The sequence below is a fragment of the Tympanuchus pallidicinctus genome, unplaced genomic scaffold, assembly GCF_026119805.1.
Source record: "Tympanuchus pallidicinctus isolate F22 unplaced genomic scaffold, pur_lepc_1.0 scaffold2, whole genome shotgun sequence".
NCBI classification, from domain to species: domain Eukaryota; kingdom Metazoa; phylum Chordata; class Aves; order Galliformes; family Phasianidae; genus Tympanuchus; species Tympanuchus pallidicinctus.
Genome location: NW_026294721.1, coordinates 8,416,910 through 8,993,625, shown reverse-complemented (window position 1 = coordinate 8,993,625; position 576,716 = coordinate 8,416,910). Strand labels below are relative to the sequence as shown.

The following is a 576,716-nucleotide window of genomic DNA, read 5'->3' as shown; positions in this document are numbered from 1 at the left end:
TCCTGGTCACCAGCACTGTACTTTCCTTTCTATACCTTCTGCCTGGAGAAGCAGTGCCTATGTCAGAGGGCACATGCAATGGAGAGGAGGTGGAATTTCTTACACTATAATCTGATGGCACCACACTGAAGGTTCCCAGCCTTGGTCTCCTCTGGCAGTGGATCAGTGGTGACTATCAAATAGCTGCAAAAAGTGGCAGTGGGGCAGATTTTGCTATGGATGCTCTTAACAACACTGTGGCCCCTGTGGCAGGAGTAGAAACTGAACAGGGCAGAGAACCCCCAAAGTGTTTGCTGCTCACCTAGTTCTTTTTATTCTCATTACTCTGCTCATCCCAAAGTAATTATAGTGCAATTCAGATCTGAAAATTAATATTGGGAAATTTCTTAAACCATATAGTCTCCTGGACAGCAACCTCTTCTCTGTTTCTGTTCAACATCAGAACTTGAGTCCATTGCAGCAGAAAGAGTAGAATTAAAATCACAGAATCATACAATATCCTGATTTGGAAGGTACCCATAAGGATCATGTAGTCTAACTCCTGCCTCCACGCAGGAATTTAGTCTGTAAGCAGCACATATTTTACTTTCTCCTTTCTGTATTTCAGAAACTCTTTCTTCAACTTGTATGGAGCTTGATGCAGCTCACACTGAAAATCTTGAATGTCTTTGAAATGTACTTAATTCTCACACTAAACAAGTGGTAGGTACTTTTGGAGAATATCTCTTTTCAGGATCTTGTCTGGATTATGGATTGTTCAGGATGCCTGGCAGCTATTTCTCTTCTCTTACTGAAATTGTGTATTTCCTGATCATACGACATTTCTCTTTGGTCCATGACAAAATGCAGAAAACATTTATGAAACTAAAAGAACTACGATTAAAATAAAATTTTGACTATGGTTCGGGAAATGATTGGAAATTTACTTCACTAGAAACACCTAAATTATTTTGAATTCATCCTAACTGTAACTTTTCCAGACTGGTAACCAGGAAACCAGCCCACCAACTTCAATATAAGTAATGCGTCACTGATGAATCCCTTGAGAGTGAGCTAGTCACCATAACAGCAAGAGACTTAGTGATTTCATATGTTTAGAGCCTACTTCTCTAGGCTACTTGTAACTGTATGTGTTGGACTCCAACCAGATTGTCCTTTCTGAACAGATCATCTTGATCTTTGATGATGTCTATCTTACATTTGTGCCCACTATACGCTATTATACACTCCCCAGGCTAAATATATTCACTGAGTTCCTGCAAAATCCTGCTCTTGTAAGAGAGAGAAGGAACTGGAAGCGTTGAATACCTCCTACCAAAGGGAAGATGCAGTTTAATGTATTGCTTCTCTTACTATACAAAAGGCAAAATTTTAAAGGGTTGTTTTAAAAATCTCAATTACATTCCCCAAATTTTATCTCTGTTTTCACAGTTTAGCTGCAACAGTAACACCAGTATTCTTTTTGTAAGGATACACTGCTCTTGAACATTCTTTCCTCCAACATTAGCACTGTTTTTGCTATTTACAGGGTCTTTTATTTTGGTTTAAATAAGATATTTCTTCTCACCGTCATAAAAATATTTTCACCTGTCTTCAGTTTGGATTTCTCTGTCCTTTCCACCCTGAAGATTTACATGCCAGTCCAACTGTATTGAAAATACTGAAATGTAAACAATTCTTGTGTCACTAGTGTCATTCTTCTTGAGAAACTCAGCAAGGAAAATGGAAGGCTTATTTTTCTCCTGGCAGCACTTCCATTTAAAAATCTCTGCTGTTCTTTTTTTTTGTCATTGTGGTGGTGCTTTTTCCTTTTCAGGTGGTTTTTTTGTTTGTTTGTTTGTTTGTTTGTTTTCAGAACAGCATTCTAGGATGCTGAAGAATAAAATAGTTCAGGGAGGAAAATAACAGTAAAGAAATACACTGTCCACAGACAGCTGGAGACTTTTTGGAGCCAGATATTTTGCAAGTTTTGAAATATTCAGCTAATGCCTTTGCCTCAATAGTGTCTCTCTGAGCTTGTATTGTGCTTAAAAAAAAAAAAACAACAAAATACATCTACTGTTAAACTGGAAATATCAGCTCACTGATATAAAATGGAGCCCGTTGACTTTTTGTCCTGTCTCTATACACTGCCAGTGGCTGCTCAGCAGAACTCCACATTGAATCTGAAGTAGGTCTGGAGGTGCTGCCATCACTGAGTTCAAATCAAACATCATCTAAGGAAAAAAAGTCTTGAGTTATTTCAGAGACTTAATTTTGACCTGCATATGCTGGATTTTCATGTTATAACTGCACATTGTATATATAATCTGTGACATTATTCATCGAACTATTGGCTCCAACAAACAGATAAAGGCTGCTCCAGAAGCAATTACTCCTATTTTATTATATTGGCTCGTGGTGTTGGTGAGATGGCAGTGGAAGTTGAACCTTCTCACCAGTGCTCCATTATATGTTGTTGCAGTGTGACAGTTGGCAGCAGAGGGGCAGTCTGACAAAATGGCGTCTGACATGGAAGTGCATATGGAGCAAAGATGTGCCATTCCGTTCTTCCATGTGGGAAAAAATTGCAGGCATTACCATTCATTGATGCTTGCTGAACGTTAATGGAAACCAAACAGTGGATGTGAGCACACTGAGGCAGTGAGCGGTGCAGAGAGTGGCAACAGTGACAGTGGGTCACTTCCACTGGTACAGATATTTACAAGTGTGGCATGTAGACTTTTGATCATCACTGGCAGAAATGCACAGCAAATGGTGGTGGCTATGCTGAAAAAGTTGTTTTGTAGCTGAGAATTTATCAGTAGTGTAATGTAGTATTTTTGTCTCTCAGTTAAACATGAACAACCTGCAGATCTTCGCTACTCCAAGTTACTTTGGATATGGGCAGAACCACACGTAAAATACATTAAAAAGTGACAAGAAGACTAGAGTTAAATTTTGAGCCCATTTGCATGATGGATGAAATTCCTGGTGATTTTCTTGAGCCAAGCTCTTACTCCGGAAGAAGCTGTGCAGGGAGCAGAGACAGCAAGTAGGCAAATCAGAGGCAATAAATGCCTCTCAGACACACAATATATTTTTCAACTGAAATGTAACTCAGAATTTTAAAAGTAACAGAGATCAAATTTTATGTGCAGGATTTAAATAAAAATCAGTACTAACAATCTAGCAGCCTAGTGCAGGTTAGTAGAAGTGCCTAAAATACGATACCTAAAGAATTATTGAAACAAAATAAAACAAAAGTCAACAAAATGAACTAATGACAACAACAACAATAAACAGCAATAATGATTACTTTCTTTTTCTTATTCAAAACTCTTGGCAGCTGAAGACCAAAGGAGAAATAAGAGAGCTGACATGCCGCAATAAAACTGAGTAGTGAAAAGAATCTTTATTTGGAGATTTTATTAAGTTTGAAGTACAAGGCATTGCACTTCAGCGAGCTGAGTTGTTGTGTTTCTTGGCTATTCATGAGAAGAACAAATTGACAGTGCTTTTACCTGTTATTTAGTTAATCATACAGTCTGACAAAGTACAAGATTTTCGTGGCTGGAAAAAAGAACACGACAAAAACCTGCTTGCTGTTGAGAATACTTGAATGCCTTGTGCTAGAGAAATCCAAAAACATCTGATATTTTATTTTCCTTCCATTTTCATAACTGTACCAATTATTTTGATCATCTGCCATTTAGAGAAAATGTTAATAACATACCGCTGCCCAACTCAGCAATCCAAATTTCATCCAACTGAAAAAGAGACAAAACTAACAGCTTTGTATTTTTATTTTTATGGTACTTATCTCCATCACTTCTTCTGAATTTTGATTTGTTGCAAAAGACTTAATCATATGATGACTTAAACACAGATGCTGAAGTGTGGCTTCCTTCTACCTGAAATCTGCATCTGAACGTTAGAGAGGTAGGCTTGTGTTAAGCTTAAAATGGGTCCTATCCGTGGAGATATAATTTTAAATCGGAGGGCACTTATTCTATACGTGTAGCCACATATCTGTAAACATCTGTCTGCTTTTTCAAGTGCAACTCAGATGGAAAACATGAAAAAAGAATCTCTCACGTTACTGGAATTTTAAGTCCTCACAAATCCCTAAGCTACCTTTCCCGCTAGGTCCAACCAGCTAAACAAAGATTTGGAGTCTACAGAATTTTAACACACGGCTTTCATATAATCTTCTCAGTGTCTATTCACATTAGAAAGCTCAATATGTTAATAGAGGAGATAGCTTTCATGCAAGAAAATTCCTTTAAGACACGGAACCAAGCATTTGCTTTTCCCTGCCACTGCCTGACACATTCCCTTCTTTTCCCTTTTTCCCACTGGAAGATGCATAAACGACTTGACAATAGAGAGTAGTTCTAGAATGCTCTGCAGTTCTGAAGGCTGGACTGGAAAAGTATTTCATTTTTTTAACCACTCAACAGGGAGTAACAAAGAATGATATTACTTCTAACAAGCACTCTATGTGGATTGCTTTTCAAATGAAATCATTTTTTCTCTATGCTAAAGGAAATTTTTTTCCCCACCAAATTCTATTGAGGTTTATAGCCACAAAATGTCATTGGGAATATGTAGTTAGACTCCAAAAAAGACCTGTCTCCTGAAGTTTGGTGATACCAGACCCACATGAAAAATTAGTTCTGTAACAAGCCATGGAAGAAACTTAGATGTGTATTAATAACTGGTACTATAATTTCTTACATTCATTGACATATCAGTTATGATTTGGCCTTGAGACCCACTAACATAATCTGGAAGAAGACACAGCCAGCCCAAGTACACACTCCCACGGCACACTCAGGAAAAGATATGAAAAAGAGATATTTGTGGTTCAGACAGAGCATTTGTATGAAGTCTGAGTATAAGCCTGGACAAGAAGTACAGTATAGTAGTATTGTGTCTGAAATGCAGCCTTGAATTTCTCAGGGAGCATTGAAGGAGCTCAGACCCAGCGTGGTCATTTCAGTCTGTGCTTTCTCAGTGTGTTAGATGGACATTCATTTGCTCCCAACTCATTTTAAATTCATTTAGTTCTCATTTGAAATCCATGCAACATCTTTTGGAGTCTTTTCATCAGTTTTAATCAGGTTTCATGAAGTCATGTCATGGTAAGTTCTTGTCTATGTTGGAGACTGTGTGGTGTTAAATGTCATCAGAGTACACACTATTCCTCTGTCTTGAATAAAGGCAATGTGAATGGATCAAACGTGGAGAAAAGCAAATAAAGTCACTTGGCATCTGTGGAAATGTAGGAATGCTACACAAGCAGGTAGTCCCACATGAAGGCTGTGCTGTATAACTTCCTGTCCAACGACCACTTCGTATCTGTCTATTTCATAGAATCGTAGTATCATTGTAGTTGCAAGGGATCCTTAAAGACCATCTAGTCCCACTCCCCTGCAATGAACAGCAACACCTACAGCTTGATCAGGTTGCTCAGATCCTTGAGTGTCTCCAGGCATGGGGCACCCACCATCTCTCTGAGCAATCTGTGATAGTACCTCATCAATCATATTGTAAAAGGTATCTTCTTTATATCTAATCTAAATCTCCCTTCTTTTAGTTGAATTCCGCATGGCACTGGTTAAAATAATTATTTTTTACATATGAACTCCTTTAATGCTCAGGAATACTTGGTTTTCTTTCTGTCCCAAAGAAAATGCTTGTGTTTGGCTCATATCTTGCATCAGCATTCCCTTCTTTTGACATGTTACAGATACAGCACTGAAGCAGCAGTAGCAATTATCGTGCTTCTGTGGTAAAACAGTGGTTACAGGAGCCAATACAAATACAAATTGCCAAACTAAAGCACACAGTAACTCAGCAATGCCCTTAATCTCTGAAATAGGTCAGCATCAAATTTAGGGAAGTACTCAAAAACCAGCTATGTACAAATCTAGAAGTCATTTTCTGGCTGCTGCCACAAACATATAGGCAAATATTTCTTGTAACATAGAGTCACATATCTGTATGACTTAGCAGTATGTCACTAGTTGTGTAAACTTCTCACCTTCTCTAAATCCTAGCTGTGCTCTTGGCCTCAAAGATACTGAGTAGCAATTCCTCACAGGAACAATGTAATTGCTATACCATCATGTAAAACTAATAGCAGGCAAAAAAATGCCACTGTATGGCAGATACTTAATGCAGAGCATGGCACTATTATGATCACTTTTTATTTCATTTCTCTTCATCTTAGAATTTGAAATATCCATGCAGGAAACTATGTAAAAAGGCTGGCAGAACTACTGATTATATTGACCTTATTTATGTGGAAGATGCTCTTGTCAGCTGGTTATTACTGTAGTTATCCTTGACTAGGACTTAATCATTCACAATATAAGAGTGACTTGTCACCTTTCCAGCCACTGTAAACAATGTGAGGGAAATACATGAGTTCAATCCAAGGGATTCAGCATAATTCTAATTTATCAAGCGAGTCAGGAGCTGCCAACATCCTAAATACAAGGGTATACCTGGGTCAGCAGATGTACAAATATTTCAGTGGCTGTCAGTGTGTTGCACTTTGTTGTTCATTTGTCAGTGGAGCCCTGCTCCTAGCAAAGCAGACTGAAAATTCAAGCACTGCAATATATCACAGCAAAGAACAAGACTGTCAGTTTTCTTCATCATTGAGAACATAAAGTGACAGAGAAGTTTTTGAAACAATTATGTTTTGATTAAATTTTGTCATATGGATGCACAGATTGGCTGGTCTGGCTTCTGAGGTTGCCATATCATCAGGGAGACTGTGAACAGTCTGGTGATGTTTGTTAATTGTGCTTGAGTGTGGATACACACATACAGAAAAACACACACAAACGTGTGCACACAAATAAAAATACACACACACACAAACAGCACACATAATGTGGAATGCGTATGTGTTGCTTATGCACAGAGTCTATAGACATATACACAAAATGCAGATTTAGCTTTCCTGCCTCTACAGTTTACCTTCTCTTATTCCTTTGTATTCTTTAAAAGCACAAAACCAAGACCTTTCCTATGTCTCTAGGAAATCACAAAAAAAATCTCTCAGAGGATTTTTTACAGGAAAAAAATTCAACCAAGAAGTTTTGATTCTGCTACACTTGCATCAAAACACCATTGTCTCCAAGAAAAGGATTTTTCTATGTGTACATTTACACTTAAGAGGCTGAAACCTACTGAAAAGGAATGGCATTTAAGAGGGATTTTTGAGTAAGAGAGTAACAAAGAACTTATCCCTAACAGCATTCGATTTAAGACCAATTTGCATTTTCAGGTGCTAATTTTGTGAATCATCTCACACTTCATTTCTGCATAACATAGCCATAGGCAGATGATAATTGTAATTACACTCTAGGAAAGAAATCTGTTCAAAACGTGGTCAAAATGCAGGAAATGCTTAAATCCTTTTATTGCTGGCCACTTAACTCAAGATGCACACAATTACCCTCAAATTTTCCAGGAACAGAGTCATCTAAAAACTTACCAGAGCTCTAAGAACAGGCTGGCACTTCACTTCTGGCTCTGTTACAAACTTCTTCCATATTTATAGCATCACAGAATTGTGGCTTAGTTTGGAAGGGACTCTAAAGATCATTGAGCTCCTACCCCCTGTCATGACCTGTCATTAGCACAGTACTTAGTCATTAGTACAGACTGCCCAGGGTCCCCTCCAAACTGGGCCTTGAATGCCTTCAGGGATGGAGCTTATTTCTCCAATGTCTTTTTACTGTCGTGAAATACTTTCGTCTCTTCGCATTTAGGACTTATCATGATTACCACGTAAGTTCAGCTACATTTGCTACCACAATACTGCCTGCTAAGAATGGCTTCGTAGTTGCATTTTGCCACTCATTTGCTATTCTCCCTGTCCCTGGTATTTTTACACGCTCTCATCTATATCTGTATTTGTTTTTCTGCTCATACTTTTTTTTTCCTTCTTGCAACCCATTCAGCAACTTTTCAATTCATGGCACCAAGTAAAGAACTGAAGTGCAGAAGTGAAAAATGATTCCAAAATTCTCTTGCACAGAAAAGGAAAAATGCATTGAAGTGTGTGAAGTTTTTCAAGGGAAAAATGGAGCAAAACAAGGCCCAAACAACTCTGCAATCATTTTTTTTTATTTTTTATTTTTTAATCTTATCATATTCCACTCTTGATGCAGGACAGCATTCATTGAAATGAAGCAACACAACAGAAGATTTTCTAGTGGCATTTCATCCTGACTAGAGGAAGGATGGAGCAGAAATTGAAGACAGCTTGTTGTTTCTGAAACTAATTGTAAAAATCCACCGTGTTACACACTTTGAGCTCTGCTGAAACATGTAAATTTCAGAGAGCTGACAAGAGCAAGAATTACTTTCTGAATTTCAGATGAACCTTCTGAGATTCAGCCCTTGTTAATAATCTCTTTATGTACCATCTGATTTTTCTTTCTTTTCTATACCTGTGAATGAATCAGAAGCCAATTTGTTTCATCCAAACCCCTCTGTTGCTGTAACCTGTAAGCTTTGTCCTGCCTTCTGTAGGTCTATGTTTCGGGGGCAAAGATGTGATTTTTAGGTTCCCACTGAGATTTGACAGGAATTCCACAGTTATATTGACTACTATAAAGACAAACATTTACATTCAAATCATACTTGCTATTACCAGGAACAGCTTGGAACCCTACTGAACTGGTATAAAACAGCTCCAAATGCTTGTTGAAAAACCTGGGACTATAAACAGATTGCATGCCCCTCCGCTCTCCAGCTCTAGCTTGTATAGTGGCAGCACTATGAACACTCATCTTTGGAAATGGAGAGCTGTAGAGAACAGATGACAGTAGTTCAAAGTGCCTTGAAACCTGCTCCAGCTGTCATTAAATGTCTCTGGCTCCCTGATAGCAACAATTTCAGCTGCAACAGAATACAGAGGCCATTTTGTCATGAGAGCTAAGAAACAACAAGCAAAAGAGTGCTTTGTAAGTCTGAAAAATTAGCATGTACCTCCTTCAGCTGCAGTCAGAGTGGCTCTCAGTACCAGCTGCAGCATGCAAGAGAGGCAAGGGAGAGCACAAATCTCACTCTAAATAACACAAGGCTTACTTGAATTTCCTATTAAACCATGCAGCTTAGGTAGATATAATTGTGGCAGGGTCAACACATATAACTGTTTCGTGAAAATCTCCTATAAAAGTTGATCCATTTTTCTTTTACATATGGACCTTGGGTGTTATTTCAACTCAACCTAACCCAGAGGATTTGTTAATCTGGTGAACTCTTCTTCCCTTCATATGCAGGATGTGAGACAACCTTTCTTGTTGTCAAGGATCTTAAAATCAACTTTTCGTAGGTGCATATTCAATGTCCACTGATATCAATAGAGATTTTGTCACAGTCTTTGTTAGGCACAGGATTTAATGGGGTGTTTATTTGCTGTATGATGTTTCAAAACTGACTTCTCATAAACACTTCTTTCACTCTCCTGCTGCTCAGTCATTTTCTCCTGTATGTCATCAGGCAAGGGTGGCCTGAAAAATCATCTGTTGCCTTTAGGTATAATAACATGACCTTTTCATAAATTGACATACTGAAAAAAAAAATAGCTTTCATTTGGCAGTAACTGTAGTTTGTGTTAATATTTGCTTTACACTCGTCTTCTGAAATAAGAATGATTTTGCCCTAAAAAGCTGCAGATGCAGGAGAACTTTGTTGTTGTCCACAGGAACTTCAGTTTTCTTTGCCATATATACTTGGAGAACAGAAAAACTTTAGTCTAGAAATTAATAACTACAATTTATTTGATATTTTATGATTTTTAAGATTGAACTTTCCAGTCCTCCTGGACATTTCTTATACAAGGCAACCAGCATGGCTTCACCAAAAGCAAGTTCTATCTGACCAATCTTCTAGACAGTATAGCTGCATCAGTGGACAAGGGAGAGGCCACTGCCATCTATCTGGACTTCAGAAAGGTCTTTGACATGGTGCCCCAAAATATCCTCCTCTTCCAATTGGAAAGTTATGGATTTGAAAGCGGACTGTTCAATGCACAAGGAACTGATTGTGAGATTTTACCTTGAGAGTAGTGCTCAATGGCTCAATGTCCAGATGGAGATTGGTGGCCACTCACAAGGGTCAGTACTGGAACTGGTGCTCTTTAATATCTTCATCTGTGACACTGACAGTCACACTGAATGTTCCCTCCACAAGCTTGCAGATGACACTGAGCTATGTGGTGCGGTCAACATCTGATCTAGCTGTAAATGTCCCTTGATGACCTTTAAAGGGTCTCTTCCAATTCAATTCTGAATCTATGATTTCTGCACTTTTTTCTTTGTTCTGTTCCAGCTGAGGAACCATTGTAACAAAACTTCAAAAATATTTATTAAGTGTAGAAAAGTATGATTCTTTTTGCTAAATTAAACAAAACAGAGATACATTTTTCCATCTATTTAAATCCAAACTTTTCACGTAATTAACAATTTATAATCAAGTGTGAGCCTCTGTTTACCTTTTAAGCATATATGCAACTCAATATCTTAATACAATGTAGAGGAGGGAAGAGTGCCTTTTTTTACATTCAGGTAAAGTCCTGAAAAATAAATTCATTCTTTAAAATATAAAGAGTATGGACAGTCAGTGCTAATTCATTCAAACAAGCCATCATTTGCAAAGGAGTTTAGGTTATTACAGGAAGGTAGCCCCGTCTACTTTTTAGTTATTCACAACCATTACGAGTTTCCTCAGTCTCCAGTCATCAAGGCTGTCTTTTTAAGAGCTGCAAGAGGAAAGCACGTTGATTTTTCTCTGAAGACACAAAGCTCTGACAGGCATGAAAAGAATTACTCCCCAAATGAATTTGAAACAGAAATGAACCGTTTTTAAAGTTTAAACCAGTGTGACAATCAGAAACCATTCTGTATTTAGGGAGACAGAAACATTTTTGTTTGAATCTTTTTAACCTAAGTTAATGCTGTTTGTTTTCATGAATATACTAAGCAAAACAGATTAAATCCATCAAAAGCTTCCCCTATGATGCTTAGAGGAGTTCTTCCAGCTGGGTGGGATTTGCGTTTCAAGTAATACAGTGGGATGCTGCCAGCTGATCTTCAGCTGAGTTCCAGTTTGCAGTGCCTTCAGTTTTCACCACTTTTCCTTTTGTTGCATAAGAAATCGCCGTTGCTGTTTTACATTTTATGTCAGGGAGAATGTGTTGATCTAAAAAATGGAAAATATTTTTAGTAATTTCTGAGCAGATTGTTTTGAAACAAGTTATGAAACTCATGTCCCAGTGTATTGGAACACAGGAGATTTTACTGTTGGAAGCTTTCATTTAGCAATATTTATTTTCTGTCTCAAAGATATCTCTTCTTTCCTCTTAGATCAAATGTGTGGTATGTTCACTCAACATGAGAAAAGGAAATTCCTTTCTGAGAAATGGAAATTCTTTTTTTTTTTCTATTTTATACTGTCATACACTTTGAGGACCATTTCAATTGAAATAACATCATTCACTTACAGTCAACTGCAGTTCCTGCCTCCCTGCTAATTTGAAAGATTTTGTTGTTATCAGTTCTTAATCTGGCCATTCAGAGCCTAGCCAAACTTGCTGTTCACTTTAACACAGAACAATTATAATAATAATAATTAATATTATATTGTAATTAAATGATGTCAAATTCCCTTTCAAAATCTGTTCAAACAAAACACTTCAAAGGTGGTATTTTTTATTAAGAATTGAAAGATAGCAAAGTATATTTGCATTTAATTTTGGAAAACAAATTATTTTGTGACTTTTTGCACTTCCTTCTTTCTTTTTCATAGAATCATAAAGCCATTAAGGTTGGAAAAGACAACTAAGATCATCAAGTCCAACCATCAACATGTCACCACCATGCTCACTAAATCCAGATGGACCCAGAAGTCCCTGCCAGCCTAACAATTGTGCCATTTTGTGATTTTATACCCAAAGGCCCTCCAAGGATTTCAAACATAGGGCCAACACTACAAACCTCAGTGATTTTGTCAGGATTAATACAGCTGGGAAATCAGTACACTCATTCACATACATGCAAAAAAAATAGGAATACGTTTGGAAACAAGTAGTTCTGTCTCATGGGAAATTCTAACATTACACTGATCCATGACCAAGGGTGAACTTGGATGAAAAATGCAAAAATCTGTAGACAGTGAAAGACCTCTGAAAACTTGAACTGCAGCCTGGGAAATACCAGAAACACTTGATTTGACACTAATCTATGCCCTTACAAGTAGCTGCCTCAGGTCAGAAAAGAAACTTGAAAAAATAGAGATAGAATTTGGTATATGATGAACATTTCCTTGTTGGTTTTATAAAACAGAACTTACTCATAAGAATTTGAAATATCAAATTATATTCCAAATGATCTTTGATTTTTGTAACAGAATAGATGAATAGTAAAACTATCATTTTTTCAGAAAGTGTAGTGCTAAGTTCTACAAAATCTTAATTACTGAGTGCTATGTTGTGGCTTGATATTGGTTATTTCTGTAAATTAGAATTTGGGATTTAGTTTAAAATATTTAAAAGTTTAAAACGCTCTGTCATATATGATGTCCCTGGTAAATTTTCCATCTTTTCTCTATAGAAGTTACTCCATAATGACTTGCATCACTGTGGTTTCCCCTAAAGATAGCTTCAGTCATATGTTGCTCTGTAAAGAGCATAGATTTGGATTAGGTGTAAGGAGGAAATTCTTTAGTGTGAGGCTGATGAGGCTCTGGAACAGGTTGCCCAGAGAAGCTATGGATGTCCCATCCCTAATACAGTTGAAGGCCAGGTTGGATAGGACCCTGAGCTGGCTTATCTATTGAAAGTTGTCCCAGGACAGGCAGGGTGGAACTGGGTTACCTTTAAGGTCACTTCCAACACAAACAATTCTATGATTCTATTATTTATTTAATAGAATTAAATAATTCGTTTAGTATTTTTAATTAATTTAAAGGGGAGAATAGGAACCAAAAGGACAGGCTACAGTATAAAGCACTGTACTGAGGTATAGTACCTCACTAACCTCCTTCCAAGAGCAGAAGACTCATAATACGTGTGTGAGGCCTGCTTTTGAGTCCAGCATTAGCACTCTTACACAGCCCATTTTGATTTCCTTGATGCACTCATAGGTGCTGCCAGATGTTGCTAAGGACTGATTCAGCCACAGAGACCCTCTCCCAGAGATTTTCAAATTCTTTCCTCTTCTGTACCATGGAAACATATTGCTGTTGTTTTAGACTATATATGAGTACCAATACTATCTTGGATTTTCTTGGAGGTAACTAAGACACATGAGGCACCCTAGAAAAACTTCTGTTTCTCTTCTGGAATATTATGTAAAATGTAGATATTTCCAATGGCATCTAACTGGATAGTGTGTTAGTGAGGTGACCGCATTATTTTTTATCCCATACCATCTGTCAGATGAAAGAAACAAAAATATTAACTTGAACTAAAATGTTTTTGGAGATAATTAACTTACAACAGGAACACCTAAACCTCTCAATGCACAGTTTTATTTCACTTGTAGTTTTCCACTGCTGCAATTATTTTCAGACCTATATGATCAATCACCCTATTTTACCTCACTTGAATAAGCAGCTGCTTGATACACACCATATGCTGTTTAACCTACATGCAGTACTGTTTTATTTAAAATTCCCTCTTGCTGATTTTTGTCACATCTTTTCATTAGGTGATTTGGTTTTAAATGGGTCCAGTTGTTACCTCCTTTAACACCAGCTTTTAACCATGTGACAGCTTCTTCCACCCCCTTCACTGTTTCTCTTTCTGTATGCCTTATATCTATGAAGCTCTTAATCTTGAGCATCATGGTTACACTTTGCAGACTTTTTCAAAAGGTTTCAGGAAATATTCATGTAATAGCATTGTTTTCTGTAGTGCTCTAGTAGAATATTAACTAATTTGTCTGGCAGTTACTTCATAGCCTCCAGGATTTCTCCCTGTTCAGGATGTTGGAGGGGGAGGGAGAATTTTACTACAGCCTATTTTGTCATAGAAAAATGTTTCTTTTTGCTACTCTTTAATTCCATTATTACCCATTTAATGGGAACTGCTGAGTCACGGCCTGAACCTCTGATTGATCACCTGAGACGAGCCGTGAGTGAGCCAGAGGAGCACAGGTGCAGGCAATTCACCTGAGCTGCTGGAAGGGGTGGAGCCAGGCTCCATCTCTCCTAGACCTATTTAAGAGCTGGCTACAAGTAGGAAGGATCTTTTCTGGAGATCTGCTCTGTTGGAGTTTTGTGAGTGAGCCCAGGATAGGGGTAAGTTTTCTATTTATTCTCTTTGTTATCATAGTCTGCTTTGCCTAACTCTCTTGTCTATTTTGTGATTATAACATCTTCATATCCTTTGATTATACACCCCTGAATTTCCTTCACTTGATTTTAATGGATTGGTTCTTCACTGTTCAGTCTTCCCACTCTGTAGATGATTTCATCTGTAGGCATCGTTATGGAAAGAATTTCCTAATCTTCTGTAAATACTTTAATGACAAAGTACTTTTAATGAGAAAACTCTGACTACATAATTAAAAACCAACTCTGGGTAACACATTTGTTCCAAGTATCTTAAGTTGTTTTGCATGTGACAATGAGCACCTAGATAGTGCAGTGATGGTGCCCTTTAGCTCCTAGGGGAAAATCTAGCAAGAAAAACATCTGAAAAGGGGTTTAGGGCAGATTGAAAGGTTGTGAAAGTCCCCAGGGCATTGCACTATCAGCCTACAGTATTCAAGTTGCCAGTGAAGTTGTGCTTTTGTACCAACAAGATAAAGCCCTTCCCAGAGTTCATCACTTTATTTTAATGTACAGTGACAAGAAATGATGTTTTCTCTTTAATGTGTACTGTCTGAGGAAGATATCAAATTTTGGCTTTTTGCTTTGGGGAAAACAGACTAATTGAAAAGAAGAAACTTCAAGGGAGTTTTTTTGTTTTTTTGTTTTTTTTTTGCCTTGGGCCAGAATGATCAGCTGCATTCTTGTCTGAAAGCAAAAATGCTTTTAGATGGTGGGCAGTGTGTGTGAAAATCTACAAGGATGATATTGTCCATATTCTACCTTTCTTTTGCACAGTTCAGCTATAGCTTGGTTTAAAAAAAAAAAAAATTGTACCAAGATATGCATCTTTGCAGTACGAGTGTCATTCCAGTTGTCTTATAAAATATTCTCATTTAGCCATTCATTTTCACAACTTTTCTGTGTATTATCACACAGCTTTTTATCACTGAAATATTTCTGTCTTTTTTATTCGTACTTTTTTTTCCATCCTCAAATCCAAGAGCTGAGTAGCTGGAGAAGCTGACAGAATTCATAAAAGTAGACAGATCACGGGATTGGTATTCATGGAAAATTCCTCTTTGTGGTAAAGGTGCGAAAAACATGAATGTTCCTTTAGTAAGGAAAATGTAAATATAAACACAGAGATTTGGTTGAAGGAACAAGAAAAGAGACAAAGAAATCAACGAATGAAAGAAAATTTGTCCCTGTTCATGGCATAGGAGTTGAACTAGATGACCTTTAAGGGTCCCTTCCAACTCAAATGATTCAGTGATTCTTAAAAACCCTAAGTCAAATCCTAAAAACTCTGCGTTTGCCAGTAAGAACGAAGTAGTGCTTCACTCCAGCACAGTCATTGTGGTGAGAGATAAAATGAGAGTATAATGCACAGTAATTTTAAATTATCAGAATTAATTAAAAATATCTCCAAGCTTCAGTACCTTGGCTGACACAAACCAGCAAGAGAAATCATGGTGTTTGCTTTCTCTATGTCTAATGTTGTAGAGCTTTTGCTTATCCTATCATTTACCAATGAAAATGTAACTGATTTTATTCCTAAGGCTTTGAGAAGTGAAAATTAGACTCTGTGTACTAAATTTAACTGAATGCAATATACAACAGTATAAATCAAATTTAATTGATGTGCTGTTCCATACAAGAAGTGACAAGATATTTCTTCAGCTGCAGAAAAGATAAAGTTTGATTGATGGCAGAAATTAATAATTAAAGAAAGTAGTTCACTGCTGCGGATACAATGAAGAGAGCTGTTTTCAAACTGGTTAGATCAGGTTAATAAATGGGAAAATGTTTCCATAATTATTGTTGGACAAAAAGCTATGAGATTAACAAACAAATTAGAAGGATCTTAAAGATGAACAGAGCCAAATTATCTCTTTTCTTTGCTCTTTCTGCATTCAAGGGAATATACAGAATGCCTCTATTGCTGGAGGACCACAGATAGCTCTGTTCCCATCTGCAGCAGCTGGATAGAGTGAATTACATCGAAGCTCACAACAAAGTGTAGCAAAGGGCAATGCAAGAAACACTTTTTGGATAGAGATCTGGAGATGTTAGGAACCCTGTTTTAAAGTTCGATCCCTGCCCATCTGCACCTCTGACAAGAAACAAGTCTTCTGGATGAATTTTTGCCCCTTCCTCCTTGATCCTGCCCAGAAAAAAAGCCTCCTGCACCTCCACAGGTTGTTAGTAGCATACATGGGAACAGAGGAGGGGAAGGAAAGGAAGAGGCTGAGGCAGAGATGTTTGATTGCCCCAGCAGGTGTAGGTGCTGAGGTCTGGTTTTCAATAATGCTTTAATATAGATTATTCATTGTTTGTTGTTCCTTTCTTGATGAACTTCAATAAAAATATGTCCCATAGGTGTCATTATCCATTTGTAGGATCAATGAAACACTTTCATTTGACAGCCAGAGGAGTAGTGAGTTGTGTTGTATGCAGTTTGCAAAATTTGTTTCCAATTATCATGACAAATCAGAGATTCAGCTCATTATTCACCTATTATGCATCTGTGTCTCAGCCAGACGATTTACATAGAATCACAGAATCATAGAATATCCCAACCTGGAAGAGACCCATTAAGGATCACTGATTCCTAGCTCCACACATGACCAGATCATACATTTGAGAGCATTGTCCAGGCAATTCTTGAATGCTGGCTGGGTTGGTGGCATGTCCATTGCCATGGGGAGCCAAACCACCCTCTGATGAAGAATCTTTACCTGATATCCAGTTTGAACCTCCTTTTTCATAGCTTCATTCCATTCCCTCCAGTTCTATCACTGATCACCAGAGAGAAGAGGTAAGTGCTTGCTCCTCCACTCACCTTGTGAGGAAACCATAGACCACAATGGGGCTTATGTTCCTGACTGATGCCTCACCTGCTGCTTCCTCCACACGCACCTATCAGGCTGACACTGACCCAGCTCAATGTGCCATGATGATATGAGGTGACCTTTACAATATCCAGAGCATCCTCCAGAGCTCAGGCTTTACAGTAACAATCCTTTCAATATCACCTCTTTGTGAACGTTTTCCAGGATAAATTATGTTAGAAATGAGAACATTATAAACTACTGGAAGTGCAGAGTAAGAGACATCTTCTGAATCAGGCCCAAATTTAGTGAAACATCATTTTACAGAACAAACGTTTTTGATGTTACTGGGCCACAAGCTTACAGGAAAGAGCACTCACTGCCAGGAATGGAATTTTCCGTGTTTCATCAGTGTGCAGTTCACATTGATGTTTTAAGCTAATACATTAGAGAACTCATTTAAGAACTTTTCATCATTTATAAACATCATAATGACTGAACTGAATATTTTCAACTCAGTGCACCTTTGATTTGAGACACGGTTGTGGAGATTAGTGAATAAATTCTCATTTGGCATTCTACAGTGCATGGACTTTATTTTCCCAGTAATCAATGGTCATTGTTTAATAAGCCATCATAATTAAAATGAAATTAATATCTGGATTGCAATTTTATTATTGCCAAAATACATTATTGCTATTTTGTGGGGCTTTTTTCATTTCAAAAAATGAAAAAAAAAAAAATTTAGATAGGGTGAAGGAAGAAGGAAGCAAGCAAAGGACCAGAACTGGAGACATGCTGGTTGTTGTGCCACATACAGTGGGGATGCAGCCACACCTACAAGGAGCATCTTAGCCCTGGGATATGATTCCTGCCTCTGAACCAAGCTGTGTTAAAAAGTGATAAGTGCAGGCAATTAATGCTTTCTGTTTTTCAGCTTGCATGAGAAAAATGTACAACCTGCCTAGGGAAGATCTGCTCCTTAGCAGAGAAGGTTCTGGACTGAAGACTTGCTGGTGGGCATGATGATAACATATTGCCTTCTCTGTCTTCCAGGATAAGAGTTAATAAGGCAGCTCCAAAAGCACACCTTCAGTCATGAGGCAAGCCGGAAAGGAAAATTAATTCTTGCTATGTTTCATTTGTTTTCTCCACATCAATTCTTATGTTTTCCTCATCTTCTCTCTATCTCTCATTCTTTGTCCTCATGTGTTCTTCTTTTATTTTATTCTCATCTTTGCTTTGCTCCTTTTCTCATCTCCTTGATCTTCCTTGTCTCTCACCTGCAGGAAGCACAATCATAAGTGTACAGCAGCTGGAGCACTGCACAGTCTGAGAAGGGGCAGCTGTGGTCCTATTGAGGGAAATCCCTGCATGCAAGCTCCAGGCCCTTGGTGAGAAGAAAAGAAGTTTTCTTCTCACAAGAAACAGCAGTGAGTCCTCTTAGAATCACAGACCAAATCTGACATGCCAATGTTAATTCTCAGGCACTCACCACTGACTGTTTCTATTCATGTTAATTCTGTGATGTTTTTCCACAGAAGTGTTGTTTCAGTTCCTTGAGAGGTGATACTGCACATCTCCTACCTATTTAAAATTATTTGTGTTCTGTAAAAGTGTTTACCTCATAATTTTGAGCATTGTCCACATTTCTCTTGTAAAGAGCCAGATTACGACAGCTTTATGGTGGGCACTCACTTCCTGAGCAATTCCACTGAGACCACTGGAACTACTAAAGAAGTAGGAGATCACCCAGTTTAGGAATATTCATTTTATTAAGCAATCTAAGTCAGTTATTTTGCACTTTAAGAGAATAGCAAGGGAACAGGAAGAAGCTGTGACAGGGGAGGTTCATGTTGGATGTTAGGAGGATCTTCAGAGGAGGACCATGCACTGGAAAAGGCTCCCCAGGGCAACAGACATGGTACCAACTTTGCTGGAGTTCTAGAAGTGTACAGGCAACATTCTCAGATTGTCTAATTCAGGACATTTATGAGTTTACAAGCAAGGTAGGAAGAAGTAGTAACTACTTTGGGACAACTGGCATTACAGGCAAGTGCTGATGTGCAGAGGTACTTCTTCAGTTCATCTGCATGTGTAGCAAAGGTATACTTCTGAAAAGCAGAGCTAAAGATCAAATCTCTTGGGGGTGTACAGTGTTGTTTTGTTTTGTTTACTCTTTTTTTCTACATGGTTTCTGTTTTTGATGGCAAATTCATAGCACCTCACATACTTTAACAGAAATATAACAGGTGGAGTGATTTAATTAGGTTCTATTCAGTCCAGGCTCCTGTACCACCCTCTGGTATCTCCAGAACTCCTCTAATCTCTATTAACAGGATCACTTGAGGTTCTATTTCAAACCACAGCACAGTATTAAGCAATGACCATTTGTGTAGCTGGAGCAAGTCTTCCACTACTCTCAAAATAAAGAAGGGACCTTGACCTCTCTTGCATTATTCCCAAACCAAAACTTCAATATGCTCTTCAACAATAAAGCTCCAGTTACACTGAACCTTCAATTTTGCAAGGATAATAGACAGTTTTAGTTGTGAATAATGGGGATATTATCTGGATTTTTTGGTTTTGTTTTCATCTTTATTCTATATTCTATTTAAGCCACTGATGTACAAAGAAGCTAAAATAGTGAGCAGGTTTGAAAACCTGAAGAAACATACTTGTAATGTCACAGAAACAATAAAGAGATTACAGTAACTTCAGTGACTAACAACTAAGCTGGCTGTATTTTAAATATGCTATTAAAAAAATATGAAAGAATGCCACAGGTGGAGATCCCAAGGTTTTTTTTTCCTGAACTCCTTTCAGCAGTGCTCAGATCATACCAAACACTCTGCTTCCTTCACTCTGACATACAAAGCCACGTACTTCCTACCTGTAGACAAAAGCCACGTGTAAGGGTACATTGCGTACAGTGACATGATGTCTGTACCACCCAGACAATTCCACATCTTCAGTGTGATTAATCATTTCATCTCAGTAATTCATTTATTGCTCTTTATTAGTGTCACTCATTTGCACAGCTCCTGCATGTACCCAGGCACTGGTAACACAAGGAGAAGAAAACTATTCCTTGAGATTAGAGCCTCATATGAGTTACAGTCTGAAGAGACAGGAAGTAGACTTAGGCTTTCACTGCAACTACCATTGTCTGGGATCATCACTGGATGAACATCATAGTCAACTAATGGTACCTTATCTTCTACTGATGTCTCATGGGTGGGAGGGTGTCTTCTCTTAAGAGATGACTGGACTATAAAGCAGGTGAGGAAGAACTGGGAGAATATACCTCATTGCAAGGCCTGCATCAGACAGGGTGGAAGAATATGATGTCATACCACTCTAACAAGGGAAGCCTTTCTCCTGCTCCTGACATGCAAGAACTCCTTGCCAGTTTTCCCATAGTTGGATCTTTCAATTGAGCCTTGTGACAGAAAGCTGAGAAAAGGGAAGGTATCTGTTGAAGTGTATCAGAACTGTTTAATTTGGAAAAGACCCCTGCAGCTCATCCAATCCAACCTCCTGCCCAAAGAAGGGCTCACAGTAAAGTTAGAACAAGGGTCTGGGACTTTCAAGTCTCTATAGGCTTTTATTCAAGCTCTCATCTGTTCTCACTGTAGTTTGTTTTGTTTTTCCCACTTATATCAGAACTTCCCCATTGCAACATATAACAATAGTGTACTTCTATGGAAAGCCTGAATCCCTTCTCTTACAGCCCTTTTTTGGGGGGGTGATGACAGTGACCATTTCCCCCTTAACCGCCACCAGCCTTCCCTTCTGCAGAATTGACAATCCCAGAAGCTACAGTCTCTGCCCTGTCTCTCTAAATCCTCTCAGGTTCCCTGAATTTCTCCACTTTGTCAATCTCTCTTGTACGGTAGGCCCAAAAATCTATTTTAGAAGCAACATCCCAAGCCCTAAGCAGAGGGAAATAAGTAATCCTTTCCCTTAACATGTAGCAATGGGGCAGTCTGGATAAGATAATCAAACCAGAGCTTACTGGGACATTGTGAACAATAAATGTGAAAAATGGTAATCTGATAACAGAGCTGCCATGTCTTCAGTAAGACACAAGTGAGACTTCAGATATTTATTTGCTTATTCAAGCCAAGCACCTAAAATTTGTGAAGTTGTCCCGTGCCCAAATAAGAAAAAATTCCAAGGCATTTCTGTTTTCTTCCATTTGTTCTTGTTTCCTTGGGACTTTGTTTTACTAAGGGAAAGTGTTGGTCTTTTTGCTTTCAATGAGCACCACATTGCTATGGAAACTGGAAATTCAATATTTTAGTGCTATAGCTTCAGGAAAAATCATGCCAGTTACAGTCAAGCCAGTTTCAATTTACATCATGTTTCCTTTAATTTATTGCTGTTCCTTGTTAACTATAGTTTTCATTTGCACTATTAATATCTTGCAGAAAGATCTGTTGGCATTTAATTCATCAAATGAAATGTGGGTTTCCTATAGCACAGCACAAGGTAAATGCTCACTGCAGTCATGGACATTGCTTTAGGACTCAGTTTGTATAGATATACACACCCATGTACATACAGAATTTCTAATTTTTCTAGCCTTGAGTTTTAGTTGCCCAATTAGAAATACTTCAGAATGAGCTCAGTGTGTTCTGAAAATCTTGCCTACCAGAAACTCTTAATCTGATACACATAAAGTTGTTTTGTTATTATTGAAGTCAAGTATGCTTTTTGACTGAAAATACTGTTACCCAGTCAGTCTCTCTGGATTGTCTGCAATACAACAAATGACAGGAAAAGCAGAGATTGCTCCTGCAATTAGCAGGTGTGGCTAACCTTAACCTATCTAATGAAGGTGTGCTTCTGTAAGTAATAACTGTAAATTAGATCATCTTCAAAATATTGACTGCTTGTTAACACTGTATTTACTTCTCTCCACTGCTACACTATCAGCTGTCACAGAGTTGTCAAACATCAATTTTCATAAGTATTTTAGAAAAAAAATCTGCATTCAAGGACACTCAATGCCAAAACATAGTTGCTATCTAGTCCACAAACATTTCAAGTGTATTAATGTGTTAAAAGGTTAATTATGCTCACTACCCCATTAGCAAATGTGCATTTCTGCTCTGCAGAACACTTACGTTATGCAAACTGCTGAAATCGCAGGTTTTGGTTATGTATTTCTGTTCCCTTTCTCAGCAAAGGCTTCACTGAAAGCAGCCAACACTTCAAGAAAGTCACTGCTGCATTGAAGAGGTGCAAGACTTCCTTGTACATAACATCGAGTCAACACGCTTCAAGTTTGAGGCTACAAGGAGTCAGCAGCAGTGATGAAGGTCCACTCCCTCCTGGATGCAGGTAGGAAGATATAAGTGCTCACTTCCTTTGGAGGGGACGTGCTGCTGTGTAAAGTCCTTGACTCTTTTTAAAGAGCCTGCATTCTCTGTTCATTAATATAAAATGCATACTGCTTGAATGAGGAAGAATAGAAGCAGCTTTCTATTACAAAAACAATTTCTGAGAAATATAATTTACTTTAAAAATAAGAAGTCTGATGGCAGTAAGTGTGAAATGGGATCAGTGTTCCAATGAATTATTTAAACTGAGAAAAAAAGTGCTCCATTGTGGAAGAACACTTATTTTAGTTCTCATAGATGTCAGTGAGTAGAGTTTAAGCTGAAAAGTAAGTTCAACTTGAGAAGTGATTGAACCCAAATAAGTTTCCTTGCCAGCAATGTCACATCTCAGCCCAGGGAACAGCACTGATCCCACCCACTGTGAATCAATCTGGAGAAACAATAGAACAGAATGCGTCAGGACAGCAGTGAAGTTGTACTCCTTCTAATAAGGCAAATGCTATTCACAGAAGACAAAAATGAGATTGCTGTTTTCCCATGTTCCTTGCTGCTACCTAGTAACTTAGAAAGGGTCACAATATTAGGAAGCCAGCTAATGTCAGTCTGAAACTCCTGCACTAGAAAAAGTTGCTTTACGTATTAGAAATCTGTGTAATGGGAAGCACATGGTAATACTCAAAGAAAGACTAATTAATCGTGAAATAAAATGGTTCATCAATATAATGCGCAAAGTGAAACACCCAAGGACATTTTAAATATTAAAAAGAAATCTATATACTGGTATCAAGGAAAAATGACTTCAATGTTTCTAACAGTATGTGCTCATGATGAGGTTACTGACAGCATTGGGAAGCTGGGGTCTTCCCTGCACTCCAGACTGCAGGTAATCTCTATTAAGAACCATCCTTCTGGAAAGGAGTTCCCAGATCACAAACTCATGCATTGTAACTTACAAATAACGCACAGCAAACAATTTTACATTAAGCGCAGTCAGAAGGGAGAGATCTGCAAGGACAGAAGAATTACAGGTCTCAGAACTACTGGAAGGAAACTAATCAGAAAATTGTTCTAAAAACACAGGTTGATGCAAAACATTTAGACTATGATAAATGTAGAGTTCAAATGAGCCTATGCTGTTTTGTTGCTATCCATCTGATAGTTTGCTGCACAAATCTCTAAGGTAATATGTAAACAGCATGAGTAGTTGTGCTCAGTGGCAGGTAATTCACTCTCAATTCACATTTAATCCTACCACTCTTGCTTATTTAAAATGAAAAATGGTTTCTTCCCCCCCAATCAAAAAATGTGTACTTGTATATAGAAATTGAAGGTCTAACAACCATGCACTCCTGCTTTAGCATAATAGCAAATCTCTTAAGTGTTACCTGAAGACTAAGGCCTAGAAAGTTTGTTAGTGGCATTTGTAGCCTTACTTTAAAACAAAGTTTTAGTTTCGAAATGAAAGAAAATGTTTCCTTTTTTAACTTTAAAGATGACTTTGCCTCAGTTGCTGTTCTCTACTGCAAAGGGTAACAATGATCGAGTAAGATGATTTGTCAGTATAGAACAAAATGCCATTGGAAAAACAGAAGGTCTGTTCTTTAATTTTGAACGTTTCTTTTCAAATGGAAACTAAGTCAGAGAGAGATATGCAAATTGATGTATATAGAAATTTAGATACAGTAGATATATCTACACCTGCAAGTAATCCTTGACATAAGCGTTCCTAGTGACTTCACTGGATTTCTGTTTAAGCTGTAGGATGTTACATATTCAGAGTAAACATACAGAACTCCTTTTAAGTATGTGATTTATAAGCACAAGACCTAACCTTACTGTTCTGCACAGCAGCATTTTAGGCCACAGAATTATTCTTTATTTAAAAAAAAAAAAAAAAAAAAGAATCGTTAGTTCTCTGCATACTTTATCATTAGTACTAATTCTAGTAGGATTGGCAGCAACTGCAGTGTAAAGTGTACTGGCAACTTCAGATCTTTTTGAGAAAGTCCATTTATCTGTCAGAAACCTAGAAACTACATAGCCATAAAAATATGATTATGTTCTCATGTAGCTGTTGTTGTAGAAATTGATGTCACCTCAAAAGTCTGTTGTCTGTCTACTAAAGTAGATAAAAGACCTCAAGTTTGGAGTCTGATGACACAATCTCCCTAGGACTCCAGTTGCAGCTTAACCTTAATGTGAATTTACAATACATCCATATTAAAATGCAAGTCTTACATAGAGAGGTAATATAACTACACTAGCTGATCTAATGAGGGATAAAGAAAGTCACTGATTTTGTACAAATTCTTTTGTGCATCTAAAACAAACTGGAAAGTTCAAAGCTGGATTCAGGTTAAGAACAAGAGTTCTGAATTTATTTGGCAGTGTTATTCAGTCTGACAACAAGAAAAGAAAAGTTATCTGTTTTCTTTGATCTCAAAAATTTCAGTTTATTCAGCATACAGCTTTCTAGAAAAAGCAGATGAGAATAGAAAATATTCTTCCATATTCAATATTTTCCTCAAGCTTCCTGCAAATTAACAGTAATTGTTGCTATAGGTCCATGAAATATTTTTAAATTTCATGTTGTTGACAGGAAATTAGATTTGAAGAAACTGAAGGTATTTTAGAAATAGCTGAGATCAGCACAATAATCCTTTCTGATCAAGTTTGTCATACAGAGTCACAAACACAAAGTTCTTTATCAAACACCAAAGTCTCAAAGAGAGGTATCTAACCTTGATGAAATGGTGGAGAATCCAGTGTACATCCAGTTAATTGCCTCAGTGATTATTTACCTTCACTATTAAAAGGTTTCCTATTTGTACTACCATATCATTGACTTACCATTAGCATCTCTAACCCATGCATTATGATCCATGCTCAGAAATAGTTGCCATTTTCTCCTCTCCCTTCTCACATCACATTGTGAATCACAGTTTCTAAAGTTACTGTTGGATCATTTTATGACATTCCCTGAAATTTCCTTTGCTGTCTCTACACTAACCAATGTTGTAGTTAGTGTGCTATTAACAGGAACAAATAATAACCTCATTATTATTGAAAGGGTTAGAGTGAGCATCATTTCATGTTCACCAGATGTGAAATCCATTGCACACTATGGATTTCATCTTAAAAACTCATCTCAGGAACTGAGATGAAGGTCTCTGATGAAGGTCTATCAGCTGAGGCAAGTACTTAATTAGGGTCCTCTTGCAAACATAAGGCTAAGTTGTGCTTGCAATCAGGTATAAAGAAAAGGATCCCAACCACAGCAATACCTTCACCAAAAATCAGTGACAGCTAAAGAAAATTAGCTCAGAGTCTTACCTAACATCTCTTTTTGACACATTTACAGGCCAGCATCTGCCATTCCTGTTAGCGCTGAATAATCTTTTTCACATAAAAATACTATATAAAATGGCCTTTTATATTATACTTATGTTTTACTCTAACGGAGTGAAGAGGTATCAGAATTAAAATTTGGAGGTTCTGGAAAATATTCTGCTATGTTCCATTTCTCCACAGAAAATGCCAAGATAATTATTTGAATAGCTCAGATGGCAAATCAGCCTTTATCAGCCTTTCCTTCAGCCCGTGATTAAAGCAATAAGCCTTCAATAAACTGCATTGAATGGGATATTAGCCTCATTTGATTTTGTAATTTTTATTGCAATTTTTATGTATTGCTACTGTTTTAAAACATTGCCTGGTTGTGTTTTTAATACTATAAATAAGGACAGGTAGTTTTCTTCCAACTTTAATGACCAGATCATAAATACTAGTTTTAAATGAAATGGAAATAATCCATGTTGCTCTGCTCACAGAGTGGCATGGAGCCAATCTCATCCACAATCCCAGCTGGTAGCACAAAGCTAAACATACAGACTGCTGAGCAAAGAGTAACCACAGCACATCAGTCCTGCAGAAGCATTAGGAATTGGTGGCACATTTGCTCAGAAAAAAATAAAGGTCTATGATTACAGTTGTTTTACTTATGCACTTAAATGTCTTCAGCTCTCAGAAACAAGAATTTGAAACCTTTTATATCCTAAATAGGATTCTGTTTCAGAAATTTAGATAAATCCTAAATTGTATAGATTTCTTTTTAAAATTTAAAGATCAGGAAGTCAAAATGGTCATTAAACTGACCTTATACATAAAGTAGGCCATTGTACTTCCAACACCAAACAGAGCTATATAAATACTTAACACACATAGAACATATTTTTGGAAATGAAATCAATCTTGAGCAAAAGACTTCAGTAACTGAGTTTATTTCTTCCATTCACAAGTATTTCATTGGTTAATTGAACAAAAAGAAAAATACTGCACTTTGCTTTTTTAAGACTTCAATATTTGACTACTGGATTGAAATCAGATTTTTCAGGAAGGCTTTTAAATGTTTGCTTTTTAAAAAAAAAAAAAAAAAAAAAAAAAACAAAAAAAAAAAAAAAACACAAAAAAAAAAAAAAAACACACCAGAAGCTGCAGTTCTCATAGGTATGAGGAAGATTCATAATCCTGCTAGATTACATTTTGTAACATCTCTGAGCTGAGATGTTAGTTTGCTTTTCATATGACTTAGTTCAGACTACAGATTTTTTATTTGAAGATTCTTTTCTCCATCTGTCTGAATAGAGTATTTCCCAGAATTTATATCAGTCCTCTAGTTCTTTCAGCAATTTTACAAAGTTACTTTCACGTGCGGGTACAAGGCCTGGAAGAGCTATTCTGCAGACAACAATGAAATCTCATTTCTTGTTTCTTCCTAATAATTTTTCTTTAAAAAACAAAAACCACTTCACTGACCCTAGAATCTCATAGGTGGCACATATCAAGGTTATCTACCATTAACCTTAAAGTATTTTCAGAATTGCTACTTCTAGAAGATGATCTTGCAACCTGAGCTTGTCCTTCTCAGTTTTGATGTTCCTAACCTTGCCAAAAATCATGATGCTCTGTTAAGTAAATCCATTTGCGCAATTTTTGGAGCCTATTCTTTTTTCTTTTTGTTATTTCTACTTCACATATTGAAAGGCACAGAGATTGCTGCTAGATTTGAGATGCTCAACAGTGAAATATTTCAAGTTGAGCTAAACATTTGTTCTAAAACCACAACTAAATAAAATAAATCCTTATCAAGGATTCTTCGTTCCTAGATGTCCTTTAATGTCCTTTTATTCCAGGAAAGCTCCTAAGTGTCCACTTGAAAATACACTCAAGATTTCTGTATGATTTTCTTTGACCATGTGCTATAGCATGTCTCTGCTAAGCCACCCATTCCCAGAGTGACTGTTCAACAAAAGCTTAAGGACAATATGTCAAAGCTGACAACCCTAGATTCTGTTTCAAAAAGAGCATTTTGAGGTAAGAATTACAAAAGTCTATCAGTAAAATGATCAAAACAGGACTCCAGAATGCCATGAAAAACTCAAAGGAAAGAAGAAGGCCCATGAAATGTGGAAAAAGGGTCTGACTACTTGGGAAGAATACAGGAATGTTGTCAGGGTCTGCAGGGATGCGACAAGGAAGGCTAAAGCCTGCCTAGAATTAAATCTGGCAAAGGGGATAAAGGATAATAAAAAAGGTTTTTTCAAGTACATTAACAGTAAAAGGAAGACTAGGGAGAATGTGGCTCCCCTGCTAAGTGATGGAGGTGTTCTGGTAACGGGGGATGCTGAGAAGGCGGAGATACTGAATGCCTTCTTTGCTTCTGTTTTCAGTGAAAAAGCTCCCCCTCGGGAATCTGAGACCCTGGAGGTTAGTGAGAGGATCTGGGGAATGGAAGACCTCCCTTCTGTCAGGGAAGAGGTGGTTCAGGAGCGCCTAGGCAACACCAATGTTCACAAATCCATGGGACCCGATGGGATTCATCCACGGGTGCTGAGGGAGCTGGCAGAGGTGATTGCTGAACTGCTTTCTGTCATCTTTGAGAAGTCTTGGAGGACGGGGGAGGTGCCTGAAGACTGGAAGATAGCCAATGTCATCCCGGTCTTCAAAAAAGGCAAGAAGGAAGACCCAGGCAATTATAGGCCAGTCAGCCTCACCTCTGTCCCTGGAAAGGTGATGGAACAGCTTGTATTGGATGTCATCTCCAGACAACTGGAAGAAGAGGAGGTTATCAGGAGTAGTCAGCACGGGTTCACAAGGGGGAGGTCGTGCTTGACCAACCTGGTAGCCTTCTATGATGTTGTCTCTGGCTGGGTGGATAGGGGGAGAGCAGTTGATGTAGTCTACCTTGATTTCAGCAAGGCATTTGATACTGTCTCCCACGACATCCTTATAATAAAGCTGAGGAAGTGTGGGATAGATGAGTGGACAGTGAGGTGGGTTAAGAACTGGCTGACTGGCAGAGCACAGAGGGTTGTTGTTGGTGGTGCAGAGTCCGGTTGGAGGCCTGTAAGCAGCGGTGTTCCTCAGGGGTCTGTGCTGGGTCCGGTCTTGTTCAACATCTTCATCAATGACCTTGATGAGGGGATAATGGCCACCCTCAGCAAGTTTGCTGATGATACGAAGTTGGGAGGATTGGCTGACACGCCTGAAGGCTGTGCTGCCATTCAGCAAGATCTGGACAGGCTGGAGAGCTGGGCAGAAAAAAACCAGATGAGGTTTAACAAAAGCAAGTGTAGAGTCTTGCATCTGGGGAGGAATAATTCCATGCACCAGTACAGGTTGGGGGATGAGCTGCTGGAGGGGAGCCCTGCGGAAAGGGACCTGGGTGTCCTGGTGGATGACAGGTTGGCCATGAGCCAGCAGTGTGCCCTTGTGGCCAAAAAGGCCAATGGCATCCTGGGGTGCATTAAAAAGAGCGTGTCCAGCAGGTCGAAGGAGGTGATCCTCCCCCTCTACTCTGCCCTGGTAAGACCTCATCTGGAGTACTGTGTCCAGTTCTGGGCACCCCAGTACAAAAAAGACAAGGATCTCTTGGAAAGAGTCCAGCGGAGGGCCACAAAGATGGTGAAGGGCCTGGAGCATCTCTCCTACGAGGAAAGGCTGAGTGATCTGGGTCTGTTCAGCCTTGAGAAAAGGAGACTGAGAGGGGACCTGATCCAGGTCTATAAATATCTAAGGTGTGGGGGGCAGAATGGTGAGGCCAGACTGTTTTCAGTGGTGAGTGGAGACAGGACAAGGGGAAACAGCTGGAAACTGCAGCATAGGAAGTTCTGCACAAATGTGCGCAAGAACTTCTTTACAGTGAGGTGACGGAGCACTGGAACAGGCTGCCCAGGGAGGTGGTGGAGTCTCCTTCTCTGGAGATATTCAAGACCTGCCTGGATGCCTACCTGTGCGACCTGCTGTAGGGAACCTGCTTTGGCAGGGGGGTTGGACTCGATGATCTCTGGAGGTCCCTTCCAACCCCTACGATTCTGTGATTCTGTGAAAATCCTTTCCAGGGACAAGACTTCAAATATCTCTTCATTGAATATCACTGGATTCCTGTTGACTTATTCAATTTTGAAAACACTACAAATAGTTGTTCTTCACAGTATTTTGGGCAGTCTACTTTTTATCCTAGGCTGAGTTTACTAACTATTCCCAATCTCTACTTCACTCTTCTTTAATCTGTAATATAACCAATTTCTCACTGAAGATAAACTCGCTACCTGTTATTTATCCAGATAGCTTACTGCTTTTCTCCCCTCCCCCCCCCCCCCCCCCCCAAACAAACCTCAGTATGGCTTTCTTGGAAAAATAAAGCATTCCTATTGATGCAGAAAGGTATGTCCTGAATAAAGATAGTATGATGCAGTTTTAAAGCCTGTGCTATGGAGTGCGATATTAGTCACTTGCCAAGATAATGGGTCCAATCCTCCACGATGCTACTTCAGCTGAACTTCTTCCTGTGCATATCCATTGTAACATCATTTGAAACTGAAGTCATACACCAGTGAATCAGGCTTGGAAGTTTTAAGAATACAAGAAACGGAGGTATGGTGGGAGGTTAATTTCCCTCCTACAGTATTTCAGGAAACTGGAAGCAAAAAAAGTTTGAGAACTGGAAGAAATATAATCTAACTCTCAACTCACCAGCTAAAGTATGAGTGCTATTGTTCAACAGGTGCTTATTAAAGAAGTCCCTAGTTTGTAGCATAGTGTTTTCTTCTCTCTTGTTTTGAATATTATTTATCATTGTCTGGATATTAAAATGTTGGAAAATCCACCAGTGAAACATGCAAAGACAACAAGGAGAAAGTGGAAAAATAATGTACTTCTGTTGAATATATTTTAAAATGCCTAGAACTAAAAAATTCAGACCTACATTTTACTGGATGTCTGCATGATAGAAAATAATTCATCTTCATCACTTAAACTGAAATGATAGCAATGTTATTTGAGGAGCTGGAATATAGTTCTGGAGTTGTATCCCATACTGTGGAGTGACAAATAAGATCTCATTTATTTCTGTTAATTAAGTTAGCTGTTGTTCTCATTTTCACTAATGCTGAATAAAACAATTATTTCAAAAAGTTACTATCTACTTACTTTTGCTTCTCGTTGGTTTTCTTTCTTAACACTACTCCTCACAATCAATCCTTCATATATGTCAATGTGACAGTAAATGCCTTACAGTAAAGTTAGCTATTTCTAACAAGTTGTCTGTTTATGCTAATCCATAAGGAACACAATGAACTAGTGAAGAGATTTGCTTGGTTTCCAAATACATCCAGTGATCAGAGGACTTTTATTCTTACGATTCAGGAGAAATGAGCTTTCTCCTGAAGTCTTAGTAGACCTGCTCAGTACTATTTAGGGAATTACACCTTCTCTACCTTTCCAGAACATTACACTCAATAATACTCTAAAGCAATGCTAATTTCCCTACTGCATTGTCAAGTTGCCCTGTCTTCGTAAGAAGAAACGCAATATGAAACCGGTATAAAAAAAGTGCATAATAGCTTGATTCCTGTATAATTGAGTTCCCCAAATTTACCTTCAGATGCTAAATCACATCTCTAATCTGCAAGAGCAAGGGGGGAAAAAAAAAAAAAAAAAAGAGAAATCAGTACTTAATGTTGAATTTAATCACTAATCTTAGTACATTAAATCATTATTCTATTACAACTCTTTGCTGGTCCAATATTCCCTGACACAGCCTTCCCCAAGGGTTTAGTTTCCCTGACACAAAAAGGATTCCAGATTCAAGATGCAATTTTGATCTTTATTATATTTCTGTGAGAAAATGCGACTGCAGCATCAATACCACAGCAAAAATGGTGAATTGCCAGCGATTTGCCTTACAGCAGGAGAGCAAACCCGCACCTTTGCTTATAACATCAGCAGTCAAATATATCATTGTTGTGCCTAATAGTATGTGCAGGGTCACCAACCACCAAACCAGGCTGCCCAGAGCCACATCCAGCCTGGCCTTGAATGCCTCCAGGGATGGGGCATCCACAACCTCCTTGGGCAACCTGGTCCAGTGTGTCACCACTTTATGAAAAAAAAGAAAACAAAAACAATCCTGCACTTCTGGTCAGTGCCTCTCATATTGTCTGCAGCCCTTTCTGGCAAGACTTCTACAGTTCCAGAGTCCATGTTTGGTTGTCCTCATCCTCTAGTTAAACTCCCATGAGGTCATTTAAGAACACCTCTGTAGGACAGAGTGCAAGCTACTGCATGAATCATAATCACAAGGTATTTGCATTCTGTCTGTAAGAAAAACCTAATATTCTACAGTTTATCATTCAAGGCACATCTTCTAAGCCAACATCCATGGAATTCTGAAAAGAAAGCTCAACAAGAAAGGAAGTGTACTTTAAGGGAAAGAATAATTAAGTGCACCATCAGGGCAGGCCTTTCAGAGAAGAAGTCTGCAAAGAGACAAAAAAAAAAAAATAAAAATAAAAATCTGCATTTGAAAAGCTCTATTACACTGGAGCAAGCACATTTAATGTTTTTTTTTGTTTTGTTTTGTTTGTTTTTTTCCTCTCTGTCAAACATGGGGTTTCATAGGAAAAGAATACCTGCAAAGCAAGCAAATTCCACAGAGCAGGCTATGCATCTTCAGTCATACATCACTCAATAAAATAAACAGATACATAGCTAGAAACCCAACTCTAGCCTCTATAGGCTTCTACAACACATTAGAAAGTGCAACAGTGACAGCAGAGTGTAGCAAGTGAGGATTTGCTCAAACACAGCAGCAAGCACAAAAAAAAATAAAGGAAAGAAGCTAGTTACCAGCAGAAGACCTCAGGTATGCAAAGATCTCCAGTAAGATACCCTTGCTTCCATTGTCAGCCCTTAAATGAGGGAGGTCTGGGAAGGGCTGGATTCTGGCTCCACCCCTTCTGGTCACTCAGGTGTATTGTATACACCTGAGCTCCCTTGGGTTGTCCCTGCTTTCTCACCAGGTGCTCAGTCACTGATTCAAGCTGTGACTTAGCATTTCCACTAAAGCTTCTTAAAGAATTGTTCTGAAATGACTACAAAAAGCTATTCTAAGACATACTTATTGATTTCCATCTCTGGTTCACCTGCATGGCTTTTTTTAAAAGAATATACCTTCATATAAGAAAATAAATAACAGGAATTACTAGAAATTGCTAGATCTTTTATTGCTATGAATTGTTCATATTTTTTAAATTAATACAAATTAAATTGCCAGCCTCTGATGATGTATGTTAGAAACTGAGGCAGATGCATGTATCCAGCTCCAGTGTCAACACATCTGTCACTGACAATAGTGATATGGGAAGAAGCATTTTTCTGACAAACTTTACCAGAACAATTATGATATTGCATAATTACCATATGTCATTATTTTTTCACTGAGATCCACACTAAAGAAGTCCTACACGAATTCTATTCATCTGAAATTGAGACTTCTGTCTATACTCTAGACTTCTGTCTATACTTCTGTCTATGAGAATGAGGGAAAGCCATGATGATTTCAGTGACTTCACTGGAACAGGTTGCCCAAGGAGGTTGTGGATGCTCCATCCCTGGAGGCATTCAAGACCAAGCTGGATGTGGCTCTGGGCAGCCTGGTCTGGTGGTTGGTACTCTGCTTGTGGCAGGGGGGGTTGAAACTAGATGGTCATTGTGGTCCTTTTCAACCCAGGTCATTCTATAATTCCATGATAATGGTCACAGCTGCTACTATAGCAGCTATACTATATAGCATAATATAATATTGTATGCTATATATAATATAGCATACTATATTTCCCGGGGAGTGTGGCAGGGACTTCACCTGTGCGAGGGGTGAGCAGGTGGACGAGCTTCTCAGCCTGGTGGTGAAGCTCAAGGATGAGCTGAAGAGACTTAGGACCATCAGGGAGTGTGAGCGGGAGATTGACTGGTGGAGTGACTCACTGGCTTGCCAGAGGGAAGGGACCCGAGAAAAAAAGACAGGTGGTGGTCCCCCTACCCTCTCACAGTCAGACAGACCTCACTGATGAGGAAGGTTGGAAAAAATCCCAACTCGGTGTCACAGGAGACACCCCCGCCTGCCTAGCCCACCTCCACAACTTCCTCTAAGTAACAGGTTCCAGATGCTGGAAGTTGAAGAGGAAGTGACTGGAGAGGTGATGCAGGATCAGCCTAGGAGAGAGCCCAGGGCGAGGAGGTCACCCCCATGCCTTGAGACTGCCTCTGATAGTAAAGAAAGAAGGATGGTCGTGGTGGGTGACTCCCTCCTCAGAGGAACAGAGGGCCCCGTATGCAGACCTGACCCGGGCTGTTGGGAAGTGTGCTGCCTTCCTGGAGCTTGGGTCAGGGATGTAACCAGGCAACTCCCAAAGCTGGTTAGGTCAACTGACTATTTTCCGCTACTCGTAGTTCAGGTGGGCAGTGATGAAATCACTCAGACAAGCCTACGCACAACGCTGAAAAAAGATTTCAGGGGTTTAGGGCATTTAGTCCATGGAGTGGGAGCTCAAGTGATCTTCTGCTCTATACCTTCAGGGCCAATGAGGGACTCTGAGCAGGAGAGAAAAGCACAAGCGATGAATAATTGGCTTGGAGGCTGGTGTCGAGCCAGAAACTTTGGGTTCTTTGATCATGGGACAGTTTACTCGGCCCCTGGCCTGCTGTCTGCCTGTGGAAGCCACCTATCTCAAAGGGGGCAGCGAATACTGGTGCAGAAACTAGCTGGGCTTATTGAAAGAGCTTTAAACTAGCTATGAAGGGGGAAGGGGACAAAACAGGCCTCTCAAGAGATGAGCCTAGGGGAAAGATGCTCAAGCAGGGGATGAGGCAGATGACTCATCTGAAATGTGTCTATACCAATGCACACAGCATGAGCAACAAGCAGGAAGAGGTGGAAATGTTTGCGAGTCAGGCTAATTATGACCTTGTTGCTATTTCCGAAACATGGTGGGACCACTCCCATGACTGGAGTGCTGTGATAGATGGTTACAAGCTCTTCAGAAGGGATAGACGAGGAAAGAAGGGTGGTGGTGTAGCCCTTTGTATTAAAGACTGTTTTGATGTAGAAGAGCTTGGGGTTGGGAATGATAGAGTGGAATGTCTATGGGTAAGGATCAGGAGGAAGGCCTGTAGGGGTGGCATCTTGGTGGGGGTCTGTTATAGACCGCCTAACAGGACGAAGAGTTGGATGAGGCATTCTATGAGCAGCTCGCAGAAGTCACACGATTGCCAGCACTTGTTCTGATGGGAGACTTCAACTTCCCTGATATATGTTGGAAATATAATATAGCACAGAGGAAGCAGTCCAGAAGGTTTCTAGACTGTGTGGAAGATTGCTTCCTTACACAACTGGTAGGAGAGCCTACCAGGGGCAGTGCCCTGCTGGACCTGGTCTTTGCTAACAGAGAAGGACTGCTGGGAGAAGTGAAGGTTGGGGACTGTCTTGGGCACAGTGACCACAGAATTGTAGAATTCTCCATTCTTGTGGATGTCAAAAGACTGGCCAGCAGAACTACCTTCTTGGACTTCCAGAGGGCAGACTTTGACCTGTTCAGAGAGCTTGTAGTGCGGGTCCCTTGGGAGTCACTTCTCAAGGGTAAAGGGGCCCAGGAAGCCTGGACGCTCGTCAAGACTGAAATCTTAAAGGTACAAGAACAGGCTGTCCCTGAGTACCGTAAGGCGAGCCACAGGGGAAGACGACCGGTGTGGATGAGCCGGGAATTACTGTTGAGACTCAAGGAGAAAAAGAGAGTCTACATCCTCTGGAAGAAGGGACAGGCTGCTCAGGGAGATTACAAAGAAGTAGCTAAGGTATGCAGGGATGAAGTTAGGAAGGCGAAAGCCAAACTTGAGCTCAGGTTGGCCTCTGCAGTAAAAGACAATAAAAAATCCTTTTATAAATATATCAACGGGAAAAGAAGAATCAAAGATAATTCTCATCCTATACTTGATGCAGCAGGGAATGTGGTCACTGAGGACAAGGAGAGGGCTGAGATCCTCAATGCCTTCTTTACATCTGCCTTTAACAGCCAGATCAGTTATCCTCTGGGCTTTTTATGCCCCTATCTAGAAGTCTGGAACGCTGCTCAGAATATGCCCCCAGCAATTCCAGTGGAGACAGTCAGAGAATTCCTCCTCCGTCTGGACTGTCACAAGTCCATGGGACCGGATGGGCTGCACCCTTGGGTGCTGAGGGAGCTGGTGGGGGTGATTGCTGAGCCCCTCACGGCCATCTATCAATGCTCCTGGTTAACTAGTGAGGTCCCAGAGGATTGGAGGATTGCTGAAGTGACTCCCATCTTCAAGAAAGGACATAAGGAGGATCAGGGGAACTATAGGCCTGTCAACCTGACCTCAGTACCAGGGAAGGTTATGGAGCAAATCATCTTGGATGAGATTGCACAGCATGTGCGCAGTGTGCAGGGGATCAGGCCCAGCCAGCACGGGTTCGTGAAAGGCAGGTCGTGCTTGACCAACCTCATCTCTTTCTACGACTGGGCGACCAGTCTGATAGATGAGGGAAGGGCTGTTGATGTATCTTCCTAGACTTCAGCAAAGCCTTTGACACAGTCCCTCACAGGCTGGGGAAACTGGCTGCCCATGGTCTGAACAGATATAAACTTCTTTGGGTAAGGAACTGGCTACAGGGCCGTGCCCATTGGGTCATGGTGAATGGAGTGAAGACCAGCTGGCGACCTGTTTCAAGTGGTGTCCCCCAGGGGTCGGTACTGGAGCCCATCTTGTTTAATATCTTTATTGATGACCTAGATGAGGGGATTGAGTGCACCCTCAGCAAGTTTGCAGATGACACCAAGCTGGGAGGTGGTGTTGATCTGCCTGAGGGTAGGGAGGCCCTTCAGAGGGATTTAGACAGGCTGAACCACTGGGCTGAGGTGAATGGGATGAGGGTCAACAAGGCCAAATGTCGGATTCTGCACTTTGGCCATAACAACCCCATGCAGCGTTATAGGCTTGGGGATGAGTGGCTGGATGAGTGTGAAGAAGAGAAAGACCTGGGGGTGTTGGTTGATGCTCAGCTGAACATGAGCCGACAGTGTGCTCAGGTGGCCAAGAGGGCCAACAGCATCCTGGCCTGCATTAGAAATAGTGTGGCCAGCAGGAGCAGGGAGGTGATCATCCCCCTCTACTCAGCACTGGTGAGGCCGCACCTCGAGTACTGTGTTCAGTTTTGGGCTCCTCACTACAAGAAAGACATTGAGGCCCTGGAATGTGTCCAGGGAAGGGCAACGAAACTGGTGAGAGGTCTGGAGCACAAGTCTTACGAGGAGCGGCTGAGGGAGCTGGGATTGTTCAGCCTGGAGAAGAGGAGGCTCAGGGGAGACCTCATTGCACTTTACAACTTCCTGAAGGGAGGTTGTGGTGAAGACGGATTTGGCCTCTTCTCCCACACAACGAGCAGAACATGGGGCAATGGCCGCAAGTTGTATCAGAGGAGATTTAGGTTGGACATAAGGAAGAACTTTTTCTCTCAGAGAGTGGTCAGGCACTGGAATGGCTGCCCAGGGAGGTGGTGGAGTTGCCGTCCCTGGCAGTGTTCAAGAGGCGTCTGGATGACATGCTGCGTGATATGGTTTAGTACTAGTGTTGGCAATGGTGATGAGGAGATGGTTGGACTGGATGATCTTATAGGTCGTTTCCAACCTTGTGATTCTATGATTCTATGATTCTATATCAACTCATGCTTCCCATTGAGATGTAATTCTCAGAAAGCATCTCAAACAGCAGATCACTGAATACTTAATTTGTTCAAAAAAATATATATATATTATATATCAGGAATGACATTCTTCCTGTTCCATGTCAGTTGAGCAGGTATAGCGGAACCAAGTATAGTTCTGTTTACTTCTAAAAGGCTTTTTTATCATCATACACAGCCTTGGTGTCAGTGTGGTGTTGTAACAAGATAACTGACAAGACCACATGCATCAATTTCCCTACCAACTATCTCTGCCCTCAGATGCCTTGTCATTTTACTTTATACAAACTGACTATCTGAGGCTGCAGTAGAAGACTTCTTCATGCTCCGTTGATGAATAATGAAGCCTTCTCCTCAACCGTCATGTATCATGCTTCACAGAAGCTTAATTAGCTCATCTGAGATAGCCTAGCAGAATTCAAAAGTTGTTGCCAACACTGAGCTTCTTCAACTGAGCTCCTCAAGGGACAACCCTTGGAGGTGAAGATGGGGACATTCATCTGTTACTATGGAGACAAGCAGAGTCAGCATTCACTCCTGTCCCATTGGTGCACAGTGACATTTCTGAGTCTCTATGGTAACAGTGGAGTTTCTGGCACATCTGACCTTCTCCAGGGTGAAAGAGCAGCCCTCCAGCACAGAGATGCAAGAACTGAGATGCACAGATTATTTCAGGTGACTATACATAGATTCCACAAAGACAAACATTTATAAGAGGCTCTTTTCACCCAAAACACAGTACTTCTGCCACTGAACAACATGGTGCAGTATGGAATAGAAAATGACAGCTGAGTTCCAGCAAAAGCTAAGATAGAAGTTACAGTTTAGGAAAATCAGACTGAGTTCACAAAAGTAAGCTACATATGTAAGAGACTACAGCCTTGCCTCTGTGCTTTCATGCTCTCTTACATCTGATGCTTTTGCACTGTGCTTTTTTTACAATGACTGCTCAGTGCTTAAGGAGCTGAGTTTGATTTGCAATGAGTGCTTAAAACAAGAATTTACTCCATTTTTTTCTCATACTGTAAGCTGTGACTCCTGAAACAACTGTAGCAGAACTCAAATATATTAAGGAATGTGTAAATCAGATAACTTTTAGCATCTTAAATCTGCTGTCATTAGAAGTAGTTGCCCAGGAAAAGTGGCTGAGTGTAATTGCAGCCAGGAATTACGGCTGGCTTACAGATTCATTCTGAAAGAATTGAGATGCCTCCTGCAATTACAGGTAATCATAAATTTCCAGGTGAATAAAAATGCTTCTGGGGAATGGGACAGAGATGGAAATTTTGTTTTATCATCTAGAATGTCTATTATTTGCATAACCTGGATAATCATAGAGCAACCTGAGCAAGTTGAAGTCCTAAAGCAATAGGTATGAGTTTTTACAGACTCTTTAGTTTTGTGGTAGAATCAGTGTGGAAACTGTGAAGAAGGCAACAGGTAATGGTCTTACATTTACAGTGACGGTTTCTGACCCTTTTAGCAACAGGACAGCACACTGAGTTAATGTCCTGTTGCTGTTTATTTTTGCTAATAGCTTTGTGCCTCTCCTTCAGAAAGATCCAGAGGTCCAGGCCTTTCTACCAACAATTTTAATGGGGATAGTCCATTATCTCCATTACTTTAAGTTAACATTTTTAGACATCTGTACAAAAGTGGCCAAAATGAATTCTTCAGTGTGACACAAAGAACTGGGCTCTAAGAACCCAGAAAAGGAAAATACTCAGAAGATCCACAAGGAACCTTTGAGTAGATGCTCAGTGTTTTCAGAAAGATGCTATGATTGCTCACAGAATATGGAAAAGGGCAGGACATCAGCAGCAAGCTATGTATCACTCAAGTGAAACAGTCAAGCAAATAACCAGGTCAGTACTTTCTTTAGAATTTGTTTCATTGGCTTTTCTTTGTGCGCTGAGAGCACAATCCTCCTCCAAGATGAGTTGGGTTTGAAGTGTTATCAAGCATTCATCAAAGGTTATGGGAAATGGTGCTGTCTGTATTTCCTTGGTTAAAAAATGTGTTTTCTTCTCTATGCTAAACAGTCACAGAACTGCCAGCATGATTGTTCAAGTGTTGTCAGATGGTTTATGGTCATCCAGTGGATAATAAAAACAAGGCCTGAAAGAAGGGAACTTTAAAAGAATTGAACCCTGGGGCTCTGTTTCTACTCCATGGCTGATGAAATTGCCCATTGACAAGCAGTAACCCACAGCAACCACAAAATTTATTGAAGAAACAAGTTAATAATTGCAGTGATACACTGTGCCTGTAGCTTTGGGACAGAGTAATGTGCTTTCTTGCTGTCCCTCTTGAACTAAACCATAGAAATCCATATATTGCATCTCTGTCTAGGATCTCACTCAAGCAGGTGGCTGCACACTCAACAAATGAAGCCGACCTCTGTTGTGAGATTGAGGGTGTGCCCTCCACAATCATCTGATTTCCATCTGAGATCGTGCAGGAAGTGCATTTCATAAATCAGATGGATGACGTGCTTATATACTCTTTGAACATTTCAGTGCCTCATGAGCAATTTCCAGTTCAAGACATATCACCTCATTCTTATCTAAGAAATACTAAAATGTCCTGGGGAAAAAAAAAAAAAAAAAAAGAGAGAGGTTTAGATTAGATATTAGGAGGAAGTTTTTCACACAGGGGGTGGTGAGGCAGTGGAACAGGTTTCCCAAGGAGGTTCTGGAGGCCCCATCTCTGGAGGCATTCAAGGCCAGGCTGGATGTGGCTCTGGGCAGCCAGGTCTGGTGGTTGGTGACCCTGCACATAGCATGGGGGTTGAAACTAGGTGATCATTGTGGTCCTTTTCAACCCAGGCCTTTCCACGATTCTATGAAATACTTCTTAATTACTTGCAACTTTCTGTGCTGCTATTAGTATCATCATGTCCCTAAATCTCTTCTAAGCATTGTAGGTTCTGAAACTCCTATTTTCACCATTTGCTTCAAGAAAAAGACGGTTTTTTTAGTCTGTCATTTAACTCAATTAACATCTCATTTTTCTTTGACAGCAAAACTTGTGCTATCATTATGGTTTTCCTGATCTACTCAGGAACTCAAAGCAGTTAATTTGCTTTTCCTCTTAGAAGTATTCCTCTTTGCAAAAGAGAATTCATTAGGCCTAAATTTGGAGCTTAATCACCCGCAGAGAGTGATTCAGCCCACTCACACCCAAACTGACCCTTCATAATACATTGTTCTCTCATTTGTCTATGGAGAGAATATAAAACAATCAGTCTTATGATGTAGGGTGTTTCAGTTAGGTGTGTAGATCTAAGTGAGAAGAACCATAGCCTCCTGTGGCAAGATCCCAATTCTAAGCTTTTGCTCATAATGACTGTTATTTTACTTTGCCTTCTGTGACAGTTAATTCAACTTTACTTTCTTTTTAAACAAATAGTGTGCTGATCAACATGCGGATTTGGAAATCTAGTATCACTTGTCCAACCTGAAACTATGGTTTGTATTTGTAGTTGCAGAGAATTAATAAAAGGGAGAAAATTCTAACATATAAACAAGTATGCACTGAACAAGTTTGCAACTGCGTGTACCCAGCATTCTGAAGACTACAATAGGTAAGTCAAGCTCCAGTAGCTGCAGAACACAACTGAAAGTCATGTGGAGAAGAAAAATGTAGAAGCAAGAGTTACAACTTGCCTCAATATCAAAGCCACGAGGACTCTTCTAGATACTGTTGATGTAATAAATATTTCTTGCCATTTCTCCTTTAAATCTTTCCAGCTCCTAGTATAATTTATTTAAAGTAGGAAAACCTTCTCTTTCTTACATTCTTCATGTTGTTCTACATCATCAGTCTTCTTCTATGCTGCCAACTATTCTCGTAGCCCATCACTGATTTACTGAGGAATAAATGTCCTGTGCTCAGGATTAAAAATTAGCAGGCATCCACAGTTTCACCAACAGATGAACAAAATGCAAAGGAATATTTTTTTTTTCCCCCAGGCTCTACAGTCTTATAAATCAATTCATTTCCTAGAGGCACTTTCATGACACCATATCTCGCCTCAAAAGTGTTGTCAGCGTGACGTCCTAAAATTACAAAATGGGAAGAAAAGTTCTACAGTCAATACATAAAGTCCAGTTACCTTGAGGAAAAGGATTCAAAGAGTTCATGTTTTGTGCTATGAGGCACATATGTGCAGACCAACACTTAGACTTCTAAATGAGCCTCTTCCTTGTGCACATATAAATATAAGATATATGTATGTATATTTGTCTATCTCTGGAATATCTATCAATTTACTGTATAACTAGGAGTATCACTGCAGATGCTCATGTATTTTAGCCAAATTCAGTGCATTTCAAGTGATACGTTAAACAATGCAGCGTTTATAATCTGATGTTTTGGGCGCTATTGCCTGTGGATAAAGAATTTTCAAGGTAATACAATGTCAAATTAGATAATCAGATACTCATAGCCTGGTAGCTAGCTATCAAATGCTGAAGTTCTAATTAAATTCTTTGTGGCTTACAGTATACTTATCAGCCAGTCTAATATGATTTGCTTCAATGTTTTCTTCAATAATTTAGCTCAGTCTTTGTAGATGTATTGTGCACATATCTGGAATGCTAATATTTGCTGTGTTGAAAACAATTCAGCTAAATACTGACAGTATTCCTTAAAGAGATTTGTTTTCTAAGGGAAGTAGAGACATTGAACAAATTACATACTTTGAAATGTATGTATTTTGAAATATAGCTAAAAGCAGTAAAACAAGTAGGAAATGTTAGTAAACTTCGTAACGGATACTTTCTTATTTTCATTTATAACTTAATGAAAAATTTGGAAGAAAATATTAACTGCTAAAATTTGAGAGGACATAAATATTCGTGAAACACTGAATAAGGAGTAGATCAGGCTAACTGATCATGAGTGACTATAAACATAGGATTAAAACTATTCCTAGGAATGACTTTTTATCAATAGTTCAGAAACTTTAAAATCCCAAGTTCTAAACTATTGGCAAAAATTCCTACAGAAAATTTCTAAGCATTTAGAAATTTAATAAATTGAATTTCTAAGAAAATGATCACTGGACAAACATAGACCATTCCAAAAGTAATGCCTTCTATTTATTTCCATGGAAATACAGATACAATAAAATATTTGATGGAAAAAATTCTCAGCTGCAAAATACTATTTTTCAACATAGTCATCATATTAGCTGTGCATTTTTTTTCAGCAATGAACAAGAGCCTGCATGCCACGCTCATAAAAAAACTATATAAATATCTGTCCAGATTATGGCTTGTCTTTCATATCACTGCTGAAACATTCCACCAACCCCTCGCTGTGCTCACATCCACTGTTTGGTCTCCATAAGCATTCCGAAAACATCAGTGAACGTCAATGGCTGCCATTTCTCCACATAGAGGAATCCAGTTCCACACTTTTGCTTCATATGCACTTCCTTGTCATACCACCATTCTGTCAGACCGCCCATTCTGTCTGCTGCCATCTGTCACATAGCAACAACATATAACAGAAAACTGATGGGAAGGTTCAACTTCTATTGCCATGCCACCAACATCTGCTCCTGATATCATGGGCCATAATAAAATAGGAGGCATTACTTTTGGAGCAGCCTTCATATCCCATTGGAAATTGCATCTATGTAGATTATCCAAACTTTCTTTTCTTGGACACATTTTTTGAGTTCCTTAAAACTATTCAATAGATTATAGAGGACCACAAGCAAGCACTGCTTTAGATCCAAATACTTATATGAACAGATTTTCTCTACAGCTGCAGCTGTCCCGCAGGTCCCAAATATAAGAGACTGTTAGGCACCAGAGCAGAACAAAAACAGCAGGAAAAAGAGAGCTTGCAGCATGAAATGCAATTAAATAAATTTGTAGTAGAAAGAGAAAGGATTTCATGTAGATGTACAAAAAGTCCCCTGCAGTTCCTGAAAAGGGCAAAAAAATAACTCAGTGATATGTATCATTAAATGTTGTGCTTCTATAATCAAAATTGCCCTAGAACTCTAAGTGGCTTTCCTGCAAGCAACACTAGAATATCTATTTCTACTTTTGGTATGGACGTATCTCCAAGCCTCCATGAAAGAGATTTCCTCTGCCAGAATGAATTGAATAAAAATATTTTGACTGTGAGATTGCTGCACTATAATTCTTATAATTCTTTCTTCTAGGCAACAGCAAAAGTTAAAAGCCTTTATTTTTAACAGAACAACAAATGAAAAGTCTAAGTCTTCGGCTGGAGTATGTTGATGTAGCCACATAAAATCAATTCAGCTAAGCCTACTTAAATGCGAATAAGATCTGTCTCTAAACCTAGACATCCAAGGACTTCAGATGATGCACACAGATTCAGCAAACTCCTATTGCAATGCTAATTCCCCGTGGGAAGTAGGAAAGGGTAGGAGAGAAACACTTCTCTCACTTCTGCTCACATCCCCACAGACCAGGGCAGCAGCACACACCTCAAAGCAGGCGGCCCCCATATTTGAACTGCAGACATGCAGCATTAATTCAGAAAACTTGGAAATTTGGTGATTTCTGTCTATCTTCTTGGATCCTGAAGTGTTAAGGGACTCAATCCTTTAACAAGCATGCCCAAGTTTTAGACCCTTCCTGGACTATGGAAAAGAGCTTCATTTTCTGTGGACGCCGTGGTAGGGTCCTCCAAGCTCTTCAAAACCTACAAGCCTTGTGCAAGGAAAGGCAGGGCTGGCAACTTCCCAACAGAGCCAGAGGGACCAGATAGTAAAATGAATTGGATTTCAGAGTACTGTGAGGAGGCTTAGGGAGTGTGGAAATGCAGAAATCATTGGGCCATCAAATTACGGAGTGTTGGGCATTCTCATAGCAAAGGTTGGTCTCAGTACAATGATGAGGATTTAGCACCTGTGTGTGATACCAGGCCTCATTAACTCTTCCTCCTATGAGGGGAGAAACTTGTTTTACAACAGGAAACCATTTTTGTTGTCACTTCTCTGGTGGAGGAGTGGCAGAACAAGTATTTCTCAAAATTGTTTCCATTATTTTTCTTTGAGGAAAACATTTCCTCTGTGATTTCTTCACATTTATCCCCTGCCAGCTTAATTTGGGGAGGCTACTGTAGTGGCTGCACCAGGGGCAGATGTAAAACTTTGCAAGGCAGAACAAAATGATAATCATTGCTTCAAGAGAAGAACTGCATTCAGTGACCCGAATGAATACTTCTTCACTGCCACACGACACAAAGACACAACACATTATTCAGAGATTTTCTTAAGAAAATAAAATAATTCCATGTGATAGTGTTTTCTTGTTTCATGGTGTTTAGTTGTTTATCACAGTGAATTCTCAGTAGCTTAGAGCATTTATGTTCATGCTGAGCCTGAACCTCAAATAAAGGGATTAGAAGCCCTCCAGTATGTGAAGGCTTTGCATCAACAGGACAAACACAAAGGATGAAGAAGCAGAATCATAAGGCAGAGCATAAACCATTTGCTTCCTCCAGAATGTGAGTGCTCACCAACCCACACCAAGGGTGTGCTCCTCACAACACTGAAAGCTGCTGCACAGCACAGACAACAGGAGGCATGGCCCCACAGCATTTCTTCAGCATTAGGTAAACACATCTACTTGCCAAATGTGCAAAAATATACGGCAAGTCCAGCACTCCTTTCAGTACCATCTTCAAAGTCAATGCTTCATTAGGATTGACTTATGAGTATTCATTTTGCTTAGCATTTTTGCAAGCAGCAAGCTCAGTGAATGTTAATTTTAAATGCATTTCGGGTCTGGAATATAAACTTAGGTGGCTCACTATTTAATAAGGGATGAAAACACTCAGTGGTCCTCTTAGAATAAGGATTGGCATGTTTTTCTCCATCCCAAGGCTAATTTTTATAAAACCTGTAGAAACTCAATTCCTTGAGATCTCTTGTCCTCTACAGTTAGTAATGACCAGCAAATTAAAAATCTATTAGCAGGCCCCAGAGGCAGATGGATGTCGTTCACCAATGTGACATCACTGAAGCTTCATTTCCTCGTGGCTTTGACAAAATTGCATCCTGAAGCCAAGGCACTGCACAGAGCTTGTTGCTGTACAAAAACCATACTAAACACCATGCATTATGGCAGTTTCCATGTTAACTCTCTGGAGGAGTGGTGAGGGTTTCAGGACACCAGGCCCAAGGTCACTAAAAAGAAAACCATGTCCAATTCATGCTGAAAATCAAGTCAGCATCCTCCTCTGTGGAAACGAGAAGCAAACAGACAAGAATCCAAGGGTGGGTCAAAGGCCTGCATAGTATCTGCTTGTCTCTGCCCCTACTGATATGAGTGTCAGACTATCCTTGGGCATTTTGGTCTACTCTGAGACCATTTAGCTACAGACAAAGAGAAAGAAGCTCATCTGTCTACAGAAATGCATTAGCAGTGCTTGATCTTCCAGGCTTAGCTTTAGGTAACATGCTAATGTTTGTTTGAATTACAGGCTCCTGTAAAGTCTCCAGTTATTGTTAGTGATCTGTGGATATTGTTCTGCAACTAATAACATAACTCACACTGAGACAACTTCTTTCTTGAAGCAATAGAAAACATTAGTTCAAAGTTTACTTCCTGTTCTTTTTCCATCGTGCCATTCTTCTCTTAGATTTGTCATGTAATGGACCTCCCCTCAACATATATCTATAGACTGTATAGATAGTATCTACATGTAGTTCGTACTATAAAACATATGCACTGCACTAAAGCTATTGATTATTAGGAATAGAGACCTCAATTTGGCATCACATTTCAGTCCAGCTTTTTGGCGATTTTGCAGAAATCATGAAAGAAAAAAATAACCTACATAGGAACAAAATGATACAAATCTACTTTGAAATGAGTTCTCCAATTTCAGTTCAGGTTGCTTTCTAGATGAAATTGCTATGCTTGTGTTTGTTTGTAATTTTGAATTGTGCAAGTCCAAATAAGCACACCAGCTAGAGAGTACACACATTTGATTTGTGTGCATTATGAAACACTACACATTTTGACCTACAGTGGAAGATGATATACGCTGGCCATGCCTTGTGTTTGAAAAGTTAAAGAACTCACACACAAAAAATTGTGTCTCAAAACTAAATTTTGCAAAATATGAAATCTGTTAAACTGCAAACAGTTAAATTCAGATTTAGAGTTAAGAGTGAAAATTATCAAAGCAATAGTTACAATACGGGCGCATTTTAGTTCCAAAGTAGTACAGACAAGAAACATTCCCTGTAGGTGGAAACTGTGGAAAAATTATAAATCCTCTTTCAAGGGATAGGAAGCCCTAAAATCTAAATACTGAAATCACTAAACATAAAATTATGTCAAACAGGTTTATGTTGCTGGGAAGCAGATAAATAAGTCATCGTTACACTTTTAAATACTGATAATGAAAAAAAATAGGAAAAGTTATAGAAGGCCAAACACTTCTGGAAACATTTCTTGATCCCAATCTTACATCCTAATATAAAGTGGCTTGCCATCCTTCTCATAGTTATGCTGGTTTATCAGGTGAAATTCCATTTGTGTTAGTACAGTTTTGCAATATGAATTAATTACAGACAAAAAATACCAATATTAGGATGGTATATATAATTAAAAGAATGTAGATGGATAAAATCAGCTGGAAGCAAGTTGGAAAATGATGTTCCTCCCAGAGCTCAGGAGCAGAGGGTTAATGGAATAGGTCAGGATGGCATCCTATTCATAGCCAGTTGTCTGGCAATTTCCCATCACAAGACTCAGCTTTCAGTTGCCATCACTAATTATTTAAGCTAAATGTTCCCCCCATATGAGTGTCCCTGAGGGGTGGATTAAAAGAGCAGGCAGAGAAAGAGGGGAGCAGTGTGAGCCCATATCACAAGGCATGAAGAAGGAGGGAGTCATCTTGTCCCAGCAGGCTCTGGTTCAGCCTGGGCAGGGCCAGGAGAAGCAGTGTGGTGGCCTAGGATATTGCCCACCTTCAGAAAGGGCACATTTTTGTGAAGTTCTTACTGTTAAGCAGTTTGTGCCAGGCTAGTACTTGACCTGGGGCAGTAATCATGAGTTTGGTGAGGGAGGGCATTGGAAGACAGCACACATCATTTTACTTTTATTTTCAGCAGTTTTTCTGCTGGCTCTGTTGCCATTAATCACTTAGATTTGATTCCACCTCCTATCAACTTAAAACTTCAAAATACGCCTAAAACTCCCTGGAAAGGCCTGAAAAAGGAATACGCTCACACAACAAAAATGTCTTAACATTGCTGGTGGCTCAGTGAGAAAAATGTAATGAAAGCCACTGACATGTTAAACTATCCATATTACTGCAGAACATGCACGCACACACCTGGAATTAAACTGCACTGAAAAAATTAGGAAGTTCCTAAGCAACCTTAATTTCCTCCTTAAGCATTGCTTTGTTGTCTTTCTCCGTGGGACCATAGGACTTAATCTTTTTGAAGTCAAGAACAGGGGTGCATCCAGTGCATAAACAGCTTTCTAGAATCTCATCACTGCCCAAGGGGTATCCTCGTGCTCACAGAGTTACAAATTATTAAATAAGTGCTACCAATCATAATTATTTAAGTTAGTGTGTTGTTTTCTATAGTATTGATTATATAATATTGACTGCCTTGTGAGTAATGGATAACTAAATCCTTACTGTACTTCTCTGAGTTTAGGTATATTTATTTCTCACCTTACAGAGAGGCACCGAGTACAAAAATTTCCTTGTTGGAAAGCTTCAGTTTACAGAAGCTATAAACCTTCCTGGAGAATATATATTGGCCAATTTTCTCCCTAGGTACTTATTAAAATTTAATTTACATTTGCATGGACTATCTGATTTACAGACCAAACTCACAGGAAGGCCTGATTTGGATAAGCTTCTTCTGACCCACTTTTCTCAACCCCAGCAGAGACAAGCCTAGGCATAAGCTCAACTCTTAACAGGGGTCCAGTATTACTTCCAGAAGCAAGATTTTTCCTATCAACATCAACATGATTTTCTCACTTAATTTAACAAAACATTACACATTTTTGTTAAATTATTTAGAAAAAATATATATGCTTTTTAAGTGCTATGCAAGTAGAATGATGTAAACAGAGCGAAAAAATCCAAACCTTGCAAGGGACAGACACAACAAGGATGAATTCCAGGATTTCATCTTGCCTCACAAAATAAGAGCAGGTTACCACAGTTTTAGAGTCACGCTGGGCGATTATGTTTTCTGATTATATGGCAGGAAGGAGTATGAGCCACAAGCAGTCTTAAATCTGAATAAACCAAAATAGTTGTATTTCCTTGTCATAAATAGATATTTCAAAGTCTGTATGCAGATCAAGGACAGCACTGAAGGATAGCAAATTTAAAATACGAAGTCTTAGAGAAGCCTATAATTCAGAAATTTGAAACTGAAGGCTTTAAATCAAATTTCAGCACCAGAACACAAAGACGATGCAGCACCTCAAACAGCCCATGATACTGCATGCCTTGCACTAGGAGCCATGTCACACACAGAAATAGTTCCCTTTCATACTTGTTACAGCTACCTACTCTGAGTAGAATGTCTGTTGGATTTCACTGTGGTTCATTGACGGGCTATTTACTGGTTCAGTTCTTTTAAATGAACCAACAATTTGGGGTACTCAAGAAGAAGGTAGTTCATTTCAAAGAGTTTTTAAAATGCTTTTTGGGAACTCTTCAGAAAGTCTTATGATCGGATCCCACAAAATGATTACCTACATTCAACTAGTCCCATCAGAGCATTTTTCATTTGGAACTTATTCTACAAGTTTCTCTTTTCTCACTAATAGCACTGCAAAGGATCATCTTGAGCTGTAGAAATGCTGTGCCCAAGCAGTGTGACAAGTAGACATATACTGGACATTCTTCCTGATGCTGAATTTTTCACATTGAATGCCACAGTATTTTGGCATTCATTTTTGTTTTTCAAAGTGAAAATAAATTTCAAGTCACCATGTTTTATCAAAACCATATGGCTCAACTCAGAGTTCTTTAGTTTGGCAAGATTTGTTTGTGGAAGCAAACGTGATATGAATAGCTGAATTGCCTCTGCAGTTTAAATTTGTTCTTAGAGATAGCCCTGGCCAATGAAAACAAACCATATTTGATTTAAAGTAATAATCACATGATTTATTTCCAGTTTATACAATAAGAAAAAAGTTAGATACAAGGAGCACAAAGAAAGAAAATTTGAGTGCAAATTAATACTGTCCAAAAGAGAGATGTTAAATATGCTGCTCAAACTACAGGCTTTGATTAAATCCTTCCAATACCTCTGTAGAAAATCCATTAAGACAAATGCTGACTCAGGACCAGTATATGAGATTTCTTATGAATTACAGGACACAAAACATACTTTAACATTCTTTCCTTAAGTAATTGAAGAAAAATAATAGTGAAAAGAAAAAGGAGAATCCCATTCTTAGAGATAATAAAAACACAAAATCGGGCAAGGTGCACCTTCTATCAACAACACTAAACATTCCAAACACCTTGCACACACTAAACACACTAAACACTCTGAATAGTAATCTTCAAACTATCAGTAGAGAAAAGCTGGCTCATATAAGTTCTACTTGCATGTGATATTCTCATATGTTACCAGAATTTATGCATAGGGGTAATCAAATTACCTACTAGAGTGGCTCAAAGGTGGAAGGAGCAGGGATGAGTTTGGTGCTGCTTGTGGTAGTTGAAAGACAATATGTTCACCTTGTGTTTAAAGCAGCAGTGGAGTTTGACCCAGTTGCTTCTCTAGGGTTAACACCTCTTGCACAGAGAGACATGACTGCACAGTGTATCAGGATGGATTCAGAAGTACCTTTCCATCAGCCATCTTCAGCCCTGGCTCCATTAGAAGGGAAAGTGCATCCAGCTCAGTGTTCAGAAACACACTGCTGAATTCCAAGTACAGATGCATGCCGAAGTTGCATCAAAATAAACTCCTCTTGAGATCTAAATTGCTAATTTAAATGCATCCACAGAACCCTGCTACCACATGCATACTCAGAGAAACATAAAAGACGGCATTTTATGTCAATTTTTCATATTGATAACAACTAGCAAATCCTTGTACTTTGGTTATTAAAGGTATTAGTTTTTTTCTTTTTTCATTTTTATCCTGGACAACACCTAGTCCTTCTGGGACTGATCACATAATATGCTAGCTGAAGAAGAGTGCAGATTCAGACAGCCAGATCTCTTTTCTGGGATGTAGCACTACACTGTAAAATTGGAGTAACGCCAACAACATCAATGGAGTAGCTCTGGAAATACATAATTTAAACTAAGATTAAAGGTAATTACCAGTAATAATATAAAAGCAAATTCATCTTTCACCAAAATACTTTGCCAAGCAACAATGCTTAGTTCCTCTGCATCATCTAATTGCACTGCAGTAAAGATGGCTTCCCCAGCATACATTTTTAGCAGTATTTGGAGTAGACTGAAACGGTAGTCAGAAAATTACTTGTCTCTGCATTCTCTTCATGTTTTGTTAGCTGAAGGTCTTGCTTTTTCTTCACCATTTCCAGCTAAAGAAGAACCCAGGTAGTAATTGCCACACATAGTTGAAGTTATGATCATAGGTGGTATAAATCTGAGATTAGATTGGAGAGTTACTTTGTAAAAAGCTCTCAGGAGAACCAAAGTGTCATGGTATTTCTTCCCTGGTACTTAGCGTAAAATAGACACATCCTGCTCATCATTTTTTCTGAAATTCAGGCTTTTTTAATGATACTTTATTATACTGGAAACCCAGAGAACTTTTTACCAAAGGAAAAACTCTCCTTGACTGGTAAAAATAAAATTGAAACATTAGTTTTTTTATTTTAGGAACGATATTTCTTCCACATGAAGAACTTCAAGAGAGTTCACTTAAAAACAGTGATTTTGTTTTTGTTTTTTTCTAATGACTCAGGTTTGCCTTTTTCTGAGCTCCAAGTGTATCTGATAATCATTTAGTTCTTTATATTGGAATTTCTATTTTTCTTCATATCTAACTACTTCTAAGCCATTTAACGTCTGCGTCATGACACAAGACTCTCAGTTATGTCTAATCTAGATATGTTGATGTCTTAGTATGTAGTGTGTGAATAAGCATGGATAATGTATGGGAAAAATAAGTTGTGTATATGCTATTTTTTAAAGAGCACTGGTAAAGACAGATAGCTACAAAGACATTCTTGTCTCTTGTTTAAATTTTGTCTGCCTCTGACAGCTTTGTCATTCGACTGTTTAAAGTGATTGTAGTAATCAAAAGATGAAAAACATCACTGCAGTGCTTTGGCATTAAAGTTTCCTAAGTTCTATTCCTTCCCTACTGGGAGTCTTGCTGGCTATATCTGCACTGCCATTACTGGCTGTACTTGAACCAGGTTTTAAAGGTTTTAAAGGCAGCGATAAGGGCTAGGTTCATCCATTTAGCTTGTAGCAAGCAGGTTGGCTTATGTTTGGATTTTCTTGGTGGAAAGTCTGTTGGCTCACTCTTAACCACAGCTAAAGCATGGAGGGAATTGTAGGTGGTAAAGCAGCAGTTCCTCATTTCTCCTCCTGCCAGCACCTTTCTCACACATAAGTTTTCAGGTAACGTAAGCACTTTGAAATTACATTTGAGAATGGCTTGCTCTGTTTCAAACCTCGTGTGCCTGAGTCTGAAGAAGAACTCATGTGCCTGAAAGCAGGCCTAATATAAGTTGCAGCCTCTTCTTGTCCTGTTTATATCCCTTGATCATAACAGTGACAACAGCACTACTGCTGCAGTAAAAATCAGGTAGAAGAGAAGGTCTTCAGCATAGAAACAACATTAAATTCAATGCTGCAATGCTGAGAAAAAGCCAAAGCAGTTTAAAAAGAACATTCTCCCTTTGTTTTCTGAAGGCCAGTTTTCATCAACTTTTCAAAGATAAGCCTCTCAGACAGCTTTGGATTCACAGCAGTCATCTAGACTTAGAACCTGGGTACACGAGTGACGCAGCCCTTAGCACAGCAGAGGGGAATGCCAGCTGTATTACAGTCAGTAATATAATAGTCAGTCTAATAGCATGTACCTTTATAAAAAGCAGTAGAAGGATATACTGTTTTAGTTAATTTCATGTGAGAAACACACTGTCACTTTCACTACTACCCTTTTCGTAGAACTGTTGTGCATGTTGTTTATCTCTTACCGTGGTCACTTCATCTAAGGCCTGGGTTCATTAAAGCCCGCCTTAAATTGTTTTTTAGGATTTATCAGTACACGTAATATGTTTGGAGTTTCCCTAATAAGGAGCATCTGGAGACGTTTATTACATCCCACTCTCAGCAAACTTTGGCAATCTTTAATAAATAAATACGTAATAAACATTTAAATGGTCTTCACTAAAACCCCAAGATTTATTTCCTTTACAAGCTGTTCTCCCTTTTATGCAATTTCCCTCACACAGTCCTGGCTCCTGGCTACTTCTGTTTTATGATGCACTTGCAGAACAGGCAATTCCCTCACAAGGGCAAAGCATCAAAGAACAAGTCTCTAAGTGTTTTATTATTTCATACTCTTGCTTCAACCTCCTTCAAAACCTGCCTTTAGTTTATTACATAAATGATTGGATTTTTCCTCATATATATTTACTACAGTGTTCTAGAACATTACATTTAAAATATATCCTTAAAGTGGTACAGAAGGAGTGTACATCAACAATAATATGATTGCAAATCTGCAGTGTATAGCTGGGGTCCGGGAGCTGTTAACCTTTATTATCCTTCCTTGTCTAATAGATTTCAGGAGCCCCCAGTTCTATTTGGTGAAACTTTGCTGGAATACCTTCCATCCTTTCTTTGTGATACTGACCCCTGCTCAGCAGTATGGGATCTTGGAGCTGCAGATCTGAAAAATATATATTTTTATTTGAAACTGTGAAACTAGAGTGAAGTACTTGTTTTATACTTTTGATTCATCTTTCACTTGTCTCTAACATCCTATTACTCCAGATGAATCAGCACATTTTTAATGCATTTTCTTAACTGATTGTCAAGCACAATGCTGTGGAGAAGCCCTAACAATCAGAAGAGAGAAGAGCTCTGGAGACTCAGATAAATGTTATTCTCCTTTTGAAGGCTTCTAAAAAATAAGAGAGCAGTAATGAGCTGACAGGGTGATGAAAAAAGGAAGAAGAGAAGAAAGTTGGCCTGTGCAGTATTTGTTGCCCACAGCTTGTTCTTATTATAATTCAGGTAACAGCTCAAGCAAGCACTCTTGTTCTAGCTTTATCCCGGCTAGCTTGGGGAGTAACAGCAACAAGGACAAGAACTCAATTAACAGCACTACAAAACAGAATATCTTGTTCAGTGATAGTGAACACTTCAGTGAAGATCTTGCTTACGTGGCCATAATTACTATACCAAAATAATACCTTGCCACTTCATGTACTGATTTGCGTCACTCCTTCCCTCGCTAATACCCATATGTGCTCCAAAAGAACTGACCACCATTTACCTCAAACTGACTCATTCATTCAGGAAAGCGATTTAAACACTTAGCAAATGCTCTCAAGCTATATTAGGTTTTTAATTTTCCTGGGGAAAACATGGGCTTTAATGGGTAACTGCTCCTTCAAAGTATGTTACTGGATACAAGATTATTTCTCCCCACAGATTTTAATTTATTTTATATCCTTAGTCTGTCAGTGCTGCTGATTCCCGATAACACATTGTGGAATAATTTAATATGAGGGCAAAACAAGTTATTTTGAACATCAGAAATGATATTGCATTTAAAAATAAAAAAATCAGCTGTGCCCAGGTTACCAGTCTGTGCTGTTCTGCTGTTTTGCCAAACCACTGTCTGTGCCCACCAGTGTGTATCCACCTTCTCTGACCACAGCCAGTATTAGAGGTGTGAAAATAATGGAGACTCTGCATATATATTCATGGCAGAAAATGGGAACGTTCTGACTTAAGGAAATGCAAACGTGTCACCATCACATCACATTTAAATTACAAATACTGTTTAAAAAAAAAAAAAGCAAAAAAGAAACCCTGCATCTTGAATCCTCATATACATCTGTACTTCCTAGAAGAAAGGCTCAGGACACATGACAGCCATGAAAATGTGCCTTGGGTATCCTATGTCAATGTGCAGTCTCCTTTTCTACAATACATGGTGAGGCCTGTTATTTTTTTTTCCCCTCAGTCTTCTACTGCTGATGCTGCTCTGCATGGCTCACATTGAGTGACTTTTTAACGTCATTCTGACTCCAGTTGGGAATGCTTGACAAAGAATACACCTCCTCCAACCCTTCCTTGGTGTTAGCATCTGACTTCTTAACTTTCTTCTTGTCTTTGCAGATCCCATAACAACCTCTCTGTTTGTGTAACAGAGAAACAAAGCTCATTGAAGTTGTTACCACAACGGCAGTACTGTTTTGAGGCTTTTTGCTCTGGTTCATACTGGGATTTGTACTTAGCAGTAGTGTCCTAGAAAGAAGAATCAAGGGTTTAAGGGCTTGTAAGAGCTGAAAACACAACCTGAGAGACCCACTTAGAGCCCATCCGCTTACACAGATACAAAAGGCTCCATGTTACTTTAGCCTATTTCTGTACTTATAAGCTGATTTTGCTCCAGAGAGCAAAACCTGCTAATGTTGTCTTGAACATAAGAGGGCTTTGTATATCTAAAACACATCTTTGATTGAAGGTTCTGAATGATTTGTGGTATTATGCTGAAATTAAAAGACCTCTGAATCCTGTCTGAGTGGGTGCGTGTAGTTGAAACTTAAATGTGTGGGTACAAACTTTCAGAAGATGACATCCTGCTACTCTCTTTCCATCTCCATTTACTCCTTGGAAAATGCTGGAAACCCTCTCTCAAGAGCCATCATCATATGCCAGTATACACCAGCTCACTGCACACACTGGATGCATCACCTGAAGAGATTTATCTGCAAACATATCTAAACTTCACATGGCTTTTAAGAGGAGAACGTATTTCATGAAGGAACAGAATATATTTTTTGAAAATATTCATATTTCACATGCTTTCTGGAAGTATCTTTTAGATTTGCAAGATCCAAGAAATTAAAGTTGCAGTTCTTTATTTTGTTAAAGAAAGGTGATAGGGCTAGTATTTTCAAATAGGAACCTATTTTCAAAGCATCAGAGAACGAAGAAATGGAAGTGAAAATACTATCCAGAAGCTGAATGCAGAGACTTCCTTGGCATGATATCCAGGGTTCATTTGGTCTGTCCTGTACTGTATGCGCTTTCTGACTTACAGTGATGTTTTGACTCCTGAGTAACTCCCTCTACTGGGGGAATTTGGATAGCACAGGTCCACCAGGTTCTTTCCATGACCTGCCTGCATAAAGGCTGTTTTGGAGGAAATGCATATATTATCAGGAAAATTTCCATACTCTTTGAAATACATACTTTTTTGTTTGAAATCCATTCTGTTCTCGCTGAAAGCATATAGTTTTTGAGCGTGTTTGATAATACAGACAGCAATTCTTTAACATGAACATGGCACTGTTTTCTTTTACTGTCTCTTGTACTCTCTTTCCAAGCTTGCCTATATATGGTTTTCCATCTGTTGATGGAAGAAAAACAACAAAAACCAACTTTAACAGAAGACAGAAATACAAAAATTTGAATGACTTTGTTAGGCTCCATAACAACAGTAGGAATGCAAAAATAGACTTGCTTTCCAGTGCTCTCAGTTGTTGCTGATACAAGAAACCAAGGCTTTACTTGGAAAACACAGCATCACTTAGCATTTCATAAAGCATTTTGCTTTTGTTGTGGCTGCGAGGCAGAAGTAATCACCGACCTCCCTCTCAGAAACTAACAGCTAGAGCCTGTGCTAAGTGTGCTCTTTACAGTACAGTAGAGTAAAGCTGGGAAATTGCCAAAAGCATGTGTAAATCAAGGAGGATTAGAAACAGGTGACTGCCAAGCAGCTCAGTCAGAAAGCCCTCATACGCAAACAAGTGGAAATTACTTGTCTTTAGAAAAAAAAAAAAAAGAAATAAAGAAAGAAAAAAACAGCCTCAAAGAGGCTTGAAGAGTAAATACTTCATGGATATATCACAAATCTTCAGAAATTGAAACATAAGGAAGAGAGGGCTGATAGGATGGTACAACCATCATTTTTTTCACTCCTACTGAATCTTCCAGAGCTGCTGGAGTAGGTCCAGAGGAGGACACAAAGAGAATCAGTGTACCTCTTCCAATGGAAAAGGCTGAAGGAGCTGGAGCTTTTCAGACTGGAGAAGGCTCCAAGGAGACCTCATTGTGACCTTCCCATATTTAAAGGAAGCTTACATACAGGAAAGAGACCAACTCCTTATATGGCAAATAGTGATAGGACAAGGGAAAATGGCTTTAAACCAGAAGAGGGAAGACTTAGGTTAGATCTCAGAAGGAAATCCTTTACTCAGAAGACAGTGAGGCACTAGCACAGGCTGCCCCAAGAAGTTGATGCTCCATCACTGAAGGCAATCAAGGCCACGCTGAGTTGAGTCCTGAGCAGCCTGATCTGGTATGGGACAACCAACCCACAGAACGGGGTTGAAACTAGAATATCTTTAAGGTCTCTTCCAACCTAATCCATTCTGTGATTATGACACCAAGACAAAAGCCTGATGCGGTTGCTGTCTTCTGCCAGCCTCCTTGCCACTCACTGGTAGAATTAAAATGCCAGAAATAAAGTGCATGCAAAAATAAGATACATAGTGGACAAAAGCCCCATACTGCTTTTAACTATCCCTGCAAAATATGCAGTTGTTAATTTCAAAGAATAATTGTGTCTGTCACTTGTGTCTGAACATCTGTTTTATGATCTCTAGAGAAAGTTGTGAATAATAAATTCAATGTCAGTAAAAACAGAGCAGTGTTGATCTCTTCTGCTCTTCAAGTCACACTGCTGTTATTTAAGGGCTTGAAATGTTTCTTTTCATGGCTAATTGATTGTGATCTATGTGACAAGTCTCCCAAAAGGAAAATATCACTGAGGGATCTTTTGCCTTATTAAAGGCAATGTCTCATCTTTAAAAGTTGGTTGCTCTCATCTTTGAGGTTGTTTTCACGAAGTTAAAGTGGAACCAGGCTGAAAACCCAGAAAGCCTATACCACAGAACCCAGGAGCAGAGAAGCCACATTGTCCTAATAAATTTGAGAAGAGGAAGTACCCACTCAATGGGGAATTTGGGTTATGCCATCATCACCGCATAAATAAGGGACAAGTTACACACGTGACTTCCACTGAGAGGTCCACGTGAAGGACTAAGCACACCGCATGGCTTCCAAGGAGGCCCTCAGAAAACCAGTTAGCAACTCCATTCACCAGTAGGCATCGCCATTACAAATTCGCTGGAGGAAAGAAAAATATCAGCCTGGTATGCTGTTACTTATCAGTACTTTCCACAGCATGTTTCTGCTTGTATCTGATGCATTTATGTAGTCTTCCTCCATATCTGCCTTGCTGGATTTCCGACTCCCCAGCAGTCAACCTATCAAAGCTGGATGGCTTTCTTTTTGTCCTCAGGATACCAAGGATAACAAGTTATTTAAAACTGCTTTGGTCTTCTCTGTTTCAAGATCTGGTTCTGGTCCTTGTCCCTGTGCCCCACATCTTCCCGTGGACTCGGCTCACTGCTGTGATTACAGTAACCTTGCAGCACTGCAGCGCTGATCACAGCAGCTGAGCGTGAGCTTGCCGGGAGGTAATGACTTCACAACGTGCACAGAAGTAAAAAAGGCAGCGAGGATTTTTTTTTTTAGAAATAACCGAGCGTCCTGTTTTTCATTAAATTTTAATGGGTTAAGAAGGTCATACACAAAACTCAGGACCAGGCACCAAGATTGTGTCTCAGAGAAAGACTACAAACTGAAAACACTATTGTATCTTTGCTTTTTCTTTCTTTCTTATCAGTTTCTGCAAGTTTCTTTCATTTGTTTTGATTTTTAATATTTTTTAACCTTTATTTTTGAATGAGGACTGAGTAGAATTTTATAAATAGTACATATTTTTGAACTTTTTTTTTTTTTTTTTTAAAGTGACTGCACATGACCTAAAATTCATAAGATTGGAACAGAAAACCAACATAAAAATAACTGGTTCATTTTAAATCACTTTTGGATTTAGTTGCAGGACAGATGTCACAAACTCTGATCTGTCACTCTAACTCACCAATCAGCTCAGGAACTATATATGTGAACACTGAAATACATTCAGTTTTGGAACTCTCAGTCCGAATCAAGCAGATCCTGAATCTTCCAAAGCACATTTCCCATTGATTTTCCTGGATTTGTCATCCTGCCAGAACCGAGACAAATTCAGTATGTCTACACAACCTGCCCAAAATCTGAGGTGGTGAAACAGATGTCACTTCTAAATATTTTGAGCATAAACTGAACTTTCCTATATCTCCATGCAACTTTCATTTGGGAGTTAATAACTATTTGAGATAAAATAGATGCAGAGAAAGTAACATATTGGATAGAGAGGCAGGGGTCTGTTAGTAAAACAGCACTTGCTAAATTGGAACCTGCAAGTGTATGAACTGTTAACAATTACAGCTGATACATAGGTTTTAAATACCTGTATATGTACCGGGTGTGTTTGATGCTGCTTCTCTGTTCTGTGCTACTGCAAGGAAGAAAACAAAACAATGAAGTTAATATGCAGAGCTCAGGACCAAGACAACCAAACAGATTTCTATTACTTCAGTGCAAACTAAAACCTACTCTGAAGCTCACTGTCCCTATGCAGTGTGACACTATTTATCAGAGTTTCCCAGCTGCAAAGAAACTGTCTTTTTGGTGACCCTCATAATGGATAGGCTAATGCACTTGTTTAAGTCTCTAACCTGCAGTGGCTTTGCTGAGCCTCATTGAGAGGTTTAATGATGTGAGAAAATAGAACCAGAGAGCTCCAACTGAAGGCTGAGATCTTAATAGCTATTTCTCTCTGAACATCTTCATGTCATGTTTGTATTTGCCAAATCAGGCATACAATTAACAAGTGCTGATGAAATAGACAGGGCAGAATTGTTGCTAAATTAAACATTTTGTTCGTTCTGCATCAAATGCTGAGCTCATTCTTGTATCTGTCCTGGTAATAAATAAATAAATAAATGAATAAATCTATTTGACACTTCAGCATCTTGATTCGATTCTCTTCTTATTTGTTTTTCAAAATCAAAATCCACTAATCACAGTCTAGGATTTTCCTCCACAGCATAACTTCTAACAAAGTAAAGAACATCTGAGAGGAGATTTAGACTACCCAGTCCTCATCCCAGCAGATATTTTTTCATCTTCTGTCCAGATAAATGTGGATAAAAGAAAAAACCTACCTGCTGTTAGTAGCACTTGTGCCCCCACCCAGCCTGCACATACAGGTGTGCTTGCACATCTTCAATATTGACTGCTGCTGCTGTACAGTTTGTGAGATCACAAGATCCAGACCAAAAGAGAAATAGCCACTGCAGCTTAATGAGGTGGTACTCAATTTTGCCTCAATTCCAAGTGATACTTTTTGCCTCAGAGTGCTTTGGTAGCCCCGCGATGGAAACTGGCACAATGCTCAGAGCTTATTTTATCATGTTTTACTGTCCTTTCCAATGTTTCATCCATATCCCTTTCTGCAATTCAAAAGCTTTCTAATTTAACAGCTGATATTTCCCTTAGATCTGAGCTTAGCTCTTGCCAGAAACCAACATGTAGCAGGGGAAAAGACCAGGTGGAAATTCACACACTGAAGCTCTTCTTCATGCTTGTGGTCCCATTTTATACTGCCTGAGCATGGACATGATCCTCATTACCTCCAACTTTAAACAACCCTAGTGCAAATAACTGATCAAGAAACAACAAAGCATTTTTTTGTTTTGTTTTTAATTATTCTTTATCCAACAGCTTGCTGTATTTATCATAAAAGTGTAATTTTATCTGGTATGTCATACATGCAAATGGTTTTAGAGCTCATGCCTTATGGTTTGGAAGTTAACACACACAGGGCTGCTTGTTTAGTCCTGAGGTGTTATTCACATCTCAGCGGGTCTCTAATAGATTTTCCACATCATTTAATGCCTTGCAAGATATAACATTGCATTGTGTCATTTTTCAAAAGCAATTAAGCCATAGTTATGATTTTAGGGAAGTCGCCTGCCAATTCATCAGAAAGCAATATGTTTCTTTTTCCTAACTCATGAAGACAACCGATCCAACTCTAAAGATTGAAATTCTTAGGATTAGAAGAAATGGTTGTAGAATGGCTGCTATATGCTATATACACAGGTGAAAACAGACCCTGTAGCTCTATATAAGCTATATGGCTCTGAAAAGAAGTTGTAGCAAGGCAAGCGTCGGCCTGATGTCCCAGGAAACTAGTGATCAGAAGTAATGGCTTTAAGTTGCCCCAGGGGAGGTTCAGGTTGCATATTTGGAAAAATTTTTTCTCCAAAAGAGTGGTAATGCATTGGAACAGACTGCCCAGGGAGGTGGTAGAGTCCCCATCCTTGGAGGTGCTCAAGAAACATGGAGATGTGGCACTGAGGAGTATGATCAATGGGCATGGTGAGGATGGGTTGACAGTTGGACTAGATGACGTTAGAGGTCTTTTACAATCTTAATGATTCTAAGAACCAAGTCTGATCCAAAAGTGGCCACAGACACACAAATGCAATTCCTGTCCCTCTCCCCTGCTGATGCACTCAGGCGAGCACTAACACTTCTCAGGGTTACCACAGATTCACCCAAATTAGACACCAAGTGGAGGATCTGAAGATCCTCAGCTACCCATGCAGATAAACCAGTATCTTGGGAGAAGCAGCAACTTGGAGCAGAGCGCATTCTATCAAGTTTTGCTAATACTGATGAGCTGGCAGCAAGGCAGCAGTCATAACAATCAGAGCAACAGGGAAGAGGAGGCTGTGTCCAGGCTCCAAAGTATGAGATCTAACCAGGAAATAAGATGAACATCAGGAGCTGTCTGGAAATCACTCCTTAAAGCCCTCCAAAAGCTTTCATGAAACATCTTTAGAAGGATACAAAACATCTTTAAAAGGATACACAAACTGTGCACATGCTGAGCCAACTTACTAATTTAAAGAGAGTAACTATCAGTCTCACAAGAGGTAAAATTTCATTTTAGGCCATTTTTAGTAGCTTATAATACTCTAATTCCTTTTAATCTTATGCTCTTTCATGCTTTCCTCTATGCCAAAGCTGAAATATTTTGTTAAAGTTGAATGGAAATCAGCTCACAATTTCAGATGCGAGTTTAAAACAGAAGCAATTTTACAAACCTAATTATACATATTTAGAAAAGGCTTAGAGGCTGGATAAAAATCATCCCTGCCCTGGAGCCTCACAAGCTTATGAAAATGTGGAGATCAACAAAGGGCAAAACCATCATGCTCATTTTGCACATTTCATTAGATCTAAAGAGCAAGCCAAATGTGTGATGAGGAGGAATAGGGCGAGGTAGGAGGTCTGGCTCATGGCCTTACCGCTATGTAAATTTGCAATGCAAATTTCTCACATGCAGTAAAGTTGCCATTATAGTTTGATCAAGAAATGGTTTGAAAATATATGAACTGAGCAGTTTATGTATAACTTCATTCTGCATTCTTATAATCATTTCCAAGTCCTGTCCAGAGAGCAAAAAAACCTTGTCACAGATACTTGCATTTGGTTCAGAAGGGCTATTCAAAGTGCTCCTGCTTCAAAGCAGGAAAGAATCTGCAACTGTGTGAACTACAAAGAAATTTCCTGATATATAGAGGATTTTGGCACTTAATACTTTTGTTTTTCTGTGTGCTGTGAGGCACAGTAGTGGTTACTGTAAGGAAAAGATAACAACATAGGATGGTTAGGCAATAGTTGATACTTTCTTTTCTATACTTCTGTCCAATTTTCAGAGCCATTGCCTACATCTGAAGCCTTTGCTAGGAATATATCTTGGTCCTTAATTATTAACATTAGTGATATGATCTTAAATGGCAAAAGAGATTCATCAGCAAATCTTATGCATCCCAACACCTTGAACCTACTTTTTTCCAACTAAATAAAATATCACCCTGACTGCTGTCAAGTGCGTTAGAAAAGGCAAGATAAATAGATCTGTCATCTTAAAGTTTCTTGTAATGATTTAGTAAGTCTTCATTAACTCTTTCAAATATATATTATTTCAAGCTGAATTCAATCCCATGTGCTAATGGCTACTCTTGTCTTACAAAGGACTAGCTATTTTCTATCTATAAAACCCAAAACAAATGGACTAAGTGGTATCTGATAATAAGCACTTACAATGAACAACCTGTGACCAGGTTTATTGATTGAAAAGGAAAATCTGTGTCTATTTCTCTATTTTAAATATAGACTAGGAAAAAAAAAAATCATTATGTTGGGGTCAGAGTGGTCTCGCTAGCAAATATCATCATGAACATTTGCTATTGCAATAGTGAAAGGCTAAAATCTTCCTTTAGTCAGCCTGTGAGCCAGGATATATTCAGAATGCAAATGTTGCACCTTGACAACAGCAGAGTATTTGACTGGTCTCTTGCAACCTACTCATGGCAACTTAAAAAATCAGCTCACAACAATTGTGTTACATGGACAGGAGGAATCCCTATAATCCTTATACTGCAACTCACTTCACAACACGTGATAAGAATTGGAGAACACTGCTCTATTATTTGACTTTCATCTACCAACAGGAGTAAAAGAAAAGTTTTCTGGGACCGGCACTATTTAACACTTTTGTTGGTGACACAGACAGTGAGACTGAGTGTACTCTCACACCAAGTTATGTATGCCATCCAGAAAAACCTTGACAGACTGTAGAGGTGGGCCTGTGCAAACCTCATGAAGTTAAATAAGGCCAAGTGCAAGGTCCTGTATCAACCCCTCTGTATCACTACACACAGAGATGAATGGATGGAGAGCAGCCATGTGGAGAAGGACTTGAGATACTGGTGGACACAAGCTGGTCATGTGCACACACAACCCAGAAAGCCAGCTGCATCCTGGGCTGCATCAAAAGAGGAATGGCAAGCAGGAGAAGGGAAGTGGTTCTCCCCTTCTATTTCACTCTTGTGAAACCCCACCTGGAGTACTGCATTCAGCTCTGTGACCCTCAGCATAAGAAGGATATGGAGTTATAGGAGCACCCTAGAGATGATTAGAGGGCTGGAACACCTCTCCTGTGAAGAAAGTCTGAGCGGGTATTGTTCAGCCTAGAGAAGAGAAGGCTCCAAGCAGACCTTATAGTAACCTTCCAAAACCTAAAAGGGGCCTGCAGGAAAAGCAGTGTTGAAGCATTTTTTATTAAAATAGTATTGAAGGCAAAAGCTAGAGCTAGGAATGAGGATAGATACTTACTGTGTACTACATAGTGTTTCTGTAACTATTTCATGCTGTAATAAATAGGATGTACCTTGTTATCAAATTAATGTTGAAGGAAGTGATCCTCCAGCTACATAAACTATTTGTCTTGAACTCTAGAGTACTTTAATTTTGAACATCAACAAAAGCACAATTTATGGCTTACAGCTACATAACTAAAAAACTCCAGAGTTTTTCCACAAGTTTTTCATTAGTGTACAAATCCCAAAATATTGCTGTAAATAATTTCAGTAAATCTGTCATTATCCAGGCCAAGCTAACTCTCCAGGTTTACTAGTAGGGATTTGTAAACAAAAAAAAAAGTCAAGCTCCTTACTGTCTTTCAAAGAGTAAGAGTTTTTGAAAACAGTACAGACTACTTCCAAATTACAACATCTTTACCATCACTTTTTTTTTCCTGAGTTGCAACAGGACACCTTTCCTTCAGAAGCCAAAAGTGCAGAACAACCACTCATATTTTCCACCAAATAATGTTTCAAACCCATCTACACAGTAATTCGCTTTTCTCTGAAAATATTTTTGTTAAAACAAGGGCACAGGTTAGAGGCACTGAACACTCGTAAGTCTGGAAATAAGACTTGTAGATGACATCTTCAGCCAATGAGTAGAAAGCCTCAATTCCTATCATAAATGTAATAACTATAGCAACATCATTCTGCAGTACTTCTATGTCAAAATCCATTTATCAAATTCCTCAATCACCGTAAAGCAATCAGCTAACAAGTTACCATAATAATAAAACAGAAAAACCTAGTGCGACTTTACAAAATGTATTAAATCTCATGTTACGTGGTCAGGCCCGCATAGCCTAGACTAGAGAAAGATTGGATTCCAAAATACATTTTCCCACTTCTCACTTCCCACCATTCACCTGAGTCTACAATGCTTTTTCAAGTCATTGTGAAACCCTGCCTGCAACCTGACAAAGGTTGTTTGCAACCATACTGCTCCAGAACAAATTTGCAATTGCTTACCACTCTACCCTTAAAATTTTCATAGCAATTGTACTTCTAGAAGAAAGCATTCAGCAACTCTGAGCACAGCATATCAACATTTAGTATGTGATATAATTCATCCAGTGCATACGGGGAAGCAACATGGGCAGCACCAACACTCCTTGGGAGAGAACATCAACAATTACATTTAACAAAAAACAGCCTCTAACCTAAGTCAGAGCTATTCAAAGATCCATAACATTTCTTTGAGAGATGAGAACTAAATTCATTAAAAACAAACAAACCAACAAACACCAGAAGATATGTCAGGTTTATAAACTAATACAATATTGCTCTCAGGTTGTCCTGTTTGATTACATACCTGTGAATAATTTCTCTTCTTGGCTGCTCTACCAGAGCTCAGCCTCTCACCCCCACACCTGCCAAATCCCAACTCTATTCCCAGAGTCTTAATTACCTCTTTTTTACTCTTGTCATCTAATTGATTGGTATAATTAAATTAAATTAGGAGCAGTTGTTTCTAATTTTTTTGTTAGCTTTGAGTTTGTTACTTCTTCATTGGATATCACAAAAGTACATGTGCTTGAAAACAATCCTTTCTGTATGAGATGCTTAATATAACCCATTAAATCTCCCTACGCAATATTTTTTTTACATTCTTAAATTGTACTGGTATATCACTAAACAGCTGTTACTACACGTTGGTAAAGCCAATTTCTGAACCAATTGATTAAGATAATAAATATATGTTAATATAATGTGTGACCAACTGCATTTTGTCTTGTCTAGACTTCTAACAGACAGTTCTGTTTGATTCTATCAATTTTAAATAAATAACACATTTGAACAATAGTAATGGAAAGGTTTAGCAAAGTAGGTGTCATACACTGAGTCAAAACTCATCAAAAGGAAGTTCTTACACGTTAGAAGACTTAGAAATCAGCTTCGTATGAGTCAATTTTACACTCAAAACAGGAGACACATATAATTTTTTTCCATCCATTTGTCTTAGTTATAGATCTTCCTTTCCCTTTTTAAAACTCAGAGTAAACATTTTGTACTGTAGGCTCCAAAAAAATAAAAATAATAAAAAAAATAATTAAAAAAAAATTCCAGAGCTCTGGAAAATTTTGCAACCTTTTTAGGAAGTGGTTAAACAGGTATACATAACATGAAATGTGCATTAGTGAATTTTTTTTAAGAAACAGCATTAATTTTTTCCTTGATGTAAGGTGTGTTGTACATCACGCACAATATGTTCACTACTAAATATTTACATCTTATTTTTTAACATGATTTTTCCTCTTGCCTCTTGGTAGCAGTCAGAATTTATAGAATGAATCAAAAGAGCCTAAGGTCTATGATATTTTTCTGGTTTCTGACAGTTTTTCTATCCATCTGGAATTGCAAATATTTTCTTGCTACCTACAGATTTTCACTGAGATTCTTTGTCATTTATAGGCTGGTACTTAAGATGAAGTCTTCCATATGTGAAGCATTTCATGTGGATGCACTCCTTTCTGTGAAGACTATAGTGACAATTACAGATTGTTGGTATGGAAATTAGAAGGAGAAATAAAATAAGCACATGAAAAATAAAAGGGATTAAATATAAACAGGGTTCAAAATTAACTGTCCCTTAAAAATCTGTCTTCAAGAAATATCTTGATGATTCATACTGCTGCGTAATACTAGGTCACTGCAACATTTTCACACTCACCTCTTCCATCCCTCCTCCTCATTCCTATTTCCCATATTTGCTTTATCTAACCTGTGATTGTATGTAAAAGCTGGCAATCACGTAGGAGTCACATTGAATTTGTACAGCACCTAGTTCAAGTCCTGTTCTTAGTGGTAAAGTTATCACTGGGTGTCATAAGATCACCCTCGAAATAGCACTCCAGGAAATCAGTTTTGTGGATTCCGGTCCCACAAAGACTTTACCAGTATTCATAGGACCACTGAAAAAGCACAAAGTAAAATAAGTACAAATGAGTCTTTGCAGGATCACAGATGCACACTGAAGGCTGACTATACTCTGTGCCACGTTTCAGAGGCAGAAGTCTTAGCATAGGGAACAGGTAAGATGAACATATGTTACTTAGCTAAGTGAATTTATGCTAAGTGAAGTAGCAACAGTGAAAATACTTCGAGAATGTGTGAAGGGAAGCATTAAATCTTTCTCATTACATTTTTTTCACCAAAGAATTTATTCTAGACAATGAAATCTGTTTAGAACTAAAGGCTCAAGCTATGCTGTGTTTCTCTAGGTTCAGCTGAGTGGGAAAAAAAATTAAAAATCACTATCAGATAGGCAGATTATTCTTGGATGTGGATGTAGGTAGAAAAATATGGGTAGCACTTAAGATTAGGCAAGGAGTAGGAGGAGATGTCTGCAGAGGAGAAAGCAGAATTTTGTATCTGAAAGTGTAAAGTTGAAAGACATTTGAAATACATCTGAAATACAATCAGAAATACCATCAGTAAAGAGAATGAAAAATTATGAGGCATACCTTGATCATTTCTGAATAGGGGTCAACTTCATTTTTTATCCCTCAATTTCCAAAATTGAGACTCTATTTTTTATTTATAATTTTGAAAGTTCCATTAACCCAAATAGATCATTCTGTTTTTCCCTCCTTCTTTTTCCTTTTTCTTTTTTCCTTTTCCTTTTTTCCCCCCTTTTTCTTTTTCTTACTCTTTTTCTTTTCCTTTTTCAAGCCTTTAAAATAAAAACAGTCAAAAAATCACAAAGTTGTTGAAGCAGGAATCACTATCATTAGCCCAGATGATTTTCAATAGCTCTCAGGATATGTGTGGTCCATATTTGCTTTCCTCCTCTATAAGAGAAGTTCCATAACTACATCTCTTGCCCAAGAGAAGTGAGAGGATCATCCTGGTTGTCTTTTGTTTTCTACAGGTGTTGTTTTTTCTTTATATTGATTTTGTATGATTTTTTTTTTTTGCTTTGTTTTTAAATGGAGCTGTTTCACCAGAAAGCCACTTGAAAGAAAACCATCAAAGTCTCTTTTCAACAAGTTATAAAATAACCTTTTCAAGGAGTTGGGAGACTTTAATTCAATCTCTTCCGATAATTCGGCCAAATGATATCTCTAAATATGGTACAGTGTGGTATGATTAAGTGAACATTCAGGTACAACTATAATATTAACAGAACTGGATAAATCAAAGGCAACCCCACAGGATAACTCACCACCATTTTTGCTTATGAGTACCCAAAGCAGAAACATGTCTAACCCTGCTGTGGGGAGTCAGATGGAGACAGCAGGGAGTGCGGGAGCGGGACACGGGCTGCCCAGAAGGAAGATACTGGCACATCATCTCCTCCCACCTCCTCTTCTGGCCAGGAGAACCTCTGACAGGGACTCATCTGTGCACTTGGCGCCATTGCTCTTCACTTGTCCAGCTCCTGCTGTTGCAGGAGCAACTTCCCTCCTCCTTTAGCTTCCATTGGTTTTTAGTATCTACTGAGGTTTTCTAGCTGGTCCTGAAGCTGACCAAGCCCTGAGCCAAGTACTAAAACTCCAAATCCTTCTCAAAGGGGGATGTCAGCAATATTTGTCTATAGCCAGACAAAGGAAGGGCAGGAAAAACAGAAGCTGTGGTAAGGCCTTTGAGAGAGATTAGCTTGGGAAAATGAGAGCAAAATTAAATAATTGTGTCTTCAAATTTCAATAAAATTGTATGTGTAGAAGAACAAAGGCCTTTTCATCCTGAGCATGTAATTCACATCATCAGTAAAAATCATACTTCTCATTCTGAAGGCAGTTAGTGGGATTCTGTTCTTGTGTACTGACAACCATCAGGCCAGACATTCAGCTGACCTAAGATACCAAGAAAAGATTTCCAAGTTTGGGATTAATCTCTAATTTAATCGAGCATCCTCCTGTCACTCCTTCAGATTCTTTCCAGAGAAGCCAGTCTTTTCCCAATGGTCCACTGCATTTCAGTTTGCAAAGCCAAAGGAATCACAAACATCTGTGCATTCACAACTTATTGCTCTATCTTCACCTTTGAAGAAATCATCACAGGCCACCTTCCATAGAAACTGCAGCATGAGATACTGTGCAGAGAAATGTAATGAATTAAGGCTTCTGTTTCCAACATTGTCAGGTCAATGATTTTTTAAGTGCAGCATTAAATTAATTTATAGTAACAAACAGCTGCATGCACTAACCTTTCCTCTGTATATTACATACGAGCAAAAAACCTGAAAAATAATTCATAAGATTTATTTGCAGCATTCATAATCATACTTGCTCGCAAATATGCCGTAAAATGATCCCTGGCTGGCAGTTTAATAGCTTTATCTCTGATTACTGTTCCCATAAAAACCTTGGGGAAAGAGAAGAGCCTGCATTTGGATGACAAAATCCCCAGCTATTGCAAAGACAACTGAAATTTTAAAACAATATAGATGTTTTTGTTGTTCCCTACAGTAGAAGGGTGACAGACTAAATAACAGTGCTAGCATAAATTCAGGGAAAGAGAGGCTGAGACAGAAATCGCTGGCTCTAGGCGCTAGCTTAGTCAAGTACTCATAGCAATCTTCATAGCAATTCTTATTTCAAAGTAAAAACAGCCCAAGTTAAAATAATTTTTGATACTTTTTCAGCTTTAATCTGTTTTTTTTCTCTTCGAGATATCAAAAGTGTTTGGCATCAGGTTTTCAAAACAGTTTTTTTACTCTCAGCACATTCTCCACTCTGCACAGACAGCGTAATCATGAGTAAAACACAACTCCTGTTGCACAGCTTTCCTTTTGTTCCAGAATCTCAACTTTGACCTCCACCCCTTCCTGAGCTGGCTGAGGGAACTCCCTCTTTCTTTCTCTGCAGGATCGTAGTCTTCTGCATGCCCAGACAGAAGGTAAGGATGCTCCCCATTCTGGGGCACAGCTCTATACTTCCAAGTGCACCCCCAGGACTCAATAGGAGGTCACAGTCCATGTTTACAGTAGGACAGCCATGCATCTGTTGCATGACCTCATCTTCATGGAGATATGAAAAGAGGTTGCTCAAGGGTTATGCTGAGTTATAGGATCAGGTTCTGGTTTGTGTTGTGCAAGATGAGAAATATTGCAGGATTTTGCAGAGTTAACTCAGACTTTTGCACTGCAGACACATACAGCTGTGGGGGAAAGAGAAGATAAATCCATGTAGCTGTTTTTATGGAGGAAAAAATGGAGGGAAAGGAAAGGAAAGGTGAAGGGAAAGGGAAAAAGGGAGGGGAAGGTGAAGAAAAAAGGAAAGGGAAAGGGAAAGGGAAAGGGAAAGGGAAAGGGAAAGGGAAAGGGAAAGGAAAAGGAAAAGGAAAAGGAAAAGGAAAAGGAAAAGGAAAAGGAAAAGGAAAAGGAAAAGGAAAAGCAAGGAGTTAAAAAGAAAAAGAAAAAATGTTTTAAAACTGCTACTTTACTGACTATCCTTTTTCCATTTTTAGTAATCATAAATTTAGCTAAGCAAAGAATTATTGTTAGCAAAGAATGAAGGAAAATGCCTTTCTGTTCCGAAACATAGGTAACCTAACACGGTGATGATGCTGCAGAGTTCCTTCTAAGAGATCATATGTATTCATCACTTCATCACCAAGCCAAAACACAAGTGTCTATGGTGTCCACAGTGTTAAAAATTTCTTTGAACCATGCATGGCTCAGTAAAATATCAATGATTATATTATTCTAACATCTACAAAAAGCAAGACTATTTCTGCAAATCATATTATTCCTCCATTTACAGTCAAAGGAGTGTCACTCGAGGAATAGCTGTTTGTCACTGGAATCTGCTTTGCTGGGAATCTAAAATGTTCTTACTGGTAAGGTTTGATCTACAGAGAGGAAATAATGATACTAGAAGTGCTCTGGGCATAAAAGAAAGATATGGGACTCATAAGTGATCACAGTAAAAGTGCTTGGAAAGAGAAATTTCTCCCATGGGAAATTCTAACATTTGAAATGGTTTTCAGTCTGAAATTGAGAGGAAAAAAAAAAAGTTATTTTCAAAAAGATGAAAATTGAAACAGAGAGAGTGAATCATAACCAGCAAACCCAGTTTTTATTTTAATGTGAAACAACAATGCTGATGGAATGAAATGAGCTATAAAGAATAATTTCCCGCTAGGCAAAGTTTTATAAAAAATGGACACTGTCTTATGAAGCTTTTCTGTTGCGGATGCAGTCCTTTCTGATTTTTTACTAAATGACATTTTCCAGCAGCAAAAATTTTCTATTCAATTTTGACCAAACCTGTTTTAGGGGATCACACTGAAGGTGTCAGCAATCCACCAGGAGCACACTGTAGGTGACAGCCTGATCTAAGAATTACAACGAGGAGGTCTGTGGAGAGATGTCATAGCTTTCAACAGGTGAGCTGAAATAGGCAGAAAACTGGGTGAACTGTAAAGCCTTTTGCAGGGTGGAAGCAGCTATCTCCAAAGATAATTGTATATGTGGACAATTTCTCTGAGTTGAAGCTGGGCTATTTAAGAGAAAGGCAGCTGGTATGTGAGTGAGGCGTTAGCCATAATGGGAAGTGGCCACGGTAGTTTTCTCTCCTAGGAAGTGCAGAGTAGATTAGTGGCTTTTTCCCTACCTACCCCAGACGTGTAGACTGGAAGAGGATGGGGGAGAGAGAGGAAAGGGATGTGCCATAAATCTGATGTCTCTGCTGACTTCTATTTTCCAGTAGATATGCGAGCATTACTTTGCCATCTTGCTTATGGAGGTGCTATGTAGGCCTTGTGGACCAAAATGAGGGGTGAGACAGAGCAATCAGTAGCCATCTGCCACCCTTTCTGTTTCTACCAGTTATGCATCCCAACTCAATCAAATGTTTCAGCAACCTGTTTTAAATACTAATCTTCTGTGCATTTTACATCTAATCCTCTGGCCCAACCCAGTCTCACTCAGTCCATGATTGTTCTGGAGAGATTTGCAGGGACTACTCTCAATAAAATGTTAAATGCAGCAAGCATGAGCTAATCTGCTGGCTTTATATAGGAAATAAAAGCTAATGAAGTCCAGTAGGAAGTAGCAGTTCAATTCAAAATGAAATATTTGTTGACACAAGTTAACTCCTCAAAGATAAAATGGAAAGGCCAGCAAGATTTTAGGGTTCATTATTGTTTAGTAAACAAGCAAATATATAAGCAGGTTCAGAAACAAACAAGCCACTCTTCTGTCACATTTGGTGAACACATGCATCCAGTTCAGTTTAATATTTCTGATAAGGATGCTGATGATAATATGCAGTTTGCTATACTTTGCACATCTTACATATCAGAGCTGTCTGTGATTATTTGGGAGAATCATAGATTCATTAAGGTTGGAAAAAACCTCTAACATCATCTAGTCCAAGTGTCAACCCATTCCTACCATGCCCACTAACCACATCCCTCAGTGCCACATCTCCACTTTTCTTGAACACTTGCAGGGATGGTGTCTCCACCACCTCCCTTAGCAGCCTGTTCCAATGCCTCAATCCTCTTTCAGAGAAGTAATTTTTCATAATATCCAACCTGAAATAGGTTATATTTCAATATAAGCTTAATAACTTTGGAGAAATTGTCTGAAATCAACAGTCAATTGTGACATGCATTCATTCAAGAAAATCAAATGATACATACAAAATAGAGAAAAAACTTCTTAGGCAGCATTCTAGTAGAGAGAGAACTGAAGGAGGTAACAATGGGTCACAAAGTGAATGCGAGTTAATGAGATTTTCTAAGTCTTTGAGAAATATCTACATAAACTCAGGAAGAGCAATCAGCAAGATGATTAATGCATCCATTTTTGAGCAATGTATCCAAAGATGTAGACTGAAAGGGAGAGAGTATCAAGAATGATAAGATGTTTGCAATAAAAAATATTTGAAGAAGAGTGGATATTTGTCATTTAAATATTTTTACAAATAAGAATTTTTACAATGTGCTTATCTGGGTAAATCACACTCATCTTACTTACCAAAGTATTGTGAATTACCAGCTTCCATTTGATGTTACTGCATTATTTTTAATCTGAATAGTTAGCTTGGAGTCCTGACTTAATGTGAGGGAAAGGTAATTTTAGTGGAAGGCTACTACTTCACAAAAAAATTAATTGAAAAAAGTATTTTTTGAAACAGGGACATGAAGGAACAAGTATTTCCTCCCTAATTTAAGAGATAAAATAGTACCACACTTGGTCCCAGATTACAGAGAAAAAGGAATAGGAAAACTAATTGCCTTGTTTTGAGTGTAGGGCAAGAATTTCAGCAGTTTTGTTTGTAACTTCTTACTGCAAGCTTCATGGCAGAAAATTTTTCTTTGATGCTAATATAACACTGATAGGCAAGCACTCTGACGGCACTCAATAAATTATTCTGATTTGTATTGAGCCAGACATCAGCCAATGCAGAGATAAGAAGCTTAACCAAGTCAACACTCATCTGACTTGCATCTTTTTTTTTCATTTTAGGGGAAAAATGATATTAAAAAATATATTCCATGGCTAAATGGACCTTATCTCACTGCCCTACAGCACTGTGTACAATTAACATTATTCTAGATGCCTGATAGTGAAATAGTCATCAGCAGTTCTAAAATTTGGGGCTATTTTTCTACATAATGAGAGCAGAACTAAAGCCATCATATATAGCATTTCCCCCAATGAATGACTGAAAAAATCAATGATTTCGAACCCGTTTATAGCCAACTTCAAATCTATTTTTGATGTTGATCCATCTTCTCAGGACAATAGCCTCTAACTAAGGGCATGCAAAGTTTGTCTGTGGACTTCTGGCTCATGTGTAACCTAAAAATACTGCTAAATGTTTCCATTTCATATCCACGTGTTAAATTGACAATTATCGTAGTGTCCTCTACCACCAAACTTTGGCAGCTTTATCAGATTTTCCCAACCAACACCAAAGACAGTCAGGCTGAAGAAGTGCTTGCACGCGTTAAACTTGCAGCAGAGAGACCAGATGGAAGCACCTGAGTAATTTGGCACTGTTAAGATTGACCTACATTATGAAGGGTTGAGACCACTCTTTTTTAAATGAGACATATGAGATGACAACGTGAGAGTCAAGGCACGAACAGGCATACATAACGTTTCACAGTTTGGAACATACTATAAGCAACTTCTTTTCAAAACCATAAAAAGGGTTTGATCTGTTATAAATTAGGAGCTGACAATTGTATTGACAGTATTTTCACAACAGATCTGCTTTGCAATTCTGTGCTGAGAACAAAGATGTAGCAGGAGAGAAATGAACTTGAATATAAACAGACTTCACGCATAAAACCCTCACAAAATTTTAATGAAGTAAAATTATTTTGTTTGCAATTTGTGCAGCACAATTACCTTCTGCATTTCCTATAACAGGCCTCCACAGTAAAATTTCCATGTCTTTAACTCACACATCAGTATTAACTCATTTGTCTAATGTTTAATGACTCGTGATTGTCCTGTACATTATATTACACGATAAATCTGGAATCTAAATCCCAGATCTTTTACAAGTTAGGGCAAGTTCTTTCACCTCCTGGTCCCCTCATCTATAAAGTCGGATAGAAATGATACTTCAGAGAGGCACTGAGGTACCAACTCATCAAGTGTTCAATGTTTTGTATAGAGTTCTCGGAGAAGCACGGCTAGACAATATTCATAGCAGTGTGAAATATCAGATATATTAACACAGTGAAGCAGAGCAATCAAGAGGTAAAATTTTTTAAAAAAGATCTTGAAAAATTTCTCTTGCCTGTCAGTTCCAAAATTCCATTGCATTACAGCATAAGGTTTTGGGCCCTGATAGCTTGCTCAGATAAATACAAAACTTGATTTTTAAAAAGACATAATGAGTGTTAATGCACCAGATTCTGTCAGATTAGTGTAACTTATTTATTTATTTATTTATTTATTATCATTTACGGAATTATTTGTATTGTCCTATGTTTCCTTCCACAGATCATTTTACCTTTTGGTCCACCATATGTCTAATGGCTAGCTCTGTCACTAATACACTGAAGAGCACAACTAAAAACTTTTTCTTCTCCATTCAAAACTCATTTGCCAAATCCCATTACAGCAATTACCAGCTTGTAATAATTTACTTTAATTAGGAGATTTTTGGAAAACACAAGGGAGAAAAGTCTTTATTTGGAGGGCTAGAAATTACACCAGTGTTAGATAGAACAACCTTTGCAGCAAATACAATTTTTCCTTTTGCTTTTACTATTCTAATATCTGGAATCAAAAGACTCCAGTATTGCCAAGCTTATACCTGAAAGAAACAATGCAAGTATGTCACTCTGAAGATAATGCCTCCTATTTATTTCTATGGAAACTACAACAGATACAAAGAGCACAATAACACTATTTGATAGAGAGAATTTTCGGCTACAAAATACTTCAGCTGCAAGGGAGATTAGATTAACTGGGAAAAGCTACAAGAACAGGTCTCCGAAGCTGTTCCTCAGCTGAGAATCTCTCTGTCCTGGCTATAGCATATTTAGTAGACTCATGGTAAGAGTAGGAGAGTAATTGCAAAAAAAATAGTGTATGCAATTAGAAACTGGCTCCTAAACATTTATGATGTCACTGTGGTCAAACGTCAGGGCAGTTTCTTTGGGTCTGGCTGAATGAATAATCAAGTGAATATCCCAAATGTATATTTAATGATAATGCATACATTCACTTGTGAATATGCATGAATCTCAAGCAAATTTTGATATTCCTTGGCTAATTTGTTTCCTAACGTAATACAAGCAGTGTTGCACAATGTATTGTAATGCACTGATCATGAAAGGCACTGATCATGGACTCTGAACAAATTATACTGATGAATGCTTATTTTAGGCTGAAATTAAGCAAGTGAATTTTTCTGTTTGATTTACTCCTTTTGAAAGATGTAGTATTTGCAGAAAATGACCAACAAGGAAAGATGTGAATAAATCTAAGTCCTTGAGTAGATTGCATCTAAACAAGAGTAAGTTCTTGATTCTCATCTGCAATTCCCCAAACAAGCACTTTGAAATATTGAAATATTGTAATGGTTATAACTATAAGGACAAGCAGAACTCATATCTGGCAATCTCCATGAAGGATATAACAATTGAGTAATAAAATGGAAATTAATCCGAGGCTACGAGATTTTTTACTTCATATCAAAAAGGAACTTGACCTGATTAAAAAGCACTTGAGATACTTTTGCATTAAAGAAATACTCACAATATTTCTGCATTTGAATTGTGCTGCTTAGCATTTTTCCTTCTGAAACAAGATAATCTTGTCTCCTTTTGGATGAAATCACGTCTTTTTCAGATTGTACTGGGAAAATTGGCAATGCTTATATAAGTGAGTTCCCGATAAAAAGTTATCTAATTTCCTGTATCTTCCAAATTAAGACAAGAACCTTAATTTTCATTGTCAATATATAATTCATAGCTATAATATGCTTCATCTTTTCTTCAATTAGCATGAACTTTTACAAACTGGAAATTAATAACACTGTTATACTTACTGAAAATTAAGATGACATAGAAGTTGATTTATTAATTGCCATTTCAGAAGGAGGGCACAGAAGCTATAGTGTTAAAAGATCAGTAATCTCGTACTAAATGGACAAAATTTGGTTTGAAAGCACTGACTAGCTTAGGTGGTGGTTTCCAAATGGAATAAATCAGCAAGTGTAGTTGCAAAGAGTAAAATCAAAAAATGATAGTGTGCTCACAGATTTAGATAAGAAGCATCAGCAGTATTTCCTATCACATCTATTTTGTGCCAGTTTGAGTCCACGATCAGTTTTGTTTTATTTCCCAGAATAAAATACATAATTCAAATTAATGTTTTTAATAGCATATCTCAATGAGAAAAGCAAAAACGTTCAGGAATGTTTATTTTTACATAAACTGTGTTTTTATTACTACGCTATAAAATGATGCATTGCCCTGATGGTCTACTGACCTACCAGAGACTCTTCAATAATATTCACTGCCTGACATACATTGAGTGAATTCTTCTTTCCAACAGTACACAGCAGAATTGAATTTGATAAGAATAAACCATTAAAAAATTACAAAGAAACCTCACTCAGCATTCTCATCTGTCTTGCTAGCTTTACTTTGACTTTTCCAAGCCTGTAAGCTTTTTGAAAGGGAACCTAAGTTTAGCTTAGGTCTGTAAAGTACTGAGAATAGAGCCAATGCTTTGGGGGAGGGGGAAAAAAAAAAAAGAAAAAAAAAAACGGATAAATAAATTTTTCAGAAAAAGCCCCAGGTCATTTGGGATAAACAAGATCCATCCCTACCACGTGAGCAAAATATAAATACCTATAATTTTCACTTTAGTATTATTGCTCCAGACTTAGAGACATTCAAATCCTATGCAATTTCAGCATGAAAAATAGATTTCACTGAATCCGTTGTACCATCGCATCTTTGTTCAGTCACTGCTGGGCTCAATGCCTGAGGATGCCTTCTGCTTGCTTACTCTGCAGTAGTTTCTTCATTTGTTGATACCAGAATGGTTTTCTTGCATTTGGCGTTTGTACCATCCCACTGATAGTGACATCAGTGCATAAGGCAACTTAAAGGAAGATATCATCTGGATGAACTCCCTATTGCTATTTGTGATAGATTCTTATTGCTCTCAGGTAGAATCAAAGACATCTCAATTGTACCAAAAATTACTGTAGTAGTAAATATTAGGAAGTTATCAAATTCAGAGCCTTATCCAGAAATTAAAATCTTTATTTCTTGTCCTAGCTTTAGCGAATATAGAGAAATTTAATTATTGCCCTATTGATGGAATCTTCCTGCTGGGAAGTTCCCACGCTGCTTTTTCTTTTTTTGTATGTGTGTGATCCTTTTCCTCTTAATCTGATATGGTGCATACGTAGGTCCAAAAGCTAACTATAGAGTTGCAGCACAAAAACCTCTAAAAACAGGGGTCTTTCATTTTTCAAATGAATAAAATATGTTCACATTGGGAGAGGGAAAACAGCACTTTACTGCAGGAATCAGGGAACCTAAACTGCTTCCAACTAACTGATGGCCTTGAATGATCACCGCTAATGCCAAGTCATTAGTTACACCGCATGCTGAGGTCAAAGAATATTTTTAGTTGGATTTCAATTGTACCACCAAGTTCACTGTACAAAATGAGAAACTCATCTTGTTAGGATTTTTTCATCTACAACATAGTGAAGCTGCCTGGTAAAATTTCTAATAATCTTGTGAAACTTCTTAGAGTCTGCATATTTTGGCAAGGAAACTTAAATGATATCTTGTTTCTCACACTGTGCTGAAAGAAGCTAGCAAGCACAAGACAGGACAGGTACAGACACGGTTCAAGATCCAGATTCTTGTTAAAGACATCATTACACACCAATTGTATGTTCATGATGTCAGAATTACATTGCCCATGTGAGCCGTGTCAGGCATCAACAGTGAAATCAGTAATCAGCTGTCAAGGAAGTGAAAGCCATTAAGAGATTAAATATTGAATGATTCAAAACTGCATATGTTAAGAGGCAACCAAAATCCAGTCTGTTGCTCTTCTATTTCAAATGAAGAAAATGGCTAATGAAAAAGACTCAGGGACAATGGACAACATCAAAGCAAAGACAGATGGCATTGTTATGTGGAAATATCTAGAAAGTTTTGTTGAAAATGAATACTGTATTAGCTTATGAATATCTATAAATGTTTTATGTATAGAATGAACAGGAAAACTAGATCTTTGCCAAATAGCCAACCATAACAAGAAAATTTTGCTTCCTTCAAGATAAATCACAGGAAGAAACCCACCATTACCAACAGCAATAACAAACAGAAGAACAACATCAAGGTGTAGGTCAGGAAAAAAAAAAGAAAGCAGTTATTGAGTCTTAAAAACTGATCATAGTTGTAAAGGTAGGGGCGTCATGCCATTTCACTGGAGTGAGAATGAAATACAAATGACAGGAAAAAATATCTTGGCTTGAACATTTGGCTTGGCAGTTTATTAAATCATCTGTCATCTTTGATTGTGCTATAAGAAGTGCTATAAGAAACCTAGTCAGTAGCAACTATCAACCCCGATACACTTGTGCTCTCAAAGCCATCAAATGGATGTCACTAGGTGAAAGAGAAGGCATGATGGCTATTCCTATGAAATGACATGTTAATGCTTCTTTGCAGTTGGTCACGCTACAGGTGCAGAGAAGAAACTGTTCTCAGGAACTTGAGTAAGGTAGACTATGTCCTTCCATTTACAAAACTGGAAAAATCATCAGTCATGCCTTGATAGACTGCTGTATTTCAGTGTGCTTAGACACAGTAACAGTCCTTGGAAAACCAACAGGCATCTGCCTAGTTAGAGAACTTGCTGAAAAGCTGTTTTTGAAGGGCAGCAACATGATGGAGGTCTGACTGGTTAATCACTTTCTGAAGCCAAGAGAAGTCAGGTGAAGTGTACAGCAAATAAAGACATACATATGGTCTGTATCAGATGAAAGCCGCTGAGGTAAATTATGAATGTTTCAGCAGCTTTATTGCAGAACTCCTGTTGTCCAGACAGTTTTATGAATACCGTTCACTAATTTCATGGCAGGGAGATGAGGGTTCCTCATTGCAGCAGACTAGTACAATAATTCACGTTTTCACCAAGTAAGGTTATATTTACCTCTTGCTTCTCCATAATTCGAGCAGCAATATTGTTTACACAGCAGCAAAGGAAGATTCACATTCATTTACCAGATGGTGTTTTCACCTTGCAAAAACCCAAAGTAAAATCAAAGGCTGAGGATCAGCCATCTTTACTGATGACTGTGCTTTGTTCACCGACACATACTGAACTGCACAACATGTTATAGGCTTATAAAACATTAAGCCTGTTGTGAACAGAGACAACACAGTAGCTACATCCTGCAACAACGCAGCATTCAGCCCAACACAATTGATGGTAGAGGCACATAGAATGCTGCAGAAGCCAGCATGGCTTTCGGGAAATTAGAGTACCTGCAAAGAAAAAATGATATGGCTTCAAGTAAAGCGAACTAGTACTATGCAAACATCATAATCATTCTTCACAGTCACTGTGAAAAATTTACCATTGCTGTATCAGTCATGCACATGCTCTTCTGTATGTTCTTACTGGAAGCAATTTGAACGCAAACTCCCTGAGGGTTTGAGGAATCAAAGTTGTTAATGCTTCAGTCTGGTCATCTGACACATGTGCTGGGCAAAAGATTTTTCGAGACTATTTTGTAAAACCAGTTAAATAAGATACAGATTCGAAAACCATGTTAGGGGACAAGTCTCAGTAAATGTGCCTTATCATGAAGAAAAGACTAAGATAATAGATTTTTCAACTATGTTTATTTACACTATGCTCTCTGCAGACAATTCAGGTTTCAAAATATTTAGTGAACAAATATTTTATGTGTTCCTTTGTTACTCACTAATATAATTTAATCCAAAATAATAACTTCAGATGTAAAGAAGAATTGATTTTCATGGTGTCAAAAATAGCTTCCCTTAATACTCTACTTATTCCCATAGGACTTTTTTTTTTTTTTTTTTTTTTTTAATACCAATATTCATTTTACACTATCTTTATTTTTGTTTGCCTACCACATGGCACAAAATTCATACCAATGACACATACAAACCAGAAATATACGTACAGCCCACACTGGCAAACTTCAAAAGCTGTGAGATAAAAAGAACATAGGAAAAGGATCTCTGAATCCTTTAATTTTACAACTTTTTCCTTAATTAGAAACAATGAAGAAAACTCGGTGTATTCCTATTATGAGAATATATGACACGAGACTGCCAGTTGCTTCCTTTCTGTCCCATGGGTGAAGGGAGTGGTGCACTTCCAAGCCTTTATAAAGATTATTTGACTTGAATAAGAATAAAGGATAAGCCACTGGTCAGTGCCTGGAAAGATTTGTAAATATAAGGAACAGTAAAATCATACAGGGAATTCCTGAAGAAAATCTAGCTCTCCAAAATGCAAACCTTGACTTCAGCCACGAGTTACCAATTGTGACTGCCATAGGAAGCAGAATGCGGAATAAAAGGTTTAACAGCTGGAAAAAAAAAAGGCAAAAATATCACTGAAAGATTGTAACAAATGGAAGGAAGAAAGCAGCATGATACTAAAAGTAGGGGAAAGTGGGTAGCTGAAGATGAGGAGAAGGCATTTGTTTCTAGTTGTCAATATTCATGTTTGCAAAGCTGAGCTAATGAAAGAGGAGTACCTACAACTGTGAGGCTGGAAAAATCCGAGAGCCCTGACACACACGGGATATTTGAAGGACAGTTAATTGCCATTTTCTCTAGTTTTTATGAGTAAGGCCTTGTTGGCAATTAAATTTACATCCCAATTAGGCAGAACAGAGCTTGCCTCTGCTGCCCGAGCACTCAGATGATGTACTGAATTTGCAATATTTCTCACACAGCCTTATAAAGCAAACCTGAGCTGAAATATTAGGCCCTGCTGCAAATATGCAAATCAGTAAATGAATCAGGCAACCAGAATTGGCTCCTCCAGCCCCAGTGAATAACCAGAGTTTAGTACTCTGAATATTTGATATTTTCAAGTATCTGATTAATGCGCTGGTTCAAAATCTTCTCAGCAAAACACTGAAGAATCTTGAAAAATAACAAGATATTTGTATTACAATGAAGCAGAAAAATAGAGAATATTAATTTTAAAGCACAGAATTATTACTTTTTTTTTTTTACTTTCTCTCACTTACAGCTTTTATCTATTAAGAGAAAATACCTACAGTAGCTCAGAGAAAAGTTCCTGTAACTGCACGAAGTTTACTGTAGAATAAATATGCAAATATTTGTTCAATAGCCTAGTAAAAGTTCCATTAAATTATTCATTCACTTAGAATTGAGAAAGAAGACAGCTCCCCAGAAGACCATAACAGTGCAAGAGAACAGAGTTTTCTCCAACATCAAAACCGTTGAAGTAGATTCTGAGCTGGTAATGAGCATCTAAAGTAAGGTCTGTGTAAAATTTTACATCATTTCTCCACATAAGGTCAATACCCACAATCACATTGGAATGCTATTTTAAAAAGGCTGTTCTTCCAGAGCTTGTACCACCTTTAAAATTATCCTGTATTCATGATTAAGAAGTGTAATTCACCACGCCACTTGACCCTCTTTACACATATCCAGGACAGTAATGCCAATCTCTATAACCAAGTGCACTACAATTATTGATAGTAGTTCAGTTTTAGTGTCTCCTCAAAACCCCCATGATATGCTGACCAAATTTTCTCAAAGCAATTTACCACCAAAGTACTGTTACATCAAAATTTTAAAAAGCAGTATATCAATTTAAATCAAAATGTGTTTTGAAAACAGTGGAGAAGGCTCTTTGACAGTGTTGAAATATCTTGTTTTGACACTCTCAGCATAAAAAACTAGGAGCAAGAGTTTGCTAAGCAGGAAGAGTGCTAAATGATCCTGTACAGTTTCAGAATCCTTATTTTGATCATTTCAAAGCTCTGTTTACAGCAGCTATTATTTACAACAGATTTCTGCAGTTGGAAAGTTAACTCACAGGAAATTAAAGCATTTTGATGTGGACGTTGAAAAACCATAATCTTAACCAGATGACACTAATCACCCAAGCATGCCTTCAGAAGATTTTGCAAGAAAACAGTGAATTGTTAGCTATGGTCCATCATTTTTGTATTCAGCTTTTTTGACAGAGTAGAATTAACTCCAACTTATATGCACTATCATCTTTAAGTTACAGGAATCTACACCCCTATAGTGGACTGTAGTGAATCATAGAATGGCCTGGGTTGAAATGGACCAGTGATCAACCAGTTTCAACCCCCTTGCTATGTGCAGGGTCACCAACTACCAGATCCAACAACTGTCCACAGCCACATCCTGCCTGGCCTTGGATGCCTTCAGGGATGGGGCATCCACAACCTCCTTGGACAACCTGTTCAAACATGCCACCCTCCTCTGCATGAAAAACTTAGTAGTGACCAACATCTTGTTGGATTTAGGGTGCCTGCTTGAATTCAGCAAGACATTTCAAGTCAGTTGAAATTCTGCCAATGTAGCCCTTATGTCTAGCTTCTTCTGAAAGCACAGGGTTTTGTTTGTTGTTTGGCTGGATTTTTATTTTTTTTTTATAGTGTTTTATATGTGTGTACATATATATTTCAAACAACAAGGAGAAAAAGTAAAGCCCTGAACTAAAAATTCAGGAAAGAAGGCAGGCATTTATATCAAGGCACAGAGCAGTTCTGTGCCTGGATTGCTCATATACCCAAATACCAACCAATAGTTTGGAGTGGATTTTTAATTCACGATGTGTCAAGGAATAAATTACAGATTGAGACAATTGATAGCGTGTAAGTAGATAAAGTAGATAATGGAATAATGGATGAGAGAAGGAAAAACAATTCTCCTGTGTTTACAGGCTAGACTGCTTTCTTTTAGTCATTTCAGTTTCTCTTGATTTGTTTCTATCTAAATTCTTCTTTATCCCTTCACCGATTCAGAACAGGCTGTACAATGTATGCCATGTGAGAAGTAAGACTTAAGGTCAGGCTTATGTTGTACATATAAATATGATCAAATAAGTTACACTATCAGATTAAATTTTTAATTAGCTACAAGTTCTACAGAAGAGCCATTTGCTCTTGGGGATACAACTGTTCAAATTGGAGTTCACAATAAACAATAGATATCAGGGCTATGGTTCAGAGTGGTGACAAGTTAGTCATGATTTGCAAACAAAAGCCAGGACAACAAATAAAAATACTTTCTACTAAAATTAAGGTTTGAAAGAACTACTCAAATTTTCTGATACTGATATTATGTCTGTGCACCTGAAATATTTGTTTGTGAGTTGTCTTGAAGATGTCAGAAGAGTTGCATACAACCATTTTCAAGAGACATAAAAGGAGCTGAGACAAATGTGCTATAGAGAGGTTTATTAATAAAAAGTCTTGTCAAAGGCAATTTCAAATGAAAACTGATTTAAAGCATTCAATTTGACTTAATCATTTCATCAGGAATGCCTAGGAATTCTTCTTCCCCCAGATCAACGAAATAGGGGCACAGCTCTTTGAGACCACAATTAACTTAGTTAGCAATATAATTGTCAAGTTTTCATTGCCTAAGTATGCTGTTAGCCAATTGCTGCCTTGAAGTTGGTGAGGGACAGAGACTCCATTTTAGTCAATACTGACTACATATCCATGGTCAAATTTATACTCTGTTTGCTGTTCTCAAAGAAGTAGACTTTCTGCATAAGAAGCCTAACTGACTAGAGAAAAGTCATGCTCTAGAAAATACCCTTTTAAGTTATTCATTTTTGGTTGTATATTGTTTGAATTGACTAATATGTCTGTCATTTCTGTATCAGCTGAAGAAACTCTTGTCACACTAGCAATTCTGGTTGGAAGGAGGCTCCAGTATCTTCTAAGCCAAATCAGGAGAAATCTACATACTTAGACAACTACTGAAAGGAATAACTTTAAATATTTCCTGATACATAGCTAGATTTTCTTGTTATTTACAATCCAGCTCATACAGAATTCAGGTATGATTTACACTCTTAAAGGGCATTAGAAGAAGTAGACAGTATCATTCCACAGAGTCATTCATTATTCCTAAATTAAACTAAAAAATTGTCTGCATGCTCTTGTTTGAAATGCTAAAGAAAAACTGAGATATCTCCAGGGAGCTGACTGAGGTAACATACATACATGGCCTGAGGGCGAGATCCTCAGAGTCAGCTGTCAAGATTTAGGCATCTACAGATCTTCTGCATGAAGCCTCTGAAATTCAGAACTTATTTTGTGGAATCTATTTGTTTTCATTCTGTGCAGCACAGAAGTCTGAAGACTTTTTTAATCAAGTCCAATAAACACTCTTTTCAACCAATTGTGATGCGTTTCTTTTGATGCCACCAAAAATAAATAACACTTATCCACTTCTGTCAGATTTAGTATAAGAAACAGCAAGGGAGGGATTTGTTTTTGCACTGACATGATAGAACACCCAACACAACAACACTTTATGTCAAGTGCCTATCAATTCTTTTTCACATTTCAAGAGGTAAGCAAATACATCTGCATCTTTTTTTGGAGTATATTCATCTTCACTGACATGTAAATAATCATGAACAAATAATTTCATTGTACCATTGTGATTGAAAGTGACATGAAATGCATGAAGCAGTAAATGCAAGTTAAGAACATTAGGTATGTGCACATTATTGAAATGTTTGGATATGTGATGAGAGAAAAGCATAAAGTAGCTAGTAATATTATCATTAATATGCTGACAACTAGTAATATTAGCACCTGAAGCATGTACTCCATTCTAGCCCAGAATCAGGCTCTTGTAATCCACGATAGCCTGAGATTTGGCTGTCTCTCAGCATATTTGATTGACTCTCTTTTCAATAAATTGTGCCTAGAACACAGGTGTCCTGTGTTGTGAGTAGATAATCAAACCTCTGTACTACTAATCACAAGTTAAAATATTCAGTCTATAGATGAAAGTGAGTTTTATGTAGTCAGACCCTCTACAGTGTATGTATACATTAAAAAACTGATGCACTTAACATATCTCCAAGTTATTTACTGACAGTCAGAAGTTATCAAGGAATCCAGGCAGTCATCCAAGAGAGATAGCCTTGATTGTTGCTTGGGATTTATCTTTTTCAGTTTTCTATGTTCCAGATAGTATGCATACAGTCAAGGTAGAATCTTTTCAAAGGTGATCTGAAAGGCAAATCATGTTATTTCTTTACTAAGAACAGGATTTACCAAGCTGAATGAGATGTCTGCATGGTTGATTGCCCACACATGGTTGTCTGTGAGATACCAAAGTCTACTCATAACACCTGCAGGTATGACTAAAAACTCTAAAAGATGTGTCCTTCTAGAAGAGCATCTGGGGAGCAGATAGAATCTCCTAGGACATCTAAAACAGCAACAGATCCCTATGCCAGAACAAATGAATTACACCACAGTTGTCTCCTCCTTCTTTGGGGATTTAATCAGAATCTGAGCTCAGAAAATTAATAGGCTGACCAAACAGGGGTGCCAATGTTAGAGTGAACTGTGTGGCTCTTCAGATATTGCACTGATCAGATCTCAATCAACTATCAACTATATCATATTTAGACAACCAGTTTATGTAGGTAAATGTACTCATGCAAATCTGGGACTCAATCCCACATTCAATACATTCAGTAATTTCTGAATACAAGTTAAATTTGCAACATGTTAATTTACTCTTCATTGTTTAAGCAAGAACAGAAAATACTCAAATTACTCTCACTAAAGTTAGTAAAATATATTTTACTTCATGTAGATACTATTTGAAATGGCAGGTTTCACAAGCAAGATCATTAAATATAAAACACAGAGGTGTTGGGAAAAAAGCTGGTGACTAATCTCATTGTTTCAGTGTCAGCTGCCACCCACTGCTATTTATGAGGTGAATAGAATAAACATCAGCTTAAATCTCTAGCCAGAACTCAGTTACCCAAATCTTTGTTTAGTTCTCCAAAGACTAACTTCTATGTCTTTCCAAATTAAGATTTTACAAAAATGGTTGGATTTAGAAATGGAAATTACTCAAGCCTGTTGTGTTAAGGCTTTAAAGAGTTTTGGTCCTGGTCCATCCTGAAGCATTAAGAAAAAGAAAAAAAAAAAAAAAAAAAGAGATTTATTGTTTTTCTAAATCTGCTAAATTCAAACTCCCTCAAACCCAGTTTTGATCCATTCAAGCAGTGGCTAATGTTCAGCAACACGAAAACAGTAAAGGTGGGGATTTGTCTCAATATTGACCTTCCTCTGCCAAGCAACTTAAAATAGGAAAGGACACACAACGGCTGCATTTCAGAGTCCCTGAACAACTAAAGCAATTGCCCACAACAACTTGCTGTGATTTCCCATGAGTAAATGTACAAGAGCAAATAAGATCAACTCAGTTATTCCATGATAAGCTGATCAAAGGTGTAAAAGATAGAATTATCATTAGAGATAAATAACCTTATATTCACTACTATGGAGAGCTCATCGGTCCTCAGCACAATGCAGACAGTCTGTTAACGATGATGAAGTCTAGTTTCAGACAGCAAAGACTGGAAATCATATTCCTCCTGTAATAATTTTCTCAGTCTTATCAAACTAGAAAAGTCTAGGTATCAAGCACACACTTCTACTACTTGTAAAAGAAATAATCAAGATGTCTGTCTCAGTGACAACATTACAGAAGGGAACCTTGAAAGGTAGTAGCCGTATAAAAAAAAGTCAGGAAGAAAGAAATAGCAGTTTGTGGAGCAAAGTTAAAAGAATTATTCTAATTCCAACAAGTAACAAAGTTCAAGCAGAGAAGGAGAAGGCCCACCTGGAGAGTGGTGAAGCACTCAAAGACATGATAGCGCCCACAGCCATGGGTCTAGACTAAGCCAGACAAAGCCACAGGGCTTTTGATCATAGAATTCTTAGAGTTGGAAGGGACCTTTAAAGATCATCTAGTCCAAATCCTCTGCAATAAACAGGGACATCCACAACTACATCAAGTTGACCAGGGCCTGAGCTAGTCTCACCTTGAAAGTGTCTAGGGACAGGGCATCAACCAGATCTCTGGGCAACCTATGCCAGTTTCTCACCACCCTCACTTTTTCCTTTTATCCAACCTAAATCTACCTTCTTTAACCTTGAAGCTGTTTCCCCCCCCCATCTATCACCACAGACCCTGCTGAAGAGTCTGTCACCTTCTTTCTTGCAGCTGCCCTTTAGATATTGAAAAAGCCAGTATCAGGTCACCTCAGACCTTCCTCTTTTCCAGGCTGAGCAGTCCCAGCTCTCTCAGCTGTCCTTGTAGAAGAGGCGTTTCATCCCTTGGATCATTTTTGTGCCCCTCCTCTGGATGTGTTCCAACAGGTCCATATCTCTTCTGTATTGAGGACAAATGCCCTCAGTACAGGAGAAATGTCTTAGGTCTCTCCCGTACTGAGGATCTACAGTTAACTTTACTGCATTTCATCTAATGCCATCTAATCTTATGTGGAGCAGGCTGTTGAAGTAGACACTTCCAGAAAACTTGTTCAGCCAACAATTCCATGATTCAAAAGATAGAGCGAGAGATGTACAAGAAAAATGCAAACAATTTGAAACAATTAATCCATAAAACACATCACTTTTGTCTAGAAAATGGGCCTCTCTAAAATGAACACAAATTTGTGTAACATTTCAGAGTTGTTGTAATCAGATGTGATAAGAATTCTCCTATAATCTTTTTGTAAAAACTCTGAAACAGGATTCTAGTTGTTGAAAACTTTAAGCTTTGACTTGAATTTTCTTTTGCTGTTGCTTATCTTTAAAAAAAAAAAAATCAGCAGAAGGAAATAGCAGTTGTGCAAGGTTATGCCTGGGCCCTTTACAAAATTTCGTATAACAACTTCACTATAAGAGTAACATCCTCTGGATTTCTTGAAGTCCTCTTGATAAAATTCGCAGTGCCTCAAAGAAAAACCACTACCATCCAACAGTAGGAAGAAGATTCACATGATAAAGATTTGCTTATAACAGTATAAATTCTTTTGTTTTCTTACTACTCACATTTTGTTTCCTTTTTTCTCCACTTGAAATGTAGTAGTAAAATAATAGAACAGGATTCAAGTGAATTCATGTAGAGCAGAAACAGCGAGCACTGAAAGCAAGCAGCTTCAGCAAACTGTATAGACTGAAAATTGTTCCTATAGCCTTCACAGTGAATCCTTTTCAATAACTTCCTCTATTCAAGGTCAATTCCTAAAATGACTTCGCAGGCCCATGGATAGACTGCACTTACAATATTATATGGTATTTGCAGTAGATAATATGTCTCATTCCACCTCTCAGTAAGAAATGTCCTCTTCAAGGGGACATTTCAAAGAAGTTCATCTGGTAGCTTCTAAGTCATGTTCATACCCTGTGCCTACTGTGTCACTTGAACAACATAAAATTCTTCCAATATTTACATTTCAAAATTTATTCTTTTGGTCACTTAAGACATGTCTACCTGGTTAATGAAGCACTGCCAAATAATCTGCAGTGTTGCAAAAGGGGCATAAAGAGGTGGACAAGATAATTACACTGTTTATCAAATGGCTTTTCAATCAAAGTCAGGGAGTCTTAATAAACCTTAAGCATAATGAAAATAAGGCCTTGGTGTACATGAAAAGTATTTTTAGACTCCATTTGCTAGTAGGAAGAAAATGCAAGTACACCATTGAAATAAGCTGAATTTAGATATTTACATAATTACATACAAATAAATGTATTTTCATGTATAAGCATCTATTCTGGTCTTCCAGTAACTTTACTACTGAGTCATGAAGGTAGAAGTATACTCAACATTGGTACTACATTATCAGCATGTTCAGAAATTGTGGATCCTATTATCATCTTCAAACTGAGTTTTATATCTCAAAGTTTCTCTGTATTTCTTTTGACTCATATCTGCGCAAATTTGTGACCAAACTACTGGAGTTGGTGACATACACAGACCTGGTCTGAACAAGCACTATGCATAACCAGTATAATGAAGGGAAAAAAATAAGTGGATTACAATAACATTCTCTTTAATATTAAGTCCTAATATCATAAATCATAATTGCTATTTTTAGATGTAATCCATTCATAAAACTCAAATACAAAATGATAAGTAGTTATTTGGACAACAACGTTTTATCAAGTTTTCTTTTTCTCCCTGCTTGCCACCACTCTCTATTTTATTTATTTTTTTAACTGTCATCACTGAATTAACATAACTTTCCCAAGGAACTGCAGCCTTGTGTGCTTGCTCACAAGTTACATCCATTAGAATCATAACATCACCAAGGAAAAGACTTTCATGATAACCCAGTCCAACCATTCATTTACCACTAATATTTCTCAATTTTTAGTAGCCCCACAAAAAGACAGACAAGACAGGAGCTGCCACAGTTGCACCAACACACCATGAGGTTTTTGGGTCACCTGCTCTAGTTAAATCACAGTGATGGGCAACACTGTGTTAGGAAAGGAAAAACTTTAGGTGAAGATAGTCAGATACTAGATTTTGGGGCACACGGAGAACTCCACTGTCTCTGCTATGCCACACATGGTGCAGCTGTAAAATATCTGTTGCTCATTGTAAATTTTACTAAATAAAAGTTCTACTCTACATAGAAATTCTCTTTACATTGGCAGAGATCTAAAAGATTCCTTAGACTGCAAGTATTCTGAGTGCAAATTGATGAAATCTATATTCCAGTAGTTTTCTAGTGTATCTATGGCACTGTATAAAGTGAAAGTAATGATACAGGACAAATGTAGTGATGAAACTGAAGACCTGACGTCCCCTAAGCTTAGGGAAACTTAAATAAGGAAAGTTTAGAATAGGATGGTGAATACGTAAAAACAGGATATCTGGGTTGCTAAAGTATCTAATAAGATATATAAACTGAATCCATCATAACCATATTACAGCATGAAAAGCTCCTGGAAGGTTCCTTTCCATGATACATGCCTGAGGATGAGTAATTAAGAGTGCATTCTATTTTGGAACTTGTATTGGACAACCATTTTGTTGTAGGATAACCATGAGTCACACAAACAGTTCTTCAGGGAGTCAAAAAGCAGATTAGTGATGCAAGGATATTTATCTTTGAAGTTGCATTTTAAAGAGGATGGTTGGGAACTGCTTAATTATCATCCACTAAGTGGCAGATTTTTTATAATCTGTTCATAATTTAGTTGGTCACGACAGTCTGAAATTCTATTGTGCTTTACATGGACAAATGTTAGAGAGCTTATGTCCCATAATGCAGGTGCAGTTGCAAATCTGTAATATTTGAAGTGAGGAGAAGTGCATTGTTCATAAAAATCAAAGAGAGCTGGAAAAAATCTTAAGTCATTTACTTGTTAATTGCATCACAGTTGCACAGAAGGAAGAATAAGGTAGATTCAGGTCATTACTGAAAGCTGCTTTTCTATTTTTCACTGGATTCCACTTTTTCCCTCCCAACACAATTTATTCCTTGCTTTTATAGGCATTGTCATTATATTCTTAATGTCCTAGGAAATTTCTAAGAGAAGTTAAACATCTTATTTTTTGCCCTGACTACTGTGAATAGTGAGAATGGGTACTACTCCTGCTCTTCTAGATATTTATTAGAAATTATCAGATATCAAGACTAAATACTTCAGCTAAGTCATAACACTGCCACAGCAGTAATAATGTTGATGAGGAAAAATTGTGATAAGGTCACAGCCTTCTGATTTATAGTGTTTCCATTAATTTCAGATTTATGAAGTATCTGGAAATCATCACTTGATGCTACTGATGCCATTACTTTATTAATTTAGAAACAATAAACCCAGGGATGAAAAGTCAGTAACCAATCTTTTGATACTATGAAAAAATTCCTAATGTGATTTCTGGATTGATATCAAGCAGGAGCAAACCTGTATCTCTTCTCAGTCTCTCTCCTGTAAAATTTTAAGTTTTCTCTCTGATTTTCTTAATTGCATTGTCATGAGAAAATAGTTGAGGACTGAGGCATTCAAACTATTCCATTTTCCAGCTTTACTTTCCAGAGTTGTCAGTTTGATTATAACAGCAGACAAATGTATGAATTTATATACATAAATTTCATATATATATTATATTTTTATATATAATATATATAAATATAAATAATAAATATATTTATATATATTTATATATATAATTTATAATATATAATAATTTCTCATACGTATCACATACGTATCACAGAGAGACATGAGGAAGAATTAAGGAATAAAATTATAAAAATAAAAAGGAATTTAGGTCCATGAACATTTTAAGACATGCATTGGTCAACACTGCCAAGTGCTCATCATTATGTTTCCTGGAGAGAACTCAGAGTTGTTGTTTTGTTTTTAATATTATCTGTAATATTAATCCAAATGATATCGCTGGCCTTACAGCTTTTTTCCTCCTGCCTGTAGAAAAGCACTGAAACTGAATCATCAAATTTCTGCTAAATCTCATCATAAAATCTTATATTTTAAAAAGATACAACAAAAATGCAACGTAACTTCAGAAATTCATATACATCCAACAACTTATGTTTACATATGCATTGGAAAATTCAAATAATATTTTTAGTAAACCAAACATTTCCAGTAGGCACACAATGGGATCTGATGATGTGCAACCAGAACAGAGTAATCTTGGTAAATAAAAAAGAATTCTAGATAATGTCATGACATTGTTATAAAATGAAGGTTAATATAGAAAAATGATTTTCCACATGTGAAATCAACCACTTCTTTTACAGACAGGACAGCAAAATCCAGATTCCAGTGAAAGAGAAAGGACTGTGAGAAGGGCATTCAGTGCACAGAGGACAGAGAAGAGCAGGGAGATGACAATAGGAATTATAGGCAGATGCCTTTCAGTAAGGCAGTGAAGGTAGAATATAAGCAGCCTTTGACACATAAATTGGATTGGCCCCAGGAGTTGGACTCAGAGATCCTTATGGATCCCTTCCAACTCAGGATATTCTATGGTTCTATGATTCTTTGGCATAATGAGGAAATTCGGTGATGGGGGGTGGAGAAGAATGGCACCAGAAGATGATTCATATTCACAGAGATGGGGCCAATTTGGAGCAATCATCAGGAAAAACAAAAACACAAAAGAGAGGTGAGATTGGACAGAAATGTTATAAAACCTCTGTGCTGTCTGCCTTGAAAGGTTAGCTTTGAAAACGCCTGCCACCAGAGAAATCAGAGGAAGATATAATACCTTTTGAAATGTTAGCTGGAGTATGGAAACCAATGAAAAACACCTGCAGGATGGCTAAATTGGCATAATTAACTGCTCCCTGTATTTTTTTCTTGGAAAAGCAACTTCATCTTCATTTCAAGTTGTAGTGAAGTAACACAGTAGTGTTCCACAGTTAAAAGAAACTCACTGCTGTGACAACTGATATATATTAGAAACTTTCCAACAATATCAACTCTGTGTCAGAATTGAAAATATCCTATTCTGTATCATCCCTATATGAACCATTACAGATCTTTTAATAACATAGGGATGTACTTTAGGAGGTCACAGGCAAAAGCAAGCATGAATTCAGTTATTACTATTTACTACATGCTGACTTCATAATGTGGATTGGTTACACAAAAGACAAAGCTGATCTTTGCTCGAAGATTATCTTTCATCTATGTGGCTTAGAAGCTGGACATGTTACAGGGTAGTGAAATAGCAGCATTCAGGGAGTTAATATTATGAACTCAGCCCATCCCTCTAACAATTTATTCAACTAGTGTCTGTGTTTCTCTGCATACCTATCCTGTTTCCCTTTCTTATTCTGAGATGAAAATAAATGCTAAAGAAAGGCTCAATTCCCAAGAGAGCTCATGCTGCTCTATGCCTCTTCATTGCATGAAACTTCTTTCCTAGGCATTTTATGTGTCCTGCGCCAATCATGTTCCTACCATACTTCAATATCACTTTCATACCTAAAAAGATCATTTACATATTCACATTTACATTTAAATAGTAATAGGAAACAGAAGAGTACAGACATATTAAGGTACAATAGGAAGAAAATGTTATAACTGACACCGAGCTACAGGGTTAAACACACAAGTTCATTCATCATATCAAGCACATCTCCCAGAAAAGGTCTGGATTGACCTGATGTTGAGTGATGGCTTGTGGAGGAGCTATGCACCAAATTCCCACTTACCTTTCTGACCTGTAGATATTTAATCCAGGTTTATACCCTTTGAAAGAAAAACATGGCAGGAATTGGCTCTATGAGCTGTCATGTGCTGCTCCACAAAGTATATGTCAGACTTTCTTACGTTAGGTCATACCAATTCAAGTTTTTGTTCCAGAAAGCCATAGTAGTTACATGAGCAGTAATGAGACAGTATACATCCAGATCTACTTCTGGCTGTACTTATTCAGCCACTAGAACACAATATCTGATTCTTTAACTAGGTCTGAACACATAGGCGTCCATTTACACAACTAGGACCTTGAATAGGGACTTTATATATACACAAAAATGCTCATTTTCCTTTCACTTCAAAAGTAGATTCAAAAGACATAATTCCAGGCTCTTCTTTCCAGTCTTCTTTAATCTGAAGAAATACAGTACAGTAATGCTAGAGTGAAGAGATGTAAAAAACACATAGCAAATATATCCAAACTTTTTCAGAGATTTTACACTGTAGTTTTTTTTTCCTATCTCTAGTTTATGAAATAAAAGAAAACTTTGTCTTATCCCATTTATGTTGCAGGAGAAAGATAATGACAGTTCCTTCTGTGTTCTGCTATGTATCCTTGCTTAAATAACTGATCATTAGCTGGACTTTCTTCCCCTCAAACAATCTATCAGATACGTGAAAAGTTCTCCTGTTTGGAATTGGCATCTATTACACGAAGCCTCTGTTTTGATAACCCTTTACTTTCTGTTAGACTCCCATTTTGCAATAGTTAATTAAAACCATAGCAGATCAAGTATACAGGAAAGTTAATAGTATTACAATGGATACAAGCCAACAAAGTCAAAGTACTGCAGAGTATAAACAGGATTGTAATTTGTAGGGTAGAGACTATAACCTTTCCATATTCCTCAGGCTGAAACTAGTGAATCCAGTGGACAGTAGTAGGAAACAAAAAAATGTAAAGAAGAACATTCCTTGAATAAATGCATACAGCATTTTGTTTGTTCAGATGTGAAAAAGCTGAGGCAGAGGTAGTATAGCTCTATTCAAGCAAAAACACCATCTAAGTCCATTACAGAAAAGTTGTGAAGAAAATAATACATTTAAATAGTTTCCTGATAGTTGGAAAGTTAGTGAAGATAGGCTCTGAGCACAATGCCTTGCAAGAGTGGGAAACAGAATCATTAATTCTATCTTTCAAAAGGAATAGGAATGAGATTATAAAGTTATCCTCTAAAATAGTAGCTTGCTTAGCTAGTTATTGGGTCATTTTACAGTTCTTGATACATTCATTTTTCCTCTGAATTAATACATTTTCTGGCAACCTAAATGTATTACTTTTAATGCACACACATACTAAAGTCATTAAAGAAATAAATGGAATACTAGCTGGGTGAATGCATTCCAACTTACCTTCGCACAACCACGTAACTCACCCATGGGCACAAAGAAGGGTGCGTATATAACAAAATCCCACAAGTTACTTCTCCCGTCTGTGTTATCACTGGAGGCATTTCTTACAAAATGAATAGTAAAGTCAGCTCCTAAGTAACAAAGGAGAAAGGATTTCTCCCCCTCACCAGGAGGTGTGACTATTAAGAGAATCTTAGCAGATAGCGATAAGTCAAGCCCTGAATGATACTATTCACCTGTTAACCAGCTCTCTCCCTGTTCAGCCAGTTCTTCCTGCAGACCTCAGAAATCTGACACCCAAAGCCTGCTGTCTAATTTACCAAATTTATCTGAAGGATGAGACAACTGAGGAAACACCTGTCAGCTTGAGGCAGTCTAGGTGGGAAGCAGGCTGTCCTTGGAGAGTCTATGAATGATGGTGGAGCTACGTTTGGAGAGGCAAATTCTTCTGGTGTGACAAGTAGTCACATGTGTGGTACGTGCTTATAACCAAGATGATAACAAAATGTAGTGAGAGTACTGTGATAGAGATGCTCTGAGCTAGATGTCAGAAAATTCAACCACGTCAACTGGATTAGAGCCAGCTGCTCCAAAGGCAAAACGCTGGTCACTGTTCTGTATATGGAAAAGGACTGTAGCCTAGCTCTTCTTTGTCTCAAGATCATCATCGAGGTTGTGACAGAGATAGTCAGAAGATGAGAGGAAGAGACCTGTTGCCTTTTAGCAACTGATGGATAGCCCTAACAGAAAGTCTGCCTCACTATTGCCATGACAAGTTGCAGTCCTCCTCTTGCCTTAGCTAAGTCTCATTTGCTTTGCTGCTCATGCAGAAGTAAATGGAGCACCACTTAGTTTGGCACACTTTCTCATACTCATCAGAAGCCACAGAGATGTTTAGCAAGTGAAAAAAAATACAAAAATCAGAAAATTTGCCCCATTGCTTGGGATTCTTCCAACATCTTAATGTAAGCATAAAACAGCCAAAAAAAAATCACTCCGTATCATGAAACACTGCATAACGACACATCACAACCTTGTGTTAATACTCCTGAATAGCACTGGCTAGTTGACAATGCATTCGTGTGACAGCTTCTAAGATCCCGTTCACAGAACCATGATCCAATGACTCCCTAATGTCTTTGTTGACAACTATTAGTACATCAATGCTGCCTAGGTGCACACTCCACACAGTGCAATCCCACATTTCTTTAGGCAAGTACACACTGAATTGAGATATGGTGTGCTGTCAGGCTGTTACACTTCAGCATCTGTTTCTTCTCAGAGGCTGAGTTAAAGCACCTTCTGTTTTGCTTTTACAAAATGCAGTTCTCACAATTCTGCTCTCCACCTCATGCACCTGGCTGGCTAGACTAACCAAGTTCCGAGTGTGCTCTGATCAGCTTTTTTTCCATCCTTAGAGATTCCTGTTTTACAACTTTAGCGCTTTCTCAGCATCTCAATCTCTTTCTTTGCTTTTATTTACTTTAAATGCAGCCTGCACAGCATGATCCAGTCAGGCCTGGCTACTGGCATTATTTCACAGGTCATGAAAAAGTTGACTCTAAGAAGCCCTTGCAACTCACAGTATGCCCTGTATACAACATTGCTGTTTTTCTCAGCTTTCTGAGGAAAGTATGCTGTCCCTTCTGATTTATGGCTGGTTTCTTAAAACAAAACAAAACAATTTCCCAAGTTTTCATGATAGTGCTTAGCACTCTCCTCCTGTTCAAGAAAAAAAAAATTAACATTTTTTGTGCCTCCTTTCTGAAAAGGAGGAATATTTACTTTCCTCAAGTAGGCGAACAGAAAGATCTCCCTCCAGTTACTAAATTTTATTAAGAACATAGGAGATCAGATTTGCAGATTCATTTACCCTTTTATTATATTCAGCTCACATTCACCTTCAATTCTAAAAGTTAATAGGGGAACGTTTACAGGAACACAGTGAGGTCTCTTTCTCAGGAGACACATCCAGTCTAAGTACACAGTTTCTGTCCCATGAGCAGAGATGAAAGACAAGATGAGTAGGCAATCAAGAAACAGGAAGGAAGGAGAGCATATCCAGAATATAAAATTGAGTTTCCCTACATTTTGCTTGATCAAACAAGACTTTCTTCCATTTCTTATAGACATATAATAAGAAATATGCTATAATTGAGAAGTGGTACCACCTATTCAGTGCTAACAATGCAGAGCATGTGTCTCTCAGAAGGCCCACACACAGGTGGAGATCAAACCTCTTCCCTTATTATACAGTAGTACACTTGTAGATCACTGTGTAAGATAGCAGAATGACTTGGGTATTATTTTGTTCCTTTAGCATCATTGATTTTAGATCCTTTTCTCATATGTGAACAACTATTCTTCCACCTCTAAGGCAATGATTAATTTATAACTTCAGTACTATACTATGTTCCACATTCATCTAATTGGCTTCGTCTTGTTTAGCTGTCTTCCCTCCACTTCTAATGTTGGCTGTTTGTAACACTGGAGGAGTCCTCCACAAAGTCGAATTGCCCACGCAGTTTATCTAGTCGTCTTCCGCTCTTACCAGTTGCTCCTTAATTATGATGGTTTGAGAGAACTAGAATTCAGTGTGATTATATGATATCTCCATTGCCTTAACTGTAGTCTTTGAACTATGCAGACACCATGAGTCATAGTACTGGCTCTCTGCCCACATCTTTTTCTGTGTTGACAATTTACAATTATAATACTTGTTGTGCATAAAATGCTATACCACTGTACCATACTACAGAGACGAGACAGTAAACTGAAGCAAACTCAAAGCAGACCATCACCATTCTCTTTCACCATAACACATTCATATTTATTGACTTCCTAACTCTGTTCAGCAAAGCATTAGAGAATCCAAGGGCTACACAATATTTTGCTGTTTATTTTTTTTCCCCAATTACTTAGCTACAAAATAAATACCTGCTTTACACAGAGCTGTAGATAAAAATCTTCAGACATCTAAAGTTATCCCTACAGTTCTTTACAATTTCTGTTGAGTTAAACAACTGATAAACTGAGAAATAAGTTCTTCCACACGATAACTTTTTAAGAAACCGAATGAAACTGCTCAGCATCCAGGATTAGGATACTCACATTTGTTTCATTTTGGACACAGAAAGGTTTCAGGGGGTAACTGAATTCCCTAATAGAAGAGGCAAGGATTAATAAGTTTTAGATTATCGTGGTCTAGATACAGTGGGAATGAACATGATAAAGCCTTATTAGCTTTCATGCATTTCCTTACTGAGCAGCCATAGACAGCTGAATACATGAAGTTATATAACTTCCTCCCAAAGCTTTTGTTTGAATCCCATTTCACTCACCACCTGCAGTACACTGTTATGGAAAGGTGCCTGGAAAGAGAATTATTGCCACACTCCAAGCTATTTGTACAGATTCAGTCTTTTATTACTTCACCTGTAGAGAGTCATACAACACACTGGTACTATCAAACATTTACAACAAATGAATGCTCGTTTCTCAGGGAAATTAGCCTAAAAAAGTAAGTTTAATTCTTACTACAGTCTTTTTTACTTATCCCTTCACAGATGATTTCCCAATTATCCACAACTTTATGACTTTACTATCCAGTCATTGATTCTCAGAAGCAGTAAAATTAGTTCTGATAACTTCTTTTCAATACCAGGTAAAGCATCATTGGGAACATCAATAATCACGCATAGAAAAAAAAAGTAAACTCACCCAGCTAGTGACAGGGCCTCAGGCTACAGAACACTCCTTCTCAGGCAGCAGCCTTCATCCAGGAAACACTCTCCCTTCAGAGGCTAGCCCTTAAATGAGCCCAGGGAGTTATGTGAATCACAGGTGAATTGCTTGCACCTGCGCTTCCTGGGTCAGCCACCCCCTTCACCAGGTGCTCAACCACCAGTTCAGGCTGTGACATAACAGTTCTGTTACACCAGTATAGCAATGCTTGGAGGTTTTCCTCCATTACGAGCAGAGGATTGTCTCTCCCAATGAATCTCACACCATTGTCCTGGTCACTATACATAGGCACTGATTAGCTACAATTCCTGTATTTTTGAGGAAAAATACCAATCAAGAAATGGCAAGTAACATCCAAAATTAAGTCTTAGTTATTCACTGTAAAATTCACTGTCAGACTTCAGAAATTTAAAGTCTTCATAGAAAAATGTGCATGGTACAATGACATTATAAAACCATTCATTTTGCAACATTATTAATACATTCTGGGATTTTGAAAAATGATTGTCATTAGCTATATTCTATGGCAGTATTTGTCACTGAACATTTTCTCTAGACAAAAAAAAAAAAAAAAAAAAAAAAAAGCCTTTGTTGCTCATTCTTACATTTATTTTCTGCAAGGAAATTCAAAATCTATTCTGGTGTGCCTTCACTCTTATTGAGAAGAACTAATGCCTCTTATTAATTGCTAATTACCTTCTACCTCTGGCTTCTCTACTCCAGGAGTAACTGCTCTTCAGAGGTGGGCTAATGCATTGCATTGAAACTTTGTTTTTTGTCTACTCATTCTGTAGTAAATACTACTGACACACACTTTGGTGCCAGCCACCATTGTTCCTGCTCCTTTCATTTCTCAAAAACCTGACTCTTCAGGAGAGAGAAGTCATCTAACCAGAAGAAAAATGCCTTTGACAACAAAATTTTAGGGCTCCTCCACCTCCATTCCATTATAATAGCTGAATTTTTTCTGAGCCAGATGAGTTCGCTGAAGCTCAGTGCCTGAAACCAACATAAATCTGAGATTTTTGTTCAGAAATCACAGTTACTTAAATGCTACTTGAAACTGTTTCTGCCGAAACCCAGCGCACCCTGAGGCACATCAATCTCTGTATGGCAACTGTCCAGTTGACTGCTTGTGTTAAAGCACGCATTGACTGTACAAGGGTTAATCCAGTAACATGCTATCCAGACTGAAAAGTGCTCTAGGGCAAAAAGCCCAGGTTTATGATGCCTGCCAGGTGGCCACCTGCATGTTTATTCACACCAGTACCACAATGGCAGGTTGGCATCACGCTACCGTTAGTAAAACAGTCCTAGATTAGGCATTAACTTTGTAATTCTGGAATTGCCTAGGGTTACAACCTCAGACAAGCACTCAAATCATAAGTGGGATTTAAGGGGAATGGCAGCTGTTAGCATGCTGTCCAAATTCCTTATCCTTCAGTACTACTAAAAAAAGACCTACAGCTAAAGGAAACCTGATGAGGATGGGCACTCTAAGAGAGACAAGGTAGAAAAAAACAAGACAAAATGATTTGAAAGTAAAAGAATGGAAATTTAGAGTGGATATAAGGAAGAAGCTTTTTATGATAAAGGTGGTAAAGCGCTGGAATGTGTTGTCCAGAGGTGGGAAGACAGTCAAGGCCAGGTTGGATAGGAATCTGAGCAGCCTGATCTAGCTGTATGTGTTCCTGTTCTTTGCAGGGCAGTTGGACTAGATGGCCTTTAAAGGTCCTTTCCAATTCAAATGATTCTATGAAATCATTTGAAGTGGGGAGTGCCTTGCCTTTGTGGTGGCACTCCCCACACTTGAGAGCCTGCAGTGGATGTACATTTGGGATATGAGAACACAATCACCAAAGCATCAAAGAGTTCCAGGTGCTCATGCCTGACTCTCTCTTCTAGGAAGTCATAGGTATTACTGTAGCTTTAGAATATAAGCCTGAAAGTATTGTTTTCCACGTTATCTTTTTTAAACCAGAGATAAGGCACATAAAATCTAATATGTGAGACAAATATATACACTAATATTAAAATCCCAGACAAATCATCACCCTCTGTTTTGTACTCTAAAAAATAAAATCCAGCAAATGGCTTTCCATATCTCTTTCTGCAGTAAGCGACCCTCTCTGAAAAATCAGGCTGCTGGAAAATATAAAATCAAGCAGCTGCATACTAAGTACCAACAGCTGCAGCCATTGGTAACACATGCTACTCACTTTATGTAAAGTTGCTTGGGAGGGAGATTTGTGAAACAGACAGGCTACAGATGGAAAAGGAAACATTTTCTTTCCTGGTGCTGTTTTTAAACTGCTTCTCTCACATCTTTTCATTGCTTCACTTCCTTTTTCATGTTAAACAACAGCAGAAATTCATATGATAATACTACTGGCATAAAACTTATAAAGATATTTTCTCAAGTCCTCCCTTTTATGGAAATTCCCCTCTTCTCAAAAAACAGTGATATACAGGAGTTTCAGCTTTGGAAACTTGCACGCACAGTCTGTGATAGCGATGGTGGTACCACCTACATGGGTTTGTTAGGGCCAACAGACAGAGTTCAGCTCTGGTTTGTGAGGAGGTCCTGCAGGAATGACCTGGAAAGGACAACGTCCAGTTACAGCCTAGGGCAGCTCAAGACAAGGATGAACAGGAGCTACCATTGGTGAAAGTGAACATAAAAGAAACAGGAGTTATTTCAGTGAGTTTTTCCTCAATGCAGTGATACCAAAGAAAACCATGGAAAATGTCCCACTATCATAAAGTTGTCAAGGCCCCACTGTTTTACTGTCTGTTAAAGAGCATCCCAATTAATAGTGATCATTGGAGGACTCTCAGAGGATGCTCCCCTTGCTCAGAATCACATACTATGGATATTTACACTGATATGGGGTTCTGAGCATTTGCCAGTATTTTCCAGTCTCAGGGTTCGAAGGAATGCCAAGCCTGTTTTAGTAAGTTTCCATAAATCAACTCGAAAATCAGAACAAAACAATATAACTCAAAAGGAATTATAAAGACACAGGCATGCAGCACTGAGAGAATATAAATCTGAAAATTTACATCAAGTTTGAAGTATTCTCTTGCCTTGGTAGCTCAGATAATAAGCTGAGAGTTTTCTCAGAGTACTCCCAGCTGATTATTTCTCAAGTGACTCAAATATAGTCTTTATAAAGGGATTCCACAGGAATTTTTTGTTATACTGTTGAAGACACCAGTTTTCCTTCCCAATTTGACAGCCATTACACTTGGCCATAGAGTAAGAAGATGTAAACAAATAAGATAACTTCACTGCATTGTTTGTCCAAACTACTCCCCAGGTGATGATGGTAAAATCCCTTGCCTAACCAGTCCTAACAAAACCACCTTTAAAATGGATGAAGTATTTTATCCTTGAACTTCTGAGAAGGATTAAGCTTGATAGTCAAATTTTAATATGAAGAAGCATAATGGCTTTATGCCAGCAATAGAGAGATTTCTGCTAATTAATATTTTTTTTCTAGTTTTCTGAACAGAGTATATACTTACTGAACAATGCCAGTCACATAATCACAGATGCAGAAGTAGAGAATTTGCATTAATATTTCCCATCCATGGAGTGATTCCTGAGAAGCTTTGATAACCTCAGCACTCCAGCCTAATTTATTGTAGTGGATCTTCCTTGGAACCGTTGCTCTGGTATGAAGTGAAAGAGGATACTTTATTTAAGGGTGAAGATCCATGATTAATTAATGTAAAAAGAAAATTGTGATGGTATGAATATTTAAAATATATCTGTAAAAGAACAAAAACTGGACATGTTTTCCTCAAAAGTTTCTCTCTCCCAATGGATAATGACATCTCTTTTACATTCTGGTATATAAAGGGACTTGATTTTAGCAGATCACAGCATATCATGGTACAATATTGTACATTCTGAGAATTCAAGGTTATTTAGAATTTACATTTCTAATGTACGCAACTTGGTAATGCATTAAGGAAAAGCCAGAGTACTATTTTCTTCAGAAGTTTTCCATCTATCTTCAGTGATACTGCTGCAAGGAAAATGTCTAGCATTCTGACATCTTTTCCAATTTTTCCAAATACTTCTTGTTGATTAATTCATCTTGTATAATCAAAAAATGTCATACTCCTTAGGTGCTTTGCCAGTGCTCTTCTTTATGAGTGCTGTATTTGCAACATTCTTCATTTTGATAAATGGTTCTTCACATAAATGTTCTTCAAGCACATAAAAGGGTTTGAAAAATCATCTTATTACGCAAATAGCAACTCTGACCACTGCTTCTGAGTCACAGAATCCTCAAATCATTAAGGTTGGAAAGACCACTAAGATCACTAAACCAACCAATAAAAAGTCCACTGAGAAGAAAGTACCCAATTACCCGGTTGGTGTGCCAGGTTTAAGAATACAGTGATGGGCATATGCATATTTAGTCTTCTGCCAATCAATGGATTAGAGCTACTCTGCTTTTATAGAACTGCAAAGCTGATCAAAACCCAGCCCTACCCTCTATTCATACACCAGCATTGTCACAGATCTAAACAAAGCTCTAGCTTGCTTCTACCATGCTGATCATTTCGGTCTTTTATGTTAACAAGCAGTAACCAGAGTTTGTTCTGCCCTTTTTCCTGAATCCCAAAGCTAAGTTTCTGGGCAAGGTAAGTTCCAGAGGATTTTTGTTTCAAGTTAAGAAGCGAAAATTACTATGCAAATAAACAGAATGGCAGGGACAAAACCTTCATAAATCAAGACAGACAGAATCTTGAGCTTCAGAATCATGTCAGGATGAGTTATTGCATTTATCTTACAGTGATGTCTGCTGAGTACTAACAGACAACAGTACAAGCCTGCTAAAAATGAGGCCATTAAAATGGACTCCTCCCAAAGTGCTGCTCTCCATGATCCCTCTTTCTGTCTCTCAAGTTTTGTAATGGTCACATTTATTAACTTAAGAGGATATAGAAATAAAATAACATTCAGCTATGAAAGCAACAATGAAAATAATGACATTGCTTGAAAATGCAATTTGTGGTAGAAGTGGCTCAGGTAAAATACAGTGATTCAGATATTCACTAATTCAAAGTTCAATGAATAAACAGAAGGTATTTCTACCACATTATTAGGGCTGCAGCAACACAGACATCAATCACGTCCTGTTTTCAGGATATTTTATCCTCCATCTATGTATAAAAGCAAAACATTTCATTGTGCTGCTGCAATCTTCTCCTGAAAGTTTTCATTACCAGGGGAACTGAAGAATCACATGTAACCCAAAGGTGACTTTAAACTCTTGTAGGAAAGGAAGTAGGAGCTGATGTTTTGAGAAGATATCGTAAAACGGAGATGATGGAGTGTCCTCCCTCCAGCCCAGTCCCTTCCCAGTCTGACAAAGAATTTATTCCTGAATCTGGAGACAAAAGACTAAATCTCTGCATCCAAGCTATAAAAATGAAAAGGTAAAAAATGTCTGACAAAGGTACATTAGACTTGCCTTCTTCCAGAAAGCATACTAACAGTGCCCAGCCAATCCATCCTCTGATCTGAGGCACACGAGCACTTTCTGCCTCCATCAAGCTCATTTTAGTCATCTGCACATTCTCTGTCTCCTCTTTCTTCCCAAATGCTGTGAAATTCAGTCTTTGTAAAATTCAGTCCAATTACAGTATATAAATACAAAGAGTGATATGAATTCTTCTTTTTAAAAAAACAACACCTTGAAATGTCAGCCACTCTTCAGTTGCTATGAGAATATCAAAACATCTTCCTCTAGTCCATTCTCATGGCCAAGATACTACATTTAACGAAACAGGCTGTTTGTTTCTTAAAACTCAGCAGCACTAAATACTTTTTTATCCATCTAATAAAGCTCTGACAATTGCTGAGTGATGTAGCTAAAGTGGAGAGAACATGGGCACACAGAAAAAGGAGCAAATAAAGGGAGGATGTCTTCTAAGCTATGATTCTTCCTCCTTAGGAGAGAGTGCTACTCATGAATATGATTCCCTATAAATTCCAGCTGTCACAGAACCATCAATGTCTTCATGCTGAATATGAATTTCCTGCTCCAGCACTCACTCAGCTCTATGTGCTGTTCCTGTCAATAAATGGCTGCATAAAACAGCTTCTTTAATACTTGTGAATTAAGTGCTACGTGTGGAGCAGCACTCCTACAGAGAAAATCTGAAATTCGTTACCTTAGCAACAAAAGCATGTTAATTTAATATGTATGTGTGTTTACTTTCACTTATTTCTTCAGAAGTTTCACAAGAATGAAAATATACAAGGAGATATTCTCAGTTTCTATGCCTGGGATTCCAAATTACATGAATAAAAATACATGAGCAGGTCACATTCCTATTCACTTCCAGCTCAACTCAGCAGAATCTTTTCAAAACGAGGCAACAAGAGATGCCATAAACCACAGCCAATTCAAATAGGTTTTGTCTTTCCGTGTGATTCACAGGATTGTTTCAGGTAAAGGAAGTTCTGTGCTGGACGAATCTGCCGTGATTTGTACTATTTGTTCAAAAAATGTGCTAAAATGCCACTTCCATCTGTTCAGTTTTCTAACATCTGTGAAACTAATTTAACAAAAAATTGTGCAAATCAACAATTTTCTTTTGGATTTGGTAAAGAATAAATTAATTATGTTAAGGGTTTTATTTCTTTTATACAACCTCGTGTCTGGTATGATGCTATGTTTTGGTTCTCAGAGAAAAACTCCAACCAACACCAACGCTTGCAGTTGCTGCTAAGCAGTGTTCAGAGCCAAGTCCATTCACAGAGAACGGCCCAAGGAGCTGGGGCATGGGGGAACAGGATGAGGACAGCTGACTTAAACTGGCCAAAGGGATATTCTATTCCATATGACACCATGAAGAAGGGAATTTTGAAGGGGCTAGGAATGCTTTCTTCTGCCACTTGGGGTGTCTAACTGAGTATGGGTCAGGGGGTAGCGAGCAATATCTTGTGCATCACTCGTTATATACATTCATATGTATTCACAACTATTCATAACTAAATGTATTCATAACTATTATCCTTTTCTAGTAAATAGTTTAATCTCAACACATGAGTTCTACTTTTTTTTCCCCAATCCTCTCCCCCATCAAATTGGAAGGGGGAGAGTGAACAACTGTGTGCTGCTCAGTCACTTGCCAGGTTAAGCCACAACACTTGGTAACCTGGAATATCTGATACAACTGAGAAATTTGATGATCATTTCAATGTCCATTTTTGGTTTTACTTTGGAAGGAGGATCTGAAAGGTCTCAGCATGGGTGACCAAGAGGAACATAGACTTTTGGCTTGAGCTACCAGGCAGAGAAAATGTGGGGCTCAGACAGAATATTTTTCTTATCAGTGTGTTTTCTTTCAGTGCATAGACAGCCAGCTAAAAACAGCAAGCTGTTCTAGCTCACTTAAACAGAGAAGACAATGAAAAATAAGCACCACTGCTTGGCAGCAGCATCTCAGTCCATGAATAACAGACCTGTGCTGTTCTTCAAGATCATGATCCGCCCCAGTGCATAGGCAGAGTCAGTCACAATCTACAAAAAGCACAGTATCCAGCACACAAATGCATACACTTGCTCTCATGAGGTTGAATGTTGTGGCAATGCCTCAAAAGATGGAATTTGTATTTTCTTTTCCAAAAAGAAATGTAGAAGGTAGCTGGATATTTATTGGTTGATTGGTGCTTGAGGAGGAAGAAGAGGAGTTGATTAAATACTATCAACTTTTTATAAAAGAAAGCAAATTCCTGCTCAACAGAGCATACAGAGCACAGCAGGGATGTACTTAAAGTTTCTTGTTCCACACTGCAGGAGGGAAAGTATTGTGAGCAGGAACAGAGGAGACTCAAATCTTAAACCCAAAATCTCAAGCAGGATCCTTTTTGTGGGAGCACAGCCCAAACTCACAGCTCCCCATGCATCCTCAGGCCTCATAAACTGTCCCAGAAAGCTGCACTGTCACTTTGATTGAGTGGAACAAATCTAGCAAAATCCAGAGCAAAGAAACAGCTTTTTCAGCTCCAACAAGAAACAATAGCATCAGCAAATCCATAATGCCCCACTGACTTTGCTTCTGCATGATACCAGTGCAGATGTTACAGTGAAAAACTGCAAGAAGAGCTCCACAAAACGCAGAATTTCAGGACTGCAGAATGCCATCCTGTTGAAACACATCTGTTCAGCTACAGAGACAAGTTGTGCTAGTTGCAGATTTATATAACTATCTTACAAAAGTATATTACAGTCTGCACTAGCACAAGTAGGAGGCTAAAAACAATCACACAACACACTAGCAGCACATTTCAACTCACATTAGAAAGAGTAAAGCAGAACAAGAAGTCGAGACTGCCAAGCAGAGTGCATTTGAAAAAGAGTTCTGCCATGAAGAGTTAAACAAGGCATGAGTTACATAGGCTTTTATTTATTTGAAGCAAAGATTAGAAAAGAAAATCAAAGTTTTAGGTTGAACCCCATATAAAAAATTCTATTAGGAAAATCAAAAAGCAAAATTTCGTATTACTTAGTGCGGATTAAAAATCAGTCAGAATCTATAAAAACGAGTAAAAATCTGACTTCAGTTCCCGTCATGGGACAAAGGTTTTAGCACTGTGCATTAGTATAACACTAATAGTAATGACAGTGGCATTGTAAGGGTGTTAAATTGCCAGCAAATTTATGACTCATGGAATCATAGAATCATATAATCACAGAATGACTTGAATTGGAAGGGACCATAAAGCCCATTCAGTTCCAACCCTTTGCCATGGGCTGGTTGCTCCCCACCAGATCAGGATGACCAGGGCCCCATCCAAACCAGCATTAAACACTGCCAGGAATGGGGTACGGTACTGAATGTGTTTTTTAGTAATCAGAATACTGTGATGAAAAATATTTAACACGGCGGAAGATGGAGGAGGGAGCAGAAGTTCTCCTGCTGCAGCCCAAATGATTAAATGGCATGCACAGGAAACATAAAGCAATCCAAAAAGAGATAAATGACATTTAATCCTCACATGTAAGGATTATTGAGGACTAAAATGATATCAAGAAGACCAAAGCAGCACTGACAAGAGCCAATGCACCATGTCTTCTCCGCTGACAGTGGTAATTAAAAGACACTATATGGTATAACTATATGTACACCTATAGATAACATACTCCTATATTAAGCTATTATTACCTTTCATGTAGCTTTGTTCATAATCAAGCAGTCAGCTCTAATCTCTTGTTACTGTATAAATCATTGGAATTATGAATCATTGGAAGTGGTGAAAAGTGTATGAAGGATCCTTTATAGAAGATATTAAAAAGTAACATCTGAGGAAATCAGTGAATATAAAAGTGAAGTGGTGTGTCATATGGTTCCAATTATTACAAAGGACACTTGTCTCCTAATAGCTTTTTGAAAAGTAAATGAAAAAGTTGTTAATGTGGAAAATTGAAAGAAATTTATTACAAAATCAGACTAATCCCATTCATTATTATTATCACTATTATATATACTTTTATTATTATTTAAAGTAGTTGAATTTATAGGGCAAAGAAGATATTGGGCTACTACTTGTGGATGAAGAGTGTCCCAGAGCTTCAGACATAACTATCATTTAGGACTGGAAAAAAAACCTTTAATTAAAAATTGTCCAGACAGATTTTCTTGTGCTTTTCTCTAAATAATCTGTCTGCTTGCAGAACAGGGTAGCAGAGTGACAGGTTTCCCCTGAAGTGATGTCTGCTCTTTTTGCTGATTTTCCTAAACTGTAATTGGGAAATGACATAAAAGTCTCTGACATAAGTGACGAAGAAAGTTAGTGAATATTCTACTGCATTTCTTAGTTAGCTGAATATAGTCTATTAAGGTCCTGGGCATGGTCCTTCATACTAGATTTTTATTCTCATCTATTTCCAGAACTGGAATAAACGTGCTGTTCCTGCACTGGACAGTACCATAGCCCTGAAAAATATTGCCCTACACAGTACAAAAGAACAGCTCAATTCCTCTGCAGCCCTACATACTGCAAAATAAGAAGGTAAGTTCACTAAGGAATTTTTCAGTCGTCACTTTTAAAGATAATGAAAGAATACAGATACTAGTTTATAGACTGTAATAACTTACATATTTCTTAGACTTCTTATTTCATGGCCAGATCATTTTTCCATTTATTTCAAAGTTTTTAAGAATGCATTCTCATTTTCTCACTAAAAAATGCAAGTTAAAATTAAGGGTAAAAATCATCTGGGTATTTTCAGATTTAAAATATGTATATATAGAGGGAGATAAATTGCAATTAGTTGCTAGGTGACAACATTTTTACCTGTTCTGTCAGAGTATTTGCAAAATGCTTTCAGCCAAGAACATGAATGTTTTAGGATCTCATCAACTTCGCATCAAGTGAATATATACAAAAAGAAAGAAAATCATGCATGAGAAGAAGCCAGTGCCGAAAACACCCACAAGAACAAGCTAATGATTTGGGAGGATGTATTAAATTTAGAAACGTAGATGAAAGATTATGAAATGAGATTAAATTGATTAGTATGTCATGCATATTGTGGGAGAATAAGCAAAAGAAAAGATAAAACACAGAGAGAACCATCACACCCACAGATTAAAGAGCCCTTATTGAGTGTGAGATGACAGCAGAAAGTACAGATTTCAGGTTTCACACACTTCTTAAATGTTCCGAAGTTAGATGCTGGCAATACAGCTGGTAAAATACAGAGCAGAGCTGTAGGAACTGCATTACCTGAAACAAAAAAGTTGCTGGAGGAACTCTGTGAAAGAGCACGGGGACCAAGCAATTAAAATTACTACATATACCTTGAATAAGTTCTTACTGAAGTAAGATGCAATGAAAAGTCAGCATATAAAACCAGATGTGCAGAATCAAATTTTCATGAAATTTTTACCTCTCCAGAAGGTTATTTAACTCTGTATGAGAGCAAAACTAAATAATTTTGACATGTAAAAGTATTTTTTTGCATCATGAGGACCAAAATTAAATATGAAAAGAATAATAAAATACTTTTAGCTTTGATTAATTATATACAAATTCAGTCCCTCAAAGATGTGTTTAATCTAGGTGTGAAAAATAATAATAATAAAAATAGTAATAAATTGAAATACAAGAGCATTTTTCATATGAAATGTAAAATATCAGAATTTATCTTCCAGACCTTAACCTCCATTTGTGATACTTCTACTGCATTCCTAAAATCTCCTGGCACAGAACCCAATGCTTGTGCAATCTTTTAGCATGGTGGGAACCAAATGGTACCCTGCCTTGCTGCTTGCAGAAGAGAAATAACTGATAAGGTGACAATTCCCAGTAATTTCAAATCTACAGATACATGAAATCATATATTGGACAATTACTCCTTTGAAATAATTTAGTACAATTAGTAGTATCTTTCACCTACCAGTATGAATTATGAACCTGTCAGTTACAGGAAAATGACTGGATTCTCTCAGGTCTCCAAAGGGAGCACAAATCAGACAAATGATAAAACACATCTAAAGTTTCATTTAAAATAGCTCAGTACATTTGTGCCAGATTGCTTTCTTAATTACCTTTGTTCTGTACAGAGCACCTTTCTTAGTCACTCTTTACTCCTATACATAAGAAGCCCCATATAATTATGTTGCTTTAAGATTGTACTATTTTGGATTAGGAAAGCTCTTCCTTTACTCTTAGTGATAATTATTCAAATCTATACAAAGTAATTGGCTACTTTTGGAGCTGACGTCCATTGTTATATCAAAAAAGTTTTTTGATTAGTTAAATGGTGATAATTTACAGAAATCACTGTGTGATGATCATCTTTTCTGATACCATGCTTTTAATTAGTTTGACTCCAGATGTGTGATGTCTGATAATTTCGTCCCTGTCTTTAAGCCTAAATCTTAATAAGGTCATAGAAATAAAATCAGGTTTCCTCTCCTGACAAGAAATCAGACCAGTTTATCTTCACTGTCACTTTCCTTCTGTGAAAATGGCTCCTACTGAAACTCCTTTTCTTTCTCTTTACCGAAGTGTAATTTGTTAACCCTGGAGCTCTCTCACTGCTCACAAAAGATTGTGTGTTTATATCTAGGCCTAAGTATAGGCTTAGGCTTTCTTACACCATAGTGACCTAGTCAAAATGGGACACTGACTCTGAGTGGTCATGCATTCACATCCTCTGGTAGCATCAGCAAAGAAGTGAAAGAATAAATAAGTTGATTCCTAGGTGTTGTCTGTCTTTGAAGATTATTGGTTTTGAGAAATCAGGGATGCTGTAAAGCCTGCCTGAAGAGCAGAAGCTGCATTGCTACTAACTACACAGCACTGTGCAGGTGGAAATCCTACTCCCTCTGAACTGCTTTTATAGGGGAAAAAAAAAGGAAACATGCTTGCAAAAAATAAAAAAAGACTGTTTTTACCACTTACATGACCTAAATTTAGAGAAGTAAGGAATGACAAACCATGATTCCAATTTTCCTAGGACTCATGAAAACTTGATTACTGTAAAATATTAAATATGCTTCCATCATGTGCTTCATTCAGGAGTAACATTCAGGAGTACAATTAAACCTCATTGAGTCACCATATGCCAGTTTCAGATTGAGTTGTGACTTCCGGGGACTGAAAAACAGTGGTAATTTATGGCTGAATAGTACTGGTTCATTTCAAAAGTAACAGAGCAAGTGCCACTATTTCTTAGGAACATATCTGCAACTCTTGCTTTATGGCTCCTTTAGAAGACAATATTTCTGCTTTGATAAGGAATGCTAACATAACAGCAGTGGGGCATTAAATGCTGATCTCTGAGGATTATGAAATCATAATGTTCAAAGAACTATGAAGTTCTTTCAACAAACTTTAACTGCTGAGCTAATCTATCCAGTGATTAATTCAAACTCAATCTGAGATGAGATGGAACCAGCAGGAACTGTTTGTTCCAACATCTGTGCTACTGTTCCAAGACTTCTAAACATCATAAATCATAAACAAATATGCACAGTAAACTCTCTTTATGTTTAAGAAATCATTTCAATTGTTTTTTTTTTTTGTTGTTTTTATGAAATGAGCACTCGATGCATCAGACTGGATCTGCCAAACTAATCTTCAATTAAAAAATATTTTCATTAATTATACAATCAACTATAAAATTAATGTATTGATTATCATTAAAGTTCAATGCAGCAGGGTTTCACTTCTTAAAGAGATAAGTGAATTTTATTGTCCTTAGGTGCTACCTATCTTCATGGTAATTTCTGAAATCTTAGGTACCTTAAACAGCTCATCAGTATATTTCCACATACAGAAATTATGGTGCCACCTGCACACTCTTTAAACACAAGTTTGTTGTGAACATTAGCATTTTACTACACTCAGGAATTTCATTTGAAATGTCCCTGGATTAACCTTTCACAAAATTATTGCAATTCTCTGAACTCCTTCCCATCTTGACATTTCTTTTTTTCTTACTGGCTTGAAAATTCCAATTCTTTGGAAAGAGCACTGTTGTTTCCAAACTGCCCTCAGGTCTGATCTTCTGCCATTAGCTTCTCTGTTCTACACTCAACCTGTAAATAAATTGCATTCTGCCAGCTGAAAAAGTTCCTATCTACAATCTCATGTTTTCAAAAGCAAAGTATGATGAGTAACTGCAGTATACATAACCAATGTTCCTTCCTTTCTGAAGCTGATTTCTTGTCTCTGAGCCACCTACCTCCCAGTTCACCCACCCCACCCCACTCCAGGTTTTTGCCTGCATGTGAAAGCTTGAATTTGAAGAAAGGAGCACCTGGACTCAAATAAGTAACCATTTCTTTCTGTTTCATGAAACTACCAAGCTACTCAACCTTAACTCAGAAGAGAGATCATTTAGCAGAAATCAAAATGAACAGTTTATCCAGTCACCAATAATCAAAGCCCCCTTCTATGAAAGACATCCTCCACATCCCCAAGCATAGAGGAACCAAGAGTAAGGGCATTCATTATGTTTCTAGTTGAATAGAAAGCCAAATCCCTCAAAAATACTCACTGGAATTGGCCCACAGTTTTCTTTTAGCCCAATTCCCAGATGAACAAAGTTAATTTTTTGCTGAGTTGCATGCTTCTGACAGAAACCATCAGTGGGTTCATAAAAAAAGCCCAAGAAATTACCAGGGAATAGCACTATGAGGTTTCCCCAGAGCATTTGGAAATGCAATTCAGGGACTGTATTCTTATTTTTCAATGATACTTTATTTTTTCATGAATGCATCTTTGAGTATTCTTATCTTTCAAGGTCCACATCATACTGCAGCAATGCAAGAATAGCAGTGTTTCAGCCTGACAACAACTTTCGTTCTTCTAAGTTCTAAAAATCCTATGTGATCATTTCAGTTGCTGCCCTACAGGTCTCACCCTGTGAGAAAAACAAACAGTTGTTCCGTACTCGCTCTCTCTGTGATATCTGTGGTTTCTCTCTTCACACTCCCTTTATCTAGAAACTGTTCTGTGCTTTTGATCATCTTCAACAACTGTCTCTGTATTCTATATTCGAGCAAGACAGAAAATACAATATTCAAAAGATGAATATACAGTGGATTGTAGAGTGACACATTGGTATTTTCTAATTTTTTTCACGGTAGCATTCCTATTAATTGTTTAATGCGCTGTCTTCCTTTTTCATCACTGCTGAACATTGAGTTGACATTTACTTGAACTATCCACAGTAATCCCAACATATTTTTTCTGAGTGATAATAGAAATTTACAGCCCATTTTTTTCTGTATTTTAGTTGATTCTCCCCATTCTCATTTCTCTCATTATTTGAAACAAATAAACATTGAATTTCCTCTGCAAGTGTGTCACAGGTCTTTCAGCAGGATTACATCCTCTTGCTATCCTGCATGTCCACCTGTTGTGTTTACTAGCCAAAAGAATTTAATTCCATCTGTAGATTCTTTCATTTCTCTCATCATTCTTATTCTAGATCTGTGATCTTTCATCCTAGCCTAAATGTTTTGTATGAGCTTCAAAATTACATTTGTATGCTTCTGAGCTTTTTTCCTACAATATCAGGATTTATAAGCGACAGAGAGGGTAATGTCAGAGATATAATAAACAAAAAGGAATATTTGGAAAGATCAGGAGTAAACAGAATTATCATGTGTGAGGCTTCTTATATTTGAGATTATACTTGAAAATGGTTTCAAGTGAAATGAATCTGATTTCTCTTCCCCCTTTTTAGCTGGTAACCTGAAGTAAGTCTACCAAAGTCAAAATTGTTGATCTCTGTGGGAACTGAAAGAAAAAAGTAGATTTATTTGTAGGAAATTCACTGCCACCACAGTTCCATCTCCATTACAAATTCTGACATTAAAGAGAAGGGGAAAGAACCAATGCAAATTGCTGCAGACAGAAATAGGTTCAGTCATTGGAGGCACTGGTGATAGGGAGACCAAAGACGACTACTATTACTGAACAAAAAATGTTCCCACCTACGTTTTCACTTGAGATTGGAAAAATATCCTCTTTTATTTGCAGTTCCAGGTACATTGTTCTGTATGTCGCAATATAACTGTGAAGGTAAAGGAGTTTTTCTTCTATTTCCCTGAGCTTTTTCACTTTAAGCAGCACATTGCTTATTCTGCTGAACTCCATTCCCTCTGTACATTCATTTTATAAAACGCTCTTTTTATAAACAGTGATATACCATGCCCCTCCTCCTCTGGATATCTGCTTCATTTAATACAGTATGCTTTAATGCTTAAGAAAGTGATGTACAAAGGGCAATGTCATTTTTTCTAATCCTTGCTAAGAAACACTTCATGGTTTTTTTTGTTTTCTCCTAATAGATATTTCAATAACATTGAATATCATAATCTGTGAGCATTTCATGAACTGTAATGAGTCTAGTATCAGCCTGGGAGATGCTGTAGACTTCAGACTGCTTCATCAACCATTCCTTTCAGGCTCATAACAAAGTGAACAAGACTGTGAAAAATCAGGTAATTAGATAACAGCATTTCAGTATTGTGCAGCGTGTCGTAAAAAGGAAAGAAAATCTATAACATTCAGCTCTTTGGTGTTCTGCACTGAAGTGCATAATAATTGCAACACACAAGACAGGTACTGTCATGTTCTCAATACACAACTTTGGAAGTGCTCTAGTCTTCACAAGTCGGAGCAGACATTCACACTGAAATCCATTAATTTAATCCATTAAATGCCATTAAAAATTCAGAGGACGCTGGACCATTCAGAATCTCAGCACTTACAGAAGTCTTGTAATAGGAAAACCTTCACAATTCACTGAAATCCTCATTTGTACCAGAAAAGCTCTCAACCACTAACACACCAAAGTTATTTAAAAATATTCTTTCACGGCCTATTTTTATGCTTTAAAAAGGATCTTAGGTCAAAAATGGTTGGCTGTAATGCAAGTGCAAGGTTAGCTATATACACCTGTGGACAAGTCACTTTAAATAACATCTTAACTCACTTGTCCCATATCTGAGCACTACTTTCCTGGACCTATTTTGATAAACTTATAGGTAAAGATCAGTTGTGGGTTGCCATCTCTACTTGTGAATGCAAGTCTTACTGTATAGATCACAGGTTTTGCAGAATTTTGGTGTTATATATTCCTTCTTAAAACAATCAAACAATCTTCCTTCTTATTGCTCTCAGCTTTTTAACTAACATTATCTGTGCAATTCTGGCACTTCTCTCTCCCCTCTTCCAAACTGCCCCATTCCCCCATATCCTCTCCTGCTAAAAAAAAGGCCCAGAGCATACCATTTCAGCCTGTATGTCCCATTTAAGACTAAAACAAATATTTTCATGTATAACTTCTCACTTTTACCCTTACGGAGCCATCTCTAACAGAGCCCTGCACTGCTGATGTCTCTGCATAGGAAAGGTGTGAAAGAAAGTAAGTTGTTCTAGAAATTACACAGTCTGATTAAAGTCAGCAGCCCATGTGTACTATGAACATTTATTAAAGAGCATGAAATTGAAAAAGGAACAATAGCTCTCACCTTTTATCTAAACATAGTGGCAATCTGAATACTTTCAGGTGACGGACTGGACCCTTTCAGTTATACGTTTTGTTGTAGGATTTTTATTGCATTTTTTTTTCCCCTCAGTTGGGATTGTGATAGAAAATGAGCATAAAATGTCACTGAATTAGCCCACAGATGGCTAATGCAGAGTACCTTCTTCCATGTTGTCCTTTAAAAAAATTGTAGCACCGCTCGTTTACATGATGCTGTGAATCAAGCTTGTACAAGCTAGCAGCATTTGCTTTGTGTTAGCCATCCTTCCTCAGTCTACAGCAACATTTGTTTCCCCTTATTAGGCAGCATCAGTTCCAGATCTTGACACTCCTCTAACAACTGTGCAGCTTGTTTTAAGCTAGAAAATCTAAACTCTAAGGAATATAATTTTTGGCTGAAGAGAAAAGTTACTCATCCAGGACAAAATTTCTGCTTCCATTACCTGTGAAAGCACTACACTGTACAGGAGAACCGTTAATTCAAATAACAATTCACTGTCAGTGCAAGTGACACAGGGGGAATAACAGTAGCCATCCATTTCATAAAAAATCATACTATCACAGAATCATAGAATGGTTTGGGTTGGAAAGAACCTTAAAGTCTATCTAGTTCCAATCCCTAGCCATGGGCAGGGACACCACCCAGGAGATCAGACTGCTCAAAACTCCATCCATCGAACCTGACCTTGAAAATTTCCAGGGATGGGGCAGCCACAGATTCTCTAAGCCATCTGTACCAGTTCCTCACCACCCTCATTGCAAGGAACCTGGGGAACCTGATTTAGTAGGGAGTTTGGACTAGATGATCTTCAGAGTTCCCTTACAACCCCTAAAATTCAGTGTGATTCAGTTATCTCTTGTTCTGTCACTACAATCCCTGATAAAGAGTCTCTCTCCATCTTTCCTGTAGCCCTCTTTAGGTACTGGAAGGCCTCAGTGAGTGGATCCATCTCTTCTCCAGACTGAAGAACCCCAACTCTGTGGGTCTGTCTTCATAGAAGGTCTGTTCCAAATACTGACTCTACCTGAGCAGTAGTATGGTCCAGATACACTAATGTATTATGAGGCTCACAAGGAAAGGATAATAGTTCTCATCAACATTAGTATACACAGTAATTACTCTCTTTAATATAGAATTATGATTTTTATTTAAAAATGGTCCCTGTCTATACATGTATTAAATCTCTGAAGCAGTAGTTAGTAAAGGGTGAACAGTATAGCTCAACTTTGAGGCTGGCCGTTTTTCTGCTCTATTGAAATATGACAAAGTAGAGAGATATGGAGAGTAAATGTGAAATGCTGTAGAAGGAGGAAAGAACTCTGACAACCTTACTGATTCCCTGTTTCTTCTCATCCTTTTGTTATCCAGTCCTGAACAGTCTAGTAAAAGGTGCTTAAAATTGCAGCAGGTTCCATAATACTGTAGATTTCTGAAGTTTACACTATAACTGCAAAACCAATTTGCTTCCCTCTCCCTACACCACCTGTTTTTCCCCCTCTTTATTCCTCAGGGCACAATTGCTAGCATGATGTCTTCAATATTCTGCAGTGCAGATATGAAGCTATTTCTAAGCGGGATATCTGGGGGTGTTAATGAACAATAAAGCAGTTTCATCACAAAGGTTGATCTCACATCTACCAAGTCCAGCAAAAAAAACAAAACGCAAAACTGTATTTAACAAGTCCCACAACCAGAATGGAGTATGTGGGGAAGGAAGAGTAGGGAGAAAGCTTGTGATGACGAAAGGGAAGATCAGAAGTAAAGATGAAGTTACTTGAAGGCACAGCATTGTGTTACGTTTTTCAGGACTATCATGGCAGGAGACAAAATGGATAAAAATTGGCTTCCCACAGATTTTGCTTTCAGAAGTTCAAATTAATCCACTTGCCCTTCAGCACAATCCTTGCCCTATTAACTCTGTCATACCTGTACAAAAATAAAAGTATCAGTTTTTCTGTGACCTGGATGTTACATAAATACTTAAGGGTCAACTCTACCTGTCAGATTTAGTGTAATGTTCCTCAAAGCCTTCCCACACCTGGACACAGGCAGTCTGTGAGGCTGTTTTCCTAGGGCTGAGTTATGAGTTCAGGACTGTGACGCATTTTCATACAATATATTTACAAAAATGAGGAATATCTTAGACCTGAGGTTATTTTGATGGAGGAATTTTCTACTTTCAAGAAGCATGTTTCATACTTAACACCAAAGGTCTATCTCCTGACAGCACTGTGGGTCTTTGGCTATTTATGGACTTTCTGAGTACAACTTAAATATTCTTGTTTATACTAAGTCTTGATCAGAAAAATGCTTATTGTTGAATAGCCCATTTGTACTCAACATCTGAATTGGAGATATTGGACAGCACTCTTCCACTCCTGCTCAGTCATCAAGAGCAGTCAACTTTGCAGTAAAGCAGGTAAGTCACCGTCCTCTGCACCTAACACATGGGGCAGTAACCATTTGACCCTTGAGCAGTAGGGACCAATTTTATCTCAGGTCATTACAGCTATTTTTCTGCAGTGACTGCACCTGTTAATAACTCTTCTTTGACAAACAATAATTAGTATGCTGAAGAGCTTGACAGGCACCTAGAGAACTAGTATTTCTCTTTTGTGTCTGATGGGGAGGACAGAGTGAGTGAGCTGAAATCTCCCAGACATGCTGGAGAGACAAAGGTGCAAAGAAGGAATTTTAAAAAGCACCAGGGAATTATAAAAGGCACAGCTGTGAAAGTGATCCAGTAGCCATCTCCAAAAAATGGCTCACGGATCCATCCAAATGAATGCTCTAACCAATATGACAGCAATGAAAGAAAAGGGTGTGTAGGGTCTTCTCTGAACAGACCTATTTCTCAGACAAAGAAAGGAGCAATGGTGTTTTAAAAGCACTGTATAAATGCACCTGCTTCTCTGTCTGCCTTCATCTACTGAAAAATCCATATGAGTTACATTAGCTTACCAGCCCATCTGGACCTCTTGGAGGAATGAAGCTCACATGACAACAATCCAGGGGATCTCTGTTATTGCAGAGAAGAGGTAGTTGCACTGGGCTTTCCATTTCTGAGCTGGTGTCGTTGTCACACTGCACTGCCAACCTCCTGCTCCCTCTTCACTGTTTTTGTGTGTGATTTTTTACTTTTGCAGTAGTCTGATGTGCAGACATGTTAGCAAGTTAATTTGTTTCCACGATTCATACAATTAAGAAATTCTGCAAGCTGATATTTTGATTTTTTTTTTATGCAGAGCTACAAAATAATATGTACATAAGAACAAGTAGTAAAAAAATTGATTCTAAATGCTACATCCTGTATTTGCAGCTCAGAAACCAATATCTGAGGCTGCTCTCAAAAGTCCTACAAACACTTACGTATGTATACAGCTTTATCCAGGTAGGCTATCATTTAGTGTGCACTCGCACCGGTGTTTGTATTCAGAGCAGGGGAAGGCAGTATACCTCCTTGTTGTCTCCATTCACTCTGCTTTGTTTGACATGGTTCTGGAGGTGATCTGTGCTCCTTCCAACTGTAACAAAACCTAATACAGCTATTAAGTCTATGGGAGGAGAGATTAGTCAGCCTCATCAGCCCTCCATGCCCACTCACGGTGAGAGTATGAACCTCAGACACAGATCTAAACCCCTGATCCCACCATCCTGTATCATCTGCTCATGGAAGTCCCTCTGCAGAACTGGCACCAGCAGCACATCTCTGCCTGTGCATGCAAACAATGATATCCATAACACCAACAAAGCCTCTGGACTGCAAAGCAAGAAATTCATCATTCCAGTTTTGAGTTTTGCTGGAACAAAGTTTTTCTGAGCATGAATGCTGATTGGCACCAATATTTGTCATGATGAAGACTAGATTTCAACTTCTGACCTTGATTTCTTGCTTCTCAGGCTATCAGCACAAATTCACAGGTCAGGAGGGAGAAAAACTGCACTTAAATACTTGCACTGTGTGCTCTGTTCCCTGTCACTTCACATTCTGCTTCCTATTTGTCAGACCTGCCCACTGCCCTGCTTTTTCTTTAGAACTGTTGTTACAACTAACCTTACAATACTGTAAAAGTATTGTTACAGGAATATTACGGGGATGAAAAAAAAATATGCATCTAAAAAGCAGCAGTATACACAAGAGTAAATGCCAGCATTAATTATGCAAAAATATTGATTTTTTAAATTTATTTTCTGTAGTCATGTTTTCATCCTTTACTGTTTGAGCAGTAGTTCTGAATTTTGAATTCCCGTAAGAGAGACATCCTAAGTTTTTTTTATGTAATTTTTAATGCCATAAACAATCTAATTACACACATTAGGGATATTCATGGCTAAAGATACAATTGAAAGCAATGTCATTAAGGTCTTTTCCTTTGTATAATCCTTTCTTAAATGAACCAAGTTGTAATTCTTTCTTATTCTTAATTTCTGGCTGGGTCATACAGACTAAGACACACAGGTAAGAATGAAAATGGCAGCCTATATCATCTTCCACATATTTTGTTGCAGAAGAGAATTGGTATTTCCTATTTTTTTGAGATCCATAACAAGTGGTCCACAATGTAGGTACTTTGCCAGCTTTTGCACCAAGTTGCCAGCTAGGTGTTTTGCCTCACTGTTCAGGGAAATTGTATACAGCTGAAGTATGAGGAAGGAAAAGTCTTGAAAAACATCATCCTCATTTACGTTAAGGTGAAATTAGCACCTTTAATGCAGAGCACTTAAGGTGTAAAACTCATTTTACCTTATGGAATTACACTGAAGTCAGTCCCTTAAAAGTCTGAGTCCTACTAAATGCTGAAGTGGCGATAAGAAGGCAAGAGTTAGCAAAGAACTAATGAACAGTAAAATAAAAAACATAAAATCCAGCCCTGGATCCTAGCTTTCATTAAAAAAAAAAAATAAAGTAAAAAAATTAGGATGAACAAAGTAATAGAAAATTATTACTAATTTAGTTTCCTCAAAATAGCACACCTACAAAGGCGCTTTAAGGACTGCAACATTTCAACTCTCTTTCCTTCTAGTTTGAGACAGGAATTCAGGTTCAGCTCTTCACACTATTTAAATCCCAATCCTGTTTGCCGAAGGCAACTCTTTGGACTTAGGTAGTTTTCACACCAATATTACAGAGCAGAAATTCATTTAATAGCCCAGGAGACCTTCAGTCATCTTTTTTTTTCCTCTCCAGTTTAACTACATGGGTAAGTGGACACTATAATCAAAAACCTGTGTCACAGTTTGCCTTTAAGCTATTTGAGATGGTGAATAACTGAAAAGTACTAGAGCACAGACTACCACCATAGAAGAACTAACCTGCCAGTAGTTCAGGCATAATTTCTTTAAAATATGGGCATTATGGAATAAATTGCTTGGGGCTCTCAGGCAGCAAGGCAGGCAAATATTATAAATCAGTTCCGAAGTGTAAATGGGGCATTTGGAAGTGGGAGTAATAGCAGAGTTTGATCACTTTTGTTAGATATGTCATTTAAGTCCATGATAAAGAAATGAGCTAATCTGAAAGAGCACAATAGCAACTGGGGTAGCAGAAGGAAAACCTGGGGATGGGAGAGAGGAAAAGAAAATAACAATCCTCCTCCCAGTGTCTGGCACCCAACTGTGAAACAATCCTGTTTAAATACTGCCAGCAGCCAGCTCTGCAGTCTCCAGATAAAGATAACTTGATTTTGCATGCTTCCTTGCTCAGTTCTCATCTTACTGGAAAGCTGAGCTAGAGGAGGAGGTTTAGGTTTGGTTAGTTTTGTTTGTGCATGTGATTTTCTTTTGTTGTTCAGGTTTTCTTTGTCAGGAAGATAGGGGTGTGTGGAGAGTTTGGTATATTTTCTATAAAGTTTGAAGTACTCTTGCACTTTCAGCTCTGTCATCGAATCTCTCAGGGCATGGTAAATTACCTTTCTGACTGCACAGATAGGCCATTTGGTCATAGTCAGATATACTTGTCATCTCAACAATTTGAAACCTCCTCAGATGAGTAATGAGTGGGTGTTATGGAGAAATCGGGCTTTTTACTGCATGTGGAGCTTGGTCCAAAGCTTCAGTAAGGAGCCACTCAGGAAAAGGCAATGGCACAGAAAGCAAATAAATTCTGAGAAACCATCTGAGACGCATTCAAATATTTGAGTGAGTTTAAAACTATAAGAGAAATGCAGGGACATAGAAAAGAAAGGACCACATTTTTTATGATAACATATGAACTTCTGTACAAAGTAACATATTTCCAAATCCTAGCTAAGCTCCTGCACCATTAGATTTTTTCTTCAATTGTGCCAAACTGTTTTTTTTTCTATCAGTATATTCTCTAGGCTATAAGCTGATTCCCTTTTGCCTATCCTTTCTAAAATAAGTAAAAATTACTTGACATTCTTTCTGTTCATTTAGCAACTTACACTACTGGCCCCCAAGCATTGCTTTGCAATATAGCAGGGGCATTTTTTTTTTCCAGACTTTCCAACTTGCTCTGGACTTTAAATGCCCCCGAAGTCTGTTTGTGTTGTTTGTTTGGAATTGTTCTTTTCAGAAAATAATGTGCTTTGGATATGCCAGTTTCAAAGTGAAAATCGGGGCCACTTTAAAAGTCAGACAAGCTATATTCAACTTAGTTTTTGATCACAATCAGAAAACAAGAGAAGACTCCAAGAAAGAATAGAGAAGCTCCAATGCTTTATTTATGACCCAATGGGTTATTCTTCTCAAACTTGCACAGCTCATTGCTGCCTGCACTAACTCCATCCCAGGCCTCTTTTCCAGCTTCTGTTTTTCAGCACCCAGACACTTTTTTCACGAGAAATGCAGCACTTGCACCTTAACTCACCATCTCTTTCTAGAGTCCACACTTGACATATTATCAAAGGAGAACTGAAATTAAAAGTGAAATTCTAAATTACCTTCTCTTCCTTTCACTCACATGCTCATATAATTATTATAGGACTGGAGGAGGAACAGGACTGCTAACACACAAGACTGTGGTGCCAGTAATCATGATAAACAGCCCCACAATGCAACTGTGGCATCTGAAATCCTTTCTGCTGCTTTCCACAGCTCTCCTTTCCTCATCCCCAGGGTGTGCAGCTAAGTGCTGGCTGCAGGCTGAAATGTAACTTTAAGAGATGGGTGTCACGATGCAAATTCATCTCACTGGGAATTAGAAGAATCCACTCCATTCAACTCTCAGATGTGAGGAATAAAATGGAGATAACTGAGTCTCACCCACAAGGACTACGCAGCCATGCAAAGGCATTTCTGGATAACAACTGAGTTATGCTGTAGTTGTATGAGAAAATAAGCAGTAACACCTCAAATGCTAAAGAAACAGATTACAAATCATTACAGTTATTTACTATGACAGCAGAGAAGACCTTGAAAGCAAGTATTTATGGGGAAGCAGCATGCTGGCAGGAGCATGCTGTTTAATTGACAATTCCACATTCAAGGAGGGATTTACTCAAGCCCTGAGTACAAGCAGAATTCAGACAGAAAGCATCTCTTTTTCCTTTCCCCTGAGATGAGGATGTGCACAGAGCAAGGTCCTTTCTTCCTGTGAGCCCATGCTTCTGCTCTGTCTGCACCATACAGAGCACTCAGGCTGTCTTGCTCCTTTCCCCATTTCATATTTGTCTGGATGAGGAGCTGTGAGATATGGTTTAGTAGCTTGTGGTAGCAATGGTAATGAGAAGACAGTTGGACTAAATGATCTTATAGGTCATTTCCAACCTTGTGATTTTATGATTCTATGATTTGTCCCTTATGTGCAGCAGATGTTGATACTGCCAACACAACTTCTTCCATCTTTATGTGCTAATAAGAAAGAGAGAGAGAGAAAAAGAAAGAGAGAGAGAGAGAGAGAAAGAAAGAAAGAGAGAAAAGCAAAATGAAGCCACTCACACTGAAGACGCAAGAGCAAGAGTTTGGGGTGATGGATTCCCAGTTGCACACTGGTGCTGAATTCAGGGACCAGAGCACATCCTGTTAACCAAGATCTTTTTGCAGAAAATCTTTTCAAAATATGAATTTTAAAGAAGAAAATAAGCCACCACAACTCTTCCCCCTGCCAGTTTATCAGTTCTAAAACCTTGAATTGAACATATTTTAACATATTAGAAATACACATCCAATCCAACACAAATCCCTTCTTCAAAGCAACATTTTCTTTCCTTATTTTTTTTTCCCCTATTTGTGGGAAGGGAAGTTGGGGGAATTAAGTTAAGTACAGAGTTCAGATTCTGAAGTATTTAAATCTTATGTTTGTATGCTGACAATGTTTTTCCCTTTGGATTATTGGCTAATAACTGCTCATGAGACTTCAGACCTTCCCTTCACTTTCAGACGGAGCCATATTTTAATTCCTCTCCATTTGAAAATGTTAGGCAAAACTTTTCTTCCCAGATTTCCCAAGGAAGTCATTGTAGGGCAATTGCCAAAGTAGTATTCATTATTCAGATCGTCCAGATGAGTCCATGCTCATAGCGAGGAGCAGTGAGCTTCATTAGGCAATGGAGTGTCTCTGAGCAATACCTGTCTTCCTGTCCCTGTCAGCACTGCACATGGAAAAACAAATTGCCAGAGATATTTGAGAAGCCATGGAGCACAAAAACAAGCTGAGTAAAATCGCAATTTTTGTCACAGTAGTTCCAGATGAAGAGAAATTATTTATATGTGCATGTTTTACATAAGCAAGTATGTATATGTTTATACACCTGATTTCTTTTTGAGAGGCCTCCGTGGAGCCAGGAGATGGATTCATTGATCATTATGGGTGCCTTCCAACTTAGGGTATTCTATGATTCTACATATCTACACTTTGTATGCACAAAGCACTTGCCAGCCCCTTAAATTATACCACTATGGAACAAGCAGAGGTCTACATTTTTGTGGAGAATTGTCAGCAAAACTGATTGTAAGTAATTAACAAAGCAGTCAGACTTCTACCAGCTTAGAGATTTTTACACTTGCAGTGAGGAGAATGAGTCTGTACAGGACACCAAAGAGCCTGGAACAAGGAAAGCAATTTGGATTTACAAAAGAAAGAATGGCATTTATGTGCACTGACAGAGATACAGCAGCCGCTAACATGCTCCTGGGCTCATGGCAGCTTGCTCTATTTGAACACCAGTGCATTTTAAGGTGAGAGCAAATTTAAACAGCATAACTTTACAGGCACAGCAGCTGAGCCTGATGCTATAATTTGCTTTGATTTGAAGCCACAGTGGGATGGAGTCCCCTAACTTACAACTGTTTTGGGAGGTGGGAACTTTTGATTTCAGTATTTTGGATACTGAAAAAGCAAAGTCTGCTGAAAGATGTCAGCTGATGAGCCTTCCCCAGATTAGATCATGATTGATTTTGTATTTGTTTTGTGATGGGAATGAAGAACTCAATTTAAACAGCAAGGTCCCTCTGGGAGAAGACATATGAACATAAACTAATAATAATAATGATAATTACATCCAGCTGGAATTCAAATTCCCTTCTGAACTCCATCAGCACTGCTCATTAAGTGATGTAGTTACAGCTTTTAACTTCTTCAGTTAGGCAGCAAATATCAGCGTTAGCTCAGGAGTATCTCGATATCATTACCTCTCGAGGACACCATTTTTCCCCACAACATTTCTGAAACGTGTAGTCGCGAGTAAAGATTTACAGCTTTTAATTTCAGATGTCCTCGTGGACTAATCTCCTTTAAAATACCTGATATATCTTACGCATAGCTAAACATCAGGAATGTAAAATAATCTTCACCAGCTAGTATTCTAATATTCTCACAGACCTTTTTAGTCACTGGAAGATATTTGAAAAAGAGAATTTCAAGCATACTTTTTCCCCTAATGCAGCAAGAAAAGCTGTGTGAAAGCAAATATGAGCTCTCAAGACAGAAGTGATTATAGTTACATATTAATTTGGTCTTCCTTTTTCTCCAAAGCCAATAACAGTGTTTCATTTCTGTAAGTACACAGCAAGCATACGAGCACACTGTGGAAAAGCTTCAGCTTTCCTGGCAAAAGAAATAGATACTGCTAGTATCAACCCATGCTCAGGAAGATGACCAGATGAGCAGTCTTCCAAAGCATCCCATTGCTATTTTTCCAGCTAGCCTTGTTATGAAGAGAACAAGCATGCAGGATAGAACTGGGACATAATCTATGCAACAGCTTTCTTAGATGTCATTTAAGCTTTGACTGAACAGAAAGAATGAAGATGGTAAACAGTTTTCAGAACAGTTTTTTTCGGTGTTAAGATTATCATTTTCCTATTATTTTTATTATTATCATTGGTTGTTCCAATTAATTTAGGTAATTGCAATTCAGTTAAAATGAATTATTCGATTCTGAGGAATATAAAATAACATTTAAAAAAAAAAATCATGGCACTGTTGGCTGCAGTCCAGCACAGTTGGGTCTTTGTGTTCTGGTGAGGAAAAATAGTGCTATGGTATTAAATTCTACAGAATTGAAATCTGTAATGAAAATTCTATGAACAATGCACCTTTGTTTGGACAGAAATTTAAAAAAATTAAAAGGAAAATCACAGATAATTTTCTCTTCACATCTTTGTCATAATGTTAAGCAGAAAAAAAATGTTATTATCTTCAAACATTTTATATAGCTTCTTGTTTTCTTCAAAAAATGAAATCTCCAGCCCTGGAGTCATTTTGCTTAAAATAATGAAATCCTCGGATTTGTGAAATATTTTAAAGTGGCTAAATCTTCCAGCAATACACAAACATACTATATTAACAACAGATATTTTAGACATTTAGGTCAAGTATTAATATATGCCATAACATTAAGTTTCTGAGGCTGCAAGAGCAGGCAGACAAAAATCCAGGACATGGAAACCTTCAGAGAGACCTGAGTTACCCTTGACACAAACCTTTTCACTCGGTATACATTCATTTTTTGCTACAAACGTTTATACTGCAAGCTATCATACAGATAGAAACAGCATGATGGCTGGCCCAAAGTGGCCAGGACTGGCAGATACAGTCCTTGCACTTTGTTAAGACATATTGGATGAAAGAAGAGAAATACAGTGACACTGAGCAGAGTTTTGAATGGTGAGCTTGTAGCTTGAATAAGGAGTCTGAATAAGCTGCTACAGAAAAAGAGTGCAAATGCAACTCCTCTGAAAGTACCTGAAAGCCCCAAATCCCACAGCATCATTTCTTATCGCATTTGTCTTATAATCAGTAATTGCTCTTATGTATGGAAACAGTACCTCAAGACTTGTACTGTAGTGACTTTAACCTCCCATTCTGAACACAAAAAAGGGAAAACATGAGGTTTTTAATCCCTCCATATAACCTTTTTTCTTCATTATCATAGAAAAATCCACAGAAATAATTTAAAAGCCAAGTAAATTCTTTGCAGTAAGAAATACTGCTTAAGAAAGAGAAGTTAGCAAAGTTTCCTACAGATGCTCATAGTTCCTGTAATCAAGAAACCTTCCCACGTACTACAGGACATCTAATCTAGAAGGAGGAAACAGGAACCAGTGGCTAAATTGGAACCAGACTCAAATTCAGATGAGACATCAGGCAAACATTTGTAGCAGTAACTTTGTATTCTGCCTTCAGTCCAAGACAAGATGACTTTCTTAAGGATATCTCAGAAAAACACAAGTTAATGATTGAACAAGGGGTATATTATGAAAAAAATTAATGTCAAAATAAGATGATGTAAAGATCCCTTCTGATCTTCTGGTCTATTATTTGTAACATCAAACATATCAAATTAATATTGAATAGTCAATGCCATCCATTTTGGAGGAAGGTGATCTCATTTCCATGGCAACATGTATGCAAACCAATAGATGTTCACCAATTCTTTCTTGGACTCTGTATATCTGTCCCCTGAATACTGTAAATATGACCTTTTCATTTAGTTCCAAAATTTTAGGAACTACATAATATATACATAAGCCAATCAAATCTTCTGTTTGTATGAAAAGTAAGAAGACCTGTGTATTTTTGCTTTTTTCTTGGGATCATTCTTTTCTCTTTTGTGATTCATAGATTTCAGCAGATGCAGCAAAAAGTTACATAAAAAGCTTTTTAGGGTAATTATGTCTTCAGCTGGAAGTTTTGACATTTGTGATCTCTCTCTTTGATTGCTACTATTAATATCTCTTTAGCAGATATGATTTGCCCACTGCCGAGAGTTAACTAATTGGTAGAAAAAGCTATTCAGAGTTGCACAAGTTTTTGCTTCTTTATTTCAGTTTAACTGATAAAATTGTTCAGGATCGTTGCTTATTAACAAAACTTCATTTCTTATTAACAGAATACTCAACAGACACAACTATGACTAGAAAAAGACTGGCATTTTTTTGGTCATACTTTTAGGTAGTATTTAAGTGTTTGTTTCTAGTGTACAGTTCTTTACATTAATGCAGTGCCTACAGCTTCAGAGAATTTTACCATCCTATTGCTTTAGCAGTGGAAGAGGTACAAAGTAACTGTCCTAACACAATAGGACTGGTGATATGAAGAGATAGAATGGAGAATAAGAATACATAAGCACCTGAACTGATAGACAGCAAACTGATAGAGGCCATTGCATCCAGCTACACATTAAGAACGGTAGCGTTATAAACCTAAAATCCACAGTTTCACAGACAATCTACTGAGATAATTGTTTGGCAGTGCCATATACTTTTTACTATTTAGGATTCTTGGGTTGAATCAAGGTACTTGCCCAGCATTATATAGTAAGTCCTCAGCTGAACTGAAACACTTGCCAACACATCATCCTGCTTCAAATAATGGCCTATGCTACCTGTGATCCAAAACTCTTTTTTCACCAGTTTTCTATATCCAACCTACAATCCTGTGTCAATTACCTTTTCCAAATTTGTAAAGCACTGCCTTCCTCAAAAAAAACCTTCACTTCAGTGGGTTATTTCAATGAAAAACAGCATTGTAGGAAACTTTCTTTAAGAGTCCAAAATTATAGAATTGTCAACACTTGATATGAAGCAGCTTCATTTCTTTCTTTTTTGTTGTTGTTGCTTTGTTTTCTTTTTTTGAGAATAAATTCAACTCCTATTTGTCCCTTTCATACAAAAGTTAAGTTGCCCCTGTTATGGCATTCAGTGAGTATAGCAGATGAGTACTGCTTTTGACTAAATGCAATCCATATGGTACAGTTTACTTTCACATGCTGTACTCTTTATGTTTCAAATATACCACATGATGGTTAGAACATCTGATTAGCATAAACAAGCAGCCTTCTTCCTCTGCCCTTCCTAGAAAAACAGCCTCTATGAAAATATCCTTCCTTGAGTGCATCACTCTTCTCTAAAACTCTGCACCTACTCTATTGTTTTGAACTGTTCATCCTCCACTTAAAAACAAAAAGTACTTGAGGGAAGAAAACCACTGGATTGTGACTCATCCAAGAACAAAGTCCTAAATACTCATAAATATGTTAGCATGCATTTAAATCACAAGCAGAACTGGTATAGCATGTAAACTAGTTAGATGTGACATGGCATATCCTTTTGCTAGCACAGCATTTTATTACTTTTTTTATAGTTGATATGTCAGCTTCTTAATAAAAGCTATGCACCGTGGATATGGTTATTTATTTATACATTCAGGAAAAATACAGATTTCAAGTCCAGGTTCATCATTTTATATTATTTTTAAATAGCAACTCTTTTTTTTCTTTAATCTCCAGAACTTTTGGGCTTTTAATCATGACCATCCTCCCTTACTCCTCTCATTCCCAAAACTAGGAAAAAATAAAAAGTGGAAATAGAAAAAGAGGTATTCCAGTAGGGGAAAAGAGGCATTAGTGTACAACTCCTACAATTAAAGAGGGATCTAACTTCTACTAACATCAGAACAAAACAGGCCTCCATTAGCAAACGTATCAGATTCTGCCCAACTGGACCCTGAACTGAATCCCCTCCAGAGCATTGTGAAGCACCTTGGCCTGAGGCTGCCAGATTCAGCAGAGCTGCATGCAGTGAGCAGCAGAGCACCACCTAAATTATGAGCTGCACCAGAGGTTCGGTAGTGTCCTGACTTCAGGTTCAGAAGTATATATCCTATGAAGAAAGGCTGAGTGAACTGGGTCTGTTCAGCCTTGAGAAAAGAAGACTGAGAGGGGACCTGATCCAGCTCTATAAATATCTAAGGTGTGGGGGGCAGAATGGCGAGGCCAGACTGTTTTCAGTGGTGAGTGGAGACAGGACAAGGGGAAACGGCTGGAAACTGCAGCATAGGAAGTTCTGCACAAACATGCGCAAGAACTTCTTTACAGTGAGGTGACGGAGCACTGGAACAGGCTGCCCAGGGAGGTGGTGGAGTCTCCTTCTCTGGAGATGTTCAAGACCTGCCTAGATGCCTACCTGTGCGACCTGCTGTAGGGAACCTGCTTTGGCAGGGGGGTTGGACTCGATGATCTCTGGAGGTCCCTTCCAACCCCTACAATTCTGTTATTCTGTGTGATTCTGATGGCTGTTTACAGTCACAACAGATAGCATCTCCGATATAAACAACCTCATCAGCAGGAAGTTAAAGAAACACAAACTCAGGGTAATTCAGGTCAGAAAAGGACTGAATGCAAGACTAGGTTAAAATGCAAATCCTCCAGGAAGTTTTCAACAAGTTCAGAGTAACACATCTCTCACCTGCAGAAGATTGAGCACAGTTCTTTAAGGACCCACTGTCACCTTCTCACCACACCAGCAAGGAAACCTCTGCCCTTATTTTTTTAACTGCTGCCTTGGTGCTGTTTAACAATGCTTTCACTTCAGCAGGAGAGCAATCACTCTCATTAGATGTCAGAGCGAGACAGCAGAGCACTTTACTTTGGAGTACAGCATGCAGAATGATGATTAGAGCCCCGGAGATGGGCAGAGCACTCAAGAAGTTAAAGGCTACTCCCTCTGGAAATTAAGCAACTGACAGACGTTAGAATATTATCAAGCATATACAAGAGCTCAGGCCCTTCTTGCAAAGTTCATTGCTCTATGCAAAATCAGCTAATTCAAGGTGGAATTGAAAGGCATGTTTGCATGCTGCAATATAGGTTACTCCAGCTTATCTCACATAAGTGCTAGACTGGAAAAGAAGGTGCCAATGATGACCTTCCAAGAATACTGGTCAATTAATCTTAACAGTAGAGTCTTTTAAATGTCAACAAAATCCCATCCACAGGGACATGCCAAAAATATTTTGGACTTCTGCATGAGCTAACTCTGCTTTGCAGGCACTGCCTTCTTCCAGAGCAACAGAGAAGTTCTGCCATCATCCCTTGTGAAACAAGCAATTATTAATCAAGTGTGAAATTTTATTGACAACAGCCCGTGACGAGAATGAAGCTCTTGCACTGTGCTTAAACCATGAGAGACAATTAAGTTGTCTGGTTTGGTCTCCTGTATATTTAGTGAGCCTAAAGAAAAATGAGCTGCAAGTCATGAAAGGCGAAACAAATTCTGTTGGCTGCAGTAGCAACTGTTTCTTTGGATGTGAGCAGGAAAGAAGTAGCATGTTTAGACAGACTTCCCATTTTGGGGGAAACAAACTGATTAGGAAAAAAATGGGATAAAAAAAGCCCTGAAGAGTAAGTAGTAGGACCTTCTAATTTTAAAGGAGTTGGACTAGATGACCTTCATAGGCCTTTTCCAATTCAAATGATTCTATGATCCCCAGTCCCGAAGGGTAGGCCTTTGACTCAGCAGAGGACAAGAGGAGACAGCAACAAAAGTGATTAGAGAACACATCCTGCAATACCACCTCTCATATTTTTCTCCTACTAGTAAATACTCTGTAACCTGGGGAAAAGCATGCATCTTATCTCTCTTTTAATGCAGGCACTGACAAGGAAGTCAACAACCACAACAAGACCATGGCCAATTGTATAACACTAATACACTCCCACCAAAATTGCTTCCCCAAGAATCTACCACTTTTCATGTGCAGTTACAGCATGAACTTGTGTTTGAAGCACAGTGTCTTCAGCCACAAAGCAGAAAACAAGCTAGTCGTGTTTGCACACTTCATTCTGCATGACTACTCCTATGAAAACAGACATTATTGTTGAAAGCACAACACCAAGAAATTACAATCAGTGTAACTATGGAAGATGCCTTGGATGAGAAGATGATATCTCAAGATCAACAAAGTAGTTTAATACATTTGTCATATTTATTATTCGAGAGTTTTTTGATAACTATTTGTATTGCAAGTAGTTACAGTATTGTCTTCTTAAGTCTTGTTTTCAACAATGTAATTTTTCATATTCTTACAATCTCACTCAGGTTAAATTAAATATATATCTAGCTAAACAAAATCTAGTTAAACAATCTCTTTGTGTCAAGGAAATAATATAAAACCACTAAAAATTCGTTCTAATCTCTCCTTTACTGCCATTTACCAGGGTACAAAGTAAAACAACTTGGGGTTGAATTGGTCCTTACATGGAACTTCACTACTATGTAAAAGACAGGAGAAGGAAGACCTAGTTCTGCACATACCTTTTCCTCATACAATACTCTCAGCCTGCTCAGCCTACTCTTTAAAGGTGAGGAAAACTTGATTTTGTTTTTAACCCCTTTACGTTTTCCCTTTCATTACCATATAGGAAAACCTTTCCCCTTCCTCAGAAAAATTGAGCCTTATCTGATTCCATCAAACACTCCCTCCTCAGCTCATTTATTATTAACAGTTCCCAATTATAACATGAAATAGTTTTCACTTACACACAACGCTAAGTAAAACCTCTTCCTCCACACAGACTAAATCTAATCAACATACATATGGAGACAAACAGCAGTTCTGGGCCCGATAGCAATCAGTGACTGCTAGGAATAGGTGACAGGTGGTGAAGGATTTGGCACAGCTGACTCCAGCCTGGTTTCCTGGAAGGTATGCAAGAGCACTGCAATCTGGCAGTGTAGTGCCTAGTAAGCTCCATTTAACAGAAAGCTGGAGCTGTATCACCACCTCTTCCAATGCTCTCCCCTCAGGTGAAATACACTTGGTTGAGATGATTTCCCTACTCCACTCTGTTATGGAGTTAACAGGGTATTTAGTAAATCCATATTTTCCACAGAGGAAAAATATATATAAATTAAGGAAGGAAGGAGTGAAAAAGAAAACAAAATCTTATCTCTCAAGCAGCTAGAGAGCTTTCTAGTCAGGAGTATCTGCTGAAGTTTTGTCCTCAACATAAAAAAGATCTAAAGTGATTTCTACTTCTTAGAAACCTGTCAATGTGGATACAGCAAAGTAATTTTTTTTTTTCCACAATGTATTTCTGTGTAAATTATAGCAAGTATTTTATCACAGAGCTAAACATGGTGTATTGTAATCCAAAGTACTGAAGAGATAAAACACAGTACTGTGCTACATGAAGTACAAAAACAGTATTACATCCCAGTGTAGTCAAATAAGTAAAACAACTATCTAGCATGGAATTTACTAGTTCCCTATTCTCATTAAAAATAATTAGGCATGTTAACTTGATTTAAAGATTTTTTTTCCATCAAAGAGAATAGAAATAATTGAGAATTACTGCCTTTGATAATTTGATGTTGTCATTCATAACTGAGAATTAGGTAATCTTAAAAGAAATAAGATTTCATTTGCCATACTATATATAATCCTAGCCACTGATGTTAAAGAAAGATTAACTGAAATAAGCACAAGTCAGATAAAAAGATACTGAGATGCTCAGAATATCCATGAGCTAATTTCTGAGAGAAATGAGCAAGGTTTGTTTATCCTTGCAAACCTATGGCTGCAAGACCCTGACTACAAATACATCAATAACGTAAAGATCAGGAAAGAAAGAAAGTTCTTTAAGCTTAAGGATACTGATGATGGCAGAAAAAGATGAGCCTAAAATTGATTGTGAATAAGTGTGAACTAGAAATGAAAAAAAAAAAAAGGTTCCTTAACTATCATTAATACCTTTGTGGTCTTTCTAAAGAGATCCTCCCTGACATCTCTGTGAGTGAGGGTCCCTCGTTGTCTCAAGAGGCATTAAAAACTGGACCCTAGGATGCCAGATGTTTGCCCTTTGGAATCTGCCAATGTTAATTTATGGATTTAGGAAGACTAAAGCTCAATCTTGGCTTAGAGATCTTGAGCTAAATGTCCAAATCAAAAAGTAATGAGGAAATGGTTGGACTCTGGCAATATTTCTCCTTCACAGCAAGCAAGAACAGCAGGGCCTCTCCAGGCACAGGCAGTAGAAAGCAGTTGGTTCTGAGAAACCATGAGTCAGCAGTGAAGCCCTTATCTTAAGGTATAACTTTAACTCTTCCTTTAATACATGCCTCTAAGCCAACAGCAAGAACAGTCTAGACATTATTCTCTGTCCTGTTTAGTAACCATATGAATGTATTGACTCTTTGATTATTTTCACCTAATTCCTGAGGTTCTTTGACAAAGCACTTAAACTGCTTAGTTTAGGTGATCTGTACGAAGCTATGGTGACAGCATCTGACCAGCCTTTGAGATCACTGCATGATTGTAAGACTGTTTAGTAAGCAAGATTTAATCTTACCAGAAGACTCCTTTGTTTGTTACACACATTTTCAAAGAAAGGCAGGAAATTCTTTTTTTCCCTAAGTAATAAATACATTTTTAGGAGGTAACAGAAATATTGAGGTTGAAGCTTACGCAGATTGAAAAATGGAGACATAAATTTGGAAAACTCACCAAATATATCATTTTTAAATTAAAGAAAATATGAATAGCAGTCCATGAAACTTAATTTTGGAATTTTTAAAAGCCTTTGAGTGTTTAAAGGGAGCTTATAAACATGATTGAGACTGATTTTTCACACGGTCTGATTGTGATAGAACAGGAATGATTCAATGGGAATGATAGAACGGGAACGGATTCAACCTAAAAGAGTAGGGATTTAGGCTGCATGTTGGGAAGAAATTCTTTACTCAGAGGGATGTGAGGCCCTTGCAAAGGATGCCCAGAGAAGTGTGGATGCTTCATCCACAGAGGTGCACGAGGCCAGGTGGGAAGAGGCCCTGGGCATACTGAGCTGGTGGGTGGCAACCAGCCACATTCACACAGACCTCAAATCACCCCCCAGGTTAGGCAATGAATATGACTTGATAAATCTAAACAGTTGCAATGTTCACCTCTCCTGCATGCAGTTTACTCTTCTACAAAGCAGCATTATTTCAAAACAAGAGTGTTCTAATATCTATCCCACTGTATTTTCATTTATCAGAAAGTTTTTGCCATACTTAAGTAATGTCATACTTTCTTTTCCTCGCTGCTGAAATATGCTGCCTTGGCTTTACAATGTCAGCAGATGTTGTAGAGAACATGAAGACATGTGAGGCCAGTACTCCAATCCTGCTGTCCAAACAGGTGGACACAAGATAAGGCAGCCAAGAGAGCAAGCACAGACACCTAGGACAAGAATCTCCAGTTGTGGATGCAAAAAACTTCAGTTTTATATTTATGAAATATTATGATTGCTGTCACTGAAATTTAGATTTCTCCTAAAGAACACAAGCAACTGAATGGCTCTATAAACTTCTTTTTTTCTAGTTGCTCAACTGCTCTACCTGCAAAGTAGTATTTTAATAATACTTTCTGTTAGCCAAGTTGTATCCTAAAGTTCCCTAAGAACCAAGTCATCAACTTTCTGCTGGCTGGCTGGCTTAAATTCAAGCACATAGGTGACCTAATTGCATAAATCTAATCTAGAGGTCTGAAATGACAGGACTGACATATAATGCATCCAACCAAAGAAGGAATAAGAGACAGATAGTTTCAAATCATTTGTAATGGCATTTCATAGAATCCTTAGAGTCGGAAGGGATCATTAAAGGTCATGTAGTCCAACTCCTCTACAATGAACAGGGACATGCAGAGCTAGATCAGGTTGCCCAGGGCACGATCCAACCTTACCTCAAAAGTCTCCAGGATGAGGCATCAACCACATCTCTGGGCAACCTGTGCCAGTGCCTTACCACCCTCACTGTAAAAGTATATACAACCCAAATCTACCCTCTTTAAGATGGAAGCCATTTCCCCTTGTTCTATCACCACAGACCCCACCACAGCTAAAGAGTCTGTCCCCTTCTTTCCTGTAGCTCCCCTTCAGGTACTGAAAGGCTGCTATCAGGCCATCTTGGAGCCTTCTCTTCTCAAGGTTGAACATTCCCAGCTCTTTAAGCCTGTCCTTGTAGGATAGGCTTTTCACCCCTCAGAAAATTTCAGTGGCCCTTCTCTGGATGTGCTCCAACAGGTCCATGTCCCTCCTGTACTGAGGGCTCCAGATCTGAACACAGTACTCCAGGTTAGGCCTCACCAACATAGAGTAGAGGGGCAGGAGCACATCTCTCACTCACCCTGTTATGCAGCCTTTTAATGCAGCCCAGGATACAGTCAGCTTTCTGGGCTGCAGGGGCACATCATGTTCAGCTTCCCATTGACCTGTACCCCCCAGGTGATTTTTGTTCGATTGAGCTGCTCTCAATCCTTTCATCTCCCAGCTTGTATTGGTAGTGAGGGCTGCCTCAACCAAGCTGCAAGATCTTGCACTCGGATTTGTTGAACCTCATGAGGTTTACCTGCGCCCACTGCTCAAGCCTGTCTAGGTATCTGTGAATGGCATCTCATCCATCTGGTGTGTTGGCAGCACCCCACAGCTTGGTGTCATCAGCAAACTTGCTGAGGATGCACTCAACCCCACTGTCCATGTCAGTGATATATAAGATATAAGAAGTATTGATCCCAACAGTGACCCCTGTAAGGTCAGTTTGAACGAAGGCATATGTTTTGACTCATTACATAATATTAGAGCAAAAATTCTGACAACTATCTTTACTAGTCCAAAAACTTTATGAGGACACTGGGAGTAGGGAGAGGCAATTCTGTTTTAGAACTGAAGAGAACATCTCTAAAAGGAATCCAAAACAGTGCCCGAAGGAAGCAGATACACTGCTGATTGAAACTGTATTCAAGTAGAATTGTTGCAAAGAGTGAAACAGTTAAATCATTTAAATACCTAAACCAATGATAATACAGCAAATAAAGAAGAAAATTCTGGTGCTAGTGTGGTTAATAGATCAAAGTAAAGTCATTTCTGAGGATGAAGTCTCCAATTAGCTATTTTGGTTCACACCATTATATTTTCTGATACTAACAGTTGATTGGACCTGTGGGACATGTAGTACCGACTGTAAACTTCATGCCAACAGTCTTTTTAATATGAATGTATTTTCTAAATGGTGAAGCAGAACAGAATGAGCTGTCTTTGCTACTCAAGAGTTTAAGAAGTAGAATCACAAAAGCTTTTGTTGGATGTTGAGACTCTACTTTGGAAACCACTACGTAATCACTGTGCTCCACAGCAGTCTACTCTCTGAAGGAAAACCTGTCAGTTAATTCATTTTAAATCTAAATATTGTTGTGGTAAGTTTTATCATTGAGTTCCCATGCCAAACTGCAAATTGAGATGTTGTAAGTAATCCATTACAACTCATTGCAATTATCAGAGCTTAACAGGAACTCTTTCCTAGAGGTCAGTGTTGATTGCTACTACTTTATTTCCTAAATTATATTTCTTTATTAATTGATGTATTAATCGATATTTAACTTGTATAGAGTATTAAACTAAGAACTAAAATTACCCCCGTCTTCTCTAGATCTTTTTCCAGTACTGATATACGGCTAGTATTCTGCCTGTCTTTTGAAGCTTATTTAAGAGATCAAAGTTTACTAAACAAAATTATTTGGCTGCTTATTTAAAAACTCTTGCATCCAAGTTTAGATTGCTTTTTAAAATGATTGAGTTTAGTAGTCATTTTCCATTTCAGCAGTAATTAAGAATGTACCATCAAATATTTTTTGAAATACACTGGACAGAAACAGAAATATTTATCAATTACAGCTGTATGTCTGTAGTGTTATTTGCCTATCTACTTTTACTACTTCTAGCTAAAATCAGTTTGTGTTTTAATATATACATTTCTAGCAGTATTTTTGCCCCAGGATTCCCACTTGCTTCCTTAATTTTCTGTGGTCTCCAGTACCTCTTGCATTCCCCAGTTTTGACACCTGAGATCTGCTGCATCTTGCACCTACAACTGGAGAAGCATGATAGTACAGGTGATTTCCCAGATCTGTTTGGCTTAGCATTACGGAGCACCTCTGATAAACAGCTGTACCACGAGAATCAAAAGTATTTAAGAACCCTTGATTCAAGAACAACAAGCATGTCAAGAAGATCAGAGGTGAACAGAGAATATTCTAGCATTTCAGTTTACTGTGGAAGCAATTGAGTGATGAAACAAGCTGCCCAGAGAGGTTGTGAAGTCTCCCTCCTTGGAGGACTTCAAATGTTTCCTGGGCTTGATCTGGAGCATCCCGCTCTGTGTGGTTCTGCTTAAGCAGGGATTGGACCAGATGACCAATAGAGGTCTCTGTCAACCTCAGTCTGTGCTGCTCTGAACTCAGAATATGTGGCACCACAGATTTTGTTCCCAAAGCAGAGAGGTGCTGACATGCAGTATTTTCCTCTTTCTCAACAGAAGCATAGAAAGAATATTGAACCAGTGTTAGAATTAACCCCTTAACTTCACCTTGAAGCTAAGGGATGACTCTATTTCATCAACTTCTTTCCACACTCACAACCTTACACGACTCAGCTGAAGGATATAAATATTTTTAATTAATTTTTTCTATAAAGGGAGTTGATATCACAAAAATCAGAACAAGCCAGTCATGCAACTGCAGAGATTGAAGTGTCAGATTGATAGGTCGATAAATAATCAAGGAAATTCTATTAAAAAAATCTTCCTTTACATATTTATCAAGTAGTATTGTTACTGCTTGATCCATGGAGAATGTAGTCAATTGAACAGTTGCTACTGCTACATAAAAATACTTAAATCTTTCTCACTGTGGTGGTAGTGAAATGGTTATAAATTGATAACTTTCTGAGCATAACACATTTTCTTGGAAACTCAGTGCTTTTTTTTCTGACTTTTTTTCATTTTGAAGTCATATAAAACCAACAATAAGGGAGAAGTTCAGATCAGAATCTACAATAATGCCCATATTTGAAATATCATAAGTTTCAAGCCCTACAGGAGGAAGAAAGACTCAATAATAAATGATGGGGAAAGTGTACAAAAGAAAAAAGCCAAACAACTAGTGCATATCTTGTAGTAACAGACTGTACACCCTAAGGAAGATATGAATGTCCTTTGCCTTTTATCCAGACATTCTTGTATTCCAAACTCTTTTTAACTGATAAGATGGACTCAATTTTTCTGTCTTATAAACAAGCTGAAGAAACAACAAAGTTTTCAAATTCCTTTACAGTGAGCTTGTTTCGGTTACAAAAGAAATACGAGGTACACATATTCCAGTGATGCTGCCAAAGCTGCTTTCCCAGGAGATATTTAACTAACAGTGGACAAAGAAAATCAAGGGTGTAGAGAAGCGTCTAAAGATAACCATTTCAGACAGGCAAAATTCAGGAATGTGTTAATGGTGTCCAAAAAAGTGTCCACTATTTTGTAGATATGAAGTGTTTATGTCCACATATTCACATTTTTTTAATTTAGTGCCAATAATTTAATTACTTTTTTGAATATCTTCATGTTTGTTTTGCCAAGGACAGATGAATGGATGTGAGGTGATGAAAATCACAGCAGCAATGTGCACACCAAACACCAGAGGTGACCATTGGTAAGGTGTCTCTGGTGCACTGTTGATCTTGTTTTGAGTAAATGTGTTCCAGCTACAGGCAAGTCACAGTGACAATTTTACTGGCCATCTCTGGCCTGAGGCTTACAGTATGAGCCGGGGACAGAAAACTGCCCACCCCAAATGTCAAAAAATAGAAATAAATACATATATAAAAAATAAAACAGTATTAAAGCTTGATCCATGCAGGAAAAAAAATAAAAAATGAAATGTGTTCAAGAAGTAAATTTATTTGAAGAGGAAAATGGTGGCTCTCATTGAATAGTCGATAGATCAGATGTCCTCTGCTGAAGATGTCTATTGCATATCTTAGACACAAATGTTTTTACCAGTTAGAAGTTAAGAAGCTTATAAGAAATGGGCACTGCAGAGAACTGTCTGTGCAGGCTACAGCTTGGATTTCTTATGAGAGAGAACCAATATTGAATGAACAGTGTTAAAGAGGTGCCTTTTTTTTTTCTTGCAACAGTTGGAGTATTAAATTCCTTTAAAAGCCATTTTTGTTCTCTGTAGAACTACAAGCCAGGGTTGGTCCCTGAAGCTATTTGTGCATCACCCCCGCTGCAGGAGGATTAAACTATTTCTCAGTGCACTGAGCCGATTCATTTTGTTTAGCCAGTGCAGCTTCTTTCTGGGCCGGGTAGAATTACAGATTTACGATTTTCATTACCTAAGGCTAAAACTGTTAACGAGGTTTAAGTTGGCTGTGGGGGGTTGAGGGAAAGCTCAGCTCCGCTTGCATAGCTTGACTCAAACAGCCCTTCAGAGTAGTCACTGGCTATTTCATTTGCTCAATATCAATACTTCCTTCCCAATTCAGATACTGAAGTGCAACTAGGGGCTTTTTCTTACAGCTGCATGTTCTTGCCCAGGTTAGACTGGCTGTTTTCCCTAACAGTCAGTTCTAAATCCAGATTTAAAAGGAATGCATGTCATCTGAAACCAGACATCCTGAAAGCCCCAACCTTACTACTGCCATATCCTCAAGGGTTTTCTAACTTCAGAATTTCTCCAGCATATAAAGTTGAGACTCAGTACTCAGAAAAAATTCATTTTATTGCTCTTTAGACATGGTTTAGTGAGCATGGTGGTGATGGGTTAATAGTTGGACTAAAATGATCTTAGAGGTATTTTCCAGCCTTCGTGCTTCTATGGTCCTGCTCATACCTATCACCTGTAGGAGACAGTCGTAAATCCACCATGGAACTCAGTCCAGCAGGCACTCTCACATCCACTACCCACTAATGTCTTTCTCAACTGCTGTGATGAGAGCTCTTTTATTTGAGTTAGCTGAGAAGAAGGTAGGAATCCCTTTCACACGGTTATTAAACGCTCCCCTGAGCAATGAGGCATCCCTCTCTGGGCTCCGAGCTGAGCTCCATGTGAAGCATTCAGCATTTTTCCTGCTGAAGTTGTGCCACTGTGGGAAAATAACTCAGAGCTGCAGCAGAAAGTGTTAGAGGAGCTGGCATATGTGCTAAAGGCATCTCTCTGGACCTGCAGGGAGCTTGTCCTTCCAGCTCTGCACATCACAGCAGCAGCCCCCCATGGACAAGCTGATGCAGTAATGGAGCTCCTCTGGGCTTCAGATGTCACAAAATGGCAGAGAAACTGGAACAGCTTCTTTTGAGCAGAAGATAAATGTGTGCACACAAGGAGGAGGCATTCTTCACAACTGGAGAAGAAAAAGCTCTGAGCCAGCTGCCTCCCTCCCGCCCTTCCCCCCTCCCCCTCTCCATGTGCAACCTGCACACAGCAGTGAGTTACAGATGTTCAATTTTTAGTTATGCTGCTTCCTAGGAAGGAAAAAGTTACTTTTCCCACATAAATGACCAGAACTGCTCCATTCACATGCCAGTTACATAGTAGAATGTAACTGCTGGATTGCTGATGCTGCTACAGAAAGATGAACTCCTGTATGAAGAAAGGACATTGAACAGTTATTTGCCAGATATTTTCCACAGTGCATTGTATTTAATATATTTAATTAAACAGAATTAATTCAATTTAATTAAAAGAACTACCCTCTTTCCAGCTTTTTAGCATGCACCACAGAACTGAATAATATACAAAATATTTTGGCGTTACCTACCATGCCTGCTCAAATAGAACAAAGATGGCAATAATTCTTCATTTTATACCACACTGACCCATTTTCACTTTCACAAGAAATATGACATACCTGAGTGCCAGGGAAGGATCCAGCTTCTGCTGCTCAATATGATAGACAGCACAAACTTGGTATTCTACAAGGTTCTACAAGCTACAAGGTTCTTTGGAAGCCACAGTTCAGCACATCCAGTACTGGAGGGAATCTAAAACCACTTAGGAAGTTGATTAAAAGAGCTCAAAGAAATAGTGCACTACAGACATGGGGGCAACACTAGAAATAACAGAGGTGACACAGAACATCTGGGACTGCAGGTTTCCTTTATTTATCAATATTCACCTTTAAACTCATGTAAGGAAAATGAGCATCTTGCAGACTTCAAGCAAAAGATTTCTGCGTGCTGTTATTGTTTTAATCATTGTTTTTGTCACCTTCTCAGAGAACATAGAGGAAAAAAAAAAAAACACTGAAAAACTCTGGCTTGAGGTTCATTTTTCATATATTACTGAGCCTCAAAAATGTTTGTTGTGTAAGTTAGCTGTGCAACAAATGTGCTCTTGGGCAAGACAACTGGCAGAAATGCTATGAGGTGAGGTGAATTTTGCTTCAAAGGAACAGCCCAGTTGTGATCAGTAAAAAATATGGTTAGATTTGACAGCATGAAAGATACAGTATTGAGTTTCCCTTAGAAAAAAATGCATTTTAATAACACAGGGAAAAAAAAAAAAAGAAAAAAAAAAGGAAAAAAAAAAAAAAAGGAAGGAAAAAAGCCCTACGCTGAGGCACTTTGCTATGACACAGAAATAGGTGTTTTACAGTGAGTAGTACATTTAAAAACTCCATGAATTTAAGCCTTCCATACCCAAAGCATGACACTGTGCTAAGTTCTGCTGAGTCTATCATGGAAAGAAAATTTATCCAGGTTTATTAAAGTAGGATGTCACCTGAGTTACACAGCGTAGGAGGAGGAGGAGGCTGACTGAGGCTGCTACTCCCAATGTAAACCATGTCAGAGTGACTAGCACCAACCACTTCCCATGGCTTTTTAATCATGTGTTTTTCTCTCAGAGAAAATAAATTCAGTGAAATGTAATTTTTATTCAAAGAATAGGCTTGTGTTGCTTGTAGATGCTCATCGCTGGGTTAATTTACAAACTCCTGTTGGGTTACAATTTGAAATGAGCATTTAATGACATATATGCTCTCATCCAGAAAAAAAAACAGCAGTTTAATTGCTGTATTGCTGACATTATCATTTTCCATAAGTATTCCAAGTATGTCAAGAATGCTGTCAAGGCAGTAGACGCATGTAATTCATGCAACAGTAGAAGATTAAAAATGGCAAAGGCTGATAAAAAAAAGATTTAGTCCTTGAACATTCAACTTCAGTTCAAACAGTCCCATTGAAATTGTAGAATCCCAGAATCAGAGAATGGTTTGGGTTGGAAGGCACCTAAACCATTCCATAGAATCACTGCAAACATGTTTCTTGGCTGCAGAAGGGTTTGGTTGAGGCCTTAAATGGAAATCTGGTATAAAACACTTGCTGTCATATCCATATACATGCAGCTGCCAACAGTTACACACCTGAGCTGTGAAACAAGACACAGAGCTGACATATAGCACAAGCTTCTAATCTATCTGGAAGAGCTGTGTTACAGAGGTAATTGAGCTACTGGTGGTGTGTGTTGAAGTGTTAAAAATATTATAATTATTAATAGATTCACTTTCTGGTGAAAGATAGAATGATAACACAGGATGTATCGACCAGAGCAAGAGGAAAAATCCCCAATTTGTGATTTGATTTTCAGTCTCTAAATTTTCATAATGCAGAGGTCTTGCCAAATTTTAACAAATATAAGCTAAAAAGCAAATCATTTACATTTCATCAGTTTTACCAAAGAAAAATAAGGACATTTTATCTCCTTATTATGGATATAGCTCTGAAGTATATAATATAGAAATTCTGTATATTTAATTAAGATTTAGATGTATGGAATAGATTGAAAATATTTAAAAGGTTCAAATTGAGCTAAAATTGGGCAAGAGAGAACAAAACAAATACAATATAGCAGAGCCAGAATGAAAATGGTAATCCAGAAAGAAAGAAAGAATACAGTGGCAGTCATCCCTGAATACCTGGCAAATAGTATCTCTTGGAAATTTACACCCTGGGAATGTTTGGGCAGAAGGGATAAAGGCTGCTGGGTTCTGTGAGGTGCTTTGTTTCAGAAGAGCATAAAGAGACAAGTGGAAGAAAATGAAAAGTGGGAAAGAAGGACAGGTACTACTGGTGGAGATTGAATAGAGTCAGTGCAAAGGCCAGGAAGGTTAACTATGAAGCTTTACTTTGATCTAAAGCAAAGAAATACTTACCACTGGATTTGGCCAAATGCAATTTTTTTTTATTCCTTACTTTTATCCAACTGATGCTAGGCATTGCTTAATATGAAGCTTTACAAACAGCATTTCTGGTTCCTTGTCATTCAAAAATGCATTTATGACTGTAATCCAGAGCTCCTTATTCTACTTTTTTTTTTTTTTTTTTTTTTTTTTTTAATTTGAATAGGGTTTCAAGCCACTGCTGATGTCATTTTCAGGAATGGATCTCTTTTGCTAGTTAAATTCAGACCCTCAATCAACATTTCATGCAGTCTTGATTTCTGTCTTTCATATTCACATTATTACAAAAATCTTGGAGGAGTGACTTCTTCAACCTGCAGGTGATCAGAGGAAGTCTGTACTGATCAGCGTGTGCTACAGTCATGTTGGGAAGAGATATCTTCTGACATCCTATGTAAAATGTTTCTGTCATTTAATTCTTGCTGCTTAATTCCTCTGTCAATTCACATAAAAAACATGGAAAGAACACTAACAAAAGTAATATGCTTTGCGTTAAGACAGATGTCTTACCTCTGTAATCTCTAGAGAAATTCCTCTTAAACTACGTATAATTGCAAGGAAGTTCAGAGATAACAGTCAGGCAAGTAAAGTCAAACAGGCACCATGTTGCACTTTTCATATTCAACACAACTGTACAGGTTGCATTCCCCTAAATTCATCACCTTCCACCTCAGGAAGGGAGAATGACATAATAGCACCTTGCTTAGCTCACTTCTCTAGGGGACAGCAGGAGCTCACTAATGTCCATTCACATCATGTTCAGCATGACAACTTCTTCAGCCCATGCTGGGAAAGTGCCATGGAACCACAGCTGTAATTCAGTCAGTTTGCAAAGATTGTTATAAACCTCGTCCTAAAACAGTGATAATGCTAACTGACAATCATATCCCTCCCATCAGGTGTTCGTGTACCTCCTGTTGTACGTGGTACAAGGGAATCCATGGCCCATCTCTCTGCACCTGAGCTTGGGAATGATCTGCAGAGAGGGATGCTTTGATCAGCCCTTCATGTCTGAAAAAAAACAGTAATGAGTCAAGGAGTGAAGATAAATGTACAGAGATGCGTTCCTTTTTTTTTTCCTAAAATGAAAGTTGGTAAGGGAAAGCTGTGAAGATGAAGCAATACTTGGCACTCATACAGAAAATTCACCTTCTCCTGGCAGAATTTGTTACCTGAAACCTGCAGGTTTACTTGGAAATGTGGCATCAACCCATGATTGCATCCAAACAGCAAAGCAGAGTGCTCCAATCAGCTCAAACTATGAATCTGCTCTTGTTTCTATCTACAGCATGGAAACAAAGGGTCTCACACACTACCAGCATGAGATAACTTCTTCACCACAGTAAAACAGAAGTCAACATCTCCCTAAGAAAATTTCACAGTGCTCTCAGCCTATTTCTCTACTGGATATTTTAAATTTCATTTTTACTTCATATTCCCAACTTCACTGCTCAACCACAAGCTAGAGGTCTGAATGACAGGAATTTAAGCTTAAAATCCCATATATCTGTCTAATTTCTGCCAATCGTTATGCAAATCAGGGTTATTTGTTCTAGCATCACTAGGAGAAAGAAACATGCACCTTCTGCACACTAACTGCACTTCTGCCAAAGCCCTTAAATCCAGCTCTCCGAAGGAAAGGATTTTATTAATTACAACACACAGTTTGTAATTTTGACATCTCCACTGGAACAATGCTCCTGGTTTCTGAGCTACCATCAAGTCATCAATTTGCTCATGAACCATTGCCCTGTCTGCATCTGCTCCTTCAACAGTCTGTGCCTTTGTGCTCCAACTGAAATCTCCTACTGCTGTACAGGCACTGAGTCATAATGATGATTTCCTCTCTTAACTCATCTCTATCTGCCGCTGTTAAATGAACAGAATGTAAATGACAAAACATGTTCACTCACTGAAACTGTGGAAAAACAGCACTTTTGCAGCATCTCATTGCCTTTTTCATTTAAGACAGTCATACAGCCCCTAACAACCATGTAATCATAGTCACATAGGATCATTTGAGTTGAAGGGACACTTAAAGGCCATCTAGCCCAACTCCCCTGCAATGAACAGGGAAACCTACAGCTCCATCAGATGTTCGTGCAGCCTGACCTTGAGTGCCTCCAAGGTCAGAGTATCCTCCACCACTCTAGGCAACATGTTCCAGCCATGACTACAGCCAGTCTGCAACTACCATAAAACGAGCTGCTTCGATTGAAGGAGGACAGTCTCATACGAAGCCTTGAACAACTATAATTTAGGCCAGAATATCTGTATCTGAAGCTCAGACCCTCACAGCTTTTTCTTCTTTCTTCCTCTCGTCACATTAACCATTTTAGTGGAAAGATCACCAGCACAATAAGTTATGTAATACAAAAAGTTTGAGCAAAGAAATAAGCACCATATGATATATCCTTAGCTCTGGGGAGCAGAGCAGCTGCATCACACAATATGGATGAATAGTCCCTTGACGCCAATGAAAAGAATGAAATTATCCCACACTGATGGAAATTTAAACATTTAAACTGGAATATATTTGCAAACATCAGAGACAGATTTCCACTGACAAAATGTTAAATTTATAAAGTATAATTGGCTTTTAACCTTTCCGTGTGCAATAAAGCCATAACGTATTTTTATTAGCTGCTGTTTCTGTTTGTTGTTGTTGTTTGTTTCTGTTTTTTTAGGGATTTTAATGCCATCTGCATTACTGTGACAATGTTTAGTGTAGAAAATACCAACATTTCAGGGATAAACATATCTGGACAATAATTAATTCCCTTTATGAATAGCTGTATGTGAGAAAAATCAGGCTTCTTCACACCTCAAATCATGCTTTGCCCCTTCAGAAAATTTTGTACCCTGTGATATAAAATCATCTCAGGCTTCACTTTAAAGCTCCACAGCATTTGCATGCTTCAATTCCAGAAGTTTCCAAATAAAGATTCAAGAAAGAGCAAAATGCTAGATAGAGAATACCCTCCCAGGATTTGGTTTTTGAGCTCGTGTCTGTTTTTCCTGCGTAGGATCTTACAGTCTGTAATGCTGGCCTGGAGCCAAAAACTGGCAAACTTGACTTTAAACCCAGCAGCTCCTGCACAATAGGTGCTGTTAGTGCACTAGGAGTCAAATCAAAGTAGCACTGAGCACACTCAGTGAGAGAGATTTGGGCATGTCCGTTCAAGAGGCCGATGCAAAAATATGGCCTGAGTGTGCTGGTTAATCCACTCTGTTGTCCTTCGTGATGTCCTTCAGCTCTTTCTTTCACAAGCTAAGCTGCCCCCTGTGACCCCATACACTTACAGGCATCCTTTCATCTCAGTGCTATAACATGGTAGCCCAGTAACACAACATTTGTATTGCCAGTAATACAACATATGTATTGCTGTTGGCCACAGGGTTTGTACTGATTTCTCCAGACCTCAGGATTGAGGCTTGTCATGCTTGCTTTGTCTGAGTGTTTCTGGATCTGCCTGGAGCTTTGCTTTAATTCAGTTCAACAATTTTTCTTCCAGCCAGGTGGCTACGTATAATTTGTTTTAGTTTTGCTTATCTTTTAGGACACTAGTTTTTATAGGGAGAGTAGTAACAAGTAGCTATTCTGTGTAGGCTGGGCTATTTCTGACTGCAAGACAATGTTATGATAGAGAGAAGTAGAGGCCTGACACCTGCGTAGGGACTACATCAGGACCTGCAGAGGAGTGTGGGCATGGGATGACAGAAGGTGGCCCAATGCTACAGATGTCTCGTCTGCAATGAGCTAAAGAAGTGCAGAACTGGAGCCAGACCAAACCTATTTTAAGAGTAACAGACATCAAAGAAATAGTATCTAGCATACCTAAAAGGCACCGCATATAGGAAGATCAGATAAAACATGGAGCTGCAAACAAAGGCCAGAGTGTACAAGCACAGGAGGAAACACAAAAATCGCCCTAAATGGATCTCCAAACAAGAAAGAGCCATTCACATGACATCCTGGTTCTCCCACCAAGGGATTCATGGCACAGATGTTTCATTGCTGCCCTAATGGGACGCCAGGCTGAGGCCAGTGGCCTTAGGATTCTGCACAGCTGTGGAAGGGTGGCCCAAGCCCAGGGGAAGGGGAGCTGCTAGAAAGTGTGTGCTTCACAATGCTAACTGTTCTGTAGTCACTAAGACTTTTTCTGTTCAGTTGTGTTCATTTTCTTTTTCTTTTCTTTTCTTTTCTTTTCTTTTCTTTTCTTTTCTTTTCTTTTCTTTTCTTTTCTTTTCTTTTCTTTTCTTTTCTTTTTCTTTTTCTTTTTCTTTTTTCTTTTTTGGTGGGGTAGTGGTTAAACTTGGACTGATACTCATTTCTGGATGAGACTGCTAAGACATTAACTATACCGGACAGAAGAAAGTTGGTGTTTCCTTTCTGCCCACAAGATGAGTGTACAGCAGCAGTGTTCCCATTCTCTTTCCCTAGATTCACACACTGGCTGATAGAAGATTCAAGTTTGTTTCAAGCATGCCAACAAGTGCTTCGTTTCTCAGTGAAGTTTTTATACTCATATCTGCATTTAGACAATCAGCACAAACCAAACATTTAAGATACACGTTCCATTTCCTGTAGTATCCCTGCAGTGGTGCTGCCTGAAAATAATTACTGCAGCATCTTTCTACCAGCTCCTCTATAGCTTTTTGCACAATGCAGAAGAAAAGCAGTCAGGATACAGTACAGTTATTCTGCCTTCTCAAAGGTCTGTGTCTAATAAACTAGATTTCATAAAGCTGAAAAAGGCAAAAGCAAGGCAATTGTTGCTAGTTGGATGTGCCAGTAATCATATTTCAACTAATAACTCAGAAACTAGAACAGCTTAATTGAGAAAGAAAAGAAGCAACTCAGCAAATGGACTTCAGCTGATTTTAAAATTAAATAAACCTCACCATCCAATTTAAATGTTTTCAGTCAGCACTTTAATAGACCTATCCAAGGCACAAGTACCCATAAATATCTCAAAAAGTAAATAAAATTCATTGTCTTTAAAACAACCCCTCTATGACTGTACACACAAGTGTAGACACTGAAGGGCCAATTTTTTTGTAGATTTTTTAGACTGAATGTAAGAAAAAAATTTTTTATGATAAGGATGTGAGGCACTGGAACAGGTTGGTCAGAGGGGTGGATGCCATGCCCTTGGAAACATTCAAGGTCAGGCTGGACAGGACTCCATGCACCTGATGGAGCTGTAGGTGCCCCTGATAATTGCAGGAGATTTGGACTTTAAAGATTCCACCTACCTCAAAGGAGTCTTTGATTGTATTTTATGATTCTATGAATTTGGTAGATTTAATGTAGTTGTGTCAGTCTGGATGTCAACTGCAAGAACTCTTACTTGACAGAAACATGAACTTAAAAATGAAGTAACACTGCCATCCCTGTAAATGGAGGAAAACCTTTCTGCCACTGCAAGCAAAACCAACAAACAAACCTCCTGCTGAGAACAAACCTGTTTTCTTGCTAATATGCTGCTCCTGCCTAGCTGTATGCAGAGAGTTTCTGTGTCATTAGCTAACACAAATCCAGGTTCAAAGAGATCTTTGAAATGACAAATCTAAAATGACAGGAGATGGAAAAACAAACTGTGTACTCAGCAAGGTAGAACTCTCTTTAGTGACGAGTGTAACTGGAATACACAATAGGGCAGAAATATTAGCTTTAAGGTCCATTGTACAAACAACATTTAACAAGTAGTTAGAAGTTAATGAATGATATGTGTAGGGATAGCTCAAATGGTGCTAAATTCTGAAAATACTCCTCATGCAGGGACAATAAAGCCTTTGACTTCTAACTATAAAGCCCTAACCTTGTCTGAATTGTCATACCTATTTTGCTGCTAATAGTGTAGTGAAAATTTACTTCAGTATCAGGCTTCTCTCATTGATTTTGTTTGGACATCTTGTATAAACATGCAGCACTAAATTAGAAAATGGAGGACCACGGCATAGAAGTACATAGAAGTACAGCCAAAGGGAATGGCAGGAATAATGTTTAAGAGAGTAGGAGTAAACACTCAGATTAGACTAGACAAGAACAGGAATAAGGAAAACTTATTTATGTAAGGCCAGCAGAGAAACTGACAAAATATTAAATGGGAGCCATTTGTTGCAGTGTCTTGTACTCTGAGCTTATGTCCAGACAGAGACCTCCCTACACTCTGTCCCAAGTTGCTCAGCTCCAGCACTCTCACAGAACATTGTATTTGCAAAAGAGATCTGTTGGGAGCTCTTAGACTGGGTCTGATCTTGCATGCAATTTTCCTAAAACTTAATAGGTTCAGCTGAGATATGAAATGAACAAAGTTCAATGCAGAGGTAAAAAGAATTCTCAAGGGCTCAAGGAAAGCATCTAAGCCCCAAGTCTGTAGGCACTGAAATAAGTATGTCTTGTCATCAGCTATGTATTATATGAGGTCTGGAGACTTTCTGTGGGTCTGCTTTGAAAACCTCTTATTGCAAATCAGATATTCTGTGGCACGTTAATTGGGGGGTTGAGTCCCAGCTGTCAGAAATGTCAGCATCTTGGCTCTTACAGAAGGACCTCAGCAAGTGTTTTGAGGGTTTCAGTGACATATGAACATGGGCTTCAGTGTCTAACATGGCAATATGCTACCATGGTCCCTTTGTCTATCCAGCTCTAGAAGCTTAAACACTGTGAATCTGAGCATTGAGCTTGAGTCTGCATCTTCTGTTCCTCCAGTTATGAGTGCTTTCTGATCTCTCTTTTGTGTAGACTCCAAGGACTAACGTCAGTTATTACGTTCTCTGTTTTGGTACTTTAAACTTGAAACTAGAGAACAAGTAGTTACCAAGGGCATGAAATGTAAGGGCACACAGTATACATCTGAGACCTGGGAGCCAACATCAGAATCAAGCAGTTTAGCAGCAAAAGCATTCAATTTCTCCTTGAAATCTCCTGGTAAAACATCCAAAAGAGGCAAATTCTATGCCTGCATTAAAAGAAGTTTCATGGCAATTGGGATTCAAAGACAAAGTAATCTGACTTCAAACAACAGTAACTAAAAGCAGAACAATAAAAGATAGTGATCAACATTACACAAATTTATGAAAACTATTTGTACTTTTTCTCCCTTGTTAGGGAGAACATAAACAACAGCAAACAGTGAATTCTGAGTGTTTCCATTTATGTTTTCTGACAATACAGGATCTAAAGAACATTCAATTACAATGTGCAGCAATGCATTAATGCCAAAGAGCTCTTTGTCATGAGACATCATGAAGATCAAATATAGAGCTGGTTTGGCATTTTCTAGAGGAACCATCAGAGAGTTGCTGCTTGTTGAAAACCAAAATAGAACTTCTGAAACCAGTTCTAACAGAATTAGTTTCCCAAGTCCAGGCTGGAAATCCTGATGAAGAACAAGGAAAGAAAAACCATTTTTCATCTGCTGTCCTAACAAATGAGCTTGCTGCACAAGGTGCTTTGTTGACGTGTTCTGCCTATTCAAAATTTCTGCCACTGAGAAGATGAATATCTTTTCTTCTCCTCTTAAGAGCAGCCTACAAAATGGGCTGTGAACTTTTATGGTGTGATCAAGCAGGTAACCAGACAGTTATAGAAAATAGCTACTGAAAGAGGCAGCAACAGAGGTGAGGAAGGAGAAAGGATTAAAGCCACAACTTTGCATGCAAGTTACAAAGCACTATGAGCTTTCCTCATCAAAAAATGTTCAGAATTTTTTTCAGTAAAATTTTGGGGGGATACTGACAGGGTTCTTTTAGCTCAAATTTAGAACAAATTAGCTATCATTGTTTCTCCTAGGGCTGTGAAATCTTGCACATGCATTAACTCACCTGCATGAACTTTTCTGCTCTCAGACATAAAACCCTTAATGCTCGAGAGACACAAATTCCAGAAGCAGTTCTGCTTGTTATGTATAATGAGGAATTCTAGATTCCCCCATGCTTTCCCCACAGGGGTGCAAATTGTATTGAATATTGTAGGAACAGCTGGATTTCATTTTATAAACAGACAAATTAGGCATGCACAACAAAAAGGCGAATGGCATCTCTCAAATTTTGCTTTTGGGTTTTTGTTGTTGTTGTTGTTGTTTTGTTTATGGCATTATCTCTAAATACTTTTTTTTTTTTTTTTAATTTCTTGCTAGCCATGACGAGGCTCTGCCTCACCTACATAAAATTCATAACATTTCATTGAAATATTGAGTGCTTCACAATACTCCCTGGGCAATCTTCCAGAATTATGTTGACTTCCTGAGGAATGATGAAAAGATCTGACTGCACAGTTGTCTAACAGCACTTTCCTTTGATGTACTTAGAAGTGTCATGCGTTAAAAGAGTAAACAACCCAATAATTGCTAGATAGAACTGAAGTAGGTCTGGAAGTTCCATTATGTCATGAAAATTGTGACAAGAGACGTAAAAAAATTACTTTAGCTCAATCATCTTCAGTCTGGCTTAAAAAAGTGAAAACTAGAAATCATTGCTCCAGATGTCAGAGCTTGGATGACTCTGATGCTTTGGGCTAAATGGATGAACGTGGGTGTGAAAACTACTCTTTAAACAACATGTTTTCCAGGTAGGCAGCTCAACAGTTCTTTAGGTAATCACTTGTGCTTTTATCTAAGGCAGTTGCTATTAGTGCTCTGAAATCATATTTTCACTCCCTGCAACAAAAGCATACATAAAAACAAGAGTCCTTACTAACCCAGGATCAAATTCTGGCATTTGATAAAACAAGTGCGAATTTCTGCAGAATGAAAAGTTCATCTGTGTTCTTTATTTTCAGCATCGAATTGGCTTTTCAGAAGTACACAAAGAATAGATTTTTTATAGTAAGATACTGTAGGAAGGCCCAAACCAGTGCTGTAAGCAGGTTCTGCAAGGTTTTTCTATCAAATGTGTATTAATAATCTCTACTATGTTGGACTTTCCAGACATAAAGGAGATAATTATTTTCTCCTTTAGAAAAGTACATATTTGCCACAGGATTGATTCTTAGTCTTGAAACAGTAAGAAGGTATAGGCAAGTCAGTTCTTCCTTCATTCTCCCAGCAACTCTTATCAAAGCCATTGAAAGCAAGTAGCTTGGAAGTGAGCTGAAGGTGTCTTTCACATGCCAAAATGCCAAAAGCATGTCTACAGGAAAAAGAAAAGAAAAGAAAACAAAACAAAAAAACAAATAGGGAATCTTACTATAGCACAGAATTTGCTAGACTATATCCTGCCATTAGGAGTGGGAATGGTAGTTCTGGTGCATTTTTCCTAAAGTGTTTTATACCATCCACCCACTAGGTGGTAAAGATAGATAATTCCAAATGCATCAATTTGACCATGTTCCTCAAAAAATTCACAAGTAAAAAGGCAGGACCAATCTATACAAGCCATTTTACAAAATAGACCACCAAATGTGCTACATGCCCTGATATTGGCCGTTGTCATACTTTACGTGGATATAAAGTAAAAGAAAGATGTGTAGAGATAAAATGCTAAAATGCTTTTGTATCTGTCTATAAGAAATCACCAAAATCGGTGAAACATATGAGAAAGTAGAAAAATACTGTAAAAAAAAATAGACAAGTCTGCAGTCTGATTCACTGTGATACTTTGATACTCTAATAAAAGCATAAAATGGGATTGGGAGATGCTGTGGAGTTGTTGAAAACACCTAATTTTTGTTTGATCCTATCAGAATGAGGGACCAAGCAAACAAATGTATCTCAACTAGTGATAAGGTAAATGATAAACTCTCAGTGCCAGATATTTGATATTGATATAATAGATGCAATAACAATAGAACCTGCAGGCATTATAGCAAATGTTTGTGAAAATCCAGATAAAGTTGCAATACTGATACATGTTGGCATTAAATGACTGGTTTCAGAATATGAAAGTTAAGGGCAGTATGTTGCCCAGTGATCATTTCAACTGCTGTTAATATTGGAAAAAGAATCATATACAGCCCCAGTTTGAGTGGGTACAACACATGCTGAAGACACTAGATAGTACTTGATAGAGACCTATGGAAAAAATAACTAATCCCCACAACTTACAAAGCACCACAGATGGCTCACTGAATTTCAATAGCACTGGAGTGCCTGATTCCATTACATTCTCTTGAAATCCACAGAACACAATCTAATGGTGTTACAATACAACACATTCCCAAATTATATCAAATTGTAATTCAAACATGGCTGGCTGCACCAATACATACTAATAGAGCAAAGCACTCATACCCCTAATCCTCCCTGACGCTGCTGGCTTACATTTTTCTCTCTAGTGTCTCATTATGCATGTTCTCACTACCCTTATAAATTTTCATTGATGTCTCTTCTCTCTTACTTGAAATGAAAACATCTGGATTAAAGCAACTAAATTCACCCTGTCAGTTTTGCATGCATTCAATGGTTTTTAAAACAGAGCTCTCAGACTCTCTGTATTTTCAAACTTCCTCTCTGAAGATTTTCAAATCTTCATCATTAAGAACATCCAAACTCCCAGTGGATGGTTTGACTTTCCTGTCTTGTTCCTTAGAATGATTTGTACTTGAATGTAAATATAGTCTATCTGGTTTTTTATCTGTTAGCAAGCTACAGATTCACAAATAAATAGAGCTACATGGCTACATAGCCTACATTTTTTATTAACAACAAATTGAACTGAAATGATCCTCAATCTTAGCAAGCTGTTCTTGCTAGCTCTGACCCACGTAGGTATTACTTGCCACTCCTGTGCTCAGCCTCTTGCACTAGAAACATTAGTGGGTCTTAGCCTAGGATGGAAAACTTTGTCCAACTACAGGACCAGTTCCACCACAGTTTATTATTACTATTTTTTCTTTTTTTACACAAGGGTCTATATTTCTTTTTGTCTACATCTCTCTTTAGTGTGTTGACACCAAAACCGTATTTTGAATTTTCTTTCTGCAACATTCTCCTCAGCAAGGCATCTACAAGGCACTACCAGAACAAACAAGCTGTGTCACAAACAATTAGATGGAAATTATCTCAGAATAGCTAACAAATGTGGGCACTACTTCTAGAATAAAAGCTTAATGGAAAGAAAACAGAGGAAAATTACATTTTAACCTCAGAGAAGATTGAAATGATCCTTCACAACAAAGAGGAAAACAATGCATGCCAAGTATCCTTATCAAAAAAGACATTACCTTTCTCCTCCAATGTCACCCTGCAGAGGAAAGTCTATGTGCTGAAGTGAGCAGGTCAGCTGAAACCTAATTAATTAGATGATTTCCAAAGGTTTTTGACAGAAAAATTCTGGCACAGACTATCAAGGCCCAGATGCACTTCTGACTGTCTGGGGAAGGGACAGTTACGTTCTCTTTCCATCACATCTCAACAGCTGTCTATATTTTGCATTCTCAAAGCAGCACAAATTACTTAGGGCTCCTCTATATTCCTGAAGCATACAACGTAAAGGCATTGATCAGAGTGGAGCTGCAGGAAATTTAGCCAGCTTGTACAATGAACAGGTACTCATGCTGGCAAGAGATGCAGCAAATAAATGCTTCTTTCCAGTAGTACAAGGCCAACTTTATGAGGTCACAGAATCACAGAGTGGCCAGGATTGGAAGGGACCTCAAGGATCATGAAGCTACAACCCCCCTGCCACGTGCAGGGCCACCAACCTCCATGTTTAATGCTAGACCAGGCTGCCCAGGGCCCTATCCAACCTGGCCTTGAACACCTCCAAGGACAGGGCATCCTCAATCTCTCTGGGCAGCTGTTCCAGTACCTCACCACTCTCTGGGTAGAGAATTTCCCCCTGATGTCCGACCTAAATCTCCCCTCCCTCAACTTAAAACCATTTCCCTTCGTCCTACACATATCAACCCTTTCAAAGAGTTGATTCCCCTCTCCTCTGTAGGCTCCCTTCAGGTATTGAAAGGCTGCAATGAGGTCGCCCCGCAGCCTTCTTTTCTCCAGGCTGAACAAGCCCAGCTCCCCCAGCCTGTCCTCACAGGGAGGTGCTCCAGTCCCCTGATCATCCTAATGGCTCTCCTCTGGACCCTCTCCAACAGCTCCCTGTCTTTTTTGTACTGCGGGCTCCACACTTGGACACAGTATTAGATGGGGCCTCACAAGAGCAGAGTAGAGGGGGACAATCACCTCCCTGTCCCTGCTTGCCACCCCTCTTTTGATGGACCCCAGGATACCATTTGCCCTCTGAGCCACAAGAGCACACTGTTGGCTCATATTAAGTTTTTCATCTATCAGGACCCCCAGGTCCTTCTCCACAGGGCTGAAGGTCTTCTACATGTTTGGACTGTGAGATGTGCCTCGGCTATTGGTTCCCAGCAGTGGCACTCCTTGAAAACATATTTAATAAAATTGTAATTCAAGCAGAGAAGAGAAGGAAGGCTGTAATCAAAAGGACTTTAAGTACAGTATGTCACTAGTCCTTTCATCTAGAAACAAGTGCTACCCACCACTGACAACTGTAAGACTTCTAATATACATCGGTCTTTATTGTCTCTACAAATAAAAAAAATATTTTTCCTCAATTTTTCTATTTTTTTCCTTAGGCTTGGAAGGGTTTTTGGACCTTCCTTTTTTTTTTTTTTTTTTTTTTAAATGCAAAATGGAAAATGATATCCACCAAACTATCAAAAGTTCAGAAACTAGCTATGCCTAAGAATGTTTTTATTACATTCTTCATCTGTCAGCACAAATTTTAAGGACTCCAAAGATCCTAATATGGATTTTGTGAAGTTTGTGACTGCACCAGTCATAGCCTCTAGCTGAAATACTGACATTTATGTAAACCAGAATTACACAACTGAATGGAAGATTTCTGTTCAGGCCAGACCTGTCAGCAGAACTGCAAGAGCAACACTAATGAGCCCATATTATTTCTTCTGCCATTTATTCTCTGTTAGCACTTCTTATGATGGTATCATGCAAAATCTCTGCAAAGTCCTTTCTTCCCTCCCCACACCCCTCCCAGCTCAGACCAGAACTGTGGCAATGTTTCTCTTTGCAAGTCAGCTCTTTGTATAAAATATAGGAGAGCAGGATCTGAGCCAATAATGGCTTCAAATCCTGGGAGAAGTCTGTGTAGACACCTTGTTTAGACTTTCTATAGGTCTGAGCACTGACATTGGAATAAGCAGAGGAAACAAAGACCCCATTACCTCCTGCTGGGTTTATCCTGGGATCAGTAGTAGACAGAGCACCACCAAAGGCATTGGCTTTGTCACAAATTTCTCATCTAAAGAAAAATAAGAAAAGCTGCAGCATCAAAAGTTCAGTAGACTGCTTGGCCAAGGCAAGGTAAATAGAAGAACAACGCCAGAAAAAATAGTCTGCATTCCAGGTTATTGTTGGTGAAGGATCAAAAAGTATTAGAGAAAAGAAACAGAAAAGAATCGAATGTTTTGTTTCATCTCCAGCTTTCTAGCTTCAGCTATGTGAAAGTAGACAGCTACATGAAATGCTACAGGGTCTCTTTGCACATAACTCTTTTACCAGTGCCTTCCAGGAATAACTGTTTTTCAAGCCTCTGATAATTTTAAGCATATATATATATGCTTATATATGCTTATATATATATATATATATATATATATATATATATACTATTTCTCTCAGCTCCAGCATAAATTGATCTGTTAAAAGGCAGATTTCCAGCACTTACTCACCATGGGCCAGTGGACCCTGTCCAAACAACAGAGAAGGAGACATCATTCTCAAACAATGTTTATTAAAGGGCTGTTTTATTCTAGATGCTGAGCTACCCACCACAGTGTGTTACTGCTGACAGCGAGGGGTCGATAGCATGAACTGCAGACACAAGCTGCCACACGCAAGTGGCAGACATGAAAGGAAAGCATATTCCCTAGAGATCACAAAATCATTGAATAGCCCAAGTTGGAAGGGACCCATGAAGATCACTGAGTCCAACTCCTGACAAAACTTCAGTGCTGAACTTCAGTAGCTTGTGCCCCAGTAGAACATGCCAAATGACATGATTCATTATCCTCCCCAGGCCTGCATTCAGCTCCTGCGTTTCTTATCTTCACTGTTGATACGCATCAGGTGGCAGCTGGAGAAAAGAGGCCAACTTCCAAGTGCTGTTAACCTTCTCTGTGCTACTGTATGTGTCAATTGCACAAGCATTTGCACACATATGAAAATTGCCTTTCACATTCACCAAAACTTTGCAAATCCAGTTCCACATGAGCAGTTTTGAAAAATCAAAGTTCTTTTAACAAACTAGGAAATATTTTCCTAAGTTCAAATATTTAGTTTTATATTTAAGTTACTACGCATTATCTTAATTTTCAGGTTGTTTTCATTTGGCAAATAGTGATTTTTTTAAAAAGGTTAATAAATGGTGTTCCTAATAATTTCAAAACTTCTTAGAAATATCTCTATTAACATCATGAAACCAGTATCATCTTATTCCATGTTTGGTTTCAGCTGATTATTGCCAGAAAAAAAAAAAAAAAAAAAGAGCAGAAACATCCTGATTAAGTCTTGCTATAAAATGTCAGGGAAGTAGTGTCTGCAGGGATGAGAAGCAATTAAATGTTCAAGTAAAACAATCAAATGTAGGAAAATGTGCTCTGAAAGTCAAAAGTCATAAGGTCAGCAGAGAAAATCATGCAAAAAAGAACAGATGTGAATAGAAGTTAGCAAGAAATAAAGTCTTTAGGGCCTCTGAGGTGTGAAGAGCTGATTAGTCTCCTTTGTGAAGAGAATAAATGGAGAATAACATAGAAGAGAAATACAATTGCCAGGATGAAGATCAGAGAGATGTGAAGCTGACAAATAGAAAAGAGATGCAGAGACCAAAAACAGAAAAAAATTAAAATGCCACAGTAATGTATTTTGCTCTTATTTCCGTGTAAGAAAAATAAAGTTGGCTGCTATAGCTGCCATAAGACAGAATGATGCTTCCTAGGAGTAGTTCAAATGTCTCCACAACAGTTTTTAAGGTTGCTGCCATCAAACTGTCAAATGCTGATATTTTTAGCAAGTTCATAATTTCACGTTTTCAGGCTAGCAAAGATATTTCACTTTTTTTTTTTATTTTTTACTTTGCTTATACAGGAAGAAGTAGATAATGTATGGTTGATAAATTCAGGCTGATGGGGTCCCTTTACTAGCTGAGAGATTCACTTCCACGTTCAGGTCTCTGCATATGGAGCACTGTATCAATAGCTACCAATTCAGGGCCAAAAGAAAACAAAATGTATAGATTTTAAATTAAAAAAACCCTTCATTTTCAGACACCTACCTCCAGTACAATAGGGGATACATATCATTCATACTGAGATAAAGTTTAACTTTTTGTGAAAGGAAAGCTGTAGATGAATCACATGTATCAAATATGAGTTAAATCAAATCCAGTCTGAAATTGTTGCTATTATCTATTAAGCAGATGAGGGAAGTAAGAAATTAAAATAAGCTCTTAAAATATTGATAAGCCTGGAGTTGCTGGGACAGATTCTTTGCTTTTCCTTTAATTTTATATGACATTTTCTAACATACCACTGGCTCTGTTTGTTTAGAAATATATTCAGGTCTTATAAAGACTTTTGAAAAGGCATAATGAGTTCTGTGATTTGCATAAAGAAAATTGTATTTAGAAATGTCTGTTCCACTTTTTTAAAGCAATAGAAAAGAGTTTCTACTCAGTTGCATTTCTTCTTTCCATTCTCTGTGAAGGATAAAGGGTTCCCTTTGATCACTCCAAATCAACCTTCAGTCAACTTTGTTCACTTTACATTCTGATGCCTCAGTTACATTTATTCTCTCCCATAGCAACATTAGTTTTCATTTCCTTAATACTGACATCTGCTAAAAAATTTGGAGATCTGTAACTGCTGCAGTTAATGGGAAGTGCACACCTCATTCTTTTCCTCCAGCCTGAATCAATCTGGAGAGATAGCAGAAGCACCTCTGGTATTAAGTCTTCCTTCACAATAAGACCTATTTGAATTATACTACTATACATTCCAGCAAGATAGCTCCCTCTAATCTTTTTGCACAGTACGTATATGCAGGAAAATAAGCTGTTTTTCTTTTCCATCTGAATGTTAGTCTAGTGAAATATGAGTATTTTATTATAAAAAAACCCCACACATTGATTACCCTCAAACAAGGCCACAAAATACAAGTGGGCATGGGAGGCTAGCTGGGGTGGGCAGTGGCATTCACACCAAGATTCTCATTAAGGTTTCTCCTCATCTAATTGACTACAAATTAACAGGTTCCTCCTGTGAGCAGCAAGGCTGCTTTCTGGCTAAGAGGCAGAACAAGCCAGATAACGCAAAGGGCAGCCCAGTTCAATTGGCTGATCCGTGCAAGCATGCATGAGGCAAGGACTGCAGCTTTTTGAGTTGCACAATTCCTGCATGCTCCAGGCTAAAAGCAGGGGAAATTGGCCCTTTCTGACAACACTAAGCAGATCTGGCAAGTGGATGGAGGAAGGACAGTCATATTGACCTCAATCTCCATGGGAAGAATGGGAAAAAAAACTTTCCCCACCTTCAGTTGTTACTCTGACACCTGTGGTTCAATGTAAGATTTCATTACAAGAGAGATGTGATCAGTCTTTTCCTTTCTTTACAGTGAATTTTCAAAGCAGGATTATGATGGTTTTTTATACTAAGGTCTTTAACACGTCTGGAACAGCATCTGTAGAATAATGAACATAACAGCTAAGTGATTAAAGGTTCTTCAATTATCTTCACTTCATGATGCCCAAGTACTCTCTATGACACTGTCCAGAAGGTCATGCATAACTTGGCAGAAATAATTTTATCTTTTGTCAAGATTCTACTATTGTCAAGAAATGACAAGCAGAATTTCTTCAATTTTTCTTTTTTTTTTTTCTTTTTTTCTTTTTTTGCTGTGACAAGGGAGACTTTTTTAATGTATTCATTGTAGCTGTGCTCCTACCTTCACGTTCTTACGTGTCCATTCTTCCATTTAAATTGCTTTGTATTTTACGTGTAGATACAAGTGAGGTGTAAATCTCTAAAATCACAGGAGAGATCTTGCTCACAAAGGTGGCAGTAAATTACCACTTAAAGCTCCACACCAAACATAAGTCAACAAACATCATAACAATCTGCATGGTCTTTCTGAGGTACTGCTATTAGCACTGACCTTGTAACAAGCTGGAATGCATGCCAAGTGATAACTCTTCTGAGTGACTGTCAGGGCATAGCAACGTGGCTTTTTGCAATTCTAAACAGACATATGGGGGTAAAAAAGAAAAGACTTGGCATTAGAAGCCCTCTTGAGAAGCACTTGCATTTCTAAACTGCATTAGACTCAATATGAAGACAATACAACTTTGAGCAGAAGAATATTTTTCTGCACAGAAAAGAAGGAAGTAACACCATTCAACTGCAGTCTCTCAGAAATAATCATAGTGCATATTGGCTGCACAAAGAAAAGAGCTCAGCAGGGAACATCTGTCCTCAACAAAACACTACAAGTGTCTTGCATATGTCTTTACTGGCCCTTTGATAGACTTCAGACATCTTCCTTATTAATGTAGTATCTGAGTGCATGTGCTCTCAGGCACTCCACTCTTGCTATTGAATAGTTATAATATTTAAATCTCCTCTCAATTTTTATATTTTCATATTGTTACTTTACCCTACCATGAGATTCCTATATCAGAGAAATCTTAAGAGCTCATTAAACCCATTACAGTGGAATTCTGAAGATGAGAAGAAAGCACATGTGATATTAAATGTATACATATTTTCTTAAAAGCATTAATTCAAGAAACCTTTCTCTAGAGTTACTTTACCTTCTGATTTTCCTGGTTACTCTTGCCAGAATATGATGTAGGGAAGTGGTTCTCTATGCATGACTGAGTTCTACAGGGTCTATTCTATTGCTGGCAGCTGCTGTCTTCTCATGAGTACATCCTCATTTTCTTGTTCTCATACTGAGGAAATGACAAGGTCTAGCAGTCTAGTAGTAGTACGAAGGATTCCTCCATCCTGCTATGCTCAAATAATGGAAGCTTGTGCCTGACAGTTCTGTAAATCTGCCTCAGTGCTGGGCATCAGTTTATTGTATTTCAGTGTGTTTCATAGAAAAAAAAATCTCAATTTTGTTCCTTAATATCATTCCAGTGATGGAGAACCATCACTGTCATGAAGAGTGGGCTTTCCTTTGTTGCAAGAGAGAACTTGATTGCCCTGGTTTATGCTATGGCATTATGCTATGATACGTAATATAGTTTATATTGCAAATTATATTTTCCCACTTCTGTTTGACTGACAGATGGATTGATGAACACTGGACTTGCAAAGCACTTAAAAAATTACTTCCTCCTCCAAAAAAGTGCACGCTGCCAGTCTTCAGTTAATGGCAATAATTTTACATATAAAAATGTATTTTGATAAGCAAAAATTTCTTTGTGCCTGAGAGCTGAACAGGTTGCTGTTCTAGCTAAAAGTAAGCAGTTTTCTGCTGCTTTGTTTCCACACACACTTTTCTCCAAATCTAAATACTCTGCTGGGCACTTATTTTTTTAAGTACTTCTCCAAAATGTTTTGAACCAAATTTCTTCCTGATAAATTTTGTCTAAATCTCATTTTTACTGCCAGGATTGTATCACGTTTACATTTACCTAATTAAAATGAAGAGCAATACCAGCAATTTTGTTTATCTTCAAGAATTTGTGCCACTGAAAAGGAAGGAATTATGTCAAAATACTCTTTTTCTCCAAAAGAACCATAAGATATAATCACTGAAATGTTTCTGCTTTGGAAAAGCATAGTGCATTAAACTAAATGCTGGGTAGTACAAGTCCTATCAATTTTAGCCAAATACAATCACGTTCAGCCTGCTGAGACACGTGATCTTTTATTTGTATGTAAAATTTAAAAAATTCACTATAACAAACCTTGGTTACGTGTCTTTTCTCTGTCCGAGTGTCTGTGTGTGTACAACCTGCTAGTTGTCCAGGAAAGGAGAAAGGGAGGGCGAAGTCCTTGGGATGGCTTATGTATTCAAATCCTTAATTACAGATTTAGGTGCATTAAAAGGTTCTTCTAAATTTGGAAGCAACATCCCAAATGTCTGCATACAATAATTACATTCATCCTCAACCCACTACCAAAAAGGAGCAGCACCTCTTTACTCTTCCACTCCAGCTTTCCCTCAGGGGTGAAGTACTTCCAGAAGCTAAGTTTTTTTTATTTTTAGAGCTAGGGATACTGCCTCCATCTTCCCTCCTTCCCTGTTCAAAAATTTCTCCAGTATCTAAACCTGGCATGCTATCTGCTGAGAGCTCTCTGAACTTATTTTTCGTTTTCTTACCACCTTTTATTCCTTTGATCCAGGTAGTAACCGTTGTTCTGTTCTTTGCTGTCTTCAGTGGGCTGTGCTTCCTCTCCTTCTTTTACCATCCAGATAATGCCCCAAGTATCTTTCCCCTCTCTACTTCACAACATGGTCTTCCCCGTTTTGATCTTCCTTTATGTTAGCACACCAGGTCCCTCTTGTCAGCAAGGTTTCTATATTTCAGACACACAGACACACCAAAGAGCATCTGACTTAAAATGTCATCCATAATCATGTTTTCCACTTCAAGCATTTTACGAATTCTTCCAAAATTTGGTGCACCACATTCTGCTCTCAGTTTGCTAACATAAATCTTATTTTCATCCTGGCAGTAATTCCAGATTTACAGTGGTATAAAAAAACATATTTTTGCAGTAAAACTTCATTTGTTAGACATTCTCTTTTATTTAAGCAGTGATATGGCAGAACAAAACCTCTGAATGGAAAATAATGCAGGGATTTATGTATTTACGATAATGTTTAAGAACCTTAGCAAATATCATGAATCCTTTTTTGCATGAGAAAAATAAGTTTAAAAAAAAAAAAAAGCTGTTCAAGAAGATCTATAGCACAACTTATTCCTGCAAAAGCCAATTCCATGTCTTTGCCACACCAGCTCTCCCTCACACTGATTGATTTAAAATTCATACTTACATACCAGAGAGAGTTTTTAGTGTTTCAGCTCTTCTATCATGATTCAGGCCGTTTTCCTATGAAACTGAAACTATTGCCAAGTTACTGTGGCACCAGTAACACTACATCTGCAGCACTGTAGAACCCTGATCAGGTAGGGAAATTTCAGAACAGACTTAAAATGAGTACTGTTGTTCTATATTGATTATCTGAACAACAACAACAACAACAACAAAAAAGCCTGTGGTGCAGGCAAATATTCAAAATCCTTCCACACCATAAGTTTCCATGGTAGTTGTGAATCACGAGTGCCCAAATTCAGTCTTACAAAATTCAAGAAGACAGTAGATACATTTTCAGAGAAGACTCCTGGAGAAGCCAAAGTGGGAGGACAAAGTTAGTGATCTGATGGGACAGTCTGATTTCACAGGTTCTGCTTTGTGTGTGAATGCTGAGTCTCCACTGAGAAGCTAGATTTTTCTTCTCAATCCATGTGAATATTTCTAAGGACCAGAATGGCACTTCTTGCATCTACTTGTCCTAGGTGATGTCCGTCTCTGTTTCTGACACTGCTGCACAGGGATCTCCATACATTAGAGAGCCCACAGAGCAAATGAGTACAACAACCTCTCAATGTAAATATGAACCTACACAAAACTTGTTTAAACCCTTTCTGACACAGATATAAATCAAATGAAAGGGAAAAGAGGTGTTATTCAGACTAGAACAAAGCTGGCTGCATTTGTACTTGAAAAAATTGTGCAGGAGACTATGAGGTGTTGATCAGTCAAGAGATAGTGCAGTCCATAGTGGCAGCTCTTAGTCTTGACTTCTCTGTATCACCAATAAGTGCTCAGCCAAATACTCTTATATTTGGATTTATTCAATCCATGTCACTTAAGCCTGCTTTGATGAATACTTAAAAAAAAGCAGTACAAGAAGCAAACTGTTTTTAAGCTCTCAATAGTGGCTCTGCAAAATATTTGGTATTCTTTCTGGAGTCTGAGCTCTTAACTCATGTCTGTACATTGTCATCTCACTTGGGAAACAAAATACAAGTTTCCAAGTTCCTGTGGCTTAAGAAGATAAGTGGAAAATGCACAGCCTAAAGGCTTCCACATCAGAAAATCAAATATAAAAATCTCAGAGGTGATCTGGTTTAAAATCGCGTGATTTGTAATCTGCTCTTGTACATCTCTGGCTTCTCTTTAGACTTATAAAGAGACTGGATTTAATTGCTTATTGTAAGCATAAGGCTGCAAACACTTCTCCCATACAGATTATTAGCAGGGGTCTAGCCCCAGTTCTGTTAGTCCTAACATTTTTCTGGTCTTTCAGCTATTGGCCATCACGCAGTAAAACCAGCCTGTATGGTACCTTTAGGGTTGTTTCTTTAACATCTCCTTATTACCCGTCACTTTTACACTCTGTTGGTGGAATGTGATCTAGCCAGCAACAATCACTGATGAAAAATAGCACTGCAAATAAAACACCTAAATAGGATGTTTTATACTTATTCCCGATCTCAGTGACTGCTTGAGGTTTGAAAAACAGAGATCATAAATTTAATGCAAATGAAGTTACCTCATTCTCTCTCCATTGCTGCACAATCAAATAAAGTAGCAAAGGAAATGAGTGCAATTCCTTGAACTTGTTTGCCTATGCACCAAGTTCTGAATGCATATCGTGTGAGGCAGTAATTACCTTCCTAACTGATTTACTTCTTCTACTGGGGCTGGAGCTTCTGAGCCACTCTAATTTGGCAGGAATCCCATATATTTATCTATTATGAGATGCATAATATCCTGAACTATTCCACGCACTCATAGCTTAATTTGGAGAAAAACCATGAACACATCCGGGGTTAGACCATGGGCTTACACTTTTAGAAACAGAAATGCTACAGAAACCACAGTGAAAGACCTCTCAATAAAACACAAGAAATTTAAAACAGATGCTTTTTCTAGAAGGATTTGGTGTGAAAGACAATGTGAAAGCAACAAAGGTGGAAGAACACTGCTTTTGCTTTTGTACAAATCCCAAACAGCGATCCAAGAGAGTGAATAGACTTTGGATTTCCCCACACTCAGGCCCTTAAAGCTTGAAAGGCTTTAAGGTGGGTATTTCCAAGTCAGACAATGAGGTATCTGTCTGAAGATGACTGCAGTGATGAGCCCTGTAGTCAGAGCAGGGCTGGCAGCAGAGAATAAGAAGCAAAAGTCACTGAGGCGCTGCTGCCCACTGCGTGATGAGATTCTCCCAAAGGCCATATAATGCTAAAAGAGCACAGTCAGGCCAGAAACATAATGTCCCCAAGTTTCACTGTGATAGTGATACTTTGATAGCATGGGCTGACAATTTTTCCAGATCTGTTCTGAGAAAGAAGAATTTACCTTTAAATAAAGGCAGCCATACTACCTTTGTCATGACTTCATGGAGTAGTTCAGCCATGTCTCCTTTATTCATCATAATTCTAATGGCGCTGGATGACTTTTGGTATACTAATGTCTTATTCATTGTTGTCTTTTTTTGCTTAAACTGAGATGTCTAGAAAGGAGAGAGAAACAAAATCAGATTTCAAATCTTACTGATACATGAAAGATTACTAACCAATGAAATATTAGATGATCACATGAATACTTTAAATTTAACTTATCACTTTGTAATTTACTTAGTCATTTTTCTCCCATTACAGATGGCCTTGAAAATTACATTAAGAAATTACCCTGCTCTTTCATTTTTTATTTCTAATTAGAAACGTGTACTAGCTGCTAAATTGCTAACCTGATATGAATGAAAATGTTATGGCAAAGCATCGTAAGCTAAAGTTCCGTAATATCAGTGAAAATACCTTTGGGGAATGGAAGTGAAGAGTTCGAAGTAGAGCCATGGCCATGAGGTTTTCAGAACACAGTCAAAAGAAGAATTGCTTCAACACTGGTCTATCATGTGTCATTTCTACAGAGAAATAATGAAGCAAAAGGTAGTACAGAGCAGAATTCTATCTTACTATTTATTTACTTTGCTTTGTGTACATGATATAAAAATGTCTTCTTTTCTGTGTCTTTTGTACCTTCCATATAATATTGTTGTTTCTTTAACAATTTAGTGCAGCTTAAGATGTTTCAAAATAACAAGCATTTCCCTGGTAAGATTGTGATTTTTCACTCAGTAAGACAAATCTCCATTTTGCAATGGCTGTTTAATTATAGTGGATGGTAACTGATCAACAACTACATTTATGAGCAGTGAACAAAAATGTTTACATTGATTTATTACTGTGTGTTCTGTCACTGCCACTGATGAATGTAAATAACTCTGATAAAAATACAGTATTCAGTGGATGGGAGGAATTTCACTGGAGCATAGGAAAAATTGCTGTATGCCAGTGATTTTTGTTTCGAAAAAAAAACCAAAACAAAACATAGCAGATGAGTACGTGGTGCTCACCTAACAATATTTTGTTAGCACTGATGATTAATTTCACATGGATCAGAAGACTGGGGATGATTCTTCTTACTATGCCTACTTCGTAGAATCATAGAATGGTTTGGGTTGGAAGGGACCTTTAAGATCATCTAGTTCCATCCCCCTGATATAGGTAGGAACACTTCCCTCTAGACCAGGTTGCTCAAAGCCCCATCCAGCCTGCCTTGAATGCTTCCAAGATTGGGGCATCCTCAACCCCTTTTGGCAATCTGCTCCAGTTCTCACCACCCTCACAGTAAAAATTTCTTCCTAATATCTATCAGCTTCACTTCAATAGACATCAGTTCACTTTTGGCTATGTTTGGTTGGTGACCTGAATTAACCCAAGGCATACCTTCTCTGGAGACTTAGCCCATGGTTGCAGCCTCAGTTTATCAGCACTTCATTATCTTGTAGCTCTGTAGGCAGGTAGAGCTGCCCACAGCTCAGAAGATCAGCTTCTTCCCAGCCCACGGCCATGAAGTTGGTGACACAAGGACTGCCTCAGCAGTGGACTGAGTCTTCCAAAAGACTGAGGGGGTTGCAGATCATCACTGGCCCTAGTGGACGTCAAATGACATCAATTGCATAACTGGAAATATTATGGTTTCCCCTAAAGCAAGAAATTTCTTTTCTCTGTATCTCAGCCCCAAGAATCCCAAACATGAAACAAATAATGGTTGTTTAAATGGTTGTTTAAAACAGAGTTTTAAAGGGTGTTATTTTTTTCCTTGCATTTCTACACTTCAGATGCAGAAAACGCTCTCCTCTGCAAGTTCATCCCATCTAGAACTACATTTATCCAGAAGGATTCTTGTGATATCCTCCAGTAGAATCAAACTGAACTGCTTTAAGTGGTTTGACAACAGCCTGTAAGAGAACATATAGAATTTAAACCCTTTTCTAGGAAATTGCTTTCTTTTTTCTAAGTAACAACGCTGAGCTGTTGTACACATAACCATAAGATTGTATTACACGTCCACAACCTTTTCTTATACTTCTGCCTCATCTCATCCCTTAGCATCATGTCCAACATCAGTTTACTAATTTCTTCATGGCCTGCTCAGCACACTTATAGATGTCAAGAGACATAATGTGAATTTATTAATGTGGCAGTGAAAGAGGATTCATATATATATGAATATATATATATGTTCTGATAACATATGCTAAAAATAAAGTACAAACAGAAACTCCAGTGTAGAATACAAGTGCAGTAAGGAAACACACTGTATTCATTATCCAAGTTACCATCACTGTCTGCATATCTAATGGTTCACACGGGTAAAAAAGCTATATATGGTAAATGTTGAATATATGTTTTCATCACTAATAATATGGACATCTGAAACAGGAATCAAATGGAATATGACCATTTATTTGCATGTTATCTTTCTTAATGCTGTTCTCTAAAATAAATTTTTATTTCTTAATGCATTAAAAAAGGCAGTCTAAATCTGTGCCTAGAATAGAAGATCCAAAGCAACCTCAGCTTCTCCTCCTCTGGTGACTTGCATTGTTCTCAGCTTCACATATGAGAGAGAGAGAGAGAGGTTCTTCAATGAGGGGAAGCAACTTCAAACTGCCACTTTCAGTAGTTTTCCACTTATACATTAGGGGATTTTCACTCTACCACTTCTCAGCCTTCCTGAAGATAAGCAAATCCTATCTATCAATAGAAGCCATGTTTTTTTTTCTAGCTTCTCAACCTTTATCATTATTTTTGTTCATACCCTTCCCAATCCAGGCTGCCCCAGGCAGAATACAGCAGTCCCATGAGGGCCCACTACAGCTCAAGGATTTCTTTATTTGTTCCACAATACTTTATCAAATCAAATGTTTGGTTTTTTTTCCCAGCATGCCAGCATTATTGATTCATGCCTTATATGTGGGCCATTCTCAGTAATGGATCCTTTTCCTAAGGACAATTTCACTAGCAGTTCCTATCTACATCTTTGACATCTTCAGCCACTTTTGCAGCTCTGTAGTTATTTTAGAAGTTCATAAATTTTCCTGCTTTCCAGAGAGGAAACACTAGAACAGCAATCAGTTTGGTGCTTGTGATGCAGAGATGCATATAAATGGTATAGGTATTATACAGAAAAAGTAGAATGGGAATTTATGCTATGGTTTCTCACAGATAACTCTTGAGGAATTCATTTTAAACTTCCACATTTCTGAATATCTGTTCTTGAAAGAATGAAAAAATAGACAAACAAAATATAAAAACCTTTGAGTTTTACAAACCCTGGAGTGGGTAAAGAATTCTGAATAAAATCTGATGTTTAGAAAAAATTAAATACAAATACAATTATTTACTACTCATTTACTCAGTATGATCTCATGTACGCTGTTAATAACAGCTATCAGTTGTAAAGCCCTAAGCTCTTCATTCAGTAAATAAGAGCTGTTTTTCTGAATCTCAGGGAAAAGATTTAAAGAAAAACAAACAGCTGGATTATTAAACATTAATTCAGATGCACTTACGAAAAAGAAACCACTTACCTCCTTTGTGGTTGTATTTACAATAAGCACCTTTATTATATTTTATCGTTAAGCTACCAGGAGATATGGAAATAAAATCTGCTTAATGGAAAATGAGGCTCCCATAAAGAAAAGGCTTATTTAAAGTTCATTATAACCATACAAAGCTATCTAAAACTCCCAGTTTCAGACAATGAAGTGAGGAGGGTCATCTTCAGAGAAAGCTCTGTTGCTAGGAAACTCAAGCCACTAAGTGCTACAATAGGTTGTAATGTACCCTTTTTGTCAAGAGAAGCCAAAGACAAATGTACTCACCAGAATGGGCAACACTTTAACCAGGTGTGCTTCATTTCACAGGAAAAAGGAAGAACATCGACTCTCCTCATTGAGAGTTGCGCACTTTCATTTTCTTGTTTTGCAGTATTACTTTTTTAGGTCATCCTGGTACATTAAGGACCCCTATAGATAGCTGGTTCCAGTGGGCAAAATAAATAAAGGCAGGGAATCGATGTCGAAGAGGCTGCAGTTCAAAAGATTTAAAAGGAAGAACAGAGCGTAGCAGTTAGCAAGGCGTGACTAAAATACTGAATCATAGAATCATTAAAGTTGAAAAAGACCACTAAGATCCTCTACTCCATCTATCAACCAATCATATAATCTAGTCCAGCCATCAACATATATTGCCTAGCTTGAAAACAGCTCAAACTGGAAGAGAACGCCCACTCTTTCATTGCTGTCAGAAAATATGTTTTGGGATTTCCATGTGGACAAAGAATGGATCAGCATTCAGACGTACACAAGCACTAACTCAGTGCAGTAGCCTATTTGCTTTTGTTGGCCTCAGAAATGTGATACTAAAACCCAACCACCTTCTTTTGATCAGCAACACCAGTAATAGAATTATGGAATCATATTCATATCATATCTTATTGGAAAAGACCTCCAATATCATCTAGTCCAACCATTGACCTATCTCCATCATGCTCACCAACCACGTTTATCTGAGCTACATCTCCGCAGCTCTTGAAAACCTACAGGGATGGTGACTCCACCACCTCTCTGGGCAGGCTGTTTCAATGCATCACCACTCTTTCTGAGAAGAAATTTTCCTCATCTCCAACCTGAACCTCCACTGGCACAACTTGAGGCCATTCTCTCTAGTCCTAACACTAGTTATCCAGGAAAAGAGACCAAACCCCACCTCACCACAACCTCCTTTCAAGGAATTGCAAAGAGCAATAAGGTCACTCCTGAGCCTCCTCTCCTCCTAAACAATCCCAGTACCCTCAGCCACTCCTCTTAAGACTTGTGCTCCAGGCCCCTCATCAGCTTTGTTGCCCTTCTCTAGACATGATCCAAAACTTAAAGTCTTTCTTGTAGTGAAGGGACCAAAACTTAACAGAATACTTGAGGTGCAGCCTCAAATTTCATTCATTCCAAGGAACAGTCCTAGGGCACCTCATAATGAACAAATTCCTACAGAAATTATTTTTAGGAAGGGAAATGAAAGTTCTGAAAGCAGTCTGTCCTTAACGTTAAAAAGGCTACAGAGACCTGTGGGCAACTTTACTGTAAGATTACTGATATAGTTCCCACACAAACGAAAAGGAATTAAGAATTAATAGAACAAAGACATCTTTCTAGGGACAGGTTGTTCAAGAGTCTCTGTACCTCTGATTCTGATTCTAAATGACAAGAAGTGAAGGTATGATAAGGCTGGAGGGGTTGAGAAGGAGAAGCTGGAGCAAGGAGTCTGGGGTCTGTAAGGATATTAATTGAATATAAGAGCTGAAATTAAATGGAGTTGAAGTTTTATTCATTTGTAAAAGCTTCTGTCTCTGTAGTTAGTTTGGATTAACTGTCAGACTCTTCACTGGCATAAAAGACTGCAGTAGGTTGATAATGAGGCTTTATTACAGATCTTCATTTGGTTAAAAAAATAACTACCCTAGACTGCCTAGAATTGTGCCTAGTGTCAACCAGAGACCTTTTTTCAACAGCATTCACATTTCACTTAAACTTTGGGATTGCGTTTTTTTCCATCACTATTAATAGCGAGAAATATGAAGACATAAACCACACTAGTGTATGAAAACTAGGACAGCATTTTCTTAACACTGAGTACATAGAGGTCTTCTGAAGTCAAAAGCCTCACTAAGAGCTGTGAAATGAAAATTAGTGGAATGAATATTCATTTGTGCCTACTGTCCTTTTGTCCTTCCTCTTATATTCTGTTCCCTCTTCCTTGTGTTTCTTTCCAGCTTCTTTAAGAAGGTTTGCATGTTTATTACCTTGTATTTCTTGCCTTTTCCTCACTATGTTGAGAACTGGGAAGCCACATACCAAAATTTTGGATTTGCCCAAATGGCTATCCAACTGGAAGGAAACAAGAGAAACAATCCACACATTGACAGCTACATGGTTCTGCAGTCTAGGCAGGCAGGAATTATAAATAATCAGCATGCACAGTGGGTTAATAAATGTGTGCTGTTTGATAAGTATGTGATGAGTGGCATCCTTACAAAATGGCCATTATCAAACTGTAATACTTTATACAGGCTAAAGTGCTCAAAATTAATGAGGCATTTGTTCTCAGGGAAGAATCTTGCTAAGAAAATGTTTTTGTTTTTGTTTTTAAAACACAATGAATCATGTGGATTAATTAATACCAAATGACCTCATTTTTGCAAGGATGTGCTATGCTTTCATTCTGAATTCTGCTCCTTTACAGAGGGGCTTAATAACTATGGAACAGATCAAAAACTATGCCACATCAAACAACAGATCTGCTTTGACAGCAACAGAAAATCATGTACTGCTGTACAAACTGTAGTTTGTAGCTAAAGTGAAAGAACCTTAAATTTCTTAAGGAAAGAGTCTTATAATAAAAGGTTTAGACTGGATGCAGGACTTGACTTTGTCTTGACAACTAAGCTGTCTGAATTGCTATGTTCTGTAGAAGCACAGGAGCCAGTAGCTTCAGGCAAAGAACAAGATACTTGCTGTCAGCAGCTCCCCTCTGTAAGGGGAGGTCTGCATCAGAGGCATAACCAGAATGCAGCCCTGAAACAGAGTAGGGACGAGAGATGAAATGAAATGGAAAGAAAGATGGAGAAGATACCTTGAAACAGAAGATCTGCAGACACATATTCTCAATTTGTTTTGAACTCTAATACCTCTCTAGAAGCCAGTAAATGAAGATATAAACACCATACAACTACCAGATGGGTAATTCACTTGCTGAGCTAAAACATATTATTAGCTCTGTTCAATTCCTAGAAGAAAGCAGTAAAGTGGTTACTGATTCATTGTGCAAGCTAATGGCTTTGAAAGGCCCCTATCAGTTAATGTTGAGTCAATCTCCAATGAAACCATAAAAGGAAGGCCTATCAAGAAGCACTTTCCCAGAACACAGTGGCAAACTCTTATCCAATTTCCCTCTTGCAAAATTAAGCAAAAAATATATATTCAGAGCTGGGATACAACAGTCTGCAGCCCTGATTCCATCAAAATAAATAGGTTCATGTTCCTTGCTTCAAAGCTATTCCTGGAATATTTTCTGTAACACCATCATTCTTTGCTCCTTCAGAATGATAACTGCCAATTCTCTGGTGAGTGCATAAGCCAGTACTCTCTTTCCCTGTAATAACCACCAGATTTTGCAAGACAATAAATTCCTGAACAATTATCTGAGTGGACATTTGCTGCATCTCTTCCTATGTTATGCAGCCAGAAATATCCTCCCCTGGGCAGGTGCCATGCCATTGATTACTCCTAAGGGATGGCAAATTAAGGGGTTTGACTGACATCCCAATATGACCCCAGAGGTCTGGGGTCTCGCTTTGCTTCTGTGTTTGCCCACCCATCACTGGTAGTCAGCTGTGTGTCCAGTGGCTGATGTCTAACCTTGAATTTGCACTCAGCCTCAGAGGCTTCACCAATCAAGCACACACCAAATTACATTTGACTGTGCAAGAGTGAGAAACACATGCACACTAATTCCAGTCACACTGCAGGATTGAAAAAATACTTGAGACACGTGATGAAGTTTGCTTCCTTATGTACATCCCAGTAACTCTGTCTCTCACTGTCACTCACAGCTTGGTTCATTTGCATCTTAAATATAATTATACTCAGAGCAAGATCATAGTGCATGAATTCATTCCATATTTACCTTTCGGTCTCCCATCAGTTCACGCACCAGAGGCAGTTTCAAAAGTGAACGGCGCTTTAACACCTCCACGTCAGGTTTCTTCTCACCCTGTAGTAACTCTGTAGGGACTTGGGGTTTTGTCAGGATGAGCTTCTTTGTTAAACATCTCAGCATAGCTGTAATTATGAAACCATTTACTTAGAACAATTTTTGACACACACACTCTACTTTATAGATGCCTTGAAGATAATTGCTTAATTTCTTTAAAAGTAAATATGAAATGGAAAGAGACTGGACTGCTACAGTGGTCATCTTTCACTTAATGAAAAGAGATACAGATGTGTTTTAGAAGTAAATGTACTATAAAGATTTAATTAGTATGGCCACTTAGGCTGATTGAAAAATGAATGAATATTGGTCACTTCAATGTGGGCAACAGTGGCTTTCCTCTTGAAAAATAATTATGTTTTTCTGTCCAGCTGCATCAGAGTAGGTAGGAGAGTTTAGATTGCTTTGTTTGGTCAAAAGATGACAATTGGAGGTAGATCTGTCCATTTAATTTGGGCTCCTTTTAAATAGAAAAACCTCATCTTGAAATAAAGCCAAATTTAAATTCAATATTCAAATTGGTATCTGAATATTTTCCTTCACTTTTTAGTGGCCAAAACTATTTGCTAGGTTGAATCTGAACTGGAAAAGCAGCTTACATCTCCCTCTGCAGCTCAGTTTTTAATTGTTTTGTAGCAGTAGAACATTCAATGTCATTCTTGATAGTGAATATTATACATGCTTGAGTGGGTAAGGTTGGACCAAATGACCTCCAGAGGTCCCTTCCAACTTCAACCGTTCTATGAGTCTGTGATTCTGCCTCTATTAGGAGCATAAATAAATAATTGAAAATTCATTATGTTCACAACCAACCATCTTCAACAGTTATACAACCACACTACATTTTGCTACGAAAAACAAAAGCTACTATTCTACAGGGATATGGCATCAAATGGACAGCCTGTCCTGACATATCAGAAAGCAATAATGGTTCAAGTGGTTGGGAGAAAAGTTATTACTTGTGCTTGCCATTCTGTTGCCAGCATTTTTCCATACTTGTTTTCATTCCAAGCATGGAAAGGCATCACTTTTTCTATACCCAGAAAAAATGCTAAACAAGACAATGTCCTCCTTCAAGAGCTTATAAAATAGATGAGACATTGCTATATTCTTTCCTATTTGTCAGCACTGGGACTGAAGGTTTTCAGGTTGAAATTGAGGTCTTTTGGCTCTATAATAGCTACAAAGAGAGAGATAATAGCTAGGAAACTGCATAAATGAAAACTCTGAATCAGGGATTGGACACACTGTCATCCTGCTGTCCCAGTGCTATGTTAATGACCATCTGATGCAGCATTTCACAGCTTAGTTCCTTGTTTTGAATGGGGTTAAAGCTGAACTAGTCAGTTTAAATGGAAAATTATAAATAAGTTCGAAAGATTCTCTAAGGCCAACGTACCTGAAAACACCAGGAAAGATTTTAAGCTGCTTCAAGGAGAATGTGAACTTTGTAGGGTTGTTTGTATAATGTCTATGATAGTTATCTTACATTCATAGTCTGACTTCCCAAACCAAGACCCATTTGAAATGTCACTAAGGATCTGAAATGTCTCAGTTTAATAACAAGAGAAAACGAGCACTGAGAGGTCACCAGAGGTACACAGCTGTGGCAGTGTGCTGACCTCCAGAATATGTTACTTGAAATCATCAGATAAGTTTTCATCACTTCAGAACTGAACACTCTGCTAGCGTGGATATAAACAAAGGAAGCATGATAAAAAAAAGTGTTTACTGAGCAAAAGCTGAACATCAGCCTGTTTGAGGAAAGATGACAGTTTATTCTTCCCACTGGGAGTTGCTAAATGCATCAAATATTCATCCATATAGCTCTGTGCAGTAGTGGAGGCAATGCTGCACCTCCAAGTAGCATCCTAAAACTTACTGATTTTAAACGGCAGAGCTCAGGTCTTGCACTATGCAACCCAGTGCAGTATAAAGCCTGGTCTAGGAGGTACAAGTGAAAAGAAAGATGTGGATAAAAAGAAAAGGAAAAAAGAAAGAAAAAAATCTGATCTCTCCAGGACTGAATGTCATTATCTAACTAGAGCTCCTGCAAAGGGAGATACAGCACTGGAGGCAGAGTTCTGGCCTGGATTGGAAGCCCAAGATAAGCATATAGATGGGTTTTTAACACACTTTTCATGATTCAAGTCTTCCAACCAACTGCCCATAATCACCAAAAATCTCAGCATAAAACTCTTGGCCAATACATCTGATAAGCTCAGAAACTGTAATTTTCTCAAGATAGGATGAAGATGACAGAATATGCCAAACAGATGTTGAAGCTGGCAAGTGTCTTGTGGGGAGAAAAATGAGAATGATAATTAAAATAGTATCACAATACACATGTACCTATACCAAATGAAACTTTCAGGAGTTGCTTTAATTGTGGAATATCCCAGGTTTTTGTGCTTCTTTTTGCCATCTTCAAATACCCTGTTTAAAGCAAAGTAATACTTTCCTTTATAGATATGCATCAGACAATTAAGGTTATTATCTTTCATGTTTCAGTATCACACACTAAAGAAAAAATAAAGTATTTATAAAGTGCTTCAAAATTTGCCTGTGAAGGTACAGAAATCCTAATTTATGGAGTTCTGGGGTATCTGTGCCCTGCCTGAACTGATCATGATGATATAGATGAAACACAACTGGAAAGCATTTTATGTCTTCTCAGGTTAGAATTTGTTTAAAATGCAGGGTTTTTTCATCAAGTGCTAACATAAGAAATAAAATCGATTTTCTTTTATATTAGTATGATAGAACAAACTGAAATCACTGCCTGTAAAAACATGACTAGACTGCAAAGCTGCTGACTGGGCATTACCTATTGAAGGCGTACAGCTTGTAAGACTTAGAGTAACATTCATCTTCTATCTTCACACAGGCTCATTAAGCTATTAGGATGCTCACATGCCATAGGGTATCAAGCAGCAAAATTCTTTCTGAAGAAGGATTGTAGCTGTTCTCAGTCGTTGGTCAGGTATGAAATCACTAACATCCATTTTAAACAAAAGATTAAACAACACAACTTTGAACAAATATATCTGAGTTTGTACAGGAGAGGATGACTTGCTGATGGCAACTTTACCCTGTTGTACATCAGATAATCAACAATTCTGCATATCTCACTCACTTACTGCATCTCTTTCTGCATATAAGCTACTCCTGACCAACTGGAACGATCTTCATATGATACAGTGCTATTACTCAATTCTGTGAAAATTATAGCTCAATATTTCCAGACAATATTTCCAGACAATAACAAAATAAAGGTACTGAAATACCTGCTGAAAAAATTTCTTATAGATACATACAGTAGCTTATGTAATAGTCACGTTTGAGTTACCAAAGAGTTTTATTACTGATAGTCAACACTGAATATGTGATTTTGTCACTTGCTCACTGTCTACAGTGTAAGAGAATATCAGCATTATGGACCTAATATTCTGTTCCTCATCAGAAGGAAGGTCTCCTCAACATAAAGGAAACTGGAATTGTGTAATCTTTTTTGAAGATCACTGTCCCTGTTCAAGAAACTCATAGATGTGGCACTGAGGGACATGATTAGTGGCATGATGATGATGGACTGATAGTTGCATTAGTTAGTGGTCTTTCTCAATCTTAATGATTCTATATGAATATAGTTTTAATTTTCACTCCTGACTTTACAAATACTTATTAGTGTTAGTAATATTAACATTTTTTCATAAGCAGACAGAGTTGTAGCTCAATGCACCAACTGTTCTGATAATGAAACATTTTTAAAAATTGGCATTCAAATACTTTTTTTATCTGTTAGTTTGTGTAAGATAGCAGTTTGAAGCTCACCTTTGCAAGGGACATCAAAGTCTGGCTCAAGTTGGTGGTCAGATCTTAGTGCTGTGGGTGTCCAGGATGTTCAGAAATACAGCCCCTATATATTCAGCTCAATGAACAGGCAAATGGAGTGGAATCAGCATAGTGTCAAGCGGGCATCAGATACAAGGTGAGATCTCAGGCACTTGTATCTTCCCAGTGTATTTTTTGTGCTTTCCAGCTGATGGTCAAACAACAAAACAGCTGTTTGGATGAAGGTGTCTTTGCAAGAGCTGTGCTTGTGCAGTTCTCTAGCAGTGTGTCAGCAGGGATTATCATAGAAACATAGAATTGTTTGAGTTGGAAGGGACTTTCAGTGGTGATCTAGTGTAACTCCCCTGCAATAAACAGGGACACTTAGAGCTTGATCCAGTGCTCAGTCTAGTCCAGCCTGACCTTGAATATCTCCATGGGCAGTGCATCCACCACCACTCTGAGCAACCTATCTCAGTACTTCACCACTCTTTGTGTCCTAAACATCTTTCTCATATCTAAATCCTCTCTCTTTTAGTCTCAAAACAATTCCCAAGAGACCCTGCTAACACATCTGTCCCCTTCTTTCACTCAGCCTGTCCTCATAGGATATGTGTTCCATCCCTTGGATCTAGATTATACCTGTGGATGATACAATCCTAGAGAAGCTGTATTAGAAAGAAATACAATCTTTATCCATCAATCCATCATTTGAAGATTCAAAACTAGTTTTAGCTGGCTACTCTTACAGCATCTGTGAATGGATGCATCACAGCAATGACATAAAGCAGGTAATCAAAAATGTCATGACCTTCTCAGAAGGCAGTGTACATACAAATCTACAGTCACTTTAGTCTTAACATCCTGAGAAAAAAGAACTGCACCTTACGAAAATCTGTCAGATATTCCTATATAAGCAGCCCTATTAACTGACATGCCTAAATGCTCATCGCTGATTTAGCCTGAGAGCTGTAAGGCAATACTTAATGAACAACATCTAGAAGAGGGGAACTGTTCACACTTGCTTATGTTGCTCAAAAGCCCACAGGTGTAAAGGATGATTCTAACAGCTTTGTAAATTAAACAGCAGCTGTGATTTGATTGAACTCAAGCAATCAACCACTAAAGCTGTTTATCAGAATAACAAAACAACAACTATAATCTTTGATTGGTGACAAAGTAATACTTCACAAATTCAGCATATCCACAAAGCCAGGATCACGGGTGCATTCTCCCTATCCTAAGTTGAACGTGCAGTGTGCATATATGCTATCTTATGCTGGAGAACAACTGATCTGTCTGTATCAATCCTGAAGATCCCCTCCTGTTTCCCAAATGAGGTTTTCAGTTCAGTCAAAAGAACATTTTGAAAAGACAATCCTCCTCTACTCATTACAGTGGCATCTACAGAAATGGAAAACAAGATGGGAAAACCGGTTGCCCTGGTAAACACTCCACACCTTGTGCAGCTCATAGCAGTACTTAGAATATGGCATCACTCTCTCTTATAAAATGTGCTCATTTTGATTATTAACTTCCTCATTTTACAGCATGATTCACTGTTTTGTTCACATTTGAACTAACATGAGATAAAGTCCCCTATTTTCTGTACAAGATAAATGCCTGTTTTTTCTTCCACTTGCTCCTAGGTGACTCCATTGGTAGCTGAGACGCTCCTGATTTTTGCCTCAGTATATTAAAAAAAACAAAACAAAACACAAAGTCACACAGAATAAGAAGCATAATTTCCTCAATGTTGTTAAGATTTATGAATTCCTTGGTTCTCTGAATATTTCTACTTGGCTTTTATCCATTATTGCATTATATCTGCAACAATATTATCTTTGCAGGAAGAAAAACAGAAAGGAAGTCAGGAATATTTTTGGCCATTCATGCGAAGCTTTAATAATTTTCTCTAATTTTTGCTCAGTGTCACCATTAAGAGTGTAGTTTCCTGGGTGTAAGTTTTTTTCCAGAAAACAAAGCTATACTTTAGTACAATATGAGATTACAATTTATTTTCTGCTGTAAGTCAGGGCACATAAAATATTAAAAACATTTTTCCAATCTAAGCACTGAGGTCTTGTTAATCTTCTGCAGTTTTAGAGTGATTTTAAAAGGTCACAGTCTTCTTTGTAAACTTTATAATACAGTGCACTGGCATCTTTCCATCATCCAACAGAATGCAGCTCTCTCTGAAGTCGAGTGGAGTAACACCTATTTCTAAAGAGCTTTAGGGTTTCTTCCCCATGAGTGTTGCTGTTTTTATCACTCTCATTTGGGATGTTTGGGATCTCATTTTATTTCCTGCCTGATTTTAATGGAACAGTAAAGGAGGAGATACTGTCCATGCAGAATATCTCTCTACTAATAAAGAGAAAGCATTTGTCATTTTGGTTACTTTTTATGCCTTGTTATTTCTGTGCCGAGGGAGTAATACCAATCTTTCCATATGGCCAAAGTAGCTCCTTAAAAGAGATTTCTGAAGAAGAGAGCTTTGTCTTTCTCACTGGGATTATATTGCATTTTAGATTTGTTTTCTCTTCTGGTTTCATTCCAAGAACTTTTAAAGTCAGAGAAAAAAAAAAAAAATACGTGCACCTAACACATCCTCCATTCTAATATAAAGGTATTTAAAACAACAAACAATGCATTCAAGTAAAATGAAACTGTGAATGACAAGAGCATATGCCACAAATTAAGGCCTAATAGGTGAATTATTATGTTATTTAAATGCTGCACTGTCCGCCAGGGCTTTAGCACCTTTGTAGTGTGTGCACAACACCTAAGAGTAGCTCTAAAACCCTGCAAATATTACATCAGCTTCAGTGGGAGAAGCAAGTAGACTTCTGGCCACACGATAAACAGGGCTATGCAGCTTGCTAGACCACACACATTTGGGTAAAGAGGAAGGAAGACTGTTTCCTTGCCTTCATGACAGCTTCTGATCTGCAGGAAAACTATTCACAGCTCCTGCAGTGATAGGATCCCATGTGTTAGATGGGGCATCAAAAGAAGCTTAGTCAGCAGGGCAAGAGAGGTGATTTGCTCTGCTTTGCTCTTATGAGGGCTCACTTGCAGTACTGCATTCAGATCTGGAGCTGCCATTATAAGGATATGGAGCTCCTGGATTGGGTCCAGAGGAAATCATGAGGATGATCAGAGCACTTCTCCTGTGAAGTCTGAGAGTTGGGGTTGTTCAACCTGGAGAAGAGAAGGCTCTGAGGAGACCTTATAGTAGCCTTTCAGAACCTAACAATCTACAGGAAAGATGGAGAGGGACACATCATCAGGGAGTGCAGTGATAGAACAAGGGGCAATGGTTTAAAGACAATTGAGGGTAGATTTAGATTAGATATCAGAAAGAAATCCCTCATGATGAAGGTGGGGAGGCACTTAACACAGAGAAGCTGTGGATGTCCTATTCCTAGAAATGTTCAAGGCCAGGCTGGATGGACTAGTGGAAGGTGTCTGTGCCCATGGAGGGATCCAGATGGTCTTTAAGGACATTTTCAACCCATACTATTCTATGATTTTGTGTCCGGTGGTCTTACTGATGTTCTGGGACTCCTCTTTTCCAGGCCTTCCATAAAAAGGGAAAGATGGTCACTGCTACAGAAAATTAGAACTGATGTGTTAGATAAGAGATGAGAAACAGACACAACCCTGCTACCTCAGCCTAACAGTGGTCCAACTATCATCAGCATTCAGGTACGTGCAGTTGAGATGTGTTCTTGAGAGGTCTCTTACTACTGCTTAGCTCAGTATAAGCAATGAATTCTGAACACCATGTTAGAAACGCTGTGAGGAAACTACCAGGCTGGCAAACACATGGCAATCAATGAGAAATGAGTTTGCATGCCAGGCTTATGTAAATGTCTACAAAACATGTTTTCTGTGAAAACATCAATTAATTTTGGGGTACACTTTTCTGAAATGGCAGAAGGAATTGCAGAGGCTGCATTTCATCAACAAAACTTTTGCTTATCCTTTCTAATCAGCAGATAAGAGAGGGGCAATGAGCCACATGAAAAGATATATATATTTGGGGATTATATACTCTTATAGTTAACTGTTTTGCTTATTGAATGAAATACTCTGAAACTCTGAGGGAGTTGGGCTTGTTCAGCCTGGAGAAGAGAAGGCTGCGGGGTGACCTCATTGCAGCCTATCAATACCTGAAGGGAACCTACACCCAGGAGGGGAGTAAACTCTTCAAAAGGGCTGACAACAGCAGGACTAGGGGAAATGGATCCAAGTTGAAGGAGGGAAGATTTAGGTTGGATGTTAGGGGGAAGTTCTTCACAAGGAGAGTAGTTAGGCCCTGGAACGGGCTGCCCAGGGAGGTTGTGGATGCCCCGTCCTTGGACGTGTTCAAGGCCAGGTTGGACGGGGTCCTGGGCAACCTGATCTGAATGTGTATGTTTGGTGGCCCTGCTAGGCAGGGGGGTTGGAACTACATGATCCTTGAGGTCCCTTCCAACCCCGGTGATTCTGTGATTCTGTGATTCTGTGATTCTGTGATTCTGGATCAGTGCATGAAAGCAGGAATGAGGGAATTAGCATAGCTATTCCCTGACATTTTGCTTACTGCAAATTCTTAGTGCCACAGAAGGTAATGGCATTTTAAAGACTTCAACTGCAAATCTGAAAGAAAAGGCTATGCAGCAGCTTCCAGAAACAGCTGAATGAGATGTTTTGTGGGTGATGTGTGAATTCTGTCCCTCTGGATCTGTTGATTAATCTGAAAGATAAACTGCAGAACAGAATGAATCCTACAGAATAAGTTCCCGAAGAGCCTAATCAAAGCTTATCGAGGTGGCTATGAAAGACTGCTGTTTCCTTTAGCAGCCTTGCCATGTGGCACTAATTTCTTCTGTAGGCTTGTTTCTATGTTTGTCTGCTACAAACATTCTAGCTATTCTAGGACTGAAAAATGGGGTAAGTTCATATTCAGAGAAAGTAAATTGTGAACTTATTATAATATGGCTCCATAAGTACTTAATTTTAGTATTAAGAATTATTTTCCCTATCATTGAGGAATGTGGAAATATTTCTGATAACTAAAAATTGTAGTAAGAAAATCAGAGAACATTTATTAGCTGCTTCTGGGTAAGACAATATTCAGCAAATTGTTTTGTATTTATATCAAGGCCAATTACATGTTCATGTACTATCCATATACACAAAATGAATTCCTGCTTACTCTGACCTACTTTCCTTCTTTACATAATTATTTGACCTGTATCTAGCATTTCAGTTTGTCCAGTATGACTCATACTAAATTTCCATGGTTAGAGCAATTTCAGATGTTTCTGTTGACAGTTCTGGCCTTCCAATTCACACATACCCATTTTAAGACTTTCTTGCTGCAGCTGAAAAATAAAGGATTTACTGCACCATGTGATTATGAACCCAAATAAAAATATACTACATGGTATTCCTTGTGAAAAGGGCACAGTAGAGATAATATAAATTTAATGATAAAGAATGAGAAGGCGTTGGAATCTGATATTGAATAGCTTTTCTCTGATAAATACCTGTGGCAGTGGAAAGTCATTTTCAGTGTTACAGGCTGTAGAGTTTCACAAGTTCCTGTGTTAACATACAGTCAGAAAAAGAAAAAAAGAAAAAAAGAAAAAAAAAAAAAATGTGCCTTCTAGAATATTAGTGTTTATCCCTGCAAGAAATATGTGCCCAAATGCCAACAAAAGTTTTCTCAGCTGATAGAAAAAGCACACTTACATTTCTATTCCAGTGTTACTGGCTAGGTAAGGGATGAAAGTTTGATCCATTCTTTTTCTATGGCAAAAACAACATTTGCATCACTATGTAAGTCCAATGGCCAATAGATCAGAGAACAATTGTACATTTAGAAATAGCCTCTGTTAACTATTTGACTTCAGCACCATTCTCCATCCAGTTGGTTATTTCTGTGTTACCTGCAACATCATAATTCATTTGATCAGATCTTATTTTTCTTATTATTATAATAATATTGGAAAATAATACTGAACATTTCCACTGCTTGGAGGAAAGCTTTGTGTAATACTGAAGATACCTACCAAGAACCTTGACATGATGTCCCATGGAGAACAGACTCTCTTCCCTAAGCCCCACAGTGCAACATGTACTGAAAAAGGATTTTCCAGACCATGGGGAAGGATGCTGAGTGTTGTTCATGCACCTTTCCTCCTCAGCCTACCACACAGACACTGTTGACTGCATCCCATTGCACGCTTGGGTGAAAGGGAAGATTACTCATGTTCACACCCACTTTGAAGTAATGAAAACATGAAAGAAGAAGGGAATTAGACACTTGGAAGCAAATTCTGTTAAGAAAATAGAAGCACCACATTTAATGAAATTGTATCATCATTGGAACTCTCAGAAAAGACATGAGGAGTCAGAGACTGTGCACTACTGCAGACTGCTGGAAGCAGTGAATGACAGTGAACAACATGCAAGAAGAAATCTTATGTCAGCTCAATCAGGAATAAAAAGCTATGTACAGAGGCCATATGCAAATACATTTTAATCTGGCTGTTCTTTATCTAGAAGCAAAGCAGTGAGGAAGCTTATCTACAAAATGAGAAAAAAATAGTAATAATAAAAAAGCCAACCAGAAAAATTGTCTTCTCTTTCATTTTGGTGTGAAAGCCTTCTCCTAGAGAAAAGAGTCCACAGAATGGAGTGTGTCTATTTTAAGTACCTGCAGTGTTAAGGTTTGAAACTTGTGACATTTGAAAAGAAAAAAAAAAGAAAGAAGGAAAAATTTCACTGGTTTGGAAAAGCATATTACATCTATCTATGCATTATTCATTATCAAGTGCTTGCCTTTCTTTGTGCTGCAGTGGTTTTAAGTGGGATGCTAATCCCATGCCTATTGCTACTATTTGTCAGCAAAATCAAAGGTCACCAGATGAGAAGAACAAATTAAATATCCTGAGTTGTCCAGGCAGAAGTAGAGGCTTTGGCAAAGGCAGGACCTCGTTATCCCAGGAAGGTCTGGTACACTGGGTCCCGTCTGCGCTCTGGGCCCACAGCCATATTTCAGTTTCCCAAATGAACAGACACCTCGTGGATGCCCCATCCCTGGAGACATTCAGGGTCAGACTGAACAGGTCTCTGAGCAAACTGTTTGAGCTGTAAGTGTCCCCCTTCACTGCAGAGAAGCTTGACTAGATAATTTTTAAGGTTCCCTTCCAACTCAAACAATTCTATGATTCTAACTATATAAAACCAAAAAATTACTCAGCTCTGCGAAAAGCTCCTCCTTCTGGAATGCCCCAGTCATGCACCTACTTTCCACAGCAGAACAAAATCCTTCTCACCACCTGCATAATTTTATCATGACATCAAGGTTTGGTGCCTGTTCAAACCATTGTGCAAGAGGTCAGGCTGTCCTCAAGGATCTAGATGAGCCAACTGCAGCTGCCACTTCACTTCTGTCATCCTTCATGTCTTAATTCTTCCTCTCATCTACATTCTTCTTCCAGAAGAAAATGCAGAAAGTTCTCTACAGGAAGAGATCTCAAGGGATAGGATTGAGTGCAAGAAAACTGCTCCACTTGTAGCTTCCTGAGCAGACAAGTTACTGAGGCAAAAACAGTTTTCATTACAGTTTTGCTAACCACCCCTGTAAAGTGCATTGCACTCAAAAGCACTGGATAAAATATAGGTGCCATTGCTACTATTTTCTGTTAGCTGTCTCAAGGTGAGTATAAATGTGGCCCTAAATTTGTCAGGCACAACTTTATACCCTCAATATACCTTCAGTTGATGATACCTAATTTTTATACCTATACCTAATCTTTAGCGATCCCACCCTATGAGAGAACTTATATGAAGGTAGGAATTAAGATAAGAAGAAAGAATAGCGCAGAGAGATATGTAACACATCACTGGCATAGACACAGATATGCATAAGAAAGAACTTGGTGCCTCTTATGAAGAGTGAAATGAATGAAACTCATACAGTTTTAACCCTACCAGCTGTAACATATCTTTTAAACAGAATGTGTTAGCATGAAGGAGTGGAATCTTTATGAGTCTCATCACTTTTTTATGGGGGTGGCTGACTGCAAGACACTGCTACTCTACAACAGTGAAGTCTGAACACCTCTTCACAGTTACTAAAGAAAAAATGCATTGCATTCAAGTACGATTTTACCACATTATACTTCAATATCTAGATATAACATGATATACTGAAATACAGCCTGTGGGCAGATATCTATCTTCAGCAAGTAGATAGCCAGGCCCAACGGATTATCTCCTCCTAGACATTTGTATAATCTCCTACTGTACGATGCTTCATTGCACACTTCAGCAGGTAAATAGTAAGGAAAGAAGGAAGACTGATTATTCTAATTAGTAGACAGCCACTGTAGTGCCAAACCTTAAGACTTCTATCAGGATATCCAATATGGGAAAGAATTGGTCAGAATCTATGGCAAACAGAAAGAACAAAGCTTTGAATAATGGAGCAGCAGTGATGTTCTCTGCTGCATGGAAAATTGAATGGGAGTATTCAGAACTGCTGATCCACTTACAGTGCTTTGGTAGCCATGGCCATAGGGTAAGCCTCTTCCCTACTACATTTCTACACATTAACTACATGATCTCAAGACATGTAACCATGAAGAACAGTACCAACCACCAATGCTTTGTGACAGTATCACTGCTTGTCTCCTTATCTACATCTACCATACCTCTGCCATTGTGTTCTGATCACAGTTTACTAATTAAGGCCAGTTCACTCCCTCCCTAAGTATGTACATACTCAAAGAGCTGTGTTCTAAAGCATCCATCTTACTTATCCATACTCTGGATCTTGCTTACCAGTATTTCTACTTGGCAGCTGTGTGTACATTTTCAAAATTAGTAGAAAAGACCAATAGCTGAGACAGGTAAGTATCCTGGCAAGATTAAATAGGAAGAGTTTAGAACAGAGATGACATTGCCACAGGCTTAAAATTTTACTATGTTTTAAATATAATACAAAGAACAATCTGCTATTAAATCTAAGACAAAATCTTGGATCTTGTTATACTTTTCCCTGCAAGATTAAAGAATCACCTACAATTGGACTGCTTCTTACAAGAGTCCATCCAGACACTAATTAAGGCTTGAACCTTCTCCTGGATAAACTGAGAAGAGTGAACTTCTGGATCCCTTCACAGTCATCTGCTGTGAACCAGTATAATGTGAAACTGGAGAAGAAGATGAGTAAATGTGATTGCTGAAAATCATTGATCAGAGATTTCTAAGGAAACAAGAGCTGCTCCTTAACATCATATTTTCCTAATCTAGTGTAATATAGTCCCAGATCACTGACATGGCCTTAGCTGTGTAGATCTTCTTTGCCCCATTCCCACTAACGCTGGCTTTGGCTGTAACTCATTTCCAAACACAGACTGACAAGCCCCACTCTGTTTTTTTCATAAACTGCTGACACATCACTATAGCAAAGCATTCCTTGCTTGTGATAAATGAGTGATAAAATCCTACAGGAGATGTCAGGCATATTAATATACAGAAGCATCTGCAGTATTGGAAAAAATGTCAAAGGACTGTCAGTCTGTGCCACGCCTGCACATAGAATGCCTTGTATGAAAGGAGCATCACCTTGGTTGCTTAGCAGTCACAGAACCATGTATCACACCATTTCTTCAAGTTTCTATGTAAAGCACACCTATATGGACAATACGTGTCAGTGTGCCATATATCACTGATTCATCTCCCACTAACGTCAAAAGAAAGAGTGCTTTAGGCTTGGCAGATCTCATAAAAGTATTAGCATTTGTGCACTTTGACCTGGATTCACATTCACTTGAATTCATATTAACAGAAACCAAAATTACACTGTGTAGTTCTGACAAAACTAAACAAAAATCTAGAACGTGAATCTCTTTGAGAAACTGAAAATGATACCAAATGTAAAGGAAGGCAGATGATTGTATGTACCTGAAAGCAGAATTCCCAGCCTTCCTAATATTGCTAAAATATTGCTAAGAATTTAAAGAAAGCTTTTCTTTTACTAGTATTTCCATTTCTTTCAAAACATTTCAGCAAAAAATAGATGAACTATTTTTTTTAACTGATTTTGCTTTATTTTAAAAGGATAACTAAATTTATAAAACACAAAAATAGAGGAATTTGTTCTCACGTATTCATTGGAAAATACTGTTTGCCAAGTAGTCAGGATTCCTGCTACTCATGTCTAGAGTGCATCTAATACACCAGGCCCTGTTTCTTGACTGTATTACTAAGTGCTGCTATAGAACAAGCAATAAATAACAGCTGTAGCTCACTTTGCATATCTCCATATGTTTTCATTTTACTCCTTTAACTATATAAATCATAGCTTTATGATGCTATGCAGAGGATTAACTGGAAAATTAAATTCCCACTCCGAGCACTCAAACACTCCTACATTTTCTTTTGATGCCAAAGCCCTATTTGGAAATTGATGTGATCTCATTACGATTCCATAAATTTTAGATTTTTACTGCAGTTAAGTGAGTCAGTGCTTTCTCCTATTTAGTGCCATTTGTGACATTTCACATAATTTTGTACAGTATTTGCTCTCCAGCAATAAACCTACAGGAGGGAGAGGTAATGTTTCCGTTGTATGTGAATTCTGTATCTCCCTTAGAGGGAAACTTGGTTAAGCATCTGCTGGATATCATAGCTGAAACTGTAGTGATCAGTGTCAGAATCAGAACAAACATATGAAGCTGTCACACCTCAGAAACAGGGAAAGGGCTTTTAAAGCAAAATAAAGTGGAGCTTCTAATTGAGTTTCCCTGTACATAACACCATCTTATTTTCCCCAGTAAAACAATTAGCAGGGCAGCAGTGTCAGCTCTCTGAAAATAATTTCCAGAATCAACCGTCATTCTCTGCCCTAAACCTTTCCCTTTTGACTTGAGTTGTGTGAAACTATTCAATGTGGCCTAATTCAAACCAGGAATAAGACAAAATTACCATGGCATGGCCATTTTATTTTCTGAAAAATGTTATTTCCAGAATGAAGTTTCTGGGCTCTCAGGAGAAAGTGTAAAACCTCCAAGTTCAAGAATGACAAATCATAACTTTACTTTAGTTAAGTCCTTCCCTCTGACTGTCATTAGTCTGCTTGTTTGTTCTGAGCATTTGAGATAATCCAACTAACATTGTGTTGTATCTTGAAGTTTGCATTATCCTGGCAGGCTTCTCTGTTACAGTGTTTGCTTTGAGGACAATTTATTGCGGCTGAAAGTCCTGGAATGAAATGTCTATCTATTAATGTCAAGGAGCAAGTTGCCATAAAGAACTTCATACTGAAGAAGAAATATTGGTTGCACATGTAAAAAAAAAAAATAAAGCAGTATTTAGAAAGAAAAGTAGTTTTGGTTGAGATCAAATGTCCATGTGGCCCAGCATGCTGTCTCCACAGCAGCTAAAAGCAAAATTTGGTACAAGGATGCTTTCCCCTCACTTACCAGCTTCCAGCTATATTCAGTTCAAGGGATTCCTGGGCTGTATGTGCTTTTCTGTATATTTCATAGAATCAGAGAATCATTTAAGTTGGAAGTCCTCTTTTAAGAGAGACCATCCAATCCAACTCCCCTACAATGAGCAAGGACAGCTCAATCAGGTGCTCAGAGTCCTGTCCAGCCTGACCTTGAACACATCCACAGACAGGGCAACCACCATCCCTCTGAGAAGCCTGTGCCAGCGCTTCACTATCTTCTAGACTCAGTCAAGTTCTCTTTCATGAAATCGTCCAGTATTGCCCTGAGTCCATGGCAAATTCAAGCCCAAACTTCTGCTAAAGCAGCCACATCGTGGTCAATCATGTTCAAAGTTCTTCAGCCAGCCCTGGGAAGAAATGCTTCCTTCTGTCTGATTGGAGTACAGTTCCCATAATTTTTGTTCAGTCTCCCTGCTTCCTTTGCATGGAGAGACAGAGAACAGTCCCCATCTAACTTCTCCAAATCTTCTGTGATCTTATGGCTTTCACCCCTACCCTGTTCTTTTATAGTGAGAAGATTCCCAAATTATACCATTATTTTTCATACAGGACCCATTTCATGCCTTTGACTCTTGCTTGCCTTCTCTGAATTCTATCATGCCAAACTCTGACCTTCCCATTGAGTGCCAATGTTAGTTTGGAGCCCATTATGTGAAGTTCACACAACTTTTTTCTATGTTCATCAATTTATCTGCACTAATTCCATCTGACATTCTCTGACTGAATGACTTATCTGTTCTTTCTGCTGTTCCTCACTCAGCTAGCACTTCAATATTCACGATCATGAATAACTTAGTACCTCTGCAAACTTTGTGCCAGTATTGTTCTTGACCTTTTGGAGGTGATAATACCTCAGTAGCATTATGGTGAGAATGCAGAAACAATGGCATTTTTTCTGTCTGTGAATTTTAACATCACGAACCTTAAAGGCAAATCACAAAATTTCTCCTAGGAATTCCATGCACTGGATTTCTTTGCCTGCTGCCACCATATTGGCAAACATGCTGTTAAGAAAATGTCATGTTGCATAAAGAAGAGAGTTGTGTATAAGGTGTGAAAAAGAAAACTGAAAGGATTGGGGTGGTTATGTACACAGAAGACAAGAGTGAAAAAATGTAATGGTCTTCTGGCACGTTAAAGACTGCAACAAAGAGAAAATAGCAAAATGTTACTCAAGTCCACCGAGGATAGGATGGGTAGTAATGAGCCTAAATTGCTGCAGAGGAGAAAATGCTTTATCATTCAGGATAATTAAACACTGGAAGAGGCTGCCTGGAAAACTGTGGATTTTACATCACTGGAGGTTTTTAAAAAAAATCAGACAAGCATCTGCTAGGAAAAATGCATTTTTCATCTCAGCTTGGGACTGTGGATAGAATGGGTTTAAACAAACAGGCTTCCTAGTGATGAAATACAACAAAAGTGTTCAAATTTCCCTGGTTAACAGAAGGACTTAGGCTCTCTGTAAACATGATCTGGTTCTCAGAGCTGCTGAACTCCTTCAGCTCTCAATAGCTCATAAATAATGAAGGTATTCCCATCCTTTGCCATCCTAAACTTTTCTTTGCTGTCTCTAGGTCTACCTAGACTTGATTCTACCATCAGCTACACAGGAATTAATTACTCTCTTTTACTTAACTGGAGCCAAGGTTTAGACTCAATACCCCCTGTGGGTCCCTTCATCCAGTTTGGGATGTTCTATGATTTTATTCTTTGAAACAAGGAACTCATTTTACCTGTGAGAGGACAACAAAAGCATTTCAACCTTTGCCTGATACAGTGCTTGGGGTTAGGAAAGAAAGAAGTATTTTTCCACAGTGTCATTTCTGAGAGAGGACGAGGTTGCAGTGAGTTTTTGTCTCTTCCATTGTTTTGGAGAGGTATTTTTGTTATGTTTTTATCCTGTCTGAAATGTAGAGTATAAAGTTCCTTAAGAAGAGAAAGCAGCCTTTTTCTTATTAATTTTTACTGTCTGTGGTGTGGGAAAGCAGACAGCAAGGATATATCTGCTTTTGCTGGCAAATCACATAAATAATGCTAAACGGAAAATATGCTGATTGCACTGAACGCTAACTAAACAAGAACTGAAAACCTCTGTGCCACCCAAGCACTTATTAGTACAAAGACAGTAAAACACAATTTCTTCTGCACTGAATATCCCAGAGAAATGCAGACACTCAACGTGGATATTTGTATGTTTATGCAATAATGATGAGTAAAAATTCACCTATAAATTTCAGACATTGCCATAAACAAAATGCAGCATAGTGTCTCCGCAGGGCACATGGGGCACCAGAAGACACAGCGAGTTCTGCTCAGAGATTAGAATTCAATTTAAAGAAGAAAACATCTAAATGTAATTGCTACTTTTGAACACCTGCAGTTTCAGAGATGGAGGGAAATTTTTTAGATGAGGGGTTGAGATGAGGAAATAAATAAATAAATAAATAGAAGAAGTGCAATCAGAAACAGAGCTAAATCAGTTGAAGCTGGAACAATGCTGCAGGAGTCACTGACGCTTTGACAACTCACAAAAGCCAAGATGCTGGTCTAGAATATTCTCTGAACATGAAGCCCCTTTTTTATTGTGCTGACTCCCATTATCAATGCAGAAATTGCTCCTACAGTCAGAAAACTTATTTGCTCTGAAACAGACGTGCTTCAGTCAGCTTTGGGAATCAGGCAAGTTCATGCCCTATAACTCTGAAATCCAGCAGGCTGCTCTTGATCCAGGAATATATATATTTTTTTTTTTCTGAAGCTGTCTTCATTGAGTATTAAAATTAAAACTTCTGACAGGTGTGTATGAGAGTTTGTGACAGCCCTCTGCATCAGTGAGAAAATTTGATGGTCCTATTGCTGTGATATAACTAAAGCATGTGAAATGAAACGTAACTTCCAGTTCATCTGCAGGCAGAATAGGAAAGGACTAAGCTCATACTGTAAACAAATGTGCTGTGGACACAGAAATTAAAGCCTGCCTTTTGGAAAGAATGGGTTAATCTTTAAGTTGACTTCAAGCATTAAACAGAAATGCTGTCTTGATATTTTTTCCTCTTTGCTGAGACTAGAAGCTGTAAATATAACAGAAGGCAGGGTCCCTGACAAGATTTCAATCTTGTATAAACAAAATACATTCAGATTTCTAAAAAGCATTTTGCAGCCTGATTTGAAAATTTTGGCACTATCTAAAAATTAATGTTGTCTTTATCAAACAGATTGAAAGCATTCAAATTATGGTTAATGGAGCCACCAGCACTTAAGGATGTTTGCAGGAAAGAGACAAAAAAATAAATCCTGGCCATGCTGTTACTCATTGTAACAGCATGGAAAATCAGTAATAAGTAATAAGAAAGTGGCAGGGTTTATTATACACCAAGCCAAAGCAATTAACATTATAAACAATTACTTCATTACTGACGCAAAAATGGTTTAGCTTTTAACAATGAAGAAAGAAAGATGTTCCTACCTACCCTGAAAACTAGAAATGACATCCGTGAAATCCATTACTAACTTCCTGAGAAAGGCAGATTATCAAGCTTACTTCAGTGTAATCATACCTGAAGCAGAGTACACGCTTTAGGTAATCTACATCCTTGGCTTACAATTGCCAGTGATAGAAAATCTATCAAACACTTCATAATTTGCTCTACTAATTGTTTTAATTTGTTTTAGTAAAAAACTAATACATATTCATTCAAATACAGCAATAGTTCTTTTATCTAGACTAAATGGAATTAGGTTCAGACCTCCAAGTTTCAGGTTTGGCAGCATTATTTGCCTACTTGACATAGGTTTCCTGGCTACAACTAATGGTGCTTCAGCAGAAGTGATAGAATAAGTAGAAAGCAGTGCACATCAGCCAGCATGATTCTCAGAAAAAGAGTCCTTTCCACTCTTACTGCCTTTTGGAAGACGAAATGGAATGGGGATTCTACACTATGGAGCTATGACAAGTTTTCTAGAGAGGTGAGAGTGGCGTTACAGAAAACATCCACCACTGTGCTTTCCTCTGATGCAGAAGAACTAAAGGAATGAGAGTCAAAATATATGTTCACTCTGTAGAGTAGCGTGTGCCAAAACAGTGTAAGCTTCTTAACTGCTTAAATTATATGAATACTTCATCTGAAAGCATTGTGTAAGCCACAAAAAAACAAAATCTATATACTCATCTCAGAAAAAACATGCTTTGCCATAAGCCATCCTTTTTAGGCAAGGAAATAACAAATAACTGACAATTAAATACATTAAGCATATAGCAATGCTCACTGGGAATTTACTTATTGAATCTCAAGTTGGCAAAAAGAATACCTGCATTACAGGTTAAAAAATCTAAGAGAAAGAGTAAACAGAATTACATTGTAAGTATTAACAGGAGTGAAGAATTTTATATTGCACATATGGATTTCCTAATTTGTTAACTCTGCCTAGTAGAACTGACAAAAATCATATTACTAACAGTGCCATCTCATGAAATTTCTGTGTTGCTTTGACCATTCTGCACTTGACAATTGCATTCAGTCTAACAACGAAAAGACTATTTATTTAAAACTCAAAATAACATTTTGACCTTCATCATACCAAGCTAAAAGAAAAAAATTACATATTTGTGAAGTATCGTATTTGCATATTTATTAATGGAAATACATAAGCACTCTGCATTTTTCTTTCCAAATTAGTTGAAAGCAACTATAACATATAATTTAAGCATTAAAGCACATTTCTGTGAAATATATTTAACTCTTAATGATAAAAAAACCTTTCATTGAGCACAGAACAGTCCTTGTTATCTAATGTGCTATTACTGTGACTTTTCTATTGAAATCTTTAAACATTCCCAAAGGTCAAAATCTTTGACATAAATCAAGAGCACATTTTTTTCATAACTTGATTAAAGACTGTTCTTTTCTGTGATATTCAGTAAAGCCTGCTGTCTACTACAGAATACAGTATAAAACCTTATGAAGAGTTGAAATGTATATACTGAGTGGCAAAACAGTCATAAAATAAATTGTAATGGTCATTCCATTTCTGGAACTGTGATGTATTTAGATTTGTACAGGTTGGTTTCTAAAGCTCAGATGAATTTAATAGATCCCATTTCTCCGAGTTGTAATTATTGGCATGCTGTTCTGGAATGGTAACGGTTTGGCTGAGACCGAATACAATAAATGAGAAAATGCAGGACGTACCAGGAAGGTAATTGCTCATAACAGGTTAATGGATTCACTTAATATTTCCATAAAGTCAACATCTCTTCAGTGCATACAAAGTGTCAGCAACCTATTTTTGCCACGCTGGATACAGGCTATGAAACTTGCTGTGGAAACAGGCTCAGCCTCGCTGCTGTATGAGCAGGGGATATTAACACATACACCTGCATCTCTCCTCAAGGGACTTTTAGATACTGAAAGGCAGAGGTGTTTCAACGGTAGGCAGCACAGTGTGCCGTGAAATACCTGCAATTGCCCATTCAATCAGTGGCTTGCGTTTCTATCTGACTATACTGAAATCTTTAGGATCTTTTTCACGTGTTGTTTCATAAATCTGCCAAATAGCCTTTTTAAAGAACGTCTGACAGAGACATAGCCCTGACAAGAAGCAAAATGATTGCAGGTTTGTTTCTGTCAAAGGATTGAAAATTGTATCCTTGAAGCATCACAGGAAAAGCAATACATTCACATATCTCATTTTCAACACAGTTGAATCCTCTTTAAATAGTCAATATGCTGTTTTAAAAGCTATCTTTATGACATTTTTACCTTCCTGAAGGAAACCTCCCTGCAGCTTCATGGTATCAGCATGTCTTTTGGTCCTCCCCTCTAAAATTCATGGAGGTCACTCCTGACAGAAGGGTTCTTATGGGTGGATTTGCTATGTTTGATTAAGAAACATCATTCTTAGAATAACAGAATCATTAAGGTTGGAAAAAAACACTAAGATCATCTGTCCAACTGTCAACTCATCCCCAGTATGCCCACTAACCACGTCCCTCAGTGCCACACCTACACATTTCTTGAACTCCTTCAAGGACAGTGACTCCACCACCTCCCTGGGCAGCCTGTTCCAATGCCTCACCACTCCTTCTAAGAAGAATTTTTTCCTAATATCCAAGCTGAAAATCCCATAGTGCTACTTCTCAAAAATATTGCTGATGCCTTTCCAAATTTTGGCATTTTCAAAACTGTGGCACACACAGAACAATTATCTTTAGGTGCTAACCATTCTGAAATAATGCCACTTTACTAACTACTGCTCTGAAGTAAACTGAAGAAAACACAGTCTGCAAGGAACTAAAAAGGTAATTTCTTGAGAATCAGATTTGTTTGATGGCCTTAAGCCAAACTCCTTATTTCACAACATCTTGGTGTGTTTCCTCACTCAACATTCATGCTGAAGTACAGGCATTGAAATTTGTTGTTTTCATATACAAGATTATTGCAATAAAGAGGCATTTATATAAACAGGTGGGGAAAGAAGCAGGAAAGCACTTAAATTAGTTGAATGCCAGCGTACAACAAATAGTTGCAAAAGGATGAGATCAATTTGAATCTATTAAAGCAATCTTATAATAAGAGTCTCTAAATCACATTATGTTTCCTCTCAGTTTGGAGTTATTCAGGACAATATGAGTCCTTTTGGAGGCGTTCATTCAAAGTTTTGCCTGGAGGCAGTGTTCAGACAAATAGAATGTAACCCTCCATATTCTGAGCATTCAACTAACAATACTTACAAGAAGCTTTGAGATTTTTAAACAGAGGAAATCTAAATTCATAACAAAGGCCAACTTTCTTTTATGCTGTCTTTGTGAGAATCAGGAAGTGAGTACCCCTGAGTTCTTACTCACCAGCCCTCAGGAAAAGAATTAACAGTCAGCCCAGTTTTGAAGATGAGGAAAAGAAAAAGGTGAGGCTTGGTTTATAATTCACTGATACCAGTGTAGAAGCAGTTTACTAGCAAGACAAGAGCTTGCACAGAACTAGGATGGCTCTTTGTCAATGCTGTTATACAAGTACACGTTCAGATGAAATATAATCACAGCAGAAACAACAAGACATTTAAGTCTGAATTTCTCTTCTCAAATTTCAGAAAAAAATATATCCTCAAATTAGCTGAGTGAAATTAGAAACAATTGATTTTGTAATACATGCAAACAATTATTTCTTCCTGAATCTGAAAAATCTGGATTCATTTGTTGCTACATGAAACTAATTCTTCCGTGTTACCATTCTTGTACTGTATTTTAAATTCTACCTGTGCCTGCTTGTGTTTTCTCTCTCGTTTCTTAGCTTTCTCTGGCTTAGATTCTTATTATTACTCTGAAAGGAGCTTGGATTTCAGGAAAGAGGGTATTTTCAGCTATACCCATCATCTAGCATAGTTAATACCCCAAATCCACAGCTGGAACAGTTCCAGCTGGCTAAGCAGTTAAAATTAAATAATGTATCCTACATTATTCTCTCATCACAGAAAAGCAAAACTGTGTGATACTCATGTAGGACAAGGCCAGTATTAATGTAATACAATTATTCATAGAACTCACAGTTTTTTTGTCCAGCTTATTTTGCAGCTTTTTATGGACACATTGTGCAGATTTTGTCACCCAGTTGATTAGAGATACTGCAGTATTTGCTATGACAAATCATTAAAGCTACAGTTTCTGATTTTTTCACTGGGGTTGATTGAACAGTGTAAAAAAACACACATTTCCTATCAGATTTGCACAGCTGTGGGACAATAACATATCTGAAAACTGGATGAAAAACAAACTCAGAATTAGTGTCGCCCTGGGAATTTCAAAAACATTGCCTATCATCTCAATTGGAGCACTTTCTTAGGAAAGCATTCTTCTCAAATGAACTAAAAGTATGAAAGTAGTTTCTACGAAACTACTTGCAAGACATGAACCATCACATGTCACTGTAAAATCTGTGACTGCAATTTAGGTTGAAGGGTTCTTTGATTGTAATTAAACTCCAGCTTCAAGACAGGGAAAGCAAATTGTGTTCTCCACATGGCATTTCATTTTCAGATGCTGTTCCTTTACCTTTTTCCTCTGGAGGCATGGCTTTGGAGTTCAAATTATCAAAAGTGAGCTATAATTTTGGATCTGATAGAAAAAAAACTATGGGTGACTCACAAACGCTATGCATCTGTTATCATAACCCTAAACACATGATTATCTGGTTGATTGAACTTGCAGTTTCCACGTGAAAAAGATGTAATTTCTCCTTTGAAGAACACTTTGGCTACAATAAATAATCACAGGTGTTCTTTTTCAGCTTATGACTATAATCACAGTAAACCAAAAGTGGCAGGTGTCTTTTAAGGAATAAAGATGATATAGGCTTAAGAGCTAAGACCCAACAATTTTGCAATAAGCTATAGAATAGATCCAATTTTTCAGCAAAGCACTGAGTGCTGCTCAAAGCCAGTAACGCTGTCTTAAAAATCAAGATGTAGAGATCCAGGCAACAATTCTAAGAAAAAGAACTGTTGACAAGGATGTGTGTTGACAAGGATGGCAGGTCTCTACTTTTGGAATTTTTAAAGAATCAGACTTGGGACTGATATCAGATAAAGTTTTCATAAATTATATGATGGAAAAGAAAGCATGCCAATGAAATTTCCTACTGACACAAAATTTGGACACTATAACGAAGAGTATAACATCACATGAGAAGAAGAATAACATGACCCCAAGCAAATCAAGTAAAGCAATGAAATCAGTCAAAATACCAATTTAATTTTACAGAGAAAGGGATCTTAATTTTATCAACAGTGACAAAAACATAAAATTTTCTGAGATGCAGACAAAATAAAAGCAAATGACAGTTTGAAACTGATTAGTATAAATGTTGTGAAAGCAAAAACTTTTTAACGGTCTAGTAATTATTACTGAAATAATTTAATAATTTTATGCTGTGAATTGGTTGCCATAGCTTCATACACATGCACTGATTAGTGTTTTTATCCAGTTTTATAACAAGAAATTGTAACTTAAGTATTCTTAAGCACACTTCTTATCTATTTTTAGACTGATTTCCCCTGGAAATAAGACGTATCTGCTCATATCATTTTAGTTGCTTCCCAAAGAAACTCCAGTAAATTTAATTATTTTTTCTATTCAGAAAGTATTAGTTGATACTTCAAAGATGATAATGTTCTTACTCACAATATACATGGATAGAAAAAGAGCAAAGCTTCTGCAAGTATGAAACCATGATCTCACTCTGCAAGGCAGAAAATCTGCAAAGCAGCTGATAAAAATTATCCATCTGTAGGAAAAGCTTCAGGTAGTACTTGCTACCAAAGCACCTAAGATACTAATACTGGAGAAACTATGCTGTAAGTACCCTATCTTCCTTCTTCAACCCTGCATGAAGATCCTAATGTACAACTCACCTAAAATCTGTATGGAAAGGAAAAGTGTTCTTACTAAATCTAGGCTTTTGAAGGAATCATTTAGAATTTAGAAGGAAACCATTTCCCCAGCACATGCTCTCAGTATTTTCTATTAGGCACTCAGCAACTGGAGTCTAGGACTGACCTTTCTCAGGGAAACACCACTGCTAGTAAGCTATAAAATCATTCTCATACTTATTTGCCATGGCCTAGTGAGCATTTCATTATTTTAAATGCAGTGGAAGTGCGACAGGAGGAATTTAGAACTGTGCCCTGTATTGGGGCCAGGACGGCTCTGCCAAGTGAACACTTTTGTTCTCACAAACTGCCTTTTCTATGTACTACAGCTTGAAGGAAACCTTCCAGCACAGTGAAAAATAGCTGTAGAAAAGTCACACATTACTCTGCACAGACTGCCAGTGACTCCAGCTGACTGGGCCATAGGTAAATGTTCCTATATTTGCTACTGCTAGCAATATATGCAGTATAGGTATTAGCCTCATAGGTAATGTCAGACTCTACTGGTCAACTATATAAGTTATGGAAATCACACTTTGCACCAGAAATTTTTGGCTGGTGAAAGAAGTAAACTTCTTAATTCTGTCTTGATACATTCCCTAAGGATTCATGGTTGTTATTTTTCATTCCTTGTTCAGTACAAGTGCAATGAATAGGCACCAGGCTGCCAAAAACCCTTCAACGCCTTCAGTAATTGAGTGTTATCTCTTAGGAACCTCGGTACCAGTCACCTTGGGATTATAACACCTATGCCACAACAAAGTAGCTGAACTTTAATTCCCTGGCTCATGTGTGTAAAGCCCCTGAGTCCATGATTAAATCAACCTGTTTTCAAATGCTCCAGAGCTGTGAAGCACGTGTTCTGTAACAGCAGCCAACCAAACTATGCAAAGCTTTAATCTTTGGTTAAAGCCTCTGCAATTCACTTTTTCCCTGTGGGGGACTGAATTGCTAGTAATCCTAATGAAACCTTTCCATCTCTACGTACCTATGTCAAACAATATTTCTTTCAATTTAAAAACAATTGCAGTTGTGACAAATTTGGCAAATCTAATGACCATCCTGTACGTACCTCCTAGATGCAAGCTAATTAATTATTTCCTTTTTTTCCTAATGAAATACATCTATTACAAAAAGATAATTCCAACAATGTGAACTTACTGATAGATTTTTCTGTACTTTGGATAGATTCACTATAAGGCATATTCTTGCAAAATAATACTATATACTTGGTTGTGTCTTTCTATTTCACAAGGATCTATACAAACTGATTTCTGATAAATCAGAAAGACAAAACTGGAACTTGAAATGTATGGAGAGTTAATCACCTGTAATTGTAATCCTCTTCTACAGTGAATGTTTCCATCTATCACCGAAACCATATCCATTTCTACAATTCTAAACAAGCCATTCTTTTAACAAAAAATGCATAAAATGAAGTGTTCAGGAACTGCTATATTTGAAACGTGAAATTAGAGGATTTTGCAGGTATAAACAAAACTTGGTTCTTGGTCTTTCCTTTAATAACTGATAGCAGCAATTCAGATTTCAATAAAGCCAAAAAGAATCTTTGCAAATGATGCAGACCTCTTCCCTAAACTGTTTGTGTTGGGATGCCTTTGTGTTTTCCTAATATAAGCTTCTAAAAGTTCTGCTTGTCTGCTCAAAAGCAAAACTTTAATGGTCTCAGAGATCCTCTGGCACATTCAATAGCTGAAATATGTTCCCATACTATGTTCTTCAGAAGACCTAATTTGTCCCTTTGTTTATTTTCAATAAGCAAAAATGAATAGCTTCTACTCCTTGTCTGCAGTTACAACCCATATGCAACATAACCAGAAAACAAACTATGGAGAGCAAGTATAGGAATTTCTTCTCCATATCTTGCTGAAATTCATAGAAAAGCTATAAAGTGAATTTTACTGACTATCTCAGACAAGGAATTTCACCAGTGTCTTTGGTGTTCTGGAACTGTTTTTGGCAAAAACCTAACATATGAAACAGTTCATTATTTCCTTTTATGAAAAAAAAAAAAAAAAAAAAGACTGTGTTTCCCTAATGTTATATTTACCTACACGGTAAATTTCTGATACAGAGGAATCTTCTAGAGGAAAAATAAAGAGTAGCAAGGGAGTTCAAGCAATTAATTGGCTTTATTAGCCTGGACATTGTTTGGCATCTTATTGTTTCTTTTATTGTTTACAGAGAATACACAGCATATGTTTCTGTGTACCTGCTTCTCCAGGGTCCCAAACTAATTGGACCAGTGTCTCACAAATTGCCTAATTGGCTCAACATTCCTATCCCTCTGATTTTAATCAGTGACACATGGTGCATATCAATAGCCTGCTTCATTATGCCTGAAGAAGATCCAGGCGACTGTTCATTTTCAATTAAATTGTATTTAAAAAGAAAAGCAACTTGACCTTTTAGAATACTGCATAATAGGTTTAAAAACTTAAGCTGCTTTTTTCTTCTTTTTTTTTTCCCTCCTTCCTGGAACAACTATCCAACAAAGAGAAATAAGCATCCCTTATTGCAGTATATCACCAAGGAACTGCCTTTGACGCAGCACTGCATGCATTAGCTACATTTTGTGACGATAATAACACCTGAAAAAAAAATCAATTGCAAAAGAGTTCTGTCTCTCCACAGCCTGAGCGCACCCTGTTAGCATTTACTGTACAAACAGACCTAGAAGATGCAAAGAGTAGACTCAATCGAATCACAACTGGGAGAGCTCCATACCAAAAAGTTCATCCTTTAAAAAGAAACACAGAGAGAGAAGAACTTATGAAAGGCTTTGCTAAAGGTAAAGAGCAGCTCAGTGACAGAGATAGTAACAGAACACGCATCTTTTAATTTCTACAATGACAATGAAATGGTCAACTACATTTATTTCTCCTTAACTCTGACTCAGATTGAAGTATCCTTTATTCTAAGACGCTGGTGGCATCCCTGAAAGGCTGTGAGACAGCCAACAAGATTTTATCATCAAAATAATTTTCCTGCACTTCAGATTTTAGGAGGTTGTTTTTTTTCTACCGTGGGTGGCAGCTGTTGTCAATGTAGCTCTGCATATGATACAAAAAGAAAACTGAATTAAAGAGCTGTACATTAGATAGTCAAAGACATCGGCACTGTGAAATACCTAGCTACTACATAAGATTTAAAAAGCATCCTGTTAAACAATGAATAGAAGACATGAGAAGTGTTTACTGTAAAACATCACTAGTCCTGCAAAGGTTGGAAACAAAAGAAAAATCGTGACCCTCCATTATGCACTGGCCATGTTGTTGAAAAGCTCTCTGCTTTTTTAAACTGTTGGGTTGTGCTGAACAACTGATTAACTAAAGCACACTTTTCTTTGTAACAATAAAAATCTTTAATTCATGTGCCCCAATGTTCAGGAATAATATTCTTCTTCAGTTTGAATGTCACAGTGGTTTGTATGAGTGAAAAGTGCCAAAGTGCCAGGAACAGTCCCACACATATTGTGCTTTTTCAACATTAAATGAGATGAAAGCAAGGCAAAAACAAACAACAATACAACTGAAAAAAAAGATAAAATTACTAACTAAGAACAATTGCCTTACTAAAGAGTGCATCACATCTTTCCAGATTGAGGTCAGCAGTGATTTCATTTTATTTAATTGACTACAGGAAACTTTCAGTGTCTCAATGCAACTATTCTCTTAAGTAGAATATTCAAAAGGTACCTATTTATCCTCATCTAGAAATTTATTTGGCAAAGACAAGAAGGCTACCAAAAAACTATACAATGTGGACTCTAGGGGACATTTATGGAGGATCCTCCAGGGCCCTGGACAAGGAAAAACCACTCTTCATTGCATGGATTGTCTCGGATAAAGTTGCCTTTGTGAATTCTGCCACCTCCCACTCTTCTTTCAACTCTAGAAACACAGACCTCCAAACACCAGTCGATATAGTCAAGTTGGTTTCTCCAAGCTTAGGTGAGAAATATTTGTGGACAGTTTTGCTAGATTGATAAAGGCATCAGGACCCCAGGAGCAACAAGACAAGCTATTCTGTGCTGACATTCACAGGTACCCTCTTCTAAGCAACTAATCAGACATTCAAAATCCATAGCAGCCAGCTGATTCAGGCTACATTCGGACTGGACAGAAGATGCAGTTTTTATCTGAAACTAATAAGGCATTCCAAAGACTGGTCAGATAATATAATGAATTTGTTGTCACTAAAAGTCTAGAAACAAAATGTGGTATCTTTCTAAAAGCTGTGCTCTTTGTCTCAAGAAAAGTGAGGCTGGGATTAGAGAGTTCTGTTCTCTGGTCTTGCTTACAGAAGAGGTCAGGTGAGACTATCTTAAAGGCTAGAAGAGACCATTGAGTCAATAAATACTTCCATGATTAGCCAGAAAAAAAGGTTGATGCTATTAAAGCAAAAGAATAAAAGGAATGAAAGAAGTTCATTTTGTTGCATTGCAAAGAATAGAACCATTTTCATAAGGTTCCTTACTGCCTTTTACCTCAAAAATGTTAATTTTGCTTCAGTTCCTCTTAGACAAGATAAAACTAAAAGCAATAAGACTTACTCTCCCTTGCAAAACAAAATACTATGCTCTGGGTATGAAAACACTTTAAAACACAAAACAAAGAAACTGAAATTTGAGACACCTGACACAAATGCTCCTTCTTTCCTTAAAAACACTGGAAGGATGTACAGCAACTTTTAAAGAGAAGCTAAAGACAGCTTTTGCAGGCCTATCAGAATTACTGTGTGAAGAGCATAGCTGTCTGAAAACAGCACTCAGAACTGTCTTTCACTAGAGGACCTCCTCGAGCCTTTGTACAGAAACAAGATAAAAGGGCAGCAGATCAGTAGCATTCGTTCTCTGAAACGTTTTCATTTCCAGATAGCCTAAAATGTTAGCTTAGAATCTAAAAATTTAGCTTTTATAAATATGCTTTTCTAACTTTTAATATGATTTCAACTTTTCTTGAATATTGTTACTGACAAATTAATAACACAGATCAGAGAGTTGGTCCTAAGAAGCCTTCCTGTTCTTCTCTATCACTTTAGGAATTTGGCTGTCTTCAAACTCAAGAGACACCCAGACTCAACAAATTACTTTCATTTTAATGTTTAACTTCTTGAGTAATGTATGGGACTTCAATATATAAGTAACATTTTAAGTACTCACAGAAATGTTTAATTTTTAACTGTGATAAATGCTATTCTCACACTAAACTCTCAGACTGTGTAAATTAGTTGTTCCTATCGCTTTAAAGGTTAAATCCACTAGTCTCAAAACACAGATGACAGATTAACCTTCATTGAAAACAAAGTGGCAGATTCCATTTTCTTTCATAATACCCCGCAGTCATACCTCCTATTCATCTAAGAGCCACAGAAGGACTGTTCAGCTCTCTTATCTGCTTTGGGGATTTAAAACCTGCAGCACTTTCTTCTCTGGAGAGTCCTCTAACTAATAAGCCTAGAGAACTTTCTAGGAAAGATTTATCTGGCCAGCTAAGAGAGAATGAATCAGTAACCTATAATATTAAAGAGTCCTTTCTTATGTCTGGATTCTAATTAAGAAAAACATGCCCTCAGTCTCTGCTGAATACACTGAAAGTTCAAACTTTCTTAAGCAAGGGAAGAAAAATAAGACCTACCCTTTCCAGCTACGTACTCCAACCAGCATTAGCAAGAATCACACTCTCAAGTTCTCAGTATTTTCAGCTAAACACTCTCTGGGCAGATTGAAACAGGTGTAAACAAGGGGCAAAGAAACCTCCAGCAGCACCATTGCAGCACCAGATGGGCTGCAGTACTCACTGCTGCTTGTGTCACCTCCTGATTCTGGCTTCCATTTCAGAGTGCGATACAAAGGAAGGCAGACATCCATAGCAATCTCAGCCAAGGATGGAGAAGCAGCACTTCTTTAAAACTCATTGTAGCTCTCTAATTTCTGTGCTGCCATTTTCTCTTCTGAAAGAGGATGATATATTCACAGAATTGGGCAGACTAGCTGGTCACCACCTGCAAAACATAGCTTAAGGCATAAATCCACGTGCTGATCAATATGGCTTCAATCACTATTAAACACAGTCAGTTCCATTCTCCCCTCAGGCATCTGCTTGCAAACCAGATTTGCAGAGGATAGAGCATGCCAAATTTATTATAGAACAGTATTGCCCTCCTGTGGCCAAAGACTATTCTGAAGAAATGAATCTCATGAGATTTACTTCCCTTTTATTTATTTGCTTGCTTATTATGCACTACCTCAGATACACTGGCCAATCTTTCTGAAAAGAACTCAGAACTGGGAGACTTATCTCTGAACCACTACAAAATTTAGATTCAGAGCCGTGTTTGTTATGCTAGGGCACCACAGCTGAACAGACAAAGTAAGAAGTAGATACTATGTGAGGCCCTCTGGCTCTTTACATTTCTCCAAATGATGTCATTCATATCAGAAATAATTATTATCTTTGCTTATCGTCAGTGGGCATGTTTAACAGTCACACCTTTTCTTTCTGTGCACCATCAATTATTCCATCTCCTTCTACATTAGACTTGCTTTTTTATTGATCCAAAGTAGAAGCATATCCAGCCCTTTTCCAAATAAAGAGACAGCACCTTACCCCTTCTCTTCTCCAGAGACCTTCCAGGCCTTACCCAAAGTCCACGTAAGCAAAGGGGTTCTCTTCAATTTTAATGTCGTTGGATTAGGTCCTTAGTGACTACGAGTCAGATGTAATGTATGAGTTTGCAGACACACAAAACTGTGAATCAAAAACACTCTGAAATCCCTGTGATTAGGGATAGTATAGTTTAACAAACACAAATAGCACTTTTCACAAGTGAAAAAACTTGGACATAGGAATTGGACTTCTGAAGTGCTGGATCACAGCCATACAACTGGAGAGAAATTTGATGTGAGAAAAAACTTATTTATGCAAGTGACAGTATGAATGTAGAATAAAGCAGACTAAAATTTTCACCATGAAGTCCAAGCACTGATGAAAGTTAAGTTACAGTGTCTGTGAAGATAAATTGCATTTGATGTAGCCCATAACCTGATCTATTTTACTTGCCAACAGTCAGTTATTATGACTCAGCTTTTCTGTCCAGCTGTCAAGGCTGGAGAAATACAGATAAGCATCTCTATCCTTCTTTTACAACTGCCAGCAATGCTATGCAAAAATGATTTACCTTCTCTTACTCACAGATGGTCATTTTCTGACAATCTAATCACTGACAATCTCACTGCCACAACGAATTTAAAGAGAGTATTGCAAGTAATTATGGTGATTTAATTCTACACTTTAAAATATGACTGTTCATGCTTGACCCTCGTGGCTCTTCTATGACATGGAATAGAAATAATTCCATGTGATCAAATGCCGATATAGAAGAAACAATCTTATCACTACACCTAATTTTAAAAAGTACATGGCTCAGATTGATTTTCTAAAACTGATTTACGACATTTTTAGGGTATGATGATAAGGAACTTCAATAGACCAGAAAATTCTTTATGTTCTTTACAGAGAGAATGGCGAGGTGCTGGAACAAGCTGCCCAGAGAGGCTGTGGATGCCCTGTCCCTGGAGGTGTTCAAGGCCAGATTGGATGGGGCCCTGAGCAGCCTGGTCTAGTATTAAATGGGGAGGCTGGTGGCCCTGCATGTGGCAGGGGGGTTGGAGATTCATGATCCTTGAGGTTCCTTCCAACCCTGGCCATTCTCTGATTCTGTGAGAAACAACTCCAAAACATCAATTTACACGTGTTTCAGTATCTCCTCTCTCAGGATTTTTGTGTACTGCATTCAAGTTAGAAATCCACTTGCAAATAATCCACACAGCCAGAGAAAGTTGCTGAATATGTCTGTATTTAAAACAAAAAATGAAAATAAAAAATAAAAAAGGTTTTAAAACTTTTTTCTTGAAAACATACAATCAAAAACAGTATGAACAGGACATACTTACTCTGCCCTGGCTGTGAATTGCTTAACAATGCGCAACCTATAAAGATTTTCTTCTGATTAAAATAAAAAACGCTTTTCTTCTGGATAAGAATTGACTGCAAATTTTCCAGGCAGCTCAATATTTATTTCTGATCAATGAATTTTAATGATCACCTCAAGAGAAACAGTATATGCCCAGCATGATAGTCCAGATGGGTACAAAGTATATGATGGGAAGATAAGGTTTACATACCCAGCTGCGTACATAGAGACAGAGGGCAGAATAACAAATAACTCTTACTCTGCCAAAAAGATCTGAAAAGGATTTTTACGTATGCTTCCCATCCAAAAATATTTTGTGCAGACCAAGCATGCAGAACAGTAGCCTGGAAGGAAAACATCTGAAAAGATTTATCAAGGCCACATTGAACACTGCCCACTTATTCATTAATAAATGTTTTGTAGATATGTGCCACTGAGGACAACACTAGAGAAATTTGGTTTGTTAGCATTTGGTTTAATTGGGAAGATAACTAATGCATTTTGAATGAAGGTATAAAAACAACAGCATTTTTCCAGCTGCTGCAGTTTCAATCTGTTGCTGTGTTGCAGCAAGAATGGCCAGCAGCCACGTCTTTTTGTAAAATGTTCTGTATCACACGTGAAAATAGACAGACATTCATTCAGATTTTGTTCTGATAACCCTGAAGACTTCATCCATTTCCCTTTGTGCACATTCTTTCTAACATTAAGGCAATAAGGAAACAGCCATGTTTGGATCTTTTTACTCCTTCCCTAAGACAGCAGATTTTGGATTGTTCACTTTACATTTTGGTCTTTCCCATTATTTTAATTTTTTAACTTTGGATACTATCTAGGAAAAAAAAAAAAAAAAAAAAGGAATGGTTAAGTGGCCTGCATTTAGATTTCAATTTATTTCAATGTTTGGCTGGCAGATTTGTTAATTGAGAGCTCAGTGTTAGTTATTCCACATTTAACACTATGCAGAACAATTCTTTTTAATTAACCACTTTTCCATCAAAAATAATTCTCGCAACAGCACACTGATTTTTTTCTTTGTTGATAGCTCATCTTGCAGAAGCAACAGAATCCAACTGAAACAACAGGGTGCAACAGCAGGATGCCTCCAGCTTGTGCAGTTTTGCCTGCCTCTCTGCCTTCTTTTTGATCAAGTCTATAGCAAAGAGGCTCACTTCATCTCCCTCCTGTAGCTCACGCTCACCAGTTATCATGTACTTGTTAGCTTAGTACCTCTTAGTCTGTTCTGCAACCCCACCTGCACTCCTGCCAGCATTCTCCGCTTGGACTATGTATGTTTCAGACAAGGAACAAGTCTTTTTTTCTGTCTCAAAAGTTATTTTTTGGACTGCCATAGCACTATAACAAAATGAGGAGAACTGCTCTCAATCTTCGGATTAGTGCAATTTCATCTCCCTTTACAATTATTGTCCTGCTGAGTTCACTCTTCCTGAGAGAATGTTCAGCCACAGCTACTTGGATACTTTTCCTTTGAATGCCTCATAGACAATAATGATAACAAAACACTCTGAAATCAGTGTTTGGCTTGTGGAATCTTTCTAGCTGAACTGTGGTTTCTCCTTCCTTGCATTATCTGTCCTTGACAGCCATTGGGATTTGCTAAGATCTCAAACACAGCAGTGATGTAGATTTTTTAATTCTAGAATCCTTCCTTTGCGTCTTTAAGAGTAAGAGTACTTCTGTAGAAGATCCCATCTGTTTATTTGGCTCAGTTTTCTATAGCTCCCATAACCCCTCTTCCTCCTAAACAGCTGAAATCTCAGGAACAGTAATTAGAAAGAAAAACTACTCCTTTTACATTCTTGCAATGTTCATGCCAGTGCTTGTAACAGTATGAGATGCCAAGCCTGCTTTGAAGGCCACTCACTAAAAATTCAATCCCAATGTAACAGTAACTTGAAAATTACTGCTGCTCCACTTCAAGACAACAACTGTCTGAAAACAAATATGCTACAATACAAAATGTTTATCATATGGCTAAACAGATACAAAAAAGATGCTGAGCTACATCTGAATAACAGAACTATGACATATAACACTTTCTTCTGCATCTAGAAGAGTGTTGCCAGTTCAGATAAATTTTGAAAGGCATAGTTATTGCTTGCTAAAGTTCAAGAAGTACATAGGCAATGAAGGGGAAATAAAAGGAAAATAAAGGGATGAATATAGGCATTGTGCGATTATAGTTTAAAAGTAGTGATAAAAGAGAAAATAATGGAAGCTTCTGAATATGTCTAAACAAGGAAACGACACAGCTGAAATTATATGGGAACAGGAATTAAAAAGAGAAACAGAAAAGCAAGATATAGAAATGATTCGAGAAGGCACAACAGCCAAATATGAACACAAATATACATTTGCTCAATATTGAAGATCTCCTGTTGTTACACCTCAGTGTGAATACGCATTACAGGAGTAATCAGGGTTGTTGCCCTATTTTTTTTCTGCAGGGAAAAAAAGAGATTTGGTTAAACTGCAGAGCTTCTAAGGAATCCTTAACAAAGTTCCAGACAAAAAAAAAAAAAGACACTGTTGCTCTGACAGAAATCTGAATAAAGGAGCACATCTGTCAGGTTTGTTTCCACACTGCACTGCTGAATTCCCTAAAGGATCATTCAGGAGGAGCAGAGTTACAGTCAATTATTTGTTATAGCTTTATGAGAGAATAACACAGCACTTGGTATTCAAGGACATGACATTTGGCATTTTTCAGAGTCCTTTTGGTATTACACGTTCTGTTTCATTAAACTTTTCTTGCATTTTCTATTGAAGTAGACCAAAACATGAGTTGCAATGATGAGCTTCAACTCACAGAGCAGTTGCATTTCACTGGCAGGTGAGACACCTGCTAGCAGTTATTTTAATTGGGGTTTTTTGCACTCATTATTTATTTCCATACTAATAATTTAAAAGAATCACAGAATCACAACAACTAGAAAGACATCTGGAGACCTACGAAGTCCCTATTGTCCCATCAGCAGTTATCAAGAAAGAGCTTTTAATGCACTCACTGGGAAATGGATCAAAAGGAAATTTGGATCCACCAGATCAGCTAGACATTCCCTAAGCAGGAGCACTAAAACAGCTAGGAATTTCAACAAGTAGTTTATTTCTTCCCAAAATAAATCAAATTTTCTAGAAGAACAGAATTCATGACCTGGTTTTGATATACTCATCTTTAGTATCTATCCTGAACAGTTTAGCTAAGGAAGCAATTTCAGCAAGATAACTGCAAGAGAAAACTGTTAACATGTATGAGAATCAACCGCTCCACAGAGATGTTGTACAATATTACCCCAATACTTGCTTCTTTTTTCGCTCTAATTAAATTCATAAAATAAAGGATCCATTTTATGAGAATGCCCATTTAAAAATAAATTCCAACCTGGTTAGTTTTCTCTGATGTTCCATTAATTCACAGGAAGGATATAGGTGAGAAGTTACTGTAATAATACATTTCCCCAACTTACATTTTCTGCACGTTATGTGATTCATTTTCTTCACTTTGACATTGTTTAACTTCCCGCTTGAATGCACAGAATTAAATGCAATGAATAAAATAAAGAAGTCATTTCAGAAAAAAAGTTACAAAGTTTAATTCAATTTAAATGAGCTGTGAGGAAAAAAAAAAAAATAGCTTCATCCACACTACAACAGAGTGGTTTTCCTATGATTCGAAACTGGAACAAAGCAAGACTAAAGCTTCAAAGACTGAACAAGGACACCTTATCTGGGTTTGCCTTTACAGGGAGTTGAGAGACATCCGCACAGAGAATCACAGAGGCAGATGCTGTGATGAGGACTGTTCATCTAATGGTTTTTGCAGAGAGAAGGAAGGCTTACAACACTCTAAGAGTTAAGAGCTATGAGGTTCCAGGCCTTCTGTAGATTGAACACAATGTGTTTTTAATACCACCATGACTTCCTATCACTGTCAGCTACTGCAGACTCTTGACGGGAACATCAGAAGAATCCTGTTTCTGGTGGGCCAGCTGAAGGAGTCAAAATGTCTGGTTGACTCTGACCCTGGTCACAGATTTGCAAAACAGCAGACAGTGAAGAAACTAGGCTTAATCTCTTGTCAAACAGGATTGTGCCTTTGATGAGAGATTTCTGCTCAGTTAGTCCACAAACTTATCTATGACTGCTTTTCCCTGGAAAACACGAGCATATCTGCGCAAATGCACTTTAAGGTGAATTAGAATATAAGGAACTAGACACTTCCATGAGAATGCACAAGAAGCGAGCATCTGGCACAAAGAATATCTTGGGTCACTGACTGAGCAAAGACCACAGGGAAACTCCAAAGCCATCCTGATTTGAAAGGTCCCTGTGACTTCAAATTACTACCCCAAGAGTGATTTATCAGCAAGGATCTGGATCTTTCTATGGCAAGAAAGATTTTAAACTACTAGGATTTAATCCTGCATAAAAATGAAATACTGCACAGACAGGCAGAACCGGTAGGATCATAGCAGAGTTAAAGGTATGCTTGTGGTTCACTTCACAAGATCAGGCTGCAACTAACTGCTGTGCTATCTTCCACAGGGAGTTTTGGTTTGCAGTCCCTGTCAGAATGGGATAGATATTTTTATGACAATTTTACCCTTCCATCAAATTTCTTACTGTGCCTCCAACTGAATTTTGTATTAAAGACTACAGTTGGGGTTAGGTTTAAGGACAAGAGTAGGAACAAAGAGAATCAGGAAAATAGAACCCACTCTATTCTTCTAACCCTCAGAAACAAAGACAGAGAAAGGGTGTTAATAGAAGCTCATAATTACTTTAAAATCTAATAGAATCATAATTGATGTAACTTGGGCTTAAGGTAGAAAATTTCAACTTGTGAATTTAAGCTGATGGATGTTGCTCACCTCAGAAACTTATAAGGATGATGGAGCAGTGAAAATACTATTGTTGTTCAGAGTTTTCAGCTACAAAATAGCCTTCAGTCTACCTTAAGTGGTGATTTTTTGGAAAAGCAGCAAGAAACCTGGCTTAGAAGATAAAAAAGCCTTCTTCAATAAAAAATACAAAACAAATCTGGTCTGTTTCTGCAGCATTGTTACAGTTAGGTTAACATTTCTAAAAGGAGAGTCATAAAAATGTTTATTGCAAGCTGCAAAGGCTAATAAAATGAGGAATTTAGTAGGAAATTTGTTCCATAATACAGTGGTCAATCCTAAAACTGATGGCTGATGGACTTGTTTTCCCATCACTTCACTAACATACTTTATATTTTAAAACATCAGCATATCCTTCATTTTAGAAATGAGGCAAGTCTGTGAGACTTTTGCCTGCTTCTACAATTCAGTTTTACAGCAACAGCTTCTAAGTCCATATGACTGAGAGTCTCAGCACAAACTTAGGAAAATGTGGAAGAGAAAAAAAGATGCTTACATTGCTTATGGAGAAGAAAAAAAAAACACAAAAAACTGGAATCCAGTAAAAATTCTCCTCCTCAGAGTGCCATTTGCTCAGAAATCTCATTATAGTTTGGGCAGTCTATTTGTTTTCTGATTTATAATGCATGAAGATTTGGTGTTGACAGTAGTACAGCACTACACTTTGCTCTGCTCAAAGTCACACACAAGGTCTGAAGTAAATTCAAAGTAAATTAATGCAGTGAACCCTTGGCTCCAGCCAGGCTCTAGTACTGTGCTAAATAAAAACGCAATGCAGAGACGCCCAACCATGCCAAAGATCTCATACTACACAAGTTTTGCAGCATGCAAAGAAGGATTTAGCAGGAAGACCAAAGAAAGAAAAAGTTTATTCTGTCTTTCCCTCAGAAACACCCGCGCGGAGTATGCTCTGCATCTCAGTGCACATCCCCTGCTCTTCCATGATGGTGGCATTCAATTTTAGTAGATTTTTTAATTATTGGAGAGATATATACTGGCCCTGGATTAGTCATTTAACATTTTTCCCCAATATTACGTATTTTTGCTTAATACTGTCTGACAATATCCTCCAAAAACACCCCTGCTGCACCTCCTGGCTGTGTGGCATGAAGGGATGTGGGCACCAAGAAGCAATGGACTCTCCTGTCCAGGAGCTTTGTTCAGCACGCGCCATTGACCTCAGGGTTGTTCTCATAGTCCACCCCTTTCACTAACAACCCAATCTACTCATTACTACATTTCCTACGTTCTTCCTCCTCTCCACACCCTCACACTCTATAGGCTGTTCTGGGCAGGGCTGTCTTCTTTCTCCAGTGGAGAACAAAGTCCTTCTCCCTCATGGAGAATAGAATCCTAGAATCATTATGTTAGAAAAGACCTCCCAAAGACCATGCAGTCCAACCGTCAACCCATCCCCACCATGCCCACTGAGCCATGTCTCTCAGTGCCACACCTACACATTTCTTGAACACCTTCAAGTACGGTGACTCCACCGCCTCCGTGGGCAGCCTGTTCTAATTCTTGGCCACTCTTTCCAAGAAGAACTTTTTCCTAAGATCCAACCTGAATTTCCTCTAGCACAAACCAAGGCCAGTACCTCTTGTCCTTAATGCTAATTGACTGGGAGAAGAGTTCGACCCCCCCCCCCAATCACCACAACTTTCCTTTAGGAAGAGAATCATTTAGGTCACTCTTGAGCCTCCTCCTCTCCAGACTGAGCAGTCCTATTTCCATCAGCTTTCTGCATAAGACTTACACTCCAGATGCTTCACAATATTGTTGCCTTTCTCAATGTCTTTCTTATAGTGAGGGGCTGAAAACTGAACTCTTTACTCAAAATGCAGCCTCACCAGAGCTGAATAGAGATGGACAATCACCTCCTTGCTCTTGCTGCCTGTACTCTTTCTGATACAAACAAAACAGCACTGGCCTTCTTTGCCACCTGGGCACATTGCTGGCTCACATTTAGCAGGCTGTTAACTAACATCCCTAGGTCCTTTTCCAGCACACAGCTTCCGGTCACTCTACCCCAAGCCTGTAGCATTGCCTGTGGTTTTCGTAACCAAAATACAGTACTCGGCACTTGGTCTTGTCAAAGCACGTTCTGCTGGCCTCAGCCCAGCAATCCATCCCGTCCAGGTTGCTCTGCAGAGCATTCCAACCCTCAGACAGATCAACATTTCCAGCTTGGTGTCACCTGCAAACTTACTGAGGGTGCACTCAATCCCTATGCCCAGATCATCAATTACTGTTCTTGCTTTCTGCTCTTCCTCAACTGCTCTTTATTTTTCATACACTCTTGCGCAGGGTTCTAATATCAGAAACCTTAGTTGATTGAAGGGGCCGTGCCAGACCTGAAGAATTGCCTTTTCCCACACAGATAACTCAATTGAGGGTCACGCAGCACAGGGAGCAGCACACACTGGGCACAGGAGAGTGCTTTATATACGCATCCATAACTGTATTTCCACATTTTGCGAAGCAAACGCTCAGAAAAAAAAAAAATTAAAAGATGCCGCTCCACCCCAATTCCTCTCACGCCAACAACCCCTCCCTCGCGGAGGAGGGCGCAGGGGCCGCCCCTCAGCAGCCGCCCGCCCGGCATCTCGGGACTCGTAGTTCTCCGCCCGGAGCGACATGGCGGCGCCGCGGGCGGCTGTTATCGCCGCGTTCCTCCTCGCCGTCAGCGCTCGGGCCAGCAAGTATTCCCGAGAGGCCAACGAGGGGCTGGCTGACGCCAAGAGGCGGGAGGCCGGGGAGTTCCGGGTGGTGAGGCTGAATCAGGTCTGGGAGAAGGCGCAGCGGGTGAGTGGGGCAGCGCGGGAGGAGCTGCTGTAAGGCGGAGGAGGGCCGACCCACGCTTCGGCCCCTGGGCAGCCGGCCGAGGCGGTGCGTGGTCGGCAGCGGTTCGTGCACGGCCAAAGCACCGCGTTACCAGGCCCTAGCGCGGGGTTAAGCCTCCGATTAAGAGAGTTTTTGTCTGGGTTTTTAGGCCTGGTGCCTCTGCCGGGCACCTCACGGGCCGATCACACTGCCCTGCTCCATGGGGCTGCCAACCGTGATGCTGGGAGAGGACCCTCAGAATGTGCCCCGTTCCCCTCTTCTGCTGTATGCACTGGGTTAGGAGAAATGTATCTTCCCATAGTTATATCCAACAGTGAAACTTCGTGCTGAGGAAGCAGAAAGAGAGTGTGAAGCCCCTCTGGTACGAGGAAGGTCAGAGGCTGACTCCTGCACCCACTGCTTGAGTGCTTCAGCTCTGTTCAGTAGCAGCAGCCGCCATCATCCCTGCTTTGCTTATGGCAGGAACTCAACACTGTAGGATAAGAAACCCTCCATCGTGGTGGTTAGATTCTCTCTGGTGAGGGACACTAAGTGATGTAGTCTCATGCAGGTGAGCCAGCAAATGGGTATTGCCATTCTCAGATTACAGAATCAAAGTGGCTTAGATTGGAAGGGACCTTAAGGATCATCAAGCTTAAAGATAATCGAGCTCAACCTTACCCACATCATGGCTTCCAAGTCAGCCATCCAGCCAAGCCACAAATGCCTCCAGTGACAGGCTACTCACAACATTCTGCGCAACCTGTGCCAGTGGCTCACCTCCCTCTGAGTAAAGAATTTCTTCCTAACATCCTAACATCTTAAGTCTGCCCTTTTATTTTAGAGCCATTTGCCATTGTCCTGTCACTATTAGTGAATGTAAATTGTCGGTCTCCAGCTTGCTTCTAAGCTCCCTTCATGAACCAGACGGCAGCAATAAGGTGTCACCAGAGCCTTTTCTTCTCCAAGCTAAGCCCAGCTCGTTCACCCTATCTTCATAGGAGCCCACTGATAATCTTTATGTTTTTCCTGTCAACCCACTCCAATAGCTCTTCATTCTTCATGTGTCAGGGACCCCATGCCTGGACACAGTGTGCCATATGGATCAGAAGGGGGAAAATCACCTCTCGCCCTGCTGGCCACAGCTCATGTGATGCAGCCCAAGATGTAGTTGGCCTTTCAGGCTGCAGACTCACACACATATGATGGCCATAATTGTGACTGTTATCTTAAAATTCATTGTACTCTAAGCAAAAAAAAAAAAAGCAATTACAATGCAGCAGAACAACCTCTAGCCTGCTCTGCACACCATACTCGCGTCCAGAGTATTGTGAGAGCTCAGAGAGCTCAGTTCTTCCAGGCAAAAATAAGTTAATCCTGTGTAGGCATTATCCCATCTAAGCTACTGAATTGAAACTACGATATTCTTCCTTGAGCTACACTTGGAATTTGATAGGGTTTAGTTTTGTTGTTGTTATTGTTGTGATTTTTTTATTTTTTATTTTTTTTAAAAAAAAAAAGCACCCTGCCGTACCACTGTGGAGTTATATTCATTGCCCAGCATGTTAAAGAAAAAAAAAATGCTCCTCTGCTCAATGGGAGACAGGTGGAGGACAGGGCAGCAGCATACAAGCTAGCAGCTGAAGAAGAAACAGCACTAAGACTAGAATTAAACTAGTATAGTATTCTCTGTTTCCTCTTATCCTCCCCGCTGTTGCCCCCATCTCTTTCTTTTTTTCTTTAATCTGCGTCTTCTGGAATTCAACTTTGAAGCTTCACATCATCAAGATTAATTCTTGGCCAAGCAGGCTAACATAAAAAATGGAGATAAGCCTGTCAGGATAAGCTAAGTAACAGTAACTTTCATGTGTGTGAGGCAGATTTTAGAGAAGCAACATGTACTTGAGCTACACTTACTACCATGAGGCCAATAGTCACGTATAAAAGGAAGAACTGTACTCACCCAGCTGGTGAACAACTACACAACACCTCCTCCTCAGAAAGCAGCCTGGACCCAAGATGTTCTCTCCTTAATGGCTGGCCCTTATTTTAGCCCAGGGTTGCTCCATCCTGGATCTACCCCTTCTGGTCACATGGGGGCACAGGTGCAAACACTTTTTAGCACTGCCTAGACCAGCCACATGCCATCACCAGGTGCTCAATCACTAGTTCAAACCAGGACCTAACCAGGAACAAGGAATGTGCATCTTGACCTCAGTGTTTTGTTGTTTAATCATTAAATGTAGCCTTCCATCTCTGCTCTCAATTAGTCCAACAAAGACTGACATTGGTGTGAAGTGTCATCTGTTAACACTTATTTTACCTGATGTTATTCAAATTCCTGCATGAGATGATCTTGAAGGAAGCAGATCATAGCCTGTATGCTTTAAATTGCCCTACTGTCTTCGCTTTTATATTATGTAATTCGGACAGGCAAGGAGATTCCACCAGAACATTTCAAAGAATTTGCGTTGTCCAAAAGTTGCATACAAATTATAATGACAGTCAGAAAAATATTCTTGGACTTGAGAGAATTTTGAATAGAATCTTCCTTTTTCTCCTTAGAGAACAATGGACTTAATTTAATTACTTATTTCTCATTGAGAATTCAAAATGTTTGGTTAATGAAGATGCATCCCCAAGCTTTCCATTTAGATGATCTGATGTGATTCTCTGGTACTTTTAGAAAACCCAAAACTATGTGCTTATGAGGTTGTACTAACTGCAGTGTATGCCTAATGGAAATTGTACTGTGTCATCTTTTATACATTAGTGTGTCTCTGATGGCAGTTGCACATTTAAAAGGTTATATTGTCCTATTTTGCAGTATTTGTCTGAGTTACTGTTGTCTGAGTTACTGATGGTGACTTTTTTATCCTGGATTTGCTCAACCTGTAAACATATTATGGCATTAGAGTACAGAACTGCCAAGTAATGATGAGTCATTTCCTTCACAATTTATAGCAAACTTCCTCAGTCTTCCTCTCAGAACATCAAGACACAATTCTGCTAAGCAAAATAGTATTACTTGGTGCCACCACAGCACTGAAGCTCTGGCTGTCCAGGTCAGCCTTCTCCAGAAAAGTAAATAAGTAAATAAGGTTTTCATTATTTTAATGCACAAAATTCATAACTAAAGTGGTTTCTGCTAAGTGCTTAGCTTTCATCAAACAGTTCTCCAAAGGCAAATGCTAAAGAAGATTACAGAGAGGCTTTAGAACTAGAGGGATCAGAAGTTTTAATACATTCTATAAATTACTTATTTATCTGTGATTCCAAGTACTCTCAATTTTGGTAAATTATTTCACTAGGCTAAGTGCAAGACACAGAGAAAAACCTGGTTTAAAAATTGCAGTAATCAAGTAATCTTGTGTCACTGAATGTAATAGAAGGATTTACCTTGAAACCAGAAACAGAAACGTGCAGAGGTTCCTGAATTCCCTACAATTTAGTGCACTAACTCAGAATAATTACACTATTCCTAGTAATTTTCAAATAACCTGCTGATGCTCAGATGAATGGCTGAGTCTTTTCAGTACCATCAGTTTAAACATCAGTTTCTGATGTTTAAAAATTATACCGAGATCTGAATCTGTGTATGTTAAACATACTGAATTCTCACTGAAAATGCAAGTTTTTGTAATTTTATCTGATTTTAATGAAGAGGGGGAAAAAAATGGGAAAAAAAAAAGAAAAAACATCCGGTCAGTAAATTTGTGCTATAGAATGGATGAACCCAGCCAGTCTAGGGGTGGATCTGAACTCCCAGGAGCTGTTTGCTCAGCAGCCTCAAGTAGGACAAAAGAAAGCTCAGGCAAAACTTCACTGGAGGTCACACTGCTGGCACGTGTTTTGATTACCTCTCTACTCTGGGCTTTTCTTCTTGTTATAAACACACATGCAAGAAGTTCTTAAGCATAAGCATGATTTGCTTCATTTTCTTGTTTCAAAGAATAACTAAAGCATCTAGAATCTGGAAATTCAAATGTTTGGGCTCATCTTGCAGCAGTGCTGCTTAGCCAGCTGCATGTTAGCTATTGTCTTTGTTCTTGTTTTCTCTGTGTATTTCACAAAATTTCAAGCTGGCCCATTTAAATCCTTTTTTTTATTTGTGTCAACCTCAGTATTTTCTCTTTTTCTTCCATTATGTAGGAAAAGAATACTGCTAGGTTTTTATGTTTTTAATGCACATAAACCATGTTGAGTAGTGGAATCTTTGAAAACTGTGTACTTTGTTGCTAGTAAAAATTGCTGATAAATGGGTTGTGTGACCAGCAAGGCTGTGCTCAGCATCCTGGTAGTCTGCAAAACCATGCTGACAAAAGAAATTTACCAATTCACTAAGATTGTGTGGTTAGGTCCAAAAGAAAGCATACGTGCTGGCAAGGCACAACATTTGAGAAGTTTGGCCATTATTGCCTGTTGTGTGTTAGTAAAACTGAATGGAGTCACTTCCTTCTTCTGTTTTCATTTAGCTTCATCTCTCTGCTGTGAAACTAGCAGAATTGCACAGCGATCTGAAAATACAAGAAAAGGATGAGCTAAGCTGGAAAAAACTGAAGGCTGAAGGGCTGGATGAAGATGGAGAGAAAGAAGCCAAGCTTAGACGCAACTTAAATGGTAAGGTACATCTTTGCAAAAGAGATTGAAACTGCATGAAACATTTGTTTAGACACCTCTATGAGTGTTTGAACCATTTAGTAACAGATTGACTTTCAAGTCACTAAGACACTCTATGCAGGAGTTGTTTGGAGATCAGCAGGGATGTCAGGAGGCTAACAGCCTCCTTTGCTTCTGATATTTTCAAAAAAGATCATTAAACTCTTCATCTTAAACTGTTAACCTGCCCACTGTGAGCTGCAAAATCTAACTCTGAAAGTCAAGGATGCAGCAGCCAGCCTTGTGTACATTCATAGCAGATTCTAATGCATCTCTATCTTCTATTTCCCCTGCAGTCATTATGACTAAATACGGAATGAATGGAAAGAAGGACTCCCACCTAACTGATAGTAACTACATTAAAGATGGTACAGAAAGTGATACACTGGATGACCCAAGACTGGAAAAATTATGGAGCAAGGTGGGTAAAATTTCCAGGATTGCAGTGTAGTAAACCAGTGTTTCTTCTCTTCTGTGAGTCTCCAATCTTGGAGCCTGAATAGCTTTAAGCTATACTGATCTATTTTTTAAACACAGGACAAACTGCTGTGCTCTGTAGCACATATCGCTGTGCACTGTGGGCATTCCATGTGCATCCAAGTCAGTAGGTTTGGCAGCTTATCTTTGCTAAAGAAAACACACCACAGAGGCTAAGATCTTCTATCCATTAAGACAAATAGAATCTTTCCTCAAATGTCACTGAACACATGATTTTCTTTTGTTGTTTTTCATGTTCTTCTTGTTGTTCTTTCTGTGTTGGTTTGTTTTTAACTTTGCATTTAAAATAGAACTATCTCATGGAATATTTAGAAAGGAGAAAGAGGATGTTTGGGGAGATGTTAGAAAGACATTAAAGACATTCCCAACAATGTTTTCAAGTGAAACTTTCCAGAATTTGCATGAAAAATAAATAGAAAGTGTACTATCTGGGCAGCTAAAACTGGCAAAGTAGTAACCTTAAAAAATGAAGTAATTTGTTTTTTAGAAACAAGTAGTTGTATAAAGGAAAGAGTTCTTAGACAATCTAGTGCAATGGTAAATAAAGCAGAGAAAAGTTAGGCTGTGTTTTAAAGTGTTACTGTAATCAGATGCAGCTCTGGCAAAGGATACATTGTCATGTGCTTTAGGGACTAGTTAAGTTCATCACTCAAAGTATTCCCTAAGGCTGAATAGGTGTGAACAATTTTCAATTTTGGTCTTGCCATTGCAATTGGTGGGCAATTAGGGCTTCACTAGTTGCTGAATGTAGACCTATGAGGAACAAATCACTGCATGGCCAATAGAATCATAGAAATGCACAGTAGCGATACAGTCTTCACTTGCCAGTAGAGTATGTTTTCTTGAGTAAAGATTGTGCTTAATATTGGGCTACAGCTATCACACAGACAGTTCCCTTTAATTTGCCCTTGAATCTCTATGGCCCTTCCTTCTCTATCAAATTATTTTCCACAGAATAGAAAAGAGGTGTTCTTCATTGGGTAGTCTGTAGCGAGCCAACTTCAGTTTGATATGATTAAAGTGACCATGTTCCTGAATGCCTAGTTTACCCTCAAACTTATATCATGGGATTCAAAACAGAAGATCTTATGGAAGAGCTGGGCTTAATCATTTTCCTAATGTAGCAGGGAGAAGTTTCAGCAAGGGAATTCATGTAATAGCACTTGGCCTGGGAGTCATAATGAGCTCATGTTTCTTTCAGGCCAAGACCTCTGGGAAGTTCTCAGATGAGGAGCTGGATAAGCTTTGGAGAGAATTTAAACACCACAAAGAAAAGATTCGTGAATACAATATTCTGCTTGAGACCGTGAGCAGAACTGAAGGTGTCCAAACATTTTCCTGGTGTTTCTAGATCTCTGTCTATTGCCTCCATTGTTTCCAAGTCTCTTTGAAAATCCCTCAGTCTGACGTTCCTGCTAGAACAGCTTGCAGATGCTGACATTCCCAGATACTTGCTTGGTTTAATTCCACATTAGCTGCCAAAAAATCATGCCAGCTAATGAAAGTGTTGCCCTTTCGGTTTTCTAATTCTTGCTTGTGTTTCAAGCAGTGAAGATACCATCAGATTACTAACAATGGCTTATTGGAGTTTAATGGAAATTATGCTGCAAGCACAGATTTACTGCTGCAGATTGTGGTTCTAAAGTCTGCAAGACATGGTTGTGTCATCTCATCAGTGGAAGCCCAAGAGGATATGTATCTTGGGCACTGATCCTGAGGATCTGTATCCAGTTTGCTGTATTAATCCTAGTTAAAGTTTTGTTAGAATCAAACTGTTCTAAAGCTTGCAGGCAGCTTGATGTTTGCATTGCAAAGTCCAAGCTGAAGCTGCTGAAAGTTATTTCAACATTGGATCTCCTGACTAATTCATGAAGTGCCTGAGGGAGGGTGATAGGATTTACCAACCATCCCTATTCCATTTCCTTGAGGTAATGCTAACCAGGGAAATTAGAACATTCCCTTATTAAAATTTCAGCTGATCACCAGCAAGAGGTAAAAGGCATTTGTGTAACATCGCCCTCCAGAGCACTGAGGAGCATCAACCTGCAAAAGGAGTTACTGCTTTTTAGAGTATGATGTTAATGTTTTACTGATTATAAGAACGGATTATATTTTATCCATCCCAGATTTGAGGGATTTCTACGGCTTCTTACCTGGTAGGATTTGGCCCACAGTCAGCTTTTCTCTTTCAACAGATATTCACAAAAATGTAATCAACCCATCTGAAGAGAACCTGGTGAAAGAGGAAGTCTTGCACAACAAACACAGAGAACTTAAAGACAAGCTAAGAAGCATCAACCAGGGGTTTGAGCGTTTGCGTAAAGTCAGTCACCAAGGATATGATGCAACCAGTGGTACGATTCAGTGGTATTTTTTTCATGTTTATTTGGTATCAATTTTATTAAACAAAAGTCAGTGAGCAAGTTAATTCATTTAATCATAGTAAATTCATTTAATATGGGAAGGGATATTACACTTTCTGCAACAGAGGGCAGGTAAGTTAGGCAATGTGCAGGGCAAACAATGGCATTGATTAGTTTGGGGGATTTTTTTTTTTTTTTTTTTTTTTGCTTTTAAATCATCCTTTTAAATAAATGGTAATTGCTACAATACTATTGTTTCAAGTGAAGTACTTGGACTTTTCTCCCTTTTTATCTAAGTAGATCTATTATATAATATAACTATATATATATATATATAATATAATATATTGTTTGATGTATCTGCATGCTTATCTTGCATAAAAGCATTATGTCCAAATTTTCATTTGGTGATATGTGTTTGTTTAGAATTTGAAGAGCCAAGAGTGATTGATTTGTGGGACATGGCAAAATCAGCCAATTTCACTGAAAAAGAGCTAGAATCTTTTCGGGTAAGTACAATTCCAGCAAGATCTCCCATGGAAAGATATTTTCCCACATGTTACTCTTAGGGCAGCCAATTCTATATTGCTTTTCAGGCATCAGAAAAAAGAAGTCATGATTTGATGTTTCAAATATATACATATATGAAACTATTCATGCATTTTCCTAGGAGGAGCTGAAACACTTTGAAGCAAAAATTGAAAAACATCATCACTATCAGAAGCAATTGGAGATTTCACACGAGAAACTGAAACATATAGAGGGGACTGGAGATAAGGAGCATCTGAACAGAAACAGAGAGAAATATGCCATGCTAGAAGAAAAGACAAAAGAGCTTGGATATAAGGTCTGTATAAATCCAGTGTACATACCTGCTGAAAATTAGACTCATTAGTGGAGGGAATGTCAGTTACACAGTGCTAATTTTTTTCATGCAGGTAAACATCTTCTAGAAGAGGAGGCTAAGGCATATCTGTGCTTCATGTTTAATGCAGAATAGGCATGATTGGTTTTTACAGACCTAATCGTAAAATGCCCAAAAATGTCCTTGACTCAGCTCTTCCTAAGAGCTGCCACATGTACTAATAAAAAATCTGAATATGTTAGATTGATTCATTTATTCTTGTAGCATCATTTGTTGTCGTACTGAAATTTGTTTCCTTTTTCTGCTAGGTAAAGAAGCATTTGCAAGACTTATCCAGCAGAATCTCTCAAGGTCTTCAACACAATGAATTATAAACATCTGTTCTCCTTCATGGGGTCAATTTATGAACATAAAACAAATTACAGAGGGATTTTATGAACAGGGTTAACCAAGCAGTCCTTCTGAAATGCTAAGGATTGAAAGTTGTCCAGTAAGAAAACATTCTGTGGTCCACTTAGTTTTGTATATTTGCACTATCACAATAAATGATTACATTATACATCTGAATCAAGTAACAGCCTTTGAAATAAGTCACGTCACAAGGAAGTGTGAACTCTCAGAAGATTCCTGCTAGTAAAATTAATACTGATCTTATAGTTAGTCAAAGTATTCTGATCAATGAAAGCAAACACCTGAGGTGCAGGTTGTTAAAGTTAAGAGAAGTTTAATATTTCGTTGTTTGGTTTGATGCATTTTCTACTGAAGGTAATTAAAATGTTTGTACTTGCCGAGCATTGATTCAGAGCTGCACTGTATATGAACCTTTCATGTGAGAGGAGGAAGACGAATAAGGAAGGAATAAATATTGTGGTCAATTCACAAAACTTGCAGACTAACACATCTGAAGTTACTGAATGTGTGTACAATTGTGTCATTGGTAGTTGCTTGGTTTTGTTACACTTAGTCATTAAAAATTGAAACAAGATATCAATGAGGTGTTTTTTTCTTCACTTTTGTTGGAGGACAAATAACCAGATGGAATTTTTTTGAGCATATATGCTTATTGGAACTGAAGTTAACTCACACATATTTTTTTAATACAGAAGGTTAGTTTTGCACAAGAATGTGATTCTGTATTCTGAATAGAGAGAAGGCTTTCTAAAGCAGCTTGTCTCTGAGTATGTACTCCAGTAAAACATTCCATCAAAGTTTCTATTGCTTTCTTTTCAATACCAGAACTTCCTGTTGCACATCAGAACTTTGGCCACTTGGATTGAAACTTTCTATAACAATAATGATGACCCTTTATTTCTAAGGATTTTTTCTTATGAAACTGCCAGGAGCAAGACAAAGGCAAAGGTCCATCGTAGGTAAATCATTACAGCTGCTTGGTTGCAAAGCTCTGTCAATCTCACAGAGCTGTAGCATGCCAGTTTAGGAAACTGCCTTCAAGTCTTGCTTGCTATATCTGTTGTGTGAGAAGCAGTAAAGAGAGACAGTTTGTCAAAATCAGCCACTATGTACATTATTTATCCAGGTCCTGAGTCCATGGTGGGTTGAAAGTAATATGATTCTGCATATAGAGAGTACTTCATAACACGCAGGTGATTTTAATGAAAACAGTGGTAGAGTCCTACCGTGAGATTTTGAATGCCTTACATTGCAGCAGGAAGTAATTTTTTACTGGTTTTGTTTTAATGTAAGCTGTTATTTATACTTCAGAGAATCGTTGTTCATCATTAGAAACACAGACCACAGTGAGTGAGAGTAAATCAATAACAGTTCTTAAAAATAATATGATTTAGATGTCTCCAGGGAATTGAGAGAATATTGGTAGCTTTCTGATTCTGGGAGCACCACTTGTGTCTGCAGTGACATTGCCAGCGATGTTCCAGACCTAGACTTCAGCCTAAGCACCACAGTTGATTGCCTTTGGTTGCATAAGAGACTTGAGCATAGCCACATTCATGGTCCTAGATCTCCCTATAGCAGCTGTAGTGCCAAAGGTGGCATTCAGTAAGTTTTAGAGCAACCTCTGTTTTCAGCTCCAGGATTTCATTAAGAATGGTCTGAAGCAAAGTTAACTGATGTACTGTTCCATAGATAATAGAATTTGTAGAATTATTTCTACTGTAGCTAGAGGCAACTGAAAGTTCCAGTAAAAGTTCATCATAGAGATAGTTCGTGTCATTTGTGGTGCATGTCTCCTTTGGTTGGTAAGCTAAAAAAAAGTAAACCCAAAAATAGTGTGGCTGATTCTAGTTAAGAAAGAGAGATCTGTTTTTTTCTGTTAGCTGCATGCCATGCACAAGAGCATAGAGCACAAAGCTGGGTGTGTACCTGGAAAAGAATATGTTTTGTGAAGAATTCCTGAAATGCTGGATTCACAGAGCGCATCTAGGTTCAGAGCAACAATAGTAATGCTTGTCTCACAGTGCACAGTTGCTTCAACACAGCCTCAGCACTCACATAATCACAGGGTTGGAAGGGACTTCAAGGATCATGAATCTCCAGCCCCCCTGCCACAGGCAGGGCCACCAACCTCCATATTTAATGCTAGACCAGGCTGCTCAGGGCCCCATCCTATCTGGCCTTGAACACCTCCAGGGACAGAGCATCCACAACCTCTCTGGGCAGCCTGTTCCAGTACCTCACTATTCTTCTCTGTAAAGAATTTCCCCCTGACATCCAACCTAAACCACCCCTCCCTCAACCTAAAACCATTTCCCCTTGTCCTGCAGTTATCAACCGTTTCAAACAGTTTATTCCCCTTCTGTTTGTAGGCTCCCTTTAGGTACTGAAAGGCTGCAATGAGGTCACCCCCTTTTCTGCAGGCTGAACAAGCCCAGCTCCCTCAGCCTGTCCTCATAGAGGAGGTGCTCCAGTCCCCTGATCATCTTCGTGGCTCTTCTCTGGACCCTCTCCAACAGCTCCCTGTCTTTTTTGTACAAGGGGCTCCACACTTGGACACAGTACTCCAGATGGATCCTCACAAGAGCAGAGCAGGGGGGGACAATCACCTCCCTGTCCCTGCTGGCCACCCCTCTTTTGATGGAGCCCAGGATACCATTTGCCCTCCGAGCTGCAAGAGCACACTGCTGGCTCAGGTTAAGCTTTTCATCCATCAAGACCCCCAGGTCCTTCTGCACAGGGCTGCTCTCAACCAGTCTGTACGGATGCCTGGGATTCCTCCGGCCCAAGTGCAAAATTCTGCACTTTGCCATGTTGAACCTCATCAGGTTCACCCAGGCCCACCTTTCAAGCCTGTTGAGGTCCCTCTGAATGGCATCCCTTCCTTCAACTGTGTCAACCGCATTGCTCAGCTTGGTGTTGTCAGCAAATTTGCTGAGGGTGCACTCGAAGATGTTAAAGAGCACCGGTCCCAAGACAGACAGACCCCTGGGGGACACCGCTCATTACCAGGCTTCAACCTGGACACTGAGCCATTGATGACCACTCTCTGTCTGCGGCCTTTCAACCAGTTTCTTATCCATCAGGTGGTCCACTCATCAAATCTACATCCCTCCAATTTGGAGATAAGGATGTGGTAGGGGACCGTGTCAAAGGCCTCGCTCAAGTCCAGTTAAATGACATTGGTCGCCTTTCCCTTGTCCACCGATGCCATCACTCCATCATAGAAGGCCACCAGATTGGTCAAGCATGACCTTCCCCTGGTGAAGCCGTGCTGGCTGTCTCGGACCACAGGCCCATTCCTCATGTGATCAAGCATGTTATCTAGGATGATCTGTTCCATGATCTTCCTAGGCACAGAGCTGAGACTCACAGGCCTGTACTTGCCGGGGTCCTCCTTCTCCCTTTCTTGTAAATGGGAGTGATGTGACCCTTCCTCCAGTCATCCAGGACCTCACCTGACAGCCTTAAGCAGAGCTGAGGGTTGCACCAGATCTTTACCCAACACATCACAACAGTAATCAGGCTCAAACACTGGCCAAGCTCCAGCAGAGTGGCAACTACTTCAGTGTACAGAGACTGACAACATATATTTACATGTTGCAGTAATTTAAAATTAGGAACGTCACAGATCATTAGTAAAAAAGGCTGGAAGACTGGTTTTAGTGCAATCATTTACTTCAGTTGTTGAACAAGGCTGTTAATGAGTCATTAGGTACAAAGGTTGTTCATACAAACAGAGAAGAAAATGTTAAGCAGCATTGTTTGCTCCTCCTAAATTCAGCTTCCTCCTGAAAGCCTGAAACACTCCAGCAATTAGATGTTGCAGTAGCACAGAGAAAACATTAGGAATCACTTCCATTGCTGCCAAGGCTCTTTGCTGCTTTTTTTGAGATCTGGAGAGAGTGCACAGGCTGACATCTGATTACACTGCTTTGAAAGTCTATGCCTTTTACCCAGCAGTATTGGTACAAGTCATTTTATTGAGGTTTTAAGCCAGAGACATTTCATACAACCAAAATAACACAAGTGAGTGGGCTTTGAGATGTTGCTTTTAAAAATGGCCTGAATCATCCAACTCATGTAAAAAGCAACAAAAAATCAAAGCCGAGAAAAAGGATACTTGGATTTGTCTCTAGTTCATGTATACAGTCCTGTGCCTAGTGCAGGTTGAATTATGGAGGCCACAGATGAGACTGCAGGGAAATGCCGACTGAATAGGAAAGCAGTAACAGCTTTTCCAGGGTAGCTGAGGCTTCTCTTCCTTAATGGGTAATTTATCTGATTTATCTTGTAATTATTTAAATTATAGTTTTTCAAATCACTCTGGGAAAAAAAAAAAAGGAAATACAAAAATAGGAGCAGAAGAGGGAGGAAAAGAACTGTATTCATTAGAAGGGGGAAAAAAGATCAGAATGTTTTGTGCTTTATACAGTCTGTCAAACTCTTCCCTACAAAAAGAACCTCAAATTTGTTAGTGATTTCATACGGCTTGGGGGGTTAGAAAATTAGAGGTAAATATACACAAGGCACAGCATAAACAAAAATAACCACATCTTTCTTAATGGAAACACCACGTCCTACGTACAGGTAGGGGAGCATCATTCTAGCCTGACACACACGGAACAACCACTGCACCAAATGGATTGCAGTACTGATATCACCTTCACCCCCTGCAGAAGCAGAAAGGGTATCTAAATTCATCATGTGGAGACCATTTATGTTTTGTGAGATGCATCTGAGGTGCCACCACTTCCCAGCCCCACCTCCTAGCAGCCATCCAGTTCCAGCACATGTGTACCACAGCACCAGAAACCAGGGCATCACAGTGGGAGCTGTGCTGCAGGGGACCTGCTGGGAAGCACAAGTGCAGTGTTCAGCTCAGAACTAACCCATACAGAGTTAACACACAGTTCTCAGTTTGCAGTATATTCATGATCCACAGACCTTCCGTCATCATTTGGAGCTTTGGAGATGTATTTAAATTGGGTTTTTCTTTTTCTTTTTCTAAAGGTGCACTTTTATGTACAAAAATCTACCAGTTGTACACAAGCAATTTTGAAATCATTTTTAAACAGAACTTTTCTTTCCACAGCACTTAATTAGAATAGAATGAATAAACTAAAAAGTCACAAAATAAGTCAGTAAATAGGCTGTTTCTCAAAACAAACCTATCATTGTAAAGCCAAACAGGGAGCAGGTCATCAACCTACAGCAAAAAAAAAAAGAGTGGATTTGTTATTATTATTACTATTACTAGTAGCAAGTCATAAAATAGAAGTGCAACTTTTATATCTGTCCAGTTGAGCCAAAATAAGTTCATAAACTTTCATCCAGAGAAAATACTTTGAGCCATAGTGTACAGTGACAATAGTCACACAAATGCTTTCAATATTGCTTACTGCATTCATAAATCCAAATCCTCGCATGTATTATCCTACACTCAACGAGCTCTCCTAAATTCAAAAAAACCTGTACACAGATATTAATGCTTCACATGGGGACATAAAAATGATGGGTACATTAATACAGCATGTAGCTGTTTTGTTCTGCCACTGATGTATTAACTTATCAGAAAGCTGCACACGTCTGCTTTAATAATAACATTATGCCAGCCTCAAAAGTTGCCTGTCAAGAATTGATCTACCATAATTTAAACCTGGTGGTTTTCAAAGGGCAAAGTGAGTGCTGAATTTCTTTGAAATAAGTCTCTGATTAAAATAAATGTCTAATATTTTGCCATTATAGTTTTCCATGCCACTTATTTTAAAAAGGGAGGGACACACCATTATTTTAAGAAACCTGCTGAAAACTGGAAACCCACTTATGCAACCCAGCAATTTGCAATGCTTGGCATCAGATCCATATCCAAATTAAAATCTCAGTTTCTAATTCAAGGTACATGAACCAAAACCACTAATTACCAGAGAATCATTAAGGTTGGAAAAGACCACTAAAATCACCTAGTCCAACCACCAAACTGCCTTTCAACGGGGAAAGAGTTCATTCTCCACCCTCAACCCCATATTCTGGGACTCCATTTACAATACTGAACATGAAGTATAGACACTAGACACATTAAACAATGTAAAGAGATTCCACATACCAGCTCACGGGGCCACTGGTGATCTCATATTTTGTTCTACTGTGAAGTTCAAAAAGCAAAATGGGAGAGAACAATGTAGAAAAACAGGCATCTCCAAAAGAAGAGGCTTCCATAGCAAGAGTTTAGGTGCTAAGAGTTACTGCTGATTTCAGTCCAACAGCAGGTTGCTGGCACCTCATTTTTGTTAAGAACTTTTCAGATTATAGTTTGGTCTTAGTCTGCACCAAGCTAATGCAGATTCTCACACAAAATAAAACACATTCCAACCAGACAAGTACATAAATATTGCCTGGAAGACTGAAGGAACCTACCCTTTTCCAAGCCCTTCTTCAAACAGCTAATAGCCAGAATCTCTACAGAATGTATTGACGATGTCTGCTTTAGTCTCAGTTTGCCAGCATTGCTTAACCCTTGCCATTACCAATCAATTGATTCAAAGGTTGTGCAAACTGACCTTCATTCCCCTGCAGAGACTGAGTTTGCAGAACTGCAGAGTCTTCATTTATGAGTTTCCAGAGATCTGCTTAGGGGTTGTTTTCCTTTTCATTTTATTGCCATCTCTATAAATAGCTATGCTGGAATTTTTGGAGTAGTTAAAAAATGTGTATTTATTTATTTATTTAATTTAAAGTAGTTCTGCAGTATATATCCAGGATTACAGAAGAAACATGAGTGAGCATTTTTAGCTACATGAATATAACAGGATTAAAACCGAGCTCTCTTTAGCTCCTTCAAACCAAGAAAAAGAGCAGCTCATCCTACTCAGCTTTGAGCACTTACCACTTTGCAGTGGAGACTGAGGGCAGGGGGTAGCTCAGGCTTTTTTCCCGCACTGGCAGCCTTTCTCCTTGGCCATCAAGTTTAATTTTATCTGCTTGCTTCCAGCTCTTCTGTGCTGTTCAGGGCAAACATCTTGTCCATATATGCAATGGGTTTCCTGTGAAAACCCAAACTGAAGATGTGGCTGCAAGCTGTAACTTGCATCTTGACAGCTCCCCAGTCAGGTAGAGGGTCTCAACACGTTAAATTTTGTCAGTGTGAAGGAGGGTTTGGCCAGAAATACACATGCTAGAAGATATATCTTGTGGCAACAAATCCCAAAGGCAGACCACGAGGGGCTTCAAATCTCATTAGTGCAGAAAATGCATTCTCAGCTATCACTGATGGTCTCTGGCATCAGGCACATACTTCAAAAAGCACAGAGAGAGCAAAACTTTAATAAAGCCACTTCATGGGCTTTCAGCAGCTCTCTTCCCTCTCTAGGAAATCTCCCAGCTATTCTAAACTGCACTGACACAGCTGAACCCAGGGTTGGGTACACCTTAGTGCCAAGCCAGGCTGCTGCTTCGTAGCAGGGCCCAGCAGAAGCCACCACTCACCCAACACACAGACCAACGCTTCATAAGCTTTTCAGCAAGGAGAAAAACCAGATACTGAGGCTAACTACTCTTCCCAGGGACCAAACCATTCAATTTGTTTTATATGGAGTTGCTCAGATTCATCCCATATCAATATCTGTCTCTGTTACTGCTGCAGGATCATTCAAAAGGCTGATGCAGGTCTACAGGACACACAGTACCACATGGGCAGCAGGTCAGCCTGGCATTTAACCACTCCTCTGCCTTTGCTCCATTTCTGCTAAGGAGGTTGTGGCAGATCTGTTTGAGAACACAGCAGCACCTTCAGCCTTTTCCAAGAAACCTCACATCCTCACTACTGCCACAAAGAGGAGACCAGCACTGGTTCAAACACCACATGTTACAGACCCAAATATTCTTCAGCTGCACCCTCCTCCTGACAGTACGCTCACCAGCAAAAAACTGCTGCTTTCCCTGGTGACACTTACCTACTTCTCTGTCAAACCCCCAGCATGACCATGATTTTTTCCTGTGCTTATGGATTTGTAGCCAGTGCTGCTAAGCATCTCTTGTAAGAGGACCAAGCGTGTGCAGCAGCAAATGGCACTGCACAGGGTCTATCCTGCAGCAGTAATAGAGACAGACATTGATATGGGATGAATCTGAGCAACTCCATATAAAACAAAACTCCGATATCCAAAGGCCAGGTTTCCTACTGAGTACAGCCTCCTGTGTTTTCTGTGTGCTGAGCTACCCTTACATTTCCAGCTCAGCCTACAGATGAGCGATATTTAACTTATACAATAGCAGGTGCTAGGATTTATTTTTTTAAGGAATTCACAGCAGTATAATGTAATGTAGAGATAAATTACTGTCATGCTAAATCTGCTTTCTGATCCCACCCCCCACCTCACATTCCTCAGATAAACTGACACTTATTATTTCAGTAAAACGGTGATGTTACATACGCCTCTGTGTATACAGTGAGATAATACATTTGAATTATTTCTAGATGCTCTGATGCAGAAAAAATGTATGAAAGCAAGTAAATTTCAAGTTAACTTTCCCTCACTCTGAAGTTTCTACTGAACTCAAAGCTCAGCTGGCAACTCTGCATTTTCCTAAGCCTGCCCACTGCATTATAAACGATTTACTGCATTATAATGCAGCATGGGAATTACAGATATTTTGCTGTCACTTACATGCCAGTCTCCCACAGATAGTCCACAGAAGAACTGTTTATGACCCGTATCCACCAGATCATCACTGACCTAAGCTTCAGCATGAGACTGCCTAAAGGCAGATGTCTTTCAAGGAAAGCATGAAGCTGAACGCACTGGGGGGGGGGGGGGAAATCTATATATATATTTTAAACGGCACTTATAGAATCATGGAATCATTAAGGTTGGAAAAGACCACTAAGATCATATAGTCCAACCACCAACACATCCCCACCAACCCATGCCCCTAATTCTACCCACCTACACTGAAAAAGGATATGTTTACATAGCTAGTCCTTACAAATTTCCATTTAATAACTTCTAAGTCTTCCATCTTTATTTCATATGGCTTCATTGCTGCACAGTGTTAAGTTAACATTTCCCTTTGAGCTCAATTGCAAAGCAATGTTTGTGTGACTGGCTGAGGATCTTCCCAGGGAAAACGAGATGCATGAATAAAACAACATCATCTGAAAAAAATGATGAATTATAATTGAAATCAGCAGCTAGAAATCTAAAAATCTGTATTCTTCTTGCAATAATTTTAGCAAAGGATGTATATGTTATCTCCAACAAACTGGAAAAGGTACTTAGTGGAGCGTGCATGTTTCAGCACTATTTAAACAACAATGTAATCACTCAATTTAAGTACAACTTTCCAAGCTACAATAATTAAAACTGTTTTGTTTACCTCTATGGCAGAGAAGATCAGAATTTTTTCCAAGCTATTTGCTATAAACAACTGATTTTTATGCACGTTTAGACACCTGCAGGCACAAAATGGCATTTCACCAGCGAAGTATCACAATGTGTCAAAACCCAGGCAACTATTTGCCTTGTTTGGTGAGTAAGCACCATCAAACCTTGGTCTTCCCTCCTGCAGCACTTTTTGACTTGGAGAAATTCCATTATCCAAATAAAAAATGTTCTGCAGCAGCTTACAAGCAACATCATAAAAAAACACTGGAGCAGTATTTACATTTGGCAGCAACCTATGGAGAAAGGCAATGGGAGTGAAGAGGCATCACACATTGCATGCAGATGTGCAAAACAGATGCATGGTGGAGAGCGTTCAACCCTGCTATGTATAGGCTGGTTCAGACCAAGTTGCTACGCCCCAGCACTTCACTTTCTTGCAGCCTGTTTTCTCATCCCTGACACATCTCCAAACTGGAACTTCTGGCACACTGAAGTACCTTGAGAACATCACCAGACCAACATCATTTTGTCCTTCTGGTAGTTAATACTCATTCTGCTCACTCACTGACAGAAGAACACAAAATTAAAGATGAACAAATCTCTTGTTTGTGCCAGTAAAAGTTACGAGTCATGTTTATGATCAAAAGCTTCGGAGATTTCTCATTTTTTAAAAAATTTTTTTGCAAAGAGCTCAGAGTCTTACAACAATCACAATCACTTACACAAGTGCTTATATATTAACTGCATTGCTAGAGTTGGAGGTGCTCAAGGACGGGTTGGATGAGTTCCTGGGAACCTGATCTGGTGGAGGCAGCCAGCCCACGGCACAGGGCTTGGAACTGGGTGATCTTTAAGCTCCCTCCCAACCCAAGCCACTCCATGATTCTATGACCATAGTTAACCCATGGAAGCTACATGGTAAGCACGAGTCTACTCAAAGGATTGTAGCTTGACTTTCCCTAGTTCGCCACTGGACATGGAAGGCACATTATTTACTTAGGAAAAAAGGTTTTGCATTTCTGTGAGTTCCTGCTGTTCTAATGAGAAAACTAATTTTTTCAACAGAAGCATCAAGCTTATACCTCCACAGGGGGGTGGCTGCAAGACACTGTAAAAATAGCAGGCTATCAGTTTTTAACAGATGCAACAGTAAGGCCTGACTTGCTGCTTCAGCCTTCTCAGCATTTTGCAACACAATTTCTTGCATGAGGAAACAAATTTTAAAAATAAGAGAAAGTCATCTTTCCTATTTAACTTATTCAAGCTAAGAACAAAAAGAGAAATAGATGCCCGAAGTTACTTCATTTGTGGAGATGTTTCTGTTAACATTAACAAGACTATAAATATAAATCTATATCCAGCCATCTAGCTAATCCTTGCTGGAGTTATTATGACATACATAAGTAAATAAATGCACACAGAGAACCACGTGCAGACTCATGCCCTCCGTTGAACCTGGAAAACATTTTTAATGTTATGACCCCTCCTGTAAGGCCAGTAGCACTCTGATGGCAGCATCACTGCATGAAGTCTCTGTCCATGCTGCGAAGTCCCAGCTGCAAGCAGTTTTGAGTAATGTATAGAAAGGCAGCCCTCTGCAGAGAATCTGGGTGGTTTGTTTTCCTTGTAAATATGTGGTTTTTTTTACAATAGAAATATTGCAGCTTCATTATCTATCATGATTCTGCAACACTTACAAGCATGGTCCTGTGTATGGTTTGCTAAAGGCTGAGTCCATGCAGATGGAAGGTTCACTACTGTGCAGATGAGAGATCAAGGCCAGTGGCTTGGGGACTGTGAATCAGAGCATTGCTCCATTCTTTTGTCACACATTCTAATGCCACAATAGGAAGAAAGAAACTGCATCAAGAAAACAGTTCTGCACTGGCACAGAGGCTATACAACAGCACAAGGAAATCCACTACTTACGTCTAAACTCCAGCCTTCTGAAATCCCAACTTTTTATTCATTATCAGAATACAGCTCTGAAACAGTGGCTAAGCAACAAATGGAACTGGAAAACACTGCATTTCAGTACATCAGGCTAGCAAGACTCATTTTAAATATGAAATATAAATAAACACATCACAGAAGTTTCATCCTACAAGCCCCGCAGTGGAGAACTTGTGATGGAACAACACTGGTTAGTCCTGGTGAGCACTGGGCCCTAGAAAACCTGGGCCCAAGGAGCTTCAAGTCCAGGGAAAAAGTTCGTGCTACTCCCTTTGTACCAACCATGTGCTTACAGAGTAGATCACTATGGCCTGTTTGTCAAATAGCAAGGAAATATTTTAAAATGAGAGTCTCATAAGAAATATTTATTTTTTCACTTCAGAAATAAGCTTGGGTAATAAATAATTTCTTCATACAGAAAATATGACAATGGCAGTTATCACCTCCCAAATGTTTTTTGTTTTTTGTTTTTAATTTGAGAGATGTCTGATATTTCCATTATGATTGAGGCTACAATCAGATAAATTTATAGGTCAAATTCTGCCTCACACAACATCTTGGAAGACATTTTGCTCTAACCCAGGACTGGTTTAATGCTACTTACATATATCAAAGAATTATTAAAAAAAAAAAAAGTGTTCATGTCAATGTGGATAATCCCATTTTTATGCTGGTACATCAGGCACAGCTTTGGAGGGATAAATAAAGAATTCAAATTTCAAATGTTTGTTTACCTCTATTTCTTTTGAATAACTTAATTTAATCTATTCTGTGTGAGAAACCTGGCATCTGATTTTGTCAGTATGTAATGTTAAATTCCAGGTGATAAGAATTGATAAAAATTACAGGTACACAGCAACTATGAAATCAAAGCCCATTGTGTCTAACACAGGGCTTTTAAGAACAGAAGCATCCAAAACATCACTACAAATTACTTAGCTTTTCAGACGTAATTAAATTAAACCATTTGTATGTGTGTGTGCTCTTGCCTGTATGCATCCCTACGACTGCAAAATGTAAAGCAGAGCAATTTTAGCCAAATATTGGTGAGGTATAAAACTTAATTACTCCTAGATACAGTTAAGTACGTCCTTCAATGAGCATATAAATTGAACAAAACCATGCCTGCAAATAATCAGGCACTGAGTTTTCTGGCTTTCGTAAGATTTCATTAATACATTAATGAAGGTTTTACATAATTTATACACTCAGACATATACATATATTTTATCTGTAATGTGTGCTTACATACAAACATACATATGCACGCGTGCAAACATGTGTACACATACCACGCACACTCACATCCCCTTATCTGCACCCATTCAAATTCTTTAAAGAAAATGCCACCATTTAAAAAGCACTGGAATTGGTTCCAGGTTCCTACATGACTTTAGACTGATAGAAAAAGGTAGTTTACATCTATTGCATATGAAAAAGAAAAGGAATTTACAACCAAAAAAAATTTTTTTAAAAAAGAAAGAATGCACCTCCTCCCCCCCCCACGTTACCAGCTTTCCAATTAGGAATCAAAATATTGGAATGAATCTGGTATAAATACAATATGCAATGGCAGCTTTGTATTTTTTTCAAATAAATTTCAATCTCTTGGAATTTAAATTAGTACCAATTTATGGCGAGCAAAAGTTCTTTCATAGATAAGTCACTGCTGAGCTCCTTTCTTCTTCTGCTCCAGCTCCTGCAAGCGTTCCTCCCGGCACTGCGCATGCTGCGTTCCCACTTTGTGTGCTGTCTCGGTGGCTGCAATGTCAATCTGTGCATATCTGGATGATCCACTCCCTGAAATGCCAAAGGAAATCATATCGTAGTCCATAGCCTTCATGCAATCTGAGGTAAAACAGACTCAGGTTGAAGCTATTGCTAGACTTCTCCCATAGATTTCCTAGGTGATCTTGGTCTGGTATTAAAATAAGCTCTATAAAGGAAGTAAGATGATAAGTACGACAAAAAACCTCACTAGCTTGGTTATCTAATTATTTTAGGTATCTGATTTTTTTCAAATAAGCACTTGAATCACTTGTATTTATGCTCCACATTTCAATCTCCACGCCTCTTTCTCCCAGTAGAAGACAAAACTGAACAGAACAACAATTTAGTCCGATATTAGAGAATAAGGTAGACGAAAGTTGCTCTATCTGTTCAGGAGCAGAGCAGTTCTGTATTGATATAGATACACCACTCTGGAAGAAGGGAGAACTTCAATATGAAAAAAATATAATACTTACAATCATTAGGAGCACCTCCAAAGTTACACAGCTTGAGCATGGATTGGTGTTACACAAACAGCAAAATTAATGACAGTTTACAGACACAAGGCTCGTCACTCTTAATGCCTTGGTTCACTGTCTTTAAAATGAATATAAAACATGACTTCCATATCTCAATGGAGACCCAAATTTAAGGTCTGGGAGAAGCTTAGAATTACTTACCTAAAGTTATATGGCACTGAACAACAGTAAATAATTAAAATAAAGGGAAAAATTGAAAGATATTTCAATAGCAAATGTGTTGAATTGAATGCCAAATCCCTGCTAAGAGTTTTCTGTAAGGGGGGATGAATCTGTAAGTGACTGTACATGGTAGCTATAATTCATACTTGTGGGCTAATTCTCCAAGACAAGCATTACAAGAAAAATATCCACAATATATATAGGGGTAGGTGAGGTGAGCGGGAGGGGGGGAGGATGTAATCAAGTGCTTCTGCTTTCCTGCAACCCTCATGGAAAGTAGACAGAAAACACCATGTTCTATTCTTACACATTTGCCATGTGGCTCTAGAGGCATTATTTTAATATTGTTAGAAGCAAGCCCGGTACACCTACACCCATGACCCTTCTGCTCAGTCCAAGCAAGAAAAGTTAAGCAAGTGTAGTCTTAATGCATGAATGAAAATCTTGAGAAAAATGAAAGAAATTACTATCCGTCAAACTTCAGAGACAAAATTCAGTTTAGGAGGAGTTCATATACAGTGCAACATTCTAGAGAACTTTGCTTGTTATGTCTTTTCCAAAAGAGTGGACATTTACAAGAATTAGTACAAAGGTACACAAGTACAAATTCCTCTGTTAGCCAGAGGCTGTGGGCAGATGAAATTAAGATATGGACAGAGAAATTAAGATTTTCCATACCACATATAGTTTGTGACGCTGTACCCACTGCTGTCTAAATAGTCCTGTAGGCTTTCTTACCTCTTATGCTTGTGCTGGCTTCTTGAAGTTCCAGTTCCATGTAATGAAGTTGTTTTTTGGAAGTAGGACTGACAGGAATATTAACGTAGGTGGCTGTCTCACTGTGGGGTCGATCTGATGTAGGGACATCAGCTGAATAACCTACAGCCCCTTCTAAAATAAGTAACACATTATTATAGACACTGTTCGCAATGACCAGTGAACCATTTCATAAAACACACCATTCTGTCAAATGTTCTGAAAGCAAACATTCAGCAATAAAAACTTAAGTCACCAAACAGCGCATTCTTCAGTCCTAAACAGGACATAAGGTTTCTACAGAAAATATCCTCAGAGAATGATCAAGTCAGGATCCATGCAGAAGGCCACAGACCATTGCTAGTGATCTCATGTTGTGACTAAAAGCAAACACTACACAGAAATTCGCTAGCAGACACAATGTATGCAACACTATTAACCTGAACTGGAGCTGAAAGCACCTGGGAGTAAAGCCTTACATGAAATTATCTGTCGTAAGAAGATGTGGACTACTATAGCATCCAGAAGAAAGCAACCAAAATCACTAGAAGTTTAGAAAGTCACAAAAACAGACTGAAGACAGCTTAATGCGTGGGGAAAACAAGCTTATGCAGATATTCCGATCAGAAATCACAGAATGGTTTGGGTTGAAAGGGACCTTCAAGATCACCTAGATCCAATCCCCCTGCTATAGGCAGGGACACTTCCCTCTAGACCAGGTTGCTCAAAGCCCCATCCAGCCTGTCTTGAGTGCTTCCAGGGTGGGGGCATCCACAGCCTCTCTGGGCAACCTGTTCCAGTGCCTCACTACCTTCACAGTTTCTTCCTAATTTCTTTCTAATATCTAGTCTAAATCCACCCTCTTCCAGTTTAAAGCCATTTCCCTCATCCTGTTTCTACATGCCATTATAAAAAGTCCTTCCCCAGCTGTCCTGTAGGTCCCCTTCAGGTATTGGAAGGGCGCTATAAGGTCCCTCTGGAGCCTTCTCCAGGCTGAAGAGCCCAACTCTCTCAGCCTGCCCCAGTAGGGAAGGTTCTTCAAGTGGGAATAGATCATCTAATAAAAGACTTAAATTTCAGGAAGAAAAGATAAATTAAATGTGGGAAAATCTTTCTAATAGTAAGGAGCAAAAGAACACCAAAGGAAATCTCACAAAACCTGAAGAATTTCATCATCTAGAAATTTCTGAAAAAGAGATAGACTAACATCAACCAGGAAACAGTTCTCTATAAAGTGATTCTGTCTTACAGAAGATTTTGTTATCTATTAGATGACTTAGCAAGACCTTCTCTAGCCAAATTTCAGTTATTCTAATTTTGCCAGAAGTTAAATACAGAGAGATCTTGGTGGCTTCATATGTCCATGTCTCTGTTGTACAACTGAGTCCAGAACTGGACATGGCAGACCAGATCTCACCAGTGCTAAGTAAAGAGGAAAGTTCATCTCCCTTGACAGACTGGCAATGCTTTAACTAATGCTGGCCATGATTCTGTCAAATTAATTTCCAGAGAAGACAGGTTTTCACTGCTGTTACTGCATGCATACTATCACTCATTTCATTATGGTTTTCTTGTGAAAGCCTGTTAAATTTACTTTAAAAAGCTATTTCTCATTTTCTTCCACATTTATCTTTGACAAGAAGCAATGTTTTTTTAAAACTTTTTGGCCAATGACTAAAGCCAGCTTTCTCCAGAACCAGAATAAAATAATCCCACAACCGTGTATTTATATATATCTGAGTAAACTGGTGGAAAAATAGTTGTCATAGGCAAACAGAAGATTCAGTGCCACAAGCATTGTCAGTCATCGCTTAAAGATGTTCTAAATTGAAGAAGAGATAAAAAGATGCTTATGTGTAGTTCATCGACTATTATGAAGGGACAAAATCACAAGGGATTTTCATTTGGAAAGTTCATCTCAAATGGAAACATAAAATCCAGTGTGAAATAAGGAAACACAACAGTTTTTAAGCACTAAGGACTAGAGAGATATCCCCTTAGAGCCTGCTGTTAAGATGGGATAGAAGAGTGCAGAGAAAAAATGGTATTTCTTTCAGTTTCTTCCTCTCCCTAAAGTTTTCCCATTAAACCCTTCCATAACCACACATAAAACTCAAACCAAAATTTTACTTTTCCAAATCACTGCTTTTCTTTTTTCTCCATTCAGGCACTGTTGGAGTGAGAACAGAAAGGCAGTAGGTGGTCAAGGCTTTTCAGAGTACGGAAGATAATGACTTCATCCAAGGATCCAAGGAGAAGCAGCTGTGAATAACCATAAAGGGAAACTTTCTCTTCTTTTTGGATGGCAGAGAGAGCCTGTACAAGTTGGGTAACATTAAGAGTTATCAGAAGCTACATTAAGATCCAGGATAATGTGGTCTCTCCAGACACAAGCTATTTAAGTCAAAGCAGACTACACTGTGGTCCAAGATTTTAAAAGCCTTGAAAGCTGACCAATTTTCTAACATATATTCGTTAAAAAAAAAAAAAAAAAAAAAGAGAAGAATAAACCACTACCATCAGAGGAAATATCTAACTGTACCAAATTACCATTCTCAGAAATAGGTGAATGATTCTGTCTAATGCATGTCACAGAAACTTGGCCTGACCATGCCGAAAGGATTTGGCAGAACAAGAGCATTGAAAATCTTCATCAGAAATAGCTGAATTCATAAACAGATTACAACCTTAAGGCTGATACGGAGTCATGAGTAGTCATGAAGAAAAATGTTTTTGAAGTCTTTCCATTCATCGTTAAAGTGAAGCAGCAGGATTATAAGTAAAATGTCCTCAAAGTTATTGAGGATATAAGCTAGCAAAATCCTCTATAAAACTAAGCAGCAGGAAAGCAAATCTTATGCCTGGTGATTATCTGAAGAACTAAAAAAAAAAAAAAAAAAAAAAAAAAGAAGAACACAAGGAGAAAGAAACATTAATTAGTAGATCTTTGTGCAAGAAAGAAAAAAAGAAAGCCCTGGCAAAACTCAAAATTTCTTCCTATACCTTGACATACAGAAAAATAAAATTCATATACAAAATTAAGCAAATTGGAATAAAAGTGAAGGAAAGTGAAAGAAAGTGAAGAAAAACTCGTTTTTCTTGTTTAGACTATGCTGTTTTAACAGAAACTTTGATTTCTTTGTAAACTTGGGTTTTCATTTTTTCTTTGCATAAAAATATCATTAAAAATGAAAAAATGGTTTATCTTTGTTTGCAGAAAAAGGTTTATTTGAATGGCACAAGGGAGTTAACATCTCACAATAAGAAATTAAGGCATGCAGAGTGCTATGGACAAAGATGATGCTTTCTGAGGTCCTTTCTGGATGGACTGAGGTAGAAAATCCTTATGAAAAGGTTCAGAATACAGGATTTGTGTGGGATTTGTGGTCATTATGGAGGGAGAATTTGGAAGAAAAAAAAAAGACCTGAATTAGCAGTTACAGTCTGGAGACATTGTGAAAGAACTGGCAGGGTATCATGTTTGAGGAGAAAGGGAGGAAAAGATAGAAACAAAATTGATAGTTCAATTAGTAGTGAGAAGGGTGAAACAGGAAATGAAATGGTACTTGAAAGAAATGGGGAGCTGGAAGAAAGACAAGGAAAGAAAAAGATAAGAATGACTGGGAAGGGGAGAGAAAACATATTTGAAAGTGATGTTTCAGTCTTACAGTGTTTGTTGCTCACAGAAAGAAAACACTACAAACTTTGCTTAGTATATATGTGTGTGTGTGTGTATGAGTGTGTATGAGTCTGAACACACTTGCAAAACTAACATCTGCAATGATCATCGCTCAAAAAAATCAACATTTAGAAGACATCACAGCATAAAAGAAAAAAAAATAAGCAGAAGTTAGCTTCCTCTGATGCAATTGGTTGCAAAGATCTTCAGAATCACTGAATCATAGAATTGCCCAGGTTGGAAAAGACCTTAAAGACCATCAAGCCCAACCACAACCTATCCATACTACCTTCATTCTAACAACTCTCCACTGAATCATGTCCCTGAGCATCCAAACGGTTTTTAAACACATTCAGGGGTGGTGACTTGGTTTACTCACCAGGCTCCTCAGAGCTAGTAGGAGTTCCAGGTTCTGCAGGTAGTGTCAGCACCTCATAACCAACTTTAGGACCTACAACAGAGGAACGCCATCAACAGTTTAGAATTCAGCAATTTGCACTATGTAAACAAAGCATCTGATTTTTCGGGTTTAGATTCGTGATCTGCTAATCTAAACAATCATACCAGGAAAAAAATCTCAGGAAGTAGCTAGTGTTGACTTTTTTGGTGGTGATGTCAATGTTTTTTAATGAGAGCGAGTAAATAAACATGGACATTTTTACATATATATACATACAAGGGCACTAAAGTCAACAGTGTGTTTTGCTATACATCAATGTGGGAGCAAAGCTGTCTTGAATGTATGAATCAGGGAGAAGTGGGTGGGTGATCTTGGGAGCATTTGGAAGACTCTTGTTAAAATTCCACCTCCAGCATGATGGATAACTTCTTGATTTCTGACAAAGCATTGTAGAAAGTGCTTAAACTGTCCCTTGCAAGGACGACTTCGCATTTCAAGTGCAAACCATCATCCTTGCAAGAAGCCAAGCTGTGCAACATCACTGGTGCTTCCAGAGCAATAAGATGAAAAAGATTCCCAGGTTCCACCATGATCACGGACTCCACTCAGTTTCACATAAGATAAGCTAAAACACTGTGCTCTTAATATGAATACATTGGTATTAATGTTGAATGACAAACACAAATTTATCTGCAGATGTTTTCTCCTTCATTATCATGAACTATCTTTAAGTGTGCTGTTTTTTCTCCCCATCGTCTCATTGCTAGGATTTCTCATGGCCTAAGGTGGGTTTTTTTGGTGGGTATCCTTTGTTAAAATGCTGGCAGTATTATACTGCTGTGAATAAGATTGCTGCCTATGCTCTGACACTTATCTCATCTGTCACTGTCTCTTCTAAACTTATCCCATCTGTCAATGTCTTTCTAACAAAACCCTGTGCATCAAAAAGCCCAAAGATATGTAAGTGTTACAAAAGGGAATCAAACCATATATTAACATTTCCTAAAGTTTAAAATATTTTAAGTCTAAATAAATTTGAACTTACATGCACACACATACTTCATAACCACTTATACCTACCAGCTTGGAGACTGTGCCCTCTCTGTAGTTTCAGAGACCCAGAAGCTGCCATGACAGAAGAAGCACCTGTTTCCAAAGAGAGAAAATCATATTAAATCTAAATATCTTCTGCTATTGTTAGATATCTGCTGTGCATCAGCAGCCTTAGTAAATGTTTCTGAAACATCAAGAAAAATTTCCATAAGTATTGTAAGTCTTTGGCACTTGCTCTTGTAAAATTTCATGCAGTTGCTAATTGCTCAACCTTCTAATTTGTCAAGATCTCTCTGCAAGAATTTAAAGCTGTCATTAAATTCTTATCAGGTGGATCCAAAACCTGCTAAAGAGAACTGTACTACACTTCAGTAGTCCACTGTCCAATGCTAAAGGATCTAGCTTCAGTGGGGTTTGAATCTGGGTCACAGCTGGTTCTTCTGAAATATTGTTCCAAGTGTTACAGCCAGAAAAGCCTTACCAAGGACATATCGGATGGCACAGTAACTTTTCTTTCCTCTGCTCTATTCAGATCAGCATGAAATTCTTGAAACAGCTTTAGATAAGGAAGTGTAAGGGAAGATGAGCTGGAAACTTGGAAACGTACAAACAGGTACACATGTAATGCAATTTGTCTACATCCATATATTCAACAGGCAAACTGAACAGCATTATACTCAACTTTTCATTATCATTAGCTGGCCACGAATTTCTTGTCTACTGTTCTTACAGTGGGCACCTTAATCAAAATGAATGGCATTTGCTTCCTGAGATGAATAATTTCATGGGACCTTCTTGTGCAAGTAATTGGTACTTAACAGAAATGAAGTAGGAGGCTCTGCTTATGAGCAACCCTGCCACTGGTGACAGGGCAGCTGTACAACGTGCTTCTGGGTGCTTGAGATTGTATAAAATTAACACTGTCTTCTAAACCAATGAATAGCTGAGCAGGTGAGACAATTCTTTGCAAATTGTTTTTAAAATAGCAACCAAAAATTAACATAATTCATATGTAACACAAAGACATTCTGTAAGATAAATAGCAATCTTAAGTACCTAAGAAATCTGCATGACCTGGGAACGAAAAAGGTACTTTCTTCACTTCTTCCCTGCACAGAGGATACACTTATAAAAAAAAATTTCTAATTCTAATAGTTTTCATGCTTGGAAAATTATTCCTACACTTTTACAAAATAAACAAAACACATCATTTCATTTGATAAGGATGATAGATTTAAAAAATAGCAAATATCTCAAGAATGCATAACTGAACTAAAACCTCTTATCTTGCAGGGGTTTTTTTGTAGTTAAAAGCATATCTAGTGTAATCCAAGGTTACAAGAATGACAATGTGCCACATCGAGAAAACTGTATTAAAAAAATGAGATCAGATTGTAGAACTTTTATGTACCCTGGTGAAATATTAAGCAACAAAAACCTTTTTATTACACTTCTGTCTTTAAAAAGACTGCTAATATAAATAAATGCAAGAACAGGACAAAGAAGTATGACATCCCAGACTAGGTCGTTCATTTATACTTCTCATCACCGAATATCCCCTTCCTGCATTATTAAGGACATCAGAACGTGCTTTATAAGATTGAAAGTCCCATCTTACTTTGAAAAGACAACTACAGCTTTATGCTAAATGTAGTTTCATCACAAACTGATTTTTTTTACTCCTCAAATTTGTTTGTAATTCAGTAGGAATTGTTCTTCAGGAAATGGGGATTTTGAAGAAATGTTTGTAGGATTTGTGAAAAGCACACAAGAGAGGGAAGTAAATGTAAAACCATAAAGATTCCAGTCCATTTAATGTCAAGTCAAAATCTTCCTCCATGGAGCTGCTTTAAAACAACCATGTTAATGCTTCAGGATTTGAAGTATTGCATTTTCCTCATCTTCAAATCAGGCAAATAACAAATATTTACATAGTCAAATCGCTCATGGAATTTTTGTGAAGCTTCTAAATGTATTATGTTAACACATATCAAGAGAGATTGACCTATTTTCTTCCTTCTTCTTCATGGTGCATATGCATTTCTTTATGCCCATTCTTCTAGAATAAGCACAGTTTTCAGTACATGTACCACAAGAACCAGCCATGGAAAAGAATACAAATGAGGAAACCTGGAACACATGTAATAAACCAAGCCCACGTAGGCAGGTTTTCAACTCTTGTCACCTACTCTTGCACAGTCTTTAAGAAGACACATGTAATATGCAAGCAAACACCTCTTACTGCCCAGCCTCCCTGCCTTTATAGAGTAGGTCACAGAATAGAAGTGTCATCAAGTCACCCTAAAACAGGAAAAAGGAACCTGCTGGATCTGCTCAGCCCAGAGGGTGAACCAGCAGCATATGATTTTGTGGCAATGACTTTTCGTCCTTAGTCAGGCCCCTGGAATTCAGATTATTCTCTAAGGCCATGGTTTGGTTTGCAGGTACAATTAACAATTCTGCCAAGCTTTTATTTTTCTTCTGCTATGGAATTATTTTAAGTGCACTTTTAAAATAAAGTACGATCAAGAAAGTGTGGCATGTTATGGCAGGGTTTTATTAGTCAGTTTCTGATAATAATAATGCTGTTCTCCTGCAATATTTAGCCCTGTGACCTACAGCTTATTGATGATGGACACTGTTGGGCACTCTTTACTGACTGAACAGCAGTATCACTGTAAACTTTGCCTTCATACATATGATGCACTGTTGACATGTATCCTTTAAAATTTTTTAATTAGATATTATTTCCAGCCCAAGCAGTGTGGGCCACATTCTTCCCAGACAGCACAGTCAAAAAGAAAAGTAGAAATTTAAGAACCTCAAAACGTAATGATATTCAACTATACTGCTTCCAACAGAGGATGTTTCATTACTTCTTGACTTAATTTCCCATTCAGCTCTTGATTTTTGTAATGGCAGAGCCTGCAGCACAGAAGCACAGACTGATCAGAGTTTCCAATACAGATGTTTCATCTGGATGTTAAAATGCCAAAGTATTTACAAATACTTTTTAGCTTGCCATTTGAACTAGGTATGTTCCTTTGAAGTTGCTTAGTTGATTGCTTAGCATATGTAACTAACAATAGAAAGATAACATTATCATCTACATTCTCTAGCAATAAACTGAAAAACATTCAAACAATTGATCCTGACTAACCCCATTTGTTGATACAGAACTGAAGCATTCAAAAGCAAAAATTGTTGAATAGAACAGGGGGCACACAGAGCAGTGAATGGGGCGAGTTTGCATTTGTATGTTGTATTTGAATGGAAAAGAAAAAAAACAATACAATCATTTCTGTGCTAAAAATACGAAGTATTTGTGACTGAGTGGATTGGTACAGGAGCGAACAACCCTAAGGTGTCAAGTCACTGTAGAATTATGCACATTAGTATGCATATCTTGCCACCAAGCCAGATTTTGAAAGTAATTACCTCAAATTAACATGCTTCTATGTTATCCGTGAATGTGGATTAAAACAGCATATAAGAGAAACATAGAGAAGTTTTAATGCTGCTCCTTTAGTCCAACAGAACTGATTGAATTACTGCTTGGCACCAAGGGACTGCTTGGTACAAGCCTAGAATTAAAGACAGTAAAAGCAAGGAATTGAAGGGCTACAACGTTTTTTTAAAGCTTTGTGATACCAAGTTTAGTTACACTTAAAATGTTCACGTATCTAAAAACAATACTCCCAAATGAAATATCTCAGGATAATAAAAAAGAAACAGACAAAACGTGGGTTTACTTTGCATTGTGAAGAACAGCACAGTATTGAAGAATGAAGCACAAATATATAATCATAGAATTACAATTAGCTAATGAGACTATCTGAGAGATGAAAACCCTACAAAGATGGCTAAAAATTTCAGTCACTGCCTTTAGATGCTTCATCTGTCTAAGGCATTGTATACTAAATACAAGTATTCTGTTTTTGCAGTGTGCAAAAACCCACCCAAACTTTTACCAGTGTAGTCTCTTCCCTTTCTTTTGATCCTAAAATCTGTTCTTTAGTTGCTTTTCCAGATTGTTTAATGATAGATATTAACAAAATAGCTAACTCCTTCACCTGCATGAATAGTATGAGATCAAGTTTTTGCCAAGTAATGCTTGCACCCACGCTTAATTTGCCACCGAAATTAGTGTAGAAATATACCCACTACACACAGCTATAGAACCCTCTGTATTTACACACATTTCCATTATAAGAATTTCTCTGGTTTCCTTGGGTTGGTTAGAGAACTAAAAACCTGTGTTATTAGAAGTAAGGAGAAAATCAGAGGTAATGATACAATTCGTGCTTCTATTTAGTCTTCTATAAATCAATAGAAATTCCACTGACGAGGAACAAGATCTGCTACATGCTTTTAGATTTACTCCTGCTAAGACAGACAAAGGAATAACTTATGACCTTTTTCAGAGACATCACCTGATTCTGGTATCTCACTGAATTTGCTCACACAAGCTGCAAGCAGCTACAATTCTTTCTGTACTTGCTAAGATTTTTAAAATTCATAAAGAATCCCAAACACGAAATGTTGTTCTGTTGGGAACAATGTACCTGGTATATTAAGTGAATCTACTGAATTATCAAGTGAACAGGCAAACAATATAAAGGCATTTAAGACACTATACAACATCCCTGTACAGACAACCCAAAGGAATGAGATGGGCACAGTACATAAAGCCAAACATACTTACAGACTTGTGAAGTATTATCTATGTAGTAAAATAATGATAATAAAGAAGCCAGACCACTCTGACTAAATGAAACAGCAAACTCCAGATGATCAACACCTTCCACTGATATGGAGATTTACAACGCAAAGACAGTCGGTGTGTTACCTTTGCCTAAATCTTTCAAGGCAAGATATTCAGCTTCCTTCCTTTACTGATGTATCTGTCAATTAGAATTTCTGCAGACAGGAGAGAAGCAGCTCCATGTTTTGTCTGGTAAGGATACGCTCCTGGGTTTTTGTGCTATTTAGAAAACATTGTATCTATACTGAAAATACAAATCAAGTTTGCCCTTGGTGTTCATATAGCCTAAAAAGAACACCTTGACTTTGGGGACCTAAACAGAAGAAGCACTGCACAGTTTGATAAAGAACCCGATAAATTCAAACTTCTTGATTATAAAGGGAAGGAAAAATTCAAACGCATTAATCTTTGCAACTAAAGACTCTAGAGATTACAGTCTACTTCATAAATGCCAGTCTCATGAATTGCAGCAGCAAAACCAACCACAAGCTTCTAAATTAGGGAAGTTCAGTTATTCTTCCTTGAATATAATGCTTTGTTCATCACCATTTGGGTCTTAAGCATCAGTAGGTACTAACAAAGTAAATAATTAAGTGGTTCCTACCTGGTAGAGCTGGTAAGACTCCTGGCTGTAATATTGCTGATCCCTTGGAAAAAAAAAAAAAAAAAAAAAAAAGAGAGAAAATTTTAGAATCTTTACAAGAAATAGAAACTGTACAAAGTATAGGAAGAATGACAGAGCAAAGCACTTCACCATCACAAAAGCTTAACACATGCTTTTCAAATCCAGAACACTGGCAGTGATTTTTCCAACCTGAAAGTGTTGTGAATATGCATGCACACCTTAGCAAATGCTAACTTCACTTTGACTGCTTTACAATTCCTGTAGCACATATCATAAGGCTTAGGACAATTGAACTGACTGCAAAAAGCAGAAAATTTGATATTCAGACAGAGATAATAACAAGCTGGAGTAACAGGATTAACATTATGAACTCAGGGTAGGAGGTGTGGGCAGACCAAAGCCTGGTGCATTTGTTTGGTTCCATAAAACCAACACATCCTAGCTTGCAGCCCAGTCTGACTTCAGGCTGACTACAAATCCCACCTGAGACATAGAGGTCTTTGTATCAAAGCTTTGTGTCATCTCAGCTACTTTACCATACTGGTATTGTGGCAGCTGAGGCACTTCAAAGCAGGCAGCTGCAAAGTAGCAGTGCCCAGTCACATCCAACAGTAAGCAGATTTCAGAATGTGTAGGCCAGGATTCTCCCAAAACATGCACTGTCATTCACAGATGGTCAGGAACAGTGACACTTTGATCACCTCCAGACAGCACCGAGGCCTTTCATGGGCTACAACGTCAGGATAGGCTGTAAGGTCAGCCTGCTCTGTGCTGCTGATCCCCATGCTGCCAAGGAGATCTCTTATTTCTGGGCTCTTGGCAAGAGCAAAAAATTCATCACCACAATCTATTCTTTTTTATTAATAAATGCATCTTCTGAACTTTGAAGTGAAAAAACACTATCTGGCTACCAGAACTGAGCCATAATGTTCAGTTACACTGAAGTAAAATTCCATTTTAAGCTAACACCTGACAGCAATTTTCTTTATTTAAATACACACACTGTGACCTCTGACCACTGTTTCCTATGCTTTCCTAAGAAGTGGAAGCTTTCGAGAAATACTCAAGATATACAGGCATCTCTATATAGGCACTGTGTTTACTTCCCCAAATTTCTTAATAGGAAACAAAATAGATTTTTGTATTATAAAGCTCAAGTAATACTAATTCCTACACAATATTTTCTTAGGGCAAACATATGGAGATGTAACATTAATTACATAATGCACTGCATAACCCAGAACAAGGTGACACTATGCAGCAAGATGGAAGGAAAAGAAATTCACAGAATTATCTGAAAAAAATGTGAGCACTGAACCAACCCAGACATAGCATGTTCTGTGAAATAATCTGTCAGGCTGCCTTCAAGTGGTGCTGCAGTTTCTTAATCAGAGATTATTTTCTTGATGGTATACTAATTATTTTCCCTTTGTTTACTACTTCACAATCTCTTTTGCTGAGATGCTTTCTAGATTTCAGAAATTATAAATGTAACATAGAAGAATAACTGTCAGTTAGCAACTGGATCCAGCTTCAGTTAAAGTAAGTGAAAAGACTGTTTTGGCTTTGATGAAACTTGCATGACATGCAAAACAATAAAAGATTGCAATGATTCTTTTTCAGACTATAAAATATGCATTGAAAAGAGCTTATTTGGACCATTTGGTGTATATTTTTTAAAGTACAGTTTTAAAATGTGTAACACACACCCTTGAACAGGGAGGTAACACACATCAGACAGGAGACCATCACACAGACATGGAAACTGATCTCTGTGTTTATGGAGATTTTTGCAAGCTGTATGCTTAACATGAGAGACACTGAATATGAGTAACTGCTCATATAGAAGGGGTGGGGTGGAGAGAAACAGAAAAAAGAAATCCCACAATGTTTTGTTTAAACACGTATTTGTTTAACATAGCAGATGTTATTTGTTTCTATAGTTACTGTATTCCACCACAGAAGATATGGGTTTCAGTGGGGGACAATGCATAATTACCTGTACAAGCAAAGTACAGAGAGCTTTGGAAACTCTTATTGGTATTATATTGTATATTTAAGCACACTTTTCCTTCTTCCAATAATTCATTAGGGAAATATATTAATATTATATTAATATAGATTATAAAATATCTCCCTGACTTCATGACTGTGGATATAAAGCAGAACATGCTGTCCCAAAGTTAATAGCTGCTAGCCCAGCTAATGGAATTGAAAGTGGCAGACTGCAGCATCAAAATGCATAACATTCAGATCTTACTAATGAGGAAGGATCTCATAACGTTCAGGTAACTTGTTTTTGCTTTTACAAAAAACAAACACAAAAAATCCTTTATTTTTAACTGACAGGTTTGGAGGGGTGGAACTGTATGCTACTGCAAGGGCTCAATCAAAAATTGTTTGAGGACGGGGAAAAAGTCTTCATCTTCCACCCTTCTCTCTCTAGAACTGGTGCAGCTTTGCTGCCATTCATGGACCGTGGTTGGTGCGTGAAATTAGACAGAAAGACAAAAAAATCTTTTTAAATTTTTTTTCCAAAAATGCATTGCAGACCAGAATATCCTAAACTATGGTAAAAGCAGGGCTAGAAATAACAGAGAGAAAACAGAAAGCCTGTAAGGAAGTTACAAGTTCTTTAAAACAGAAAGCATTTGCATTCTCTATCCATAGCCTCCAGACAGGAGTCCTCTTTCAACCTTAGATCTTAGAAGCAGCAGTGATGCACATAAACAAGTAATAAACTGAATAATTTTCACTATAATTGGTTTTCTTCTTAACTTCTAGCAAAGTTCTTTATTGCAGCATCAGCTACTATGTGCTGAACAGCACTGTTCCTCCTGTAAATCCAAATGGTAACTACTGGATTTATTTGCAAATTAAGTTCAGTTATTTTTTTCCTCTTCCCAGCATTGCACAGGTAAGAACCAGGAGGATTAAGAAGCCTTCCAGTGCTGAATGCTTCAGTTGCAGAAAATTTTTTTTTGCAATGTGCTGCTTAATTCAACTTAAAACCCATCAGCAGGGTCTTCCGACTTCTGCATGTGAGCACAGAATTCAAGCCTTCATTTTCTGTTTATTCTGCACAGAAATAACCAAAAATTGAATGTGTCACTAACTTAAGTACAGTTTCTTCAACAATTGAACTTATTTGATGGCTTGAAATCCTAGTCAGTCTTACAAAATCAATTCTAAATAGCCTTTCATTTAAAAGTACAGGTTAGGTGATTAAAGTATTAATCGATGAAAGCTGGAAGAAAAATCACAATTAATACTTTCAAAGCCATTCAAAGGAGATTAGATGATACCTGACAAAAGAAGTACAAAGGCAAGCAGAAGTTTGATGTAATTTCACACATCTAATATTGGGCAATGATAAAACATCATTGGAATTACAGCAAGATGTAAAGAGAAGAGCAAATAAATAGAAAAAACAAATATGATTACATATAAGTGAGTCAGAGATAATAACAAAATAAAATGAGCCTTTTGTTTTCAAGTGATTTTTCAGACTATGAAATTGTTGTTTTCATTTTCATTTCACTGAATTTATTTCATTATTTCTGCAACCATGAAGTCTCCTGCTCTGACACTTTATGAGAGACTTCACTAACTTACAGTGGCTGCTGCTGAGGCAACTCACTGGACAGAATGGGATCAGTGACTTTAAAGCTTTTTTAATTCTATATGCCTAAGACAAAACATGATTTTGTCTATAGGAGGAAGTTTTATATTTCTGTGGCATAATGTAAATACACAGTTTTCAAATGTAAAGTACAATACAGATCTCAAACTGCCATTATGGCAGAGAAAAAACATCAGCAGGTGACCTCACTCCTGTAATATGCTTTTGTTATGACTGGTATGATATTCAGACAGTAACTAATGATGTGTTTATTTAAATCACACAGATCTGCTGATACTTATAATTTAAGTCAAATATCTTTCAAATGTAGTTTACTGCTTTCTTATTATCTCTGACCCAAGAGCTGAGTGCTGAAATATGTGATGCATGGTTTGTTCAAACAACTTCACCACAACACCCACAGTAAGTGGATATGTACCACTTGTATATCACACATCATGAACTATGTGTGCAGGGCTATTTTAACTCTGACAGTGATCTGGCTGCTGTCAGATGACACTCATTTTTTAAGTTCTGCTTCCAAAACTCTTGGGTAGGGTTCAATGATAGATGTTAGGAAAAGCACTAGTTTTATACGCTGAATCATTATTCATAGATTAGTTTCACTGCCTTAAGCAGAACCTAAACTTTAGCATTTCTGTCTGTTTGCAAACAACCACCATGATACATAATTATTTTTACAATTAAAAAAAAAAAAAAAGGATATCTTTTTCCCTGATTTGTTACATTTTTTTCCTCTCTCTTTCCTTTTCATTTTTAATGGCTTTATTTTATTTCATTCACTTTAAATTCCATGAAATATATAGCTTACCATATCAGTCTTCATCTAAAGAAAATTACCATACACAAATTTTTTTTAGTAGCTCCATAATTCTGAACCTAGTAAGAGTCAGATGTACAGTCTCTTAGGTGTCATTTGCATTTGTCTAAGCAGATGCATGAAGCTTTGTCCCACTCTGGATTCTCAGAAAGACTTAACAAAGATGAGAGGGTCTAAGCTTCTTTCTCTGAAAGAGGAAACAGCCATAGTAGCAACTGTTGTCACCACACATATCAAAAAACATTTATAAATGGAGAGGATGTGTTGCAAAACTGTCCAGCTACTTAATTTTCAGTAAATCTTCTCTCTCCTTCAATTTTAAAGCCACTGTACAATGTCAAAGACATGCAAAACATCCATTTATTCAATTGAAGACCATCAAGATCATCATGACCTCTGAAAAACGAAAAAAGCAGACTTCTCCAACAATATATGAGCAAATATTCTCATGCCTGCTATACTCAGCTGATAGCTCTTCATCAGAATCCCTATTTATATGCAAAAAGAGGCAGCAGATTACACTTATGTAGTTTATGACTATAGCATCTTGGACCGTGTGCAGATTCACAAAGGAGCAAAGGATTCAATAGGAAATCCTGAAGGAAGACTTTGAAATTAGCATCACAAAAACACATTGCTTTTAGAAAACAGAAAAAAAAAACTTGAACATGCACAAAGTTTTGCAAAGCTCAGATACTTCCAGTTCCTAGTAAAAGTTAATGTATATTTATCATAAAGATGAAAGGCTATGACTTATTCTTGGAGCAAAGCCACAGAAAAGTTTAAAGTTGGAGTGCCCATGCTGTCACAGGGAAAAAAGTTCCAAGGAAAGGTCAATAAATACAGACACAAGGAGCAACCTTTAATGCAACGCTTTGATGGCCTGATTCACAATGCCCAGCAGTTGATCAAGTTTGAAACAAACAATACAAAAGTATTAAATTTCCATATTTCATAACAATTCCAAATGCAGCAGAAACCCCTGACCATGATATGCTTCAGGTGCAGTGCTCCAATTTCAGCCACAAACTTCTGGTTACTCAGCTTCATCTGTCACAAGCCAACTGCCAGCTAACAGAAAGATTGCTGGAGTCAGTTCAGAAACACCTCAGTTCGTTCAGCAAAACCCAAACATCAGCTTTTTTCTGAAGCGTGAAGCTGATGATTTTAGTGGCACTGGCAAGACAAGTGTCACACTAAAATACACCTCCTAAAACCCGCAAGTAATTGCAGCTCAACTAAGCTACGAGTTACAGGTGTTGTTTAAGCAAAGAGATGAGAAAGAATTTAAAGTATTGTTTTATTGTCCAGATCTGTGTGCTGTACTTTTTCTTATTTTGATAGAGGAACATCTCAGTGGGGACTTTGAACTACCATGCCCAAACTACCATAGACCAGAGGGAGTGGCATGAAACTGCAACAGAGGAGGTTCAGGGTGGATACTGGGAGAAGATTCTTCATGAGATGGTGGTAGGGCTCTGGAACAGATCCCCAGTGCAGTGGTCACAGCAGAAAATCTGCTGGAGTTCAAGCATCTGGACAATGCTCTCAGACATATGGTCTGATTTTGTGTTGCCTATGTGGAGCCAAGACTTGGACTTGCTGATTCTTATGGGCTCCTTCCAGCACAATCTATGATTCTATGCCAGTTACGTATGCTTTTGTTTTTCTTCTTGCCATGGGCTTCCTTTCAGACATGAGTAATTTGCCAGAGTATGACCAGTAACCTCACACTGGATCTCCAAATATGACAAAATTAAAAGATAATTGATCCTTCCATTCACTTCAATTTAGGTAGAGAAAGGAAAGATGGCTGGACTGAGCCTTCTGGCACAGCCACCACAAAAACCAAAGTACCTGGCCCTAGCTAACACCTTAAAAGGAAAGTCATTTACAGTTAGTAGCCAAACTCCAAAATTCAGATGATAGGAGTCTTGGTTGCAATACTAAAATGACCAATTTAATGCCCTACACTGATAATATATACACACGGGGGAGCTGACAGAGTGACAAGCAACATGATTTGTTCTTGTCTTTTGCTTTTCAGAAATGGACCCAAAATTGCTCTGTACCAAAGAGTTACACCAGGATAGTACAGAACTGGATATCCTGCAATTACACGGTCACACACCACTTTTTATGCTGGGACATCTGTCTCATTCATTGCCCTAGAGGAACATACACGTGGGCAAAATCAAGACAGCATGAGCAACTGTAAATCTGTCAATTCCTTAACAGTAAGGGGCTTCATTTTTCATCTTAAATAACTTCCTTTTTACATCACACACATATCTTGTTATGCACAAAAACGTTTGGGCAGATTGCTGAAGGAGACAGCTATGCAATACAATCCAATACGTATTAAATGTCTGGCATAAGGCACATCAGTACAGCTTGTGTCTGTTTCCAAGCACTACTACAAGTCAAGTTTGCATGCTTCTAGACTAGAACAAAAATAAAAAATAATAATCAAGAGCAGGAACAGCTGGCCCATGCCTGTAATATCTCACCCCTGTAGACAGCAAAGTCTGAAGGCACACAGCAGTGAACCAGCATGAACAGTCACAGCACTAGCATCAGCTAGACAGTTTGCAGTGCTCATGGTTACAGAGAAATTCCCCAAACCACAAAAACGTAAGAAACAACACAGTACCTCCCACAAACACGGATCTTGACTCTTTTGTCTTAAAATTTGTTTTAGCTATTTTCACAGGGTGTTTTTTTTCTCATGGTTCTTCAAAGAAAAAATTGGCATGATGGTTCCAGTTCAGACAAGATGAAGGAATATGTCTGCAAATTTGAGTATCCATCCTACTTAACCACAGGGGAAAATCAGAAGCACTGACTTGTATAGAAGTAGAAGCACTTAATTGTTCCATAGAGGTACTGCAAGGTACAGTGACAGGCCATAGAGAAAGACACTACAGCAGCAAGTCCTCAAGGTGGGTCAATAAAAGCCACTCCAATGAAGAGCCAGATGCAAATGATCATTAGCATTCATGAACAGAGGATCTCATTTAAGCAACTTGACAGACCTCACAGCATCAAGATCCTGGAGTATGAACAGAACACTTCTTGCTCCCAGCTCATAACAGAGGTCTTTCAGAGCAGGAGCTATGGATAGGCTAAGGGTTCCAGCCAGACAGAAGAAATAGCTAAGCCAGACACAGCAAATTGCCTCAGACACTAATTGTAGCTCACTGTGTTTGACAAACATGCCTTGAATTGATGCAGGAATTAGAAGGCAGGAAATAAAACCAATCCTTTACAAGAAATAAAAAGAGCATATGCAAATGTCAAAGGGTATACTTGTCAAACATGACAACTGGAGCATAGCATCTCCTGACTTCAGAGTACAGAACTTTGAACAAATACACTTAAGAACTGATGCTAGATACAGAATAAAATTCAATTAACATCAGCTTTCACTGTCTCATCTTTCAGCATCAAATAAAATCATTCTGACATTCAGGACATGTAAGGCTCCTTACACAATTGCCATTAAAATAAACTATTGAATATGTTCAAGTTCAGAAATGTCACTTCTTTTTCTCCAGTTATAATAGTTCTCTTAAGAGACATTCAGGTTTAAGATCCAGGGCAGATACGTCTCCTGATATAATGTTAAATTCATCATATCATATATTCCTAGGGCCAAATTGGTAGCCAGTTCCTCCAGGCAATAAAAATCACGTACACTGCCTTCCCTCCAACTGCAGTTCAGCTGTTGTGCTTTACAAAAGCAGATGATCTATTCTGAAATTTGATGAAAATGATTAATCTTTAAGCTTAGGACACCTGGGAGATCTCCTAACTCAAGATAGTGCTGTCGACGCTTTAAGGAGGCTTTCATTATAACATTCCATTCCCTTTTCCCTTTCTCAGAGCCTTGCTCAGTCAGTCTCATTAGTCAAGCCACCTCTCCTAAAAAATCCAGCTGCAATGATTAAACAAAAAAGTTCAAATAGGTATTTGCTCTGGCTGTTGAAGGCATGGCAATGCAACCCACAGCACTGATTTAACCATTCATGTTTTCACAGGTGAAGATGAGTGCTGTTATTCATAACACTGCTGAATAGTGAACACAGCAACTTCAGCCACGCAAAAAAAAAAAAAAAAAAAAAAAAACCAAACAATGTATTTTCCTTTCAAAAGAAGCAAAGACTTTATGAACAAATAGGTGTTTATGAGCAATAAAAATCAGCATTGATTATAGGGGGCTATATATTGGTATTCTCACAGAAAGACAGTAAAATTGCAACCACCTATGCCTACAGCTGTGTCTCAACATGAAAAGGAGGTTGTTTTAAAATCAGTTACCATAGCTCGGGTAAAAAGCTTTTCTGTTTACACCAAGCATGCCCTTTTAAATAGACTGACATTTCTGAAGTCCCATCTGTGTACAGTGGAAATGAAGGCATGCATGCAAACAGTTTTCACTTCCCTATGTGTTCCAGTTTATACTCCAGATATTCTAATTTCCAACAGAGGGTAGCATTACACTACTGCAAGAGCATTCCACCTTTAAAACACATTCAATTTCCCCACATCTGCTGGCCTGAGCTTCCTTGTAAAACAGATCCATGAAATTCCACCCTTTCTGTACAAATGAAATCCACTCAGGGCAGAGACTCAGATAAAACTACTGTACCACTGAAAATAAGGCTCAGATGGCGGTAAATTAAGTATGAGTAAGAACAGAGTTCACTCTGCAGATAATTAGCAGCATGCTGTCTGCATCCCATTCTTCTCACTCTGTATGTAAAAGAAACAGAAGAGGTAAAGGTTGGGCCAGATGCAGCACCTCACATGACCCCTTCCTTTTGTATTTTCAAGTTCACGAGATTAACAGTGCCACCACTGAGCACCTCGGTACCACAGAAATAGCTGTGCAGTTCTGAAGTCGTGACAAATGAGAAGTGTTTCCCTACACTTTCTTAGAAGAGCATATCCCAGAAATAACAGAATTCTGCTGCCCATAGCAAGATTTTAGAAGTCAATAGAAAAATACTGTTTAACAGGGAGAGATTGAATACTAATTTAAAGGACAGTCGTTAACAGAGAGACATGCACACACAAAGAGAGATATGCACACACAAAAGGATTCAGATGTTTGATTAGGAAAAGGGTGATTTATGTAAATTTACACCTGAAGAGACATGTAAGAAAAAAGTTCAGATAATTTATTGACACAGAACTATTTCTTCTCTGATGAGGAAATGAGATGAACCTAAATTCATGTGAGAAACATCTAACATATTTCACTGAAAAATAGTTCTTCTGCAACTGTACTGAAAAGTATTCTACATCAGCACAACTACACTGGTTAAACAGTTTTCAATTAGCAGAAAATTGATTCCACTTCTTATCAAAATTAAAGAAAGTTTTCCTTTTACACAAGTTTTCTCCTTGCAACAGGACGTTAAAACTAAGCCACCCACCTTGGAAAAAATCTGAAATTTTTGCAAATAAATAAAGGCAACTTGTGGATTCAACTACACCATCATAGTTGAAGTGACGAACAACGGATGAAATACAGAATATTCCAAAAGCTAGCAAAGGAAAATCTCAAACATTAATAACAAATTAAAAATCTAAAAATCAAATCTACAGATTCTCAAGGAGAAAGAGAGAGAGGAGTTTACATTAAGCTGTTATTACCATTTTGAAATATTTACCTAGCGACTGCTCTAAGAACATTCTGTTGCTACTACTTCCCTCAAAGAGTTCTGTTCAACACTGAGAGCTTAGCTTGTACTTGCTCTAAAAATACACTGGGGCCTGTTCTGCAGTCAAGGAACTATGCCAAGTTGCATTACATTAGCTATTTGATTCCCTCCTTCCAGCCCATTCCACATAAAGGCAGAAAGAAAAGAATCCTTGTGCATCCTGCTCCACACAGAGAGAACTAGTGTGGGCTTAATTATGGACCTATGAAGAACAAAGATCAAAGCCTTGAAATACCATCTTTGCATTCATTTTCCTTCTGTTTCAATTGCAATCCCATATTTACAGCTAAGATTAGTCAACTTTTCCCTGAAAAACAATTAACAAGATAAACAGTGATCATTATTAGAAAGAAATGGAGGGCACTAAAAAGATAAACAAGGGAAAGAAAACTCAGAATAGTAAGATTAAGACAAGCTCAGCCATCACTGAAATTATGGTTTGTCAAAGGTAATGAAACTATAATTAAGCATCACATCTTCAAAGCATACAGATATTTAACTACGCATGGAAGCTGCTCGCAAACCTTTCCCACATTGGAAAGCACTGCTATAAATTATTAGGTATAATTATTTCTGTAGCTTTCCAAAGCTTTCTATAGCAGTTATCTCCATAGCACGTGTGTTCTGCTTGACTTTGAGTCTCAAGGAATGAGTTGAATTTGCAAACTTCATCCAGTAGTTTTGCTAGTTCTACAGAGGACTCAGGCATTCAGTTACAAGCCTTGATACAGCCCACTTAACATTTCTCTGTCCTTGCAATAAGCCAGGTCTGGAAACGGCTTATAGTTCCTTAATATTTTCCAGTGTCAAATTTCTTGTACATTCAAAATTGCTTCCAATCAACATTGAATTAGCAGAGGATTCCAAAGAATCCAAACTGCTGCAAAGGATGTGGTAGGGGAGAGGGAACACAGCCAGAGCTCATGTCCCACTGATTCCCAGCTGTTGAAACAGTCATTTCAATTGACTGACAGCTGGCTGCTGCAGTTTGTACTGTGAATAGTCCGATATCCTCATGTGACAAGGCTTAGGAACACAAAGTCAATTTCAAAGCCCCTTTTACTTCTACCCTTTGGACTTGTGTGGGATTGTGATGCTGCAGCAAAGAGTTGCTCACAACTGGCTTCTTTCATCTATCCTGTTTTACAAAAGGGAAAGTGGAAATACGTAAAAGCTAAACCAAAGGGAAGCTTACATGCAGAGCAAAAGACAATCTTTGGTACAGCCCAGAATCTGTACATAACACTGGTATTCACTCACCCCATCCTGGCTATCATTTATCACAGAGATCACATTAATAGTCACTTGTTTGGATCTTAACATCCCCACACACCCTACAAAGCCTCAGTCTAACTTTTGCAGACAAAAAAAAAACAACAGTGTGCACTGTTACAGACATTGATGCAGCAAATATTGTTGAAGCACAGAGGATGAGAAAGGAATGGTAGCTCCACATAACATTTTCCCCACTCTTATGTCCATGAATTGGATTACTCCCTGAAGCAAGTCAGAGTTTTTCCAAGGGATCCTTCAACAGTCAGAATGCTATTACAACAGCAAGGATAGCCAGAATCCAGGAAGTCCCCCTTCCCACAATATCATTGAGGAAGGGTAGTGAAAATATTGCATGAAACTAGTAAAAAAAACTAGTAAAAATTAGGGGGAAAAGCTATTTTTTTTACACTGTAAAAAAGATTGGCTCAACTGCTCAGATGCAATAATTTTAACATTTTTTGTGCCATCTTGATTCTGACCCAGAATTCCTACACTTAGGTCTGAGTTTAACCAGCATCACAGAAATTCAACAGTATCTACTTGTTAAGATGGGTCAACTGACAAGCTGAAATACTCAACTGCAGCTCTTCAGAGAGCTTGAGCTGCTACAGAATTTCCCTGTGGCTATCTGCTCTTACACCTCACACAATGAAGAAGATTTGGAGTTTCACCTGTTCTCTATACAGGTAAAACTGCCTTTCACCTCAAATAACAACAAATAAAATTTTATTTATTTATTTAAAGAAACAAACAAAACAAGCACCCTTAGATTTGATGCAACAAGTCTCTCCATAGTAATTTAAGGGCACAATACAAGTGTTTGCAGATATTGAGAAGGCAAATTTCCTCAGAACACAGAAATTCTCTTTTTGATAAGCATGATGTCAGCTTTTATGTGCTTTTTTTTTCCTCCCTCAAGCTTTGCTTGAATTTCAGTGCTGCCCCCTGGACATTTCTTACTGCTAAAAAAATAGTTCAATTCCCTGATTAATCCCACGTTTATAAAAAACTAGTTTTCAACTGCCATATCTTCAGACTCTAAATCCACTGTGTGCAAAGGTTCCTTCATTAATAACTTCTTTTCGATTCTGTTGTTCTTGAAAGACATCAAAAAGACAGAAAAATTTTCTGCGAACTAGCATATCCATAGCATCAGCACTTTTCTGTCTTGAATTCACTGGGAGGTGGCCATTTGAAATTATAAAAGCTAGTGATAGGTTTCCCAGCAGTTTAAAAAAAAATTATATAGAAACTGCTCCATCTTAGCAGATTGATTTCTTCTTTAGTGACTCTTATTAATGAGTTCCTTACCTGTTCACAGTTCAAATAAAAGGCAAATGGCTTTCTAGCTCTCTCCCTGCTGCCTGGGAAACATCAAATTTAATAATATATTTAGTACTTGAATGGAATTCTCCACATTCAAATCACTGCAGACAAACTGATCAATCCTGACAATAGACTTGGAAAGTAAATACTATTCTAGTAGGTATTATGGAGATGCACTGATCAAAGTTGGTTGGACCCATAGTATTAAGACCATAACCCAAAATTACTAGACCAGTCTAAATCTCCAACTTCTTATCTCCCTCGCATGTGTTGGGATTCAACTTCAGTTAAAAGTGAGAGACTGCCCAAAATGCTGTCATCTGCATTTCATCATCACAAGCTCTTACCAGGAGTCTGCCTTAAACAAAGCAATACATAAATTGCAGGACAAATTCAATAGTCTATCTTGGAAACTTTGTTAAACATGCACTGGTTTTCTTTCCGTATCAGAATGGCTTACCCACACCGACAAGCCCTTCTGCTTAGTGGAAGTATTCATTCTGTTCTGAATATATAAATATGCTTCATCAATTCATTCTTCAAATGCATTTCAGTGAGATTTTTTTGTGGAACAGTTAATAGAGAATCTTATCTTCAGTAGGTTTGTTGACACAACTGCTATCTTGCTAATCAGTGTGAAAAACCACACTGGCTACCCATATGCTGTTATTTACTAAGACAATATTGGAAACTTTACTAAGACAACATTGGAAAACATTGCTTGATCTTTATCACTAGGTGTAAGGTTAAATTTAGAAACATATTAGAAACAATAAGAATTCATCAATAACACAATTTCTTCATATGACTGATACCTTATCACAGAGTCACAGAATTGTAGGGCCTGAAAGATCATCCTGTTCAACCCCATATGGATCCAATCAGACTACAAATCCATATGGGATGTTATCAAACTGCCTGATGGTATTTCCATAAATATCTTGAAGTATTAAGTGTATCAGGCACCTTGCATTACCAGAACTAGTTCTTCTCACATGCAATGCCATAGATTGTGGAAAAAATAAAGTTTGTGTCATTTAGTTGGAACACATTTCATCCTTTTAAATTCATACACTTCCAGTTTTAAGTGGCTCTGTGAAAAAGGGTTGGTAGGAAAGGTCCTACACCTACTGAGCATCTATTTTTCACTCTTTCCATCTACTCACAGTAAGCTGCTGTCAAACCTCCAGATATCCCACCCGAATGATTGCTATCCTGCTGACATTCACCAATTCTTTCCCCGTGCTGTGCAATTTCTGTGGTATCAGTAGATTTTATTCAAAGCAGAGTATTTTCTGCATAGCCTTCTTCAATCTGTGATCTTAAAAATAAAATATTAGTAAATGTTACCATCATATTGCAGAAATAATTGCCAAGTGATTTTTATTTTTTGTTTGTTTGTTTGTTTTTAAGTGACTTTGTTTACCATATTACAGAAGGAAATAAACTATTTAGGAGTCCAATCTCAGAGTCAGTCTGGGTTGGCGCTGTAGTTATATTTGCTTCCATCTGAGCTTCCACCTATTCCTAATCTTTTTGTGCCTGCCTCTGCAGGTAAATTCTACTTTCTCTCTTTTTGAAAATGAAAACAGAAAATGTTGTCTGCTGATATTTTATACGATTCTGTATTTGTTGTGTTGTTGTCTTTTCCAGAAGTAAGTGGATTTCTAATTTAAAAAAATAAAAAGGGAGGGAAGAGAGAGGAAAAAACCTTTCCCTTTTCATTTTGGCCACACTGCCAGCAGTCTGATGAGTCTCTTTACAACTGGATCAAAAAACAAAACAGAACAAACACAACAACCCTACATTCCAAAGGGAGTAATTTTTCCAGCTTTCATTGTTGGAAGCCACCTCCTTCTTTCTCTCCTGAAAAGCTATTGCTCCCGACAGAGGAATAAGTAGTGGCCAGCTGTAGTAATAACAAAAGCTGTCATCCAGCTTGATTCTATTTATAGTAGGAAGTAGCTTTTCCTATTTATTCATACCAATGGATGAAAGGTCAATAGTGTGGTTTATCAATGTCTTCACAGACTCTGACAGAAAAGCAATCCAGCAACGCTTCTGTTTGGTTCAAAAGAATGAGTTCTGCTGAGCTATGCTGTCTGCATTCAAAGCATGTAGGAAATATGCCATCTTGGCATTATTACCATTTCACTTACCAGTAGTTCTGTGGCAGGCACTTCCTTCCCCACTGCAGACGCACGGTATGTATTTCATTTAATGTCTGATCTCAAGAAGTGCCAAGAGCAGTATTATTATTTAGATCAGAGGTAAGTGGCAAAAATAATCTGCACAAATGTTGTAGGATGGGCATGTCTTCTATTTCACTGCAATAATTCAAATCCAAAGTCACTTCCATTAGGTGACCTCCTTAGACAAACATTTGGTCAACTGCATGAGCCCTTATCAGCAATAGCAAAGTAAAATGGAAGCTGGGTCTCTTCTTGTTTACATGGGAGTAAAGCTTATTGCCAATAAGCATTATAGCGTTGTACAAAATAACAGCAAGGAAAAAAAAAATTTGTCCTTTCTCTGTGAACTGCTGATAAGCTACATCTCTAAACAGTGCATAAGCGGACCCAAAAGCAGTTCAGTAAGAGGAAGGCAGTAACTTTAGGGCAGCCCTAGCTAAAACTATGAAAAGAAAAATAAAATAAGTCAGTTTCTGAGTCTGCCACTCCTCTTCCCTCTTTCATGCGCCTTTCCTCTGTCAGTTTAAACTGGAGAATATATTTTTGCTCCAAACTTTGGGTTGGATGGTGCTGGATGCATTTGTCAGCACAGACAAACAGCACCAAAAATGACTGCATTTCATTGTCAAGGACAGCAATGATCAGGGATATCTTCTATTTCAAAAAGCTGTTGTGGGGAATTCAGTGTCTTTAAAAATCTCTTCAAATCCATGCAAAGTTAAAAAAGAAAATACAACACTATCACAAAAGTTTTAAAGTTGTTTACAATAACTGTAAACGAAATTACACAAAATATAATATGAAATTATTAGCATGTACACTTCCTTCATTAAGCAGTGACACGTGATGGCAGGTGCACTTAACTGCAGGATTAACTTTCACAGTCAGGACTTAAATAATACATGGAATTAAACCTAAAAAGAAAGCACAAAGCAAGCTTTCTAGTTCATGCCAAAAGCTAAGAGCACCCAGAATCAGCAGTCGCCAGAACATAAGAGAGCCTCACAAACACATTGTTGCTGAGGTCAGTAATGCCAGCTCTCCTGACTTCCAGATTCTTATGAGGTGTGAACTGTTCCTTTTATAGTTTTGACAGCGTTAGTTGCCTAACTGCCCAGAGCTCTGTGATTAAAACAGAAGTACAAGCAGGAACAGAAACATAAAAGATTATAAATGCATCTTTCTTGGCCGAAGATTTACACAGCATGGAGCTTTTTTGTGAAGGTGACAGGAGGCATAAAATGTTACAGCATCACACATCAATATAGATCTATATTAAAAAAAAAAAAAAAAAAAAAAAAAAAAAAAAAAAAAAAGAAAACCTTTGAAAATAAATATGAATGGTGTGTGATTATTAGTAATCATGTTCCTCCACTCTAAGAGAAAGCAGGAAACACACTGCAAGATCAGCATAAGATGTTCAAACCTCGTGGAGAAAGAGGTAATGCCTGCAAGAGGAAAAGCAAAGCTAGTGGTATACAGCAACAGTGTGGTTGCTTAAGTATCTACTTTAATACTACTAGCTGATTAAAAGCCAAAGAAAAAAAAAAAAAAAAAAAAAAAGAGACCATTCTCAGTTACACAAATGTAACAAAGTAGCCTGCAGCTGCTGCATCTCACAGAACAGAAGTTTAGGCTTCACTGCTCTCAAAAGCAGCAGCATCTACAACGAAGACAGAAAATCCAAGTTCGAGTCTTCTGCAAAATTAGAAGGCTGACGTGGCATTCCCTACCCAGTCACAGGCAGCTCACAGACTTGGTTAGGTCAGTCCAGGCAAGAATGGAAAGCAGATCTAGCCTTCTCTGTGCATCATCTCCCCGGTCTACGTTGCACAACAGAAACAGAGATATTCATAGCTCTGGGTCTACTCACAGATCGCACTCAGCAAAGGTTGCATTTTATTAAAAAGCCCTGCAGGGACCTATGGTGCTGCCTAAGTGCCTGCTCAAGGATCACAGTACATACGTGCACATGCAAAGTGCAATGCAAAATAAAGCAGTTTCTACAGAACAGACTAAATGAGTTATATTTCCTATCAGGTAATCAAAGCAGCACCCCATGTAAGTAGCAATCCACATCCCCCCAGCACAGGTGTCAGATCTCCCTGTGCTGCATAGGGAGATCTTAGCCATTCAGAGCTGTAGATTCTGCTACCTAAAAAAGTCCCTAAGTTCTTCTACACATGGTGATAAGTTCTTCTACACATGCTGACCACAGCATTCCTGTGTTTCAGCTTTCTGCAGACACGCTGGGTGCTACAAAGTTTGAGGCGCAGTAGAAACATACAAACATCACAGAGGATTTTGGTAGATCTGCTCCTGATCTAAGACGACTGTCTCCAAGGAGAGTTTGGCATTTTTAAATGATCAACTAAAATATTCAGGTGGCTGAATACCAGTGCAGTTTGATAATAAGACATACATACAAATTGATGCTTTCCTTTTTCCTCTATCATGACAGATTAACTACTGAAACTGTAAACAAGTCTGTACATAAGAACTCCAACTAATGTAAATATGAGTTTACAGTAAGACAGAAATACATAAAAGAAATTTCTACTGAAAGGCACGTTTTGAGCTGTCAACAGCAATTTGAACACAACACTGAGCAGTAAGAAGAGACAGTCATAATCATCCCATATTAATTCAAATTGCAAGAAGGTGAAGGTCAGGGGACAAAAAAGAAAAGCAGTATTTGTCAGATGGAAAAGGACAAAACCAGTTGGAAAAGGATTTTATTTTTCAGACTTCTAAGAAAATTTACAAACAGTGGTGGTGTAAAAATAAAAAAAAAAAAAATAGACACCCTATAAAAAGTGTTGACAGTTTCTCAAACTACAGCATCAAATGAAGTTACAGAGCAACAAACAGTACAGTATAATGCTATTCCTCAAATTAATAGCAACTAAGTAGCTGAAAATTGAATAAGTCTAATAATAAATCTTGGTAGCTTACTTAGAAATCCCACAGCAATCCAACATTCTGAGCTTAAAATATTCTTAAAATACACACAGATTTCATCTGGGCATTAATCTATAGCACTGAAATCACCTAGGCAAAAATTGCATAGCAGAAGGCACGTCTTGCAAAGGTTATAAAGAGGGACATCACGTGCACACTACAGTCATATACAGCAGAAAGCAAAACACCCTGTATATTTGCTTATTAATCCCCAACGCATATTATGAAATACAATATAGAAATAAAAAAAGCAAAATTTAGTAGTTTCATTCATGCTTGTGCTATTCTTCATCCACAGTGAAACAGAAAGGCTTCCTTCTCCTTTTTTGTTTGAATCCCTCTGTTTTCATCATCAACTTTGCCACTCACACAGCAGGTGCTTCCTAATCTAAACAATCCCCATCACCAATGCTACCATCACTTCCACATGTGTGTTATCACCCTGCATCCTGCCTCCAGCTCTTCACATAGCTTCTCTCAGCTCCAAAACAAAGATGATATGCCCAAACCTAACCTTGATTTGCTATAGATTGCATCCAAGGTAGCAAACAAAGGCTTACCTGTTTTACTCATGCTGCAGGCTTCCTGCTATTCACTCACTTTAAATAGTAGGCATGTAAAAAAAACATCACCACAATTTAATTAACAGCTTAATTTGAAATTGCAAAGGCACTCCAAACACTGACCCAGTAAAGCCTTCTGAACATGAATTCCAGTCAGTGTGAAACCTGGCGTCTCATTAATTCATAAATGAACTTCCCTTGGCCCTAACCATATCTCAAATTAATTCTGATCAAAGCATGAGAAACAATTATTATTTTTAGTTACATCACGTAGATTTGTGCTTTCACTGTATTCAGCATGAGAAAAGCCAGACAAAGCATCCATTAAATACTGATAAAAGAACTTATTTTGACAGTTTAAGACAATATACCTAAAAGTTACATTTTCTTTCCAAAGTGAAAGCGAGTCCAATCATTCCTTTTAGTGAAAGTTCTTTCCCAAATACTTCCAGTCAAGTAGAAGAAAGGGAAAAGAAAGAAAAAACAAACAAGCATGCACATAATGTGAAAACACCATTAAAAAAATGGAGCCGGTAAGAATGTTCTATCAGTGTCTCTCTGTCACTAAATTTGCTTAAATAGCGACTATTCCTGACACTCTTACTAATTAATGTTAATAGGTAATTAGAATCAATGTGAAATCTATTGGCTCTTCACAAAAAAAAAAAAAAAAAAAAAAAAAAAAAAAAAAAAGATATTTTTATATGTATACACACAAATATATATAAAAATAAAAAGATCTGGCTGCGTATGTCATGGAAGTGAACAGGCAGTTAGAAGAGGAACAGCATAATTTTGCCTTTAAATGTTCTGATTAATAGAATCCTTACTTTCAGTTGCCTGTTTGCCACAGACTTCCAGGGTAAGTTTCAATAAATGCATATCTGAAGTGACAACTGAGGTCACCCAGAAACGTTTAGACCATGTGAGCTGACTCCATGCCAGCTAATTCTCCCCTGCTACAACAAAGCCATCTTGGGCTTGCTCTTCTCAGAGTAGAGACCTTCTAGGAATTGCTTTCACGCATTCTTTTCCACTTCTTTTTGACTGAGACAGCAGATACAAAAAGCCAGCAGCAGAAACTGTTTTCCTCAGCTCAAAAACAGCAGAAGCTGGAGGCTAAACCTCAGCCCTTGCATCCAGTCAAGCTTTCAAAATGAAACTGGGGGGCTTGCAAAGATGGCCTTGGAAGAACACTGTTCCTAACAATGAACGTAGACACAACCTTATCCTGCTACTCAAGCATATTCTTGCCTCCCAAATGACACAAATACAGGGCAATGTCCAAGGTCCTCTCACACTGCTGAGACAGATGCTACACAAGCACCTCAGGCACAAAGGATTTTCTTGTTTTCAGACATGAACACAGCCAATGATGCAAATGCATAACACACCATAAGAAGAAAACTGCCCCTCAAGGCTTTTTATTTCTTTTATAGCTTCCTATACACTCAAGTCCTTTTCATAGCAGTATTTATGTAATCCCACCAGCTGAATTAAAAAAAAAAAAAAAAAATACACAATTGAACCATAATATTTACTCCTTCATACAAAAATCTTTGCTGAATCCCCACTTCACACATTCCTAATTTGAGCTCACACTCTGACCTTACCATCATTTCAGCAGCTCTGACAGTTTTACCTTCATCTTATTTACCAAAAATAAAGTATTCTCCAGAATAGATAAAAACAAATATTTCCTCCATGCCTTGCAGAAAACTTGCTGCAATAAAAAGCCAAGAATTTAACAGGGTTCAGAAAGAACTCTAGAGAGGATAAAGACATAGTTACAGATATTGTCAAATGTGTTTAGAAAAGCGTATGAACCTCCATGTCTTCTGTGACTGGTGATCAAGGATAACTTTCCCTGTAAATGCACTGCCCAGTAGTAGATCAGTAATTGATTTTTGAATAGATCCCCTAAAGCATCTCTCAGTGGTCAGTTATAAATACAATAAGGTGATTTGTCTTGGACTGATATGCTGACCAGACTATCTTCTCTTTCCCTAGTAAGAAGCTTCACTAATCTGCCTTCTTCTTGTGCAATATATGCTCACAAATTACAACAATAAAGAAAAACATGAAGAAAAAAAAAAAATGCTACAGCCATTCCAAAGAGGAGCACATAGTACATAGCCTCAACCTTCTGTCTTTTGAAATACCAGCAGCAAGACAGGCCAGTGTTCTCCATACCAAGTTATTACCATTATGGGACAAATTCAGCCCTCTCATGTGCCTTTGTAATTTCTCTCTCTGTCACTGCAAGCTATCCACATACACTCAAAGAAAAAAATTGGTCAATTTAAAAGCAACAATTGATGGGCTATATTATTCAAGCGTTCTCTTGATCAGGCATAGATTTTGAGGAAATAATGTATGAAGCCTCTCAACTTGAGCATAAACAATACAAATATAATTACCTTAATTAAAATAATAAAGGCAATAACATGACTTGTAAGTTAAGCCATTTAAAATTAACCATGCTATATTAAGTAAGGCTTGTTAGCATCTGCTCAGCGTTAGGTATTTACCTTTAGTCCACCACAGATTGGACAAGCTGAAAAAAGAGCTCTTGTCATCCCAAGGTGGGGGCTACATGTGTCATAGGGGTCAGCTGAGGCTCCACTAGGTGGCGCTAACTCACTACTTTTGGAGTCTGACACCTGTCCTGGTGGTTTTGTATCTGACCACCTCGAAACAAAATCCACACACGCCTCATTGCTTGAGTCTTTGGTGCTTTCTGGGAGTAAGGATGACGGTCTCCCTCTGTCCTGGCTGTGCTCTGGTGCCCTCTGTGCTTCTAAGTGTGGAAGGAGCAGTTTTGGATCATTAGCACCATGAGGCAGGGCCTGGTCCTTGGGTAGCGTGGAATCTGCACTCTTGGGTTGCACGTCTTTAGCAGCTGCCTGTAACAAACTCCTGGGTATATCATAAATATGTCTGAGAGAGCTGGGAACCTGATACTCTGATCCCACACCTCTCTGAGGCTCACTGTGAGGACAAGTACATAAATTCTGATCCGAAGGAAAGTTCAATGGCAGGCTAAGCAATGATCCAAACTCATCGCCATGGCAGATGTCCAAGCTCCCAGCATAGGAAGAGAAGCTTCCAGAGTAAGAAGAGTGACTACCAGTAGCTATTCCACTGTCAGATGAGCTCTGACGGCCTATCTCTTGCAGTTGTCTGGACCGAAGGGGCTTTGGAGGCGGTTTGGTGGTGCCACGTGCCCCTTCTGGATGGATCTTTTCTTCTCCAAGATGAATGCCCTTTGCAGCTGCCAGTCCATGACTCTCTTGCGAAGTGCTGGCTGAAGATTGTTCAGGCCAAATTGTCAATCTGCTCCCAACACTAACATCTGAGTGGCTGGTATCTGAAGATGAGCTTGAAAGACTTCGATCATCTCCTAAAAAAAGGAAGAAAAGAGATCAGCCCATGTTTAAAACACAACACACAGACTGGAAGCAGGGCCAGTACACACAGAAAGAACCCTGATATTCCATCTGCTTTGTAGAGGGATCTTCTACTGGAACGCCATCATTCCTGCAATTATCCCTATCTCTGCTGGAAAAATAACGGGCAGATAATATTTTTAACACAACCCTACCACACTGTGTAATACACCGCATTCAGGACTACATTTTTAGAGTTCATGCAGCCAGCTCTCCTCTTTTTACATGTGTTTCACTACTGTACAGTTAACTAGCTTTATTTTAAATGCTTCAGTCTTATATCACAGGGAATCATCACAAGCTTTCAGAATAGCTGAGGGTGCTCTGAAAAAAAAAATAAAAAAAATTCACAAACTTGTTAATGTAATCCAGAAGCATATAAAAGATTTCAAAATTTCTATTGAAATTGAATGAACCAGAAGGTTGTGGTACTTTTTCTCAAGTCTTATCTGAATGACATCGAAATACACGTTAGAAACAGAAAAATAAAATCAAACTTGAGACTGTCCTGTTCTCTGCTGTCTTCTACACTGTATTTCTCCATAATATCCATACTAAAAGACAATAATACAACACAGACACAAACAAAAGTGAGAATGCTACTACATTTACATATCTATACAGAAAAAGATCTAATGTACAATCTGCAAGATTTTTTTCTTCAGAGTATTCGCAAATGACCTCCCAAACCTACAGAGACTCTTGGTATTACAATTTCTCACAAATCTTTAATTTTCCTGTGCAGAACTCAACAGAATATGAAAAGCTCACTTTGTGATTTCTCATTCAGCCACATAACTGATCACAGAGACTGGATTTAAAAAGCAAACAAAAAAAAACCTTAGGCATGCTTTTCTATCATATTACAATATTACATCAGTCTGGTAGCTCTATCTAACTAAGAGAGACTTCCACAAGGGTCAGTGGCATTTAGTCACAAACCACATTACTCAGCAGTGACTGAAGCAGCCAAGGACAAGAATACCCTAAATGAAACATGTTGACCATTATTTTATTTTATTTTTTTCCTCTAAAGCTCATCATCTTATAATTACGTATACACGGTTCATTGCTACAGCTTAGAAAATAAGGGAATGCCACCTATATTTAATTAAAGAAGTTACTTACCTCCGCTGCCCTGGCGACTTGTATGAGACAGCAAGCTCAAGCGCTTCTCTAATTGCAAAGCTTCATGAGCCAATCTTTCTTCTGAATATGCCGGATTTGTAGTTGGATCTGTAAAAGGAACATAAAATGAATAAATCAAAAAAGACATGGAAAGAATACATGAATAGAAATTTAAAAGCATTTTTATGTTAGATACTCTGTTTTTGCGTTATAAGAGAAGGAAAAAATCGATTGGAAAACGTCTGGGGCATCCTTCCATCAAATAGAGAATCCTGAAGAAATGCAACACAGTCACAATTTTAAGTGTCAGTGACTTTCAAAATTGTAACTAGAATTTGTGGAGCTTACCACAAGCCCTGAAAAGCACAGCATTAGAGGCAATAGCTATTGGAATAATTAACAGGTCTAGAAGAGTTTAAAGCTAATAAATGACCTGTAAAATGTGTCCTGACTTCACTGAACTCACTAGAAATTTCATCAAGACTACAATTGTTTCATCCTACAAATATAAAAATCATAATAAAGTTACAGTTATAATAAATAAACTATTTTATACCCTTATAACTGACCCAGATCAGCTATCAGCTAAAGATACTGCTTTCAAGTTTGACGTTTAGAGGGCTATTAAGTCCAGAAGTCAGAGATGAAGCATCACAAAAGGGCCTCTGTCTGCCTATTCAATACAAGATAAAATAGAAGTACAAAAACACTACTAAAATAGAATCATGGAATCACTAAAGTTGGAAAAGAGCTCTGAAGATCATCTACTCCAACTGTTGACCTGTCACCATGCCCACTAAACCGCATCACTCAGTGCCACGTCTACCCTCTTCTTGAATGCCTTCAGTGATGGCGACCCCACCACTTCCCTGGGCAGCATGTTCAAATGCATCACAACTCTTACTGAGAAGAAATTTTCCTACTATCTGGCCTGAACCTCACTTGAAGCAATTTAAAGCATTGTCCTCTTGTCCGAACACTAAATACCTTTGGAAAAGAAGTCAACCTTCTCTCACTACAATGTCCCTTTGGGTAGTTTAGACAGGAATAAGGTCTTCCCCAAGCCTCCTCTTCTCCAGTCTGAATAACCAGAGTACCTTCAGTCATTCCTCATAAGACCTGCGTTCCAGATCCCTCACAGCTTCATTGACCTTCTTTGGACACACTGCAGGGCCTCAGTGTCTCACTTGTAGGCAGGGGCTCAAAACTGAACACAGTGCTATATAGGAGATTTTCCTCATACATTTTAGTGAGTTTGCCCTTCCAGCTAAAACTGCTTCAACTGAAGGTACTTTCTTTTCCGAAAGAAAGATCAACAGATATACAGAAGATGGAATAATTTTCATCAGAAAAACAGTATGGTCTCTTATAAACAATTTTGTTTCCAGCTGGGCACAGCAACAAAACCAGATAACAAAAGAAACCATCATCACAAGAGAAAGCTCACAGATTTCAAGTGGCATTAATAGTTGTGTCACATTCAGCAATTACAGAGGATATTGTCTGCTGACTTGCTCATTATCAGAACCATAGAAAATCCAAGGTTGGAAAAGACCTCCAGCATCATGTTCCAACCATCCACCTACCACCAATATTTCCCCACTAACCATGTCCCTTAGTACAACATCTAAACATTTCATGAACATCTCTAGGGATGGTGACCACCTCCCAAGGCAGAAGTTTTAATAGGGTTTGTAATTATCTAGAGAAAGTAATTAATGACAGATAAAACAGATTAGTTTCCTCACAATTAAAGGCTTTGCATACCCAATCAAGTTGGTCAACTTGATCAACACAAAAAATATTTAATCCCTGAATTATTTAATAAGGAGGGAAAAATGAAAAAGGCTACACGTTGCTGTGGTTAAGTTAGTAAAACAAACTAAAAAAAAAAAAAAAAAAAAAAAAACCAAAACAGTTGAGATGAAAGAAAAATTTTCCTTTTTCAGCCCAAATAATCCCATTTTTTAAAGACTTTGTTTCGATGTTGGTAGTGCAGCATACAAAGCAAGCTCACAATCAAAGGAAACAGCTTTTCCAGGCAAGCTGAAGCTCTAAAGGAATCCCTACATTAATAACTATCAGAGCACCTAGCTGCCATATTTCTCCTCTTTGACTCCATTCCCCCTTTCTGAATGGTCCAGGATAGGTGGGAGTATATCACAGCAGTAGAAGTGACAATGCTGGATTTTCATCTGCACATAATGAAATTTTCCATCTTTAGCAATCTACAATCTGGATTAGACTAGCAGAACAAGCCAGGCATACACTCAGTCTTGCTATACCAGCATATGTTGGAAATGCTAACAGAGACAGGGCAACAATGCCTGTTCAAAAAGTGCCTATGACCTCTGTGTCTCCCAGCTCCAACAGTATTTGATATCAATGTCTGGCACCCTCTGAATCTAACTTTTAGAACAGAAAAGAGGCCTTTTCCTTCAGATTTCCATTCCTATTTCTCCTGCAATACACCCCATGTTAAATACAGACTAGTTCAAACCCGTGTAATTGCTTACTCAAACCCAGTGCTTCCATGTGGATCTCTGCCAAAGGTAGATACCAGATTTGGCCGCCGGCACCTATGCTGCAACTCAGACAGGTCTATGCAAGGATCACCTCGTTGGCAAACTGTTATAGACTGCTGCTTGGATCTATTTTCAGATGTCCTCTGCTCCAAATACTCTACTGTAAGTAGTTAAATATTCATATGTCCAAAAAGGTTCTCTGACACTTTGAAAAGAAAGTTGGCATAACAGACCAGTAAATGAGTCAAACCAAAACGGGACACCAATCCTTGCAACAACAGAACCACCAGTAGGAACAGTCCTTCCACTTTCCTCAGAAATTTGACTGTTGATGCATATAGATTTTTCACATATGCAACTGCCAGCTTTTTAATAACTATTATCCCTTTTGAAGAAGGAGAACATTATTTATAATTTTTAAAAAAGGTCTAGAAACTGAGCCTGTAAGAACAGCCTGGGGTAAACATGAGAGAAAATTGTAAAAGTAAATCATCAAATTCTGCATTTCAGATGTTTTTAGAAACAATCAGCTCATACAGAGCTACTGAAAGCAACAGGTTTCACCCAGCAATATGGAATCTCTAGGCACAATGTCTCTTCAATGGGTCTGATCATTCTTTGGTTAAATTTTTCTCCTTGATGTAGAAGTAGACAGGCTCATGAGATAGAAACTGCTACCTGAACATTGGCTTCACAGCTATGTGCTCTGACCCCTCTTTGCTCAGTCTTATGGAAAACAGCTTGGGTTTTTCACTACACACTAGGAGACTTCTAGAGAAGAAACTTCAAACCTACCAGGTGTATGTAAACTTAAAAGCCTTAGATGTTAATAACAACTGTTCATCAGCTTTACTGCAGAATTCTTATAAACAAGGATAACACCCATTCCCAAGAAGAAGCAGGTTCTCACAGAAGAATTTTTGGTTGTAGCCTATCCACTATTCTTGAGGAAGTTTTCCCCACAAGATCAGATCAAGGACCAAAGTCATTGGCAGTCACATTTTAGAGACCAGCCCTAACTGGAGGGCATGATCTATAACTCCTTTCATATCAGTCTATAAATAAGGTTTACAAAATGAAAGATACAAACAAGCTGTTTTCTTCTTTTGTCAACAGCTGTACCTCAAAGCCTCTAAATAACTGTGGAATAATTTGCCATGTTACTAACTCAGGAAGAGAGCAGCAATGTGATGGGTACCAAGACAGCTGTCCAAGGAAGTTCAGGCAGCTTCAGCCCACACAACATCCTGCCGCGCTTCCAAAAACTCTAAGAGCAATTTGGTACCTTTATTTCCCAAATTCAGGATAAATGCATCCTATAACATAATTTACTCCTGTGGAATCTAGGCAGTTAAATTCACTAGTCCTTCAGTTAAGAAAATGCTTTATCAACTGTATTTCTCAATGAGAAATAGATTCCATGCTATAAAGAAAAATCTTTAAGGCAATTACTGAAATTTTCCTGAACACTGTTTCAAGGCAAAGGAGAAGCTTTAAATCAAATTTGGCTGGACTAAAAACGTCCCTGATGGAGATTTTATTTTTACATTACGTTGGTGGCTATTCAATACAGCCACATCAGCTGCTCATCGTGGGAGATTTAGAACACTTTGGTAATACACAAATAAACTGTCACCATAATTTAAAGCTCCAAGGTTCCTGGGGAAGCACCTGTTGGGAAGAACGTACCATGTCAAGTTAAATCAGCAGCTACCCAAGATAATCTTGGTCATACGCATCTTTAAAATGCAATATTGTTTAATTACTTTGGTAAACAGAGTTAGATAAGTTATGCTCAACGCCTGTCCTTTCTTCCTTTGTAACTGTAGTCAAATTTGCAAATCAGGCCTGGACCCTCACCTTCATGCTAACATCTCCACACCTTGTAAGATGTCTGGAGGAATACAAAGGTGTCTCAAAGTTTGAGGAGGATCCACTTGGTACAGATACTGCTGAAGGCAGCCATAGAGCTGTCTTGCAGTGGTCGAAGGTGTATCAAGCTTCGACAAAAAAAAAGAGCATCAGATAAATCCTCAGCAAGCAGCACTGCACATTCTCCAGTCAGTCACAAAGCAGCCTGAAAAAGCTTCCAGGATTAAAAAAGAACATCAAGACTATTGACATTACACTTGGAGTCTTTCCAACCTGCAAGAACTAGGCTGCCTTAGTCAAATTAACAGGGTACAGATCTCCCATGTAACAAAAGATATCACTAATAAACTGTTTAGCTTTCACTGTGTTCATGTTTGGAATTCAAAATAAATCTCGGTATTGAAAAGAAGGAATTCAACACACACCTGATAAGCAAACATTTCTCAAATAATATGCATGCAAATTTAGCATAGATTACAAACCATGCAATAAGTGATTCAGTATTCTGTCAATATCTAGACTTCTGACAATACAAGAAAACAGAATTCTATGGTTTGTTTTCTAAATATCTTCTCAAGGATGGGAGGGAAAAAAAGACTAAGTGACCACAATTATTTTTCAACTAGAAGCTAGGAAAAATAAGCCATCAAAGGACCTCCTTTCACTCCTTTAGAGTCTTTATTAAAATATAACACTGCCTAAAAACATCTAAAGATATGTGCACTACCTTTGGATTCCCACTTAGCATCATGTCTTAACTTTAAGACCTGATTACATAGCCTTTAACAAACCAACTGTATTTTGGTACAGTTAAGCTAAATTAGCGGGCACCCAAAATAAATGTTCCACTGTGTGGTGGTGCTTAAAACAACTAATGCTCTTTTTCCTTGCCATTTTATTTTCATTTTATTTCGTATGTACCTATAATGGAATTATTTTTATCATGATAATACTGCCTATTAGTTGCATACCTGTATATTTGTGTACCATTTAACCATGTTGTTAAGTCAGGTGTCTGTACGTACAAAGCCACTGGCTTCATTCATTATCCTGTTGTAAAGATTAACTAAGCAAATGCTGACTGCTTAATTATATTTATTCTATGTGCATTGGAGCCCAAGAACACTGACTTTTTTCCACACCACACCAAGTCATTTTCTCCACGTTTTCCTTTCCTGGGACTACTTAGCAGTTATTCAAGTATATTTCTTGCTTAAGTTAGAAAGTTACAGTTAAAAGCAAGAAGTTAAATTCAAAAGGTAGCCTGCAGAGAGAAGGGCTCTCCCTATGAAAGCTTTTAACCAGAATATTGCATATATAAAGCACAATTAAGGCTGTGTAGCACTCCTCACTGCCATAAATAAAATCACTTTCAGATTATATATTTTTGAAGAATCCTCAATCTGGATATTTACACCTAGCTATCTGGGATATATGGGTGACTTCTTTAGCACATCAATTTCAAAATATTCTCTGAATTACAATACTCCTGCCAGATACAGCACGCAGCTGATAGAGACTTGAGCTTCTCAAGCAATATAGCATGTTCTGTGTAACATTACACTTGATAAGAAAAGTCAGTTTATGAATGAATCACTGGTATTGTATATGTGTATGTGCCTTAGACAGGTCTGCACAAGCTTCTGAATGGGACAATATATAAAGGAGAACACCAGAGCTGAACAGGTAGCTAAAATGCAAAAGCAAGTTTACATCTATGTGACATGGTCCTAAAAAGCTTTTTAAAAGAATGCATCATCTTACCAAAAAAAATCAAATTTCTTAAAAAATTACTTTCTATACATTTTTGCTAAACAGAGATTTGGGAAAAGTTTTAGAAATGCAGAAGAACACACATTCACTACCAAAGTTTTAAGTATCAGCAGTGTTGAGGGGGAGGAAAGGTTCATTGTGGGTTTTTTGTTTCTTTCTTTGCTTTTTGAATACTCTTCTTAACTTTATGCAAACACAGCTCGTGGTGCAAGGAGGATGAGGTGTTACTGCCTGCTCTGCTGTTCGGTTGCTTTGTTTACCTTAGTGTTGCAATTTCAGGAAAGAGGAGACAAACTGAGTCTTATATCTACTGTGTTTACCTTAATAAACTTCTTGCACTTTAAGATGTTTCACATCTAGACCTAATCTTTTCCACCATGTTTCCTTCCCAAATCGATTATCTTCATCTTATAGCAGCGATAAAACTCTGCCACACATCTGTTAACTAACACTTAAATTCAAAACATTTCGTACCAACCCTTCCTCATCCTTCACAATTCCTGGATTCTATTCCCATTATATCCCATTGCCAATTCCCAGATAACTTTCTATAGTTTCATTTCCACTCTCTTACCCTGTTTGACAGTCACTTCAACTCAACATTATATTTTTTTGATCTGCTGCAGTCAAAAGGCAGCAGGGCTCACTGTGATTCTGATTTGCTTTATTAACATTACAGTACATGCAATACTTACCATGAAACAGGAAAAGGAATTTAACCCTTGCACTCCAAGAAAAAAAGAGTCTAAAGCAAAGCTGAAACTGAGGCCTGACAAAGTATCTTTTGAGGTTAGCAAGGCTTTCCAAATGTTTGGGATGTATTCAAAATACCCAGTTAGTTTTCCTGGTTTCAACTAATTAAACTACCAAAAATATTTATTCAGACATGGATCTAAGTTGCACTGTAGAAGTTTAAAATTGCCATATTTTAGTACCATTAAACAAGAGAAGGCCAAAGATAGCAATATCACCAGAATGAGCCAGAGCAGCAGGGTGAAACTGGGTACATTCGGTGGATAAATCTGTACTGATAACATGTTTAGAATGGACACTTTGCTTTGCACTTTCTGCACCCTTGGTGTCTGCAAGCTGTTCTTAAAATCAGAGCAATAAGTGCTAGACATGGCAAGTTCCTACTTTGCTCAGTCACTCTGTAGTTCCCATATTAACCTGGTAGCACTGGACGCAAACCAAAAGGGCCTTTCGTCGGGGAGATGCCGCGGACGATACAGTCAAACAGAAAGCTGATCTGCTCTCCTTCAGCACAAGAGAGGAAGAAAACACCAGCCCCTGAAAGAAAGAACATACATGTGCTTGTCACCTGGATACATTAGAAATACATTTAGTTGAAGACATTTGCTATCAAATTAAAATACAGTGCAAGTCATGAAAAGAAATCGATGAAACATACTCTACAGAGGGGAAAAAAAAGAAGAGTTCAGCATATACACTGAGTCAGGAAAATATACAAATTCGATAGATAACTAATAATGTAAGCTAATTTTCTGCAACTCAGGCAACTAGAGCAATGGCAAAATGCAAGCCATATGCTTAACAGCTGTCTGTCTTTTATTCTCATTTACCGCTAGAATTTTGTAGACTCGATCTTAGCTATACAAGTATCATGGTTACTGAAAGTGTCTTCATTGAAATGACCCAGGTTAATTCTGCTTTTACCAAACTTTATCAAAGAACAGCCTTTTGTATCCCCTATAGAGGTCGGGGTTTGGTTATATTGTTTGATTATAATATAAATTTTCCCACTTATTTAAACAGCCTAGACTAAGCCCTATGTGCCTATTATTAAACAGAATGTAACACGACTCTACAGGCTGTCATCAGATCTTTACCCTTAGCTCTATTCTGATATTTTGCTTTCCATTCATTAAGAATAGCCCCCAGCAAAATTAGAATGAGAATCACTAAATAAACAAACAAGTTCTGAGCCACATGATATACAGCTATGGGAACAACACACAAAACTAAAAATGTTCCATGTAACATTTGATTTGAGAATTTTCACCCCAAGTTCTACTCGCAACAGAAAAGCAGCACAGTTGGCCTTTTCAATGAACTGAAGGCATCGGGCAAAATACCCCCCATCCCAAGTTAACAGTGAGATTACTATATAGAGCTTTTAAGAAATGCTGTCAGTTCACCAGAGCCAAGTACACTACAAAACCAGATCACCACGTCAATAGAGTTTTATATGTATCTTCCCCAAGAGCCCTTAGTCTGGACATAAATTTGACTTCTGCTCATTTCTCTAGCTTATTCTGAGTTGAATGGCTACTTTTGTCCATTTTAGTTAAAGCAGCAGCACCGATCTTGACCAGAATGCTTACACCCCTATCACATCCCATGCATACACAAGTCTTATCCAACAGGTTTTCTGCATTTCACTCAAGCAATGGATCTGCTTGACAAAGGGCTACTGGATTCAAACAAAGGGAGGATAGGGGGTGGGGTGATGTAGATCACACATTAAATTATTTTAGAAAATTAGATACAGCTGGCAAGTGGTAAACTGATCACTTCAAGAGAAAGCACATTCTGCTCCATGCTCTTTTGTCACTCTCAGTTTATGTAAAACTGAAGTCCCTGCCTGCTCTGTGTAAATCTGTTCCAGACTACACTGTTTGAACCAACTCCTAATTTGCTTTGTCAAACAATCAATTTTGTTCCTTTTCAGATCTAACTGATCAACAGTATCCCACATTTTCTCACAGCAAATACACATGCAATGGCTTCAGTACCAAAAACCATCTAGGAGATTACAACAGTAATCACACAATCTGACAGGTGTGAAAGTTTCAGGTACTGACTCATATACAGCCTTGTCACATTTCCCTCTCCAGGTCTCCAGGAGATGCCAGAGTCGGAGAACTGTATTAAAAGATGTTGGGTGCAAAATTTGCATTCAGAAGGTATTTGAAATTCAGCTCTCTCTTAGCTATTTTCTCCTTCCCCCATTCAGTACAGAATGGTTTCCCTGATGTTTAAAGGCTGTGACTCTTCTCCTGTGAATCGCACTGATGGCAAAGGACCTGCCTTTCTTGAGGAAGCAGGGCAGCACAAAGCTCTGCAGGGCTCTGAACATGACCTTCTCATTCCATGAACAATAAGCAATCAAGATATGGAAACAACAGAGAACATTCATATCTCAGGCACAGTGATGGACTGCAGCCTGATAATTCAGCAGAAGCTTGCGCACCTGTGTTACCATTCAGGAAAAGATACCTCCAACCTGCCTGTACCTAAGGGTTACACCTGGACCACTTGCTTCATTACTGTTGCAAAGAAATGGCTTACATAAATTTCTAAGAGGCTCTGCTAGCCTGTGACTTCAGTGGAAACAAAGAAGTAAACATTTCCTGAAATTTGTTTCCATGCAACTTGGCTAATTAACTCAAAGAATAATTTGAGTGAAAAATTATTCCACATTTAGAAATAAAAAATAAAAAAAATTAAAAAAAAACACAAACGTGAAAGCTTTTATATAACTTGTGAAAACAGCTTATGGACGTGTGCCCACGAGTACAAACCCAACATACATGTGTTCCCACCAAATATTTCTTTGTAGATTCTGTTATTCACACAATCACAACAAACACTGGTCAGCTTTATGGGAAATGTTTTCTTTCTTGTTTTGTTAGACAGAACTAGAAAGCAAAGGATGAAGGAAGTTTAGGAGTCCTTAAAAAATACAGCAGAAGAGATGAATAAGGTTCAACTGAGTTATGTTTTAAAAACATACATAAAAGCCAGCAATTGCATTTCTTTTCTGCTTTCTTGAGAAAGATGATGAATTCACAACTGGAAATTGCACATCTGAGTGCTGGAATAGATTTGGTGCACAGGCATTTGGTAGCCCAGGAGTACATGGTATACATCACTGTAATACCATGCAGCTGTTTACTAGACTGAAGAGCGCTCTCTCTCTTATTGGGGTAAGAGACTTGGTGAGAGATGTTGCTTGAACTCAGTATGAAAAGTTTCCAACAATGGCAGACCAGAAGGAATATATACTGTTTGTCCTTTTGAATGTACACATGCAGGTGATAGGAAGCAAAAAAACCAGGAGTCTATGGCAACTGAAGTTTCTCAGCTCTCCCATGTATCGAGAAACACACCCCTTAAGAAAAAAAGAAAGAGTAATATAATGCAGAAAAATATAGAGGGATTCATTCAAAATGCTTTCTAATTCTGGTCACCTGCAGCCAAAGAGAAGATTAATGCATAGTGAAAACCAGGTACACAAATGAGCAACTGCTGAGTTCTTACAGGGAAGACAAGATAGATGGGCTTGTTTAGCCTAGCAAAAGAAACCGAGTGCATGAATAAAGGTTCTGTAGGTAATTGAGGAGGTAAGCATCAGGGAGAGAGAGAGAGAGAGAAAAAAAACATTATGCTAAAGAACAATGCCAGAATAACAACCTTGGATATAAGAGCAAAAAGTTAGCTTGGAAACCTCATAAAAAGATTTTAAAGGATCGTACATGAAAGGATCTACAGGACTCAAGACCCTGTGCTAGCCTAATACACGTTTGGGTCCTTTTTAAAGGGCTAGAGTCACGACAGCATCAGCATTCAAACAGTGTTGAACTTTCAGAAATAGTTGACAGACACTCAGAAATCAGATTCTTTATTTCTGTATGGCTCACCAAAACTTCAAACACCACTTCAGTCAGTGGTATACCAAGGAAGGCAGAACATCTTCCTGAAAACTGATGCGTTTCCCTTGAAAGAAAACACATCTCATTTTTTCATCTTTATCACTTTGACATGTATTGCTGGGGAATACTCTTGATGACAGTAGTGTGGAAAACTACAGAATACACCATCAGTTAAAAGCAGCACCCAGAAATTAGGATAAGCTCAAAGGTAAGAGGGGATCCGAGGGAAGAACTTCAGCATAACAAGTAATTCAAATACTTCAAAGTCCCACAGCAAATCCATCGACTACAGCTTCCCATTCGTATCATTCATTTACATTTCATATCACATATTCTTTACACAACTGGCATCCTGGCCTATGAAGTAGACCATTTAGGTTTCATGCATTGAAGAAATAAGATGCAAGCAACAATTGATTGAAATTCTCAAAATATAGAAATTGCATCAAATCTAGAACAAGTCACACAGGATCTGCAACAACTTAACTAAGGAACCTAAACGGAAGGCTATTTATATAGCCCATTACTTTCTTTCTGCTGTCAACAAGCACTTCTCAGTAGGAAGCAAAGAAAGATTTGAAGTCCTGAAGGGTGAAGGGGTCTAGGAAAAGGTTTCCCACTCTCATAACAGCATGATGACCAGAAGAAACACACAGAGCAACACAGCTACCATGTCATCTTTTCTAGCGATGTTTCAGAGTGTCTTCTACAGCTAGGCAACTCAGAAAAAAGATTCCAGTTTCGGCTTTGTTTTTTGAATGCTTACCTAGGGACCGAGAACATCTGCACTCCCACTTCCCAGAATCAGTCAGCAGGAGCATATTTTGGCCTGTTCAGGAAACTACTTGGAAGCATCCCAAGGTATCTGGTCCTGGAGAGAAGACGGATCCAGGAGAACTGGCTCATTTTCAAGGATCACCTCCTGCAATTTCAAGCCAAGCAGAGGTGGCAGGAAAGCCTACACAGAACTCCATGGTCAAACATAAAGAGGGAGCACACAGGCAATAGAACTAGGGTGACCAAGATGATGCAGGAGAAATACAGTCACACTGTCCAAGCACACAGGAATGGGTTTAGGAAAGCCAGTCTCTAGCAGGAGTTGAATCTGGGGTGAAGAGCAACAAGAAGGGCTTCTGCAAGCATATCAGCAAAACAAGGAAAACTTCAGCCTGCTGCTGAACTGGGTGGTGGACCTGGTGTCAGAGGACATGCAGAAGGCTTATATACTCTAAGTCTTCTCCATTTGGGTCTTTACTGATAAGATCCAACTCCTCTGTCAGTAATTGCAGACCCTTCAAACTAGTGGGGAATGAGGAAGACTTTCCCTGGGTGGAGAGGAGTGGGTTGAGGTATATTTAGACAGGTGGCGAGGGAGTTGGTCAATGTCATTGCAAGGCCACTCTTGATGGGCCTTATTTTCCAGAAAAGGACTGAGAAAATTTAAATAAATAAATAAATAAAAATAAAAGTAACAAAAGCAAATAGATGCTCAAGAAGGACAAGGAAACAACAGGCCAGGGGAGGTGATAGCACAAATAATCCTAGAAAGCATTTCCAAACACACTAAGGACAGGATGATTACTGGGAATAATCAGCATGGAATTTACAAAAAGGAAACAATACCTAAACAAACTGATATTCTTCTCTAATAAAATGACTAGCTTGGTGAATGAAGCAATAGATGTCTTTTGTTTTAACTCCAGGAAGGCTTTCAACACCATCTCCTATAAAATATCTACTGACAAAGTGATCAAGTGCAGACTAAACAAGTGGATAATAAAGTGGACTGAAAACAGGCTAAACTGCCAGGCCGAAAAGATTATTATCAGCAGCACAAAGTCCAGCCAACTACTACTGGTGTATGGTGGAGCAAAATTTTGGGCCAATGATGTTTAACGTCCTCACTCATACGGATTGTGGTACTGAGTACACCTTCAGCAAGTTTGCAGAAAGTAGAAAACTGGGAGTAGCAGCTGATACACCAAACTGCAGGAAGAAGTTGCTCACAGAAGTTATGGAGTACTCATCCATAGAGATGTTCAAAACCTGAGTGTGATCCTAGGCAAACTGCAGCAGCAAACCTCGCTCTGAATAGGGGGCTTGAAGTAACTTCCAGAAGTTGTTTCCCAACTCAAACATTTTGCGATACTTAGGCACTGTTAGATCTAAACTTAGTTTCTTTCCAAACTCATTCATTACTTTCATACTGCAGCATAGAAGCTTCATAATCAGCGTTATAATGCTGCAGAGCAGACTGGCAGTGTATCATCAACACTTTAATAACACAGAACAGCTACAGCAATTTCTCTTTACTAAAACATCGATTTTTCCACAGAAAATCACAATGTTTTTATCTGTGTTATCAAACAGCTAAGGGAAAACTAACACAGTTAAAGAACCACAAATATTAATCTAAATAACTAGACAGTTTTCAAAACTCAAGGATTTCTGTGAACCGATGGTGCTTTACATGTTTGAAGCACAGAATATTCTTTCAGATCAGTTAAAAGTGAACATAAGTTTCTACTATATTAGTAATGCTTTAATATGTGTAATATATGTATTTTTTTTTTACAAATTCCAGTGAGAATAATAAGACATTCCCTAGATACTGTAATGAAAATGAAATGTACAAACAGAAGGTAATCAACATTCACATACAAGACACTGTACATATTGAATACTACATAAAACTAGCTTGTATTATTCACTGCTCTGCTTCTAGTTAAGAAAACATACATCTTTAACAACATAAAATAAGCAGTGCTTAGAACTGTAGGGTGATACAATAGTAATTGAATACATTCAGTTCCTATTACATATACAGATCACAACAAATACTACATAGTCAATAACAGAGATCTACCCTATTTCATAATACAACCAAGAAAGAGAAAAGATACTCACTAATTTAGGGCTGATCTAGATCCTATTAAAATGTACCTTCAATCTTTATGCCAGTATCTTAAAGCGCCTTATTGCTGAATTCTCAGAATTTAGGCAGCCTCAAAACACTATGCAGAAGTGCTTGACTTGCATTTCTGGATGCACGCAACTATCTGATAGCAAATGTAAGATGGACAAACACAAGACCTGGGTAAGCTGAACAAAGGAGGAGCACGTACTGCACCCCTCAAAGCAAGGTCTACAAGACTTCGTTGAAAGGTGTGGTAAAGACACATCCAAGCAGACAAGACCCATCTCTTGTTTTGATGGCTCAGCCACCAAATTTCTTGTTACTCTCCTCCTGCAATCCTCATGCAGGTTGCAAAAGGAGTATCAGTGATACTGACACCCTCAAGGAATCTTTGCAGGGAATAAAGTACTGAATACTAGAGACATCTCCTTATTTATCCCTCATCCCTGATGTGTTCAGAAATCCAGCCTTACCCTGTGCACACTTTGTGGCAATATGTGCTAAAAACCTCTGTCACTCAGTGCTGAACAGTCACTGAAAACAAGCATGAAAAAGAAAAGATCAACTGTTGTGGGGTTTTTGTTTAATTGTGTTTGCTTTTTTTTTTTGCTTTTTTTTTTTTTTTTAATGAGAACATACGACCTACCATCCATCCATCACTATTTTCTGCTACTCATTTCTGCTTGTGAATAGTTATTTCCTTCCATACACTAATGTATGTCAGCATAAAATACATACTTGAAATCTACAGATATTCCATTTGCAATCAACTATGTATTTCAAAAATCAAGCTATTAATTGAAGACCTTATTAGTAAAAAAAAAATTACTAATCTTCTTTCTTGAGGCAACCGCTTATAAATATAAATAGATATCATATAAATGATATCTATTACTCGAGTTATCAACCTGTTGCTAATATTAAAGATTAGCATTTCTATTTCAGCTGTCTATACTTCTTAAATACAAGTTTTCCACAATTAAATGATTTCAGATTTCATTACTTCAAGAACTGGTAGTTCTACACAAGCTTCCCAGAAAGCACAGCTGTTCTGAAAGCACAAAGTACACCACGCTTACAAGTTAGGAAAGTTTCTCTCTGAAAGCGTTCTAAAAGCATAGCCTAAGATTTCTATGTTCAGTTAAAAATCCAAAGAGTGGATCCAAATTATGTCTGCACAGAAATGCATGCATTTAAATACAGAAATACAATATTTTATAACAAGTTATCTAGCTGACATTCTGAACTATGGTACTAAGAAACAAGACTCTCCTGTTCTAGGCCTCACACAGCTTCTTAACCAAAATACAATAATCTTAACTAGAAGCATTTGTTTTCTTACAGACTATACCTATAACACACTCCTTCAGACAATGAAAACACCTCTCTGACCCCAACATCTAAATTAAGCAGTGAAGGACTTGAACTAGAATGTTCTGCAGTGCAATCCAGTGCCCTAGTTCAGAATTGAGGGTATGAATGTCAAGTTCATACTTACCACCACTTATAACTCAGCTCTGCTTTTCAACAGACAAACCAATAAACTATCATTATAAAACAGTCAAAACAATTGATTTTCTCTTCCTCTCAAAATTTCATTAGAATTCCAAAGGAATATTTTTTGGATTTCTGCCAACTTGGAAACCTTTTAGCTCAGGTAATTGAAGAAAACAATTATTTTCACATTTCAGCATGCAAATGTCACACAACTTGCTATCCAATTTGGCAGTAAACACATCCATTTCCACTCACAGACTGTCAATACAGCAAATTCTGCTACCGAAGTTAAAATTCAGTGCATTCAATTGATGTATATGATTGCATTTAACCATCTTTCCAGCTCTCATGTAGTTTTGAACGGAAAACATGACAAGCCATAAGCATAACATCAGTGCAAGAGATTCTGCCTTAGTAGCTAAAGAGTACCTTAGCTTCTAGGCTACAAAAACCAGCTTGAGCTTGCTTTCTTTCATTTTGACCTCATAAAACCTGTGGTCCTACAGCATGACAAATCTAAAAGTTCCTAAAAGTAGGAAGTCCTCTCTATTGGATTTAGCAGCATTTACACAGTGAGAGCCTTGGTTCTACTTCAGTATCAACTTCCTTCAGCAGACAACAGAAATAATCATAATTTAATAATCTGAACACTAAACCATTTTGCTTCATCTCTCACATGACAGGTCTTAATCTTCATTACTTTATTCTTGTTCTGAGTCCACAAGCAACCGAGTGAGCATCTTCTGGAGAGCCATATGGCAATGTTCAGATGTAGCTCCACATTTTTACTGATTGTGAGGGTTGAAGCAAGCAGAAATCTACTCAGCACAATAGAACAACTGATATGAAGCTGATTGTATGACAAAGCTGCATAGCTGTTTCCAGAACTTCCACATTGATTAAAAAAAAAAAAAAACAAACAAAAAAAACCCCACACAAACAGTTTCAAACAACTTTTAGAAGACAGGTTCTATTTGTACTTACAGAAGCCACACCTTGTACCCCCTTCAAAGATGAATCCATTTGGGACAGCTCCATATCGACGCAGATCTGAGAGTTTCCATTGCCCCATAACACTAGGAGGAAGGTCTTTTGCAAGGACGAGAATGTCATTGCAGAAATGCAGCGTAGCAGGCCCACTCTCTAGTTTAGTGCCAGGTGCTACAAAAACTTGAAATCTATGAACTATCAAATAAGGAAGAAAAAAAGCATTACTGTAGAAAGCACAAGTAATGTACCGTAACTTACGTAAGTCATTCTGCACAGCTGTGGTGTGTAGACTGACCCTACCCACATCACAAGGCTAGGATAGGGATTCTAGGTAGGGCCCAGATAGCCCCATGTGAGTAGCTAATGTTTCAAGTTATTAGGTTGTAATGCTACAACTTAATGCTACATTAATCCTTCCGAACTCTTACAGAACAAACCCCATATCAAATTAGTCAGTTATCCAGCCTCCTTCCATATTTGCCTAAACACAGGGAGTTCTTTCTGTGTCCTCCTCCAAATAGCCTTTGCCCAGCCTTTCTGAATTGCATGCACACAGACACAACACAGCCCAACAAGGCCAGAAGTCAAGGATCAAAGAAACGGGCAAGTTCTAACAAGAGGTCTGTCACTGACTGTTACAGCCTTTAATAATCTGCTTCACTGTCTTCCACACATTGCCTTCCCTAACAGTAAAATGAGGAAAATTACAATTTCCCACCTTTGTGACTCTTGTGAGCTGATGAGGCTAGATGCCCTGATATATAAATTGAATTGGAAATTAGTGATTCATTGGTAATGTACATTCTTTAGATGTCAGTTAAGTCTTTGTATTTCTCAGCCTAAACTCCAGAAGAGCTTGGGAAAAGGGAAGACATCTCTCTCATTAAAGTTTATGAAGTTCTTGCAACCAGATACACACACACACACAAATCTGTCCTGGCACAGAGAAGCATAAGGACTATCACATTTTCAGAGGGATTGATCTTCAAGGAAACATTTATCAGGAAACATGTAAATTTACATTTCTTGTTATCCATTTAATATCATTTAAACAGCTTTCTGCCTATGATATCTACACAGTAACTTCCAGGTACTCTCATTTCTTATAATTATTCTTCCCTACCTCTTGCCCTTGCTCCTTCAAGCATCATTAATTTCAACCAAGTCTGAACCTTGTTTCTTGTTTAAACAGTTGCTATATTAGTTACCATCTTAGCTGTAAGTCAGCTCCTGTGACGTACATTTACAAAGTTTCCTACGGCTTCAGCAGAATTAGCCACAAAGTCATTTGAGGGAGATGTGTAAGGAGCCAGAGATAGATCTTTAAGCAATCACAGCTCTACTTACAGTAGTACTGCTAGGATGCAAGTCAATAGACACAATGTTCCCTTCAATTCAATTACTTTACACAACGTAACAATAATGTAAAATATGAAGGAGATGACAAAACTACCCTGACGAATAACATTCAGTAAGAAATATTTCATATCATTTGGACAATTCTGCACAGTTAACTTCAGAGGTACTTTGACATCAATTAAACTATAAGAAGCAGAAATATCAGCATCCTTCCTGTCTCATAAATGGAAGAAAAAAAAAAAAAAAAAAAAAAAAAAAAAAAAAAGAACACTTTAAAACAAGAGGTTACAAGTTACCATAGCTGCCAAAACCTAAGAGTTGCAACTCAGATTCCAAAATATTGTTAGGAAACAGCACACAAAACCAAAACAGAGGCAAATTCAGGTATGGACATGAAGGTTTTGCCATATTTTCCTTTCCCGGTAATGTGTGTGTGTGACTTCTCCTAAAATTCTCCCCATGCATCTACTGTTCTGGCTGGGAGGGGGGAGGAATAAATAAAAGGCAAAAATGGAAACAAAATCATCAACAAAAAGATACTTAACTGAATACAACCATGAGCAAGAAATATTGCTAAGGTTTTGAATTTCCTTTAGGTAATCTTTTTCTCTTCACAGCTGCTAACTGACCTGCACTATGCTAATTTCCTCAGAATAAGCTGTGGACTTGAGCACACTGTTCTCACAAATGGCCTACACCTCATTCACTTAATTCCACTGCTTTCTCTAATTCTCTAATCATGAATGGTTTATGCCCTTGAGCTGCCCTGGGAATTACACTCACCTGACTTCCAAACCAGAAAGAAAACACCAGGAACCTCGGTGAACTCCTTCCACTCTATGGTCCTCACTTAACAGCATCAACTTGTTTCACTCTTTTTTTTTTTTTCCTTTCTGCTTCCCAGACTCTGAGGTCATTTGCCCACGGCCTATTTTCAGCACCCAGCCATGTTACTTCCAAGGCACACAAAGGCATCCCTACTAGTTTTTAAGAAAGAAACACCAAACAGTCACCAATTCCTGTTTATATAGTAGCCTCCTCTTTATTCTTTCTATCGACTCAGGCTAGATTCTATTGTTCCTTTACACTTCATTTCTTCACCTGCACACTGCCCTCATCTGTCTCTGATCCAGAGCTACCTTCATCTCATAGACTCTATCCCTATCTTATTCATAACTTTAATAAATTGGTCACTTCCTTTGAATTTCCTCCTACCACAATCATAACTCTCACATTCAGATGAAGACCAAACATTCTCTTTATCCCAGCACTAAATCAATGCAAGATCATGAAAATCAGACCAACTCTGTCAAATTCAAATTCTCTTCCAGCTGTCATACATTTGTCCTAATTTGTCCTAAAGGACAAATCTATGCTGTAGAGAGATCCTAATGCTAGTAAAGAAACAGAAGTGGAACACAAAACAGCCACACTGTCAGAGCGTACTCACTACTCCCTCTATATCTGCCAATGTTGTTCAGGGATCCCCTCTAACCTTTGCCCTTGTGCAAGGCTGATAGCTGCAAGGAATAAATCTGTGTCTCCATTCCTATACCGCTACATTTTATAGTGTAAAATTCTCAGGCCATCTTTGCACGTATATACTGAAAAGTAATGAGTCCATAGCTACAACAGATGGCAAAGCATATGTAACAAATGATTATGATAGCTAATGTGTCTTCCACACACCTACCCTCCTTCCCTAGTTATAACTAAGCAGACATAAAAGCTACGATGGATTTTCAACATTATCACTCCTTCTTCATTGCTATATACTTTGCTAAACAAGAAAAAAAAAAAAAAAATGTATGAGTAGATAGCTGGAAAGACTTTATCTACTGCTATTGAGAGATGTCTCTTCTTGAAAGGGACACCAGCAACAATGTGAATTATCAAGGGCAACACCTGGTATGCTTATACACAGCTCATACAATTGGGATTGAACAAGTCACCTTCTAACCTGGGAACTACTTCTCTTAATTCAGGCTCTCTCTGAATCCTGTCATCCAAATCCTCAAGTAAATTGCATTACCAGAGGAACTAAGATCACTTTGCTTCATAGCTACACACTTTCAGTGGTTAAGTCAAAAACAAAGTAGAGAACTTTCCTTGTTAGTGACCAATATCCAGGCAACACTGTAATCACAGCCTACCAGAAGGGCCAGCTGCTTTAAGACATAGGGGAAGAGTAGTCTTTTCACTCATATGAGTGAGCCTTTTCCCTAACTTACTTTTTAATTTGCATTTTAGTTATGGCTTTCTTTAATTTTTTTCCTGTCAAGGAAAAAAAAATAGGAAAAAAAGGGAGTATGAGAAGACAAAGGTTACCTTCCCCCAAACTGTAGCGGATTCGTATATCCCATGCATACATTGTTTCCTTGTTCTCAAATCCTAGCATCACGACTTGAGAAAGACAGATGATTGCAAGGGTGTGATTCAAGCCCTCATAGGAGAGCCCAGGATCCAAGCCACAGATGTCTTCTAAGGTCACGCTGCTTCTCTCCTTGTGCCCTTTCGCTCGTTCAGATTTATCCTTGTACACCAGCATGAGCAAACAGTCTAAAAGAAGCAAAACTGTCAGAGATGATGAGGCAGAACAGAACACAACACGTTTGTACCAAAGCAAAGAATTAAGAAAAGTGCTTCAGACTACTGCAGGGTCAGTCTGATCAAGCCAATACTAGAAAGCAGCCTCCTTCCCCCACTCAAGTAGGGGGAAGGAGGTAGGCTGCAGTCCGTGTTCAGAAAGCAGACATGTTTCAACAGTCATCTGTGGGATCAGAAATATGAAGGCAAGAAAAAAGTCTTCCCAATTACTTTGCAAAAACACAGTGATTTTTGGTATTGTCTCCCTAGTTTAGAAGGAACTGACTCATTAATTTTGAGCATTAGAAGCTGGAGTACGATAACTACCCACATTACAAGTCTAAGGACCTTAGAGGCTATTGTCATCTTTATTTCCATGAGAACATGCTGAACCACAAACGAAATTCTTACAGTAGTTCACAGATTACTCAACTACTAAATGGTGAGCAGACTGCCTGCACTGCCAGACATTGTGTCAGCTCAGGTTTCCTAGTGAAATGTTACACAGTAGCCATGCTCAATAATCATTATGTGCCACACCTCTATTTATTATTATTATTTTTAAACATGTCACCTTTTGTTTTTAGCCCCTTCCTGGGCATGTTTACTATAAAGTAAATAAGCAATGAAAGAATGTAACTCAAGCATCGCAGCGCTCTAGGAAAAGCATGTTTCAAACAAAAAACAAAGGGAGCATCCCTTTTCCATCTTTTGCATGTAATAACAAGAGCATTCATTTTCACCCACATTCCCTTCCTATTGCACAGCACTGGGTTGTAACCTGAATTAATGGTGCATAGCAAAGCTGCAACATCCGCAGCTGCAGCTGACCTGCGTGCCACCAGGAGGAAGCCCCTGTGCACTATGTCATGAATGTTGGGGTGTGGTGCTTCAGCCCTGGCAAGGTGCCCCGCAGCACTCAGCTGGGCAACAGCCCGGCAAAGCTCCAAAAAGGTGAAAAATGACTGAAAGACTCAATGCCTGCTAGCCAGTGCTCTACATGCCCTCCCAATTGTTTTCTTGCACCTGTTCGCAAAAACAGCTGCCACTATGACACTTTCTGCATTCTGCTGTGCAGTTGTGTATCTGAAGAAAGAACTGCTATGGCATACAGACCAAGTGAAGCAAATCTTGGGGGAGGGGAGTTTCTGGTAGATCTGACTAATTTTGACAGAATGAAAACAGCATTTTTGAGGAATAACATCATCAGTAGGTTTTCTTTTAGAACTTCCCTATCTTTCCCCTTTAATTTGGTTACAAATCCAGGCCAGTATTGGCATGTCTAGATGACAACTTTTACAATCTGGAGTTGCCTATTCGTGGAGAAAAGTTTAACAAATGCAGTAATTAAAATACCAACATTTAACTGTAACAACTGAGTACCAAAGAATTGGTCTAAAGAACAAGAAACATTTGCTCCCTCATCTAGAAAGGGCTCGGTAATGGGTTCAGAAGCACTGCAGATCCATGTTTGGACAATAAGCAACAATTTGCCCTGGAAATAAATACTTCTGGGGCCAAATGGTTTTCCCATCCAAAAAAAAAAGAAGAAAAAAAAAAAAAGGGAAACATGAAGCCTACTTCTCCCTCTCCAACGTTAAAACATCAACTCTTCATAACATTTTCTGTTCTCCCTTGCAAACCGTGGAACTGAAGTTTTTAATTCAAGATGACATCTTATTTTTAAATTGAAATGCTTTATGTCAAAACACAGAACAAAAATAACTACAGAGCTCACAATGGCAGCCTTTCACAGCCACCAATCACCCTGAAGAAGTAATTTCTAAAGCAAGCCTTTTAAACGGGAACTAAACTCTCGTGTTCGTTACGGGTCTCCTTTGATATCCTCTTTCTATTTCTGGCCGCCTGGCTCTCCGCCAGCTGAGCTCAGAAAGAAAATAAATATATATGTATATATGTATTTATTATTATTTATTTTAAAGAAGGAAAGAGCAACGACGGCTCGTGGAAACCTGCAGACGAAGGGTCTCCCCCTGCAGCTGCGCACCCGACGGGGCGCCCCGTAAAGAGCTTTTCTCCCTTTCCCCGTGCCCCGCACCCTCCGGCGGGCGGAGGAGAGGCCCCGCGGCCGCCGGTCTTCCTCCCTTCCCCCGCTCCCCTCGCTCCCAGGCACGGGGTCCCCTCCGCCCCGCTCCGTTCTTACCTGCGACAGGGGAGGGCTTGCGCAGCACCAGCCACCTACTCTTCCACTGCAACGAGAGGCAAAAGGACAGGGTTAGCCAGGGCCGGGCAGACAGGGCTCTATTCCCCTCGCGAGGAGGGGGCGTCGGTCGGAGACCCCCGGCCCGTGCCTGCCGCGTGGCCGAACCGAAAGGGCACAGGCTAGCTCGGACCTTTTTTCCATCTCTCAACTTGACGTGACCCTCCACCACCACGGAATCCGTCATCTTCAGTCATGATTCCGGACAGCTGCGCCCGGCTCGCTGCTCCCTCCCCGCGCTCTGGCCGAGGGGTCACTTTCAAAATAGCTTTAGTAGGTCCCCGCTGAGGCACAGCGAGTGCGGCGGGCGAGCGGCCAGCGCTGCCCAGCGCTGCCCGGCCCTCCCCGGCGCCCCCCGCCCCGCCGTGCAGGGGCCGGGCCGGCTCTGGCTGAGGGGTTCTTGGAAAGCCCCCCGCTGTTTCTGCAGTAGTGTATTTTATTGCTATGTAGAGTTTGTGCTTGCTTTTATTTTATCGCTTCTTCAGGGTTTAAGTACAGGCAGGTGCGAAGCGGAGCACCCACAGCCCGACGAGGGCCGCCTCCACCGATCTGCTCCGGCCGCGACCCCGGGAGGCGCCGAGCTTTGCGGGCAGCCCGGCTCCTCCAGCGCCCGGGGCCGGAGCGAAAGCCCGGAGCGGATCGTCGCTGCCCGGCGGCCGCGCAATGGTCTGACCTGGAAGCGTCTTAAAGCCCATCCGCCCCCATCCCCTGCCGTGGGCTGGGTGCCCCCCACCAGCTCAGGATGCCGAGAGTCCACCCAACCCGACCTCGAGCACCCCCAGGAATCGGCTGCCCACAGCTCTCTGGGCAGCCTGAGCCGTGCCCCGCTGCCCTCTGAATGAAGAATTTCTTCCTAAATTTCCCATCTTTAGTTTAAAGTCACCCTCTCTTGTCCTGTTGCTGTCAGATCATGTAAAAACTCCGTTTCCCTCCTGTTTATGAACTCCCTTCAAGTACTGGAAGACCACAGCAAGGTCTCCCTGGATCCTTGCCTTTTCCACTCCTCTTTCAAAGTGTGATTACCCCTTCCCTTGGCTCTCAGTCATACCCCACCTCTAAGAAAAACACTTTTTTTTTTTTCTTTTGCAATGCAACTGCCATGAGATAACAGCCCACTTACCCCTAACCGAAGCTGCTACAATTAATAGAATAAGATGTGTTAATTATGTCTTTAAATTCATTTCAATGAGAAATGGACTAATTAGAGTCCATTATTCTAAAAATACTCCTATTGCGTCTTATTTGATGCTAATTAGTCCTTCAGATTTTTTTTTTTTCCAACAGCAGCACAGCACATTTTTCTTTCAATAGCACAATAGAAGGGTTTTTTTAGATGTTTGCTTTTATTTCTTCTCTTTGAATCGGTCAGTTTGCATGGAATAACCTGTAATTTAATAAAACCATCCTTAAGTGTGTGTCGTAATGAATCGGGGATGTCATTGTTCAACTGGTTTTGCATTCTAATCCTATTTCAAGTTAAATGCTAGGGAAAAACATCAAGGAAACTTTCCTGGTAAATTTTAACACTATTTCATTTTAACATAGGCGATGAGCATTTAAATAGAGCCGGGCAGAATAGGGGAAACATTTCCACTGGGAAATGCTCAAGAGAAAGACTGGAAAGGTGCTGGAGTGGCCATATGGATGTGACCAGCCTTCTCAGAGGTGTGAGAGTGAAGGCATAAATCTTTTTAATAACCCTGGGTGTTTGCTTGCCATCCCAGTCTAGGACTGTGAATTTAATGTAGTGCTAGTCAACACAGCAGAGCACCAGATCATAACATCACCATCAAATCAGTGCAATGCCAAAAAAAAAAAAAAAAAAAAAAAAGAAAGAAAGAAAGGAAGAAAGAAACAAGCCACTTTGAAAGCCACAGATTCAGTGTAGTGAATTCACGTACGACAATTCAATGAAGATTTATCATTTAAGCTAGTAAGTGCAGGAAATAGAAGTGCAAGTGAAACAGTCTCTGTGCTTTTAAGAATTATAAGTTAGTGATTACACTAGCTTTGCTACATCTAGAAGCAGCATGCATTTTGAAAACAAGAGAGTTAAAAATCTCTTCACAAATTGTTTGAAACACCATTCTATCACCTTTCTTACTGAGCAGCCACCATCTTTATAGCAAGAGGAGATAGAGAATACATACAACACAAAACTACCATATTAAAAGCTTGAGTAGTGTGGATGGATATCAATTTAAAAGTGAAAACAAAAAGTCACAGAAGAGGCATAGATGTTCAAAACAGCATGAGCTTTGCGTTGGAATCTGTTCCAAATGAATCACTTCCAAAGAAAAGTAAATAGTTCCTTCAAGCTGATTTAGTACTTGTCCTTCATCAGTAGATACAGTTAGTCTTGTTAAACAGTCACATTCATTTCACAACGTTAAGCAAGCCAGACTCGTACTGCAAATGGCCAGAAAGGCAAACTCAGACAATAATAGTCTTCAGACAGTTTTGGAATCAGGAACTTGGGACTTTCTTCTTAGTGTTCACAGTATTTACAACTGAAAATCTTATCCAAACTTTGTGACTCTTTTTTTTCTCCACTCATACACATGTCTATGGGAAATTTTGCATGACACTTGTATGAAACTGGGAGCACCACCAGCTTTAAGTGATTCTTCTGCAGGGCATTTGAGGTACTTCTTGGCACAGAGAAGCATTGTTTCTTTTTCTACCAGCTCTCAACTTATAAAAAACCTGTACAAGCATTCAAAGGTATAGTTGTAACTATATACACAACACAGTAAGAGACAGAGGGTAAATGTTTTTATTTACTATAGAATCACAGAATTGCAGTTTATATCATTTTTCTAGATGAGCTCTCCAACCCTCTGATCATCTCAGTGCCCTCCTCTGGACCTACTGCAAGAGCTCCACGTTCTTCCTGTACTGGGGGCCCCAGGCCAGGACGCAGTACTCCAGATGGGGCCTCACAAGAGCTGAGTAGACAGGGACAATCACCTCCCTCTCCCTGCTGGCCACCCCTTTTTCAATGCAGCCCAGAACACAGCTGGCCTTCCAGGCTGGAAGCGCACACTGCTGGCTCACGTCCAGCTTCTCATCCACCAGGACCCCAAGTCCTTCTCTGCAGGGCTGCTCTCAACAGGTTCTTCTCCCAGTCTGTATAAACACCTGGGATTGCTCCGACCCAAGTCAGCACCCTGCACTTGGCCTTACTGAACCTCATTATTTTCACGTGGGCCCACTTCTCCAGCCTGTCCAGGTCCCTCTGGATGGCTTTCCTTCCCTCCAATGTATCGACTGCACCGCTCAACTTGGTGTCACCCGCAAACTTGCTGAGGGTGCACTTGATGCCATCGTCTGTGTCGTTGATGAAGATGTTGAAGAGCACCAGTCCCAAGACTGGCCCCTGAAGGACACCGCTTGTGAGCGGCCTCCACCCAGACACAGAACCATTGATCACAACCCTTTGGCTGCAACCAGCCAGCCAGTTCTTAATCGACCAAACAGTCCATCCTTCAAATCCACACCCATCCAATTTAGAGAGAAGGATGTGGTGAAGGACCATGTCATTCACCAGGACTAAGAAATCCATGAGGACACTGGCAGCATTATAAAACAAAACCCTCCTTTTTCTGTATTATCTGAACAGTTAAATAACTTGTTATTACAAAATCTAAGACATCTTCAAAACACTGCCAAATTTAAGAAAGGCTTGGACATTTTCTATCCAAGGTAAAACATTTGCACTGCTATTCTGTGAGAACAAGCAGAGGGTCTGCAACAAGCCCCACTGTGTTGAACAATATTATCTACCAACTTAAACCTTTTCTCAGCAATAAGCTTTGTGCTTTCAGGAGGTGTTGCGTTAGCTTTCGGAAAATTGCACACCAAATTCAGCAGAGCTCTGAAGCACATTTCTATTTTTATTGCAACATAAAAATATGCTTACATGTTTTGAATCAAACCCTAAATCCTCTGTTTTCTTCCCAGAAATAGTTTACTGTCGTTAGCTGGGGAGTCTATCTGCTGAACTTTCATGAAATTAGTTCTGAAGGACAGATAATTCTATTTTTGGCGTTCATCCTTTTTATTTTGTTAACATCTGAAAATACAAGGCCAACATTGTTACAGGTTGTTTTAGGGGGTGACAACTCCACCAGAAACTTTTAAATACTTATTTTCATGTAATCCACCGAAAGATAAACAGTTTTAGATGTCAGTACACTTAGTTTTGACATGTTAGCTTTATTAAGACAAATAAAGACAGTCTCACATGTTGAGCTATCCACAGCCCTAAAACTGCAGCTCAGAGTTACTGATATCAGAGGGATGAGGACTATTTTTAGTGATCTGGTTTGGAATTTCTAAGAATTACCACAATAATTTTCATACTAGCTTATAATAAAATATTTATGCCACTTTAATGAAACCAAAAGGCTCCTGGACCCTATTTGAAATGATATCATAGTTAAATGTTCAACTAGCTTTTCGAGGGGCTATCCTCTCATTAATCCAATTTACATAGTTTGTTACTCTTGTATATACTCCAGGCTTGTTGATTCTGGCACAGCCATCTCCCCAGCTGATGACTCCATAAAGGTAAGAGATTTCATTATTCTCACATGCCAGAGGTCCACCAGAATCTCCCTGTGTTAAAAGTGAGGAAAGATTATTTAACTTAATAGAAAATCATTGGAAAAACAGTTTAAATGTAAGTAGAAAGAGATTTTTTCCTGTTTTAAAGAGAAAATTATTTTCAGAGCAAAGTTGGAAGGAATTTTTTACCAATTTTTTCCGCAATTACGTGGAACTGTGTTGCCTTTATAAGATCTCAGTGATAAACGAAGTCCTGCACCTGAAATTAATTTACTTTGTCAGAACTTTCTTATGTCTGCACATCTCATCTCAGTGACTGTAACTTCAGTATCAATGCACAGCTGTTTCTCAGTCTATGCAGCTCTCTTCAAACCATTTGTCTTTGTTTTTTTTCCTTCTCCACTTTCTTCTTTCTCTTTGAATGTGTTTATGATCTCTATAGCAGTTCTAGCATATAGTATACATTATATTCTTTGCTTCACAGTGTCATTGCCAAGTATCAGCTACGTGCTGCCTGTTGCCAAAAATTATTCTAATAGAGCATAACCCCATCAAAATGAAGATAAAATCTGAAGGTTTATCTAAGAAATAACCTGAACCTTAGTTTCACACACATCTCATCTGTCACCACAGCAACTCCATCCCCTTTATTCAAGGGCCAGGGTGTGACATAACTCAAAAAGAGACAAAATATAGTAAGAATTTGAAGCTCTTCCATTAAGAATGGAAGTCATGAAACTTTTTCTAATGGACTGTTACCCTACACCGTTAAAATCCATGCATTGTAATAACCTCAAATATTTTCTCCTCCAAATCCACCACTATTCCCCACCTCCTATACAGCTACTCTTATTTCCTCTCACTGAGAGGCAGCAGCTTGATGGTTTGGCTTATCTGCCACCTGGCCTGCCATCACAGTACCATCTCACTCAGCCAGCAGCTCAGCCAGCTTCCCTATTTTGAGTAGCCCCTGGCTTTTATGAAGGTAAGAGAAACATAACACCCTGAAGGGTTGTTGTTGTTGGGTTGTTTGGTTTTTGCTTTTTTTTTTTTTTTTTTTTTTTCCTCCTTTGTAAAATTTAATAGACATTAACAAGTTAAAAAAATAACATAGGAACAAACAGTGCAGTCACATTCCATGCATATTTTTTTTTTTGAAACTTCCTTTTCTTTAGGATGACTGTAACGTCAAAAGCAAGCACTGTAACATTTCTTCTAATTATACACATTTATATTCTTTGTCTGGAGATGACTCATAACATTACCTGACAAGCATCAGATTTGCTGTCTAAGTAGCCAGCACAGAACATATTTTCACTGATTTCTGTTCCATAAATTTCAGGGCTTCTGCACTTCTCCTCAGGAATAATTGGAACCAGTGTTTCTTGCAGCACATCTGAGTAACCAGTTATATCTTTAAAAAATTCCCAGAGAGGAAAAAGATTAGTTTTTACAAAATGCAAATAGCTTAACATGGAAACTCAACACAAGATAGATACAACATATAAACAAACTTAACACATGTCATGTTATGGATCTCTTCGAAAGATAGCAATTGTTCTTCGTGCTCAGATCATTCCCTAATTCTTCAGTCAGAGTCCATGTCCACTAGAATAGCAGAAATTTCATGCCCAAGCATCAATTCTCTTCGGGTTTTCTCCTTTCCCAGGGACCTGGGAGTACTTTGTCAGCACTCTTGTGATTTCCTCTTTCCTGATGTGATTTTAAATCATAAATTTATTAAAGGCTGTATAACATCTTTTTGTCTTTTAATCACACAGTTAGATCAGTACAACCTTTGCTCATACTGAGTTTCTAACGAATATGAGGCGGCCAGGTCCCCGCCCATCCTTCACCTATCTGTATAAATCTCTGTTATCTCCTAACCAAGGCAGCATTGGCCATATCTCACAGTCCTGAAATTCCTTATCTCAAAGGATGAGACAAAGATGAAGCATTTCCTCCTTGCCTTTCTTAAACTGAACGTAGCCCAAAGCCCTTCCAGCCTTTTCCAATAGATACTCCAAAGGTTTCCTGCATGGTGAAGCTAAAGATTGCTTCCATCACTGACCACTAAACTGACTGTGGTCTTTAGTATCTACCTTGAGAAACCTGGAGTAGGAATCACTTAACAGTTCTTGGCACCTACAGCTAAGCTACTTGCTCCAGGCTCCACTCACTTCCCCTAATTTCTTGTTCGTGTGAACCACTCACTGAATTTCAGGGACTATAAAGAAGGCTTGGGAAGACTATTTCAGATGTAAATGATACACAAATGCAAAGGTAGGTAATCCAATCAGAAGTCCCTTGGAAAATATTTTACAAGACTACCAGCTGTGCAACATATCCTTGAGCATTTTGCTTAGCTTTCATCAGTGTTTTCCATAGATAGCACCTCTGCCGTTTCACTTACTCTCATGCTTGTGTCCCCATCCAGAAATCTGACATTTGAACTGATCGGGGAAAATGGTGTTGCTTTCTGGCAGGCAGATGGGCTGAACAAACTGGGACTTGACGGCACAACGTTGGCCATTCTTCTTCAGCTTAACCAAGGCTGCAGAATAGAAAATACAGTAGGAATAAAGTGTCTGTTCCCTTTTTTGATAGGATTGGCAGCAGTGGGTCTCAGATACAACTTTAATTATCCCCTAAGCCTCTCTTAATTAAGATATTTCAATCAAAGACAGACAGACTCATCTCAACAGCACCTGATTTCACATTAAATTGAATGCTGAAATATTCACCTACTCCTCTTGTGGGAATATTTATTTTTTGCTGCACTCACTGAGCAGATTTTTCTTCACTGCTTTTGTAGAGAAGGGTGAAGACAGAGAATACATGTCTCCTCCCACCCTAAAGTTAAATAACAGTGACATATCCACAACTTTCATCTGAAATAAGTGGGATGTGCAAGCATTTGCTGCTTCTGAAAGTTTGGCCACCTGCCTAATTCTACTTTGATTTTTTAAAAATTAATTACTGCAAGAGCTGATGTATTACATGCTCTTTGTTATCACTGAGTTCAGCAATATTCAAATTTTGGAAAACTAAGGACTAGAAAATTAGGCTATTTCAAAACCAAGCTTCTGAAAGCTGCTGAGAATTACACAGCCTACACAACTTTTTCTCTTCCCTCATGAGGCTGAAAACAGCATAAATAAGAAGCTGTGCAGCACTGTAAGTTCAACAGTGAAAGTGGATGCCAAAAGTAGCAGAAACTTTGCTTTTCCTGTAGCAAACCTTTCATGATGAGCCATAAGCTGAGGTTGTGTTTGGTGTAACAAGGGCAGTGCAGTGGGTTTGAGCACACCACTCAAAGAAAGTAGAGCTGAGGTACTGTGGCTATACCTATTAAAATTTCATACCACAGCTTTCAGAAGCTGCAGGTTTTCTGAACACAGCGGTGTGGAAAGCAAGAGATCCCATTGGATAATCTTATTTCTCTATGGACTACTACTTTTGGCTTTTGTGGAATACATAACAGTATCTCACAGACCAAGAAGCCCACAAAGATTGCTCCAATATTAAGCAGCTTGTCTTCCTCACCTTCCCCTTCTCCCTCACCAATTCTGCCTGTTTCTAAATCTCCCACACTTTCCATCAAACATTCATGCGGTGGCTTGTTTACTTATAAAATGCATTTTCAGCACCAAATAGATCTGCTGCTGCATCAGCAGAAGCCACTGGTAAGGCAGAATATGCCCACAAGACTTTCCCCCAAGTTTCCGCCTGCTTGTTTGTTTGCAGTGGGGCACATCTTAGGAACTCCATCTCCAGGTGACCCTGAATTTGGACACTGCACACGTGATGCATGCCAAATTTCAGAGTAATCCAGAAAGTTTGGAGATCCCGAAATGTAAACTGTGATTTACACCAGGATATTTCAGAGCAAAGCAATGCCCCACAGCAAGTTCATTTCTTGGTACACTCTGACAGAGTTCCCACCAATACAGAATCTAAATGCTTTTTGCTACACAGTGGAAAATATTCACCATCTGGGAGCAAAAAAGCCAGTACATTCCTGACCTAAGTTATCCCTGATGCCAGAACTATTAAATAGTTTCATAGACAAAGTGCTCACACAGCTTAATGCTCCAGGGAGATATGCCAACTTCCATAAAAGAAGATTGGAAAGTAAGAAGTAAGTTTCTCTCTGATTGTCGTTCTGAGTAATATTATAAGGTCAATCAGAAGGGTATTTAAATTTTGACTGATGAGATAGCTGATATTTAAATGTCTCTCCTCAGTGTAAAGAATGATTCTTAGAAACATTGATTTTTCAGAGCAGATAGGGCTATTATATTCATCTAGTCAGATGCTCCATACAATACAGACAATAAAATTTTACCAAGTAATTCCTGCATCAAGCCCACAGTTTCTGGTATGTTTGAAAAAAATGCATAATCACATGAAGACTTGAAGCGATGATGAATCTGCCATACATCAAGGTAAATTGCTCCAAAGGCTAATTACCATAATTATTTAAAATTTGCAATTTATTTCTTACCTGTATTTGTCTAGCTTTCAGATGCTCTTATTTCTCTGTTAGAGATAAGAACCCTCCGTTCTTAAAAGCTTCTCTTAATGTCTATTATTTTTCCCCTTAGAAAGCAGTTTTCAATACATCAGCTAAACTTGGAAGTCAGCTACGCAGGAAATAAAACTACAAGAAAAATACTCACCAATATCATGTTCAGTAGGGCTGAACACTGAATACTGAGGATATAAGATGTATTTCTCTATTTCAAATGTTTGTGTTACATCGGTCGTTCTATTAAAGAAGTGCTGACCAAGAACAACTTTAATAGAGGATTTTTGAGGACTGCAATACAAAAGAGAGAACAAACAATTCTGTATTTAGAAACACAAATGAAAACCAGTTTCCAATGGCCATGTGCACCATGAACTGTTAATAAATTTAGATCCCCACCATGCCCATTATTTACTCTCTCATAATGCCTTGTCTTTCTCCCAGTCTTCTACTGTGGGCTAAGAGAAAGCTGACTGAAGTTATAGTGAGTTCCATGTGCTGTGGGCCATTGTTAACCTAATTAAAGGCTGTTCCTTCTTGACAGAATCACCAAATCACTGGATCAAAAGAAACACTAAAGATCATCTAGTTCCAATCCCCAGCCATGGGCAGGGACATTTCCTACTAGATCAGGTTGCCCCAGGCTTCATCCGACCTGGCCTTGAATACCTCCAGAGATGGGACATTGGCAGCTTTGCTATGCAACCCATACCAGTGTCTCACAATCCTCATATTGAAGAATTTCTTTTGAATATCTAATCTTCTAGTTAGTGATAAGACCCCTTGTCTTATCACTACACTCCTAGAAAAAGAGTCCTTCTCCAGCTGTCCTGTAGGATGTTTTTATGTTCTGGAAGGACACTATGAGGTCTTTCTGGATCCAGACTCTTCTCCAGTGTAAACAATCCCAGTTCAGCTTGTCCTCACAAGAGAAGACAGAGTTGTGAAGAAAGGGAAACACAGGAATAATCAGGAAGAGTTTGGAAAGACAATAACTTTTCTAGCTTTGAAAGCAATAGAATTAAAATTTCATTCTTGCTTTAAAATCAACTTGATTTGCACTCACCTAAGTCCACAATCAGTTGAGCTACTAAGCGCCTTAACATACCTTAACATAGAAGAGCTCAGATGTTTAGTTATCCTGCGTAGGAGCAGAAAAACTTATCGTGCATCATGCACAGATCCAGAGTGGTCAGTACCATTACAAAGTTTCCCCAGCTGTGATCCTGTGCATCACTGGTGGCCATCAGAGTGAATTCTGCTCTGATACTGAGCATAAAGCAATAATAAACAGCAGTGCACTTGCTGGAGAGAGATTCTGACTAATTGAAGCACAGAGAATAGGCAGCTACCCTGCAACAATTTCTATGTGCATGGTTAACAGACCTTAAAGTTTTTTTGAAGCTGGAAAGCAAGAAAATATATGTATATATTCTTCAATCAATATGTAAGGCCATGATTCTCTCAACACCCTTGTGGAAATAAACTAGTCCCTTTGCAAATCAGATTTTGAGAACATGAAATAGAGTGGAAGCTCATTTCCCAGGATAGTATTTTTAAAAGATTTTAAAAGCACAAAATAGTTTCATTCTGACATACAGATGATTCATTGAGGAGAAGAAATAAAAAGGGAGAGGCTGCAGAATAGGAAAAGTTAACTACCAAGTTAGCTCCACAAGGATCTATTGTCGCCTAGTGGAAGGCAGTTGAAATTGTGGCTAACTTAGAAGTACTAAACATACAGAACAGTGCAAATTACAATGCAGTAATTATGGAAAATCTGTATGTAACAAACCACCAGCTGGAAGTGGGTGGAAATGTCCTGAATAGCTGCCAAAGTTAGTAGCTATTTCACAACATTTGAAAAACAAATGCGTTATGGCTCGAGCTCCAAATGCTTCAAGTACAGCATTCACAACAGTATTATTAGGTCTACAAGCTATCAGTGTATGCATTCTGGCACGAGGCTTTCTGTTTCTCTTGGCTCCTTTACTATGCAAAGGAACAATTTGTATGAAATGATGTAATATTTTTACCATCTACATGATCAAACTGAAATCAGAAAAAGCGTTCAGCATTTGTGGAAAATTAAATATTTAGAATAAAGTAAGGGCATCCTACTGACAATCATTTCCCTGGTGACCTGCAGCTGGAGGCAAAAAAAAAAAAAAAAAAGTTTTTTTAAAATCACCGCTTGATTCCTTCAGCCTTTTTGAACAAAAACATAGCAGTAAACAGTCATCTCTGTTACACCTCAAAGCAGGAATACGCTTGCAAAAAGGTAGCTGAGAAAAGACACACTTATGACTTCCTGCAGATACCTGCACATGCAAGCTCTCATTCCATGTCCTGACACCCAACACAACCTTACTCCTTTTGTTGGCCCATTTAGCATTTTTGAGTCTCCTTAAGTAAAACTGGGCTATGTGCTGTTTGTCAGTTCATGTGCTACACTCAGATTACCAGCAACTCCATTTGAAAAATTCATCATTTTGTATTCTCATCTTCCTTCTTGCTTGTTTCAGTTCAGGTTTGTTGCGACTCACGAGAATATGGTGCCAGAGAGGAGGGGACCTACTGTCACACTTATGGCTGTGAGTTTACCTGTTAGCAAAACAGTGTGCTGCTGACACAACCCAGCAAGTCTGAATAAGAGTTCCAGCACAGAAGCTCTCTCCAATATATATAGCTGCTGTCCAGGGATGAGATCCAGGCAAAGATGAAGATCCTCCAACAATCCTAGGTCTCACAAAACTTCTTTTTTTGTGCCTTCTCCCACATGGCCTTCTGGGAACTGCAAAAGTGTCAATATCTTCTGGAACTGCTGGCCTCCTTTCCCTGCTTGCTAAGATACAAAGGTAAATGGCATCAGACTGCAAATTATTGTTTCTAAGGAACACGTCATCATGTTTGGATTCTGGACTGATCTTAGCCATTCCAGCAGCAAGAACTAGTATGCTTGTGTTAGTGTCATCAATCAAATGCACTGGAACCATAAATGGAGAAGGACCACATGATTGATTTTTCAAGCCCTATTCTGAAGGTCAGCTTTAATATAAACAACAGTTTAATATTAATTTAGAGAAGGAACACTATCTTTAGTTTTCAGACTTGCATACTGTGTCATATGACTCCAGTCCTCTATTTGCTCACAGGGGGCCACTCATCTCCTGAGTCTGCTTCACAATTTGTTAAAAAGCATTATTTATTTCTGATGCCTTTCACGCTTCAGTAGAAATTCTGTTCATATTGGAATGACTGTAGTGGAAAGCAGTTGTACGACACTGCTGACATACAATATTGCACGACAAAAATCACCAGTCATATCACAACTCCAAAAAAAAAAAAGAAAAAAAAAAAAAAGAAAAATAAGCTTGCTGTCACTTGATTTACTGTGAACACTAAAACATTCAGTATTCTTGGGAACAGCAGAACATTCAAAATGATACAGTGAAAGCTTTTTCCTAGTGTCAATAAATCTTTCGTCATTAATTCATAGGATGGATTTTAAGAGTTCTTTAACATACCACAAGATGTAATGTTACAGTATTCCCAAGACAAACTGTTGTCCTTCATGATGTAACACCATGGTTTCTCATCTTCATCTGGATTTCTAATGAATTCAAGGGAGAATGAATTAAATGCATTAACCATGCTTTTATCCCAAGCTTCCCAGATGTTTTCTGTTTTTTCCTATTGCACTATGCAGAAGAGAAGACTGATAGGATTGTTAGGTTTGGAGCCATCTAAGAAAGCACTGAAGAAACTGCTAACATCTGAATGGACGAGTAACTTCTTAGTAGGGATCTTTATGCTTAAAGCTAGAAAAAAATGCAGCTCATTAGGACCTAAAATGCAGAAACATGACTAAATATCTGTAGAATTTTCCTACAAGTATTCAGATGCATGAGCATGTTCACTCGGTTTAAATACAGTGCTTCAACAGATACCAGCTGAGCTATTTTCAGTACTGAGTCCTATGGGAGAGATTCCTCTGTTAGATTGGTTTTTTTTAAGTGAGGAAATTCCACCACAGGTAGATTCATAGAAAATCCATACCAAGAATAGATAGCAAAAACTAATTTGAAGTACTCAAGTCCATATTCCCTGGAGACAGTCTGAGGAAATGATAGACTACTTCAAGAAAATATTACATTCCTCAAAAGGCAATATCAGAATCAATTTAGTCTTTTATTACTCTGATATTAGACTACTTTGGTGTTGATCCCATTAGGATTTCTCCACGGTACAGCAGAATTGCCTTTATTTGTGCTGCACAAGTAACCCAAAATTTGACCAGTTTAGTCCTCCGAGAGTACAAAACTTTGAAGACTCAGAAAGATCTTGAGTAGGCCAATAAAAATAGACAAGATAATTCAGGACTTTGGATAAACAGTAATTCTAATTTCAGCTGGATTTATCAAAAGTATTATCTGTTATTTTAAGATTCTTCAGTATATTTTTTTTTAAATCTGACTGCTATTCAAAAAAGATTAAAGCACTTTCAAATTTTCAGAACTGAAGAAGCAACACAGGTTGAGTCATATTCCACCAACAATGTTTCTAAATTAGACAATTTGAAGAAGAAGATATCTGAAAGATTATATGGTGCAGCAGAGATATCCCCAGAAATTATAACAAGCTGACAAAAAAGTGAAAAGCTTTTTTCTCAGCTTTACAGAACATTAACACATCAGCTCCTATATCATTTTATTATTTGCACTTGAAATCTGCAAGTGAATACTGTGCTTAAATGATGCAAATTGAAAGGATCAGGATTTATCAAAGCACAAAATACATGCCCAATAAATTGCCATGATGTACTGGGACACCATACATTTCATACTTAAATGTTTGAATCCATACCAAGCCTTTGAAAGCAAGCCAACTTAGATTTGGCGGGGGGAGGAGAGGGAATAGTAATAGTTTGTTTTTGATAGAGAAGAAGAGCTGCTTGAGCATTCATGCGTGCTTCTTGTCAACAAGCAACTTCACAGTAGTTCATGGAAAAGTACCTAAGATTCTCAGCTTTAGGATGGCCTCTTCTAGAAAAATTTATTCTATTTATGGATATTGTTTGACCTCATGAAGAACTCAGAGACAAGGGGAATACAAAGTGACAGGAGAAAGCCATAAAAAGTTTCATTAAAACTGAACACAAAACTTAAGCAGAAATGTAATTTATACATGTGATTTGATCAAAGTTGAAATGCCAACATTATATTTTGCAGCCATTTTTCTTTGAAAGAAATTTGACATCCCAGCTCAGCATTACTGAAACACAGCAGCTTTGATTTTTTTCACTTTTAAAAGATTTTCTTTTATATTAAAAATTCCATAATATATAATTTGAAGTAAATGCATTAAACAAATTAAGTGGTTAACATCGTTCTCCTTTTGGATAGTCATTTTTGAGCAATTTATGTATTTTTTTAAGGTCTCATTTAAAAAAAAAAAAAAACAAAAAAAAAAAAACAGGAAAAAAAGGATCAAGGTTTTCCAACGTTAGAGTGTACCTAAGCTTCTTGTCAGAACCAGATGTTAATCCATACAACCTACCAGATCTTGTCTTCTGGAAACTTTTACCCCGTGTCAGGACGCTAAGCCAGCCCAGATTTTCCAAGGCTGCTTTGATATTCCTACCCCTTCTCTCTTCCAAATCTGCTCCCACAATATAACCATCCACCCCTTGTTTTATAATCACAGGGCAAACTTCCTCACCTGCAGTAAGAGAAGGGCCCCAAGCCTAACTGTAGTGCTTTCTCAACGCTGTCCACATGAAGCTCCTGGTAGAGTAAGTCCGAATTCCATGGCAAGCAGCTATGTCCAGAAATGGTTGTCTTGGCCGTACCTCTGTACTCGGTGCCATTGCCACGATAGCAGTGATGATTAGGAACTGTAGAGGAGTCGATTTTGTGCTAATTAGCTGTTAAATACTAGTTTTGCAGCTGAGGTGATGAAAGGCAGTGGACCCAACCCTGTAGTGCATTTTACCTTTCAAAATAGTTTGTGTTTTTTTCAAATGAGGACTTTCAGCTTTAAAAACCAGTTAAAACTTCTAAAACAGCCTCATTTTGCATGTGCATAAAAAACTATTACACAGGCAGAGAATTAGACCTAACATTCTTGTTGCATATGGAGGATTTTAGTCAGCAATCTACAGCAAAGTCAATAATATGGCTGAGAATAATCTTGCCTAATTTTAGAAACACCTGAGCTCTTCAATGGAGACTCCCATTTTAGCCAATAAAGGGAGACAGGCATTGTTAGCATCAAATTAATCTAGCCCGTTTGGAATGACTTTTTCAAGGTGAAGATGAATCTTGACATGTGCTCTTGCCTATGTTGACTGAATCTCACTTGACAATCAAGTCAGCAAGCTCAGAAGGCTGCCTGTGTTGTAAATGAGTGAAAACAATCCTGTCCTGCCAATGAGTGCTTAAAAGGACTGATTTTGGAAAATACTTCTGTTTATGGCCTCGTACATATCCATATAGATATACTTACCTTACCCTTATGTATGTGTATATATACATAGAAACATATTGCAAATATCAGTTTTTCAAAAATGAAACAAGTAGGTTGAATTTTCATATTCAAACTCCATTTCTTTGTCACCTGAACACAGGATATTTCTTTAGATAGGTCTGACATACTCAGCTGCCAAGATCTATCAACAGTACATACCAGTGTTCTGGATGAAAAGCATATGGAGATGCATCTCTATACAAATAGCTATAGTGAGCAGAAAGTCTACACCTCAAAACATGGCTCAGAGTACTGCAAAGGAAATACAAAACCATCTAATGTACAAAGAGGATTAATCGTGACCAAGCCTTAGAGGGTTTCTTATCCAAGCCACGCTGGTATGACTTATTCTTGACATCTGCAAGACTGGTGGAATCTTCTGAACTTATAAACAAACTGAAATATATAGCATCAGTGTGTTGAAAAACACACTGTGAGGATAATCAATCACAGCACACAACGTGGACAACCATTATCAAATATCTGTTATTTTGACAGAACCTGGTGACACGTGAACCAGAGCGTACAAGCAGCACTGAAATGATGAACTGCAACAGGGAACTTCTGATCTCAATTATCCTTACAAGTCATCAGTACAGCAACAGCCCTCAAAACCACAAGCAAGCATATGGCATAAATATGGGAGCTGGGGGTCAAGAAGTTTGATGTAAGAATTTAATATGAGTTAGCAGAGAAATATGTAGTTTGCAAAATCGGCTTTCTATCTTGGCCTGGCAGACACACCAGAGATAGGGAGAGTTTCTTCTCCTCCCTACCACTCCTTAAATCAAAGAACTTTTATTTCAATAACTGAGAATATTACATTAAATCAGATAAATATTTTAACAACCATAATCTCCGATCTCATATAATAGATTCTGTTTTCCTTTTGCATTGCTAGCAATAGTAACCATTTCTTGGCAACCCTGCCATTTATTTTCTGGGCAAGATGCAAGTTAAGCTGCTCTGTTTGCCTGAAACTGTCATGAAAATGCCACTATCATGCTGCATACAAAATTCTTTCACTTATCTAGGGAAATGCCAGGTGCTGTTTTTATTTGTAGTGTATTCATTAGATTCAGAAATTATTTAGAGTTGCCTGCTTTTATGAGGATGAAACATGATTCTGTTTCACTGCAGAACTATGGCCATATACTGCAACACTGACGGTTTGGACATCTTGCAGATGGTGTTTACAAGCTGTGCTCAACCTCATCAGGCTAAAAATCCAATGGACCTCTGTTTTTGCATATCTGCCAGTCATCACAAAAGTTGCTAAAAGATTATAATTAGAAGAATTTGGCCCCTTTCTAAATCATCATCATTTTCTCCTCCAAGAAGTTTGCATTACATATTGCACTTGTTGCGAGGAACAGTATTATCTCTTAATCTGTTTTTTGTTTGTTTGTTTGTTTGTTTTGTTTTCTAAGAAGTATTTTTGGCACAAGAGTAAACTAACTTAATCTCACATCTTGTGAAGGAGCATCTGGGTTAACAGAGTTGTTTCCTCACTTTACTGGCTTGTATTACTACTGTGGCACCCTCATCACAGCTATTATAGAGAATCTTGTGAAGGATATAAGGCCAGCAAGAAATATATCCAAAATCTAATACATTTTTTTCTATAATTCAGGAAAAACAACACTCAAAAAATAATCTCAGGAGCTACAGCAGTCCTACAGATCTTTTTCTTCTTCTTTGTTTTTTTATCCTTTAACCATTGCAGCACTGAAAACTCTCCTTTTCCTCTCTCACAGGCAGTGTGTAGGTGGTCTGCTTCCAGCAATTCTTAATGGATTGCTCTGACTGGAAATTGTTCACTATGAATTCTTTATAGTTTCCTTAACTCCTCATAACTCTGAAACACATTATTTTTTTTATGTGGAAGTAAGGAACTGAGGGTATAACATACGTATTTTTTTATTCACTTCCCGTGGCACTGCCAATTAGCATTAGAGTAGAAATGGCCTGAAGCTTCAGATGAAACTTGCTTCAGTGAAAGCATGGATCTTACACTTTTCTGAAAATCATTGAAATTTGAAAAAAATTTCCAGTTGTGTTTTATTCTGAAAATCCAAGAGATGCAAATAACTCACTTAAAACATTCACATTGTGTTCTGATGGCGTATTTTATCAGCATGTCATGCCAATTCTTTTCTTTTAAATTTTAAAATGCAGTTTCAGGTCTTAAAATTAAAAGCAACATGAAATAGCATTTATTCAACAAGTTCTAATTGGTAACTTCCTGAAAACATTTTAGAAGGCCTTTTTGTGACAGAGCTTTAGGCTCTATATTTACATACCTGAACATTTCTATGTTTCTTTGGGAAGCCCTTCTGTAGAAAACAATGCAACTTACAGATGTTTTCCCCAAATATCTCATCAGAAATTTCCCTAATGTTTTTGAGATTCACCTGTATTGTCTTTTCAGATTTTGCCTATACTGTTACATTCTGTTAACATTCTTTTCTCTGATGGCCCTCATCCTTGAGCAGAATAGCTTCAAGTTTCATTTCATTCACTAATGCTTTTTTTATTTTTTATTCCTGACAAACCCATAAGGCTTTTATTAAATGCAACGTTAGATGAGTTTCTTTCTTTCTACTGCTCTGCATTAGCTTGTGACAGAAAGGGAAAGGGATAAGAAGACGAAGACAAAAGCCCCTCTCTCTGCTTGAACTTGCTCTTACAAGATGTCTTCCTCATTGTCTCAATTATCAGTTATCGAGATGGAAAAGCTTTTCAGAAAATTAGAACCAAAAATTAACCTTGGTGGAATTAAGAGACCATCTTACACCCAGAGCCTTCCTGGAGTATATGCCCACTTCTGTTTCAGTGCAAAATGTATGTTCTGCACAGGTCAGAACAAGCTCTTCAGCTCTCACTAGATAGCAGATTATTCACATGAGAGTTTATTGATATCTATTTGAAGCCTTCTAACGTGTCTATCACTTTATATTTCAGTTTCACATTTCATCTATTAGCAACGATGATAAATACAAATGAACAATGAAGTTTCATGTCTCTGCATGCATCTCAGACTCATTGGCTGCCTGCAGAAATCCCTGTCTTTCCTTGATCTCCCTAGGAGTTCCCATATCTCCTGTCCTGGGTAACTGCGACCTTCCAGGATAAATATAAACATGACACAAAGGCATCTTCAGAATCCATAGACATTGCTCTTACAGACTTCCTCACTACTTTGCATGGAAAAACCCTCAGCTGTTTTGAGAGCAGAAAGGCAGACATTGCCACATGAAGTGAAGCAAACACCATACTGGACCGTCCCTGGCTCATAGCAAACTGCTTCCCATTGCTGTGTAATCCCCCTCTCTGAAAGTGAGAATAGCAGCACCTACTCCTACTTTTGGATCTTGGTAATTAATGAATATAAACAGAAATATAAGGAAGTGATATTTCTACATAGCTATATTTCCATATAATTCTGTCATATATCTAGATCTCAATATTTCTATTTGGGCTTATGATTTAATACAATAGCAGATAATACATATAACAAATTTGTAACAAATAATTGGTTCATATTATGTGCTGCTTTCCCACCTCCAGCCTGACTGCACATACCACTGAAATATAACCCCGAAGAAACCATGGCTCGATTACAAAACATACTTAACATCTTTAAGCCAAAAACAATGAAAAAATATGAGAAAATTGGCAGCCCTTTGTAATGCATTAAATATAATAGAAAATCACCATGTAAAAAAGGAATGGTTTTAGGGCTGGAAAAACAGGGTGATTTATATGGCACAAAAGATCTTTTGAAGTTGCATCCTAACTTAAGGATTGCTCACATCACTTGCTGCTGCTGGACTTATGATTTAAAATATCTCTCTTTCAACAAATCTTTGTAATCTTGCATTTGCAAATACTCTAGATCAACTGAGGCAAAACTGAAGAGCTGATTTGTTTTTCTTTTATTAAACTTGATTTACAAATCTACCTTCTGAGTAAGCTGAGTCCTTTTAAATAGAGGTTTAAATTCAGAAATCTATAAACTCTGAAACAGAAAAAGAACCAGACTTTCTGGCCAGTCGGGGAGCAGTTGCTCATTAGAGAGGTAGTTATGAGAGGAGGATCTCTGCAGCACCTGAAGATCCAAGCATGGCCTGGTGAGAGAAAGTAGGCAATTGGAGAGGGAAATGCTGCAAAGGAGATTTCTTCAGTAACTTTTAGCTTCTGAGCTGTACCACAAGCCCACTGAATCTTCCCCTCAACAGCCTCCCTAATTGACAGTTATATAGCATAACACATTACTTGGATAAAAGGGTGTCAGTCCTCTCACATTTTCGAGAGGACATGCCCACTGTGAAACACAATTAACTGATACCACTGTGCTGTCCTCAGTAAATAAAAAATGAGATTAAAAGCACAATAACTCCTTAAATGAATCATCGTCCAATAACTAATGCCACTGTCAAGTCAGAGACCTTATAATGAAAGTAATTATCAGCTGCTAACGTTGATCATATTAGTTTATACTAAAGTTGAAAACAAAGATTTGTCATCTAAAAAGGCATCAATGCAGTCACAGAGAAGGTAACACAGACACTTCAGTGCCCACAAACATCTCGGGGGGAAAAAAATCACCCACTTTATTTCTTTTTAAAATGAAGATCTCCAACATATTCCTGTCTGATTGAAGAAATTTCTGTCTATTGTCTGATATTCACCTTACAATCATCATAACTGTTTTTCCTATACAGCGAAGCAGTATAGCAGTTTCTCCTCTCTAGCCCAGATTTGCTACGTCCAGTGCAAAGGACTAATCCACAACCTCCATGCAAATGGTGCTCCTTTATTTGCTTAATATTTTTCTCTATACCAGCCAAGCTTTTTATTAAAACTCCTGACTGTAAAGAAGCCTAGGACATCAGAGTAGCTTCTGTATCACAGTTCACATCTGCATCTCCATAAATGATGCCTTACAGTTACCATTTTCTGAAGCCACTTTCGTCTCTAATCTTCTGTTCACCATCTGCTATGTACCGTAGCGCAGTGAAACAGAGGAGAATTCTCAGTTGATGATACCATGCTCATGCACTTCATCATCTTTCAGTTCTTCCTACTATTTGCCATTTCACATCTTAGCCTACTAAACATAGTTTTTCTCCATTAAAATGTCTCTAGCTGCTTTTTCAAAATCTGATGAAAATCTAACTCACCTTTACTATTTCTATTATTTCTATTATATCAGTGCCCTAGGCTTCCTCTTCATTACCTTTGTCTTAGTAAATCTAGCACTAACTCTGTGCAATTTCTTGGGGGCCCATAATACTTTGCCACTGCAAACCACCTAGTCATCTCTCCAAACTACATCGAACAGTATCAAACAATAATGAAATAATTTATCTGCTATTCTACTTGCCTACAACTGTAGAGGAATAGTAACCTTATTTTTTTCTGTCCTAGTTTTATTACTAATCCCTCTGCTCCATACATGCAAACAGCAAACAACTCCAGCATCATGTGGAAAGCCCCCTCAGCCATTAGTATCAGAACTACTGATTCGACTTCAGTGGGCCATCAACTGATTGAATATTTGCTTACCCTTGTCAGCCAAATGAATTTATTATTATCATAGAATCATAGAATCATAGAATCACCAAGGTTGGAAAAGACCTAAAAGATCATCCAGTCCAACCGTTCACCTATTCCCAATAGCTCCTACTAAACCATGTCCCTCAACACAACATCCAGCCTTTCCTTGAACACCCCCAGGGTCGGTGATTCCACCACCTCCCTGGGCAGTCCATTCCATTATATTTCACCCTTTTATTTTTATCCTTCGAGATTATAGAAAATGAAAAATTAGACACTAATCTGAAAGCATTCTGGTAGACTGTAGAACACCACTGGTAAACAAAAAAGCAAAAACTTTTCATTATCACTATACTCTCAGAAGAAAAGATTTAAAACTTTTCCTCCCGCACCAAGAGCTACATTTCCTTTACAAATGTACCTTTTTTAGCAGAAATCTGCAAACGCACTATTTCAGTAAAATAACCACTAAGAGGGTGGGCTTTCTGTCTTTTCTTTTGACTCCTTTTATTGCCTCACTCCCCCAGTTACTCAAAGATGTGGCCGAGAGTTCTTCCTGTATATAATTATATACTCATATATCCTGTCATCTTTCTTCTCTAAAATTCTTCAACCTATTTTTGACATAAAACAACACATCTCCTTATATAACCATAAAACTTCCACAATTAGCATTGCAACTCATACTTTCTTTAAAGCTATGTTGTCTCTCTAATTCCATTACCCATAACCTACAAACCAAAAGAGAAAAAAGAACTGCAAAACATAAGGGTTTTTCATAAATACTCTTAAAAATTCCACATTTCGCTGTGCCCAAACTACTAGCAAAACACTATTGCTACCTAAACCTTAACCCAAAAAGCCTCAAATAAGGCTCTACAGATTTCCCAATTAAAAAAAATAAATAAATTAATTAAAAAATTAACAACAAAGTAACAAATAGTTGTGAATGCCTCATCCCTGAAGGTGCTCAAGGGCAGGTTGGATGGATCCTGGGGAAGCAGATCTGGTGGGTGACCACCAGCCCATGGCAGGGAGTTGGAACTGGATGATCTTTGAGACCCCTTCCAACCTAAGCCATTCTACAATTCTATTCAATGATTCTACTTTCAAACCTAGCATCTGGTGCAGCTCACGACCATGGTGACACAAATCTAAATGGGCTTTCCATGGCTCTGTTTTCTACTTCATCTTTTGTTTAAGCATGAGAAGCACAAAAATCAACCACAGCTCACCCATTACCCAGCTGCCTAAATTTTGTAAGTAGCTCCACAAGAACTGGAATTATCGCTAACTCCTAATACAACAAAAAACAGAAATAAACCCCAGCTAGCAAAAATATTGTATCACCCAACGAGTAAAGCAATTCTGCACCCAAGAAAAAATAGATAAAGGCTGAAAAACCACCTACATTTGTAGTGTGAAACCCCCCTTAATTACCCACATAGGATTCCAAGTTATTTCTCTGGTCAGTAATGGCACAACAAAGATATCCATAAGTGTTTTAGGAAAAGGCTTGGCAGCTAGTTAAAGAGAACAAAAATATGCCACTAACATGCTTGCCAATAAATCAAGAATAAACTTAAAAATGCAAATGAGACTCTCAATTTAACTAAAAGCCCACATCCAAAAACAATACCAAAGCACTAACTCCATGTTGAGGAGAATGAACTACTTTTACCCTAGAAATGAAGCAAAATATACATGTTTCCATTTATATTTCAGCTAAGGCCAGTAGTGTGAATACAATAGCAGGTTTTCAGTCATTGAAACAGAGTCACCAATCCCTTAAAACAAAACAAAACAAAACAAAAATCTCCTTCCCTCACCATCCAACTCTGACTAACATCTCAGGCTGGAAGGAGCTCTGCACAACCTGATGTAGCTGTGGTATGCCTATTCATTGCAGGGGAGTTGGACCAGGTGGCCTTTAAATGTCTCTTCCAAATCAAGTGATTCTATGATTCTATAAATGCAAAATATAAATGATTAACGTATCCTCTGGCCAAATAGCTGCACATAAGCTGTGTTCGCCTCTGTATTCAGGCAACATTTCTACTGCAGCTCCTTTCTGCTCAAAGAAACCTGGAATATCAAAGTGATTTTACAATTACATCATCACAACTGTTCATCATGAGTTGTTGACTCCAACAAAGCTAAACATTCCTGAAGTTAAACATTTCCCGCTCAAACATTCACAATTCCTTCTCCACTCTCCTCACCGGTTTGGACCACCAACAAAATATCACCCTCACGAGCCTCTGAGTTTTCACTTCTTATCACTGCCAAAGTGGCTGACTGAACCCTATCTGTTACCATTCCTGTACAATAAGATCACAACTGCTACACATGTTTGGATAATTAATTACGAAATTTCACTTAAAACTTGGATTCAGGCTCTCTCATCAAGAGCTCTGTGTCCAAAGTGAACACAACCACTTTCTTAATACAAAGAAAATTTTTTCCTGAAAATTTACAAGTGCGTTTTTTAGTGCAATTATTACAAATCAAGCTTAATTAAAAAAGGACACTTTCATAAATTAAAACAGCATCTGTGTGGGGAGGGACTTTTGGTGAAATATCTGATTTCCTTTCCTGAAATCATATGCATAAACTGCACTAGAGCATTTTTAAATGGCATGTCTTTCTTTAGTACTGAAGATTTGTTCTTTAAAGGCAGGAAAATACAGCATTATCACAAAAAATAGAAATCTATATTAGAACTTGTCTTTTGTATATAGATCTCCTTTGTTATACACATCTTCTGTGTTACATTTTTCACCTCCCATTTTGTTTTATTTTTCTTATTTTTTAGTCATCTCGTAATGTGCCAGCTTGTTCATACCTATAATGACTGTTTGCAAGGAAGTTATAAGACCAGTGAATAAAGTCTTTGAGCCCCAGCAAAGACCCCTTCATCTGGAAAAAGAAACAAATAATGGGCAGATAAAGAGGTACCTGCAAAATCATAGAAGTTACAATTAATCTTTGCTACTCACAGTACAAAGGGGATAGAAATAAAACTACCAGAGAGTAGGTTTTAAGCTAACAATAGAAAATACTGTTTTTCTTCATATCTATTAAAATTTTGGAACTTCTTCTCATGGCATGAAGTTCTACAGACTTCAGATAAATTCAATGGAAAACAAGCAAAGGCCTCATTGGGCCTTCCAGTACTCAAAGGGAGCTCATAAGCAAGAAGGGGACTGACTTTTTATATGGTCTAGTAGTGATAAGACAAGAGGGAATGGTTTTAAACTAGAAGTGGGGAGATTTACGTTAGATGTTAAGCATAAATTCTTTACTCAGAGAGTGATGGGGCACTGGCATAGGCTGTCCAGAGAGCTTATGGCTGTTCCATCCCCAGAAGTGCTTAATGCCAGGTTGGATGGGGCCCTGGGCAGCCTGTTCTGGTGGGGGACAACCAACCTATTGGGGTTGGAACAGGATGATTTTAAGCTCCCTTCCAATCTCAGCCATTCTGTGACTCTATGAATCTATTAACCAAGAATGTCCACCAGTTTGCTGAGAAAAATCCTCAGATGAGAAGTATTACTCAGTAATTCCCTGCTCCTTATACTTCTCAGTAATCTTCTACTTTGCCAGCGCTCAGGGCACAGCAGAACTTGTGATCTCATGAAGGATGACAATGCATTTATTTAGATTTGTGAGGTGTTAAGATAAATTTGCTGTTTTTCTATTAGAAATAGATGAAGATTGCCTGGTTATTCTTGTAGATGCTGAGAGCAAAAGGTGACAGAAAGACCCCCATCCACTTCACAGCCCAGTAACATTTTGGAATGCTTACTGTTTACTAAATCAATGGGTTTTTCTTTTATTTTTAAAGACATATTTGCATCACAATTTGGTTTTAAGGTTGCCTCTACAAATGAATAATTTAGAATAAGTACATTCTGGTGGCTTTCCAACTTTCTCTGGACCAAGCGCTATAATCAGAGGCTACTGAGATTAGAGTGTAAGAGTGTAAGCTCCCAACTCAGTTGAGGGAAACTAAAAACCAGCTGTGCTCACAGCATCAAATTGAAGGGTTGAAGAATTAAACTAACCTAACACATATTTAAAATTCATCTTCACATGCTGTGATATCACCAGCTCCCAGTGTTCTCACCAGCATGCCACTGCCCTGGTGTAATGGCAGTATCAGGTCAGCAGACTCCAGCGCTAACTTACTGGCTTTAACTTAGAATAGCTAAATCCTGGTTAAGAGGTTCTTTATTTTTTTAGATTTTATTTTTATACTTCTTTGCTAGCCCCTGAGACATAAACACAATCCCTCAGTTCCCGTTTTGTGTGTGGGTGTTAGGCAGCTGAACACAGATGGTTTGTAAGCATCTCAAAGCCATTTGTTTAGCAAACTAAATGCTTGCTTTATTATTTACAAGTAATCAAAGAGCACCTGCTTATTTCTTGTTCTGATCTATCCAGACAGAAACCAGTATTACATCCACAAGGCTGCCCTCTTGATGTTTATAATTGTGGCTGCGCTCAGTGGATGTTTATGCACAGCACTGCAGATATTTCAGTAGAAGAAGCTGATAACTAAACAGGAATGTGGAAAGTGTGAAGAAGAGCAGTGTGCAGTCCTCCCAGGATTTTAGACTGCGTATGCATGACACACATGCAGCTTCTTGCCCACATCTATGCAGCAGTAATGCCTGGAAAAAAATCTCAGTGGGGCAACAAAATGACAAAAGCACAGAGCTACAGTGAGGGACTTGCAAGAGTCACAAGCTCACTTCACATAATTAATCAAAAACCTGGTGAGTGAAAGCTCAGGACCAGTTCATGAATCATTCAATTTGCCAATTCATTCTTGCAATTTGTTGTTCCATCTGTACTGCCAGTCCCTCTGGTGTTTGTTTTTGTTTGTTTTTTTTCCAGTTGAATAGGTGGCTGCACCATTTTTCAACCTCCAGAACAGAGTGGAACATCAGATAGTACTTCGATATATCAGAGCACATTACATCCATTATATTCCTCTAGGTGCCCAGTGCAGCCACCAAGAGCCTTACCTTTGTTTTTGATGAGACCAGTCTTGGGATATATGTCCTGAGCAATCCATTGCTATGAGTTACGGGATCATGGGCTGGTATGACTGCAGGTCTGTTACAACCTTAACACCTTTGGCAATTGAAAAGTAGCCACTGATACAACTTGAAAATTTAGTGTGCATGGGAGTTTTGCAAAGAGCCACAATCTCAGAAGTGAGAAGAGTTAAATTTTCTTCATGGAAGTTGCACCAAAAACTACGAAGCATGAAGTAAGAAGCAACACAGAGCTAGCACACAGACAACTAAGGCAGGTTTCTCTGCCCTGACCCACCAGTAACATAAGGATTTTTTAGGTAAACTGTGTTGCACTAAATGTGCTATTAATTTGAAGTATGAAGTAACCCAAACAGAGAGTGTACATTTTATCTCTGTCTACATCTCACAAGAGCCCAGTGCTTCCAAATATAGCCAGATGCTAGATTTTGTCAAAGCACAAACTCCTATTTCATGAGTAGACAGCATGAGATTCCTGAACCCCTGGGGAAGCATTTACACTGGATAACAACACTGATACCCTGACCCTACAAAATGTACCCACGTACTACTTTTATGGACATGAGTAATTGAATTAAAATTTCTGTGTTTAATTTTCCAGAAGGTTGAGGACAGAAACAAGTACTTTTAGAATCAGGATACCAGTGAAGAAGAGCATGATATGATTTGCAGTGGATTAAACAGTTGTTTGTGAAGTTTTACATGACTCCCAGTTATTACAGGAAATGTCTGCAAAGGCAAAAAATCCCCAGCTTCACATGCAGCTGAAAACTCCTAATTCCCTTTCCACAGTATTTTGTTATACTTACCGATATTGCAGTACTTTCCTACAAAAGGTCCTTTGCAGTCACACACAGTTTTCCCACTGGAGGCAATCATTTTACATTCTCCACCATTCATGCAAGGATCATGAACACAACCTACAATCAGAAGCCAAAATCAAATAAGGATACAGACTTATCAAGAGAACCAATCCAATTTTAACTTAATTTAGTACATCTTCTTCCTGTACGTGCATCTAAGGGAAATTTTTTTTTTACTCATCTTAGACCTAGACCTCATATAAATTGAAGAAAAGGAAACCACTGATTTCTGCCTACTGAGGTCTGCCTCACTGCTTTCATTTTTATTGGATAATGTCAGCACAGCTTTTGAAAAATATTATTAATGAACAATAGGGAAAAGGAAGTGGTGATTATTATCACTGGTGGTGATGATGGCAACATTTGCATTTCTTTCTGTACAGAGGGTTCTGCCAGCTCCAAGTTTACCACTGAACTGCATTGAAATTTGTAATAACATATTTAGAAGGGAGCTCAGCCAAATACATAGGGTCTGCAACAAGAAAATATTCTTCACAAATCTCCTATCATGTCCATGGACTGCTATTGTCCTAGAAAGCCACCAACTCTCTCTATGTCTCAACTTCCACTTCTTTCAATTGGGAATAAAAGTGCATACCTTCTTCAAAAGGCTTTTATGAAGCTTACTCAGTACTGTAAGTCTGGAGAGATGGATCTGGTCAGCTGGACTCAATAACAGAATAGCCATGCTGGAGCATATAGAAATCTGAGGGAAACTTTTGCTTCCTACCATCTCTTCTTCCACAGGGAGATGTCATGGTGGCTTCATCAGATATATGACAACCCAGGGTGCATGCTCAGCTCTTCCTCACACCTCAAAACAAGGAGGAGGCTTCAAAACATGAGCTTTGCCCTGACTTGGAATGGATATGTTGAATCTAAAGTAATAGGGGCTCTGGGGTCAATGCAGGGCAAATGGGATCCTGGAGTCAGGTACAGTTAATGTGCTGGAAATTCAAGAGCAAGACAGGCTGGGAAAGAAATCCCAGAGAAAGCAGCCACTGGAAGAGATTGTGGGTGTTCAGGAAAGAGTAAATGAAGATGTACCTCTCAGGCACCTTACAGTTTTGGAAGAGAGCTTGTGACACCAGAAATTTCACCATTTCCACTGTATCATCTGTCGGTATTCCTACACGATGCAGATCAGGATTAAATCACTGTCAAGGACAGCACTAAGGCTTGTCATTAAATTCAGCTTACTATGTTTAATTGCTTCCTCAAGTAAGGATTGACAAACCGAAGTGATTTCCTGGGTCAGCATTACTGCTCACACACGGAAGGAGGTGACCCCATTGTGAAAAGTATACATGAACAAAGTATACAGCCTTGCTATGATAACACCACTCAGGTTTTATATTCTTACTACCATTTATCCCCACTCTACACGGGTCAAGAGCTGCAATACAAAATAATGCACTTACTTTTGTGTTCAACTCTCTGGCATTCCACCTGCCCATCCATGCAAATGCACTGCTCCACAGATCCTTGTTTGACTCTTGACCAGCTCACATCCACATCAAAGAACTCATAGAGACTGTCATCAAAACATTTCTCTAAAATGAGGTTTGAAAAATAACAGGCTTTCTGAGATTATTTCTTGCAGGGGATGGTGCCATGTATGCTACACTCCCTTTCTTCCTATCGAATAGATACATTTGTTGACAGCTAGTGGTTCTCCAACAAGCCATCCCGCAAGGTGTGAAGACACAAAGCCACCATAGCAGTAGCTACAAGGACCTAAAGGCAGAGGTGACTTTCTCCTAAAGCTCTGTGAACATGATAGCATCACTTCAGCACCCCTAAAAGTTCAGCCACCAAATGCAAAAAGATAAAAATCAGTGATATATCACTGTGTCTGTCTCATTTTACAGCATCAGTCACAGATGATGGGCTATGCTGGAGAGCTAATATTGAAAAGGGCATCTTTACTTATGCTGGGAGGCAGTCCAGAGCTGTAGGAAGAAGCCTCTGTTAAACAAAGGCAAGCACAATTGGATGTCTTGTTGCAAAAGCCTAATTTTTCTCTTGGCATGCACTAAACTGGGAGTGACAGCACCATAAAACTGGAGAAATAACCCAAGCAAAGCTCTCTGGCCCCTCCTCCACCTCTGGCACTGCATTCCCTGCAGGCAGAGGAGCTGCACAGGCATTAGGGTTGGCATCACAGAAGCTGAAATGGCCCCAGGTCTACATATGCAGAAAGGGTAAGGCGTCACCTGAAGTTTTGCTGCTTTTTCATGTCTCTCTGCCCTATTGGATGGTATTATTAGTCACTTCCAAGCATGTAAGTGATATTTAAATCTTAAAAACAGCAAAGGGAGGGGAGAAGGCTCTTTGTGTTTCCCATACCTTAATACCTCACTGGCTCAGAGCATGCTTGGATTTATAACTGTATAATCAAGTTATTTTCAGCTGTCCTGTTACTAATGGATGTCTGTCATAACCATTTGGAAGTCTGCCTACAGAAACAATCATGCATAACAGCACTGCCTTTTCATTAAGGAAACTTTAACGAGCTCTTCTTGCTGCCCGTATCTCTTGGAGTAACACTTGAGGAAGAAGATACTCACTCATCTGACAGTCTCTTCCCATGAATTCCTCGGGACAGGCACAGTGGTACGTCCTATGACCATGAGCGAGAAAACAGGTCCCTCCATTTTGGCAAGGGTTGTTTGCACAGTAATCTAAATGGACCACACAAGAAGCTGCTGTTAATGTCTGCCAGATAAACTATGCTTTGTTGCGCTGGGAGTTGGCTTGGTTACCTTAACCATTTTGGTTGATGCACAGTGGCTTTAATACTACCTCTTAATCTGAAATAGTGTTAATCCAGCCAATGTGTACTGGTTTTGTTTTGAGGTGCAAAACAATTACACTCTTCCAGCTTTTTAAAGCCATATAACAAATCACTGTTCTGGATGTTTTCCCAGATGATAGGGCAAGGAGAAATGGTTTCAAACTAAAAGGGAGGAGATTTTGACTGGATATAATGAAAGAGGTTTTATATTATAAGAATGGTGACGCACTGACTGACACAGGTTGCCCAGAGATGATGGATGCTCCATCCCTGGAGATGCTCAAGGTCAGGCTGGAGGGGCTCTGAGCACCTGATGGAGCTGTAGGTATCCCCGTTCATTGCAGGGGAGTTGAACCAGATGACCCTTAAGGGTCCCTTCCAACTCAAACGATTCTATGATTCTACTTTATGAACAACTCGTCCCAGGGCGGTGGGCTCAGGCCAACCCGAGGCTGTAGCGAAGAAGAAGATGGGCCGACATCCACTAGATGGAGCTGTGCCTTTGCACTGGGGAGGAAGGCGTAGCTCTGGCTCTGCCCGGATTACTGCCCTGCATGCTTTGCATTTCAACAGAAATAACCAGGATTATGTATTTCTCTTTCAAATTACACCAAGGACCATCCTCCACAGAGGAATTTGCTGTGGATTTTTTGGATTATGTCTAAAATGAACAGACAGCTGGAACAAAGGAAAAAGCTTTTGAAGCAAGGCACATCCAAATACATCAGGCCAAACGAGATTAAACCGAAGCAGAGCTATAGATCTATTTTTACGAGAATCTTCTAAATCATGGGAAAATAAGTTGGGAGAGTAAGTAAGTGATGTGCCAGGACAGCTCTCTCACGACACAATGGAAGCTTGACTTCCATCAAAGCAAGTTGTGGAAGCTTTGGTGGCTCCTGATTGCAGTGACAAAGTGTGTCTCCCCTGAAGTCAACCAGCATCTTGTTTTGACATTTTGTTTTGCACCTGCAGAAGACATGGCCCAATAACCTGCCTGCATTTCATCCTCCTTGCTACAGCTACTCAGACTCTGTGAGAGGTTACTCAATCCAGGTGCTCCTTCCACTGGAGTGGAGTCTAAGCATAAAAGGCAATGTGTGAAAACAAGCACACACGTACAGAGCTAAGAAAAGTATGAAAGTCAGTTCCTGAACTTGGCTACAGCAGTGGAAATGTGAAAGTTCCCCTACACAGATCAAAATATTTACTGTAGAACAGAGTGGTGTAATTGATGTGAAATACCAGCTTTGGGTGTATTCTCTGCTAGTTTCACTCCAGGATAACATCAAGGGAAAGCAAGTATAGGCAGTGATGATTCTACCGTTCGTGCTGTTTGGTAGTTATGAAATTTGTAGTGATGTAATGTTTCCTCAAAGGCAAATTCGGTATTTCCTGTACCAATCACATCAAAGCCATGACTTGCTCTCCATCTTCAGGTACAGCAGGGCTCTGTACAGAGACTACACCTCATTACACCCACGAAGAGTACTTCCAGCCCCTCCTATCTTTCCTGGTTGGAGATCCTCACTGCATCCCACTCACCCCTCTGGCCAGACTTTCCCTGGCTATTTCACATCCCTTCCCTCCTGTCCTGAAGTCCAGCTCAAACTTCTACCTCCAAGAGGTGCTTCCAAGCAGATGAACAACATCACTTTCCCTCTGAGGACTCCTATCCAATACTAAATACGTGTGTGTTCAATGGGGAGTCCAAGTCCTTGCCTGTTCAGCCAGAGTCTAAATCTCATGGGAAAAACAACTTGTTCTTGCTGGCAGCCACCCTGACATCAGCTTCACCTCTCGAAGGCTGCACAGGAGACTTGCCTCACCTCTCTAACCATATCTTCCCACAAAAACTTTTGGTTTCTGCCACCCACCTTTCCCAGGGGCTGCTCTTCCTCAAAGCCCCTCATGGGACAGAGCCTCTTCCTCATAACTGCGCAGTCCACGCGCCTCTACTTCTTCTTTTCATATCAGTTCAAGCACCTCTTAGGAAAAAGAAATCTCTTGGCTGGTTGTCACCTTCCAAAACTAGGCCACTCTGGGGTTCTGGCTATTTGTCTAAGATTTCCAGATATTCAGCAGTCTGGTCAGAGCAATAGTATTGACAGACTGCACAAGATCTGACAGTTCCAAACACAATGACACTGCACACTTATGCACGTATATTTGTATGTATACCTGAGCTGTGCATGCACAGCCTGGTTGGCCCCGTTCATGACTGTGTTCACCTCAGGCAGATCCTACACACGCTCTTCACAGGATTTCTTGGGCAGGAGAGGAAGATTCTCCAGAAACCTGAACAGATATCTCCTAAAGGCAAGATAAAACTCCTGCTAATTTTGGGGGGGCTGAACAAGCACTGCAGGGGTTGTTTCTGTGAGCTCTGGCTCTGTGCTGCACAGCACAAATATTTCCCTCCAGCAGAGCCTTTATACAAACGCTTCACTTCACCCTGGAGCCAAAGGTTTGGTGATTAAACTTTCTCTGGAAATTGGCAGAAGTATTTTTCTGGATCAATGCCACAAACACTTGCTTAACACGGACTTGTATGCAACTCTGGTGGTTTCAAGCAGACTTCCCACATGCATGGGGCAATCTAGATCTGGAGAGAATCCATGCTTCAGCCTTTGATCCTTCCCCATCCCAATTCACACACTTCTCACAAATCTCCAGTCAAGGAGTCAGATCTCCCTGGAATTTCATTTTTTACTGCTTTTTGTGTACTATAAAGCAGCTGAGATTTCCTCAAAGTTGTAATATCTTAGCTGGATTTTTTTCACGATAAAAATCGTGCATCTTCCACATTTAGAAAATCATCATTATTCAACTGGGCTGTTGCTCTCTTCCCAGCTATCTTCCCAGCATGTGAGCTTTCCTCCATTTTCTTGAAGTTCCCTTCAGCCATTTACCACTCCTTCCTTTTGACCTTACCATAAAACCTTTGCCTTTAACCTGACAATCTGCTAAATGTTTTTCAAGTCCAAATACAGCACTTGCTGCTTAAAAGAAATAAATCGAACTATGCTTACAAATATATCAACTTGTACAAAAACCTTAATGCTCCTGTACTTTCTTTGTAGCAGTTGTGTTCCCTTCCCTCTCCCTCATTCCCCTTTCTCTTTTCTTTCCTCTTTCACACATATAACTTTCTTTTCTGGAGAAGAACGAGAAATCAGGACAAGGTCTCTCCGGGATTATGGTACATTGACAGCCCTCAGCAAGAGGCAGGCTCTTGAGAGGGCTTTCTCTTGGCAAATCATCTTACCCAACCCTATGATGGATAACAGACAAAAATAATCTGGAGAGTCCCCAAAGCCTTGTCTCCAAAACGAGCAAGACAAGAAACTATCAGGACTGCAATGATGGGAAAGGAGAGGGACAGAGGTGACATGAGGAACCCCGGGGCAGCAGTGGGGAGGGGGAGGATGGAGGGATCCCCAGTAAATCCAGCCTCCACTGGGGAGCGCTCATCCTGGCCAAAATGACTGTCTTGGGTCCTGAAAGCGTGCAGCCTTTGTAAGACCTGGTCCTCTGCTTTCTGCACAGGAGGAGCAGCAGGTGATGCCAAGGTGCTCCACGTCACAACAGTAAAGAGTGTTTCTTGTAACTAACAAGAGTGAGGCAGGAATGCTCCTTTTAAATTCACAGCAGAATGTGAGTTACTGTTTCCAAGACTTTAAGCTCTGAGAGGGCACTCATGAATAAGCAAGTGAAGCCCTCATAACTTGACTCTTGCAAGCATGATCTATATTCAGTATTCACATCTGACATACTTGCATTACAAAGGCACATGTGCTGCTGCTTATTATGGGATTAGGTCATTTGTCTCTGATCTACTGTTAATCTGTTTTAAAACCAGGCTGGAAAATAATTTAAAGTTGTTCAGTTTAAAATGATGATGTTGCACACTGCTTAATTTTAGATTCTCAGGATGATTCAGCTTGCATTGGCTTTTCAAGTGCTCTGGTAGATTGTAATCAGTTTGGCAATGAGACTCCTGACGTGACAGAGAACTCTGCAAGGGAAAGGTAGAAAATGCCCTTTGTTTGAAAGTTAGAAGCGAACAAGTAAAGGTACCCAGCCTGATCCCACAGACTGAAGAAGACAGGTCACAACTGAAAGTAGTCTCAAAGAGAAAAGAGGAAGATGATCACCATTCAGATACAGATCCAAAATAGATACTGGGACATGAAGTTTGGTCAGTACATCAGATTTTTCAACGCTGGTCAATCATTGTGCAAATGAGGCCTAGATATCTATATGTTCCTTACAAAATGAATGAGTTAGATGTTTCAAAATGAGAACCCCCAGCCAATCAGCCCATGAAGGCTGAAGGTGGGGACAGCAAGGGCCAGCCATCAAGGCAATGCTGAGGGCAGCATGATCCCTACCAGAATACTTGGGACAGGGTACCTTCACCCACAGCATTGCTTAGAAGCAGCATATAGACAGTTTGCCACAGACCCTGGCTTCTCCATTTAGACAGACTTTCACAATGTGTGTAATCACAGCACTTGAGTGTGGTGACCCACATGAAGCTATTACAGTGCTAAGTAACCTTTTCATTGCCCCTCAGTACTCCTGCAATGAACCACCTGTCCTCTTGTATTCTCCAAAACATGCCCAAAATATGAAGAAGCTTGGTTGTCATAGAATCACTGAACCATTATAGGATCATTTGAATTGGAAGTGACCCCTAAAGATAATCTAGTCCAACTGTCCTGCCATGAACAGGAACACCTACAGCTAGATCAGGTTGCACAGAGCCCCGTCCAGCCTGACCTTGAATGTCTCCAGGAATGGAGCATCTGCCACATCTCTGGGCAACGTGTTCCAGTGCTTCACCATCCAAAGGAGAACTGCTCCTTACTGAGATCACTAGAAGGAAAATCTAAAAGCCATCTCCAAGCTGATGATCATCTCCGTGCTCAGCTCCAGCAGGAGCTCAGATTTCCATGTTTGCTCTGCCATAGTTTCTCTCATGGCTTCAGGTTAATCAAGAGTGAATTAAAGACTCTGTAGTATTCACAGCCCAATGCTATGGTTATGTAGACTCACAGGAAGCTCTTGGAAACATTTAATGTGAAGGCTTGTTCTGTGTTCACAAGTTAAAAGCCACAGGGAAGGCACAGACAATTACTACATGTGAAAAATGGGAAGCAGGCACACAGAGTGACTCAGCAGCGGCTCGCCTTACCTGAGTGCTCTGTGGACAGCCACGCACAGTACCCCCATTTCCTGTCCCGGTCATAGTTATGTGTTGTTGAACACCTGGAAAGAATGAAAAGTGTGGTTTAGCACAGCTTCAAAGAGCTCAGATATTGCATCAGGTGAATCAAGAGTCTCCATCACAATCACAGAGCATGAAGGCAGCCATGGGAAGTTCATTTACACCACTGTTGTGTGCAGCATATTGGAAATTTTTACTTAAGATAAAAATCCTGCAGAGAAAATGCTTATGAAGATTTACAGGATTACAGCTACCCTTAGAGGACCCTTGTGTCCTTGAGAATATTGCTTCAGTAGAGCTAGGTACCTTCTTTTTGTCCTCAGTCCAGGAAGGCCAAGTACATGGCTGCACTGAAACTACCATAGAACTACTAAGGCTGGAAAAGACCTCCAAGACCATCCAGTCCAACCATCCACCTACTACCAATATTTCCCCACTAAACCATGTCTCTTAGTACCACATCTAAGCATTTCTCAAACACCTACAGTGAGTCAACCACTCCCTAGGCAGACCGTTCCAGTGCTGGATCATTCTTTCAGAGAAGAATTTTTTCATAATATCCATTCTATATGTCTTTGACTCCATGTTATAAGGAAATTCGTTCTTGTTTTCCTTATTAGCATCTATTTCATTCAAACTCTCAACACCAGAGGAAAAAATGTATGTGCTTTTGTGGTTTTTTTGTTTTGTTTTTGTTAAAGACACTCTGCTTCATTTATCTTAAATCAAATGCAGACTGAGATGTGGAAGCAGGATCTGAGATCTCCAAATAATCCTCCAGGGGGGATGGTGGGAAGGGGAAGTCTGCTTTCTGTTTCTAAGATAAGAAAACAAAAGACAGAAATGAAAAACTAAACAAAAGCAAATAAATCATGCCTCCCATATTCATTACAAGAGACAAACAAAACAAGCCAAGCAGGACCCAACCCCTTTCTCATGCCTGCTGTTACATTCAATGATCTGCAGAGGCAGAAGACTACCCAAAGAGGGACCTTCTCCTTGCTTTCCGTGGAAACCGTATTTTATGCTCACTTCCTTTAAAGTATTTCTACTTTCCAGCTTGCCTGACAAGTTGAGGAAATAATTGACATGAGGATGGTTTCCAGAGGCACAGATAAAATCCTGCATCTCTTTTGAAACCTGCATGCCACAGGCACTTTGTGAATGTTACCAAAGCACCATCCAGATGGACTTTGACAACTGTGTGATCTGTGCACTTTCCTTGTCTTTATCCCTTTGTTCTCCCCAAGATTCATTACATTCCAAGGAGCATTAAGCTTATATTCCTTTCTTACAGAGGTAGATATAGGCTTCTGAAGGTCAGACAGGCAGTGGCTGAACAAAACCTTAACTCCACAGGTCTACATCTTGCCCCAGCATCCTATGCATCAAAACTTTGTTTCTAACCATACTTGGCACCAAGGGACACAGTTTTGGGATGTGGTTTAGTGATAGAACTCAGTAGGTCAGGTTGGCAGTTGGACTTGTGATCTTAAAGGTCTCTTCAAGACTAAATGATCATCTGATTCCATGATACTAAAATAAATATCAGCTATATTTGCTGTCACTACACAGGGAAATATGTGGCTACAGGGCATAGCAAGCAACAGGAGTTAGCTTTATTTAACATCAGATAACTTATTATGTGCAATTTCATCATGTATTGAACAGTTACGTTATCTTTCTACCACAGAACTTCCCAAGCTAGAACAAAATTTAATTGTAGAGCACATCTACCATTTTAACTGCTTTACATTAATCCTTCATTAGATTCTATGAGGCATTTTAAATGCTTTATTTTCTATGCAACATCTGAATAGGCTGTGCATAATAGGTTAGGTGACCTTAATCATAAAAGATTCATAAAAAAAACAGTACTGAATAGTGCAGTGCAGACTAAAGTGACATCCTTAAAGATGCAGTTTTCTCACAGACTTTAAAGTCCATGATGATCTGAGGGAGTTAAGGGAAATTTCCTTGTATTCTTTAGTGGGAAGCAAATCACATACTTTTAAAGGTCTGCAGCACATGTAGATTACAGTGACTCTCAGTAGCGTGTCAGTTGTGTTACTGTTGGCACAACAGGCTCAGACTTAACATTTCAGTAACAATGGAGAAGCAGCAGCAGTGCTTTCTGACTGACATAATTATTGATTTAGCAGAGAGGTGTAACACTGGGCAGCATGGGAGAGGCAAAAGGAAAGGTTCCACATACACTTAAAAGCAGAACTGAGTATTTGTCAAAATGAATTTAAGCAAACTCAGCAGGATAAAAATATATGAAAAATGATGCTCTCTAGACTCTGTCAGGCAGATAACCAAGTTCTAAGCAAATAGAGAACTAGATTTTTGCTTCCTCAATGCCTTTCCCCCCCCCCTCCCCCCCCCCCCCCCCCCCCCCACACACACACACTCCAGAGGTCCTGACTGCTTTTTCTGCTGGCTTCCCACAAGCCACTGGTCCTCTCATCCTCTCACACAGGGACTATGAATATATTAATCTCGCCCTGTGCTGCCAGGCTGCCTGCACATTTGTATCAACCTTTCATGTTTTCTGCCGTGTTCCTCTTATTCCCCTGAAGAAGCTCAACACATTCTCAAAGCTGCTTCACTATTCTTCAGTGTTCATTACATCCTCAGTTTCTCTGTCCCTGTGCTGTTTTGTCTTTTCTGGAAGTGAGAATGAAATTCAGCAAGAATTCAAGCTAAATTTTCCCTAACAGAAACTGTATATTTACACAACCTCTTTAGTACCTAGTAAGAGACTGCTAAATGGGCTTCATTAGTGAGAACAGATTATAAATAAAGGAAAATGCAATACAGAACTCTGTTAAAGGAAATTTGTTGCTAGAATACTGAAATTGTTTTGTCTTCTTTCCTGCGTTTTCAATAAATATTTATAAAGATACCACGTTGTTTGTTGCTCTCAGAGAAAGCAAGGAGAGATTTCTGCAGTTAGAACTCCGACTTGTGTTGAAATATTTATTGTTACAAGCCAAAGTCATGCCTGATCTTCTTAACATATTTAGCCCTTGGAATCAACACTGCATTTCATAAATGAAATGCTCTCCTTTGTGTTAAGATACAAGCTACCTTCCAGTGCTTTCTCAAGTAGGACAGTCTTTTTATTAAGCCAAATATGATGAGTTAAAATATGATACTTACATAGAATAGGTAGTATAAGAATGCATATAAGAAAACTAAAGCCAGTGGAAGCCAAAAAAAGTCCTGCTTTGAGTCATACCTTAAGGATTAAGAAGGACTCCTTAATACACAATCCAGCACTCTCTTAGGTCTGATAAGGCACAATACCTCCTCAGGTTAAGAAAAGCATTCAAAAACTAGCAAAACAGTGTGCTATTTTCTCCTAGTCTGGGTTCCTTGCATTTGTCCCTGGTCTCCCACAACCTCCATCCTTGTTCGCAGGCAGGTAGTTGAAGGAGGGGGATGAGCCTTCTCCTTGTCTGCTGTGTGTCCCTGTCAGCTGTCAGCAGCAGCCACATATGGGCTGGTTCCAGGTCACATAAACATGCCCAGAGTACATTTCCTAGTTGCCCTTCAGGTCTCTGTTCCCAGCATCTCCATGCCTAGAGTCACACGCTGGATTGCTTTTAGCTCATGAAAGAAGAGTAAATATTGGCTAGCAGGTCAGCCAGAGAGAAATGATTTGTCAAAACCAAACAGCTCCAGCCATTCTCCTCATCTTCATGCTTGTAAATGGCTTTTTAAAAAAATAGGAACTACAACTACATGTTCTCCAAGGTCACCTGCAAAGCATGTTCTAAACTTGGACCTCATACATACCCTGCCTTTCCATTTCTGTGGTCTAACTTGTTAATTACTGATGCTTCGTGTATTTGTTTTTAGCAAGACTCATCTTAAGAACTGCTTGAGAACAAGCGGTCCCAGAAGTCAAATTCTTTGTGGCTACAGTCCAGCAAAAACAGGTACCACACGAGAAAATGATTTTTGCTCCCTTTCTCAAGCAAAGATGTTCCCAAATTCTCCTTCTCTTGAAGATTTTATTTTCTGGATTGTACTGATGTAGTAGTCTCCTAACCCAAAGCTCTGTGCCTATTTGCAACAAAGAGTCATAGGAGCATTAAGATTAGAAAGGACCACTAAGATCATCTAGTCTAACTGTCAACCCAGCCCCACTGTGCCCACTAACCTTGTCCTCAGTTCCATATCTCCGTGTTTCTCAAACACCTTCAGGGACTGTGACTCCACCACCTCCCTGAGCAACCTGTTACAATTCATCACCGCTCTTTCTAAGAAGGAATTTTTCCTAGTATCTAACTTGAACCTTCCCAGCATAACTTTAGGCCTGTATCTCTCATTCTATCACAATTACCTGGGAGAAGAGGCTGACACCCACCACACCACAACCTCAAATCAGAGAAGATGTAGAGAGCAATAATGTCTCCCCTGAGCCTCCTCTTCTCTAGGCTGAACAATCCTAGTTTCCACATCTGCTCCCTGTAAGACTCATTCCTGACCCTTCCAGCTTTGTTGCCTTTCTCAGGGCCCACTCCAGGTCTTCAGTGTTTTCATGTAGAGTTTGACTGTTCACATTACACCAGCACATACACTTAAAAGAAATCAGAAAAAGGATACAGATCACAAAAAAAGTCAGAAAATACTACATAAAAACTCTGAGTTCTGTTTGGGCCAGCAAAATGCACTCTATAAAATATTATCTTCATCCTAAAAACATGTATGTACATTTCTTTAACAGATCTCATCTCTACATACATATTTTTCTCATTCCTGATAGCTACTTATTACCTGTTCTATTACCTTCAGCTTCTGTTAACATGCTTGTTACAAAGATACATCTGCAAAATTACTCTTGCATATTTGCTACTTACTAGAGCTCCCACATAACTACCCTTAACCCTAAAAGAATAACAAGTATTGATAACAACTTACATGTTTGAAAGAATAGCCTTCCTCCAAAATAAGGAACCTGGTCTCAAACACACTAATGGAATGAATTTCTACGCACAAGCAGGAGCACTACACCACATGAAAAGAATCTGATGAAAATCAGGATAAAATGAGGAGACATTGGGGGAAAAGCCAGCTTTCCTCAAAGATCAGCTTGTCCCTGCAGCAGTGCAAATACAGTCAACGCAAATCAACAGATTCTTTAAGAAGGTCATTGCTTACAGGTGGTGCTTATCTTCCCTTTTGCCTTCAGCAGTGGCTAACTCCTTGTTCTGGCTCATTCTGTACCAGCTGTTACCGATCTGAAGGCCAAGAAAAAAACATTTTTGTAGGTGCTAAGCTTTCTGTGGCCTTAGGTCCTGCGTGACTGGGTTCGTTCCCATCTGTGTGCTCTTTGATCCAAAGGCTGTGAGCATCAGCAGGGTAACGTAATTGCGCTCAGTAGATGTGAAATGATAAACCCATGTTAGTTATTACAAAAAAACTACAGACACTAAAGACAAAAACACTAAAAGCATATTTTCCTTTAAACACTGTCTGTGTTTATGAGAAATGTTAACTTACCATTTCTTTCGGGAAAATAGATTTGATAAACACGAGTGATAAAACCTTCCACCATACCGGAAAGGAAACGTGCATAAATTTCCATCCTCTGTAAACACTGCAATACAAGAATAAAAACTTCACCATGCAGCTGAACACCAGCCCAGAGGTGTGTGCATATACGTATTACGTTGCTATTATATTAAGTTGTAAGTCATCACAGAATCATGAAATGGCTTAGGTTGGAAGCATCTTCAAGGATCATCAAGTTCCAACTCCCCGGCTACAGATAGCTAACTTCAAATTTTTCAGCTATCCTTTGGTTTTTCTGTATCTTTACAACTTTATTATTTAAGAACAAGTCTAAAATCTCATATAATTACTAAATCAACAGAGAGTGATGGGCTCTGTGGTAAATAGAGCCTTTCAAGTATAAAATACGTTGCAATTTCTGGTACAGCAAATGGCAATTACATTCATTAATTGCAATTATCATTTCTAATTGTGTAGTATTGTAACAGCAGATTAAATTGATTTCTGATGTAGTATCCTTCCAGGCTACCTATCACTTTGTAACATCTGTTTAAAACAATTAAGGCACAAGGCAGTACAAGTTGAAATAGAAACAGCCAGGGGAAAGAGGATTTTAAAGGTTAGGAGATGACAGAGAATTTTGATCTTACCACCTTTCCCTTGGGATCAGTGGATAGAAATTGATGGGACAGGTATCTGAGAAGGGCAAGTGTTCTATTTGCCAAGTCAGTGATAACTGTAGTATAAGAAAGGGTAGTGGTAGTCTAGCAGAAAAAAATCCTTCAAGATGAATGTTGAGAATGAAAGAGACTGGAGACGGAAAAGACAACGAAAAACTGTCGGAGCTTATTTAACCACTAACTAAAATAAATCTGTTCTGAGAACCAGGAGGATAAATGGGAAACCAGCTGCTGGGATAGGTGAGGAACAGGGCATAGAGCCATGGTCAAATACTGCCTATTTCCAACATTTTGATGATGACATCACCCTCCTCATCCTGAGCCTACCCCTGCAGTCACAGCTGAGGCTCCTGCACAGCACTGTGATATCTGTTAACCCTGGCAAGCCCTGACACATCATCTCAAATCACTGCTGAGGCCAGTTATTAATACCATGAAAAACAACCCATCCCTGTGGTCCAAACTTTCCTAGCCAGCTACAATTATGGTCACTTTATTGGCCTTGGCTGTCCCTGTGTCTGCCAGTGCAAAACAATTACCCCAGTCTCTTTTTGAAGCCTAGTATTCATTGTCTGAGCTAACTGGGTGAATGTTCAGCTATTTACCTTCACTGTTTGATGGCTTCCTTTAGAAGTAGCTAGAACGTTGTGAAAATAATTCCATTGAGAAGACATATTTAATCCCAACGGTCATTAAAAACTGTTCTAAGCTACAAAGGCACAAGTAACAGCCCAATTCATACAAACCACAACAGCAAAAGCACAGGGCAATAAAGGCTTTAAAACTGGAAGTCTGCAATGTTTGCACGCAGCCAGGATGTCTGAAACTTCAGGTTTCAAAACAAATGCTACACAGCAAATTGTATGGAACTCAAATCCTCCTCAACAGAGATCAAGGGCAGTTGCAGGAATTGAACCCGTGCATTCAAAGAGCTGCTTATGTACCTTAAAGCATAGGGCAGACACAGCTCTGATGAAGAAGGGAGTTGCACATCACAGCCCCACCATTTCAGGAGGCAGGATAAGCCACACAAGCTCAGAAAAATGAAAATCTCATCAGCATTTTCTCATTAATCCCCACCTGAAGGAAAATTACCTGGGATGTCTGAGCTAATCCCAAATTCACATCTACACAGAAATTAATAGTCATAACCATTCCATAATCCTTATGCATGTTGAAACAAAGACAGGCTTACTGCTGGCTTGCACAGTGTGGATGCAGATAGGCAGATCATTCTTACTGTCATGAGAACTATTGGATTTGACTCTGTACCTTGTAGGTGAGTGAAGCCATGTTTTGGGTCTCCTCTTGGCCCAGATTTGTGGTGCTACGAAGAGAAAAGAAAGAATGTGGAATGAAGAAAGAAATTCACTCTGGGAAATCCTGTAGAGAAAAATGTGCCCTCAAACTGTATTTCTCTCAGTTCTTCCACACAGATCTCATTATTTGCATCCGATTTCAGCTGGGACACAATCTGATGAATGGCAGTAAATAAACACTGGATAGCAGAAGCTCTCTTTTAAACCAGGAGAATCTAGAACAATACCATAAAGGCTGAGGCTCTGCTCCATTATATCTTGCTACTGCCAAGAGACACATCTCCTATCTTCCTCTGTGAAATAAATGTATGCATTCTGGGGCCAGCTCACAGTTACAAATAATATCCTACGATTTGACTTTTTCTGCCATTTAGCTGTATCCCTCAGGGCATTAGCTAAGAAAGCAACCTCAACTTTTTTTGGGTTTACCAATCAGCAAGCAGAAAGCATCATTGCTCTTTAGAGCTAATCTAAAACCACAGGAAATAATAAAAAATGGGGAATACATATAAAGTGCTGCTGCCACCAAAGGTGCTGACAGCTGATCTATAGCAAAATAAAAATATCACAAAACAGTCAAGGAAGCAGCACATCATGAACATGGATGTGGATACAGAATGCAGTAAGCAAGGGATAAGGCAAAGCTGTTGCTAAGATATACTGAGAGAGCTTGATCATTTCTGAGGAAGAAACAATTTTTGCACTCAAACTCCGCACTACTTCTGTTTGCATTAGGCAGTCTGCAATGCCAAGGCTGAGATCTGTCATAGACATTGTGAATATCCCCTTCTGCCCCAACATAGAACGTTTAAGAAGATACTTCTGCAGTTTGCTCGAATAGTTGGGATCACAGCATCATCTGAGTACATCTGGGCTAGTTTTAATGTAGCTGATGAAGTAAAAATAACTATAAAGATACACAAGTGTGGGCCTGGGCTATCAGCTATGCAGAAGGGATGAGCTATCCTATAAACACTGCTTAGTCAGCACTGCTGTGGGCCTTGATCTAGCAAACCCCTCTGTGTTTGAAGCACTCCTTCTTTCCACCTGGTTGGTGGCATCACTCATCCAGCCCCGGGCAGCACTGCCCTGCCAGGCAGCACGTCGCTGATCTGCCACTCTGAGGCAGAGCAATCAGACTTACCTTCCTCATACAGTCACCGCTCAGAGCCAGAGCCAAGACGAGAGTGAAAGGAGCACAAGCTTTCATCTTCACTCCCCTCTCACTGAGGTTTTGCCTGGCGGAAGGAAACTTCCAGGGCTGGGCTGAAGCAGGAGGGTGAATAAGCAACGAGTTTTCTCAAAGGACTGCAATTTGTTTGACTGTAGGGTATTCTAGTTCTCTAAGTAAGCAGAGCTCTTATCATTGTTAATCATTAATGCCTTTGTGGGTAGATGGGAATGCCATGTAGCAAGATACACTGCCTAAACTGCATGGAGTTAAGAGTTTATCATGTGTCTGACCCTGGCTGCTGGTTGTCAGTGTCCTTTCTTCTTCTGTGGAACTCAGCAGATGGTAAGGGCTCCTCCAGAGCAGCTGATCCAATGGTGCTTGTAATCAGGAGCTGTCTAGCACCCAGACACTTTCCGTCTCTTTCCCCTCACGAGGATGGAATAATAATAACAAGGAGCTCCCAACAAGCCCTCTCAGAAAGCAACATTGTGTTGCAAAACATAGAACAGATCAATGCCAATATCAGGCATAGGAATTACTCATTAACGGATGGTTACCTGTCCAACCGTGACTTACAGCAACAGTCTTTTAGCAACAGATTGCAAGAATTAAAAAGAGGGAACACACACCAATGACAAAACACTTGCTGTACCGAAGACATCCCTTCTGCAGCTGCCTGAACAAGCCCATCTTAGTCTGTAAGTGAACGTAAGTAACTTGGCAGTGATAACTGCACAGGAGAACTAATGGAGAGATGCAGAAAGAATTGCTAAAACTGAAATTTCACCAGCAGAGTCTGTTTCAGCCCCACCTTGCCTCACAACCAAAATCCACAGGTTTGGCTGGTAGAACTGTGCTTGTGCTTGAGGCTCAAGCCAGCCATCACTGTCAGTCAGGGACCACACCTCTTCACACCCAAAATGCACAGAGCAGCAGCAGCAGACAGAATCCCATAGTCCTTGCTTAAGTTTTGTTCTACACTTTGAAGTTTCAAAGCTATGGGGGGAGTGGGAGTTTATGTTTTAACCTAGAAAGATTGGTGGTAAGGCCCTGGGCCTGAGTGGAGCTTCCCATCACCATTTTGCCAAGATGGTTTATAGTGCTAGAGGGAATTTCCACTGGATGTGCTATTACACTGCTATGTCTGTCATCAAAGTAAAAGCTCCTGTTAGCACAATTATGAGATGCAGATTTATGGACAAAACTTTCCTACTGACAGTAAGACTTCAAAGAGCAAAAACCAGGTGGATTTGGAATTGTCTCCCCACGCTCAAGCAAAGAACAAACAAGCGGAAAAAAATTGCCTTTACGCATTGTTTGTTGGCTGACGATTTGAAACAAATAAAGCTTTGGCATAGATTAATGGCATAGATGTGTCGTATTGTTCATCAGTTTACAAATAGGAAATAAGAGGTGCAGACAGACTGGGCTCCCTGGGGACACCTGGCAAAGCTAAAACATAAGTTTCTACTTCCTGCCCTCATGATTGATGTAGGTCATCACGCTTTAATCTAGCAACTCCTATACAATGCCTTGTAGACACAGCTTAGAATCTAGGCTCCTGAAATTGTGCAAAGAAAGAAATTTTTTAGAAAAGCCATTGGCTGCTGTTCCATCCAGTGTTGCCAAAAGCTCTGCAGAGGAGCAGGAACTGGACAGCTAGGGAGGAGGAAAATACTTCTTTAAATGCTGTTCAGATGCTTCCTTCCATATATTTCTAGAATAAAATCCTCCTCACCATCCATTTCTGGGACCAGAAGCACTGCATTTCACTGATGACCAAGGCAGCTTGTAGGAAAGCCTTTATATGTCCCTAAACTGAAGAAAGTGGAAAAGAAAGGATGTGTTCCCTGAATGTATGTCTGCTCCTGGCTGCCCTGTGTAGGCATCAAGCTACAAGCAATAGTCATGGAGTGTCTTTCTGGAAAGTCTCAATTCTAACATTTTGGCTGAAACTAATTCTGTAACTTAAGGAAAAGGAGGAAGCAATATCAGGAGCTACTTCAATTGCTAGGGCATAGCTGGCACAAAGCAGAAGGAGAAGACGTTAAAGGAAGCAATTGTAACAGGAGTTGCCAGAGAAGCATCCCTATGTAATGGGAATCACCCCTGAGTAAGATATGTATAGCAACCCAACAGTGACTCCAGGGTTCAGACAGATATGAATCACCCAAAACTCTAGCTACTACATGAACTACCTGCATTGGTTCAGCAGAGAGGTATCTGAGCAGGTCTTACAGTGATAGGGAAAAGGTAAGATTTGAGAATTTTTTAAAATCATGTTAAATGATTAGTCATCTTTGGGTTGCTTTCATAACCAGAAGAAAGTCTGCCTGCCTCTGTGAGGCTTTTCCTGGAATCTGAGAATCTACTCAGAAAAGTGGAGGTTTGGTTTTGGTACTGAATTCTCAGAAACCGCAGACGGCATTGGGCACTTGGGACTTCATGGGCATAAGGAATGAGGGAGGCTGCTGATATTTGCATCGTACCCTGTGAAGCTCTTGGTCACAGCACAAGAAACATGCGTGATGGACAGTTTGGGAACAGACTTGGGAAAAGAGCTTAGATCTCTCCAGTAAGCACAGCCTATTTTAGTCACTCACTAACATCAGTGCTGCAACTGTGGGTGCTCAGACATTTACAGGAATCAGTGTGTGTGACCTTGGGACTCAACTAACCAAAGATGGAGGCAGAGTACTGCATGACAACCCATGGGTCGGGCAGATGAGCCCATGCAGCTGCTCTCCTTTGCCTTCTCAAGTCCCTTCATCTGTGACTCATTATTTCCAGCATAGTGCTGGAAACTGTCTGTAAAGGGAAAAAACAGTCATATGTGGATAGAACAAATACCACAAGATCAACAAGTGAAGAGATGAAGATGTGGGAACAATCCTTATCACACTCAGGATGGAGTCCCTAACCTTAAATTTCAGACTTCTTCAAGTGCTTGTTTTGAGTGAGGCTCCATAAAACACTGAAGGCATACATATATATATATATACACTCACATATATATACACACATATATATACATACATACATACATAAATATATAAGAAATCTGAAAACAGGAAATTGTGGAAAGACCTGGCGTTGGGGTGCCATTGGCCAGCTCTGAAGTCCAAACCCTGTATTGCAGCCTATCCCACCAGCAAAACTGCAACTAGAGCCTGGCTCTTGTTTTACAAGAAAATCCCATTTTGCTTTTAAAGAATCATAGAATAGAATCATAGTATCACCAAGGTTGGAAAAGACCTAAAAGATCACCCAGTCCAACCGTTCACCTATTCCCAATAGCTCCCACTAAACCATGTCCCTCAACACAACATCCAGCCTTTTCTTGAACACCCCCAGGCTCGGTGACTCCACCACCTCCTGGGCAGTCTCAATTCTTAATTTTTTTGCACAAAATATTGAAAATTTCCTGGGAAGTACACATAATCTAAATGCATTCTGAGCCAGCTTCAGCTACCGCTGAAGTCAATTGAAGGTTTCAAAGTAGCACTAGGAAGTCTTTATTATGTTTGCAGGCTGTAATCCTAGTATATTAACGGCAAAAAGCCCTCTGTTTCAGCAGTTATTTTCCTTTTATAATAACATCATCATGGGAAAATGAAAAAGCAAATAAACACACAATAAATGAACAGAAAGAAACAGAAATATTTGCTGCAGGGGGTATATAACATACTGATTGTGCTGCCTCATATGTTTGCCTTTTCCTCACTTCCCACATTGCAATGGTTTTATCTTTCCAAATTTAACAATTATTAAAAACCCAAACTGAGCCCAGACTCTGAACTATTGATTAACAATGAAGTTATATTAACAGCAATCCTTAATCATTCGATATAAACAAAAAATAACAAAAAATAAATCGTCAACCTCCAACATTAAACAATAAAATTGTAACTTTCCTTATCAAGGCACATACTAGACATAAATGGAGAAAACAAGTTTAGACACATGCATACGCATTCCTACCTGTGTATCACAGGTAGGCTTTTGAGCAGGCTGGGGGAGGAATGTCCCATGACTGAACGTTTGGCAGTGTTTTCCAAGTTTCATTTCTTGATCAATGTTAACATTCCTGAGAAATCTACCGCACTGTTACCACAAAACAAGAAAAAATATACTCTCTTCTAACAAATGATCCCCTCATGTACTTTTGCAAACCTTTATACTTTTTCACATCATGTTTTCTTCTCACAAAGGCAGTTTCCTCTTCCCTTTTGAAGGCAATACATAGCAGCCAACTAACAGCAGTGTTGCCTCCTGAAAATATCTGATTTCTGATTAATTGGTGTTAACACTAAAAAGCCCCAGCCTACTGCCCTGGCTAACTAACTGGTGAACTAAGTGCCAGATATGGACATTGGCCCATGGATAAATGCCATCACCTTGCTGCAAACCTTGCTGTGGGAAAGGATTGCCTTCATCTCTGTGGCTTGAGATCATTCCCATCATCTGTTGTTGAGAGCATTTACCAAAATTTGGCTTCCTTCTTGGTGAATATCCTAATCACCAAAACAGAGGCTAATACTCCTGGGATCCAAGGCTGTTTTTTTTTTTGTTTTTTTTTTTTGTTTTTTTTTTTTTTGAGAGAGAATGTGGCTTAATAGCTGCCTTGAGACATGGAGTGACCTCAGCCTGATTTCTTACATCCCAAACCAGGGTCTTCACCACTGGGTAAGACGTGAGCCTCCATATCTTCCTCTCTTCTCTGGAGCAGTGCCTGGAGAAAAGCCACCGTGCTCCTTTGCTGAAGATGTGGAATGGAAGAAAGCTGAAACTGTTTTGCTTGCTTGCTTATTTCTGCAAGGAAAATAAAAGCCTGGGTTCAAATCAAGATGAACAGTGCCCCAGACTGATGAGTTATTTATATGGACCCTTTCCCTGAGAGCTTCAGAAATCTGAGGGCAAAAATCTACATGGTTTTGGCTTCCACAAGAACTGCAGCCCTGTTTCATCCTCAGCTGCACCAGACTTTGCTGGTAATATTTGTGGCCATGTAAAAACCTTAGCCACAGTGAAGCACAAACCATCCACCACTCTGCCAGAGCAGCTAGACTAGTAAAAGGACATCTGCAGAGATCTGGTTTCTGGGCAGCTGGGCTGCAATAAACATGGATTTGGAACTATTGTGCTGTAGCAGCTACTGCTGTGATTTAAAGACATGCCTTCATCCAAATGTTTACTCCTCCTCAGCCCTCTCACTTCCCACACTCCTCCAGCACCTCTCCTGGCTTCCCTCACCCAGAGCTCACAGTCCCCCTCCCCTCCCTTGCTCTCCCCTCCCCTCCCCTCCCTCGCTCTCCCCTCCCCTCCTTCCCTTCCCTTCCCTTCCCTTCCCTTCCCTTCCCTTCCCTTCCCTTCCCTTTCCTTCCCTTCCCTTCCCTCTCCTCTCCTCTCCTCTCCTCTCCTCTCCTCTCCTCTTCCCTCTCCTCTCCTCTCCTCTCCTCTCCTCTCTTCAGATGGAATCTATTCTCTGAATATGCATTTTTAGTTTCAATGCCTATCTGCCCTAATCCCCTACCACAAACATCTTTAAACATGTTGGCTGGTACTCCTCACACCTTGTCTTCTGCAGTGGTTGGGTCTGTCTTTTGGGTCTCTGCAGACCTTCATGTTGCCATCACGATACACAGACACATCTGCCTCTGGATTCTGGGGTTGTCTCCCTGTGGCTTTTCTGCCCACCATCTCACTCTCCTTGGTGTGGTTTCATTAAATGTCGCTAAATCCTCACATCTTGCTGCTTATCCAGTGCTTCCACCCCTTTATCATTGCTGCCTCTTGGAGGTCACCTCTTGCTCTTGGTGTGCTCCAGCAGTGCAGTCCTTTGACAAAATTTCCTGCGTTAGTCTCCTTTCCCCAGCCCAGTGCTTCACAGTCTTTCCACGTCGCCTGCTCTCAACAGGAGGAGGCAAAAGACCTTCACACAGAATGCAGCAGATAGCTTTCCTAGCAGCAGCAAGCACCCCAACGTGCCGCTAAACAGCATGTCAATGCAACTCTGAGAGCACAACCTTCTGTTTCACTTTTTCCTATTGGCACACCTGGACTTGCATTGGCTGTAGCCTCAGACAATATCCTACCTGCAATCTTTCTATTTTCAGCTGACTGTTCTGTGTGTGTTCTGATTTTGTAATGCCTCAAGCTCAGTAAAATCACATTTCAGCCATTGCTGTTGCATCTATATGCTAAAAGATCCCTGCCTTTATTTGCAGCTGTATTTAGCAAAGTTTCTTTCATGCATCCAGAAAATATTAGTTCTGATCTGAAAAAATGAAATCATATAAAGTAGCTAAATTTGAGCTGCAAAAACGAAACCAGGCAGTGATTTCATACTGCTAAGCACACAAATCTGTGAGTGATTTAAGGCTGTGCTACAAGCCACAATATGCAGAATCCTCATTTACACAGATAACATATGGATCCAGTTGCAAAAACTAACCAAGATTTTAGAAGAGACACTTTCAATAGTTCTATTCATGCTCCCAGATGTTGTGGCATATCTAAAATACTCTGCCTGCAACCAGTCTAGGATGTGTTTACATGAAGACACTGTTCCTCCTACTGCATGAATAAGAGCGGAAAGTAGGTACCTATTTTTCAGGGACTTTTTGATATAAACCTTTACTGATAACCCTGGCTGAAACAGCAGGTCCATACAGCGAGGCGTATGATTTTTTTTTAGCCATGTACTCACAGAAAACTGACAAGAAGAGGTGTAGAGGCACCCACTTTCCACTGATGCCAGCCCATTTAGGTAACTTCAGCAGAGGCTGATTTGCAATTGTTAGGCATGTACATTTTTAGCTGTGCTCAAATTCCTGCTCTTCCACCCACTTTCTTCATTAGCATATTAGACGCCCCCATGGCGTTCTTTTAAATGGTCTGTAAGTCAGGCATGTGTGAGGGGAGGTGGCTCCACTCCAGCAGCTGAATTCCTCCCTTTCACAGCAGGGGTGACACTAAGGGGTAAGGGACAGCCCCATGGGAAGATACCAGCCCCACAACCTGCCTTGACTTAGGGGTTATTTCCTATGGTTGGATGGAGAGCAGAGGCTATCCAGAGTGCTCTGCTCATTCTAATTGCAGCCCTAATAATAGGCTGTATGGAAGCCTACACATATATATATACACATACGCATGTATTTTCCATATTTTTTCCATGTATACATATCTATGGCAACAAGATGTCTTTCTTGTTCTATGCTCACTTGGTGCTTTGCAGGTAGCTCACGTGCCAAGAATCACCTTTTGTGTATGGTGACAAGGCAGAGCCACACGATGGAGGTGTCTTCTACTAAACCTGCACTTCTGCTCAGGGAGTATGGCTGTCACTCACTGCCACAGTTGCCCAGGGTCAGCAGGGCAACTCAGATGTTGTGGTGTCACCATAAGCATGCTCACTTTGGATTTATCAACCTGTATTTTCAACATGTTAATTGAGCACAGTGTTTGCCTAGGCTTTCCCTGGGGTTTTTATATCACAAATCCTGCGGCAAACCTCTAAGGGGCTTTCCCAGAAGGTATTTCTAATAATGATGTGGGTAGGTGTTGTTTCAGTCAAGCAGTCAGCTGCTTAGGACAGCAAAAAGTTGCCATTTCTTTCCCCATCTGACACGAAATCCCTTTTTTTCCTTCTTCCTCCCACTTCCTCTCTCTCCCACTATATCCCTCAGCTGAACTTTTCTTCTTACATGGAAACACAAGCCTTGGCTCTCAGCACCATGCCTCAGGGTGCATTTGGGAGAGTCTGTGCCATAATGCACCAAAGGTGGTGTGGTACACAGATGCCCTTCAGCAAGGCCTCTTGCTACATACAAAAGCCCCACTACTCACAAACTTCTCTTCTGCTGTAAGACCTTCCTCTGCCACCACCTTTCCACAGCTTCATCCTTTCACACACTGCTGCAGTTACTCATTGTCAGAGAGAGTGGTGAAGGCCAAAAGTGCTCAAACCCAACTTGCTTTGGTGGTAGAAAACCCAGCTGAGTTCCATCAGGAAGAGGCAGAAGGTCAGCAGAGGCAGAAGGTGCCCCTGGGCTTTATGGTACAGAAAACATGTACTGAGGGTACAGTAACTTTCTGTGTTTTCATGTTTCTACCCTCAGCATCTCTTGCAATAGAGATTCTGGTCCTGACAAAGCCTAACCAGCCCAAACATAAAGCAGGGAAATGTATGAAATGACAAAACTGGGGTCACTGCCAGCAAGCAGCCCTTTCTGCACTACACAAATCCCAACTTCAGAAAAAATGTGTATACTGCTCACTGCTAGCCCCAAGAATAGGTCTGGGCTAGGGATTGTACAGTGTGGTTAATGTCCCTGCTGCGTTTCCTCTTTTTTCCCTTCATTTCCCTGAAACTCTGTGCCACTCCTTGTAATTGCTGCAGAAGTGTAATTGCTGCTCTGTGTAATTTCTGCAGAAACAATCTGAGCTGTCATTGACTTACATTGTTCGCACATCAGGAGAAACTGGCAGATCATACTCACCCCACCATCAGAGACATGCTGCATATGTATCCACATCTGAGGCAGGCACTGAGGATCCCATTACAAGCAGTGGAGATCTAGAATCACAGAATCACAGAATCACAGAATTGTAGGGGTTGGAAGGGACCTCCAGAGATCATCCGGAGTCCAACCCCCAGAAGAATGAAATTTAAGTTACAAGCCACCCAGCCAAATATATGCATTAACTCTAGGGTAAAACAAATAATTTATTATGTCCAGGGACCTGAGCTCTATCAGATCATCTCTGTTAGGATTACTTTGAATTTAACTGGACTTTTGTTCACACTTTGCCCAGTGCTGTTAGTCACGCAGGTACCAGTGAGGAGCATCATGTCTTATGGCAACAAGAGCCCTGAAGCACTGCAGAGTTTTGAGCACCACAATAGAAAGTGGACATAAAACTATTCAAGAGCATCCAAAGGAGGTCCACAAAGATGAACAAGGGTCTGGAGGGCAAGGTGTATGTGGAGTGGCTGAGGGCCTGCAGTTTGTCAGGTCCAGAGTGGGAGGGGAGGCCTCATGGCATCTGCAGCTCCTCACAGGGAGTGGGAACACAGTGCTGAGCTCTGCTCTGTGTGACAGTGACAGGGCCTGAGGGAACAGCATGGAGCTGTGTCAGGGGAGGGCAGCTGGAGGTGAGGGAAAGGGTCTGCACCAGAGGGTGGTGGGCATGGAAAGGGCTGCCCAGGGCAGTGGGCACAGCCCTGAGCTGCTGGAGTTCAAGGAGTGTTTGGACACTGCTCTCAGACACAGAGTTTGCGTTTAGGTGATGCTGCATGGAGCCAGGAGCTGGACTCAGTGGATGGTTCTTGTGGGTTTCTTCCAGCTTGGACTCCACAGGCTATGGCAGATGTTAGCTACGTATCTGTGTAGAAAATGGCTGCAAAACTTCATATTTTTCTACCTGTGTCTTTGCAACAGGAACATAAACAGACAAAGTGCAATGGAAGAATCAGCATTTTGCAGGAGGCTGCAATGGTGTCAGTTTTGTGGTAGCCATTTTGGCCATTGAGCACTTTCCAAAGGGAAGACTGTCATAAGCATGCCTGTGCCTTCGCCTCCTCCCCAAGAGAGTTCAGCAGTGCCAAGTGTTGTGCTGGGTTTTCTAATAAACACACAGATTTTACTCAGCGCTCAAATTAACGAGGTCAAGATCAAAGATATGTGCCCACTGTCATCAATTCTCCTGGCTGTAAATAAGTTCCAGCTAACTGCTTTGCATACAGAGGGCTGATCTCAGCCAGGAATTGCTTCATCATAGTCATAGGACTGGCTCTGGAAATTCTAAAGTTGTGGAAGAGATGGAAGTTATGTGGATACTATGGACATTTGAGTTCATGTCGTTCATAGAATAGTATAGCTACTGAAAGATGTGCTTGTGCAAGTCTGTGAATAGAGGAGAATAGTAATTAAAGGGTAGTTTCCTCTTATAAAGTATTTTCATCTTCCCAGGAAATGCTCATATCATTAAGAGATACCCTGGTTCTCTCTCACAGGAATGGGGATAGACATTAGCTTCATTTCTGTGCCTCGATTTAAGATTACTCCACTCCAAGGCATTATCTTAAATTAGATGAATTTATAGATGGCCTTTCATTGCTTTTCAACCTACTCGAGATTTGAGGCTTGAAGTTGTATAATAACTAAGCCATATACTGTTTTGAGATCATGAGTAGAGAGGAGGGAAATCAAATAAAATCCAGGTCAGTGTGTCCTGGAAAAGCAGGCACCAAGTACTTAAGAATACCTGATGTGAACTATAGGCACTTAAGATGCTCTTGTTTCAACTCTGTGTGTATGTACAGGGGTAGAATTTGTCTTCATCACTGAAAACTGGTACAAGATTGTCATGGGGATAATGCAGTGTTGGCACAGACTTGGAAGAATTATGTTTCATCCCCATCAGTCATTATTTTCTACTGCTGGTACCCACATTTCTGTGCTGCCCCTTGCTCTGGCAGTGTTCAAAGCTCAAATGACAAGGGTGACAAATGAGATGGGAACCACTTAAGAATCATTACATCACTGATTCAAGTTAGTGTGCACTGACACTGACAGTTCCACTCTTGCTGCCTGGTAGATAGAGCATTCATTTATTTCAGCAGTGCCTGCTGCAGGATCAGAACAATTTAGTGTATCATTCCATGCAGAAACTGCAGACCTGGGCAGCCCTGGTTCTTGCAAAAGGGCAGCCAGAGGGGGACTAGTCTGTATATGGAAAACATACAGCTGCTCCTTTGCCTCAGGATTGCAATCCCTTCATGTTGCTAGAATAGAGCAAAAGGAATTAATTAAAGGCTAAAAATCTAACCCACTATTATTAAATTCCTAAAGATGAGCTATTTTTAAGGTACATAAATATTTGGCAGAAATTCTTAACAATTCTTTTTAAAGAAATTCTTTTATGTAAGCCAGGTTTAAGTAGACTTCTTTGCAAACTCTAATAAGATGCAGGCTGCTTTCAGGTTGTCTCATATTTTCATTAAAGCTCTGATATATGTAACTGCTAGGTCCAAATGTCAGGAGGTCCCAGCAGCTGAGCCCAGAGGACAAGGGCTTGCTCTACGGCCTTTCATCCTCTGTGCCACTACCTGGTCCAGCCATACTCCACCAAGGGGTGGATGGGGACAAAATGCAACTACTCTAAAATGCATCAGCATAAGTTTATAAATATAGAAATGGTCATAATGTAGATATTTTTCCCTGTGAGCAACTGGGGGAAAAAAATCTCATTTTTCACCTTCACATTGAAATTAGAAGTCAACAAAGCACTGTCAGGTTTAGAGTATAAATTATTTATTTACTAATACACAGTAAACATTTTAAATGAGTTTGACACACTTAAGACTCTACAAACATCATTGTGCGGTCAGGATTCCTCAATACTTTGGAAGTACAACGCATGAGAAATTAGTCCAATGTGCATTTTCATATTAGAAAGTCATTATATAGAAGTTTAAAGTCACAAACACAAATAAAACAAGAAATCAAATTCTGTACAAGATCATTTTTAGTCTGTACAACAGAATCATCACTTAAGATGAGAAAATACGAACAATTTTCTTATCTTCCATACAAGAAACTTAGAAAGCATGTTAGTTCACGTGTAACACATTGGATTTGTTAATATTTTGAGTAATGTAAACAGGCAAGATCTGCTTACACAAAGTCATTCAGTACTTCCTAGCAGGTTATAGAACCACAGAATCATTAAGTTGGAAAAGACCACTAAGGTCATCTAGTCCAACCATCAGCCCATCCCACCAGCCCACTAACACATGCCCCTCAGTGCCACAGATAATGGTCTTCTGAAAAAAGTCCAGAGGAACCTGGCTAAAAATAATGGTGAGTCTACAGAAAGGAAGTATTTTAGTAAGACTGATGAAAGTTTTTCCTGTGTTTTAATTGGCATTGATGCAGGGCTCACAAACCCATTGGTTATTCAGTACCCTGATGCCACACTGCTAATCTTCGGATGCTGCTCCAACAATGACAGAAGTATTTGGATGTAACACTCGTTTTTGCTGCAGGGCAAACACCCACACCATCCACAGAGCAGCCCTGTTGTCACACGGGCTTTCTACATTCCCACAGAGCTTGGAAATCTGCCCAGTGATGCAGAAAATAGAGCGATTTCTAAACCCAGCACAATGAGCTGCAGTGGGGATTGAGGAGTGGCTTGGGCTTGCAACGGTTTTGGCTTCTTGCACCTATTGAAATGGACCTGCCGTTGGGCTGGGGCTTTCTCAAGCTGAGCCTTTGGAAACCTTCCAAAATCTCTGAGCACTCTGGGTGTTTGCACTCCAGATGCTGCAGCACACTACCACACACGCATCTGGGCTCTCAGTCACAGAGTACCTCAGGAGAGATTATTTCAAAAGGCAATATTCACTACCAATGCCGTGTTGGAGTTGATATAAGCAGTAGCACCACAGCTGAGAAACAACTACAGCAATGATTTCAGTTTTGTGGTGAAAATCAAACTAATTCTAAAAAATAAAATCATAGAATCATAGAATATTTTGGGTTGGAAGGGGTCTCAAAGGTCGTGTAGTTCCAGATCCCTTGGCCAAGGGCAGGGTTGCCAACCACTGAATCACGCATGAGATGAGGCTGCCCAGGGCCCTGTCCAACCTGGCCTTGAACATATTTAGGGCTGTGGCAAACATAATTTCTCTGGGCAACCTGTGCCAGTACCTCACCACCCTCACAGCAAAAACCTTCCCCCAACATCTAATGTAAATCTCCCCTCTTTTAACTTAAAACCATTCCTCCTTGTTCTGTCACTGTCTACCAGTGATAAATAGGTTCACAAATATGTCTGTGCCAAAGAGACAAGGAAGCTACTGGCTGAGCCACTCCTTTTGGCTGTTTTCTGCTAAGAAAGTAAATTCTGGCATAAGAAGAGGAGGAATAAAACAATGCACATGGTAGCAAATGCAAGAAACGAGACCAAATCTTTCAGGCAGAGAAGTAGTGCAAGAAGAACCTGGCATCCCTGAAGGGTGTGAAATAGCGCCCAGTAGACTTTCAGGGCCATGAGAAAGTGCAGAGTGCAGTCAGGTACTGGCTCCTTCCCATGGAGCAGTAAATCTTTTGCAAAGTCCCTTTGCAAAGCCTGTTTATGTGCCTTCATAAAACAGCAGTTATTTGTCACGCAGTCCCCAAGAGAGAAATTGCACAGAGGTTTAGTTTGCATGTCTGTTATATCACAGATCTCTTGTCAAGGAGCACTGCTATTGTACTATAGTAATCCTGAGGTGGAAGTCCCTTTTCGAGTTTGCCTATATGTATATATTCTATTCTTCACAGAGCCTTTAAAACAATAAACAAGACGACTGTCGCTGTTGTGGAGCCTGTGAGGCTGAAACAACTTCAATTTGAAGCCCAGATGCCATGACAACAAGTGAAATATGAGAGAACTGGGATACCCAATAAAATTTAGAATGCTGCAGGATTTTCTAAGTGCATTTTGATATTGCTGAAGTTGGCCTTTTTTACACTTTGCAGTTCAAGAACTGATATAGGTCAGTGGATCTCCCACATCCACATGAAAGAATGGGAACATCAGATTTTTCATGTACGTGGGCTTAAGAGTAACTCTTCTCAAGTGTGTTTCAACAGGAAAAAACTGGGAGAGAAAAAAAAGGGGAAATAAAGCCTCATAAAAGTTGATTATCTTTAGGAAATAACTGGCAAGAGAACAGATTACACTATCTAGGAGAGCTTCAATTGGCCTACTTTTCTGATTGCGAGTAGATGTCATTAGTAGTGGAAATCACAGGATAACGAGGCAATATAAAATTATTAGATTTAGGTCATGTAGTAATTAATCCTGGCCAACATCCTTAGCAAAATCAAGGACAACACTAGCCAGAGACAGGCCACGTACATCCATTTTTGTTATCTCCACAACCTGAAGCAGCTGATTACTGCAGGCTCAGTTTTGCTTTTCTGACAGATATTGAAAAGGAGAGCTAATAAGTCCAAGCAATGAATCTCCATTACCTAGCTGAGAAGTCATTGTTTTAAATAATAGGTCAACAGCTGGCATAGCAGTGCAGTGCAGGGATGAAGGTTTTTCCCATGTTCCCTCGTTTATAGGACTTCCAGACATTGTGCCAATATTTTTCCGTATGTTAAAGAAAACTCCATTCTTCCACATCCTTCACTTTTCTTCAAGCAGCATTACTATTCCTTGCTGTCAAATTCCCTTTGAATCCTCAATACAATCAGACCGTTTGCTGCACTCAATGTAAAAACGCCTTTTTGTTTTCCTTTTTCCTCAGCTCAGCAGCTTTCAGAAAGAAAATAGTGACCAATTTTAAAGATCTGCCCTCAAAAGGTTGTGAAACGTGAAATAAATGTATGAATTTCTATGGGCAAACATACACTGTCCCCATGCTGTAATTTTGTGCCTTTATCTCAACTTAACCAACTAGTTCTAGCAGTTAAGTCTGCTCAAAGGCTGGATAACCAAGTGCCCTTGAGCTGTGCCCACCTGAGCTCTGTGTATGCAGCTGCCCACCTCAAGTGGAAGGGTTTCAAGCTCAAGAAGTCTGTTGGATCCCACATGCTTTGCCTATTTGGTAACCCCAGTAGATCTCTTTCAACTACTTGCCCTTGTAAAATTCCTACTTCCTCAATGCACCTTGGCAAGGTGTTTCACCAGTGTCATATTCAGGGGTGAAGAACCACCTCTTGGAGCTGAACCTGGTTTCTACCAGCAGAAGGCCTCTAGCTCTTGTCTTAAAAGAAAGTGAACAGCCTGTCCCTGTTCACCCTCCTCATGGCACTCGAGTGTTCTGCGACTCCCTTAGATCACCCCTCAGCTGTCTGTTTTTACAGCTGAATTCAGTATTGATCACCAATTGTCACTGAAGTAGGTACACAGATCATTTCGTCTAAAATACTGTCTGGAGATTAATGAAGTGTTAAATTAAAAGAGGTTAATTAGTGTGTCTGAGTTTCAAGTTTTTATCTGTATGAGATCAGGATTTGATTTTCCAAAAGACACAAAAAGTGCAAAATGTGTCACGTGTCACCAAGCCCTCTCTTGGCTTTCACTGCTTTCACATTGGTCTTGATTAGAGCAAAGCTCCTGATTTGCTGGAAGATACCTGTCTGTGCAAATAAGTGGCCTATATCTCAAGCAATTATTAGCAACACACTACTAAAACAATAAGAGGAAACAAACATGGGAAAAACATTTTAAAAATGCATCGTTATTTTAAGCATTTTCTCATAGTCACCATGCTACCACTGCTGTATTACAGTGTGTCCTGTAAGGATGATAAACAGTACGGTAGGATGCAACCTCCCATACCGACCAAAAGGAGCAATCAGTACAGTAGAGCAGCATTTCCCCTTTACCCTTTTATCCTCAGGTCTCACTAAGCCAACCTGCACTCTCTGCACTGTGGCTCTGCTGGCAGCTCAGCCCATCACACCATGGGATGGTTGCATCAGCTCCCAAGCCTGTTCACCCACTCCCACTCCAACTTTGGTTGCTGCCAGCTGTGTTTCCCTGGCACAGATACCTGGCCGCACTGGGAGCTGGGCTCGGGTAACCAGCTCGTTTCGTTCACTGCCACGACAAAGAACGTTCAGATACCATCGAGCACTGACAGCCTCACAATGCTATTGCGAATTCCCCAAGCATCCAACATTGTTACACCACCACGATTTTACCATGCTCTCAAGCTGGTTTTAATCTTGCAAGTTTTTAAAATAGCAGCTGTTCCCACAGCTCACATCATCCTTCAGCCAGCCACACACTGCATTGAGCCCAACATTAACAAGGGTTTCCCTCAACAATAAGCACAGAATCGCTTTTTGGGGAAAAAAGAATTGAGGCTTGAAAGCTAATGGGTGCTACGTCCATTTATATCACTGGAGTGTTTAGTTTATTTAAAGCTTTAAGCTTTAAGAATCATATTTACTGATGTAAAATTCTATGTAGCTCTTTCTTATATTACAAACAGATTTGAGTTTAAGGATCTGAGTAACAGTCTCCAGTATTCTTTGCTATTCAGAAATTTCACAATCCTTGGTAGATCTTAGCAAGAAGGGACAAAGAAAAATAATTTAATTAATTGTCACAGTAATGCTTCCTTGTGTGGCTCTGCAGCCCAGGAGCTATGGAATATGACTTTCTGAGTCCCAAAATAATTTCAAAGCAGTGAACCACCAGAAGATCTCAGTATATACACTCAATATTCTATCAGAGATGAACAAAGATCCAGCACTTTCCATGTACCCTCTTGCTTGTCCAAACTCATAACCTCTTCTCAAGAAAAAGAGGAAAAGAAGAATGTGGGAAAGCAACAAGCTCAGTAATATCTTTTCTTTCTCAGAACTGCCTGAGGCTAGAAGATGAACTGAAAGTATTACAGACAAGAAGAAGGAGTGGCAATTAATTGCCTACTGAATGAGCAGAAGAGAATCCACCTTCTCCCAAAGCCAAGTCACCAAGAGCACTGCTCAGTAGGGACCTGGATGGCCCTCTCACCACTGTGTGATCAGTGCACGCATTCAGTACATGTTCTCTGCCATGGGAACACTACCAGTGTTGGCTACAGGAGCACATGTTATTTATTCCCAGCACAGGAAATTCAGGCCTCTTTTTTCTTTCTTGTGTAACAGATGTCTTACAGCCAGATCCAGTCAGATAATCCACCAGACAAAATCATAGTCTCTTTACACCATTAGCTGATTTTACTTCTACTTCAAAAGTCTCTGAGCACAGGGAATCCTGTAGACCAGGAGAACATTAGAACATTAAAGTGAAATCATCTTAAATAAAAAGTTTGGGTAGGGGAATTTATAGTGAGTTTGTCTTTACTAAAGACAAGAAGAGTAGGGGCAAGAAATCATTATTTTAATTGTGCTGTGCAACAGAATCATCGCAGGGAAAATGATATATAAACAGTATGAGCACAAAAACAGATCGTTCAATACTTTCATTTAAATACTTTTTTCTCATTCTACAGGTTCTAACTCATATCAAAACAGACTGTCTGGTAGGCTCGTTGAAGGCAACGGGTACTGAAAAAGGCTTAAAACTTGCAGAAACATGTCCCCAAGGCATATCCCCAGTGCTGCTGGTGCCAGGCAAAAATACCAGAGCTCATAATTAAAAGCAGACATTTTAAACAAAAGTAGCTTTATACTGATTCTCAGTGCCCTTACTCTTCTCACTCTTGACAGCAATCAGAGATGGAAGGTCTGATGTCCTATAAACTCCAGTCCTCATCCTCCCTTGGCAGGATCTCAGTTCAGAGATGTAACCTTCCAAGCTGAGGTTCCCTTCAGAGTCATCGCAGGAGCGTGTTCCGGTGTCTTCCAGTTTGACCCCATCCACATCAATAATCCTGTTCACAGGCAGTTCTTTACCGAGGCTCTCCTTCACACCTGCAGGATTAATGCTTCTGCTGGCCTTTGCTTTGAGAGAAGTCTGCTCACCAGGGTTCCCTGAAGTCCCCTGTGAATCTTTTCTCTTTTTGTGGTTTGCACCTGATAGAAGAATTAGAAACAAAAAAACCACAAAACAGAAGAGTTACATATCTTCCAGGTTCGAACAATTTCTACACCGCAACCTACTCTGAGGTCCTAAAGGTAGATCAGCAGCTGAGATGCTCCTCTGCCCATCACAAGTTGTGAGCGCCCATCCCTAGAGGTGTCAAGGCCAGGTTGGGTGAGGCCCTGGTCAAACTGATCCAGTGCCTGACCCAGAGGTTGTCAATTTTGTCCATGGCCAGGAGGTTGGAACAGGATCATCTTTGAGGTCCTTTCCAACACAAGCCATTCTGTAATTCTGTCTATGAACATGGAGACCTCCCGAAGTATCAAGCAAGAAACTGAACAGATCTCAAAGGCATATGTAATGCCAATATAGATCTGACTTAATTTAGCATTATTTAGCACAATTCCATTTAAAAAATAACTACTTGGTGTAAATTTGTATGCACCTAGAACAAAACTCTCACACAAGCAAAACCAAACGTGAAGGACGAGGATACAGAAATTCTGGTGGGGCAGAAAGGGAAATGCTCCTTGTTTGAATTGACCTCTAACACCAGATTCCTGCTGAGATATCATTTTATTTGGCTAGACGCTAATCTTTCCCTAAGAGATTTAGGATGATTTGAGGTTTCAGTTTGCTGTGCTGAAATGCAGAGTATCAACTAGGAGGCAAAACGACAAAGCTGGCTTTAAAATCTTCTCTGCTTGATCTGTATGCTGTTTTTGCTAGAAAAATAATTAACTAATAATTATGAATATAATCATCTTTATTGAGGACTTTTTGATGTGGAGAAAGAGGAAGATGAAAAGGACAAAAAAGCAATTTCGTATCGTTTAATCAAATCACTGCAGGGCCTTTTCAAGGATTAAAACTTTTTATGTAATGAAAATAAGTTAAAAATTTAAGTAATACAATATTATGATAGTGCTTTAGCTAGTGCAGCCCCTTCCACCAATAATTCATATGTTCCACATCAGTAATGCTTGGTTTTTTTTCCACATCTAGAGGAATTATATCAAATTCCAAACAAATCAGCCAAGAAACAAATCAGCAGAGAGAAGGCAAAAAGCTTTCTCAGACCTGTTAGCCCAGCAATTACAGCTAACCTGTAATGGGACTGTATTAACATTTCATGTTTACTTCTCCATACAGCAAATTGAACATCAGGTTAACTCTAACTGCTGTTTGCATGGCTGTGGTGTAAAATGCTATTCTTGTACTCTTGAATGTTTGTCTTACAGAGCTGTAATGAATGGGGATCTGGATCTTTTTAATCGACTGCTCCGTGCCCTTTGAGGAAGTCTCTGACTCTCCTTTCATGTTGTTTAAGAAGGGATATTCATTTCTAAAAAGCTGTACTAATGATGAATCACAACAAACAGTTTGCACTGGGAGAGCATGAGTCATCTCAATCTTATTATTAAGAACACATCCTACAAAATGCAGTGCAGAGCAAGAACAGTGATGGTGTGGTAAGGTACCAAAGCTCTGCAGAACTCCAACTTCAGTACCAAACTGAAGGTTTCTGCAAAGGCCTGTTGGCATTCACAGGGCTCAGCAAACATCTCTGGAAACTCGTGCTGAGGAACACTACGGAAGGTGTGTTACTGTATTTCTTTGGCTGCTAGGCCTTTCTACGTCTGCAGATAAGGAACGCCAACAGAAGGCTTAGAACTGCAGTGCCAATGGAGCAACCAGGCTTTCAAGTTGCCTATTGGGAACAAAGCAAAAATGAGGCCACTGTTAGCTCTCGGGTTTCACAAGGCATAAGCTCATCTGATGAGGAATAAGCTTGTGTTAGGAGCAGCTTTTTCTACTAATGGCTTTATTAGGAGTAATCCTTTTGAAGAATCTAATAAATCACTACCAGACATGGGAGGGAAACACAGAGAGCTTCATCTGAAATACTGGTTCAGAAGAATGCAGAACTTACGAGGGATAATATTGTGAAGCTGATTTCTCTTTTCCTTGCAGGGTAGAAAAGACCTTGGCTCATCCATGCCAAGGAGGAAGGTGATTTCAGGAATAGTGCTACACTGGAAAAGTACTACCTTGCTTTTTTCCCCAATTTTTCAAAACAAAACATTTACAAAGGAAGCGAGGCCACTTAGCACAAGTAATAAAAGCTCGTCAGGATTTGCATGGCATCTTCCTGAATATGATTCGTCAGACACTTCACCTAACTCCAGAACGGACAGAACCCAGCTCTTACAGCTTTAGTTGTGCAGACCAATTTCCAATATGACTGCAACAGCAAAATCCCATCAGTTGGTAATCTTTGTTTCCACTGCTAAGTACTTGTGCATTTGAGCCTGGTAATATGTTCCACCTGGTTTAAAGCTGCTAAAGTGGAGACCTGCACACAGGCCTGCATTTTTCAAAAGGTAAATGATCAGGCAGCATCTTGGCTGATCTCCCAGTCTCCATTACCAATATTTCTCCTTTCCTGACATTTAATTTAAAGCTATTTTAACATTAAGGTTATGGAAAACCCGCCTCTGCCTCTGCGGATGTAGACAAAGGGAGTTTTTGTTCTTCTGCATAAAATAATCCTCATGATCTAAGTAAAATCTACACAAGATACTGGATGACATTGCCTTCCAAGTAGTTTAACACCAGTGGAGCATCTGGCCAAGTTCGAGGCAAAGATGAGATCACAAGAAAACTGGATATTTCAGCAACGCTGACCATCAGATGTCGATAATAGGATAAAATAACCATAACTCCAAAGGAGATGTTAGGATTTGATTCATCCACATCTTCCAATGGATGCAAATGCTGATAATATTTCTGTGCTGCAGTTATTAGGTCCATTTATATTCAAGGTGCTGTTCTAATTATGATTGACTTCTTATAGGACAATTTAGATCAGATCTGAAATTCAGCACGTCTCAGTGATCAATATTAGAACCAGTTCCACTCACATCATTTTTTAAATAAATACAAGCAGTTGTTTCACGTGAGTTCTGTGTACTTCGTATTTCAGTCCATACTTACTGAATTTCTTATATGATGGAATGTTAAATACTGTTCCAATCCCATTTCTATATAGACATCTATTCCATCTAGCTGCATCATTTCACTTCAAATTCTGGCTTTGCTAAAATACTATTTTTCTTGTCAAAATCTTTTACTGTATAGATGGCTCTTGGTTTTACTGTAAGATAAAAAGGATATTCTGCTCATTAATATTCCCAGGCATTCAACTTCTAACAGAGAGGATTGGATTTTCAACTAAATGTAATGAGCTCATTTAATGATTCTGCAGTGACTTAGAACAGATAAGAATCTGTTTGAAGTATTCCATAACACATATAGCTCTTGTGAAGAGAAATCACCAGTGTTTTCAGGAGCTACTATTGAAAGCATACCAACAAGCATAGCACCAACAAATGCTATTAGTCATTTTCAAATGACAGATCCAAATTCATAGACTGGTGCGTTCTGTAATTTGGGAGTCTGTGCAGATCTTGCTCTCATCACTCATCCAGTACAATTGCCCCAAGGCCATCACGTGCTAGCTCAGAGAGATCATTTTTTTCCATAAGACTCAATAAAGAGCTTTGTGGTGCTCATTTCAGCAGGTGTTCCCCTGGATGAAATATTTCAGTATGAGCATCCCTTTTCCTTAAGCTACGTGCACTCGGACAGTTTTGCTCTGGGAAATGGCACTCTCTCTTCTTCTTCTGAACTGCTGTGAAATGGAACTTCAAAATGCTAGGCTTCCCAGCTGTGTCTGGATTAGGAGCTACGAGATATGGTTTAGTGGCTTGTGATAACAGTGGCAATGGGAGGACGGTTGGACTAGATGATCTTGTAGGTCCTTTCCAACCTTGTGATTCTATGGATTCTTTTAAGTGGTGGAAAAATGATTTCCACACTGGTTGATGCACTGTTACCACTGTAAGCATGTTTCTTTCAAAGTTTGTCAAGTGATTTGTGATTCTGAGGGGAAGAGAATACTTTACATTCAGAGTTCCGCAGGTTAAATTCCCCTTCAAAAATTTCCTTCCTTTCATCTCTTAACTGCCATATCCCTGAGGAAAACAGGATCTAATATAAATGTTCCTAACTACAGCTTTTGCTTAATGTTTCCTAAGGAAATTTGACTTAATAAGCCGTATTTCATGATAAAACAACTGCATCATATGGTTGGTGCCTTGAAATCTGACTCTCAAACCATGATGGCATCAAGGTATAAAAATTAATTATCCTACAAGGTAACTGCATTCTGCATATTAGTCTTCCATTTGCTTGTGCACTGGAAAGTTCTGGAATACATTTGCAGCATTAACCCTAGAATCACAGGTTGGACAAAAATTCTTTCACTGCTCTCATCTCAAAAGAATTCGCAAGACCGTAGCAGAGGGCATTATTTGGAAAGAAAAAACTGAACACAACACAGAAAAAGGAGCTGGTGTGAATGCCACCACGCAGAGCGATGCATGTAATGAAGAGAACAAACAAGGCAGGCACACGGTGTTCGCTGATCTCACAACAGCAATGGTAGGCACCTCCACACATCACTCCAAGGCCAGGGGCAGCCTGAGGTGAAATAAATTGAAAAGCTCTGAATTTTGAACCAGACTGCCTTACAAGCCCTCAGTAACTCTGGGCAATTTGAACTTCCTGTTTTCCAAGCATGACATGATGAAACATCTCTGCAGCAGTCTACCAATATTCATCCCTCTTTGAGATCTTCCAGTATTTTGCTTTTCCATCAGTTCTTTTTACAAGTCAGTTTAATTGACTGCTGAGAGTAATATACTGGGAAATAATGGACTGAATAACATGAATCAGTCCATTTAATCTGCCATTTGCTATGTTATTTTTCTATTAAGAGATTCTAAGATGTGGTTCAGCAGGGCTACTAGTTTAACTTCAAGCAATAACTAAGTTCATTGCACTGTCCAAATGTAAGTCATGCTTTTGAATAGATCTGGTTTTAGCCTGTGTGCCTTTGGTTCAAAGAGAGGTTGCAATTTTTTATCCAATCAGCAAGATAATTTGCTAATTCCTTCTACAATGTGTATTGTGCTGCTTGGCTGAAATCAGCTTGCATTTCAAGTAATTATCCCTCAAGGCCTTCCTCACTTCCCCGTTGTCTACTCCTAGCATAATTCTCCTTCTCCTCTGCTTATTATTGATCTCTGTCATGCACTACATGTAATTCTCCCATTTAATCATGCTCTGATTAAAAGGAGATTAACAGATTCTGCCCTTAGCATTGCTGGATCCCTTCGAATACTTCTTTATATTGATTCAAAAATCCAATTACCTTCAATAAAATTACATATAGCCGTAAGGATGTAACTAACTGCTGGACAAGCACCTTTGTTAGAAATTATTAGTTACAATAATTGTAATTTTTTTCATTATAATCCCTTTCTTCTTATTTTTCCTTGTATGTTTTCACTTCTGTGCTTATCTTGATTTGCAGAGGAAACACTGCTGGATTTTCTCTAAAATATGCCACATGAATTAAGGAGTTATGTAAAATATCAGTTACATACACTATTACAGAACTTATTACAAAAATAAGCTTACTTTGCATTCTTCTGGAAAATATATGTGTGAGTTTTTAATCTTCTTAACTATCACCAAGCTGATTGCACTTAGGATTTATTACCCTTAAAGCCAAAAAGTTTAGCAGACAAAAAAAGTCCCAGAAATCCAGCTTCTATTATCCGATTCCTTCACTACAATGTCCTGCATCCTTTCTGTGAATAATGAAGAAGAGCAGTGGGGATTTTTTTTGACACTGGGAACAATAGCCAGCCCCAGGCTGAGTCCACCCAGCATTCTATTTCTGCATCCCCTTTCAAGGAGAAAAATCCTCGCGCTGGTAATAACCATCCTGCTTCTCAGAGCTCTTTCCAATAAGAAAGGAAGTGAGTTAAAGATGATACTGCTCATCTATTTCAGATGAGATTCTTCAGAATAAATTAAATACCTGTTTTATACATACAAGTATATGGCCTAAATTCATCCCTTATCTTACAGATCCACGCTATTTAAGTGTTACTGCAGAAAGCTCACCCTGTTTTTGCTCCTCCTGGCTGGCTCTTTATCTTCACATAGTCATAGAACACCCTGAGTTGGAAGAGACCCATTAGGATGACAGAGTCCAATTTCTGGCTCCACATGGGACTACTACCCAAAAACCTGACTATGTCTGAGAGCGTTGTCCAGATGCTTCTCAGTGACATTACCCAATGATGATACCCAACAACCCATTTTCTATCTATACAGAGATTTTTAAATACATTTTTATTCACTTGAATTGCTCCATCAATTCAAACCCACTCAAATAAATACCTTCCTACTCGGAAGGCAATTCTAACTGTAACTTCATCCCAAGCATTTTTCTCACCTGGATAGGGAACGTGCTTAACCATCGGGGAAAAACTGATAGATATGGAGGACAACATTTAAAGTACCTGCACTACACTAAGCAATTTTAAAAAATTAAACCCAGAGAGATTAAATCAGTAGTTTAACACTTTTGGAAACAAATGCATTACTCCAAGCCAATTGCACCCAACAATAATTATTTCTTCTGCAGCTAGATATCAGCAACATTTTTTGTATTTCAGTGTATTTCAGAAGTAATCTTCCTATCCAGAAAGCCCCACTTTTTGATGTGGGATATTTTCCAGAACTACTAGGCTCATTCAAAAGTAAAGAATACTTCTCTTGCTGAGTAACACAACTAGAATTAGGACAGTTCTTGTGCTGATCTGATAATATGTACTTCATAGCTAAATAATACTACAGTAATACTTGCTCTACTTATTTAGCATTAAGATGTGTTTGAAAAATTATTCTCAAAAGCCCTGAGCACTGCAACCCTAAGTTGTCTGTTTTCTGTCATTTACTTCGCCTTCTCGATCTTCAAATGAAGACTACTCAAGAGTTCTTCCTTACAGGGAAACATTCACCGCAACGGGCCTGGCTTTGCACCACCCCTGCGGGGTCACACAGTTGTCCCCAACCCAACACTTGTGCACAAGGGGCTGCTTTGCACACCCCAGCCCCTCCCCTGCAGATATAAACCTGACATGCACACTTTCAGTGCAAGCATGCATGCCGTATCAATTTGAAATGAAGCCACTTCAAATTACATGGTCACCGTTTTTCATTTCCTCCTACCATTTTAATGTAACAAACCAATCAAAACCACATTTTCCATTGAGAGGAAATTATGAATGGATAACCATTAAGGCACTTAAAAAAGCACCCATTATTAAAGATTTTGTCCTTTTAGAAATTGATTATTGACTGGAGATAGCTTCCAGCATTCTTTATTGTGATTGCTATACATCATTTAATAGTCTTTCCATGCAAACTCCATGAAATCACAAAAATAGAAAACTTTTTCATAAATTCAGGGTTTTTTTTGTAGATTACAGTTCCTGTAAAACAGTGAGAATAGTGTAAAATAGAGTTAGTGTGTGCACCAAGATGTAAGAGAGAAGAAAGGTGTTTTCCATAATCTAGTTTTTCTTATTCCTCAAAAAAAAAAAAAAAAAAAAAAAAAAGTTTGTCACAATACAGAGAAACTGAGATTTTAGTTTTGCAAAACTACTTCATTTGATTACTTAAAGGTCTCAGGTGACTATGACAGAAAAAATAAAACACAATCACCAGAGAAAGTAGAGTATATCGGGTGGAACACATGAAAATTCAAATCTGTAAAGGAAATCCTAAAATAATTCAATACGTAGGATATTTGTAATTTACTGTGGAAAAGCCTGCATGATTTTTAAAGGGAAAATGCAACAGGACATAAACTACTCCATTATATTTGACAGAGGCCCACATCTATGTGGGAACACAGTGACTTTTAGGAATAGGTCATTTCGTGCCCAGAACACAAGGAGGCCTAGGTAACAGCACCACAAGCTTCTCAGCAGTACTTATTGATTGATTGATTGATTGATTTTAATTAGGCTTCACAGTACTGTTACGTAGGACTCACCTCTGAGAATGAGAACCATTAAATCTCCAGTACCCATTCAACCCTTCATTTTTCACCCACGATTACCAAATAAAGAGGTTGCTATATTGGTCGCTCCAAAACAAATGAACTGAAATCACCAGTTCATTTCTTAAGGACAAGGGAAGAAATGCCTGAGTTTAAAATAAGAAAAGTAATGAATATAAAGTTTAGCCCAGGAACCCAAAGACAGAAGAGACTCTCCTTTCAGGAGTTCTTTCAAGACTCATTTAAAAGAAATCTTCTCTCTTAGCTGCCTTGTGATGCCAGTGTAAATGCTCAGGATTTAATATGTGACCTCTATCAGCACCTCAAGGCAGTACTTGCCTTTGATATTTAAATTATTAACAAATACCATGTTTGTCTTCTTTGTCTCATGGCAATTGCTAGTTCATATAAATTAATCTGGTTTTTGTTGTTGTTGTTGTTGTTGTTTTTTTATTTGAAGACAATTTCAATCATGATTCTTAATCCAGAACTAAGAGAACCGTTTTTAAATAATGAAGAAAATCAAAGCTTAAAACCAGTTTGCATAACTAGGTCTATAATTTATTACTCCTGAGAGAACAAAGATACAAAATACATGTGAAAGCTACACAAAGATTTCTACAAAGTAAAAAGTAGAAAGTGGGAAAAGAGAAGGCTACAGTTCAGTGGTTACACAGAAATGTATGGCATGCATTAAAATACTGTAAATTCATGAAGTTTTTTTTAAGTGCAAATGGGGTTTGTTTTACACAGTTCTCACTGAAAAATAATGCAAATTGATACCTATGTTGTACACTCATCACATTACCAGAAAGACACCAACACAAATCTATGCATATACACATCAATATGTCTGAAGTACATTTTCTGGTTTTGTATTTGTAGGCACTGTTTACAAGTCTGTTCAATACTCAGTTTCAGAAATTAATTGGTAGCGCTGATAGAACATTTCTCAAATACTACTAACAAAGGAATTCGTTGTTTCAAATATCAAGAGGATGAAATAATTTGCATTGCCATTGATAAGCATCCAACAATCAAAGAAGTATTTACAAATCAGCAACCGTACAGATAAAGAACAGTATCAAATACTCTGTGTAAAAAGATAAATAATTAAAATGTATATTCCCACATCACAAAGAAATGTGATCATACAAATTATGGCACCATATGTTTGTGAAACATCAAAAATAAATGTAGCACAGATATCTCTTCTTATATTTTACATCAAAATGTACAGTACAATGACTGTAAAATGTCAATGGCAAAACACCCACAGTCTTCAAACTCTCGTTTCTGGTAATAGCTGATATAACTGGAGTCCAAGTTTATAAAGAAATTTTGTATTTCAGCCTTGGGCTAATATTGCTCTGTGATATTGCTAGACCACAAAACTTGCATCCTAAAAAAAGTTACATAATTTCTTTAAAATAATCTAATAGAAAGAGCTATTTTGTTATGACTGTTCTGGGGAAAGTGTGATGGACATAAACCTACTTCCCTGGGTAGCAAAATACGAGTTAAAAAAAAAAGAGAAAGTTTTATTTCTGACTAAAAATATCTAATTCTGTTAGAGTTGATTTACCATTTAAGATTTATCTATTTCAGATTTTAATGAAATCCTGCAATTTCCAAAACGTAACCAGGGATCCTTCTAAAGCACATAAATTCCAAACTGTAATTATGCATCTCATAATGACAAATGGATCAGAAAATCTGGAATGCAATCGTGTAACAGTGTTACACAGCTCAAAATGCTGATAATCTGTTCTGCATCCCTTGGGTAAAGAACAACATAATTATAGCATACGGAGGTACTTCAAAGGTTTGTCTGCACGTGTCAATTGTGGCCACATGCCAATTCCAAACAAATGCACATTTTTAAAGGCAACAGGAAATACTACAGTTAAGACTAAGGCAAAGAAAATCTTTTTTGGAAAAAAAAAAAAAAAAAGAAAAAAAAATTAAGGTGCAGAGAGATTTTCTTTCTTGTTTTAATAGGTTCAAATACTGATCAGCAGTACCAAGGAAAAGTAGTTTTACATAAAACGAAAAACTATTAAAATCTAGAAATACCTGAATTGGATCTTTGAAATCCAGATTTTTCCTGATTACCTGCAGAAGGAGTTGGGGGTGGATAGTTGGCTTCCGTGGGTTTACTGACGTCTGACGGCTCTGGTGGCGGTGGTAGCAAAGTGCTGTTAGGGCTACTAATATCTCCTTCAGCAACAAGAGTCAAGTCTGCCACATTCTCATCGTCTATCATCTGTATGCCTTCAGCTTGTAATTCTCTTGACTGCCTTTTCCATATTGTTGCACTGTTCTCATGTGCGTGTGGAATCGGAGACAATGCAGTATTAAAAGGAACACTGAAACTCTTCTGACTGTGGAGTGCTGTCAAAGCAGCTTTATGTTTATTTTCTGAATAAGCCATTTTCTTAACTGAATTTTCATTGTAGTTTTGTATGGGCTCCTGTTTTCCACTTGCTGATGTACATCCATCTTTTTCATCATTTTTTGAAACTTGCCTGCTGAGGCCTTTAGGCCCTATTGGAGTGGATGAGGATGGTTCTGGTCCAGTGGGTGGTAAACGAAGAAAGTCAGGAAGAATAAGGTCTTCTTTCCTTAGCAGTCCACGTTGGTCATCTGCTCTGTTACTTTGAGCTTTGGATATGAGTTCAAAAAATTCTATTGGGGAAAAACCCAAAATTGACAAGTTTTTGTCAGAAAGTGCAATGCCATTAAAACGTAAATTTTCAGAACATTTATTTTCCATGAAGATCTTCAATTCTTTCAATGCTGCCTTGAAATAAGATCCTGTGTTAATTAGGAACTTTTTCAATTGCAGCAATGTTCACTAGCATCTCTATAATTAAGACCATCAGGATTGCTATTGTAAGAGTTTCGCAGTTTGTAACAGCTGCAATTCACTGAGCCTTGAACACATCTTCTATTTTTATTTCCTATTTTACATGTTTAATAAATCTGTACACATACAGGTTTTTTTGCTGGTTTTTTTTTTTTTTTTTTTTTTTTTTTTTTTTTTTTTCTTTCTAATTCTTTATACAAAACAAGGCTCTGTTCTTACTAACAATGGGTTCATGTTTTATGTTCTGGATGGTACTTTACCCATCTTAACTCAAAAATAGTCATGCCATTTGAAAGCTCAGATTCAGAATGTTGTAAACTTCTTTGTTATATTGAGTTTTTTCTCAGTTTAATAATATTTTATCACAGTTCAAATTCAGTTCATGGTGTAGTTTTAATCCAGGATGTTATCATCACAGAGCATGATCAGATGATGATTTAATTAATCTCATTGTACTCTGCAGTGCAATGAATTGGTAGCATATAGGTAGTCAATAACCATCAAAAGAGCTATTAATAAGAATGATGGGGCGAGGATTTTTATAGAGTTTTTAACACAATTACAAGTGATTTACTGATCATGTCTTTACTGATGCCCAATGCTTTAATGTTTTTATATATAAATAACATCCATAGTAAAACATCATTGTTCTAGAAAGCCTCAAAACTTGGCAACAAGAAACTTATATGTCATAAGCTGATAATCATAACACTCCTCAAAAAAGAAGCATTGCAACAATAGACAAACTCTTTGGTAGTAATTATATAAAAATATGTAACTCTTAATATATAGGGTCTCTGCATATCCTATTTTTTTTTTTTCAAGAAAAAAGCACTGAGATATAGAATATTAAAGATACTTAGAAATGCCATCTCCAACAGATGAATTAAAATCAACAGAAGCACTGTTCAAAGCAAGAGCCATTACAAAAGAAAAGCACAGATTATTAGTGTTAATCTAGCATAATACAAAGTCACACATTTGCACCGGTACGACCTTATTGATAATCTAATCCTATTTGGCAGGCTTTGAAATGTATGTATAAAAATGATTTTTTTTTAAAACATGCTTTGTCAAATGCCATATAATCTGAATGTAGCCAAGATGGAAGCTTCAAAATGCTTCTTATTGCCAAAGTTTTGCAAAATGGCAGTATGCGTATTAAAACATGCAACATTTCTGAAAAGTGTCATACAAAAACATTCCTTTCTTAAATTTCAAACTTCATAAGACAGGGTTTGGGTTGGTTTGTTTTTTTCTTTTCCATTTAAAAAAAAAAACAGTCTACAACATTGTGCAATATTTTCCAAACTTGGACAAATTTCACAAAATTCAAAATAAAATGTAAAAGCCTCGAATTCTGAAGTTTTCAAATTATGTTAATGTTTTACTCAGCCCTAGGAAGAAAAATGAAGATATTAAAATACTGAAAACAAATTAACAAAATAGTAAGCAACAGAAAATAATTTAAAATGCACTAATATTTTCTAATAACACTTATGCTAACAGACATCTATTTTACAGTAAAAGCATCAGTCACGTTTTTTTTCCATTCCAGTCAGTGGATATTTATTCACAGGTGAACATTCATTTGCTCTATAACTATGCATAACCAGGCTTTGGATATGCATATTAGTTAACATTAGCAGTAAATACTAACATATAGATTAAGTATATCCTCTGATGTATATATATTTTTTTGCTACCCTAGGGCAGAGGGTGGTATGTCAACATATCTACTGCTACACCATTTTTATTCCTTTCACTCCCATCAACATCCTTCTCTTAAGAATTCAGTTCCAATGCCTTCAATAACACTTTTACTTATTTCTGCTTGTAACTATCTTTTCAGAGCAGTTACTCAATGTCAGCTAAGCTTCTGCTCTTACTCCACAGCCATCATCAGATTGTACTGCCCTTACTGTAACTGACCTAAGCAAAACATTTCAAAAACTGCTACCTGAGTAAGTTAGGGTCCACACAATTGTGCAGAACACCTTTCACTTCTACAGAATCTTATGTAAAGATGCACAGAAAGACAAGTTTCTACATACCTTGCAAAATTGCAAGGGGCATCCAATGGGATATTCAGCTGCAACTGTGCAACCAATTTCTTTTCATTTTACTTGGAATTAGGCATCTTTCACTTTTGAAAATTCCACTCGGCACTTATGTCTATCTTTAGGTACTGCATAAACTATATCTGTTTTTTTATGTAGTCTTAAAATTTTACCTTCAGCTTCAAAAGCTTTATAATTCAAACAGTATCAAACAAAAATACAAAGCTCATGACAGATTTTCAAAATGCAGTATAAACACACAATACTTTTTCCTACACAGACATAAAATTCTAATTTTTCCAAGATTATTTATGCCATTACATAAGCTATATAAAATTCACATACCCTCTGCTTCATCCAAATTTATTTTCTGACATTTTTTTTTCCCAATCTTTGCAATAGATTCTTCTCTCTTTGACAGCCGGACTTCCCTAGCATTTTTTCCATTTTCGCCTTTCATTTTGATAGAATTAGACTTTCCTAGAGTTCTTCCCTCTCCCTGCATTAGAAGGAAAGTTAAGGTATACTACTTACATTTAGGCTATATCATTATGTTCACAATTCAGTCTAAGCAAACAAAAAGTTATTTTGAAAACACCACCACAATCAATGTCTTAGTTTAATCTTGATTACTGCAAAAACACATTTGCCTTAACACTGGCCAAAAACATATAAATCATATAACATTGTTTACTTTGAAAAAATCACATTACAGAAAGGACCTTTGAATTTCAGAGTGACTCAATAATTTTTAAGTACAGATAAACTTAGATGCCAAAATAAATAAATAATACAAATAGAGAAAGCTATTGGATTCATCATGAAGACAGAAGTTCTCACAGATAAATGCTATTGACAGTGGAAATATCCCAGATGAATTACAGCTATGCTCTATCTTGTTACACAATTTGGCTGATTCAAAATCATGGATAAATGCAACTTTCAGTATACAGTTCCAGAAGGAAACGAAAGATGAACTGAAGGACAAAAATCATTGCAGAAGACTTACAGTAGATACTTGATTTCTTGAAGTAGTTACAGTTGCACTCTGTTTTACGGATGCACCTTTTTGTTTATCTGTAAACACTAAACACAAACATTGCTTCTATAACTACAAATTAATAATTTCCCAAAGTAACAGTTAAGTGACAATGATGCACAAAACAGACTTTTTGCTTTAAAATTTCACAAAGGAGTACTCAGAAAATAGCTATCAGAGCTGATATCCCTGACACTTTCACTCTCAAAGCCTACAAGAACCTCCCTCTCATCTTCAATCTTTCCTTAAACTAGCAGTACTTTCAAAGTATAAGTACTCTGAAGTTTCATTTGCATTCTCCTAAATTTAGTGTTAATTTAGAGGAAATAGGTTTCAAATCTCAGTTTCAAATTCAGTCTCTAATTCACAAATTTAGAAAATCCAATTGCAACAAGTTTTTAAAAATCATCAAAAAGAAAAGACCACTGAAAGGTGACATTCAATATTCTCCAATTACTGCCCTTTGTCACTGTTAAATGCCACAAAATGAGCCAATTGCTAGGAATGATCCTATTAAAGCCTATGATTTCAGTTTTAATAATAGCTGGCAGCACATAGGATTACAATTTTATTTATAATCCCTGAATTAATTATCCTCGAGAGTATTTAGAATGATAATTTTTTTTTCAAAATGGCAATTGATTTTATATCCTAGAAAAATGACAAACCTGCTGTTCCTCAAAAATACCTTAAAATTTATTCATAGGTCTTCTTCAAAGAGGATCTCTGTGCTAAGTCAATTCAATTTAGCCACATGTAATTTCATTTCTAAAACTATATGTTCTACATCTGTGAAAATGTGTTCTAATGAAACTGCTTCTTTCCTCTCAAGGCCGCTTATATTAAGCTAGCATGTTAATTGTGCAAAAAAAAATTGTCAGCTGCTCTGAAGTTGATTAACATACATTTTTCAAATGCTTCTGTCCACAGAAATAACAAATCATATAATTATCTCCAAAACCAAAAGCTTTAGAACTGAGATATAGGCTCTGCTATTTCCTTATGCTGAGGAGGGGGCTTATCATAGCAGTACATACAGTTGATGCACAAACTGCATCTGTCTTACTCATACAAAATGATTATTTTTACTTAATTGGCAAATTCACAGAAGTTATTTGGCATTTTATTCTCATTAATAAGACTACGAATTATAGCCTTAAATGTGCATGTGGAACTACTCAAGTATTACTTGTGCAAAATTTCTTATGGCAATGGTAAAGAGCCTGGTATAAACAGGTTTATTTATACTTCAATGTTTAAAAACGGTGTTCCTTTTTTTCTTAAGAAAAAATACATGCTACATGTACATGTTACATATGTAAATCTAACCACATTTACCTCATCTTTGTGTCAACAGAAGAAACTAAGCAGGTACAGTTTATTGAATGACTTGACATCATAAATAAAAGCTTTATAGCACCTTACCTCTACCCTTTGTTGGCTCTTTTTCATCTAGAATAACCCGCTGACCATCCAGATTAGATATAGGGACACCAAGATCAAGTGGTTCCTGCTCACCATTCTAAAGTCAGATCACAGTTTGTATACAAAAGAGAAAAAGCTGTTTTCAGAGCAAATTTACACAGTTCGACTTTTTTAAAGAAAATGAGAAGTTTCTGTTTCACTGTAACTTCTATAAGTTCTCCTCCCACCTTCTAGAAATGTTTATTTCATTTCTGTTCAGTTACTTTGATTACAGTGAGTTTAACTCATTTACGGTGTTTGGGGAAAAGAAGACACAAAGAGACAAAATAATCCAATGTATGAGCACATACAAATAATCCAGGACCATTACTGTGTATGTTTAGACAACCATTTTGTAGAGGAAATATGAGATCATTTTCTATTCTAAATTAAACATATTTTTGTAATTTTATGATTTCATTAAATGAAATTATCTTTATACCAAAGTGTTCTACAGATATTTGGAAAACATGGAGTGGTTCAGCCACTCCAGAAATGCCACAAAATGTAATTTCATTTCCTGATATTTCATTGTAACAGAATGCTAGGAAATGCTAGGCCAGTTTTTAGTAGTAGACAAGTGAAGTTAGTCTGCTTTTGCAGAACTATTCTCCATGTGGATTTGAAACAGCTTCCATGATTGCCAAGGTAACGGGAATTCACAGGATAATAGCTTTAACTAATCTCAATCAAATTCCACTGGCTAACAAAGGGAAGAGTTGGGCTCTGGAAGAAAAGCTATGTTCAAGCTCTGCTATTTCAGATGCTAGATTTATTTTGAAGGAGAATATGAAAAGATGAAGACTAGAGTTTTGAGGTATCTGGTATTAAGCATAATGGTTATGACTATTCTTCATTTTCCATATCAGTACATAGTTCTAACTACAGATTTTAATGATGTCTAATTATTAGGACAGAAAAAAAAATTCAGGAACTATCACATACTCTTCTCCAGACAGAAAATATTATAGCTTGAATTACATCAAAAGATACTTACTAGTCTTGCCACAAGCTCATTAAGATTTAAACCATATTTTGCAACCACAGGCCTTAGGACCTCTGTTACTGGTTTGGTGGGCTTAGCCTTCAAACCAACTGACCGATTGATTGGAACTAGATCCAGCCTGAAACACACAATTGCCACAGTAGGTATGAATTATTCTAGTAAAGTGTTAAAAATATATAAAATTCAATAGACAGCAAAGTTGCACTAGTTTACAACTACTAACTGCATATGGTAAAACTCCACTAACACAAAAGCAATACAAATAAAATTTCCACTGTTTCAGCTGCCAAACCTGAATGCTAGCATGAAGTACCCTAATGGCATGGTGATCCTCAGACCAACTAAACACGTGCCATGGCCCTTCCCTCTGACATTGCTCCAGTCATTATGGTCCAGTAGTGCTTCAAAGTAACTTCATGCCCACGCTGCAGCATTGGATGGAAGAAAAACATCTCTTCCCACTGTCAGAGTAACTCACAACATACTATTCCAAGTACCTCACGTAGTCCATTACTTGAGATGGGCTTGGACAAATTTTGTTCTTGTTGCTGTTCACATCAGCTTCAGCTTGAGCAGTTAAGACATTTAGATCATAAAGTATTTAGATGTCTCTAACCTAGACACAGTCATCTAACTTCTGCTTTAACTTTAACATTAACTACATTAACTGCTGTTCCATTGCAAAGGTAACCAGCAATATACTTGAGTGCACTTACAAGTTGGGGCAAAAAATGCCAGAAAAAGTATTTTTGACTCTTACCGAAATAAAGTGCGTTTTTCTAAGCGCAGGTCCCGAGACTCCAGGATGCTGCTGTCTTGGTGCAATACAAGTGGCTACAGAGCACGGGTCAGGAGAAGAAGAAGAAAGAACAAATTAATTTTTAAATATGGAATATAAAACAGCTATTTCAAAAAAAGTTTAAAAAAGTTATCCAGAACACTCAGAAAATTACTAGCATAGGTTGCATGCATTCTAGTGGATATTAATTTAAAATAAGTTAAAAGATTAACGTATATTGTGAGACCACGATCAAACTTCAGCTTCACTGTCATCAGCAGGTGCTTGGGAATTTGGTGTTTTAAAACAAGCTAAGGTCCTTCAACTTAAACTATTATAAAGGATGATTTATTAGAAAATATGGGCAGTTAGCAGTCATTAGAAGATTTAAAAGAATAGGCACCTAACTATGTAGGCATATCACTCTTCATCACTGTTATCACCTAGATTGATCATAATAATAAACTTAAAATAATAAGCATTTCAGATCCACAGCTTCTCCTGAATTGCAGATCCTTCTGTTGGAATAAGAGACATCACCTCCATTCAAGGTGAACTGCTGCCTTGGAAATTTTCTTCAGTATTAAAATTTGTACCTTAATTCCAGAATGAATTCATCTTCATAATTTTTTTTTTTTTTTTTCCCCTTAATGGAGCTCAATCTGTATCACACATCTGTTTTAGTATGTGAATACTTCTACACTCCAACCCTTCCCCCTGGACAAACTACATGGCCTAGACATCTAAATTAACCTATTACTACAAGGAAACTATTACAAACTCTTTTGCTTTCTCTAATGTGGATACCACAACCAAAGTTACTCCAAATGCAGTTTCACTAAATTCTCCTACTACTAACTAAAATTGTCAATGTAAAGCTATAGGGAGAATCAGGAAATATGTATTACTATTGAGAGAACAGAGCTTCTTATGAATAACTATGAAAAAAGCAAGCACAAAAATATGCTGTACCTTATCACCTCCAACTAAAAAAAGGTCCACTGCAGCTATGTTAATGCCATGCTTCTCACAGAGTCCAGACAGCACCTCTTTGATAGAGAATCCAGATTTAACAGCCATTTTGCTGGATGAACCATCTGGAAGGTTTACGCAGCAGTACTTGGGGGATTTCTCTTTATCTGGTACAAATGCAGGCAGTCTGGAGGCTTCAGACTTGACAAGAACAAGAAAGAGAAGTCAATGCCCAATGGAAAAACGGGGAATATGTATAAGCTTTCAGATTCTCTATGAATTAAACCAACTCAAGTCCATACTTTTAAGTATGTTTTGAAATCCTCTGGAATATCGTAATATCAAATGAATATACATCATGAAAGAAAAAAACATCAGATGACAATGTCACAGCACAAACCTTAATTTGAGAACAGACAATGTTGTAGACTGTTGAGTGTGTAAAACAGATTACAGGATTCTGGTGTAGAGAACAGAAGAACAGAGAACAACTCTCAATCAAAGAAGTGTAATAACTAAACCAAACCTTATTTAGATTCCTAATAGTTAAGTTTCTATACACAAGAATCATCCACTGAGGTAATAATTACCATTGGCACATTATGAATCAACACTTAAGTGACAAGAACACCTACAAGCACCAGGTTCCTCAAAAAAAAAAAAATTTCCTTTTCCTCCACAATCATCTAAATGCTATATATACAAATGCAGCATATTTAAATATTTTTTAAAAATCACTTAATGGTCTTTTTTTTTTTTTTTTTTTTTTTAATTAAAAAGGGGAAGGAAGCACAACGTTACAGGTGAAGGGAAAAGGACATAGCATAAACCATTATCCTACAGTAACAGGAGAACAATAATAGTATCACATAATACCAGAAGTATATCTGAAAATTTAACAAAAAGCCCACTTATATATTTAAAAACACAGGATCACAGAATGGCCAGGGTTGGAAAGGACCTCAAGGATCATGAATTTCCAACTCCCCTGCCACATGCAGGGCCACCAACCTCCCCATTTAATGCTAGACCAGGCTGCCCAGGGCCCTATCCAATCTGGCCTTGAACAGCTCCAGGGACGGGGCATCCACAACCTCTCTGGGCAGCCTGTTCCAGCGCCTCACCACTCTCTCTGTAAAGAACTTTAAAAAAACACTACAGAAATACCATTTTCAGCATTCTCTTAGGCTATTCATTATGCTTTTCCTGTTTTTTTTCTTGCCTCTTCCCATCCAAATCTCAATAACTTTGCAACTTAATCAGCTGGAGTAGGAAAGAAAAAAAGGGGGTGTTGTTCACAGCAGATGGGTCTTTCTGGTTTTTAAACTAGTACTTCTCTGCAATAGAAATAAACATAACTTTGCCATGCGTAGGCAAAATTACAGTTGCTATAATCCAGTCCATATAGCAGTTTAGAATCTATTTATCATGGTTATCAAAAACCTTTTCAAAATCCTTTTTTTTTTTTTTTTAAATTATTTCTCCATCTCAACCTAGGAGAAATAAAATTAAAATTATAAAATTATGTTCTATTGTTAAATGTTGCATTTCATTCCTTTCACACAGTGAACGTAGAATTTGATGGTTAGAAAGCAGTGTCTTCACTGATTATTTCCATACATACTAACACAAAAAAGGTTTAAAATCAAATTCCCTACCTCTTTTCTCACATTAAAGGCGCAGAGTTAATCATGATGACAAGAAGAAAAACACACAACTTTAAGAATATAAAAATAAAAGAGGAACAACAGACACACTGGTATCAACACTGGTTAAACGGAGGAAAACTCTGCATCATTCAAGGATGCTTTCCCTAAGTATTACTTCAAGCAAATTACTTCACACATCTTAGAAAGTTAACAATTCGCTGTTTTCCCTGTTTCCCACTTTATTTTTAAGAGCCAGCCATTACCAAGTCAAGACTAGCTGTTGAAGACATGGAGCCTTGGGATTCCCGCCTGTATGATAATCCATTGGACTGAATAGAATCTGTTCATGGGAAGAATAAACAATCAGTAAAAATGTTTATTTTTATTACTTGTTACAATACTGAAAAATTGTTGTAGAACATTAGCTTCTGCTGTCAGAGAAATCGCTTTTTCACTACATGAAAAAAAAAGTATTCATACTATAAATGAAACAATATTTGGTCGAGTTATGTAACCCCTGAACAGCCTGATTTGTTTTTGTATTCATTTTTTTTTTTATTCCTGAGATATTTTTTAAAAGCCTATTATTCTTAAAACTTTAAAATTAGTTAACCTTCTCACATATTTTGAGGTGCTATAAATGCGTTTTTAGACTGTAGGCTTAGTGTCAGAAAAACTAAGATCTTGTGACAGTCTCTTTAAGAAGTCTATAATCTTAGGAAACACCTCTCATAACTTTTTGTATGTGAGTATAGTAAGAACACAACTATTCAAAATTATCTAATGGGACCAGAGCTTTACTAGAAAATAGACAAGAAGAATCCACAGACATCACATTCTCTAAATCTGCTACTTCAAAGAAATTTTGAGTTAATCCAGCACATTCAGCTCTCCCTCTGGAGGCCATGTACTGGTGCATTCAGAGTAGAAGTCTTCCCTAAACTCTTGGAAACAGTTTAGTAACAAAACAACAGATTACAATGGTTTTCACAGCTCTGACTCTTCTTCCTTAGTTTTTGTCAGGAAAGAACTAAACATGGAAAGTCATTTCCTAACAGGAAGCATGAGTAGGGTGTTCAGAAGCATATGTGCTTCTGTGGTAAAGAAAGAATGAATGCTAGGTCAATGTTGAAGGAATTTTTAAATATCTAGCTATAGCACTACTTGTATGTACAGCTCCTGAACTTCTCTGCAAAGAGCTGAAATTATCTTACTAAAAAAAATAGTAGCTCTCTGCTAGAAAAAGCAATCAGCAGCACAAAGAAGAGCAGAGTGTACTGTAAGGCAGACAACTGTCTCTTAGAAGTAAATAAGGTTAAATATTTTCATACTTTTATTTATTTTTATACCTGCTTTTTTATGAATTTCACAGTAATAGTAGCCACCCTTTGGCCTTCTGATTAAACAGCATCTTTTCCCTCTGTCACACCTACAGACGTGCTAAGTGAACTCAGTATGAGAATTACATCTACTGCTGAAACAACTATGCAACAATGTAAAACGTGAACACTCACCATTTTGATAATCACCATTTTCCTTTCTCTTCTGTGATTTTCCCAAACTCTTACTTCTTGACCATGAGAAAAATGTCCCCCTTTTTTTCTTCTCAGTATCCTCCTCTCCTGACTCTTCATTTAAGGATCTTCCTGACTTTGATTTACCACTTAGCTATCACCAAAAGACAATTAAATTATTGGCTGGAACACAACTATAAGCATGTCATCTAAAACAACCCTTCCTACATTTCTTCCTGATGGTCAGGTTAACCATCACCTCTACTGACTTAATAATTATGAAACAAAAAGAAGCAAACAGACAATGGGTATGAACTACTATGCAAGGCCTATTATTGACAGTAAGCCATTTAGAGCTCCTGTAAATATGAAAGAATTCTCCACAGCTTACCATTAACTGTGGAAAAGCCTTCAGCCCTATTTTTATAAGAAGGAATTTCCCTTTAAATACTTCAGAGATTTTTCCTGGACTAAGCTGAAACATGAACTGCACTTAAAAATAATGGCAATTTACTGCTTTATATTTACATGTACAATCAAACTATTTATTAGTGCTGAAGAATACAGGAATAATTGCTATTAAGCTAAAACTGTTTTTAACAAGCTACTACTCTTGTTAGATTATTAGACTACTCCTTAAAGCACTACTTTTAAAGGTTCCTCATAGAAATACATAAAAGCAGATGGGCTAACATGTAGAGCTTGACATGAAAAATGCTAAGTTATAATTTACCCATACAGTTATGTAATACTACGGTGGCATCATCTTGATGAAGAAGATAAACTCTAATGTTAGGAGATCAGTAAGAGAATGTGTCCAATTTTTAAGCAAATGCATCTGCTTTACACAGAATCATCTTTTGGTATAAGAAATTCAAAGCCCATCTTCCACAAAAATGAGCTAAGCTAGGTTAAGATTTCTCAATTTCTGATTGTGCTCTCAGCAAAAGCTAAAATATCTTAATTCCAATAATCTATCAAAATAAGTCTCTCAACTGACGTATGACAATAATCCCAAGTTTTTATTTGTAAATAGATTTATATAATAATATAGATTTCAAATTCTAATCAAGAATTCAACAGCTAAAAATCTGAATCAATGTTAAGGATTAAAACAAAGTGTTTTCGTGAATAGGTAAACATTCTGTAAATTTAATATTTGCCAGCATCATGAGGCAAACATTCTACTTGGTTTTTATGTATGGTCTTTCAACTTTTTAAAGAACTTGAAAAACAGTATTTAAGAGCATTTAGATTTCAGATAACAACAAAATCAAAAGTAACCTTTTTTGGTGTTGAGATATTGGACTTCTCTGAACTAATACTGTGTTTAGAAGTGGGGCTGCTGGGAACACGCTGCGGATCAGGAAGAGTCCGACCTTCAACTTCGGCTAGGATGCATTCTTGGTAAAGGGGGGATTTGAGAAAGCGAGTATAGCTATCAAACTTCATCAAGTTAAAAATCTGAAAGTGAAATACAACAGATAACAGTTAGGCAAGCTTAAATGGCACATGAAGAAAAGATGCTATTTCAGCCAACTTCCACAAAGCTCAGCACACGAACATAGCAGAAGGCACGATTTTGCTTATGCCTGGTTAAGTACATTGTCCCAAATTAAAAAGAAGTACAATTTGACACATTAAGTACAGGTTCAGACAGATGCCTATTTCCTGACAACACCAACCTCATATCTTATCTGACACTGTATTTATGTCTGCACAGTCTATGCAAAGAACACAACAAGTAGCTACTTGAAATATTTTCAAGAGATATTACATCAGTTCCATAAATTACTTAGTATTTGTTAAATTATACAAGTGCATTTTAAGGCAGCTGTGAATGAGAAAAGTGTTTATGGTCTAAGACTCAGAAAAATGATATATTGCAGTATAAAATAGTAATCAATTACAAAATTTACACGTTTACTATTGACACAGGAAGGAGCAAAGAGCTCTTTATAGGATCCTTAACATAATGTTTATAGGCCAATCGTAAGAAACAAAGTATCAGTGACTTTGGAGGATCCAAAAGTCAATGTAGCATAAATAAGACTTAGTAAAAGAACAGGTTACCTAAGATGGCTGTTCTGAGTACAATTAACACACACCTGTATACCAGGAGGAAATATCTGAGGCTAATTTAGCCAAAGCTAAATTTATGCAAGGAAAGGAAAAGTTTTTTTTAATCAACTGCTAAGCTATTTGGATTTTTTTACTCTATTTTTGCAAACCTACAGTTTTAAGTCAATTCATATTCTACCTCTGCATCTTCTCTCATGATTAAACTAACTACACATGATCTGAAAATCCAGTATGAATAGCTCTTTCAACATGACTGATTTCCTACAAGAGAAGAATGGTATGCTGGCTATGGCATTCCCAATAGTCTACAGAGAAGTCCAGCATTAAGCCACAATGGGCCTCACTGTAGGCAGAAAGCATTTTTCAGACTGAGAGACAACCTTCTCAACAAGCCTCAGCTCAAAGCTTTACTGTGAAACAGCAAGATAGAGCAGAAGGAATTTGATGCTGCAGTGTCACAGAAACCTAATGCAATCTGTATGCTGGCTTCCAACTTCTGTTCTCACCTTCCCTCATACATTTCCATTCTGTCTTAGTTGTTACCTGTTGTTTCATTGGACCCTCTAACCAATTGCTTTCACATGGAAAAAATACCACTGTAGGGTTAGTTTTAACAGTTTAATGTGCTTAATGTGTGAAACAGCTGAACACGAAGCCTAATGAGCCCTCAATGCAGTGTCAGTGACCCTTCCCAATTGACAAACTGCTCACAGAGGGAAACCTCTCTATGAAAAACACAACCCACAGTTGCACTGGTGAAATGCAAAAAGGCAGCATATCATCTTCAAGGCAAGGCTCAACAAATGGCATGGTACACACAACACACACAGCTGCAGAAACAGTGAGTTCTGTTGAACTCAAAGAATATTACTGCTGTATATTACACAAAATAAAGATAAGTAATTATAAGAATTAAAACACTTCAATCTCATGGACTCACAGATACACTGTTGATACAAGGTTATCAGGGAAAAATGGAAACAGCCTGCATACTCCATATAAGCAGATAAACATAGGATATTATTTTGCAATGCAGCTAAAATCTTGAACTTTAATAGTCTGAGTAATGACTGTATTAATTCATTTAGACCTGATCATCTGCCCTGTGCTATATTGCTATATCACATTACAGCACCAATTTCCCACACTTAGCATTATCATCATTTACACATATTAGTGATTTTTGTTTACACGTTAGTGATTTTTGCTTATTTGGAAACAGGTAGTAGATATTTCTTCTTGCAAAACTCTAAAGAGAATGTTCAGAACTCCACTACAATTCTACCAGTAACACTCTATTCCACAGCATCATGTAATGCTTGTCAGATCATACAAATCAACACCTTTACACTTTATGCTCAGGACTGGAATTCCAGAAGTCTTGTGATAACACAAATGCAGAGCATTCTCAATATTAATGTGGCATCACTATTGTGAGCTGAACATTGAAAGTCAGTGGGTGTGTTGCACAAATTAGTCATACATCCAAAACTCCGTTCTCAAAGTCATAGCAGCCACCAGGACCACAAAACTGACTTAGTGAAACCAAGATACAAAGTCAAGCTTGGCAGTCCATTACCCAGCACCTAGCTCAGCTGGGTAGCACATCTGTAACTTGTTTGGCACACCTAGCAGCAAGGCTGCTCAATTAAACTGAAGTTAATTCTCACTCTCTTTACGTTATCTGCCAGTGAGATGAACAGGTATGAGGGATGTGAAAACTACAGATGCACTGTCAATTTAGAGAAGCAGGACAAGTCCAGGCAAGATCCAGGCTGGGATCAGACCCACAGCTAGTAGCTTCATACTAGCATTTTCATCCACCTCCAACTTGAGGACACAGCATTTTCATTGGACAAGGAAAACCTGCATCAGCCCAGCCACAACACTCACAAGAACACCTTCTGTTCCACCCATAAAATGGGAAATGAAGAAGAGGTCCGCAAAGCCAAGATGAGGAGTGCACGATAAAGCGCCTGAGATCACGGCTGGCAATTCCCACAGAAGTCTCAGACCTTGGTAGGTGAATAAGGAGTGGCTGTACATTTCCTTATATGATAGAAGCTGCCAATGAAGCAATTACAACCTACCCTTCTATCTCCACTTTGCAGATGGAGGAACTCAATACACCCATCTGCTCTTAAATCCAAAAGCATGAAATCCAATGTTGCACTCAGAACAAGATTGTGATTTGCTCAATTTATCCAGTTAAAGCAACCTCCTTGATTCCTACATACCATGATCTCATGATTATTTCTAATGCTAAATTGTTAGGGTGGGGAGTTTGAATTACTTGGAGAAAAGAAAAGGAGAAACTCAAGTTCTGCAGAAAATGTAAAATATATCCTGTTGTTACATAACTGTTCTGAACATCAAGAATTATTTAAAATGCATCCACTTCAGAGGTCTTCAGTTTGAACATCAACATTTTAACAAGCTCTTTGACAGTTCTATTAAAGCAAAAGGGAATGACTCCTTCAGTAAAACAGAGCATATTTTACAAACCACTTTAACCAAAATTACATTCTGTTTCTGTACACAACTGTGCGCTACAGAAAAAGAATTAGCAACCAGATGCAAACACAATATGCAATGGTATTTCATCACATGGTACTACTTCCTTGTGCTAAATCTTCATTTCAATTATATTTTTCAGATCTAAATAATGGCAATTTCCTATATAATTGCATATGCACAGAAAAAATCAAGAAGCGTTCCTTTATGCAGCCTTTTACTATACTGCTAACAGAATGTCTATCATCTTGATCTCTTTTTTATAGGTATTAAGATATTCAGCATGAAAAAATAGTTTTAGACATTTCACAGCACTTCACATGAAAAGATAACAGACATAAGTGTACAAAAGTTATGCTTTCTGTGGTTACCTGAAGTTGCTGTTCCTTGAACATATCTGGATGTGGAGAATTGAGAATATCATCTGCCAGCTGTGCCTGGCTATCAATATTAACAGGGGTTGTAGCTTTGCTACACAAAAATTTACTGAAGATCTCCCGAGCTCTGTAAGAAAGCTGCAGAAAACAAATATTTTCCATATGAATTTTTATACAATTTTGCAAATGCTTCTTTATACAGCTGGTTTTTACACTGATATATTCTGTTCTAAAGAGAGCCATTCCACTTTCATAAAGTATATAAACATTTTTCATTTAGCAGCTTTTGTTAGCTTTATTCAGATAATTTTTTTCCTTTAAAATTACAAGTGCTCATCAAGTATTTCTTAAGCAGTAAAAGCTGCCAACAAAATAAAATTTAGACTCTGAAAATAACAAGAGTGCTATATTAAGAAGAATCTGCTATTTTAAGAAGAATATTAACTGCTATTTTAAGAACACGCTATCTGTTCTAAATGTTTCTAGAATTTCTAGAAGTCAGAAAAATGTATATATACATTTAATACTCACTGCTAAAAAACATTAATGCTCTAATTTTATCCTGTTTACTGTGAAACACATTCTGGAAATAATGAAAAAAAACACATTAATCTCAGCTTAGAAAAAAAACGTAAGACAGAAGAAAGTCTGAAGGGGGAAAAAAAATTGACGTCCAAGCAAACGCAAAGAGGTACTGGGAATCCATTTCCACAGTGTAAACACATTTTAGACACCTTATCTTGGCAAGTATAGACAATCCAGCTGAAGGAGTACAACAGAGGCTAATTTTCACTTGTCGTCACGTTAACTTTTTGTGCACTACTTTGCACTGGGTTAGCCAGTTTTCAATATCCAAAATACTTCAGCCCATTCTTACAGCTACCTCTGAACTCTACTGAAGCCTAAATACACCCAACATCTCAAAACTGGGACAGCACTCTTAGGAGACTGAGGCTCCAACACCATTTTAGTGAAATCACAATGCAAAGATCAAGCATAATTCTAATAATTTTAACGATATTGAAGAAGTATCAGTTTCTAGCAACTAACACCACGTACTGAAACACAGCACTGATTTACCTCTTTTTTATCATGTGCGGGTACATGATTAAAATATTCACAAGCCTGCCAAAATAAAATATTTTCTTCACTAAATTCCTTCCGAAGAAATTCCTAGGGGGAAAAATAAACAAATAATTAAGTGCATCATAAAAAAAAGAAGTTACCTGCAGTTTTGGACAATGCTAACAATTCAGTATAACAGTCCAGTTAGCTTTCAAAGCAAAAAATCAATGCACATCCAACATGTGCCTAGCACTTTTCCTCCCTCATTCCTTTCTAAATGTAGACAGTTGAGAATAAGACATCAAGTTACAATCAAGTTGTTTCCACATACAAAGATGAAGCCTGAAATTAAGTACCATCTACACTAGTGAATAAACTTTTGAGAACCATTTTAATATTTTAAAACAACTGCTTTAAAATACATTGTAAATCCCATGCCTTTAACTGCGGTTCTGACAGTATAATAGGACAGATAATTATCAAACTGTGTACATAATCAATTCTGTATTCATTACAACAACTTTGTGTATCACATGGTTGCTATATAAATCTTTCATCATTTATGTGGCCAGATGGGTTCTCCTTAGAAAAGACAGTCTTAGAAAGAAAGAAAAAAAAGTCTCCCACTACAACAAACCCTAATCAGTACATTTATGTTATAGCATCCAAAGGTCCAAATAAGGACTGGGATCCCATTCAATTCAAAAAATGTACAAACACGAGCTGTCCCTGATTCAAACCTGTATAGCTCAATTCTGTGTCAGCATATGTTTCTTGAGAGTATTTTACTTGGTAGGAAAAAAAAGGGTAAAAAAGCTTAAAAAATTAACTTGGTTGTCTGAAAATCACCCAGTTTGCTTATGCATTAAAGATTTAAGCATCAGTGCTCAAATGAAATTTTTAAGTTAGTCTTTTTAAGATTCAGGGCGTCCAACTGTGGGAAAACAACTGAGGCAGACCATAATACAAGGAATCTAAATCCACTAGCAGCTTATCAGTTTAAACCAGAAGGTCCTGTAATAGCTGATCTGAGACAAAGAAAAAAAAATTCCAGAGAGAGTAGTCAGGAGACTTTGCTGCATTTTACATGTAATTACAGATTGGACGAGAAACAAATGAGTGAGCAGGAACTACAACCCAGCTGCCTGCTTCCCCATTCACTGCCTTCACTACAGATCTTGCAGTGAATCTCCTGCTTGCTTTCTTTTTGGCTACATAACATTGGCACAGCTGGCTACAAAACAATTAGGAAGACTGAATGGTGCCACACTTGGACCAGTATGTAGCTGTCAAATGGCTGGGAAGCTGGAGACTTTGGTTTGAACCACTTGAGGAGGGAACCGCAATCAATTCTTTCACTTCCTCGAGGACTGCTCTCATCAACAGACTATTATGCAAAATGTGAGTATTTGCAAAACATGCAAAATCTCTCCTTAGCAGGTAATTCCTGCTCTGTGACAAAACTGTCCTCAGGAAAGGCATCTAAATGGACCAAGATTCTTACTATGCAATCATAAATTAAATGACTTTGAGGTTCTTGAGCACAGATATTTTTATCTTTTGGCTAGATATAGAGGTGATTCCCTCTTGTCCCGTGGTTTTTCTGAACTTGTGAACTTCCTCTTGAAGGAATGTTAATTTCGTTCAGCCACCATGACTCGCCTTCACGTCAGACTTCACGACAATGAGCTGACCAGTATGCAGGTTGCAGGTAAATAAACCTAAGTCATGGCCCTGGATCTCTCCTGAGGCTCAACAAAATCATGGTGTGCACAGTAAATGTCAGAATTCCCTAATTGTTCTTTAAATTGGTATTTCTTTGACACATACACTTTTGTAAAGTTAAAAAAAATAACTTATTTTTTGTATTTTTTTTATGTTTGAGATTGCCTTTTGATGAAATGAAATGCAATTTTAACCTTTTAATCTGAAAATGCCAGCTACATTCAAACTTTTATCTAAAGTTTTCAACAGTCACAACACTGAAAAAGACTTCAACAATTTCTTATGTTTACATAAATAAATCTACTGATGAAGCAATGAGAAACAATGACTGAGTTTTCACTACAACTACACCACTGTTCAGGCAGAACTGAATTTTTCTTTCCAAATAAAGAGAATCTCAGTATCTAAGCAGAAATGGTAACACTTTGGCTACTTTGCTGAGAAAAATGGAAAGATAGGGATTTTAATATCTAGAATGTATCATTTTGTTTTTATTTTCTGTGTTTCCTCAAATGGGTGTTTGCTGTTAATTTGTTTTCCAGGTTCCTTCACCATTTAAGATTCCTTCACCATTTGTGTGTCCAGTAAAGGAGCTATTGCAGATTCCAATAATATAAACTCTTATATCATAAGTTTCTTTACATTCTTTTTGTTAAAACTGGTTTGGACAGCACAAGAATTCCTTCTATAACATATCCAGAATTAACAACAGATCTCCAGTGCAATGATGCAAAACCTTATAGAGCTGGACTACCTCAAAGAGTTAAAATAAAGATGATACAATGCACAGCGTTGTAAATGCCCTGTGTAGATGCTGATGCTTTGCAAATACTCAACAGTACTCTCCTGCAAGCTGCAACTTTAACCACTGCTCTTAAGCTACCTAATTACTTCCTAAATTTTTCTAAAGAATTTTAGCAGGAAGCCAAGCCTCTGTATCACCAAAAAAAAAAAAAAAACCTTCTACATGGATTTCAACACTTCAGCAAGGCTTTCAACATTTCAGGCAAATGTGAAAACGTCACTAATTCTTTCATAACTAATAAAACTTGCCTTTTTCTTATAAAAAAGCTACAGACATAAGAATAAACAAATATCAATGTTATACACAATAGGAAATCTTACTAAAAAATCATATACAATGCAGAATATATCCTCAACTTTTACCTGAAGCTTTGCTACTCAGAAATGCAAGGAAATACATCTATTTTCAATGACAAATCAGTCTGAATTTTAAATATGTTTAGATGATAACTATGTAAGTCTCCTATTGCATGTCCTATGCAAGCACAGCATCATGAAAGTAAAAAGAACACGGAAAAATTACTGATATCAGGACGTTTGAAAAGCCTCATACTACCTTTCAAAGCTTACCGAAAAATACTTAACACCAACAGGATCCTGAAGAAGTCGCTCAAATGAAACTGCCCAGCTTGCAACTCTCCTTTCTCGAAGTCGTCGACAGCTCTGTACGCTGGGAAGACTCGCATTGCTGCTGAGGCTATTTTCACTGATGCAGTCTTTTAAATCAGCGCTATTCAGCTCTGTTACAAAACAAACAAAAACAAATTTGTCAGATTAATATTCACTTCTACACTCCTCTACAGCATGGTTTTCTTGATTTAATATGCCTCCTTCGCAAGCTCATAGCTAGGCAGTCTTCAAAATATTTCTCCCTATTTCCACGCTCCTAAGGAGCTAATGTTCCTGAGTTCATGGATGGTCATTCCTAATATTATCCAAGGAAGGCAGACATCTAAAAACCCATCATTTACCAGAAAGTGGACAAACGCCTATCTGATAACAGGACATAGCAACCCTTCCAACGCTTCTCAATCAGTGGCCAAGGACTCCGTGCTTCATGAAATTAAGACATTTCTGTTAAAAGGCTGAAAAATTAAGGCACAATTCCTCAACAATTAAGTTGAGGAAATTAATACCAGAGGAGACATCAAACCTCTACATAGACCTACATAGACTTCTGATCCTACATAGATCTACATAGACTTGTGATAACTTTATGTATTAAACCAAAACAATCTTTGACCCAGTAAACAGAATACACACAAAAAAACTGTTAGACAAGTGGCCACTTGCTCACACAGTGGAAAAGTGAAAGAGACAGCTCTTCGAAGTAAGAGAGAAAACTGGATACAACAGGATTTTATTCACAAGCTTGTCATTTTGTCATATTGCAGGTCCTTTTACAAACCACTGCTGCTTCCATCTTTCAGTTTACACGAGTGTAAAATCAGAACAGAAGTACTCAGAATTACTAACTTCATAGATGTGGGCTGAGTTTTGATTAATTCTGGAAACACAACTGAACAAAGTGTTGAACAATCCTGTCTGATATAAAATGGACCCTGCTCTGAGCAGAACATCGCGTTAGAGACACGTCAGACAAACTAATCTTGATGTGATGAAGGAATAAAAAAAAAAAAGTTGAAAAATAAGTAGTAATAGATACAGGAAAATAATATCCCCAAATAAAATAGATAATGTCCTCAATAATTCTATACCAAATGGAAAACAAATCTAAAGCTCACTATAAATTCAAGGGAACTGAATTCACAAGTGGTGAGAAATGGCCTATTCCTTACAGAGACGTTTTTACTGTAGTTTATTTTCCACAGTTAGACATTCAGATAAAATAAAAGGAGCGATTTCACTCAAATTACTATTTTATAAGATCTCTCAAGAGCTACTTTTCTGCTGTATATTCAAAATGACTTCACATTTCCAAACCCTATGTTAAGAAACACGGTCATTCATAAAGACAGTTAAAAAGACAGAATAAGTCCTGAATCTTCATTTTTAAATGTATTCTGTAGCTAACAAATATGTATTAAGATGTAAAATCTAACTACTATAATTTTCTGCAAGGAAAGTTTTTGTTTAAGAAAAATATAACAAAACGAATTAGATTAGAGGGAATGAAATGGATAAATTGATATAATCAACAAGGAAAATGTTTAAAAACAACAATAATAATATAAGATCCACCAAATAATGCTATGTTTCCTTATAACAAATATTTATTCACTTTTTCCCAAAAGACACATCAGAGAGCATAATTGAGCCAACTGTTGGCCTCATTAGAGAATACCTGTCACCACAGTGAAACTATTGTGAAAGAAGCTAATGTGAATCTGAAGAGAATTACGACTAAATTTATTACCTGGGGTATTTTGCTTTAACTCTGCAGGTGGATGTGTTTTATTTCACAGTCCGGGATATAAATAGACAGCCACTGCTGGAACAGTTTCAGATGTTACTAAGCCCAGATACCGCCCCCCTGCGAGAGGGTTCAATGCCCGGAGATCTCTAGTGATGAATGAGGAACATTTCCTAGGCACTCTCAGGTGAACTCAGAAAGGCAAACTCGTCCCACATACCAAAGTGCTTAAACCTACATGTCTGACATAGGGAAATTAGGGTGTAGCCACAAGAAGTGCTCAATGGCAAGCCATGGGGCCTCAGGACTAGGAGGGACTGCAAAATGGTAGGCCTGGCAGTCACCAGAAGGTCAGTTTCTCCCTCCTCCAAGGGCAGCTGTTCCAAAACCCTACGGCAGGGAAGACGACCAAATTGCAATTACTGTCTGGGTGTTTACACCCGTCCCTGACTGCTAACTACCTCTAATTGCTAGCAGCTGCTCACTCCACTGGGTCGGAGTTGTACTTGCTATAAACTCCACTGGCTTCTCATTCCTGACATGCTGCCGACTATGGAGATTCAATGCAAACAAACAAATCAAAGAAAGATGGCATTTTCAACACCTTTGTGAGCTACTAGCACAGGCCCTCCAAAGTGTTAAAGCAGTGTTAAGGGCTTTCTCATTCTTAGTAAGCTGTTTCTGTTCTGTTGGACTTGATCTAGCTAACTCGAGTTTTCCAGGAGGTACTATTAACCCTGACACCTTAAAAAGAAAACGCAGTCAGCTTGCTCTAAACATACATATATACAGATTTCTGCTGGAGTACCTGTTAGCACCAAAGCTATACAGAACAAGAAAATTTCTCAGAAAAAGGGCTGGTTATCCTTAACTACATATATCAGTGGCTGGAATATAAACCATCACAGCACAGTGCAAGCATCCTGGTGTATAACTTAGAATCAGAAGGAAAAAAAAAAAAAGGCAGTTGGGGAAAACATCACCAACTATAACACTGGTACGTAATCTATCCAGGAGTGTATAAACTGTACTCCAGTTTCTCTCCCCTTGCAGAGGAATGTTTCCTATGTAAGCCTTCAGCATCAGGTTTCCTGACTCACAGCTCCTCCATACCTAACTACACACAGCCCACCTCAGAATAGAGGAATAGTGACACTTTCTAACTGAGCCCTTTATTTCCCTTAGTGATCCAAAAGCCCCAATTCCTCAAACTCAAGCACTCTAACCACACAGCTGTGCAAAGCAGCCTGCTCCTCCTTGTAAGGTATTTTAAAAGGGAGGATTAGCTATTGGGAATATCAGGATGCCAAAGGAGGAGGGTGCTGTGAAAAACTTTACTCAGGAGTATGGAAGGCAGCACAGAGTTGAGAAAACTTCCCAAACACCTGCCTACCATATTTAAAAGAAGGCTACTTATTTAACAATCCTGAGCCCAGGGAGCCTAACTTTCTTTCTGTCCTATCTAAGAATGTCTGAATCAAGCAAGGAATAACCACTCTCTGTGCAAACTCAGTTTCATTTATTATCTTCATCAAACACAGAATAGAATTGAGAGGCTGCTTTCTAAAATCCACACAAAGACTATCTCTAACACCTTTTGTGTTTACACATGTTGTGGTTTTATTTAATTTACAACAAAAAAAGAAAAAGCATTATGTAAGAAAATGCACATACTTCATCAAGAAGATCTTCGAAGTATTCAGGATAAGATGGCTTTGAAAGTTTTGATCTAAGTAATATAAGCACTAAGAAAGAAAGCAACTGAAGATGTTTTTGTAAGCATTTGTTCATAAGATCCATGTATATTCTAACCTGCAAACATTTTTTTTTAATATATAGCTTGTATTGTAAGCAGCTCCACGTACTCCTTGTAATGATCTGAACACATACATTCACGCAATGAAAGTATTCCAGTTAACCACTAAGTACATTACCTGGATAAAGCTGATAGGAACCACAGTGGTGCCACTTAATCAAATACTTCAAGGCATTCAGTGCAAGCCATCTTTCTGAATCCATACCAAGTTCAACTGTAATGTCCCGGAACCCATTGGGTGCAAGTTGCTCTTAGTGCCCAGCACATTGTTCCTCTGCAGCTTTGGGATAAGTGAAGCTAACACATTCTCCCCAACAATTCCTGGTAGCTTTTTACACCATTCGAAACAAACTGATTCTTCATCCTCATGGCTTCAAGCAGAGGAAACCAATAGTATACTTAACACTAAGCACTATAAAATGCTGCATAAATAATTGAAAGAAAGGACCTTTTGCCACTGCTGCTAAAGGAACTTGAATTATTTACGCTACTGTGGAACACAGCTACAGCGTGCACTGCCATTGTGACTGAAAAATAAGTCATATACCTATTGGAGGAAATAATAGTTCTGTTTACATCATAAGCTGTAGTGGTTTGTTTTATTTTGGATTTTATGGCAGATTTTTTTTGTGCTACCTTCTTTAGTTAAGGAGGTAGCACAATAAGGAGGTTTAAAATACAGTTTTGCATTATTTATTATTCTACTCATCAGGAAACTTTCAAAAAATGCTTCAGAAACTCTTCCATGCTAAAATTCTTTCTAGTTGATGAATACTGAAAACAAAAATCAGCTGATAATAGAGCAGGTGGTATCTTAGTAAAAAGACGTGCCTGTAGTATCTGATATGCTTAGGTATGTGGAAATAATAGACTTCAGCATCATGGAACTGATCTCTGTAGGTAACAGCAGGTAGAAGAACTGACTTAGAGATTCCTAATAGAGCTATTAAGATACCACCTGCCTGTCTGGGAGAGGAGATGAATGATGAGGTACTCTTATTGTAAGTCCTTTGACCTTAAGGTTTGCCTTTGTAAAGTGCTGTATAGGTATCAATAGTGAAAACCAGAAGTTAGCTGCAGACTAACAACCATCTCTGAGATGACACAACTCTCAAAACATCAGCCGCAGCCTTCATCCGGCGTCACTACGCTCCTTCCCTACAGCAGTAGCAATGGACAGTTTCCAAGTAGGGAAGTAGGAGAAATGTGCTAATTACATGTGATAATATAAAATAGTTTCTGCTCTTCCAAAAGCATAGACGCTGTAATTGATCTACAGTGGTGATAAGGGTGCTGAATTGTCTGTAATTCATTAAGCAACTCACAGTTAAGAGCTGTGGCTTGTCAGCAGAAGCACCACAAATTCAAGGAACTGGACCTTTTAAATATTACGTATTTTCACAGCCCAGCGCTCAGCTTTGGCTAACGACAACATCCCAGCTTTGTACGAGCTGAGTTACCATATAAAATAAATTTTCCAAGAGGTAGATGGTTTCCAGTGCCTGTCTCTAATGTAATAAAATCCATGAGGCTTAATTGCCTTTGGAAAGAAAACATAAAGAGAGGTGTCATGCCTCCTGTTATACTAAAAGGGTGTATATAAATAATGATTAGTATTTTTTAAACATAACTTTCCCTTCCCAGCCTAAAGCTTGACAACAGTATTTATGCTATATGGATGTACAAACACTGTTAGTCTAGGAAGGGAAGCATGTGCTGCTACTCTCATGCTATGCAAGGTTACACAAGTAAAAAATCCTCTAATCTACATGCGCTCCAAAATGTGTAAATCTGTGCACCTATTAATGAATTTGTACCATTGGAGAAGATGGGAGAACTTTTCAGTGACATTCTCAACAAAACTGAAGGTTTGAAAATGTAATTCAGACATGAATCAGAGCATTTTACTCAACAAAATGGATTTGGATTTTATTTCATTTCAGTTTTTTCTGGATATATTCACTTTGGTTCTTATTTTTCTAAACTGTTTTCTTGGTATTTAAGCATTTACTCAGTATTATTTAGCATAGTTCAAATACTGCATTCTACATAAACTGTTGTCCCCCCTTCTTGAATATCATTTGAGAATGAAGAGCGAGTCCAAATTAAAACTTCAGACCCAGCTGAAAAAATAGAAAGCACCACAACTTAGCAGAAAAGTGTGTATAAATTACTATCTGTTCTTTCTTCTCTGCAGTCTACAGAGCCATTCAATTCCATTGCTTCACAAAATTGGATAGAATTAACTGGGAAAACGCAGGTACCTATGGAATCAGAATGAAATACAACCAGCCACACTGAAAGAACTGAAAATCTTTAGAACAAGTTTTCACCTGAAAACATAAAAGGGTTGAAACGACTATTAGATGAGTACTATTACAGCAACCTCCAAGCTTGGGTAGGCTAAAAAAAGATCAACTTTTTTGTCTCTTAGCACCCAGAATTTCATCCAAATACATGCAGAAACAAAAATGATGTGCTTTGTAATCCTTGATAACAAGAGGTAACATCTGGAGACAAAAAAACATTTGTCCCACAGAATCAACGGTTGTGTTTCACAAATAGCAGAATAGAGAGTTACTACTATCTGTTTCATTCTGTTGCCACTTTGCAGATAAGACAAACACATTACTGAGTCTATGTTCTCATCTGGACAGTACATCAGTAGACTTTGTCAACAGGAGAGGAAGAAAATACCTGACAAAGTCAGCCAGCCATTGAAAAACGGCTCTACCAAAAAGAGAAAAACAGTAATATTTCTTAACTGGAATTTTAGTTTTGCAAGAAATCAGAAAGTAAGACACAATGGAATTTTGTGAATATTACTGCTTCTTTTAAAATTACATTTGCATTTAATATAAAAAAATATCCCCACCATTCACAAAATCTCTTCATTTCTACAGAACTAATAACAGCAACAGTTTGTCACTTTTATATTTATGAAAATTGTCCTTTTAGCGATATCAAAGAATTCCAAACATAATCTACTGTATGCTAGTTTCCTTGCACAGTCAATTGAACCAACTCCTGCCAAGCAAAAAACACCACTTGTGCACTCTAAACTACGCATCTTGATTCCATGAAGAAGCATACTTAGACTGTTTCAATTAACTTCAAAGATTCAGAAAGATCATCTACTGTTTAACAAAGAGTGGCCATTCCTTTAAAGCACTGAAGTCATTTTAAAATCAAAACAAACAAGCTAAGGTGACGCAAAGAGGAGTTTACTTAGAAGTTCTCTAGAACTTTATGCTCTGATCTTAGAAATACAATATTACTTACCCTTTTCTCATAGTACATCATATTGCAAAGAAATTCAGCCTTAATGCATGCACCAGCACAGCTTACAATTTAGTAGCTAGAGCATCTCTCCAACAGGCTATGTAAGGGACAATAAAATATAAAGATTTTATCTAGCGTCCAATTACATGAAAGAATGCTCACTCTGTCTCTTTATCACTATGAATTAAGAGTCCTAATTATAATAAAAGTGTGCATATATACAGATATGTGCCACAAAGAAAAACTATTCAAATAAATCAGTGAAAGTATGCAACCATAACCTTGCAACATTTTCACTGGCACAGTTCCCAAAGCAGTCACAGAGCTCTGCACCACTTTGGAATCACATCTTGTAATTTATTGCCTTATTTACCACATGCTTTGTTGCTTAATATGGAAAACTTGTTTCATTTTCATTATAAAAGTAAAAACAAGCTTCAGCTTACCTCCATCAGAGACAGTTGCTGACTGTAATAAGAAAGAGAAAAATAAGCGTTACTTAAGTTTCATGATATGTATTATAAATCTCTGAGTTTCACGTATTGTGTGAAGAGTTATCATTCTATTAACAGTAGACAATGTGAGAGGATGGAAACCTAAAGATACCAGCTGTTACCTTCTCACAGACATTTCCTCCTCATCATGAAAATCACCCAGGCCTTTAAACCACTGGCCTGGAACTTGATTCCACAAATATTTACTTTATAACGTAAATTTCAACATCCTTTTTCAATGAATCAAGTCCATCAGTCAGTATATAGGAGAAAACAGATACCTTTCAAGTGTCCCGCAAAGATATCAAATGAAAACTTGACTGTGATACATGGAGATACGTGGGATGAAATTAAAATTTCATATACTTCGGCAATCGAAAGATTGAAAACTTGCCCTTCTGATGACTTGCAGAGAGCCAAAAGGATGTAAGAATGGTTCCAGTAAGTTCAGACTGAGGTAGAATTCCTCATCACCTCTAATAGTAATTTACACAAAATTTTCAAGGACAGTTAGACTTCTAGTGAAATGTTAAAGTGTTTGTCTACCCTAAACTTTCCAGCTTTGATCACAAATTATATCAATGCAGCAAACATTTGAAAAAACATATAGGTGAAGGCTTCCCAAACACATAGTCCAGAGCTTCACTTCAATACCCAGCCAAGTAACAGACAGGAAGGACAGTTGAAGGACACTGAAGTTTGTACTGATTTTCAATGGTTATTACAACTTATTACTTTAAATTAGAGAATCTTTCCTTGGTTATTTAGAGTGTCCTTGAGCCTTTAAATAACTTCCTAAATGATTACAAACCAACTCTCCTATTTTGTACTGCTGCTTAAAGAGCTAGGAAAGAATGCCCTATGTATCTGCAACATTTCCAAGACAGAAAACACGCAGAAGAAAAAAGCAGGCATATAAACACAGCTCAGGACAAAGGCCATCTATCCATAATCTGTCTGACTTTACCAATCCCAGAACAAACATTCCCTCCCCCCCTCAGAATACACAGAAACCCTCAGTAATCTTTAGAATAATCGTTTCTTCTCTGCTCTTTTATTCTGTATTTTGTGATGGAATTTCATACTGCTGCTGACAGCATCTAAAGAGCACTGCTGTAGCTCCATCATTCCCATAATCAGCAGAGGGTCTGATTTAGTTTTTAATACACGTATTCTGAAATTTTCAATGCGCAAACTGATCTGCAACTGGCATCACTGCTAGAGCGTCAGTTCAGATGAACACAAATGCATTTTAAAAAGACAGTTCTTGTTAAATTACACAGAAATGCTTCTGAATCTGTGAAGCATAATAACATTATAAAGGTATATCCAGATATCTAAAAAGCACTTATGCTTTGGGTACAGCCTTGCAAACATGTTATACATTCAGAAGCTGTAACTTAATTTATGTAGAAAATTTAACTTACATTACTGGATTCTATTATAAATATGACTGCCTCTATCCACATACTGTACAGAATATCTGATGAACAAAAAATTCCAATTTTTTTTCTTGAGCAATGAAGAAAAGGACAACTTAAGGTAAGGAGCAGTATCACTTTGCAGAAAAGACAGGGAAAAAAACCTTTCAAAATACATATGTTTTAAAAATGGTTATTTACTTTGGCAGCTTCCGTGAATGTAGATAAAAACATCAAGTATGATTCTTCCCCATGTTTGTGAAAGGTAAAGAGTAAAATTTATAGGGTTCTCATTATAGTAAATAGAATATTTACACTGCTTTTGGGAAAAAATGAGTGATTTAGCACAGAAACTCAAAAATTACTGGAATGGTGTCACTTAATTAAGTTCTATGGACAACTATGGAGATGAATGAATTTAACCTCGATCCATTTGGCCTAATTTAAGGCCCTGAGCCTTCTGCACACCACAGATTGGCTTTAGTGTTTTGAAATGTTTATTTTAAGTGTCATGAATCAATATCTTAAAATCTCTCTCAGTAGGGATTTATTAATACTCCAAAAAATTGCTCCTATAGGAATAAACAGAATTTCTTCCCTAAACATCAAGTACCTTTTTCTGTGCTAATAAGACAGTTTGTATTCCCTCTAGCCTTGATATACACCAAAAGCATAGCAGTTTTCTTAAGAAATATGCCTCTAGCATTATTCAGCAATTCTTAATCATTATCACTTTACATTTTTAGATCACAGAACAAGAATTATTATAAGAACGTTTCTTTATATTCACCTGTGTTTATGAAATTAATTCAGCTAATTTAACAAAAACAGGTTGAAAACTTCATACTTACTTTGGATACTTAGAAATCTTAATTTAAAACTGCATACTGTTCACATTTAGACAAAGCAGTTTCTCTTCTAAACTATTCAGCTGGAACTTGTCTAGATTTGTCCACAAGTGTAAGTTGCAAGACCAGATTTTTTTTTAAATACTATGATGATCTCATTTTAAAAATTCAGTATGTGATGGGGGTTGGTTTTCATTCTTCAGTGCTCGTGCTTAGCAGGCTCTTCAGGGCAAAATTTCGCCTACTATAGTATAGATATGAAGCTAATTTTCGGAAGAAACCTAACACTCACCTATTAAGAACTGCCTGTTAGAAAACACAGCTTCTAAAAAGCTACAAAACTATATGGTTCACGTACATGACCATTTCTGAAAGATGAGGAAAGACAAGATGTGTAAAAGGGACGTTAGGAAGGTTAAAAAGTCTTTCGTTCCAAATGACAGGACATACCTGCATACAATTTGTCAGTGTACATATGAACTATCACTCAGAGATAAAATCTGAATTGTAATCAACCCTCAAATCTCTCACAACCAGATAAGAACTGAAACTAGTTCTTCAAAGTGTCAGACTGGATGAGGAAAAAGCCCATGGTATATCCCAATGGTACGTGCCAGGAGTATAAATACCAAATTTTTTAAACTAAGTTTAGAAGAAATATAATATCTCTCAGTATCGCTCCTGCCAGAAGTTGTGCTTGCTCCTCCAGCTGGATGAGCTGCTCAGGTGTACAGACACCAAAGGAGGAGGATGTGAACTCTCCCCTAGACTTCAGGGCAAGGTCTTGATCCCTGTGATCCAGGTGAGGAGCTCTGTGCCAGGGCAACAAGCTGAGCAACAGCTTCCCGAGCAGATATCATGCACCACAGAAGATGCTTTATGTCTCTGAAGGTGGCAAATGTTTCAGCACATGCTAGATAGTATAAACTTCTGATTAAGAAAAAAGCATGTAAAATTTCTCTTTGTATCACCTCTATTTGGTAGGTGGAAAAATCAGGTTTTTAATGTCAGGTTCAGGATCTGCTTGCAATACATCTGAAGGAGGATAAGCTTACAATAATTAGCAGGGAGAAAACTACATGCTATCTCGCGCCCACAACAGGGAAGAAACGCAGAGAGGCCATAAAGGAGAAAGCAATTTTAAAGGCTGATGCAGCCTGTAGCTTTCGTGGTCTGCAGCCTGCCAGATGGGTGCATAATGCCAGTTTGATGGCATCTGTCCCTTGGCACAAACTCTCATCCAGGAAATCCACAGGGATCCAAGGAACATCCCCTTTTACATGGATCAGGTAATTAACTAATTACCGTCAAAGTCTGCCATAAAACCATGGTGCAGAAAAGCAAATCATATTTCTTCCATATCTCAGACACTACTTAGAAAAATAAACCTGTGTGCAAATATTCTGCAGGTAACTCATCGCCAGATGCCCTTTTTCACCTTCTCAAGATTTGTCACTCAAGTCAATAGTCATGCTCAAGTGCTCCAGGAGAACAAAGGGAACAATGAGGGTACTGGGAGGGGTGACACATCCTAGGAAATGCCAGGCCTTAACAATAAAATGGAGCAATATGAAATCATCTCCTTTAATAGAATGTGAGTGAGTGTCTTCCTCATGTATTTCAAACTATTCCTGAGACGCACAGGGATGAAATCTACAAGCAGAGCAAAAAAATACTGCTCTATTCTACTACAGCGATGACAAAATCAGACTGAACAGAAATATCTATTTCTTTCCTGAGTATCCAGAAATATTCAAAGAAAAGAGGATTAGAAGTGACCTCTCTCTGCCCTTCCTACAGCACTCCTATTTTCAATACAGGCAGTGGCATCTTGCAGCATTCAAAGAGTTCCCTGCCTGCTGCATTTGGAATCTGTGAGAGTTACTGATTACAGTACTACACTCACAATCTTTTCCGAAGCCCCCTCTAATTTAGCTTTTCAGCTTGGAATAACTTATCTATCTCCATCAAACTTCTAAACCTATTTTCTCATATGAGTTCAAAACACAAAATAAGTTTGAGAAACTCACTGTGCTCTTTAGGAGATGAAGCACTGAAGGTTTACAGACTCCGTAAGAGCAGCCAACTTTCAAACACTTTGTCACTTAGTTCTGGAGAGCCTATCACTCAGCCAGCTGCCTGCTTGCATCCAGGTTTGTTCAAACCCCTCATTAAATCACCCAAGGCAACTTCTCTTTCTGCCAAGTAAGGAATTACGAGATGGTTCCTAGATCTCAAATACTCCAGGACTTGCACTGCATATGCTTATTTTTATCCTCTTAAATGCACTATAGCATTAACACTGTGCAAATGCCGTGACCTCTGATGATCTCTGGGAGGGGAATCATGCCTCAAAATGTAGTTAATATTGTCCTAACGTTTGAAATCAAAAACAAAGCCATATTACTTACAGATTACTCATACATTTTCCATCCAGTAAATATCTCACATATATATCTTACCTAAACATTGTGTGATATCATTTTTATCCTCAGTTGAAAATTTTACTGCAATTAATGTAATGATATAGAATTTTATGAAAATGAAGCCCCTTCACAATGTCTTTTGAAGGAGAACTCTTACATAATTTGTCTCTTCAACTGTCTTTCATGAAAGAAGGGCATTTATAATAGCTAATACAAAAGTATTACAGATGTAAGAATTCTCAAGGAAAAAAAAATACTATTGCACATTTGGATCTACAGAAATGACATCTGAACAGTACATGATGTGACATTTGGAATTCCTTTAGGAAAAAAATATTCAACTTTTCTACCCCAAAAAAAGCTAATCTTATTACATATAAACACAGTGGCTTAAATGCCAAGCCATCCTTAAAATTATTTTGATAAAGATATAAACATATATACAGTTTTACCTACACATATAATATTGACATACTGGCACAGAAAGCACGCACAAAATACACTGCACAGAATTGAAAAGAATTGGCACAGATTATCAACTTATTGATCTTTTATCTTTAAACGTCCTGGGCACAGTTCATAAATACACCTCCAAATGCGACTGTTAGCTGGTACAGTAAGGTTTCCCTTTACTCTTCTATGACAATAAAATCAAATGTCTGCATTTAGGAAGGAATTTTAACTCCAGTACTTTAAAGTAACAAAGCTGTAAGGCAAAACAAAAAGCATGCTCGAGCTGATAACATTCTTCTCGGTTTTCTTGCCAATAACAATAGCTTCTTCTAATTTCTCACTGCAACGATGCCATGCCTTAGCTAAATATAATTCATATCACTTACCCGCTCTTCATAAGAAACAGCAGTTATTTTTCCTAACAGTACTCTTCCTAAATTCATCTTCACTTAATATGGAAAAAGCATTTCCTTAGCAAATCGGCTTTGCAAAGATTAAGCTAAAAAATCCAGCCCTATTCCATGCCTGTACATGCCAGTAAAGTTTAAAGGCATTTCGTATGAAGTTCTATTTTACTCCCTTTATGTTACCCATAGCAACAGGCCAATGCAGGAAGCTGTGGTTCGTCAGGGATTCAGATTAGATCTCAATTATCTCTCCTGAGAAACGCTAGATCGTTTTATATAAATCAAGACGATTGTATTTTAAAGCGCTTCCTATAAGTTGAACATGTGATGGTCCTGTGCTCAGTAAAACAGATTTCCAAAGCAGTTTCCAGCAAAACAATGGTTAATCGCCATAACATTAGTTATAGAAACATTTACATCGTAAACCCCTATTTTCAGAGGTTTACATCATGCAAGCCAGATTAAAGTAAGACCTTGAACAGTCTCTTCTGCTCAATTTTTCAGCAGTTAACACTGTAAATCGCAGGTAAAAATCCACAGCACAAGGAAACTTGGCAGACTCAGCTAAAGCTAGGTGCAGCCCCTTGTCCCTAAAGACAGAATCCTCCTTGCAGAAACCAACTGACACTCTCCCTTTCCTCTTTGCTACCCCAGCCTGTGCTCTCCTGATGTCAAGGCAGCTCTGTGCACAGCGCCCTAGGAACAGAGAGCAAAATCAGCTGCTTGTCATGCAAGAGGGAAGTGCTCCTCACTTGCCTGTGGTAGTAGTGGTTTCAAGAGACTGTATATGGAAAGAGCAGAATGTCATGAAGTTTGTTGCTGTTCTGAAGTAAATAGCGGTAGTACCTGGAGCACTGTTCGTTGCTTTTGAAGCAACCAGAATAGAAGTTTTGCTAAAAACAAAAGCCAGAATTACAAATTGAAAATAGCTAGTGAGCATTTTTACTGTTTTTATGCTTTGAGGATGTCCTGACATGATGGACTTACAAGCAGTACTTTAAGAAAGAGCGACCTGCTCCTTTTTCAAGCAGCACGTGGGATCCCCCACATCCTTCCAGTCCCAGTTCCCCTAATCTGTAGCTCGCTCCGAAAGTATTGCCGCCTATTTATTTCCCTGAAAATGGCAGAAGCTATAAAGAGCACAATAACACAATTGGATACAGCAAATTCTCAGCTAAAAAAAAACATTTTTTCTCAACACAGTCACCACCATTAGCTAGGAATTTTCACTGGTGATGATAAAGAGCCTGCATGCTGCACTCATAAAAGTCTGTTCCAGTGGAGCTGACAACTGCAGTCACTGCTGAAGTGCATCACCCACCACCTCACATCCACTGTCTGGTCTCCATAAATGCTCAGCAAGTGCCAGTGAGTATCAACAGGTGTCATTTTTTCTACATGGAAGAATTCAGCTCCACACCTTTCTCTCACATGCACTTCCACGTCAGACGTCATTTTGTCAGAGTGCCCCTCTGCTGCCATCTGTCACACAGCAACAACACATCGCTGTGAATATTGGTGGGAAAGTTCAATCTCTACTACCATCCCTTCAACACCCACCTCTGACGTCATGAGCCAATATCATAAAGTAGGAGGCATTACTTCTGGAGCAGCCTTAGTATAAATTAAATACGAAGATGGGAAATTTTACACTGAACTGATACAAAGAGAGGCAAAAAGATGTTTCAACAATTCAGCATGGGCATTCTTAGCTAACAGTGCAACTCAACCTTACAGACTTTATTCAGAGTGAGCAGGGAAGAAATTCAAGCTAATTACTGATGAAAATGGAGGAATCGTGATTTAACAGGATTCTTGAGACAATAATTTGGTGCCACGGACAAAGTTCATTTTATGAGTGATTATGAGTCTCAATAGGCATACTGCTGCATCTCAAAATGCTGTCTTCCACAAGTGTTTAACACCATGACAAAATGCAACAGAAACAAATGGGGAGGTTGATAGGAAGGAATACATTGTATTTTCATTGTCAGTACCTTCAACAACCAGATCGTACTGACATTACACATAGGCAGCGAGCACCTGCGCAGTAATCCTCACATGAGATACGTAAAAAGCACAGAGGGGTCAGAAAGGCCTGGAGAGCTGTCCTGCAAACATCCCCTTGGGGCATCACAGAACAGGATTTTAATTGACAGTGTTTAGTCCTACAGGAATCTCCTACAAAACCCAAAGGTCCCAACACGGTTTTGCCAGGTGTGGTTTTTACCCACAAAAACATTAGAATGATTGGGGGGAGAAGGAGGATCACACGTGAGGAATTAAATGCAGCATCAGGGTCAGCACTGCACCAGAACCCCATGGTGGCACAGGGCTGGGAGCACCATGTGTGGGCAATGCTCTGCACATCCTACGCTCCTGCACTTGGTGTTACAAAGCCAATAATCCCTCCATTTACAGACCTCTACAGTTGTTGATTTTATGTCCTGAACTGCGCGCCGCATGTCCACATTTTTCCATGCAGCGACTCTATTAGCGCTGAAGATAAACTCTGCCAATTAGATGACATCAGTTAATGATAATGGCAATGAAATGCTATGTGAATCTGAAAGCCCTGGAAAAAAAATATTCATTTCCCTCTGTATTTTCACAGATTATTTTTGTAGCTGCCAGATTGAAAACCAGGCAGACAACTCTGAGTTCAAAGGTCCAAAGCAGAAGGAATTCTAATTTGCAAAGCTATTAATGGAAAGTGTTAAATGATGGCACAACAGCCTTAAAAAACCTATTCAGATTTACCAAAGGTGACATTCATAAACCCACATCCATCTGTTTAGAAGCTAAACTGTGGGAAGGGGTAGCAGCCCCAGATATGGCTGATTTGTTCTTCTCTTCCACCCTTCCTCTACTTTCTGCTCTTATTTTCTTTTGTGCTCTTGTTTTCAGAGAAGAAAAGGCTCAAGAGAAAGACAGAATGGCAGGAAGCCTGGATAAGTTTTAACTTGTCAAAAGATGAATAGGATTTAATATATCCATTACTACTAAAAGAAAGAACACAGAAATACACAAAAAAATACAAGGCAACTAGAGAGAGGTAATTCTCTGGATGAACCCTTGGTAATGCAAATTCCTAAAGTATATCTAACATTGGCAGAATGATCCTCACAAATCTCAAATCTCAAGGTTTTTTTTCCCTTTTTTATTTTTTTGTCCCACGTTAAATAAAATAGCAACTACCTGTATGAAAAGCCCAGCAAAAGAATTGTTAACAGCACAACTTAGCTCACCGAAGTGAGTTTCTGAAAGCAGGAGAATTGCAACCTATCTACAAACTAAGCAAACTGTCCTGTAGAACAGATGTTTTTCTAATTCTCCAAAATTTCCATAATTTGTCCGGATGTATTTTTGCAGAGGATTTGTCAGCTACTCAGCAGTAAACAGACCGTGTAAGTGCTAATAATTAAAAGCGGGAAGATTCTCTTGTTTACAGGAATGTGGTTTCCTTCTATCAGTTTTAAAGATTAAAGTCTTTCATATTCCAGGATTATATTAAGAAAAAACATTTTCAAACTATTTGGAATGCATTCGTTTATAAATAACCGAAATAGAAGCAAGGCTTCCAATAATGCAATAAATTCAGCACAGACTGGATGCAAACGGCTGTTCCGAGTGCCCCCTGCTGTCCAATGCCATTCCGAGCCCAATGTACACACCTCAAGCTGCTAGGGAAGATCTGCCATCCCAAGATCTCCCGTAAAAATAAGGAGTTGGTTCTGCAAGTTGTATTTTACACTCTGAAATACAATTCTGCAGACTGACTGTAAACAGATAATAAAACACACTTTTTCACAGTCCTTTTTGAAACAAACATCACCATTTCTTTCCTTTCCTTCAACAGCAGCTTAAGACGTCTGTACTTCCTCCACTAATGCAAACATGCAGCAATAGCATGCATAACTTGGGCATCCTGTAGATTAGGCTGAATTTGAAGCCTAATAGTAAATTAAAGTTAAATCACATAATAAGGAGGATATGATTAAAAGACAGATCACTAAGACACATTAAGTTGCTTCTCAATTTCCTACTACTACAGACAGAGCCTTGAAGAGTCAATACATTTGGGGAAAACAACGCAAAACCAAATGGGGAAACAACTTATTTTTAATTAAACAGTTCATACACATCTTTGATATTCCATCTAGGACTGTAACTCACAGAATATGGTTTCTAAGCAATAAAAAGATAAAAACTGAGCTGGAGGGTCTACAACTCAAAAAATCTCTATTCGATATATACTTTTCATTTAGTTTAATAACTCACACCATCTGGATTCTGTTTTATTGGATAAAAATCCAGATGGAAAGAAATCAGTTTAGCTGCACACCTTCAAAACCCACCATAACGATGAGAAGGTAACAAAGCTCTCACACAACATTCTGACTTTCTGGAAACACATGTACAAGCATAGTGAAAATTAAACAACAGACTTATTAAAAACTTAATCAAAGAAATATCTGAATACACAGTATATTCACTCCACATGGTAAAAACAATATAATGTCACTTAAAACATGGCTATAAAAATGGTATATTCTTAATTTTATAATAGAGGCTATATAGGAAGTTAACTTAAATATTTATACTTACAAACTTTGTCTCTTTAAAAACTCATTGACTCCTTAGAAGCATAATTTATCATATTTCACTGCAAGATCTCTTAGCTCAGAAGGCTACTCATTAAACCATATTCCTGTTTTCTGTTCTCTTTAGATAAACAAAACTTTATACTTACAGACACTTGACTATCAGTAAAAGTTTTCTCCATGTATAAATAGTTTAATAGTTCATCGTTAAGAAACAGTCCCTTCAACTTTATTATTTAGCTCTTTCTGAACACATATTTACTTCTTCCAGAGTCCAGTCATAAACTGAGGCTTCTCTGTGTGTTGCCCTATCAACACCTCTCCCATTCTCCTCCTCCCCAGCACATTCTCCGCCCTCAGCACGAGTTCTGTATCTTCTCATCCAGAGGCACAGGCAGCTGTTAGCATGTTGTTTAGGCAGGTCCTATGGAACAAGAAAGCTTCTCAAAAGGCAACAGCGTGCTGAGGAGATTGCTAATGTAAAATGCGTTCGGAAAAGGCCTAGAGGATTCGGTCCCTAACATTTGCCCAAACTTGTTTAAGCACTGAGTAAATCTAATTTTCGTCTCCAAATTATCTTCAATTTTAATACATTCCCCTTTGATGAGTAAATTTTCCAAATGAACTGAATGAATCAATCCCTATTAAAAACACTCAAAATATCATCTAAAATTATTTTTTCTCTTAAAGAAGAACAGTTAAACTTGTAAGACGTGCAGCAATTTTCTTCCAGTTTCCAGCATGTAAGTGCATGTCTCTGTATGATTACAATCACATGCATGCACGTTTCGCAATCTATCTCACCCTACCCAAATGCTCCATGTTGCTCTGAGTAAGCAGGGCACTGCCACTTACACAGCTCTCTTTCTGAACAAAACACAGTCCTCATCCTCTTCAATACCACACCTACTCTCCAGACAAGCCAGCAATAACTGTGTGCTTTCAGAAAGAACTGCACACACTTTCTGGCCAACAAATCATGCTTAATACTATGCTTTTAGAGTACCCTGATCTAAACAGAAGTAGAAACTAGGATTTTTCTTTTTTTTTTTTTTTTGAGTTTCAAAAGAACAGATTAAATGTTTTGATACACTAATATTAAGTAAAGCTCAGCAGCTCATCTGGAAGGAGCTCCACAGGTGATTCCCTTTCTTTAAACTTCACTGGACTGATGAATCCACGAGGACAGTGGAAATTAGCCAAAATCCCAGCAGTTCAAGCAGTAAATGCAATCAGAATCAATTCACAGAAGGGTACAGTACTCTCATTTGCACTGTATCTATTCTGTGGCTATATTCTGGAAATACCAATTCAGTTCATTCCATAAGACTTTAACTCCTTCAATAACACTAACCAAACCTCAGAGACAAAAATCCTTCCTCATCCCCATTAGCATGTGACGTGACAGTGACACAGAAGGTGACAAAGTGCAGCAGAGGAAGGGCAGTAACACGAATCAAAGCAGTCACCTGGCTCCTTATTCCCTCCAGAAATTACATGAGCAATCCATTCTGCAGCAGGAAAGCTGTTAGAGCTCTCTCCCTCAGAAAGCAGATTCTGCAAAGAGTTGTAATACAGCAGTGTGTGCTCTCAGAGCCCACTGCAGTTACGCTGCACTGGCAAATGCTCCATCAGTGAGTCCTCCCCTTCACAAACAACAGGGCTGCACCACCTGAAAGGTGACACAGCTTTCTGTACCTCAAGAACAATCCACAATCCCGGACTTAAAGAAGCAATGTCCATTCCTGAAGATGGCAATCTAGAAATGGCCCCATCAGTTTCAAGCATGTGTTTACCAAATGCAATATTCAATTTCCAAGAGCAATATTCAATTTCCAAGAGCAGCCACAGATGGATGCACAGTGACAAGTAGCACAGACCGAGAGATATTTCTTGACTACATTCTCCCAGATTTCAGGTACTTTTAGTTCAGATTTCCTGAACCCAGTGTGGCTTGTCTCCTTTATAACACCCAGTAGGTCTCTTTCCAAATATTTGTCCATTTTCCCCCAAAGACATGCATATTTCTTGCATCCACAGCACTCAGTGGCAAGATGTTCCACAAACCTCCTTGCCTGCTGCATGAACAGTTCCTTGATTTGTTTTGCTCCTGGCTTCAGCTACCCACAATTAATGGTGCTGAAGAAGGCTGCAAGCAGTCAATCCCATTTGTTTCTTGTATACCACCCACAATTCTGTACTCATTACACCTTCCTGAAACATTTCCACTTCTAATACACTATAACATTTTGAAATAAAGAAACCAGAACACAATTTTTAAATTGGCAAAAAAGTGTGACCGTATCACAGTATTTACACCATAGAGCGTATGGCTCATATGTATGGAAAATGTGGTTCATTTTCCTCTGATACTTCCCCAGTAATTCACAACACTGGATTTTCTGGTTTATTGACTGTGTACAGAGCCGATATTTTCATAAACTGTCCCTTATAATGCAAAGACCACACTTCTGAAGCAGCTCAGAGACATAGATGCCATTTGATATATGAAGCTAGGGCGATTTTACCTCATTTGCATTGCTTTGCATTTATCTACATACATTTTCATCTGCCATTTTGTTGTTCAGGCATGCAGTCTTACAAACGCAGTCTGCTCACATCTTCAGAGACTGTTCTTGTCCTTATTAATTTGAGTAACTTCGCCTCACTGCTGACCTTCTTGGGAGGCGCCTTAAAAGATGTTCTTGAATCAACAAATGTAACATTAGAAACTGAAGCAAAGGTTATCCTTAAGCAACAAAGCATTCTGGATTTCAATAACAGATCTCAGTGCTGAAACCTATTTTTCTGCCTTAATGTCAAGGGGTTAAAATACCTCATAAATTAGAGCCAGGAGAGTAAACACACTCACAGAATCATACCGTCACCAAAGCTGGAAAAGACCTCCAAGATCATCCAGTTCAACCGTGCAATTACCACCAATATTTCCCTCACTAAACCACTGAAAAGAAAGCCAGGTACCAGAGGTGATGGCAAAAGACACCCCCAAGAACCTGCCCACCTACTGCTGATTGTTATGTTGCTACTCAGACAAACTGGAACCAAGCGGATGTAGCCAAAATAAGCTCTGATACCTTATGTGGTTGAGCTAAGGCAGTTACCTTAAATTGTTTATCCATGCTGAACCTCACAGTGAGTCCATTAGAGATATTGACAGCTTATGAATTCATCAGCATCCACTCCATAAAAAATCTTAAGAATGGTGGTACTGGCTACTGGCAAGACCTGCCATCAGAGGATGCAAGCAGAATACAAGCTCTAGTCTAGTCCCCAAAAGCACATACTGCCTATGATTCTGTGACAGAAATGAGCTGGGGAGCCAAGCCCAGAGGTAATAAAGCTCAGGCACTGCTTGAGTGGTACGGTCAGACAATTCATTCCTGCAGGAGAAATTTCTGCATGCAGTGCCAACTCTCTATCTACATTCTCTATGGAATCCATCCCAGACAACTCTGTTCATTTCTTGTCAGGCAGCAGGATGAGCACTGCTGCATGCACATCACAGTGCAAACACAGATGAGATTCAGCTCTCATCACACTCTCTGACTACTTGTTTTCTTATGTGCAATTCAAGACAAATTTCTCCCGGATTTGAAATAAAGAAATTAACTCAAAACTGTAGAAAAGAGAAAAACGTAGAATTACCCAAGTATGATCACTTTATCAACAGAAAACAAGTCTCAATGTTCTCAAGTGTCTGCAAAATCACAGTTTCACATTCTGGAATGTATTTAGAAATAAGCACCTTCAATTCACAAGAACCAAGAAGATACACACAGCTTGTGTTCATCTGTTGACAAAGCCACCTCAGTTAGATATTTCACAAATGTATAAAGTATGAAGAACATAAGAACTTTCCACGGTACATTTTATACACGTAAGAAAAACTTACAGCAAATGTTTCAAAATTACTATATAGTATAAAATGTCCTGAAAGGTTTAACATAAATGCCAGTGCACAGTATGTGAGGGGAAAAAAAACGTGTACTGCTAATATTATTTTGTCCTCCTTTGGGGAGTAGAAATGAGTGTAACTAACATACCTTATAAGAAGTGCTAAAGTCTGAAGCAGATGCTCCAGAGTATTCTGAAAAAGAGTCTGAAGTACTTAACAGAGCAGCCAGAGAATGAAACGTTAAAATTCATATTCTTGGAAATCTTTAACAAGCCCTGAGAATGATGTTAAAACAAATTCTAAAGGATAATACGCGCATCAGAATGAGATGACGGTAACCTAGAGCCATGCTGGCTATATCTGTAGCAGTCAAATAAAAAGTGCCTGAGCTCTTCTGTAGTTTCAAAGATAGCTGGTGCTTTCTACCATACCACCAAGCTCTCCCAGCCTCCTATCCATCAGGTGGATTGCATCCAAACTGCCTGTTGGGAAAAGCGATGCTAACCATGGGGGCAACATCTAAACCGTGACCAGAAATCATCTGAGAAAAACACACCAGCTGGCTCAGGACAAAGCGGCATAAATGACAACTTTGATGGCACAACAGGACAAGCGTTACACTCCATTGCCTATCTCTTGTTCTGGCCCTGTTCCATTTTACAGCACAGGAGTGCAGCCATTGAGCAGCACAGTTAGTAAGAAACTTCATCCAACAATGTAACAGCCAGAAGCCTGAACGTAGCAGAAGCCTGGAATTCCTGTGTGAAATGCTAAATGCTTTAAAAGCCTTAAAAAGCATCTCCATGACCACATATACTACAGTAATTCAAGGTAAAGAAATGAATTTCATCACAAAATGACACAATTGTGTCTAACTACATATGTTACAGTTCAGACAGAGGGTTTGGACTTCTACAGCAAGTGAGTGTAAAATCAATAAGCAGACAACTTCCACTTCAGCACTGTTTGAAAAGCTGACATCTAGTGGCACATTTCAAGAAACAGGTTCAAAGGGGTGCTAAAAATCCTCTAGAACCACCTGCCTCACTGTATTGACCACACTGCTTTTGATGGAGCCCAGGATACTATCCAATCTGCTATCTGCAGATTTTTTTCTTGCAGGCAGTTTTGTTCCACAACTGGCTTTCTATCTTCATGAAGGCAGACTGAGGACAAGAATGTCTCTCAGACAGTTACATCTTAGGTAAGAATTAGGACAAAATCCATACAAAATGCAATATTTCAAGTAATAGAGCGTGGAAGCCATAAATACCAGCAACATAGTAAGTTATCACATAATTGGTAAAACTTAAGACAAAGACAAACATTATTTTCAAATTTTAAATGCACAAATCTAAGCTGGGAATGAAGAGGCCTTGGTTTAAACCACATTATTATAGCAGACATAGTGGTGGTATTCAGGCCATGGCAATGATCTAAGATTGTTGGTGAGGAAAGCTTTGAAGAGAGTATTAATGCTTTTTATTAGATGGACTTACAGGGTGGGAAAAGTTTGGGGCCTGTTTAACTCTTCTTGTCTGATTTTTCCAGTACACTTGCTGGTCCAACACAAGCTATTATCTCCCTGTGCAAGCTTTGTCTGATTATTTACATCAGTTAAACAAAGACAGGTACCCACTTAAAAACTCATTATTAAGTCAAATGAGCGTTCAGGGTTTTTTGCCACCCACAGATGCCAAAACTAATACCCAGCAGAGGCATGTCATTCATTAGTATAAAATCCTCATACTGAGGAGATGTGTTGTGTGCTTTCAATTTGCAGATGAAATGCAAAAGAAGTTGCTTCACTGGAATTAACAAAACAGAAAAAGAATCAAGCATTATTATCTATAATAACAGCTAATAATACTGGATTATTAACGGTTATAATTAAGATAGAACATTCTAACAAAAATTCCTAACACTAACTATTAAAAGGAATGTATGATACATTCCAACTTTAAAAACATTGCTGAAATGTAGAAATTTGATACAATAAATGTTCTCTTTCATATAAGATTTAGCTTTAAGGATGCCAAAATGGGATGAAGTCAAGAAGAAAAGAAGAAACAGCTATCTTTTTTGTTCTAATATTTAGTTAAATAATTAATATTCTTTAATTTTAAAGCAACCTCTAAATTAAAAGATTGTTTAACAATATCCAAAAAGTAACAATATTCTTATTCATTTGCATAAGATGTGAGGTCTCACATTATTCTGCCCTATTTTTAACCACAGAGGAATACCAAAGGGAAACGTTTCAGAAGTTTTCAGGAAACTCAACAGCTTTGAGGTGTTCTCCTTGGCTACACAGAAACCCAAATTTGCTGACTTTGAGGGAACGCCATAAGGGTCCCCATTTTAACACATTTCAAAAAAAATTAAGATATGAATGCAACAGGTTACAGTTGAAGATGTTATGGAATCTGGTGCTAATATTGATGCTGGAAAAAAAAAAGATGATTCTGTTTGATGCAACTTTTTTAAAAGACAGTGTTCTACTTTCTGCAGTTTCACAGAATCATCTTTGATGTACTTGTAGGTCTACAAGCAGTGACACTGCCAGGACAGAATCCTGCAAGACAGAAAATGAAACCAATGGCACTTGCCTACGGGGTAGAAATAAGAAGATAGAATCATGTCCTCTCATTAAATAACTTTAACATATTCACTTAAGCTTATACCTATGAACCAGCAGTACTTGCTGCAGTACGGTTGGTGGAAATCACAGATTAGCATACTTGTGAACAGGTACTATTTCGTAACAACAAATGATTCACATGGAAAAATTAAAAACTACATACACAGTAGTAGGTATTTTCTTAATGGAAAAAGGTTTCTTGTAATTTAGTAAAGAAAAAGCTCTGAATACAACTTTGTGGTTGACACACTAATTTTCTGAATTCAGTTCTAACAGAAGATAATATTCAGCTTTGGTGAAAACAAGCACAATTTCCACAATTCTGAACTAAAAGTGCATTTTTTTGTGTTTCACAAGCCATTTTCCTTACCATACTCCTAGCACAATCATGGAATTATAGAATCACTCAGGTTGGAAAAAACCCTAAAGATCATTGAGTCCAACCACAACCTAACCATCCTACCCTAACAACCCTCCACTAAATCATGTCCCTGAGCACCACATCCAAACGATTTTTAAACACATCCAGGGATGGTGACTCAACCACCTCCCTGGGGAGCCGATTCCAGTGCTTAACAGCCCTTGCTGTAAAGAAATTTTTCCTGATATCCAACCTAAACTTACCCTGGTGCAACTTGAGGCCATTTCCCCTCATCCTGCCCCCTGTCACCAGTGAGAAGAGACCAGCCCTGCTCTCACTGCAATCACCTTTCCGGTATTTGAAGAGAGCAAATAATGTTATTCATTAAATTTGTACATTTATTCTATTTTAATCTCCCCAGATTTAGAATGATCTTGTATACAGATCTAACAGTAAAAACAATATCTACAGGTTAATCCTACATATCTGTATATTTTTTTAATGTGTGCACAGCTTCTACAGGTAAGGGGAAATGCTCAAGGAGGGCAGTGTATCATTACAGTTAGTTCTAACTTAATATGAATATTGTCTTTGTGCATACAGCCAATCATAATATAACTATTAGAAAGAAAAAGTGAAATATTCTCTTGGTTTGTGTTAAGCTTGGATAGTCGGGAAAAAAAAAAAAAAAAAAACAACTGCAAAGAAACCACGCCACCTTATGGCAGAAGACAGCAAAACTGACAGCTGGTATTTCACACACAGCTCCAAAGCCAAGAGGAGTTAAGTTCATCCTTTCAAATTAAGTACAAATGCAACGCTCTTCAGACACATAAGAAATGAACTGCGTTCGGTGTACACCCATAAAAGAAACAGCATGGAACCAATTGGAAAAGTAACCTGGATCTCAGCAGGAATCAAACCCACAAACTTAGAAAAGCAAATTCATTTTCAAATGCCACGTTTGGGTCAGTACCTTGTCCATTCTGCTGAAACGGCCAGAAAGAATACAACTGAGTAATCTGTGCAGTATGTTCATGAACGTTACTTCAGAGGTGGAGTCTCTAAGAATTTCCGGCTATTGTTATTTCCTCTCCCAGTGACTCTAAATAGATGGCCTGAAATAATCTAAACATGTACTGAGAGCATTGTTTTCTTCTACACCTAGCATAACCACGGTCAGGAATAATGCTGCAGCAGCAACTTTAAAGCAAGATGCAAAAATCAAAACATCTCAACGCTATTTTACTTTGACTTGTGAAATTTCTGCTATTATTCTCGAGGTTGGTATTTCTCCCAGTGGCAAGAACACATGAAAGCAAAGTTCTCCTGTGGCATGCAGAGACAAAATGAAGTTTCAAAGTAAAAAGAAGGAATTGACAGCCATCCAGACCCAAGCAGCTACATGTAATAAGGGCATTCATCTAAATGTATTTTTTAATACAGATTGTTTCTAGTTTTCCAATTTAAACCTTGGCCTAAGACGCTCAGCTGAAGTAACAGCTTCAGTTATTAGGACTCTGCATAGTACAGAGTCTTCTCAGTCCCTCCAGTTGGTGCTATTCCATTAATTTATACACACTGGTGAATCCCAACTGGGACACAAAGAGAGAAAAATGAGCTTTTTAGGCAAGTGACATCTTTCTGAAATTAACAGGCAGTAAGCACCAAGTACCTATTTTAATGAATATTTACACAATATAAAACTGCTCCTACCACAGAAATTAAATTATATCCTGGGTCTTTAAAACCCTTTCAGAATATGAAATATTATGAAAAATATGAAAAATAATATGAAATATTTACTCACATAAATCTCAAAGAAATCTGAATGTGGAAGAATGTGGTGTGAACCCTGTTTTTCCTATCTATCATACATGACTTACTGGAGCTCTCAGATATTCTGAGAAGGTTCTCTCTTACTGCGACCAGAAATTCTGTCAAAACTAGCAGCAAGCTTTTTAATTTAGAAAAGTCACCATTTTCTAATGAAGAAAGATATACCTAGACAGTTACCAAACAGCTTTATCCACAGGATCTTGCTCTGCTAATTAAAGAAAGCTTTGCAATAACCATATTAAATTTAGGAGCGTACAGAAATGAAGAAGTATTTTCTGTAATTGGTTTAATAAATAAATAAATAAATGAAAAGCAAGGCACTTAAAAGCTCTGGACAAGATAGAAATAGACCGCAATAGAAAAAGGGTACAATCTTTTCCTTTAAAACATCCGAAGGATAAGGAATGACAGATCTTACCTGCATTCCCTAAGAAGCTCCTTCCATATATTCTGTTCCCTAAAAGTCCAGTGCACCAAGCTCTCCACTCCTTTAGTTCAGACTTAGCGAAATGCCTTTCTTCCTACATTTTGCCACAACAGGAAGCTCAAAATATCTTTCTTTCCTCCTCCCATCACAAATGCTTTTTATACACCTCCTTCCCATTTAGAGGAATCTGCGTGCCATATTCCCTCCCATGCCAAAGAACAGTATAAGCTGTATTTCATGGTTCCTATGCCAATAGTTCTGCACATATCTGTGTTTCTGCACAACAGCAAGCCTTCCATAGAAGCATGATAAAGGAATAAGGGAACCCAAACCATGGATCGGGTTTTCAGGAAGAAGCACTCCGGAAGAGAAGATATCATGAAGCCATATTCTCTCAGCTTGAGGGAGACACACAGCAGAGCAGGAGCAGGTATTCGAATTCAGGCAGCTTTTCATTCTCTGCTTCCACCAAAATCAGTAAAGTTAGGCCACTGAGGCCCACACATCAGCTGATGTTATATACCAGATGTGAAATAGTGTTACTGTGTCACACTCAGAAAGACCCAAAATCACCATATCAATCACAGGCACCAAGGTGATTAGGTATTTCTTTTTCCTACTGCTGACACAAAAGGAGGAAAAACTTATTTTTGCCTTTTTCAAACAGGAATTTTTCCATACTCTTAAAGCTGCTTTCCATAGGGAGTCACCTAAAGATCCTGCTCTTCATACAAAACCCTCACAACAAATTTAATCCCCCAAAATGTTCTCAATGCAATGACTATCAGCTAAACGAAACAAAAAGAACGCAATGAACATGAGGGTTTTTTCCTCATTGTTAACATTAATGAATTAAAACCACTGTTTTACTCAATACGACCAGCAGTGATGGACAAAATAAAGTCAAAATTTCCTACAGAAGGAACAGCTACAGCTAACATCAATGCAAACTATTAAAGAAAACTCAGAAATTCAGGTTAATACCTGAAATCTGCATTTCCCTCACAAAAACGTCATATTGTCATTTATAACTTCATTACACTACAGGTATTGCTACTTTTCTTCATTTATCATCAAACTTAATCACTGCATACTCCCCCCAGGACCTATTTCTAAGTTTTAAGTGGAAGTCAATTACCTCCAGGTCATCCAGTGAACGAGTAATGCTGAATCGCTTCGATCTCCCAAATGATCTCCGAACAGAAGAACGCTGCGGAGGAGCCTGATTTAATCCCATCGGACGTCCAAATTTTGCACCCTAAGCAAAATAGAAAACACACATGATCCTTCTTTCATTTTAGTACTTTATTGATCACAGCAGCAGCATCTGAAATTTAAACAATCCTAATTTTGTCCCGCTTAGTGGGTACAGAATTCCAAGAAGACAAATTTGCAAACCACTAACAGGTTAACTAAAATCATTAAAATTATGGAAGTACTTTTCCAGACTCAGGTCAGATATGAATATTCAGCATTACATTACTGCAACAATATGAGTCAGGTTGCTACGGTGTACTCATGCTACCTGTAAGTATTAGTAAGTAGGCTACATGTAATTATTAGTAGATTTAGCTTAATTAAAGGCCAGATAGGCATAGCTCCTCATTGCTTAACTAGAAGGTTCTTACAATGACAAAGTATTTGTCTTCTCCATTGGAAATTAAAATCCTAGAAGCCACCTCACACAGCTTCTGTTGGAATCTTTCTCCACAATAAATACATATTTTTTATTTTACTCCATTTTAAATAGTTTCACTACTTTACCACTTTGGTAAAATCCAGCTTTTTTAAAAATCACACAATGCAAAGTGCAGGAAGTACATTAATCTTTTCTTCCAAGGAAAGAAATTACCTCACTCTGGTAACTAGAACTGTGGCTGCAACAATTAAATGTAATAGTTAGCAGTTTCCCCCCAGTCATTCTCTTTCTCCTTAAAAAGTCACCAAAAGTCAGTTAAATTGCAGTAACTCAGCTTGTACTTATCTAGTTTATGCCAAATGGAAAATTTAAGCCTCAACAGTCGGCACACAGTCAATGACTGGTGCTAAGCAGATGTACATAAACTCACTACATTATAAAAACTTGTGATTATGTGCCTGAAATTTTGGATTTTTTTCACAGTAACATTCAGTGCGGGAAAAAATCCTTCTGATGTTCGCTTTCTTTGAAAAATGAAAATAATGGAGTTTATTTCTGAGTAAATTTTCTTCGCAGTTTCATTTCAGCATCTTTCTTCGTCACAGTTAGCTTTAAAAATATTTGTTAGCACTTTTTAGAGCTGCTTATTGGAAGCTCTGCAGCATTAAAGTATATATTTTTTCTATTTGTTTCTTCCTTTGGGCTACTTTCTGTGCCTTCAGTCTTGAAACACGTTGGTATCCCTTCAATCCTGTGACAGAATATCTCTACATCACTGAGAGAACAATCACAAATTTCACACTTCCAGTCTCTCACCAACCACCACTCCATGAAGTAGCGAAGAACACTGAGAAATGTTACACCACTTCCTTAGTGCAAAAAACTCAGCAATCCAGCAGTAGGTGTCTGTTTAATTCTTCCTACAGAGTCAATACTATCCTTTAGCAACAGATCTCCAAGAGTCACCAATAGTCACAACAGGCAGCTTAAAAGCCCATAGAAATGTCAGACATAACACAGTATACAGAAATCTGAAGTATGCATCAGGATTCATCTCCAGCTTCTTTATTCAGTATGAGGAGCGATCTATTTTTATGTGAAACCTCTTTCCCTCCTCATTTCTGATTTTGTAAGGTATTTTATTGGCTGAGAAGAAATGGGGCAGCTTCTGCCAAGGAAAACTGGAAAGCTGGCAACTGGAGATTAGCTCCTAAGGATTTTAAGAGAACATTTAGAAGTGCAATATGAAGAGCTAAGATGGCTTTTGCTAACACAATCAACCAAATGTGAAGACAAGAAAGTTGCTAGCTGTAATTTGTCACAGACAGCACCTGCTGGCATGACGACAGCTCCTGCCTTTCTGAACTCTTCAGCATCATCTGCTCATCCAGGCTGGTACCACTGCAGTGGCCATGCCTAGCTCACATCAGCCACAGGCCTTCCTGCTTAAAGCGAAAGCTTACACCTAATGCAAGAATTTGTGTCAAACAGTGAATTCCACTCCATTCTGCAGCATCCATAGCATAGCGAAATACTGACATGGCTGCTCCTGTGTGAGGATGTTCCTGTTGAAGCAGCACAGATATATGTGCACGGCTCTCAGGCCTCCCCACTAGCCAAGTATGACCATTCTGCTTTGGGAATTTTTCACTTTTTAATCTGTAAATTACTGGTAAAACAATCAGGATATGAACACCTTACTAAATTTTAAGGCTAATGAGACTAATGCCATCAATAACATGAGCACAACTGGTATTTTGAAACTAGGGAATTTGTTACACAGTATGGATTCTACTTAAGGGACTCTCAAGTATTTCCCAATAAGAGATGCATCTCCTGGAGGACTGAATCTTTCAGGAAAGGAAACTGGTGAAAAGCAGCAAAGAAAAAAAAACTATTAATAGCAATCATATTAATTTTGAATAAAAAAATACATATTCACTTTTCTTTCTACTTCAAATTTAAAAAAAAAAAAAACAAACATAAACTGTCCAGCATATGACTAAATAGAAGAGATCACCACGTGCAGTGCTGGGACATTAAGGTATAAAATCTGAAAACACAGAAAAATAATCAGCAACAGTGACAATACAAATTGGAGGAATAGGAACAAACTGCCTGAAGACAAAGCTAATACTGAGAAGCAGATTCGAGATAACATTAATTCTCAGCAGATGACCCATTTTAGAAGGAAATGCAGCTTCCCCAGCTATGCTCAGAAAAATAACAGAGAAAAAGGGATAGTGGACAAAAACACTAGAGTACTGTGCAATAGTAGAAGACAGAATATTAATGCTCCATCAAAATTCTTCTTTATATTTCTTTACTCTTTTATACTAAACTCACTAAGCACTGACTGAATGCTAAGGATAAGAGCAGGGGAAAAAAAAAAAAGAGCTGAGAATAACACAGTGCTTAATGATTAGAAAATAGACAAATTCACTGAGTTAATGACTTCCTCAACCCATTTGGATGATAATTGCAATTAGAAAAATGTTTTCAACAGACAAAAATCTCTCCCTTACTCTGAAGAATCAAATTAATAATCTAGGAAATTAAGGAAGACGTTGCTAAAAAAAATAAAGACTACCGTTCACAGAATATTTAATTTCCTGGTAATGCATTTCAGACATCTCCCTTTTCATGCTTTCTTGACTCCTTTCTAGATATTCCGACTATGAAAATATAACTCCTTCTGCAGATATTTTTTTTAATTACCTTCCATATTTCCATACATATCTGCATTATAAAAAAATCATGTAGACCTATGTGCACAGCAGCAACATCTTGGCAAATGCATTTCATGGCACTCTGAAGAGCTGGAAATAAAAATATCAATGACTTGAAAGGAGAACAGACTTTGCAACTAGAATGTATTGGCCAACTCAGCTAAAGAAATTCACAGTATTTACTCAAAGGGAGACTGCTAACGCAGTGACTAAATAATGGAAATTTTGCAGGCTATTACCATAAAAAAATTATCATCATTCTAATAATGTTTGCTACAATCTTACAGCAAATATTAAAAAAGATTAAATGAAAAAAATCAAAAAATCAGAACAGTGTCTGTAGCTCTGACCCCTCCGTAGCTCATGAAATGAAATGAATGAAGCTCTGTAACATATGAAGGGATGTAAACCTTTTGCTAGGCAGATCCACAGCCAGCTGTGTCTGTGAAACTGATGTTGTGCCCTGCCAACTCTGGACTGTGAAGCAGAGGAGCTGTCAGAGTTGGAAGCACTGAAGAGATGCAACATGAAACCTTGGTTTTCAATGTGATACCATGATCTGAGAGGGAGCACACAGAAGCAAGCTGGCGAAACCTTATCAATGATTCAGAATGCAATGAAACCAAACACTTTCAGAAAACAGTTTCAATTAGCTTCAAGAAAATCCCAGCTACAGAATGACCTGTATCTCACTCTTACTGTACCAAACGCAATTAGAAAATATTCTAACTTTTTAACAAATTGTCATACAAACAACTTGAAATTTCCATTTCGTACTACATGGCCTTTGTGTCTCTCTACATATACTGCCTTCTCATCCAAATATCTGTATATAAATAAGAGAATCCTGCCTTGCAATACCTCAGTTTTAAAGCTAGGAGGAGCAGGAGGGAAGCAGCAGGAATGAACATCAGCAGCTCCTGGGTAGAAGCTGAAATGGGAGATTTGCGATAGCAAATCATAATTCAGTGCAACAGCACATGAGAGCTCAGAGCAGGAATCTCAAAAGTGGAAAAAAGGAGAAAATAAAACTGTGAAGGCTAATGCCAGCTTTATGAGATCTTGTCAATTTAATCATTTAAAGCACAACATGCTGTAATTTGTGACCTGGAGGAGAAACTAAAGGGACGGATCTTACGGGACAGAGATTTTGGATGTTAGTGGAAGAGCAGGAAGAGAGGAAGAGGTGTGCTATAAGAGGAGACAGCTTAAAATGTTACAAGAACAGCTACTCTAGAAAGTCTGATCATCAATCTATTTCTCAAGAAGGATGCTTTCAAATGCATTCAATGCATGTTTCACAGTGGAAGTTTATCTCACAAGACTCACATGTACGAGAGAGTAAAACCATTTTCAAAAATGTTTAAGTAAAAAAAAAATCATAACGTAATTGCATGTAATGAAAAGGTTTACAAGCCATAAGGCAGAAATATAGTCATTGCTAAGCAATCATTTAGATAGAAACAGTTTTCTCCTTCTGTTCAGGTGGAACAGGTAGGCTACCCACTGTCCTGACTGCTTAAGACAAGTGCCAGGAAATGGTTGTGCACATGCCCAAACAGCTTCATTAAATACCTTTGAAAAGCACATAACAAAGGGAGGACGCAGATACTCATTGATTTTACTGTGAAAGAAAAAGGGACACCACCATTACAAAGGCTTCAATTTAAGAAGCTCAGCTAATGCAGCATTTACTACATTCCGTGTGTCACAAAGCTGCATTATAGCCCCTATTAAATTATCTCATTTGGATCTGCCCAACTCCTATTTCCAGCTATTGAAGCTTTTCAAAACTCTCTGCTTTTAGATTTGACTCTTTGACTTTGTATGGTAAAGTGCATAATAAGCATTTTAGTGCAAAACCCAGATGCATAGAGATCACATAATTTGAAACTTCTGCAGATATTCAAAACACGCCAAGTTTACTCTCAGACATTAAGTAGCAGAAGGGTCAGGCTGAAGCAGGAGTTCATCTTTACGAAAACACGCAGTTTTAAGACTTCAGGAGGAGAGCTCCTAATTTAGACCCTTCTAAAAAGTGATGGGAAACACAGATGCCAAAGTAATCCCTTATAGTCGGTGCATAGCTATCAAATAAAACTGCAAGTCTTGTGGAATAACAGAACAAAGAAGCTGATAGAAATATTTTTTCTGTTATCAATATCAGTCTCAAATCCTGCTCTGTAGAGGCTTCACCTTCCTCTGTGGTCCTCTGTCATCCCCAAGCTGCCGTTTTCCTGACTGTGGGTGCTGTCAGCTGAGTGCCCCTATGCTGCAGAGATGCAGAGAATGCTGAGTGTGAGCCCCCTTCATCCATCGTCCCATCCTCCAGCATCAAACACAACTCCGCCTAAAAACTGACAGGGCAGAGTTACAGAATATATAAAGTGAGGGTCTCTGGGGCCTGAGAAGGCATTGAAAAATGGGGTTTTGAGCTCGGATCTCCCTCTAGTACCCTGAATGATATAAAAGAACCTGGGAGGAAAATGGCAATAGAGTTCACCATGGTCCAATCCTCTGGATCAAAGCAGAGAATCCTGAGGGCACAGGTAGGCATGCTCAGAGAATATCAACTCCATATAATGCGGGATAGAAAGAGTAACACCCTTCGGGCTGCCCTGCACTGCTGCCAGCAGGGGACAGGAGCTGAACTTCACAAAATCAGAGCAAGCAGAGACAGGCAAATTAAAAAAGGCCAAGAATCACTCAAGATTTACAGCTTTTCTACAAGCTGTAATAGCACAATGCCTATTTACTTATTTACTTAGTAACTATTTGCTTATTTATTTATTTATTTTGGCAGCACTGTGACAAAAGATTCAACTTGTATTACTCAACATCACTGGTCAATGGATTTAATCATTTTTAAGAACACCTCTTCAATAACCCGTTGATAATGATACATTTCACTACCCTGTAACCATTACGGCAGCACTGAGAAGAGCAATGAGGCCCATAATTTAATGAAGAGCCAGGTAAGATTTCATACATGATGAAGACACAAAAGGAACCATCTCATCACACTGGACATCCAAGTAAAGGAAATCTGCTTCTTGTCTCCTGTAGCAAGGACACCAGGCACAGTGCAATGATCATCCAAATTTCAGTACTATCCTAATCCCTACTCAAAGATGGAACTAAAGCAGACAAAATAGCAAGTACATTCTTTTTAGTACAGATAACAGTTTCTCACTTGAGTTGGGACTCTATCTGTAGGAGATTCCAAAGGAGCAGGAAGACCCAAGTATGCTAATGGACAACATAAAGGAAATTACAAGCACATGCATAACAACTGGCTCCACTTTATCATAAACAAAAGCAAGGATCATCAAGGAACTATAGACCAATGCACAGTAACCACCAAAAAGGCAAATGAGGAATCATCGGAAAAGGAAAAGAAATCAAGAAATTAACTTTACAAACACACAGCCATAAAAAAGTAGAAAAGGAAAGAAGACTACAATTACATAAAACTAGAAGAAACTAAGATGACTTCCATTTTAAAAATTGCAATTGGTGAAAGAGTTTTAAAGCAAAATTAAATGACTTGGAGAAAATAAATAGGGAATGAGATTGATTAGTGTTTCTCTGGACAACTACAACTAGATAGGAAATGAAACTATATGGAAAACACAACTATGTATGGTGTGCTTTCCACTCTGTGGAACATGTCAGGTGATATCAGCAAACCCAAAGGTAAAACTGACTATAAGAAACAACAGATTCAAGGAAAAGAAAAAAAGGTTCACAGAGATCATTAGGCACAATTAATAGGATATCAACTTCAATATTGCTCATCTCATTTCATATATATGATTGTTCTTACCGACTGATAGAAAACAAATATTAACCATCAATTAGGTGGAAAAGGTAAATAATAGATGAAGAGGTATTATACAATGTACAAATATTATACAATTTACAATAGAGATAAGAAAACGTACACCACAGTTACACAAAACCTTATCACTGAATCACTGAATTTTATGTTCTGGAAGGGACCACTGGGGATCATTTAGTCAGCCCCTTCTGCTAAAGCAGGTTCCCCACAACAGGTTGCACAGGAAAGCTTCAAGGTGGGTCTTGAATAACTCCAGAGAAGGAGACTCCACTGGGCAGATTATTCCAGTGTTCTGCCACCCTCACAATTCTTATTCATGTTTTATGGAACTTCCTGTGTTCCAGTTTGTGCCCATTGCCCCTTGTCCAGTTGCTGCACACCACTGAAAATGGCCTGGCCTCATCCTCTTCACTTCCACCCTTCAGATATTCATAAACAGTGATGAGACCTCCTCTCAGCCTTCTCTTCCTCAAGCTGAACAGACTTTCCTCATATGGGACACGCTCCAGGCCTCCCATCATACTTGTGGCCCTCCACTGGACTCTCCTGTCTTTTTTGAACCAAAGAGCCCAGAAGTGAACACAGTATTTCTCAGCAGGTCAGAGTAGAAGGAGAAGATCATCTCCGTTGGCCTGCTGGCCACACTCTTTTTAAGGCACCCCAGGATACCACTGGCCTTCTTAGCCACAAGGGCACAATGCTGGCTCATGGCCAACCTGTTGTCCTCCAGGGCACCCAAGTCCTTCTCTGCAGAGCTCATTTCTACCAGGACAGTCCCTAACCTGAAGACTGGTGTGAAATTTCAGTCGCCTATCTCCTAGAAAGAATTTAAACTATAAAAGGTTCATAAAAGGAGTACTGAAGTTATCAGGAGAATGAAATCTTTACTAGCCAGAACACTGAGAGACTATGCATTTCACATCAAACAAAATGAAGGCCAAAGGAGAACATGATTTCTGTGTATAAGCAAAAAAAAGTAAACCCTGAAGAGAGTCCTGTACTAACAGAGACACCAGCAGCAGAAGAAATGGGTAGAAGATGATCATGACTACAGTTCAGTCTGGAGAATAAAGAAAAGTTTCTAACATCAAAACAGCTTTGTCCTAAAACAATTTTCCTGCAGAAACTGGAGTGCAAACATTTTTTTCAAAGGTACATATGCTACGTGTATGGAAGGAATGATGACCACCTACAATAGTTAGAATTTGGCTGGGTGATGCAGAGTATCTTTCTGCAGTAGCATCTTTGCGAATTTATTGATGTCTTAATGGCTATTTTATTGATGGAATGAGTTTTGAAGCCTTTCCCTTGAAACTTAATTTCTTCATGTTTCTATTTAAACCCTTCAGGTGAGTTTTATGGATTCCATAGTTATTTTTGTTACTTTATTCTGTATTTTTTTCATAATTTTCAATTAATTCTGTGCTAATTATTTTTCTCCATCTATTTGCTCCTTGTTTCTCACGTTGCTGCCTTCTCCTGTGGCTTGGCAACTCAATACTAGCTCAGAAATATTTAGGCACCTTATTGCCCCTCCATTTGAAATGAGATTTCCACAAAATAAACACTGCTTTAAATATATTTATTCTCCAGAATTTATATGATTTCCTTTTCACAGAAAAGCAGTATTTCAGATTTTCACACATTTTTAAGGATCCTAAAGATGAACATTTTTAGAAGTCATTATTTTGAAAGATTATAAGGCATATGAAAAGTTGCATGAAATGACTAAACATTAATTGCTTTTCCTTTTCTCAAGCAAAATATCATATTCATATTTCACATGAATTTCGCTTTGCAGAGAAATTTGCATTAGCTCATCCTGAGTTCCAGCTTGGTGTTTGGGATTTCAGTTGTGTTCTCTTTAAGGTATAGCAGTACATCTCAAATCAGATGGAAGCCTGCAATTCCAAATGTTAACATTAAATTGTACTGTACAAGGATAGCAATCCAGCTGCCATTAATTCTGCTTTACAAACAGCTGGGACGGAACAATTTAAACTAGTGAGCAAACAGAACTGTAAAGGAAAGGGAAAAAAAAAAACATGTAATTATACAACAAAAAAACAAATATGGGAACCACACAGCTTTGCCAACATTGTCTCTGCATCTAAAATATCCGCCTTTCAGTTGGTTCACCACCCAGTTACCAACAATAAAAACTGCAGTTCTTGCATTTGAAGCAAATTAAAAATTTTCACCAAAAACAGAAATCCATTATTAACAAAGTATCTTTTTAAATACTACTTGCTTTGAAAATGAAGATCTGAAGTAGTTACAGTTAAACTTCTGATCAAAACATATATATATATGTAACCCAGAATACATACTAACAAGCAAATAGGCATTAGGAAACCCCACAGTGCCATTTATCTGTCTTCTGAATTTTTACAATATTTTCAGTAACTGAAATCATGAAGGTCACAAGGCAGCTGATAAATGCTTTGGTTTAAAAAAAGAATTGTAATACTGTTCAGCGAATACCATACATTGAGTTTATCTATTTTTAGCTCCCCTAAGATCTACACATGCTGTCCATTCACAAATTCACTCTCTTCTTGAGCACAAACTGCAGTGTAGTCAAGGTAAAAGTCTTGTAACAAATGCAAAGCAGAAGGTATCTAAAAAGCAATATTCAACATTTTAAAATGCTGCAGTAGATTTGCCATACTCACTTGGAACAGAACTCATACCCAAATACCAGTTATTAAGTTCTGGTTGTAAAGCCACCTGTGATCTGAAATGTTCTGTATTCCTCCACAACATTAAAACAAACTAGGTCAGCACCAAGGTTACTGTCCTTGTGGAAAGAAAACTCAGAGTCTATTCTGACTGTTATAAAGCTCTCCAGTAGAAAAACGACTATTTTCCTCTAAGACTTAATTTAAAACAGTGACAGTTGGATTTTTTGGCCAGGCCCTAGCCTGAAATCAGAGAGTAAGAGTTGAACAAAATCAAATGTATTAGATTAATTTTGTCTACAGGGAAAAGAATGCTTCCTTGTTCAGCAATTCCTCAAGTCCCTTGCCAATCCTAACATCCCCTGATGTTTTCATATTTCTAATGGTTCTTTGCTTTTTTGTAACCAAAATTATGTAAAAGGATCAGTAGGTGGGATGCTGAAGGTGGAAATAATGAGGCAATAGCAAAGGAGTAACAAACAAAAGAGCAGGAATTACTCTATTCCCACTGAAACCATCTGCTAGTCTCAAAGACCTCATTAAACCACACACCCCTATCCAGTATCAGTCTTGCAGCAATTCGGAAGCTTCTCACTACCAGAAATCTTTCTTAGTCATGCTGAGACTCATAGGCTCCCACTTCTTGTTTTCAACTAAGAGTCAAGGAGAGCTTGAAGTCTCATTAGATGCCTCAGCAGAAAGCTGTTCAAGTGAAACTTTTCAGGAACTCAGGAAACATGGAGTTCAGTGCAGGAAACATGGAGTTCAGTGCAGGAAACAACTGTAGGAGTGCACAAGACCAAATACACCTTTCAGTAAATCTAAGTCAGAAGAGGTAGAATAGAACCAGTATTTCCTGGAGGAACTCATATTTCTCCTCCTCCCCATATGATAAGGATCAAAAGACAAAAAACACAGCCATTGTGAATGTACACAAGTTCAAAAAGAGTAATTCTTCCAATAACTTTTTAAAGCAAAAGGAAAAAAAAAAAAAGCCCAAGCTATCCAATTTCACTTAGTCAAATTGGACAATTTTAATTACTTTCAACTTCTTGTACATACATTAAAATTAAAAATGCTTAGTGGCAATGCAAAGAAGAGTAATGTAAAAAACATGTGATTTTGCCAATTATTACAAAACTAATTTCAATTCTAATTCATGAAGTGGAAAAAAAAATCACTAAGGAGCTGCAACACTAAAGGGAAAACAAAGCTCAGAAAACAAGCCTAAGATGCCATATGTATTTCCTACCCACAAGAGGTACTTCCCACATGCAGTTCTGCAAGTGTAAAGTTGATACATGGAGCTTTCTCACATCTACACTTGTGCTCTGTACAATTCACAAATATTTTAAAGGTGCAGCTATAAAATCAGGAGTTTATGCCCTTCTCATTCCCACTAGCACTGTACAACAGAGCACATTTTGCTGCATTTCATGCCACGACCATTCCCCCGACATCCAACCTAAATCTCCCCTCTCTCAACTTAAAACCATTTCCCCTTGTCCTGCAGTTATCAACCCTTTCAAAGAGTTGATTCCCCTCCTGTTTGTAGGCTCCCTTTAGGTACTGAAAGGCTGCAATGAGGTCACCCCACAGCCTTCTTTTCTCCAGGCTGAACAAGCCCAGCTCCTTCAGCCTGTTTTTGTAGGGGAGGTGCTCCAGTCCCCTGATCATCTTCGTGGCTCTTCTCTGGACCCTCTCCAACAGTTCCTCGTCTTTCTTGTACGGCGGGCTCCACACTTGGACACAGTACTCCAGATGGGGCCTCACAAGAGCAGAGGGGGACAATCACCTCCCTGTCCCTGCTGGCCACCCCTTTTCTGATGCCATAGACAAGAAGAAAATAAAGAAGCAAATTAAGGGCTGCTCTGACAAATTAAATGTTAGAATCAGATTAGATTCAGCCACTAAGTTGTAAAAATATGGACAGAATTCCAGGTGGACAGCTTATATACTTTATTCCATGACTGGAAGGTGTCTGAGCATGCTATAAAAAAAAAATCAGTCCTTACCCCTTTAAAAGGTCAAAGAAAACCCAGGAGGTTCCTACAGCACAGCATCTAACCAACCCATCTCCACACTGTTATGGAAAGGGCATTGTTCTCTCCACACAAAGCAAGAAAGCAAGCCTGAATTTTTGAATATCACTCCATTGTGAAAGCAAATTAGTGCTCTAAAATACAGAACTAGGGGCTTTCCCTAGTTCCACAGTACCTACAGAAGAACAGAGGTAGGTTCACCCATGATATGACATCTCCTGACTATTCTCATCAAGGCATAAAATGAAAACACATCATTACCTCATCTGTATGAATTACTCTGAATAATACTAAGAGCTTGCAACTTATGCTTGCAAATGATTTCAAGACTTTCATGAGCATTCCTCATCTGTTTCAACAGCCTTCAATAGAACAGGGAAAAAAAAAATAGAACACAAAAAGGCTTCTATTGCCTTAATGAAGAGAATAAAGGCTAACGCCATGTAGGAACATTTAAAATGTCTCTTTTGCAAGCAAAATTACTATTAATCAGACAACAGTATACTTATTTTATTAGCAAATGCGCTTAAAAAGGAAGAGTAATTGTAATGTTTTATGTTGTAATATACATTGTGGTATATGTTGATGTGAGTGATACAGTAGGCGTATTACTACTATGTTCAAACACATACAGAACATCTTTTCTTTTAAAGTGCAAAATTTTCAATGTGATTCTTATTAATATACTCCATGAAATGCATTTCAAACATGAAACTGTTGGGTTTTAAACCTGTGAAAAAGTCCAAACTGTATTACAATTCATGGACAACGTTGCAGACACAAAGGTGTAGCTGAGACCTTCAAGGAATTTCAACAGCATCCCGTGACATCTGGAGCAGAAACTGGAGCTGGAGCTCTCCAGTTTCCTAAGGACCAGCATCCTCAGCTGACCTAAACCAGGAGCTTCATGGAACGAAGCCTCTTCTCTATCCAACAGCAAAGCTCTTGTCAAGCAGATCACAAACTGTGTGGTCCTCAGGGTAACAAACAGAATGGGACAATAGGTATTTTGCATCCTAGGCACCAAAATATCTATCCCTCAGTGTCACAACAACATAAAGATTTTGTCTACAAAGGTTCGAAACAGCCAATGAATGCATACAGCCATTCTCTTTATACAGTGAGAAACAGCTGGATATTTTAAACCAGGTGAACTTTTTTTCCCAGAAGTAGACTGGGATAGTGTGATGGAGACTTAAATCAATCATGAGGGAACAGTGCTCCTTGAAGATTCATTTGGAGCATGAGGCTTGATAGGTTTGATCTTTCTGTGGTTTTAAACATAATTCTTTGCCATTAATTCTTTTAGTTCAACACTAGTGATCTCCACTGTACTGGAATCCCAGTCATCAACAAAGACTCCCTGAGATGATTTCCCTCAACAGGAAAACACATACGTGACAAAGGGAGCAATATATACTGTTTACAATAATATTACTGTATACAATAATACTGGATACTCCTTCTATACTTTTAATTCTTTTTGCTTTGGTTTACAGAACCTCAGTGGTAACAAAAGGAGCAGATGAAGGAGTAATTTGGAATAAAATCTGAACCACAGCTTACTGACATTATATTAGATTTGTGACCTAATAATAGGCACTAAGATTAATAGCCATCCTTTAATGTAAGTTTAACACTGCTTCTATTGAGAGGTTTGCTGGAATTAACTTCCATGATAATAAAATTGTCTCATTTCATTACAGTTAACAGTTTATAACATGTTTTTGACTAATGATTAGATTACAAATGTATAAAAACAGATATCACTAAAATAATGACTTTTGCAGGCAAGCCTTCTAAAAAGAAGCAACCAGACTGGAGACCCAGACTGTTTCCATTCTTTTGCTGCTGGAGGTCAGAAAGAACTGCAGTTGCTAGAATGTCATGTCTCCTTTCATTGCCACTACAACATTTGGAAACAATGAAGACAAGAAGCAATGTGAGAAAGCTCTCACAGACAACACTTCCAGCAGAAGTGCAATTCCAGAGCTGCACTCAATTATACAGAATATGAAAAACCTCTGCAAAGGAGAAAGAGCCATAATATTTTCTTAATCTGAAATGCTGTAAACGCTAACACTACACACGTAAATTTTAACATGCAGGTATCATGGACTTCAAATAACATAGGTTGTTGGGTTGGGGTGATTTTGGGGGTTTTTGTAGGAGTCAATACCAAAACTTCCTTACCTTTTTATCTTCTTTAGACTTCCTAACGCTGTGCGGAAGGCCAAACTTGTTTTGCATGCAAAACATCTTCTTAGACCATTCATTCTTATGAGATTTTAACTGTGGCTGACCAAAGCTGCCATCAACTCTGTATCTGTCAGCTGGAATCTTACTCATTGGAGGGGGAAGAGTACCGCAGTTAACGCTTGACCAGCCATCCGTAGAATCAGTGTAAGACTCCTGGTCACTAGCATTTCCATGCTGCCACTCTTGTAAAACATGCACAGGCAACCACCTCTGACTGCCTGCGCCTGCAGTGCTCTTCTTCGATGGGGGCACTGAATTTCTAGAGGAAACCAGCGGAACTTCAATACGAGCAGAAGGACCTAAGTGCTTGTTTAGATTTTGGGACTTATCGTTCTGAATCACTTCTAAAGGAATGTTTCCTTCCTGTTCATGACAGAAGCCATTCCAATGTGCAGCAGACTGATTTTGTCCCCTTCCGACTGGATTTTCCCATATACTGCTAGGAATATGTTTACTTGGATTGCTCCCTAAATCAACCACCAGGACTCTATTATTTTTTTCCTCTTGATTAAAGTTTCCAATTCCACTGTCACTGTTGCTGCTTGTACTATTATTCTGATGAACATCAGCATCACCATCAAGAAAAGCCCTTGCACGCATTCCCTCAATCAGTTCCCCCATATCCCTATACAGGACAGAAATAAACTGAAGAACAGGCAAAGATGATGTTGGAAACTCTAGACAGCCATTTGTGTCTGGATCCGCTGTGCATTCCAATCCAAAACGTCTTGCTATGCCCTGGTGAATTTTATGATGAAATAATTCAGGATCCACCATAAAAACATGGCATGATGTCCTCAGAACCCCTTCGTCTTCCTGAGCCAAGCTTGCATCATCATTTGTTTGCATTGTAACTAGTCCAAAGAATCTTCTGTCATCCGGGCAAACAGCACTGAATGCCAGTTTCTCTGCAGGATATTCTGCCACCACACCTGATTTGTCACTACACAGCTGAATACAGTCATGCATTATCTTCATCATCACTAACGAATGAATTTTCTGCTCTGCCCGCAGACGTCTCATGCATCCACGAATAGCCTGCAGGCTCTCATTTTCCAAATTCGAGGTTGTTGAAGGAAGCTCAATAGAGCCTAGGTAACCTACAATCATGGCAACGTTCAAAATGCTTGCATCCAATCCAAAGTCTTCTGCACTCTCCAGTCCAACTCTAAAAACCAAATCATCATTCAGAACTTTGGATATTTCGTCCTTTGACAGTAGGTTTGGATTGCTTAGACTTTCACTTACAGTTTCAAATTTAATAGCAGCAGAATCTGAAAACGATCGCTGTTTTGGAGCAGAATTATCTGAGTTACCAGCACACAGATTAGGACTTTCAAAGATCATGTTGAAAATGCCACCAGACTGCATTTCTTCAACAACTTTCTCCGCTCTGTTTATACCTAGAGCTTTGGAGTCAGGTTTGGGCTTCAGCCATCCCTTTCCATCATAAAAGCCAACTTCTTCATCACTTGAACATGAATCTATATGACTAATCCCTTCAGCAATGACCATGTGGAGAACTCCAGAACATTTTCCTATAAGTTTCACCACATCTTCGTGAGATGCCTTTTTCACATTAATTTCATTAATGGCAAATATCTGATCTCCTGCTTTAAGTCCAACATAATCCGCAGGGCTTCCTTTCATAACACAACTAAGAATACAAGGAGCTTGTCCAGAAAGCGTAAACCCGTAACCTGCTCTTCCTCTAGCAATTTCCACACTCCTTATTCGAGGAGGTGCATGCATATTGAGTCGACGTTTGACTGTCTCCCCAGGTCTGTACATGTTGTTGTTAGTTTTTTTTTTCCTGAAACAGGAAAACTTCTAATTAGTCCGAGGTTGTGCCATGTTTCACAGTATCAGACCTTCATCTGACGAAGCTCTAAAGAAAGGAAAAAAAGACATTTTTATTCTCTTTTTTTTTTTAGTACCCAGCATTCCCCTTACTATTCAGAAATCTGTGGGTTATAACAAAAACTACTGCAAGAGAATTAACACAGCATTCAAAACCTTGAAAACAATGGGCATCACAGTTGACATTTTACAAACGATAAAGCAGTAGCAAATGCAAATAAAGTAGCTGTCCAAAATGACAAAGTAATTTAATGGCAAAGCTGAGAAGAGGATCTAACTCTCCTGCTATACAGCCCAGTGTTTTTATACTGTGTCACATCACATCTTCCCCGAGATCCCATCATTTTGCCCACTATTCAGTTAACTTCTGGTTTAGCACACCATTGTGATACCACAAGATTTCACAGTAAAATGAAAATTCTGCCCTTTCCCAGGCATCTTAAAATTGTTTCTGCCCAGGTACTGCCCACTCCTCCTCTATATTCAGTGTACAGAAACAAGCACCAAATGCACCCATCTAGAAGAGGTTCAATAAATATCCCCTAGAGATGCCTGACTGATTGTAGAGGCAACTTAAAATAAGCATCTCAGATTTCTACTTTTGCACACGCATTTCATTTACATACAGAGCAACACACAGACATTCAATCATGTATCAGAACTAAGAGATTCAAAATCAAAAAATGAACTCAAAAGTAACTTCTCAGAAAGCAAACACTATAAAAATTGCCTTTCAGTCACCCCAATATGCATACATTTTAGCTCAGATAAAAACTTCCAGAAAAAGAAGAAGGAGTTCTGCAACTTGCCAGTATTAGTCTAGTCAGGAATAGATTTATAAATAAGGTAAAGCAGCTTTACGTGAACAGCAGTGATAGTTTTCGTTGACTTTTGGTGGTGATGCTGAAGGCTCAGTGTCTTGTCCAAATTACACTTGGCTAAGTCCCACCATTTCAGAAAGGCTGCATCAAGAGGTTTGGTTGTACTTTGGACATTTAGGTTTGTTTGGTTTTATTTTTAAGCATAGGCACATTCATTTTTTTACTTTCTCTGCTGCAGTTCTTAATGTTTCTGCATGGTTTCTGCAAATTGTTATAATACACCAATTATCCAGTTTCAATGACCATGGTTCCTCTATAATTTAAGAAAATAGCTTTAAAAAGCAATGAAACTTCACGCTTAACCTTCAGACAGAAATCATAACATAAGAAATGCTTTGAAAACATTTCAGCAGACTCAAACATTAGGAGAGCCCTCTCAACTCACATCCAGCCTCGTGTCTTAAAAACAGGTTCACCTCTTCCTGCTGAGGCAAAACTTTGGACCTCAGAGACCACTGTGCATATAGCTGTCTGCACTTAGGTCTGGCACAGAGTGTAATCATTCAACACCAACGCACCTTTGCAAGAAATACTTCTGCAACAACAACAAAAATAACCAACGATGACAACAAATGCCCAGCCATAAATATATATTAGCTAGCAAGAAGCATGAATATAAACATGTTCTCATTTGTCTTTCAATGAAAATCTCTGTTCCTGATTGTCTGGAAAATACCCTCGTGTTTCCCTTGGGTACAGCACTGCACTGGGCTGCTACACTGGTTAACAGGAAGCACTGTAATTTCTGGCACCTAGACGTGTGTACTGGTCTGAAGAGGAAAGGAAAGAATTAAAAGAAAATTAGATTATAGATAATCTGATCAAAAATGTAATAAAAAGCAGGAGCTGCAATAAAAAATCAGTCCTGTAATACTAAAGCAACCGATTTTGTCTATCTTTCTAATAAATAAAAAAGTATTGTAAATATGACTGAAAAAAAGACAACGTAGTTAGTCCTGCACTTGCTATGTGAGGACTTCATTTAACTCTACTCACAAGTCGATCTGTCTGCCCTCCTAACCTGTGCCACCTACACATCAGGTTTTTATTCCAGATGATACATGCTGATAGGGAAGATCATTCCAAAATCTATGATCATTGTAAGAACAAAACAGCAGGCTGCTTTTACTATGTCACTTTTCTCTAACGATGATGTTCCAGAGCTGGGAACAACTACAAATTTAATTGTGTGATTTTGCATGTGTAAAGTTGAAAATTCAACATTAAAGGACTTTTCACTCCTAATGTATATAGATATCTGTATATACACATGCACACTAAAAGGCATTGATAGATTGTGTTACATAATTGGAAAAGCCATCATCTCCTTACCTCAGTAGCTGAACATTATTGTGCATTAAATATTTGTGCCTATCACATCCATAGAAATAGCAGCTCACCAAATTTATCTAGGAAACTTCAGGACAAATGTGGTTCTTCTGCAAGAACCCACAGCACTGAAATATGCTCTGCTACAACAATGGCATGACAGGCAAATGGAAAAATTACAGAACTAATGTTTTTCATAACCAGACTCTAAGAGAGATTATTAACAAAGGAGTTATAAAAACATACACATCTTACAGCCTGATTTCAAACCTAAATTACCTAATTATCTCATTGCCTAAGCTTTCTTTTTAGTTCTTCACAGACTTGAAACCTAGTGCTACAGAGGGATGGCATAAAAATGGCACAGACTGCCACAGTTTCAAAGCAATTATATCTGACTATTATTTTACTAGAATAACTTATAAAATGTGTAGCCTATACAGTGAAATAGAGTCATTTTCCTGGTCCTGACAGAAAGCTTTGCATATTTGCATGTTTACCAAAACACGAAATTGGTAGTGAATGACATAACCTGTGATAATCGTCATGAGTAACCAAAGATAAAATGGTCTGAGCTGTTAATTTTCAGTACAAACCAAACACTGAATCTTAACAAGCCTATCAGCAATACACTGCTGTAATTACTTCTCATAGTAATGGCCCTGAATTTTATTAATTTGATAGCATAGCTACATTCTGTGATTCAATCAAATACAGTAGGTTGGAAAAAACAATTTACAACATGACACAACACGTGGGTAGGCTTACTTTGACCTTCTTCTATTGCTAAGGACGATAAAGCCATCTTCTCAAAAAAGAAAAGCACGTCTGTACAATGGCAAAATACATTAGCAAATATCAGCCAGGAAGATATATGCAATTTAAATGAGAAATGGGCCAAAAAAACCCCACCAGAATAATACACACTAATGAAGTCTCAAGCAAACAACTCAGCTTTGTGAAGCACTGAATGTACAGAATTACTGCTATCATTTGAAAAACACTGAAAACAAAATTACTACGATCTGAGAAAGTCTAGCAAAGTTTGCACCACACCAACACAGAACAAAGAGAGTTTAGTAACTATAAAAGATTTCAAAGGACATTTCAGACAGAAACACCAACCCATACCAATAAAGAGTTGTTCACATATGTGAAATGACATAACCTGCCCATATACCTCATCTTTATCACACAAAACAAAAAGAAACTTTCTTTTAAAGCTTTCTGCCAGCATCACGCCAGTCTTCCATTTCAATCGTTTTCAAGGTAGAAAACACCAAAAATACCCATTACTGTTGAGTTATATTTTACCCCACAAATGCAGCATTTCTTTATGCCGTGTTTTCATATACCCACACCAGCTCTCATGTCATTTCTGAAACCCCTCTACCACAGAGAAAGCAGTACTTATTTTCAAAGCAGAGAGGCAGTTTGCTTCCTGCTCTTGTTAACTCATGGCAACAGAAAGTGCAAACAGAAAGAAGAGATACACTCCTAGGCTAGACTTTAACCTTAACAGAGGTTAAAGCAGCAACATGAGGGAATGTGTGGCAGTGACACAACACTGCTGACCATCAAACCATATAGGAAAGCCTTTGACAATGAGCTCAGCACCACGATACCCATGTTGATATGCTTTCTGTGGTCAGGGGTTTTGGAAAGGCAGAGAACTGGTTGGCTCCGTTCTGTTTTTCAGTGTGAAGGCTGCTGGAGGATAAACCATGGAAAGCAGAAACAGAGGAGAGAGACTACCCAAGTCCCAAAGTAATGCAAAAGACTCCTCAGCACCTTCCTCCACTCACTGCCACTCATTAGGGCAGAGCTGACTTTGACAAACGATGCCACCGCAAAGATCAAATGGAGTTATGCCATTTGAATGCCACTCACTATTAAAATGGGGTAGGTGCTTATAGACAAGTTACACAAGAAATGTAACAGGACGAGCTGTGGAAGACGGCTACCAGTTGTGCGGGAACTTGGGTGGGACGGTGTTTTGATAGAACAAAACCACCAGCGTTCCAGATTTGACCAAACACACCATTATGTCTCCTGTACAGACAGCAACTGCGGGGTGTACAAAATATTTCTCAGTAAGAGCAGCAGGGTACGAAATATTTGTTCGTAGAAACTCTCCGCAGTGTAGGGAGCATAAAGAACACAAAGCAACATTTGCTGCTCTGTTTGACAACATTCACGCGACCAAGGACAAAGTTTGCTAAAGCTGTTGTATAAACAGCCGCGTGTTTACAATCCAGACTCATTTATTTGTTGTATGGAAGGAGGCAAAAAGCTGCCGTCGGTAGCCGGGCTTCTTATTCTTAATTCTTTTCAACAAAACACGTTCCAGAAGCGGTGGGGAGCGCTGCGCTCCAGCCTGAGGCAGCTGCGCTGTGCCACAGAACGCCCGGCACAACTTCGCCTCAGGGCACTTCGCCTCCGGGCGGATCCCAGCGGGGCGCCGCTCGAGCCCCGTCCCGCCGCGCGCTCCAGGTGCTGCCCTCAGCCCCCGGCCGGGCCCCGCCGCCCGGCGGAGGCCGCTCGAAGACCCGAGCAACGGTCCCGGAGGGGCGGAGCAGCACCTGAGCCCGCAGCGACGGTTCGAAGCACAGCGAGCGGTAACGGGACGCTCCCGGTCCCCCTCCCCCTCCGCCGCGCCCCCCTCCTCCCCGCTCCGTTCACCGCCCCTCCGCCCGCCGCAGCCCCAGCGGGGTCCCGGGCGCCGAGGGGGAGGGGAGAGGCGGGCGGCGGAGGCGGCGGATCCCCCCGCCCAGAGCCACTCACCTCCGTCCCCCAGGACTCCGGCTACTCCGCAGAGGCACCGGCTCCCCCGGTCACCGAGGAGATGAGCGCCGGGCTCCGCCACACCGCGCGGCGGCCACTGGCTGCGTGGAGCTGTCACTCAGCGCACTCACCCGGCAGGGGTGGCGGTCGGGTTCCCGGACAGAGAAAGGGGAGAGACAATACCCAGCGACGAAGAACTACAACTCCCGGCGTGCTCCGCGCGAGGCCGGTTCCCTGCGGCCGTACGGAGCGGGCCGCGCGGGGCATGCCGGGAGTGGTAGTTCTTTCCCCTTCCCGAGCCGCCTCGCCTCCAGAGAAGGAGAGCAGCGCGCAGGCGCGGAGTGCCGGCGCCCTTTCGAATGGAGCTGAGGCGTTCAGTCCAGAATGGAGCGTCCAAAGTGCAGAACTGTGGATGGTTTTGTACGTTAGTTGTAATTTTCTACCCTGCGGGAAGCTGCGCCGTACAGACAGAACGTGGCACGAGTGACAAATTCTCAGAATAGGGGATTTAGTCATTTCCATGTCTATCTCTAAGCAAAGGAAGCCTAATATGTAACTGAACCTGTCAGTCAAAAGCTGAAAGACAGCATTAATCTTTCCTTCCTGTATTTTTCCCCAGTGTAGCACATATATATCCTACAGCTTGCTGCTGGCTTCTCTGTAAGAAAAACTTACTGTGGCTTGATGGTTTCTCTTCAGTATTTCCTCTAATTTTTATCTTGTCTAGAAAACTTTCACAGTATCTCCTGCCCCCACTCAAACATTCACTACATACTGCAGTGGAGGCTTTAGAGGTTAAAAATAAATAAATAAGTATTAAAAACAGGCCAAGAGAAAAACCTTACTAAAAAGATAAAGAAACCTGCTCTTCCACTCCTGCCTCCTTCATTGTGCTGTTATTTTCTTCTTAAGTCCATCCCAAGCTGATTTCTACCAACATAAAACATTTCAGAGCAATAGATTCCAGTTGTATTCCATCTCTCACCAGTTTTTATAAGAAAAGCTTCAAGGGGGAAAAATAATTGAATAAAATAAGCATTATTTCTTTTCCTCAACCTTACAGATGTTGTGGCAGATGAGTATAAAATTACAGATGACAAACCTGCTGCCAGACACACTATTTTCTATAAAAGTAATTACTTATCCTTTAAAGATGGTAAAAATTCAAAACGTTAAAAAGAAAAATGATTTTACACCTCAGATGAAGGTACAATACTCATTAAACTCTTTGCTCAAAATATTCTTTAGAGATGTTTGGATTTGCCCCAAAAATATGATATTTCATAGAATAGAACCATAGAATGACCAAAGTTGGAAAAGACCTCCAAGATCATCTAGTCCAACTGTCCACTAACCAGCAATATTTCACCACTAAACCACGTCCTTTAGTACAACATACAAACACATCTTGAACATCCAGGGATGCTGACTCACCCACCTCCCTGGCAGCTTGTTCTAGCGCATGACCACTCTTTCAGAGAAGTATTTCCTAATATCCAACCTGAACCTTTCCTGACACAACTTGATGCCATTCTGTCTAGTTGTATTGCTAGTTAAATGGGAGAAAATGCCGACCCCCCACCTTTCCACAACCTCTTTCTAGGGAGTTGAAGAGAGCAACAAAGTCTCCCCTGAGCCTTCTGTTCATCAGGCTGAACAATCCCAGATCCCTCAATCACTCCACATAAGACTTGTGTTCCAGACCCCCACAGCTTTGTTGCCCTTCTCCAGATACACTCCAGGGCCTTGTGCCTCTCTTGTAGAGGGAGGCCCAAAACTGAACAGGGTACTCGAGTACTCAACCTTAGTACATGAAGACAACCACCTCCCTTCTCTTGCTGGCAAAGCTGTTTCTGCTAAAAGTCAGGATACTATTGGCCTTTTGGCTACCTGGGCACACTGCTGGCTCCTGTTCAGCCGAGAGTCAACCAACAGTCCCAGGTCCATTTCCTCCATACAGTCCTCCAGCCACTCAGCTCCAAGCCTGTAATGTTGCTTGGGGTTGTTGAGGCCAAAGTGAAGGACCCAGCACTTGGTCTTGTTGAACTTCATCCTTGTCTAGATCCCACCAAAGGGCCTTCCTGCCCCCCAGGCAGATTGACACTTCCTAGCATCTTGGTGTTATCTGCAAACTGTCTGAGTGTGCACACAATCCCCTCATACAGGTCATTAATAAAGATATCAAACAGGCCAGGTCCCACTGCCTACCTCTGGAGAACATCATGATCAGTCACCAGCCGGATTTAACTCAATTCACCACCATTCTCCGGACTTAGACTTCCAGCCAGTTCTCACAGCCTGCTTGTAGTCAGAAACACTCAACTAACTCATGAACGAATACTGTGCTTTTCTTCAGCATGTGTGGAAACGATGACTATGCTGACAGCAACACAGGTGAAAAAAGTGACTAATGGCCCTTCAAAAATCCACACAAAGTTTCAGCTATAATTTCCTTACTGCTTTGAAGACTATACAGAAAGGAGTGTGAAACAAATAAGGATTTGTGTCTTTTGGGCTTTAAAAGCTTTAGCTCGCAAGCCTAAGTAGCTTACTGTTAAGTGAGACATCTCTATGTTAACTGATAGTGACTGTCACAATATCATGTGTCAGACTTGATTTGGAGTGATTGACAACACACACTTTAATGAAGTGTGGTTATTGCTGTCACAGACACCAGGTGAGCAGTCAGAAAATAAAACAAAGTCCAGCATCTGATCCAAAGTCTCTGCTTCTGATTACCATTGTTTAATTACCTTTGTTAAATGAACAAAGGTGATGATTGCACCAAAAATGATTTACGTTAGACATACAGAAATATCCTTGCACAACTGTCATTTTTTTTTCATCTGATGCTTTCAACATATTCAAAATAATAAAACCATATATAAATGTCATCATTAAGTGTTCCTTCATTATATAAACTTCAGATTGATTTTCCTAGCTTAATTTTGTTCTTAACAGCAGGGAAGATTATATATAAAATACAGTTATCGTTAGCTTCGTGTTGACAATTTCACATGCAGTTCAGAGCTAAATTTTCACTAAATAACTTATTTTCTAAATCAGAAAATCTAGTCCCTCTTCAATCAACAATCAGAGTCCAATCCAGAGGATCACTGAAGGCCATGTTCCTCACACTGAGCACATTGCAAAATGAGCACATTACCATCAACATCTCCTTTGTTTTACTAGTTAATCCAATCTTTTAATGTGCCTTTTTCTTCCTTCTAAGTACAGTTTTCTCCCCAGTGGGAGATGCTTTTGCTCGTGAGGAAATGGTGAAAATATTTTTATATAAAAACAAAATTATTTGGATGATCGTGTTTCGCATCCTAGCACAATGGTGTAAATAAGTCTGTACAAGGAGGTGTGAAGTAGTAGAGCTAAACAGAGATACTGATCTTGTTAAATCTTGATGGGACAGTAGGGGCTCTATCCTCTCAAATCCTATTTAGACATAAAAGGATTGATTTATATACCACTTACTTGGCTTTGTGAATGTGTCCTTATCTACAATGTTATTTAATTAAACATTATAACATAGTTTTTTTCTTAAAAATTGAATTGAAAGATTCTTGTGTGCACTTAGATGTGTGAATAATACTACTTGCAAAACAGAAGGTTTACAATGGTAACAGGCTGGAACATCTATGTGGAAACAGGCACAAGGTACTGACTGAATGCTCCTTTGGATAGCATTGAAATGTAAATGAAACATCCAGTATTTTAAGTCATCCAGTATTGTAATGTCATTACAACAGAATGTGCTCTATTTGTTTGTCCAAATTCATGAATATAGAATAAACATTTGTTGTACACAAAAATTGAAAACAAAAATCATTTCTCATTGAGCTCCAGTTTTCTTCCCTTACTGATGACTAGATATGAGTAAAGTTGGTGTCTTTTTATATACACAACCAAAAAATAACTACTTCAAGCAAACATACATCACATATCTTTGCCAAGTACTGGAGATCCAAGAAGTGGTTTGGGTGTTCCTGGGGTCACTGGAAGCATACAAATCTCTACCCCAGCATTTCTTGAAGGCAAGCGGGAAGCACGTACCCTGCATTCCTCAGGTATTGAGGAATACCCTGCTGAGCCAGAGTATCATGCAATGGCTGACATTTGTTCTGAAGAAGCACTGTATGTTTTTGTTATTATAAGGAAAAGAGAAGCATTCCTTGTGTTTTTAAATACCTTGCCAAAAAGTCATCATCTCATACAGCAACAACTTCGACAAAAAGTGAGCAAGCACTGTGCACTGGTGACCTATCAGAACTCTGCTGGCTAAATTTATTACTAAGCACATTTTCTAAGCAAAGAGGCAGCACAAATCTCAGTATAAATGTGTCACTTTTATCCCTAAACCCAGGATAAACATGCTTAGAGCTCCTACATGCTTCCAACGAAAAGAAACCAAAAAGAAAACAAGAGCCTGAAGCACTATTTAATACGTCCCTTGATAAAAGACCTTGACTCCAGGAAAAATGATGTAGGATGCAGCATTAAAGTGAGGAGGGATCCTCTCCTCCCTGTTGTTAACCCTGGAATCAGAGAACGTTTTATTAGCCCCTCCCCAGTTAGGATGTGGCAGAGTCAAATCCAAGGACTTTCCTCATATGATCTCTTAATCACCAAAATTTGGGGACCAACTGGGTTGGGGTTCCTTTGAACCAAGTTCACATTGCCTTCAGGATCCCCAGTAGAGATACTGCCCTGCCCACAGTGATCTCCTGAGGTTCAGACAGAAAGGCATAACATTATCAATAACACTTAGGTCCACCCTGCTGAGGCTTTCTTAGTGCTAAGATTTCCATGCAGAATTATACGATTGTGCTCTGTCTCAAATCTGACTTACACCAGACTGACTTCAGCTTTTTCTGCTTCATAACTAGATTCTGAACAGCTTTTAAAAGTACAAGACAACCCTCATTCTGAGTAAAAATCATGATTATTAGCATTAAAAAAAAAAATTAAGATACACATACATAAAGTCAAATATTTTTTATGCTCCACCAAAATTTTGGTTTCATTTTATATTATGCTGCCAGTTACTACAGATGAGCTTTAGGAATGCAAAGAGACCATTAAATGCATTTTTGAGAGTTGTTTTGGCCTTGGCAGCATGTATAGAAGTCTTCTTAGCACCTTCAACATTGTTTTTTGAGGTTCTTCTAAGAACTAGGCTAAGGTCTCGCTGCCTACTAAAATTTCTATTCCACAATAAAACTTGAGTCCTATACTACCATATTTGACAGATTAATTCTTTGAATCTGTAGCAGACAACTTCCTCCTTTATGTTTTAAGTGTACAGCATCTCTGGTGGTCACTGCAAGAGCCAGCTGATCCACGTGGATCCTACTGTAATCCAGAAATCCTGTGTATGGCCATATAGAAACAGATGACTGTCAGAGAGGAATTTTCCTCATGCACAGAACAGTGTACCTGCATTCAAGAAGCTTAACACTGGGCATCATGCCACTCATGTTGAAACATTGGCTGCCTGTCTTCATGCCTTACCTTCAGTAAAAAAGCCTACTACGTACATGGGAAGTTGCATGGAGCAGCCTACTCACACAAGAATGTGCACACTAGAAGTTCTTGCCAGTAAGGAGACATGAAAGAAACACAGAATTAGTGCAATCTGTTTTACGCTGTTTCAGTTGTGGTGAAATTGTTGGCCAACATGATCCAGCTCTAAAAAGGCTGAAATCCTTGCATACAGGTGAGATGCACAGATAAAGCTCTGTGTGGATAGCTTTATTTTTTGAGAAAGACTTAATAGCAATGCACTTCGTTTTCATCTGGTGACGTAACAAGCTAAGCTAACTGAAAAAGAAGTATTTAAAATCTTATTCATAACAGTTTAAAGAAAGCATGCTGCTAACGTTAGCGCTGCACAAGTTCATGTGGACAGGTTTCATGTGGCTATATAGCAGAATGAATTTGATCTAATTATATTGAATGAAATATAAGTTACAGTTAAGTCTGTGGGGCTGATAAATGAGGCTCAGGGAGAGTTTTTTAAGTAGTTTTAATTACTTTTCTAAATATATTTGCTTTGTAGTTCATAAAAAATTGATATTCTTGTAGCTTCCCTCACTGACACAAGCCTACTTCAAGCTGTGATAAATACTCCTCTATGTTTAAGTAAGTAGAAAATGTTATAGCTTCAATTCTATGCACCAATTCACTCCTTACAACTCACAGCATTGCAGAACTTATCCCTAAGATCACAACATATGATTGGGATGTAATCCAAACTTGGACTCTTATTCTTAACATTTTAAATACTGTAAGAATTATTTGCCAAATTCTTAGAACGTAGTTGAAGAAACATATTTCAAGAAAACAGAATTTGTATAGTTATAATAAGGATTGATTTTCAGACGACTTTCCTTTTGAAAGATACTTCTGCATGAGCTACTTTTTGTTTCTTTAGAAAAATGTTTCAATACTGGATAAAAGATTTTGAATACAAGCAGCACCTTTCCCTACACAGCAGATATTTTACAAAGACACAGCCTGCAGCTGGGATCAAACTAAAATCTAATTTGTAATAATTAGCCAAATCTAGATAACTGGGTGTTGCTCAATGCAGATGACCAGCTGTTGCTCAAAAAGAATACTAGAAAGTGTTCATTCTCATTTAAAACATGCTTCAAAAATATGCTTTAAAACAAAATAACCTGTAGGAGAATTAAATGTTTCTACTAGGATACAAACAATATTTCACCCCAAATTGCCAAAGTATTTGTTTTTTGTTAAAACACTAGAAAAGAGCAATTCAAAAGTTTAATGATGCAGTCTCAAGCATGCAGACACAGGAAGCATGCTACCCGTAGAATGACGGGGAAAAGATTAGCAATCTAGAGACCAGATGGTTGGTATTTACTTGCTGACATAACATTGCCAAATGTTCTGAAGTTTCTTTTTCAAATTTGCCTTTCACATTACATTATCGGCATAGGAGCTGATCCTGGAAATACATACATACACAGATCGTTACACTTACTCATCCAAGTGGTCCCATTGATGCTACTACTGCTAGAGACTTCATTCATAGTAGCAGGGTGTCAGCTTAGAGTAAGAGTAAGTTAAAGTAAGGCTACAGAGAGCTGTAAGCTCTTTTTGCCCACACTGAATTGGGCAGGCAGTCTGGAAAAGAAATAAAAACTCCGGGTGCATTTTCCTGCTGGTTTTGTACTCTGCAAAAGATACACTTACGGAGAAAACACGAAAGAGATTCCACATCCATAAGTACATTGCCTGCTTTTGTGGATAACGAAGTTGGCAAGGCCTGAAATAAACTGAAATCTTAAACTGATAGGAAATCAAGGAGAAAAAAGAATACAATTAATTATAAACTGTATTAAATAGCAAATGGTTACTACCAACGTATGAAAATGCTGTTCAGTTATAACAGAATCCTCTTACAAATTATTTAACCTCTCTGGTTTGTGAATAATATATTTGCTTCCAAATACTTGTCCAGAGACTTATATATCTTTTGTGAGAAAAAAATGTCACTCCTTACCATACGCTATTTTTTACTTGACTAACTTATCTGTAGATGCCTACTAAAAACACAGAAATTCACTGTTAGCTCTTAGAATTTTCTTCTTCGACACTGATTTTCCTTTCATTTTCATTTTCCTGTTTTTCCCATAATTAGTACTCTTGTTTTGCCCCTCTACCCAACATATATTTTCCACCCTTCATCACAATCCCCTTCTACTCAATTCCTTGCATGTTTCCCACTGCCTCCTCAGGTTCCTTTTCATTCTATTTTTATATCTCTTACAAAGTCACCTGCCTTCAGGCAGTGTTTTTCCTCCCATATTTATGTTTTATATCTGCACCATCTGTAGGCATGTATGTAATACACATACTTCACTTTGTGAAAATGATATCATACTGTGTTGACCCCATTACTGCCCTAAAAATAACAAAGTTGTTTTCCTGCACTACAGTTTATTTGTTGATCACACTTCTAGAAACCATGAGGGAGTTCCCTTAATGTCACAGTTGCAATGCTAAACTTAAGTAACCCCTCACGTTCTCTCCTTCAGTGCTTATTACACTCTCAGCTCCCTACTCATACAGATCCAGAACAAAACTGGAAATTCCAACAAGCATTTCAATCCTAAGTCTTTCAAGTTATAATTGGTTTGAATATCTCAAATATTCAGTTTATCTATACCCGCAGCAGACTGTCCCACCTAGATGAGAAATCTGTGCATATCTTCAAAAAAGGACCATAAAAATCACCCCAGCCTAATTTTTCCAGTCAATGTTCAGTCATTCCTAAAACAAAAGAAACAAAAGCAGCAAAAAATGAACAGTGTACATAGGGAATTTTTAACTTATTAACTTATAACAGAAAGAGAATGAATGAGAAAGTAATTATATGGAACTACTCATACTAGCCTGCAGCACTATCGTGTTCAATCTCTGGATAAAAATGGGGGGAATTTGGATAATCTGAAAGGATGAAAATAAAGCATTTTGCTAAAGAAATGGTTAAAAAAAGAAAAAGGAACCGCTTTAAAAATGATGCTTTATACAAAAATAAAATCTCTCCAATAAACATTTCCTTCAATACATTTATATAAGACAAGTTTGAGAGTTTCGTCTTGAATTCTCAATGTTGTTCAGCTCATTCATTTTAAAAAGGATGAACTCAAAAAAAAAAAAATAGGAAAACAGTCATCAAAATAATCTACACTTTATGAAGAAAAGAGCATTATACTTCTGGAGGACCACACATGATTCGACCACTCGCTTTCAGGAGTAATTATTGAAGCAGCAGCAAAATCACTGCATCAACACAAGAAGGAATAGATTCCTGGACCAGAAATAATCTCAGAAACAATCTTCTAAATTGCAGCTCACCAATCAGTTATGTGGTTCTTCTATAATTCTAGAGACAAGACCCAAACTCATTTAAGGTACAGCTCCATGCATTCACAAAAAGGATTATGTGACATGGTTGCTCATGGTAGCAGGCAAGGAATCAGATTTCCTTCATTCCTGTGTTCCTATGGTTCTGGAATTATAATTCTCATAGCCTGCAGGGAGACAGGCTGAGTACTCCAGGGTGCAAAGTTCAAATATGCTGCCACTGGCATGGCTGTTTAATTGGATTTAATTACAATATGGTTTGTGCAAATAATACCAGTAAATACTATTAACTCCTTGGGAGTCAAGGGAGAGTTTCTTTCAATCTTATTGTAAACAAGTGTAGGAAAGCACTACAGCACAGATACATCAGCCTATGTGAATCTGTAATGCATCTATGTTTGGAATGTGCAAAAGCATGACAAAGCACAAAGTACATTTTCCCTCACACATATGCATGTAGGGCAATACTCTTGCAAGTGTTCTAAGCACCTATACAGCAATAGGAACAGCCCTGATTTCAAAGTGGCTGCGCAGGCAGACGTATTATAAGGTTTCATGATTCTCTTTCAGAGCAAACCAGTTCAGGGACTCCAAAACACTTGCTGCATATAGCATACTTTTGCTGTATAATGCTGTATAATTTCACCCTGTGAGAAATCCATCCTGAAGAATCCAGCCAGACATTTGCCTTTTTTCCAGTCACCCGATCACTGTAGCAGAGGTGTGAAGGAAAGCTGCTTCATTTATCCTTGGAGAGCCAATGTTTGCTGCAGGTGTGGTCAATTACTGTGGCATTTGCATTATCCTGTTACAAATTAAGCTCCATAGGAATAGGCCACATTTACATACAGTAATCATATTTTAGAGCTGCATCATCCTTAACTGTCACACCTACTGGATCCTTTAAGAACTACTTCCATATATTATTAATTTGTTGAGTATAACCTTTATCCTGTTCACCAGGCTTAGTTACAGATTAACTGGTTGGGTCTGGGTCCAGAAATAGTTTAGATAATATTAGTGTAGCTAAAAATATGTTAAATTATATAGCAAAAAGCAAACAACTTCAAAAGCAAAATTTCAATGGAAGACATTATTTATTACTGGGAATGGAAGGTGGCCTTGGTTTCCAGTACTGACATTAATTCTGTACCTCTGTATCTGAATCTGACCTTGGATACTCATTCTTGCAAATGCAGAAGTATGCTTTTCAAGGAGAAAACAGAAAGAAATGTAGAAAGGAAACGCAATCCCTTATGCCTTCGGCTCCCTCTTGTGGTGTGTCGATGCTGATCTGCCTTACGTCTGCTTGCATATATATTAAAGTTGTGTCACCAGCAAACGCTGAGGAAGAGGTACTGAATATTCTTTAGGAGTTCCATGAATATATGCACCAGCAGAGGAGATCTTTACCCAGTAGTTAAGAATTAAAAACTTTTGACTGTGATAGCCTTTTCACCAACGCAAAGCGTATTATCTATCCAGCAAGAAGTAGTTTCTTCTTTTCCTTTATTTCATTTGATAGATATATATTTGTATATACACACAGTACAATATTTTTCTTTTGTGATAGAGAAGAAATGATAGTTTTCATTGCTGGTCGCTCATTAAGTCAACAGATTCCAGTTAATAATGAAAAAAATTAAACATTTAATATCAAAAGCACCTTCAAGTATCGTCTATACATTTTAGTATCCAGTATATAGTAAGGATTTGTTTGTATTTTATGAAAACTGTATTTGAATAGACTATTTTTACTCTCATACATTAGAGTAGTATTCATATCAGGCATGGAGTTTAAAAGGACATCTTGAGGTCCCTTGTAGATCTTCACAAGAACCACGCATAGGTCACTTGCACAATCACTGTGTATGTTTCCAACCAGGGCTTAATCATCAGCAAAGTCAAGATGCAATTAGCATGTTTAAGAACATATTACTTTGTTCTTCAACAACAGGTCAGGGTATGGTCCTTGATGTGAAGAAATACATATCTTTGTAAAACAATATCTGACCTAGGCGTAATAGTATTGAAATTCCTAGAGCTATTCATCCCTTAATCTTTCTGTATAAAAATAATTCAGTTTAGGCATATATTGCACTATTTTTCTCATGCCAGATAGCTCTCACCCTGCATTATCTGTTCTTTTTGCTTATCTAAGAATACACTAAGATTTTAATTTCCATGGAGAACCTAGGAATAGGGCAACAAACACACATAAGGTGTGCAGTAAGGGGATGTCTATAATATCAATGATAATCTCAGAGGCATTCACAAAGGAAACTACACATTGGATTTGGAAATCATTTTCTCCAGTAGATTCATCATTCTCTCCTGTAGCTGTAAGCTTTGGACTTGAATGATGTTTTGCTGATCCAGAATCCTGCGTACTTCTCTACAGGTTTCTTCCATAGCTCTGCTCAACTTCTTTTGTTCTTCCAACATAGCCTCCATTAATTTTAGCTTCTTCTTTTGAAAGCTGCAGCTTTGCATTTTCCTTTTCTTAACTGGCCTTTCTTCAGTTCTGAAACAGGAAGATTTGTTTACAATTAAAATCACATTTATGGAAAAGGAAAAAAAACCCAAAAAGCTACGTTAGGACCTAGGACAAGCTATAACTAAGTTCGATTAATAAAAAAATGTTCTCCAATAAATTCACTCTCAGAATTGTGCCAAAACAAAAGTATTTATTCCATTGTTTTATAACATTACTGACTGTAAAAATAGGTTTTAAAATCTCATCATTTTTAACAAGATTTTTTTCCCACAGATTCCTAAGTATAACATTGTCTTTTTATCTTGCTTTTTACGTGCTGAGTTTCTGAACTGTGCTGGGGAAGTCTTTTTGCTCACGTGGTCATTATATCTATTGTAGTTCAAGCTGTGAGTGAACTACTCATCTGAAAAACTTCCAGTTACAGATGGGCAACTTCCTTTCAATCTTAGCATGACAGTCTATGTATCCAGAGTCCCCAGCATCAAAGTTATCCAATGATGGGTCTCAAATTCCCTTTACACAAACAGCAATCTCAGCTGTATTCTGCCAAACACTGCATTCTTTCCAGGGGAAATCCAGTAAAAGCACAGTTTTGAGCAGAATGCCATGTCAACAACTTGTAGATTTCAAGACAACCTTGAATGAGGACATCAACCTAGCACTAGAGGAATGTTTTTACTGATGTGAAGAAGGAGAGTCGGGAGGGAGGTCACTCAGCTGTGACAAATCTGTATTACATTTCCATATATGTTCTTATCCTACTTGACATTCAGTTCTCTCTGCAATAAAAATAAACAGACCTAAGAACCTGGAAGACTTGCTGCAAATATAACAAAAAGACACAATTCCCTTGACATTTCCGGGTGTAGTAAAACACAGAGGGTGAAGCCTATGAAAAGAAATAAGTGGATTGTGTTAAATGTTATTAAAATCTTAGAGGAAGAAGAATAGAATAGATCTTGAAGGAAGCTGCTTCACTACTGCTTGGTCATACATCCTCCTCTGCACAGGTAAGAAACCATGACTGCTATGTACCAATCTGAATAATAACCCATTTTTAATGAAAAAGAACTATCAGTGACGTGAAAATAAATATTAGTATTAGAAATGGAAGATCTTCATCGTTTGAGGACTGAGAATCAGAACAACTATATCTACTGATAAACATAGGCTCATTCAAATACAGTCAAATGCATCCATGAATTAATGAGACTCATCCTTGAATTGAAGAGTACAAACACAAAAAGGTCTGATCTTACTCTTTTGGTGTGTAAGCCTTGTGTACCAGTCAATTTACCTTTCAGAAATTGAAGAATAGCAATGATGGAATGAATGCAATACACAGCTACTTCAAGGAGACAAGCGAAAAATACTGGGGGGGCCTCAAAATCAAAGTTTAACTCACTATTTTCCAACTAGAACCATGACACTGGTTTAAACAAGGAACAGATTATTACAGTGAAGAATGAATTCCCCATCTTCTGCATATATCAGTGCTAGGCTGGATGTGTAGTGAAAAATTTCTAAGAGTAAAACCATAAGAACAAAGAGGCAACAGAGATATGAAGCTCTGAGTCAGAAGTCACTGCTGTGGGGAGCCATGCCACAGAATGCCCTCCATAACACCTTTGGGCTCCACATAAGAATAACTGAATTTAAATACATGGATGATGTTTTTTAACAGGCAGCCACTCCAGCTGGCATTGAGGTTTTATTATAGTCTGTTAACCTATGAATGTAAATTATTTTCTGTCCCATTTTCAGCATGGTAGAAATGGCAAAACTGATGAGGTCTGAACCCCAGTCACAACCTGTATAATTATATTTTGTCATTATTTCAACAATAAAGAAACAAGGCTATAAGTTAGACCATGGGATGAAAAAACACTGTTTTCAATTAGATAAAAAGTCATTCATGAGTGTTGTTAGAAATTCTGATTTTAGAAGCTTAAGTTGCAGTACAAGACTCCATCACTTTGAATTATCCAACAATAACTCTATTATTGTCAGATGCTTTATTGACATTGCAATACAATATAAGCTTGTAAAATACTGAGCAAATACCAGGCATCACATTAAAATAAAATAGAAATTTCAAAGATTTTTCTGACCTTTGAATTGCAACAAAAATAGGAATTAATATGATCCCATGGTTCGGGAATCATCCCTGATAGGAACAAATCTAACATCTTGCAACAAAAAATACATCTTTATGTTATCAGATAGTCTAGTGTATGAAATACACCTCACTGTTTTAGGTAAGCAACCTCTTAACTATTAAAAAAATATTAGAAACCAATTTAAGAATTGGTGAAGGAGTTATTGCATGAGAGATGTCTTTCCATTCACAGATACTAAACCATGAGAGGTTGTTTATCAGGGGATATCAAGCCATTGCAATGGACTGTGATGTAAAAAAATTATTGCCTGCGAACAAGACGACTGTTACAGGTCAGGATTTATATACTAGTTTTTAATATAGTCAGCTATTCAAGGACCATTTGCTTGAATGATTGAGTGGACTTAGCCTACTTTTACCCATCCGAGAGTAGGCCTGGAAACAATAATCCAAACTTGTTAGGTTGATTCTTCTTCCAGCGTTACACCGTCTCAGTTGCGTGACTGACAGATAATTTTATTGTTACAGTTAAACCCTCACAAACTCGTGATAAGATCTGCAGGACCAACTTTTTCCTGCCAGAAAACTGTAATCAACTCTTATTTCACACCACTCTGGATGAAAAATGAGAGCGGTGAAGTCTAAAGTACATAGCCTGCCTTCTGCTAAAATGCTGCCTTCCAGACAACTCCAATCTTATCAAAGGAAAAGGAAACACATTTGCATTCTCAACCAAGCATTTACTTTGAAAAAATGCCATTCTTCATTTTATATAATGTACGCAATGTTCTTTCAAACTGCATGAACAGCATTTCAGTGTCCACGGCAATATTTACTTTGAAACTTTTCACCATTTTAATAATAGCTGAAGCCAGGGAAATCTCATACCATTACTCCTACCAAAAAAACAAAACAACAAAAAACCTAGAGCAAGCCAAAAATCATCTAAGCAAAATGTGGTAAGAGATACAATGCTGCAGCACTATCATGAACATGCCTGTACTACTATCACAAACACACTACCTCCTATGAGCACAGACATACATGCTGAATTTTGGCAATACTAAATGACTTTTTGCCCAGTCCTCCTATTCCCTTCCAATCTCTTGTGAAAGAAGAAAGAAATTGCCCAAATTCAGCAGAATGGTAAAGGTAATCCAATTTGTGATTTACAGGAAAGCTGCAAGAGCCATTAGAGAAAAACGTTCCAGGATTTCCCTTTTGAGATAACAGATCCCATTCATTCTGTGAAATACTAGAAGGCGGGGAAAAAAAAATTAGATGCTACCTCAGCTTGTAAGAAAGTAAGCTTGATGAGCTCTCTGAATGTTCATCTTCAAAGCACTCTTCCCTTCCTTCGTATGTAAACTGATTATATGGCAAATACAGAGGTGTAGACTTAGCTGATGGTGACTGCGAGGCCTCTGTCTGTGATGTAGAAGGACCTGGTTGCTGATTTTCATGCATTTTCACATCACTGTGGTCTGTCACTTTGGATAAGATCCTATCAATGGTTTTGTAGTAAGGCCAGTCTGGTGCAACAGTTTCACTGTCAGTCATGCATTTTAATTTCCTGCAAGAAAAGGCATACAGCATTAGAGCTTGTTTTCTTTTTTAAGTACTCTTCATACAGATCTTCTATATGAGTATTTCCCATTATGAGTATCAATGTCTACAAATATTCATATTCTCCTCCTCACTTTGCCTAAAAGGTCAACATCACCCGTTAGAGCATTCCAGTAACAACAGTAAGATGGATGCCTGCTTATCTGTTACAAGGTAAAGATCAGTATGGGAAGAAATATAGCTTCATTTATTTAAAATAATAATAATAAAGCAGTTAATAATGCATTATAAACAGTAAACAAAAAGATTACAGTTGAAGAACTGTCAGCCATGACCTTGTCCCTCACATAAGTTTTGTTATAAGATTTATCATTGAGTCCTAATGTGAAGTTCACCCGTTCAACATCCACTGTTATTTTATTCACTTTTTTTTAAAATATTTTATTGAGAAATAAAAAACCTGAGGTGAACAGACACATGTCAAAGACACTCCACTGGCCAGCTAATATCTCAGAATTTCCTCCTGTTTGCTTTTTGCCTTTCCCAGATGGGATCTTTAAGTTAGTCTAACCAAAAGTTCATCAAAGGAAGAAAACAGGGAAGGCAAGATTGATGACGAAAGCTCCATTTTCATGAACCAGGTTTCATTTACATTAAAAAAAAAGAAAAAAAAAAAGAAGAAGAAGAAAAAAAAAGAAGAAACAAATCCAAATCCAATTCTCCCAGCTATGAAGAGGTTTCAATTTGCAGGGAAAAAAAAAAAAAAAAAAGATGAAAACGATTCCTGGACACCTGGCCCAGCCTTTTTTCTTGAAGCCTTCCACATTTTCCCTCCTCTTAATCCATCCTGCCCACATCAATCTCAGAAAGGATAGAATTAAGTAACAACATGTAAACACAATAAAAATGCTGCCAAACTTAAAAGTGGGAACTTGAAGTTCTTCCTTTTAGACACCACTGAGCTTAGGCTAAGGGGAAATCCACCAGTGAGAAAAGAAGGCAGAAAGATTTGCTTAGATTTTGCAGACATTTAAGGATTCTTCTTTTTTTTCTTGTCCTTGCAAGGTCTGATGAGCTTTCCCAGCTTTTTGGGAAAGTCTTTCATAGCAAAGCCTCCACAGCTGTCTGTTTTTTTCATGCCCTCTATGCATTCAAAATTTTAATTTCATACATGTTTCGCAACCTGCTGCTGCAATTTCATAGTCAGAGAATATCTAGCACAACTTACAAACTCATCTATATCCATCAAGTACAGACACAGAATAGCAAAATATGGGGCTCAAAGCAACCATCATTTGATATTGACTATTTTTGTCTAATTGTTCAGACTATTTGTATGCCAAACATATCAATTATGCCACTATAAGCTTCTAGCTGGGTATACATTTCCCATTTTCTTGTCCATGCTAAAACCTTCAGTCCATTTAAGCATTTTACAGTACCATCCTCAGATACTCGTTGAATGCATTCGCCATGGTCTGTCATCCTCATGGATAAGACAGCAAAAAGCCATGCATGAGCACATCCCTGTCATGTCAGAGCAGTCCCGCAGTTGGATTAAGACATCGCCAGACATGGTTTGAGCCTTCAGAATGGCAAAACATTCTCCCAAAAAAGACAAGAAATCTCAGATGTGGTATTCTGCCAACTTTGTTCCGGGGCAGGCAGAGGACTCGTGTTAAGACTGGTGTCAGCCAGCTCCCCCATGTCCGTGTGCAGAACTGCTGCCCAGTCAGTCCACCTTCAATCTGTGCAGAGGATTCAGTTGTCCCTGGGACAGGATTTGGGGCACCATAATATAAAAAGGACATAAAACTACTACAGAGCATCCAAAGGAGGGCTATGAAGATGGTTATGGGTCTAGAAAGCAAGATGTAGGAGGAGCAGCTGAGGTCCCCTGACTCGTTCAGCTCACAGCAGAAAAGGCTGAGGGAATGCCTCTATTTGGTCTAAGCTCAAAGAAGGCAGCTCCATCCAGCATTATTTTGCCTTGAATCAGTGTCCTGATGACTATTCTGAATACATTAACTTCCAAGCACTATTATGTTTATCACTATTCTTCCTTTATTTTTATTATATCATCCTGAACTAAATGTTAATTTCCTTACTTCAGCAAAACTTCTCAGGAGCAGGTATTTTGCCCAGTTATATCAGAACTTTGGTTTCTTGTGTTTGAGCTCAGCTATGTGCCTAGACCCCATTTTTGCTAATACTCAGGATTTTGAAGGAGAGCTATAGTTTGTTACCTGCCCACACAGCTCTAGGACTGCAGCTATACAAATCTAGGTATTTCTATGGCTCTGATTGCACTGGATGGGTACAGATTCTTCTACTTCTATCTATTTAACATAGCTCTCGGCTAAAAGAAATAAGAAAGTTGTCATTATCAGAAGGTTGACATGAGAATTTCATTAGCTTAAAAGCAGCACCAGCAGCAACCAACTACCTGTATGGAGTCTGGCTCATATACAAAGGAAAAAAGATGAAATAGATAAAGAGATGAGAAGATAATGGGCAAGGGAGCGTCTACTCCAGAAAACAGGTAGGAATACTGTGAGCGGTGGAGGAAAACAGGAAGAACAAATCAAATAGATAACTTGGCAACATTAAGATCAAGCTTCAGGATTCACTGATTATTTTGAAACAAACCAGAAAACTGAGAGAGACAGCTGAGAGCTTCCTCCTGCACCAAGATAAGTAACCCTGGCAGAACTGAAGTCCAAGGCAAAGATGCATTTACTGCTCCCAGTCAATCATTATCATAAATAATCACAACAGGTTGTAGTTGCATCCAAAATGTAAAGCTGCTTTTCTCTTTGTTTTGCTTTTGTGTGGCTTTGTTTCATGTTTCTTGTTGGTTTTGTTTTTTCCTTGAAAAGTGAAGAAGTTAGAAAGAAATAGAACAACATTTTTCAACTCTCTGAAAAGGTAGATAATGACAGGACAAAGGGGAAATGGTTTTAAGTTGAAGGAGGGAAGATTTAGGTTGGATATCAGGGGGAAGTTCTTTATTATGAGAGTGGTGAGGTGCTGGCACAGGCTGTGGATGCCCCATCCTTAGAGACATTCAAGGCCGGGTTGTACGGGGTGCTGGGCAGCCTGGTCCAGTATTAAATGTGGAGGTTGGCTGCCCTGCATGCAGCAGGGGGGTTGGAACTTGATGATCCTTGAGGTCCTTCTAACCTAAACCATTCTATGATTTGCACTGGGATGCAGTACTTTGGAAAAGAGAGGAAGACAAGCCAAACATTCAACACTTTGAAAACATAAATTGGGCAAATCATTGCCTGAGTGAGTGAGTAAGGCAGAAAAATAAGGTAGGAGTAAGTGAGAAAGTGAACAGAGTTTGCAAAATAAATTCCTGCTGAGTTTATCTGGACCTGTCACAGTTTCATGAGGCTCTATTAAAATCCAGCTGAGAGCAGAGGCAATGGAGAGCTCTCTCCAAAAACTGGCATCAAAGTTGAGTTTCCAGGGGACAAATTTCTGAAGTATGAAAAATACTGTTACCCAGTTAATCTGAAAGATGGCTGTGAGTCTTATTGGAGGGAAGTGAACAAATTAATGGGTTTTGAAGTCCTACTGCCAAAACATTCCTCAGAATGGACTGCAACACCAGCTGAGTAATTTGTGCTGCCGTTGACCTTCCTTCAGACTTTGTTCTCTGTGCCTATTATCTGCCTTCTAAAGTAGAATTATTACAATATTATTACAATATTACATTGTAGAGAGTTTTTAAAAATCATTAAATCATTATGTCATCAGTAAAGATGACAATTTTCTTTTTTTTTTTTTTTTTTTTTTGCTTTTTTCACTCTGCTCAACACGCTATTGCTTTTTTATTATTATTACAGTATTTGATATTCCTGCTTGCCTTAAGGAATGGATACAAGATTCATCTCTTGGGGTTTCTGTGAAAAGCTTTCAAAATAAATAATAAATAGCAACTGTTCATGAGCTAGTCAATGGGGGAGGGAAAGAAAGATGTATGAAAGTACAGTCCTTAAGTTGTGCATCTGCTATAAATTATCGAAATTAAAGAGAAAGCTGGTAAAATATTCAAATTTAACTTTCTGCATTAAATTTGATTCACTTACATTTCATCATTTGCTGTAGCACAGGTCAAATATTTTACTTGCTTAATGTCACAGAGGATAGCAATGAATTACACAAGCAACAATAATTAATTGCTATCATGTACACATGAAAACAAAAAAATAAACTGATCACATATTCAAATCGTGAGACTGATTCAAATTTACCAATCGCTAACATTAATTGACTGTGATTCAAATCAAACAGCAACAGCTGCATCCTATTTCCTAGGCTTTGGGAGGGTGATGTTACTGAAAACAATAAATTTGCATTCACACAGCTCCTATTTTTAAACATCAGAGGGAATCAGTCAAAACTGAGAATGACTGTACAAGCTTTTCAAACCCTGTTTTGTTTCTATAAGCCAGAGCATGCTATGCCAGTAGTAGTACAAGAGCAGATACAGTGCATTAAGTGCAGTATATTAGCACTGATGAGGAAGTTCTTTCTTTCAGAATGACTAATGTCAGGGTTATATGTGCTGAATGCCCCAAGTAGCCTATATAATAGGAAGAATTCAGCAAATACTCTAAGTGATGCTGAAGTGCAAGTAATGGCATACTAATCCCAGCAAAACTTCTGATACTCAGCACATCTAAAGACAACTTGAATTCCAGCAGGCCTGGCTCAGCCCCTTGTCCCTCCTGACAGACACAGTGGGACGTTCATGCATCTTGCTCCCCAGGTGATTTTAAAAATCAAGTTTAAGACCTGTTGGTTGCTCTGCCCACAGGAATCATTTCAGCTTCAGGTGTGATTCCTAAAAGCAGAATTTTACCCAGATGTACCTGCAAAAGTTTTCCTTCTGGATGTGCAAAATTTTCCACTTAGACAAGCTAACTATACATTAAATCCCACAGTGGATTTAATTGTTCCTTAATATATGGAAACTTTTGGGTAAGGTTGCTTAACCTTGAAAGATTCCTCCAAATGCACTTGGGCTACCATAATGCAGAGGAGTGCAGATCATCATCATACTGCCTCCATTCTGACAAAGGTCCGTATGAAATACTTGAAGAAACTTGTTGATATTTTTTGAGGGGGAAATTCTTGTAGTACTTGTTTCCTTTTCCATTGACAGCAATATCCTGACATCCACTATCTTTTATGACTCTAATTAGAAGACAAATGATGCCTGTATTTTTATTTAATAAATCTGATCTTTCATGAGAATAATAAAACAACCTACCACTCCGTTGGTCTTGGTGACTGTCAGTGGTAATGAGTTCCACATGCTCATTTTGCAGCATAATACAAACTTATATGGCTTTTCAAATAGTTTTACATTTCTTACCTTGCAGTTTCAACAACTTCTGGTATTATGGTAAAAGAAGTGCCTGCTTTGTATTCTCAAAAATTGTGCAGTATGTTTTCACACACCTCTACAACTCGTTTCTGATTTTGGGGTTTTTTTTCCAAGCAAATCACAGACTTTCCCATTTCTTTTAATGAAGAAAACTTTCCACATCTTATCCCAATCATGTTTTCTAAACAGCTTCCCATTCACTTGTCACCTTGTTGAAATGTAGGACATTCAGAAATAAGCATAATTCTTCCAGGAGGGAATAATGAGTATGATAGATTTATATAATGGCATTGTAACATTTGCATGATGTTTTTACTACAGACTTGGAGGAATGAGATATGATAGCCCTAAAATTGTGTTAGTGCTCAGAAGCTCACATGCTCTGAGCTACCCCTGAACTAAATTTGTCAGCACAGCATTCCACGTGGGATAAAAAGATGCAGCCAGAAACCCGGGCGAACACCTGGGCTGTTAGCTCAGCCCAAGCTCCAGGCCACTATTGGCACTGATGTATTTCCATTAGCTGCAGCTTATGCAATACCTGCTGGATAAGTGCTCCTCCCATACTTACGTATATGTTTGTCTCACTTTGGCTTTTTCAGCACTGTGAGTAATGGCTTTCATTGGGCAAAACAAGCAAAACAATATAGAACTGGATCAGAAGTCTAGGGGATCCTCAGAGTGGAAAACAACATTATGTCTTCACCATTATAAATGTGTTTACTATTTTAGATCCTTTAATATTTCAGAGAATTAATAATTGTGTCAGAGAGGTCCCAGGATGTGACTTGGCAGCAAGAACACTTACCACTGAACTTTGCTAACAGCTAGGAAAAATATTCAAGTACTCCTATTCCTGCTAAAGGAAAAATACACATAGATGTGTATACTCTTAAATATATGTATGCACTCATAAGTAGTTTGCAGGGTGAAAAAAAAAACATTTGCCTTTATGAAATTATATCACAGCACTATGTAACGCTATTTTCTGATTAATTATTCTACTCTTGTTCATTTCTGACTGTCAAAGTAGAGACCATAGCAACTTTATGACACTACAGTTGCCTGATGCAGTGGGAAGAAATCACCACTTGGTGCAGGACAAAGCTGAGGCTTTGCTATTGGTGCTACATTCCCACATTGGGCTTGCTAACTCTACATCATAATTATAGACTGTCTCAGACGACTTTACCCACTTTCAGGATATTTTTTCTTCATTGCAGAGTGCAGCCGTGATGTGTGGAAAAACACACAAAGATAAAGCACTTTAAGTACACTTCTTTAAGTATCCTCCGGACACCAAAATGTAGATTAAAACTCAGGTGCCTCAGAGCAAAGCCAGCAATCAGTGGTAAATAACATCATTTGGTTTCACCACAATGTTTTCTATTCTCACATGCCAACAAAAAGCTTCCAGAAAACGATGAATTTTAAGTCATATCTTATATTTGTCCCTGGGTTTTCTATCACCTCCCCTTGAAAGCAAAGCAAACAAACCTGCGTTGGATAGAAACAAACAGTATAGGAGATGCACTTCAAGTCCAAGAGCCCCGTGATGGTGCAAGGCAGTTTTATAATCTCATAAATTAGCATCTTAATCAATGAGCGGGGAGCCGCAATGCACTGCAAAACAGAGCAGCAGCACGACAACACGCAGCAGAAGCAATCTCAGAAGTTCACAGAGACATAAGATTTTTTTTAAGCACTGCGTTTCCACACACGCGCACACACACATGCAGACTGCATGGGTGTGAGGGGTTCATTTCTTCCCTTCCCCCGCTGCAACTTTAAAGGAAAAACATTAATTAGAAAAGCTGAGACGGTCTGACTGATGATAACACTGAAAATTTAGAACAAAGGCTGACAGAGATAGCCTATTGTGCTTGGCAATTACGGCACTTCAATATTGCGCGGTGTTGCTAGCTAGACACCTGTAAAATCCTGGTGCTGCGAGCTGTGCTGCTCAGCAGGAAGGCTGCAGATCTAGAAGGCTAAGCATGGGCCTGGGAGCCAGCAGCTCCCAGCTCTGCAGCTGAGTGGCAACTGCTGGGCGATGCAGGGCAAAAATGGATCGTGCTTCCAGCCTTCTCACTCAGTCTGGGAGAAGAAAATTACAAGGATTACCACAGGGTTAGTCAAACATTTTAGAGGCATTAGCATCTGCTGGAAAACGTGGATTTAATATTATGGAAAATGATGTTAAACATTGTGCTCGTGGGTCTTACAAATGCAGGAGGACATTCAAAGTTAAGGGGTTTACAGGATTCTCCCTAGTTTTCTATGTGATGAGCAGTGTCTGCATTAAGTACAGGAGGATGCCTTACAGAGAAGCAAGCAGTTTTAACATGGTTGCCTGCTGTAATAACCTCTTTTATTATTAATATGAGCTTTGAGGAGAGATTAAATAAAAGAGTCACATATTTGATTTTCTTGCATTACAAGCACACGGCTGAAATCACCACTCAGGATTTCCAGTATGAGGCAGTTTGTGCCTCACAGAGATAAAAATTTTAGAAAAAGAGAAAAGAAAAAAAAAAAGAGAAAGAGAAGCATTTGTTTCTGCTAAGTTCCAATTCCTTTTCCCCTCAAAGCAACAAACGTCTCTCGTTTTCCAAGCCAACTTCCCCTCCTGCTCCATCTCATCTCCTCGCAGCCACCTCCGCCCTCCCCCAGCTCCTCGGGAGCGGTATTGACGGTGCACATCGATCCCCTCCCTGCAGATAAAGCAGCGCTGCCTATAATTACAGCAATGTGTGTCACTCAGCAATAAGGCATTCCATTATTCCCAGCCCCTTGAAGTGTAACCCTTCAACTCACACGAATAAAACCCAGGAGCTTCGTTCCCCAAAAGCATTATTCAGTATTTATTATAAAGCAAGCAAAACTTTGCCTTGTCACACCGACCCTCTCTGGCCACTTCTAGCTGCAGGAGTTTCCTTGCAAGCAGCTGCTGCCAGGCTGACACAATCAGCAAAGAGAAAAAAAAATCTGCTTTCCCACTAACTGCATTTCCATCCCTCTACATCATAACACCGCGAGTTAATTACGACGCGACAAAGTTGTCCCGGAGTTTGCAATGAAATGGGGGAAAAATGAAGCATGACGTAACAGCGATGGCGAGAGAGAATTTTAAAAGCGATACGAACAATCTTTAATCTCTTATCTACACATTTGCTGAAGGATACTTCTTTCTGAAAGGCAAACAGCGCAGCCTTGCCCCTGCTAACATCTCTTAAAATAAAAAGAATTAACTGAAGCTTACCTGTACTGGAATGTCATATTTGTAATTTTTATCTTTATTTCCTCTCCGTGGCGAATTTCTCCCGTCATTTCAAAGAGTTTGTTAGCCATTTTCTCATAAACTTTGGCATTCCTTTTAGTTTGTTTCAGTTCATCAAAAAATTCTTCCCAGACCAGCATTAAACCTCTCATTTCTGCATCAGTCCAGTTTCTGGCCCTCCTGTGTTTCTCAGTCTGAGAAGAGACAATGTAACTGGGAATTTCTGCTGCAGCCATTGCTGACTGACCTAAAAGGGTTTTAAAAGAGGACACTTAATATAGATTGAGTTTTTAGCTTAGGTTTTTGTAGTGCAAGACATGCATATGTGGATAAAGAATTTGAATGACAACAGAACATATGAAACCTTTTTGCAACAGCTTGAAGCTTGAGTGCACAAAATGGGGCCTACATCTGACAGGCAGGAATTTAGTTAAAAGCTTTTAAACAGAGAAACGTCATTTTGATGTCACGTTTCCATAGCAACAGAGCAACTGCATAAGCTACAACAACAAAAACCTTTTAACTGAAAGCCAAAGAATCAGGACAAAGTTGACAGGCCATCAATATTAAAGCTTTTAAACACTTTAGGTTTAACAAAAAAAAAAAAAAAAAAAAGAGAGAGAGAGAGAGAGATCTATGCAGCCTTTGAGAAGCTACTTTTAAGTTTCTACTTCTTTTTCAGCTTTCCCTTACCTTTTAGGCAGACAATCTGCTGGCGGGGGGTCATGGTCGCCTGAACGAGCTTTTAAGTTGCGCCTTGACAGCCTCTCTGGGAGGCTGCAAGGACTGAGGCCATGTACACACACACACACACACACACACACACACAAAAAAAAAAAAAAAAAAAAAAAAAAGCTTTTTTCTTTTTTGCAAAGATACTCTGCAAAAAGAAAAAAAAAAAAAAAAATAGCATCAGCCAGCTTCATGGCAACTATACATCTCCCAGCTAATCAATGCTGGAGCGGGCAGCCTCATTAAAAGGGTGCCTGCGTCTGTTTTTAAGCACATGCACAAAATACCGTTTAAGTGTTTAAATATAGAGAGAAATGCATATGCAATTTTAATACAAAGCCACTTTTTTTTTTTCTTTTTCTCCCTGAGATGTTGTGCTGCTGATAAGCTTGTACTGCAGTCCTGTCAGGATGAATTTGCCTTTGTAGGTATATATTACTCTGTGTATTTTGTATTCCTGGCAATTTAGATGCTATTTATGCAGCCTGTGTTCTGCCTTAGGACTGCAGCAGAAGCATTTCACCTGCTTTATGGGGAACCTAAAAGGATTATTCAACGAGTTAAAAAAAAAAGAAAAAGAAAGCTGCAAGATGCTTAGAACTGTGAATAAATTGCTTTGCTGTAAAACAAGCATTCTGAGCTGGGTTTTATACAGGGCTGAATTCTGCCAGCAGTTATACTGGAAAAGCAGCACCTATTCATCATATTAAACAGAGTGTACCACGAGCAGAGGGCCACATCCTGCCCCACGTACATCTGTGCAGGCAGTGCCTTTCCCAAAGCAGTGAGATGCATGAAAGCCTTAATTGGAGCAGCACGAGCAGCTAGAGAGAAAGATGTTAATTCCCTGCAGTCCAAATACCGCTGCGTTACGTAAAATATAAATAAATAAAGCACGGACCTTTCTTCTTATTATTCTCTCTTTCAGCATATAACAGCAATAGGGACCTCACTGCAGGGCACTTCCTGAAGATTAATGGCAGGCAGGGGTTAATGGCCTGAGGCTCACCCAGTCAGTCGTTAATCCCCAGGAAATGTTCTGTGCCTCAATCCTTAATGCTTAAGTATCCTATAAATTGTAAGTCTTCTCATAACCACATCCTTGATCTTAACAATAGTTTAAAAACGCACTGCTTGGTTTGCATCCTGGGCATGGCAAGGAGAGCACATCATGTTCCTAAAGGTACACTATTAAAATCTGTGATGTTTTTTTTCCTTCTTTGCATTTCACATTTTCTGCTGTTTATCACAAAACCAAGGAATAAGATGGGAGATCACACATACTGCACACAGGAAAACTTCTACTGATCCAGCCCTCACCGATCTCTGTTAGAAATATACCTGCTGAGTCACTGCCTTCCTCAAAGAAAAGGGGAAAAATCCACCTAGCTTCCAAATAACTCTTTTTAACTAGTGATAGGACAGCCTAGCAACTATTACCTTTAAAATGTGTAAATAGCAGCATATGTTGTTGATCTTGCATGGTTTGTCTCTTGGGTGGCCAGCTGGGAGACATCACATGATCAGGGGACAGATGGTGGTCAGAAGAGGATCAGCTGGTGACACAATCATTTTATTAATTTATCGTTTTGTTTTGAAATTCCCGTCACTTAACCTTGGGCTCCGTGCAGCTCTATCAATACAGTCGTACCAAATTCTGTTGACTACATCCATAGCCAGGACAAGTTTAAGAAATAAATATGGTGTTGAAGACGAAAACACCGTGGGTCTCTTTTAAGAGAGACTGGGGCTGTTCAGGAGCTGATGAACACTACTGTCAAGAAAAGGTTGCTTTTCAGCTTTTAATATTCTATTAGAGGTTTGTTTGTCTCCTCCAGTTTTTAATCCACCTGGACTGTGAAAACAGTGATAAACACTGCTGTGGGGGGAAAGTTATGCATGGTCTCTCCTTTAAAGATTTTTTTAATCCAGTTTCTAGCTCAACCATCAGAACATGATGGGACAGAAAGCCTGTCCAGAGGCCGCCAGTTTGTTCTGTGTTGGTCCACAGACATTCCTCTTCTCATCTACATGTGCTGGGCACATGTGGGACTGTTCCTTCCACATAGCCCTGCCTGCGGGGCTGTGCCCCCATGGAAGGGAGGCCACAATTGCCCTGAATACACATTTCTTACTTCTCTCTATGCTGTTTCCTATTAGGGTTAATTGACAGATTGATATAGTGGCATAGTGCTATTTAACATCTGTTAAATAAAAGAAATGCTTTCAAATAATGCCTCCCTTATTCCCCTCCCTTCAGCACCAGAAGGGAATCTAAGTTTCCAACACTCAAGTTTTTAATCCGTCCTCTGAGAAAGTTATCACTATTAATTATAGAGACTCTGCCTCCTCTGCATTGCTGAAGGGCACATGCCCAGTGGTTGGTGTAGTGTCTGTTTGCCAATGGGGACCTGAAAACAAGAAAAGGGATCTTTTTACCCCAGAAATCCTCCCTAAACTTCTCCCAAGAGCTGAGGAAAGAAAAAAATACCTCTCTATGAAACGCACCTATCTGCTGACCGCTCTGCAGATCTGCTGTTAACCCCTATCCTGGACACTGAGTCTAGGGGAACAAACCTGAGAGGGAAGACATCCTGTAATGGGAGAGTTCTCAGTCCCTAGAGTTGGGGGACTTGGGGATGGAGCTCTAATAGCAACTTTAATCCACCAGCCAGATAAGATTGGTCATCTACCTCGGGACTGGTTGTTCACCAATCCAACCATAACTGCTAGCCAGATGAGCTGCTCCTCTGCCAAACCCAATGCACTGATGCACATCACTCACACGCTCCATCTGGCTAGCTCCAATGACCCTACAGCCCTCCAGCACCAGCCTGGCACCAAATATCCACACTAAAGCGGTTGCTGTTCTCACAGCAAGGATGCTTTTCCTCTTAGAAGCTATATGGGAACTGCTGAATCACGGCCAGAACCTCTAATTGATCACCTGAGGCAAGCAATGGGTCAGCCACCTCTTCTAGACCCATTTAAGAGCTGACTACCAGTGGGAAAGGATCTCTTCTGGAGATCCCTCCTCTGGAGTTTTGCAGCGAGCCCAGGATGCAGATAAGCTTTCTATCTATTCTCTTTTTGTTATTATAATCTGCTTTGCCAAACTGTCTTGTTTATTTTGTAATTATAACATCTTCATATTCATTGAATATACAGAAGCCAATGAAATAAATACCAGAGCTACTAAGTACACCTCTGTAAATAACCTCCCTCTATATCTGAATGCCTTCTCCATTCTCCTCTTCACAATCCCTCTCTTTGTGCAGTGACAAATACAGAAGAACATTCACCTCAGTGCACCTGAAGATCTCATTCTTTCAGCATTCTTTCTTTCAGCACACCCCTGTTCCTAAGAGCTCAAGAAATCATGAAACTAATGATCTTCTCTACAAACTGTCTAAACCTGCTGCCTTTTTTGCAATCATATATTAGCTTGAGTAACATCTCTCACAGCTGCTCAACCTTTCATGGTAATATTAAAGATAATGTCAGCCAATATCGGGACACCAGGTGTGACAAGAATAATTTAAGACAGGTCAGAGATAAGCTTTATTAACTATGATCATAATAAGAGAGCATACAGACAGTATCTCCCCTTGGTTCTCCACCTAGTAATCGCAGAGACCCAATTGCTTCAGAAGTAAAAAAGGAAGAAGTGAAAGAAAACAACCATTTCAAGGTTACCAAGGCCAGATATCCATCCCTGAGAGAGATGGACTCAGGTAGCTTGCTAACTGCCACAATTCTAAGAAGGAAAGGAACCAAACAGTAAGTGTGGGATGATTTGAGGAGATGGATGTTGGAGGAGCCTGTAGGAGTGGCACACCCAGTATTATCTGAGCTCAGAGGTAAGAGCTGGAAACAACCAGAAACTGCTACCTTCTGATACAAAGGTTTGCTCTTTTAGTTGGGATTGATTTCTTAGCCAGACATCTCAAATCTTAAACAATTTTGCCACCACGTTAACAAAATCCAAGTGCTCAAAAGGGCAGATGGGGATCTAATGAAGTTCACCTATAGATGTTTCTACCACAGTGTTCAGCTTCTTAAATCCTAACGTTATCTGTTGACAGATACATTTAGGTTGGACATCAGGGGGAAGTTCTTTACCCAGAGAGTGGTGAGGTACTGGAACAGGCTGCCCAGAGAGGTTGTGGATGCCCTGTCCTTGGAGGTGTTCAAGTCCAGGTTGGATGGGGCCCTGGGCAGCCTGGTTTAGCATTTAATGTGGTGGTTGGTAGCCCTGCATGTGGCAGGGGGTTTGGAGATTCATGATCCTTGAGGTCCCTTCCAACCCTGACCATTCTGTGATTCTGTGACAGTACTTCAGTGATCTGCACTGACTGCATACACAGCCCTCAGCTTTGTAAGTGTGGGATAATGCATGCCAAATAAAACTTCCTTTCACCAAACTTTGGGGTAAGGATTTTTTCCCTTGCTTTTGCAGGGAGACAACAGTTATAGTCAACCATCAGAGCTCAGCCCACAAACCCTCAGTCATTAAACAGTGACTACATAAGAGCATGTCTGATCCTGATGTTAAGGACTGTGGTAGAAGTTGGGCAGCAACCCCATGGCAAGATAGAATTTATTCTATGACAGCCTAAGATATTTCTCCAATTTATTTCTGATATCCAGAAGGATGGCTGCCTCTACAGAGGTCCTGACACAGGAAGCTGCCTATTTGGATTTCAGAAATGAAAGTGCATTACTTTGGGTTATTTTTAAGCCAGCCAAGACTTTAAGATCTGAACCCAGTTTAAGCAACACTGTCAGCAAACGCCTTTTTAGGCTGTTCAGGCTCAAAGCCTCTGAGCAGTGCTGCTGGGAGGAAAAGGTCCCTGCTGGAGGGTGCATGGCTATTTCAGTAGGATGTCCTGTAATGTCACATATAAATCTAATAGCAAACTTGTTTGCACCCTTCTGTGTTTTGGGCAAGATGTAGAAAGAAAGGTTGCTTAAAGCACATGCCTGTCAATGCTCCACGAGCTCTTCAGTATGGCTCATAAGGAGAGTAACACAAGCAAGCAATAACTAAACCTTGAAACAGGATTGTCACTGCAGAGCATATGTTCATCCTCTGGTTACTTCAGTGCAGACACGTATAAAAGTATTCACCTGTTTAAAAACAAAAGCAGTTGTTGGTGCTTACACAGCAGTGGAATACTGAGTTTTAGGCTCAAGAAAATCTGTCTGCACATTTTAGGATGCTCCTAGAGAGACCTCATTGTGTCCTTCCAATACTTGAAGGGAGCTTATAAGCAGGAAAGAGAGCAACCAGACCATGGCAGGGGGTCAGATCTTGATGATCTTTAAGGTCTTGTTGCAAAGACAAAATGAATTTATTCAGACTGAGGAACTACAGTATGCATCTCACAGTACATTAAAAGGGCAGTCCACTTTGTCAGAAGGTCTACAAACTAACAGGGGCCCACCACAAAGGAAACAATGGAGTGGGAACAGGATAGACCTGGACAGACAAGTGACAGCAATACATTACAGAGCAAAGGTCACTGAATGGTTGACGAGCTTTTATGTATGTCTAAAATAAATGTTTTATGCCTGCAAAGAAGCCTGACAACAGTAATGAGTGCTCTGAAGGAAGATACACAGGGCTGAGAAAAGCAAGCCTCCTTTGCAGAGAAGACCTTGATGATTTAAAACTTAGAACAAAAGAAAAGGAAAAAGGAACATTTCCACACAAACAGTCCACTACTGAGCTTCAGGGCAGGTTTTCCTGCTGTCAAAGCAGGCAGCCCAGAAGGACAGTTATCTATGAGTTGGAAGAAGCTGGAAAGGTCTTTGATTTCATTTTGATAGGCCACATCCTGCTTGAATTTCACTTCAATCAGAATCATTTCCCAAAAACAATTTGATCTTGCTGAACTGACAGATTCAGACCAAAATAATCTCCTTTGCCTATTTTAGTAGTAACCATGGAAGCCAGCTTTGCACGGATATTCAGTCAGAGGGAAGGATGGAGAGAGGCAGCAGGATGAACACAAGGTGGGAAATGGGGCTTCAGCATTTTCACGGTGAGACCAGTCAGACCAGGAATCATTAGCAACAGAGGGAATCAGAAGTATGTGGAACTTCAGAAGGAAAATCTCACAGGATGAAGGGAACCCAGGGAATTCACTGCCTGGAGAAACCAGGTATATATAGGTATGCTGGTAGTAATTAGATCAAAAGTTATGGTACTAAGTTTTTGTTTCATCTTACAGTTTTGCAGGGACTTGTGCTTCAGATCCCAGTCTCCCCTCCTCTGGGCTGAACAAACCAAGGGACTTTAGCCACTCCTCACACACCTTGCCTCTACACCTTTCCCCATCTCCACAGCCCTCCTTTGGATGCTCTCTAAGAGTTTTATGCCCTTCCTACACTTTGGTGCCCAAAACAGCATGCAGTGCTTGACTAGAGGCCACACAGCAGAAAGCATAGCGGGCAGAACCCAGCACTTATTATTGTTAAACTTCATCTGATTGGTAGTTGCTCAGCTCCCCAGTACAGGGAGCAAAGACTGGCTCTATGCTTCACACTCCCAGTTCAACTAATGGCAAGCTGAGTGTTTCTGAGATTTGCTTGCCCTTCAGAAATCATTTGCAGTTTCTTAGCACATGGAGCAACCCTGCAAGATGTAGTAACAGACATGCTCCTTTTCTGAAAGGGAAGCAACAAATCAGATTACAAAGAAAAATCACTCTGTTCCCAATGAATGGTTTCCTGAATCCCTCTGAAAAGAAATTATTTTGGTCCTGCTTACATTCAGGGGTTAGTCAATAAGCTCACTTGCCCATGTTTGGTTGCTAGCACGCAGCACAATAAAATGTGCTAGAAAGCATCTTGTTCATTAAAAACTGCTCCTAAAACACTATGCAAATATTTCTCTTTCAGAAGTAAATTCCTCTGAGAACTTATTCTAAACAGTGCATTTCAGATGTGGCCTTTAATCTGCTGCAGTTTGGATCTGACATGTTTTGCAGAGGAAAAATAAAAAAATCCTTGTTGCGCAGAAGTCTGTCCTTTGCTTTGCACTGAGCAACTTTTCTGCAGCTCAGCAGAAAAGCAGCCAAGCCATGAAAAAGCAGACGATAGCAGTGGGTTTTGACCATGATTCTGCTGCCCACGGTCTCCTTTCTTCCCCAGAGAAAGAATTAATATCGCCGTTGTAATCCCTTTCTAACAGAAGCACAAAGGCAGCAATTGTGAAAAATAAATACTTCAGGAGGTTATCAATCCATTAGAGAGATGCTCAGCCCCCAGGTTTAAACAGATGAGATCTGGCCAAGTGTAAAGCACTTGGGATTCACACAGGATTCCCGCTAAGCAAGTTTTTACTTCGTTTTGGTAGCTAGCATCACAGCTGTGTTGAATAAATGGGTTCTAGCCTGCTGCTCTTCCAGAAAGGAGAGTGGTTTGGGCCCTCTTCCAGTAACCACCGGCCTTGGAGAATCTGCAGAGCAAGTCACTGGCAAGCCCCTGCCAAAAGCCCAGCCTCACTGCTCAGGGCTTGCTACTGGCTTGGCAGCCTGCTGCATCCACCTAGCAGCCGTCTGCATCCCCTTGCCATCCTCCTGACTTCCTGCCAAAGCCCGCAATGGGAGCAGAGCGTGGGGAGGCTCTCAGCCCCAAGTTTTAAAAAAGAAAAAAGAGCATACAATCAAAGATATCTGCCAAGCTGAGGAACGCAGGAGCATCTCCAGCTCTCCTAGGTTTCTGCTCGACATACCCAGGCTATCCCTGCTCTTTTCCCCTTGCAAAGTTTTGCTCAGCTATGCAGACCCGCAGAGGAAGGTTTACAGGATTAAAAAAATATTTCAGATAAAATATTTAGGGCACCGGAGATTTCCATATCAAGTCGTAAAAGATTAAATACTAAAATGTAAATGGTGTTTAGGGTATTATTGCAAGGCAGCTTCAGGAATGGAAATCTTAGAAAAGTGTTTAAATCCATGAAGTTCAAATGTTACTTGTAAAAGACCGGCCTGATCCGAGAGCTGCCAAAAATGTAAGTAAAACCAAACTCACACACACCACTAAGCTTATCAGCTGAGGTAGTTGCTAGTGGAAGTTGAGGTCTTACAAGAGGAGCTGCAATTGCTGGGACAGACTGCCAAGCACTGCCAGTCATCCCTAAAAGGTTTTGGTGTCCTTTTATGAAAATTGATCACAGTTTTCAAGGAGATCCAACTGCTCAACTGGAATCATCATAGCAAGTAGTGCTTGGTCTTGACTTTATTCCCAATGCTGTGCTCTGAGTTTTTCAGGAAAGTTCAGTTCCTCAATAAGAAACTCTGTGGGAAAGCAAAAAACACTCTGGGTTTCCAGCAGAAGCACGTGTTTCCATGTCACCCAACAGAGGCCATGCAGCCATGTGGCCAGTGAAGTCCTGTACTGTCTGCATTTGCAAATGCAGGTTCAGATGATCTACACAAATTCTTCAGCTACCAACACAGTGGATCAGATCTCCAAGATGAACACAACTGGCAACTGAAGTGCTAGCTCTCACGCCTTGTGACATGCAGGATAAGGTGTCGTCTCAAAATAAAAGGTGTATCGTGATACACATATAATGCTGCTCCTTTTAAGTGGCTTGCCAGTATTTGGAGTCTAGTGAGCTTCTCCATTATGAGAAGGCATTTAAGCCACTTATTTTTGCTAGGATGTTCCAGTTTTGCTCTCTGGACATTCTGGTTTGCTCTCTGGCCATTTCCGTCTTTTGCACCCATCTTTTGCTCCTCCAGCCTGCCTTCTGCCTGGAGACACCACATCTCCTCTTGCTGCTTTCTTCATAAGCTTGGATTGAAATTGCTTGCGTGTTTCCCATCGACTCCTGGCTTTTTCCAGCTGTTTTCCTTCTGTGTGGCTATCCTCTGTTTATCACACACGGTTCCATTCCAGTCACTCTCCAGCCACCAGGGTTCAGTTTATATTTCAGCTTTAACACACTCCTCTGATTTGTGTATCAGCTTCTATTGTTTCAGCTATCACTAAACAAAGGAGAGCGTGCTCACTTCCTTCCACGGCCTCAGTGAAAGACAAGAAACTCATCAGTCCATGGATGAAAGAAATACTTTCTAGCAGTTGCACCCAGAAGTATTCCTTCCAGCCTTACAGCTTAGAGTCCAAGGACATCACTCTGCCTCCTTTCATAAATTCTCCTAAACAAATGCAAACCCACAAACCGCTTGTGGATGCAAATTCCTCTACCTCCAACACTAGCTGTCCACTGCCACCAGTGATTTTAAAATCCTCCCCAGAGTTTTTCATTCAACACAGCATTTGGTTTTGTAAGCCAGAGGATATGCCTTGAATAAATATACATCTGCACAGAGAAAAGAAACATGATTTGCGTGCATAAAAATGCCTACTGCAATTTGAGTATTCAGATGCAGAGGCATGCAATGCTGATACTATACCAAAAGCAGCAGCTTTTGTATATTGGTACCTACCACCAGCCATTCCCCAGCTGAGCAGACCATGCCAGCGAGTCACAGAATATCTCTAGTTGCAAGGGATCCACAGGGATCACTGAGTTCAATAGGACTATTTTAAATGTGGCAGAGTCATCATCCATGGAGGTTTTTGAGAAAAGGGTGGATGTCACACTGAGTGATGTGGTCACTCTGATGGTTGGACTAGAAGATCTCGTTGGTCATTCCAACCTTAATGATTCTATTGGTACTATGGCCCTGATTGCTGATAGATTAGTGAGCACTCAATGTTTTTTGCAGCAAAGCTACTCCAGTAGGTGAGAAAATAAGAAAACTGAGGGGCTACAGATCCAGTTTTCAGTAGTGCAGAGCCTACCTATTTCCTGCCAAACTCCACAAGAGTTGTTCACACGCAGCATAAATAAGAAACCTAATCCTGATGTTTCAAGGTGGGGGAGGGAGGGCTTAAAACATATGGAACCTAAAACAACACAGATGTAAGTGACAATCCACTCTGAAGATGTAAATAGAGAGCGTCTGTGGCAGATGTGAATGGCACAAGAGAACTCTTATCGTTTCATTCCTAAACATTCAATTGACAGACTTCTGCATAGCCAGAAGTAGATTGTTGGATCCCCATCTTCTAAGCAAATCTTCAATTGCTCAGGAATTTGGGATTATTTGATTATAAAAAATAGCTTTAATGACCGTAGGGCCAGAGATACTTTTAACCAAAGTAGTAACAAACCACCATCTGATAGCAGAGAGATCAAGACTAAACAATTTGGATAAAACCAAGTCAGCTCACAAGGCATTATCTCATTCTCTTATAGAAGTGGTCAGAGTTTTTCATTTGCTGTGCAAACAGAAAGTAATAGTGCATTTCCCACGGGAGGCACTCTTGTGCAACTATTTACTAGAAGCAATCAGGCAGCTCAAAAGGACTTATGGAGGTCAGTTCTCTTCACCTCCTACTTCACTGTAAAAGAGTAAAAACTACCTGGCTGTAGCTCCTGTTTTGCTGAGGGTTTCCAAAGAGCTCAACAGCCTGATCAGCCAACCTTCTCATCTAAGGGCATAACAAGTATGACTGCTTTTTGTCAGCCTCTCATAAGCCACAAAAATGAAAATATTCTTTTTCTTTAATATACAGCAGCTTTAACCTAATAGCAATAGTTTTCAGGTTTGTGCAACATATTTTGTGCTCTTTTTCCCAAACTGTCTATAATGCCCTGTACCCATATTCCAGTGGCTGAAGCCACTCAAGGAGACCAACAATGCATAACAGTTGTCTAAAATATTCAATCCTAATGTCATGATTTTCTTCACTTGCAACATCTTTCCTCTCTGCACACTTTGCTTCACGACAGCTGTAAAGGCAGATTATATTAAAGCTCATGTCTACCTTTTCAAATGATTTCTCATCAAGTCTCAGTGGGAAATAATTGAAGATTAAGCTAATCATTCCTTGAGGCCACTTATGGAGTATTTCATCACTTCTTGTGAATACATTACTAGGAATTTCAGTGAAGTGCTCATCTGCCAGGACCACTGAACACATGAGCTGTGACGGCTGGATGGCCCAGCACACACCTGGGAAATGAGGATTTGGGTCAACTCCAGTACATGGGACAAGACAAAACCCTATCCATTTCTTCTGGCAACAGCAAACATTTCCAGAATATCACCCCACCTTTCTGAAAGCAAAACAGCAAGTCTGACACGGGCTGTTCAACATGACATCACATACTCCCAACTAACTTTCTGATCTTCACTGTCACCTAAAACCTGTACGATACCACATGGCCATGCCAAAGTGCAGCTACCATAACTTTTGATCTCTGCTGTAACCAGCTGCCACAATAAGCAAGTTCTTTCATCAACCAGTCTGCAGATCCTTTATTGATCTCAGTGCCTCTCTGAGCATTGTATGCAGTTATCATATAACTACAACTGACATCCAGACTCCCACCAGCCACTGGGTAAAAGCCAAAACATTGAGCCACAACAGATCCCAAGACAAAAATTAATATGCTTTTTCTGGCTTGCAGGAGTCAGTTAACCAGACATGAAAGCCAAAAGAAAGGTCCAAAAAGGTTTTGAAGCAGTGCAAAATATCCCCTCGGAATGTGGGAATAAGATAATTCTTTCAGTAGTGAAGGTCCTTAAAGCAGAATCAGACACAACCTTGTTAATGTTTGCTTTGACAGAAATAAACATTTTCAGTTTCCTTCTGCAGATTCTTCTGCTACAAGGCAGAAGAGAATCCATTAGAATGGTCTCTACTAATATAGGGAATATTCTTGGAGTGTTTTACGCAGCTCAATACTTTAAATATATTGGAAATTCTATTCTACTCTGCCTCCATATGAGGTTTTTATCTTATAAACAAGAACTCCTTCAGGCAGGCAAGTTCCTGCCTCAGCATTTAAAATACTGCTGGCATTACCAGTTATCAGTCTTAAAGCTACTGGAGTCACTTTCCCTTTTAAGATAATTTAGATTTTTCCCACTGCTTTTGACATGCTACAGTAAGGGAAAGCAAGATCAACTTTAGTTCAGATTATGAACATGATGTAATATTGATATTATTCTGCATCCAAAAATGTTCCAGTCAATTCTCTTTCATTCCCAAATGCTCAATCCTGTATGAAACAATAGTAAAACAGTAAGTAGATCTTTTGACTGAGATTTCTGTTTATATTTGACTAATGTTAATTATCTTCAGAGAACCAATATCTGTGCTGCTTCATACAGCACAATACATACACATACATCTATTACTTTACTTGGCTCTTTTCTAACAGGAACTATGCTAGCACAGCTAATGGCTGAGGAAATGAGGGGATAACTAAAGGGGGAAGGAGCCATTGCCTCGTAGCAGAACCCCTCAGAAGATAAAAGTGTTTCATTTTCCCTCCAAAATCCAGAAACATTTTGCATGTCCCTCCAGACTCTGCACCATCTTGGGACAAAACTGAGATTGTTAAAAATCAAAACTATTTTTGGATGCCATAAGCTGATTTTCTACATGCTATAATTTTGCATAAGAACCAATAAAAAGAGAAAATATTTTGTCTTCCTTTAAGCAATGTTCTTGTAGCAGGTAGGAGCTCGGGGCATCAATGAGATTACATTTCACTACGACCATAAGAAGACATGTCCACCACAGGACACCAAAATGTTGGAATCTCAAGACCATGAAAAAAATGTTAAAAGCCCACAGCTCTAAAATATATCCCTCACTCTGTTGGCTAATATCTCTGATACATCCACTCACACAGCAATGTCTGAGCGAGTGCATCAAAGGAAAGCAAACAGGTTTCAAGGATAAAACATCAGTCAATTAAAGCCTATAAAAACCCAAATCAGCAATCACCACAAAAAGCAGGTATTATAATGTGAACTCCCCTAGTCACAACGTACAAACCTGTGAAGCAAATCTTTGCAAGGGTCTGCAACTGCGATGGCCTTGACCTCCTCCAGCTGAAGAGGAGACAACACAGCAACTTCTCCACGCACAGAAATTGCTGCCCCAAAACACTCTTCTGCGTTCCTTTGCCCTGATTTTCAGAGGTGGAGCAGTATAGAGGCACGGGCTTGGGAAACAGGCTGCACACACCTGCACATTTATAGCTTTGGGGTTTTTTACGTTGTGGAAGAAAATCTTTGGTACCTGCTGTCCTGGGAATAGAAGATCCTCCATGAGCCTTGAAGTCAATGCAGGACTCGTCACAGCAGATCAATGACCCACAGCAGAACTTCGGTTCTGGGGGGGGAGAGAGTTCAACAGAACAAGATATTATGCAGGGAGGGAAATGAAGAGGAAAGCAAGAGGATTTCGAGCAATCAAGGAGAAAGGTCAGCTGTACTTTGGCAAGGTTGTCTTATAAAGGTCTAGATGAAGAGGATCCAGTTCAGTTTGCAAACACCAGCCTTTGAAACAGCATGGAGACATACATTCCCTATGCAGTGCAGTCCCACCATCAACATCTTGAATAGGTCCAGAAGCTTTCGACAACATAATTCCTCCATGAAAACTACTCAACCTTAAGCCAAACAATATGACAGACATTCTTATCTGGACATCTTTGCTGCCAGAAGAAGTTCTCTCTCCTAAAAGGGATCCCAACCCCAACCAGTCAAATAAAGGACACATTTTTTTCCTGCTTTTCTCTCATCTGCCAAGTATTTCCATTACCGTTCAGTACTTTGTCCTTCAGAGGATCATAAATCATTTTGTAAACGCTGTGGGTCCTGAGGGTATCATTTAATTTACACAAGGAGAGCCCACAGATAACAAGAAAAAAAATTCAAAAGTTTCTAAATGACAGTGAAACTGAAGTAATTTTAAACAGACAACTGGACATTCCAAAGCTGAAGTCAAACCTGTGCGTCCTTCTGTCATGTCTCAAAATAAAGCTGCTCTTAATTCACTCTGAGGCAAGTTCAAAGCCACAGTAGTACCTACAATATTACAATGGGAAAAAATTTCCAAGTCTAAGACTCCAAATTAACTACAACTTCTCCCCTGCTCTGAGAAAATAACTGTTTAGGTGCCTGAGAGTCCACAGGCACCCAGATTTTTCACCAGAAGAAGGTATTTGTGTACCTCAGGTTTTTCTTACTCCACGCTGAGATCTCACCATTTTGGCTGAGCCGAACATCCTTACCACTCAGGCACACAAAAGCCCACTTGAGACTGACAGGTCCTGAGCACAGCTAAGACTCCTCAACATGGCTCTGGAGTCAGTTTGAGAGCACAGCCACCCCAGCTTTCATTTAAAGACATGGCTGGAGGAGGAGGGAGTGGTTGGGGTGGCATGAAAACAGCACCTGCCGCCAGGGCAACGCGGTTTCAACTTCTCCCTGCTCAGATAGGTGCTGGGTTTGGACTCTGCCTCCAGGGCTAGTTTTGATTTTTATCCAGAGATGTTTTTACACAAAATGTTTAGTAAGCAGGTTTGGGAATGGTGCCAGATACCTGCTCCCCACCTCTGTTCAGGGGAGGTCCCTACTGGTAAGCTGCAGTCAGGCTCCCACTTGCTTCTCCTTTCTGGCTGCATGAATCCTCTCAGCACAACTGAAGTGGCACAACTTCAATAGGAAGGGCTGAGAGGTTGCCTACAGCCTGGGAAGGGACAGGTGGATTTGAATATCCCTCAGGAGAAAGAGAACCCAAACCCAAATTCAACCACTTCTGAGAGAAGTATTACAACCACTACGCTATTATACAAAAACCACCACACCAATCATTTGTATCTTAAGCAGCGAGCACACGGCTGTGAGCTGAGGCTTTGGCAACAGGGCAGGTTTGACTCCCCGGGCTGGGTTTAGAGCTTGTAAGTGTGGGACCTGCTCGTGGGATGCAGCAAGAAAGCTGGAACAGGGAAGGGGTGGGAGAAAGGCACCCAGGAACAACAATAGATAGCAGCACAGAGAGGTCAGCGGACAAGTTTCACGGAGGGAACAAGATCTGGGAGCAAGCACAGAAGGAATTGCAGGGATTAGTGTCTGGAGGGTGGAAGCTGTTAGCTGGCAGCAGACACAAAAATAGATATACTGGCTCAAATGCTAAGAGCCTGGCAAATGATAATCGGTGACCAAGGCAGTCACTTTCATCTCTACAGTTCCTGCAGGAGCTCAGGGGATGCAAAATTTTCCATGTCAATGCAAGAGCCAGGCACATTTGGATATGTTGAAGAGGCAAGGCTGGAATTTTGGTCAAAGGAAAGGAGTGGGCCCACAATTGTAGCCTAAGACACATAACCAAGTTTTTAGGGTTGCGTGGCAAGTCAGTGCTCTAAAGACAAGGAAACACAGCTGTGCAGTTAAGCTGAACACCTCGTTATTTTACAGTGAATTAAACTCAGGCTTTTCTTTTGCATAACCTGATGGGACAGATGTTCATCTGATATAAGTCAGTGTTACTCTCCTGAAATCATCAGGGATGCATCAGTTCTGATCACTTGAAGTTTTAAATAACTCCTTACTTAGGTTAAAAAGTCAAACCAAGTCTCTAATATCATCATGAAGGTCCTTTTACCTTGAATTTTTCTTTGTTTAAGCTGAGACTAAAAACAGGCTGGAGTCCTCAACTGTTTAATAGATTAAGGCTCCATAATGCAACACTGTTGAAAATTTCTGCAGTTTTACAACCCATTCTGCCCTCTGTCTAGCTTCCTGCACCCCCTTCATCCTCAAACAAAAAGCGTTTAGCTGCAAAAACATAATTAAAAGATTTCTTACAGGAATTTTTAAAGTAGCTGTTGGTCAACGTGTTTTCATCACAAACCAACACAGTTTAAGTAACAGCTCCCTCTAAGATTAATTAGTACAAAAGAGCATGTTTATTATTAAAGAGCATGTATACACACGTGCTTCTAAATACGCTGAGCCTGATTTTCTTCAATTTTGTTGTTTCTTCCAATTCTTCAAATATGTGTTTGAGAAAAGCAGAGGACAAGAAGCATTTATTTGGAAATGGCAGGTTAGCCATGTGAGAAAGTGTGCACATTTTAATCTCATTGAAATATACTAACCTTAAAAATAGAAGCTATGTGGTAGAAAAGTGACACTTTTGATGAAATAGGAGGGTATTTGGCTCTAAAACAGGACAGATGAGCAGGCTGGGTAAATGGCAATATTTGCAATTCATTTTAGATATTTGTCAAGATAATTTTGTAGTTAGGTGTGGATAAGAGCTGCAGGATTTGTTTCAGGCCCATTTAGGAAAAAAAAAAAAAAAAAAAGGCCAACACAAGATTTTGATTTAAATTCAGGCTGATCTCAGCAACACAATTATTAGCTTATCAACAGCATTAAAAGTGAGCAGCAAGTTCCACTAAACCTCCTCTCACAAAAGAAGAAAGCGACAGCTAACATTCAGCACTGCTCCACACCAGTGACTTTTAGACAGAGTTTCCACTCACTTTAAGAAAGTGATAATTTAGAAATCTCTGCCAATGAACACAACCTGCTCACTGGACTCCCACAGCTCTGAAGACACCTGCTGGTGGAGTTTAATATCCTATAATCCAGAGCATCAGAAAATAGCTGGGAAACTTGTATTAGGAAGAAGTACACAGCTGAACAGAAATTAAATTAGACTGTAATTAAAATATAGAATATTTAGAATATTCTAAATATATATAACTATATATTTATGTATATATAAATATATAGAATATATAGAAAAGAATTAAAATAGACTATAGACTGTATCTTCATTGACTTGCAGCCATTTTTTTCTATATTTTCCATATTTGCAGTGGTTTGGGAGCCTTACAAAGTTTAGCATTGCTTTTGCTGTTTGGAAAACAACACTGACCAATCCTGCTTGCACCACACATATTATTTAATTAAGTATCCAGAAATTAATTATGCCATATGCCAATACACAGTGTGCTCTTCCAGCAACACCTGCTACCCAATCCCAAAACTGGTACAGTACCACCACCCTCACTCCTTTGTTCAGTGGCAAACATGCTAGCATTGTCCTATATCCTTCCTGTTTCAGCTCAGCATTAAGTCTTAACACTTTGGTGTAATCTGTTTTCTCAAACTCATGGCTGTCATTTAAATAAACAAATGAAGCAAAGATCCGTAAGAAAATCTACCCTCCTGTATAGCATTCCTACAACACCCACCATCCTGTACCTTCATGCCATCCTACATCCTCAAACACTCAGGCCCCAGCTCTTAGGGGATATATTCTTGGTGAGACATCCATTCACATCAGCAATGAGAACTCCTTCATCAATAAGCCAGTCACTTCTGTGGTGGCAAGTTACAAACAAAATCTGAAGAAATACCCCCTTTAGTTTACATTTCTATCCAGATTAGTAATCAAAGGTGCTGCACTCATGCTAGAGAACAGGTGTTGGCTGCAGACCTCAAAAACTTGACAGTCCCTAGTCAGGAAATAGACTCAGGATATGAGCCCAGCCTCTGAAACTAATGCATCAAATTAAACATTTGCTTTGATTCAAATAGGTATCTTTTCTGGGACTGGGAATCTCCAAGATAAATGTGTGCTTCAAAGAAGAAACATCAGAGCTGATAGTGTTTTCTCCATGGTTTCTCCATGGGTCACAGCAGTATCTCTGTAAGGAAAACCAATCAATCCAACAAAAGAACACTTAACTATTATTATAGGAGTTTTCTTTTGTTGGTTTTTTTTGTTTGTTTGTTTGCTTGCTTAGTTATTCCATGACAGAAATTAACTGTGAATCATTTAATTCCTCTCTCCCAACAATTATAGGTCATAGAAACAAATGAAGAGCAGCTACCTACTGAAGATTTAGCAGAACTGGACAAGTTTGTTACATTCAAATCAGAATCCTATGGCAACATTTGATAAAGATATAGAAATACATATATAGGACAGTGCCAGTGGTAGACAGGACCGGACACTATGACCACACAGGTCCTTTCCAACCCTGTGTTTAAGTTCTCCAGACAGGAAACCACTCTGTATCTATGACCATTCTTGCAGTTTTTCTGTGTACCATTTCTACTTCGACTGTATTCATGATGGTTGTCACCTGCTTGGGCTTATCATGGATTCACACAGTCTGATTTTTTGTGTGAAGTCTTTAACATCCCATGTATCTTCCTGATCACTACTAATGATTGAGTTGATACTTTCAAAGAACAATTCACAGTAACACCAATATATTTTTCCTGAGTGCCTTCATCTCCATGGATGCATAGGTTCAGTTTCCCTCTTGTGTGCTACTTCGCAGTTTTCTAGCTTGAGTGAGAAAATGGAGAATATTCAGTCATTTTCACAGAAATTTTTACTTCTAACTACCTTAAATAATTCTTGCAGGTAACATTTTTCTCTCTCCTTTCTTTTTTAAAGCATGGGTAGATAATGTAATAGTAAAGATACCAACAAGGACTTTTGTAGCTAGAGACTTCCCTGCATTTGGAAAAGTGATGATTCATTTCCTACCCTCTGGGCTTGTTTATTTCATTTCTAGCTAATTAGAACCATAACCAGATCAAAACTGCATGACAACTTTCCCTTTCTGAGAACTTAGCAGGTTTGATGGTCATTGGTAAGGAACTTTGCAAGTGCAACTATACCTTACCAACCAAATCACCCCTACCCATGGGCACCAAAATACACAGATCTGTGACAGCTTCCTTCTACAAAATCTATTTTGACATTTATCCAATATGTCATAGTTACTCTGCAAATTCAAGACTTCATTTAAGCTTCCATAAGTTTGCCCAAGGAAGGTTAGATTTACCAGTGTACAGAGCTCCTTAAGCATCACATTTGCCATCATCACTTGCCACAACAATTATTTAATTCATATTTAAAAAAAAAACTGTTTGACAACTCTTCATTTGGGAGCCTTGGGTGGCAACCATGGCTACCACCTATTTTTATCAATAGTGTTATGCATTTTGCAGTTTGTTCTAAACTTGTCCTGTTGCCACTTTGATTTAGAACAGTTCTTTAGACTCTTCCAGATACAAAAGCTTCAGAAGAGAGGGCTCTGTGAGTTCCTTCATAATGATCAGTAAAGCAAAGATTTATTTAGCCTTTACGTAACAGAGCGATGTTCTTTGAGTGTTCTTATTACACTGCAATCATTTACCAAGCCAACAGATTGACAGGTTTCTACTCTTGTGTATTTGAAGAAGTTCTGTTTCTGAGTATGGCAAGTTGTTCCTCAAAATCGATTTTACCTGCCTTGTTTAACTTGCCAGAATGTATGCTCTTTTCTGTTTTCTCTGTTCAGACTTGATCTCCACTTTCTGAAAATATCTTTTTACTCCTAACATCTCTCTGCTCTTCTATGTAACAATACCGGCTCAAGCCTTTTAACAGAAGCAAAATAATTCTTTGAGCTCCTATAATAACATCCTCATGTTCTCTGCCAGTACCTCACTCTTTCAGCCTTTTAACCACAGTTAAGTAGTTAACTTCAGTTTCTTTTAACTACAAAATCATAAGAATCATTTCTGTACATTCTGCAATCATTTCACTGAACAGGTTTTTTTCTTAGCATGAGAAAACTGTGTTGGTCCCAATCACCACGCATTGCCCTTGGTTAAAATGGATGTTGTCTTTTTCCTGTTAAACAATCTGTTTCACACTCATCCATCACTTTCTCTGCTGCCCCTTACATCAAATTCAGTCCCCTCCTCTTACAACCCTACCATTACTGTCATTGCCATTTCTCCTTCTGTTATGCAGGCAAAGGTCCTTTCTTTCCTTGGACTGAATAAACTCCTGATAGAAATATGTCTCAGACAAATACAAAGCTCTCTTCCAAATAAAACTGTTGCACTTGCCAAGAAAGGAAGAGTCCATATTTCCAAAACAGAGTCCTCTGTTTTGATACAGAGAATTTTCCAGATGGCTTTAGACTATGTTTCAGTCATCACTCTGCAATAACACTAATTATGAGCTCATTCACCACCAATATCAACACACCCACCTCCACATCTCTTAGAGATAAGAAATGGATTCTCTTAACTGTATTCTTTCCTTGTTTCCCAATTCCCTGGAAGGATAATTTCCTGACACCTCTGATACACTTTGGATGACAAGTGTAAGAAGCTTAGTTTCTGTCACAGTTTTTAAAACCACCGTAAGAAGAATCAGTGACACAGATGACTGATTTTCATCCAGGAGATTCTAGCATTGTTCCAGTATCTCATGCATTTATTAGGAATTCATTTCCTTCTCGAGCCTCAAGGGAAATTTCTTAATCAGCACACCTGGTATGTATAGTATAAATAATTAAGGGGATGCCCTCTCTAACAATCTATGCAGAAAGGCAGTTCTGCTGTAAGAAATGGCCTGGATCACAGACTCGTTAGAAGAAGGAATTAGGGTTTTGAAATCCTCTCAGTTTTCAGATTCAAAAATCTCATGAACATTTACTTAATTTGGAGGGAGTCAGGGCTCTATCTGGTCCATGTAGGAACCTACTCAACCAGTTTGTTTGTGAGTTATTTCAACATTATTCTTTCTACACTGTCAGCACAGATGGTGCTTTATCATCATTTTTCTATGCCAGAATATAATTTATTGCTTGCCTTAACAAAAAGTTCATGACACCAATTAAGCTAACAGTCAAACTAAGAAAAATAATTGTCACTTTTGACAATAGGCAAGTCACATATAAGCTGCTTTGATGACACAAAATACTCAAGGCAAACCATGTTCAAAAGGACAGAGATCATGAGAAGTCCTACATGCTCAGTTTTACAAATTAAAAATTTTTGAGGACAGTAGAGCAGCTACAGCACAATCTCAAGTCTTCTGAGGAGTTTTTATCTGGAACATGAAGAATGCTGAAACCCTCACAAACTGGGGGCCTCCTAAAAAGCACAAAATACATAGGTCGCTCTGAAATTAATGCCTCCTATTCATTTCCATGGAAACTACAGAGATGAAGAGCACAATAACACTATTTGATAGAGCAAATTCTCAGCTACAAAACTGTTATTCATCATAGTCACCACCATTAGCTGCGCATTTTCACCAGCAATGAAGAAGAGTCTGCATGCCACGCTCGTAAAAATCTGCACCTGCAGAGATGACACACAGTTTCACAGCTCCTGTGTCAGTGCCATTGCTGGGAAATTGTTGGCCACACACCCCTTTCATTGGTAGAAGTCAGAAGGCACCAATTCTGGACTACATGGTGGTTGTTGCAGGACAGTCCAGCCAAGATGGGCAGTGTGCTCCACACTGTTTGAGCACTCGTGGGACCCAGCCAACACAAACTTCGAGACATTTCAGCATGTTGAAGCCAATCATCAGCATAAGGTAATATTGATGGGGAGGTCCAAACTCTACTGCCATCCCCGCACCATCTGCCTCTGACATTGTGAGCTGGTAGAATAAAATAGGAGGCTTTACTTTTGGAGCAGCCCTTATGTGTGTTCTGCAGTAAAATATATTGATTGTCTAATGACTCACAGGAACACATTGGCAGCACCTGCAGAATTTTGATCTAAAATAGGGGTTTTGTTCCTTTTTGAGGGCAGAGTCCCCCAGTGTCTGGACAACCGTGGATCCACCAGCTTTATCTTAAATGCTTTGCATCTTTCTCTCCTTTACCATTAGAACACGTTGTTCTGATTTCTTTCTGCTGCCTTTGATTAATTCCCTGTCTTAATCTGTATTTAATACATAAACTACAGATTCCTCACTTGAAATCTCTTTTTTCTCCAATACTCAAGTTCTACTTTAAAGCTTCTAAAACAAGCTCAGTCAAGGGAGGGTGTTTCACTTGAGGCTGCCATCTGCAAGTAGCAATGTTAAAGAACTGCGCAGCAAATGGCATACTTGTGATTTGGAATTCAGTCTGGCAGATAAAAGAGGTTAGACAGTTCATTTAAATATGCTTCTTCACTAAGTAACTGAAATTAATTCAAACACTGAGATTTGCTCACCATCATTTCTTCTATTTCCCAACACATTAGCTGGATGTAAGCAGCTGGATCAAGGAAATCAGCTTCTCATAAAGGGTTTTGTTCTAAATTCTGGTCACTTTTTTCAGCTAAAAAAACTAATGAGTAATTTATGTCCAAAAGTTTGAATCTTAAATGAACAAAAGCAAATGAACATGCAACTGTCATTATGTAAACATATTCCCCATCCCTTTGACTTGCTCAGGCCCATCAAAGTGCTTGCACTTTTTTCTAAAGCGATTAAATTTGAAAGACCTAGGTCTAATTAAATCTATTGCTATTAATGTCAGCAGTGCGTTTCAATAGGTTATAAAGCAAAGCACTGTAATTAGCAGGATTTCTCCCTAAAGCCCTGGGCAGCTCTTGTGTCTGTGCACGGCTTTAAAAGGACTCTGTTGGGCTGCAAGGATGTTCTCACACAGGTCCTCTAGAACCAGAGTTTGGTGAAACATCACAGGGTTACATGAGTCCTCTTAAAAATACTAAAAAAAAAAAAGAACAGAGAGATCTTATTTCTCAGTTTAGAAAACAAAAAGCAGGAAACAGTTACCAAAACAGATGGATTCGCACACCCTACACTAAAATTGAGATTTATTTCACGCTGCCCTCCTGTCCTACCTGGATCAGATTCATAGAAACATTAAGGCTGGAAAGACCAATAAGATCATCCAGTTCAACTGCCAGCCTGTGCCTGTGACCACTCTAGACCACGTCCCTCAGTGCCACATCTCCACATTTCTTGAACACCTCCAGGGATGGTGACCCCACCACGTCCCTTGGGCAATCTGTTCCAATACTGTACCACTCTTCCTGAGGAGAAGTTTTCCTTATTATCCAATCCAAACCTCCCTGGCACAACTTAAGGCCATTATCTCATGTTTTATCATTTCCTTAAACCAAATTTAGAATCCTGAGAAAAAAGCAGGTTTCCATTGAAGAAAAAGTGGTAACAGAAGGTCTCTGAAAATGCCTGAAGGAGAAGCCCACTGGTGAAGATTCGCAAACAGCAATACTTTCTCCCCTGTTTGGGAAACTATGTGATTTGGAAGCTTGCAGAGAGCAGATATATTTGGTGGGACTGCAAATGGATAACTCCAGGTATTTGGTGAAACTTGTAGGACATATCTCTCCTCATCTTCATGCTTCATCCTGCTCTAGTGGAACCCTGTTCCCCCACACCCTGCTGAGCACATCAGCCTGCTACAGAGCTGCAGAGTGCTGCTTCCACCCAGCGTGCTCTTGGTATTCCCCAGCTGCAGGCACTGAGGGGTTAATGCAACCCACAGCATACATTAAACCGTGCTAAGAGAATTTCACAGAAGTACCATCCTGAAGCCAGCAGCCAGAAGGAATAGCTAACCTCACATACACTCTGTCGGGGCAACACACAAATACACTCGCTTTCTAAGCTCAGCATCAACGAGGCGCTTTGCAGGGCACTGGCAAATGCATGGAAACCCACGGACACAGAAATGCAGCACCTGTGTGGACAGCTGTACCAGAAATTGGAAAGCGATTCCCACAGCATTAGCTGTGAAAGTTGTGGTCTGCTTTAAGCAGACTCATTTGAGATCGCACCACCAGTCTAAGAGAAGACATTTCCTATTGCATTTTAAAAGCTCTGCCCTCTCCTGTTTGCGTGATCATACCATGTAGACACACATGTACAGGCAGATAAGAAATCCACAGCTGCAACCCTGGGTACTGATCTGTATCGGGCTGTATAAAACAGCACTGCAAGCAGTCTCTTTTTGCTGTAAAAGCAGTTGGAACTACAATTAACAACAGCACATCTTGGGATAGGGAAAGACGCATAACTAGAAGCTAATTAGGAGGGCAAACACTGAAGCTTGTTAGCCGAGATGCTAATGAGAATTATACTTGAGTGGCAGCAGCCTAGCTATTCAGAGTTAATTAGAAACCTCAGCTGATAGTATACTGCTCTTAAGAGCTTTCAAAACAAACAACTTGGAAAAACTGTCCTGCAGCTCAGGATCCTGCACACCACGTTGGGTGACTCGTGGGCCCGGGAACAATACTCAGCCCTCATGGTAAGTCAGCAGGATATGGGAAGGGAAAGGCTTTGGTGGGAGGTGTGTGTCCCCATGGCTTTGCTGCCATAAGGACTGCCATTGCCAGAGCTGCTCGCCCTGTGCTGCTGCCCCCAGGCACTGAGCAGAGTGTTGGGCTCTGCTCCACTTTGTGCAGAGAGGAGGCAAAAAATATACACATAATAGTAAATCAAGGCGCTTTGATGGAATAATCTTTCAGACATGGCAACGTGGCAGCAATGCAGATTGTGAAGCGGGGCCTTACCTGGGCTGAGCTGCATGGCTGAATCCTGCTCTGAGCAGAGCCAGGGAGGCAAGGCAGAGGGGCTGCGTGTTTAAATGTTTCCTCTGTGCCTGATTGGAAGCGCAGGAGCCAGTCAGGGACAGGGGAGAGGCTGCTAAACTCAAAGGAGGTTGATTGTTTCAGGAAAGAGTGGATACTGGAGAACCTGCAGACTGGTTCATTGTGAGTTGAAATACAGGAAAAGGTTCAAGTGTCGCACAGGAGGGAAATGCAGAGGAACTGAGGGAATTTGCAGGCTTGCCGAGGCCCTGTTTGCATTAAAATTTGCTGCAATTTCAGCAAAATCTGGTTTTAATTCCATTTATTGAAAGCAATTGCAAACCCATGTGGACAACCTTTAACAGACTCAGCTTTGCAAAAGAATATCAGTATAATTCAGATCTCAGTTAAAACAGAGAGAAGAGTCTCCAACAGTGATTTTAAAGCACCGTAATTAAACAGATTTCAAAGTATAACTTCAGCCAAAGAAATGCAACTTTAATTGCAGATGTGACCCAGCAGCCAGTAGCTGATGTTGAGAATGGATGGGAAACTGCACGTGCTAAAGTCTTCAGTATTTGTAATACAGCCCCACGTGAGGTTCCCATTGCAGCAGAAGGGTGTGAGTACAGAGCAGTAAGAGAGAACACTAGGAACTACAGCCCACAAACCCATCCTCTTCTAAAGCCAAAAATCTGCGTAAGCAGTATTCTATCTATCACATATCAGCTTTGGGAACCATTCTTTTCTCATGATGCTTTCGAAGCAGAGGGATTGCAGTGATTCAGGTCTAACAGGACTTGTGAACACTGATTGAAGCCAGAGGCAAAATTCCCCAAACTCCAAAGCAATGTTGCTCTGGGTTTGACCGCACAGCTCACATGAGGACTGTCCCAACCACAAGCAGCATGGCTCAGCTCAGTGGGCAGCAGCCCACCAGTGACTCAGGACCCAAGAGAGGTTGGACTTATGCAAACCCAACCCAACCCCGCTTGTGATTTGTGCCCCGTCCCTGGGTCACCGTCTGGGGTCTCGCCGCTCAGCAGCAAGGTTAGCTGCTCCGAGCACAGAGTACTGGAAGCCACTAGGCAACTCAAACCAGGCTAAATAAAAGAAAACAGAATGTAAATGGGAGAAACTTGAATTAATCCTGTGGGCAAGATTTGCTTGTGGGGAACTAAGAATATAGATAGCAATACCTGGCAGACAACCCTTGCAAACTGGCTCAGGTCCTAGAAAGAAGCCAGCCGGCACAGAGATCAAAGGGTGCTGCCTTCATCTAATTCTTGGGTCTTACTCCCTCTGCCACCTCTCTCCCACCACTTAGTACTCCTAGTAGGTTTTCCCCATATCAAAGAGTACTCGTATCAAAGAATTTTACAACAGCAGCCTTTCCAGAGCTGCAACACCAGCTGGAAACAAGTGGGGGCAAGGCCCAAGGCGTTGCCAGGGCTGGCTTTGCTGACAGCAAGCAGAGGAGACCATGAGCCTGAGCTAGGGATTGGTCGTACATTTATATCTTCTCTGTGACTGCCCCAGTGTCAGTGCAAAGTGTGGTGTCAGACAGTGTGGTTTGCAGGGAATGGCATCTCCAAGGAGTGCTGTGTGGTAATTCCATTGCATGAGATGACAAAGCATATAACCATATTTTCATCTCCAAACTAAGAAGCCAGAAGAGATTCTGCCACTTGCACAGCAGCTCTATTGGAAGGGACCCGTGAAGATCATTGAGTCCAACTCCTGGCTCCATACAGGACTAACCAAAACTTGTGTCTGAAAGCATTGTTCAAATGCTCCTTGAGCTCCAACAGCTCGGGGCTGTGTCCACTGCCCTGGGCAGCCTGTTCCATGCCCACTGCCCTCTGGTGCAGGCCCTTTCCCTAACCCCCATTCATCTGGCTGGAGCCAAACCCTGATGCTGTATCTTCCCCCATGTGCTCAGCTCTAAGCACTTTGTTTCCCAGAGCAGCAAGTCTACTCATTGTGTCTTTCAGCCTCTGGGAAAAATACAGCAAAGCTGGGTTCTCTGGATGCATTACTGAGTGATCTCTTTTTTCTCCTAATGCAGCATTCACTTCACTTCCCCCATCAGTTCAGGAGGGCAACATACAGCTTTTTAATGTCTTAACAACCGTATGCTACTTGTTACATATACGTAGTTCACATCTTCCCTCTGCAGGGATAAGTGTGCAGCTCCAACACTGAATTTCATCTGTTTATCTTCTCCTGACTGCGTTTCTCTTCCAGTATTTCTAGCTTCACGCTGACTTACGCACAGCATCCAACTCAACAGGAGCTCAGTTCCCCTTTCAGGCTGATGATTCCCTGCTGCAGCAGTAGCAGCTCCTTCTGTGAAGGATTCCTGTGAGCTGTCCCTCCTCTCCTGGCCCACACTGCACACCTGCCTGCAAAATGGCATCATCTGTTACGTATTTTACCTGCATCCCCCCCAGAACAAGGCTGCTGCTTCATTTTCAATGCCAATTGATCTCCCTGGGGATGATTGTTTAGCTCTGCAGGACACACTGCCCCAGGTCTCTGGCTTGTAATGAGTTTAATTTTTTTTTTTATCATGCTCAGAGCACTGCCTGCTGTCTCTATGTTATCATACACACTGGGAATTTCCTTTGCTTGGCAAATGTTCATGGTTTTATCAAGGATTATATCTGGCTTTTCTATTAATGGCTTTTCTAGTAATGCCTCTGAGCTCACTTTTTTCTAATTTATAGGCTGATCTCTCGCAACTGACATAATGCCCCCAAACTGCAATGCTGCATCTTTAATCTTAGATCACTCACCAGTCCTCACTTCTTCCAGAAGGAAAAAGAAAAAAGAAGAAAACACTATCAGGAGCAGAAGTCTCTCCTTTGCTGAAGACTTAGGCCTTGGCTCAAGGAGGCTTTCATGGGAAGTCCCGCAGTTCCCTGGAGGACTTACCTCCATCCTCCCTTGCTGCTGCCACCTTTACTCTGCCTTCCAAAAGCAGTGACCACAGCTCATTTTCTCTGTACTTCGTCCTTCCATGTTTAATTTCTTGGTAACCAAGCATAGCATCCCATGGGTATAAAGAAACTTTTAGTCTGAAGGAACTATTGTGCCTATCATGCTGTTTTCCCTATTCTATGGGTTATTTGAGTTTGTTTTGTTTGTACATCTACTATCTAAGCAATCTGTACATTTTATTGGGAAGGCTCAGCTTGCACGTATACTAAGTAGTTCTGTGTTTAACATGTTATCTGTAATACAAGCATGCTTGCTTTTCCAGGACCCCTGTGTACCATTTACTTTGTCCTTGCCATATGACAATCACACCTTCATTCAGCTTCTGTTTGGCATGACTTGCAGGGAGCTTATTCTCTTCTCTCACATCACAGGGAGGATGCCTCCATAGCCCCACTTGGACATTATCTTAGTGCAGCACTGAACACCTCCATACACATTCTCTGCCTGCTGATTTAGCTATGATTCTAGTACTGCACTTATGCAGAACATGAATCTTCTTGTTGCATTCTGTCTTCTCCTTTGCATCTTTGCATTTTAGTTTTGCACAAACATAGGAGGATTTTTCAGTGTGCTTTGCAGTACACCTCAAATTTTCTTCGCCTGGTGAAGAAAATCTGGTGCTATAGAGGCTCCCATCTCTCAGGTTACTCTTGAACAAATGCAGCCTGAGTCTGCCAGGGAGCAGGACAAAGGCTGGTGAGCCAGCACCACGTTCAAGTGTCCTTCAGCATCTTCACTCCACTTTTTGTTCTGTTTTTCAACGTTACCGAGTTCATCTCTGAAGATTTCCAAGCATCAGCCATTTTGCACAGTTTGGCCATGAAACCAGCTATGATTTTTTACTGTTTCCTGATAACACTTGTCAGTAGTTCTATCAATCCTATTCCTAATTTTGCTACAGAATGTGCATTGCTCATTATTCTCAATAACACATCTACTTTTTCCTTTTTATGCACGACTGGCAGTTTTGTAGCTTTCCTCTTGTAAGCTAAATAAAGCCCAGATTCTGTACCCAATTCATTCTGCACCCACCTCTTTCCAGCAAGGGTGAAAGCCCAGGGGCCTCCCCATTCCTCTGCTCACAGAACAGTTCTTAATTTCAGGTGGCCTTGACCTGCCACAGGCAGCTCATGTCCGCCTCTGGGCGCAAGCACAGAAAGGTGTCTGCTGCAGGACAGCTCTGCAGTCTTCTTCTTTTGTCTCAGTGTGCTCATCTCCTCAACCATGCCCTGAAAGCAGGCTGCTCCCTCCCCAGTACCTACATCCTGTTGCAGCCTCTCTGAGCAGACTCCTAAAAACTTCTGCCTTTCACCTGCAAGATATCCCATGTTGGGAAAACAAACAAACCAAAAAAAACCCACACTGCAGAATGTACGTGGGCACCCACAAAAGGCTCTGTATACACTTAATAACAAATTACCCATTTCACATTCAAACCCAGACCAAAGGACAGAAAACAAGAGCTGATAACAGCTCGGATATTGCTGATACAGCCTGTTAAGATGGTGATTGCTTTTTTCCCTCAGCTATTCTAAACATCAGCCTGTATTTCGGGTTTAAAAAAAAAAAAAAAATCACAAGGAATCTTATAATAATTGGAAAAGCTTTCATGTCCCATCTGAAAGAGCTCCTTGAAAGAGATTTAAAAAAAAAAAAGAAACATCAAGGAAGACATTAGCACTGTACCTCGCTCTTTCATCAGTATATATAGTACATAATGCACATCAGGTGCCACAGGAACTGCTGCTTAAGGTCAAAGCAAGGTCCTTATGAAAGGGACAATTACTCTCCAGTGACAGATAAGGAGAAGAAAGTCAAAGCTAAACATTGAGAGAGGAAAGGCAGGAGTGCTCAAAGTCAAGTGAAAGAGCTACAAAAGCCTTTACGTGAGGAAGAGATCAGTTCAGAACCTGGCTGTGAATTGAGGCTTTACCTGCTATGAAGGGTCCCCCAACCACATTTTCCTCCTTGCATCTGAAGGCAGCAGTGGTACAAGCGCTAACGAGCGCAGTGCGGGGCCAACCTCACACCTAGGAGCTGGTCAGATGGCAGCAGGTCATCCTGCTCCTATTGCCCGTGGGGATGGGGTGAGGGTTCACCTCACGTTGCCATTCAAAGAGCCTGGATTCAGCATCTTCACTGCACTAAAACTCAACTCGCATTTTAGAACAGTGAATGATAATTGAAGCAGAGATCCAAACCAGCAGCACATGTGGTGGAAAACAGTGCTACATTTGGATGGCTGCAAAGTTATTCTAACATCGTTTCGTTCAGAGTTGATGTTAAAACATTTGAAAGCTCATGGCAAAACCCTTACTATACCTCCCTACATATGGATATGTATACACACACACATATAGAATCATAGAATCACCAAGGTTGGAAAAAACCTAAAAGATCATCCAGTCCAACTGTTCACCTATTCCCAATAGCTCCTACTAAACCATGTCCCTCAACACAACATCCAGCCTTTCCTTGAACACCCCCAGGCTCGGTGACTCCACCACCTCCCTGGGCAGTCCATTCCAGTGCCTGACCACCCTTTCTGAAAAGTAATACTTCCTAATGTCCAGCCTGAATCTCCCCTGCCGTAGCTTGAAGCCATTCCCTCTGGTCCTATCGCTAATGACATGAGATAAATATGTTCTGGCATACCCTGATTTGCATTGCAGTTGATCTCCAGAATCTTTCTAGAAACCCAAAGTTCTTACAGGACTGGGAAGACAGGAGAAAAAAGATGCATATGTTTCATTGTGTCATCCAGACGCATTAGGCCAGCATACAAGTGAATGCTTACAATGGCATTGAAAACTTCTGTTCTTTGAAGAAACAGCTAAATTTTCAACTCAAGCATGAATCTAGATGTAGCTGTAAGATTATATATTTTTTTCTTTATGCATGAAAGCTCCATGTCTTACCCCAGAACATTCTCTTAAAAAAATCATTCTGTAATTCTCCACTAATGCTGTTGTCTTGCATTGTTTCCTGTCTGCTACAGTTCACAGATCCAGATACACCAGCAACTGTTCTTTCATAGAAGCAACCCCACACAGGCAGTTCAACACGTATGTTTCTCAAAGAAATAAGTTAGGTCAGCAAAAATAAATAAGTAAATACAAAGTTTTGCTTCTGCAGATAAGCTTTCTAGCAGGCACAGATGTATGTCGGTTGAATGTATTTTCTCTCCCTCTTTACCAGCTGACAAAGATGAAATGGCCAAATTTAAGTTCATTTAAGTCATGTGCAGAAGAATTGCTCATATGTGAAGGGGCCTGAAACTTCTCTAGGCAACGGTAGTACTGCCTCTGTCTCTGGCCAAGATATGCTTGCTATAGAGGTATTAGTACATAAGTCAAAAGCCAAAGAAGGGAACGAGATTATTTCAATTTCGAAAGTAAAAGGACCGAAGAACTGGAAGGAGCTTCTGCGATGTCCAAACTTGCACTCTCCATTCAGCACGAAGGAATCAGATGTTACTTTGTCAGAAAGAGTCAGGTTCAGTGTCCTGTCTCTAACAAATGCTGAAAGCAGTCACCTGGAGATGTATATAAGAACAGAAGAAGCATATCAGAGAATTTCCCAAAGTAATCTCTTGGCCTTCAGCCATTCATTGCCCAGGGACTTCCAAAGACAGATGTGTTTCCTGTGTGTTTAATAATCTGCAGTAGTGTACTCTTTGATCTTGTCTGGTCTCCTTTTGAAGCTCTCTGAACCCTTAGTATTCCAACAGCCACAATTTTGGCAAAGAGCTCTGTAGCTTAACTACTTGCAGAGTAAAAAACATCTCCTTTCGCTCGTTTTCAATAAAATTCATGTGACTTCAGATACGCAAATCTGGATTTAGATGCTCTGTTGCAGCCAACCTGTGCAAGCATGTAGGGATCAACTTAGGAAAGTTAAGCTGGAGTTAAACCTAGATCTCTTACTAGCAAGACATATCTGGGGAACTACAGGCTCAGCCTTACCTCGATCCCTGGGAATATGATAGAGCAAACAATCATGGAAATCTTTTTCAAACTGTCACAAATCCACAGGGCCAGATGGGACCCGCCTGAGAGTGCTGAGCGGGCTGCTAGGTGTGACTGTCAAACCGCTTTCCACTTATCTGTCTGTTCCTAGTCAACTGGAGAGGTTCCAGGTACTGACAGTGTGATTCCCATCTACAAGTAGGGCTGTGAGGAGGATCTGAGGAACTACGGGCCAGTCAGCCTGACCTTGGTGCCAGGGTAGATGATGGAACAGATCATTTTGAGTGAGCTCATATGGTATGCATGGGACAACCAGGAGATCAGGCCTAGCCAGCACCAGTTCACAAAAATCAGGTCCTGCTTGACTAACCTGATCTCCTTCAATGATCAAGTGTCCAGGTGGACAAGGGAAGGCTGTTGATGTAGTCTTTCTAGACTTCAGCAAAGCCTTTGACTCTGTCTCCCACAGTACTCTCTTGTAGAAGCTCGCAGTCCGTGGCTTGGACAGATACACTGCTGGGTAAAGAGCTGGCTGAAGTTCCTAATGGGATGAAGTTCCACCAGACCAAGTGCCAGCTCCTGCACTTTGTCCAGAACAACACCTGAAAACATTACAGCCTTGAACACAGTGACTAGAAGTCTGTGCAGAGGAAAAGGATTTTGGGGCGTTTGTTGGCGCCTGGCTGAACACAAACTGAGCAGTGTTTCCAGGTGGCCAAGAAGCCCAAAGGCACCTTGGCTTGTATCAGAAATAGTGTTGCCAGCAGGAGCAGGAAAGCGATTGTCCCTCTGTATAGGACAATAGGACAAGAGGGAGTGGCCTCAAACTGTGTCAGGGGATCTCATGCTGGGTATTAAGAATTTCTTCTTATAAGAGTGGTGAGGGATTGGAACAGGCTGCCCAGGAAGGCGGAGGAGGCACTGTCCCTGGAGGTGTTTAAGGGAAGGGTAGATGAACTAATTAGGGACATAGTTTAATGGGCAATATTGGTGGTAGGTGAATGGTTGGACTAGATGATCTTAGAGGCCTGTTCCAACCTTAATGATTCTGTTATGCACATTTAGGATTTCAGAGATGAGCCTGGAGATGAACTGAGCTGCACACTATGAAGGAAGAGTGAAGAAAAGATGGCAATGCACAGAGAAAGCAACTCTCAGAGCTGTGTTCAACTTTTGTATGACTGCATTTTTATGGGGCTGAGACACAAAAAAAAGACTGGACAAGTCTGAGTTGTACCAGAACTAAGAGACCATCCCTTTTCCAGAAAGCATTCTTCAACCTTTCTTCAACCCAGCAAAACTCTTTCCTAATAATTTCCCTGACAGCAGGGTTGCTAAGCACAACCCTACACATGTATTTTGGCTGTGCCAGTACTTACAACTGATCTCTGATCAAATATATCTATAAATCATTAGATCAATACATCAGAGTGCAAAACCAGAAATAACCAGGCTCTACTAAGAGAGTATTGCATATGATGGATGCTGGTACATCACAATGTTACAAATTAAAAATAACATAATTACAGAGAAATAACATGACTGGAATGCAATTGAGAAACAAAATAATGCAAAATATTTTTATCTGAAAACCCAAAATATCAGATTATCCCTAGAGAAAATGCAGTAATGTGAATGGAAGCAACTAAAACTAGATAAAGCAGATTTACTTACTTATTTTGCTTTTATGATTGTCAGGAGAAGGGAAAAAAACACGAAAAACAACCCCAAAAACCAACTTGCTTGACATAGTTACATGAAAGGCACCAGTACAGAGATCATTCTGGCTGACTCTGGAGTAGTAATTCACAGGGAAAAAACTCTAGTTCAAAGCACAAATGAAGTATGTATTCCTTTTATAAACCAATATAAAGAAACATTCAAAGTCTAATTTATAAGGGTAACAACACTACTCAGAAGCAGTTTAAGGTTCTGCAGCCTTCCTCATCTTGCCACAGCTCTCCAACTTAAAAATGCTTTTCCTTTCCTTGCTGCTCAGTAAATACCCATGCAGCCTAAGAACTAAACAGGACAGGAAGCAAAGTGGAAGAATACTCAGGACACATTTTCAGGCATAATACAGAGCTGTTGATGATGACGATACTAAATAGAACAAACAGGGTCTAGCCATTTGCCCAGTACTAAAGCTGCTCACATGCTCTGACTCACCTCTTCCTACTGTTCCTTCATCCCTGGGCTGTACCTTGCAGCCAGATGACACAAAACCATTTCCTGCTCTCCCTTCAGCTGAGGCTTTCAGGCCCTTTCTCAGCAGCCAGGGCACTGTCAGCCTGGCTCTGTCCTGCCACATCCCCAGAAGTGCCATCAGTGACCCCGTGCTGGGGTGTACCACAGCCCCTTGGTCTCAAGGACTGTTCATATTTGAAGTCCACAAATTGCCCCAGTCATTTATACCCACCTGAAAGCTGCACACAGGAAAAGTAATGATTTCCCATAGGCGTCAATGCACCATTTAATTGCTTAGGGCTAGGGATTGCTTTTCGATTATTTTCATCTTAAATATACATTGATACTTTAAGTATCTGTAGCTGGTCATCAGCAGACAAGAAGGACCTTTGTTCAACTCTTGATCATTGTCATTTGAACGATGCCCAGCTTTTGTAACAGGCTTTGAAGTGCTCTTCAATATTATCTCATTTAGGGGTAAATTCATGTTTACGGCATTCAACTTCCAAAGTTATTCTGCATCCATGAGATTTTGTAGTCAGTAAAGCCTGAGTGAAATCAGATTTGCTCCCTGATTCTGAGATTTTTTTCAGGTAATAAAGCTGCAGAGTACAATATAGTTAAAAATCATTAATTTAGGATTGGCATTTACGTTTCATCTCAAGTTAATGTAGTCAAACTGAGAATAAAGGCAGTGTATACAAAGGGGAGCCAGACTTCACTAAGAAGTTAATAATTAATAAGCACTTTGATGGTATTTACCCCATCAGCAAAAATGCAAAACAACCCCTTAAACGCTATAAATCTTACTGCAACAAACTGAGTTTGTATTTTCAGTAGCAGATACAGCCCAGCAATCTTTTCTAACACAACATGACAGCTCAGCATGACTTCTTGCAGCATTCCACCATCACCACAATTAATTTCAAAGGTACAATACCACAGTTGGGATTTTTATGGCTTAAGAAACTTAGGTTTGCTTAAACCAGTTAGCTGAGACCGATCAACTCAAACCAATTTAGGTTTGTGTAATTTCTCCCACAGAGGGATACTCTCAAACCTCATGGGCCAATGGTAGAAATGGAAAAATAACCTGTCAGCAGAATACAAGCTTCTGCTGTGCCATCGCTAATGTAACACGGTGCCACACAAGGCTGTCTGAAGCAGCAGGTTCCTTTCACTTGCGCTGCTCGTGCTGCCTGCAGGTTTCCCAGCTGCCAGGTCACGTTCCTCACATTTCTTATGCTTTCAGATCACAGCGCAATGGAAACGCGCTGTATTTCCACAGCCTCACATTGAAGTAACTCTGCAGCATATAAACATGTTTCTTTAGTGAGAGCAGGTGGAACCAAAAAGCAATAAAGTAAAAAGAACCACTTTTGAAAGCATTTGGGTACTGATTAAGAAACATCTTTTTAGATTACTACTGTCAGCATTTAAAAATAACAGCTTTATACACCTCCATTCTAGAGATTAGCTTCTTCAGGATCCAAAATTCATTCAAAAACGCCAGGTACTTTGGATCACTCCATCTTACCTTTCATTACACAGGCATAACATAAAACTTTTATTATAAAGCATCAGCGTGGTGAAATATTTACTTTAGGGGTCAAGGCAGAGGAAAGAAGGGGGGAGGAGAAGGAATAAGAAACGTAAAGATCAGGAGCCTTGAAATGCTTAGAAAAAAAACAACCTCCCACTTCTCAAGGATTAACTTTCAGTTGAAACCAAAAACTGCTGGTTTAAAGCAGTTATGAAGGCAAAGAGAAATTCTGAACAAAGAACAACTGAAGGAATATCTGTCCTAACTTGCCTGAAACAAAAAGTTAGAAGACAAATTGTGTTGTTCTTGCAGATGCTAACATAAACGCTGAAGATGGTATATGAAACATCAACATTAAGACACATCAAGAAAGTTTTTAGCAAGGTTTCCACTTGCATTTCCATTGGATGATCAGGCAAATAGTTCAATATTCGAGTCACCCAACGGAAAGATTGTGCTGAAAGCCCACTTACTCCCTTTTCCTTAAGGGGAACTAAGAGGTACAACAGATCTCCATCCGGGGACTTATTTCAAGTTAGTGAAACATCGAAATGAATCAGAAGTTTTACAGGGCATGTAATTCAAGATGAGCTAGATTAGCAGAAACATACTATTTAAATGGTTTAACTTCACCTGGCTCAAATCTGCACGCAAGCTTCTGTGGTAGAGTCAAACCCAGCCCTCAGGGATGCATTTTGCTCGGAGCCCAAACACTGCAGCCTGGCTGAAAGAACTCCAGAATCTAAATAATGAGGGAAAACAATCAGGTTGCACTCGATCAAAATCTACCCATGGCATTTGCAATTGGAAGGATATGAAAACAGCACCTGGGGTGAGGATTATGATGCTATAACTTGGATGTATATGCCATGGGAAAGAACAGAAACAAAATTCATTTAGAATTATGGCTACAGTGGAAGAACAGGAGGTTTGGCTTAGAAGATATTCTATATAATGTATAAACCTTTTCATGCTTTACTTCCAACAATCCTAGAAATCACAAATCTTTTCATCTCTTCTAGCAGTTATGCAAAAGTTATGGTATAATTACAGTATAATTGCACATGCAATCAAAGCTTTTCATCTCCTAACTGGGGCAGAGCCAAGCCAGTTCCAAAGGATGGCTGCAACAGTCCGATAGCTGCGCTGACTCCAAAGGGGCAAAGCAGTACTTACATGGGACAGGAGAGGCAGCGGAGAAAATTGTTAGAGAGAACTGAAGAATTCCACTCTTAGAAGTGCAGTGCTTCATTTTCCTGCGTACATTAAACCACCTTCTCTCTTTTCAAAACTTAAACTGCTGCTCTTCTCCAAGTGAAGAACAAAAGCTGAAGACTATCATTCAACTAAAACAAATGGTGACAGGAGCAGCTGTTCCTACCAGCTAGCAACGCTGACAAGGAAAAACGTGCGAAAAAGTTATTTGACCAAGAATGAAACCAGCACGTGCTTGGTACATTAAGCTACTGCTTTAAAGCTTATTCCAGAATTTCCAAAGAACAGCCAAGAGCTGCAAAGTTAATCAAAACAAGATGTCTCAGTCAAGTTCAGCAAGAGATCCTCCAGTGCTCGGCAGCAGGACCACCCAGAAACATCTTTTAAGATGCAGGCCCAATGGAAAGCCTAACAGCTGGGGAATCAAGCTTAGGCAAGTTAAACCATTTTTTCTCCAGCGTAACATAATCTCCCCCATAGGACTGCTGCAGATAAAAACATCCTCATCCAAAGAATACAGCTGTATGCTTCAATTTTGCTTTTTCTGATCTCAAGGTTTTGGTAAGGGTGACTATATAAAGCTCAGTTGTAATACTTTTTTATTGCAAACAGCACTGCAATTCTGAAGCATACCTACAACTGCAGGTAGTTCGAGTATTCTTGCATAATGTTAAAACACTCCATATTTGATAGCTGCTGAAAAGAAGACACTGGGGAAAAACATAGTGAGAATGCAACAAGGTTGGGTTTTTTGTGTTTGTTTTTTTTTCTTAAATAAACAGAGAAAAATGTCTTACAGCAATAGTTGTATTTTATTTTCTCTTTTAGTTTCAAATTGCAGTATTTTCAGCATTTCTTTAAACTTAAACAGACATCTAAAATTATATGCTTTCCTTTTATTTTGAGTACAATTGTTCTTTGGGTTGGGGCTCCAAGCTTTCGCTCATCACTGCCCTCAAGCTCTATAAAACAGCAGCACAGGGTGCTGTACATCACATGCCTTGGCCTTGTCCTTCGTCAGGTTGACCCAACTTGATGGTATGTGTACACAGACTGGTGGGAATGATAAGCTCACACAAATGCACGTGACAGAAAGCAGCGCATGCTTCACAAATGCTCTGCAGCATTCATACCCAGTCAACAGGAACGCAACTAAAACCTGGCATACTACAGAAGCACTCCTGGCCATGACTGTGGGATTCTCAAGATCCTTCAATGGATGCTTCAAAGTAGCATGCACAAAGAGTTCACCTGAAATCTCAATATAAGAGTAGCATATTGAACTTCCCAGTAATTTTGCTACATTGCTTACTCTGGTTCTTACAGCAGCTTGCTTTTTTTTTTTGTTGGTTTGTTTTTTGTGTTTTTTTTTTAAACTTTAAAATAAGGAAACTATCTAAATTAAAGTACCAAAGTACTTTGCTCCTTTATAACTTTTATCATCTGCACCCCTGTAACCAGAATTTTTTTAAAAATAAAAGAGCAAAGAACTTACCATTGTCACATAGTTATTTCTATCATTAGTGCAAATTTTACTTGGGACTGTACATGGAAAAAGTCTGTTTTATGCAATGAATGTGCTTGAACCAACACCTTTTACTCCCACCTCATCCCTTCCAACCACTGGGTAAGATTCTGAATGACCAAATTTAATTAGACTGCTTATTGCTATATTTATTGCTCATTATAATCTAAAAATTTCTTTTATTTAGGAAGCGTAAATGCTTAGGTATGACAGCTCCACCAACGTGTAAGACAAAAAAATACGTCTGCTGCCCTTGGAGAACTGTCTCTGCAGTGCTTTTGACACGACCTCCTTATCTGCTTTATGAAGTTAACAGCCATTTGTAAAGGAGAACGGTAAGACAGAACGCTCTTAAGGTAAATCTATCAAGTATGAACAAATGTCTTTTAATCCAAAAGCTTCCACTCATTCCCCACTTCATTTATCTAAATCTGTCCTATCATTACTTAATGCTTAAGGAATGCTCTATTTTTTAAGAAACAAAACTTCCTGGTACTGAGAAGGCATTCCTACCAAAGCAGGAGTACTGCTCAATCACTTAATTTGGGGAAGAAATGACATCTGAGCTCAAGAGAAGATTTAAATACACTCACAATTTCAACTGGCAAAATGCATAAGTAGAAAAGAAAATACTCTGAATACAAAATACTCTGAATGCTTTCAATAAGAAATTATTTTAAATGTTTTGCATTTTTTTTTCTTTAAATACAGTATCAGGATTTCTTGGTGACCACTGTTCTGCTGTTTTGTTCTGTTGTTGCAGTCCCCATCACAGACATCTTGATTCTTGTCACTACAAGCAGAAAGGAGTGACTTCAAGTACAATTTCACCCCAAAAGAAGGGAGAATGGAGAAAGCAAGTACAGGAAGAGGACAGCAAAGTGTGCTGCAGGTGACATGTTAGATTTGAAGCACTACTTGTGTGCCTGTTTCCACACTAGGAGGGCCCTTATTCCCTACAGGTCACTGAGAACTTCTAAAAGGAGCTGCTGTTCTTTAGAAGTTCCAGAAACGTGTTTCAGGAGGTATATAAATACTATGACAAATCTCCAAGAGAAGTCCAAGCAGATGGAGTAATTACTAGCAGTGAATCCACGAGTGTAAAACTGACTGCATCTGCTCTAAAGCTTGCCCAAAACTGAGTAATGGAAGTATTTGCTTAAAGGTCATTTGAGAGAAAGGGGCTTTGTCACATCAGGTGCTTCTCATCCAGCCATGCTGACTGCTTGGTTCAATACACTCCTTTCAGTGGTTGGAAAGATTCTATGGCAAGTCCCAAATCGGTCGGTTCGGAAAGTTTCATAAAGGGACTAGCTCCTGTTTTCCCAAGGTAAAGTAACCAACCATGTTAATCATGAGGAGCTTAAAATGACGAAGAATTTAACAGTTTGTAACACAACATATACTGTTGGTGAGAATATGACTAACCTGATGCTTAAAAAATATATTAAAATCTATTTTAAAATTTGGAAAATAGCTTACAAAAATATCTTCACTTAAACTATATATCATACAAAAACTGACTGGTGTGTGGGTTTACAGTACAAAACGATTCTTGGTGGTTACAAAAGGGAAGAGGGATCTATACTACCCTTAACGAATGCACAGGGCATTATATCTCACTGCCCTGAATTATTCTCTTGTCAGAATTAAGATAATTTCGATGCAACTCAAAACTTTCAAACAGCATCTATTAAATCATTTTCTGAACTCCTATTCAGCTTCTTTTAAAAATCACCACAGTGCTGTGGCCCAAGAAATAAGAGTAACCCAACTAAGGGCAGAAATAATTGCTCTAGATAGTAAGATCTGTAGAGAGCTAAATACAGCAATGTCTACAGTTGTTTCTACTGCCCATATTATCAGTTCTGCCTTTTCAAGAGAAAGTGACAGCAGTGGACAATTCCTTTTAAATCAATTTATGGGCAGGAGTAACAATTTTTGGTCTAGATTGGAATTAGTTTAAATACATGGGTTTAATAAATACAAATATACATATCTGTATACATTAAATGTTGTCACGTGTATAATTTCCACATATACATTATATACAGAAATACATACAAGTACATGCTCCTCCTGACAACACTATCTCATTTTTCCAAGTGTCACCAAAAGGTGTGATAAGGAGTTGAAGAGAGGTTAAATATAGGACGTGACTGAAAACCCAGCTATCATTTTCCTATAATTAAAAAATGAGAACAAATATAACTGAGGATGAATGCTATGCTCTCCCCATGCAACTCACAAATCAATGGGGTTTTTTGGGTGGTAAGTAAAAGCTAAATCTGCCTTGTGTAGTGCTATAAAATTGTGTGTCTAAAGCATTGTGTATGGCAGGTAATAAAAGCAGTTGTGTAATCTCACACTTTACCAGTCCCAAAGTAGACCACAGCAGCCTTCTGATTCTCAGCTGCTAATATAAATTTGTTCAAAGCGAGAAGCGGTTTGAATCCAGTTGACCCCATGTCTCAGTTAGGAAAGGTGAAATGGTTACTGACTACTGGGGAGCTTGCACTATTGTCTCTTAAATGCTGTGTAACGGATAAGAGCCATTTCTTAAGTATACAAAAAGCTGATCCAAAACAACTAGTCCTCTCTTTTACCATAACATCTCAAAATAAAGGAATTCAAAAGCTACAAGTGGACCACAAGAATGCCTCCTTAATACAGTCACTCAAGACACATTAAATCAACATATTCCAGTTTTAAAGCGCTTTAAGAAAAAGTGAGATGCAAAACAAGATGTAATCTGTACATTAAGATGGAGTTTCAAAAAGAACATAAATTTGAGCACAAGGAAAAATGAGGACAATACAGATGTCAAGACATTCAGTAGCGTGGCTTCTGTTCACCTCAAATTACAGCACAGCTCATGCATCACACATCTTACAATTTTACATACTGTACATGATATAGAAATAGAAATATTTAAGTTAAAATTTCTTTTACTGATATACTGTACTCAAATTTTGAATCCTGAGAGGAAAAAAACAGAAAAAAATAAGCGTGGTTACGTATGTGCACCACATCTCCAATACCACCAACACGTGCACCACAGGATGTAAGAAAGTCTGGAGAGGAATTACATGCTGGAAGTGTAACTCATGAAAGCCACCTTCTGTTGTCCTCGTTTGGGAGAGACAATTCAATTCAGCAATCTCTGTTTTGTACTACACAACAGTACATACATGTACATAAAAAACTAGGAAGTTTTCTAATGAATGCAGCTTGCAATAAGAGAGCGTTTCTGTCGGTTTCTTACCAGCTGCAACACTGTGGCTTCAGCTGAACGTTAGGAAGAAGAGCAACACCAGTTACCTTGCATGTAGCACTTGCTCATAGTTTACAGTTAGTAAATCTGTCTCAGGTTAGTCCCAAACATCACTTGTAGAACGTGGACAACTCCACCCACAGGTGCCTCGTGTCAAGAACAAAAAAAACTACGCTAGATTTTTCAGGTGATTTCAGTGCTGTAAAACACTTCTCCATGCATTCTGGAAGAAAATAAGTGGCAGGTCCAAGTTTATCACAAATGCAACCGCAGATACTTCCTCGATCTCACATTTCCTACAGTTTGTATCAGATTCCAACGCTAGTCATGCAATTTCATTATGCATCAGGACATTCAGCATGCTGTGACCTTGTGGACATTTTGCAAACAAGTTAGGAGGCGATGATATGGGGTTCCTGGAGATGCTACCACCTCAAACACTGACTGAAAAGCCCTCCGATCTAATTCTTCATCAATCTGATGTCGGTAAAAGTCCATGGCCACCAAACAGAAGATGTTAACATCCACTTGCTCCAGTTTTCCCATTCTGCTGATAATATGTGGAAGACTGAGATACAAGTTAAGGTCATAAATGACAGAATTTGAGTATATTTGGTTTACTACTTTAAACACTGCTCTCCAATGAAGTGGTGTATATTTGAGCTCACTAACAACGTGAAAAACACTTTCATGTATTCACTGAACTGCTACTACAGGAATCCTATTTCTTCAGTAGCTTATCACAATTTTTTATTTCCAGAAACTTACTCTAACCTAGCAGCAGTTTTTACCTAATGGAGGAAATGGTGCAATTAGTCTGAACTGCCCACAGCCAGGGAGCAGTGCTGTCATGAGGAATCATTAGATTTCAGACATGATGACATTTGTTAATTTCCTGCCCAGTCATGAAAGGCAGCTTTTTTTTTTTTTTTTTTTTTTTTTTTATTTAATATTTTATTTTGTAGGAGGAATACAAGACAAAGAATTTAGAAGTGACTGCAAAGATATCCAATGAAGCTTTTTTAAAGCCTCTTAATGTAATGAATTTCCAAATCAACCTCAACAGTCACAAGGAACAGGAATTTTAAAAATAGTTTTAGGTAACTGTATTCTCAAAAATTTGTTTAGAAGTTCTTTCTTCCTGAAACCTGAGGTACCAAAAGGACAATATCAAACACAGTACAGATAGAATAAAAGTTCGTTAAGGTTTCTTTTGTGTGTGTACTAAATTGTGTATTAAGCTCTCCTAAACTATCAGTGTCCTTTACAGAATCACATTTACCCAGAAGTGACACACATTCAGTCTGTTTAGGATACATTGCTGAAATCCATTGACTGGTGGAAGCACTGACAAAAAAACAGGAAAGACTCCACACTGCCATTGCCACAGGTGTTCTCTGTGTGAAATTAGAGAGAGACAGCATCACCCAGTCACGGACCATTGAGGACTGTCCAGTGGTATGCAGTGTCTGGAATACCTGCAAAAATATTTCAGGTAGGAATAAAGACAAGACATACAGACATGGGAAGGAGTTTAGTTTCTCTTTTAAAGGTTTACCTCATCTACAAAGCTCTGAGATTCACAGAATTGTTGGAGACAACCCTGACTAAGTGATTCTGCAGACTGGACTCAAGACACCTGTGGCAAATTGAAGTGAGTACACAAAAAGCAAGACCTGCATTGCATCTCTGTTTTTAATACATAAAGGGAGGTGCATACATGCACTCTTAAGCAATGCATGAGTCCAATACGTAGGTGATGAAACACAGGATAACAAGAAGCCCAACTATGTCTGCCAGAAGCTTGGCTGGTTTCATAGAACAATATGACCTGGAGTGCCTCCTCAAGACCAGAAGAATCTGAGCAGCAGAATCCCTGCTATTAATTTTCTCATTATTTTTCCTTTATCAAGGTGATTCTAGATCCTCCATTCCCCCCAGAACACAACGTTCACAGCAGTACACCTCAAACACTGCTGAATAGCTTTTTAGATCTAGTGAAAATTATATTTGCCCCTTGTATTCAAGCACTGAAGACTGAAGAGCTGTCACTTACTTAACAGTTGTCTGAAATACGTAAGGAAAAAGATAGACATACATTACCTTATAAACTACTGTTGCCATAAATTGTGGATAAGGCTGCTGATTGGAGAGAAATTCTCCGATAACTTTATTCATTACATCTTGTGGAGGAAAAAAGTCATCAAGGAACTGTGGAAGGATTCGGGCCACTACTCTAGCTTCAAAAGGAAATCCCTTCCTGATCCTAAAAAGAATAGAAAAATAACATTTTATTATTTAACTCCAGTGATCATCTTGTTGTTTTCAAATTAATCGCAATAGGAAGAATACTCTATTTTCATCTTTAGACAGGCAAGTCTTAAACAAGAATCAAGACTTCACCTCATCTTACACTAACAGTCTAGCCTAAGAAATCTAACAAAGCTATAATAAATTCTATAGAAATTATTCCCTCACCTGCCCCTCCCCAACTTTTTTTCCACTTCCTTTCTCAAGTAGCCAACATTTTTTAAGTACTGGTTTAGAAACAAGATTTCACAATACAATTGCTGAAGAAGTTAAATGAGAATTAAAAAAAAGGTAGGGAGATCACTACTACTAATTATCAGAAAAAAGATCATTCTCTTCAACATCTTTATCAGTGACCTGTAAAGTGGGACTGAGCACACCCTCATTAAGTTTGCAGACGACACTAAGCTGAGGGAAGCTGACATAACAGAAGGAAGAGTTGCCATCCGGAGACAAGCTTGCAAAGTGGACCCACAAGAACCTAATGAGGTTCACCAGCGTCCAGCACAAGGTCTGTGTAGACCAGGAGAAGAACAAATTGAGACCAGCACTGCAAAGGACTTTGGGGTTCTGATGAACAGATAGACGTGAGAGTGTGCTTGCAGCCAGGAAGGTCAATTGTATCCTGAGCTGCATCAAAAGAGGTGTGCAAGGTGAGGGAGGGGATTGTGCCTCTCTGCTCTTGTGAGGCCCCATCTGCAGTACTGCATCCAAGCCTGGGGCCAACAGCACAAAAAGAACATGGTTGGAGCAGGTTCAAAGGCTGGAGCACCTCTCCTATGCAGAAAGGTTGAGGGAAGCGTGCTTGTTCAATTAGGAGAAGAGGAGGCTCTGGGGAGACCTCACTGCGGATTTCCAGTACTCAAAGGGTGCTTATAAACAGGAGAGAGACTTACTTTTTACTGATAGTGACAGGACAAGGAGAAATGGTTTTAAATTAAAAGATGGGACATTTAGATAATAGGAAGAAATCCTGTACTCAGAGGGTGGTAAGGCACTGGAACAGGCTGTCCAGAGAAGCTGTGGATGCCCCATCCCTGGAGGCGTTTGAGGCCATGATTTTCATTCATAATATCTTTGCATATTTTTCAATCAACACCAGAATGACTAATATATAACCGAGAAAAGCACTGTAAAGAGGGAGAAATCTTCAATTTACAGACTATCTTATTTAATGAAGACTGATTGGAACATCTTCCTAATAAATGTTGCATCTGTCAATGTGCTAAGATCAAGTCAGTAACTGTTGTAGGGAATAATCGTAAGAAATTTTCTGCTTCTAGTATTCTTGTTTGTTTTACTAACTCTTAGGAGTGATTTTTTCCAGCACTGCTCTGTTCTCACTGAGTGCAGAAATGAAACCCTCATCCAGTTTTATGGAAAAACCACTGAACCCGCACAAAAAAAAGCCAGCCATTATGCCACAAGCTACTATGCAAAATCTAACATGCTATGCTCACTTAACACAGCTTGAGATTGTCAGATCAGAACAGGGGTTATGAAATACTTCCATTAAATGAGTTCCATGTGAATACAGAAATGTTTTGTACCCTTCCACTGCAGTTACTTAACAGCCTTGGAAAGAGCAACATGCGGGTGGGGGAAGGGGAAAAGAGGTTTTAAACTCTTAAGGATGGTTTCAAAGATTATTTCCTGTAAACTAGGATTTATATCCTTGATTACACAGAAGACATCCTGAAAAGCACTTAAGAGTTTGACCTGAAGGAAGCTGGAAATACATTTATAAAGAATAGCAGTTTGTGCAACACTGAGGATCAGTTAGGACATGTCTGTTTTCCATTTACATTCCTGTACATTTGAGCTGTGTTCAGCAATTCCATCAGTGTTACTGTGTATACAAGTATCAATTTTAAGCAACAGTAAGCAGAGAAATAACATTAATTAAATATTAGAACTGTCAGAGAAGTGAGGAGACAGTGCCAAAGAATCATTTCCCCATCGGTGCCCCATGACACATTTTACCAGGTTTCATCCTCTCACCTATCAAAAAGAACAGATACTCGTTCCATAGCCACGATCACAGATTCACTGTCGGGGGCTGCAGGATTTGCATCTGTGGAACGACTGGGGCTGACTTTTTCCTTTCCTAAACCAAAATAATTTGTTACAAATTTACTGCAAATGCCAGAATAAGACCTTTTTATCCTTGCTAGCAAGAACAATTGAAAAAAAAAATTAAAATTAGCACTGTTAGTAAGCTAGTCTTTCAGCACATCAAAAGGTATTTAAAAAACGTAAGATACCTGTGTACATGCAAGTCAGCATTAGCCCAAGAGCTGCCATGGCTCTGTGGGGGCTCTGCACATTCACTCTGTCGACGCTCAGTTTAACCAGAGATTCACTATCCAGCCTGGAAAGCTGCTCTGAAAGGAGGAGTCGTTCTAATCCCCTCAGGACACAGTGGTAAATAATGGATGGTGTTGACTCATCACTTCCAGACACCATGACTCCGCACATCTGAAATACAGAAAAAAAGCCATCTGCTTGTTTTTTTGAGGTCACCTTCTAGCAGTGTGCTTTTACAACTCTTCTGTGAGGAACTGCATGTAGGACTGCTGTTTAAAGGAAGCCTGATGAAAATAAAACTTCCGTCACAAAAATTAAGTCAAGAGTTAAAGATATCATATGGTGGGTGATCCCAAGTTACATAATTAGCTGTGATTGTGGGAATTACAACATACCTGTATAATTCCTGCAGAGAATTCAGGTCCTACATCAAGTGGATAGTTCTCTATCAAATAGAATGCAGCTGCACACATTACTAAGATATGCTGTTGGTTATGGACAGTCACACAACTGTAAGTAAGAAAAAACACTAGTAGTTACTTACATAAGTTACCGAGGTCAGGAATTGAGACAATACAAACAAGCCCTAGAAATAGCAGGTATTTTTTCCACATCAAATTTATGCCGTTTTTAAACTGTAAACTGCACAATGCATCTCCAAGTGATTTGATTTGCACAAACTTGTCACATACTATCAGGAGCAATAGTTTTCATGGAAAGTCAGTGCAACATTCCCAAATATTTTTTCAGCAATATAATTTCAAACTATCAGTGCTTCACTTGTTTAGATGAAATTTATTCCATTACTGATCCTGCAAAGGTCAGTCAAGAAGTATGACTTTGACAGAAAAGTAACAGAAGGTTTAGGGAGCACAATTTACCAGACACAAGAGTCTGAGAAAACAGCTTTCTCACTTCACTCTCAAGTAACTAAAAAAGTTCTATAAATAAAATCTTAAGCTGGCTAATTTTCATTTGTAAAGTTTCAAAGAAAATGACAAGAACTTGAGCTGTCTGAAACAATAACCTGCTCTAAAAAGGAGTGAACTTGGCAAACCATAAAGGAGCATGCAGCACATCAGTACGCAACAGATCCAGTCAGACGCAGAAAGAGTGGCACTGCAAGAAAAGCTATTCCTAGCTTTTCCTAGTTCCAATAAAGCAAGTCTAAAAATCTTAATAAACTTTTTTTTTTGGTTAGTTTTTAAAAGTCAGACTAAAGTAAGCTAGTTTACTTACACATGTATTCTTTCACTTAAACAAAACCTCTCACTTATACTAAGAAGATGGTGGGAGGAGAGAAAAGTCTTACTGTGCTACTGCTCTCAAATTGGAGAGTAAATACTCGCAGATGATTGGAATGAGTTGCTTTGCTGTCTCATCGAGGAGGTCACACTCAAGGATATAAAGAATTCCATGCAGAGCCCCGATTCGACTGGGCATATGAGTGCTTCTTAAGGTAGATTCCAGCAGTCGACTTACTGGTTCAGCCACAGCTTTATCCTAAAACGTTCAAAAGAAGTACTTATTACAAATAAAAACTGATAAATCTTGCCGTTTGGAAATACCTGGAAAAATTAAAGATTAGCAAAACAGAGACTGGCTTAAAATAGTACTTTGAATCAATGTCACAGGGTAATACATCAGATAAGAGATGATTTGCAGATTAACTGACTGAATTTATGCTATCAAAATAATCTGCTACGAATAATACATGCTATCCCATAATTTATAACCAACAAAGTGTGCATAGTTATACATGCTATTAGGGATTCACTGCTTATAGATCTTGGGCTGGAAACTGTCAGAATTATAGAATAGCTTGTGTTGGAAGGGACTTCAAGAATCATCAAGCTCCTAAACTGTTTTAAAAGCTGATAAGTGTAACAGCCTGTGTACAAACAAATACTCTGCCATCTACTCAAATAATAGTAGGGTGCTTCCACTCATTTTTTTTCCCCAAAACCAACGGCACCTAGTTCTGCACATCTTTCTGTCCAACACTCCTACATTTAGCTAGTATAGTATACTTCACCAAAATACAACAGCCTACTAGAATACCTAAAAACCATCCTGTACTGCTAGATTTGAACAGTGAAATGTTATTTTTCTTGCAATGTATTCTAAGTATTTAGTAGAAATTATTTATTTTACTTTATTTTGGTATTTGTGAAGCATCTAAGATACAGGCCAGTTTTAAAACATGTGATCTTAGTTGCTCTTTTTAAGCAAGTTTTGAACATGACAGAGCATGGGACAGCATGCAGCCCTCGACTGGAATTAACCTTTTATTTTCTCCCACTTACAGAGATATGCAGCTGTTCACTTGTGAGAAAGTGTCATTAACTCACTGAGTGGGTAATTGCAGCGCAGTCAGAACAAGATGATCTCTGCAACTCCTTTAGTATGTCTGGCATCATTTCCACACACAGCACTCCCCAGTACAGGTGCTGCAGCAGTAGCTACTCAAACTACTGTCCCAAAACGTTTCAAAACATTTGTTATCACTATTATCAATACAGTTTTATGTTAGTTTCATACGGAGTTTATAGAAGCGTTAGCTCAAAAAGTATGATATTTTTTTTCAGAAGTAGTACTCTCTGAAATGTCCATCGAAAGATACTATTCTTCTCTGGCATACATAGTTAAAGAGAGCAACATTAATTTGCATTGCTAATTGTCCATTCCCCAAATATGGAATGACACAACAGAAGTAAAAAAAAAAATAAAAAGAGCAAAGGAAAGAAAAGAGATACAGGACTATCAAGTCAAGTGTCTTTGTATCTCAAAACAAGAAAGATCAACAACTGGCAGATTTTGCAGTGGAAGATAAGGACTAGTACACCTACACTCATCAACTTGAAATAAGTTTCCATGAGAATTTCTTACCATCCCAAGAACAGCTGCAGCCTTACAAGTAGCTGGTATCAAATATTGTATAAGAATCTCATCTTCTGATGGATGCACCTTTCGCAATTCTGTCAACGTTGTATACATCATCTCAAACTGATTTCTTTCTGTAAATAAGTCCGACACTGCCAGGAGCTACGCACAAATTAAAATTGAACACACAAAAAGCCCTTTAGTAGTCCCTTAGAAGAGGCATCTCCTTTAATTGTTAGCAAATATCCTTTAATTGACCAGATGTTTGGAAAAACAACTATTAACTGGTGCAGAATTCTACCATCCATCCCAGTAAAAAATTACCTCAAAATGATCCTTTTTTTCCCCACAAAGTTTACAAAATCAAATCCACTACAGTAAGTAATTCTGTAAAATGAATGAATGCTGCCACTTACAGTGTGTTAGAACTCCTCAAACTACACAATAGATAATCTGCAAAGACAGTTTAATCTAGGCCTCCTTATCAGCACATAATGCCTATCAAAACACATTCTTTAGTCTTGCTTGTATACTTTGTCACTTTAGTCCTTCAATACACTGTTTTTTGACTTTTTTTTTAGGAAGAAAGAATAAGCAGAACCCTGAAATATGTTTATTGTAAACAATCAATTTTAAAAGGACTGCCACATGACATTAGAATGTCTGTAATGCAGTAGCAAAATACTCAAATTCAGGTGCTTACATTGTTTCAAATGTTGTAACGTTATAATTGCACAAGTTATATTTCCACACTAACCATGTAATATCAATGCCAAGAAAAAACCTTTTTTTTTTTTTTAAAAGTCAGCATTTCTTACATATTAAAAGATCCTTTACAAATGATGCTTAACTCCAAAGATTTGTTAACATACACTCAACAATTCAGAACAATATTTTAGACTTACTGATCGCACAACTTCACTAATCAATATGACTGGCGTTCTCTTGTTAGGGTTTGATGGCAATATCCACTGACTATACAGTTCAAGTAAGAACTGAGAACAAGAATGTATATCTACACCAGCCCGATGCTTCCTGCAAAGCACGATAAGCAAAGGTTAAAATGGCTGTTCTTAAGTTCTGTCAAAAAGCTCAGGTTAAAAAAGGTTTTAGAACTTACATTTTTATCTTATTTGCATCCAGTGTCCAATTAAAAAAGCTGTTTTACTCAACTCTGAATTTTGATTATATAAAAGGTTATTGGATAAGTTAAAGGAGAAACAACATACCTGGTGTTAATAGGAGAGGTTGGTGGTGAGGAAGGAACAGGTACATCATTCTCATCTTCCTCATCCTCACCCCACTCTTCTTCTCTCAATGGAGTGATATTATTTCCTAGCCATATGGAATGTATAGAGACCTTACAGCAAGATTTAAAAAAAAAAAAAGGGAATTCATCAATGTCCTCAGTCCAGAAGTCCAGTATATTTTTCATTTAAATTACAGCACGTGAACATAGCTTCAAACATCATCCACATGAACTGCACATCACAATTTTTTTAAACGTTTTTCAGTGTTTTAGTTGAACTTGGTACGAAGTGCACACATCATTCAAAGTTAATACATTAGATCCTAAATCTGAAGCAAAGTGAATGTTTCGCAATTCCTACTGAGCAAGAAAATAATTAAGAACAGTAATGACTGCAACTCAAACTAATTGCAATTTAACCTTTCTTCTGAAACGAGAACAGAATGCAATGTTAATTACTTTCACTCAGGCTATCTATAAAGAAAGCCTCTATGTTCTTCAGGTTTTCTTTATAAAATTTAAGAAAATCTCTATGCATTTAAAGTTAAAACAACACTGCACAGTTGTCCAGTAATTTCTCTTTTCCTAAGAACAGCTGTATGCTTGCAATAGCAAATTAAAATCCAAAAGCTGAAGTTAAGCCTAATACCACATGGGCTTTTTAACACATAGGGCTGAAGAGTAGAATAATTCCATAGCTGGCTCAAAGGCCGAGCACACACACAAAAGCAAAACTTCTGAGAGGTGGATTAACTGGCTGAGAGGAATCATGCAATGATTATCTACTCTTAATGTCAGAGGCCTTCATTTAAACTTGATGTTAAGCAACATTTCTCATCTGGATTTTCAAGAATTAGAAGAAAATGTAATAAAAGTCAAGTTCAAAGTTAAGTTTTAACAAACCTGCCCCAGTTTATAATCCATATCTCCTATTTCTCGTTCAGTATTGATTTGCAATAAGAGTTTTTCATGGCTGATAAGAGCACCTAAAGCAAAACAGAAGGCAATTTTAAAATGTATATATATATCTAAAAATGGCTTATTTACTTGCAAACTGGGTTTCAAATTCCTAACAGTATCATTTCTACTTTTTAAATCGAAGAGAAGTTTACTCACTCCCTCACTCCAACAAAGGCACCTACCTGTACTAACAGGAGAAAGTGATGGAACAGGGTCCCAAGCTTGATATAAGTGATGAGTAGCAATATTATCTCTCTTAGATACCATTGCTTGGATTTCTTGTTCGACAATTCCCCTGATAACACTTAGCTTCCTCCCAAACCTGAAAACACAACAGAAATTGATTAAAGCAGATTTTCCCTTTAACAATTTTGTGCAAGTCTGACTAGTTTACTCTACAATGTTGCGCGTCTACGCTTACTGGCATTTTAAGGGATGCTAAAACTGAGAAATGTTTAGAGATGCATTCTGCACACTGTTTACTAGATTTTACATTCATTGTCTTCTTCCAGATACTGTCTTTTTACTCAGCAAGTTTATGCGACTTCTGTGCAAACAGATCCACCTTTATACACACATTAAAAAAAATACAGTCTGTGCATTTTTGCTATAGCTAGATTAAGCTAAATGTAACTACATATTACTCACAAATATAAATTCACACACTTCAAAGTAAGTGGAAAAAAAATACCTTGTGTCCAGAGCTTTTAAAGCTTTGTTGCGAGGCTGCTGTTCCAAACAACTGACTGCTGGATTGCCTGCAACAGGTATTGTCATTGCACTCAGCACCAAGGAAGTTATGGCTTGTACTGCAAGAACATTAATTTGGGTCCTCTCTGTATCTTCCTGTAAAATGAACTTACTGTAATTTGAATCGGAAAAAAAAAAACAGTCCTGAAAACCCTGAATATAAATTACCATTAACAAGCCTGGCTACTAGACTTCTTCCTAGCCAGATATCTAGCTATCTAGCTGACACTGACAGGCGCGATGCATGCAATGCACAGCAACTAGATGGAGAGGCATCCTTCCATCACTGAAATTCTACATGGACACTCTTATCCTAACAGCATTAAAACCTCAAGGTGTCCATTTCAGAGTGTTCAAATTGTGTATTTTTCTTGTTTGAACCAATCCATTAGTTTCCTGTTGAAACAAAGCATCAAATGAGATCAAATCTGAGTTGGATAGCTTCTGAAGTTTCCACATTAGCTAATTTCATTCACAACACTTTTAGGAAAACAACTCAAGCTGATCACTGATTTTTCAGCAGCGTTTTTCTGGGTATCTTTAACTAGATACAGTCAGTACTCTAATGCTGCTTTCAAACCACAATGCTACAGATTCAGTATTTAGCACCACTGATAGATAGGCCTAAACTCACAAGGACATGCAGACAAGGAACTAAAACCAGAAGCAGTCTCTCCATTTTGGTCACTACTTTTCTGTTTGACAGACTTATTAACAGAAACAGCTTTCCTTAGTTCCACTTAAAATCTAATTTAAAAAACATTCAGCGAGCAACATTACCTCTTGTTGGTTCTCTTCTTGGTCCATTACAATAGGCTGAGTTACAAGTACACCAAGTAAAGTAGCCCAAGTCTCTTCAAACTGGGTACGGCTGATCCATCCTAAGAAAACACAGCAAAAGCCATTTGTGTCTTAATACAAAACAAAACATGAAACATTAAACCTGTGGAAACTATGTGCTATTTCATACCACTTCCTCTTCAACTGAGAATTTCTGTAATCATTACAAATTAATTATAAACTGTTCTATTTTAGAAAATAAAAAATTGGAAGGGCTCTGAACAATATCATCTTCATATCAGGTTCTTTTTATTTTTTTCTTTCCTATTTTTACCATACATATAGATATTTTGACTGTCCAGTGTTAAAAAGTATGGCATCTATCAGGTTTTCAAAATAGAAAAGCATCCAAAAGCTGGACTTTCTTTGAGGACTAATGTAGCACCAAACTCAGTCATCTGCTAACTTCACAGCACAGGCAAAATGCTCAGTAAGAGCCAACTGCATTCAATTTTAATTTTGTACATACCTAGTGTGTTAATGCGATAGATGAACTCTTTAAAGATTTCTTTTTCTTGAAGAAATTCTACTGGGATTTCAGGAAAAACTGTGCCAAAGTCACCTGCAGGCTTTGGCGACCAGCCTAATTTCCAGACCTGAAAAGCAAAGTAAGAAAGATTATTACTGTTCCAAAACAGTAACAGCACTAACATGACAATAATACTTGCATATAACACGATTCAAATGCAATGAGACACAAATCAGTAAAATAATTCTCAAAATAAAAAAACATACAGAAAGATTACATAGCTAATGCAAGTAGCACATTTTGCACTTTCTCTCTGCATATTTCTCACTATGAATTAATTATTTAATCCTACCTTCTGAGCTAAAGCATTAAAGAAAATGTTGCTGTCACATATTTCAGTTTAAAACTTAAGTTATGCTAAGTACCAGGTAACACCTGGATTGAGTACAGTAATACAGGGATAACAAATAACAGATGGCTAAAGAAGCATAAAGATGCATCTGAGAGTGGCCAAAGAAGTCCTCATTTATGAAATTAGTATCTTTTGCCATCTCCTCATAAACACAGTGCTGAGAAACTCTACATAGGGATCAGGAAATCCACTTCTGCTTTACCTCATAAGAACTTAGATACATTTCAGATGATTGTTTTTTAATATATCAACTTGAAATCATTTCACAACATTAACAATACTTTTGAGGTAATCATGAAGTGTTATTAAATCCACATCATGTCTGCCAAAAAGGAGAGACTGAAATACAATCTAAAATGCCTGCATGGGATGCCATGGTACCACCACTGAACACCTGACTTTAGGTGACCTGACTTTAGTTTAGACACTGGGACCACCTCAGCATCCTTGCACCATTGTGGTACTTACTTAGCATGCCATCAAATGAACTTGTGAATCAATGTCAAAGACATCCATGTATATTTTGCACTCTTTCCAGGTCAAACAATTTTGCAGAACAGAAGGAAATATTAAACCCTATAAAAAATCCCAAATCCTTGCCTAATTTTCTTTCAATTACTGCCTGGACATTCATCCAAGAATGTAACGAGCAAATTACATCCTTTTCTAGTTAGAATTCTTACTTCATAACTTTGTTTCATATCTTCACAATGTTTTACTATTTAGAGTTTCAAAACCTAAACTGAGTGATCAAACCAGATACTGCTCGAGTCCTAATAATATGTAAGTTAAGATGCCGTCTGGTTTATTTATGCAGAAAGTTCTCCAGAAGCTTTTAGAGCCTGAAAATTAAACATAATGAACATACCAAGGGAGGCACTCTTGTGTAACTGTTCACTAGAGGCAGCCTTGCTAAACTGATGATGATATTCTTGAGAACAGGAGTAAGAAATGCTGGGATACTGCTGTTTCTATGATGACCCAAAGCCAGAGCAGTCTGCAAACATTCCACCATCTCAGCTATCATTTCACAAGCTGCAGTAATGTGTTTCACTTCTTTTGGGGGAGAAAAAGAGATTTATTTTTATGAATCTATTTCAAAACACACCAGTTAAATTCATATAAAAAGAAGTATAAAAGCTTAATTAAAATATATGCTAAGCAGTACAAAACCACGCTAAGGACAGACAAATATGTTCTATAGCAGTTAGCTAGTTAAAAAAAATACTACCACCACCTCCCCTGCAATTCTTTGTATTGCTTGCCAGTCTCAGTGCTAGAGAATATCAATAGCTGAGATCTGCCAGAAAAACATGCAAGAAAAGCAGAAAATATGCAAGTTTCCTAACCCCAGCAAGAGCAAGTCACATTGAACAGAGCTTTTCTTAAAATGTAAAGTGATGAAACTCACTTATCTCATAAGAAAGCACTTTCATAGCTGGCTCTGAGCTAGATCTGATAAACAGGTCCATTCTCTACATGGAAATGAAATCTTACACTAAACAACCACAGCTGGATATAGAAGACAATGCTGACCATTCTAGAGGACTTGACTTTCACCCAGTACTGTACTCCCATTGGAGCAGAAAGACAGAAAATGAATCTGCTATTTGTTTTTAAAGATATGTTAATTTTCAGATTCTACCCTCACGGGAAATTTAAAAATCCTACAGCATTTTAAAAAGCTCAGTCTGCACAATGCTGCACAGCTGACAAAACTGCCCAAAGAAAAGTCTCCATTAACGTTTCAAGCTTTCAAGTAAAAAATACATGTATGAAAACTGTCAATCTATATCTGATAAGCCTTTATCAAATAGAAGCTTTCAGATGAAATCTTGTTTAAAAAAAAAAAAAAAATCAGTAACTGAAATTTTTCTTTTGTGAAAATCTAAAACAAACGTGGAATTCAATGTTTACTTACTGTGCATGTTTGAATCAACTTCATTCTCATTTAAGCCTTTTGAAACATTCTTCTTTCTTTCTGGACTAAGAAGTTGATTTCCAGGTTCAACTGCAACTGAATTTAGAGAAAAATATATATAATGGTAGTATCTTTTTAATATCATACACCTTTTCTTTTTTTTTTTTACAGCAGTTAAAAATTTACATTTCCAAGGCACTTGCTGAGATCAAAAATAAACACAAAGTTTTAATTGTTAAATTAAAACACTCAAAATAAAGCATCACAGAAGTGACTGGAGAGGACTCACAGGATATACTGCAAACATCTAGCATTGAATCAGTGGAACTATTAAGAATTTTTGTTTCATAGCTGTTCAAATGGGACTCACCTGCTTCTATGATAAACTTAATGCAATTAATTAAGGAGCAAGCATATGTCACATTAACTGCAGAAGCCAGCAAATTCCAGAGGCCAGGCTGCTGTAAAGTCAGACAGCAGCAATCCAGAGCAGCTTGCAGATCTATACTTATTGGAAGTCGGTCATGTATTAGATGCCATGATAACACCTATGAAAAAATAAACAATTGCTATTAGAACAAGATTCTCAAAGCATATCACTTGATAGTTGAAGGTTTTTGTTGGTTTTTGGTGTTTTTGTTTGTTTCCAGCAATACACAATATATATATTTTTAATAAGTAAGCTGTACAGAAAAAATTATTTTGTTTCTTGAGAAAACAGAAAAATAACAAGAAAATGAAGAGCATTATACAGAGGGAAAAAAAAGAAAGCAAAACAAAAATTAAACAAACAAACCCTTGTATATCCAATGTCCCAGAAACAGTGCAGGGCATTTTTCCAAAACGTCAAGATCATTGCATCCTTCAGCCAATTTCTTTTTGTAAAAAGCTACCCTCGCCCAATAAGCCCACCTGATTTTCTGGCACAGATCAAGTAGAAGAAACACTGAATAAACTTCTGCATTAAGACAAGTAGCCTGGATCAAAATTCATTCCATGGTGATCAATTTAAGTCAAAGTTGGTTCCCTCCCAGTATTTCACCACATCTTTATTTACGCTTTAGTTTCTTACCTCTATTGACATCACGACAAATTTCAGGATGTCATCCTCTTTGTCAGGAGGAACACGGAGAGTGGTTGGTAGTTTGGAGAGTAACAGCAAGTACTGAGCGAGTGCACGACAAAGCGTCATCGCAGACTGATACATCATCTCATCACCTACAAGACAAGACAGGATGGAATCTACAAGTTTGAGTTTTTTCTGTCAATAAATGTTTTTTTAGAATTATTTCATAGGCATTTTTAAGCCAAACATCTTGACTTTTTTTTTTTTTTTTTTAAATAGTAAGTTCATGCATTGACAGGCCACCTGGAAACTACCTTTGTAGAGGAGAGAATAAACTTAAAGAGACCATTATTTCTATTACCAAAGATATCGTTTAGTTTTTTCCAGTAGGCTGATGGCTCAGCTGGCAAAAGTGGCTGGAAAACCTGGTGGCTGGCAGGAAGGTTTAGTACAGTGGCAGACACATGATCCAGTGTTACCCTCCGAGCTGCTTCAAAAAGGCTACTCTTCTGGTCTCGTGAGATTTCATGCATGCCAAGGCTTAAACAAGGTGCTAACAAGCTCAGGTTGAATTCCTGAAATTAAACAGTAAGTACAAAGTAAATAAACTGCTTTTAAAGAAAAGCAAGCATTTGACAGAACTGCTCTCCCAATTAATATAATGGTAAATTAACAGTTTATTAATTCACAAGACCTCCATTCTACTATGGTGTAACAACACCATAACTGAGATCACATTTGTCTTCAGTTTAAATTCTGAACATCAATATCCTGGTCTGGAAGGAAAAATCAATATGGCCAGTACAATTTTTCAGAACAGAATATGAATAAAGCTGCTGAAATGTATACAAAGAATCTTCAACAAGTAAGATTTATTTGTTGATAAACTGATTCTTAAAAAGATTTCATCATAAATAAGTGCAAATTTCTCAGTGGGGAAAACAAGGAAACTTCTGCTGTATACTTCCCAGATAAGTTACATCCCTGTTACTCAAATAAAATAGCTCTGTGTATCCTGCCTGAAAACTTAATGCATTTCCCTTTTTTCTTTTTCCCTAACCTTATGCTCAGAAGTTATTTAAAAACACTTTTGCTGAAACTTTCCAAAGACATATCAATGAAAACAAACAGCAATTCAGCCCAAAATATTAAAATTTTAGAAATATTTGTTAGCAGAGGGTTGAAAAGTACAAGCTCTACCAGTTATTTGGTGTGCATGCTCAGACAAGTCACTCTCCGAAAAACGAAAGAAAAACTACCACCACCATCATGACCCATTTCACAAACATCACAGGAATTTTTATCCTCTTAAAGAAAAAAACAGTAGAAAAAAATAAGTTTGAAAATAAAACTATAAGCTCAACTTCGCTTAAATTTAAATTCTGCCTTCTCCAAAAGTACCTCTAGTAAATTGAATCTTAAATTCTAAAAAGTCAAAGGCATTGTGACTCCACAGGATTTGTATTTGAATACTACTCACTTCTCCTCAAAATGAGAAAGTATAAAATATCTTTAGTTTCCCATTATCATTTCAGCATGCCAACAATAAATGTACTGCAGAGAATTTGAGCAAATTATGCTCTTAATAAACGCAGCTGTGCCTCACTGCAGATTCACCATTTGTGTCACATGAGAGCTATATTAGAAGTAAACTAGTATAGATGATCAAAAGTTTCAGAATCATCTGGTCTTGTAAAAGGCTGTACAACAAAATTATGTAAAATGATAGAACTGTGGATATGTGAACTTCCTCTTCACTTCCACTCCATACACACAATCTGTACTATTAGAAAACCATTAGCACCATTGCTAGACAGAGCCAAAAAACATTCAGCATTTCATTTCCCAAACCTAATGAAATCCAACAGGTGAAGAGCTAGCATTACGTAAATCTGAAAGGTATGCATTTAAGGATCTAATCTATCAATACTACCAACTAGAATATCCGAAACAATTTGATACAACATCTTCAGCTGATACTGTTCCATCAGACAAAAAAGTTACCTTGCTGTTCATGAAGGAGTTCAGGTCAGGCTGAGGAATTCTGTTTAACAGTTCTGCACCTTCTAGTAATGCTGAGTCAGACTTGATGCAGCACTGAGACCTCACCAGTGACATATACCACTCCTTTAATAATTGAAGAAAACAAGTTCATTACAGATTTTATTTTCACAAAATTAAAATGATTTCAGGGGTGGAGGGAAAACTGCTTAATGTCATTTAAGTGTGGTTCTTTTAAGAGATCTCTAGGCCACATTAATGTCAACAACAAGAACAAAAAAGAAACTGCAAAAAAAAAAAAAAAAACAGCCATGAGAAAATGCAAAATAGATGACTGATGAACAGACCATCTTCAAGTAAGATAAATAGACAAGTTGTCTATTTCCATGGAGTCTGGACAGGAAACAAAGCCAAAAAAACTTAGCATACGGCATAGGTATATTAGGATTGAAAAGCTGATGACAGCATTTAGAAAACCTGGAATATTTGGTAATCAAGTATAATAAAAGGAAAAAAATACGGCAACAAGGAAAGAAAAGTCTTCAGAATCAGTGGTCTATCATAACAGATGAAGACAGCATCTACACTGAAAGATGCACTGAAACAAATTAAGACTTCTTACATTTATAGCGCTGAGCCTAGACGAATAAGTTAAAAATATAACTAATTTAACTGAACAATATTAAGAGCCAATTTTTTTTGTTACCTTTATCAATTAATGAACATCCCAAGGCAGCTGATACTAATTAGAATCCAACTGTGGAGGAATATGAAAACTTCCTTTGTGCAAGATTTGAAGTTACACAGAGGAAGAAGACAGAAATCCACAAGCAAATGGTTTCTGGGCACAGCCTTTCTTCTTACTAAGTTGTTCTCAGTCCTTCTATTAAGTCAGTGTGTTCCACAACTTACTTGGACAGCTCTAAATTATCAGCTAATCAGTAATTTTTGCCATCTCTATTAAACACGTTTAAAGTTTCTATGCATCACTATAGAACATGAAGTAATGAAAAGGAGAAATGAACTGTTATGGGCCTTCCATCCTGCACTGAGGTAAATGTATCTAATTACATGTCAAACAGAAATTCAAAAAGAGAAAGCCAGCTATTTTCAGTCAACAAATTAATAGAGAAAGAAAACAGATGACAGCATACGTCTATATGAACCTTCTTGTAAATCTTTTGTGTAATTTTATGGAGAGAAAAAAAACTTGATAGTTTTTCATGGCACCATATATGTAAGAAATATGCATGCACATTTTAATTATTAATATTTGGCCTAACAACTATCACATGAAATCATTCATTGATCTCTATTTGAGATTGATAATTTTAAGAGCATAGTAAAAATAAGCTGCTATCAAATATGTCATAATAAGAAGAATACTTTTTGAGCAAGGCATTTCTAAACAGAACCTTACTTTATCTAGAATTACATTCTCTAAACCTGGTTGGTCTTCTCCATCTAGTGGGTGCAAGGTAACCAGAGGTGAAGGACTAGTTGTGTCTGGTGCCACCATAAGACGAAATCTATCCAAGAGTGAGTAAAGTCTTTGGTGTCTGAAAATAAAAACAAGCATCAGCAAAGAGCTAACTTAGTTTCATAAAGCATTTAAAAAAAGATACTCATCCAGTGAACTAATGCTCATAACTGGGACAGAAAAGCACTAGCATCATGAGATTTTTGCTGGATCATCCACATGATGTAAAACTGCAAAGTTCATCAGCTACCAATAGACACAAAAAATCAATCCTGCACCGCCAACAATAAGGATTTGATTTAGACCTTCAGCTTGTACTTTGTGCTAATGCATAAAATGCAAGCTGCTCAATTTCTCTAAGTAGCCTTTTTAGCGCATAAGAATATCCCTTTTCAGTGAATAAGAATAAAATCTAACGCACAGACTTGACTGCATATGAACACATTCCATCAGACACCAAACAAGAATCCACTTTAAGAAAATGAAGTAAAAGTAAACTGATATTTAAGATGAAGAATTTATCTGTGGATTTAAAAGATACTGCAATCAATGTTTTCTTTTTGTTTCTTTTTCTGATTCCACTACTGTACTGGTACTGTAAAAGTCATTTGGACATTCTGACTAGTATTATATTCCTAAGTTAAATCTCATAAGTGGAGGCACATTGCTATCAATCTACTGCTGTCTTAGGCTTCATGTTCTTTACTCCTGCTTCTATTTCCTATTTCAGTCAATAGATATCAACCTCAGATAGCAATGACATCAGGAGAAATAAATTACTCTTTTCATCATTGAGTAAGGCTTTTGAAAGGATTGAATGCTTTGTTCCTTTTATAATAGTAGTTTACATATAAACAACAGGAAGATTAAACCAGTGAATGAAGAAAAACAACAGCTGGAACAGACAAAATCTGACAAAACAAGTCTGAGGAAAATAAAGTTGTTTTCACAGCAATGTAGTTTGTGATTTTTGCCAAAATTAATTTGGGGTAACTTTAAAAGTTAAATACTTTTAAGGTCTGGGATAGAGTCTGATGTCTCTGAGCCTTTGGCTTTCTTGAAGTTGCAAAATGCATTTAAGAAGTAAACTCATTCAAGCAACTGTCTTCAAGTTACAGTAAGCATGCACCTTACATGATGCTTTACTCATTTCACCTCTTGACAGAACTTGCTATCTTAGCTTAAAAAAACTCAAACCTATCATAACTACTTCTACAAAATTCCTTAACTTGATATTTTAACAGGCACCGGTATTACCTCGTTGCTAATCCACTGTTTTGAAGGTATTCCTGAATTCTATCCAGTTCTTCAACTGGTAACTGAGTAATGCTGTTCTATAGGAGTCACAAGAAAACAAGTAAAACACACATATGTACTTAGAACAAATTATGAGATTTATATGCAGATAAAGTGAAATGCAATCATTCATATCTATATACAATATAAATTGTTATTTTTCCATAGAAATAACTTTAATTTAAACACTTACATTTGATTGTTATTGCTAGCACTACTCAAACTGATTTGCAGATAAACGTTATTTATCTTTACCTGTAAAGTTGCAGCCAAAAGCATTTCTACCCGACGGCAAGCCAGTGTGTCAACCATGCGAGCAAGCACACGGAATGGAGTACAAAGAAGCTTATCAACATACAATGTCAAGACTGCTCCAGACTGGCTGAGATGTATCCCCTCTAAGCACTGTAAAGTCTTCTTCAGAGTCGTAGGCTAAACATTGGAAGAACACAAAAAGGGAACATTACATATCTAACACTGATGGCAGCAGGGTTAAACAGGAGGGTGTTGAAACAAAATAAGTCAATCGATTGGAATAACAAAGAGCTTAAAGGAAAAGGTACTTATAAAAACACTACAGCAGACAACAAACTGACCAACATAATCATCTGTACGCTAATAAGCCCGAGTTACTGAGTTAATTTATATGAACACTGGTTTGCTTGGCGATTAACTGTAAGAACAGCAAGTACAAAAAAGAGGAAGAAATCAAATTAAGGAAAAAAAACAGAAGTCTTAAGCAAAATCACAGAACGATTTGAAGGCTGATAAACTTGAGCCAGAGTCCAGACATGAGCGTAAGGGTCAAGAAAAGCATAAGGGATATTTGGAGCTCGTAATCATAGAAACAGTGATGCATGATTATAAAGGAGCACAAGGAAATTCATATACACATGTTTTCAAGATGCATTCCAAAGGGGGAAAAAAAAGACAAAACAGTGACTTATGGAATCTCTTTTTTTTTTTTTTTTTAAGAGCAGACTGTGAACATTATCTGTTTTAATTTTACTAATTTGACTGATAAATTACCAGTATTTCACCAAAATACAGCTTCCATTCAAACACGTGCAGTTAATTTTACCTATTCTCAGACAAGCATATTATAACTCAGACTTATCTCAGCTTAAAAGCATTTTACTCAGACACTTAGGGCACTACAGCAGTTGCAGTGGACTTGTCCATAGACAGTAATGAGAGAGAGGAAATTTTACCAGGTTGCTCAGGGTGTGGGAGCATCTGTCACTATTACCTCTAAAAGAAACCCAGGAAATAACTTTCTCACTGAGCTAGTTCCCAAGCTTGAGAGGGATGAGTACAATCCTACATCCCTACAATTAATCATCCACTCCTTTTAATCTGGAAATTACAATAACCAACAGAAATCATAAGCTGAATTTCTGAAGCTTATAAAGAGTCCAGCGTCAAGACCCTGTAACTTCCGCACCAGATTAATGAGGGGCAACTTGAGCTTGCAAATGATTTTCATGCTGCTAGGGCCTATGAAAATGGATTAGCTCCTGTTCCCAGCTTTGTGGTTAGTAGTAGTCACCAAGGTACTGAAATTGAAGTAGGAAGTTAAAGCTTTACTTTAACTCTCATATCTACTATGTAGAATAATAAAAAAGGAAGAACAGCAGCTTAATCAACTCTAATTGAATTTACAGATTTGATGAAATGGAACACACCTGATACTGAAGTTGCCAATATATTATAAGGTTCATTTCTTGCTGTTTTTTTCTTTTTAAGCGTCTTCAAAAATATCATTACAATTTGATAGATGACACAGAAATGTTAGAATTTGCATACTTACTGGTTATAATTATACTAGAATCTAAGTGATTTCTTTCTTAAAAAATTAAGTTAGACTTACAGCTGCAAGATTCTCACACCGTGATTGAATGGCCTGGATGAAGAGACCACTGGCTGCTGAATTTCTGTGAACAGCACTAATGAAGTCTTGCACTGGAGGCTCATGGGATAGATTAATCAAGTCTTGAACATGATTCACAATAAGCCAAGTCAAGTGTTCTGAATCATGTAGGTTTTGACACTGAAAGAGAAAAAAGTAACATGCATAGTAAGTATCTAATTACTAAACACGATCTGACACATGAAGACTTTTATACATAATTTCAGTAATTTTAAAATAATGGTACAAACTGCCCGTATTTTAGTACTGCCACCATTACTTTTGGATTAGTTTTTTCATGTGCTTTTGAGCTTGTTCAAATTAAAAGTCATAATGAATTTGTAACCAGCTTTTTCAGTATCATTACACCACGACATGAAAAAGGAACACTTTGAAGCTGTATGATGGGAGAGTCACACTGGATAACAGAAAAAGGTGAGACAGTAGTTAAGCACTGGAACAGGAATTCCAGAGCAGTGGTCAGAGCACTGAACCTGCCAGAGTTATAGGAGCGTTTGGGCAATGCTCTCAGACACAGTGTCTGTTTTTCAGGTGGTCCTGTGAGGAGCTAGGAGTTGGATTCGATGATCCTTGTGGTCCCTTCCAACATGACAGAAGTAAATTGAGAAGGACATTTCAGAGACATCGCTTTTAACAAAATACTGTTTGAAAGAAGCACACACACACAGTCATCTTGTAGAGGGTGATTTTTCATTTAGGCTTCCCTTTAAAGATTTCATACTACTATTTGCCCTAAACACCAGATAAGTGGAAAACATATCCAAAGAGATCTTTCAGTAATTAATTTTAAGCCTACAGAGGCTAATCATATAACAAGAAGGAATGCAACACAACAGACCTGTAGAACTAACTACATGATGCCAAAAAGCCAACACTTCTCAGTAAAGAGGGTTTTGAAGAGTATTAACTTGGACTAGGCTCAAATCTGACCATAGTGACTTAAAGCCCATTCGGAGTTGAAGTGCTTTTTAAGCATAGCTTTTGGCCTAGTTGAATCTGAGAGGAATGAAGATTGCTTCCCCAAAAGTGCTTTGCAATGCAAACTGAAGTGCAATACTAAGTATTACAGGAAGGTTCACTTCAAAGGTATGATTCCAATGAACTAAAATGCTAATACTGAGGCATGAAAAGGCTGAAGCCACAGAAATTGTTCTTGTTAGAGAACCAAAAATGGAAGTGAAATGTTAATGTAAAGCCTTTTATTTTATTTATTTTACTTATTATTACTGATGTTGGAAAATCCAGCACTTAGTACACTGGTAGCAACACACAAATCAAGGATATAATATCTAGCAGATTATTCTATTACCTACCAGGTACCCTCAGACATGCCATGAGAACTAGTTCAGAATAGAAAAAATGCAAAATGAAGTTGTACATAAGTGAACCCTAGAAAGAAAATGGTCAGTTTCACATTAGTCCTCAATTCTCGCTTTTGAACCGGTAACTTAAGAAAACAACTCAGAACCATAGTTATAAAATCCCTAATTCAAAACTTACCACATAGTCACAAAAAAGAATGAGTGCTCCTCTTCTCACTATCTCTCGATTGCACATGCCACGTTTAGATTCTGAATCTGATTCATCAGTGTCTCCAGATATCTGAGGGCTAAGTAATTTAGTAGTAGAAAGACTGTGTCTCCTGCAAGAAGTACATTATATTTTATTACCGTGTAGAAACATTAAAATCAAATTGCTTGGAACATTCTACTCACTGTAAGTCTTTCTATTAGAAACTTCATTTAAACATTATACTGCTCTGAAATAGACACCTCGCTTTCCATCAGCTTTCTAGCAACAGTTATATTACTTTTTGTTCAATGTTTATTTTTTCTTCATGCTGTCTAAGGAAACAAACTGGTTATTTACAAGAAAAAACCTTGGGCTATTGTGTCTTAAGTAATAACAGAACCTAATTCCGTGTTTTTCAAACCATGAGTCTGAATTAAGGCAACAGTCTCACATCTGAGTGTGTATCTAAGTACTGATCCACACATTTTAGAGCACAATTAGTCTTCCCTACCATTCACTGTGCAAGTATCAGAAATTTCTCTTAAGTCAGCTGTTACTCGTCCTCTACAGTGGGCTACCCATCCCACACAGTGGAGTATCTTTCACACCCGCAGACGACATCATCCTAATGGCAGGAGTGTCTGACAGGTGGGTTGACCCATTCACACACCAGGAGTTAGCTCAGTTTAGAAACAATTTTTGAATTTCAGACAGCTAATATTGATATTACTAACATCTACTTTGACTACTGCTAATGAACCAGCATGGTGCTTTGACAGCATTTAGTAGGAGACCCACTGACAAGTGATCACAGATGTACCTGCATCTTACTGATCAGATCATATTTCCATAAACACTAAGTGTAAATCACCTGCACTAGCTGCTTATCTGCTAGAAAGTGAAATAAGAAGTCCCCATACAAACAGCTATAGCTTTTTCTATAATTTTTCATTTTTAGAAGGACAAAGAAGGAATTTATTGTCTTCAAAGTATAGAGATTTACCCAACAGTTCTTTCGAGGAACAACTGAGCACTGGGTGTACTTCCTTAGTTTGAAAGGCATACTAACATCAGAACAGACAGTATACACACAAACACACACAAAACCATACACACAAAATAAATGCAGAACTATCTATTTCAGAACCTAAGCAGTATTATTCAACAGCTGGCAGCTCTGAAGATTAAAAGTTGTTTGGTTTTTTTTTTTTTTTTCCATATAGCTGTACCAAATACAACTGGAAGACATGGTACTACTAACCAGGGATCAAAAACAAACCTTACTTTGGAGTTTGATGCACTTCTGACCACCAGTTGTAGTTTGTGTAATTAACAAGAAGCAGGATCTGACACCAGAGGAGAACTAAGGAAGGATGTGTGGGAACCATGGACTGAACAAGGTCACTCAGACTTTCAAGGGTATAGAAACTACCATCAGATCCATCTCCTGTAAAAAGCCTGGTGGCTGCAGCTGTGATTCTTCTAAACATCCCTGAAAAATATGAAAGCATATTAGAGAAACTATGTTCTGCATGGAATTCTGAAGTTTCAAAATAATCCTGGGTACCCCAAAAATACAGAAGTTTGCTCATAAGTCAGTACAATTCCTGAAATAAAGGCATATTCTTCGTATTTTATTTTAAATGTAAAGCAGGTCATGCATTTTTACAAAGTGTAGTGTGTAAATCAGTAGTAACAAGCTCTCAGCTCTTTCTTATGAAAAATATTTTAGATCAGATCAGAACTGTAGCGACACCTAACTTTTCCTCTGTCACCCATTAAATAGTTACCTAATACATGAAAACTTTAATCAATTTTAAAATTGTTAATTATAGATGAGGATATTTTTCTTTTCGAAGTATATCACAGAAGTTCTAAACAAAAACCATGCTGTAACTGCTATTCTATACACTATTAAGACAACTCACAAGCCTCCTACCACAGGTACCAAATATATTTAGTTGAAAATAAACTGAAACTATTCCATCCAAATTCTGAAGTATGTGCACAAAGGACATTATTTTAAGTGACAAAAAGTCACTGCCTAGCACACAACACTCAGCACAAAAGCTGAATTTTGCTTTCAGACTTGCTACTTACACATTCATGTAACAAAAAGAACAGAAGGAAAACAAAGAAAATGGAGAAACTTAAAGTTGTCTAAATTTACAGGACCAACTTTTCAGTTTATCCATCCCTTTTATTTCCATTCTATTTCAAAGTAGCACATTGTAAATCTTCATTTCTAATGTGGTAGTTTTCCATAATTGAACATACAGGAGTTAGCAATGTTTACGTTCTGACAAAATCCATAATGGGTGAGAAGATAAGACACCCATGTTGAATAGTGGTTAAAAATGAGAGAAGATCACAGCCTGTGTTCCCAAACACAATTCAGAATTAAGGTGCAGTTGTAGTAAAGATGAAATAACTTAAAGAGATGCAAAATTATGAAGACTTTCACTGAACAAGCAGCATAAAACCACATAATTAAATCTATGCCTAAACCTGAAAGGAAATGCTAAAACATGAAAATACAACTCACACATTTGAAGAACTTTACTTCTACTCTGTAACACCATATATGGCAACCACATTACTATTAGTCCTTGAAGTGGATTTGTAGTGATTTTGAGAGATCATGCAGTACATGTATCCCAGTGCTTTGCATGAACGTTTTAGTATTTATTTTTTATTCAGTATGACAGTTTCTACATAGCTTTTGCCAAGACAAATGCATCTTGGAAGCCAGCTGCTGCAGAAGAACTAGCTGGAGCCTTCCCTTTCCTCTGTCAAAAGCTCTGGCTGAAGTTACCCACTTCCCTGATTTCAGTCACCAGCTTAATTGACTAATTTCATTGGTCTTGGCTCAATTCCGTTTAATCACTTACTCCAAATCATTTTGGCATAGGTTATTTTTCATAATTTGTATTGGAAATTTTTGCTCAATAACAGCAATTAACAGCATACATATGTGCCTGTCAAGCAGTAGTACAATAGTACTGGGCACGTGGAAATACAGAATGATCACTAACTATACCCAGAGCTGCAAGAAGCAGCTGCTAGCAATGACAGCAGCAGAATGAAGATTTTTGTCAAGAAAGGACTTCATAATTGACATCTGCAGGAAGAGCTTAAAAAGATTAAAGGGTGTTGGACACAAAACAGAATCATGCTAAGAATTTAGAAGCAGTGTTTGATATTCACTTTTTTGTTAATCACATCTACTAAGGAAGTGCTGTATAACTTCTGTTCTACAGATGGGGCTGTAGAAGGAAGAATTAATTGTCTGATTTCTAACATACAGAAGAGGAAAGAACTTTTTGAGAAGGAGATGGCTAGGACAGTGACACAAAAAGATCTGCTTAACTTACGGGGGAAGAACACTATTCCAGGTTACTCCCTTAGATAACTAGTAAGAATAGAATAGTAAGACTGCCAGCCAGAGAATGGAGTGGGTATACATGCACAAACCCCATAAACCTTAAGAACAGTGCACAATGCTAGTTAGCAGAAATAGTACCATTTTGATTTCCCTGGTTCTTTGTTGTTGTTGTTGTTTTTTAATTATGATAAAGAATAGAAACCTACCTTGTCATGAAACTGCCCCCAGTGTTCAGTAACTCAGTAATTTGAGTATTTTGATTTTGAGCTACCAACCTCCAAGTTAAGATTAACTACAGAAAATGCAGCCACAGGTTTGGAACCCCTTGCATTTGTAAACTCTAAAGTATTAGACAGTTAAAAGGAATGATGAAAAGTCACTACATTTTTTACATAAGTAAAAGAAATATGAAAAGTGACCCCTGTACTCATGAGGATAAAATTTCAAAGGTTCTTCACAGCATGTAGGATAGAATGTCTTATGCACCTACATACTGCTTCTCATTAGTTCTTTTACTCAAAAATCCTTGCCACAGCAAACAGCATGAGGCACTGCTTCAAGTATTACCTGATTTGAAGATATGTATTAAGCACATAAGCAAAGTGCCCAGCTCTTGGCAATAGAAAGTGTGTTGCTGCTCATTCATGTCCACTTTCACTTGTTTGGTAACAATATCTTCGAGTAGAATACCAACCAGCTGTAACAAGAACCTTGAAAACAGAAGGATACAGTCAATAGGGAAACCATCACTGCAACCTGTTTCAGAACAACACGATGTCTGCCTATAAAACTCGTTAATTTTAAAATCAAAATAAAAAATTACTCTGCTTTCATCCTAAATAAAATGGTGAATTATATGCTATATTAAAGGTTTACCTAAAACATGATGTTATTGCTATGGCCAGGTAATCACAAGTATTGAACAATCACACAATGGAGCTGTGTTACCTACTCACCAGCCCACCACAACTTCCACAGGAAACATTCAAATTGACGTGGTGTCTTTGCAGTGATTTGCAATGAGTTAAACACACTCTACAGCTCAGCTGAGGAAGGAGCAACTCAGTAAGTCACAGTAATTCAGCTGTTTGCGGTCTCATTTGCTCTCATTCACTCTACAACTGTACCAAACCCTCAGCCAGGTAAAAAGACCAAAACAAAACACCAAAAAAAGAGTGTCTGCAATGAGCAATCCTTGCTCCCAGCCATGATCATCCTCCTACTCACTCCTGTTGGACATAAGATCATTTTAAGGAATCCAGGTGTCCCTTTTCCTTCTACCCATCACCCTCACAGTAAGCTGAATGATAAACAAGTGAATTTTCTTTTTACCTGGAATTCCACACTCAAGTAAAACTTTTTAGTTTCTCAAAGGAACTCTTTCAAAGGCTTCCCACCACGTCAAGATGGGATATCTTAATGATAAACATTTTGTAAACATAATAAAAGCACTAATCCTCCATGCTTCTTTTCCTTAAGTGTCTTTCTTGGACAGCTTAAGAATGGGAAGCTAACTAGACAAAGCTAGCCCTCAAGAAGTAGGAAACAAAAAGCAGGACTAATTTAACCACTTTGAATCTTATTTGCAGACAAAATCCTAGTTCAGAACACAGGCTTCTATTATTGGGTAGATTGGGGTTGATCCAACTTTTAGGCCCCACAAAAAAAGATGGAATCAGTTAAAGCTTTGGACCCGATTTTAATAAGGTCAGAATTTACCCATCTTCATGGCTGTGGTAGGTCTTTCACTTGACTTAAGAAGAGGCACCAGAATACTGCAAAGTCCCTACTAAAAACTCATCCAAACTTACTAAAAACTCAATTATTAACAATTATGTATGTATGCATATACATTTCATATTCTTGATTTCTCCGAAACCTTTATCGTTCCCTTAACTGACCCAAGACGTCATACCTAGAAAATGTCTCTTCAGGCAGATATTTGGTCTGTTTAACCTCAGTGTGATCCTCTTGTGCAGGCATGTTATTTTCACCATGCCTCAGTCTATTAATTGCTTGACGTGAAATCAAATATGGTGAGAAAGAAAGCTCTTGAACACGAGATAGAACTATGTCTTCTGTGGATTGTGAAATGAGAACTCTAAGGATTGCTAAAATTCCAGAAATCCATAGCTGGACAGTGCTCACTGATGCCTAACAAACAAATGAACAAACACAGATTGTTAGACTGGATAGGCTTGACCATTACTATGAAAACAATGTTTTGAAGACACAGACATGAAAGGTTTTTCTGCTTGCTCCATTCTTGTATGTCTGATTTTATACAACTTCACATGTATTCAACATAGCATTGGAATGTATTCAAATCTACTAAAGCAAGTCTTCAAAGAGATTAAAAATCTCAATTGTCAAAATAGTACCAACACTGGCTTAAAAAAAATGTGATTTACCTATTATACATTGCATTCTCAAATTTATTGTAACTATGTTTCTCTACATTTCTGATCCTAAAAATACGAAATGAAAGTAAGTAACCTATCAGCAGAAGATTTCTGTATAAAATGCACCCAGATGGTAAATTATATTAATTGTCATGAATTCTTTCCTAAAAGCTTCAGCTACTTCAGCATCACATTGCAAAATAAAAAGATAGAAATACATACTGTTTTGTTTTGCATTAAAGACACAAGAACCTCTCTTCTCTTTAAAATCCACTTTTACTACTTATCTAGAAATATTTTACTTGCATTATCAGGTTCCTGCTTGCTTACCATTGTTTTAGGAGTAACAAACATACTTCTTAAAAGCATGTCAACGGGGCGAAGGGAAGAGGGAGCCAAAATTTCAAACAGAGTATTCAGTACTCCCAAAGCATCATGAGAATCTATGTGCATCTGTAAGAGAAAACCACAAAACTAATCTATAACTATCACTACCTCTAAACGCACTACAATATTATCATCTCAAGTTTTAAACATTTCTATTACAACTTGAACATAATAAGCTTGTCCTTTATAAAATTTATATCAGTAAAAATCTATGAAAAGTATAAAAATGTTTAATCGCAAGCCTTTCTACATAGGAAGGTTGACAACATGGATAAAAATCTATCACAAGAAATTCAACATATGTACGACTTTATTTTAGGAGAAATATGTTGTATGTTAGAGAATGAGAGCAAAAGTCTGACTGTCACAAAATTTAGAAACTTATCTCTTCCCTGCACATCCTACCAGGCATATTTATAGACAGAAGTGCTGGGACAAAAACAACAGAATGCTTTGGTCATGACTAAGCTGAAGGAGATAACTAGGAGGAAAAAAAAAATCCTAACCCTCAGAGAAGTAAACAGCTACAATGGAATTACACTGCAGAAACTGAAGTAGGACCTCAACTGTTCAGTTATAAAACAGCTGATCACAAAAAGCAAGGGTCTGAACTCAAAATCTGGATGACTTCTTGCCAATTTAATTTGACAGTTGATTTGATAGTTGAAGCACATGCACAGATTCATACAAAAAAAGAACAAAAGCAACTTAATTCATCAGCATTTTAGCTTCTCTCAAAAACTACTGTCTAATCCTCATTACTGCCCGTTCTTCCCCACCATATAATCTTCTCGTAGGAAGGAGAATCTGCCATCAAAGAGCGAAGAACATCGTAAGGGCAGAATTTCATGGCTTTACCTTGTATTCTGGAATTAGAAATACATACTTCAAAGAAAGCTGTATGGTAAGACAAACACTCTGCTGCTTAGGAAGCAGAAAGGAAAAAATTTCCTCTCGAAGAAATAGTGCCTTCTTCCCAGATACAAAAGGTCTACTCTTTAACTCCTAGCTTGCAGTCCAGTTCTGGGCTCTCCATTAAGACAGACATATGCACACACTAGAACAAGCCCAGCAAAGCACCACACAGATTATTAAGGGCTTGGAGCATCTGTCATACAAGGGGAGACTGGAGAAGGCTCAGTGGGAATCTTAACAGTGTGTACAATTATCTGACCACCAGGAGACAAAAGTAGTGAAGATAGAAGTAGCTAGAATCTGCTCAGTACTACCTAGTGATGAAAAGCAACATACAGAAGTTGAAATACAGAAAGCCCCATTTAAATACAATTTCTTTCTCCCCCCTCTTTTTTTTTTTTTTCAGCTCCCTATGAGGACGTTCTAACACTGGAAGAGGTTGGAAGTAATGAAGTCAAAATCTGACTGCACATGGTCCTAAGCAGTCTACTCCAGTAGACAGTGCTTTGAGAAGACAACAAATCTCTAGAAGACTGCTTCAGCTTCAAATACTTTGTAATTCAGAGACTAATAAATGCAGTTTTGGGTGATGCCATTTCATTCTCTTCACTAAAACAAATTCCGTTAGACCCACTGCAGTTAAGAAAAAGTAATTTTTACATTCTGTAACAGAGAGAGAATCTTCACACCATTATTAAGTGCTCTGACTGTGTACAGAAAGTAGGAAGAACTTTACCTAGGAACAGTCTAAAAGGTGCTGCACATTTTCAACAACTTAATCTACAGTAATTATCTTCCAGGTAAGGTAGCCACACTTTAAAGAAAATACAGAAATCACAATACTCAAAGCTATAATTACAGCAATTAATGTAATGATGAGTTGGGATGTTTATAGTTTAAAAAAAAAAAATACACATTACCTGTTGTTTTGCGAGCATTGGGAGAATAATGTCAGCAATTTGCCGAGATAATCTTTTCCATTTGTCTTCATTTTCTTTATGACATTGTTGCAATACCAAGATAAACATTTCCAACACCTGAGGAAAGGTCCAAAAGAACACAAGTAAATACCTATACTATCAGGAAACATTCAAGTAATACAGTAATGTAGAAAATATTTACTGCTTTATCAGTTTGCCAAAAAACAAAGAAAACAAAATTTGCATGAGAAACTAGACAATATTTTAAAATTTAATTTTCAGATTTACATTTTGTTCTTAGTTGCAGGGTTCTTTTTTTGTTTGTTTTTCACTTCTTTTAAAAATAATTTCCCAGGTTTTTTTTCCTACAAACTTGCAATAGAATGCTTTCTAGTCCTTCTTAAACTGCATTTGTCAAAATACTGTGAATGGAAAAAAGGACAGTAAAGCTGAGTGCTGCATCACATACCCCAAAAAAGGGGAGAGGAGGGAAGAAAGCGATTTTCTACATTTATAGTCTTTCTTATAGAACTTATTTATCTGAGATAAATAGCTTTCAAATAAAATTTTAAAAGAAAGTCTTTAATTTAACACACTAACAGCAAGGATCACATTCTCTAGCTGAACATATTTCTGGCTTGAGGGTTATGGAGACAATACTTTCAAAGGAAGCCAGGCCAAAACCACAGCAGGCAGGAATGTTAATGCAATGACTGGGAAGTGGGACACAAGAATCTGGTTCAGAAAATGAGTTAGGCAGAGCAGTTAAAAAACATAATCAAGTAGTCCAGCATCAGAAACATAGCCAATAAAAAACACCAGGTGATTTTCTTTCCAAGAGCTTTCTTGTGAAAAAGGTGATAGGAGCAATCCTGGGCTGAATTACTGTAACTCTCTATCTCCAGCTCCGTGGATGGTAGTTAAACAGTTCTAAAAGAACAAAAAGCATAAAGAAGTGCTCTGTAGTGAAGAACATCCCTAGCACAGCCAAAGACCTGCCCAGAGGTCAGCTTATACACACTGTATGAACAGAACAGGAGTAATAACTACAAATAGGATGGTGAGGGATGAAGAGCAATGCAGAGGTGATCTTTAACAGATTAAGTGTGTCAGAAGAGGATTTGCAAGCAAGTGCAGTACCCTTTGTAACATAAAAGTTATTCACTGTTTCACATCATGAGTCCAGAGTGTCATTTCATTTAGATGTTAGTCATTTTATGATTATAAAATTACAAATTCAAAAGAGAATGTGGATACACAAAATTATCCCAAGAACATGCAGTTCTAACACATTATTTCGACAAACTGTACTGCCTTTTTCCAACTATTCTCAGAAAATACATTGCATATGCCAGAATTTCCATTCATCGTGTGAAAAGGCAAAGGATGTTAAGTTTTATCATCAGCTGAAATAGCAATAAGATCTCATGGTAATTAAGTCACTTCTCTTAAAATTACTTCTTTGGTTTTATTGTAAAGGGCGAGTATTGAAGAAAGTAATTCTAACACTCCCTCATAACATAAAATTTTCCAAATCCATGAGATCTGGGTGGTAAGTAGTAACAACTGTGTAGCTACCAGTCTCATTGTCTTATTAAAATATATTTGAGAATTTTAACATGAAGATATTACAGGAACATTTGGATAATCACTAAGCAGCATATTTCCTACCTCTAATCCTACTTCTCTACAACTTTCCACCCCATTCTTTCAAATTTCTTGAATCACAATTGCAACACCTCACTAGAGCTTCTCAGGGCTTTGGTACCTAGGTTTGTCTGAGATCTAACAGATATTTATTTGACTCGCAACACTGATTCGTGGTGCAGAAGCCTCTTCCTACTCCAAAAATCTTTGCATACTCTCCACATAATGATCACACACAGAGTCTAGCTGTTCAAGATCTGTGTAAAAAGATCACCAGCATGGCCTGATAGCTTTTGAACTATCAAAACAATGTTAACGTTATCACAGAACACAAACAGGGATATCAGCATCCTCTTTTACCTGATGGTACTGAATAAGTCTCAGCAGCATTGACACCACCACCTCCTTCTGGGTTTCCAACTCTTTTCCAGCATCAGCTTTATTTGTTCCTCTTAACACAAACAGATCGTGAACGATGGGCTGCAGAGCTGGTATTGCTAAAATGAGATTTTTTTGTTGCTTTAGCATGAGACAAGCCATTCTTGAGCAGCATGTAACAACTACTAAAAGTAAACTGCACTTCTTGGTTTTTCTTTCCCTTCTCCACAAAAAAAAAAAAGCTTCTGACACAGAAAAAAAAAAAAAAAAAAAAAAAAAAAGATTTTTCAAAAAGGCTTTTCAGCAGAATCACTGGTAAGTATAACATAGATGACTACTTAAAAGATGAAAGTGGAGGAAAGGAAAGAAGACTAAGAATCAAAATCACGGTCTTCAAAATATTGCTTAGAAATACTGTTGTGGACTAACGTTATTAGGATATAACAAACTTCCTGAAGAATTCAAATGAAAATTATTTCATGTATTAAAATTGAAAAGCTAGCATTTTCTGATACAATCAGTATGATCTCCATTTTCTACAGCTTAGTACTCAGTAATGATTTTAATTTATTGCTAAACTCTCACTAATTTTGCAGAGTTGTCTTGTTTTTTAAATTACCATGTGTAACAGCTTTCCTCCCACTGGCCATGATGCCATCACACAGCTGAATGATCTTTGGAATTCCAATTATCTGTCTGGAATGATACCGCTCGTAAGACAGCAACACCAGAAAAAAGAAGATATTTGGAATAACTGCTTCTGATTCTCTGAAAATAAAAAAAATGTCAAGCTTGAGTTGCACAACTCTGTTTAGTAGAAATGAATCTGTTTACACTAAGAATCTTTTAAACAAGTGTGGGTTTTTTTTTCTGCTTTTACACAGTATTTCAGTAATTTGTGCCTCATTCTCCAGTACGATTTTTTCCAAAGGACTTCATTTGTTTCAAATTTTGACAATTGCTCAGTTACTAAATTATAGCATATTAATTAATGCACACAATAACAGAAATGGTTAACAAAACTTCCATCGCACTGCTTATGATGATAGGTGCAACAAAACAAAGAGTAGCAGATGTGCAGAATACAAAATGGATTCATCCCGAGTCCACACTAGTTCTCCCTTCAGCAGGTGAATCCTATCAAGAGCTGATTTCTGAAAGCAAAACCTTGGCAGATTTCCCAATACATAATTTTAAAATACTGAATTGAGAAACAGCACAACATAGCTTCTTCAACCACAGGGAATCTAAATCTTCGGAAAGGTCTACAACTGGAGGCAGAAAATACACACATTCATTGCCTAGAATGCAACTACTTTTTCTCATAAAGCAGAAATAACTAGCAAATCTAATCACTGCATGGTTCAGAGTAAGAAATGTTAATTCCCACTGTTCAAAGGATCTTTTCTAATTTCGTACCTGAATTGTCCTACTTCAATGTATTCAAACTGCTTTAGCACAAATCCAATGAACACCTGAAGAGAATGAAGAGTTAAAACTTTACATAACAGAAACAAACAAATTCACATTTGAAATTGTTTTGGCAGAGTTACAGAGGTGTGAGCTTTGGCAGGAGAAAAAGAAAAGGCATACACTGAAAATCATTTATATTTACAGTTCACTGGTATTTTAAGAAATGCTTCCTCTACAGTTACAAAAGATCCTGAGAATCTCATTGGTGGTAATGACTACTGCTATGCTCATTACAGTTTACATGAACTTAGGCTGAATTTTAGCTGTAAATGTTGTATATTTAATAATATAATTTTATCTCTCACTCTTGTAACATGCTATTTGAGGCATCAATGTCAAAAAGCCAGGAATCAATCAAAAAGCCTAAGATCCAGCATTCATGTATTGCGAAACTGTGCAATAATTTACAAGAAAGTTACAACTGCAACTCATACTTGTTTATAAAAATACTAAAAATACTGTAGTGAATAAAAATTAAACTTCATCGTTACAAATTCACTGTTTTTATGGACAATCACAAATACTTCGGTACTTACCTCTACATTCTCCCTTGCCATCAAAATCAAATAATGTCTATCAACCACAATGCTCATTACCAGCCCATGCTCTTAATGTAGGATATTTCCATTTTACTATTTGTAAATAAACTTTTAATTAAATATTATTAAGTAAAACAATACTAGTTGTATCATCCACATCATCTTATTTCTATAGTCAAACTGATTAACAGTTCTTCTATGCTTGTTGCAGAGAGTACAAAGTCATTTATATTGATATAAAGCCAAGAATCTGAAGCCCCTTATAGTTGGTGGGGCACTTTCATCTTGCTTCATGTCTTTGTTTTAACCAACATTACAATGAATGGAATGTGACAAATATATACTTTTTAATATATATTTAATACCATGCTAGTGGTATCCCTGTATTACAAATTTGCAGAAATAAGGTACCAACCTGATCCGAATCCAGAAGACAGTAGTTAACTCGTAGCTGAACCAGTTGAGCAAGCAAGTCTAAAACTTGTCTCTGCAGCTGTACTGATGTTGTTGTAGTGTATTGTTTCAATGCTTTTATGACAAGGGGTTCAAATAAACGAATGTGATTGTGAATAGCATTCTGTAATAGAGAAATTTTGAAGTAATCTAATATCTGAAAAGGTCTCATTCAAAACCAAATTACTTTTTAAGAGTAAAAAGTAAATGGGGGGAAAGTATTTTAAAACTATTGCAAAGCACATTCAGAAGGAAGTACATAACATGAGTACCTTATCAGCACGGTGCTTTGCAGCACTGGAAATATTAGTTTTCAGCTGTGTAGAAACTTTCTGCAGCACATCAAACCACCTGTGATAAAACAAGAAAAACATGCTCTAAAAAAAAAAAAACAGAGGTATAAACAAGTGGTGCTTAGAAGCATTTTTACCTGATGCCACTTCTAATTAATTGACTGCTTCAAGAATCTTAGTAAAAGGAAAGATGAACAGAAACAACCCACAGTATGCTATATCAGAATCATGCAGATATGAAGACAACAAACTTCTAGTAGAGAAAGTATTTCTGGTGTCTTTTAGTTATTTTCCAGCCTTTCCTTTAAGACTATTGACTGTTCACTATAGGTAGAAAATTAATTAAATAGTTGTATTCAAATCTATTTTAAACTACTTTAATGCTTTGAAAAAAATTAAGCAATACCCATTTTAATGACTTAATTTTGATTTGGGAAACACACTAGTGATAATCAATAGAATTCCACCCAGGACTGCCATGAAAAGATACTTCACTCATATCTACAAGAAATAACACACCACACTGTAATTTCATATTACTTACAATACCCCCTTATGATATTTACGTTTATGTAAAACACCAAAAAAATATTCTACTTCAAGCCAACATTATGTTGAAAGAGAAAAAAAATTACCCTGAAGCATCATGTTCTTGCTCAGCCTGAACCATATTCCTTAGGCTTGCATCAGCAAGTGCCTGTGTAAAATGTGTATATGGTGCCATGAAGCAATAATGATAGAGACCAGGTCTCAAATTGGAAGAACCTAAGCGTTGAGCTTTGCCTTGAGCTTTGCTGGTGTTCGAAGACAAGCCATCATACTGAGAAGCCAGATTTGTCCCAAATAATGTTTTCAGTAACTAGAGAAAAAAATGGGGAAAAAAATATTATGGTTTTAGGACTACACAAAACTTGACTCCTCACCCTTCCAAAGAACTACAGAAGGAAGATCATCACAAACTGAAAGTGCAAACCATGCATCACGTAGTCGAACACGAGACAGTGGAAGAAAAATTGGGAGAATTCAGGAAACAATCTACATCTCAGCCCAAAAAAGATATGGAAACATTTCACTTGCAAAAACAATCACGTAACAATTTAGAACAGTCTACTGAAGCTCTCTTCCCACCAAAATTAAACTGTGGTAACTTGAGCCTAGATGCTCACTGGAAACTTGCAGAAATCTATCATCAACACTGTTCTTTGCTTTCCAGGTCTTCTGATATAGTTAAATGGCTACAGAACACATTTGGAAAATAGGAAACAAAACTTATTTTCTTATTTTCTTAGCTTTTAGTAAGATATTCAAACTGGAAGCAGTTCAAGAGGAAACTGAGCTATTCAGATAGCATCAAGTTTCAGAACAGATGATGAAATTTTCCCCACACTACCTCCCTAAGAAGTATGAGGGGCCATAATCAGAATCCAGCTGATATGCACAGGATGTCAGGTTAAGCCTTAGAGTAACCAAAAAGTTACCTTCTTACCTGCTGTACACAAACTGTTGCCATTGTTGGTTCTCTGTTGAAACATGATTTCAGATATCCCAGGATTTCTTCCACACACTACCAAAAAAAGCAGAAAAACAACTTAATAGTATTTTGCTTTATTATAAAAAAGCATTAATATGAAAATTGGACAATGCAAGATCTGCTTCGCTAATCTTGAAATAGCACAATGCCCAACATCATAGATAAGGAAAATTTCAAGACACAAGAAAAGAGAGGAGAAGGCTTGTTCTTCTCATATTTAACCTGAGTGTACTTAATTACACTTTATTGCTGCAGTAAGAATGACTTCAGGGAAACTATCTTGTTGAAACAAAAAATAGAGAAAGAGAGAAAAATTCTCCACATGAAACAAAGGAAGTATGAATTTACTACAGCTTTCAGGACCACCAATTTAACGCAGTAAATTTGGTTGAGTATTTTACCCAGCCTTCTGGTAGTTCAACATCTTCTTGGAATACTGTCTTTTACAACAATTTTTAAATCCATGATACATGCTTCTTCCTGGTAAAACAACAAACAGGAACGACTCAACTGCAAATAAACACAAACAGAAACCAAACACATCTTGTACCTTTCCAATGTCTTGAAGAGTTGCAAGTTCCAAGATTTGTGACAGAACATCTAAGGCAGACCGTAAGAAGCATCCAAACTTTTCATTAGTGTTCTGGAGATCCAAAGTAACCTGGTAACAAAAATAAAATGAATCTTTTTCTTAACAGAGGAGAAGGAGACAGAAATTGCAGAAAGAAACAGGTATTGACACAAAACAGTCTCCTAAAATTTCACTGTAGTTCAATTAGCATCACTGGAAGCTTAAGCTCCCGTATGAATTGCTGACAGTAGAACTTTATTTTCATTTAAAAAAAGGCATCTTTAATCTTGCAGTAGTTGCAGTATCTGGGAAAGCCTAGAATGCTGATAAATAACGGAGGAGTGATAAGGTATTTCTCAGAAACATAGTAGGTGTTTAAGAATCCACCCTTCTGAAGTGCAGAAATCAAAATACTACACCTTTAAGGAATTCATCATTTATTATCCACACTAACGAGGAAAATAATTTACCCATCCTGGAATAAACTGTTTAGAGATACTGTAATTCATATGGCACTGCAAAACAGTGAAGGATGGCTTAGTATAAATAATGGCAACAGAGAAACAAGAAACATGGTGACAATGCTTATCAGGTTTTGGGGCTGTTTTCTTGGTGATAGAATGTTTTTATTTTGGTTTTAAAAGGTGGATTTACTACTTACAAAATCAAGCAAATTGGACCCTCAATACTACATGAAATTTGGACAGTTTGAGCCTTTCAGTGAATCTCACTCCCCTGTTTAAGTCAGTTGAACCAATTTTACCTGGCTTTGTAAATTTAGTAACAGAATGCTGGGGATTACTGCCTCAGCAGAGCCAGAGCCATGTTTAAGGTAAATAGAGTAACTGCTCAAGCATACTCTGAATCAATCAAATATCATACGGTACCTTATAGTTAGCATGGGTTGCTTTCAAGACATCGTATAACTTCAGATATGATGGAAGATGATAAAAGCTTCCTACTGAAGATGATTTACTTGTTGTAGCAGGAACACTAGCATCAGTTTGCCTAGTAGCTTAAAAATATATTATTTATTAGCATAACATACTTTACCTAGAGTGCTCATTACACACAACTTAATATAATTTAACATATCTGATTTTTAAACAAAATGTCCAAGTTAACAGCATGAATTTTTTGGATCTGGATGCATATTTGAAAACTGCAGAAACCAAACTGTATAAATTGAAAGTTGGCAATCCAAAACAAAAAGAAAAAAAAAGAGAAAAAAGGATTCAGAAGTTGCTTGTACCTAAACAGCACAGTCGCTTTCCATAGAAAAAGAAACACTCCCACCATAGCTGCTTCTCCTGCTACACAATACTGAAAAGAACCTGAACTTCTGAGAATAAACCAAACAACCTTTCCACCTACAATTTAAGACAAGCTACTCAATTATTTCTACTCTCTATGTTGTTCCCATACACCTATTAAGCCTCCCACCTAATGTCTCCATTTTAGTATGTATGCCTACCTGGACTAGTTTCACCACCTTTTTTAGGGCTCATTGGCACAGAAACCTGCTCTACTGGCTCCTTCTCTTTCCCCTTCCTCCGAATTGGACTAAGAGAAGGTGGGTTTGTGAGAGAAGGCAGCGCTGTCTAGAATTAAAAAAAAAAAAGCATTATTAATTATGTATGCAAAAGTAGCTTTTGTTCTTCTATAAAAATATAAAGCATATTCACACTTTGTTTAAACTACCTTTTATTTGACTGTCAGTTTAATCAAAATGTCTCAACTTTTAGGTTTATGACATGGATTTCCTGTGTGAAAAGGAAGAAGTTTAATATATTCCCTACTTTTCTTTTCAACTTTAGCACAAGCCAACCAGACAGAAACAGAAGTCAATGGTCAAAGGTTCTTTTGATCCCAGATAAAAGAATGTTTAAAAAAAACAAACAAACAAAAAAAACCCTACACTTTCCTAAAACATTAAGAAATCACTAATTACATTATCTTGCAGTCACTAACTCAGTCTCAAAACATAGATACCTCAAAATAATAAACATCAAAAATCTCACATGACTTATCTCAGAAATGAGAACTTTTTCTGCTGGACATTCAGAAGACAAGAGTTATTGCTTGATCATTCACCAATAAGCCTTTCTTCATCCCCTATATTTTTTACAAAGGGGAGTGAGAGCAGTGTTCAGCTGCCTACTGATGTGAAACCACCACACAACGAAGGCGATGAGACTGTTGCCTGTGTCAGCTCTAAAATGCCTATCTTCGAACAGTATTGAACTCAACAATATTTAAGTCATGCAATTTTGTTTGTAATACATACTTTTACTGCTGGGCCAGGAGCAACATCATCCATTACATGAGCACAAATATTAATGATCTTCAGCAGATGAGAAAAGAGCTGTTCTACCAAAGTAACAAGAGTTCGATCTGCCAGAGCTGGCCATGGTTCCTCCTGCTTTGCAGCTCCTTGGTTTGAATCTTCTTCAGCACTCCAAGGGTTCTTTAAACACTTGGGTGCACTTGCTGTAACAGGAATCAGATTAGTTAAAGAAAATAAATTTTGCAATTAAGAATGTTTATCATCTTTAAGAATAGATATTCAAATAGAAAAAGAGCTTATGTTTTCAAAAATAGCAGTATGAGCACAGTTTTAAACAGATTAAAAAAAAGATAGCTCTTTATATCCAGCTTGCAATAAACATACTGGACTTTCCCCTAAGCAAATTAGGGCAAATTTACAACTTTGAGGTAGTATCTAAATGGCCTGCCTAAGCTGAGAGTAGTGAAATCTAAGCAAATAGAATTCCTCTTTATAAAAAGTTATAAAACTTCCTCTATCAAGGAAGAAGAGAATTAAGGTCAAGAGCCATGCTAGTGCTAAAAAAAAAAAAAAAAGAAAAAAGAAAAATCAAAGCAAGCAAACAAAAAGAAAAGAAAAGGCAGAACTACAGCTAACTAGAAGTAGCTTCTTGTCTACTAGGACTGATATTCTGAAGTGGCTGTTTCGAAGAGCACTTACATGACTTTTCCATGCTGTCTCATGATAAATCAGAAAGCAATATAATAGTAGAACTAAACAGCAATTTAGCTATTTAGCAAAAGAAGTATCAAAACTACATTGGTTTCAATTTGTTTGCTAAAACTGAAAGAAACATTTATAAACCAACAAATAAATGGCAAAATATTTGTCAGTTGCATGAGCCCTGGATTAGTTTTTCTCTGGAGAGCTCTCTCCTCCAAAAGCAGCATAAGAAAAACCCAAGATCTAAGTAACCTAACATGCCTTGCCCTTCCACACAACAGAAAAAAGAAGGAATCTCATGAGGTCACTTGTTCATTCCACAGCTTAAAAGCAGAGTTAGCTACAGATATATGAATCTTAACATGTTTTGAATTTACTTTCAACTGTTTCATCTCCGGAAACTTTTACAGAACTTCAATGTTCTTACAAGAACACCTGAAAATGCTTAGTAAGCAGTTGAAGTGCTTACTCTTACATGATTAATGGAGTAAAAATCTTTTCTTTGTCTTTGCTATGTTGCTGCTTTCATAAATACATGTGAAAGCATATTTAGTCATTTAAAAATACAAGACATATTTTTGAGTGTCCTTAAGGAATTATGTTCTTAGAAGACACCTCCAATTTATTACGATACTCTGAAGTCCAAAGTCTGTCATTTAAAACGTTGGCAACCACTGAAGGCTGGTATTGCCTGTACATTTTTTAAGTGCATACTATCTGATTGCTATCAATGAAGCTATAAGCAACAGCAAACTAGTCAAGAGAACCCTGAGGAATCCTTTAATATTTTTTAAAAATTACTCTAAAACTAAAAACGCATAAAGCTCTTACAACGTAAAAGAGGTCTTACAAAACACAAGTAGAACTTTGAACTTCTAGAACAAACAGAGGAATGGGAAGAGATGATGACCAGATCCCAGTTAGCATTTTGGTTTTCATGGCTGCAGAAATCAATCCACACTTGTAGCTAGCAAATGTGGATGAAATTCAGCTGTTCAGAAGAAAAAAGCCTACTGTCCAGAAGTGTTTCAAACCTCATGAGTACAAAGTTCTGTCTCTACTTCTTCTCCTCAATCTTCTCAGTATTTTGCCCAAGAGGGCAAGATAAAGGTGTTCTGATGCCAATAGTAAAAATGATGGGTTACTTCTTTTTTTCCTTACCCGCAAGCAAATTTCCAGTCAAAATCAAAGCATCTTGATGAGCAGAAAGGTCCAAAGGGAACCATGTTGATGAAAGAAGAGAGAGGACCATCCCGGCCATTCCAACAGTGCAGCCCTTCTGAGTGTCATCTGAAGGACTTGTCTGGGAAACTCTAGAGGTACAATTTTAGAATGTCATGATTTCTTTTTTGAGAAGCCTCAAGAACACTAACAATTAAATTAAACCAGTACTCCTAAAAAAAAATAAAAACCAGTACTAAAGAACAACACATTTAACACTTGAGTATGAGTTTCAAAAAACACATCTACAGCAGAGACCTGAAAATATTTTGTATTCTTGAAGAGCTTTTTATTTATTTATTAAAAAATAGCAAGTATCAAAGGTGCTAGTGACATCTACTGAACAACAGATGAATTCAGTATTTACTTTCTATATGCTATGGTTTAGAACTATCTCCAGTTAAAAGGATTGAAAATATGCAAAGTAGGGACAGGAAATGTAAGCTACTGCATAAAAATTTTAAAAATTTTTTTTGCTACATAGCAAAGTAGGAAGAATTTAGGCCATTGTAATAATAAAATCATCCAGCCATCAACCCATCTCCACCATGCCCACTAAACTATGCCACTCAGTGTCACATGAACGTATTTCCTTAACATCTCCACAGTTGGTGACTCCTCCACCTCCCTGGGCAGCCTGTTCCAATGCCCCACTACTCTTTCTGAGGAGAAATTTTTCCTTATATCCAACCTGAACCTCCCCTGGAGCAAATTAAAATCATTTCCTCTTGTCCTACCACTTTTACCTCGTTTTCAGGCACTAATGGAGTGGTAACATCATCCCTGAGCCTCTTTTTCTCCAAGCAAAATAATCCCAGTTCACTTAGCTGCTCCCCATGAGACATGCTCCAACTCTTTACCACCTTCACTTGACCCTCTTTGGATACACTCTGGGCCTCAATGTCTTTTTTGTGTAGCGAGGGGCCCAAAATGGGAACACAATACTCAAGGTGTGGCCATCCCCACACAGAGTACAGAGGAACAATCACTTCCCCCTTCCTGCTGGCTACACTGCTGTTAGCCTTCTTAGCCACGTGGGAATACTGAAGGCTCATGTCCAGCCAGGTGTCAACAAGCATTCTCAGATCCTTTTCCTCTGTGCAGTTTTCCAGCCACTTAGCCCCAAGCCTGTAGCACTGCACAGGGTTGTGGCCAAAGTGCAGGATCCAGCAAAACAAACATTTAGACCTGTACAAGACTACAGCTTTATTTCAGGAAAAGACCTTATGTCACCTCTGCATAAAGGGTCTCTTTGAAGATTATTTCTTTTTAAATTCAAAAGTCTTTTAATCTAGTCTTTCAGGTTTAGCACAATTAAAACAATTTCAGAAAATAAAATTTACAATAAGCTTTTTTTTTGTTTTTGTTTTTTTTTTTCTTTTACAAAACTACACTAGGAATTACAGTGCAGTTCATTAAAAAATGTACTTTAATATATACTTAATATGATAATATATTTAATATCATATCTTTTAATATGCGGATGTTGTTTACTTTACATACAGATCAGAAACCACAATTCGTACAATGCTGAATTTTACATAGGAATGCAGCAGTTCCAATGGCTGTTAAACCATAAAAATTTCAAGACTTCAGAAGACAGAAAAGAATTTCTGTAAAAACTCTCGTGTCTCACATAAGAGGTCCAAATTTGCAATCTTACTTTCCAGTACGATAAATGCTCACATCATGCAACAAAAATAAAATCCAAATTAATATGAACATAGGTTCAAAACTTGTAAAGAAAGGATCAGAGCAAAGGGTAGAGGTTATGTCACTGCATCAGCTATGAATGCTTGGTGCATCTTAAGTATAGGTTTTTTAAGCTATGTAGAACAGAAAACGTCGTTGCAAGTCTGCAAAAATAAGGAAGGAATATTCAAAACAAAGCAAACTAGGTTAAAAGTTGAAAGGATAAAAAAATAGAGTGCTAAAATTCTAAGCAGCTTGGATGAGAAACATTAAGAAGACCCATACAGACATACATTATTAGATAACCAACCCAGCTCCTAAAAGCGCTGTGCATTAATTTTGTTTCTTGGCTACACACTGATCACACACCAATGCATTTCACTTGTTATAACAATTTATAAAACTAGACCTGCAGTCCAGTCATCTAAGACAAAAGACATCTTGTAGAGCACATACCAAACATGACACACTTATATCCAGAATGGGAATTGGAAAGAAAGACTTGAGGACAAGCAAAGGGAGTATTATTTAAAAAGAAAAAAAAAAAAAATTGTAATAAAGCTTCAGGATACATAAGAGTTAAATATGAGTAGAAATGCCTCCTAAGAGTCATACAAAGAAATGCAAAACATATTTTCAGCAAGTATGCATACTAACCTAAATACGAAGGTACTATAACCTACTGAAGAAATACTTGTAAGTATACTTGCCCTGGTCTCAGCTGGGATAGCGCATGACCTGACCATTCTTATAAAAGGAGACAACTAAATGCATAACTCCACAAATCAGGCACCAGGTTGACTGGAGGCAGTAGAACTGCTAACACTTAGTAACAGCTCTCCAAAATTTTAACAAAATCATCAACAGTGATGAAGAAAGTACATATGTGCACGTTCAGTAGCTAGTTTTACGGCTCATGTGGCACAGCTCACTGACAGAGGCAATAGTGAACAACTTGATACAAAAGAGCAGCTCCTAAGATGAGCTCAACAGTAAATATCTAAACTGGAACATTTGATACCCAAGTGAGAGTACTATTTTTTCATATGCATTAATTTTAGAAGCATGAATACTGGATGAAGAACATACCCACAGTGCCATCCCACTGTCCAGGTGCAGACTGGAAAGGTTGTGGAGAGAAGACACAAAGCTTCACAGCAGCCAAACTGAAAAGTCAAAACCAAGCATGAATCACTGGAACTGTCAGCAACAACAAAATACCTTCAAAGTGAGAATTCAATATATTGTTATTGTCACAATACCAAAGCTGCAGATACATATACACTGAAATTTTTAAAAAATAAAAAGAAAAAAGTCAACCGTTATAGCGACTCAGAAAACTCACTGTAAGTGATCTTGTAGTGGATATTGTCAGTGCATGGGAAATTGCAGCAACAACCCTTGAAAGATTGTTTTCCATAGTGACATCTGTTGGACTTTGCAGCATATTGTAACCTCTATATGTTCTGAAATAAAAATATTTATAGTACTAAAACACACACTTAACGCTCAAACATACCTTAATAAAAAATGGTCATGGCCTAAGTTACTATTGAAGGTTTTATAGACAGCTTGTTCAAATGTATTAAGAAATACAAAGTATGAGAACATTCTAAATACCAGCTAATTCTATTTTCATATTTAGTTTATTAACCAAATTTCTTTGTTAGCTAGCAGAAACACAAGACCAACTCAGCATTTAACTATGCTTCAGAAATCCTCACTAGTTCAGCATAAATCTCTGCTACTCTTAGCACTCATCTAACATTTCTGCATGCTCACACACTGCTGTAGAGAATGTGCACCTCACAAAGCCCCACTGTTTCAAAAATGCAACATATGAACCCTGAGTTACATGAGCAAGACTATATATTGAAAAGGTACATAGTTAAAAACTTCTACAACTGACAGAAGCAAAGAGGTTTCATATTCATACAGCTCAGGCTGTCTTTAAAGACTGAGGAGCAAACATTAAAGTCTAGTTGGCAGCAAAAACACAGCAACAAGACTCCACTATCAAAATTAGGATTTATACAAGTAGTACAGACTTTTGCAGGACAGTCACTTGATGCTTAGAGCTATAAGCCCAGATTAACATATCTGAAGAACACAACTAGCTGGCAACAGTGCACTTATGCAATTGAATGGACAGAGTGATCTTGGGATGAAGAGAAGGAAGCTCATCACAGACCAGTCACTACAACTAATGCACAAACATATCACTAGAAACTCACACACCAGTTTATCCTTTAAACCTCAGCCTGTTTCCATGGAGCCTAAAACTACCATAGATGCTTTTACAATTTTGATTAAGAATGCATAAGCAGGATTTAAATATGATTTTAGGCATTATGAATTGAAATGTATCCACATTTTAAAGCAAGACAAGCCAGACAACATACCTAGTGACAGTGCTCACTGCAAAGTGAGATGGAGGCTGTGTTTCATGCATTAGTAGTTTCAGATAGACGTTGCTTTGGTCCCTTGCTACTGCCACAACTGGATCAGCTTGTCCTTGATCACAGTTATAAAACAGCTTTGGAACAAGCCTTGACAAAATTGCCCAAAAGAAAAATATTTAGAAATTATGTAAAACACAATTCAGAAAGCTGCACATCCTAATCAAACTGTAAATTAAAACAGTCATTGGACTGCTACACTGAATTCATCTTTACACAACTCGTCTCTACTGCGATTACAGAAAGAAAATGAATGTTCTGCACACACGGTGGCTTAAAAATATGTATGCCTTTTCGATAGGATCTCTACCATACAGATTATAACAACCATTTATCTGAAGTACTTCTCTGTCAGTATTCTTGAATTGAAATAAACTAACTACCAACTAATTGTTACTGTTTGGTGCCTCTGGACAGTAAATGCAGCTGTAGCAGCATACAGACTGCAGCCGCTTTTTAACAAGTTTTAAACAAAAAGCATGAAAATTTTAAAATATGCTACATAGAAACCATGTTTGCAAGTTAGGATGACCCAAAAGAACTGTTTCACTTTAAGTCCATCAGCTACTCTGAGGATACTAAACAAATCACTCCTCTACACAAAGTTTTAAGCAGAAAATTAAACTGAAAGTGATCCCCAAAACATGATTATCGTTAAATGTAACTATAATGCTAATAAAAGCAAAACAAACTTCTCTGATAATTTAGAATGATGCATGCTCCAGATACAATTAAGCTGCATTTGTCTCTTCTGCTTTACTTAAATAAAAACGTAACAACACTATGAGGTTATTTTACTTCTTATGTCCACAATGAAAATGTTCATAAACTGTTTTTTGAAATACCTACATACCTCATTAATGAAGCTGCAGCAACATGCCGTACTCTTGGATCTTCATCTCCAAGCAAACAGATGACAACATCACTGAGCACCCTCTCCTGAAGTTTTAGTAGCTATAGAATAAATTAGTACAGTGAAGTAAATGGAACATTTTCATCATTTGACCAGAATGCTAAAAGAGTAATAAATGAGATTTCTTTTGTTATACAAGTCCATGAAATAATCTTTAAGCTAAATTGCAAAAAATATTATTTAAATACAGAAATGCAGGAAGGTTTTTAACTTTAAAAACAAGCAAAACCACAAACAGATCAGAGAACACGAAGATACTGGTATCTCAGTAGCACAGTATCTTCCCAATTGTAGTGTCAGAACATGAGTCTAACACATACAAAACATTTATCTATCAGTGCTGACCAAATTTAAACATGAAATACCAAAATTCCACTGGTATTTTAATCCAGAAACAAAATATACTGATTGAATAATTTACTTACACCAGTATAATGATGAACACCTTTGTGCAAGCTGTCAGTTTTTCCTTCCAAAAAGCTGACTAGCCTATGATAAAAAATAATTTAAGATATCATTAGCTAACATTGTAGGTTATTAATCTACCTTCAGTGCTGTGGGCATTTGGCTTATATGCTTATTTTTGAAAACACAGCTGCAGAGAACACCTGGTAAGTACACACACGATTGGTTGGCTTTAGAAAAGGAAGGTTACTTGCTGAACTACTATCTGGCTAGTGCAACAGAAGAATTACGTTTCCTTAATAAAAACCTTTATTTACCCTTTAAAATTGTATCAGACGGTTTTGAAAAGATGGTAACACGTTCCCAACATCGCTGTTTAAAGACACCTTTAGATAAACAGATTAAACTAAAATCTCCCATACAGTATTATTAATCCCAGTAACTTGAATAAAAGGAATTCGGATATTTGTTACACAAATGATTGGTCTGAACTAGTTTTATGGAACTCAAATTTTTCAGAAGGAAAAGCTCTCCACTGCTGTTCCAGCATCCTATGTACAGCATCTTTGCTGTTACAATGCTCGTGGAAAATATAAACACTTACCGAAAATCCACCTCTGCAAGTGTTTCCAGAAGTTCTGTCCTCACTAGCCAGTATGAGCTGTTCTTCAGCGTAAGAAGGTCAACAATTAATTGTAAGCCTAGTTCACTATAACTGCTACTACACAAGCTCATGATGCAATGCTAAAAAGAAAAAACAACTTTCAGTTATACTACAGAAAAGTTTTTCTAAATTCAATTGTGCTCGACTACCAACATCTGTTTTATTTAACATACACTGAAAAGTTATTGCTTAAGAGCTAGCAGAAAAGGCACCAGTGGTAGCTACTTGGGAAGGCTAACCCCATGAAAACTTCTAACACCTGCTGCTGAATTTAAACTCCAAAGAGGAATCCAAGCTAAGAGGACACCCATCCAAATAAGGGAGCTTAAGAACACTTACTATTATCTATTCAAAAACAACCTCAGATAGCTTCCCTGGGATATATTTAGACAGCTGGTTCTGATTTCTAGATTTTGAAGAAGTCCTGCTTCTTCACTTTAATGACTGCTCAACAATATGAATGTGTGACCTTTTCCAAAAGTTATAGAACTTTAAAAAGTCTGAGTCTCATTTTACTACACAAAAGCATACTTTCTCATTTGAGGATTAGCAACTCAAAACGCTTCTCAATATTTGTGCTAAACGGTATGTAGTCAGACTGCCCTATGTACTGAGAGTAAGAAGTCATAACTGACTAGTGTAAGTTGTCTGAACTGAGCAATATCTACTGAAACCTTCTAAAATCAAACTAAATCACAAATCAAACCACTACATATAAATAGTGAGATCATGAAACAGTTGCTTAAAGGGATGGCATTATTCCAGTAGATGGAAAATCCCTCAGATGCGCCACAGATCCCTCTTATCTCATAAAATCATCATTTCATCCAACAAATATCTACATCACACTAAAAGCCACACCGTCTCACTGACGCCTAAGCTGTAATTCAGTCACACTGTGCCTTTCACTGGTGTATTAATTTCCTTTGGTCTCCATTTTGTCTTCACTCTCCTATTTTTTTGGAGTATTTTTAAAAATTCCTCAAGGAAACATCACTCTGCTATTTAACAGGACAATTTTCAATGATTTTATTACAGAAATAAAATTTTCAGATTGTAACCTGAACTCATAAATTCAGCTATCACTTCTATTTTAACAATTGCTGAAGGATCTTTCACCCATTTTACAGCAATTATTTTTCTAAGATCTGTTTCAGTTTCATTTTTATTTTTTAATTATATCAAAAAACAATGATTGTTTTCCTTGTCATTACTCTCATTTATTCTTTAATTTCCAAACAGAATAATCCAGGTGACAGACATTTGTACTTCCCTGCCAAGCCCAAGAAATCTTTATACTTAACGCGCTCACCCTATGCTGATTAACTTCACATTACAGCTCATACCTGTACATTTTTCATTACCCAAGATACCGTCTTTATATTATACTATTACATGATCTACCAACATTATTATTTTCTAGTTGTTTGTTCCTCTGTGTTTATGCCTGAAATCCACGTTTTCTAGAACCAATTTACTGAGGAAGAAATCTTCTCAGCTCCACGTTCACATACCTGAGAATAGTGGATCCTAGACAGCAAATAATGTCCCTGTGGTCTGCACGGTAATGCAAATAGATAATTACTTCTGCTTACCCTCACAGCTGTACAAGCCAGCTTGCATGTAACAGAGGACTCATCTTTCAGTGTTTTCTGTAATAGAGGTATGCAGTCTACCAAGGAAAAGAGATTTCCTAACAAAAAAGAATTCAGAATAATGAAACAAAAGAATGTTTTGGCTACAGAAAAGAAGAGATACACTTTAAAAAAAAAAAAAAAGTTACCTGTTGAGCTTCTGACATTTACTAGCCATTTCTCCACATCAAAGCGTGATTTAAGTAGAATAGAATTGATAATTGTTCCACAGAGAATAGCAGTAGCTCCTCTAATCTGGGGATCTCCATGGTCAATGTAGTTCAGAATATCTGATACATACTGCTCCTCTAGGAAAACAAGTTACAACTACTTTATTTTAAAGATACTTGTCTTAAATTCAACTGATCCCTAAAAATGTTTCAGTGGAGGTACTGACCATATGGATCAACACCAGCATATTTTCTCAGTAAACCTTTCTTTGGTCTAACTTACACAGATCTCTTCAACATATTAAACATATTAAACATATTAATCATACCACTCATACCAACTACTATATTTAAAACCACTGGTCAATCACATCAGAGAATCATAGATCGACTTGGGTAGGACCTTAAGGCCCAACCAGTTCCAATTTCCTACTATGGACAGGGTTGATACCCATTAGATCAGATCACCCAGGGCCCACTTGTCCAGCCTGGCATCGAATACCTCCGAAGATGGGGCATCCACAACTACTCCGTGCAGCCCGTGCCAGTGCTTCACCACCCTCTGAGTAAAAAATTTCTCCTAATATCTAATCTAAATCTGATGTTGTATTGCAACCAAAACCAAAATTCTCTGGGGAATATAAGAAAATGTTCTGGTCAACACCCCAGTTTTACCTCTTCAGCACCGAAACAGTTGAATCCTCCAAGTCTGTGTTGACTATATTGTATAATTTTTAAGATTACATTTTATTATTCATAAAACCTAATCTAATGACATAGAAATTATCTAGAAATTAAAATGAAATAAATTGGAAGCAGCTATGTGAGAAATAAGCAACTTTTATGTAGAAGTTGTATTAAAATAACTTTTACTCGTCTGAGTTAATACAAACTGATGCAACATTTGGATTTAAAGAGTTTTCAGTACAGATGCTGCCTCACTTATTTGAAAACCCAAACATATTATTAAAAAAGATCTGAACTACAACATACCATAATCTTCTCCCATTGCTTCCAGGGGTATTTTATACAATTTGCTGAAGAATGACTCGGGATGAAGGGCAACAGCTGCTCCAACACAACTTACTGCCAAGGCTTTTACACTGACTCTCACATCTCTATCTGGAACTAAAGCTAGTAAAAGAAAAATAAAATGTTGAAAAGCTTCCTAATTTGTTTTCTAAATTAATTAATAACTCTTTATAATATAAATAGCTTATAGTCTGAATAAAACAGAAAAAGATATTGAGCCCAGAGCAAGTACTTCCAGCTTATTAGTGGTAGCAAGCAATTATTTATTTACTTATTGGGAGGAGGAAGAAGAGAGTATAATAAATACTGACAGTAACCCCCCACTTCTAGGCTCACTTCCTTCACTGCTGAGAACGCAGCTGCTATGTTGCCTTTCCAGGAGTAGTACATTAGCAGAGCAGTTAACAAGTAATAGTTTAGAAATAGAACAGACAGACTTGAAATGCTCACTTTAGTCATAATGACATACACACATGTACTTGTGACAGACTTCCCAGAGGAAAAAACTAAAACAAGTGTGTGTATCGTACAGGCTTCTCAGAAAAAGCCTGTATGGACATTTTCAAGAAAGGTAAATGATTCCTCTTTCGACCCACGCAAGCCTCTTCTAGCAATTGCCTGCTCTCAAAGAGGTTTTACCTTTCACTGTCATATATATTAAAAAGAAAAAAAGAAAAAAAAACGGCCACACTAGCATACACAAAGGCATCTAGATGTTAGAAGTGAGAAAAAAGTTGAAATTGGAGTTCCAGCTAGGTCTTTGAAAACCTTAGCCCAGTTCTCTGCTTTCTTATACTGAAATCACTTAATTCCTGGAGGTACGTTTCCCAAGCATAAGTAGGGACAATCATATTACTACCTTGGATTATATTTAAAACAAACAGACAAACATCCCTGAATGAAAACACAGCTAGCAGATAAAGCTAAAAAAAAAAAAAAAAAAAGATACTACCTACCTTGATTTATGTATCACAAATTAAGTGATACAAACAAACTATTGTAAAAATATTAGAACTACGGTCTTTTAAACTTGTTTTTAGGAGTTTCTGTAGAATGGACTGTAACTGAGAAAATTATTTCTTTAGCTTTTAGGTATTGATAGTTTTTAAGACAAAAAATTGAGCACCTAACTATCAACTGAAATCACATACTGATTATTAGGTTGTTTTGCCAGGTCCACACAACCTATAAACTGATGGCCCCACAAAAAGGTGCAAAGATGCAATAGCCCCTTAGGTTTATCTCTCAAGAGTTTATAAATGGTAGATATAATTATTAGACAAGCAAATTACAGCAACACTTTGTACATCAAATAATTCAAAACGGGACTCACTATAAAAATTGTGTATGTTTAAGTGTTTCTAGGTTTCTCTGCAGTCTAGCATGAGCATCTAAATCAGAATCATTATGAGTCTAGAGAAACTTACCTCCTTTCTCCCCAGTAAGTAGAAAAGAGGCTGACAGAAGTCTAACACAATGTACTAAAGGCGCAGAATTTCCATCGGTGTAGTGACCTATGTCTCCTTTTACCCTGGAGGGCTGTTGAAGGCAAATCACAAGATTTATGGAGATAAAAATTAATTTTTGATTTAAATAAAACATTCAGCACAACATGATTTAGAAGTACAGCACACTCCCAAAATTTCAGAGCTTATACTATGAAATACATTTAATACACACTCCAAAAAAAAAAAAAAAAACCCTTTTAAACTTAATGCTTTCGACGAGCTTGTTTCAAGGATCAGTTTAATATAGCAATTCAACCTTAAGTTGTTTCCAAAGAACACCAACAACTTTCTGCAGTTTTACACTTACACAGTAGCCCAAGTTAAGCTAAGCTCTGCCTGTCACAAACCTAGCTCCTCTTGTCCCAGCTCAGAACAAGACCCAACGCTAAAGTCAAAACACAAAAAAGGAGATAGTCACCAGTCAGAACTGCACGAGCATCTCTGCTGAAAGAGAGGCTACAGTAAGGCATAGGTAACTTCTGAGATCAGTTATGTATGCAGCTAGCAGTAAAAATATTTCAGGTATTTGGTGTATACTGTTAGTGTGCAGACAAAAGAGGTTTCTATTCTCAGGAGCTTAAGTATGAGACCTGTTATGGTTTTGCTCATGATTGCATTCAAGATTAACACTTGCGTGTTCATCTTACATTAAATACTACGACTCAGATTTATTATTTAATGTTTTTTACTTTGACTCATAATGAAGTATCCTACATATACAAGCTACCCATGCTCATCATCGATTTACACGATCACAAACTTTTTTTTTAAACTTAGTTGCTTTATATTTTAAACAAGACTACTTTTCTCACCTTATTTTCATGATCAATAGGTTCCACTGCATCTTCTTTTGATGGAAATCTGTCAACGCTGCTATCAGAAGGCTGCCTGCTATGGCTCATGGTTTTCAACAGGTGAGGCTGCTGAAGAGCTTTCGAAAAAGGCAATTCATTAAATACCATTTTAGATGTAAATTAAAAACACTTGGATTGAGCTTATTTATAAAACATGAAAAATAAATTAGCAATGATCAAAACAAGTTATTCATTAGAAACATTTAAAGTTCATTTTGATCTGGCTGTTCATTTTTCACATTCATTTCAGTGTGTCTTCAGCCTCTAAAAACAGCAGGTTCACCTGTAACATCTATCCTAAAGATATTTCTTTTTTTTTTTTTTTTCCTTTTATTTATCAACATACCAATAGAAGAACTCCTAAAAGACTCTGATGAATCATCCTGGAGAATATTTGTAGCTTCATCTTCCTCATCCTGCAGCTGTCCAATTTGCATTCCAGAATACTGTCCTTCAGCACCCTCCAAAACCTATGGAGTATAAAGACAGTACTTACAATGACTTAGTTTAACACACAGTAATAAGGTTTAAATATGCAGTGTTAGTAATCTAGAAATAATGTGAAAGCAAATGTGAGCCTGATACATCAGCATACAGTTACGTGCAGGCCCCAAAGCAGATCCCCTCCCTCCTCCAACATTTGAGTTACAATAGGATCATTACATCTGATAGTCTTCTGGTCAAGTCAAGAACTTGGATGTTAGCACTGAGAAAGCTGAACATGTAAGCAAGTAACTTTTTCCACAACCCTCTCTGCCTCCTTATTCTAAACACAGTTGTCCCTCTAATTTACTAGCTACAAACCACAACTAGCAGCTTCACTGTTGCAATTTGAACTTTACCTTGCTGTCAAACTCTCCATAACCTCACCTGTCTTGAATACACAAAAATCAAACTCAGGATACAATATGTGAAAACTAAATAAAAAAAGACAAATCTGAATATACTTTTATTCCCTCACTCTAAACCAGAGTGCTAAAATCGACACATCTGAAAAGGACTTTAATCCTTTATACCAATGCAGTTTGTGGACAGTAGTTTGGGGAAAGTAATCATAAGAGACAAAAAACTAAAAACATAACAGAAGACAGTAAAAAAAAAGTCATAATCAGAAAAACAATATACTTCTTTGGTTACCTCCTGATCTTACAAGCACCTGGAAATCATTACTTGAAAGGCCCACACACAGGTTAAAGGGGATGCCATTTAAGTCTGTCAGTTAGATTAAAAAATATGTATATATGTATTTGTCATTAGTTATTAAATATTATGCAAACTGATATACAGAACAGTGGAAAGAATTTGCAAGAAGATGCACAAGTTGTCAATTCATCAACAAATCTAACTTGCCAATTGTGAGATGTCTTCTCACTTTGACCTTTTACTGCCTAAGTTTTATTCAGAGAGTGCAATTACCATCACTCTTTTCGATCTTGTATCCTCACATTTGCAGGAGCATTTGCTTGTCAAAACTGTAAACTTACCATTTTACTAGGTATTAGACTATTAATCTTCCAAAGATGCTACCAGTGAACTTAAGTCAAAAGTTCAGACACTTGAGGGGCAAACAAACCAAAAACCCACAACCCTGAAGAAATTTCATGTTATCCCCCTAACTCATTTTCTTTTCTAGCTCCAAATAATTATATTTTTGCTATTTTATTTACAGCCTCATAATACACTCGCCTAATAGATTGATTTCACACCATACCTATACTGTATGCATACTTCAGCTATTTATTAAATACTTAACTGCTGCATTAGTAAATCATGCAACATACATCCAGGAGAATAGAAAGAACAAAAATGCTTTGTGTTGTCAAGTGAAAAAGCAGAAGCAAAAGACAATGTGAAGCATTAGGTTCCAAAAATATTCCTCTAGCATTCCAAATTCTGTTCACCCTTTAACACTTCCGTTAGTCCTTCTACACCAAAACAATTATTAATGGATCTATACAAACTGAAGTTTATGTTAAGAGAACATATTTCCTTTAATATTCACATTCTTCCAGTGAGTGGAAAACTGCTGATGCTTGCCTTCTTACAACCTACACACTGAACAGATTGCCGATAGCTTCTTATTTTTTTAATTATTGCTGAATTGAAAGTGTTAAAAGGAGGTCAAGCTCTCCAATAGGGGTGCGAGCTGCTGACCTTTCCACTGTTATTAGTTGAGGATGGAAAAGTAGAAGACGAGTAAGTAGAGGAATCCAAGTCTGGGCCCTCCATGGAAGAGCTCTGAGATATGTCAGGACCCTCAGTAGAAGGGGATCCCCCCTCTGCCCGTTGCACACTTACAATTTCAGAACTGTCCGAAGGGGTTACAGCAGAGTCTGGACCTTCAGTAGTAGTCTGAGAGCTATCACTAATTGGTGAGGAAGCCTGTGTACCATCATTCAAGTCCATAGTGGGATCTGACTGGACAGCACTGATCTGGCTAGAGCTTCGACTAAGCACATCATCATCTTCCCCTTCAGTAGCTGTACTTGTCAAATCACAGCTTGACAGGTCTACAGAGTCTGACTGCAACGTATGTTGAGAACGTGGCTGTTCAGTAATGATATCGTGTCCGGTAGGATCAGCAGCTGAACTCCCTACTGACCCAGCTGTTGATACACCCGATGAAGAAGCTAGTTCACTCGTTATCTCGCCTTTCACAGAAGCTGCAAAACAGAGATTTCTGAATCAATCGTTTTATTCTTTAAATGGACACTTTAATATTACGTCCTACATTACTACAGTAGAGAGGTAATCATCTCTAAGGCATCTCCTCCCTCACCTTTATTTCACTATATCTATAACAGTACCTCAATGATGCTTTAAAAAAACAATAGGCAGTCAACTTCATTATGTAAGTATATATTTCATACCAAAGAGCATTTAAGGTTATCACATCCTCTGAGTGCCAATCCACTTAGTAGTTATCATAACAGTTATCGTAACAGACTCCTATATTTTATGTACCCACAGTAAAAGAAATGTTTTATAATAACTGCTGCTGTTGGCAGCAACACTAGAATGAATGTTTACTACCTGCAAATGATGCAGCGCTGACATCTGATCGGGTTTCAGCATCATCTTCCAAACCTTCCTCTTCACCAAGAAGTATTTTACCTGAGAAGTAACAGAAGAAAGAGGTCTACAGTTTTTCAGAGTCAACTGGAAATGGTTATGAAATGATTAACAGTTGAAAATACTTAAAAGTTTATTGCAAATATTGTTTTCAAAGCTACGACAGGCAACAAATGGAAAAAAGAAAGGAATGAAGAAAGCAAAGATCCAACCCCTCACTATCTTTCTTCAGGTAAGAAACAGCAATGAAGAAACACAGCTAAGCAATTCTACTGAATGGTCTAACCACTCAGGAACCACTTATATCTTTATTTATTCCAGTTTATTTTTGTGGACTGTGCTTAAAATCCCACTAACTTCTTCAAGTATGTCACCTTACTAAGGCATCTGGATGTCTGCCCTCAACTCAGAGAGACAATAAGCACCACAAATAATAAAATAGCCTCTTTCTTAATGGCTATTAAAATCATCAGTCAAAGGCTACTCCCAGGTTGGAGCCTGAAATTCCAATGATGAAAGAAGTGAAAATGCTCAGGGGAAGAAGCACAAGACAACATAAGTGGGAAAGAGTGATGAAATATGGACAAAATCCATTAAGGTCCAGGAGCCAACTAAGGCAAAAATCTTTAGTGAGGCTTTTGCCATAGGAAGAACGAGAACCACTTACAGCCTAACACAACCATCTTACAGTTCCTTTACTCACAGTTTAATGTCTATTTAAAATAGAGGCAGTGGAGAGAGAAAGATACCTGCAAATGCTCACTGCCTGGGAGTAAAACAGAGATTCAACTCTACTGAAAAGAGAGAACAACTGAAGCCATCCTTCACATCTTGCAAGCCATTTGCTCAGAGGTATTCACGACAATTGGTAAGACGTAAGCCTGTTTTGCACTTTAGAATAAATTTCACAAGCAGTCCAAGATTTACTATGCAAGATATCAATGTTCTGACAACTGTAGGTGAATGGTTTTATATTTCATATAAGTAATCAGTGGAAAAAAGCATTAATAGACTTTTGTACTCATTTCTCTATTGCAACTGCACAACTCTATCTTCCTCCACAAAAGTATGCTTTATGCCATTCAAACCTGTAGGTAAGGCAGAAAGGTAACACGAAATTTTTGTGCATGTTCTGTGCAAAACAACACAGCAATTATTGAGAACTGCTCATTCCCACAAGAATGGGTAAAACTGCACGAGGAATTCCCAACCCCAAGCAGGAAAGATAGCACATCATTCTCTACTCTTTCCAAAATTCAAATCCATTTCACTGAAACAAACCAGAGTTTTCTTCTGTTTTCCACAGCTGATCACCTTTAAATGGGTGTGAAAGAAGAAGGACATTGAAAAACACCGATTGGGCATATTGCATTTTGTATGTTTACATCACTTTATAGAACAAGCCATAGGAAAATGTTCCTCTGAAATAAATAAATTAATTAAAACCAGTTAGGAAACAGAACATATTCTTCCATTTAAAAATGAGTTTTCAGCCTTCTTTCCAAATAATTTTCTAAGGTTGAAACAAACAAGCAGGCATAGGCCAGCTGCTCCAAAATAAAGATGTTCTGAAGCACTATAACTGAAAATATATGGCATAGATGAGTTCCGACATGAGAGTCACAGATTTCCGTAGATCAGTTTCACTTTAAACATACGAAAGAATATTATAGCTAGAGATGTTTCACCTATGGCTAGCAGCTCAACTCTAGTACTGTATATGTCATTAAAATGCAAAACGACTTCAAGAAAGAGGATAATCTCACTTCTTCCCTTCTTCCTATAATGAAGAGTAGGTAGGAAATGAACAGTTCAGAATTTGAGATTAAAGCTGTACAAAATGCAAAACCTGAACAGATATCTTTAAATTCACTTATACCATTTTCTACACCACAAAACAACATTTGCATCTTGATATTAAAACAGGATAAAATAATGGCTCAGCTGTGTTCGCCAGCTAAGTGAAAGGTTATTGTTTTAACAAGTTAATTGAATTCACACTATTAGTATTAAATCTCCACCGAAGACAACAAGTTCAAAGTATCAACGTCACAATTCTACCATTTTTTAAAAGTTATATGCATTGTTATTCTGATTTGTTGCATTCTGTCTCTCCTTAGGATACTGCAGCAATACCTACATCTCGAGCAGCTTTTCATTCACTCTGTTGTTTCCAAACAACTGTTCATTGATGCAGTGATAAATATTCTACCTCATTCTCTACCGAGCTCTACCCTCTATTTCATATTGAGGTATACTGTTAGAGCAATAAAGCATACAGAGATGGAAGGTCACATTTGAAGAAAAAAATTAAGCTAGGTGCTAGAGCAGTCCTTTGATTCTGTTTAATCCTGTTCAGTTTTAAAATACCTTTCCCTGAAGTTTACCTTTTCATAGTATTCAACACCTTTCTGCCTACTGTGCTTTCACTGACTCTCACACAGTTTCACTGCAGTAGCAGCACCATCTTGGTCAGATGACAAATCTATTGCAAACTGTATCTAGAGTGATTCCATTATGGATGTGACTTACTAATCAAAGTATATAATAACCAGGTACTTTCATGCACAAACTAAGAAAAGATTTCAGAGTAAGATTTCTTTTTTAAAATCCTGCTGAATGCGTTGCTTGCTAAGGAAATGAAAATATGCACAGTGTAACACAGAATGAGTATTCACAGTTACCAATGACAGGTCAGAAAAATTAATAAAAAAGCATCATATCAAAGCATGCAGACATACACATGCATTAGTGAAACAAGAAAATATGCCTACTAAAAACAGGAAAGTTAACTGTTTTGTCAGTTACATTAAAGATTAAGCATTACTGACAAAAGGAAGACCACCCAGTTGAATACTTCTAAACATGGTCTTAAAAAATTAAAATTTCATCAGCATTTATCATCATAGTTTTTCTATTGCACTACAGCAAAAATAAGAATGAGCTTTGAATAATTTTAGAATGTCTTGGTTGTAACCACCAGAAATTATCTCAGAATTATTTTAAGATTTACTGTGATTAAAACCAGCTGAAAACAGGAAGGCATTTGTGAATGAAGACCAGAGCTCAGCAAAACAATGAAATGGGAGAGGAAATAAAAAATCAGAGAAGAATGCAATTAAAGATTAGATTTCAGAAATAATCACCTTTATGCTTTCTTGCAAGAACAGGGCTGCATGAAGACCCCCCTCCAGCTGCAAATCACAGAAAGTAACATATCAGGGCAAAGAGAGAGTTGCTGCAATCATGAAGGAATTCTAACAACCACAGACGGGAAGTTAAAAAAAAAAAAAAAAAAAAAAAAAAAAACAAAGCCAGGAAAAACATAGCAAACTTCTTCCTTATGAAGTTTGGGTGTTGTTTTTTTTGTTTGTTGGTTTGCATCATGCACCATCAAATGACTTTTTAATTTTCTATGCAAACTGAGCAAAGTTTGCTTTTTTTAAAAAAAGTGTTTTTAATTTCACTGCTATGATTGCTCCTGGCTAATGAATTACCTTCTAAGAGCAGCAATACTAGAATGATTCAATAGTCCAAAGAAGTCCTTATAGAAATCCAGCCAGAGATTGATTCTTTTCAAAGAGGTAAGTAGCATTTAAAAGACAATTTTTAGAACATGCACTTCATTAATAACTGATTTTAAAAGTTATGGATAAAATAAGGTCATGCTTTAGTTTCATGCTAGTTTTCTCATTCTGCACAAAATGCTTAGTTAACACATGTTAAAATATAAATTCTGGTTAGATCAGCTTTCTATGAGTCACAATCGTCAGGTGCTTAGTGAAAAGAACATAAATGTGAAAAGAAATCAGTCACCACTGTTAACTTGCTCTGTGTAAACAAGAAAACACCAACAAAAAAATTTACTTTGGAGTTTCTCATTACTCAACAGATGCATACCCACTTAAAGGGGGGGGATGGCAGAGGGTCTTATCCTGTACCTGGAAAAATGCTATGTATACTTTTACAACTTCTATTTTATACCTCACACTTTCAGATTACATCAAGGAAAGAACCCATCACCTCAATTTAACTCAAATTACCGAAAATACAGCTTACCTATGAGCTCCACTATGCTCCCACTGCGGTTCCTGATGGCAGATTCATCTTTGGATACACTGACCTGTGCAATGCCACCTAAGGCAGTTAAAGCATGGAGAAGTTCAGGTGGTGGTGTTCTAAAGAGCTGCTGTAGTAATTCTAAAGCTCCAGTTACAACATTATGGTCCTGATGCTGAGTGTAATGCAGAGTCAACTCATAAACCTGAAAAACAACAAAGTACTGGAATAAGTTTCTGTAAAGACACAATGTACTACATTTGCTTTCACATACCATGTAAAATCTCATTAAAAATGCATTTAAATGCATTAAAAATGACAGATAGGGTTTATCTAATCTTCATTACCCTTTTCCCAGATAAAAGTTTATTTAATTCTAGCCATTTAACCTCCTTTCCAGTAGAAGCTTCCATTAAGACGCTTGCTTAATTGTCAGAGAAAGAAGAATCAAATAATGCTTTAATGTTAATGAAGTTCATTGGCTTCCTCAGGAGCACCTAACAAGCACTTTTCTCAGATTTCTTGTTATCAAAATTATTTACCAGGAATGCCAAACAACAGAGAAACTATCAATTACCAAGATGAAGAGTCTGAAACCTTCAATGCCAAACTAGCATTTTGTTGCATTACATGAAAGATTATCCTCCCACTCCACTTTGAATGTTTTCCAGGTTAGTTATTCCTCATAAGTTCTACCTGTATAAGCTGTTCTGGTGAAGGTGAAATCTCTGCTTCTTTCCTTGTTACACCAAAACTGCCTTTCAGGCTGGTATCCTTTACTTGTTGTTGCAATAAGGGTATGAGATACCTCAGTGTAAGTAAAACACCCAGAATTAAAAGTGTAGGATGATCATCTTCTACAGGAACCAACAAGCCTGGAGGTAAAAACAGAATAAACTTACTGACGATGGTTAACTTCAAAACATGATTTTTTACGTACCCATATAATAGTTTCTTTAAAACAAAAAGACCATACCACCATCCAACAACTAAAGATTTCTTTAATGTAGAAACACTTAAAAATATGTATTATTTAACACTCCTCACAATGATGTAGGCAATGAGGGAAAATACCTCTCCTCCCTTATTCCTTACTACTTTCTGTTCAATAAAAATACACTTTTTTTTTTTTCTAAATCATCCCAAATGCTCTTATTAAGTGATTTTCTCCACTTGTCCTTTTAAGTGTGGCCCAAGAGAGCTCTCCCCTTCCAAAGCATAGGCACACACAAAGCACTGTCCTAACAAATAATATTTACTTTTCTGCTTCTTGTCTCAAGTACTGATCAAAGCAGTAAGTTCAAAATATACAATGATAAATATTTGTTACATTCGCATTAATACTACTGTCTGAATTCATTGACAACATATAAAACAGTACCTTTAAGACAGAAAAGAACACTGTGCACAAATAACAGAGGACTGAGAAGTAGCACACCATCTTCAAGATAGAATCAGGAAAGTCACTACATGGCATTTGCATTCATCATCTTTTCTTTTATGTAACACGGCTAACGCCTCATGCATCTGCCTGTCTCCCTTACCTCTCCATTTGCAATGTAGTCTACTTATGAAAGAACCTCATAACTGTATCACAACTTCAGACCTTCTGCACTAAAAAACCAGGCTGCTAAACAATACGAGTCTTCGCAGACTTTTGCGCAAGATCTTTGACGACAACGCCCGGATCTCCTCATTTTCCAATAGGCTACTTGCTTCCCTGGCTTGGGCTGTTTCTTTTCAACATTACTGACCTCATAATTCCACACACAGAGAGACAAATAACATTACTATCTGCATAGGCCCAACAATACAGTACAAAGAAAGCATCAGCTGTGTAACTGATGTATAAGCATCCTTTTTTTTGTCTGAAAACCACTTTCAGTTTTAGCAACATACATGAGAAAGGAATTTCACATTACTGATATTTGAAGCAAATGTAATTTCCCCTCTCCCAAATCTTACCTAAAAGTACATTCAATAACCAGGCATAAAAATACTGCATTCTTCGTGAATGCTGACAGATGCTTACTGCTGATCCCGCAGCTGTTCGACGGATAGTGGGGGAACTGGACTTCAGATTAGCTATAAAAGCCTTCAATAAAACCTAAAACCAAGATACGTTACTTCACTATTAATGATAAAGAAAAGAGGAGAGGAGTTCAGAAGTCAGCAAATCTTTTTCAACCACCCAAAGCATCACATCATGCAAGGACAACATTTGCCTTGATTTATACGTGCAGCTATTATACCATCCACTGTAACATCTGATTGGTAACAGCAGTAGTTTAACTGTGCTTTGAGATAGAACAGGAAGCACTACTGTGTTGAAGATACCTTAATCTCACTGTCGTTAGCAAAATTGCCAAATGCTGCCATGATTTTTGGTATTGCTGCAGCTAATGTTTCTTGTACGGATTCTTCAGGTCTCTTACTTATTCGTGTTAAACAGGGCAAAAGGTTCACTAAGTATGGCCTAAGAATGACAAAGGAGAAAAACAAATTTGAGGTAAGAACAATTGTACTGACTTAAATGTTTTTAATTCATACTCTTCGTACTCCTCAATTATTAATATTACTAAATCACACAAAGTGCATCTATTAACTACGTAAAGTCTTCTGAATATGATTTGCAGACAACATTAAGCAAAAAGAACATTATGAAGTAGAACTCATTGTTTTTATAAGCTTCCTTCCCTCTTCCACCAAATCACATACAGCACAGAACTAAAGATCTTCTGGAAGAATACCACCTAATCCAATAAAGCTAGTTCACAGATAATGTGACGGGGATTAGGGAAGGCAGAGAGGGAAGAAGAATCTTTGAAATTTGAGAACAGTAACACTTTGCTAATGCCTATATTTTGTTAAAGTTTGGAAAATTCTTTGCTAGGATGAGTTTACCTGCATTTCTGAGGCCGAACTAGATGAGCAAGCTCAGCAAATCTCCAGAGCGCAGCACGCAGGCTTCGGGAAGCACCATTCTATAGAGAATGTAAAACCATTTCATCAAGCAAAACCAATCCTTACTAAAAAGGTCTATAATTGCTTTAATTTTATACAATTTTACTTCGATGAGAACAAAAGGTGCCTACAAGCCCTAAAATTCTTCTAGCCAAAAGGAAGCAAAGTTAGCTCCAAGAATACCTTTATTTTTCTAGTTGGTATTTAGATTTTCCAAGTGACCCAAAATGAATAATAAAAACAACAAAAAAAGAGAAGGAAACATCTGAGATCTCCATTTTGCTAAAATCAGCTTAAAATACCACAGAGTCATCAACCAACAAAGAAACTGATGATATGAGAATTTAAAATCACCGGAACACTTGCAGAGATACAAATCCAGCACAAAACTGACAGCAGTGGAGCTATGCAAGTAAAATGCCTTCAGCTCTTGAGAATCTCAAAAATTCCATATATTACTTCATAATGGCTTGGATTCTGAATTCAGTATCTATATAATCACCTTCAATAATGCAAGTGACCTGCACCAGAACGTGATTAGATTCTGAGCCTGAGGATATATTGGAGCTCCTTAATGTTGCTGGCAATGTGGAAAACTATGCAAGTTGAAAGGTGCCAAATTCACAATCTCCCTACTTGGAGAAACATCGTGCTTTATTTACCTTTACCTAAATACTTCTCAAATTAACACCTCCTGGTTTAGTGGGAGCTATTGGTAACAGGTGAACGGTTGGACTGGATGATCTTTCAGGTCTTTTCCAACCTTGGTGATTCTATGATTCTCCTAAAAACTGAACTGAGGTGGTTAGAAATTGTTTTTTCTTGTTTTCTTTTAGTGTATCAAAGCTTCATGGTAACACTGTTAGCATGAAAAAACAACCACCACATCTACAGAAAAGCTACCAACATTTTTTTTTCCTATTTATTTTGTTTTCTGAAGTTCTATCAATCGTAGGGAATACCAGTAGTGTCTGACAAACCCCACCTATATTTTCTCTTTTATACCAGTTGCTACATGCTTATAGATGCAAAACAAGATTTTCAGTGATACCATGCAGAAAACAGCATTTATTTAATATCCAAACACTAATAAAACAAAAAGATCTTCAACTGACATAAAGACTGGCATTAAATTGCACACTGTGGTGCCAAGATACGCTTCAGTATTTTTCCTTATGTTTCTTACATAAGCTGTAAATATATATCACACAGTCACAAAACAACCTAATTAAAACTTGTATCAGACCACTTCAGGTCTTGGTCAAATAATTCCTGCATGAAACTTTGGCAAATCAAGAATTTCAGTGTCCTCCACCTATATTTCACCACCTTCCTCCTTGAAGTTACACATTCCATCTCACTCAGTGAAGCAAACATCATTAATATGCTTATTCATTTGACTGCAGAGTTACTAAGGCTATCTCAGACTGCTGTTCACACCAAATGCTCACACATTTTCTGCCAGATAAGCTTTCGAGGTGGAAAAAATCTAAGTAAACAGGGCCAATAGTAAGGAACTGAGTAGAATAATTTTAAGCAGTCAGATATTTCAAAAGAGAGGTTTTGATCTTGACCTTAAAAAAGTAAACATGCTATTTACACTAAGGCTACAATCTCATATACTAAAACACTAAATAGCATACTGCAGAAGGACATGAAAGAAGGCAAACCTCACCTTTTTAATCTCCTTATACAGTTCTAATTGTAACCTAGGTAGATTGGAGTCCATCAAAGCCTGCAATAAAATACACTGTCAATACATGTCAGAGTGGAGGCACTTCAAAGGAACAAAGTTGCACATGCAATAAAACAGCTTTAAAAATACAGAACATTTCTCCCTCCGTTATCCTGTATTTAACACATTCTGGTTATACAAGAGACATTCCATCACCTTTTACCCAAAGAACAAACATACACAATCCCACAAATTAAACTATATTACAGTATTTAAATTAGTTGGTATTAGCTACTTGACCTCAATCTGTCCAGAAAAGGCCATATGGCATCACACCACAGGTACAGCCAACTTACCATGCCTTCGGCAACAGCCAGTAATAGATACTCATGAACAGACTACTAAAATACCAGAACAGTATCTGCAAGCAGTGGGAGTTATTCCTTGCTATACACAACCCCACTTTCAAACAGCCACAAACTGTCAGATGTATCCCAAACTAAGGCTGCATTTGTACCATAACCTTTAATAACCCTTGAGAACCCTTTCTTTTATGCATTAGCCTGTTTTCTGCATCCATTTATTACTAGTAAATATTCTGGGCAATAATCCTGTTTCAGGATCTGATCAACCATGTTGTGAGAGAGCACACATTTTACTCTGCTCTAAACTTGAAGTGCAATTAAGGATTAGAGTATGTGAAATGAAAGTAAGTGCTAAGAAGTGTTCATTTTCTGTTCATTTCAACCCAAATCATTCTCCCTACACCCTTCAAATGGCAAAATGGAGAAAAAATGAGACTAGTTCCACTATACATAATTTCCTACAGAATATTTTGTTTACACATGATTATCCTTTCTTCCTTTTTTTTCCTAGCACATACCACTATTTATGAATATTTCTACCATAACTCCATCAGCTGAAACAAGACCTTCATACAGTGTGCAAATGCTTGCATTATGGATTTAACAGTGCTATGCTCCCTCTTTGATTCTTTACTCTTTGTCCAGTTATTCAGTGATTTCTAGTTTCCTATTCACCATTTTTGACCATCAACCATTAAACTCACATCTTCACAGGATTACTCATAACTATAAAATCTTCATGGCAAGTGCTAATGTGGAGACCACAACTGCTTATGTATGGTCAGTGAAGGTCTGTTGCTCCTCCTCTATCCTAAAATTGTATGCCCAACATCTTTATGACTCCCAAACTACACTAGTCATTGCAATAAAATATTACCTTGCTTGTGTCTTTATACTGCTAGAAGCACTCTAACTATTAACTGCAGGCGCCTAGGCTACTCTATCTAGGGACAAATCTCACTTACATCCCCTAAATATTAAGTTCTTCTGAAGTTCACTGCCTCTGCATTGATTTCAGTCAACACAAAAGAAGCATCAGCTATTATTTTGACTTCAGAAGAGTTAGCTATCCTTACAACCCATTCAACTTGAGACCATTTCATTTATCACTGGCATTACTGATACTTGCACAAAAGAAAGAAAACTGTAGATTTTTTCCCTCTTCATTTATATACCAGACTGGTCTTCCTGAAGACTGAGTTGCTTCCACAGAGCATAAATACCAAAAACAGAATAGAAACTATTGCCACACAACTATTGCCATTTCATAGCTGTGGTCAAACTGCAAGCTTAATGACTGATAGAAGACTCCATCATTTAAATTAACCTTTAGAAGAAAAACTACTATACAATGATCTGAAAAAAAAAAAAAAAAAAAAAAAAGTGTTTCAAGTTTCCTAAAAGCTCTCCAGTCAACAACAATGTGAAACAGACCAGTAAACATAAGAAGAACAATTTCATGAAAGAAGGAAGAAAGGAAGGAAGTCTGCATTCTTTAACACAGTTTCAGAGCATCTCCTTAAGTAAATTATGCTACTTCATGGTGAATGCATTTCATGCAGTGCTAAAATCTTGGAAATGGAAAAATGTTTACATTAGAATGAATAGATGAACAGAGCAAAGTGCTACAGGACAAAACGAAAAGAGTAAAAAAAAACTTTTGCATTACTTCATTCCCCATCAGTATGGGATAAGCCTTTACAAACAGCAAACTTCCAGATCACTAATTCATACAGAAACCAAACAAATAGAGAGAACTGAAATTGCTACAGAAATACAGATTTTTTTGTTTGCTTGCTTCTACATCTCCCCTTCAAGCTAAGGAGAATTTTTATTTACAGATTCATAAAGACTTCATTTTGTATCAACTAGATTAATTATGCAGGCACATTGCACAAGAAGGAAAAAAAAAAAGAAAGGAGAGGTGAAGATAAACCTGTTCTGGAAGCAGCAGCTCACATCAGTTCCTCATAAGGTTCATTTCGTATGCTGAATCCACAATTTGACCTTGACTGACCTTCTATCAATATCCATCTGCTGTCTCCACTGAGTCCTCGTTTCTGGATTGCAGTATGGTAATAAACAGACTCCAGAACACTGCTTTTATCCTAATTATGCCTAAAAGCTCCTCTGCCAAGTCTCAGTAAAGCAATATCACAATTACAGTATGCCATTAGTCTGGAACAAGTCATACCATCTTACAGTCAGCTTTTCAGTAATATTTTTAGCTTTCCTACATACTACATAGCCTCATGCTTACAAAACAAGAGTATTCCTCCCATCCCAAAATGATTTTTAACTAACTTAAAGAGAACAGTTAATGAATTGCTGAATAAAAAAAACAAACCAGAGCAATAAATTACCACAGACAAGTTCAAATACCTTCATCTGATATAAAATTTATGTAACTCCATGCATAAAAAGCTCCCCTTAGAAGACATAATTTCCTAAAGTTTACTCTTGCATTACAAGAGATTATCAAGAATAAGTAAAGCAATTAAAAGAATGTGTGATTTCACAAATAACACTGCATCAAGAAGAAGTTGAACATGTTAACACAATACCTAAAAGTTCTTACTTTAATAACTTTATTAAGGCATTCATCAGCAACCATCCGGACATCAGATTCTGCATCCTCACTGCAGAGGAGAAAAAGTTCCATAGCAATCCCCAGCAGTTTCTGAAATTCTGGAGAATTTCTAGATAAACAAATATTAAAAAAATCAGACTGTGCACAGCAAAAAGCAAACATCAATGCTATTCATAAAGGGGTTTCAAAACTCTACTATGTATACACAGTACAGTTTTACAAGAGGAGAAATGATCCAGCAGATAAGTGTTTCATCAGGAGTTAGGAGATTATTTCCCTGCTCTTTCCCTACATAATCAGGCACCCTATTTGACAACTTTGCCTCGCTTTCTTCTGTCCGAAATAGAATGGTATCTACTCTACCAATGTTTAAAGAAAACTATTACATTTAGGCTTAGTTAAAAAAACACAAACAACAAGAAGCAGCAATAACCAACATTGTACCATTGCAGTTTAAACAGAAGTTGAGCATTTAAATTAACAACTACCAGGAAGTCTACACGTACCTAGCAACCAGAAGCAGCTATTCATATTAATGCAGCAAGTTATATTAAAGCAATAAGTTTAAGATAGACGTTGTCTTACCTTAAAGACTGAGCAACAATGTTTTCACATATTGTCAGGCAATGATTCACTCGATCTTTCTTCGTAGTTGAAAGTTCCTTCTTTCTAAAATGAAACAATTAAAATAAATCTAAGACTAAAAGTGAGTAGAAATTATATGAATGCAATTCTGCCATATATCACAGCCTCCCAGATGATTCTGACATCATCCAAATAGCAGAACTCTAGACGTGGTCCATACCTGTCTATAATCCTGTCCTCATAGTAACACTAAGGAGAAGCTTAGCCAACTAGCAGCAAGCACAGAACAGACAACTGAAGTCACAGAATCAAAGGACGCGTATCTACAGAAGATGCAGAGCCCAGCGTGTAAAGCCTGGCATTCAGAAAACTTTAGCATTCACTCTCATATACTATAAACTCATAAATAACAGAAGCTTCTTCCCTGCTCCATCCTCAATCTTTTTAATACATGAAATGGGGGAAACAAAGCCACAAAACAAAACAAAACAAAAAAAAACCAACAAACCACTAGAATGAGGCAGATTGACAACTATGACTGTGAATTTTCATTTCACTATATGCAAAGTCTCCTACTTTTAACTTACCTGACAGAGAACCACCCCTAGGAAAAGGGAAATTACTTATAAATAATTAACCAGATGAAACCCAGACGCTGAAAAACACACCCCAAGGTACCTCTCGTGCGTACCAGCAAAGAGGCACCTGCTCACTCACTCACAGATGAGTGAATGCTGGACTTCACTTCTGCTTTCCAAGTGAAACTAAGTGATCTGTATTTTGAACACTTAGTTTTCTGTCTTAAGAATAAACAGCAAAACCATCAAAGAGCAAACAAGTGTTTCTAAAGTAGAAGTTGGAAAGCGGTCAGAACAGCCTTGAACTACGTTAACATAACACAGCTCTAAGGGGCAACAGTAATCGGCCAATAAACACTTCATAGTAACTGAAAATACACCATTAAGACAAAAACCGGTGAATTAAGCTGTAATTCCTTCAGCTCAACATTACTACATTTTTTTTAAATAAGTACCCCTGTCCTTTTCCTTCTGTCATACTGGGAGTGGGGATCTATTTCATCCCAGCATTTCAGTTTTTCTTCCAAATATCTGCTTATTTCTCCCCTGCAAACATTTTAGAGAACGCTAATGAGGAAAACAAAACAAAACAACACCATTTTTCCATTAGATCTAAAAAAATATTGTCAAATGAAAGCTTCGGTATTCCTCAGAGAGGATCCCTTCTTTAGCTAATACAGCCCTGGGCAAGGCAGGGCGCAATGCTCAGTAATAACAGATGAGCATCATCGATCTCTGGCAGATTTCTGTAAGCACAGGGCTCCCCTAACATGAGCCTGCCACTTCTGAAATGGTTAGTTGAAAAAAAATAATTAAAACAGATAAAGAAAAATGGCCTGAAAAATTTCAAGTGAAAACAAAGATGGTAACTTCTGAACTACACACATTCCACTTAAATTGAAAGAACAGAAATTGAGTCACTACTACCCAAAGGGAAAGAAGGAAAAGCATCAAACTGCCTTTGCTGCACTGCATCCTTCATTTGCCATTTGGTATTTGTCTTCCTAAAAACAGCTTCTGAAGGGGAGAAAGAAAACATTTAATGTATATCATGTGCACACAGATTTAATATGTCTACAAAGGGAGAAAGCTAACACAGTGATATTTTTGTCTCTGGAGATAGGACACAAGGGATTTTTTTTTACAGAAAGGTTTATCCAGAAGCATTATGAAGACCTCAGGGAAAGTACTGATGAGCCCCCCGGGGGCTCAACAGCATCATGCATTTCTCAGAAGAGAGCTGAGGCAGTGAGCTCAAGTGTTTGGTCAGACAGCACTTCATGTTTCAAGAACAGAAGGCAGGAGATACCAAAGCAGCAGGTAGCAACAGGAAAGCCTCACCCCACAGGCACTGGAGTTTAATCTTCTGCAGGCTTCTACAAACAGCCTCAAGCCAAGAATATTAACAAATAACATAAGAAAAATCAGCAAGTCCTGATAATTCTGCACTCCGAGCCCAAGAAGAGCTGGCCACAAAAAGATCCAACTCGCTTTTGTTAAGCCTTGGAATTAAGGATGTGTAAAAGGTCTAAAGCACTGGTGCTGAACTAACATTTAAAAACGTCAGGCCAAACAGCTTGACATTAACCTTGAGAAAAGCAATGGGAAAACTCAAGATTCTACTAACAAACAGAAATACCAGCACGTTAAAAATAAAGCTAATAAACTGAAGTACAGCGAAAGATTTGAACAATACAGTAATACAATCAACAGTGGATAGACCAAGAGACTGGAAAAGGAATAAGCACCCTAGAAATATTAACTCCAAAAACTCATCTTGGAATTACCACTGACAAGCAGGTCAACAGTTCTTACAGCCTTAGCTAAGCAGAGAACTTGTAATATTTCTACAGACTGTGCTGATAAAACCTATTTACAATCACAGACTCACTCAAACAAAAAGCTAGGATAAAAAAAGCAGTGAGTAATGAAAAATGCCCATTACTGGAAAGTTCTTTGGCTCCAAACGTAAGGGTCAGAACCAAATGTAAAACTGAAATGGGTCACAATTTAACATGACTACAATAATTAACTATCAGAACAGGTAAACAAGAGAAAACTGTTCCAAAGATGGGGAAAAAAAAACAACAAAAAGACAGCCTTTAGAACAGTCAAATTAAAACTAGTTACTTCTCCAGAAGAAACGTGTGATTAGCACAGCATTCTGGTCAGCTACGTGACAAGGGGTGAGATGAATAAGATACAGGATGCTGTATGACAGCCCACCTGCTCATTTGTTTCACTGAACAAACTCAATTTTTACATCATACTGACCAAATTTTCAAGTCTGGGGGAACTTCATTATCCAAACCAAAACAAACCCAACTCCAACCAAAATTCAAGAGACAGAAAAAGCAAAAAATTGAGATGGGAGACAGTAAGGTGCCTCAGCAGAAACTTAATTTGAGGACAGAGAGCTCAACCTAAGTATTCACAGAAGAGTAAACCTACAACAAAAGAGAAGATGAGAGAATAGGCCACAACCTGACATGTCTATAACATGCACTAGAACTGCAATATATGATTACTGCTGATTAAAACCTCTTAAAAAAAAAAAAAGAAAGAAAGAAAAAAAAAGCTCATGGGTTACCAATAAATGTTTGAATTCAAGCAATGTTTTAATAATAAAAGAAAAATCAGGATATTATTTTCATCAAGATCTCAAAAGTCATTGTCACAAAGACTTTCAATACACTTGTGCAAATGCCCTCTGTGCTCCAGCCTCTGTGACCTTAAAATATTACAGGTCAGGAGAGTTTGTTGTTGTTGCTTTTTAATTGCAACAAAATATTGAGGCCTCTTTCACTCACTCCAATAGGAATGCTTTCTGGGGTATTTTTCATTCATGCAGACAGAACACTGAACATTGTGTTGTAATAATTTAAGGTGTCTGTTTAAAAATGAGAGGAAAACAAGAAATAGAAGTGGATTTTACTTTACAGAAAACAGCAGAAAAAAACAGAAAAAAAAAGCCTATCAACACCTGCGATAACATGATTCTCTCCAATTCAAGAAATGATATTGTCTCACTCATCTAATTTAAGCAACAAGACAATTTTATCTGTTTGGATAATGCCAAACATATTTAATTAAACAATTAAAGAGCAAACCAGCAGCATTTATGCTATGAAATTCACCAATTTCTTTATTGTCTCAATACTGACAGGTAAAGCAACATTGTTTTCATAGCTGCAAACAGATAGGAGGATAGAAAGTTACTGTACAGCACTACAAAATATTTGAGGGTTCTTTGTGCAGAATGACAATTAAGATGAGCGCTTTGCAGGTCCCCATGTGCAAAGAACACAGAAAGGCATTCCTCTTTTCCAATCCAATGGATGGAAAATGCAAACAATACTGAGAGTTATGCTCAAGACGTCACCTGATACTTCACTAACCATTTTGGAAACTTCACCAAAGATTGGCAGAATATCCTTTCACAGGCTTTTACGAGGCTCAGTGCCCTTTCTGAATTGGTAAAGCTCCTGGGGGTATGCAATACTATCAGCTTTCTGAAAACATCCAGTCTATTTTTAAACAGAAAAAACAAAGTCAACTAGGACAATTACAAGCTTGATTTCTTAGTGCTTTGACTATGGTATGCCTAAATGCAAACCTCAACATGAACCATAACATCCCTCTGCAAGCATCACAAATTATTTTCAAGCACAAATTATTTTCATTTGAAATAAGATGATCAAGCCTAACAATATCTGCTTAGACTTTTTCTGGTATGTATAGGAAAGAATGGAAATAGATGTCCACCTGTTCTCCATGCCACTCAAAATAATAGTACAAATAAAATATAAAACAGCAATTAGTCCCTGAAAACACTGGCGTGTATAAAAACAATTAGCTTATGAAGAAAATAAGGTTTTTCATCTGTTGTGTCCCCAGAGTATCAACGACACAACAAAACTGTTTGAGATGAGAGTCTCCAAGCAGTGTGAACCATGGTAAATTCAGCTGGCATCCGTGTCGAACCATACTGTGGGACCAGGTGGCCAAGAGCCACTGTGGATCAGCTCTGCCAAAAGCACCTGAAACTGCTGATTTTGAAGTTATCTGCTCCTCAGCCTGTTTCTCTGGTCCCCCTGGCCTCTGGAGAAACAGCAACAGCGTGACTCACTTACCAAGCGCACGGAAATCCTTAATGCCTTTTCACCTGCTCAATAAAAGTTATTTTTAGAGAAAGCAAACCCAACAGGCAGCACTGGGGCACTGAACAGCTCCTGGGCCTCCAGCAAAGCTGCAGGTTCTCTGACTCAAAACCAGAGCAATGCACAGATAGAAACAAGCGTCTTCTCAGTGCCTCCACCCCTAATCTTTAGGGGCAAAAAGAGATACCAGAAGCATTTGTGTTGTTTCCTCTTAGAGCTCAAGACATGTGACAGTGCAAGACTTCAAGCAAAGTTTGCCACAAGCAGTCATCCATCCACGTCAACTCCTTAAAGACAGACAAGCCCTAGACTTAAAAGTTATACTTCAGATTTTTTGTCCCCTTACCCCCAGCAGCGTATCCAGCCAAAACCAAAACCACTCTGCAAAAGCCAGCGTTCCCGTACCTCTCATTATCTAGGCTGCCACACTTGCAAACCTTTGCCTAGAAATCTGCAGCCTCCTGAACTGCCTCAGCAAACGGGCAGCACCTCCAGACCCGTCCCCGGCAGCAGCCGGAACCCCGCCCGGCCCCGGCTGCGACTCAGCCCCCTGCGGAAGAGAAAGCTGAAGCATCGAGGAGCCCCCGGGCCCCGTGCCGCTCACTTACGGTCTCTGCAGCGACTCCTCGGCCGGCACTTGCTGCTGCTGGAAGGAGCGCAGCGACTCGAAGGCCTTCATCAGCTTCTCCATGGTGGCCATCGCCGCTCCGCCCGCGCCGGCGGCACCGGCCCGCCTCTCACGGGCGAGCTCCCGCCTCCTTGCCGACGCGCCCGACTCTCCGTCTCTCCCTCCTCGCCCTGCCCGGCTCTCCCAGCGACCTTCCCGCCCGCCGAGGCGCCGCCACCCGCGCAGACCGCTCTGCGCCTCACAGCCGCGTCGAGCCGGGGAGCCGCCGTAGGGGGCTGCAATCTCCACCCCGCTGCCGCGCCGCCATCTTGGGGTTGGCCCAGCAGCCCCCGCGCTACGGCCCGGCCTCCTGCCCGGGTTGCTCCGCCCACCACGGAGCGAGTATTCAACGCGGGGCAACGCTGAGCGCATGCCTGGGGTCACGCAGACCGTCACGGCCGTACACACGGGCACGCGGGCTATCGAGGGGGGCGGGGCAACAAACAGAGCGACAGGCACTCCGACCAATCAAGAGGAGAGCTCCGCCTCTTTCCGCCTGTCACAGAGCGGGAAGCGGGGCGCCCGCTGGCGGCTCGTGACGGGCAGAGTGGGGGACCGCGGCGGCCCTAAAGCCGCCTCACCCCTCAGCTGTCCGCCCTCACCGCCGCCTCCAGTGCCAGGAGGTCCTTATCGTGCTGAGGTGCTTGCCAAGCGCTACCGCACCTCGTCGTTATTTCGGGCTCTGAGGAAAAAGGGAAAACACTTACAGGAACCAGGCACTTAGCGCTTGGCAGGGGCCCCGCTGGCCTCTCAGCATCATCCTCGTGATGCTGGAACTCCTCGGTCAGGACAGCTTTTTGCTCTCTTAAAGCACATATTAAACATACCTCTTTAAAGCCTACTCTCAAAGATAGTGTAATCCAAGAATTAAGATTTTTTTTTTTTTTTTAAACTAAAAATACTGTAATGAATTCAATTACAACTAATGCTTTAATGTACCTAATATTGCTGAGACATCAGAATCATAGCACAGCCAGGGTTAGAAAAGACCTCTAAAAGATCATCCAGTCCAACCATCCACCTATGATCACTACTTCCCACTGAATCACGTCCCTCCGTACAACATCTAAATGAACATCAGCACTGGTAATTGAGCTGTACCTCAGAAACATGGACTTTGTCCCTGTGATGGAAATGCAGGACGGCTTCTGGCCCTTCACACCTTTGCACACGTCTATATCCCCATAAAACTCCAATTCCATCAGTGTAACTGCTGGAAAACCACAGGAGACGCACTGATCATTTATCGCCAAACACTCATTACAACATTGCTCTGCCAGTTAATTATTAGCATGTGAATAAAAGATGCACCACTTGGATTGTTTGCCTGAAAATAAAACTACCTACAACACTGAAAATAACAAACTATGAAAAGCCACTGTTTAGTTGTAAATGTGTAATAAAATATGAGCTTTTAAGGTATAAATAATAAGACATTTATTTACACTTTTCCTGGTTTTAGAATAAAGCTTGTGGAGCTTTCTCTAGAATGTAGGGATTACCACAGATTTTTTATTTAGCAAATGGTACAAGAAAATATGACCATGTAGCCAGAGTGCTGCATGCACCATATGATAATTGCACATACCACACCATGCTTCAAAATACATTAAGCAGATCAAAAAGAGCACAAGCTTTTATCAAAGATTAAACAAGCCACCAAGTCAGTGTTTGCAAAACTGTTCTGAAGCTTTAAAACAAAATGTGCACCATTCCTCTAAGGGCTGCTGACTCACCGGTAGAAATGCAATGTAATGCATGCCCACGCTCCTTGCTCTCTTCTTCCTGACTGTGCTGGCAGTGCCTGCCCTTCTGCTCATTATCCATACGCTGGGGTAAG

The 576,716-nt window shown here is 38.4% G+C and overlaps 6 protein-coding genes and 1 long non-coding RNA gene across 21 annotated transcripts; 1 reads left to right on the top strand and 6 right to left on the bottom strand.

Annotated features, from left to right (window-relative positions):
* Nucleotides 1–58,278: 58,278 nt before the first annotated feature.
* On the bottom strand, nt 58,279–65,403 carry LOC128080127 (uncharacterized). The gene is made up of 3 exons (XR_008206495.1): nt 65,322–65,403; nt 59,197–59,244; nt 58,279–58,391 (listed from the first exon to the last, which is right to left on the bottom strand). It is a non-coding gene; the product is annotated as an uncharacterized LOC128080127 (long non-coding RNA).
* A 90,416-nt stretch (nt 65,404–155,819) lies between these two features.
* RGS12 (regulator of G protein signaling 12) lies at nt 155,820–435,002 on the bottom strand. Of its 8 annotated transcripts, none has more exons than XR_008206844.1 (19): nt 434,897–435,000; nt 427,977–429,930; nt 413,990–414,109; nt 393,461–393,482; nt 386,113–386,282; nt 383,029–383,121; nt 381,943–382,086; nt 378,260–378,439; nt 376,976–377,129; nt 375,725–375,801; nt 373,813–374,013; nt 372,823–372,896; nt 372,054–372,180; nt 371,018–371,114; nt 369,563–369,639; nt 368,899–369,052; nt 365,701–366,312; nt 350,747–355,627; nt 155,820–155,847 (listed from the first exon to the last, which is right to left on the bottom strand). XR_008206844.1 is itself a non-coding variant. In XM_052683081.1 (18 exons), exons 2-18 carry the CDS (start codon nt 429,831–429,833, stop codon nt 355,263–355,265), a joined length of 4,524 nt encoding a protein of 1,507 aa, XP_052539041.1. In that variant the 5' UTR covers nt 429,834–429,930; nt 434,897–435,000; the 3' UTR covers nt 349,392–355,262. The 8 variants fall into 8 exon arrangements, 6 of the variants coding, with proteins under 6 accessions (XP_052539041.1, XP_052539047.1, XP_052539046.1 ...); XR_008206845.1 differs by lacking the exon at nt 155,820–155,847 and adding an exon at nt 363,619–363,770 and having other exon boundaries at nt 355,553–355,627; nt 434,897–434,999; XM_052683081.1 differs by lacking the exon at nt 155,820–155,847 and having other exon boundaries at nt 349,392–355,627.
* LRPAP1 (LDL receptor related protein associated protein 1) lies at nt 214,643–224,229 on the top strand. The gene is made up of 8 exons (XM_052683094.1): nt 214,643–214,841; nt 219,335–219,479; nt 219,815–219,939; nt 221,218–221,338; nt 222,212–222,370; nt 222,806–222,888; nt 223,050–223,226; nt 223,553–224,229. The coding sequence occupies exons 1-8, from the start codon at nt 214,674–214,676 to the stop codon at nt 223,616–223,618; spliced, it is 1,044 nt and encodes a 347-aa protein (XP_052539054.1). The 5' UTR covers nt 214,643–214,673; the 3' UTR covers nt 223,619–224,229.
* Nucleotides 234,969–294,555, bottom strand: DOK7 (docking protein 7). 2 transcript variants are annotated; one of them, XM_052683088.1, is made up of 13 exons: nt 294,376–294,554; nt 294,186–294,231; nt 291,764–291,994; nt 288,071–288,271; nt 279,167–279,286; nt 271,827–271,934; nt 269,781–270,652; nt 248,720–248,762; nt 243,378–243,443; nt 242,277–242,348; nt 238,201–238,353; nt 236,619–236,791; nt 234,969–235,679 (listed from the first exon to the last, which is right to left on the bottom strand). In XM_052683088.1, exons 1-12 carry the CDS (start codon nt 294,427–294,429, stop codon nt 236,655–236,657), a joined length of 2,103 nt encoding a protein of 700 aa, XP_052539048.1. In that variant the 5' UTR covers nt 294,430–294,554; the 3' UTR covers nt 234,969–235,679; nt 236,619–236,654. The 2 variants fall into 2 exon arrangements, with proteins under 2 accessions (XP_052539048.1, XP_052539049.1); XM_052683089.1 differs by lacking the exon at nt 288,071–288,271 and having other exon boundaries at nt 234,969–236,791; nt 294,376–294,555.
* Nucleotides 298,441–338,255, bottom strand: HGFAC (HGF activator). Of its 3 annotated transcripts, XM_052683090.1 has the most exons (15): nt 338,061–338,255; nt 336,870–336,924; nt 334,906–335,002; nt 329,359–329,432; nt 323,932–324,045; nt 322,783–322,914; nt 321,308–321,418; nt 309,064–309,238; nt 306,870–306,955; nt 305,947–306,187; nt 304,409–304,483; nt 303,494–303,633; nt 301,225–301,365; nt 300,077–300,225; nt 298,441–298,862 (listed from the first exon to the last, which is right to left on the bottom strand). In XM_052683090.1, exons 1-15 carry the CDS (start codon nt 338,124–338,126, stop codon nt 298,692–298,694), a joined length of 1,827 nt encoding a protein of 608 aa, XP_052539050.1. In that variant the 5' UTR covers nt 338,127–338,255; the 3' UTR covers nt 298,441–298,691. The 3 variants fall into 3 exon arrangements, with proteins under 3 accessions (XP_052539050.1, XP_052539052.1, XP_052539053.1); XM_052683092.1 differs by lacking the exon at nt 304,409–304,483 and having other exon boundaries at nt 338,061–338,254; XM_052683093.1 differs by lacking the exons at nt 334,906–335,002; nt 336,870–336,924; nt 338,061–338,255 and adding an exon at nt 334,324–334,454.
* A 9,926-nt stretch (nt 435,003–444,928) lies between the features above and the next one.
* Nucleotides 444,929–472,624, bottom strand: MSANTD1 (Myb/SANT DNA binding domain containing 1). Of its 2 annotated transcripts, none has more exons than XM_052683096.1 (4): nt 472,521–472,624; nt 458,649–458,913; nt 449,708–449,992; nt 444,929–446,327 (listed from the first exon to the last, which is right to left on the bottom strand). In XM_052683096.1, the coding sequence occupies exons 2-4, from the start codon at nt 458,900–458,902 to the stop codon at nt 446,087–446,089; spliced, it is 780 nt and encodes a 259-aa protein (XP_052539056.1). In that variant the 5' UTR covers nt 458,903–458,913; nt 472,521–472,624; the 3' UTR covers nt 444,929–446,086. The 2 variants fall into 2 exon arrangements, with proteins under 2 accessions (XP_052539056.1, XP_052539055.1); XM_052683095.1 differs by lacking the exon at nt 472,521–472,624 and adding an exon at nt 459,031–459,163.
* Nucleotides 472,625–496,334: 23,710 nt separating this feature from the next.
* HTT (huntingtin) lies at nt 496,335–575,158 on the bottom strand. Of its 4 annotated transcripts, none has more exons than XM_052681797.1 (67): nt 574,818–575,158; nt 569,472–569,555; nt 568,875–568,995; nt 565,932–565,991; nt 564,197–564,276; nt 563,630–563,768; nt 563,258–563,399; nt 561,989–562,167; nt 561,293–561,497; nt 560,380–560,427; nt 557,195–557,275; nt 556,316–556,824; nt 554,508–554,631; nt 554,120–554,238; nt 553,227–553,338; nt 551,761–551,901; nt 550,747–550,905; nt 550,559–550,656; nt 548,904–549,043; nt 548,320–548,383; nt 547,835–547,935; nt 546,925–547,071; nt 545,868–545,988; nt 545,612–545,688; nt 542,771–542,922; nt 540,908–541,110; nt 540,095–540,221; nt 539,508–539,635; nt 538,600–538,710; nt 538,005–538,082; nt 537,154–537,377; nt 536,498–536,576; nt 536,188–536,349; nt 535,180–535,235; nt 534,380–534,528; nt 533,743–533,879; nt 531,736–531,852; nt 529,844–529,966; nt 529,027–529,265; nt 527,679–527,821; nt 525,011–525,218; nt 523,715–523,856; nt 522,155–522,334; nt 520,540–520,716; nt 520,246–520,322; nt 518,929–519,067; nt 517,512–517,634; nt 515,869–516,082; nt 515,514–515,659; nt 514,812–514,989; nt 514,442–514,537; nt 513,389–513,576; nt 512,109–512,235; nt 511,580–511,680; nt 510,741–510,895; nt 510,232–510,371; nt 509,993–510,075; nt 509,070–509,200; nt 508,746–508,875; nt 507,847–508,002; nt 506,270–506,460; nt 505,353–505,467; nt 504,915–505,128; nt 504,652–504,757; nt 502,444–502,606; nt 501,658–501,818; nt 496,335–500,908 (listed from the first exon to the last, which is right to left on the bottom strand). In XM_052681797.1, exons 1-67 carry the CDS (start codon nt 574,907–574,909, stop codon nt 500,695–500,697), a joined length of 9,426 nt encoding a protein of 3,141 aa, XP_052537757.1. In that variant the 5' UTR covers nt 574,910–575,158; the 3' UTR covers nt 496,335–500,694. The 4 variants fall into 4 exon arrangements, with proteins under 4 accessions (XP_052537757.1, XP_052537758.1, XP_052537759.1 ...); XM_052681798.1 differs by having other exon boundaries at nt 556,460–556,824; XM_052681799.1 differs by lacking the exon at nt 560,380–560,427 and having other exon boundaries at nt 556,460–556,824.
* Between the last annotated feature and the right edge of the window lie 1,558 nt (nt 575,159–576,716).

What these genes read in the sequence shown, in the direction of transcription:
- HTT (XM_052681797.1), bottom strand. Translation starts at nt 574,909, where the DNA reads ATGGCCACCATGGAGAAGCTGATGAAGGCCTTCGAGTCGCTGCGCTCC. An exon ending in ACCTCTCCTATTAACACCAG is followed by an intron (nt 508,876 to 509,069) that starts GTATGTTGTTTC and finishes CGTGCTTTGCAG; the next exon opens with GAAGCATCGGGCTGGTGTAG. An exon ending in GCTGACTTGCATGTACACAG is followed by an intron (nt 504,758 to 504,914) that starts GTATCTTACGTT and finishes ATTTTGGTTTAG; the next exon opens with GAAAGGAAAAAGTCAGCCCC.
- LRPAP1 (XM_052683094.1), top strand. Translation starts at nt 214,674, where the DNA reads ATGGCGGCGCCGCGGGCGGCTGTTATCGCCGCGTTCCTCCTCGCCGTC. An exon ending in TCTGGGAGAAGGCGCAGCGG is followed by an intron (nt 214,842 to 219,334) that starts GTGAGTGGGGCA and finishes GTTTTCATTTAG; the next exon opens with CTTCATCTCTCTGCTGTGAA. An exon ending in AAGAGCTAGAATCTTTTCGG is followed by an intron (nt 222,889 to 223,049) that starts GTAAGTACAATT and finishes GCATTTTCCTAG; the next exon opens with GAGGAGCTGAAACACTTTGA.
- DOK7 (XM_052683088.1), bottom strand. Translation starts at nt 294,429, where the DNA reads ATGACGGATTCCGTGGTGGTGGAGGGTCACGTCAAGTTGAGAGATGGA. An exon ending in AGTTGAGAGATGGAAAAAAG is followed by an intron (nt 294,232 to 294,375) that starts GTCCGAGCTAGC and finishes CTCTCGTTGCAG; the next exon opens with TGGAAGAGTAGGTGGCTGGT. An exon ending in CAATCTGTGGTGGACTAAAG is followed by an intron (nt 248,763 to 269,780) that starts GTAAATACCTAA and finishes TTTTTTTCCAAG; the next exon opens with GGATCAGCAATATTACAGCC.
- HGFAC (XM_052683090.1), bottom strand. Translation starts at nt 338,126, where the DNA reads ATGAAAGCTTGTGCTCCTTTCACTCTCGTCTTGGCTCTGGCTCTGAGC. An exon ending in CCAGAGAGTTGAACACAAAA is followed by an intron (nt 321,419 to 322,782) that starts GTAAGTGCATTA and finishes TTCTGATTGTAG; the next exon opens with GTTGTGTTCATGATCCTTGC. An exon ending in GCACACTGTTTTGCTAACAG is followed by an intron (nt 304,484 to 305,946) that starts GTAAACTCACAG and finishes GCTCCTACGCAG; the next exon opens with GATAACTAAACATCTGAGCT.
- MSANTD1 (XM_052683096.1), bottom strand. Translation starts at nt 458,902, where the DNA reads ATGGCTGCAGCAGAAATTCCCAGTTACATTGTCTCTTCTCAGACTGAG. An exon ending in AATATGACATTCCAGTACAG is followed by an intron (nt 449,993 to 458,648) that starts GTAAGCTTCAGT and finishes CTTTTCTTGCAG; the next exon opens with GAAATTAAAATGCATGACTG. An exon ending in TTACTTTCTTACAAGCTGAG is followed by an intron (nt 446,328 to 449,707) that starts GTAGCATCTAAT and finishes TTCCTGTTTCAG; the next exon opens with AACTGAAGAAAGGCCAGTTA.
- RGS12 (XM_052683081.1), bottom strand. Translation starts at nt 429,833, where the DNA reads ATGTACAGACCTGGGGAGACAGTCAAACGTCGACTCAATATGCATGCA. An exon ending in TTGGTGTTAAGTATTTTTCG is followed by an intron (nt 383,122 to 386,112) that starts GTAAGCTTTGAA and finishes TTTTCCCCCTAG; the next exon opens with GAATTTCTTCGGAAGGAATT. An exon ending in TTTTAGTTGGAGGTGATAAG is followed by an intron (nt 372,897 to 373,812) that starts GTACAGCATATT and finishes CGTGCTCTGTAG; the next exon opens with CCACTTGTATTGCACCAAGA.